The sequence below is a fragment of the Pristiophorus japonicus genome, chromosome 3 (assembly GCF_044704955.1).
Source record: "Pristiophorus japonicus isolate sPriJap1 chromosome 3, sPriJap1.hap1, whole genome shotgun sequence".
Taxonomy (NCBI): Eukaryota; Metazoa; Chordata; class Chondrichthyes; family Pristiophoridae; genus Pristiophorus; species Pristiophorus japonicus.
The window spans coordinates 166,692,499-167,269,214 of record NC_091979.1 but is presented as its reverse complement, the minus strand read 5'-3'; the positions used below and the strand labels follow the sequence as shown (position 1 = coordinate 167,269,214).

At 46.3% G+C, this 576,716-nt stretch overlaps 3 protein-coding genes and 1 long non-coding RNA gene across 4 annotated transcripts in view; 3 read left to right on the top strand and 1 right to left on the bottom strand.

Annotated features, from left to right (window-relative positions):
* The first annotated feature begins 267,111 nt into the window (after window positions 1–267,111).
* On the top strand, window positions 267,112–512,924 carry LOC139260002 (melanophilin-like). The gene is made up of 16 exons (XM_070876047.1): window positions 267,112–267,221; window positions 327,847–328,068; window positions 355,267–355,403; window positions 363,951–364,004; window positions 372,676–372,761; window positions 392,470–392,598; window positions 398,156–398,366; window positions 427,613–427,857; window positions 429,211–429,294; window positions 470,740–470,943; window positions 484,553–484,756; window positions 486,240–486,410; window positions 491,362–491,454; window positions 493,762–493,828; window positions 507,657–507,757; window positions 512,898–512,924. Exons 1-16 carry the CDS (start codon window positions 267,112–267,114, stop codon window positions 512,922–512,924), a joined length of 2,145 nt encoding a protein of 714 aa, XP_070732148.1.
* Window positions 512,925–525,912: 12,988 nt separating this feature from the next.
* prlh (prolactin releasing hormone) lies at window positions 525,913–532,609 on the top strand. The gene is made up of 3 exons (XM_070876049.1): window positions 525,913–526,141; window positions 526,375–526,518; window positions 531,970–532,609. Exons 2-3 carry the CDS (start codon window positions 526,419–526,421, stop codon window positions 532,131–532,133), a joined length of 264 nt encoding a protein of 87 aa, XP_070732150.1. The 5' UTR covers window positions 525,913–526,141; window positions 526,375–526,418; the 3' UTR covers window positions 532,134–532,609.
* LOC139260005 (uncharacterized) lies at window positions 526,309–563,167 on the bottom strand. The gene is made up of 4 exons (XR_011592702.1): window positions 562,687–563,167; window positions 534,626–534,858; window positions 526,707–526,910; window positions 526,309–526,611 (listed from the first exon to the last, which is right to left on the bottom strand). It is a non-coding gene; the product is annotated as an uncharacterized lncRNA (long non-coding RNA).
* Window positions 563,168–575,942: 12,775 nt separating this feature from the next.
* LOC139254652 (calcium-responsive transcription factor-like) overlaps window positions 575,943–576,716 on the top strand; it is a 118,921-nt gene continuing 118,147 nt past the window's right edge. Inside the window, exon 1 of the mRNA XM_070873783.1 lies at window positions 575,943–576,716. This exon is cut by the window's right edge and continues 159 nt beyond it. The gene's annotated coding sequence lies outside the window, so the exon portion shown is untranslated.

The window sequence follows — 576,716 nt, the reverse complement described above, 5'->3', positions numbered from 1 at the left end:
GCACCAAAGTGTAAAATCTAGCCCATGGAATGACGCGAAGTTGCTGTACTTACCTCATAGATACACACTAAATTTGCCACAGAAAGTTAAGGCTTGTTCTTTCCAGTCTAAGTATCCTTTTAACAGCATGGTGAGTCTCAATTACCACCAAACAACCTCTCTTCCACTGAATTAACTTCTACAAGTGTGGAGTCTCATTTCTTCAGTTTTTTATTATTGTTGGAGATTATATAAAGAATCAATGTCTTTTTATTTTTTTATTTCTGGCTCTTTTATCTCTCTCGATATTAATCCAGTCTTTCTTTCTCTCTCTTTATTTCGCTCTCTGTACCTGATTTGACATTGAATTAATTGTCTCTCACAGGAGATCACATGGTTTTGGGTGGGGTGGAGCGTGTACATATTGTGATACACAGGTATCATAATTGTGCGGGCAGGCTCAATGAACTAGTGGGTCTTTACCTGTCCGCCATTGTTTGTATGTTTATAATTACTCCAACTGATACCTATTGGTTCAGACTCTGTGCACCTCATTAACGATTCTCCAATCTGATTGGTTAACAAAAAACTGTTGCTATCCCTGTTCACTCAGGTCCAAAATGCCCTGTAAAGGACGCTGCACTTATTGGATATTAATTGACAGCTGGTACCATTCATTCACCGCACAGAGCAAAATCCAAACCATTAATTTTCAGTATTTTTGGGGCCTTTTTGCACAGCCCAATCGACCCTGCAACGTCTTCCTCACTAACATCTGGGGACTTGTGCCAAAATTGGGAGAGCTATCCCACTGACTAGTCAAGCAACAACCTGACATAGTCATACTCAGAATCATACCTCTCAGTCAATGTCTTAGACGCTGTCATCAGCATCCCTCGGTATGTCCTGTCCCACCGGCAGGACAGACCCAACTGTAGTGGCGGAACAGTGGTATACAGTCAGGAGGGAGTGGCCCTAGGACTCCTCAACATTGACTCCGGACTCCATGAAGTCTCATGGCTTCAGGTTAAGCATGGGCAAGAAAACCTCCTGCTCATTACCACCTAATAGAAACATAGAAAACATAGAAAATAGGTGTAGGAGTAGGCCATTCGACCCTTCGAGCCTGCACTGCCATTCAATGAGTTCATGGCTGAACATGCAACTTCAGTACCCCATTCCTGCTTTCTCGCCATACCCCTTGATCCCCCTAGTAGTAAGGACTACATCTAACTCCTTTTTGAATATATTTAGTGAATTGACCTCAACAACTTTCTGTGGTAGAGAATTCCACAGGTTCACCTCTCTCTGGGTGAAGAAGTTTCTCCTCATCTCGGTTCTAAATGGCTTACCCCTTATCCTTAGACTGTGACCCCTGGTTCTGGACTTCCCCAACATTGGGAACATTCTTCCTGCATCTAACCTGTCTAAACCCGTCAGAATTTTAAACGTTTCTATGAGATCCCCTCTCATTCTTCTGAACTCCAGTGAATGCAAGCCCAGTTGATCCAGTCTTTCTTGACATGTCAGTCCCGCCATCCCGGGAATCAGTCTGGTGAACCTTCGCTGCACTCCCTCAATAGCAAGAATGTCCTTCCTCAAGTTAGGAGACCAAAACTGTACACAATACTCCAGGTGTGGCCTCACCAAGGCCCTGTACAACTGTAGCAACACCTCCCTGCCCCTGTACTCAAATCCCCTCGCTATGAAGGCCAACATGCCATTTGCTTTCTTAACCGCCTGCTGTACCTGCATGCCAACCTTCAATGACTGATGTACCATGACACCCAGGTCTCGTTGCACCTCCCCTTTTCCTAATCTGTCACCATTCAGATAATAGTCTGTCTCTCTGTTTTTACCCCCAAAGTGGATAACCTCACATTTATCCACATTATACTTCATCTGCCATGCTTTTGCCCACTTACCTAACCTATCCAAGTCACTCTTCAGCCTCATAGCATCCTCCTCGCAGCTCACACTGCCACCCAACTTAGTGTCATCCGCAAATTTGGAGATACTACATTTAATCCCCTCGTCCAAATCATTAATGTACAATGTAAACACCTGGGGCCCCAGCACAGAACCTTGCGGTACCCCACTAGTCACTGCCTGCCATTCTGAAAAGTACCCATTTATTTCTACTCTTTGCTTCCTGTCTGACAACCAGTTCTCAATCCACGTCAGCACACTACCCACAATCCCATGTGCTTTTACTTTGCCCTCCTTCAGCTTCTGAATCAGTACTCCTCCATGTTGAACACGACTTGGAAGAAGCACTGAGGATAGCAAGGGCACAGAATGTACTCTGGGTGGGGATACATCAATGTCCATCATCAAGAGTGGATCGGTAGCACCACTACTGACCGAGCTGGCCGAGTCCTGAAGGTCTTAGCTGCCAGACTGGCCTGCAGCAGGTGGTGAGAGCACCAACACAAGGGAAAGACCTACTTAACCTTGTCTCACCAACTTACTTGTCGTAGATGCCTCTGTCCATGACAGCAATGGTAGCAGTGATCAATGCATAGTCATTGTGGAGATGAAGTTCTGTCTTCATGCTGAAGACACCCTCCATCCTGTTGTGTAGCACTACCACTGTGCTAAATGGGAGAGATTCAGCTAGCAGCTCAAAACTGGACATTGATGAGGCGCTGTGGGCCATCAGCAGCAGCAGAATTGTATTCTATCACAATCATGCCATAGCATATCCCTCACTCTACCATTACCGTCAAGCCAGGGGACCAACCTTGGTTCAAGGAATATAGAAGAGCATGTCAGGAGCAGCACCAGGCGTAGCTAAAAATGAGGTACCAACATGGCGAAGCTGCAACACAGGACTACAAGCATGTTAAGCAACAGAGCAGCATGCTATAGACAGAGCTAAGTGATCCCATATCAACGGATCAGAAAAAAGCTCTGCAGTCCGGCCACATCCAGTCGTGAATGGTGGTGGACCATTAAACAACTAACGAGAGGAGGAGGCTCCATGATGGCGGAGCCCAGCACGCAAGTACAAAAGATAAGGCTGAAGCATTTGCAACCATCTTCAGCCAGAAGTGCTGAGTGGATGATCTATCTCAGCCTCCTCCTGAGGTCCCCACCTTCACAGAACCCCATGTTCAGCCAATTTGATTCACTCCATGTGATATCAAGAAGTGGCTGAACGCATTGGATACAGCAAAGGCTATGGGCCCCGACAACAGCCCGGCTATCGTGCTGAAGACTTGTGCACCAGAACTAGCTGTGCCTCTAGCCAAGTTGTTCCTGTGCATCTACAACACTGGCATCTATCCGACAATGTGGAAAACTGCCCAGGTATGTCCTGTCCACAAAAAGCAGGAGAAATCAAATCCAGCTAATTACTGTCCTACCGGCCAATCATCTCAGCCCCAGGACATTGCTGCAGGAGTTCCTCAGGACAGTGTCCAAGGCCCAACCATCTTCAGCTGCTTCATCAATGACCTTCCCTCCATCATAAAGTCAGAAATGGGGACGTTCGCTGATGATTGAACAAAGTTCAGTTCCATTCGCAACTCCTCAGAAAATGAAGCAATCCATGCCCGCATGCAGCAAGACCTGGATGACATTCAGGCCTGGGCTGATAAGTGGCAAGTAACATTTGCACCTCACAAGTGCCAGGCAATGACCATCTCCAACAAGGAGAGTCTAATCACTGCCCCTTGATATTCAGCAGCATTACCATAGCTGAATCCCCCACCATTAACATCCTGAGTGTCACCATTGACCATAAACTTAACTGGACCAGCCACATAAATGCTGTGGCAACAAGAACGGGTCAGAGGCTGGGTATCCTGCAGCGAGTGTCTTAGCTCCTGACTCCCCAAAGCCTTTCCACCCTCTACAAGGCACAAGTCAGAAGTGTAATGGAATACTCTCCACTTACCTGCATGAGTGCAGCTCCAACAATACTCAACAAGCTCGACACCTTCCAGGATAAAGCAGCCCACGTAATTTGCACCCCATCCGCCATCTTCAACATTCACTCCCTCTACCACCAGCGCATCGTGGCTGCAGAGTGTACCATCTAGATGATGCACTGCAGCAACTCGCCAAGGCTTCTCAGCAGCACTTCCCAAACTCACAGCCTCTACCACCTAGAAGGACAAGGGCAGCAGGTGCATAGGAACACCATCACCTGCAAGTTCCCCTCCAAATTACACACCATCCTGACTTGGAAATATATTGCGGTTCCTTCCTCATCGCTGGTTCAAAATCCTGGAACTCCCTCCCTAACAGCACTGTGGGAGTACTTTCAACACACGGATTGCAGCAGATCAAGAAGGCGTCTTACCACCATCTTCTCAAAGGCAATTAGGGACGGGCAATAAATGCTGGCCTTACCTGCGATGCCCACACCCAAAACAATTTTTTTTGAAAGCATTTGGGTATTAAAATGGGTATTTTAAGAACCCCGCTCTATACTCGGAGGATCTAGTCAGATCGAGCACAAGCTCGATATAATTGCTGTGCAGTTTCACATCTGGGTCCTATAGCTGCCATAGGTCCCCAATTCCAAAACCAAGTCAGCATACTGCCTGCTTCAGGTGACTAAAAGCCACCTGATTAATTTTGCATGAGATGCATTTTGGAGGTCAATTGGACATGGGTGATCCCCGATTTTGGACCCATCTTGCCTATTTCCTATTCAAAAAATGGGTGCATCAATGCCCAATTTCTGCACCCCCGCCCCCTCTATCTACTTGAAAATAAGCACAATTTTTTGAATATGTGTTGGCAGCAAGGAACCATTTCTGCCACCATGAATGTTGTAAAATCAGAAGCGCACTGCCCAAGGTTTCCACCCATTGAAATCGATTGATCTTATTTTACTTTTGATATTATTGTTTGATTAATTTAACTAAAGTTGCCCCACAATTCCCCCAATGTGTTTAATTATTTTACTAAATATAAAACAACAAAGGTTCCCATGACATGTTGTAGAATTATTGTGGCATTTTAACTGAACATCAGTTGAAATGCTGCCCGAGCTGATGATGCTTTGTGAGGGGCCTAAGTACTGGGTCAGTCTTCACTCAGCTGACGCACATCATTTCATACGCTATCAATTATGATTCTTCTGGAGATCTTTGTTTTGATTTATTTTAGTATTTTTTTGAGCAAGATTTATTGTTTTGTTTTTGTCATGATGAAGAATAGAACATGTTGGACTTTTTGCACTAAATGTCATTCTGACCTTTGGTGTCAGATAATCTGTGGGATAAATAGAGATTAAATTCCAACAATACACTGAGACTGATCTTCCTCTCCCAGTGGTCAGTGATCATGGTGGGGTCGATGATCAGGCTGGGAGCGTCGGTGATCGTGGTGGGGGTCAGTGATCGCGGTGGGGGTCGATGATCACGGTGGGGGTCGGTGATAGCGGTGGGAGTCAGTGATCACGGTGAGGGTCAGTGATCGCAGTGGAAGGGTCGGTGATTGTGGTGTGGGGTCAGTGATCACTGTGGGAGGGTCGGTGATCGTGGTGGGGGATCGGTGAATGCGGTGGGCGGGTCAGTGATTGTAACGAGATACTCTATAGCGCCCTCTAGCTAGGAGGTATAGGGAGCTATTGAGAGTGAGGGTCTGTGAAGGAATGCCATCTTAAAACTCCACATGGCTGTCTGAGATCTCCCAAATAACTAGAGTTAAGTTGAACTAAGAGTGTTCAAGAGACTATGAAATACCTGGTGTCAGAAGCGGAGACTTCCGATCTTTCGTTGAACGCATCTATGGCCGAAATATTGGAACTATAAGACTTTTTCGAGCCGATCAAAATCGATGTTAAGCAGTGCAGTGCAGAGCATGCTTCCTACACATCGCGCGTGGATCCATGAAGGGTGATAAATAATCATAAGCTTGTAAAATAATCTAGAGGCATTAGTAAAGTACACTTAAAGTGGCATAAGTTGTAGAGCTTTGATTGAAAAAGTATTTCTACAATTACATGGCCACGATATTTTACTATTGTAGGGGGTGGTGTGTGGGGCCAGGTTCACCTCTGACCTTCTGAGCGGTTCGAATCGCTCCCACTCCCTGGGTTCTAGACTTTGGATTTATTTGGGGAATGTGACAAAGTACAAGAGACAACTGGTTTGGTGCAAAGAACTTTGATTTTATTAAGGACAAGAAAACACAATGTCAAACTTGTAATCATTCAAATAAAGAACACTATCTCACACATTCAAAGGGGTTCCAGACAATAACACACCTCCCACCTCCCAATGTCTAACTCTGACTAGGTTAAACTCCAGGACAAACAGAGACTATACTCACAAATCCTTTATTGTCAGTTGGCGGTGGTTCGCGATTTCAGGGTTCTCTGGACTCTGTAGGATCTGCTTACTATACCCCGAATGTTGTAGAGGACTTCTGACTGCGTAGTCTTCAGTTCGGTGGTGTCCACTGATGTGGTAGGGCGCGTATTGGACTTATGGGATGAGTACCCACTTTATTTCGTTAGCAATAGGTTTCAAAAGTCTCTTTAGATAATGCTTCACCTGTTGGTAGTCAGGACTAGATTGTAGAGTGGAAACTTTCGAATCTTCGGTTTCTTCTTTGAGGAGTTTTGTTTCGGAGTTGGTCGATCGCGGTGTTTTCGATGGTACCACATTGGCTGTGGTCGGTTGCTGCCGCGATGGCAAGGTCCGGAGTTACTGGTGATGTTCTTCCTTCTTCTTCGATAGCAGGGCAGTGTGGCCCCGGGAGTGTCGTCGAGGCTGGAGAGGCTTGTTAAAACTGCTGTGGTGGTCTCTCTCCTTTCTCTCTCTGATGCGTTGCATACATTCGTGATTATTTGTTTAATTTTTGGCGGGCTTGGTATCTCTTTGTCATATTTTGGCAGGCCCATTAATGTTAACCTGTCTCGGATGTGTCGATCTTTTGCATTTGTTTGTTGATGGGGAAATTAGGTTTGCTATTTGTAATATCTGTCTAGGCCTGGGTTTTCCATGCGGGCTGGATGTGCCATTGTCATTATGGATATGCGCTGTAATGGGTTTCCTGCTCAAGGTGATGACTGGCTATCTCTGGGTTGATTATTGCTATGGTAATGTCTCCTGGGGAGAAGGGTTTTCAAGTTTACACAATTCCCCAGACAATTTGTTTTAGCTTCAATACCCCAGATAGTTTCAATACTCAAAACTGATTTCTTTTGAAGGATAGTTATCCTTTAGTTTTCAGCCCTTCCCACAATGACCCAATCTGCCTTGTAAAATCCCAAATTCGATTAAAACTCGCAGTTTCTTCCATTTGCACTTCAGGATCTCAAACTTTCTGGTTGATAGTTTCAAATTAAATTTCCTTTCCAATGAGTCCAAACACTGGGGGGGGTTTCCCATGAATTTTGCCATCTTACACTATTAGACTTGTTCTAGTCCTCTGAGTATTTGAATTGTATACATATATGTGACAAACTCCATGAACTAGACTTTCCACTTTGCTGTCTATCGATGTTCCAGCGATATTCAATGTCCCAGCCTTACCAATTGCTGGCTCATTGCCCTTTTTTGGATGGCAATTTTCCACTCGGCGATAGGCCAGCAATGTCAATTAGGCGATGCAAAAGGTCAGCGATGTGACACTTGTCCAAGGAACGGGCAGTGATGTGGAAAGCAAAAGCTTCCCTTGCAACAGGCTTCTGCGCATGCAATTTTTTTTTCGGTTGACAGCATTTTGCGCGTTTGGGGAGGTCAGGGGTCATCCGCACATGCGCTGTAAGGTTGATTGTGGTGGGAGAGAGAGAGAGAGAGAACAAGAAAGCGGAGAAGAGTGCTTGGATTAAGATTACGAGGGGATTAAGAGAGAATTAAGATTAAGAGAGGATTGAGAGAGGATTGAGAGAGGATTAAGAGAGAATTAAGAGAGAATGAAGAGAGGATTCAGAGAGCAAAAGATGATAAAAACATTAGAAAGAGTGTAGTTGAAAACGTGACTTCAACCGATAACAGTGTAAGAGAAATTTGGCATTAGGGGTACCAGTGGGACAAGGGTTAAAGTGCTGGTTCCTGCACCAACCCATAAGGAGGTAAAAGGCCTCTCTTCAGCCTTGCACATTCCAGTACCAAGGCTCCAGAAGTTATTAATTCAATATGTACCAGGACATTAGATAATATTCCGACAGGATACAATGAGAGAACCTAAACAGACATTGATAAGACCTTGCGAAGAGGCACGAGGCAGACTCACAGGCACCAAGGAGAATCAGAAAATTCTAACCTGATGAGGTCACCCCAGTTAAGGTCTAAAAGTTGCCTTGAAATCTCGGTCTGTCAATCCAAAATATTACTAATAAGGTAACCCAATTAGAGATCGAGGGGGGTCGTACCGGGGGGGCGAAGGGGTCTGTGAAATGTATAAATGATGTACAATTTTGCTATTCAGAGAGCATCTCCACTCACAGACGGCTGTGATGAGAGGTGTTCCCGGACGTTTTTAATTAAAGATCGTTATACCTCGCCATCCGTCTCTTTCTGCTAACCGGGAATTGCTACATGGGTTGGGCGAGCATCGACCCTCTATATTAGGGGGCCCGCTTGTGGGAGGAGAAGCCTTCCCATTTTCCCCCTACAACAGTTATCAAATGTCAGCAGCATCATCATCGGATGTGGATGAGGCTCGCAAAAGGGCCAAGCCCTTCTCAGATGAGGCAAACGAGGTCCTCGTTCAGGAGGTGTATGCAAGGTGGGGCGAGTTAACCCAGGATGGCAGTGGGAAACCCCCACCCCGGACATACAGGAAGATATGGGCCGAGATTCGGACGTCGTCTCGGCGGCGTCTAATGAGGCGAGGGGGTCCGACCAATACCGCAAGCGTTGGAACAGCCTGGTCGCATCAGCAAGAGTAAGTACAGATTTTACATTTTGTATATTATTGTATATTATTGTATGGAAATTGTATTAGAGAGAGATATGTTTGTGTCAATCATAACCTCGTGTCCCTGATATGTGTTATGACTGTTAAAATGTCTTTCCATGATAGTACACATACCATACAGCTTGTGCCATGCACTTTGTCAATTTTGCAGAGGAAGATATCGAACAACCGGGCCCAGCAGAGGCGCACCGGAGGGGGCACAGCTGCGTTACAACCACTAAGTGACATTGAGGAGTGTGCTGCGGCTCTGGTGGGGACCCACAGTCGAGCGGCTACCTCCCATGGATCTGCCGAGCCCCCTGATGTGTCACGTGTGTAATGTGTCCAGCAGTGTTAAAGTAATGTAACGTTGTTTCATGAGAATACACGAATATACGGTCCTCTTAATCAATCTCAGACTAATCCTGCCTCCACAACGCTGTGTTACTCAATTCCACATAGATGTACTACCATATGAACTACATTGTTATGTAACATCTCCTGGTCTCATTTATTGTAGTATTGATGCTCCTCTGCAATGTGTACCCCTCTGCTACAATAAACTCAAGAAGCTCAACTGTGTTTTGCAGGGCCCACAACACCCACAGCACAAATGTACAGATCACCAGTGGTTCCGTTACAGGTGGTCTTCACCACGGGTGGGGAGGACGAGGAGGAGAAGGCAGATGCCACAGAGCCTGAGGAGGAAGAGGAGGAGGAGGAAGTGGATTTTGAGGAAGATGCCCCTAGCATCCCTCAGCATGTGGTGGAATCACCCGTGCAACCAGCAGCCATTACATCGGCATCTTCGACAGAAGAAGCAGCGGGACCAAGCGGCATGTAACTGTCGACGCCAAGGTGAGCATTAGTATCCTCGCAGACCCTGCAGAGGTTGTGTCAGCGAGTAGAGCACACACCTACCCTGACCGATCACATGATTGGCTTGGCTCAAATGTGCAAGGAGGCCGTTGCAATAAGTCGCGACCATCTCCAGGCGTTTCTGGAATTCACGGAGACCTTCTCCCGGGTGTCACAACAGACGTTCGAGGAGATGCGTCAGCAGACCATCGCCACCAATGCCTTGCGGCATGCATTGTTGGCGGGACACGGCGCTGCACCTGAACGTGACGTGATGCCGCAGACCGCAAACACCAGCACACAAGCGGGTCAGGAGGAAGCAATTCTTTCTGACTCGGAAGGCGATCCCCATGCTTTGCCTTCCCCTCCTACACCCCCCAGCAGGCGATCGCTCCACCATCTCCCCCACCATGGCAGGAAGTTTTGTCATTGGCAGTTGTATGCCCGCGACATCACGGTGCACCCGGGGACCAAATTGGGCGGGTGGGGCTAGAGTATGGGGAGGGAAACGTGGCCGAAGGTGATGTGTGAATATTGTTTCTAGTTCTCTCTGTTAATGGTTTACTGTTTACTGTTGGGGTGTTGTTTGGGGAGGTTGGGTGGATGGGTGGGTGGGTGGGTTGTTGGGTTGTTTGAGTTGCACCTGTTGCAGTTGAAATTTAAATTTTGTTTGAGTAAAATTTTTTAATTAAATTTTACAATTTACAATTGTTGTGTATTTTCTTATAATAACATGATAACATATTAATGTAAACAATGTAACATATTAATGTAAACAATGGCCGACCAGACTGGGCAATGAGGTAACGTAGCTCAACGCTAACGCAAACGCGACCGTTGCTTTACGATAAACGTAACTGTAACTCTGACTGTCCACAATGAAAGTTCACGCAAAGCGTTCATTTATGAGCTGCACATGCAACACTTTTGCAGCCGCATAATTCCCACGGGGTTTTTCCACTCTTGCGGGTGGGCGTGGGGGCATGGGTTCATCGCCAGGTTTAATGTTCTCCCCAGGGTGCTCATCGGCCTCATCCTGCTCTTCCTCCTCCTCCTTCACCTCCTCCTCCTGCTGCTCTACGTCTTCCGCCTCCCATCCTTCTTGAGGTAGACCGGCAGCCCCACCTTGCAAATGTTGTCCTCTCTTTACAGCCAGGTTATGTAACATGCAACACACCGCAATAAACTCAGTGACCTGGTCAGGATGGTACTGTAGGCTGCCTTCTGAGTGGTCCAGGCATCTGAAGCGCTGCTTTAAGACTCCAATTGGCTTTTCGACAATGTTGCGTGTAGCAATGTGGCTTTCATTGTAACGCTTCTCAGCCTCAGTAACAGGGTTACTCAAGGGGATCATGAGCCAACTGGCAAGGCCATATCCCTTATCCCCCAGCATCCAACCGTGACCTAGTGGCTGATTGGCAAACAGGTCAGAGACAGCACTCTCACGCAGGATGTGTGCATCATGGATGCTGCCTGGAAAATTAACATTAACTGCCATGATAATCTGGTTGTGGTCGACAACGAGCTGCACATTTAGCGAGTGAGATCTCTTTCGGTTGCGAAACACCTCCGCATTCTGTAAAGGTGATTTCAGGGCGAGGTGCATGCAGTCTATTGCTCCCTGCATCTTGGGGAAGTTTGCTATTTTCGAGAACCCCAAAGCCCTCCCTGTCTATGCCTCCCTGTTCATAGGGAAGTTTATAAAATCCATCCTGCGAGCGTAAAGGGCTTAAATCACCTGTCGAATGGTGCAGTGTATGGCGAGCTGAGATGTGGCAGATGTCGCCAGCTGAAGCCTGAAAGGAGTCCGATGCGTAGAATAATAGCGCTGCAGTAACCTTTACTACAATGGGCAGTGCGGTCCTGATGGTGCTGGCAGGCTGCAGGTCCCACTTGATGAGCTGACAAATTTCATCGATTATCTCCTTTCGGAAGCGCAACCTCCAAAGGCACGCGTTAACAGACAAGTTCAGGTACGATTGCCTTTGCTTGTAAGTTCTTCGGCTGTCAGGGTTCCTCATACGTCCATGCATTACTCTGCGACTTCTACGATTGACCCCTTCACTTAACCTGTCACTTAATTCAAGCTCAGATGCCAGCAGTTCTGCACTTACAAGTAATGGCAGCGAAGATGCCGTCCCCATTCTTTCACTGTTTATATAAATGTTTTTACTACTGCTAAACTGACCTTTCTACGAAAATAAATTATAATAAATAATATACGTTTAAATTTGACAGGATATATCTGTCAAATACACTTATAACTCATAAATGATTGGAGCACTCTTATTTTCGCAGCCTCCCTCCTTTTCTCCGATATTCAAAATGGCGTCTGTAGTGCCGAGTTCTGTGAGTAAAGCCCGGGAAAAGCAACTATTTCCCAGCAAGGTTGTCGGCGAGCGATCAGCCTGGCGATGTACCGGCGATGTGCCGAAAGTTAGAATGGGCGAAGTGCTCGGCGATCAGCTCAGCGATCAGCTCGGCAATGTGAGCCGAAAGTCAGGGGAATATTTTTTGGCGATGCTCCAGCCTGAATTTCCACTTTTTTGTCAAAATGGGCGATGAAAGGCCGTTTTGGGCGATATATGGGCGATGTGAAGTAGAAAGCCCAGCCCAAAGTCCTAAATTGTAGCGAGCTAACATGACGACCACGGTGCCAACTCCCGCGCACATTCCTCTCCCACCTCCATTGCAGGTGACGGGTGATTTGAAAGCCAACTGGAAAAAATTCAAACAGCTGTGGGACAGCTTTAAAATTATCACGAATATTGAGGAAAAAACAGATAAGAATTAGGGTTGCAATGTGTTATCACTGCCATTGGCACCGATGCCCTAGATATCCACAATAATCTTCCATACAAATCAGTGGAAGACAAGCAGGAAATTGAGATTATTTTGAAACTCTGGGAAGAGCATTGTAAAGGTAAAACCAATATCATCTATGAATGGTACCAGTTTAACAAATGTGTACAAGGGGACGAGCGGTTTGACAGATATCTCGTGAAAGTGAGAGAGCGAGCATCGTCATGTGATTTCAGCAATTTGAGGGATGATTTCATCAGAGACCGCATAGTCTGCGGAATATCTGATAACACTCTGCGTAAGAGGCTGTTGCAAGAATCAAGCATAACACTCGATAAATGTGTGATGCTCTGTAAAGCTACAGAGGTTACAGTTACACAAATGAAATCCATGAAGCTCACTAAAACAGACTCTGAAGATGTCCAAGCTGTCAGACAGAATCCCCGACCCACAAAGAAAGAATTCACAGACCATGGGCTAGAACCTCCACTTTTGTGCTTATCGCCCCAAAATGGGCATTATTTTTGGCGTGGGCGTTAAAAAAGGGTTTTCAGATCGCCAGCTTCTCGCCGATTCTCAAAACACCTAGCTTACATTTTTTTAAATGGGCATTACCGCGAGCGATATCAAAATGGGCAGTAACGTTGAATTTTCTGACCTTCTGCTGTAAAGTGCAGCCGTCCTTAGCAACAGCATGGCAATGCTCAATTCAGGAGGTCAAGGTCATCATGACATGCGCAGAAGAGGAGTCAGAGATAGAGGAAGCTCAGAAGCACTGAAAGCGTGTGTGGCTGAGGTGTGTGCTTGTTTGGCTGTTGTGGGAGGAACGACGGAGATTCATCAGCAGCAAAAAGCCCACTAAGCACCAAGAACATAGTTGGCACCGAGTTTTTGTCCAACAAATAACATATAACATGGAAGGGATGGTGGAGGCCCTGGAGCTGGTAGCCAGGAACACTGGTGGCAGAGGACTCCCAGTGGTCCCGGAGCACCGCACTGCACCCCAAGGTGATGCACCCACATTGCCAACCACACATGAGAGCCAGCAGCAACATCTTGCTTATGGCTCGAAGCACGCTCCCAGCTTGGGACCATCCTGTCCCATATCTGTCCAAGCAGCGCTTTGCCCGTCATCCACACCCTGCCCCCTCTCCCCGCAATGAAGCATCACCTGAGGACCTCCTCGGCCAGGCGGCTTGGAGTCAGGAGGATAAGGGGAAGCTGTAGAGGTGGGGAGGAGAAGCAGGATTGGGGTGGGGGGGGGCTAAGGATTGGTTTGTACAGAAATATTGATGATTTCAGATTAATGTTGGGTTTAAATGTTTTTTTATTTACAAAACCTTGCAGCACATTGGCTCAGATAGCTGCACCATTACACGCTGGTGATTCCTTAACATCTAAGGGTATAATCACACACAACTTCAATCAACTTAAACTTTAACTGTCACCAAGGTGATGCCCACCATTGATGTACGACCTGCACACCCAACAGTGTGTCAGCCTTGTAAATAACACCAACATTCTTTCAGGCAAAGCGATCATTGATGAGCTCCGGACGTAAGGCTCACGGCAATCATGCAACCATGGACCCTTCCATGCAGTCTACAGGGGGGTGGGGGCATAGCTTCAGGTGATTGTCTGGCCCGATGTCAGCATCTTCCTCCTCGTCCTCCTCTTCCTCTCTCTGGTGAGGTGGACTGTCAGACTCATCAGACAATTCTTGTCCCCTCCTGATAGCCAAGTTGTGTAGCATGGAGCAGACCACCACGAATTGAGCTACCTGCTCAGGGTGTTATTGGAGCTCGCCTCCTGAGTGATCCAGGCATCTGAAGCGCTGCTTCAGCACTCCAATGGTTTTCTCCACGATATTGCGAGTTTCTCTGTGGCACTCATTGTATCGCCTCTCAGCCTTGATGTGGATGTCACACAGGGGGGTCATCAGCCAGGTGGCGAGGCCATATCCTTTGTCCCCAAGCATCCAGCTTTGACCTTGTGGCTCATTGTTAGACAAGTCAGATACGCAGGATGTGCGCATCATGGATGCTGCCCAGAAATTGAGCATTCACTGTCAATATAATTTGCTAGTGGTCGACAACCAGCTGGAGATTCAGGCAAAGGAATCCCTTGCAGTTCCTGAAAGCCTCAGGATCCTGAAAAGGTGCCCGCATCGAGATGTGCGTACAATCTATTGCTCCTTGCACCTTGGGGAAGTTTGCAATTCTGGAGAAACCTGGAACCCTCTCACTCTGTGCCTCCCTGGTCATAGGGAAGCTGATCAAGTCCTTTCTGCATGCGTACAGGGCTTCTGTGATGTGTCTAATGCAGCAATGTGTGGCATGCTGAGGAAGTCCGCAATGTCGCCGGCTGTGGCCTGAAAAGAACCCGAGGCATAGAACGACAGTGCCGCGGTGACTTTGACCTCGACGGACAGTGCAGTACTGATGGTGCTGGCAGGCTGCAGGTCCGCCCTTATCAGCTGGCATACCTCAGTGATAACCTCTTTGTGGAAGCGCAGTCTCCGAAGGCAGGTGGTGTCGGGAAAGTCGAGGTAAGAATGCTTCTCCTTGTACTTGCAGGGGGTGTAACATCTGGTCTTCTCATCAGTCTGTCACTTCGTACATTGGACACATAATGCAGTGCAGCATTCCTTCGGCGATGTCGAGTCTGCTGCATGTATTTGATCACCAAGAGAGGGTGAGAAAGGACAGGCCCCATTGCAGTAGCTCTCTGTTTTCCACTGATTGCACAAAAACAATGAATGTCCCGACGAACACACCTCTTCAATTCCAGTCGGTCACAGTGTGGTCAAGATGTTTTTAGAGATGTTCACATCAACTCCAGCGACCTGCAGAGTACATCCGAACTCTGCCGAGGTTGAAGCACAGCAGCCTTTTAAAGGACGCAACATGCGATCCACAACATGGCGTCCATAACGCTGTGATTCATTCTGGTTCATTCCACTTTTTGTGGCCGTTTTTTTGAGCGAGTGATATTGTGGGTGAAATGTGTGCGAGGTGGTGAAATTGACGATAGGCGATCTCCGTGGCCGCAAGTTTAGATGTTGTGTATCTGTAAAGCATGCACTCCCATGTTCCGCTACCAGGGAGCTCATCCCCTGAAGTTCCAAGGAATCCCAGCATCCCTTGGGAACACTGTATATAAGCGGGCCCATAAGGCCTGTTGCTCACTCTGGAGTGTCTTAATAAAGACTGAGGTCACTGTTACTTTAACCTCCCTGTGTGCAGCCTCATCTGTGTTAGGAACACAATAACTGGCGACAAGAATATGAATCCAACGCAAAGATGCAGCAAACTGTGGGCATTCGGGAGTTCTCAGAGGGTGAGGACTGGGAAGCCTATGTCAAATGGCTAGACCAGTACTTTTTAGCCAACGAGCTGGATGGAGAAGGAAGCGCTGCAAAAAGGAGAGCGGTCCTCCTCACAGTCTGCGGGGCACCACCCTACAGCCTCATGAAGAATCTTCTGGCTCCGGCGAAACCAACAGATAAGTTGTATGAGGAGCTGTGTACATTGGTTCGGGAGCATCTTAACCCGAGGGTGAGCGTGCTGATGGCGAGGTATCGGTTCTACACGTGCCAGCGATCTGAAGGTCAGGAAATGGCGAGCTATGTCGCCGAGCTAAGGCGACTTACAGGACAATGTGAGTTTGATGGCTACCTGGAGCAAATGCTCAGAGACTTTTTTGTACTGGGCATTGGCCACGAGACCATCCTACGAAAACTTTTGACTATAGAGCCACCGACCCTCAGTAAGGCCATTGCGATAGCACAGGCGTTTATGTCCAGAAGTGATAACGCCAAACAAATCTCTCAGCACACAAGTGCGAGCAATGTTCATAAAGTAATTGGAACTGTGTTTGCAAGCCGAAATGTACAGGGCAGAACCCACGAGTCTGCAACTGCCAGCAGGCCTCAGGTGACCCAGATGACTCAGAGTCCCCAACAAAGGATGAATGCAAGGCAATTCACACCTTGTTGGTGTTGTGGAGGCTTTCATTCAGCCTATTCATGCCGCTTCAAAGGCTTTGTTTGCAAGAGCTGTGGAACAATGGGGTACCTCCAATGAGCTTGCAAACGAGCTGCAAGCTCTGCAAAACCTGCTAACTACCACGTGACAGAAGAAGTTCGGTCCATGGTAGATCAAAGCAATTTCGAGCCTCAGAGAGAGGGGGCAGATGCTGAAGTACAAGGGGTGCACACATTTTTGATGAAATGTCCACCTATAATGCTAAAAGTAAAATTGAATGGCTTACCCGTATCCATGGAACTGGACACTGGCGCTAGCCAATCCATCATGAGTAAAAATATGTTTGAGAGACTGTGGTGCAACAAGGCATTCAGACCAGCCCTGAGCCCCATCCACACAAAACTGAGAACATACACCAAAGAGCTTATCAGTGTCCTGGACAGCGCCATGGTCAAGGTCACCTACGAGGGCATGGTGCACGAACTGCCACTCTGGATTGTCCCAGGCGATGGCCCCACACTGCTTGGAAGGAGCTGGCTGGGCAAAATCCGCTGGAACTGGGATGACATCCGAGTGCTATCACATGTCGATGAGGCCTCATGTACCCAGATACTGAACAAATTTCCTTCTCTTTTTGAGCCAGGCATCGGAAACTTTTCCGGGGCGAAGGTGCGGATCCACTTGGTCCCAGAGGCACGACCCATCCACCACAAGGCACGAGCGGTACCTCACATGATGAGGGAGAGAGTGGAAATCGAGCTGGACAGGCTGCAACGCGAGGGCATCATCTCTCCAGTGGAATTCAGCGAGTGGGCCAGCCTGATTGTTCCAGTACTCGAAAGTGATGGCACAGTCAGGATTTACGGCGATTATAAAGTAACTATTAATCGTTTCTCGCTACAGGACCAATACTCGCTACCTAAGGCAGATGATCTATTTGCGACGCTGGCAGGAGACAAGACATTCACTAAGCGTGACCTGACTTTGGCCTACATGACGCAGGAGCTGGAGGAGTCTTCGAAGGGCCTCACCTACATCAACACGCACAAGGGACTGTTCATTTACAACAGATGCCCGTTTGGAATTCGGTCGGCTGCAGCGATCTTCCAGAGAAACATGGAGCACCTAATCAAGTCGGTACCACGCACGATGCTTTTTCAGTACGACAGATTGGTCACAGGTCGGGACACCGTCGAGAACCTACAAAACCTGGAGGAGGTACTCCAGCGACTGGATCGCGTAGGGCTGCGGCTGAAGAGGTCGAAATGCGTCGTCATGGCAACAGAAGTGGAGTTTTTGGGGAGAAAGATCGCGGCGGACGGCATTCGGTCCACACCCACAGACGTCAAGACAGAGGCTATCAGGAACGCGCCCAGGCCACAGAACGTCACGGAGCTGCAGTCATTCCTGGGACTCTTCAACTATTTTGGTAACTTCCTACCGGGGTTAAGCACCCTTTTAGAGCTGCTACATGTGTTATTGCGCATAGGTGAGATTTGGGTATGGGGATAAAAACATTGCTTTTGAGAAAGCCAGAACATTTTATGCTCCAACAAGCTGCATGTATTGTATAACCCGTGTAAAAGACTTGTGCTAGCATGTGACGCGTCGTCGTATGGAGTCGGGTGTGTATCGCAACAAGCTAACATTGCAGGGAAGTTGCAACCTGTCGCCTATTCTACCAGGAGCTTGTCGAAGGACGAGAGGGCCTACAGCATGATTGAGAAAGAGGCATTAGCGTGTGTGTTCGGGGTAAAGAAAATGCATCAATACCTGTTTGGCCTCAAATTTGAGCTGGAAACCGATCACAAGCCCCTCACATCCCTGTTCGCTGAAAACAAGGGGATAAATACTAATGCCTCAGCCCGCATACAAAGGTGGGCACTCGCACTATCAGCATATAACAATACCATCCACCACAGGCCAGGCACCGAGAACTGTGCGGATGCTCTCAGTCGGCTACCATTGCCCACCACGGGGGTGGAAATGGCGCAGCCTGCAAACTTGTTGATCGTGGCGCAGCCCGCAGACTTGTTGATGGTCATAGAAGCGTTTGAAAATGATAAATCACCTGTCACAGCCCGCCAGATTAGGATTTGGACCAGCCAAGATTCTCTGCTGTCCCTAGTAAAAAACTGTGTACTGCATGGGAGCTGGGCCAGCATCCCTGTTGAAATGCAAGAGCCAATCAAGCCGTTTCAGCGGCGAATGGACGATCTGTCCATTCAGGCAGACTGCCTGCTGTGGGGTAACCGCGTAGTGCTACCAAAAAAGGGCAGGGAGACGTTCATCTCGGATCTCCACAGCACACACCCAGGTATAGTAATGATGAAAGTGATAGCCAGATCCCACGTGTGGTGGCCCGGTATCGACTCTGACTTAGAGTCCTGTGTACGGCAATGCAGCGTATGTGCTCAGTTGAGCAACCCGCCCAGAGGCACCACTAAGTTTGTGGTCCTGGCCCTCCAGACCATGGTCGAGGATCCATTTCAACTATGCGGGCCATTTCTCGGTAAAATGTTCCTGGTGGTGGTGGATGCTTTTTCTAAATGGATTGAATGTGAAATAATGTCGGGAAGCACCGCCACCACCATCATTGAAAGCCTGAGGGCCATGTTTGCCACCCACGGCCTGCCTGACATACTAGTCAATGACAACTGGCCATGTTTCACCAGTGCCAAATTTCAAGAATTCATGACCCGCAATGGGATCAAACATGTCACCTCAGCCCCGTTTAAACCAGCCTCTAAGGGGCAGGCAGAGCGGGCAATACAAACCATCATGCAGAGCCTTAAACGAGTCACAGAAGGCTCACTCCAAATATAACATGGAGGGGTGGTGGAGGCCTGGAGCTGGTAACCAGGAACACTGGTGGCAGAGGGCTCCCAGTGGTCCTGACGCGCCACACTGCACCCCAAGGTGCCACACCCCCATTGCCAACCACACGAGAGTAAGGAGCAACATCTTGCTTCTGGCTCGGAGCACTCTCCCACCTCGGGACCATCCTCTCCCGTATACATCTAAGCAGCGGTTCGGCCTTCATCCCCCTCCCCCAATGAAGCATCGCCTGAGGACCTCCTCGGCCAGGCGGCTTGGAGTCAGGAAGGGAAGGGGAAGGGGTAGAGGTGGGGAGGAGAAGCGGGTGGGGGGGTGGGGTGGGAGGGTTGGTTTTTACAGAAATACTGATGATTTCAGACAAATTTAACTGTTTTTTATTTAACAAAACCTTGTTGCGCATTGGCTTAGATAGCTGCACCGTTACACACTGGTGATTCCTTAACCTCAAAGGGTATAATTACATTTAACTTCAATCAACTTAAACTTTAACTGTCACCAAGGTGATGCCCACTATTGATGTATGACCTGCACACCCAGCAGTGTGTCAGCCTTGTAAATAATACCAACATTCTTTCAGGCAAAGCGATCATTGATGAGCTCCTGACGTAAGACTTTTGCAGCTATCATGCCACCACAGGCCCTTTCATGCAGTCTAAAGGCGGGCAGGGGCATGGCTTCAGCATCAGCCTGATTGTATGGCTCAAGGTCAGCGTCCACTTCCTCGTCCTCCTCTTCCTCTCTCTCCTGAGGTGGACCGTCAGTCCCTTCTGATAGCTAACTTGTGCAGCATTGAGCACACCACCACGAATTGAGCTGCCTGCTCAGGGTCGTATTGGACCTCATCTCTTGAGTCGTCAGTGTAAGGGTCGAAAATCCAGTGCTACACTATAAAAAAAAAGAGCACCCGGTAACAAGGAAACAGAGCATGGGATCATCCTCTAATCGAACTTTGGCCAAGGCAAGCCGCAGGAAGAAAGGCAGGCTGGGAAATATGTCTGTGGCCAGACATTATGTGAATTCGGGGGCCACAGGCAGGCTGAAAAACCAGCCAATCCCGGGAAAGTGCATCTTGGGCCGGCCAATCAGTGAATCGAGCCGGCCCAGAAGCAGGGAAATCGTCGACCAATGGGGAATACCTGGCCCAATTTGTAAAGAACAGCTTACCTGGATCTAATCAAGGAGATGGGTCTATTACCAGCCCATTACCCACGTACATAAAGACAATAGGAAAGCCTCACACCTCAGTACATCCCGACCCTGACACAATAGCCAGCCAGATGATTAGACACCGAGGTGCACAAGAAACAGTGCTTTACATTTAACACCTCATCCCCACCTTGACTCAAACAATGAGACATTGATTCAGTTTGGGCGCAAAAGAGGCCAGAACCGAACCAGATATCAAGACAAGAGCAAGAAGGATACATAGGCGGAGAAGGAGACGCACACAAGAAGGACACACACTCGGAAGGGCACACACTCAGACAGAGACACACTCAGACACCTCGAAGGAGGAGAGAGGGACTCAGCCTCGCAGCAGATAAAACCTCCGAGGATGACTGGAGAAGCCCGATTTAAGGTGGGACCCACAATACCTGTCAAAAGGGAAACTGTGAGTATCACCCTGGAGTCTTTTCTCAACTGTCAGCTTAGGCTAGTTAGGTGTAAAGGAGGGGGTGGGTGATCAAGTGGGTGTAAAGAATTTAAACTTGTGTAAAACTTTCGATGTGTCCGTTCCTCCCATAGACCTTTTCTTAGTTCAAGATGGTTCAACAAGCCAGTGCGTCGACCTTGTATTTCACTTGGTCCACACTTTGGGGGTTCGTACCAAATATACATGTGTGTATTAGCCTTTGTGTTGTTTTAGCAATGTAACCTTGTTTAAACGCTCACCTGGGTTTTAATAAAGTAGGACTTACCTGAATTTTCCAGGAACATTTCTTGTCTTTTGCATCTCTGAGTGTTTTATTGTGGGGAGCTCACTATCCACCTAAATTCTGAGGTCAGAACCGGATAGGGGTTCAGGACGCCTCAAAAACGTCAAGGTTGCGATTGGATATAAGCGGCCACAGACATATTGGTGGTATCAAACATATCACTAAGCTGTAATTGGGTATAAGCAGCCTCAGTCATATTGGTGGTATCAAACATATCACTAAGCTGTAATTGGATATAAGCAGCCTCAGTCATATTGGTGGTTTCAAACATATCACTAAGCTGTAATTGGGTATAAGTAGCCTCAGTCATATTGGTGGTATCAAACATATCACTAAGCTGTAATTGGGTATAAGTAGCCTCAGTCATATTGGTGGTATCAAACATATCACTAAGCTGTAATTGGGTATAAGCAGGAAAAAAAAGGTCCACTGGTGATAGCAACTCAAATCACCATAGTCTGAAGGTTGCGCCCGGTCACCAGCAACCGTAGAAGGAAAAACCCCTACATCCAGGCATCTAAAGCGCTGCTTAAGCACTCCAATGGTTTTCTCCACAATATTGCGAGTGGCTCAGTGGCTCTCACTGTATCGCCTCTCGGCTTCGGTGTGGGTGTCACACAGTGGGGTCATCAGCCAGGTGGCGAGGCCATATCCTTTGTCACCAAGCATCCAGCATTGAACTTGTGGCTGATTGTTAAATAAGTCAGATACAGTGCTCTCACGCAAGATGTGAGCATCATGGATGCTGCCTGGAAATTTAGCATTCACTGCCATTATAATTTGCTGGTGATCGACAATGAGTTGGACATTCAGGGAGTGGAATCTCTTGCAGTTCCTGAAAACCCCTGCATGCTGAAAAGGTGCCCGCATCGCAATGTGCGTACAGTCTATTGCTCCCTGCACCTTGGGAAAGTTTGCAATTCTGGAGAATCCTAGAGACCTCTCAGTCTGTGCCTCCCTTGTCATAGGGAAGCTGATCACGTCCCTCCTGCATGCATACAGGGCTTCAGTGACCTGTCTAATGCAGCAATGTGTGGCATGCTGAGACAGACTGCAAATGTCGCCAGCTGAGGCCTGAAAAGAACCCGATGTGTAGTACAACAGTGCCACAGTGACTTTGACCTCGATGGAAAGTGCAGTACTGATGATGCTGGTGCAGATCTCCCCTTATGAACTTAGTGATAACCTCTTTGTGGAAGCGCAGTCTCCGAAGGCAGGTGGTGTCGGGCAAGTCGAGGTAAGATTGCTTCTCCCTGTACTTGCAGTGGGTGTAACGTCTGGTCCTCCTCATCAGTCTGGCACGTCTTACATTGGGCACATAATGCTGTGGAGCGTACCTTCGGCCATCTCGAGTCTACAGCATGTAATTGGTCATCAAGAGAGGGTGAGAAAGGACAGGCCCCATTGCAATAGCTCTCTGTTTTTCACCGATTGGTCACAAAGAATGAATGTCCCGACGAAGACACCTATCAAATTCCAGTCGTTCACAGTATGGTAAAGATGTTTGTACAGATGTTCACATAACCTCCAAAGACCTCCAGAACTCCCCCGAGGTTGAAGCAGAGCAGCCTTTTAAAGGATACGACATGTGATGTAGAACATGGTGTCCATAACGCTGTGATTAGTTCCGGTTAGTTCCACTTTTTCCGGACGGTTTTTTGGGTGAGCGATATTGTTGGCAATAGGTGTGCGAGGTGGTGAAAGTGACGCTGGGCGATCTCATAGCTGTTAGTTTCGGCAAATGTGATCTTTACAACAAAAAAAAGTGGGCAGTCGGTATTATTGAATCCCGGCATTAATTCAGTGTGGAAACTAACACTGGGCGATATTATGGGCGTTGATTTCGTCCATTCTGATGATTCCGCCCAAAAAAAGTGGGTGGGCTGTATTATTTTTTCCTGGCGTTACGCACATGGGGAAACTAACGCTCGGTGATAAGTTTCCGAAAAATGCCCGTCAGTTTCTATTTTGTGGCTTAATGGGCGATATCTGGGCGTTACACATCATTTTCAGCGGTAAAATGAATGTTAAGTGGCCATTAAGCATGCAAAAAAAGTGAAAAATGTAGCCCTATGACACATGCCAGGGACAGTTCACCTTGATCTTAATGAATCAGTGACACCAGCTCTAATGCCACCCAGACGGGTGCCAATAGCGATCAAACAAACGCTAAAAGAGGAACTCGATCATTTGGAAAATCAACAAATCATCATGAAAGTGGTTGAAACGACAGACTGGGTATCCAGTCTAGTGACTGTACAAAAACCAAATGGAAAGATACGAGTATGTATCGACCCTCAACATCTGAACAATGCCCTGAAACGTGGATACTATCCACTTCCTGTGATTGATATCATCTTGCCACAGATGTCAAACGTAAAAGTCTTCACTAAAGCAGACTGCAAGGAGGGTTTCTTGCAATGTGAACTAGACACAGAGTCCTCCTCCCTCACGACCTTCCAGACTCCATGGGGATGATATCGATATAATGGAATGCCATTTGGCATCAGTCCTGCCCTGGAAATCTTCCAGCAGAAGCTAGACCAGAACCTCGAGAGTCTAGATGGAGTCTACAAGATTGCAAATGATATCTTGATCACTGGACGTGGTGAGACACTTAAAGAGGTCAATCACGATCATGACACAAAGTTACACAAATTCAGGCAGAGATGCAGAGCGCAAAACATCAAACTAAACTTCAATAAGTTTGAATACAAGAGTTTTCCAAGTGAAATACATGGGACACATACTGTCTAGTGATGGATTCAAAGCCAACCCAAGCAAAGTGATCGCAATCAACAAAATGCAGAAACCACAGGATGTCGCAGGTGTACAACAATGTGTCAGCATGACAAAGTACCTTGCAAATTCTTGCCAGATCTTGCTAGACTTGAATATAGGGAGTATGATTAAGAAGCTTGTAAATGATACTAAAATCAACTGTGTGGTTGATAATGAAGAAGAAAGCTGCGGACTGCAAGAAGATATCAATCAACTGGTCAGGTGGGCAGAACAGTGGCAAATGGAATTCAATCAAGAGAAGTGTGAGGTAATGCATTTTGGGAGGGCTAACAAGGAAAGGGAATCATCATCATCATCATCATCATCATCATAGGCTGTCCCTCGGAATCGAGGAAGACTTGCTTCCACTCCTGAAGTGAGTTCTTTGGTGGCTGAACAGTCCAATACGAGACCCACAGACTCTATCACAGATGGGACAGACAGTTGTTGAGGGAAGGGGTAGGTGAGACTGGTTTGCTGCACGCTCTTTCTGCTGTCTGCGCTTGATTTCTGCGTACTCTCGGCGACGAGACTCGAGGTGTTCAGCGCCCTCCCGGATGCATTTCCTCCACTTGAGGCAGTCTTGGGCCAGGGACTCCCAGGTGTCAGTGGGGATGTCGCACTTTATCAGGGAGGCTTTGAGGATGTCCTTGTAGCTTTTCCACTGCCCACCTTTGGCTCATTTGCCGTGAAGGAGTTCCGAGTAGAGCACTTGTTTTGGGAGTCTCGTGTCTGGCATGCGGACTATGTGGCCTGCCCAGCGGAACTGATCGAGTGTGGTCAGTGCTTCAATGCTGGGGATGTTAGCCTGAATGAGGACGCTGATGGCGGTGTGTCTGTCCTCCCAGGGGATTTGTAGGATCTTGATGCGACATCGTTGGTGATATTTCTCCAGCAACTTGAGGTGTCTACTGTATATGGTCCATGTCTCTGAGCCATACAGGAGGGCAGGTAAGTATTACTACAGCCCTGTAGACCATGAGCTTGCTGGCAGTTTTGAGGGCCTGGTCTTCAAACACTCTTTTCCTCAGGCGGCCGAAGGCTGCACTGGAGGCGGTGTTGGATCCCGTCGTCGATGTCTGCTCTTGATCATAGGAGGCTCCCAAGATATGGAAAGTGGTCCACAGTGTCCTGGGCTGCACCGTGGATCTTGATGACTTGGGGGCAGTATACATTAAATGGTAGGGCAATTTGAAGTGTAGAGGAACAAAGGGATCTGGGAGTGCATATCCACAGATCCCTGAAAGTAGCAGGACAGGTAGATAAGGTGGTTAAGAAGGCATATGGAATGCTTGCCTTTAGTAGCCAAGGTGTAGAATACAAGAGCAGGGAGGTTATGCTTGAACTGTATAAAACACTGGTGAGGCCACAGCTGGAGTACTGCGGGCAGCTCTGGTCACCGCATTACAAGAGGGACGTGATTGCACTGCAGAGGGTACAGAGGAGATTTCTGAGGATGTTGCCGGGAGTGGAGAATCTAAGCTATGAGGACAGATTAGATAGTCTGGATTTGTTTTCATTGGAACAGAGGAGGCTGAGGGGAGACCTCATTGAGATGTATGAAATTATGAGGGGCCCACATATATTGGATAGAAAGGGCCTATTTCGCTTAGCAGAGGGGCCAACAACCAGGGAACATAAATTTAAAGTAATTAGTAGAAGGTTTAGAGGGGATTTGAGGGGAAATTGCTTCACGCAGAGGGTGGTGGGGGTCTGGAACTCACTGCCCGAAAGGGTGGTAAAGGCAGAAACCCTCACCACATTTAAAAAGTACTTGGATGTGCATCTGAAGTGCTGTTACCTGCAGGGTGACAGACCGAGAGCTGGAAAGTGAGATTTGGCTGGATAGCCTCTTGTTGGCTGGAAAGGACACGATGGTTCGAAATGGCCTCCTTCCGTGCTGTAAACCTCTATGATTCTATGATTCTATGACACCCCTCACCCCGCCGCCATGATCACACACCCCCCACTGCAATCACCGACCCGCCAAAGCTATCACCGTTGCCCCATAGTGAGCACAGACCAGCCAATATGATCATTGCCCCTCCACAGTGATCACCGATCTTCTGACCCCGATCATCGACGCCCCCCCACCGTGATCACTGACCCCACCACCATGATCACCGACGTCTCACCGTGATCATCGACCCCCCCCCCCCCGCGATCACCGACATGCCACCACTATCATGGACCCGCCCTACCGATCACTGAACACCTCACCGGAATCACCAAACCCCCACCCCAATCATCGACCCACCACCATGATCACCGAATCCGCATCACGATCACCGACGACCCATCCCGATCAACCCACTGCGATAATCGACCCCTTACCACGATCACCCACCCTCCACCACGATCAACGACATTAGTTTGGATGATGTGGAATCGATATGGGTAGAGCTGCGGAATACCAAAGGGCAGAAAATGCTAGTGGGAGTTGTGTACAGACCACCAAACAGTAGTAGTAAGGTTGCGGATGGCATCAAACAAGAAATTAGGGATGCATGCAATAAAGGTACAGCAGTTGTCATGGGCGACGTTAATCTATATATAGATTGGGCTACCAAATTGGTAGCAATACGGTGGAGGAGGATTTCCTGGAGTGTATTAGGGGTGGTTTTCTAGACCAATATGTCGAGGAACCAATTAGAGAGCTGGCCATCCTAGACTGGATGTTATGGAATGAGAGAGGATTAATTAGCAATCTTGTTGTGCGAGGCCCCTTGGGGAAGAGTGACCATAATATGGTAGAATTCTTTATTGAGATGGAGAGTGACACAGTTAATTCAGAGACTAGGGTCCTGAACTTAGGGAAAGGTAACTTCGATGGTATGAGACGTGAATTGGCTAGGATAGACTAGCAAATGATACTTAAAGGGTTGACAGTGGTTAGGCAATGGCAGACATTTATAGATCACATGGATGAACTTCAACAATTGTACATCCCTGTCTGGAGTAAAAATAAAATGAGGGACGTGGCTCAACCGTGGCTAACAAGGGAAATTAGCGACAGTGTTAAATCCAAGGAAGAGGCATATAAATTTGCCAGAAAAAGCAGCAAACCTGAGGAATGGGAGAAATTTAGAATTCAGCAGAGGACGACAAAGCGAAAATAAAGTATGAGAGGAAGCTTGCTGGGAATATAAAAACTGACTGCAAAAGCTTCTCGAGATATGTGAAGAGAAAAAGGCTAGTGAAGACAAACGTGGGTTCCTTGCAGTCAGAATCAGGTGAATTTATAATGGGGAACAAAGAAATGGCAGACCAATTGAACAAAGACTTTGGTTCTGTCTTCATGAAGGATGACACAAATAACCTTCTGGAAATACTAGGGATCCAAGGGTCAAGCAAGAAGGAGGAACTGAAGGGAATCCTTATTAGTCAGGAAATTGTGTTAGGGAAATTAAAGGGATTGAAGGCTAATAAATACCCATGGCCTGATAGGGTGAATCCCAGAGTACTTAAGGAAGTGACCCAAGAAATAGTGGATGCATTGGTGATCATTTTCCAACATTCTATTGACTCTGGATCAGTTCCTATGGACTGGAGAGTAGCTAATGTAACACCACTTTTTAAAAAAGGAGGGAGAGAGAAAACAGGGAATTATAGACCGGCTAGCCTGATGTCGGTGGTGGGGAAAATGTTGGAATCAATTCTTAAAGATGAAATAGCAGAACATTTGGAAAGCAGTGACAGGATCGGTCCAAGTCAGCATGGATCTATGAAAGAGAAATCATGCTTGACACATCTTCTAGAATTTTTTGAGGATGTAACTAATAGAGTGGACAAGGAGAACCAGTGGATGTGGTGTATTTGGACTTTCAAAAGGCTTTTGACAAGGTCCCACACAAGAGATTAGTGGTATTGGGGGTAATATACTGACGTGGATAGAGAACTGGTTGGCAGACAGGAAGCAGAGAGTCGGGATAAACGGATCCTTTTCAGAATGGTAGGCAGTGACTAGTGGGGTGTCGCAGGGCTCAGTGCTGGGACCCCAGCTATTTACAATATACATTAATGATTTAGATGAAGGAATTGAATGTAATCTCTCCAAGTTTGCAGATGGCACTAAGTTGGGTGGCAGTGTGAGCTATGGGGAGGATGCTAAGAGGCTGCAGGGTGACTTGGACAGGTTAGGTGAGTGGGCAAATTCATGGCAGATGCAGTATAATGTGGATAAATGTGAGGTTATCCACTTTGGTGGCAAAAACAGGAAGGCAGAATATTATCTGAATGGCGGCAGATTAGGAAAAGGGAAGGTGCAACGAGATGTGGGTGTCATGGTACATCAGTCATTGAAAGTTGCCATACAGGTACAGCAGTCAGTGAAGAAGGTATGTGGCATGTTGGCCTTTATAGATAGAGGATTTGAGTATAGGAGCAGAGAGATCTCACTGCAGTTGTACAAGACCTTGGTGAGGCCACACCTGGAATATTGTGTTCAGTTTTGGTCTCCTAATCTGAGGAAGGACATTCTTGCTATTGAGGGAGTGCAGCGAAGGTTCACCCGACTGATTTCCGGGATGGCAAGACTGACATATGAGGAGAGACTTGGATCGACTGGGCTTTTATTCTCTGGAGTTTAGAAGAATGAGAGGGGATCTCATAGAAATATATAACATTCTGATGGGATTGGACAGGTTAGAGGCGATCAGCAACCCAGCACTGCGATAACCAACTCCACGCCCGTGATCACCAACCCTCTACAACGATCACCCCTGCCCCACCACGATCACCGACCTTCCACGGTGTCACCAAACCACACCGCAATCATCAACCCTCCACCGCGATCATCGTCCCCTCACCGTGATCACCAACCCTTTACCATGATCATCGACCCCCCACTGGGATCACCAGCCCTACACAGCGATCACCGCTCCCATCTACGGCAATCACCGATCTCCCCATCCCTATCACCAACCCCTCAACGTGGTCACCGAACCCCTAAATGTTATCACTGCACCTCCACCACGATCACCGCCCTTCAACTGCGATCACTGACCCCCACCCGATCACCAATCTCCCCACCCCAATTATCGACCCCTCAAGATGTTCACCACCACCACCGCGATCTCCATCCCGCTACAGCGATCATCGACCTCCCACGCACCCCGTTCACACCCCCTTCTCCCCAGCGCAATTTAACTCCGCTCCATCATGATCACTGACCTTCCACGGTATTCACCAACCCCCCCCCACCACGATCACCGGCCCCCACCTCGATCATCGGCCCCCCCACCGCGATCATCGAGACCCCACCACTATTACCGTGCCCTCCCTCCATGATCACCGCTCCTCCAACACGATCACCGACCCCCCACCAGGACTCCACCGCGATCACCGACCCCTCACCATGATCACCAACATCCTACCATGATCCCCGATGCCCCACCGCTATCGCGACCCTGCACCATGATCACCGTTGCTCCACCGCGGTCAGTGAACCCCCACTCCGATCACCCCCCTCCACCCCACCATGATTGCCGAACCTTCACGGTGTCACCAAACCCCACCGCAATCATCAACCCTCCACCGCGATCATCGTCCCCTTACCGTGATCACCGACTCCCCACCATGATCACTGACCTCCCCACTGCAATCATCGATGCCCCACCGGGATCACCGGCCGTACACCGCGATCACTGCCCCCATCTACCATGATCACCGATATCCCCATCCCGATCACCGACCCCCCGACATAGTCACCGACCCCCCCCAAATGAGATCACTCCACCTCCACCATGATCACAGCCGCTCCACCACGATCACTGACCCCCATCTCGATCACCGACCCCCCCACTATGATCACCGACCCACCAGCCCGATCACCGATCTCCCCACCTGATCACCGAACCCCCCCCAATGCGATCATCGCACCTCCACTGCGATCGCCGATCCCCCACCGCGATCACCGATCCCCACCGCGATCACCAGGCCGTGATCCTTAGCAATGGATCCATTACAGACCCAATGAATTTAGAACGATGAGAGGGGATCTCATAGAAACATATAAGATTCTGACGGGACTGGACAGGTTAGATGCGGGAAGAATGTTCCCGATGTTGGGGAAGTCCAGAACCAGGGGACATAGTCTTAGGATAAGCGGTAGGCCATTTAGGACTGAGATGAGGAGAAACATCTTCACTCAGAGAGTTGTTAACCTGCCGCAGAGAGTTGTTGATGCCAGTTCATTGGATATATTCAAAAGGGAGTTAGATATGGCCCTTACGGCTAAAGAGATCAAGGGGTATGGAGTGAAAGCAGAAAAGGGGGACTGAGGGAATGATCAGCTATGATCTTATTGAATGGTGGTGCAGGTTCGAAGGGCCGAATGACCTGCTCCTGCACCTAGTTTCTATGTTTCTATGTAATCCACGTCCGGACCGGGGTCAAACAGGTCTGCGTTATCGCTCCAACCCTCTTCTCAATCTTCCTCACCACCATGCTCCACCTCACAATCAACAAGCTTCCCGCTGGAGTGGAACTAAACTTCAGAACCAGTGGGAAGCTGTTTAACCTACGCCGCCTCCAGGCCGGGTACAAGGTCATCCTAACCTCTGTCGTTGAGCTGCAGTATGCGGACGACGCCTGCGTCTGCACACATTCAGAGGCTGAACTCCAGGATATAGTCAATGTAATCACTGAGGCATATGAAAGCATGGGTCTTACGCTTAACATCCTTAAGACAAAGGTCCTCCACCAGCCTGTCACCGCCGTACAGCACTGCCCTCCAATCATCAAGATTCACGGCGCGGCCCTGGACATATCTCGGGAGGCTCTTATCAACAAAGGCAGACATTGATGCGGAGATTCAGCATTGCCTCCAGTGCACCAGCGCAGCCTTCAGCCATCTGAGGAAAAGAGTGTTTGAAGACCAGGCCTTCAAATTTACCACCAAGCTCATGGTCTACAGGGCTGTAGTAATACCCGCTCTTCTGTATGGATCTGAGGCATGGACGATGTATAGAAGGCACCTCAAGTCGCTGGAGATATATCACCAACGATGTCACCGCAAGATCCTGCAAGTACCCTGGGAGGACAGGCGCACTAACATCAGTGTCCTCGACCAGCCTAACATCCCCAGAATTGAAGCACTGACCACACTCGATCAGCTTCGCTGGGCAGGCCACATAGTGCGCATGGCAGATACGAGACTTATGCTTTATGCGGAGCTCCTTCATAGTAAACAAGCCAAAGGAGGACAGTGAAAACGTTATAAGGACACACTCAAAGCCTCCCTGGTAAAGTGCGACATCACCACTGACACCTGGGAGACCCTGGCCGAAGACCGCCCAAGGTGGAGAAAGTACATCCGGGAGGGCGTTAAGCTCTTTGAGTGTCAATGCAAAGAGCATGAAGAGGCCAGGCGCAGGCAGTGGAAGGAGCGCGCGGCAAACCAGCCCCACCGACCCCTTCCCCCGACGAATGTCTGTCCCACCTGTAACAGGGTTTGTGGCTCTCGTATCGGACTATTCAGTCATCAAAGAACTCACTTTGGGAGTGGAAGCAAGTCATCCTCGATTCCGGGGGACTGCCTATGATGATGAACCGTGATCACCAACCCCCCCATCGCGATCATCGACACACCATGATCACCAATCCCCCACACCACGATCACCATCATCATAGGTAGTCCCTTGAAATCGAGGAAGATTTGCTTCCACTCTAAAAGTGAGTTCTCAGGTGACTGAACAGTACAAAACGGGAATTACAGTCTCTGTCACAGGTGGGACAGAAAGTCGTTGAAGGAAATGGAGGGTGGGGAGTCTGGTTTGCTGCCTGCGCTTGCTTTTTGAATGCTTTCGGCGACGAGACTCGAGGTGCTCAGCACCCTCCCGGATGCTCTTCCTCCACTTAGGGTGGTCTTTGGCCAGGGACTCCCAGGTCACGGTGGGGATGTTGCATTTTATCCTTGAAACATTTTCTCTGCCCACCTGGGGCTCGCTTGTCGTTGGAGGAGCTCCGAGTAGAGCGCTTGCTTTGGGAGTCTTGTGTCGGGCATGCGCACAATGTGGCTCGCCCAACGGAGCTGGTCGAGTGTGGTCAGTGCTTCGATGCTGGGGATGTTGGCCTGATCGAGGACATTAACGTTGGTGCGTCTGTCCTCCCAGGGGATTTGCAGGATCTTGCAGAGACATCGTTGGTGGTATTTCTCCAGCAATTTGGGGTGTCTACAGTATATGGTCCACTTCACTGAGCCATACAGGAGGACAGGTATCACTACAGCCCTGTAGACCATGAACTTAGTGCCAGACTTGAGGGCCTAATCTTCAAACACTCTCTTCCTCAGGCAGCCGAAAGCTGTGCTGGTGCACTGGAGGCAGTGTTGAAACTCGGCGTTGATGTCTGCCCTTGCTGATAATAGGCTCCCGAGGTATGGAAAGTGGTCCATGTTGTCCAGGGCCGTGCCATGGATCTTGATGAGTGCGGACCAGTGCTGTGTGGCGGGGTCAGGTTGGTGGAGGACCTTTGTCTTATGGATGTTTAGTGTAAGGCCCATGTTTTCGTGCGCCTCAGTGAAGATGTTGACTATGACTTGGAGTTCAGTCTCTGAACATGCGCAGACGCAAGCGTCGTCCACGTATGTAGCTCAACGACAGAAGATGGGACGGTCTTGGATCTGGCCTGGAGATGACGAAGGTTGAACAGGTTCCCACTGGTTCTGTAGTTTAGTTCCACTCCAGCAGGGAGCTTGTTAAGTGTGAGGTGGAGCATTGCAGCAAGGAAGATCGAGAAGAGGGTTGGCGTGATGACACAGCCCTGCTTGACCCCGGTCCGGACGTGGATTGGGTCTGTGGTGGTCAGGATCACGGCCTGCATGTTGTCGTTGATCAGGCGGAGGATGGCGACAAACTTTTGGGGGAAGCCGAAATGGAAGAGTATGCTCCATAGTCCCTCGCGGTTAACAGTGTCAAAGGTCTTTGTAAGGCCAAAGAAGGCCATGTACAAGGATTGGTGCTGTTCCCAGCATTTCTCTTGTAGTTGTCACGCCATAAAGATCATGTCCATTGTACCCCATAGTGGACAGAATCGGTACTGTGACACCACAAGGAGCTCCTGAGCCACAGGGAGAAGATGATTGAGGAGGATCCACCATGATCACCAATCCCCCTCATGATCACCGACTTCCCACCACGATTACCGACCTCCCCACCGTGATCATCAACCTCTCACCGGAATCACCTGCCCTAGACCGCGATCACCAGCCTCCTCTAAGGCGATCATCGATCTCCCCATCCCGATCACCAATCCCCCAACGTGGTCACCGACCCCTCAAACGTGATCACTGCACCTCCACCACGATCACTGTCCCCCCCCACCATGATCACCCACCCTCCACCGTGATAACCGCCCCCCACCTCATTCACCACCCCCTCAATCACCAACCTCACACCGCTATCACCATCACCCCAGCATAATCACTGAACCCCACTATGCTCAAAGTCCTTCTATCATGATTATCACCCCCTCACCGTGATCACCAACCCCCACCACGATCACCGACCCCCCACCGTGATCATTGACCTCCCCCATTGCGATCATCGACCCCCCACCGTGGTCACTGACCCCCGCCATGAACAACGCCCCTCCGCCATGATTATCACCCCCTCACCGCGATCACAGACACCTCACCGCGATCACAGACCCCTCACCGCGATCAGCGACTACCCCACGACAATCACCGACCTTCCACCGGGATCATCGAACCTCCACCACAATCACCAACCCCCCCCACTATGATTACCGACCCCCCACCATGATCACCGAGTGCCCAATGCGATCACCGAACCCCCACTGGGATCACCAAACCTACACCGTGATCAGCAGCTCCCTCTACTCCGATCACCAATCTCCCCACCCTGATCCAGAATGCGCTACGTGATCAACGACACTCCCACCATGATCACCGATCTCCTCATCCTGATCACCGAGCTGCCATCACAATAACCTCCCCCCCACCGCTGTCACCGCCCCATTCGACCACCGACCTCCCACCAGTATCACCGTCGCCCCACCGCGATCACCACCCCCTCACTGCGATCACCGACTCCACCCGGGATCACCGATTCCCCCCCGCGATCACTACCTCCCCCCGACAAGATCACTGCACCCCGACCATGGTCACCAACCCTCTATTGCGATCACTGACCCTCCACCACAATCACCGACCCTCCACCGCAATCACCGACCCCACACCGAGATCACGAACCCCCCTACTGCGATCACCGTCCCCTGCACAGCGCTCACTGCCCAACCCCACTCTGATCACCCACACCGCGATCTACCCCCGCCCCACCATGATCACTGACCCTCCACGGTGTTCACCAAACCCCTACCGCAACCCTCACTCCACCACTGCTATCACCATGCCCTCCCTCCGCGATAACAGCTGCTCCACCACGATCACCGCCTCTCCACCCTCCCCCAACACGAACAACCACCCCCCCCATCGCGATCATCGATCCTTCCACCCCAATCACCGACCCCCACCATCAGTCCACTCCAAACACCAACCCCTCATCATGATTACCGACTCCCCACCGCAATCACCTAGCCCTCACCGTGATCACCAGCATCGCACCATGATCCCCGATGCCCCACCGCGATCACCGAACCCCCACCCCATCAGCGCCTCCCGCACAGCGCTCACTGGCCCCCCCATCCCGATCACCCACCCCCCGCCCCACCAACCTGCCATGGTGTCACCTACCCCCCACCTCAATCATCAACCTTCCACCGCGATCACCGAACCCCCACCACTTTCACTGTGCCCTCCCTCCGCGATAACAGATCCTCCACCACGATCACCAACCCACCACCGCAATCACCACCCTTCCACCATGATCACTGCCTCCCCCACCATGAACAACGACCCCCCCACCGTGATTAATGACCCCCCACCGTGATCACCACCTCCACCACTGTGATCACCGCCCTTGCACCGCAATCACCGCCCCTCCATCACGATTACCGCCCGCCCCACCCAAATCACCGAACTCCCACCGAGATCACCGACCCCTCCACTGTTAATTAATAATACCGCCCGCCCACTCTTTTTGTCATAAAGATCAGAATGGGTAAAACTAACGGCCATAATATCGGCGAGAGTTACTTTCGGCCCTCGGTCATATATCGCCGAAAATATCGCCGCCGAAAAAACCGCTGAGAAAAATTTGCTCTCACCTGAACTAAACCCAGCGGAATGGATGCCATGTTGTAAATCGGAGGTTGGTTCATATGAAAGGCGAGCTTCAAGTTCTGGGGAGTTTTGATGTACTGTGCAGTTCTTTTAAGGTGATTTGAACATCTGAACAAATATTTTATCATTCTGTGGACAATTTGAATTTATTTTAGGTGTTTTAGTGGGTAAATTTATTGTTTGTGAACAATAGGTATAATACTGATTGTTATTGTAACATGCTGCAGACTAGAGATGGCAGAATGTATATATAAGAGCATTATGTGCCCAATCAAAGAGCTGGCAGACTGCTGAGGAGGATGAGAATTTACACCCCACGCACTTACAGGGAGATGCTGTCTTATCTGAGACAATGCGCAACAAGGTTATGTGAAATAAAAAACATTTAATGAGAACATTTGTATAAAATCATAACTGTAAAAAACACCTCACCCCACCCCACCCTACAACAAATTGATACATTTTATATCATTCATAAAAGTGTTCACATTTCCAACAAAACTTCATAATCATAGAACATAACTGCAAAAAAACAAAGTACCACCTCCCCGCCTCCCCCAAACCTCCCAACAAAATGGCAATCACATAAAAATACTGTGACCAATACAACTCCTGCACCTCACTTTCCTTTCCAACCCCCACCGACCCCCCGCCCCCACCCCCCCGCTTCTCCTCCCCCACCTCTACCCCTTCCCCTTCCCCTCCTGACTCCAAGCCGCATTGCTGAGGAGCTCCTCAGGTGCTGCTTCATTGGGGGGATGACGGCAGATCCGCTGGTTGGAAAGATATGGGAGAGGACGGTCCCGAGAAGGGAACGTCCTCCAAGCTAGAAGCAAGACCTTCCTCCTGGCTCTCATGTGTCGTTGGCAATGGGGGTGCAGCACCTTGGGTTGCAGTGCCGCGCTCCAGGACCACTGGGAGCCCTCTGCCACCACTGTTACTGGCTAACAGCTCCAGGGCCTCCGCCATCCACAGCACGTTCTCCGTCATGGTGGCAGACATGCTGGCCAGCTGTTGGGATATGCCCCCCATTGTCTGGAGGATCTGCTGACCTATCTCAACACTCCTCCTGGACAAGTGTACCTTGTCCCCGCTCAGATCTGACACTCGTGGAACAGACTTGCTTCGTCGAACCAACCTACGCGTGGTCGACGCCATCCTGGAGACACCTCGGGTGCCCTGCGGCAAGGTGCTTGGGCCCACTACCTCCACGGTGGAGGAGGGCATGGCCGCAGGAGTACTAGATGTAATCGGTGTCGAATGGATTATGGAGCTTGGCGATGCAGGCTCTTCGAAGTCGGCACTGCCATCAGTGGGGAAGACTCTCTGCAGCTCCACGGGCGATAATCGGGGCTCCTCAGCACCAGATGTAGGATCATTCAGAGACTCCGGCCCCGGACCCCCAGCTTCTGGGCTCAGTGGTGTTGCATGGAGCCGCGCTGCTGGCTGAGCTATAAAACATAAATTAGGTTATTAGAGGAGAAGAGGGTGATAGGGTCACAAGGTGATTCCAATGCTACACACAGCATATGTACGACAAAAGCACCACCGCTATCAAAATCATCACAGACATCACATTTCATGACCATCACCAAATTCTGCATTACAATGATTTTCATGAGGCCATCATTATTTAGAGAACACTTTTATCAATCATCTATCATATAATATTGTTCGGATATGAATGAGTGTGGCATCTATTGACTTTACATCACGCAATGGTGTACGCTTTACTCACGTGGCATTACATCAGGTTCTGCTGCTGCTTGCGTGGCCAACTGGGGGTGGCTCCCCCGAGTGCCAGCACCCGCTCCTCGATGTCGGTGAGGTCGATTATGACTGGTGACCCGCCACCCATTCGACGCTACTTGACCCTATTCCTCGAAAGCTGCTTCTGCAAAAGGTAACACCAGCACGACATGGTATGAGATCATTGCGTGAGATCATTGCTAGGTACTGTCACAGAGACTGATGCAACACATAACCGACAGATGTAATCATGATTATTAGGAAAATTATAATTATTTACCTGAAGACGTTCACTGTGAACGCAGGCTTTGTGTAAAACATTCCCAGTAGAAATGCAAGACATCACATCTGATTTTAATCACTCATTACACTTACAATTCAAATTATATAAATATATAAGTACATGTAAATAAATGTCATACCTGTAGCGTATGTAGACACCTTTAGTAATGACTCTGACGGATCCGACAAGTCGTTCCAGCGCTTGCGGCATTGGTTGCCCTCATGCACCTTGTTCGTCGCTGACGAGACCACCTCACCGATCTCGGCCCATATCTTCTGGTAAACCTTTGGGGTGGATTTCCCACGCCCACCCCAGGTCAATTGACCGCAGCATGATTCCACCTCCTGCAGAAGGGAGGCATTTGCCACATTAGAGAATCTCCGAGCTCATTTTCATCCTCCCAATAGTTCCTCTCCCACCTCACTGCCTTCACCAGCATCCTCAGTTTCCACAACCTGCTGTGTCGCCTCCTCCATCCTTTCCATTTTAGCGATATTTTTCCCCCCCAGAATTCCATGCGAAGAATGTTATTTGTGCACTCAATTATTTTTGCTGCTGGTAAATCTCCCTCTTACCTCTGACAACAACCAAACAACCACACAACACACCCACACACGCTTTCAGTTCCTCTCTGCTCCCTCTCTCTCTCCTCTTCGGCGCATGTATTGATGACCCCTGACCTCCTGAAACGTGGGAAACGACCATTGCCATGGCATTGCTATGGACGCTGACATTTTATGGCAGAAGGTCAAAAAATTTAACGCTAACACCCATTTCACAGCGCTCGCAGTAATGCCCATTTTATAAAGTGGAAAGTTGGGGTTTTGAAAATGGACGATAATCCGGCGATCTCAAAACCCATATTAACCGCCAACGCTGGAAATAACGCCCATTTTTGGGCGATCTGCACAAAAGTGGAAAGTCTAGCCCATAATAGTCTTTTATGTCACGGTTCAGTCCTGGCCAGTAAGCTGATTCTCTCTCACGTCGAAGAGTGCTTCGACGCCAGTGTGAGCAGCATGAAGTCGCTGACGAATGTCGGATCGCAGGGGTTTTAGTATGACACAGCGATAGCCTTTGAAGTCTATGGAATCCTGTGTTGTGAGTTCGTCATGAACTTTGAAGTATGCATGTGTTTCAGGCTTGCATTCATGTGTCGTTTCTGGCTATCCCGTTTTGATTTCTTGTATGACCAGTTGTAGTATGGAGTCGTTGCAGTTGCGTGTTAAATACCAGTCAGTGCTTGTTTGGAGAGTGGGAGAAAGTCCACCAAGTAGATACATTCCGCTGCAATTCCTGTCTGTAGTGGGGAAAATACTTGAAGCCATCATTAAGGAAGAAATAGCGGGACATCTAGATAGGAATAGTGCAATCAAGCAGACGCAACATGGATTCATGAAGGGGAAATCATGTTTAACTAATTTACTGGAATTCTTTGAGGATATAACGAGCATGGTGGATAGAGGTGTACCGATGGATATGGTGTATTTAGATTTCCAAAAGGCATTCGATAAGGTTCCACACAAAAGGTTACTGCAGAAGATAAAGTTACGCGGAGTCATAGGAAATGTATTAGCATGGATAGAGAATTGGCTGGCTAACAGAAAGCAGAGAGTCGGGATAAATGGTTCCTTTTCAGGTTGGAAATCGGTGGTTAGTGGTGTGCCACAGGGATCGATGCTGGGACCACAACTGTTTACAATGTACATAGATGACCTGGAAGAGGGGACAGAGTGTAGTGTAATAAAATTTGCAGATGACACAAAGATTAGTGGGAAAGCGGGTTGTGTAGAGGACACAGAGAGGCTACAAGGAGATTTAGATAGGTTAAGCGAATGGGCTAAGGTTTGACAGATGGAATACAATGTCGGAAAATGTAAGGTCATCCACCTTGGAAAAAAAACAGTAAAAGGGAATATTATTTGAATGGGGAGAAATTACAACATGCTGCGGTGCAGAGGGACCTGGGGGTCCTTGTGCATGAATCCCAAAAAGTTAGTTTGCAGGTGCAGCAGGTAATCAGGAAGGCGGATGGAATGTTGGCCTTCATTGCGAGAGGGATGGAGTACAAAAGCAGGGAGGTCCTGCTGCAACTGTACAGGGTATTGGTGAGGCCGCACCTGGAGTACTGCGTGCAGTTTTGGTCACCTTACTTAAGGAAGGATTTACTAGCTTTGGAGGAGGTACAGAGACGATTCACTGGGCTGATTCCGGAGATGAGGGGGTTACCTTGTGATGATAGATTGAGTAGACTGGGTCTTTACTCGTTGGAGTTCAGAAGGATGAGGGGTGATCTTATAGAAACATTTAAAATAATGAAAGGGATAGACAAGATAGAGGCGGAGAGGTTGTTTCCACTGGTCGGGGAGACTAGAACTAGAGGGCACAGCCTCAAAATATGGGGGAGCCAATTTAAAACCGAGTTGAGAAGGAATTTCTTCTCCCAGAGGGTTGTGAATCTGTGGAATTCTCTGCCCAAGGAAACAGTTGAGGCTAGCTCATTGAATGTATTCAAATCACAGATAGATAGATTTTTAACCAATAAGGGAATTAAGGGTTATGAGGAGCGGGCGGGTAAATGAAGCTGAGTCCACGGCCAGATCAGCCATGATCTTGTTGAATGGTGGAGCAGGCTCGAGGGGCTAGATGGCCTACTCCTGTTCCTAATTCTTATGTTCTTATGTTCTTATGTTCTGTCAATGATCTCTCTACATTTTCGAGGGTGTCTGCTCGGTACGTTTCTTTTCCTGGTTGATACTTTATTTCAATGTCATATTGGTTGAGCCGAATGAGCAGACGTTGTAATTGCTTGGGTGCTGCAGATAATGACTTGCGTCGTATAGCAACCAAAGGCTTCTGGTCCGTCCTGTAAGAATTCGGCGAAAACATGCTTTTGGACTTAAGTTCGGGACATTGCTTGGATACATTTTCTGTTACTGCAGAGGAGCAGAACAACATGAAGTGGGATAGGTCCAAACATATGCCACAGGAATAAACATCAGGTGGGCAGGAATCAGGTGGTTGATGGACAGGCCCTTTGTCTTGCAATCAGTGAGAGATCAAGCAAATTGGTCGGTGCTCATGACACAAAGAAAGCTTTTCGATCCAGCCAGATGTGTTAGAGCCTTATCGAGGAAACAGCCAGTAACAAAGGAACAGGCCGAGGCCATTGATTTTGCTCTTTCAGTTGTACTGCCTCAGGCAGAAGGACAGTTGAACTTTTGGCGCGAGAAGAAGCATTTATGCAGGTATAAGAGTGGCAGTTTGCAGCCATCTCTCTCTCTCCCTCTCCCCTCTTCTGCGCCTGCTTGCATAGTTCAACAGACAAGGACTGAGCACTCCGTCTAGGACGGAGAGAAGAAACACCATCTGTGAGCAAAGAGAGCCTCGTTATTTCGACTGGGAAGCTGACCTTGAGACTGGACTTGAATACCACAGATTGGTACAGAACCAGAAGATACGCCTCATCGGGATAAGCAGCGAGTAAGCCAGAGGGGTAATTGGTGAACATTTATCCCAGCACACACATCTTTCTGACTACTGCATAGTGTGAAAGGGTGTTGTGTGTTCCAACCAAGCCTTCGGAGGGTTTTAGCACGGATCGTAAGCGTACGCACAATTCTGTTGGACAGATTGGGTGGCGTACTTTTGAATCTGAGCAGGGCTGTTTTAGACGTGGATACTTTGCGTTAGGGGCCTGTTCAGACGGGCCAGGGTTGTGTGTTGTACTGTGTTTGTATGTTTTACATCACCAGGGTGTGTTTTACTGCGTGCAGGTGTGTGCTTTAACTTGAATAAAAGCATTGTGACAGTTGATACTGAAAGATCTGACTATAACTGTGTATTTCTGTTCACCACTATAATTCCGGTGTCTAGAACTGCTATAAGGGGGGTGATTTGCAACCACCAAGGGCAAAATCACTTACAGAATCTGGTGACCCGTGGCAGGACCCGGTATTTGAGTGCACAGACAGTTATGGATGATCTCAAGGTCAAGAGATCGGCAATGGGGGATAGGATTTCCTCGTATGTATTCAGAACAGTTAATGTAAGACAACAGTGGGTGTTAGACTTGTAGCGGGCTGAAAGTCCTGAGGACAAAGCTGCAGAGTGGATGGGGAGTAAGGAGCACAAAAAGGAAAAAGAAAAGGCCAGTTGGCTCTTGTGTTTGCAGAAGCAAATCCAGCTGCTCGGGGAGCAGATTGGTAAGCTTAAGGCAGAGCTCCAGGTGTCTGAGGAGCAGTCAGCCGAAAGGGCCACAGTGGGGAACAGATTAGTGGATGAGTTACGCGAGGAGAGGCAGGAAAGGTGTACTCAGGAGGAAACCTCCCGTAACACCGGGGAGTACCTGCAATGCCAGGTCAACGAGGCCAAGCTCAACGAGCAGGCTGTACGGGAGGAGAACGCTCGCTTAACGGGTAAAGTTGTTGGGCTGGATGGGCAACTGAGAGATATTGGGCCCAAGTTTCCACAAGAAAAAAAGCGGGCGCCCCTCCGAGCTGGGTGCCCGTTTTTCGCGCCTAAAACGGCGCCTAAAAAATTCCTCGGTATTCTCGACCTACTAACAGGCCCTCTGGCCCTCTGCGCAGTCAGCACGAGCTGTGGGGGGGCGGAGCCAGGTGCCGGCACTGAAAACAGTGCCGGGACCTCTGCACATGCGCGCTACAGTCGGCACGCAAGTGCAGTAGCTCCAGGCGCCGAACTGTGTGGGAGGGGCCCGAAGCACGCAGCCCCTAGCCCTGGCTGAATGGCCTCACTGGGGCTGCGTGAATAAGGCTCCTCCCACGGCCAGCTCCTGCTCACCCACCCCCCCCGACCAGACCCGACATTCGCTCCCCCCCCTCCACCGACCAGACCCGACCCGACACCCGCTCCCCCCCCCGCCCCGACCCGACACCCGACACCTGCTCCCCCCCCCTGCCCCGACCTGACCCGACACCCGCTCCCCACCCCCCCCCCGCCGACCAGACACCCATCCCCCCCCCCCGACCAGACCCGACCCGACACCCGCTCCCCCCCCCCCGCCCCGACCCGACACCCACTCCCCCCCGCCCTGACCCGAGACCCGACACCTGCTCCCCCCCCCTGCCCCGACCCGAGACCCGACACCCGCTGCCCCCCCACCCCCCGACTGACCCGACCCGACCCGCGCTCCCGTTCCCTGATCCGACCCCCACCCCCGCTCTCTCTCTCTCCCCCCCCTGCTCTCTCTCTTCCCCCCCTGCTCTCTCTCTCCCTCCTCTCCCGTTCTCTCTCCCCCCCCGCTCTCTATATCCCCCCCCGCTCTCTCTGCCCCCCCCCACTCTCTCTCCCCCCCCCGCTCTCTCTCTCCCCCCCCCAGCTCTCTCTCTCTCTCCCTCCCTCCCCTCTCTCTCTCTCCCTCCCTCCCCCTCCCTCTCTCTCCCTCCCTCCCCCTCTCTCTCTCTCCCTCCCTCCCTCTCCCTCCCTCCCTCTCCCTCCCTCCCTCTCTCCCCCCCCGCTCTCTCTCTCCCCCCCCAGCTCTCTCTCTCTCTCCCTCCCTCCCCTCTCTCTCTCTCCCTCCCTCCCCCTCCCTCTCTCTCCCTCCCTCCCCCTCTCTCTCTCTCCCTCCCTCCCTCTCCCTCCCTCCCTCTCCCTCCCTCCCTCTCTCCCTCCCCCTCTCTCTCTCTCCCCCTCCCTCTCTCCCTCTCTCCCCCTCCCTCCCTCTCTCCCCTTCCCTACCCTCTCTCCCCTCCCCCTCCTTCCCTCCCTCTCCCTCTCTCTCCCTCCCTCTCCCCCCTCTCCCTCCCTCTCTCCCTCTCTCCCCTTCCCTACCCGCTCTCCCCTCCCCCTCCTTCCCTCCCTCTCCCTCCCTCTCTCCCTCCCTCCCTCCCCCCCTCTCTCTCCCTCCCTCCCCTCTCTCTCTCTCTCCCTCCCTCCCCCCCTCTCTCTCCCTCCCTCCCCCCCTCTCTCTCCCTCCCTCCACCCCCTCTCTCTCCCTCCCTCTCCCCCCTCTCTCCCTCTCTCTCTCTCCCCCTCCCGCTCAGCGGCACAAACGGCTGCAGAATTCTCCCTGGTTGAAGCACTTTCACACAGGTAGGAAGATGGTTTATTTAATCTTTTCTTGGCTTATAAATGTTTATTCAGGTTGGATTTATTTGTATAATATTTGTAGAAGTATAAATAAGGATTTATTGTAGAATTTAATGAGTTCCCTTCCCCCCCCGCCCTCCCCCCCACCTCGTTCTGGACGCCTAATTTGTAACCTGCGCCTGATTTTTTAATGTGTAGAACAGGTTTTTTCAGTTCTACAAAAATCTTCACTGGCTCCATTATACTATAGTTTGGAGTACATTTTCACGCCCCCTTTTGAAGAAAAAATTCTGTTCTAAACTAGAACTGTTCTACCTGACTAGAACTACAGAAAAAAAAATGTGGAGAATTGCGATTTCTAAAATAGTCCGTTCTCCACCAGTTGCTCCTAAAAATCAGGCACGAATCATGTGGAAACTTGGGCCCATTAATACAGCTTACAGGGTAGTGAGCAGCCGGGGGTTTGAGAGTGGGAATCATGGGCCAAGAAAAAATCCAAAGCTTGACTCAAGCTCTATCCAAAGCCAAAGGCATGGTTTGCTTGATGGCCCCGGGGGAAGCTCAGGTGAACTGGGAAGAGGATGGAGAAGGTAGCGAGGATTGGGGGCTGGGAAGGGACGTGCTACCAACGCTTGAAGCACCACAGGGGCTGATGTGGCCCATACGGCAGCAGAAGTTCAGCCCGCCTGTAGTTGGCGCGGGCCAGGGCGCGCTGCAAAGCGATTTTGTGGTTCCATTCACCACCCCACAGCTGCAGAATATGATTTTGGGGGTGCCCAAGTTAAAGAAAGAAGGAGACCCCTCAGTTCGCTTCGTCGAATTGGACCAGGTTGGGGGGGATTAACGAGTGTAGTGAGGCCGAGGCTCACAAACTGTTGCTGTTTTCCCTGGATGGGAAACTGTATCAGGCCTTGTCCGCTGAGACCAAACGGGGACAGGGGACCACGGCCGGCTTAAGGAGGAAATCCTGAGAGCCATGGGTCACACCCAGGATAGTCCGTTCTCTAGGGTAGAGAGGACACTGCAACTGGCAGGGGAAGCACTGCAGACATTCGCGGACAGGCTCTGGCCCATCTACGAAATTGCCACGTGTGGGGTGCTCACCAGAGCACAGTTGCAGGGGGGGGCGAGAAGCCATTGGCTCAGGACCCACGTGGCAATCAGTTTTCCACGAATAAGGGTAAAAGCAGAGACCTGGTTTGACTCCGAGGACCTCACGAATACGGAGGCCGGAGTGCTCCGTCACATGAGCCTGGCCTTTAAAAGCGGCTCAGAGAAGGAGGTCAAACAAGTAAGGGCAAGGTACATGAAATAAAGGCCAGTGAGGCTAGTAAAAAGGAATGGCGTCAGGAAGAGGTTAGCACAGGGAAGGCTAGGACGTATTTCAGGTGTGGGAAGACGGGACACCGAAGGAAAGTCTGCCTGGCCCCGAGGATGGGGCAAGGCAAAGGGGATCCTCCAGTGCTTAAGACAAAACCTGTCGCGGCGAAGGGACCGATCACGGAACAATTTGATGTTCTAGTGGCCGCCCTTAAGAAAGTTTGTGTGCCAGAGCAGGGAAGAGTAGATGCTGCCGTGAGCATAGAAATCCCGACCGCTCCGGTAATCCCACCACTCTGACTAGCGCGCACCCAGCCTGAGTACCTGTGTTCGCTCACGTACGATGAGTGGAGTAGACCATGCGTGAGGATGGGGGTGGAGAAGGTAGAGGGGAAGTACTTGGTGGACACCGGAGCTTCGAGCTCGGTGATCCATGCGAGTAACCCGACCAATTCACCCTGGTCCAGCAAGGTTCCATTCAGTCTCGTGGGGTTCACCGGGAATGAGCAGGCGGGGGCGATGTCCAGTCTGTTAACCATTGATTTAGGATCGCTCCACACCAGGTGGGAATGCATCCTAATAAAATGGGAAGAGCCAGGGTCAGGAGTCCTAGGGGCCGACTTTATGTTAGCCCACAGAGTTATAGTGGATTTGAGGAATCACTGCCTTTGGGGAGCAGTGGGTTCCGATAAGGAGAAAGAAGTTGTAGTGATCCCAAGGAAAGGGGAAGGAAAAGGCAACATGTGTACCATGAAGCCGAAGGGGAGAAGGGGAGTTACGACCTAGAGCAATTGGTCAATACTACCCCGGCCGAGTACCAGGTGTACGTGCGGGACAACCTCGCATCGTTCGCCACACACAAACACGACTGGTAGGGTGACGGGGGTGGAAGTCCGAGTACAGGGGGACCCCATGTCATGGCCACAGAAGTCGCACAGTTTCCCCAGAGAGGCAGAGGCTGACTTGGAGATGGCATTGGGATCCCTGGTAGCACAGCAAGTGTTGAGGCCCATAGCCACACACGTGAACTCGCTACTGTTGTGCCCTTAGATGCTCTAGTAATGACTCCACAAGGCAATGTGTTGTACTTGAACTGTAGTGACCTTTGTCCTTTATTTGTTAACTCCAGAGTGAGGATCACACCTGGTGGCCTGCCTTTTATACTAGGCCAGGCACACCTGTACAGGTAACCTAAAAGTCTCCCATTGCTGTGCCCTCTGGTGGCACACCTTGTGATAGTACCAACAGTAGCCATGCAGGATACATGACATCACTCTCCCCTGAGCCTTTCGTGCAAATCACCTCGACATTGACTGTGCTCTGGGCTTAGCTCTATCTGGGCTCTGTCTGGTTCACCCTTGGCAGGTCGTTTCAACCTCGGGTGAGTGCAGTAGAATGCTGGTGGTTGCTGTTTGTGTGAGTCCCTGACCACTCCATTCTGCCCACCCCCCGCCCCCGGCCCACCACATATAGATTATGCCGGAGGCTCATAGCATTCATATACATTCAAGTTCAGGAAAACAAGTTTGCATTACATTTGTGGCTCCGGTGTGAGACTGGTGAGATGCCTTATCGATGCAGTGACTGGTGTGTGAGGACAATCTAGTTCCAGAGCTGCTGGATTGTGTCCCTGCAGTCTGGTGGTGGCTCAGTGCCCGGTGCTGGCAGTGGGAACCCGGTTGACTCGAGTTGCCTGCTCTTGGGGCTGTTGTCGAGGTCCCTAGCGTCAGGCAGGTTCACAGATGCCTGTGACCTCCCTGTCCTTTCTTTGTGCCCCGGGTCGCTACTGCTCCCTGAGGAGCTGTCGTCAAGCAGTGCACAGGGGACTGCTGACTTGCTGGCCTGGGCGTTGTTTGGTTTGGGATCCTGGCTGGTCCCGGTCCACTTTGGGGGAACTGTGGCAGGTGACCCTTCATTTATGGCTATGGCCTTAGTGGCGATGGGGTCTGGGGACTGCGCCTTAGCACAGTCTGCTCTTTCAGGCTCGTGGCAGTTGGTGCCATCGGGTATCTGAGAGGTGGAGCCGATCAAGGGCATGGTATCGATACCGGTGCCATTGCCCTGCTGAGGTCACTTGCTCTGCAGCTCGTGTGTGTTGGCTGCTTGTGGCCACACTCCATGGTGCATGACTCTGGTCCCCGGGATGCAGGCTACAGCATTGGGTAGCTCGCTGGACCTGTGTGCTCCAAATGGATGTCTGCCCGCTGCATTGGCTGCGTGCAGTTGAAATCCTGTATTGCACAACCTTTCATTACTTATGGTGAACACTCTGTGGGTCCGATCGCGATCGTGCGACTTTTCCTCGCTGGTTGCATGTGCACAATTCAGATCATCAATCACACATTTACATATTCGTGCAACATTTCCTCGCTGATTGCATGTACACAATTCAGATTATCAATTACCCATTTTACATGATCGCGCAACCTTTCCTTGCTCATTGCATGTATACAACTCTGATCATCGCTTACACATTTTGCATGATCAATTACACATTTTGTCTCTGACTTAGTTACTGTTACATTGCTTGAGTGTGTGGGACTGTCCCTTTAATTGTGGTGGGTTGCAGGCCTCCTTTCAGAGAGCCTTGCTTTCTTTACCCCAATCCTCTTCTCCGTTTGGTGCCACGTGTTGCTCCATCAGCGCTGCACCTCGTGGTCTGGGCGTGGCCATCTTTTTCTTCAGCGCCTCACCTCCGTGGTTTGGGCGCCATCTTTCCTCCATCCACGATGTCGACTACAGTGATCCTCTTCTCCCCGGGTTCTGCTCCGAAGCTGGGAAGTCTCTTCTGGATCCGATTTTCTTCCTCCGGGCTTCCTCCTGCCACTGGAGCCTGGAAGGTGCGTTCGGGTCATCTCAGCTGGATCATCTCCGCGCAGTCGTGCTGAGCGGTCTGTGCCTCACATGCTGTGCTGGTCTGCTCTCTGGTGCCGGTTCCACCCTCAAGTGAGGGCTTGCTTTGCCTCTGAGCACAGAGAACGTCGATCGCTGGAGGGGTGAAGTCTTCCCACTTCCACTGGATCTTCTCCATCCACCTTCTGCCGAGCAGCGTTGGTCCAAAGAGGTAACTTGTGAACCGCGCCATCATGGAGTACGTTTACATTTGCGTGACCATTGACTGGGATGATTTCATCAGTGTAGGTGCACAACTTTACCTGAACCGGGACCAATTTGGGTCGTTCAGCTTGATTGTCCAATAGCCTCTCAAAGACTTCTTGATTCATCACTGACTGGCTCACCCCCGTGTCTACTTCCATGAAGACTGGAATGCCATCTATCTCAACTTCCATCTTCAGTGGGAAACACTCGGTAGTGCAGGTAAACATGCTATGTACCTCCCCGTGGAGCTGGGCTGCCTCTCTGCCTATCGATTCACAATCCGCGCTGAATTCCTGGCCATCTGCAGACTCTTCATTGACACAGTGAGTCATATTTCTATTACACATTCGCTGGAGCTAGCCCTTTGTGCTGCAGCCTTTGCATACTTAGAGCTAGACTTTCCACTAGGTGGCTAAGGCCAAAAAAAAATGGGCCTTGTTCCAGCGATGTGGGACGTATCATCCGTGCTGATCGCCGGCACAAGGCCCATTTTATTTTTTTGCGATTTTCCACTTGGCCTTACCCCGGCGATGTCAAATGGGCGACCTGATTTTTCGGCAATCTCACGATCGCCCAAAGAAAACGAAAGTGAATGAAACAAAGCTTCCCTAGCAACGCTATACTGCGCATGTATAGCTTGATTTTTTTTGGTTGATTTTCTTTGCCGTGTTTTGAGAGGTCAGGGGTCATCGCACATGCTCAGAAGCTCTGTGAGGGTCGGGGAGAGAGAGAGAGGAGAAAGGAGAAAAGAGAAAGGAGATAGGAGTTTCTGGATTGTTTGAATTTATCTGATAATATGACACATATTTCGAATTATTTTCGCATTTTAACAAATTTTAAATACTATTAAGTGCAGTGATAACATTACTTAGAATTTAATTTAAAAATTCATCATCAGCATTTTATTCTTTGAAAATGGAGGGATCAATGGAAAGGCGAAGGGCCAAGCCCTTCAGCGAGGAGGCCAATGAGGCCCCCATGAATATAGTCAGCATGAGGTGGGACGATCTGACACGGGGTGGAGATCCCACCTCCACCCCAAGCATATCGGAGGATTTGTGCAGAGATTGCCAACGTGGTCACGTCGGCATCAAATGAAGCGCGGACACCGGACCAGTGCCGCAAAAGATGGAACAGCCTACAGGCAGCTGCCAGAATAAATTGAAATTTATATTTGAAATCATCCATAGAAACATAGAAACATAGAAAATAGCTGCAGGAGTAGGCCATTCGGCCCTTCGAGCCTGCACCGCCATTCAATAAAATCATGGCTGATCATTCCTTCAGTACCCCTTTCCTGCTTACTCTCCATACCCCTTGATCCCTTTAGCCATAAGGGCCATATCTAACTCCCTGTTGAATATATCCAATGAACTGGCATCAACAACTCTCTGGCAGGGAATTCCACAGGTTAACAACTCTCTGAGTGAAGAAGTTTCTCCTCATATCAGTCCTAAATGGCCTACCCCTTATCCTTAGACTGTGACCCCTGGTTCTGGACTTCCCCAACATCGGGAACATTCTTCCTGCCTCTAACCTATTCAGTCCCGTCAGAATTTTATATGTTTCTATGAGATCCCCTCTCATCCTTCTAAACTCCAGCGAATACAGGCCCAGTCGATCCAGTCTCTCTTCATATGTCAGTCCTGCCATCCCGGGAATCAGTCTGGTGAACCTTCGCTGCACTCCCTCAATAGCAGGAACGTCCATCCTCAGATTAGGAGACCAAAACTGTACACAATATTCCAGGTGGGGCCTCACCAAGGTCCTGTACAACTGCAGTAAGACCTCCCTGCTCCTATACTCAAATCCCCTAGCTATGAAGGCCAACAGACCATTTGCCTTCTTAACCTCCTGCTGTGCCTGCATGCCAACTTTCAGTGACTGATGAACCATGGCACCTCGGTCTCATTGCACCTCCAATTTTCCTAATCTGCCGCCATCCAGATAATATTCTGCCTTCGTGTTCTGGCCCCCAAAGTGGATAACCTCACATTTATCCAGATTATACTGCATCTGCCATGCATTTGCCCACTCACCTAACCTGTCCAAGTCACCCTGCAGCCTCTTAGCAGCCTCCTCACAGCTCACACCGCCACCCAGTTTAGTGTCATCCACAAACTTGGAGATATTACACTCAATTCCTTCATGTAAATCGTTAATGTATATTGTAAAGAACTGGGGTCCCAGCACTGAGCCCTGCAGCACCCCACTAGTCACTGCCTGCCATTCTGAAAATGACCCGTTTATCCCGACTCTCTGCTTCCTGTCTGCCTACCAGTTCTCTATCCACGTCAGTACATTACCCCCAATACCATGCGCTTTGATTTTGCACACTAATCTCTTGTGTGGGACCTTGTCAAAAGCCTTTTGAAAGTCCAAATACACTACATCCACTGGTTCTCCCTTGTCCACTCTGCTAGTTACATCCTCAAAAAATTCCAGAAGATTCGTCAAGCATGATTTCCCTTTCATAAATCTATGCTGACTTTGTCCAATCGTGTCACTGCTTTCCAAATGTGCTGCTGTTTCAGCCTTAGTGATTGATTCCAACATTTTCCCCACTACTGATGTCAGGCTAACCGGTCTATAATTACCCGTTTTCTCTCTCCCTCCTTTTTTAAAAAGTGGTGTTACATTAGCTACCCTCCAGTCCATAGCGACTGATCCAGAGTCAATAGACTGTTGGAAAATGATCACCAATGCATCCACTATTTCTAGGGCCACTTCCTTAAGTACTCTGGGATGCAGGCTATCAGGCTCCGGGGCCTTCAATCCCATCAATTTCCCTAACACAATTTCCAGTCTAATAAGGATATCCTACAGTTCCTCCTTCCCGTTAGACCCACTGTCCCCTAGTACAATTGGAAGGTTATTTGTGTCTTCCTTCGTGAAGACAGAACTGAAGTATTTGTTCTATTGGTCTGCCATTTCTTTGTTCCCCATTATAACTTCACCTGAATCTGATTGCAAGGGTCCTACATTTGTCTTCACTAACCTTTTTCTCTTCACGTATTTATCGAAGCTTTTGCAGTCAGTTTTTATGTTCCCTGCAAGCTTCCTCTCGTACTCTATTTTCCCCCTCTTAATTAAACCCTTAGTCTTCCTCTGTTGAATTCTAAATTTCTCCCAGTCCACAGGTTTATTGTTTTTTCTAGCCAAATTATATGCCTCTTCCTTGGCTTTAACACTATCCTTAATTTCCATTGTTAGGCACGGTTGAGCCACCTTCCCCGTTTTATTTTTACTCCAGACAGGGATGTACAATTGCTGAAGTTCACCTATGTGATCTTTAAATGTTTGCCATTGCTTCTCCACTGTCAACCCTTTAAGTATCCTTTGCCAGTCTATTCTAGCCAATTCACGCCTCATACCGTCGAAGTTACCTTTCCTTAAGTTCAGGACCCTAGTTGCCGAATTAACTGTGTCACTCTCCCATCTTAATAAAGAATTCTACCAGGTTATGGTCAGTCTTCCCCAAGGGGCCTCGCACAACAAGATTACTAATTAATCCCTTCTCATTACACATCACCCAGTCTAGGATGGCCAGCCCTCGAGTTGGTTCGTCGACATATTAGTCAAGAAAACCATCCCTAATACACTCCAGGAAATCCTCCTCCACTGCATTGCTACCAGTTTGGTTAGCCCAATCAATATGAAGATTAAAGTCGCCCATGATAACTGCTATACCTTTATTGCACACATCCCTTATTTCTCGTTTGATGCTGTCCCCAACCTCACTACTACTGTTTGGTGATCTGTACACAACTCCCACTAGCGTTTTCTGACCTTTGTAATTCCGCAGCTCCACCCATACCGATTCCACATCATCCAGTCTTATGTCCCTCCTTACCATTGCATTAATTTCCTCTTTAACCAGCAGCACCACCCCGCCTCCTTTTCCTTTCTGTCTACCCTTCCTAAATGCTGAACACCCCTGGATGTTGAGTTCCCAGCCTTGGTCACCCTGGAGCCATGTCTCCGTGATGCCACTTACATCATATCCGTTAACTGCTATCTGCACAGTTAATTCGTCCACCTTATTCCGAATACTCCTCGCATTGAGGCACAGAGCCTTCAGGCTTGTCTTTTTAACACACTTTGCCCCTTTAGAATTTTGCTGTAATGTGGCCCTTTTTTTCTTTTGCCTTGGGTTTCTCTGCCCTCCACTTTTACTATTCTCCTTTCTATCTTTTGCTTCTGACTCCATTTTACTTCCCTCTGTCTCCCTGCATAGGTTCCCATCCCCCTACCATATTAGTTTAACTCCTCCCCAACAGCACTAGCAAATAGCCCCCCTAGGACATTGGTTCCGGTCCTGCCCAGGTGCTGACCGTCCGGTTTGTACTGGTCCCACCTCCCCCAGAATCGGTTCCAATGCCCCAGAATTTGAATCCCTCCCTTCTGCACCTCTGTTCAAGCCACATATTCATCTGAGCTATCCTGCGATTCCTACTCTGACTAGCACGTGGCACTGGTAGCAATCCTGAGATTACTACTTTTGAGGTCCTACTTTTTAATTTAACTCCTAGCTCCCTAAATTCGTCTCGTAGGACCTCATCCCATTTTTTACCTATTTCGTTGGTACCTATATGCACCACGACAACTGGCTGTTAACCCTCCCTTTTCAGGATGTCCTGCACCCACTCTGAGGCATCCTTGACCCTTGCACCAGGGAGGCAACATACCATCCTGGAGTTTTGATTGCAGCCACAGAAACGTCCATCTATTCCCCTTACAATTGAATCCCCTATCACTATCGCTCTCCCACTCTTTTTCCTGCCCTCCTGTGCAACAGAACCAGCCACGGTGCCATGAACTTGGCTGCTGCTGCCCTTCCCTGATGAGTCATCCCCCTCAACAGTACCCAAAGCAGTTTGTCTGTTTTGAAGGGGGTTGACCGCAGGTGTCCCTGCACTACCTTCCTTGCACTGCTCTTCCTGTTGGTCTTCCATTCCCTACCTGGCTGTGTAACCTTTTCCTGCGGTAAGACCAACTCACTAAATGTGTTATTCACATCATTCTCAGCATCGTGGATGCTCCAGAGTGAATCCACCCGCAGCTCCAGTTTCACAATGTGGTCTGTCAGGATCTTCAGGCGGACACACTTCCCGCACACGAAGTCGTCAGGGACACCGGAAGCGTCGCTGACTTCCCACATATTACAGGAGGAGCATAACATGTGTCCGAGCTCTCCTGCCATGACTTAACTCTTAGATTAACTTAATTTGGAAACAACAATGCTGAAGGTTACTTACTGATAAAAGAAAAAAGAAAAGCTACTCACCAATCACCAGCCAACCACTTACCCCCTTGGCTGTGACGTCACCTTTCGATTTCTTTCTACTTCTTTTTGTCTCCCTGCTGCAGCTGCACAAGCTCGCCTCTCGCCGACTCCCGAGCCTCCATGAAGTTGGGCCTTAAGTAGGCCGCCTCGATCTCCCTGCTCCGCCTCTCGCCGACTCCCGAGCCTCCACGAAGTTGGGCCTTAAGTAGGCCGTCTCGATCTCCCTGCTCCGCCTCTCACCGACTCCCGAGCCTCCACGAAGTTGGGCCTTAAGTAGGCCGTCTCGATCTCCCTGCACCGCCTCGCGCCAACATACATTCCATATATATTATTTAATGATGTATGGAAATTGTAACTAGAATCTGCAATGTTATTTTGTAATTTTTAAGCATAACTAAATTATGAATAAATGTATGCACCCCAGTATAAAGTTGAATGTTATAGTATGAAATATTTTATTCCTGTGCAATGTAATGTAAATTTGTAATTGAACATATAAATCTGTCAGTCTTAAATGTTTATTGCCAAATCCATTTTCTTATGCCGTGCAATGTTATCTTATCATTTACAGAAGAAGATATCTATCAACCACCGCGAGCAACGCAGGATGGGCGGGGGCTCTGCCATGCTCTAGTCTTTAAGTGCTTACGAGGAGCTTGCGGTGGCCTTGGTGGGGCCAGAATGCCGTTCGGTCACAACCCGTGGTGTGGCCGAACCCACCCTTGAGTCACATGAGAAATGAGAACTGTGCATTGTGCAATGTGTGAATCAATAGTAAATACTATATATATCTTAGTTACTCATGTAATGTTATGCAATTATAATGTCATTTGATTTCTAATTGAGATGTACTATTGATTTTCGAATGAGGTCATGTTACCTGGTGATCGCTTGTGTATATGGGGTAATGGAAAGCGTCGTAATGTTTTTGAGTTCTTGAAAAATTGAGATGTATTGATTTGAATTGTTAAACGTTGTTTATAAATTTCATTTGTCTTTCAAAGGTCAACAAGTGTCCATGGAGTCCACTGAACCTTCTGGAACTTCGCAGGAGAAAGAGCCAGAGGAAGCGCCACTGCAGACTCCTGCTGCTGTGCATGAACAGGAGGAGGAGGAGGAGGAAGAGGAGATACTTTTTTGGGGTGGGGGGAACAACCTGCAGCCATCTCTTTTGAGATGGAGGAGGCACCGGGACCAAGCGGTGTGCAGGTGGTGACACCAAGGCGCGTGACATTGCACACGCCGACCCCACGGCGGTCCGGTCAGCGTGCTATGCAATCGCCTACAATGGAGGACCAGACGGAGAGCTTACTGTCCCTGTGCAGGGAGACGGTCGCGATCGGTGGCGACCTTATCCAGGGGTTCACGGGTTTCTCATCAAATTGGAGCCAGTTCTCCACATCCTGGAGCGAGTTCTGCTCGCACTTCTCCAGCTGGTCTTCTGAGCTGTCACAGACTGCTCGGGAGATGTTGGAGGCGATCAGGGAGCAGACAACCGCAACAAATGCCCTACGGCGTGCGTTGCTGGCTGGACATGGCGCTGCACCCCAAGGTGTCGTGCCCACTCGCAGCAAGACCCCAAGCACACAAGCGAGTACGGAGGACACAGTTCCTCCTGACACGGAAGTGGAGCCTGAGGCTTCTGCTTCCGCTCCGTCACCTCCACCACGGCAGGAAGTCTTGCCATCACAAACTGCACAACGCGTTCGTGTCGGTCTGTGGAGACCAAAACGGGTGGATGGGGTGCTAACACGGGGTGGGACAGGTTCTGGAGGGAAACGTGGCCGCAGGTAGGGAGGTGGGAGTGTTTTTCAATAGTTCCATAAATGTTATTGTTAATTAAATGTTCACTTGTTATTATTACTTAAATGTTCAATTTCTTCATGTTATAACGTTTTGGGGATTTGACGGAAGGTGGGTTGGTGCGGAGGGTTAGGGTTGGGGTGATGGTGTTGTTCATTAATTAATAAAAAAAATTCTATCTTTGTTAATAAAAAAAAATTATTCAACAACTTTTGTGCCTTCTCTCTTAGTTACATTAGTTTTCAAACGTACAGTTTTTCATGCATATTTGTTTGTTTATTCTGTTATTATACCAGTATTTTTACTTTGCCAGTACTTTAAACTTTACTTAAACTAATTCAGATGATAGGTCAGTGCAGGAAAGACAACAAGGAAACCCCACGCAAATGAAACTTTTGATTAACCCAACTGCAATTGAACATTTGAATATCCACAATTAATAGTTCATGCAAAGCGTTCATTAATGAGCTGCTGACCCAAAAGCTTAGCGGCGGCCGTGTAACTGCCACTGGCTACTGGTCTTCGGGAGAGGTGTGGTGGTACCAGTGCTAGATCGCCATGCTGATTGCGCTCCCCTATGTCCTCGCCCGCGTCCTCTCCCAACTGTTCCTCCTCTTCATCCTCGCCGGCTGCCTCTTCTGTCTCATCTCCTTCTGGAGGTGGACCTGCAGCATGATCTGGCATTATTTGTCCTCTCTTTATAGCTCGGTTATGCAGCATGCAACACACCACAATAAACTCTGCTACCTGATCAGGGTGGTACTGCAGGCTGCCTCCAGAATGATCCAGGCATCTGAAGCGCTGCTTAACACTCCAATTGTCATTTCAACGATGTTGCAAGTCACTATGTGACTTTCATTATACTGTTTCTGTGCTTCAGTGACAGGATTACACAGAGGGGTCATCAGCCAACTGGCAAGGCCATATCCTTTATCCCCCAGCATCCAACCGTGAGATGTGCGCATCATGGATGCTGCCAGGAACTATAGCATTCACTGTTAAAATTGTTTGTTGTAGTCGACAACAAGCTGTACATTTAGTGAGTGGAACCCCTTTCTGTTACGAAACACCTCCGCGTTCTTTAAGGGTGCTTTCAGGGCAATGTGCGTGCAGTCTATTGCTCCCTGCACCTTGGGGAAGTGTGCTATTCTCGAGAAACCCAAAGCCCTCTCGGTCTGTGCCTCCCTGGTCATTGAGAAGTTTATGAAGTCCATCCTGCGAGCATAAAGGGCTTCAGTTACCTGTCGAATGCAGCAGTGTGTAGCGTGCTGAGAGATATGGCAGATGTCGCCAGCTGAAGCCTGAAAAGATTCCGATGCGTAAAAGGCTAGGACAGCAGTAACCTTCACCTCACTGGACAGTGCGGTTCTGATGGTGCTGGAAGGTTGCAGATCACCCTTGACAAGTTGACCTCATCAATGACTTCCTTCTGAAATCGTAGCCTCCTAAGACAAGCATTTTCAGACAAGTTCAGGTATGATTGCTTTTCCAAGTATCTTCATTGGCTATACGGTCGCTCCTCTGTCTTCGTCTCCGTCTACACGTTACTGTGCCACCTCTTCGATTGATCCTTTCAGTAACCAGTGTGTGAGCAGTTGCAATTAAAGGTAGGGAAAGCATAGGCGCTATCACTATCGATAATTACTTTCACTAATTTTAATAATCTCTCTACTCTACACTCTCTAATCACTGTACGCTGCACTCTCTGTACTCTCTACGCTGTATACCAGTCAGTTAGATAGGCCCCAACAATATCAGTAAATAACTTTACGATGTAAAAGCTATTTACAAAATAATTTCAATATATAAAAACTATTTACCAAAAATAACTTGATAATACCCATTTATATATTCCCTGTCCCAATATTCTGAGTACAATTATCTTCAAATTACTTTCTAAATAACTCACAACTAATTTTCCACCCTTCCTCTGAAGTTCAAAATGGCGTCCGTAGTGCCCATTTCCCTCTCTTAGGTCCAGTAAAAGCAACTATTTCTCAGCACTCTTTTGGGCCTTGCATCGGCCCAGCGAAGTGCATGTTGGTGCTGAAACTTGGGATGGGCCTTGTGTGGGCGATCATTTGGGCGATCATCTCGGCGATCAAAGTGGAAACTTAGGCACCTGTTTTTCTGGCGATGTTTTGGGCCTAGTTTCCACTTTTTGCTCAAAATGGGCGATAGAGGTCCATTTTGGGTGATAGATGGGCCATAGATGGGCAATGTGAAGTGGAAAGTCTAGCCCATAGTCGTTAAAGCAGCACTGGTGAGCCCTGTGATTCCCTTCGTAACACCAGCATGGTGCTACTCAATTAGCCCTCTTTGGCGCACTCTGAGTTAAGGGACTCGTGGGCCTGTTCTCTCTTCCCTGAAAGGGTTCGCACTCTACAGTCCAGCCTCTAAACGGCGCCAATCTGTGCACAGTACCTGCCGGGTTTGAGTCCTGAGGGTAAGTCATCCGCCTCGAGTCGCAGGTCAAGGTCATGAATGACTGGCTCACAGAGATGGCCTTCTACAGTGTGACTGTGGTATCCGCCGACAGTAGTTTATGAAGAAGGCCCTTATGGCCGATTCCAATGACAAAAATGTCCTACAGCGCTTTGTTGAGGTGGTTGCCGATCTCGCACAGTGCCGCCAGCCTCCTGAGGTCTGCGGCGTACTTCGCAATTTCCTGGCCTTCGGGCCGTCAGTGGGTATAGAACCGGTGTCTGGCTGTGAGGATGCTCTCCTTGGGCTTGAGTTGCTCATGGATCAGGGTTACGTGCTCATTGTAAGTCACTGACGAGGCCATAGGCGGTGGGCCCACAACTGATTAGCAAGATAGCTCTACGCTTATCAGCCAGTGTGGCCGGGTTGTCTCCTGCCAGGTTGTTTGCTGTGAAGAAATGCTCGAGCCTCTCCACAAAGGTGTCCCAATCATCACCATCAGCGATCTGCTGCAACGTACCAAGGGGAGCCATTTTCGCGTGAAAGTTCATAATCTCGTCGCCAATTGTTGTGTCCTTAGGTGATCTAGTAATGACTCTACGAGGCAATGTGTTGTACTTGAACGGTAGTGACCTTAGTCCTTTATTTGTTAACTCCAGAGTGAGGATCACACTTGGTGGCCTACCTTTTATACTAGGCCAGGCACACCTGTACAGGTAACCTTCAAGTCTCCCACTGCTGTGCCCTCTGGTGGCACACCTTGTGATAGTACCAACAGTTGCCATGTAGGATACATGACAGCCACTTTGGCAAGTTAGGAAACCGGACCAGTCGTGGAGAGCCACCATGGACTATCGGGTGCTCAACAAAATCATCCCAGCCTGCGCGCCCACAGTCGCGGCTGTAGGTGATGTGACAGGGAGTATTCCAGCAACCGCAACCACATTTACGGTGCTGGACATTTCGAACGGGTTTTGGTCAATTCCCCAGAAACGGGAAGACCAGTACAAGTTTGCCTTCAGTTTTAAAGGACAGCAGTACACATGGAAATACCTTCCCCAGGGATTTCATAACAGCCCCTCCATATTCCACCAGTGTATGGCAGACGCCTTAAAGGGATTCAGCAGACCCCAGCAGTCGGTGCAGTATGTGGACATAGAAATATAGAAACATAGAAAATAGGTGCAATAGTAGGCCATTCGGCCCTTCGTGCCTGCACCACCATTCGTGGCTGATCATTCACCTCAGTACCCCTTTCCTGCTTTCTCTCCATGCCCCTTGATCCCTTTAGCCGTAAGGGCCATATCTAACTCCCTCTTCAATATATCCAATGAACAGGCATCAACAACTCTCTGCAGTAGGGAATTCCACAGGTTAACAACTCTCTGAGTAAAGAAGTTGCTCCTCATCTCAGTCCTAAATGGCTTATCCCTTATCCTTAAACTATATCCCCTGGTTCTGGACTTACCCAACATCGGGAATATTCTTCCTGCCTCTAACCTGTCCAGTCCCGTCAGAATTTTATATGTTTCTATGAGATCCCCTCTTATCCTTCTAAACTCCAGTGAATACAGGCCCAGTCGATCCAGTCTCTCCTCATATCTCAGTCCTGCCATCGAGGGAATCAGTCTGGTGAACCTTCGCTGCACTCCCTCAATAGCAGGAACGTCCTTCCTCAGATTAGGAGACCAAAACTGAAAACAATATTCCAGGTGAGATTTCACTAAGGCCCTGTACAACTGCAGTAAGACCTCACTGCTCCTATACTCAAATCCCCTAGCTATGAAGGCCAACATACCATTTGCCTTCTTCACCGCCTGCTGTACATGCATGCCAACTTTCAATGACTGATGTACCATGACACCCAGGTCTCGTTGCACCTCCCCCTTTCCTAATCTGCCGCCATTCAGATAATATTCTGCCTTTGTATTTTTGCCACAAAAGTGGATAACCTCACATTTATCCACATTATACAGCATCTGCCATGCGTTTTCCGATTCACCTAACCTGTCCAAGTCATCCTCAGCCTCTTTGCGTCCTCCTCACAGCTCATACCGCCGCCCAGCTTAGTGTCATTTGCAAACTTGGAGATATTACACTCAATTCCTTCATCTAAATCATGAATGCATATTGTAAATAGCTGGGGTCCCAGCACTGAGCCCTGCAGCACGCCGCTGGTTATTGCCTGCCATTCTGAAAAGGACCCATTTATCCCAACTCTCTACTTCCTGTCTGCCAACCAATTCTCTATCCATGTCAGTACATTACCCCCCAATACAATGTGCTTTAATTTTGGACGTTAATCTCTTGTGTGAGACCCTATCAAAAGCCTTTTGAAAGTCCAAATACACCACATCCACTGATTCTCCCTTGTCCACTCTACTAGTTACATCCTCATAAAATTCCAGAAGATTGTCAAGCATGATTTCTCCTTTATAAATCCATGCCGACTTGGACCAATTCTGTCACTGCTTTCCAAATGCGCTGCTATTTCATCATTAATAATTGATTCCAATATTTTCCCCACTACTGATGTCAGGCTAACCGGTCTATAATTACCCGTTTTCTCTCTTCATCTTTTCTTAAAAAGTGGTGTTACATTAGCTACCCTCCAGTTCATAGGAACTGATCCAGAGTCGATAGACTGTTGGAAAATGATCACCAATGCATCCACTATTTCTAGGGCCACTTCCTTAAGTACTCTGGGATGCAGACTATCAGGCCCCAGGGATTTATCAGCCTTCAATCCCATCAATTTCCCGAACACAATTTCCCGCCTAATAAGGATTTCCTTCAGTTCCTCCTTCTCACTAGACCCTCGGTCCCCTAGTATTTCCGAAAGGTTATTTGCGTCTTCCTTCATGAAGACAGAACCAAAGTATTTGTTCAACTGATCCGCCATTTCTTTGTTCCCCATTATAAATTCACCTGAATCTGACTGCACAGGATCGACGTTTGTCTTCACTAATCTTTTTCTCTTCACATATCTATAGAAGCTTTTGCAGTCAGTTTTTATGTTCCCAACAAGCTTCCTCTCATACTCTATTTTCCCCCTCCTAATTAAATTCTTTGTCCTCCTCTGTTGAATTATAAAATTCTCCCAGTCCTCAGGTTTGCTGCTTTTTCTGGCCAATTCATATGCCTATTCCTGGATTTAACAGTATCCTTAATTTCCCTTGTTAGCCACAGTTGAGCCACCTTCCCCATTTTATTTTTACTCCAGACAGGGATGTACAATTGTTGAAGTTCATCCATGTGATCTTTACATGTTTGCCATTGCCTATCCACCATCAATTCTTTAAGTGTCACTCGCCAGTCTATTCTAGCCAATTCACATCTCATACCATCAAAGTTACCTTTCCTTAAGTTCAGGACCCTCGTTTCCAAATTAACTGTGTCACTCTCCATCTTCATAAAGAAATCTACCATATTATGGTCACTCTTCCCCAAGGGGCCTCGCACAACAAGATTGCTAATTATTACTTTATCATTACACATCACCCAGTCTAGGATGGCCAGCTCTCTAGTTGGTTCCTCAACATATTGGTCTAGAAAACCATCCTAGTTTAAAATGTAGGCCACCAGTTGTGATCCTCACTCTGGAGTTAACAAATAAAGGACTAAGGTCACTACCGTTCAAGTACAACACATTGCCTCGTGGAGTCAATACTAGAGCATCTAAGGACACAATTGGCGATGAGATTATGAACTTTCATGTGAAAATGGCTATCCTTGGGATGTTGCAGCAGTTCACCGATGGTGATAATTGGGACACCTTTGTGAAGAGGCTCGAACATTTCTTCACAGCAAATGACCTGGCAGGAGACGATCCGGCCACAGTGGCTGATAAGCATAGAGCTATCTTGCTAACCAGTTGTGGGCCCACCATCTATGGCCTCGTTAGGGACTTGCTGGCACCAGCGAAGACAACGACCAAGACGTACAAGGAGTTCGTAACCCTGATCCATGAGCAACTCAAGCCCAAGGAGAGCATCCTCACAGCCAGACATGGGTTCTATACCCACCGACGGCCCAAAGGCCAGGAAATCGCGAAATACACCGCAGACCTCAGGAGGCAGGCAGCACCGTGCGAGTTCGGCAACCACCTCAATGAAACGCTGCGGATTTAATTAGGAGGGGGAAAATAGAGTATGAGAGAAAGCTTGCTGGGAACATAAAAACTGACTGCAAAAGATTTTATAGATATGTAAAGAGAAAGAGATTAGTGAAGACCAACGTCGGTCCCTTGCAGTCAGATTCAGGTGAATTTATAATGGGGAACAAAGAAATGGCGGATCAGTTAAACAAATACTTTGGTTCTGTCTTCATGAAGGAAGACACAAATAGCCTTCCGGAAACACTAGGAGACCGAGGGTCTAGTGAGAAGGAGGAACTGAGGGACCTGCCTGAAATCCTTATTAGTCAGGAAATTGATGGGATTGAAGGCCGATAAATCCCTGGGGCCTGATAGTCTGCATTCCAGGGTACTCAAGGAAGTGGCCCTAGAAATAGTGGATGCATTGGTGATCATTTTCCAACAGACTATCGACTCTGGATCAGTTCCTATGGACAGGAGATTGAGAATGTAACACCACTTTTTAAGAAAGGAGGAAGAGAGAAAACGGGTAATTATAGACTGGTTAGCCTGACATCAGTAGTGGGGAAAATGTTGGAATCAATTATTAAAGATGTAATAACAGCGCATTTGGAAAGCAGTGACAGGATCGGTCCAAATCAGCATGGATTTATGAAAGGGAAATCATGCTTGACAAATCTTCTAGAATTTTTTGAGGATGTAATTAGTAGAGTGGACAAGGGAGAAACAGTGGATGTGATGTATTTGGATTTTCAAAAGGCTTTTGACAAAGTCCCATACAAGAGATTAGTGTCCAAAATTAAAGCACATGGTATTGGGGATAATGTACTGACGTGGATAGAGAACTGGTTGGCAGACAGGAAGCAAAGAGTTGGTATAAATGGGTCCTTTTCGAATGGCAGGCAGTAACTAGTGGGGTGCTGCAGGGCTCAGCGATGGGACCCCAGCTATTTACAATATGCATTAATGATTTAGATGAAGGGATTGAGTGTAATATCTCCAAGTTTGCAGATGACACTAAGCTGGGCGGCGGTGTGAGCTGTGAGGAGGATGCCAAGAGGCTGCAGGGTGACTTGGACAGGTTAGGTGAGTGGGCATGGAAGATGCAGTATAATGTGGATAAATGTGAGGTTATCCACTTTGGTGGCAAAAACACGAAGGCAGAATATTATCTGAATGGCGGCAGATTAGGAAATAGGGAGGTGCAACGAGACCTGGGTGTCATGGTACATCGGACATTGAAAGTTGGCATGCAGGTACAGCAGGCAGTAAAGAAGGCAAATGGTTTTCATAGCTAGGGGATTTGAGTATAGGAGCAAGGAGGTCTTACTGCAGTTGTATAGGGCCTTAGTGAGGCCTCACCTGCAATATTGTGTTCAGTTTTGGTCTCCTAATCTGAGGATGGACGTTCTTGCTATTGAGGGAGTGCAGTGAAGGTTCACCAGACTGATTCTCGGGATGGCAGGACTGACATATGAGGAGAGACCGGATCGACTGGGCCTGTATTCACTGGAATTTAGAAGGATGAGAGGGGATCTCATAGAAACATATAAAATTCTGACGGGACTGGACAGGTTAGAGGCAGATAGAATGTTACCGATGTTGTGGAAGTCCAGAACCAGGGGACATAGTCTAAGGATAAGGGATAGGCCATTTAGGACTGAGATGAGGAAAAACTTCTTCACTCAGAGAGTTGTTAACCTGTGGAATTCCTTACCGCAGAGAGTTGTTGATGCCAGTTCATTGGATATATTCAAGAGGGAGTTAGATATGGCCCTTACGGCTAAAGGGATCAAGGGATATGGAGAGAAAGCAGGAAAGGGGTACTGATCAGCCATGATCTTATTGAAAGGTGGTGCAGGCTCAAAGGGCATTATAATCTACTCCTGCACCTATTTTCTATGTTTCTATATTTCTATGTCCACATACTGCACCGACTGCTGGGGTCTGCTGAATCCCTTTAAGGCGCCTGCCATACATTGGATGGAAAATGGAGGGGCTGTGATGAAATCTCGGGGAAGGCATTTCCATGTGTACTGCTGTCCTTTAAAAGTGAAGGCAAACTTGTACTGGTCTTCCCGTTTCTGGGGAATTGACCAAAACCCGTTCGAAATGTCCAGCACCGTAAATGTGGTTGCGGTTGCTGGAATACTCCCTGTCACATCAGCTACAGCCGCGACTGTGGGCGCGCAGGCTGGAATGATTTTGTTGAGCACCCGATAGTCCATGGTGGCTCTCCATGTCTGGTCCAGTTTCCTAACTGGCCAAAGTGGCTGTCATGTATCCTACATAGCTACTGTTGGTACTATCAAAGGGCTCAGCAGTGGGAGACTTGTAGGTTACCTGTACAGGTGTGCCTGGCCTAGTATAAAAGGTAGGCCACCAGGTGTGATCCTCACTCTGGAGTTAACAAATAAAGGACTAAGGTCACTACCATTCAAATACAACACATTGCCTCGTGGAGTCATTACTAGAGCATCTAAGGACACAACAATTGGCGATGAGATTATGAACTTTCACGCGAAAATGGCTACCATTGGTATGTTGGAAAGCGAGATGGACTCAGGGGACTCCTGCACTATCTGCCCAGTCCTCCTCTTTTGTCTGGCGGTCACCCACTCCCTCTCTGCCTGCACACTCTTAAGCTGTAGGATGACCACCTCTAGAAACGTGCTATCCAAGTAGCTCTCAATCTCGCGGATGCACCGCAGTGACTCCAGCTGCCGCTCAAGCTCCAAAACGCGGAGCTCGAGTTGGTGCAACTGGAGGCACCTCCTGCACACATGGTCGTTCCAGCTGCACAAAATGTCCAGGGCTTCCCACATGCCACAGGATGTGCAATCCATGGGTCTGAGCTGCCTTGCCATCCCTCTAGTTAGACTCAGAACTATCAAGCAAAAATAAACTCTAAACCTTAGTAAAACACACCCAACAACTACTCAGCAATCAGCTGATTTAATTAACCTTTATTTAAAGACTAAGTATTAACTTAACAGAAAAAAAAACACTCACCCACTACTCACCAATCAGCTACTTCCCTTGTGCCGACCTCACTTTTAAACTCTGACGTCCCTTTCGATTGTTGACTGTTGAGCCTTGCTTTAAGTGCTTCACCTTGCCTTAGGTCCCACTGCTGCTCCCGACAGTGGGGGCACGGTGATCACAGTAGGTTTTCGGTGATCATGCTGGAAGGGGTTGGTGATCACAGTGGATGGCCGGTGTTCGCGGTAGGGTCTCAATGATCGGTGGGGGGGTGATGATCCCGGTGGGCGGTGATCATGGTGGGGGCTCGGTGATCTCAGGGGGGCTCGGCGAGCGCGGTGGGGGGATGAAGATCACGATGAGGGTTCGGCAATCATGGTGGGGGGTCAGCGATCGCGGTGGGAGGTCGCCGATCATGGCAGGGGGTCGGCGATCATGGTGGGGGTTGGTGATCACAGTGGGGAGTTGCCAATTCCAATGGGGGTTCTGTAATTGCAGTGAGGGTAGGTGATCTTGGTGGAGGCTCGGTTATCATGGTAAGAAGTCGGTGATCACGATGAGGGGTTGATGAACACGGTGGGGGGTTGGTGAACATGGTGGAGGGTCGGTGATCGGGGTGGGGGAGGGTCGATGATCGCAGTGGGGGTTTTGGTGATCACGGTCGGGTTGTCATTGATCGCAGTGGGGGGTAGGGTGGGAAGGTCGGTGATTGTGGTGGAGGGTCGGTAATTGTGGTAGGGGGTTGGTGATCGGGGTTCGGGGTCGGTGATCGGGGTGGAGGGAGGTCGGTGGGAATCTGACAGCAGGGCTTTTACAGGGTTAGCTTGTTGGGCCTGGAGGAAACACTCCTGCTCCTCCTGGCCCACAAGTAATGCTGTCAAAGCATCTCAGTCCTTCTCAACTCCTTTTATCTGCTGGTATTCCCGAACCCTGGAAAATCCGACCGACATGGCTTAATAATAGAAATGGTGATAAAATGGAAGCACTGAGCCAGTTTCAAGTGGATTGGTCACATGTCCCAATGTCCCGCCTCCGTTAAAACTGGAATTGTGCAGGTTCGAGGTGGGTTAGGTTCGAGTTTGAAATTTTTTAACATTTTAATTCGCGCCCGATTTTGGGGGTTAAAAATCCACCCATTGTTTCAATGTTCATTGAATTTTAACACCCATAAGTTAAATACATATTAAAGGGATTGAATGTTTAATCAGTATTAAATATGAATGTTCCAGTTCCACGTTATTCCAAGCAGGCAATGTTTTATGTTCTTTAGCCCAAGATATAGCATTTTAATTTGTCTAACATTTTATTAAGCAGCAGATAAACAAGGCCTGTTAATGGAAATGGAAATCTTTAATATATTGAAAAAAAGCTTCAGCATCTGAAAGTGATAAACTTTTGTTTATTCAAATATCTTAGTGTATGATTCTTTTGAAGCACCCTGCTGTGCAAAATCTTATAAACTGCATATTCCAGATGCTAGAACATTAAGTTTTATGATCTTTTATGCGAAGTTAAACTCTTGACTTGGTTTAATTATCCTTTATTAGTAAATAGCACAGAGAAAAGAGCTTTTTTTTCAACATATCAAGTCTCATCACATGTCTCCTATCTTAATCTCTTCTTTCTCTTTGCCTCAAAACTGTGTAACACCTTGGGCTAGAAATTCCATGTTGAAAAATAGCTCATTTTTTTGGTGCTATTTCCAAGTAATGGCCGATTTTTTATTCCGAGGTAGCGCCAAAAAAATAAGGACAAAGTTTCGCAAAAAAAAAATCATTTCGGTTTCACACTAAAATACCTTTGTTTTTAAGGATGGGGCTAAAAATTTTGCAATAAAAATAACGCCATTCTGCGCATGCGCAAAAAAAAGGAAAACAAATTGCCCCATTTTCGCAAGGCGGGTGTGCCCGTGCATGCACAGTACACTTCCTGGTCTGGATCAGCCATTTTAAAAGACCACTTTAGCTTGAAGGAGATTTCTGTGTACTTCCACACAGGAGCTCAAAAACAAAAAATGGAAGGTGAATTGGAAAGGAAAGGGGCCAGGAAGTTCACCCAAGACGCCAATGATGACCTGGTAATCACTGTCAAAAGTGGATGGTGACAGATTGGCAAGAAGGGTGCTGGTAAACTGAAACCTTCCACAATGGTCCAAACTTAGGGGCATGTTGCAGAGCAGGTTTCAGCAGTGACATCCATCCAGAGGGATGGCAAGCAGAGCTGGAAGAAGTGGCAGGACTTTTGCCAAGTAGTTAAAGTAAGTAATGTTTTTATTTATGCACAACAATTACTTGAATTATAATTGTGATTATCTGTGTACGCCACAACAGCAGAAGACCCCTCCCTTAAAAATTTCTATTACCATCTTTGCAGAAGAAGCTGTCCGACAACCACCGAGAGCGGATGAAAACTGGTGGAGATCTAGCAAGACTGCAGCCACTAGCACCCCTGGAAATGAGGATCGCAGGTATTATTGATACCGCCAGAAAATCGACCACCCATGCAAAAGCTGGGCCCAGGTTATAGAGAGAGGGTAAGTCCTGCAAAATCCACAGTCTGAGTTGGCTCAATGTTAAGTACTGCTACGCTTTGGTTAATGTGATGTACTATCATGCGTCGTGGTCCTTCAAATGAGCCTGTGCTATGTGAGCCTACTCATGTCACCCTGCCCCCTCCCCTGTTGCTAAATATTCGTCTGGTCCGTCATATTTTGCAGATGTTGCACAGACATCCAATAATGAAGCAGATGGCCACCCTGACACAACCAGAATTGGGTGAGCCTGCCGAACTCAGCTATACTGAAGAAGTTATAGAGGCGGTCAATCAGCTCGAGGACCAGAATGAGGAGGAGCATGAAGACAAGGATATTTTTATTTGGGACGGAAGGGGGATGGAGTTGGGGTTGGGAAGGGAGGAAGATTTTGGGGATGACATTGCAATTGGAGGCGGTGCACGACACGCATGTTTCAAGCGCTTTCGGCAGCTCTACGCTCGAAGGGACATTTCATGGTTGTACACCCTCCAAGATCACGGCGGGTCCCAGTGGATTGTAGCACAGCACACCCAGGGCGGCATCAGCAGGCCCGTCTGCACGGGTGAGGAGGAGGAAGAGACCTGAACAGCATTCTCCTGAAATGGAGGCAACACAGGAGGTGTTAGAACTCATGGTAATGAGTGGAGAGAGCATTGAGCTTACCAGATCACTCTTGGAGGCCATGGGTGGGATCAAGGGAGAAACAGGAGCACTGTCTGGAGGAATGGCAGCAAATTCTGCTGACATTCAGAAGGGCATTTCGGAGAGAATAGCAGCAATATCTGCACAGATTAGGGAGGGCATGTCGGAGATAGTTGCTGCAATGCAGAAGCACACCCAGGCTGTCATTGCTCAGCGGCAATTGGCGGCATCATGGTGCCACTCCCACTCCAATCCCCAGACCAACCTCAACACTCAGTGTCAGTGTGCAGGTTGACTACAGGCTGAGGAGTCCCAAGCTGGGCCTTCTGTAGCCACAGGTTTTCAAGGGCTTCCATTGCCGTCTCCTGGGTCTGTCCCCCCCACCATCCCCCCCCCCTCCCCCAACAAGCATGGCATCCTATCCAAGACACTGTCAAAAATCTTGGGCTCACTGGAAATAGGGATAAGGGCAAGATCAAGGGGAAGGGCGAGCGGGGGTGTGACGGTGTTTAAATAAGGCGGGGGATGGGGGAAGAGATGGCTGCAGCTGAAGTTTGTTTGCTGCTGTTGTTGTTGTTTTGCTGTTCTTTTGTTCTTTTATTGTTATTTAAATGATGTTAATTGAAAAGTTTAAAGTTTAATATAAAGAATGTTATTAAAGTTAAGTGCCAAGGGTACAAATATTTAATAAACTGCAAATAATTTTTTCAATAATGTACATTATTTTTTCAATTGAAACAATTATTTACATGATTTGTTCAACTAAACCAAACTTAGGTAGTGTCTCATTTCATTCACAGAATTGGAAATAGTCAACATGGTGGGGATACACAATGATCAAACCGTGCCATTCAGCCTTCATACAAAGCCGTGAAGTATAAGATGCTGACACAAGGCTGCTGCTATGGCGTTACGTGTACGAGGCCCCCTGCCCCGTCGGCCTGCAGGATGCAGTGGCTCCTTGTCCTCCTCCTTACTCTCGTCATAAGCCTCCTCCTCCCACCACCGCCCCCCCGCTGCCCCCCCCCCCACCCCCCGCCCGTCGCCTGAGCTGGTTCCGCAATGTCCTCCAGTGGAAATATCTGTTCCCGCATAATGGCTAAGTTGTGTAGCATGCATCACACCATAGTGAACTCACCGACCTGCTAAGGAGTGTACTGCGGGTAGCCTCCAGAGTGATCCAGGCATTGGAAACGCTGCTTTAGCAGTCCAATTGGCTTCTCCATGATGTCTCGTGTGGCTATATGGCTGTTGCTATAGCGACGCTCGGTTTCTGTCTCAGGGTTCCGGATGTGGTTCATGAGCCAGGTGGCGAGCCTGTAAGCTTTGTCCCCCAGCATCCAGCTCTGCCCTTCTGGCTGCTGCTGAAATATCTGTGACACACTGTTCTCTTGGAGGATCAAAGCATCCTTGATGCTCCCTGCATGTCTAGCATCTACTGCCATGATGTGCCACATATGGTCGCAGACAATCATCATGTTGAGTGAGTGGAATCCACTTGTGTTTAGGTAAAGCTCCTGATCCTCGAAAAGTGCCCGCAGGGCGACGTGTGTAGCTTTAATGGTAGCCTGAACCTTGGGGAAGCCAGCAACTCGAGCAAAGCCTGAAGGTCTCTCTAATTGTGCCTCCCTTGTCATTGGAAGCTTTTAAACTCCATCCTGCGTGCGTAGAGGGCAGCAATCAATTGTCGAATGCAGTTATGAGTAGCGTGTTGCGAAATGCAGCATACGTCTCCAAATAATGGTTGAAATGAGCCGGAGGCATAGAAGGAACTTTCCTTCGATGGGCAGTGAAGTCCTCCCACTTCGAGGCTGTATGTCTGCCCTTTTGAGTTTGCATATTTCTGTGACTACCTCTTTTCTAAAGCCCAGACTCATAGCACACTGTCCCTCATTGAGGTACAGGTATGAGCGCCTCCTCCCCATTCTGCGTGCTCTTAGATGATAAGAGAGGACAGCATAAGCACGTTCCACATATGGCAAAGATAGAATGCCACCCATTCTTTAAATTTCATAAAATGGCCTTAAAATGTCCTGAATAACAATTTATAGACTCACAAGAAGCTCAATTATTAAACACAGCCTTCCCTCCAAAAGCTTTCACTCAGCTCCGTTTTCCAAGATGGCGGCGTTGACGTTTTACACCTTTTAAAAACTTTTCAGAAAACACCCGTTTTAACACCGAACCTGCAAGGGGTGCATCTATACTGAATTTCTTATTTCACGTTGTTCCTGTTCTTTTTATAACAGCCCAGTGTTTTAAAAGAGGAACATTGATGCGTCGAAATTGCAGAGAAATAAGAATAGTTTCCCATAAAATAATGTTATTATTTTTTTCAAAGTGAAAATTAAAACAAAATACGAGGTAATTCTGAGTGATTTGATGCGATTTCGTTTTATCGGGACATAGAAACATAGAAACATAGAAAATAGGTGCAGGAGCAGGCCATTCAGCCCTTCTAGCCTGCACCGCCATTCAATGAGTTCATGGCTGAACATGAAACTTCAGTACCCCATTCCTGCTTTCTCGCCATACCCCTTGATCCCCCGAGTAGTAAGGACTTCATCTAACTCCCTTTTGAATATATTTAGTGAATTGGCCCCAACCACTTTCTGTGGCAGAGAATTCCACAGGTTCACCACTCTCTGGGTGAAGAAGTCTCTCCTCATCTCGGTCCTAAATGGCTTACCCCTTATCCTTAGACTGTGACCCCTGGTTCTGGACTTCCCCAACATTGGGAACATTCTTCCTGCATCTAACCTGTCTAAACCCGTCAGACCACTGTAAAAGAGCCAGTGAGTGCATTTATATTGAAGATAAGCCAAGATAGCACTGTTAGCAGCGGCAGGTCAGAGTGCAAAGGTAAGAGTTTGGTAAGTGAGATAATCCGGGCAAGTGGGAGCGGGAGGTATTGCTTTCTTGTTTTCCCCACCAGTGCTGACTCCCCGACCTGGGAGGAAAAGAAAACAAAGTGTGACGTCACAGCAAGAGGTTCGGGGATGTTGGAGCGGCCTATAAAGGCCAGCTGGTGCAGCTGTAGCAGGGAGAGAAGGCAAAAAAGTACAAAGAAATCGAAAGGTGATGTCAAAGGTAAGTGATTGGCTGGTGATTGGTGAAGAGATTTTTCTTTTTCTTTTCTTTATCAGTAAGTAACCTTTAGCATTATTGTTGCCAAATTAAGTTAATCTAGGGGTTATGTCATGGCAGGAGAGCTCAGATACGTGTTATGCTCCTCCTGTACTATGTGGGAAGTCAGGGACGCTTCCAGTGTCCCTGACGACTACATATGCGGGAAGTGTATCCAGCTGCAGCTCCTGCTAGACCACATTGCGGCACTGGAGCTATGGGTGGAGTCACTCTGGAGCATCCACGATGCTGAGAATGACGTGAATAGCACGTTCAGTGAGTTGGTCTTACCGCAGGCAAAGATTACACAGCCAGATACGGGATGGGTGACCAACAGGAAGAGCAGTGGAAGAAAGGTAGTGCAGGGGTCCCCTGCGGTCATCCCCCTACGAAACAGATACACCGCTTTGGGTAATGTTGAGGAGGATGACTCATCAGGGGAGGGCAGCAGCAGCCAAGTTCATGGCACCGTGGCTGGCTCTGCTGCACAGGAGGGCAAGAAAAAGAGTGGGAGAGCGATAGTGATAGGGGATTCAATTGTAAGGGGAATAGATAGACATTTCTGCGGCCGCAACCGAGACTCCAGGATGGTATGTTGCCTCCCTGGTGCAAGGGTCAAGGATGTCTCGGAGCGGGTGCAGGACATTCTGAAAGGGGAGGGTAAACAGCCAGTTGTCATGGTGCATATAGGTAGCAATGATATAGGTAAAAAACGGGATGAAGTCCTACAAGACGAATTTAGGGAGCTAGGAGCTAAATTAAAAAGTAGGACCTCAAAAGTAGTAATCTCAGGATTGCTACCAGTGCTACATGCTAGTCAGAGTAGGAATCATAGGATAGCTCAGATGAATACATGGCTTGAGGAGTGGTGCAGAAGGGAGGGATTCAAATTCCTGGGACATTGGAACCGTTCTGTGGGAGGTGGGACCAGTACAAACTGGACGGTCTGCACCTGGGCAGCACCGGAACTAATGTCCATGGGGGAGTGTTTGCTAGTGCTGTTGGGGAGGGGTTAAACTAATATGGCAGGGGGATGGGAACCTCTGCAGGGAGACAGAGGGAAGTAGAATGAGGGCAGAAGCAAAAGATAGAAAGAAGAAAAGTAAAAGTGGAGGGCAGAGAAACCCAAGGCAAAAAGCAAAAAGGGCCACATTACAGCAAAATCCTAAATGGGCAAAGTGTGTTAAAAAGACAAGCCTGAAGGCTCTGTGCCTCAATGCGAAGAGTATTCGGAATAAGGTGGACAAATTAACCGCGCAGATAGCAGTTAATGGATATAATGCAATTGGCATCACGGAGACATGACTCCAGGGTGGCCAAGGCTGGGAACTCAACATCCAGGGGTATTCAACACTTAGGAAGGATAGACAGAAAGGAAAAGGGAGTGGGCTGGTTAAAGAGGAAATCAATGCAATAGTAAGGAAGGACATTAGCTTGGATGATGTGGAATTGGTATGGGTGGAGCTACAGAATATCAAAGGGCAAAAAACGCTAGTGGGAGTTGTGTACAGACCATCAAACAGTAGTAATGAGGATGGGGACAGCATCAAACAAGAAATTAGGGATGCGTGCAATAAAGGTACAGCAGTTATCATGGGCAACTTTAATCTACATATTGACTGGGCTAACCAAACTGGTAGCAATGGTGGAGGAGGATTTCCAGGAGTGTATTCGGGATGGTTTTCGAGACCAATATGTTGAGGAACCAACTTGAGGGCTGGCCATCCGAGACTGGATGATGTGTAATGAGAAAGGACTAATTAACAATCTTTTTGTGCGAGGCCCCTTTGGGAAGAGTAACAATAATATGGTAGAATTCTTTATTAAGATGGAGAGTGACACAGTTAATTCAGAGACGAGAGTCCTGAACTTGGGGAAAGGTAACTTCGATGGTAGGAGACGTGACTTGGCTAGAATAGACTGGCGAATGATAATTAAAGGGTTGACATTGGATAGGCAAATGGCAAACATTTAACGATCACATGGATGAACTTCAACAATTGTACATCCCTGTCTGGAGTAAAATTAAAACGGGGAAGGTGGCTCAACCGTGGCTAACAAGGGAAATTAAGGATAGTGTTAAATCCAAGGAAGAGGCATATAAATTGGCCAGAAAAAGCAGCAAACCTGAAGACTGGGAGAATTTTATAATTCAGCAGAGGAGGACAAAGGGTTTAATTAGGAGGGAGAAAATAAAGTATGAGAGGAAACTTGCTGGGAACATAAAAACTGACTGCAAAAGCTTCTATAGATATGTGAAGAGAAAAAAATTAGTGAAAACAAACATAGGCCCCTTGCAGTCAGGTTCAGGTGAATTTATAATGGGGAACAAAGAAATGGCAAACCCGTTAAACAAATACTTTGGTTCTGTTTTCACGAAGGAAGACACAAAAATCCTTCCGGAAATACTAGGGAACTGAGGGTCTAGTGAGAAGGAGGAACTGAAGGATATCCTTATCAAGCAGGAAATTGTGTTAGGGAAATTGATGGGATTGAAAGCCGATAAATCCCCGGGGCCTGATAGTCTGCATCCCAGAGTACTTAAGGAAGTGGCCATAGAAATAGTGGATGTATTGGTGATCATTTTCCAACAGTCTGTCAACTGTAGATCAGTTCCCATGGACTGGAGGGTAGCTAATGTAACACCACTGTTTAAAAAAGGAGGGAGAGAGAAAACAGGTAATTCTAGACTGGTTAGCCTGACATCAGTAGTGGGGAAAATGTTGGAATCAATTATTAAGGATGAAATAGCAGCGCATTTGGAAAACAGTGACAGGATCGGTCCAAGTCAGCATGGATTTATGAAAGGGAAATCATGTTTGATAAATCTTCTGGAATTTTTTGAGGATGTAACTAGTAGAGTGGACAAAGGAGAACCAGTGGATGTGGGGTATTTGGACTTTCAAAAGGCTTTTGACAAGATCCCACACAAGAGATTGGTGTGCAAAATCAAAGTATATGGTATTGGGGGTAATGTACTGACGCGGATAAAGAACTGATTAGCAGACAGGAAGCAGAGTGTAAAGTCCTTACACAATACCACAAATCCACACGAGGCACATTTTATGGACAAGGTCACTCTATGACCTGAACCTTTATTCACAGGACCAAGAAGTGATGACCCTGCGTGGGACCTCCCGTTATATACCTGGGACCAGGTAAGGAGTGTCTCCCACAAGTTCACCCCCTGTGGTCAAGGTGTCCATTTCTTACATATATACAGTGTTGCAGTGTTGTTACATAAAGGTTACATACATGATATCACCTCCCCCTCAACATCTTATTGGGATCATAGGTTAAGTCTCTCGGGTGGTCTACGCTCCCTCGTGGAGCGCCGCAGTTGGGGCTCTGGTTGTTGAGCCTTGGTATGCGTGTCTGTCACCGGTGGTGATTCCGGCCTGTCCGGGCTGACCGCAGGGCCTGTGCATGCTGCTGAATTTTCTTGTTGCTCGTTCACTGGCGGTGGTGTGAATACCATCTCATGATCTTCCTCAGGTTCCTCAGTATCCATGCTGAACCTTTTTTTTACTTGGTCCAGATGCTTGCGGCATATCTGCCCATTGTTATGTCTAACTACTATGACCCTATTCCCCTCTTTGTCTATTACAGTACCCTCAAGCCATTTGGGCCCCAAAGCGTGATTGAGAACAAATACGGGGTCATCAATTTCTATACATTTCCCCCTTGAATTTCGGTCATGGTACTCATTTTGGGACTGGCGCTTGCCCTCAACAATGTCAGACAGGACTGGATGAATGAGGGACAGCCGAGTTTTGAGTGTTCGTTTCATGAGTAGCTCCGCGGGCGGGACCCCCGTGAGCGGGTGTGGTCAGGACCTATAGGCCAGCAGGAGGCGCGATAGGCGGCAGTGAAGGGAGGGTCCTTGAATCCGGAGCATGCCTTGCTTTATGATTTGGACTGCATGTTTCGCCTGGCCGGTTTGAACAGTGCTGTCCTGACATGGTCAATGCCCTTCCCCGACATGAACTCCTGGAATTCGTAGCTTGTGAAACATGGGCCATTGTCGCTAACCAGGATGTCTGGCAAGCCATGGGTCGCAAAGACGGCACGCAGACTCTCCACAGTGGTGGATGTCATGCAAGAATTCAAAATGATGCACTCGATCCATTTCGAGTAAGCATCAACAACAATGAGGAACATTTTTCCCATGAACGGGCCCGTGTAGTCTACGTGAATACGTGACCATGGCTGGTGGGCCAGGACCACGGGTTGAGCGGGGCTTCCCTGGGGGCATTACCTAGCTGGGCACACATTGTGCACCTGCGAACACAGTGTTCCAGGTCTGAATCAATTCCGGGCCACCAAACGTGTGACTGGGCAATGGCCTTCATCAGCACAATGCATGGGTGCTCGCTGTGGAGTTCCCTGATGAATGCTTCCCTGCCCCTCTGGGGCATGAGTACCCGACTGCCCCATAGTAGGCAGTCAGCTTGGATGGAGAGCTCATCCATCCATCTGTGGAACAGTCTGACCTCCTCAGGGCATGCTCCGTGTGCAGGCACCCAGTCCCCAGTCAGGACACATTTCTTAATCAAGGATAGGAGGGGATCTCTGTTGGTCCAGATTTTGATCTGGCGGGCTGTGATGGGGGAGCATGCGTTGTTAAAGGCATCGATAGCCATGACCATCTCAGCGCTTTGCTCCGCTGCCCCCTCGGTGGTGGCCAGTGGAAGCCTGCTGAGCACGTCAGCGCAATTTTCGGTGCCGGGCCATGTGCCGGATGGTGTAGTCATACGCAGCGAACGTGAGAGCCCATCGCTGTATGCGAGCTGACGCATTGGAATTGATGGCCTTGCTGTCTGACAGCAGGGATGTTAACGGCTTGTGGTCCATTTCTAATTCGAACCTCCTGCCAAAAAGGTACTGATGCATCTTTTTCACCCCATAGACACATGCGAGTGCTTCCTTCTCAACCATCCCATATCCCCGTTCCGCTTGAGAGAGCGACCTGGAGGCATAAGCCACAGGTTGTAGTTGGCCCTCAGCGTTACCCTGCTTCAACACGCACCCAACCCCTTAGGACGATGCATCACATGTAAGAACCAATTTCTTACGGGGGTCGTACAGGGTCAACAACTTATTGAACAAAGTAGGCTCCGCGCCCGATTAAAAGCCCGTTCCTGACAGTCCCCCCAAAACTAATCACAGCCCTTACGCAGAAGCACATGTAGCAGCTCCAACAATGTGCTTAAGTTTGGCAGAATGTTCCCGAAATAGTTCAAGAGTCCCAGAAATTAACGCAACTCAGATGTGTTGCAGGGCCTGGGCGCTCGTTGAATCGCCTCCGTTTCTGATTCGGAAGGCAGAATCCCGTCTGCAGCAACCCTCCTGCCCAGAAACTCGACTTCGGGGACCAAAAACACACATTTAGACTTCTTGAGTCGCAGGCCTACCTGGTCCAGTCGGTGTAGCACCTCCTCCAGGTTGTGGAGGTGTTCCTCAGTGTCACGACCCATGATGAGGATATCGTCCTGAAATACGATTGTTCCAGGAATGGATTTGAGCAGGCTTTCCATGTTTCTTTGAAAAATCGTGGTCGCTGATCTCATGCCAAATGGACACCTGTTGTAAACAAACAGTCCCTTGTGCGTGGTGATGGTGGTCAGTCGTTTAGATTCGTCAGCCAGTTCTTGGGTCATTTAGACTGAAGTGAGGTCCAACTTGGTGAACAGCTTGCCACCTGCCTGCGGCAAAAAGGTCCTCCGCTCTTGGGAGCAGGTATTGGTTTTTAGGGACACCCGGTTGATAGTGGCCTTGTAGTCGCCACAGATCCTGACAGAGCCATCCGCTTTTAGGACAGGAATGATGGGGCTTGCCCAGTCGCTGAATTCAACGGGCGAGATGATGCCCTCTCTCAGCAACCGGTCCAACTTGCTCTCAATTTTCTCCCAAATCATATACGGCACAGCTCTGGCTTTGTGGTGCACTGGTCTGGTGTCCGGGATGATGCATATCATTACTTTGGTATCTTTGAACGTCCCGACGCCAGGTTGAAATAGTGACTCAAATTGCTGTAGGACCCGTGAGCTTGAACTTTGCTCCACAGATGACATGGCATGCACATCCCCCCATTTCCAGTTCATCTCAGCTAACTAGCTCCTCCCCAACAGTGTGGGACCATTGCCTGGGACAATCCCGAGCGGCAGCCGGTTCACCGATCCATTGTGTGTGACCGCCAACATTGCACTGCCTAGCACTGGAATGATTTCTTTGGTGTACGTCCGTAATTGCGTCTCAATGCGTTCTAGTTTGGGTCTGCTGGCTTTGAGTGGCCACAGCTTTTCGAATTGTGATTGGCTGGCCCCCGTGTCCAGCTCCATGCAGACAGGGATGCCGTTTAATAGGACTTTCATTATCATAGGTACCGTTTTGGTATATGAGCTGTGAATGTTTGCCACATGAACCCGCTGAACTTCAGCGTCCATTGATTTGCCCCAAGTGTCATCGTGCCTCGCAGACCCCTCATCTGGTTCATCCGCCTCATATATTACCCTGGTTACAGGCTTCCTGCACATTCTGGCTAAATGGCCACTGAGGTTACAATTTCTGCAGACGAACTGTTGAAACCTGCAAGTCCTGGCAGCATGTCTGCCCCCACACCTCCAGCATGAACTGAGATTCCCATTGTTGTGAACAAAAGAGCTGTTACAAGGCATTCCTCGCTGATTGTCCCTTTGACTGCTCTTGAGCACCCTGTTAGTGGATGTCAATGGCCCCAACTGGGGGGACGTAAATGTCCGTTCAGCCTGCCATTGTCTCTGTTGGAGACTTACTCTTGGGTCTATTGCTGCCTGGGGTGTCTCGAACTGCCCTTGCCTGCCTGCGGGGCTCTGTGTCATGTTTATGATATTGACTCCCTGATCCATCGCCACGTTGGAACGTATATTATCTTGGTTTCGCGCGTATATTATCTTGGTTTCCTCCTCTCCCGCCATAAAAGTCTGAGCCATTAACGCTGCCGCTCCAAGGTCAAGTCCTTGGTCTCAATTAGCTTTCTGAAAATCCCAGCATGACCGATGCCCTCAATAAAGAAATCCCTTAGCACGCGTGGGTTCGGATCCCATCCTTGTCACCAATGTAAAGTCCTTACACAACACCATAAATCCACACGAGTCACATTCTATGGACAAGGTCACTTCATGACCTGAACCTTTATTCACAGGACAAAAAAGTGATGAACCTGCGTGGGACCTCCCTTTATATACCTGGGTGACCAGGTGAGGAGTGTCTCCCACAAGTTCACCTCCTGTGGTCAAGGTGTGCATTTCTTACGTATCTATAGTGTTGCAGTGTTGTTACATAAAGGTTACATACATGACACAGAGAGTCGGGATAAACGTGTCCTTTACAGAATGGCAGGCAGTGACTTGTGGAGTCCCGCAGGGCTCAGTGCTGGGACCTCAACTCTTTACCAGATACATTAATGATTTAGATGAAGGAATTGAGTGTAATATCTCCAAGTTTGCAGACAACACTAAGCTGGGTGGCAGTGTGAGCTATGAGGAGGATGCTAAAAGGCTGCAGGGTGACTTGGACAGGTTAGGTGAGTGGGCAAATGCATGGCAGATGCAGTACAATATGGGTAAATATGAGGTTATCCACTTTGGGGACAAAAACACAAAGCAGAATATTATCTGAATAGTGGCAGATTAGGAACGGGGGAGCCACAACGACACCTGGATGTCATGGTTCATCAGTCATTGAAAGTTGGCATGCAGTTACAGCAGGCGGTGAAGAAGGCAAATGGTATGTTGGCCTTCATAGCTAGGGGATTTGAGTACAGGAGCAGGAAGGTCTTACTGCAGTTGTACAGGTCATTTGTGAGGCCTCATCTGGAATATTGTGTTCAGTTTTGGTCTCCTAATCTGAGGAAGGACTTTCTTGCTATTGAGGGAGTGCAGTGAAGGTTCACCAGACTGAGTCCCGGGATGGCGGGACTGACATATGAGGAGAGATTGGATCAGCTGGGCCTTTATACACTGGAGTTTAGAAGGATGAGAGGGGATCTCATAGAAACTTACAAAATTCTGATGGGACTGGGTAAGTTAGATGCGAGAAGAATGTTCCTGATGGGGAAGTCCAAAACCAGGGGTCGCAGTCTAAAGATAAGGGGTAGGCCATTTAGGACTGAAATGAGGAGAAATTTCTTCACTCAGAGAGTTGTTAACCTGTGGAATTCCTTACCGCAGAGAGTTGTTGATGCCAGTTCATTGGATATATTCAACAGGGAGTTAGATATGGCCCTTGCGGCTAAAGGGATCAAGGGGTATGGAGAGAAAGCAGGAAAGGGATACTGAGGGAATGATCAGCCATGATCTTATTAAATGGTGGTGCAGGATCGAAGGGCTGAATGGCCTACTCCTGCACTTATTTTCTATGTTTCTATGTTTCAAGCCAATTCCACCAGGTAAGGCAAGCTTTTTCAAATCGGTATTTAGCACTGTCCTTAAAAATATCCTTATTGGTGAAACTCGCAAAAAATGGTGTTATCGGTGGGTTTGACCCCGAGTGACGTCAGAAAATCTTTACTGGAAAAAAATCTGCTCTTATTATATAAGGATGGCGTTGGACCACTGGTGAAACGAGCAAAATGGCCTTAAATTCATATAGCTCAAAAAAAACTCCAAAAAATGGAGCTAAATCGTGGCGAATTTCGGGCCCCTTATCTCCTTCAGTTTTCCCTTCCTACTAACAAACTGCAGGTTTTTATACTGCTTGCCATCGGTGCTCTCTGTACAAAGAGACAGCGTCATCCCATTACCTCTTGACAGATAGAAGCAGGTGGAGTGAGCACAAGGGTTTGCTCGGATTGGCGTTTTCCCCATGGTGCAGGGTACCAGTGACTGCTGCACATTGCCTTGTGTGCTCCTCATCTGAACTTTGCCATTTTCCTGAACCGAAAGGGATTCCACTCCCTCAATGCGCAGTTGATGTGCGACCACAGGCAGGATGTCATGCAGGTGAATGCCTGTTAGGTTCACTAGATTGATTCCTGGGATGAGAGGGCTGTCCTCTGATGAGAGATTGTGCAGAATGGGCCTATACTCTCTGGAGATAAGAAGAATGAGATGTGATCTCATTAAACATACATTGAAAGGGATTTACAGGATGATACTGAGAGGTTGTTTTCCCTGGCTGGAGGGAACTATTGGGCATAGTCTCAGGATAAGGGGTAGGTTATTTAAGACTGAGATGAGGAGGAATTTCTTCTCTGAGAGGGTTGTGAATCTTTGGAATTCTCTGCCCCAGAGGGCTGTGGATGCTGAGTCGTTGAGCATGTTCAAGGCTGAGATTGAAACATTTTTGGACTCCAGGGGAATCAAGGGATATGGAGATCGGGCAGGAAAGTGGAATTGAGGTCGATGGGGCCCTATGTCCTACTCTTGTTCCTATTTCTTATGTTCTTATGTTGTTATCCTCGCTGTATTTGAAACAGCATGGCAAGTCAAAGGCAGTCTACAGGGCGATAAAGTTTATCCATTCATGACATGGATCATGACTCCGGTCAGAAACCCATGCAGAGGTGTACAGCAGAAAGAAAGAGGGACTTGCATTTATATAGTGCCTTTCTTGACCATTGGATGTCCCAAAGCACTTTGCAGCCAATGAAATATCTTTTTGAAGTGTAGTCACTGTCGCAATGCAGGTACTGCAGCAGCCAATTTGTGCAGAGAGCTCCCACATACAGCAATGTGATAATGACCACAGAATCTGTTTTAGTGATGTTGATTGAGGGATAAATATTGTCCAGGACACTGGGGATAACTCCCCTGCTTCGAAATAGTGCCATGGAATCTTTTATGTCTACCTGAGAGAGCAGACGGGGCCTCAGTTTAACGTCTCATTCCAGCAGGTCTACTAGAGCCATGCTGCCGCGTGGAATATTTTTGATCATACCGTCGGCATCCTCAAGCCAAATTTGCACTGCCTGGACCATTCTGGAGGAGCCCTGGAGTACTCAGCAAAGTAGTTATCAAGATTTGTGGTAGTATGCTGAGGAGCAGGAGCATGAGGGGGAGGAGAAAGGGGAGGGAGAAGTGGAGGAAGAGGAAGGGAGGCTTCAAGGTAGACAGTCCCTTTCTGCTTGGGTTCAACATAATCAGATTATTCATGAGCGATACCAGTAACCTCAACCACAGCTCCCCATCCACCATCAGTCCCATACTCCTTACCTTTCCTTTATCACTGACAATCACATCATCCTCTTTCAGACAACACAAAAATAAAAACCACCAGCAAATGCAAATTCAAATTCAATTTTATAAATTGACTCTTTAAACAATTTTTTTAAATTAAACTAATCACCATTGTGCATTCCCTTAGTTCCTGTCTTCCATGTGCCTTTGCCTTTCCTCGTGCTCCTACTGCAGCATGGGTGGTGAAAGGTTGCTGACCTTCAATTGCGGAGACTGCAGACGATGTTGGAGGACGACCTCGAGCAGCTCTGGGCCTAGATGGCCCAGCTTCAGACTGCACCATCTTGGCCTGGGCTGCAGTAGTCTGGTCTGGCTGGCTGGCTGACAGGCAAAAGCGAGGGCACTGGTGGAGTGGCAGGGATAGGAGAACGAATGTTTCTATGTTTCTATGAATGCTGTCATCCTGCAAGGATACAGCAGGGTTGTACTCCAGGGAGTGTCTGTCACTCTCCTGGGCTGGCGCCTCAGCAACCCTACTGATCTGTTGGAGAGCAGATTGATGGAGTGCTCGGCTGCCATGGAAGCCCATTTGAACAGAGGTATCCGCAGCCATGATGGCAGCAGTCTGAACTTCAATGTAGCACTCAGACATTGGTTAACTGCTGCTTATTTTGCAGTGAATGCTGTGACATTAGCCATCAGATGCTGCATCATGGTGGGTTCCACAGGTGTGCTGATGGAGATGGCCACCTAATCCATGCTGGATTCGAAACTTCTTCACCCAGAGAGTGGTGAACCTGTGGAATTCTCTACCACAGAAAGTAGTTGAGGCCAATTCACTAAATATATTCAAAAGGGAGTTAGATGAAGTCCTTACTACTCGGGGGATCAAGGGTTATGGCGAGAAAGCAGGAAGGGGGTACTGAAGTTTCATGTTCAGCCATGAACTCATTGAATGGCGGTGCAGGCTAGAAGGGCTGAATGGCCTGCTCCTGCGCCTATTTTCTATGTTTCTATGTTTCTATGTTTCTATGGAAAGGATGGGCTCCAAGATCTGCACAGTACTGGACTCCTCCATGCTCCTTGACATTGAGTGCAGGCTTTCTGGCAGCCTTTCCAGTGCACCAATCATTTGGTTATGTACCCATCAAAGTCCTCATCTTAGTCCTCCGCAACAGAACTCGTGTGCGACCTCGCACTCTGGTGAGAAGACATCTGCACTATCCTTTACCCCACCCTGGCTCCTGCGCACTTGGACCCAGTGTCTCACCACGTGCAGATGCCTCCTCTATCCTAGCCTCTAAAATAGGTGCAGTGTCAGACTCTGAGCTGGTGGCTACGAGTGTAAGATGAAATGACAGTGTCACTTCATCTTCACTGTCCTCTTCCTCTTCCTCCTCTGACTAGAAAGATAGCAGAAAAGAAGAAATACGTGCTTACACCATTTGCAGCTTGTGAGACAGAAGAGATTGTTAGCTGAGGAAGAAGTGGGATGGGAGGAGGAGGATTAGGTATGCAGAGACCCTCATCATCGATTCCCTCCAACCATGGCCTCAGCAATGCCCCTTCCCATGATGGCCAGCACTGACTCCTCCAAGGGGGTTAAAACATGCAGGTGTGCTTGTCCTCCTCCAGTACTTTCCTGCTACCTCCAGTTATACGCCACCTTCTCCTGCAAGAAAAAGGGAAGTGTGTCAGTGAGTGTCCTGCAATATGTTGGGTGATGTGCTTGTCATGGTTACATAGCTGTCAGTGTGTGGCAGCTGTGAGTTATGGGTGGGAGGCTTTCCACAGTGCTAATTACGTGACGGTGAGGTAAATCACATGAATTGAAGGATTGAGTACTGACTCACCTTGACAACTCATGTTAGATACTTGAACTTCTTTCTTGGAGCTATACTCCTGGTATTGACCTCCGCCGCTTATTCTTCCCAGTGCCTCCTAAGCATATGTCTGGAAGCCCTCCTACGCCCCCCCACCCCCCCGCCCCCCCACCGCCCACGGATAGAGGATGTTTCTCCTCCTCTCCGTGTCTTGTACCAAGACCTCCAGTGCATTGTCAGAAAACCTTGGTGCTCGCTCTCTCGCATGTTTAGCCATTCCTCAATATATTACAGCACAAATTCAGTTCACAAATGACTCCCACCACTTCTTGCAGCCACAAGGTACCTGCCCTTGACAAGGTGCAAGCTGTCCTTTAAGTAGCGTTAGCCACTCGCAATATCGGGCCTCCTGCTGATGTGAGCAGCCAATGAACAACACGGGTCGCGCTGGCTGCATGCAGCAATCATGTAAAACACCAAGCAGCACTAATTTAACGTGCTGCCTGCAACGCAATGAATGAACATGTGTTAATCACATACAGCAATTCCCACGCCTGTTTTCGGAAATTTACCCCCATGGAATCTTAATTTTGAAGTCTTTACTTCAGTTTTCTAAGATTTATGCTTTGGGTTCAACAGAAGATTTTTTTTTTAAAAGCTCATTGGATGGGGTACTGTTGCTTTGAATAATTATGTTTTGTGTTATTTGTTTAAGTGATGATTTCAAAAATCCTGGGCACAACCGACATTCTTTTCATGTAAAATGTTTAGACTACAGCATTTGAGGACTTGCTGCTGTGGGTCAATGAAAATATCAACAGAATCCTCAAGTAGAACTTAAGATGGCAAACACAGGAAGTTCTGTGGCTTGTGTTTGTAAATGATTAGAAATTGTATCACTAAAGTTGCAAATCTTTCAGTGCTGGATAAAATTTCACACACACTATTTAGACTTGCAGCTGCAAAGGCGATTTTGATCGTAGGCATGTGTTGACCTCATTTCTTTAACCCCAAGATGATAAATTGCTATTTTTTAATCCAGTGCAGCTTAATGGATAAAGCTGGATATGTTTCACTGTGTGGATGATTGCTGTCAAACAAAAGAACTTCACCAGACAGAGGGATAAAGCCGAGAACCAATAAGCTGGCTAGAAACAGGAATGCTCATTTATGGCACACAAAAAACGTTGCCTCTTTGAAAGAAGTATGAAGATCAAATGTGTCCAAAAAGGTTGGTTTGGTGACCCTGAAGCTCGGGTTTTAAAAGTTGAACAGTTTTGAGATTTTTGAAGAGAATGAGTTAAAGTAGGAAGTGATGCATCGAGTCTTAATTTCAACTTGATGTAGATGCAGATACAAGGAAGAGCAGGTCATAGAAGTTATGATGGAGGACATGAGGTTTAAATCATAGAAAATCATAGAATCATAGAAAATTACGACACTGAAGGAGACCATTCAGCCCATCGTGTCCGTGCCTAAGAGTTACCCAGCCTAATCCCACCTTCCAGCACTAGGTCCTTAGCCCTGTAGGTTACGGCTCTGTGGGGAACTCCTTTTCAGATCACCACCACAAGTCTCCAGGGCAAGTTGCCCAATAAGAATAACAAGAAATAGTATGGAATAACAGTGTGAATTCCATCAGCAACAAACCATGGGCTAGATTTTCCATGTTTGTACAGTTCGGCCAAAAATGGGCGTTATTTTCAACGTGGGTGGTAAAAATGGGTATTGAGATCGCCGGATTATTGGCCATTTTCAAAACCCTAACTTTCCCTTTTTGAAAATGGGCGTTACTGCAAGCGATCTGAAATGGGCGTTGGCGTTAAATTTTTTTGACCTGCCGTAAAGTGTCGCCGACCATAGCAACGGCATGGAAACGCTCGTTTCCCGCGTTTCAGAAGGTCAGGGGTCATCATTACATGCGCATAAGAGGAGACAGAGAGAGAGAGGGAGCAGAGGGACTGAACGCATGTGTGGGTGTGATGTGTGCTTCAGGCAGGAGGGAGATTCACCAGCAGCAAAAAGCCTACTAAGCACAAAGAAGGTAGTTGGCACCGAGCTTTTGTGGAAAAAATAATATTTAACATGGAAGGGATGGAGGAGGCGACCCAGCACGCTGTGGAGACTGAGGACGCTGGCGAAAGCAGTGAGCTGGAAGAGAAACAATTGGGAGGATGCAAAACAGCAAGAATGTTCTCGGACGAGGCAAATGCTTCCCTCATGCAGGAGGTCGAGTCACGCTGGAGTCAATTGACCCAGGGAGGGCGTGGGAAGCCCACCCCAAAGGCCTACCAGAGATAGCCGAGGTGGTCTCGTCGGCGACCAACAAGGTGCATGAGGGCAACCAATGCCGCAAGCGATGGAAGACCTTGTCGGATCTGCCAGAGTAAGTATTACATTTATTTACATATATAACTGGAATTGTAAGAGTAATGCGTGATTAAAATCAGATGTGATGTCTTGCACTTATACCGGGAAGGTTGTACTCGAAGCCTGCGGTCACGGTGTACATCTTAAGGTAAAGAATGATAATTATCATGATAATCATGATTACATCTGTCGACTATGTGTTGTATCAGTCTCTGTGACAGTACCTAGCAATGATATCACGCAATGATCTCATGTCATGTCATGCTGTTGTTACCTTTTACAGAAAAAGCTTTCGAGGAAGAGGGCCGAGTAGAGACGAACGGGTAGGGGGCCAGCAGTCATCATCGACCTCACCGACATCGAGGAGTGGGTGCTGGCACTAGTGGAGGCCCACCCCCGGTCGGCCACTCAAGCAGCAGCAGAGCCTGATGTGATGCCACATGAGTAAAGTATACACCATTGCGTGATGTAAAGTCAATAGGTGCCACATTCACTCATATCTGACCAATATTATATGATAGATGAATCATAAAATTCTTCTCGAAATAATGATGTCCTCATGAGAATCATTGCAATGCAGAATTTGGTGATGGTCATGAAATGTGATGTCTGTGATGATCTTGATAGCGGTGGTGCTTTTGTCGTGTATATGCTGTGTGTAGCGCTGGACTCACCTTGTGACCCTTGCACCCCCTTCTCCTCTCATAACCTCATTTATGTTTTGCAGCTTGGCCAGCAGCGCGGGCCCATGCAAGAACATTGAGCCCAGAAGCTGGGGGCGCGGGGACGGACTTGCCGGACTCTCCTCTATCTGGTGCTGAAGAGCCCTGATTCTCACCCGTGCATCTGCTGGGTCCCTTCTCAACGGATGACAATGTCGACTTGGAGGAGACTGCATCCCCAACTTCCATAATCCACTCGACACCGATGACATCTATTGCTCCTGCAGCCATTCCCACCTCCACCTTGGAGGTACTGGGCCCAAGCACCTTGCCGCAGGGCACCCCAGGTATTCCCAGGATAGCGTCGACCACGCGGAGGTTGGTTCGACACAGCAGGTCTGCTCCACGAGCGGCAGATCTGAGCGGGGACATGGTACACTTGTCCAGGAGGAGAGTTGACATAGGTCAGCAGATCCAACAGTCAATGGGGGGCATATCCCTCCAGCTAGCCAGCATGTCCACCGCCATGACAGAGTACGTGCCACGGATGGCGGAGGCCCTGGAGCTGATAGCCAGGAAGACTGATAGCAGAGGCCTCCCAGTGGTCCAGGAGCGTGGCACTGCCCCAAGGTGCAGCAGCCCCATTGCCAAAGACACATGAGAGCCAGGAGGAAGATCTTGCTTCTGGACCGGAGGACGTTCCCACTTCGGGACCGTCCTCTCCCATATTCATCCGAGCAGCGATTCTGCCGTCATCCCCGCCAATGAAGCAGTGCCTGAGGAGCTCCTCGGCCAGGCAGCTTGGAGTCAGGAGGGGAAGGGGAAGGGGTAGAGGTGGGGAGGAGAAGCGGGGGAGGTGGGGGGAAGGAAAGTGAGGTGAATGGTCGCAGGTGTTGTCTTGGTCATATTTTTATGTTGTTGGTGCTATTTTGGTGGGAGGGTCAGGGGACGGGGTGAAGGGGCTACCTTGCTGGTTTGCATTTGTGTTATGTGTTGCTGGAAATTATGACCAATCGAATGATGGAAATGTGATAAATTTGTTGTGGGATGGGGGTGGGGTGGGATGTTTTTTAAAGTTATAATTATAATTTCACACAAATGGTCGGATTAAATGTTTTTTATTTAACATAACTGTTGTGTATCTGTAAAGCATGCACTCCCATGTTCCGCCACCATCCCTTGGGAGCGCTGGATATAAGCCGGCCCCTACTCATGCAAAGGACACTTAAAAACAAACTCTCGCTGGTTCACCCAAAGCTGCATGATCAGGTCGAGAGCAGGCGGCAGCAACAAAATGTAAACGATGGTCGCGCCACTGTGTCACAGGAAATTGATCTGAATGACCCTGTGTATGTGCTAAATTATGGACATGGTCCCAAGTGGATTGTGGGCACGGTGATAGCTAAAGAAGGGAGTAGGGTGTTTGTAGTCAAACTAGACAATGGGCAAATTTGCAGAAAGCACCTGGACCAAACGAGGCTGCGGTTCACAGACTGCCCTGAACAACCCACAGCAGACTCCATCTTTTTCGAACCCACAACACACACCCAAAGGATCAACGACACCACCCCAGACCAGGAAATTGAACCCATCACCCCCAGCAGCCCAGCAAGGCCATGTTCACCCAGCAGCCCTTCAGGGCCAACAACACGCCAGCCCAGCGAGGGCACAGCCAATACACCAGAACAGACATTTGTACTGAGGCGGTCCAGCAGGGAAAGAAAGGCTCCCGACTGCCTCACCTTGTAAATAGTTTTCACTTTGACTTTGGGGAGGAGTGATGTTGTGAATCTGTAAAGCATGCACTCCCATGTTCCGCCACCAGGGAGAGTATCCCCTGTAGTCCCAAGGGATCCCAGCAACCCTTGGGAGCACTGTATATAAGCCGGCCCCTAAGGCCTGTTCCTTACTCTGGAGTGTCTTAATAAAGACTGAGGTCACTGTTACTTTAACCTCCCTGTGTGCAGCCTCATCTGTGTTAGGAGCACAATAACTGGCGACGAGTATACAAAGCCAACGCAAAGATGCAGCAAACTATGGGCATCCTGGAGAAGTTCTCGGAGGGTGAGGACTGGGAAGCCTATGTCGAATGGCTAGACCAGTACTTTATAGCCAATGAGCTGGATGGAGAAGGAAGCGCTGCAAAAAGGAGAGCGGTCCTCCTCATAGTCTGCGGGGCACCGACCTACAGCCTCATGAAGACTCTTCTGGCTCTGGTGAATCCCACAGATAAATCGTATGAGGTGCTATGTACACTGGTTTCGGGAGCATCTTAACCTGAGGGAGAGCGTGCTGATGGCGAGGTATCGGTTCTACACATGCCAGCGATCTGAAGGTCAGGAAGTGGCGAGCTACGTCGCCGAGCTAAGGCAACTTGCAGGACAATGTGAGTTTGATGGCTACCTGGAGCAGATGCACAGACCCTTTTTACACTGGGCATTGGCCACGAGACCATCCTACGAAAACTTTTGACTGTAGAGACAACGACCCTCAGTAAGGCCATTGCGATAACACAGGCGTTTATGTCACCAGTGATAACACCAAACAAATCTCTCAGCACACAAGTGCTAGCAATGTTCATAAATTAACTGGAACTGTGTTTGCGAGCAGAAATGTACAGGGCAGAAACCACGAGTCTGCAACTGCCAGCAGCCTCAGGTGATCCAGGTGACTCAGAGTCCACAACAAAGGATGAATGCAAGGCAATTCACACCTTGTTGGAGTTGTGGAGGCTTCCATCAGCCTATTCATGCTGCTTCAAAGGGTATGTTTGCAAGAGCTGTGGAACAATGGGGCACCTCCAACGAGCTTGCAAACGAGCTGCAAGCTCTGCAAAACCTGCTCACCACCGCGTGACAGAGGAAGATCGGTCCATGGTGGATCAAAGCAATTTCGAGCCTCAGAGAGAGCAGGCAAATGCTGAAGTACACAGGGTGCACACATTTTGAGATGAAATTTCCACCTATAATGCTAAATGTAAAATTGAATGGCTTACCCATAGCCATGGAACTGGACACTGGAGCTAGCCAATCCATCATGAGTAAAAAGATGTTTGAGAGACTGTGGTGCAACAAGGCACTGAGCCCCATCCACACGAAACTGAGAACGTACACCAAACAGCTCATCACTGTCGTGGGCAGTGCCATGGTCAAGGTCACCTACAAGGGCACGGTGCACGAACTGCCACTCTGGATTGTCCCGGGCGATGGCCCCACACTGCTTGGAAGGAGCTGGCTGGGCAAATTCCGCTGGAACTGGGATGACATCCAAGTGCTATCACATATCGATGAGTCCTCATGTATCCAAGTCTTGAACAAATTTCCTTCCCTTTTTGAGCCAGGCATTGGAAACTTTTCTGGGGCGAAGGTGCGGATCCACTTGATTCCAGAGGCACGACCCATTCACCACAAGACCGCGAGCGGTACCTCACATGATGAGGGAGAGAGTGGAAATCGAGCTGAACAGGCTGCAACGCGAGGGTATCATCTCTCCAGTGGAATTCAGCGAGTGGGCCAGCCCGATTGTTCCAGTACTCAAAAGTGATGGCATGGTCAGGATTTGCGGCAATTATAAAGTAACTATTAATTGGTTCTCGCTACAGGACAAATACCTGCTACCTAAGGCTATTTGTGACGCTGGCAGGAGGCAAGACGTTCACCAAGCTCGACCTGACTTCGGCCTACATGACGCAGGAGCTGGAGGAGTCTTCGAAGGGCCTCACCTGCATCAACACACATAAGGGACTGTTCATCTACAACAGATGCCCGTTTGGAATTCGGTCGTCAGCAGCGATCTTCTAGAGAAACATGGAGAGCCTACTCAAGTCGGTACCACGCACGGTGGTTTTTCAGGACAACATATTGGTCACAGGTTGGGACACTGTCGAGCACCTACAAAACCTGGAGGAGGTCCTCCAGCGACTGGATCGCGTAGGGCTGCGGCTGAAGAGGTTGAAATGCATCTTCATGGCATCAGAACTGGAGTTTTTGGGGAGAAAGATCGCGGCGGACAGCATTCGGCCCACAGATGCCAAGACAGAGGCTATCAGGAACGCTGCCAGGCCACAGAACGTCACGGAGCTGCGGTTGTTCCTGGGACTCCTCAACTATTTTGGTAACTTCCTACCGGGGTTAAGCACCGTCTTAGAGCCCCTACATGTGTTATTGCGTAAAGGTGAGAACTGGGTATGGGAAAAAAACCAAGTAATTGCTTTTGAGAAAGCCAGAAACATTTTATGCTCCAACAAGCTGCTTGTATTGTATAACCCGTGTAAAAGACTTGTGCTAGCATGTGATGCGTCGTCGTACGGAGTCAGGTGTGTATTACAACAAGCTAACGTTGCGAGGAAGTTGCAATCTGTCGCCTATGCCTCCAGGAGCTTGTCTAAGGCCGAGAGGGCCTACAGCATGATTGAGAAAGAGGCATTAGCGTGTGTGTTCGGGGTAAAGAAAATGCATCACTACCTGTTTGGCCTCAAATTTGAGCTGGAAACCGATCACAAGCCCCCCACAACTCTGTTCGCTGAAAAAAAGGGGATAAATTCTAATGACTCAGTCCGCATACAAAGGTGGGCACTCACGCAATCAGCGTATAACTATACCATCCACCAGAGGCCAGGCACCGAGAACTGTGCAGATGTTCTCAGTCAGCTACCTTTGCCCACAACGGGGGTGGAAATGGCGCAGCCTGCAGACTTGTTGATGGTCATGGAAGCATTTGAAAATGATAAATCACTTGTCACGGCCCGCCAGATTAGGACTTGGACCAGACAAGATCCTCTGCTGTCCCTCGTAAAAAAACTGTGTACTGCATGGGAGCTGGGCCAGCATCGCCATTGAAATGCAAGAGCTAATCAAGCCGTTCCAGCGGCGAAAGGACGAGCTGTCCATTCAGGCAGACTGCCTGTTGTGGGGTAACCGCGTAGTGCTGCCCAAAAAGGGCAGGGAGACGTTCATCTCGGATCTCCACAGCACACACCCGGGTATAGTAATGATGAAAGTGATAGCCGGATCCCACGTGTGGTGGCCCGGTATCGACTCTGACTTCGTACAGCAATGCCACGTATGTGCTCAGTTGAGCAACGCGCCCAGAGAGGCACCACTAAGTTTGTGGTCCTGGCCCTCCAGACCATGGTCGAGGATCCATGTCGACTATGCGGGCCCGTTTCTCGGTAAAATATTCCTGGTGGTGGTGGATGCTTTTTCAAAATGGATTGAATGTGAAATAATGTCGGGAAGTACCGCCACCGCCACCATTGAAAGCCTGAGGGCCATGTTTGCCACCCAAGGCCTGCCTGACATACTGGTCAGTGACAACGGGCCATATTTCACCAGTGCAGAATTTAAAGAATTCATGACCCGGAATTGGGATCAAACATGTCACCTCGACCCCGTTTAAACCAGCCTCCAATGGGCAGGCAGAACAAGCAGTACAAACAATCAAACAGAGCCTTAAACGAGTCACAGAAGGCTCACTCCAAACCCGCCTGTCCCGAGTACTGCTCAGCTACCGCACGAGACCCCACTCGCTCACAGGGGTGCCCCCGGCTGAGCTACTCATGAATAGCACACTTAAAACCAGACTCTCGCTGGTTCACCCCAAGCACCATGATCAGGTCGAGAGCAGGCGGCAGCAACAAAATGTAAACGATGGTCGCGCCACTGTGTCACGGGAAATTGATCTGAATGACCCTGTGTATGTGCTAAACTTTGGACATGGTCCCAAGTGGATGATCGCGAGCACGGTGATAGCTAAAGAAGGGAGTAGGGTGTTTGTAGTCAAACTAGACAATGGGCAAATTTGCAGAAAACACCTGGACCAAACAAGGCTGCGGTTCACAGACTGCCCTGAACAACCCACAGCAGACACCACCTTTTTCGAACCCACAACACACACCCAAAGGATCAATGACACCACCCCGGACCAGGAAATTGAACCCATCACCACCAGCAGCCCAGCACGGCCAGGTTCACCCAGCAGCCCTTCAGGGCCAACAACACGCCAGACCAGCGAGGGCACAGCCAACATACCAGAACAGACATTTGTACCGAGGCGGTCCACCAGGGAAAGAAAGGCTCCCGACCGCCTCACCTTGTAAATAGTTTTCACTTTGACTTTGGGGTGGAGTGATGTTATGTATCTGTAAAGCATGCACTCCCATGTTCCGCCACCAGGGACAGTATCCCCTGTAGTCCCAAGGGATCCCAGCATCTCTTGGGAGCACTGTATATAAGCCGGCCCCTAAGGCCTGTTCCTTACTCTGGAGTGTCTTAATAAAGACTGAGGTCACTGTCACTTTAACCTCCCTGTGTGCAGCCTCATCTGTGTTAGGAGCACAATAACTGGCGACGAGTATACAAAGCCAATGGAAAGATGCAGCAAACTATGGGCATCCTGGAGAAGTTCTTGGAGGGTGAGCACTGGGAAGCCTATGTCGAATGGCTAGACCAGTACTTTGTAGCCAATGAGCTGGACGGAGAAGGAAGCGCTGCAAAAAGGAAAGCGGTCATCCTCATAGTCTGCGGGGCACCGACCTACAGCCTCATGAAGAATCTTCTGGCTCTGGTGAATCCCACAGATAAATCGTATGAGGTGCTATGTACACTGGTTCAGGAGCAGCTTAACCCGAGGGAGAGCGTGCTGATGGCGAGGTATCGGTTCTACACATGCCAGCGATCTGAAGGTCAGGAAGTGGCGAGCTACGTCGCCGAGTTAAGGCAACCTGCAGGACAATGTGAGTTTGATGGCTACCTGGAGCAGATGCACAGACCCTTTTTACACTGGGCATTGGCCACGAGACCATCCTACGAAAACTTTTGACTGTAGAGACACCGACCCTCAGTAAGGCCATTGCGATAACACAGGCGTTTATGTCACCAGTGATAACACCAAACAAATCTCTCAGCACACAAGTGCTAGCAATGTTCATAAATTAACTGGAACTGTGTTTGCGAGCAGAAATGTACAGGGCAGAAACCACGAGTCTGCAACTGCCAGCAGCCTCAGGTGACCCAGGTGACTCAGAGTCCACAACAAAGGATGAATGCAAGGCAATTCACACCTTGTTGGAGTTGTGGAGGCTTCCATCAGCCTATTCATGCTGCTTCAAAGGGTATGTTTGCAAGAGCTGTGGAACAATGGGGCACCTCCAACGAGCTTGCAAACGAGCTGCAAGCTCTGCAAAACCTGCTCACCACCGCGTGACAGAGGAAGATCGGTCCATGGTGGATCAAAGCAATTTCGAGCCTCAGAGAGAGCATGCAAGTGCTGAAGTACATGGGGTGCACACATTTTAGATGAAATGTCCACCTATAATGCTAAATGTAAAATTGAATGGCTTACCCATAGCCATGGAACTGGACACTGGAGCTAGCCAATCCATCATGAGTAAAAAGATGTTTGAGAGACTGTGGTGCAACAAGGCACTGAGCCCCATCCACACGAAACTGAGAACGTACACCAAAGAGCTCATCACTGTCGTGGGCAGTGCCATGGTCAAGGTCACCTACGAGGGTACGGTGTATGAACTGCCACTCTGGATTGTCCCGGGTGATGGCCCCACACTGCTTGGAAGGAGCTGGCTGGGCAAATTCCGCTGGAACTGGGATGACATCCAAGTGCTATCACATATCGATGAGTCCTCATGTATCCAGGTTCTGAACAAATTTCCTTCCCTTTTTGAGCCAGGCATTGGAAACTTTTCTGGGGCGAAGGTGCGGATCCACTTGATTCCAGAGGCACGACCCATTCACCACAAGACCGCGAGCGGTACCTCACATGATGAGGGAGAGAGTGGAAATCGAGCTGAACAGGCTGCAACGCGAGGGTATCATCTCTCCAGTGGAATTCAGCGAGTGGGCCAGCCCGATTGTTCCAGTACTCAAAAGTGATGGCATGGTCAGGATTTGCGGCAATTATAAAGTAACTATTAATTGGTTCTCACTACAGGACAAATACCTGCTACCTAAGGCTATTTGTGACGCTGGCAGGAGGCAAGACGTTCACCAAGCTCGACCTGACTTCGGCCTACATGACGCAGGAGCTGGAGGAGTCTTCGAAGGGCCTCACCTGCATCAACACACATAAGGGACTGTTCATCTACAACAGATGCCCGTTTGGAATTCGGTCGTCAGCAGCGATCTTCTAGAGAAACATGGAGAGCCTACTCAAGTCGGTACCATGCACGGTGGTTTTTCAGGACAACATATTGGTCACAGGTCGGGACACTGTCGAGCACCTACAAAACCTGGAGGAAGTCCTCCAGCGACTGGATCGCGTAGGGCTGCGGCTGAAGAGGTTGAAATACATCTTCATGGCAACAGAACTGGAGTTTTTGGGGAGAAAGATCGCGGCGGACAGCATTCGGCCCACAGATGCCAAGACAGAGGCTATCAGGAACGCTGCCAGGCCACAGAACGTCACGGAGCTGCGGTTGTTCCTGGGACTCCTCAACTATTTTGGTAACTTCCTACCGGGGTTAAGCACCGTCTTAGAGCCCCTACATGTGTTATTGCGTAAAGGTGAGAACTGGGTATGGGAAAAAAACCAAGTAATTGCTTTTGAGAAAGCCAGAAACATTTTATGCTCCAACAAGCTGCTTGTATTGTATAACCCGTGTAAATGACTTGTGCTAGCATGTGATGCGTCGTCGTACGGAGTCAGGTGTGTATTACAACAAGCTAACGTTGCGAGGAAGTTGCAATCTGTCGCCTATGCCTCCAGGAGCTTGTCTAAGGCCGAGAGGGCCTACAGCATGATTGAGAAAGAGGCATTAGCGTGTGTGTTCGGGGTAAAGAAAATGCATCACTACCTGTTTGGCCTCAAATTTCAGCTGGAAACCGATCACAAGCCCCCCACAACTCTGTTCGCTGAAAACAAGGGGATAAATTCTAATGACTCAGTCCGCATACAAAGGTGGGCACTCACGCAATCAGCGTATAACTATACCATCCACCAGAGGCCAGGCACCGAGAACTGTGCAGATGTTCTCAGTCAGCTACCTTTGCCCACAACAGGGGTGGAAATGGCGCAGCCTGCAGACTTTTTGATGGTCATGGAAGCGTTTGAAAATGATAAATCACCTGTCACGGCCCGCCAGATTAGGACTTGGACCAGACAAGATCCTCTGCTGTCCCTCGTAAAAAAACTGTGTACTGCATGGGAGCTGGGCCAGCATCCCCGTTGAAATGCAAGAGCTAATCAAGCCGTTCCAGCGGCGAAAGGACGAGCTGTCCATTCAGGCAGACTGCCTGTTGTGGGGTAACCGCGTAGTGCTGCCCAAAAAGGGCAGGGAGACGTTCATCTCGGATCTCCACAGCACACACCCGGGTATAGTAATGATGAAAGCGATAGCCAGATCCCACGTGTGGTGGCCCGGTATCGACTCTGACTTAGAACCCTGTGTACAGCAATGCCACGTATGTGCTCAGTTGAGCAACGCGCCCAGAGAGGCACCACTAAGTTTGTGGTCCTGGCCCTCCAGACCATGGTCGAGGATCCATGTCGACTATGCGGGCCCGTTTCTCGGTAAAATATTCCTGGTGGTGGTGGATGCTTTTTCAAAATGGATTGAATGTGAAATAATGTCGGGAAGCACCGCCACCGCCACCATTGAAAGCCTGAGGGCCATGTTTGCCACCCACGGCCTGCCTGACATACTGGTCAGTGACAACGGGCCATATTTCACCAGTGCCGAATTTAAAGAATTCATGACCCGGAATTGGGATCAAACATGTCACTTCGACCCCGTTTAAACCAGCCTCCAATGGGCAGGCAGAGCAAGCAGTACAAACAATCAAACAGAGCCTTAAACGAGTCACAGAAGGCTCACTCCAAACCCGCCTGTCCCGAGTACTGCTTAGCTACCGCACGAGACCCCACTCGCTCATAGGGGTGCCCCCGGCTGAGCTACTCATGAATAGCACACTTAAAACCAGACTCTCGCTGGTTCACCCCAAGCTGCATGATCAGGTCGAGAGCAGGCGGCAGCAACAAAATGTAAACGATGGTCGCGCCACTGTGTCACGGGAAATTGATCTGAATGACCCTGTGTATGTGCTAAACTTTGGACATGGTCCCAAGTGGATGATCGCAAGCACGGTGATAGCTAAAGAAGGGAGTAGGGTGTTTGTAGTCAAACTAGACAATGGGCAAATTTGCAGAAAGCACCTGGACCAAACAAGGCTGCGGTTCACAGACTGCCCTGAACAACCCACAGCAGACACCACCTTTTTCGAACCCACAACACACACCCAAAGGATCAATGACACCACCCCGGACCAGGAAATTGAACCCATCACCACCAGCAGCCCAGCATGGCCAGGTTCACCCAGCAGCCCTTCAGGGCCAACAACACGCCAGACCAGTGAGGGCACAGCCAACACACCAGAACAGACATTTGTACCGAGGCGGTCCACCAGGGAAAGAAAGGCTCCCGACCGCCTCACCTTGTAAATAGTTTTCACTTTGACTTTGGGGTGGAGTGATGTTATGTATCTGCAAAGCATGCACTCCCATGTTCCGCCACCAGGGAGAGTATCCCCTGTAGTCCCAAGGGATTCCAGCATCTCTTGGGAGCACTGTATATAAGCCGGCCCCTAAGGCCTGTTCCTTACTCTGGAGTGTCTTAATAAAGACTGAGGTCACTGTTACTTTAACCTCCCTGTGTGCAGCCTCATCTGTGTTAGGAGCACAATAACTGGCGACGAGTATACAAAGTCAACGCAAAGATGCAGCAAACTATGGGCATCCTGGAGAAGTTCTTGGAGGGTGAGGACTGGGAAGCCTATGTCGAATGGCTAGACCAGTACTTTGTAGCCAATGAGCTGGACGGAGAAGGAAGCGCTGCAAAAAGGAAAGCGGTCATCCTCATAGTCTGCGGGGCACCGACCTACAGCCTCACGAAGAATCTTCTGGCTCTGGTGAAACCCACAGATAAATCGTATGAGGTGCTATGTACACTGGTTCGGGAGCATCTTAACCCGAGGGAGAGCGTGCTGATGGCGAGGTATCGGTTCTACACATGCCAGCGATCTGAAGGTCAGGAAGTGGCGAGCTACGTCGCCGAGCTAAGACAACTTGCAGGACAATGTGAGTTTGATGGCTACCTGGAGCAGATGCTCAGACCCTTTTTACACTGGGCATTGGCCACGAGACCATCCTACGAAAACTTTTGACTGTAGAGACACCGACCCTCAGTAAGGCCATTGCGATAACACAGGCGTTTATGTCACCAGTGATAACACCAAACAAATCTCTCAGCACACAAGTGCTAGCAATGTTCATAAATTAACTGGAACTGTGTTTGCGAGCAGAAATGTACAGGGCAGAAACCACGAGTATGCAACTGCCAGCTGGCCTCAGGTGACCCAGGTGACTCAGAGTCCACAACAAAGGATGAATGCAAGGCAATTCACACCTTGTTGGAGTTGTGGAGGCTTCCATCAGTCTATTCATGCTGCTTCAAAGGGTATGTTTGCAAGAGCTGTGGAACAATGGGGCACCTCCAACGAGCTTGCAAACGAGCTGCAAGCTCTGCAAAACCTGCTCACCACCGCGTGACAGAGGAAGATCGGTCCATGGTGGATCAAAGCAATTTCGAGCCTCAGAGAGAGCAGGCAAATGCTGAAGTACACGGGGTGCACACATTTGAGATGAAATGTCCACCTATAATGCTAAATGTAAAATTGAATGGCTTACCCATAGCCATGGAACTGGACACTGGAGCTAGCCAATCCATCATGAGTAAAAAGATGTTTGAGAGACTGTGGTGCAACAAGGCACTGAGTCCCATCCACACGAAACTGAGAACGTACACCAAAGAGCTCATCACTGTCGTGGGCAGCCATGGTCAAGGTCACCTACGAGGGCACGGTGCACGAACTGCCACTCTGGATTGTCCCGGGCGATGGCCCCACACTGCTTGGAAGGAGCTGGTGGGCAAATTCCGCTGGAACTGGGATGACATCCAAGTGCTATCACATATCGATGAGTCCTCATGTATCCAGGTTCTGAACAAATTTCCTCCCCTTTTTGAGCCAGGCATTGGAAACTTTTCTGGGGCGAAGGTGCGGATCCACTTGATTCCAGAGGCATGACCCATTCACCACAAGACCGCGAGCGGTACCTCACATGATGAGGGAGAGAGTGGAAATCGAGCTGAACAGGCTGCAACGCGAGGGTATCATCTCTCTAGTGGAATTCAGCGAGTGGGCCAGCCCGATTGTTCCAGTACTCAAAAGTGATGGCATGGTCAGGATTTGCGGCAATTATAAAGTAACTATTAATCGGTTCTCGCTACAGGACAAATACCTGCTACCTAAGGCTATTTGTGACGCTGGCAGGAGGCAAGACGTTCACCAAGCTCGACCTGACTTCGGCCTACATGACGCAGGAGCTGGAGGAGTCTTCGAAGGGCCTCACCTGCATCAACACACATAAGGGACTGTTCATCTACAACAGATGCCCGTTTGGAATTCGGTCGTCAGCAGCGATCTTCTAGAGAAACATGGAGAGCCTACTCAAGTCGGTACCACGCACGGTGGTTTTTCAGGACAACATATTGGTCACAGGTCGGGACACTGTCGAGCACCTACAAAACCTGGAGGAAGTCCTCCAGCGACTGGATCGCGTAGGGCTGCGGCTGAAGAGGTTGAAATGCATCTTCATGGCAACAGAACTGGAGTTTTTGGGGAGAAAGATCGCGGCGGACAGCATTCGGCCCACAGCTGCCAAGACAGAGGCTATCAGGAACGCGCCCAGGCCACAGAACGTCACGGAGCTGCGGTTGTTCCTGGAACTCCTCAACTATTTTGGTTACTTCCTACCGGGGTTAAGCACCGTCTTAGAGCCCCTACCTGTGTTATTGCGTAAAGGTGAGAACTGGGTATGGGAAAAAAACCAAGTAATTGCTTTTGAGAAAGCCAGAAACATTTTATGCTCCAACAAGCTGCTTGTATTGTATAACCCGTGTAAATGACTTGTGCTAGCATGTGATGCGTCGTCGTACGGAGTCAGGTGTGTATTACAACAAGCTAACGTTGCGGGGAAGTTGCAATCTGTCGCCTATGCCTCCAGGAGCTTGTCTAAGGCCGAGAGGGCCTACAGCATGATTGAGAAAGAGGCATTAGCGTGTGTGTTCGGGGTAAAGAAAATGCATCAATATCTGTTTGGCCTCAAATTTGAGCTGGAAACCGATCACAAGCCCCCCACAACTCTGTTCGCTGAAAACAAGGGGATAAATTCTAATGACTCAGCCCGCATACAAAGGTGGGCACTCACGCAATCAGCGTATAACTATACCATCCACCAGAGGCCAGGCACCGAGAACTGTGCAGATGTTCTCAGTCAGCTACCTTTGCCCACAACGGGGGTGGAAATGGCGCAGCCTGCAGACTTGTTGTTGGTCATGGAAGCGTTTGAAAATGATAAATCACCTGTCACGGCCCGCCAGATTAGGACTTGGACCAGACAAGATCCTCTGCTGTCCCTCGTAAAAAAAACTGTGTACTGCATGAGAGCTGGGCCAGCATCCCCGTTGAAATGCAAGAGCTAATCAAGCCGTTCCAGCGGCGAAAGGACGAGCTGTCCATTCAGGCAGACTGCCTGTTGTGGGGTAACCGCGTAGTGCTGCCCAAAAAGGGCAGGGAGACGTTCATCTCGGATCTCCACAGCACACACCCGGGTATAGTAATGATGAAAGCGATAGCCGGATCCCACGAGTGGTGGCCCGGTATCGACTCTGACTTAGAACCCTGTGTACAGCAATGCCAAATATGTACTCAGTTGAGCAATGCGCCCAGAGAGGCACCACTAAGTTTGTGGTCCTGGCCCTCCAGACCATGGTCGAGGATCCATGTCGACTATGCGGGCCCGTTTCTCGGTAAAATATTCCTGGTGGTGGTGGATGCTTTTTCAAAATGGATTGAATGTGAAATAATGTCGGGAAGCACCGCCACCGCCACCATTGAAAGCCTGAGGGCCATGTTTGCCACCCACGGCCTGCCTGACATACTGGTCAGTGACAACGGGCCATATTTCACCAGTGCCGAATTTAAAGAATTCATGACCCGGAATTGGGATCAAACATGTCACCTCGACCCCGTTTAAACCAGCCTCCAATGGGCAGGCAGAGCAGGCAGTACAAACAATCAAATAGAGCCTTAAACGAGTCACAGAAGGCTCACTCCAAACCCGCCTGTCCCGAGTACTGCTCAGCTACCACACGAGACCCCACTCGCTCACAGGGGTGCCCCCGGCTGAGCTACTCATGAATAGCACACTTAAAACCAGACTCTCGCTGGTTCACCCCAAGCTGCATGATCAGGTCGAGAGCAGGCGGCAGCAACAAAATGTAAACGATGGTCGCGCCACTGTGTCACGGGAAATTGATCTGAATGACCCTGTGTATGTGCTAAACTTTGGACATGGTCCCAAGTGGATGATCGCAAGCACGGTGATAGCTAAAGAAGGGAGTAGAGTGTTTGTAGTCAAACTAGACAATGGGCAAATTTGCAGAAAGCACCTGGACCAAACAAGGCTGCGGTTCACAGACTGCCCTGAACAACCCACAGCAGACACCACCTTTTTCGAACCCACAACACACACCCAAAGGATCAATGACACCACCCCGGACCAGGAAATTGAACCCATCACCACCAGCAGCCCAGCACGGCCAGGTTCACCCAGCAGCCCTTCAGGGCCAACAACACGCCAGACCAGCGAGGGCACAGCCAACACACCAGAACAGACATTTGTACCGAGGCGGTCCACCAGGGAAAGAAAGGCTCCCGACTGCCTCACCTTGTAAATAGTTTTCACTTTGACTTTGGGGTGGAGTGATGTTATGTATCTGTAAAGCATGCACTCCCATGTTCCGCCACCAGGGACAGTATCCCCTGTAGTCCCAAGGGATCCCAGCATCTCTTGGGAGCACTGTATATAAGCCGGCCCCTAAGGCCTGTTCCTTACTCTGGAGTGTCTTAATAAAGACTGAGGTCACTGTTACTTTAACCTCCCTGTGTGCAGCCTCATCTGTGTTCGGAACACAATAACAACCTTGTCGCGCATTGTCTCAGATAGCTGCACCGTTACACACTGGTGATTCTTTAACATGAAGGGGTATACTTACACTTAACGTGAATCAACTTACTCTTTAACTGTCACCAAGGTATGACCTGCACACCCAGCAGTCTTGCAGCTTTGTAAATAACGACAACGTTCTTTCAACCAAAGCGCTCATTTATGAGCTGTTGACGTAAGAATCCGGCAGCTATGTAGCCACCAATGGGCCTTTCCTGCGGTCTAGAGGGGGCGGAGGCATGGTTTCAGCATCAGCCTAATTGTCTGGCCTGAGCTCAGCGTCCAACTCCTCATCCTCCTCTTCCTCTCTCTCCTGAGGTGGACCGTCAGACCCTTCTGGCAATTCTTGTCCCCTCCTGATAGCCAGGTTGTGCAGCATGGAGCACACCACGAATTGAGCTCCCTGCTCAGGGTGGTATTGGAGCTCTCCTGCTGAGTGGTCCAGGCATCTAAAGCGCTGCTTAAGCACTCCAATGGTTTTCTCAACGATATTGCGAGTGGCTCTGTCGGTCTCGTTGTATCACTTCTCTGCTTCGGTGTGGGTGTCACGCGGAGGGGGTCATCAGCCAGGTGGCGAGGCCATATCCTTTGTCACCAAGCATCCAGCATTGACCTTGTGGCTGACTGGTAAACATGTCAGATACAATGCTCTCATGCAGGATGTGAGCTTCATGGATGCTGCCCGGAAATTTGGCATTCACTGCCATAATAATTTGCTGGTGGTCGACAACGAGTTGCACATTCAGGGAGTGGAATCCCTTGCGGTTCACAAAAAGCTCTGTATCCTGAAAAGGTCCCTGCATCATATTGTACGTACAGTCTATTGCTCCCTGCACGTTGGGGAAGTTAGCAATTCGGTAGAATCCTAAAGCCCTCTAGTCTGAGCTTCCCTGGTCAAGGGAAGCTGATAAAGTGCATCCTGTGTGCATAAAGGGCTTCAGTGACCTGTCAAATGCAGCAATGTGTGGCATGCTGAGATATAGCATAAATGTCGCCAGCTGAGGCCTGAAAGGATCCCGATGCGTAGAACGAAAGTGCCGCGGTGACCTTGACCTCGACGGACAGTGCAGTACTGATGGTGCTGGTAGGCTGCAGATCTCCCCTGATGAGCTGCCATATCTCACTGATAACTTCCTTGTGGAAGCGCAGTCTCCTAAGGCAGGTGTGATCGGACAAGTTGAGGTAAGTGCGGAGGGTGTAAGGTCTGGTCCTCCTCATCAGTCTGGCACGTCTTGAATTGGGCACATAATGCTGTCGAATACATCTTCTGCCATCTCTAGTCTGCAGCTTGTGTGTACTCATCAAGAAAGTCTGCGAAATGACAGGCCCCATTTCAATAACTATCAGTGTTACACCGATTGTTCACAAACAATAAATGTCCCCACTGAGACACCTAAAGTCAATTCCAATCATCCACAGTATAATAAGATGTTTGTTCAGATGTTCACATCATCTTAAATGACCTCCAGAATACATCCAAACTCCCCCAAGGTTGAAGCAGAGCAACCTGTGACTTAGAACATGGCGTCCATACTGCTGTGATTAGTTCAGGTGAGAGCAACTTTTTCACAGCGTTTTTTTCGGCGAGCGATATTGTCGGTGAGATGTGTACGAGGTGCCGAAAGTAACCCTGGGCGATATTATGGGCATTGGTTTCACCCATTCTGAAGTTTCCGCCCCAAAAAAGTGGGCGGGCAGTATTATTTTTTATCAGCGTTATGTACATGCCGAAAGTAACGCTTGCCGATAAGTGACCGAGAAATAGTCGTTAGTTTCCATTTTGTGGCTAAGTGGGCGATATATGGGCGCTATACCTCATTTCAGCGTTAAAATAATGTAGGCGGTATGCATGCAAAAATAATGGAAAATTTAGCCCATAGTTCCTGCAGACAAAAGAAGTTGAATGATCTTGCCAGCCAAGGTAAGAAAACATTCTTTCAATGTATATCCGATAAGAATTACATATACTTCATCCTCACACTGTTTTCAATACTTTTCAATACTTTTCATGAATGCTTCTTAAGTGTACTCAGCACTACCAGCATTCCCCTTGGAGCCTTACTTCACTCGCAACCTTAGATGCTTTTAGTCCAAAGTAGTCGTCTTATCTAATGTAGCTCCATGATTCATGTAGATGGTATCACACCCACTGAGAGATGCATGCTGTCACTATCATCAAGACCATTGGAATCACTCCTTCTATTCTACTTCAAGTAGGAGACAACCAATGACAAAAGCAAAAGAGTATGCACAGGAGCCTTCCAAGCCTTCATACATGACTCCATATGAGAAGGAAGCCTTGTAAATCCTGGCAGAGAGGTTATAGAAGGAGGAAGAGTGGCCAAACACAGGTTCCTACCAACCATTTTCTCCTGCTCATTCACTCACAGGTGACAAACCACACTCAGCAGCACTTTACCATGTCATTCCTATTGGAAGTTTTATGTGAAGGCTATACAATCTCTCCCTCTTTTTCTCTAGGTGTTCCAGCGGAAGCTGAGCTAGGCTCCAGTGATATGGTGTCTGCTCACTCTGTCCCTCATTCACTCTATCTTTCCCAAGAACCAACTTAGATACATCCATCAGGGGCTGAGATAGTGATGTAGAGGGAAGAGCGCTGGGTGAGATTGTTGTGTGTGGAGAAAGAGTCAGACTGAACACTATGAGCTCAAAGTAAAGTGTGAACTTAGTCTTTTATTGCAGGTCTCCAGAGTGCCTCTCCAACCTATGAAGCTTCCTTAAATACCTGTGCTCCCAAGGGATTATGGGATCCCTTGGGACTCCAGGGGATGAGCCCTCTGGTGGCTGTACAGAGTAAATACAAGTATACATATATAACAATAATCCCCCCCCCCCCTCAAAGTCAATAGTGTAACTATTTACAATGTGAGTCGATCTGGGGTCCTTCTTGCCCTGGTTGATTGTCCTGGTGTGAAAGCAGGTGTTGTTGAATCATTTGTTGGGCCCTCGCTGGGCAGTTGTGCAGCTGGCCTTGCTGGGCTTCCTGGTGTGTTGGGCCCTGCTGGGCTGCTGTGGATGATGGGTTCTGCTTCGTGGTCAACCGTGGTGCCGGTTGCCACTGGTGTGTATGTTGGGGGATCAAAAAAGGTAGGGTCCAAGGTGGGTTGCTCAGGATACTCCGTGAATCTGAGTTTTATTTGGTCCAAGTGTTTCTGGTGAATGAGTCCATTTGAAAGTTTGACCCGAAACACCCTGCTCCCCTCTTTGGCCATGACAATGCCGGGAAGCCATGTGGGATCTTGTCCATAATTTAATACAAATACAGGATCATTGATTTCAATCTCCCATGACACATTTGCGCTATCATGGTATGCACTTTGTTGAAGCCGCCTGCTCTCTACCTGTTCATGTAGATCAGGGTGAACTAATGAGAGCGTTGTCTTAAGTGCTCTTTTCATGAGCAGTTCAGCAGGTGGGATCCCAGTGAGTGAGTGGGGTCTCGTGCGGTAGCTAAGCAGGACTTGGGATAGGCGAGTCTGCAGTGAGCCTTCAGTTACCCTCTTCAAGCCTTGCTTGATGGTTTGCACCGCTCTCTCTGGCTGACCATTGGACGCTGGTTTAAACGGGACAGATATGACATGTTTGATCCCGTTACGAGTCATGAATTCTTTGAACTCAGCACTGGTAAAACATGGCCCGTTGTCGCTCACCAGGAAATTGGGTAAGCCGTGTGTGGCAAACATAGCCCGCAGGCTTTCAGTAGTGGCAGCGGACATGCTAGCCGACATTATCTCACATTCAATCCACTTGGAGTACGCATCTACAACCACAAGGAACATTTTACCCAAGAACGGGCCTGCATAATCAACGTGTACCCTAGACCATGGTTTGGAGGGCCAAGACCATAAACTTAGTGGTGCCTCCCTTGGTACATTGCTTAACTGCAAGCATCTGTGAACGCAGGACTCTAAGTCCGCATCGATACCAGACCACCACACATGGGATCTGGCTATCGCTTTCATCATTACGATGCCTGGGTGGGTACTGTGGAGGTCATTGATGAAGGTGTCTTTGCCCTTCTTGGGGACCACTACTTGATTGCCCCACAGAAGGCAGTCTGCCTCTATAGACATTGCATCTTTGCGCCACTGGAACGGCTTTATCTCTTCCTGCATTTCCACTGGGACACTGGACCAGCTCCCGTGAAGCACACAGCTTTTGACCAGAGATAATAAGGGGTCCTGGCTTGTCCGGGTTTTGATCTGCCGGGCAGTGACGGGTGATTGCTCACTCTCAAATGCTTCCATAACCATGGCTAGATCTGCGGGCTGCGCCATTTCCACCCCCGTGGTGGGCAATGGCAGCCTACTGAGAGCATCGTCGCAGTTTTCTGTGCCTGGCCTGTGGCGGATGGCGTAGATGTATGCGGACAACATGGATAAATGCGTTGGTATTTATCCCTTTACTCTCGGAAAATAGGGATATAAGTAGCTTATGGTCAGTTTCCAATTCGAATTTTGGTCCAAACAGCTATTGATGCATTTTCTTTACCCAATAGACACACGCTAACACTTCTTTCTCAATTATGCTGTAGGCTCTCTCAGTCTTAGACAGACTCCTGGATGCATAAGCAACCGGTTGCAGTTTCCCGAAATCATTAGTTTGTTGCAATACACACCCGACGCCATATGATGACACATCACATGCTAGTACCAAACGCTTACATGGATCATACAACACAAGCAATTTGTTTGAGCATAACAATTTTCTCGCTTTTACAAAGGCATTTTCTTGGCTTTTGCCCCAAACCCATTTGTTCCCTTTTCGTAGTAAGACATGCAGTGGTTCTAACAGTGTGCTGAAACCCGGTAAGAAGTGGTGGCTGTACAGCGTAAATACAAGTATACATATATAACAATGATGATGAGATGACGACGAGATGACAATCAGCAGGACCTCTGGGAAACCCGTACTTCTGGGTTTCCCAACCGCTAAACCTCTCCCCCCACCCATCGCACCCTTCCCGCCGCCCTGTTATTATCAGGGCCTATGATTATCAGGGCCTATGTATGGGAAGACATAGACAAGACTTAATGCAGGGGCACATTTCCAAATTAAGCAAAGTCTCTTTTAGCTAACATCAATTTCTGTTCTGCAGCCTTATCAGGCTCCTCCTGCTCCTCTTTCTGGAGTGGTCCTCTTTCTGTTACTAGAAAACTGCCTCCTATGGAGCCTCCATGATGGTGTCTCCTTGCAGGACAAAGTTGTGCAGCATCCAGCACACTACCACAATCTCTTGAAAACTTACTAAGCTGTGTTGCAGGATGCCCTTAGGTCTACTGATGCACCTGAAACACTGCTTCAACATTCCAAAGATGCACTAACAATTACTCAGATAGGTGCATGCATTGCAATATACCTGTGTGCAGCTTCTTTCTTGAACACCACAGAGGTGTCATCAGCCGTGGCTGCAGACAATCGCCTTGATCACCCAGGCATCGACCATCTTAAAACAAAGGCAGTGTTACAGCTACCTGAGAAGCAAGCATTGACTTCAAAAATCCAGTGCTGTGGCTGAAAAAAAGGTGAACAATCAGAGAATGAAATTCTTTTTGATTCAAGTCGGCATTGGCAATGTACAATAGGGCACATAAGGCCACACTGGTGTAATTTATAGTGCCAGGCACCTTCAGAAATCCTACCATTTGGTAAGATTGCAAAGCACTCCCTTGCTGCTAGTGGTTTGCACTGAGAAGATGAAATTGGTTGCTTGAGCAAACAAGGCAAAGGCCACATGCCTTTATACATTTATTAAACTGTGAATTGACTAATATGAGTAGTGTTGCCAATTGCACCTTGGAAGGATCCAAAGGCATAAATTGCACAGGCTGTTATGACCTTCAAAAGCCATTGGCAGCACGTGTCTATGGAAGAGTTTGCTTGCAGGTCACTTTGCAGCATGTGACACAATTAAGTTACAGCCTCCCTTATGAATCTCAGCCTGTGCAAGCACTGTTGTAATTCTGTGAGTCCCAATCTACAGAGGTACCAGCACATGGGTGCAGAGTAGGTCTGGTGCAACCATTGATACTCATTTTATATGGGTGAGTGGATGGCAAAAGGTTAGGCATGTAGGAACATCAGAGAATTACATTAATACTTAAATATTGTGATCAGGATGACATTAAGATATTTGGGCCGCCTGGCAGGAATGGTGTGGACAGGCGGTGAAAGATGACAGGGGAGGTTCGTGCACATTCCCGAAGATTCCTCGCTCACACCAATAATCCTTGCCTGAATTCAGGCATGGGAAGGCCGCCCGTCCCAGAGGAGCAGGGACCTAATTTAAATGGCAAAGTCGTGTCCCGATTATGTCATTGGGACGCACACGCCATTTTCACCTTGGGTCCGCACCCAATAATATACGCTAACCCAACAGAAATGCAGTAGAAAATCCTGTCTGGATTCATACATGAAAAATAGCTACTTAGTCAGAGGCTGGTTAGTGCCCCCTGAAACCATATCCAGCAGGAGAGGAGGGGAGAAAATTGAACAAGTCAATCATATAGCTGAGATTTTAAAAATGTTGATGTCTGAATTATCAGCTGTTTACAAGATAAAATTCTCACTTGTATGCATAAAATAAATGCATGGTGTGTGAGCTGTTTTGCTTAGTGTGTTACCCCTGGGAGGACAGACACACGAACATTAGCGTCCTCGATCAGGCCAGCATCCCCAGCATCGAAGCACTGATCACACTTGATCAGCTCCGCTGGGCAGGCCACATTGTCCGGATGCCAGACACAAGACTCCCAAAGTAAGCGCTCTACTTGGAACTCCTTCACGGCAAACGAGGCAAAGGTGGGCAGAGGAAACATTAGAAGGACACCCTCAAAGCCTCCCGGATAAAGTGGAACATCCCCACTGACACCTGGGAGTCCCTGGCCAAAGACCGCCCTAAGTGGAGGAAGTGCATCCGGGAGGGCGCTGAGTACCTCGAATCTCGTCGCCGAGAGCATGCAGAAATCAAGCGCAGGCAGCGGAACGAGCGTGCGGCAAACCAGTCCCATCCTCCCTTACCCTCAACGACTATCTGTCCCACCTGTGACAGGGACTGTGGCTCTCGTATTGAACTTTTCAGCCACCTAAGGACTCATTTTAAGAGTGGAAGCAAGTCTTCCGCAATTCCGAGGGACTACCTATGATGATGATGACCTGTGTTTATTCTGGTTATTTTGCTAGATAAGAAAAAAGCTGATGAACGGCTTATTTGTCCATCGCATTGAGTTCACACCTATGATTCCCCACAGAGCAAGGCCAAAGTCTGAGAAACCACCTAAGGAAGGTGCTAGGCAAAGCTGCCGCATTTTGCTGCAGGGTGGGAAGAGAAACCAGAAGATAGGTCGATCCTCAAGCATACACTATTGGTTATAGAGCAGCTCTCTTTCTCACTCCCAATTTCCAATTTTATCTTCTGCTTTCCTTGAAAGTGCTGTTTTATTCTGGTGCCAGGTGCTACAGGTGTTGTGTAAGGGTTTACACGTTTCATGATCAGAGCACAGTTAGATGCCACGCACTAAAATGGTTTAAAAGAAAACCTTTGGGAATGTTGGACTGGAAAAAGGGTGTCAGCCCGAGGCAGGTGGTGATTTTAACTGATTAATGCGATTTCTGGGGTCGGGAGCGAGACCCGATTAACATCGAGACAAAGGGCTAGAGTTTCTTCATTTTTTGCATGCTTAATGCCCACTTAACCTCCATTTTACCGCTGAAATGACGTATAACGCCCATATATTGGCCATTTAGCCACAAAATGGAAACTGACGGGCATTTTTCAGAAACTTATCGGCGAGCGTTACTTTCCCCATGTGTGCGTAACGCCGGGAAAAAATAATACCGCCCGCCCACTTTTTTTGGGTGGAATCATCAGAATGGGCGAAATCAACGCCCATAATATCGGCCAGCGTTACTTTCCGCATGGAATTAACGCCGAGATTCAATAATACCGCCCGCCCACTTTTTTTTGTCGTAAGCATCATATTTGCCAAAACTAGCGGCCATGAGATCACCCAGTATAACTTTCACCACCTCGCACACATATCGCCCACAATATCGCTCGCCCAAAAAAACGCACGGAAAAAGTGGAACTAACCAGATCTAATCACATCCTTATGGATGCCATGTTCTACATCACACGTCGCATCCTTTAAAAGGCTGCTGTGCTTCAACCTCAGGGGAGTTCGGAAGTAATCTGGAGGCCGTTGGAGTTGATGTGAACATCTGTACAAACATCTTGACCATACTGTGACCGATTGGAATTTAATAGGTGTCTTCATCGGGACATTCATTGTTTGTGACCAATCGGTGGAAAACTATTGCAATGGGGATTGTCTTTTCTCACCCTCTCTTGATGACCAATTACATGCTGCAGACTCGAGATGGCCGAAGGTACACTCCACAGCATTATGGACCCAATATAAGATGTGCCAGACTGATGAGGAGGACCAGACTTTACACCCCCCATAAGCACAGGGAGAAGCAGTCTTACCTCGACTTGCCCGACACCATCTTCCTTCTGAGACTGCGATTCCACAAAGAGGTTATCACTTAGGTATGCCAACTCATAAGGGGAGATCTGCAGCCTGCCAGAACCATCAGTACTGCACTGTCCATCGAGGTCAAAGTCACCGCGGCACTGTCAAGCTACGCATCAGGTTCTTTTCAGGCCTCAGCTGGCGACATTTGCGGTCTGTCTCAGCATGCCACACCTTGCTGCATTAGACAGGGCACTGAAGCCCTGTACGCACATAGGAAGGACTTGATCAGCTTCCCTATGACCAGGGAGGCACAGACTGAGAGGTCTCTAGGATTCTCCAGAATTGCAAACTTTCCCAAGGTGCAGCGAGCAATAGACTGTATGTACATCGCGATGCGGGCACATTTTCAGGATGCAGAGGTTTTCAGGAACCGTAAGGGAATCGGTTATGTATTTAACCCCTTGTAACCTGTATTACACTACCACCAGAGGGCCCACCTGTCGGAGTCCCAAGGGATCCCAGCATCCCTTGGGAGCACGGTATATAAGCAGGCCACCCACGAGGTACCTGCACTCTGCAGCCTTATTAAAGGAGCTAAGGTTATACTTGTTCATTGTACACAGTACTCAGTTTCATCCTTTATTATGAGCATAGTAATTGGCGACGAGTTAACAAACAACCGCGAGAAAATTCAAAAAACAGTTGGTATCCTGGAGAAGTCCTCAGAAGGGGACAATTGGGAGGCCTTCGTGGAGAGACTCGACCAATACTTTGTGGCCAACGAGTTGGAAGGGGACGAGAACACTACCAAATGAAGGGCGATCCTCCTTACTATCTGTGGCGCAACAACCTATGGCCCCACGAAGAATCTCCTAGCTCCTGCAAAACCAACAGAGAAATCCTATGAAGAATTGTGTACGCTGGTCCGGGAGCACCTAAATCCTAAGGAAAGCGTTTTGATGGTGAGATATCGGTTCTACAAGTGTCAACGTTTGGAGGTCCAGGAAGTGGCGAGCTATGTTGCCGAACTAAGGCGCCTCACAGGACATTATGAGTTTGAGGGATTCCTAGAACAAATGCTTAGAGACTTTTTTGTACTGGGCATTGGCCATGAGACAATCCTTAGCAAACTGTTGACTGTAGAAACTCCAAACCTAAGTAAAGCCATAACATTAGCCCAGGCATTTATGTCCATCAGCGACAACACCAAATAAGAAGTTTCGGCCAGTACTGTGCATAAAGTAACATAGGTTTCGAGCAGGAATATACATGGCAGAACGTACACGCCGGCTGCTGCTGCCCAACCTCAGATGACCCAGAGTCTGTGGATATCTGAACGGAATATATGGAATTAAGGACAGTAAAGTAAACGGGATATATGAAAATGTATAAGCCATGGCAGAATAGCTGGGAGAATGTCAGATTGCAAATAGTGCAACATCAGCATAGCTAACAGTCTGTCTCAAGGTTTCAAGTCACTAATCCTGCCAATGACATCTAATTGTAACATGAAATAAATCTGCAGAATTGCAAGGTCTCAGTTAATAGTCACACCACTAGATTGAAACATTTAGAGGCAATACTTGAGCTTTCAAGAAGAACATCTCATATAAATTGACTAATGAGTGGCTGAGTTAGACTGTCAATCCATTTGTATTTTGTTATCTGATTTCAAAACTGTATAACTGTATAACTGTTAACGCTTTATGATGTAACTTCACCTATCCGTAGGGAGTGTGTACGCTCTATCCAGAGAGTATATCTTCTGTCTGATAGGTCTTACTGGCCGGTAATAAAGACTGCTTTGTTCAAAGCACAAGAGGTATTCGACTCAGTAATTTTACTGAACCAGATTGAGGTAAAAGAATCCAGGAATTTACATTTGGTGTCAGAAGTGGGATCTCAACGGACGACTGCCGAAAACTTGCGAATTAAGAGCCAGACTAGCCTTGGACGAGACGAGGGGAAAGTGGCCACTGGAGTGAGTATGATTTCAATACTGCTCCAGTTTCCCCCGGTTTCAAAAGTCTGAGGAAAGTTTAGCCACTCGCTGGTTCTCAGGTAGTGTCTGAACGAGATCCAGGACAATCTGGTGAATACCTTTCAAACTTAGAATAGGGATAGAGATGGGGAAATTGCGCGATGACGCAAACCAAGCGGCGACTTGGAAAGATAGGTTATAGTTAGAGCTAGATAGGGATAGATGATCAATCATGGATCCAAAAATTAATAGGAAAGAAAAGAGACTCTTGTGAATGTCTGTTTAAATGAGAAATGCTTCTGTGATTTTTACTGTAAAAAAAAGCCGGGGAGTTGTGGTTTGTTTTATCTCAAACAGAATGAAAGTTTGTTTTAACCCTTCGTAGTGTTGTCCTGTATGTGGGAAGTTTAAGAGTGTGAACCTTATCGAATTACGTATATTCGGATGATAAGTTATGGAGCCAGGAAATGCACAAAGGATAGGTTTGTTGAAAAAAAAAATTATATTAAATAACACGACCTTGAGGCTGGAACAATTGAGATAACAAAAAGCAGTCCACAGCCTACGTGCCAGACTTCTCTCTAGTTATACAAAAAAAAGTAACGTACTAAATAGGTGCTAAAAAAAAAAATGTTCTGAGATTTTAAATTATGAAAAAAATTCCACTGCAAAAAAAAAATCACTCCTGTCCAATTGGCAGAAAAACTCCATTAAATTAGGGCTTTCATTGACTGATTGAATTTAAACTGCGCAGTAACACGAAAGGATAGGGAAATTTGGAAACTGAAAGAAATTAATTAAGGCTCATAAGAAATCAAATTTAGAAAATTAGGCTCACAGGGAATAAAATGGGGATTTAAATAGAGGATAGGTGTTCAACTCAGGTACGACGTCGACCTTGTATATCACTTGGCCCGTCTAGGCTCTGATTGAATTTAAAGAAAAACCCCCACAGCAACTCGGAAGGTAGGGCCGACGCGAACGCGCCGCGGCGCAGACGCACAAACAACGCGAGACGCGCAGCGGCGCGAGCGTGCAGCCGAGAGGAGAAGGGCCGAAGCGAACGCGCAGGGAAGCGAACGCGCAGGAAAGCGAACGTGCAGTGACGTAGACGCGCAGTGACGTAAACGCGCAGTGACGCCGACGCGTAGTGACGCAGAGGCGCAGCAACGCGAATCGCGAAAGTCAGTGCTAATGTCAGTAAGTCTTTGTAAGTCTTAAGTGTTTAGAGTTTTAAGTAAAGTTTTAAGTATCCTAAATCGCGCGACGACACAAACCGCGTGGTGACGCGGGTAAGTGTTAGAAGTCTTTGTCTATCTTGTATTGAAATCGCGCGGCGACGCGAACCGCGCGGCGACGCGGGTAAGTGTTAGAAGTCCTTGTTTATCTTTTAAAGTTTTAAGTATCTTAACTTGCGCGGCGACGCGAGCCACGGGTCGACGCGGATTGCGTGGCGACGTGAACTGCGAGGCAACACGGATTGCGCGGCGACGTGAACTGCGGGGCGACATGGGAGTTTTAAGTATCGCGCGGTGACGTGAAACGCGCGGCGACGCGGGTAAGTGTTAGCATTAGTAAAGTTTGTTTATTTGGAGTTGATTAAAAGTCAGTGTTAGTTTCTGTAAAGTCTGTGTCTATTTTTAAGTTTGTTTAAATTGCACGATGATACGAACGTGTAACGACATGGTAATACGAGGGGCAGCGTGAAGATGGGTAATCAGTTAGATAAAACAACGGATGCGGATAGTCCGCTACAAAAGCTATGTGAGGAATTCCCTGAAAGAGCTGAAGACTTTAGAAAATTATCAGGAGCCCCGAACAAATTATTGGGAGATTATCAATGGCCTCTAGGTGGCACTAGAAGCGTAGAGGTAGTAAAAAAAAAGCACAGGGATTGTTAAAAAAAAATTAATTAAAAGATGCATCACTTCTGTCATGTTGGCAAACAAATGCTATTAAATTAGGACTTGCATTGACAGAGGGAACACATGTTAAAACTGTAGACGTCTTTAAAAAAAAAGAATGTGCGCACGAGAAACTTGCTAAGAGATCCTGTGGGACCTCTGAGAAAGGTATTGATCAACTACGAGTTAAAATGGCTGGTATTGTGTTAACCGAGGCTGATGATGAAATTGATGAGTGGCCACTGACTCAGCGCCCAACGGCGCCTCCCGCACCCCCTGGCCTCTTGCTCCAGTCCTCTTCCCAACACCCTCCACCTAACACTCCGGCAAAAAGAGTTAGGAACAACCACATATCACCAAAGCAACAAACCCAAACTGACTCCTCATCCTCTGATAGCGATTCGGATCCCCAGTTTACAAGCAATATAGCCGAAAGGACCAGATCTCACACTCGAAAGGGCAGAACTATATCTCGACATCACAAACAGTCTCGTAAATCTTCTAGTCAATCTACCAGTCCAAGTTTTGAAAAACATAGCAAACACCCCCGCCGATCGAGACGCAGAACTGTCAAGCAGTCAGACAGCTCCGAAACATCCTCCAACCTAGAAATGATTTCCAAGATCCCAAAGTCCCGACACCAATTCCCTGTCAGACCAATGCCAAACCCTGATGCACAACAAGCTGCAGACCACCCCACTATCCGGACAAATGGAAAGGGCAGTTAGATATTATTGGCAGGAAAAGAAAGGGGAGGGGGGAGGTGCGCCCCCAACCCGGGTCAAGACTGAATACGTGACTAGAAAGGAAGAGCCATCTCGGGAGGAAGGATCAATAGAACCGTAGTGTTGCATACAGGATTGGATGGATAAGCAAGGATATGGTTATACTAAACAACCAAACGGCCCGAGCCCTGCTAATAAATCTCCCTATTGTCCCCGGCATGGTATGGGAAGAGGCCGGGACTGGGTAAGAGGAATTGACTGTTTTAATTGTGGGCAGGAAGGACATTGGAATAAAAATTGCCCCTATCGTCAGCATGGAAAAGGAAGAGGAGGAAGAGGAGGGGGGCAAGGGGGGAGAGGAGGATCTTACACTAACTTCTCCCAGAACAACCTCTTTGGTCAATTGTCCCCCAATTGACTACACAGCTTGATTGTGCAGGGATCCTCCCCGGACGACGAACCCATTCTGAATGAGTGGCAACCCTTTTTGATAGATACGGGAGCCTTCATGTCTTCTGTACAATCAAAGCTTAAACTCCCTGCCTCTACTGAAACACAGGAACTTTCAGGATTCCTGGGACAAATCTCGACATTCCCAGTGTCAGAACCGGTTAAAATGGGTTACCAGGAAGAATCGGTGGAACATCAAGTTGTTATCACAACCAATCTGGACTGTAACTTGATGGCTAGAGACCTCCTTTGCAAATTCCAGTTGCATTTGGAGTGTGGAGATGATGGGATTATTGTAAAACAGGAAACCCTTAAGCAGCAATATTATACCACTAGAACCCCTCAGTGGTGGTCTCTGGACCTGCCGCAGGCACCCTATCACGTGACCCTAGCATACGATCCCAGTGGAAAGAATCAGGACCTGCAGAACTTTTATCAGGATCACGAAGGGGAAGTGAAGGGAATTCTATTAAGGGCTAGAGTGACTGGACTGGAAAGAGAGGCAGATTTTGTGGAAGTGGATAAGAATCTGTGGAAACAGCCCCTAACAATGGCACTGTATATTGCTCGTGAAGTATTAGCCCCTCACCATGCTAAAGATTTGGGAGTTATGGTACGCAAGGCCATAGATGAGGCTGACCCTACCTGCCGGGATGTGCAAATCATAAAACATGGCCGAACAGTCCAATTTCATGGGGACCCCGAGAAGGTCTTAACGACTCTACAGCATCATACTGGCTCGGACATACCTGACTATGTGGATCCTCATGTGTGGGCAGAGGACCCCTCCCAAGTGGGTTATACTCCCATTGATCCGATTGAGATCCCAGTGCAGGGCAATGTGGACTGGCCCTCTATCCGACAGAACCCACTGAAATCACAGGCAATCCTTAACTGACCTTTCGGCACTGTACTGCAATTAATCCGGCCTGTATTCTTACTGAGCCAACCCAAGATGAGGAAGAACCCAGTCATGATTGTTTATGTATGTTGACGGAAGTACTTCTATTAATCCAGAAGATACACGAATCTCAGGATACGCCATAGTAAACCAGGAGAATCAGGTCTTGGAATTTGCCGCTTTTGAAATTGCCTGTTCTGCTCAGCAAGCTGAACTGTTCGCCCTCACCCGAGCCTGTATCTTGGCCAAAGATCTCAAAGTCAATATCTGTGCCGACTCTGGGTGTGCCTTTGGGGTGGCCCATGATTTCGGACAATTATGGAAAAATAGGGGATTCCTAACCTCACAGGGGAATGAGATATCTCATAAACAGTTAGTATCTGATTTGTTGCAAGCCCTCATGTTCCCCAAACGCATTGCCATTGTCAAATGTACCGCCCATACTACCGGAAATTCTCTGGTTGATATAGGGAATCGTTGTCCTGACCAAGAGGCCAAACAGGCCTCTCGTGACCAACAGATGGTAGTGCCCAAAATTATGAGTCAGACTAAAAATCCTGCGAAGGATAAGTTAGCCTCGGAAAAACCAATGCCAACCATCCAAGATGTTATAAAAGCACAGGAGGACGCTCCTGAAAAAGATAAACTGTTGTGGAAATATTATGCATGTACTTATGACAATGTTTCTAAACTCTGGACCACTCCCGCGGAACAGACTTGCATGTCTGACAAGTTGGCTCTATGAGTTATTGAATGTATGCATTTTGCTACTCATTGTGGAGCAAGGACCACGAGTGACACACTTTTGGCTACTTGGGGGCACCCTAGACTCCAGGCGCTCACCCAGAACATCAGTAATCGTTGCCTGGTTGGCCAGCAACATAATCCAGGGAAGGGAGTCCCCTGTGATTGGGGTAAAACGCCCCTACCCAAAGGTCCCTTTGAGACATTTCAGTTGGACTACATTGAGTTGCAAAAAGTTCAGTGTTACAAATATGTGTTAGTAATAGTAGATGTGTTTAGCAGATGGATTGAAGCCTACCCTAACCTGGACAATAAGACTCAGACTGTTGTTAAGGTGTTAATGAGGGAAATATGAATGAGATCTCAGCTAGACTGATGACCACCTATGTTCTTTCTCTGACTCAGGCTCTGCGACTAGTTCACAACCAGGTTCAAGATGCTCACCTCGACCTCCCAGTTTTACCTGAATTGTCCCTCGTGGCACCAGGGAAGTATGGATTCGGAAGGGATTAGAGCCACAATGGGAGGGGCCTTTTTAGGTGTCACTCACTACCCCCACTGCAGCCAAGGTTGAGGGGAAAAGTGCCTGGGTTCACCTGCACCACTGCAAGCTCATCACCATTTAAACAAATTTTGCTGGTTAGTCTAATTCCTGTTTCTGTTCCAGATCTCCTCTTCCCCATAGCTGAACAAGGCAGTTGAAGGAGGATCAGTTTGAACTTTTACCCGTAAGACAGCCAAATACACTGACGGAGACCTGAAGAAGGGAAACGGGAAAACAGAACTCTTTTTATCAGCTAAATAATTGGACTATTTATAAGATGAGACTGTGTCTGTATGCCACTGTCTGCATAATAGTGTTGATATGACAGTTTTGGCGCACGGGAAGGAAGACAAAGGCGAGAGCTCCATGTAAACACCTTTTTGTATATGTCTTACGTTTATGCGGAAAAAGGGCACTTCACTAGATGCTGGGTGTGTTCACATATCCCTATACATTCCAAAGGGGGAATTCCTTTGCGCACCGTTCCACTGACCTAACTGAGACTGTTAGATGGATTCAAAGAAACAATATTGGAACAGGTAGCTAACCGCACTGCTGAGGCTCTGGAGGGCATCACAGCTGAAATGGTAGCGATAAGGACCGTAGCATTACAAAACCGAATGGCCCTCGATTACCTGTTAGCTGAGAAAGGGGGAACGTGTGCCCTGATAGGATCTGAATGTTGCACTTACATTCCTGATAGTTCAGAAAACATAACCCACCTTGCCGATCACATAAGGAGGGAGGTGAAGAAGTTATCCACACCAGCAAAAGAACTTAGCAGGTTTGATTGGTTTCTGGGTGGATCTTGGAGATCCTATCTAATACATGGGGCAATTGTTCTCATCGTAATAATTACCTGCTGTTTGATTGTTGGTTGCCTTAACCTCTGCTGTAAAGTAATGATGACAAGGTTAGCAGACCCTCTTGTGGTCAAGGGTTCCCGGGTTATGATCCAACAAACTAGAGAACTACTCAACAATGCAATACTCCTAGAATGATCCTAAATGTTATCATAGAATGATAAAAGGAGGGATGTGGATATCTGAACGGAATATATGGAATTAAGGACAGTAAAGTAAACGGGATATATGAAAATGTATAAGCCATGGCAGAATAGCTGGGAGAATGTCAGATTGCAAATAGTGCAACATCAGCATAGCTAACAGTCTTTCTCAAGGTTTCAAGTCACTAATCCTGCCAATGACATCTAATTGTAACATGAAATAAATCTGCAGAATTGCAAGGTCTCAGTTAATAGTCACACCATTAGATTGAAACATTTAGAGGCAATACTTGAGCTTTCAAGAAGAACATCTCATATAGATTGACTAATGAGTGGCTGAGTTAGACTGTCAATCCATTTGTATTTTGTTATCTGATTTCAAAACTGTATAACTGTTAACGCTTTACGATGTAACTTCACCTATCCGTAGGGAGTGTGTACGCTCTATCCAGAGAGTATATCTTCTGTCTGATAGGTCTTACTGGCCGGTAATAAAGACAGCTTTGTTCAAAGCACAAGAGGTATTCGACTCAGTAATTTTACTGAACCAGATTGAGGTAAAAGAATCCAGGAATTTACAAGTCCACCATCAATCGTTAATGCGAGGCAGTTAACACCTTGTTGGCGTTGTGGAGGTGATCATCGGGCCCATCAATGCTGCTTCAAGCACTATGCGTGCAACGGTTGCAGAACAATGGGACACCTCCAGCGAATGTGCAGGCGAGCTGCAAACCCTGCAAACCAGCACGTTGCAGAGGTGGATCAAGCTGAATTGGAAACTCGTACCGAGGAGGCAGAAGTGTACGGGGTACACACATTCACTACGAAATGTCCACCAATAATGTTGAAAGTTGAACTGAACGGTATTCCAGTATCTATGGAATTGGACATGAGTGCAAGTCAGTTCACAATGAGTAAAAAGGCCTTTGACAGGCTGTGGGGCAAAAAGGCACACAGGCCCAAGCTCAGCCCCATTCACATCAAACTAAGGACTCACACCAAGGAACTAATCCCTGTAATTGGCAGTGCTGAAGTCAAAGTCTCCTATGACGGAGCAGTACACGAAGTCCCGCTGTGGATTGTGTCAGGGGATGGCCCCACGTTGTTTGGCAGAAGCTGGCTGGGAAAAATCTGCTGGAACTGGGACGACATCCGAGCGCTTTCGTCCGTCGACGACGCCTCATGTGCCCAGGTTCTGAGCAAGTTCCCATCGTTGTTCGAGCCAGGTATTGGAAGCTTCTCGGGGGCGAAAGTGCAGATCGATTTGGTTCCCAGTACGCGACCCATCCACCTAAAGGCACGGGCGGTACCATACATGATGTGTGAGAAAGTGGAAATTGAGCTCGACAAGCTGCTGCGAGAAGGCATCATCACGCCGGTGGAATTCAATGAGTGGGCTAGTCCGATTGTCCCGGTACTTAAAGAGGAAGGCACGGTTAGAATTTGTGGGGAATATAAAGTAATGATTAATGTTTTTCGCTACAGGACCAGTACCCACTACCCAAGGCAGACGACCTATTCGCGACCCTGGCTGGAGAGAAGACGTTCACTAAGCTGGACCTGACCTCGGCCTACATGACACAGGAGCTGGAGGAATCTTTGAAAGGCCTCACCTGCATCAACACGCACAAAGGTCTGTTCATCTATAACAGATGCCCGTTCGGGAGTCGGTCGGCCGCAGCAATCTTCCAACGGAACATGGAGAGCCTGCTAAAGTCGGTTTCTCACCCGTGGTTTTCCAGGCGACATACTGGTTACAGGTCGGGACACCATTGAGCACTTGAAGAATCTGGAAGAGGTTCTTAGACAGTTGGATTGTGTGGGGCTCAGGTTGAAACGCTCGAACTGTGTTTTCCTGGCGCAGGAGGTCGCGCTCTTGGGAAGAAGAATCGTGGCAGACGGCATCAGACCCACCGACACCAAGACGGAGGCCATCAAGAATGCGCCAAGACCACAGAACGTGACGGAACTGCGATCGTTCCTGGGACTCCTTAACTATTTCGGTAATTTCCTACCTGGGTTAAGCACCCTGCTAGAACCCCTACATGCGCTACTGCGCAAGGGAGACGACTGGGTATGGGGGAATTCACAAGAGGCTGCCTTTAAGAAAGCCAGAAATCTGTTGTGTTCAAACAAACTGCTTGTCCTGTATAACCCTTGTAAAAGATTAGTGCTAGCTTGCGATGCGTCGTCATATGGGGTCGGGTGTGTGTTACAACAGGTTAATGAATCGGGGATCTTGCAACTGATCGCTTATGCGTCCAGGAGTTTGTCCAAAGGGCCTACAGCTTGATTGAAAAAGAGACTCTGGCGTGCATTTACAGGGTAAAAAAATTGCACCAGTTCTTATTTGGCCTCAAGTTTGAGCTTGAAACTGACCACAAGCCGCTCATATCGCTGTTCTCTGAGAGCAAAGGGATTAACACCAATGCTTCTGCTCGCATCCAAAGATGGACGCTCACGCTGTCAGCATACAACTATGTAATCCGCCACAGACCGGGCACAGCGAACTGCGCAGATGCTCTCAGCCGGCTGCCATTGCCCACCACCGGGGTGGAAAAGGCACAGCCAGCGGACTTGCTCATGGTCATAGAGGCATTCGAGAATGAAAAGTCCCCTGTTACGCCCCGCCAGATCAGGACCTGGACCAGCCAGGATTCTTTACTGTCCTTGGTAAAAAAACTGTGTCCTCCATGGGAGCTGGTCCAGTGTCCCAATGGAGATGCAGGAGGCGATTAAGCCGTTCCAAAGGCGCAAAGACGAAATGTCCCTGCAGGCGGATTGTCTGTTGTGGGGCAATCGTGTGGTCTTGCCCAAGAAAGGCAGAGATATATTCATATGTGAACTGCACAGCACCCACCCAGGCATTGTAATGATGAAAGCCATAGCCAGATCCCATGTGCGGTGACCTGGCATCAACTCAGATTTAGAGTCTTGTGTGCGGCAGTGCAACACTTGCTCTCAGCTGAGCAATGCACCCAGAGAGGCACCGCTAAGTTTGTGGTCGTGGCCCTCCAAACTGTGGTCGAGGATCCACGTGGACTATGTGGGCCCATTTCTAGTAAAAATGTTTTTGGTTGTCGTGGACGCTTATTCAAAATGGATTGAATGTGCAATAATGTCTGTAAGCACGTTCACGGCCACTATTGAAAGCCTACGAGCCATGTTTGCCACGCACGGCTTACCTGATGCCCTCGTCAGCGACAATGGGCCGTGCTTCACCAGTGCTGAATTCAAGGAATTCATGATCCACAATGGGATCAAACACGTTACATCTGCCCTGTTCAAGCCCACATCCAACGACCAGGCAGAATGGGCAGCTCAGACCATCAAGCAAAGCTTGAAATGTGTGTTGGAAGACTCCCTGCAGACCCGGCTGTCCCAAGTGCTGCTCAGCTACCGCACCGGACCCCACTCACTCACTGGGGCTCCCTCAGCCGAGCTGCTCGTGAAAAGGGCAGTAAAAACAAGGCTCTCTCTTGTCCACCCTGATCTCCATGATCACGTGGAGGGCAAGCGACATCAACAAAGTGTGTACCATGACTGCGCAAATTTGTCATGCAATATTGAGATCAATGATCCTGTGTTTGTGCTCAATTATGGACATGGACCCAAATGGCTCACTGGCACTGTCACAGCCAAAGAGGGGAGTCGGATGTTTCAGGTCAAATTGGCAAATGGACAAATGCACAGAAAACATTTGGACCAAATCAAATTGCGGTTCACCAACAACTACGAATAACCCGAAGAAGACACCACCAACTTTGACACTCCAACACACACACAAGTGGCAACTGACATCATGGTTGACCACGATGCCAAACTCACCAACCCCAGCAGCCTGGCAAGGCCGGCTACCCAACAGCCCAGTGAAAAACTAAACAACTCACCCACACCCGCATTTGTACCGAGACAATCGACAAGGGAGCGAAAAGCCCCAGATCATCTCACCTTGTAAATAAGTGTACTGTTGACTTCACAGGGGAGTGATGTTATGTATTTAACCTTGTAACCTGTATTACACTACCACCAGAGGGCCTACCTGTTGGAGTCCTAAGGGATCCCAGCATCCCTTGGGAGCACAGTATATAAGCAGGCACCCATGAGGTACCTGCACTCTGGAGTCTTTTTAAAGAAGCTAAGCTCACACTTGCTCATTGTACACAGTACTCAGTTTCATCCTTTATTATGAGCATAGCAGAATCCACTCCCTGAATGTCCAACTCGTTGTCGACCACTAGCAAATTATAGTGGCAGTGAATGCTAATTTTCCAGGCAGCATCCATGATGCTCACATCCTGCGTGAGAGCACTGTATCTGACTTGTTTAACAATCAGCCACAAGGTCAATGCGTGATGCTTGGTGACAATGCTCGCCACCTGGCTGATGATCCCCCTGCGAGACACCCATACCGAAACCGAGAGGTCTTACAATGAGAACCACAGAGCCACTCGCAATATCATGGAGAAAACCATTGGAGTGCTTAAGCTGTGCTTTAGATGCCTGGACCATTCAGGAGGTGAGCTCCAATACCACCCTGAGCAGGTAGCTCAATTCATGGTGGTGTGCTCCATGCTGCACAACTTGGCTATCAGGAGGGGACAAGAATTGCCTGATGAGTCTGACAGTCCACCTCACTACAGAGAGAACGAGGATGATGAGGAGGTGGACGCTGACATCGACCCAGACAATCAGGCTAACGCTGAAGCCATGTCCCCACCCCCCCTGTAGACCGCATGAAAGGGCCCGTGGTGGCATAATAGCTGCAAAAGCCTTATGTTAGGAGCTCATCCATGAGAGCTTTTCCTAAAAGAACGTGGTGTTATTTACAAGACTGACACACTGCTGGGCGTGCAGGTCATACATCAATGGTGGGCATCACCTTGGTGACAGTTAAAGTTTAAGTTGATTGAAGTTAAGTGTAATTATTCCCTTTGATGTTAAGGAATCACCGGTGTGTAACGGTGCAGCTATCTGAGCCAATGCACAAGGCTTTGTTAAATGGAAAACATTTAAACCGAACATTTGTCTGAAATTATCAGCATTTCTGTAAAAACCAACCCTTCGCCCCCCCCCCCCCCGCCCCACTTCTCCGCCCCACCTCTACCCCTTCCCCTTCCCCTCCTGACTCCAAGCCACCTGGCCGAGGAGCTCCTCAGGCGATGCTTCACTGGTTGGGGGGGGGGGGATGACGGCCGAACCGCTGCTTGGACGGATACCGGAGAGGACATTCCCGAGGTGGGAACGTGCTCCGAGCCAGAAGCAAGATGTTGTTCCTGGCTCTCATGTGTGGTTGGCAATGGGAGTGAGTCACTTTGGGTGCAGTGCCGTGCTCCGGGACCACTGGGAGCCCTCTGCCACCAGTATTCCTGGCTACCAGCTCCAGGGCCTCCATCATCCCTTCCATGTTATATCTTATTTGTTGGACAAAAACTCGTTGCCAACTGTGTTCTTGGTGCTTAGTAGGCTTTTTGCTGATGGTGAATCTCCCTCGTGCCTCCCACAACAGCCAACCAAGCACACACCACAGCCACACACGCCTTCAGTCCCTCTCAGCTCTCTTTCTCTCTGTCTCCTCTTCTGCACATGTCATGATGACCCTTGAATTCCTGAATCGTGGGAATCAAGCATTGCCATGCCATTGCTAAAGACGGCGACAGCGACACTTTACGGCAGAAGGTCAGCGAGATTTAACGCTACCGCCCATTTCATATCGCTCACGGTAATGCCCAATTTCAAAAATGGAGCCGAGGTGCTTTGAGAATGGATGAGAAGCCGACGATCTGAAAACATATTTTTACCGCCCACGCCGGAAATAACATCCATTTTTGGGCGATATGCATAAAAATGTAAAATCTAGCCCAAAGGGTTTTGATACAATCAGGCAGAGAAGCCCGTGGACTAATTGGCCAGAGGGAAAACTCAGTTCCCCATGGAGACTACAAGTCTGCGAAAACCCAAGACCACAAAGGATCCCATGAGATGTGCATTTTTGGATATCGAGGCATAAAAGATAAGGAGTTATCTTTTGCCCTGTAGATTCCATGCACAGATTAGTGGTGAAAGCAACAGATAATGAGATGCGAATTGTGGCTATCCAAACCCATCATTACAGCCATCGAACTCATCCAAACGCATTAACTGGAAGCAACCCAGCATGAGACTTGTATAATCAAATGAATATATATTAAGGAGCTAACAGAATCAAGAAGGCAGGCAAGCAGAGAAGTCACAGAGCTAACAAGAGGAAAGCTCAAAGAGGAGACAGGACCCAACATCTTCCCTAGCTCCACAGGCCTACAGTTGACAGAAGCAGCAACTGACTGGATGGGTGATCAATCTCTAAGAAGTCTTGTTCTGCAATTTTTAGTTGGTTTTTGTGTAATAAACTAACAGTTGGGTTTAAGCCTAAACTTTGCATTATGTGGAGTCCTTCTTACAATTCCCGAGGTCTATAAATCAAAGTAGAGTGGAAAACGAACACCCTACATAAAATGTCGACCACGACAGGACCTCGGAGTTTGGAATAGAATCATGGACACAAATCAAGGGCAAGAAACCCTAGGGAGGCTTGGTTAAGTCTCAGGTCGGCTAAGGTAGTCATAGAAAAGAAGCAATCTCAAGGGCGGCTAGGGCAACCAGAGGAGGAAACAGTCTTGAGTAGGCTGGAGTAATCCCGGGTTGACCAGGTAGCCACAGAGAGAAGCCAGAGTAACAGTAGCAGCAGGTCACTGCGAGGTGCTCTCAGGGAGACCAAGATAGTCAGGAATAATTTCTCAGCCAGAGGCACTGGAAATGGACTCGCCGCAATGAAACAGGGTAGAGCCCGCGGTAAGAGTAGTCATAGGGGGTAGTCTATGGAGGCTAAGGTAGCTGCATATATATGTAACAAACTGGACATTTCGGAGCCATGGGCACGAGAAATGCTACACTCTGGGGATCCGCAGGAAAAAGCGGCAGAGTGGGCAGTTAGTAGTAACCACAAAGGGTCAAAAGAGAAGGTGATTTGGCTCATGTGCCTGCAGAAGCAAACGCAACTGTTAAGAGAAAGGGTAGGACAGCTGGAGGATGAGAGTAAGGAATTAAAAGGTGAGATCAGCAATAAGAATTCCGTAATAGAGCAGTTAACGAAAGATTTGAGTAAAGAAAGGCAAGAGCAAAGTATTAAAGAAGAAATGGCATGTAATCACCTAGAATATTGCAGTATCAGGTGACCAAGTGAAAAAGGCAGTAGCAGGCTCACATTGAGCAGAGTGAAAGGCACATAGAGAGAGCCAAAGAAGCAGAAGAACAGCTAAGAAAGATAAAGATAGCATACCAGGTAGCGCAGAACCAGACTGACAAGAGGGCAGATCACAGACCTTGTAAAGACAAGATCCGCCAGTTAACAGCAGAGTTAGACGGGGCCAAAGGGATGGTTCGTCGTATGACACCGGGGGAAGCTGGGGTAGATTGGGATGAGGAGAGAAAGGGGCCCGATGATGGGACCCAGTATAGTGAGGGTTTGCCGGCTCCTGAAGCACCAGGACCACCGGGACCAATCAATAACTGTGATGAGGACGAATTGGCAGCATTGAGCTGGGATATAGGCCCCATTAACTCCACAGATGGTCCGCTAGATGTTAATAGATGCTGGGCGGATTTTAGGAGGAGTCACCCAGAGTTGGAGGATGTAGACTTTAAGCAAATCCTCCTCAGTAGCTACAACAGCAGTTTACGAAATGTGAAAGTTGCCATTAAGGTGATGCAGAAAAAGGTGAAACAAGAGGGAGCAGAAGAACCCAGTGGAATCCAAAAGGAATTTCAAAGCAATTGTGTTTACTGTTGTAAGACGATTGTTTAAAAGATGGAAAAAGTAGGGAAACATAGAAGCATAGAAAATAGGTGCAGGAGTAGGCCATTCGGCCCTTCGAGCCTGCACCACCATTCAATATCATCATGGCTGATCAAGCAACTTCAGTACACCATTCCTGCTTTCTTTATATACCCCTTGACCCCTTCAGTTATAAGGGCCACATCTAACTCCCTTTTGAATATATCTAATGAACTGGCCTCAACAACTTTCTGTGGTAGAGAATTCCACAGGTTCACCACTCTCTGGGTGAAGAAGTTTCTCCTCATCTCAGTCCTAAATGGCTTACCCCTTATCCTTTACTGTGACCCCTGGTTCTGGACTTCCCCAACATCGGGAACATTCTTCCTGCATCTAACCTGTCCAATCCCATCAGAATTTTATATGTTTCTGTGAGATCCCCTCTCATTCTTCTAAATTCCAATGAATATAAGCCTAGTCGATCCAGTCTTTCTTCATATGTCAGTCCTGTCATCCCGGGAACCAGTCTGGTGAACCTTCACTGCACTCCCTCAGTAGCAAGAATGTCCTTCCTCAGATTAGGAGACCAAAACTGCACAAAACACTCAAGGTGTGGTCTCACCAAGACCCTGTACAACTGCAGTAAGACCTCCCTGCTTCTTTACTCAAATCCCCTCGCATTGAAGGCCAGCATGCCATTTGCTTTCTTTACCGCCTGCTGGACCTGCATGCCTACTTTCAATGACTGATGTACCATGACACCCAGCTCTCGTTGCACCTCCCCTTTTACAAATCTGTCACCATTCAGATAATAATCTGTTCTTGCCACAAAGTGGATAACTTCACACTTATCCACATTATACTGCATCTGCCATGCATTTGCCCATTCACCTAACCTATCCAAGTCCCCCTGCAGCCTCCTAGCATCCTCCTCGCAGCTCGCACTGCCACCCAGCTTAGTGTCATCTGCAAACCTGGAGATATTACATTAAATTCCTTTGTCTAATTCATTAATGTATATTGTAAAGAGCTGGGGTCCCAGCACTGAACCTTGCGGCACCCCACTAGTCACTGCCTGCCATTCTGAAAAGGACCCGTTTATTCCCACTCTTTGCTTCCTGTCTGCCAACCTGTTCTCTATCCATGTCAAAACATTGCCCCCTATATCATGTGCCTTAATTTTACACACTAATCTCCTGTGTGGGACCTCGTCAAAAGTCTTTTGAAAGTCCAAATATACCACATCCACTGGTTCTCCCTTATCCACTCTAGTAGTTACATTCTCAAAAAACTCTCAAATATTTGTCAAGCATGATTTCCCTTCCATAAATCCATGCTGACTTGGAGCGATCCTGTCACTGCTTTCCAAATGCGCTGCTATTACATCTTTAATAATTGATTCCAGCATTTTCCCCACCACCGATGTCAGCCTAACCTGTCTATAATTCCCTGTTTTCTCTCTCCCTCCTTTTTTAAAAAGTAGGGTTACATTAGCTACTCTCCAATCCATAGAAACTGAACCAGAGTCCATGGAATGTTGGAATATGACCACCAATGCATCTACTATTTCTAGGGCCATTTCCTTAAGTACTCTGGAATGCAGACTATCAGGCCCTGGGGATTTATCGGCCTTCAGTCCCTTCAATTTCCCTAACACTATTTCCTGACTAATAAGGATTTCCCTCAGTTCCCCTTTCTCACTCGACCCTCGGTCCCCTAGTATTTTCGGGACGTTATTTGTGTCTTCCTTAGTGAAGGCAGAACCAAAGTATTTGTTCAATTGGTCTGCCTTTTCCTTGTTCTCTATTATGAATTCACCTGATTCTGACTGCAAGGGTCAGAATTAGTCTTCACTAATCTTTTTCTCTTCACATATCTATAGAAGCTTTTGCAGTCAGTTTTTATGTTCCCTGCAAGCTTACTCTCATACTCTATTTCCCCCCTCCTGATTAAACTCTTAGTCCTCCTCTGCTGAATTCTAAATGTCTCCCAGTCCTCAGGTTTGCTACTTTTTCTGGCCAATTTAACACTTTCCCTAATTTCCCTTGTTAGCCACGGTTGAACCAACTTCCCTTTTTTATTCTGACGCCACACAGAGATGTATAATTGTTGTAGTTCATCCATTTGATATTTACATATCTGCCATTGTCTATCCACCGTCAACCCTTTAAGTATCATTCTCCAGTTTATCCTAGCCAATTCTCATCTTATACCGTCGAAGTTTCCTTTCTTTAAGCTCAGGACTCTAGTCTCTGAATTAACTGTGTCACTTTCCACCTTAATGAAGAATTCTATCATATTATGGTCACTCTTCCCCAAGGGGCCACGCATGACCAGATTGCTAATTAATCCTCTCTCGTTACACAAGACCCAGACTAGGATGGCCTGCTCTCCAGTTAGTTCCTCGACATATTGGTCCAGAAAACCATCCCTTATACACTCCAGGAAATCCTCCTCCACAGTATTGCTACCAGTTTGGTTAGCCCAATCAATATGTAGATTAAAGTCACCCATGATAACTGCTGTACCCTTATTGCACGCATCCCTAATTTCCTGTTTGATGCCATCCCCAACCTCCCTACTACTGTTTGGTGGTCCGTACACAACTCCCACTAACGTTTTCTGCCCTTTGGTGTTTCGCAGCTCTACCCATATAAATTCCACATCATCCACGCTAATGTCCTTCCTAACTATTGCGTTAATCTCCTCTTTAACCAGTGTTAGCACAAATGTACCCTTCCAAGAATCACTCGTCACTCAGGGTCGGTCCATACATCAAAGCGGTTTATTACGCCGGTGGGGAGATGAAGCAACTGGTGGGTCCAGGTACCTCTCTCCACCGAACAAAGGATTTAATGGATTTTTATATGTTTTACAACAGTTCACTACAGTTTACTACAGTTACATCAGCCCATTTTGGTCGGACACTATCCAATCATATTGATTATTTAGATTCAATTAGACCAATAGAAGTGGTCTCTAAACATTAGGTGGCTGCGTGATTGCCTCATGTGTTGCTAGGGGATGTGTTGCTAGGAATTACTCATGTATCTTGTGACAGGGTCCAGGCTCCTCTTATCTTACTGTCCTTGGGTGCTGTCTTTGGGTAGCCTCCTTATCTTAGTCCTGTTACAGAGTTGTATTGTCTCAATATGAACCAGAACATTTTGTCTGAGGCCTGGCTGATTAGAGACATCTGCAAAGCTCGCTTGTTAGTCCTGTGTGTGGGAAACAACAGCTATCAGTTTCCAGGAATGTGGTCTCTTTTAGCTAACAGAAATCCCTTGAGGCTTCACGGGCAGCCATTTTTATGCACACATTTAATATTAGAGTTACATGTTTAGTTCTAAACCTTATGCTACAAGTGCTGCTGCCCTAGGGGGAAATCTTTCCGCTATAACTCCCACTAACGTTTTCTGCCCTTTGGTGTTTCGAAGCTCTACCCATATAGATTCGACATCATCCACGCTAATGTCCTTCCTTACTATTGTGTTAATCTCCTCTTTAACCAGTAACACTACCCCACCTCCTTTTCTTTCCTGTCTGTCCTTCTTGAATATTGAATACCCCTGGATGTTCCCAGCCTTGGTTACCTTGGAGCCATGTCTCCGTAATCCCAATTACATCATATCCGTTAACAGCTATCTGTGTAGTCAATTCATCCACCTTATTAGGAATGCTCCTCTCATTGAAACTCAGAGCCTTCAGGCTTGTTTTTTTAACACTCTTTGTTGTTATAGAATTATATGATTCTAAGGTGAACCCAACACTTAAGCTTTTAACTTTTGTGCCGAGAGAAATAAAACATAGAATTTGCTCCTACGGATGTTTGACAAATCATGGAATGTATTCTGTGTAAAAGCCTGTCTGTATAAAAACAAATGGTTTTCTTTAATGTTTCAGAGTGAATGTAAGAGTTTTAAAAAGGGCATGTGGATGTTTTATTTGTCTTAGTGTGCCTGTAGTTTTTTTTTTCAACTGGCACTGGTTAGCTTGAGATTAGTTTGAATTAATTGGGAGTTATTGAGGTTAATTAAAAATAAAAACATTTCTGAGCAATTTCAAGAATGTATGACCAGGGGGAAAAAAGGTAAATGCTATTGGTACGCAACAGATAATGGGATGCGAACTGTGGCCATCCAAACCCATCATTACAGCCATCGAACTCATTCAAATGCATTTACTGGAAGCAGCCTATCATGAGGCTGGTATAACAAAATTAATATATATTAAGGAGCTAACAGAAGCAAGAAGGCAGGCAAGCAGGGAAGGCATGGAGCTAACAAGAGGCAAGCTCGAAGAGTTGCTGGGACCCAATACCTTCCCTAGCTCCATAGGCCTACAGTCGACAGCAGCAGCAACTAGCTGGATGGGTGATTGTATGTCTTTGATCAATCTCTAAGAAGTCTTGTTCTGTAATTTTTAGTTGTTTTTTGTGTAATAAACTAACAGTTGGGTTTAAGCCTAATCTTTGTGTTACGTGTAGTCCTTCCTATAATTCCCAAGGTCTATGAATCAAAGTAGAGTGGAAAATGAACACCCTACATTTGGCATTCCTTTAGTACCATATCGAAGTTGTAATTCTTCAAGACTGATGCCAGATAGTGTATATTGGCAGGCTGTCTGACCTTCGAAACTCCTGTAATCACCTGAGGCTCAGGCACAGTTTCCAATGAAGGTCACTAGTTGGTGATCCGGAGTAGAAACCCTGACTGATACTTTGAGTCCGCTCCAAGTCACGCACCATCCTGATTTGGACATATATTAGCATTCCTTTATTGTCTCTGGGTCAAAAACCTGGAACATCCTACCAACCAGCACCGTGGGAGTGCTATCACCGTACGGACCTATCGCCGTACAGACCTATCACTGTACAGACCTATTAACGTACGGACCTATCACTGTACGGAACTATCACCACGGACCCATCACTGTACAGACCTATCACTGTACGGACCTATCGCCGTACGGACCTATCACTGTATGGACCTATCACCGTACGGACCTATCACTGTACAGACCTATCACCGTACAGACCTAGCACTGTACGGACCTGTCACCGTACGGACCTATCACTGTACGGACCTATCACTGTATGGACCTATTACCGTACGGACCTATCACTGTACGGAACTATTACCGTAGAGACCTATCACTGTACAGACTTATTACCGTACAGACCTATCATCGTATGGACCTATCGCCGTATGGACCTATCGCCGTACGGACCTATCGCTGTAAGGACCTATCACCGTACGGAATTATCACCATACGGACCTGTCACCGTACGGAGCTATCACCATACGGACCTATCACCGTACAGTCCTGTCACAGTACGGATCTATCACTGTACGGACCCCTGTCACGGTATGGACCTATCACCGTACGGAACTATCACCATACGGACCTATCACTATACGGACCTATCACCGTACGGACCTATCACTGTACAGACCTATCACCGTACGGACCTATCGCCGTACGGACCTATCACCGTACGGGCCTATCACTGTACGGAGCTATTACCGTACGGACCTATCACTGTACAGACCTATCACCGTACGGACCTATCACCATACGGACCTATCACCGTACGGACCTAACACTGTACAGACCTATCACCGGACGGACCTATCACCGTATGGACCTATCACCGTAGAGACCTAACACTGTACGGACCTATCACCGTACAGACCTATCACCGTACGGACCTATCACCGTACGGACCTATCACCTTACGGACCTATCACCGTACAGACCTATCACCGTATGAACCTATCACTGTACGGACCTATCACTGTACGGACCTATCACCGTACAGATCTATCACCGTATGGACCTATCACCATACGGACCTATCACCGTACAGACCTATCACTGTACGGACCTATCACCGTACAGACCTATCACCGTACAGACCTATCACTGTACGGACCTATCACTATACAGATCTATCACCGTACAGACCTATCACCGTACGGACCTATCACTATACGGACCTATACCGTACGGACCTATCACTGTACAGACCTATCACCGTACGGACCTATCGCCGTACAGACCTATCACCGTACAGACCTATCACCGTACGGACCTATCACTATACGGATCTATCACCGTACAGACCTATCACCGTACGGACCTATCACTGTACGGACCTATCACCGTAAGGACCTATCACTGTACGGACCTATCACCGTACGGACCTATCGCCGTACGGACCTATCACCGTACGGACCTATCACTGTACGGACCTATTACCGTACGGACCTATCACTGTACAGACCTATCACCGTACGGACCTATCACCATACGGACCTATCACCGTACGGACCTAACACTGTACAGACCTATCACCGGACGGACCTATCACTGTACGGACCTATCACCGTACAGACCTATCACCGTACGGACCTATCACTGTACGGACCTATCACCGTAAGGACCTATCACTGTACGGACCTATTACTGTACGGTCCTATCACCGTAAGGACCTATCACTGTACGGACCTATCACCGTACAGACCTATCACTGTACGGACCTACCACCGTACAGGCCTATCACTGTACGGACCTATCACTGTACGGACTGCAGCAATTCCAGAAAATGGGCCGCAACCACCTTCTCAAGGGCAACTCGGGATAGAAACATAGAAACATAGAAAATAGGTGCAGGAGTAGGCCATTCGGCCCTTCGAGCCTGCACCGCCATTCAATGAGTTCATGGCTGAACATGCAACTTCAGTACCCCATTCCTGCTTTCTCGCCATACCCCTTGATCCCCATAATAGTAAGGACTACATCTAACTCCTTTTTGAATATGATCAATAAATGCCAACCTTGCTAGCAACTTCCACATCCCAAGAATTATTATTTTTTGAACTTACCTCAGTACTGCTCAGCAATTGAACCTGGGACCTTTTGGTCTATTTGATTATTAACACACTAAGCAGTGCAATTATCTCATCAGCTAGCGTGGGAGATAAAGACTGGTATCTTGCACCCTCTGATTATAGGGGCAGGAGGTTGTTTGGGGGAGTGAAATGGTCCTTCAGTTTGTCCCTGCCAGGCTGTGGCTTTAGGTTCCATCCTGCAGCTTATAGTCCTTGCAGCTTGGTTACAGATGGAAACTTTATCGTGGCATCTGAAAAGAAGAATTATCACGTTATATATGAGCCACTGTTACATCTTGCCATTTGCTCCTAGTTACCTGCACCAATCATTAGCTTTAAACCTTATTGCTACACTACCAGATTGAGACCAATGCTGTAACTATTTGTCTTGACTTATCTCTGCTTTCTGTTAGGGGGAATCATTGTTCTTTCCTTTTGCATTATAACTTCTTATGTAATGTTTAAACGCTTGAATAAAAGGTGGTTACAAAAGGATGACTGACTATGAGAGAAATAGGTTAACTCCAGAACATGAGTTCAAATCTAGGGTCAGACATTTGGAATAAAAGATTCCTTCTAGCTGATTTATAACTGTTTATTCCACCATCCAATTAAAAAGTTATAAATCACTATTTATCCAGAAAGAACTAGCAAAATATCTACCATTTCCATTTTACTGCAGTACATTTCTTTAAGCATCTGTTACCAATCATGATTCATGCTCTTAAAAAGAACAGCATTCCACTTATTTTCAACTTTTTGACAGGCCCAAATGCCATCCAGGTTTCAAACACTGATAAATAAGATTAGTAGTGTCAGCTCCTCAGTGGAAAGTCACAATCATGGGTTTAGGATAATAAGATGGATTTAAAAGGAATCTCTTCGAAATATCAATCACGTCTAACGTCAAAATATTCTCTGTAGAATGCATACAATGACATAGGATCGAGCCTGAAAAACAGGAACTGAGTTATGCTAAGAGATAGAATGCTTTATACCCTACTCCTTGGAATTATTGGAAAGGTGGTTGCTCTCTATCCCCCATTCCCAGACACAATGTAAGAAAAAGCTGTTTTCCTCACCTGCCTCCTGATTAAATGCCCTGAAGTCCATAAGATCGTGACTGATCTCACCATCCTCACAATCTCCATGGTAAGTGTGCCCAGCCTGTTGCCAAGTGAATGAGGGCCATCTGCATTTTTCAGGCTTGCCCTGCCCTCTCCACTAGTGGTTTTATGGTCTTCAGGGCTATAGTGATACCCGCCCTCCTATATGGCTTAGAGACATGGACCATATATAGTAGACACCCCAAATTGCTGGAGAAATACCACCAACGATGCCTCCAAAAGATCCTGCAAATCCGCTTGGAGGACAGGCGCATCAACATTAGTGTTCTCGATCAAACCAACATCCCCAGCATCGAAGCACTGACCACACTCGGCCAGTTCTGTTGGGCGGGCCACATTGTCCGCATGCCTGACAGAAGACTCCCAAAGCAAGCACTCTACTCGGAACTCCTACACGGCAAGCAAGCCCCAGATGGACAGAGGAAATGTTTCAAGGACACCCTCAAAGTTTCCTTGATAAAATGCAACATCTCCACCGACACCTGGGAGTCCCTGGCCAAAGACCGCTCAAAGTGGAGGAAGAGTATCCAGGAGGGTGCTGCGCACCTCGAGTCTCGTCGCCAAGAGTATGCAGAAAACAAGCGCAGGCAGCAGAAGGAGCGTGCGGCAAACCAGACTCCCCACCCATCCTTTCCTTCAACAACTGTCTGTCCCACCTGTGACAGAGACTGTAACTTCCATATTGGACTGTTCAGTCACCTGAGAACTCACTCTTTGAGTGGAAGCAAGAGTTCCTCGATTTAGAGGGATTGCCTATGATGATGACAAGTGGTGAGAAGAAGTGTGCTTTACCTGTGAAGCAGACTGGCCTCCTCTACTGTGGACAAACATCTGTGAGACATCAGTCAGTTTAAATCAATATCATGTGGACCTTACTTGAAACTGGAGATATATAAAAATATATTGGCCTCCTTCCTGTGTGCCGACTATGCCCTGCCAGTCACCCTACCATCCCACCCACCATAGATGTACTAAGACATCAAAAGGACTAAAGACTTTCCAACTCCACACAACTCTCCTGAATCCTACTAAAACCTGAACACCATCCTGCTGCTCATTCCAAGTAAATAACGTGCCACGCTTTTGGCTGAAACCACTAGTTAGAAAATTGATATCAATGATGTCCTTGTATAGTGTTACTCAACTGTATAAAACGCTCTGGGAATAATTTTCACTTCATGTCCACTGAAGTCTATGGAAAGGAAAATCGAGCAGGCTGTATGACAATCGACAACCGATTTTAATCCACACTACAAGTGAGGATGATCCCCACTATCTCTAGAGTTTAAGAGGAACAAAAGAGGAGAGTTCAGAGGAGGAAAGACCATAATACCGTTGATGAAATAGAGACAAGGCTGATTGTAATGGAGAAAAAGTTGGAGACTACAGGTGAGAGAAGAATTACTTATGAGATGACAAGCTAGAAGAGGCTCCCCTGATGTACGAGCGATATTCAGGAAGTGGTTGACAAAAAAAAGAAAACCAAGCTTTTTGGCGATTGCTTTAGCAATAGGGGAGATGTAGGAGTTCCAGCTACAGTCAAGTAAGATTGTGAGGCTAAGAATGTGATTAGGTGAAAGACAAAAGGCCCGAACTTGGTCAAACACAAGGCCCGCCCAAGTGCCGCCCAAAGGACCGCCGATGGCCGCCAAGAGACCGGGTGGTATTTTGCCAGGAAGATTCCTCTAAAAGAGGTGGAATACCACCCGGCGGCAAAATAACAGCTTACAGCATCAATCTGTGCGGCAGCAGCTGGGAGCGCTCAATCTCTGCGGCAAATGTGATAGCCGCCCAAGTGCCGCCGAGGATAGAGTCGGGCCCACGGAGGGTGGAAGACCTCAACTTAAAAATCATCCAAAAAAAGGAAAAAAACACCGGAACACCTTCAGGGGAGCCCATACAGGTAAGGCGATGTAAAAAAAAATTGAACGATGTTCACTAACTTTTCTTTGCAGGTCTTCTTACTTACCGTCGGGGTTAGACCTGCCTCCACGCAGCGGTCCTTCCCCCTCCAGGCACTGACTCCCACCCACACCAATCTGGCAGCTCGGCGGGCGGGAGGACAGTTACGCCTCTTGGCTGCCAGCAACCATCAGCCGGCGGTTACCGGCAGTACTCCCCTCTCGCCGGCGGGAGACCAAGTGGAAACTGGCACCAACTGGAGACCAGCGGCAAAACCCGGCAGCAGTCAGCAGCATCTGGCGGCAGTGGGCGGTAAGGCCACCAATTTCGGAGCCCAAGGGTGGGAGGTAAGAGGCAGCAGCAATTAATTGATTAAACTAAGCATCATACTTAGAGATATTAGGATTTATTAAACCCATATTCCAAGTGGGAAGCCAAATCAAAGTGAGCACAGGTCAGAGATAGGAGTACTACACTATGGTACCAATTCTCTAATGCACTCTCTTTGAATATTGTCCTCCACTCGGATTGTGGGCTCATTGAATTTACTCTATTAAGGATTAATATGTAGACTTTACAATGATCGTTATCCCATAGAAATATAGAAACATAGAAAATAGATGCAGGACTAGGCCATTCGGCCCTTCGAACCTGCACCACCATTCAATAAGATCATGGCTGATCATTTACCTCAGTACCCCTTTCCTGCTTTCTCTCCATACCCCTTGATCACTTTAGCCGTAAGGGCCATATCTAGCTCCCTCTTGAATATGTCCAATGAACTGGCATCAACAACTCTCTGCGGTAGAGAATTCCACAGGTTAACAACTCTCTGAGTGAAGATGTTTCTCCTCATCTCAGTCCTTTGTGGCTTACCCCCTTATCCTCAGACTGTGTCCCCTGGTTTTCGACTTCCCCAACATCGGGAACAATCTTTCTGCATCCAACCTGTTCAGTCCGGTCAGAATTTTATATGTTTCTATGAGATCCCCTCACATTCTTCTCAACTCCAGCGAATACAGGCCCAGTCGATCCAGTCTCTCCTCATTGTCAATCCTGCCACCCCAGGAATCAGTCTGGTGAACCTTCGCTGCACTCCCTCTCAATAGCAAGAACGTTCTTCCTCAGATTAGGAGACCAAAACTGAACACAATATTCCAGGTGAGGCCTCACCAAGGGCCTGTACAAATGCAGGAAGACCTCCCTGCTCCTATACTCAAATCCCCTAGCTATGCAGGCCAACATACCATTTGCCTTCTTCACCGCCTGCTGTACCTGCATGCCAACTTTTAAAGACTGATGAACCATGACACCCAGGCCTTGTTGCACCTCCCCTTTTCCTAATCTGCCCACACTCAGAAATATTCTGCCTTCCTGTTTTTGCCACCAAAGTGGATAACCTCACATTTATCCATATTATACTGCCACTGGCATGCATTTGCCCACTCACCTAACCTGTCCAAGTCACCCTGCAGCCTCTTAACGTCCTCCTCACAGCTCACACCGCCACCCAGCTTAGTATCATCTGCAAACTTGGAGATATTACACTCAATTCCTTCATCTAAATCATTGATGTGTATTGTAAATAGCTGGGGTCCCAGCACTGAGCCCTGCGGCACCCCACTAGTCATTGCCTGCCATTCTGAAAAGGACCCGTTTATCCTGACTCTCTGCTTCCTGTCTGCCAACCAGTTCTCAATCCACGTCAGTACATTACCCCCAATACCATGAGCTTTAATTTGCACACCAATCTCTTGTGTGGGACCCTGTCAAAAGCCTTTTGAAAATCCAAATACACCACATCCACTGGTTCCCCCTTGTCCACCCTATTAGTTACACCCTCAAAACATTCTAGAAGGTTTGTCAAGCATGGTTTCCTTTTCATAAATCCATGCTGACTTGGACCGATCCTGTCACTGCTTTCCAAATGCGTTGCTATTTCATCTTTAATAATTGATTCCAACATTTTTCCCACGACTAATGTCAGGCTAATCGGTCGATAATTACCCGTTTTCTCTCTCCCTCCTTTTTTAAAAAGTGGTGTTACATTAGCTACCCTCCAGTCCATAGGAACTGATCCAGAGTCGATAGACTGTTGGAAAATGATCACCAATGCATCCACTATTTCTCGGGCCACTTCCTTAATACTCTGGGATGCAGACTATCAGGCCCTGGGGATTTATCGGCCTTCAATCCCTTCAATTTCCCTAACATAATTTCCCGCCTAATAAGAATTTCCTTCAGTTCCCCCGTCTCACTTGACCCTCGGTCCCCTAGTATTTCCGGAAGGTTATTTGTGTCTTTCTTCATGAAGTCAGAACCAAAGTATTTGTTCAACTGGTCTGCCATTTCTTTGTTCCCCATTATAAATTCACCTGAATCTGACTGTAAGGGACCTACGTTTGTCTTCACTAATCTTTTTCTCTTCACATATCTATAGAAGCTTTTGCAGTCAGTGTTTATGTTCCCAGCAAGCTTCCTCTCATACTCTATTTTCCCCCTCCTAATAAAACCCTTTATCCTCCTCTGCTGAATTCTAAATTTCTCCCAGTCCTCAGGTTTCCTGCTTTTTCTGGCCAATTTATATGCCTCTTCCTTGGATTTAACACTAGCCTTAATTTCCCTTGTTAGCCACGGTTGAGCCACTTTCCCCATTTTATTTTTACTCCAGACAGGGATGTACAATTGTTGAAGTTCATCCATGTGATCTTTAAATGTTTGCCATTGCCTATCCACCGTTAACCCTTTAAGTATCATTTGCCAGTCTATTATACCCAATTTACGTCTCATACCATCGAAGCTATCTTTCCTTAAGTTCAGGACCCTAGTCATCTTAATAAAGAATTCTATCATATCATGGTCACTCTTTCCCAAGGGGCTTCACACAACAAGATTGCTAATTAGCCCTTTCTCATTACACATCACCCAGTCGAGGATGGCCAGCCCTCTAGTTGGTTCCTCGACATATTGGTCTAGAAAACCATCCCTAATACACTCCAGGAAATCCTCCTCCACCGTATTGCTACCAGTTTGGTTAGCCCAATCTATATGTAGATTAAAGTCGCCCATGATAACTGCTGTACCTTTATTGCACGCATTCCTATTTTCTTGTTTGCTGCTGTCCCCAACCTCACTACTACTGTTTGGTGGTCTGTACACAACTCACACTAGCGTTTTCTGCCCTTTGGTATTCCGCAGCTCCACCCATACAGATTCCACATCATCCAAGCTAATGTCCTTCCTTACTATTGCATTAATTTCCTCTTTAACCAGCAACGCTACCCAACCTCCTTTTCCTTTCTGTCTATCCTTCCTAAGTGTTGAATATTGAGTTCCCAGCTTTGATCACCCTGCAGCCATGTCTCCGTGATGCCAATTATATCATATTCGTTAATTGCTGCCTGCGCAGTTAATTTGTCCATAAAGATGAGGTACAGTGTTAAAGATGGTTTTTACATTGATTATATGTATGCAGTTAACCTATGATTAGCAAGGTATAGCTTTAGGAAAATAAATGTACATAACATTTCACATTCCATATTATGTAATAAATTTATATTAATTAATTTATTAATAGTGCACTTTGCATAATTCTTCCAAATAGTTCTTACCAATTGGTAGCTAAGCAATTCTGTATTTTGACAAGCTGTTATATTTTGCATTATTTAATAAGATCCACATGAATTTCTGTCCATTAACAGATTTTGAAGAGGCTATTCTCGAAATTTTTGTCTTCCCAAGTCTTTGAAGGAGCAGCGATTGAAGAAGTGGGAAGCTATCCATCATCATAGGCAGTCCCTCAAAATCGAGGAAGACTTGCTTCCACTCTAAAAGTGAATTCTTAGGTGACTGAACAGTATAACACAGGAATTACAGTCTCTGTCACAGGTGGGACAGACAGTCGTTGAAGGAAAGGGTGGGTGGGGAGTCTGGTTTGCCGCACGTTCCTTCTGCTGCCTGCGCTTGTTTTCTGCATGCTCTCAGCGACGAGACTCGAGGTGCACAGCGCCTTCCCGGATCCTCTTCCTCCACTTAGAGGGGTCTTTGGCTAGGGACTCCCAGATGTCGGTGGGAATGTTGCATTTTATCAAGGAAGCTTTAAGGGTGTCTTTGAAATGTTTCCTCTGCCCACCTGGGGCTCACTTGCCGTGTAGGAGTTCCGAGTAGAGCACTTGCTTTGGGAGTCTTGTGTCAGGCATGTGAACAATGTGGCCCGCCCAACGGAGTTGTTCAAGCGTGGTCAGTGCTTCGATGCTGGGGATGTTGGCCTGAACGAGGACACTAACGTTGATGCGTCTGTCCTCCCAGGGGATTTGCAGGATCGTGCAGAGACAACGTGTGTCCACGTTGTCCAGGTCCGCGCCATGGATCTTGATGATTGTGGGGCAGCGCTGTGTGATGGGGTCAGGTTGGTGCAGGTTTGTTTTATGGATGTTCAGTGTAAGGCCTATGCTTTCGTACGTCTCGGTAAAGATGTTGACTATGACTTGAAGTTCAGCCTCTGAATGTGCACAGACGCAAGCGTCGTCCACATACTGTAGCTCGACGACAGAGGATGGGACGGTCTTGGATCTGGCCTGAAGGCGATGAAGGAAAGCTATCCAGAGGCATACTATTAGCACCATACATTGCCTACAAAACAACAGTGGCGACACTTCAAAACTGTCATTAATTGGTTGTGAATCACTTTAGAACATAAGAACATAAGAAATAGGAGCAGGAGTAGGCCATATGGCCCCTCGAGCCTGCTCCGCCATTCATACGATCATGGCTGATCTGATCACGGACACAGGTCCACTTCCCTGCCCGCTCCCATAACCCCTTATTCCATTATTGGTTAAGAAACTGTCTATCTCTGTCTTAAATTTATTCAATGACCCAGCTTCCACAGCTCTCTGGGGCAGCGAATTCCACAGATTTACAACCCTCTGAGAGAAGGAATTCCTCCTCATCTCAGTTTTAAATGGGCAGCCCCTTATTCTGATTATGCGCCCTAGTTCTAGTCTCCCCTATCAGTGGAAACATCCTCTCTGCATCCACCTTGTCAAGCACCCTCATAATCTTATACGTTTCGATAAGATCACACCTCATTCTTCTGAATTCCAATGAGTAGAGGCCCAACCTACTCAGCCTTTCCTCATAAGTCAACCCCCCCATCCCCGGAATCAACTTAGTGATCCTTCTTTGACCTGCCTCCAATGCAAGTATATCCTTTCGTAAATATGGAAAACAAAACTGCACGCAGTATTCCAAGTGTGGCCTCACCAATACCCTGTATAACTGTAGCAAGACTTCCCTGCTTTTATACTCCATCCCCTTTGCAATAAAGGCCAATATTCCATTGGCCATCCTGATCACTTTCATAGACTATCTTCCCTTTCTTAATCATTTTTTTAGTCGTTCTTTGCTGGCTTTTAAAAGCTTCTCAATCTTCTGTCCTCCTACTAGTTTTGGCCACTTTATATGCCCTTGATTTTAATTGGATAGCATCCTTTATTTCCTTAGTTAACCATAGATCTTTTCTTTCACACCCATTCCTCCTCACTGGAATATATTTTTCTTGAGAGTTGTGAAATATCTCCTTAAATGTATGCCACTGTTCATCAACCGTCCTACACTTTAATCTATTTTCCCAGTCCACTTTGTGCCCTCATACCTTCATAGTCTCCTTTATTTAAGCTTAGTACGCTGGTTAGAGATCCAATTTTCTTACCCTCCATCTGAATTTGAAATTCATCCATGCTGTGATTACTCATTCCAAGGGAATTGTTTATTAGGAGATTGTTTATAAATCCTGTCTCATTACACAGGACCAGATCTGAGATAGCCTGCCCCCTGGTTGGTTTCGTTACTGCTCAAGGAATCCATCCCTTACTCTTCCTCAAGGCTACCCTGACCAATTTGATTTTTCCAATCAATATGGAGGTTAAAATCACCCATGATTATTGCTGTTTCCTTTTTACAAGCCCCCAATATTTCCTGGTTTATACTCTGACCAACAGAGTTGCTACTGTTAGGGGGTCTATAGACTATGCCCACAGTGACTTTTTCCATTTATTATTCCTTATCTCCACCCAAACCATTTCAACATCCTGATCATTTGAGCCAACATCATTTCTCACTATTGCAGTGATTCCATCCTTTATCAATAGAGCTACCCCCACCTCCTTTTCCTTTCTGTCTGTCCTTTCGGATTGTCAAATACCCCAAATATTTAGTTCCCAGTCCTGGTCACCTTGCAACCACGTCTCTGTAATGGCTATCAGATCATACCCATTTGTATCTATTTGTGCCGTCAACTCATCTATTTTGTTATGAATGCTACATGCATTTAGACAAAGAGCCTTTAAATTTGTCTTTTTACCTCTTTTTCCTGCTTGTTTCCTCTCTCCTTCAAACTCACTTTCTTTATTTTTGCTTTCTGATTCCAGCTTTGCAGCATTCTATATAAAATCAAATGCATTCTTTATTCTTCTCACCACCGCCCTGCCCCAACCCACCCCCTCCTTCCAGCATCAAAGCATACCATGGAGCTCAATACCTTCAGTACATCACCGAATAGGTGTGTAATGATTGAAGTCTAATACAGGTTCCTCTTCTATTTCTGCACTGAGCCCTAGGGCATTGCTGTAGGAATGGGGCCAGGAAATGCTTAACACCTCGCAGCATCCAGCATCACCCATCCTACCTGTGTCAGCACTATCTCGGGTGCATCCACTCTCGGGGAATTATAGAGTTACAGGAGGGAGCTGCACAGAGAACAGCTAACCAGGAGCAGATGGTGGTGGCAGAGGAGGAGCAGGAACCAGTTGTGTAGAGGGCCACCTTTTAACCATCCTCAGTTGTTGAACTCTGGGATTCCAACCTCTAACGGCCGCTGTTTAAAAGGAAGATATTTTCTGAATCCAGATTATTGATATAGTGATTGGAGGGCATGCCAACCCATCCAGGGGTTAATTTGGAAACCCACATCTTTACATCAAGGACAGAGTTGCAATCTTGCAGCCTTGCCGGGTCAGCACAAGTCAACTCCAGGGACATCTGTAGCGCAGCCCCCTCAATCATAATCTTAAGGCAAGTTGCAGCATCTCTCATGAATGCTCAGATGGCTGCCCTAGAGTTCATGTGGAATAGGGCACCTCTTTGCTTCAATAGGTTTGAGGATTGGGTAGAGGGATTCATAAGCTAGGGCATCACTGATCTGATTTGGTGCCAGGAGGTTTCTTCAATGGGCATGGTGGGATAGAGCTCAGCAGCATGAGCATTGCTGGAATTGGCATCAATCATGGTGCTGCCTGTCAGGATGACAAAACATCAGGGCTCTCTTGCTTACCTGCTCCAATGACTCCAGAAAGCTACTCAGTAGCTGGGCCATCTCAGGACACAGTTCACAGAGGTCAAGGATCTCAATCCCAAGAGGGTCTCATGGACAGAGAGCAGCTTGCCACCTCATTTATTCTTGCCACTGATAATCATCTACAAAGAGCAACAGGTTTTAGATTTCACAAATCATATATTGGAAGAAGCACTGGAGTGATAAAAGCGAGGTATGCATACACTTTACGTTTACATAAATAAAGTTTGGTTGATCGGAAATTCAACTGTTCTGTTGAAATTTTTCTTGGTTTGGTGAAGATGTGAAAATTGTAGATGCATAGGGTAGACAGAGGACCTAGCTGAAGGTCTTGCCTGTGAGAGCTTGGTGTGTAGCTTCAGCTGCGGACAGAATCTTCCAGAGCTTCCCACTTATCATGTTTATCTTTTTGTTCCAGTTGGTTATCCTCTTGTTCTGGATGTCCACAGTAATGCCTCACTGGATACCAGAGTTAAGCAACAAACTAAAATGACGCTAGAGACTTTGGCCAAGCTCTATTGTAGAATGTCGCCTGATCTGTCAAAGCATCTAAAAATGTTGCTTCAACATCCCTATGGTATGTTCTAAAATTATCTTGTTGATAAACACTTGAGAGACGAGCTTGGAACTGTTGTCTCTGTGCCAGCAATGAGAGGTCACGAGGCAGAGCCACTTACAGATTTATTGGAGGAAGTATCATCATCATCATCATAGGCAGTCCCTTGAAATCGAGGAAGACTTGCTTCCACTCCAAAGGTGAGTTCTCAGATGACTGAACAGTCCAATACTGGAATTACAGTCTTTGTTGCAGGTGGGACAGATAGTTGTTGGAGGAAAGGGAGGGTGGGGAGTCTGGTTTGCCGCATGCTCCTTCTGCTGCCTGCGCTTGGTTTCTGAATGCTCTCGGCAACGAGACTCGAGGTGCTCAGCACCCTCCCAGATGCTCTTCCTCCACTTAGGGCGGTCTTTGGCCAGTAATATCAGAGACAACACACACAATGATGCAGATACTGTAGGAGATTACGCTTGCTGAGCTCAGTAGCAGAATGATCAACCCCAAGCCTGCCTAACTTTGCATTATACTAGCCTCGCTCTTGTCCCTCAGCTAAAAGGCCATTACATCATGCCCGGCATTCCATGAACATTACCCTTGGTTTACACTTACCTACCATTAGCTCATCAATCCACAGATTTGTCATCAGCAGATGAAAGTTATATAGTGAGGCTCGGGACATAACAAAAGGTGTCATATCTCCTTACATATACAGAAAAGGCAAATATATAGTAATTAAACAGATAGTTGTATCTGCCAGAAGCTCAAAACTATACAAAAAAATCAATAAACTATCTTTTATGACCACAGTTGGTACTAGCCTTGCAAGAAGCCTTGGAGATCTGGGCTATTTTGTTCACATTCTACAGATACTGCCTGTTTCCGTACATTTCTGGAGAGTCTATCTTTAATCACAAAATGGAGTACTGAACACAAAATAGATTCTTTAATACAACCTTTCTTGCAAGAGTTCCTAACAATCTTTGCAGCTGCATGGACCTTCTTGTATCTGTGCACAGCATTAAAGAACATAAAAACATAAGAATTAGGAGCAGGAATAAGCCATTCGGCTCCTCAAGCATGCTCCGACATTCAATACGATCATGGCTGATCTTCTACCTCAACTCCAATTTCCTGCACTATCCCCATATCCTTTGATTCCCTTAATATCCAAAAATCTATTGATCTCTGTCTTGAATATACTCAGCGACTGAGTCTCCACAGCCCTCTGAGGTAGAGAATTCCAAAGATTCACCACCCTCTGAGTGAAGAAGTTTCTCCTCATCTCAGTCCTAAATGGCTAACCCCTTATTCTGAGACTATAACCCCTGGTTCTAGACTCCCCATCTACCCTGTCAAGCCCTGTAAGAATTTTGTATGTTTCAATGAGATCATCTCTCATTCTTCGAAACAAGAGAATATAGGCCTAGTCTACTCAATCTCTCCTCATAGGACAATCTGTCCATCCCAAGAATCAGTCTGGTGATACCAACCTGGTATATCCTTCCTTAGGTAAGGAGACCAAAACTGTACACAATACTCCAGGTACAGTCTCACCAGAGCCCTATATAAATGCAATAACATTTCTTTATTCTTACCCTCAAATCCTCTTAATAAAGGCCAACATACCATTGGATGTCTTAATTGCTTGCTGTACCTGCATGTTAACTTTCAGTGATTCGTGTACAAGGGCACACAGGTCCCTCTGAACACCAACATTTCCCAATCTCTCACCATTTAAAAAATACTCTGCTTTTCTATTTTTCCTACCAAAGTTGATAACTTCACATTTCTCCACATTATATTCCATTTGCCATGTTGTTGCCCACTTACTTAGTCTGTCTATATCCCCTTGAAGCCTCTTTGCATCCTCCTCACAACTTACATTCCCACCTAGCTTTGTATCATCAGCAAACTTGGAAATATTACATTTGGTCTCCTCATCCAAATCATTGCTATAGATTGTGAATAACTGGGGCCCAAGCACCGATCTTTGCGGCACCCCACTAGTTACAACCTGCTAACCCGAAAATAACCCGTTTATTCCTACTCCCTTGTTTTCTGTCTGTTAACCAATCCTAAATCCATGCTAGTATATTACCCCCAATCCTATGAGCCCTAACTTTGTTTAATAACCTTTTGTCATACAAATTCTATGAGCCAGGTCTCATGAACTTAGCTATGGTTTTCTAGAAGCTAACCTTGAATTCTTCTTTATGGTCAAATAAAGGATCTGAACTATTGCCTGGCAAGTGTGCATTGGCCCACACAAACCTGTGCTGATGGTCACAAATGAGATGCATTTTTTTGGAGTGGTAGACCTTGCAGTTCTTGAATGTGCAGCTACAATGTTCAGAAGCTAATTTTGGGGAATGTTGCCATTTGCAAAAAATAAATGTAACGCCCTCTCACTATTGTCCATGGGAAAAGTAATGAATTTGCTTTCTCTAGCAAACATGACATCAATGATTTACTTGATACATCTGCACTTTCAAATGAGCTTCAGAGATAAATGTTGAGTTGTGTTGTGGCGACTTTTACAGACACTGGCAGTTCCATCCCTGCAATAGAGTTTGACTGGAGCTCAGGTTCCAGCATGTGATCTAACCCTGTCACAACCTCTATCGTGAATCAGAGGCTATAAAGGTAGAGCTTCTCTGACAAATTCTGGTGAATGTATCTCGGCCTGGATATCTAAGTTTTAGGTGATGGTGAGTGCGAGCTGCATGCCTCACCTCCCTGACATCCTTCCGCCACGACTATTTTTCTTCCCCTATTAAACGTAACATAGAAACATAGAAAATAGGTGCAGGAGTAGGCCAGTCGGCCGGCCCTTCGAGCCTGCACCACCATTCAATAAGATCATGGCTGATCATTCACCTCAGTACCCCTTTACTGCTTTTTCTCCATACCCCTTGATCCCTTTAGCCGTAAGGGCCATATCCAACTCCCTCTTGAATATATCTAACAAATTGGCATCAACAACTCTCTGCGGAAGAGAATTCCACAACTCTCTGAGTGAAGAAGTTTTTCCTCATCTCGGTCCTAAATGGCTTACCTCTTATCCTTAGACTGTGACCCCTGGTTCTGGACTCCCCCAACATCGGGAACATTCTTCCTGCATCTAACCTGTCCAGTCCCGTCAGAATTTTATATGTTTCTATGAGATCCCCTCTCATCCTTCCAAACTCCAGAAAATAAAGGCCCAGTTGATCCAGTCTCTCCTCATATGTCAGTCCTGCCATCCCAGGCATCAGTCTGGTGAACCTTCGCTGTACTCCCTCAATAGCAAGAATGTCCTTCCTCAGATTAGGAGACCAAAACGGCACACAATATTCCAAGTGAGGCCTCACCAAGGGCCTTTACAGCTGCAGCAAGACCTCCCTGCTCCTATACTTAAATCCCCTAGCTATGAAGGCCAACATGCCATTTACCTTCTTCACCGCCTGCTGCACCTGCATGCCAACTTTCAATGACTGATGTACCATGACACCCAGGTCTCGTTGCAGCTCCCCTTTTCCTAATCTGCCACCATTCAGATAATATTCTGCCTTCATGTTTTTGCCACCAAAGTGGATAACCTCACATTGATCCACATTGTACTTCATCTGCCATGCATTTGCCCAGTCACCTAACCTGTCCAAATCACCCTGAAGCCTCTTAGCATGCTCCTCACAGCTCACACCGTCACCCAGCTTAGTGTCATCTGCAAACTTGGAGATATTACTCTCATTTCCTTTAATTAAATAATTGATGTATATTGTAAATAGCTGGGGTCCCATCACTGAGCCCTGCGGTACCCCACTAGTCACTGCCTGCCATTCTGAAAAGGACCCATTTAACCCAACTCTCTGCTTTCTGTCTGCCAACCAGTTCTCTAGCCATGTCAATACACTACCCCCAATACCATGTGCTTTAATTTTGCACACCAACCTCTTGTGCGGGACCTTGTCAAAAGCCTTTTGAAAGTCCAAATACGCCACATCCACTGGTTCTCCCTTGTCCACTCTACTTGTTACATCCTCAAAAAATTTTAGAAAATTTGTCAAGCATGATTTCCCTTTCATAAATCCATGCTGACTTGAACCGATCCTGTCACTGCTTTCCAAATGCGCTGCTATTTCATCTTTAATAATTGATTCCAACATTTTCCCCACTACTGATGTCAGGCTAACTGGTCTATAATTTCCCGTTTTCTCTCTCCCTCCTTTTTTAAAAAGTGGAGTTACTTTGCTACCCTCCAGACCGTAGGAACTGTTCCAGAGTCGATAGACTGTTGGAAAATGATCACCAATGCATCCACTATTTTTAGGGCCACTTCCTTAAGTACTCTGGGATACAGACTATCAGGCCCTGGGGATTTATCGGCCTTCAACACCATCAATTTCCCGAACACAATTTCCTGGCTAATAAGGATTTCCTTCAGTTCCTCCTTCTCGCTAGACCCTCGGTCTCCTAGTATTTCCGGAATGTTATTTGTTCTTAGTGAAGACAGAACCAAAGTATTTGTTCAATTGGTCTGCCATTTCTTTGTTCCCCATTATAAATTCACCTGATTCTGAACACAAGGGACCTACGCTTGTTTTCACTAATCTTTTCCTCTTCGCATAGCTATAGAAGCTTTTGCAGTCAGTTTTTATGTTCCCAGCAAGCTTCCTCTCATACTCTATTTCCCCCCTCCTAATAAAACCCTTTATCCTCCTCTGCTGAATTCTAAATTTCTCCCAGTCCTTGGATTTAACACTTTCCCTAATTTCCCTTGTTAACCACGGTTGAACCACCTTCCCTTTTTTATTCTTACACCACACAGAAATGTACATTTGTTGTAGTTCATCCATGTGATATTTAAATATCTGCCATTGCCTATCCACCGTCAACCCTTTAAGTGTCATTTGCCAGTCTATTCTTGCCAATTCACATCTCATACCATCAAAGTTACCTTTCCTTAACTTCAGGACCCTAGTCTCTGAATTAACTGTATCATTCTCCACCTTAATGAAGAATTCTACCATAGTATGGTCACTCTTCCCCAAGGGGCCTCACACAATAAGATTGCTAATTAGTCCTTTCTCATTACACATCACCCAGTCTAGGATGGCCAGCCCTCTAGTTGGTTCCTCGACATATTGGTCCAGAAAACCTTCCCTAATAGACTCCAGGAAATTCTTCTCCACCGTACTGCTACCAGTTTGGTTAGCCCAATCTATATGTAGATTAAAGTCACCTATGATAACTGCTGTACCTTTATTGCATGCATCCCTAATTTCTTGTTTGATGCTGTCCCCAACCTCACTACTACTGTTTGGTGGTCTGCACACAACTCCCACTAGCGTGTTCTGCCCTTTGGTATTCCGCAGCTCTACCCATACAGATTCCACATCATCCAAGCTAATGTCCTTCCTTACTATTGCATTAATTTCTTCTTTAACCAGCAACGCTACCCCATCTCCTTTTCCTTTCTGTCTTCCTGACTGTAAAGTGATTTCCCATTGAAACACACAAGATGTAAATTTTATTGATACAAAATGAAAATGGCAGTTCCAAAAACCTTGGCATAAACATGGCAGACTCCAAAGCATGAATCCAAATTCAAGTGAACCTCTGCCATGGTAGTACAGTTTGGGGTTTTCCTCAACTCTTTTGTCTTGACTGCAAAAAAGTTGACGTTCATAAGAAACTGAGATGATCTGAAACTTGCTCCTCTGTACATGTTTTGCATGGGTTAATGAGCCAGGATTAGCAAGAAACCTTTAGTCATTATAACTATGTTAACTTTTCCCCCTCCAGATGCTTGTTTCTAAATCTAACCCCATCTTAAGCCATTGTTGCTCAAGTCCACCTGTCTTTGATTTTGAAACTTTGCTTGTGCTCAGCTTTTCCAAAACCTTTCGAATTCCAGCCCTGTTGCTGCAATGTTGGCCTCACATGGGAACTTTGAATTATAGAGTCTGCGATGAGAGCTCATATCATTCATCATCTTGAAACTTCTTGACTACTCCATGATCATCAATATGGTGTTTATCATGACATTTGCAATAGTGATCTTGTTGCCTATGTTTGTCCACTGACGCATATTTTAACATTTGGGTGAATCATCTATCATTGCCTTGGATAGCTCCCAGAATCTTTTGAAATGACCTTTTCCTAAAACTATAAACTTGGTTATATAACTTCTTCTTATTGCTCTTTGCTGTAGTTGTTGGCTCCTACTTCAGTTTCCATTAATTCTGTTGTCTCGCAATGATCTGATCGCCTCTCCCACTTTGTTCCCTGCTCATATCCCTGGCTTCCTGCACTCATCCCTAATCCTCGTGAATTTTTGTGCGCTGACTTCATTTAGATTGCATGAAACTCTGTCCCTTCTCTCTCTCCCAATCACCCACTCATCTCCACCTAAAGCCATTTCCTCTTTTGTACCAAATGCAGCTTTTCCTGTGAGGAATGCACAGACTTCCACTTTGGTAAAAGGCTATCAGAATGCAATACCATGTGCAATATTTAGGTATGCTTTTCCGCTACTCTTTGAATAAGATCTAAATGTGTGATAGGTGGACCTGTCCCATTTCCAGGCTCTTTGACAAAACCTCTTCTCTTTTATTGATATCAGGTCTTGTCTGAACTGTTCCCTTCCAAGCTCCCCAATATCTACTGTCTGTACTGTTCCTCCTGACATCCTTGCCATGTTGAAATGTACCATTATCTCATTGCCACCTTTTCATTTTCCTCGGGACCTCAACAATGGAGCTACTGAGCTGCAGTCTTCCTTTCATCCTACAATCTTCAGCCTGTTAAGAGTGGATGAGTGTGCTACCCACATCCTCTATTCTGATTGTCTCACCTTTTTTCCTTTGCTGTTTTGAACTATGGGCCTTTCTCTTTAGACGTGACTGCTGAATTTAAAAAAAAAATCTTTAGTAGGAAATTCTACCATTGCAAATCCTGTTGGAGTTTTCAACCAGAGAAAAGCATCTTACCTTGCAGCCAAAAATCCGACATAGCAGTCAGGAGCAGACTCTCCCTTCCTCCTTTCTCCTTGTGGTGACTGGCCAACTGTGGACAACTCAAACACCAGGTACCACGTGTATTGTTCAGTGCCATGCCATGGGCTTAATAATCAGACTTGGTGATCTGAGCAAACGTTTGATACTGTGAACGGATATTCCGCTCCCTTTACCCAAGTTAGTAGCACTATTTTATAATGTTGTTCCTGATGAACAGCCTGAATGAGTTGCAGGTTGCAACACGTGAGATTCAAATAGAGCAATGGCAAGGGGGGGGATGAGCAAATCTCCCATGGCAATGCGCATGGTGTTGGGGTAATAGGAAGACTTCTCTTCCTTGAGGCGGTCTACCTGATAAAGGAAGTCGACACCTCACCCTCGCCCTCCGTATAACTACCACGGAATCAAACAAATGAAACCTTCGGTTCAACTGGCTTTATTTTGAGCAAATGCAAGGGAAAGTTCAATCGTGGAACCTTCAAAGTACAAGAGCTTTCAAGTACAATTTATACAGTTTTTGGAGGGGGGCTACCCTCCTACAAAATCATCGATAGGTCTACTGCTATCAGCGAAGTTACATTGATTTGTTGTCTCTTATCAGACTAGCTCTGAGTGGTACATGCAATGTCAATCATGTTGTTCAGTGATGTGATCTTTGCCTTAGTCTCTTCGTAGCTCTGTTCCCAAAATACCAGCTTTCTTATCTCTTCCTCAGAGACTTCTAGCCAAAATATTATGTATTGTAACTGCTGACCTCCACTGTCTTTGTTATGTGTTGCTAAGGTTAAGGATGAATTCACCATCAGGCTTAATTCATTATGTGTGCTTTACCTACATAGGCAATAAATAATCCATACCACAAGGTAGAGAAACTTCACCGACTCCTCAGACCTTCCTAATACTGATAAGCCCTCTTAATCTGTCTGCTCTTTGCCTGCTACAACTCTATACCCATTACAATTCCCCCCAATGGCCCTTGGCCATATGCCCAAGATAGGCCATTTTCCAATTAATTCCTCATGGGTGAGCTTCCAGGTTTGTCCTTTCGCTTGGGTAGTGCTAGTTCCCGAGCTGCAAGACCTACCTGTTGGCTTTCCCATCAAGGTTATACTAAATAAGTCCTTTCTGCCAGACTGTCTAATTTCCCTTTATTCAATGTTTTAACTGTAGTACGGGCTAGGGCCTGCCTCTTACGTTAGTCACACTTTTTACAGGATAATACTAGCAAGATGAGTTCCCTTGCACTACAACCAGTACATTGAGTCCAGCATAGTTCATGTATAAGTCCTTTCTAGCCAACATTTTCTCAGTGTTCGAATTATGCCCTGCCTGGGGTATCCTCTGCTTCTTCTATCTTTCCTCACTTGGGGGTTTTCTCTATTTGTCGAATGGTGTCCAATTCAGTCGAGTTTGTTCCTCATTCAGCTCAAGTATCGGTTTTCCTTGCGGCCCGATGGCCTTCGCATAACCTCCTCAGGTAATGTCCATCATTGTCCCATCGATGATTTTCTCCTTTAGTTCAGGGGTTATAATAAATCCTTTTATATCTGTCTCGTCAAGCGGAGTAAAGCCGAAGTCAGTATCCATAATGGTGCATGAGGTGTTCCTTAGTCTCGTTCTCGAAGTCCTTGATTACTTGCTGATCTCTAGCCTGTGCCTTTTAATCATATAACTGATTACATACAGGGTTCCATCACAAACCTCCGTATCCTGTTTTTATAAGTTCCTACATCCTTGCTTCCTGTAACCAAGACTTCTGGCAGTCTCATTGCCCTTCTAGTCATTAGTTCAAAGGGTGTCAGTCCAGTCGTCCAACTACGGGTTGCCCTGGACTTCATCAGTACTCGGGGTAACATCTCTACCCACCCTTTTCCAGTTTCCTCGATTGCTTTAGCTAGGGCTGCTTTTAAGGTCCTATTCATCTGTTCCACTAATCCGGAGGACTCTGGATGGTATAGGATATGAAACCTTTGCCTAATCCCTAGTAAAGCGCAGGCCTGTTTCATCACCTTCCTTGTGAAGTGGGTACCTTGATCTGAGTCGAGCTACAGTGGTATTCCCCATCAGGGTATTATTTCTTCTGACGAAAGCTTCGATCCACTTCGTAAACTGGTCTACGATAACTAGGCAGTATGTCTTCCCCTTGTTGCTGGGTAGCAGCCCAGTGAAGTCTATCTGCAAGTTTTCCCAGGGTCCTTTCGGCCGGGGTTGATGTCCCATTCTGACCTTTACTTTCCCCCAGGGTTGTATTTTGCACATGTCACGCACCTTCTACAGTGGTTCTCTATATCTCTACCCATTCCCTTCCACCACCAGCATCAGGACATCAAGTAATCATGTTGGTTCTACCTATATGGACATATCCATGGTATAGATTTAGTAGGCTCCCCTGGATGCTTTCCGGAGCCACGCATTCCCATCTTTCCTCCATATCCCGTCGGTCCCTTTTGGGCCCCTCTCTGCTTCCACCCCTCCTTTTCTTGTGGAGTGGCTTCTCCCTGTACCTTAAACATGTTTACTTCCTCAGGCCCAATTGTACATGCTCCAACCTGGGCTTCCCCGGCCAGTGTACCTGTCTTCGCCACCCATTTGGCTGCCTCGTCTGCCCATGCTGTTGATGTTGATCGGTAATTTTTATGTGCGCTTTGACCTTTATTATCGCACACTCTTGGGGTAGGAGGGAGGCTTCCATTAATTTTTTTAACAATTGGCCCTCCTCCTGAGGTCATGTATTCCAGTCTGCTCCAGGCTATCATAAAATCATGTACTACTCCAAAAACATATCTGGATAGATATTTACTCTTTTTCCCTTAGCCAGCCTCACAGCCTCAGTAAAAGCAGCAAACCTGAGGACTGGGAGAAATTTAGAATTTAGCAGAGGAAGACAAAGGGTTTAATTATGAGGGGGGAAATAGAGTATGAGAGGAAGCTTGTCGGGAACATAAAAACTGACTGCAAAAGCTTCTAGATATGTGAAGAGAAAAAGATTAGTGAAGACAAACGTAGGTCCCTTGCAGTCAGATTCAGATGAATTTATAATGGGGGACAAAGAAATGGCAGACCAGTTGAACAAATACTTTGGCTCTGTCTTCACGAAGGAAGACACAAATAACCTTCGGAAGTACTAGGGGACCGAGGGTCTAGTGAGAAGGAGGAACTGAAGGATATCCTTATTAGGCGGGAAATTGTGTTAGGGAAATTGATCGGATTGAAGGCCGATAAATCCCCGGGGCCTGATGGTCTGCATCCCAGAGTACTTAAGGAAGTGGCCTGAGAAATAGTGGATACATTGGTGATCATTTTCCAACAGTCTATCAACTTTGGATCAGTTCCTATGGACTGGAGGGTAGCTAATGTAGCACCACTTTTTTAAAAAGAAGGGAGAGAGAAAACGGGTAATTATAGACCGATTAGCCTGACATCAGTAGTGGGGAAAATGTTGGAATTGATTATTAAAGATGAAATAACAGAGCATTTGGAAAGCAGTGACAGGATCGGTCCAAGTCAACATGGATTTGTGAAAGGGAAATCATGCTTGACAAATCTTCTGGAATTTTTTTCAGGATGTAACTAGTAGAGTGGACAAGGGAGAACCAGTGGATGTGGTGTATTTGGACTTTCAAAAGGCTTTTGACAACGTCCCACGCAAGAGATTGGTGTTCAAAATTAAAGCACATGGTATTGGGGGTAATGTACTGACGTGGATAGAGAACTGGTTGGCAGACAGGAAGCAGAGAGTCGGGATTAACGGGTCCTTTTCAGAATGGCAGGCAGTGACTAGTGGAGTGCCACAGGGCTCAGTGCTGGGACCCCAACTATTTACAATATACATTAATAATTTAGATGAAGGAATTGAATGTAATATCTCCAAGTTTGCAGATGACACTAAGCTGGGTGGTGGTATGAGCTGTGAGGAGGATGCTAAGAGGTTGCAGGGTGACTTGGACAGGTTAGGTGAGTGGGCAAATGCATGCCAGAGGCAGTATAATATGGATTAATGTGAGGTTATCCATTTTGGGGGCAAAAACACGAAGGCAGAATATTATCTGAATGGCAGCAGATTAGGATAAGGGGAGGTGCAACAAGAACTGGATGCCATGGTACATCAGTCATTGAAGGTTGGCATGCAGGTACAGCAGGCGGTGAAGAAGGCAAATGGTATGTTGGCCTTCATAGCTAGGGGTTTTGAGTATAGGAGCAGGGAAGTCTTACTGCAGTTGTACAGGGCTTTGGTGAGGCCTCACCTGGAATATTGTGTTCAGTTTTGGTCTCCTAATCTGAGGAAGGACGTTCTTGCTATTGAGGGAGTGCAGCGAAGGTTCACCAGACTGATTCCCGGGATGGCTGGTCTGACATATGAGGAGAGATTGGATCGACTGGGCCTTTATTCACTGGAGTTTAGAAGGATGAGAGGGGATCTCATAGAAACATATAAAATTCTGACAGGACTGGATAGGTTAGATGCAAGAAGAATGTTTCTGATGTTGGGGAAATCCAGAACAAGGGGACACAGTCTAAGGATAAGGGGTAAGCCATTTAGGACTGAGATGAGGAGAAACCTCTTCACTCAGAGTGTTGTTAACCTGTAGAATTCCCTACCACAGAGAGTTGTTCATTGGATATATTCAAGAGGGAGTTAGATGTCGCCCTTACGGCTAAAGGGATCAAGGGGTATGGGGAGAAAGCAGGAAAGGGGTACTGAGGTGAAAGGTCAGCCATGATCTTATTGAATGGTGGTGCAGGCTCGAATAAATCACCTTTGGCGATGAGATGGGATATTTCGGATGATATAAAGCTGAAATTTTGTTGGTGAAGGATTCAGCCAGCCAACAGAGAGACTTTGGAAGCTTCCCTGTTTTTGAAAATAGCTACAAAATCTGAGGTTAAAAAAAGAGCACACTGTCTGCACTGCAGAGACAAAATGGCAGCATCCATAGCAGTAATTAGATGAATTTTAACATGACCAGGAAAGCTTTAAGGCATATGTGGACTGGCTAGAAATGTATTTCACTGCAAATAATATGATCGAAGTTCCAGAGAATGTTGATCAGAACCGGGTTGTATTGGAATGTAAGAGAGCAATTTTCTTATCTGAAGTGGGTCCGGAATTGTATGAAATGCCGATAAATCTGCTTGGGCCTGATGAACCAAAGGACACAATGATTAAAGAGATTTTAACGAAGCTGGAGCAGCACTACAACCCCAAACTGTTAGAAATTGCTGAAAGCTATCATTTCAGTGTAAGAAATCAAAAGACTGATGAAATTATCAGTGAGTACATTGTAGCATTAAAAAAGCTATCTTTTCACTGTAATTTCAAAAACTTTCAAAACCGAGCATTGCGGGATCATTTTGTTTGTGGGATGAAAAATGATGCAATCAGAAGAAAGTCATTGACGACGGATGACTTGACTTTTGAGATTGCTTGTCAGACAGCGAGGTCGATGGGCATGGCCGACCAATATTCCAGAGAATTTCATAATAATTACAGTCATCAGACAACCGAGGTGAATCGCCTGCAGATTCAAAGTAAACGGCGGTGGGGACCCAAAGTCTCAGAAACTGGAAATTTTAACAGAGCATTGAAGTCGTGCTATCGGTGCCTGGGACAACACATTGCTCAAAGTTGTCCATATATGAAGGCAGAGTGTTTCTTCTGCAGAAAGACTGGACATCTTGCGAAGGCATGCCGACTGAAGGGTAAACCAGTTTTCAAAGCTATAAGTAGAAATCCCCAGAGACTACATAGCATGGAAGAACAACAACAGGACGAGGAGATGTTAGAGTTACATGTTATCAGGAGCACGACATTAACAGACAGCAATTCAAAAAGTATCAAAATCCACATAGAGGTTGCAGGATTCAAGATACCAATGTAATTCGACACGGGTGCATCTGTGAGTATAGTACCGGAGTCGCTAGACCTCGACAAATTGATTTCCCATTGGAGAAATCCAAGATGGAGCTGCGAGGCTACTCGGGAGAGAACATTCCTGTGGTAGGTCATGTCACCGTACTGGGGAAATACAAGGATCAATTTCAGAACTTGCCTCCAACAGTAGTGAAAGGAGACAAGCCTGCCTTACTAGGAAGAAATTGGTTGAGATCACTGAAGCTGGATTGGAATGAGATTTTCCGTGTTGAAATGAGATTTGCATCAACGGATGATGTTATCAAGAGTTATCCTAAGGTGTTCTGTGAAACGGGCAGTCCAATCCAAGGCTTTAAGGCGAGTGTCAGGGTACAGAAGGACGCTTGATCAGTTTACTGCAAGTCACATTCTTATGCACTCAAGGCGAAAGTTGAGCAAGAACTCAAAAGACTAGAGACTGAGAACATTATTTGTAAGATAGATTGATGTAATTGGGCTACACCCATTGTTGTTGTACCTAAGTCCGATGGTAAGGTAAGATTGTGTGGTGATTATAAAGTAACTGTAAACCAGGTTCTAGAGGGTAATGTCCCCAATACATTGCCGAATATAGAAGATTTGTTCACAACACTGACAGGTGGTCAGATCTTCTCAAAACTGGATCTTACGAATGCCTACTTACAGCTTGAGCTAGATGAGGAGTCCAAGTCATGTTTGACTATAAATACTCATCTAGGCCGATATCAATTTAATAGGCTAACGTTTGGAGTCTCTTCCGCCTCTGCCATGTTCCAAGGGTTGATGAGCCAGATTTTGTAAGGTATTGAAGGGGTAGTATGTTATTTGGATGGCATACTAATTTCAGCACCAAATAGGCAAATTCATAATAACGTATTGAATGAAGTCCTCAAACGGCTAGAGAAGCACAGAGTACGAGTGTCTGCTCGTAAGTGTGAGTTATTTCAAAACTCAGTGGAGTACTTAGGGTACAGTGTAGACAAAGATGGTTTACATCCAACCATGGGAAAGCTGGATGCAAAGAGAAATGCACCCACTCCCAGGAATGTCACTGAACTTCGTTCATTGTTGGGTCTTTTGAACTATTATGGGAAGTTCCGACCAAATTTGGCTGCAGTATTACATTCACTGAATGAACTATTGAAAAAACAGGTCCATTTGAAGTGGTCAAAAGAATGCGATACAGCATTCAAGGAGTGTAAAAGCAAATTGGTAGAGAGCACCATGTTAGTTCACTATGATATATCTAAAGAGATTAAGCTAGCATGTGATGCCTCTCCATATGGAGTTGGGGCAGGAATCTCTCATGTATTAAGTAGTGGGGAGGAGAGACCAATTGCTTTTGCTTCACGCACTCTCAGTGCCAGTGAGAGTAATTATGCGCAGATTGAAAGGGAAGCTTTGTCATTAATTTGGGGTCAAGAAGTTCCACAAATACTTGTATGGTCGTAATTTTACCATTGTTACGGACCATAAGCCCCTAACAACAATCCTCTATCCAAAGTCCCCAGTTCCAACATTAGCTGCAGCCCGAATGCAGAGATGGGCTTTAATTTTGTCAGCATATATATATGATATTGAATACAGATGATCAGCTGATCACAGTAATTCTGATGCAATGTCTAGATTGCCTTCCCCATCACAAATTACACCCGATAGAGAAGAAGTGTTTTATTTTTCATATATTGATGAACTGCCAGTCACAGCTGAAGAGATTGGTAGAGCAACCAAACGTGACCCAGTTATGTCAAAGGTGTATGATTATATTGCAAATGGATGGCCAAACCAGGTAACAGACAAAGATATTCATCCATTCTTCATTCGTAGGAATGAATTATCAGTCGATAAAGACTGTATCATGTGGGGTGCAAGAGTGGTTATACCAAATAAATTCAGGTCCAAATTATTAGGAGACCTCCATGACGAGCACCTGGGAATGTGCTTGACCAAGAGTTTTGCACGCAGTTATTTATGGTAGCCAGGTCTTGATATAGATATAGAATACATCATGAGTCAGAGTACGACATGTCAATCGGTAAGCAAGCAACCACCATCTGTACCATTACAACCATGGAAATGGCCTCCCAGGATGTGGCAAAGGCTACATATCAATTTTGCTGAGCTAGAAGGACAACAATTGTTCATTGTGATTGACAACCATTCGAAGTGGGTCGAGGTGTTCCCAATGTGGAAAATAACAACAAGTAAAACATTAGACATTTTGTGAAGTTTATTTTCTTCATTTGGCCTCCCAGAAGAAATTGTTTCGGATAATGGACCACAATTTCGGACAGAAGAATTTGCACAGTTCACGAGCAAAAATGGTGTGAAACATACCAAGGTTCCACCGTACCATCCTGCTTCGGAACAGCAGCAGAACGTACTGTACACATTGTAAAACATGCCCTCATAAAACAAATGTTAGATCCAAATCCAAAGAAACTACATTTGTCATTGGATCACAAATTAGCTAATTTTTTGATTACATATCGTAATACTCCTCACACAACTACTGGTCGAACACCAGCAGCGTTGTTTCTCAAACAACAGCCACGAACCAGATTCTCATTGTTGAAACCAAATTTGCCACAGTCCATGGAAGAGACATAATTAAGACAGAAAGAGAATCATGATAAAGGTAGAGTAAAAGTGAGAAGTGTGAAATTAAACCAGAAGGTGAGAGTGAAGAACCATCACCATAAATGGTTAAAGTGGTTACCAGGAAGAGTGGTGAAGATATGTGGTCCTCGCACATATTTGGTCAAGATGTTTGATAATGGACAGATTAGTTTTGTTCACATTGATCATATTTTAGCTACAGGCATGGAAGGAATTGAAGGTGGGAATGATTCAATTATTTCTGACTCATCAGATAGTTTTGATACACCAGTAGCAAATCCTAAATCTAGTGTACTGGAAACAAATCCAAGAGAAAATCAGAATGTAAGTCTGAGTCTGAGTCAGGAAAACAAAGAGTCTGAAGTTAGAGTGAGTTCAAATGAAAACCAAGGGAATCCCTTGGAAGAAAAAGTTCCTCAGGATCAGCCTCGAATGAGTTTAAATTTGATACCATGTTTGGAAGGTTCTGTTCGAGAGCGAAGGTATCTTCTTTGAAACAGAAAACGTGTTAAGTTAAATTTGTAAATATGGCAAAATAAGTCCATATCCTTTGTTATGTGTAAACATGCAAGTTATGTATGATGTTTGTTATAATAACTTCTTCATTCAGGAGGGAGAAGTGTAATGTCTGTAAGCTTGTAATGTTGTACCTCCACACTGTGGATGTGGACGTATTGTGTTACTGCAACTAAAGGTGAATAAATGAATCAGCTGACCAGAAGCTTCCGGAACTTCTGAGATGCTGTCTGCCATTATAGAAAGCTGTGTGTGCTGTGTCTGTGAATATATCACAACATTGTACTTCTAAATCTGACAGTGTGATCCTACTTTTTTGCCGCCAATGTCGCAACACCTCAAATGAAACCGACAGCACGAAGGGTCAAAGAATGACTGCCAAAATCTGCACAAGCCTGCCTGTTGGGGGATGTTAGTTGTAGCTTCAAAACACCCATCTTCAATGCACCCTTATTTATCTAATCATAGCCAGCGAATCACCTGCACCGGCTTCACTTCCTGCTCCGCATCGTTACCTCTGGTATCCCCCAAGGGTCTATCCTCGGTCCCTCCTATTTCTCATCTACATGTTGTCCCTTGGCGACATCAGCCGAAAGCAGAGCATCAGGTTACACATGTGCGCAAACAACACCCAGCTCTATCTCACCACCACTTCTCTCGATCCCTCCAAAGTCTCGAAATTGTCAGACTGCTTGTCCGACATCCAATTCTGGTGAGCAGAAATTTTCTCCAATTGAATATTGAGAAGACGGAAGCCATTGTTTTCGGTCTCCACCATGAACTCTGTCCTCTAGCCACTGACTGACTCCTTCCCTCTCCCTAACATCTGGCTAAGACTGTTTGCAACCTTGGTGTCATATTTGACCTCGCGATGAGTTTCCAACTACATATCTGCGGCCTATTTCCACCTCCGTAACATCGCCCGCCTCCGCTCTTACCTCAGCTCATCTGCTGCTGAAGCCCTCATCCATGCCTTTGTTACCTCTAGACTTGATTATTCCAATGCATTCCTGGCTGGCCTCCCACATTCTACCCTACGTAAACTTGAGGTCATCCAAAACTCAGCTGCCCGTGTCCTAACTCACACCAAGACCCATTCACCCATCACCCCTGTGCTCGCTGACATACTTTGGCTCCCGGTTAATCAACGCCTCAATTTCAAAATTCTCAATCTTGTTTTCAAATCCCTCCATGGCCCCTCCCCTCCCTATCTCTGTAATCTCCTCCAGCCCCACAACTCCCTGAGATGTCTGCGTCCTCTAATTCTGCCCTCTTGTGCATCCCTGATTATAATCGCTCAACCATTGGTGGCCATGCCTACTGTTACCTAGGCCTTAAGATCTAGAATTTCCTGCCTAAACCTCTCCGCCCCTCTACCTTTCTTTCCTCCTTTAAGACGCTCCTTAAAACCTACCTCTTTGACCTGCCCTAATTTCTTTTTAGGTGGCTCGGTGTCAAATTTGTATCTTATAATACTCCTGCGATCACCTTGGGATGTTTTACTATGTTAAAGACACAATATAAATATAAGTGAGGCAGCACCTGTGGAGAGAAAAACAGAGTTTACGTTTCAGGTCAATGACTCTTCGTCAGAACGGTCTGACAAAGGGTCGTCGACCTGAAATATTAACTCTGTTTTTCTCTCCACAGATGCTGCCTGACCTGCTGAGATTTCCAGCATTTTCTGTTTTTATTTCAGCATCTGCAGTATTTTGCTTTTATATAAATACATGTTGTTGGTGTTGATGTGAAGGATACATTCAAGATGGACTTGTTTGTGCCTAGGGACCACAGAGATGCACTTCACCCTGAGAGGAGGGAGACAATGGACAAATGGAGTTCTCCCACAGTGCACGTTCTTGCTGACTTCAGATCAATATTTTGGCAGTGCCTTATGTTCCCTGCACCAGTCAGGATGACATTTTCCATGAAACAATGGTGCCCATTTAATACTGGAGTCAGGTTGTTCTTGAGGGCACAGATTTCTTTGGGTATTTAGTCAGGACATGCAATGTTAGTTGATTTGAAAAACTGAATTTCACTGGAATCGCTTCAGTTTAGGTAGAACTCAGATTGAAGTACCTAAAACTGCTGTATCATCATTGTCCACTTGAGGGCAGCTGTGAGTATAGCCCATAGCAGCATTGAAGACAAATGAAGTTCAATTAGAAACTTCATTGCACTGAAATTAGCAGTGCAAATCTGAGCAATTATGTAAATATAGTTGAAATAAATACAGATGAGGGAATTCAACTGACACATCTGACTCAACCTAATATAGATACTGATGTACAGAACAAAATGGGGGAATGACAGGCAGTAATTAGAAGTGAAGAAATAGATGTAACAGGGAAAATGGAAACGTGGCTACAGGACAGGATGGGACAGGACAGGATGTTAAATATTGCAGGCTATAATTTATTCAGAGAAGGAAGAAGAGATAGTGGGGTAGTTAATGTTAATCATAAAGAACATAATGGTAGTAGCAAGAAAGGACATAACTAACAGAGAGGAGCAGAATTCAGATGGATTGAGATAAAGGATTTGTCACCTCTGTAGCGTATACTACAGACAAGCAAATTATAGAAAGGAATTGGAGAAATATGTAGGCATATTCACGAAATGGGTAAAAAACACAGAATCATAATCATGGGGATTTCAAGTACCTCCAAAAAAAACTGGCAAGGTGTCTGAGTGAAAGGGCTGAAGTTTTTACAGTATGTGCAAGATTTATTTTTGCCTAATATATGAGAAGATTAACAAGGGAGGAAGACCTAGCAATGGGAAAGGCACCGGAGCAGATAATAGAAGTAAGCGTGGATGAACATCGAGGGAGTAGATCACACAATATAATATGGTTGAAGGTAATAATTGAGAGATATAGATAGTGCAAAGATCAAAGTAATAGATGAGAAAAAAGCAACTGAGGGGATGAAATTGGAGCTCAGGGAGGTAAGCTCTAGAAAAATATTGACTGTCACAAGTAGATCAATAATGGCAATATTTAAAGGAGTGATAACTAGAGTTCAGCAGAAATATATTCCACTAGAAAATAAAAATAAACTAGCCAATAATGAAATGATAATTAGAGGTGAGGATAAAATGGAAACTAAAGAAAATGCATATACAAAGTACATAAACAGTAAATGAGAGCATGACAAAAGGGAATATGCTGAATTTAGGAAAGATTATTAGGAAGGCAAAGAGAAAATTAAAAATTAAAAAATCAAAGACTATAAAAATAAATGTAGTACCTATAAGCGCATAAGTAACAAAAGGAGAATGAAGATAGGGATAGGGCCACTAAGGGATGAGCAAGGTAAACTCACAGGAGATGATACTGAAATGGCAGGGATATTGAATTGATACTTTCAATCAGTTTTCACTGAAGAGGCTAACAAAGAGGAAATGACAAATGTAGAAGAAATCAAAATGGATATTATAACTGTTAAAATGGGAAAAAAGGAGATAATAGCCAATCATAAGAAGGTCAATGTCATGTATGTATGCTTGGGGTTACTAGCCACCAGGTGGCGCCACTGTCAGAGGTCATTGGGCTGTACGCATGTGTGTGCGGCCCAGGTATAAAAGTCAAGCTATCATGTAATGTAATCACTTTGGGCCCTAATAAAGCAGAGCCAGGTTTGTACCTGTGTTAGTTTACAGTATTCAGTCTATTGAGTTATTATATACATAACATTTGGCGACGAAGTAACTTAAGAACATTTGCATGCAAAAATGAGCACAATTGGAACTCTGGAGAGATTCGTGGAGGGAGAGGACTGGGCTGATTTTATAGCTCGCCTGGACCAGTATTTCGTGGCCAACAAAATGGAGGAACCCACTGATGCAGTTAGGCGCAGGGCGGTCTTCCTCACAGTTTGCGGTCCAAAAAGCTATGGACTCAGAAAGAATCTTCTCTCGCCTGCAAGTCCAATGGACAAGGACTATGAGGAATTGTGTGCTCTGGTACGTGACGATCTCAAACCAGAAGAAGGCATCATCATCTCACAATATCGATTCTACAAGCACGTTCGTTCTGAGGGCCAGGATGTGTCGGAATTCGTTGCCGACCTAAGACGTCTAGCTGGAACGTGTAAGTTTGAAAATGCGTTGGGAGACATGCTGCGGGCCTTTTCTGTAATCGGCATCAACCACGAGGTGATCCAGCATAAGCTACTGGCGGTGGAGACGCTGGATTTGAGCAAGGCTATCACGATTGCCCATGTATGCATGACGACGGACAAAAACTTAAAACAGATATCATCAAAAAATCAGAACTCGGCAAGTACTGTAACCAAGATTGTATCGTAGTTTGGCAGAGCTGCATATGGCAGGGCCGACTCGACTGTGTATGTGAAAGCTGTGGCTGCCCAAAGTCCACAAACGGGAATGAATCCGATTTCACCGTGTTGGCGTTGTGGGGGAAATCATCGGCATCATCAGTGTCGGTTTAAACAGTACATTTGTAAAGGCTGTTCGAGACTGGGGCATCTCCAGCGCATGTGTCCGCAGCTGAGCAACTGTGCTGCGACACACCACGTGGAGGATTATGACCAGTATAGCGCAGATCCAGATATGCAATCTGAGTTACCAGAGGTGGAAGTGTATGGACTGTATTCGTTCCTAACAAAGAGCCAACCGATAATGATTAATGTGAAACTTAACGGTGTGACGATACCGAAGGAATTGGACATGTGTGTGAGTGAATCAATAAGGAGCCAAAAGACATTCGACAAGCCATGGGATACTAAGGCTGTGAGCCTAAGCTGAGTCCAATCAATGCCAAGTTGCGTACGTACACTAAAGAACTCATAATGGCGATTGGCAGTGCAGTAGTCAAGGTGTCGTATGATGGTGCAGTTCATGATTTACCATTATGGATTGTTCCAGTCCAACACTGTTCGATGGAATTGACTAGAAAAAATCAAATGGAATTGGAACGATATCAAAGCGTTGTCGTCGGAGGATGATACTCCATGTGCTCAGGTGCTGAGCAAGTTCTCCACACTGTTTGAACCAGGCATCGGCAATTTCACATGAGCCAAGGTGCAGATCCACATGTACTCGGATGCAAGACCCCTTTATCTTAAAGCTCGGGCGGTTCCGTACATGATGAGGGAGAAGGTCAAAATCGAACTGGACTGAAGGGGTCATATCATCGGTCAAATTTAACAAATGGGCCAGCCCCATTGTTCCTGTGTTGAAGAGTGCTGGCACTGTCAGGATTTGTGGAGATTACAAGGTGACGATCAACTGAGTTTTGAAACAGGATTAATACCCGTTACCAAAGGCTGATGACCTGTTTGCAACGCTAGCTGGGGCAAGTCGTTCACTAAACTGGATCTGACATTGGCCTACATGACACAGGAGCTAGTCGAGATGTCGAAGAAACTTACGTGCATCAACACTCATAAAGGACTGTTTATCTACAACAGGTGTCCTTTCGGAATTCGCTCAGCTGCAGCCATATTTCAGAGGAACATGGAGAGTCTACTGAAATCCGTTCCTAGAACCGTCATGTTCCAAGATGATATCCTGATCACAGGTCGTGACACCGCCGAACATCTGAACAACCTGGAAGAGGTTCTACGTCATCTGGACAAAGTGGGACTCAGGCTGAAATGTTTGAAGTGCATCTTCATGGCACCGGAAGTCAAATTCCTGGAGAGGAAAATTGCTGCTGACAGCATCAGGCCTACGGACTTGAAAATCAAGGCCATCAAAAATGCACCCAAGCCTCAGAATGTGACAGAGCTGCATTCATTCCTTGGTCTACTCAACTACTTTGGTAATTTTCTACCTAGATTGAGCACTTCATTAGAGCCACTGCACATGCTGCTAAGAAAAGGCGACAACTGGGTTTGGGGTGCATCTCAAGATAGAGCTTTGAGAAAGCTACTAATCTGCTTTGGTCTAACAAGCTGCTGGTACATTATAATCCGTGTATGCTTCTAGTATTGGCCTGTAATGCTTCGTCATATGGAGTTGATTGCGTGCTCCAACAAGCTAATTAATCGGGTAAATTACAACCTGTTGCATATGCTTCTAAAAGTTTGTCAAAGGCAGAAAGAGCCTACAGCATGCTAGAAAAAGAAGCAGTAGCCTGTGTGTATGGGGTTAAAAAGATGCATCAGTACCTGTTTGGTCTTCGGTTTGAACTGGAAACATATCACAAGCCACTCATTTCATTGTTTGGAAAACAAAGGTATAAATAGCAATGCATCATCCCACATCCAGAGGTGGGCGCTGACATTATCTGCCTATGATTATGTCATTCGCCATAGACCTGGCACCAATAATTGTGCCGATGCACTGAGCCGTCTGCCGCTACCCACACCGGATGTGGAGACGCCACAACCTGCAGACCTACTGCTAGTTATGGATGCTTTTGAAAGTGAAGGAAGCCCTGTCATGGCTCAACAAGTTGAGACCTGGCCAGCCAGCGACCAATAGTATCGGTTGTGAAATGTTGCGTCCTTAGTGGTGATTGGTCTGCCATACCCATGCAAATGGGTGATGAGACCAAACCTTACAACCGTCACAAAGACGAACTATCCATTCAGTCAGATTGTTTACTGTGGGGTAATCGTGTTGTTATGCCTAAGAAAGACAGAGAGAAATTTGTACATGATCTACATAGCACTCATCCTGGTATTGTCATGATGAAAGCCATCGCCAGGTCTCATGTATGGTGGCCTGGAATTGACCCTGATCTGGAATCATGTGTGCATCAGTGCAACACTTGCATGCAGCTTAGTAAAGCACCAGCGGAATCGCCGCTGAGTCTGTGGTCATGGCTATCTAAACAATGGTCCAGGATCCACATCGACTTTGCAGGTCCCTTCCTGGGAAAGATGGTTTTAGTTGTGGTGGATGCATATTCCAAGTGGATAGAGTGTATAATCTTGTCATCCAGTACATCCACAGCTACCATTGAGAGCCTTCATGTCATGTTTGCCATTCATACAAAACATAGAAACATAGAAAATAGGTGCAGGAGTAGGCCATTCGGCCCTTCTAGCCTGCACCGCCATTCAATGAGTTCATGGTCTGTCCGACATCGTTGTAAGTGACAACTGACTTTGCTTCACTAATCTGGCATTTCAAGAGTTCATGAAACTCAATGGTATCAAACATGTGAGGTCAGCACCATTCAAACCCTCATCTAATGTTCAAACCATTAAGCAGAGTATAAAACATGTAACTCAAGGTTCACTGCAGACTCGCTTGTCATGCATATTGCTTAGTTACAGGACAAGACCCCACATGCTTACTGGGGTCCCCCCTGCTGAACTATTGATGAAGAGAGGTCTCAAGACCAAGCTCTCACTTGTCCACTCTGACTTGAATGAACATGTTGAATACAGATGTCAAAGTCAGCAGTGGTATTATGATCGCACTGCTGTGTCACGCGACATTTCTGTTAACGATCCTGTGTATGTACTAAAGTATGGTCAAGGTCCCAAGTGGATCGCCGGTACTGTTATGGCCAAGAAGGGTAACAGAGTGTTTATCGTCAAGCTCAAAATGGGCAAACATGCAGGAAACATGTTGATCAGATAAAACTGCGGCACACGGATGAACCGGAACAGACTGAGGAAGACACAATCAGTGACCAACCAACCTACCCTCAGTCATCAGAGGACTCCGCTGTCATCAATATATCTGGACTTTCAATCCCTGACATGGTCATTGCCACTCCCATCAGATCGGCAACCAGCCCCCAGTTATAACAGACTCAGAACGCTCGCCCAAGGCTGGAGTTGAACTGAGACGATCAACTCGGGAGTGGAAAGCCCCGGACCATCTCAATTTGTAAAAAGACTGTTACTAATATTTTAAAGGGGGCTATTGTCATGTATGTATGCTTGGGATTACAAGCTACCAGGTGGCGCCACTGTCGGAGGTCATTGGGCCGTGCGCACCTGTGTGCGGCCCAGGTATAAAAGGTAAGCCATCATGTAATGTAATCACTTTGGGCCCTAATAAAGCAGAGCCAGGTTTGTACCTGTGTTAGTTTACAGTATTCATTCTGTCGAGTTATTACATACATAACAGTCAAGACCCCAGGTCCAGATGGATACTCAAATAAACTAGAAAGGAGATAACAGAAGTATTAGTATCCAATATTTAAATTTCAATAGAAAAAGGAACAGTGACAGAGGACTGACAAACAGAAAATGTAATTCTGATCCTCAAAAAGGGAGATAGAACACTAACCTAGGGAACTAGAAAAAGATTTGTGAAGACAAACGTAGGTTCCTTGCAGTCGGATTCGGGTCAATTTATAAAGGAGAACAAAGAAATGGCAGACCAATTGAACAAGTACTTCGGTTCTGTCTCCACAAAGGAAGACACAAATAATCTTCCGGATGTACGAGGGGACCGAGGGTCTAGTGAGAAGAAGGAACTGAAGGATATCCTTATTAGGCAGGAAATTGTGTTAGGGAAATTGATGGGATTGAAGGCCGATAAATCCCCAGGGCCTGATAGTCTACATCCCAGAGTACTTAAGGAAGTGGCCCAAGATATAGTGGATGCATTGGTGATAATTTTCCAGCAGTCTATCGACTTTGGATTAGTTCCTATGGACTGGAGGGTAGCTAATGTAACACCACTTTTTAAAAAAGAAGGGAGAGAGAAAAGGGGTAATTATAGACCGGTTAGCCTGACATCAGTAGTGGGGAAAATGTTGGAATCAATCATTAAGGATGAAATAGCAGCGCATTTGGAAAGCAGTGATAGGATTGGTCCAAGTCAGCATGGATTTATGAAAGGGAAGTCATGTTTGACAATTTTTCTTTTTTGAGGAATTTTTTGAGGAAGTAACTAGTAGAGTGGACAAGGGAGAACCAGTGGATGTGGTGTATTTGGACTTTCAAAAGGCTTGTGTATGTATATTTACATTTGTGTGTGTATGTGCGTCTGTACCAAGAGCATAGCCAGCGGGTACACTTGGGCCATGGCTACCCCCAATCCAACACAAGAGATTGGTGTGCAAAATCAAAGCACATGCTATTGGGGGTAATGTACTGACGTGGATCGAGAACTGGTTGGCAGACAGGAAGCAGAGAGTCGGGATAAACGGGCCCTTTTCAGAATGGCAGGCAGTGACTAGTGGAGTGCCGCAGGGCTCAGTGCTGGGACCCCAGCTCTTTACAATATATATTAACGATTTAGATGATGGAATTGAGTGTAATATCTCCAAGTTTGCAGATGACACTAAACTGGGTGGCGGTGTGAACTGTGAGGAGGACGCTAAGAGGCTGCAGGGTGACTTGGACAAGTTAGGCGAGTGGGCAAATACATGGCAGATGCAGTATAATGTGGATAAATGTGAGGTTATCCACTTGGGGGCAAAAACACGAAGGCAGAATATTATCTGAATGGCAGCAGATTAGGAAAAGGGGAGGTGCAACGAGACCTGGGTGTCATGGTTCATCAGTCACTGAAAGTGGGCATGCAGGTACAGCAGGCGGTGAAGAAGGCAAATGGTATGTTGGCCTTCATAGCAAGGGGATTTGAATACATAAGCAGGGAGGGCTTACTGCAGTTGTACAGGGCCTTAGTGAGGCCTCACCTGGAATATTGTGTTCAGTTTTGGTCTCCTAATCTGAGGAAGGACGTTCTTACTATTGAGTGAGTGCAGCGGAGGTTCACCAGACTGATTCCAGGGATGGCTGGACTGTCATATGAGGAGAGACTGGATCAACTGAGCCTGTATTCACTGGAGTTTAGAAGGATGAGAGGGGATCTCAGAGAAACATATAAGATTTTGACGGGACTGGACAGGTTAGATGCGGAAGAATGTTCCCGATGTTGGGGAAGTCCAGAACCAGGGGACATAGTCTTAGGATAAGGGGTAGATCATTTAGGACTGAGATGAGAAAAAACTTCTTCACTCAGAGAGTTGTTAACCTATGGAATTCCCTGCCGCAGAGAGTTGTTGATGCCAGTTCATTGGATATATTCAAGAGGGAGTTAGATATAGCCCGTACGGCTAAGGGGATCAAGGAGTATGGAGAGAAAGCAGGAAAGGGGTACTGAGGGAATCATCAGCCATGATCTTATTGAATGGCGGCGCAGGCTATAAGGGCCGAATGGCCTACTCCTGCACCTATTTTCTATGATTCTATGTTTCTATGTTTCTATCAAGCAGTTAGCTTAATGTCAGTAATAGAAAGATACTGTACGAGATAATTTGCTGAAAGATGAGATAACATAACTGGTGTATGCATGCCTGTTTACTGTGTGATGTCTGTAACATTGTATGCAACATTGAATGTACCCTTGGACTGTACACACCTTACCAGTACACTAGAGGGTGCTGTTGCTGGAGACCCAGGGGTTGCCTGCAAACGGCAGGTAACCCAGTATAAAAAGGAACACACAGCTTGTTGTTGGCTCTCAGGAGCTACTAATAAAAGACTGCAGGTCTGCACAGTTAAAGCACCATACCCTGCCTCGTGGAGTCATTATTAAAGGTGCCTGCATACACTATAATAACATCTAGAGATGAAGAATATAATATTAAAAATTCAGCATGGATTTCTAAAAGGAAGGTCATGTTTAACCAACCTTATTGAATTATTTGAAGAAATAACAGAAAGACTAGATAGGGGTAAAGCAGAGGGTGTGGTATGCATGGACTTTCAGGCGCCTTTTGATAAGGTGCCACATAAGAGACTTATGATAAAGGTCTGGGTGTGTGAAGTCGGGTGCCAGGCAGTAGAATGGGTTGAAAATGGCTTCAAAACAGAAAACAGGATACGAATTAAAGGAAGTTTCTGAGACTGGCAAAAAGTGGGAAGTGGCGTCCCGCAGGGATCAGCGCTCGGACCACTGTTGTTCACCATATATGTAAATGATTAGGGCTCAGGAATTTGAGTTATGATATCTAAATTTGTAGATGATATTAAATTGGGAGTATAACTAATGTGTAAGACTGCACTCAACTATGAAAAAACAAACAGGTTTGTCGAGTGGGCAAATAAATAGCAAATTCAATTCAATATAGCAAAATGTGAGGTGGTTCATTTTGGTAGGAGGCAAAAAGAGGCAATTATTTCTTGGAAGGTAAGAAAATAAATGAGGTAGAGGAGCAAAGAGATCTGGGAATACAGATACATAAATCTATATAAACACAAGTTGATAAGTAACATAACAAGTGCAAACAAAGTGCTGGGGTTCATTTTGGGAGAAATAGAATACAAAAGCAGGGAGATAATGTTAAATTTAAAAACCTTGGTTGGGTCACACTTGGAGTTCTGTGAGCTACTCTGGTCTCCATGCTCCAAAAAAAGATGTTGAAGCACTTGGAGAAGGTACAGAAAGGATTTATAAGGGTGTTACCAGAATTGAGAGGATGCAACTATCAGCAAAGGTTGAGCCGGCTGGGGTTCTTTACTCTGGAAAAGAAAAGACTACGAGGAGACCTGCTGGAGGTCTTTAACATTATGCAGCGATTCAATAGGTTGGACATGGACAAACTGTTTCCACTTGTAGGTGAGCCCAGAACATGGGAGCATAAATATAAGAAAGCCACTAACAGATCAAATAAAGGATTTAGGAGGAATTTCTTCTCAATGGCGAGAATGTGGCACTCACTGCCACATGCAGCGATTGAAACAGATAGCATTTACACTTGTAAAAGGAGGCATGATGCATCCATGATGAAGAAGGGAACAGAGGGATATAGGGGCAGGGTGGGAAGAGGTCATTAGAGTGGGTGGAGGCTTATGTGTAGTGGGACAAATTGAGGTCCTCAAAGTGAGTTGGTTTCAGCGTTGCCCAGTTTGTTGAGTACTGTCCTTCAAGTCAGAAGGTTGTGGGTTTGAGGCCCACACCAGGACAGGGGACCATACTCTAGGCTGACCCCTCAGTGTAGCGCTGAGGGAGTGCTAGATTGTTGAAGTGCATTGATATGGATAAGCTGTTGAAGTATTGGAAGAGGAGCTGAGGAATTTCTTGGGTTGGCCAACATTTATTACTCAACCAGTGCTACAAAAAAGATAGATTTACTGGTCACTTGAGTTTTAAAAGGAAGAATGTTTTGTGATACTGTCATTGCTTTCCATGATACTTGGCTTCTCTTTTCTCCCAATAACTTGTAACAAAAGAATTGAATTCATGTTCCAGCTGAGATCTTTTATATAATTGTGGTAGTTTTTTTTAAACAGCTTGTTTCCAATACCACCCTTCGTAAAAAAGAAAGGCTTGTCTAATATAGACCCTATCACGGCCTCAGGAAGTCCCAAAGCACTTTCAAGCCGATGAAGTACTTTTTGAAGTGCAGTCACTGTTATAATGGAGGAAACGCGGCATCCAAATTGCGCACAGCATGCTCCCACAATCAGCAATGTGATAATGACCAGATAATCTATTTTAGTGATGTTGATTGAGGAATAAATATTGGCCAGGACACTGGCGATAACTCCCTGCTCTTCTTCGAAATAGTGCCATGGGATCTTTTACGTCCACCTGAGAGAGCAGATGGGACCTCGGTTTTATGTCTCATCCAAAAGATGACACCTCTGACAGTGCAGCACTCCCTAAGTACTGCATTGGAGTGTCAGCCTAGATTTTTGTGCTCAAGTCTCTGGAGTGGGACATGAAGAAACAACTAGGAAACAGTATAGAAATAGTGACTGTATGGTTAGTTTTATGAGAGACATTCATGTAGGGAGAATTGTAGTTGAACTTGTAAACCAGGACCATTAGCCCCTTGTTGCTTTGATTGACTTGCTGCAAAATAAGTCCCCAGATTGATACATTTTACCTTGAATGGATTGCAAACAGTAAATAGATGAATAAGCTGCTTCAAAGGCTGAACATGTTTCTGCAGTAAGGATCGACAGACCTGGAAAGTCCTACGTTCCATATGTGAACTGTTTTGAGTCCTAGATAGGCTATAGTTGGGATACAATTGGTCTCAGCATTAGTCAGCTTTCACATTGTTGATGGCCTTTCTACTTACATGAATATTGGGTGAAGGGATTGGGGTCAAATTAAGAAATAAAGAAAGAACTTGCACTGACATAACGCCTTTCATGACCTTGGGCCGTCCCAAAGCACTTTACAGCCAATGAAGTACTTTTGAAGTGTAATCAGTGTTGTAATGTAGGAATTACGGCCTTGTGGTTGGATGAGTTGCCTATCCAATGTGCAGGTTGACCCATGAAGAGTGGTCACGTGGATGGCATGCCGGAGGGAAACTAAAGCCAGTGGAATGCTACCCTTGCAAAGAGTAGATGCTTGGCAAAACTATTTTTGTTAAAGAAAAAGTCGACATAGGAACATTGATTCCACTAATTTACAATGTGTAGATCTCATTCTCCAGACATTTCCATAAACACATAGGAGATGAGAACATCTCCAGTGACTTCCTCCTACACCACTGTCAAGTGAGACAGCAATTTACCCATATTTTGTCCAAAATAATATTCTATACTCACTGCACTTGATGCAGCTATTTCTGCTGGGAAGATCAAACACAGATTAGATAACTACTTTGCCAAACACATCCACTGTGTCTGCAGGTACTACCCTATCTTGCCTCTTCAATTCCCCTATCCCACTCAGACTCTGACCTCAGTTTCTGGCCTTCTACACTGTGCCAGTAAAGCTCAGTATAAAGTCAAGGAATAGCACCGTGCCTTCATTTTGCAGGGGTGTGGTGGGGGGGGGAGTCAGCAGGGGGGGGCGGTGGGGGGGGGGGGGGCCTCGGTGGTGCGAGCATTGCAGTTCTCTGGTTTTAGTTTTTAGACCTACCCTTAACTATAGATTTTGCCTTCAGCAGGAAATACTGATGGGATCGTAGTGCTGGTGTTCATTGCAGGTGGAAGAGATAGGGCTGGTTGGTGGTTGAGAAGGGGCCCCATAGTCAGAACACCATGCTGGGGGGGTCGAAGTAGGGTGGGAGGGATCTGAATGATTTTCTATCAGTCTACTTTTCTCTTCTTTTGGGCTCCTGGGACGTTGAATCCTGCTCCACCTGACCTGTTTTTTGCGTCCTTTTCTATTTGTTTTTCTATTTGCCTCACTACTTACTATGGGCTCAACCTTTCCTGGTCATTTATGCCGTTTTTTTGGCGCGTGCCATTTTTTCCGGCGTATTTATTTTTTCCAAGTTTCCCCCTGCGATCTGTGCCAGCAAAACTGACTCAGTTACGATTTTTCTAGGCCAGTTTTGTTTTACGTCATAGTTCCCTTTTGTCTGCGCCGTTTTTTTCAATTTTTTGCAGTTTGGTCAACATTTTATCCTCCTAGATCGGCGTATCTAGCCACTTACGAAAAACCTTCTGGTGAGTTAAGAAAACCAGCGCACATTCACAAATCGGCACTGAAAGAAGCCATTGTTTTGAAATCAAAGATTTTGGAGGGAGTCAAGAACACTGTCAAAACCAATAATAAAGTTCAACTTTTTTTTAACCTGTCGATGTAGAAGTGTAAATTTGTTGGCTTTCAGAAGTTTTCTCATTTTTTTTTACTCACTCACACGCCACCAACGAACGTCCTGAAGCAGGGCTGGAGGGTCGTAGGTTTGGTCAGCAGAATCGGCCCCGTGCCCAGACACAGGGGCTTGGGGCTCAGCTACAAGACAAACCGTGGGGCGGGGCGGGGAGGAGAGAGAGCGAGCGAGGTGCTAATCGGAAGGCTTCGAGCCCGGGGAGCGAGGTGCCAACTCACTGAAGACTGCAATGAGTGAGGGGGGGTGGTGGGGAGGGAGAGAAAGAAGGGGAGAAGTTACAAGATTCCATTTAGTTAAGGGGGGCAGAGAGGAGAAGTCACAAGACAGCAATTAGTTAAGGGTGGGGATGGGAGGTGTAAAGTCCTGTCCCCTCAGTACAGATTCACACGAGACATGTAGTGAAGTCAAGGTCACTCTGGACCTGCACCTTTATTTCACAGCTCTGGAATGCTGCACTTGCCTGAGACCTGTCCTTATATACCTGTCTCTTGCAAGTGCACCCCTGGTGGTAAGGTATGCTGGTGGTTACAGGTCATATCTTATTACAGTCATGTTAGGATACAGTTAGATATAATAATGTAAGATACATGACAGGGGGAGAGCGAAGTTACAAGACCTTTGGTGTGGTCCATCCATACAGAGCTTGGGGAGAGAGAGAACTGCGAACCTGTCCGGTCTGCCTGCTTTCCTGCCATTTTGAGCTTCTTTCAAAGGTTAAATTTAAGTATTGGGGCAATACTGACAATGCCATACCTTGTGCGAGCCTTCTGCATCATGGTGCTATGTAGGAAACAATTGATTCGACTTCATTGCATCAGGAACATCAGAGCCCGCAGGGTGCTGGGCAGGAAGCCTTACCCAATCGGGTATATCGAGACAGGCATTCGTATCTCCACCTGAGTGATGCAGACTGTGTCAGAAGGCTGCATTTCCGCAAAGAAATTGTAAGTGAGATCTGTGAGTTGGCCAAAGTAGACCTGCAACCTAGAAGTGTCAGGAGGACTGTTTTGTCAGTTGAAGTGAAGGTTACAGCTGCACTTTCATTCTATGCCTCCGGATTGTTTCAAGCTACAACTGGGGATGTGTGCACCATCTCTCAACATGAAACAAATGTCTGCATTCGCCATGTGATGGCTGCATTGTATGCGTGGAGGAATTACTTCATAAAATTCCCAATGACCGCCCAAGCAATCTATGACAGAGCTGTGGACTTCTCCAGGATTACTGGTTTCCCAAAGGTACAGAGCTGCATTGATTGTACCCACATCGCCTTGCAAGCACCTTTGGAGGATTCAGAGATGTACAGGAACAGAAAAGGCTTTCACTCTATGAATGCGCAGCTCATGTTTGACGACATGCATCATATCATGTCAGTCGATGCAAGATACCCTGGGAGCAGCCATGATGCATTCATCCTACGCGATAGTGTTATATCTGCCATGTTTTATCAGCAGCAGCCAGAAGGGCAGAGCTGACTACTGGAAGACAAAGGGTACGGCCTCGCCACCTGGCTCATGATGCCCCTACGTGTAACCCTGATGGAAGCTGACCGGGAATATAACATGTCGCACATTGCGATGCGCAGCATCATAGGGAGGACCATTGTCATATTGAAACAGTGTTTCCGATGCCTGAACCATTCCGCAGGCTACTTGCTGTACTCCCTGGACATTGTCGGTCAGTTCACTGTTGTGTGCTGCATGCTGCACAACTTAGCCATCATGAAGCAACAGCCTCTGATAGTGGAAGACCCACCTGCAGTGAGAGTGGCTGATGATAATGATGTGGAAGATGCAGAGGATAAGTAGGAGGAGGATGACGAGGATGAGGAAGCCATGCAAGTGCCTGAGGCTGGAGCACAACAGCAGAGGAGGGCGGGCCATCATGCCCCTTTAACGATTGCTCGAGCCTTGCACCAGCAGTTTATCCGTGATCGCTTTACTGATGCCTGAGGGCTCAGCGACAACTATTCCACATGGATCATGTTTACTGTTTGGAGCTGTTCCATAATGTCATGTTGTGTTAATGGAACATGATTCAGTTTTAATGTAAAATATATTTGATTCAAAAGTTTACAATGTACTTAACTTAACTTTAATAAAATTATTCTTGTATCAAACTTTACTTTAAGATCACTCTTTAAGATCACTTAAAAACTTTGGGTCAGACTTTCCATAAAGGCCCTCAACGTCCGATTGCCCACTGAGAAGGATTGCTAACGCTCTGCGAAAGAAGCAGGCGAGAATTTCCATTTTGAAGGTAAAAATAAGTAGAACTGATCACCCGACGAGAAATGGGCATTGCACACTCATTCTCGGCGGTTTTCTCGGCAGGTAAGTGCAAAGTTAGCCAAATGGGCAGTTGTTACCAGAATGGACAGTAAGTAGAAAAATTTAGGCTGAGGACTAAAAAAAAAATAAACACATACAAAGCAGTCCCAAGACAGTTTTAACCCTAATTGCCGTGGTAAAATTTTAAAAAAATATTTAAATAACCTTTAACTTACCTTTCTTTGCAGGGTCCCCCCTTACCACCCTGTAAAAGCAACATTTACATTGCGGGTCTCTCGGCGATCTGGATGTCGGTGCTTCAGCCCAAACTTAGGCGCTGGCGGTTGTTCTCGGCGTTGCACATGGCCGGTCTGGTCCTAGCGGGCGACTTCAGATGTGGGCTATAACGTTCAAAAACTTACCTGGAAACTCTTGCCGGGCGAAAAACCAGATGTAACGCTGAGAAAATCGCCGACAATGAAGTCAAAAGTTTGGCCCAATAAGATCAATTATAAACTTGTAAATTTATATAACTTACATAAAACTTTTAATTTCAGAACAGTTACAACAGTAACAATAATAATAATAACAACAACAGCAGCAGCAGCAGCAAAGAAAGGCTGCACCCATCTCTCCTCCCCTTTTTTCTCTCCTCCCCCTTATTCCAGACCGCTCGCTGCGCTTGGTCTTGGACACGCCACTATCCCTGCCCACAGACGGTGGCGCAGTGTTTCTGGGCTTGGTACCAAGCTTATTCGTTCTAACATCTCGGTTACTGCGCACCTCTTGGGGAGGGGCGCGTCAGCATCAGGCGACAAGTTGGGAGGGCCTGGCTTTGGGCTCTTCCGAGACTGGTGTGGGGATTGGAGTTTGAGTGACAGTTGATTCTGTCAATGGACGCGGGGTCTGGGCGTGTTCCTTTATTGCAGCAAACTCCAACATGCCGTCCCTCATGCGCCATGACAGTGCCTCAATGACCTGCAACATTCCTTCTGTCATGTTGAGCAAAACTGTCTGAACTATCTGCAACATTCCCTCCCTCATGGTCAGTGACGTGGTTTGCACTACCTCTGACATTCCCTCCCTCATGGCCACTATTCCCTCACTGATGGTCCAGGATATCATTGCCATTTCTCGTGTCATTGTTGTTACTTCTCCCGACAGTCCTTCTACCTCATCATTCACCCCACTGATGGCGTCCAGGAGTGATCGGGTAAGGTCAATGCTCTGCGCACTTAATTACATCTGAACCACGTCTGTTAGATCCTGCACCTCAGGAGAGCTCTCCTTCCCCTCCTCCCCACGGGTGTGGCTCGCACCCCAACACTGGGACCCACAGCCTGGAACGGTGAGGCACTGGGTGTGCCTCACTGCACCCCACCACTGGGACCCGCAACCTCAGAAAATGTGAAACCATGGAATGTCCCACCAACACTCAAACCACTAGTCACGAAAGGGGTTGTCACCTCCATGAGCGGCACCTCCTCCAATGTCAGTACAACAGTGGGAGCTTCATCCAGCTCCATCCCCTCCCCCTCACCCCCATGGATGGATTGGAAAATGTTCTCCTCTTCAGGCTCGTCCGCGTCTGAATCTTCTTCTGCATCATCAGGGTTGGCCTCAAGTTCTGCAAAATATAACAGAACGGTCAAATTAGCAGCAGAGGAGGGGGAAGAGTGGGTGGCATGAGTAGGCTCACACATCGCAGGCCAGCTAGCAGGCTGATTTGAAGGTCCACAATGAATTTTCAGGATTTACCCTCTCCCTCAAGTGTGGGCCCAGCTTGTGCAATACTGATTGTTTTTTTCCAGGCAAGACCCATCAAAGCAGTGACCCTCTCTTCCAAGGGTGTCAGTGGGTGCAGATTTGCCGTATATCTTCCTGTTCGAGTTCTTTCCCTTTTATTATGTGCCATCTTCCTCTGCAAAGATATGAAAATCTAACTTTTTAAAGATGATGTCTTTCTGCTGGGTGGGACATCCAGATGGTCACATTTACAATTGCAATTGCATTGACTAAATGAAAATATTACTTACACTTGACCAAGGTCCTGCCATTTCCTTTTACACTGGCCTCCAGATGTCGTGGTGGTCACCATTGCACAGTAATCTTCTGCAATTTGGTTCCAGCGTTTCTTCATTTCTTTGGGTGGAACTTTTCTGTGACCTCTGCTGGTGTCCAGCTCCTGCCATCTGGTCTCAATCACTGTAACTAGTGTCTTCACTTCATCCTGTAAGAAATTCTTGGTCCTTGCACCGCGTTGCATCTTGTATTGCTGCAGCTACAATTTTTCCAATGCTCTCACACAGCACTCAGTGTTCTCACACTCTTTAAAAATGACCGATTGCCAAATCCGAGCTGTACTGAGCATGTGCGTCCATTGCAATGACATCAAAAACGTAACTTTTTTTTCGCGTATGCGCAGAAGATGTGGCATCGTTTTTTGGTGCAGGCAGCAGGCTCCACCCCTCGAGACGAATGGTCACGCTGCACTGTGCCAATATACATCGGGAAACTTTTTATCAAATTATTTTTGGCGTATTTGTGGCCTAGAAAATGGGTGTAACTCTGGCAATGTGCCAGAAAATGGGCTTGGGAAAAATTGAGCCCATAATCAGTCTGCAATGATTTTAACTTAATGTTTTATTCTTTCTATTGTCTTGTTCATATACTTCAGATATTTGACCAACTCTTGTTTTCTCTAAAGCACTTCAGATAATTCTAATTCTTCACACCTGTCCTTTTAAATGCAGTTAATCTGTAATTCCTTTCAGTCTTGATTAAGAGTCTACACCTGAAGTTAATTTTTTGTTCTCTCCATAGATGCTACCAAATGACCAATTGTTTTCTATATCTGATGAATATTTGGTCTGTCTTTGCTTCATTGGCCTTATGACAAGAGCTTGAGGTTGTCTTGAGTTAGTCCTTCTGGAGTAAGTCCTCAGTACCACAGAATCATAGAAATTTGCAGCACAGAAGGAGGCCATTCGGTCCATCGTGTCTGTGCCTGCCAAACAGGAGCTATCCAGCCTAATCCCACTTTCCAGTTCTTAGTCAGTAGCCTTGTACGTTACAGCACTTCAAGTGCACATCCAAGTACTTTTTAAATGTGATGAGGGTTTCTAATTATACCATCCTTTCAGGCAGTGAGTTTCAGACACCCACCACCCTCTAGGTGAAAAAAGTTCTCAACTCCCCTCCTACCAATTACATTAAATCTATGGACCCTGGTTATTGACCTCTCTACTAAGGGAAATAGATCCTTCCTATCCACTCTATCTACGCCCATCATAATTTTATACACCTCAATAAAGTCTCCCCTCAGCCTCCTCTGTTCCAAAGAAAACAACCCCAGCATCCAAACTTTCCTCATAGCTAAAATTCTCCAGTCCTGGCAACATCCTCGTAAATCACCTCTGTATCGTATCTAGTGCAATCACATCTTTCCTGTAATGTGGTGACCAGAACTGCATGCAGTACTCTAGCTGTGGCCTAACTCGTGTTTTATACAGTTCAAGCTCTTGTATTCTCTGCCTCGGCTAATAAAGGAAAGTTTCCCGAATGCCTTCTTAACCACCTGGCCTGCTACCTTCAGGGATCTGTGGACATGCACTCCAAGGTACCTCTGTTCCTCTACACTTCTCATAGGTGTCCTACCATTTATTGTGTAATCGCGTGCCTTGTTAACCCGCCCCAAATGCATTACCTCACACTTCTCCATTTGTCATTTTTCTGCCCACCTGACCAGTCCATTCATATCTTCCTGTTGTCTTCAGCTTTCTTACTCATTACCAACCACATTGCAAATTTTTGCACCATCTGCAAATTTCTTAATCATGCCTCATACATAGAAGTCTAAATCATTGATATATCCCACAAAAAGCAAGGGACCGAGTACTGAGCCCTGTGGAACCCCAGTGAAAAAAGCCTTCCAGCCACAAAAGCACCCGTCAAGCATTACCCTTAGCCCTCCCAAAGCACTTTACAGCCAATGAAGTACTTTTGGAGTGTAGTCACTGTGGTTGTGATGGTTGTATTCGTTGGAGGTCAATCATCTCAGCCCCAGTACATCACTGCAGGAGTTCCTCAGGGCAGTGCCCTAAGCCCAATTATCTTCAGATGCTTCATAACTGATCTTCCCTCCATCATAAGGTCAGAAGACAGGCTGTTCTCTTGTGATTTACAGTGTTCAGTGCCTTTTGCAACTCCTCAGATAATGAAACTGTCCATGTCCGCATGCAGCAAGACCTGGACAACATCCAGGCTTGGGCTGGTAAGTGGCAAGGAAATTTGATCCATACAAGTGCCAGGCAATGACTATCTCCAACAAGAGAGAGTCTAACCATCGCCCGTTGATATTTAATGGCATTATCATTGCCAAATCTCCCACCATCAACATCCTGGAGTTTGCCATTGACCAAAAACTTAACTGGACCAGCCACATATTGTGGCTACAAAAGCAGGGCAGAGACTGGGAATTCTCTCCACCATCTACAAGTCACAGGTCAGCAGTGTGATGGAATAATCTCCAGTTGCCTAGACGGACACAACTGCAACAACACTCAAGAAGCTGGTCACCATCCAGGACAAAGCAGCCCGCTTGATCAGCAGCCCATCCACTAAGTTAAACATCCACTCCCTGAACCATCGGCGCACTGTGGCTGCAATTTGTACCATCTACAAGATGCGCTGCCACAACTCGCCAAGGCTTCTTCGACTGCACCTCCCAAACCCGCGATCTCTACCACCTGGAAGGACAAGGGCAGCAGGTGCACAGGAACATGACCACTTTCAGGTTCCTCTCCAAGTTACACACCATCCCAACTTGAACATATATCGCCATTCCTTCATCGTCACTGGGTCAAAATCCTGGAACTCCCTTCCTTAACAAAACTGTGGGAGCATCTTTACCACTGCAGCAGTTCAAGGAGAAGGCTCATCACGACCTTTACAATGGCAACGAGCAATGGTCAATAAATGCTGGCCTTGCTAACAACGGTTATATCCCGAGAATGAATTTTTAACAATGTAAAAGACCCCGTGGCACTATTCAAAGTAGAGCAGGGAAGTTCTCCTGATTTTGTGGGTGCCACACAAACAGTTTTTAATTGTTCATTCACGTCATTGCTGTTAGTGGGACCTTGCTGTGCATAATTTGACTGCCCTCCTTTCCTATATTAAAATAATGACTGTGCTTCAAAAAGTATTTAATTGGCTGTAAAGGGCTTTCGGACGTCATGAGGTCGTGAAATGTGCTGTAGAAATGCAAGGGCTAGGTATTCGGTAGAGCCCCAAAATTAGTACCAGGCGCTAATAGAAACATAGAAAATAGGTGCAGGAGTAGGCCATCCGACCCTTCGAGCCTGCACCACCATTCAATAAGATCATGGCTGATCATTCCCTCAGTACCCCTTTCCTACTTTCTCTCTATACCCCTTGATCCCTTTAGCTGCAAGGGCCATATCTAACTCCCTCTTGAATATATCCAATGAACTGGCATCAACAACTCTCTGCGGCAGGGAATTCCACAGGTTAACAACTCTCTGCGTGGAGAAGTTTCTCCTCATTTCGGTCCTAAATGGCTTACCCCTTATCCTTAGACTGTGACCCCTGGTTCTGGACTTCCCCAACATCGGGAACATTCTTCCTGCATCTAACCTGTCGAGTCCCGTCAGAATCTTGTCAGTTTCTATGAGATCCCCTCTCATCCTTCTAAACTCCAGTGTATAAAGGCTCAGTTGATCCAGTCTCTCCTCATATGTCAGACCAGCCATCCCGGGAATCAATCTAGTAAACCTTCACTGCACTCCCTCAATATCAAGAACGTCCTTCCTCAGATTAGGAGACCAAAACTGAACAAAATATTCCAGGTGAGGCGTCACCAAGGCCCTGTACAACTGCAGTAAGACCTCCCTGCTCCTATACTCAAATCCCCTAGCTATGAAGGCCAACATACCATTTGCCTTCTTCACCGCCTGCTGTACCTGTATGTCAACTTTCAATGACTGATGAACCATGACACCCAGGTCTCATTGCACCTCCCCTTTTCTTAATCTGCCGCCATTCAGATAATATTCTGCCTTCATGTTTTTGCCCCCAAAGTGGATAAGCTCACATTTATCCACATTATACTGCATCTGCCATGCATTTGCCCACTCACCTAACCTGTCCAAGTCACCTTGCAGCCTTTTAGCGTCCTCCTCACAGCTCACACCGCCACCCAGCTTAGTGTTATCTGCAAACTTGGAGATATTATACTCAATTCCTTCATCTAAATCATTAATGTGTATTGTAAAGAGCTGGGGTCCCAGCACCCTGCGGTACTCCACTAGTCACTGCCTGCCATTCTGAAAAGGGCCTGTTTTTCCCGACTCTCTGCTTCCTGTCTGCCAACCAGTTCTCTATCCACGTCAGTACATTACCCCCAATACCATGTGCTTTGATTTTGCACACCAATCTCTTGTGTGGGACCTTGCCAAAAGCCTTTTGAAAGTCCAAATACACCACATCCACTGGTTCTCCCTTGTCCACTCTACTAGTTACATCCTCAAAAAATTCCAGAAGGTTTGTCAAACATGATTTCCCTTTCATAAATCCATGCTGACTTGGACCGATCCTGTCAGTGTTTTCCAAATGAACTGCTATTTCATCTTTAATAATTGATTCCAACATTTTCCAGCATTCTGAAATTCCACTAAATTGGCTGTTCGCGCTCCAGGAAAGAAATGGAGCACTAAATCATGCGCGAATTACCTCAGTAGGGCACGACAGGAGCCCGACCAGCAGAGCGACAATGAATTTCAGGTGCGATGTAATCGGGAATGATCCCTCACACTGGCTCCTTCCAACTCTTAAAGGGGAGGTTTCATCATTGTGCAGATTCTCATTATCAACATTACTGGCTGTAAAGTTGACCTGCAACCAACTGAATCCACTAATCGGCATGGCTGATCCCACTTTTAGGGAGAGAGCACATCGTTTCACCGACCATCCTTTGGAGGCATTGGTCGTGGGAGTGGAGCGAAGTATGACAGTGCTGTTCCCAGCCACTGGAAGGAGGTCCAGGTCTTCAGGGCAAGTGGACGGAAGTCGTCCAGAGCCTGACACAGTGCTGCAAAATTCAACGACCTCACTCAGGTGGTCAGGGTGAGTACATGCTTCAACAGGTCCTACATACCAGCATCTGAACCTCAGTCTATAAACACTGCACAAACTACCACAGCCCCACCACTCACCTACCAAGCATCTCCCACTATTAAAAGTCACATCCACATCTCATGCCTTGCCTACAATTACAGCGATTCATCAATGACACTCACATCTCCCAAACTCATAACTGCACTCTCACACATTCGTTTCTCTTGCAGGCCAAGATGGTCCGCAATAGGTGGGAGCAGCAGAGAACAGGTGGGGGTGATTCGCCGCTCCAACAGCTTTCTGACCTTGAGGAGCGAGTGCTGCGACTTATTCGGCACCAGGTGGTGGGCGCCATGGCCGTCGGCGACGTCGACCCTGTTGGAGGCAACAATGGTAGTTTCATCCCCTCTCCTTCTATCATCCCACTGCCCCCTCACACCACAAGCCTTTCTCAATTTCCAGCTCCTGATATTGTCTGCGTTCCTTGCTCCATTCCTGCCCTCCTGCCCTCACCCTAACACGAGTCTTGTGCCTTTATGCTTTCCGGTAATCAGCAACCAGATGACCAGCCTGTCCCTGAGCCCCCCACTGAGAGTGAGGAAGGAGAAGAGGAGGAGGAACAAAGCACCGCGGCACTGCATCTCTCACCCACAGACCACCTCAGATACTGACACTATGTGATCTTTAGAGGCAGGTTTAGTAGAGGGGTCTGCACTGGGCGATGCACCGGGGACAAGCGGGCTGCAGCAAGGCCAAAGGGAAAGGGTAGCTCGGGAGCCAGCTCACCCGGAAGGCAAGTTTGCGCACGAGTTGTGCTGCACAGGTCTCAGATGAGCACCTTGATAGGGAGACGTTCACAAGAAGGGTGATGGCCATGCACTCGAAGATGATAGGTGCAATGGCAAGAGTGCCTGAGAGCCTCCCCGCACTCGTATGGAGAGTGGAGGAGTCCGCGTCCAACATTGCACAGGGCTCTGCGCACACACCATGGAGCCCATCAGTTCGACTCTGCAGAGGATAGTGGACTCCCAGAGTGACTGTGTGGATCCAGACCTCATGACGCGTGTCATGGGTGATGTGGCAGTTTCCATTGCAGCACAGGCGGAAGTAACGCAATGTCTTAGTGCTATAATGCAGACAATGGTTGGTGGCATTGATTCTCAGACTGCTCTCATGCAATCTTAGCTGGATGCCACGCAAGCTCTGATTGCTGCCATCATTGCTGGCTCCACCACAGGCCATCGGTGATCTCACAGTGTCGCAGTATGCCTCCAATCTGTTGTCATGGATGTATGCTTGGGTTTACTAGCCAAAGATGGCACCACTGCCAGAGGTCATTGGGCTGTGTGCATGTGTGAGCGGCCCAGGTATAAAAGACCAGGCATCTTGTAATATAATCACTTTAGGCCCCAATAAAGTAGAGCCAGGTTTGTACCTGTTCAGAGTTTACAGTTTTCAGTCTATTGAGTTATTGCATACACAACATTTGGCGACGAGGTAAAAGAACCTTCGCATATAAAAATGAGCACAATTGGAATTCTGGAGCGATTCGTAGAGGGAGAAGATTGGGCAGACTTTATAGCCCGCTTGAACTAGTACTGTGTGGCCAACAAAATGGAGACAGAGGCAGACACAGTTCAGTGCCGGGCGGTCTTCCTCATGGACTCATAAAGAATCTCCTCTCGCCCTTAAGGCCAATGGACAAGGACTATGAAACATTGTGTGCTCTGGTATGTGACCATCTCAAACCAAATGATGGCATCATCATCTCAAGATATCAATTCTATACGCACGTTCGTTCTGAGGGCCAGGATGTATCAGAATTTGTTGCCGATCTAAGACGTCTAGCTGGACTGTGTAAGTTCGAAAATGCGTTGGCAGACTTCTTTGTAATCCGCATCAACCACGAGGTGATCCTGCATAAGCTACTGGCAGGGGAGATGCTGGATTTGAGCAAGGCCATCACGATTGCCCAATCATGCATGATGATGGACAAAAGCTTAAAACAGATATCATTGAAAAATCAGAACTCAGCAAGTACTGTAAACGAGATAGTATCATCTTTTGGCAGAGCTGCATCTGGCAGGGCCTAACCGACTGCGTATGTGAAACTTGTGGCTGCTCAAAGTCCGCCAATGGGGATGAATCTGATATCACCGTGTTGGCGTTGTGCGGGAAATCATCGGCATCATCAGTGTCGGTTTAAACAATATATTTGTAAAGGCTGTTCGAGAGTGGGGCATCTCCAGCGCATGTGTCTGCAACTGAGCAAGCGTGTTGCGACACACCGCCAGAAGGATGATGACCAGTCTAGCGGGGATCCGGCTATGCAATCCGAGGAGGAAGTGATTAATGTAAAACTTAATAGTGTGCCGGTATTGATGGAATTGGAAATGGATGCGAATCAATCAATAATGAGCCAGAGGACATTCGACAGGTGGTGGGATACTAAGGCTGTGAGGCCTAAGCTGAGTCCAGTCAATCCCAAGTTGCGTACGTACACTAAAGAACTCATAACAGTGATTGGCATTGAAGTGATCAAGGTGTCGTATAATGGTGCAGTTCACGATTTACCGTTATGGATTGTTCCAGGCAATGGTCCAATGCTGTTCGGCAGGAACTGGTTAGAAAAAATCAAATGGAACTGGAACAAGATCAAAGCATTGTCGGAGGAGGAGTGTACTCCATGTGCTCAAGTGCTGAGCAAGTTCCCCTCGCTGTTTGAACCAGGTATCTGCAATTGCACAGGAGCCAAGGTGCAGATCCATGTGGACTCATATGCATCATAAAGTTCGGGCAGTTCCGTACATGATGAGGGAGAAGGTCGAAATCGAACTGGACAGACTCCAGTGTGAAGGGATCATATCACCAGTCGAATTTAACAAATGGGCCTGCCCTATTGTTCCTGTGTTGAAAAGCGTTGGCACTGTGAGGATTTGTGGAGACTACAAGGTTACGATCAACCGAGTTTTGAAACAGGATCAATACCCATTACCAAAGGCTGATGATCTGTTTGCAACGCTAGCTGGGGGGAAGTCGTTCACGAAACTGGATCTGACGTCGGCCTACATGACACAGGAGCTGGTCGACACGTCGAAGAAACTTACTTGCATCAACACTCATAAAGGACTGTTTATCTACAACAAATGCACTTTTGGAATTTGCTCGGGTGCAGCCATATTTCAGAGGAACATGGAGAGTCTACTGAAGTCTGTCCCCAGGACTGTTGTGTTCCAAAATGACATTCTGGTCACAGGTCCTGACTCCGCCGAATATCTGAACAACCTGGAAGAGGTTCTACATTGTCTGGACAAAGTGGGACTCAGACTGAAAGCTTGAAGTGCATCTTCATGGCACTGGAAGTCAAATTCCTGGGGAGGAAAATTGCTCCTGATGGTATTAGGCCTACAGACTCGAAAACCAAGACCATCAAAAATGCACCCAAGCCTCAGAATGTGACAGAGTTGCGTTCATTCCTTGGTCTACTTTGGTAATTTCTCACCTAGATTGAGCACCTTATTAGAGCCACTGCACATGCTGCTAAGAAAAGGCGACAACTGGGTTTGAGGTGTGTCTCAAGACAGAGCTTTTGAGAAAGCTACTAATCTGCTTTGCTCTAACAAGCTACTGGTACATTATGATCACTGTAAGCATCTAGTATTGGCCTGTGATGTTTCATCATATGGAGTTGGTTGCGTGCTCCAACAAGCTAATGAGTTGGACAAATTACAACCTGCATATGCTTAAAAAACTTGTCAAATGCGGAAAGAGCATACAGCATGGTAGAAAAATAAATACTAGCATCAGTAACTGTTTGGTCTTCGGTTTGAATTGGAAACAGATCACAAGCCACTCATTTCATTGTTTTCGGAAAACAAAAGTATCAATACCAATGCAATGTCCCGCATCCAGAAGTGGGGGCTGACATTATCTGCCTATGATTATGTCATTCCCATAGACCTGGCACTGAGAATTATGCCAATGCATTGAGCCGTCTGCCGTTGCCCACACCAGAGGTGGAAACGCCACAACCGGCAGACTTACTGTTAGTCATGGATGCTTTTGAAAGTGAAGGAACCCCTGTCATGGCTGAACAAGTTAAGACCTGGATCAGCCAGGACCCGGTATTATCGGTTGTGAAACGTTGTATCCTGAGTGGTAATTGGTCTGCCATACCCAAGCAAATGTGTGAGGAGACCAAACCTTACATCCGTCACAAAGACGAACTATCGATTCAATCAGATTGTATACTTGGGGTAATCGTGTTGTTATACCCAAGAAAGACAGAGAGAAATTTGTGCATGATCTCCATAGCACTCATCCTGGTATTGTCATGATGAAAGCCATTGGCAGGTCTCATGTATGGTGGCCTGGAATTGACTCTGATCTGGAATCATGTGTGCATCAGTGCAACACTTGCATGCAGCTTTGTAAAGCACCAGCGGAATCGCAGCTGAGTCTGTGGTCGTGGCCATCTAAACCATGGTCCAGGATCCATATCGACTTTGCAGGTCCCTTCCTGGGAAAGATGTTCTTAGTTGTGGTGGATGCTTATTCCAAGTGGATAGAGTGTATAATCATGTCATCCAACACATCCACAGCTACCATTGAGAGCCTTCGTGTCATGTTTGCCACTCATGGTCTGCCTGACATCGTTGTAAGCGACAACGGACCTTGCTTCACCAGTCTGGAGTTTCAAGAGTTCATGAAACTCAATGGTATCAAACATGTGAGGTCAGCACCATTCAACCCGCATCCAATGGACAAGCAGAGCTTGTGGTCCAAACCATCAAGCAGAGAATGAAACGTGTAACTCAAGGTTCATTGCAAACTCATTTGTCACGCATATTGCTTAGTTACAGGACAAGACCCCATACGCAGTCTCCCCTGCTGACCTATTGATGAAGAGAGGTCTCAAGACTAGGCTCTCTCTTGTCCACTATGAATTGAATAATCGTGTCGAATACAGATGTCAAAGTCAGCAAGGGTATCATGATCGCGCTACTGTGTCATGTGACATTTCTATCAATGATCCTGTGTATGCACTGAATTATGGTCAAAGTCCCAAATGGATCACCGGTACTGTTACAGCCAAGGTGTTTATCATTAAGCTCAAGAATGGGCAAACATGCAGGAAACATGTCAATCAGATAAAGCTGTAGCACACGGATGAACCGGAACAGTCTGAGGAAGACACAATCAGTGACCAACCAACCTACCCTCAGTCCTCAGAGGACTCCGCTGTCATCAATGAATCTGGACTTTCAATCCCTGGCATGGTAATTGCCACTCCCATCAGATCGGCAACCAGCCCCCAGTCATAACAGACTCAGAACTCTCGCCCAAGGCTGGAATTGAACTGAGATGTTCAACTTGGGAGCAGAAAGCCCCAGACCGTCTCAATTTGTAAAAAGACCGTTACTAATATCTTAAAGGGGGATATTGTCATATATGCATGCTTGGGTTTACTAGCCACCAGCTGGCGCCACTCCCTCGGAGGTCATTGGGCTGTGCGCACGTGCGTGCAGCCCAGATATAAAAGGCAAGCCATCTTGTAATGTAATCACTTTGGGCCCTAATAAAGTAGAGCCAGGTTTGTACCTGTTCGGAGTTTATAGTATTCAGTCTATTGAATTATTGCATACACAACAGAGGTGCTGCCTCGGGACAGGCAGTGGGACAATGAAGCAGGAACCTGCTGCCCTCTCTCAGGATGACAGCATTCCTGATCCCATCACTGCCACTTCGCCATTGCACTTGTTGCTGCCTGTCATCCAGCCAACCCACACTGCAACTGCCCATCCTGAGGGGATTCAGTATACAGCCGGGCCTTCCAGGCCCAGAGCTGGTCGAGGGCGTCCTGTAAGGCCATCTGTAGTCTCTGGCACCGACACTCAGCAGCCTTCCATCAGCCCTGCTCTAGCCACAGAAGAGATACTATGTAGAAGCAGTAGATTCGGAAAAGGCAATCTAAAAACAGGAAGTGTTTGCACAAGGGTGATTAGTTAATGTTGTTGTATATATGTGGTTACTGAAGTTGGATAATTTATTAATGCAATGTGGCAGATTTGGTGGTATAATTTCAGTTTTGGGGTTTGATATGGAAGGAGAAATTGAGGGAATAATGGGGACGTGCTGAACAATCGGGAAGTGGCTTCCAATTCATTGGAACCGAAGTCCGATGAGGTGGTCACGGACCGTGCTTCCACAGGGCCAATTGAGTGGCTGCCCCCTCTGTCGCTGCTGTTCATGCTCCTGTTCCTCCTCCTCCTCCTCATTCTCATCCTCAAGCTCATTCTCCTCGTCTCCCTCTTCCTCCTCCTGAGGTGGTGTGGCTATGCCTGCTGGCAATGGCTGCGCCCTCATGATGGACAAGTTGTGCAGCATCCAGCACATGACAACGAAAAAGGACACCCGCTCAGCCGTGCACTGGAGGGCACCTCCCGGAGGTCTAGGCAGTAGAAGCATTGCTTGAGCATTCCGATGGTCCGCACAATGATGTTCCTGGTGGCAGCATGGCTGTCATTATATAAGTGCTGCGCATGAGTGTTCACATTGCGAAGGGCAGTCATGAGCCAGGTGGAGAGCGGATATCCCTTGTCTCCCAGCAGCCAGCCACGAGCTTGATGTGGTAGCTGGAAGAGTGCTGGCACACAGGTCTGGCACAGAATGAAGGCATCTTGGCTGCTGCCAGGATAGCAGGCACACCAAATGCACATTAAGTGAGTGGTAGCTGTTACGTTCAGAATAACTCCCCAAGACTGTATATTGTAAGCTCAAACTGTTGTGATCTTGGTCTCTTTAATGTAACTCCTGAGTGAGGAAGCAGCATGGTAGACTGCCTTTTATACCTGCTTGCCCAGGGTGTGCAGGTGACCCTTGCGTCTCCCATAGGTGCGCCCCCTGGTGGCAAGTCTTACACATTGGTAATGTTTACATACATAACATAATTCCCCCCCAAAGTCTTATTTACAAGTTGAGGCAATCCGGGGCTCTGCGTTCCCAGGTTGATCGCCTGAGTTGAAGTCCTGGCATGGGTGAGTCGGTCAGATCATTGCTGCGGTGTGGCTGGTCTGATCAGACTATCGGACATGGTGGGTTCATCCTTGTGGTTGACCTCGAGGTTGATTGCTGGTTGGGTGTGTGTTGGTGGATCATTGATGGTAATTGTTATGTATGAAGAAAGAGTCTGTGAGCTCAAAGTAAAGTGTGACCTTAGTCTTTTATTGCAGGTCTCCCGAGTGCCTCGCCAACCTGTGAAGCCTCCTTAAGTACCTGGGATCCCCAAGGGATTATGGGATCCCTTGGGACTCCAGGGGATGAGCCCTCTGGTGGCTGTACAGGGTATATACAAGTTTACATATATAACAGTGATGTCCTCTTCAAACTGTTCTTGGTTGTCAGTGAACCGCAGTTTGGTCTGATCCAAGTGCTTTCTGTGCGTTTGTCCATTCAAAAGTTTGACAACAAACACTCTATTCCCCTCCTTGGCTAACAGAGTGCCAGCAATCCATTTGGGATGATTACCATAATTAAGAACAAACACAGAGTCATTAACCTCAATGTCACGAAATACAGCCGCGCGATCGTGGTACACATTATGTCGGTGACGCCGGGTTTCTACATGATCATTGAGATCCGAGTGGACTAAGGAGAGCCTGGTTTTGAGTGCTCTCTTCATTAGCAATTCTGCAGGGGGAACCCCGGTAAGCGAGTGGGGTTGCGTGCGGTAGCTGAGCAGGATTCAAGATAACCAGGTCTGCAGCGAACCGTCCGTCACACGTTTCAAGCTCTGCTTGATGGTTTGGACTGCCCATTCCGCTTGACCATTGGATGTGGGCTTAAACGGCGCAGACCTGACATGCTTGATGCCATTGTGGGTCATGAACTCGTTGAATTCTGAGCAAGTGAAACATGGTCCATTGTCACCAACAAGGACGTCGGGCAAATCATGGGTGGTGAACATGGCCTGGATGCTTTCAATGGTGGCAGTGGACGTACGTAACGACATTATTATATATTCAATCCATTTAGAGTAAGCGTTCACTGCTACTAGGAACATCTTTCCTAGAAAGGGGCCAGCAAAATCTACATGGGCCCTTGACCACGGTTTGGAGGGCCATGACCACAGACTCAGTGGGGCTTCCCTTGGTGCATTGCTCAACTGTGAGCAAGGGTTACATTGGTGTACGCATGACTCCAATTCCGAGTCAATGCCGGGCCACCAAACGTGCGACCTGGCGACATTCTTCATCATGACTATGCCTGGGTGAGTACTGTGAAGGTCGAGTATAAATGTTTCCCTGCCTTTTTTTGGCAAAATTACATGATTCCCCCATAGGAGACAGTCCAAATGGATGGACATTTCATCCTTGCGTCGATGGAACGGCTTAATTTCATCTTGCATTTCCCCGAGAACTGCTGACCAGCTCCCATTAAGGACGCAGCTTTTTACTACTGATAGCACAGGGTCCTGGCTAGTCCAGGTCGTGATCTGGCAAGCCATGACAGGTGACCCCTCGCTATCAAAAGCATCCATTACAAGAAACAAGTCTGCGGGTTGCGCCATTTCCACCCCGGTGGTGGGCAATGGTAGCCAACCGAGGGCATTGGCATGGTTCTCAATGCTTGGTCTGTGGCGGATTACATAGTCATACGCAGATAACATTAGTGCCCATCTTTGGATGCGGGATGAAGCATTGGTGTTAATACCTTTGCTTTCTGAGAACAGCAAAATGAGCGGCTTGTGGTCAGTTTCAAGCTCAAACCGGAGTCCAAAGAAGTATTGGTGCATTTTCTTAACCCCGTATACGCGTGCTATTGCTTCTTTCTCAACCATTCTGTAGGCTCGTTCAGCCTTAGATAAGCTTCTGGACACATATGCAACCGATTGCAGTTTGCCTGACACATTGGCTTGCTGTAACACACAATTGACTCCGTATGAAGATGCATCACAAGCTAGTACTAAATGTGTACACGGGTCATACAATACAAGTAACTTGTTAGAACATAGCAGGTTTCTGGCCTTGTTAAAGGCTGTGTCTTGAGATTTACCCCAAACCCAGTCAACACCCTTGTGAAGCAATAAATGCAAAGGCTCCAGCAAAGTGCTCAACCCCGGTAGAAAGTTACCAAAATAGTTGTGGAGTTCGAGGAACGAACGCAGCTCCATCACATTCTGGGTGCATTCTTGATGGCCTCCGTCTTGGAATCCGTGGGTCTGATGCCATCCGCTACAATATTTCTCCCCAGAAATTCGACCTCTGGTGCCAAGAAAACACACTTGGAGCATTTCAGCCTGAATCCCACTCTGTCCAGTCACTTTAGAACCTCTTCCAGGTTGTGCAAGTGTTCGGTGGTTTTGCGGCCAGTTATCAAGATGTCGTCTTGAAACACCACGGTGCGCGGAACCGATTTCAGCAGACTCTCCATGTTTCTCTGGAAGATGGCCGCAGCCGAGCGAATCCCAAAGGGGCATCTGTGGTATATGAACAGTCCTTTGTGGGTGTTGATGCACGTCAATTTTTCGAAGTTTCAGCCAGCTCCTGTTCATGTAAGCAGAGGTTAGATCCAGCTTGGTGAATGACTTCCCCCCTGCTAGCATTGCGAACAGGTCATCCGCTTTGGGTAGTGGGTACTGGTCCTGTAACGAGACTCGGTTGATCGTTACTTTGTAATCCCCGCAGATTCTGACCAACCCATCGCTTTTCAACACCGGAACAATTGGATTGGCCTACTCGCTGAACTCGCGATATGATCCCCTCTTGTTGAAGTCTGTCCAGCTCGATCTCGACTTTCTCTCGCATCATGTATGGAACCGCTCGGGCCTTGTGATGAACGGATCGTGCATCAGGGACTAGATGGATCTGCACTTTGGCATCTGTGAAGTTGCTAATGCCTGGCTCAAATAACGACGGGAATTTGTTGAGCACTTGGGTGCATGAGGCATCATCCACCGAAGACAATGCTTTGATGTCATCCCAGTTCCATCGGATCTTTGCCAGCCAGCTTCTGCTGAACAGCATTGGGCCATCGCCTGGTACAATCCATAGTGGTAGATCATGCACAGCTCTATCGTACGAATCCTTCACTGCCGTACCGCCAATGACTGGTATGAGCTCTTTGGTGTAAGTGCACAGTTTGGTGTGGATCGGGCTTAGTTTTGGCCTTTGTGCCTTGTTGCCCCATAGTTTCTCAAAAGCCTTCTGGCTCATAATTGACTGACACGCTCCTGTGTCCAATTCTATGGAAACTGGAATGCCGTTTAATTTGACTTTTAACATTATTGCAGGGCTTTTGGTGGTGAAGGTGTGTACCCCATACACTTCCTCTTCAACCTCGGGTTGAGTTGCTTCTCTTACTCATTCAGCGTGGTCCACACCGGATCAGTCATCTTCTGCCGACTCCGCCACATGGTGAGTCGCAGCATGTCTGCACATTCGCTGGAGGTGCCCCATTGTTCCACAGCCCTTGCACACGTAGTGCTTGAATCAACATTGATGGGCTCAATGATTACCCCCGCCGCACCAACATGATGTTAATGGATTTGCAGTCACGCCCCACGGCGGATTCTGAGTCATCCTAGGTCTGGCCTCTGTGGGAGTGTAGGCCCTGCCATGTACAGTTCTGCCTACTGAAGGCGTTATTTTATGCACAGTACTTGCCGGTGAGTTCAGATGCTGCAATGATACCTGTTTAGTGTTGTCGTTCATGGACATAAAGCCTGGGCTATCATGATGGCCTTGCTCAGATCTAGGGATTTGGCAGACAGCAGTTTACGAAGAATGACCTCGTGACCGATTCCAAGCACGAAAAGGTCCCGCAACACTTCCCCCAAAAATCCAGCAAATACGCACGGTCATGCAAGGCGTCTTAGGTTGGCGACATAACTCGCCACGTCCTGGCCCTCGGAGCGATGGTGTGTATAAAAGCGATACCTGGCCATCAAGATGCTCTCCTTCGGCTTGAGGTGTTCCCGAACCAGCATGCACAACTCTTCATATATCTTCTCCGTTGGTTTCATCGACGCTAGCAGATTTTTGATGAGGCCATATATCATGGACCCGCAAACGGTGAGGAGAATTGCCCTGCACTTGACCGCGGTTTCTTCCTGATCCAGCTTGTTGGGCATGAAGTACTGGTCAAGACACTCAACGAAGGCTTCCCAATCATCACCTTCAACAAATCTCTCAAGAATACCAACGGCAGCTATAACCGCGTGAAAGTTCGTGATCTGTTTCTCGTCGCCAATTGTTATGTTCAGAATAACTCTACAAGACTGTATATTGTAAGCTCAAATTGTTGTGATCTTGGTCTTTTTAATATAATTCCAGAGTGAGGAAGCAGCATGGTAGACTGCCTTTTATACCTGCTTGCCCAGGGTGGGCAGGTGATTCTTGGGTCACCCAGAGGTGCGCCCCTAGGTGGCAAGTCTTACACATTGGTAATGTTTACATACATAACAGTAGCCTTTGCAGTTACGGAATACTTCACGATTGTTATGCGGTGCCCGCAAAGCAATGTGGGTGCAGTCAATGGCGCCCTGCACCATGGGGAAGCCCACTATCCTGGCAAATCCACATGCACACTCGTGTTGCTTCTCTCTGGTGATAGGAAAGGAAATGTAGTCTCTTCTCCTTCTTTAGAGAGCATCCGTGACCTCGCGATGCAGAAATGCATCGCAAACTGCGAGATGTTAGAGATGTCTCCTGTTGCAGACTGGAAGGATCCGCTGGCATAGAAATTGAGGGCGATGGTGACCTTGACTGCCACTGAGAAAGCTGTGGTCACCCTGGTCTGAGGCTGGAGGTCTGGTTGCAAGAAGTGGCAGAGCTCTGAGACCACGTCCTTGGTGAAGCGGAGCCTGTTCCTCAGTGAAATTGATGTTGGAGTACAGCTGTGGGAATACCTTGGAAGGATAAGGCCTCCTGTTGAGAGCCCTGTTGGTCCCCCTCCCTCTAGCCACATTTTTCAATCTTTCTCTCTGCCTCCGCTGCCTCCAACGTTGATGCTGGAGGCCGCGGTTCAGTGCCAGTACAGCCCCCATTAACGTATGGAAATGTTGCACTTTTAAATATAATTAAAGACCAATATGTCGAGGAACCAACTAGGGGGGAGGCCATCTTAGACTGGGTGTTGTGTAATGAGAGAGGATTAATTAGCAATCTCATTGTGCGAGGCCCCTTGGGGAAGAGTGACCATAATATGGTGGAATTCTGCATTAGGATGGAGAATGAAACAGTTAATTCAGAGACCATGGTCCAGAACTTAAAGAAGGCTAACTTTGAAGGAATGAGGCGTGAATTGGCTTGGAAGGATTGGCGAATGATACTTAAGGGGTTGACTGTGGATGGGCAATGGCAGACATTTAGAGACCGCATGGATGAACTACAACAATTGTACATTCCTGTCTGGTGTAAAAATAAAAAAGGGAAGATGGCTCAACCGTGGCTATCAAGGGAAATCAGGGATAGCATTAAAGCCAAGGAAGTGGCATACAAATTGGCCAGAAATAGCAGCGAACCCGGGGACTGGGAGAAATTTAGAACTCAGCAGAGGAGGACAAAGGGTTTGATTAGGGCAGGGAAAATGGAGTACGAGAAGAAGCTTGCAGGGAACATTAAGACGGATTGCAAAAGTTTCTATAGATATGTAAAGAGAAAAAGGTTAGTAAAGACAAATGTAGGTCTCCTGCAGTCAGAATCAGGGGAAGTCATAACGGGGAACAAAGAAATGGCGGACCAATTGAACAAGTACTTTGGTTCGGTATTCACTGCGGAGGACACAAACAACCTTCCGGATATAAAAGGGGTCGGAGGGTCTAGTAAGGAGGAGGAACTGAGGGAAATTCTTATTAGTCGGGAAATTGTATTGGGGAAATTGATGGGATTGAAGGCCGATAAATCCCCAGGGCTTGATGGACTGCATCCCAGAGTACTTAAGGAGGTGGCCTTGGAAATAGTGGATGCATTGACAGTCATTTTCCAACATTCCATTGACTCTGGATCAGTTCCTATGGAGTGGAGGGTAGCCAATGTAACCCCACTTTTTAAAAAAGGAGGGAGAGAGAAAACAGGGAATTATAGACCGGTCAGCCTGACATCGGTAGTGGGTAAAATGATGGAATCAGTTATTAAGGATGTCATAGCAGTGCATTTGGAAAGAGGTAATATGATAGGTCCAAGTCAGCATGGATTTGTGAAAGGGAAATCATGCTTGACAAATCTTCTGGAATTTTTTGAGGATGTTTCCAGTAGAGTGGACAAGGGAGAACCAGTTGATGTGGTATATTTGGACTTTCAGAAGGCTTTCGACAAGGTCCCACACAAGAGATTAATGTGCAAAGTTAAAGCACATGGGATTGGGGGTAGTGTGCTGACATGGATTGAGAACTGGTTGTCAGACAGGAAGCAAAGAGTAGGAGTAAATGGGGACTTTTCAGAATGGCAGGCAGTGACTAGTGGGGTACCGCAAGGTTCTGTGCTGGGGCCCCAGCTGTTTACACTGTACATTAATGATTTAGACGAGGGGATTAAATGTAGTATCTCCAAATTTGCGGATGACACTAAGTTGGGTGGCAGTGTGAGCTGCGAGGAGGATGCTATGAAGCTGCAGAGCGACTTGGATAGGTTAGGTGAGTGGGCAAATGCATGGCAGATGAAGTATAATGTGGATAAATGTGAGGTTATCCACTTTGGTGGTAAAAACAGAGAGACAGACTATTATCTGAATGGTGACAGATTAGGAAAGGGGGAGGTGCAAAGAGACCTAGGTGTCATGGTACATCAGTCATTGAAGGTTGGCATGCAGGTACAGCAGGCAGTTAAGAAAGCAAATGGCATGTTGGCCTTCATAGCAAGGGGATTTGAGTACAGGGGCAGGGAGGTGTTGCTACAATTGTACAGGGCCTTGGTGAGGCCACACCTGGAGTAGTGTGTACAGTTTTGGTCTCCTAACCTGAGGAAGGACATTCTTGCTATTGAGGGAGTGCAGCGAAGGTTCACCAGACTGATTCCCAGGATGGCGGGACTGACCTATCAAGAAAGACTGGATCAACTGGGCTTGTATTCACTGGAGTTCAGAAGAATGAGAGGGGACCTCATAGAAACGTTTAAAATTCTGACGGGGTTAGACAGGTTAGATTAAAGAAGAATGTTCCCAATGTTGGGGAAGTCCAGAACCAGGGGACACAGTCTAAGGATAAGGGGGAAGCCATTTAGGACCGAGATGAGGAGGAATTTCTTCACCCAGAGAGTGGTGAACCTGTGGAATTCTCTACCACAGAAAGTTGTTGAGGCCAATTCACTAAATATATTCAAAAAGGAGTTAGATGAAGTCCTTACTACTAGGGGAATCAAGGGGTATGGTGAGAAAGCAGGAATGGGGTACTGAAGTTGCATGTTCAGCTATGAACTCATTGAATGGCGGTGCAGGCTAGAAGGGCCGAATGGCCTACTCCTGCACCTAGTTTCTATGTTTCTATGTTTCTATCTGAATTAAATTGAATAAATTTTCACAGACCGTCGACTCTTGAAAGTGAAAAACGCTGAAGTCGCTCAAAACGGCTGTTTGCCTATGTCAAACTGAAAAGGTAGCATTCTTTGCCGACTACAAATAAATTGCATGTTTATGCCTTTAAATACCACTCCACCAGCGGCCATCCGACTGCAGACCGACAGGGGGCGAGAGGGAATTTCTGATCCGGGGCGATAACAAGGCGCTGCGCGTCGGATGACATCACGATCACCGGGCTGCTAGGGACCGAGGCGGTAAGTCTTAGCACCAGCTCAAAACCAGCAGGGAAGTTCGTGGGCATCATTGAATTTGCCGCGCACGGACGGAAACCCATTTATTGCCCTGGGAGGCGCTAATGGGAGGTGTAAAGGAGGCCAATTTCTCCCCCCAAGTCTTTTCACTTTTAGCTTTTGACTTTTCTTTTGGCACCAGTGAATACCTAAGGTTTGCAACTGAAAATCTTACTTTGAGGATTTGTCCAATGCTAACAACTCTGTGTTGCACTGTTTACTTCATACTCCCAGCTCTGACACACCCGGTGTACATCAAACATCCAGCTCTGAATCAGATAAAATTATTTTGGGAATCAGCTGGCACCACTTTTTCAGGTAGAGCATTCCAAATCCTGACAACTCTCAGTGAAAAAAATTCTCCTCCTCTCCCCTCTAGATCTTTTTCCAATGATTTTGAATCTATGACCTCTAGTTATTGACACACTCGTCAGAGGGAATATTTTTCCCCTATTTAGCAAAGGCCTTTACATATTTCCTGAAGTGTGATGCCCAGAATTGTCCACAATACTCGAGGTGAGGCTGAACCAGTGATTTATAAAGTTATAGCATGCTCCCCTTTGCTTTTTTATTCTATCCCTCTATTTACAAAACCAAGTAGCCCATATGCTTTTTTGACCACCTTATCAACTTGCCCTGCCACCTTTAAAGATTTGTGTATATAGACACCAATGTCTCTCTGCTCACCCACACTTTTCAAAATCGTACCATTTATAGTATGCTGCCTTTTCATATTAATCCTCCCAAAATGCATTACTTCACACTTGTCCACATTAAACTCCATCTGCCATGATTCTGCCAATTTCAACATCCTGTCTATATCATCCTAAAGCTTATAAATATCCTCAAACTTTGCCAAGTTTCAGATAATCGGCAAACTTTATTAATGCTGTTCCCTACACTCAAGTCTAGGTCGTTTATAAAAACTGAAGAGAGTAATGGTCCCAAAACTGAACATTGGGGAACACCACTGCAAACCACCTCCCAGTCTGAAAAACATCCATCCACCACCACCCTTTGCTTCCTGCCATTGAGCCAATTTTGTATCCATACCAGCACTTTCTCCTTAATTCCATAGGCTTCCAACTTCTTATTAAGCCTCCTGTGTGGCACCTTGTCGAATGCCTCCTGAAAGTCCATATGTAAATCTACTGTATTGCCTTGATCAACCTTCTCTGTTACCTCGTCAAAGAATTTAATCAAATTAGTCAGACACGATTTGCCTTCAACAAATCCATGTTGTCTCTCCTTGATTAACCCGAGCCTTTCCAAATGAAAGTTTATTTTCTCCCTGAAAATGGTTTCCAATAACTTTACCACCAACGATGTTAGGCTAACTGGCCTGTAGTTTCCTGGTTTATCCCTCTCCCCTTTCTTGAATAGTGATATAACATTAGCAGCCACTTTGGGGGCAAAAACATGAAGGCAGAATATTATCTGAATTCGGCAGATTAGGAAAAGGAGAGGTGCAACGAGACCTGGGTGTCATGGTACATCAGTCATTGAAAGTTGGCATGCAGGTACAGCAGGCAGATAAGAAGACAAATGGTATGTTGGCCTTCAAAGCTAGGGGTTTTGAGTATAGGAGCAGGGAGGTCTTACTGCAGTTGTACAGGGCCTTGGTGAGGCCTCACCTGGAATATTGTGTTCAGTTTTGGTCTCCTAATCTGAGGAAGTGCGTTCTTGCTATTGAAGGAGTGCAGCGAAGGTTCACCAGACTGATTCCCGGGATGGCTGGTCTGACGTATTAGGAGAGACTGGATCAACTGGGCCTTTATTCACTGGAGTTTAGAAGGATGAGAGGGGATCTCATAGAAACATATAAAATTCTGACGGGACTGGACGGGTTAGATGCAGGAAGAATGTTCCCAATGTTGGGGAAGTCCAGAGCCAGGGGACACAGTCGAAGGATAAGGGGTAAGCCATTTAGGACTGAGATAAAGAGAAACTTCTTCACTCAGAGAGTTGTTAACCTGTGGAATTCCCTACCGCAGAGAGTTGTTGATGCCAGTTCGTTGGATATATTCAAGACGGAGTTAGATGTGGCCCTTATGGCTAAAGGGATCAAGGGGTATGGAGAGAAAACAGGAAAGGGGTACTGAGGTGAAAGATCAGCCATGATCTTATTGAATGGTGGTGCAGGCTCGAAGGGCTGAATGACCTACTCCTGCACCTATTTTCTATGTTTCTATGTCCTTCGACATTACCACTCTATCCAATGAGGATTGAAAGATTGTGACCAATGCCTCTGCTATTTCTACCTTCGCTTCTTTCAGCAACTAAGGATGCACTCCATCTGGACCAGGTGACTTATCAATTTTCAGCTAATCTTTTAGTATATCTTATCTATCAATTATTATCATGTCCATATCTTCACTCTCTTCTTTTAGTATCTTTCACATCATCCGCTTCCTTTGGAAGACAGTTTTTTTTTTCATTCCTGGGATGTAAGCATTGCTGGCAAGGCCAGCATTTATTACTCATCCCTAATTGCCCTTGAGAAGGTGGTGGTGAGCTGCCTTCTTGAACCGCTGCAGTCTGTGTGGTGAAAGTACTCCCACAGTGTTGTTAGGGAGTTCCAGGATTTTGACCCAATGACGATGAAGGAATGGCGATATATTTCCAAGTCAGGATGGTGCGTAATTTGGAGGGGAACTTGCAGGTAATGGTGCTCCCATGCGTCTGCTGCCCTTGTCCTTCTAGGTGGTAGAGGTCGCGGGTTTGGGAAGTGCTGCTGAAGAAGCTTTGACAAGTTGCTGTAGTGCATTTCGTAGATGGCACACACTGCAACCACGGTGCGCCGGTGGTAGAAGGAGTGAATGTTTAAGACGTTGTTGGAGCTGCACTCATCCAGACAAGTGGAGACTATTATGTCACACTCTTGACTTGTGCCTGGTAGATTGTGGAAAGGCTTTTGGGAGTCAGGAGATGAGACACTTGCCGCAGAATATCCACTTATGACCTGATCTTGTAGCCACAGTATTTATGTGGCTGGTCCAGTTAAGTTTGTGGTAAATGGATACCCCCAGGATGTTGATGGTTGGGGATTCGGTGATGTAATCCTGTTGAATGTCACGGGGCGATGGCTAGACAGTCACTTGTGTGGCGTGAATGTTACTTGTCACTTATCAGCCCTAGCCTGAATTTTGTCCAGGTCTTGCTGCATGCAGGCATGACTGCTTCATTATCTGAGGAGTTGCAAATGGAACTGAACACTGTGCAATCATCAGCGAATATCACCACTTCTGACTGTATGATGAAGCACCTGAAGATGGTTGGGTCGAGGACACTGCCCTGCAGCGATGTCCTGGGGCTGAGATGATTGATTTCCAACAACCACAACCATCTCCCTTTGTGCTAGGTATGACTCCAGCCAGTGCAGAATTTTCCACCTGATTCCCATTGACTTCAATTTTACTGGTGCCACACTCGGTCAAATGCTGCCTTGATGTCAAGGGCAGTCACTCTCACCTCACCTCTGGAATTCAGCTCTTTTGTCCATGTTTGGACCAAGGCTGTAATGAGGTCTGGAGCCGAGTCAAACTGTGCATCGGTGAGAAGGTTGTTGGTGAGTAAGTGCCACTTGATAGCACTGTCGACAACACCTTCCATCACTTCACTGATGATTGAGAGTAGACTGATGGGGCAGTAATTGGCTGGAATGGGTTTGTCCTGCTTTTTGTGTATAGGACATATCTGGGCAGTTTTCCACATTGTCAGATAGATGCCAGTGTTGTAGCTGTATTGGAACAACTTGGCTAGAGGCGAGGCTAGTTCTAGAGCACAAGTCTTCAGCACATCAGCGGGGATTTCGTCGGGGCCCCTATCCTTTGCTGTATCCAGTACGCTCAGCTATTTCTTGATATCACATGGAGTGAATTAAATTGGCTGAAGACTGGCTTCTGTGATGGTGAGGACCTCAGACGGAGGCTGATATGGATCATCTACTTAGCATTTCTGGCTGAAGATGGATGCAAACGCTTCAGCCTTGTCTTTTCACTCGCATGCTGGGCTCCGCCATCACTGAGGATGGAGCCTCCTCCTTCCATTAGTTGTTTAATTGCCCATCACCATTCCGTTAGTTCTTTAATTGTCCACTACTGGATGTGGCTGGACTGCAGAGCTTTGATCTGATCCACTGATTGTGCGATCGTTTAGCTCTGTCTATAGCAAGCTGCTTCCGCTGCTTAGCCTGCATATAGTCCTATGTTGCAGCTTCTCCAGGTTGGCATCTCATTTTTAGGTATGCTTGGTACTGCTCCTGGCATGCTCTTCTGTATTCCTCTTTGAAACAGAGATGGTCCCCTGGCTTGATGGTAATGGTAGAGTGAGGGATATGCGAGGCCATGAGGTTACAGATTGTGGTGGAATACAATTCTGCTGCTGCTGATGACCCACAACGCCTCATGATTGCCCAGTTTTGAGCTGCTAGATCTGTTCTGAATTTATCCTATTTAGCACAATGGTAGTGCCATGCAACACGATGGAGGGTGTCCTCAGTGTGAAGATGGAACTTCGTCTCCATAATGACTGCGATGATCACTGCTACCAATGCTGTCATGGACAGATGCATCTGCAACAGGTAGATTGGTGAGGACGAGGTCAAGTATGTTTTTCCCTCACGTTGGTTGCCTCACCACCTGCTGCAGGCCCAGTCTGGCACTTATGTCCTCAGGACTTGGCCACCTTGGTCAGTAGTAGCCACCGAACCACTCTTGGTGATGGACATTGAAGTCACCCACCCAGATGCAAAGTACTCAATTAATATGTCCTTTGCATCGACATGAAGATTTCCCTTTAGGTCCTTAATGGACCCAACTTTTTCCCAGGCAAACTGCTTACACTTTATATTTTTATAAAAAGTTTTAGGATTCAATTTAATGTTGCCTGCTAATCTTTTCTCATAACCTCTCTTTGCCTTCCATATTAACTTTTTCGATTCCCTCCTGTACTTTCCATAAACTTCCTGATTATTAACTAAATCTTGCTCCTGACATTTGTCATAAGATTCCTTCTTCTGTTTTAACTTTTATTTCTTTTGTCATCCAGGATACATTCACTTGGGATGCTCTACCTTTTCCCTTCAAAGGAATATGCCGAGTTTTCACCTGAGCTACCTCTTCCCTGAATGCCCTCCATTGCTCTGTTATTGCTTCACCCTGCACTCACCTTTTCCAATGTACCTGTGCTCGGTCTCTTCTTAAATCACTGAAATTGGCGCTTCCTCAGTTAAGCATTTTTACCTTTGATATTTTCTGGTCTCTTTCCATAATTACTTTAAACTGAATTATGTTGTGGTCACTGTTAGCTAGATGATCTCATACTGTAACACACTCCACTTGTCCTACTTTATTTACCCCAACCAGATCCAACACATTCCAATCTTGTTGGACAGGAAACATATTGATCGAGAAAGTTGTCCTGTGCACATATCAGAAATTTAGCACTATTTTTTTCCCAGTCTATATTAGGGTAATTAAAGTCTCCTTATATAACTACTCTAATTTTGTTACATGCCTTTGAAACTTGCTGACAAATTTGATCATCTATCTCCTTCTCACTATATAAAAAAACACCCAATAATCTAACAGTTCCCCCTTTGTTCCTCAACTCAAGCCAAATAGATTCATGCCTAAAACCATCTGGTACTGTACAGCCTTTCTATTTAGAACTGTAACATCATCCTTAATCAATATGTCATACACCCTCCTCTTTTTCCTTTCCCTATCATTCCTGAATACTTGGTAACCAGGAATATTAAGAACTATTCCTGGCCTTGTTTGAGCCATGTCTCTGTAAATGCAACCACGTCATAATCCCATGTAGCAATTTGTGGCTGCAACTCATCAACCTTATTAGTTACAGTATGGATATTGACGTTCATACAATTTAATACCTCCTTTGTCACTTTTGCTATTTTCCGCAATCTGGTCCCCACAATTTTTAGAGTATTTCTAATTTTATATCTTTCTTTCCTGTGATCTTATTTCTGCCCCTCTCTGCTATTTCCTGGTCCCACTCCCCTTGCCAAATGAGTTTAACCCCCCCCCCCCCCCACAACAGTACTAATTAACCTCTCAGTTACTGATATACCCAGTGTACATGAAACTCCCAGCTCTGACATACCCAGTGTACATCAAACTCCCAGCACTGACATACCCAGTATACATCAAACTCCCAGCTCTGACACACCTATCATCATCATCATAGGCAGTCCCTCAAAATCGAGGAAGACTTGCTTCCATTCCCAAAGTGAGTTCTCAGGTGACTGTACAGTCCAATATGAAAATTACAGCCTCTGTCACAGGTGGGACAGACAGTCATTGAAGGAAAAAGTGGGTGGGGAGTCTGGTTTGCCGTACACTCCTACCGCTGCCTGCGCTTGTTTTCTGCATGCTCTCGGTGACGAGGCTCGAGGTGCTCAGCACTCTTCCGGATTCTCTTCCTCCACTTAGGATGGTCTTTGGCCAGGGATTCCCAGGTGTAGATGGAGATGTTGCACTTTATCAAGGAGGCTTTGAGGGTGTTCTTGAAATGTTTCCTCTGCTCACCTAGGGATCGCTTGCCGTGTAGGAGTTCTGAGTAGAGCGCTTGCTTTGGGAGTCTTGTGTCGGGCATGTGGACAATGTGGTCAGTGCTTCGATATTGGGGATGTTGACCTGATCGGGAACGCTGATGTTGGTGCGTCTATCCTTCCAGGGGATTTGCAGGATCTTGCGGAGACATCGTTGGTGGTATTTCCCCAGCAATTTGAGGTGACTACTGTATATGGTCCATGTCTCTGAGCCATACAGGAGGGTGGGTATCCCTACAGCCCTGTAGACCATAAGCTTGATGCCAGATTTGAGGGCCTGATCTTCGAACACTCTCTTCCTCAGGCAACTGAAGGCTGCGCTGGTGCACCGGAGGCGTCGATGTCTGCCCTTGCTGATAGTAGGCTCCCGAGGTATGGAAAGTGGTCCACGTTGTCCAAGGCCGCGCGTGGATTTTGATAATTAGGGGGGCAGGGGCAGGTTAGTGGAGGACCTTTGTCTTACGGATGTTTAGTGTACATCAAACTCCCAGCTCTGAATTACCCAGTGTACATCAAACTCCCAGCTCTGACACACCCAGTGTACATCAAACTCCCAGCTCTGAATTACCCAGTGTACATTAAACTCCCAGCTCTGACACACCCAGTGTACATCAAACTCCCAGCTCTGACACACCCTGAACAATTGATAAAGTCTTGCACTAATCAGCAGTATCTGTTCATTCTTTCTCTCAGTGTTCACAGACTGTTGCTCCAACATCATGTGGTCAGATGCCCATTTGAGACATTCCGTCAGTTGCATGTGATGATATTTTGAGGGCGAATGTAGATAGGCTGTGACTCCGCGGGGCGAGTAGCTAAAGATCTGCAGTGGGCCGTGACCTGCAGTCGTGCGGTGCGAGGACGCAGAGCTCAAGGAGTGACGCAGGGCTAAGGTTCGTCAGCGATACTGAGACCTCCTGAAATTAAGTACAGTCCATCTCAGTTTAAAATAAGATTCCGACTTTGCACTTAGTTGCATCCTGGTGGCGGCCTGCTATAATATTGGTAAGGTATTTAATTATTAAATAAGAATATGAAATGTTATTATGTGGGTATTGATACAGGATATTATAGTTACTAAAACTTAGTGTTACCAGTGCATGGTATTAAAATTTGACACTGAAATGTACTGTTATAAAAGTGTGGCATCGTTAAAAGTGGAGTATTATTAAAATGTAGATTCATTAAAATATAGTGGTGTTAATGCGTGGTATTAATACAGTGATAATGCATCGTGTTAGAACGAGTGATATTAATCGATAATAACAGAACTGCAAGGCTTTTCTCTTTTTTTTGCATTCTGGTGTCTGATTTTTCGTTCATAATAAACATTGTGGGAATAATTCTGGTTATATGTGTCGCGTGTGGATAAAAATGTTTTAAGTTTTCTTCGACTTGCTGTTTCTGAAAGGACACAGGTACAATCTCACTGGAAACATCAGAATAAATCTTCACAAGTACATTTGGAATGTCTCAAAAAATACTTACTGCAGAGTGTGACAGGAATTCGGTGTAGAGCAAGTTCGGAAGGGGTTAAAAAGTGTTCTTACTCGTCTAAAGAATGCAACAAAAAAAAACGTTTTTTTTAAATGCAAGGATTTTAAAGAGTTTGCAAAGTTATGTTAGGTGTGTTGTTATTGAAGATTTCAAGACCGTTTCAATGGCAACCAAAGGCCTCCAAGCTTTAATTTTAAATTTATCAATTTAGTTTATTTGACGCCAAGTTGAACAGCAGATTAAAATTTTAGAAGAAATTGAGAAGAACTAAATACTTAAAAAAAAATCTTCATTTTCCATTAAAAATAACGGGATATTTCAAGCATGTATTTTTGGGGTAAGATTGAAGGGATATGGTTTTGAGTATTGTTTGTAAGTTCACCAGTAAATTCATATTAAAAAATAAACTTTCTATGTGCACAAAATTCTAATTTGCTTTGAATATTTAGCAGGTAGACATTAAAAAAGCACGAAAAGAAAGGCTTACATTTATACGGCACCTTTCATAACCTCAGGACGTCCTAAAGCACTTTACAGTCAATGAAGTACTTTTGAAGTATAGTCACCATTGTATTGTTGGAAATGTGGCAGAAATCAGAGAGGAAAGTTCAGAAGCATAACCACAAATTAGAGGTGTAGGCGTTAATTTCCGCAGGACCATTCCCGCTTATCCGCCGTAACTTCAGTGCAAGAATGGCGGAAATGCGGGTTTCTGTAGCTCTTCTGTCAAATTTGCCGTAGAAAAGTGGGAGGTCACCCCCTCCCACACAGAAATGTATTCAGTGGACAGCACTTTCGCCTCTGAGTCAGAAGGTTGTGGATTCAAGTCCCACTCCAGAGACTTGAGCATAAAAATCTAGGCTGGCACTTCAGTGCAGTGCCGAGAGAGTGCTGCACTGTCAGAAGTGCTGTCTTTCAGATGAGATGTTAAACCGAGGCCCCATCTGCTCTCTCAAGTGGATGTAAAAGATCCATTAACACTGTTTCGAAGGAGAGCAGGGGAGTTATCCCCGGTGTCCTGGCCAATATTTATCTCTCAATCAACATAACAATAAAACAGATTATGTGGTCATTATCACATTGCTGTTTGTGGGAGCTTGCTTGTGCGCAAATTGGCGACCGCGTTTCCTACATTACAACAGTGACTACACTCCAGAAGGTACTTCATTGGCTGTAAAGCACTTTGAGATGTCTGGTGGTCATGAAAGGTGCTATATAAATGCAAGTCTTTCTTGAGTACTTTGAATCTGGTGCTTTTAGGAAACAAATTTCTAAATATTTATCTTAATTTCTATCGGGGCACTGGAGCTGCAGTTTAATTTGGTGACATCATGGTTCTGATATTTTTATGAGGAAGTGAGTGTTAATATGAGCCTGCAAGCCCAATGCCTCTAAATCACATTGACAATCATCTGACTCCATCATTGTTCTTTGTATCTCAATTGCCAATTGTCAGCATAATTTTGGTACATTGGACAGGAAAACTTAAAGCAACGACAGCGTTTTAGTGTAGAGTAACATCCCAAGACAAGTCGCTGAGGCATAATCATAGAAAAGAGCACTGAGCCAGACGAGATATCAAGAGGGATGCCTGAAAATTTAGTCTGAGAGATGGATTTTAAGGAGGTGTGGAAAGAGGGTAGAGAAGCGTAGGGTTTTAAGGTGAGATTTCCAGACCATGGGGGCTAGGTAGATGAATGCATGGCTGCCAGTGCTGAAAAGAAGGGCAGGTTGCACAAGATGCCAGGGTCAAAGAAATGGACAGATTGGGCAGTGGGGCATGATCGGCAGGAGGGCATGGGCATGCGGAGGTGCGCGGGGTGGGGTTGTAATGCATGAAAAGGCTATTGAGAGAGATAGGGAGGGGTGAAGCTATCAAGGGATATACACGTTATCAGCAAAAAGTCTCAAAACTAAGGTTAACACTAGGCACTCACTTCAGATGTAAGTTAACTTTTTAAAGTAAAAATGTATTTAAAGAAAAAAGGCTTGCATTTCTATAGCGACTTTCATGACCACCGGACGATCCAAAGTGCTTTACAGCCGATGAAGTACTTTTTGAAGTGTAGTCACTGTTGTAATGTGGGAAACACGGCTGCCAGTTTGCACACAGCAAGCTCGCTCAAACAGCAATGTGATAATGACCAGATAATCTGTTTTTAGCAATGTTGATTGAGGGATAAATATTGGCCAGGACATAAGAGCAACATAAAACTATATTTCCAGACGTTAAATATTTATAATTATTAAAGTTAGCAAGACTATCATAGAATCATAGAATCATAGAAGTTTACAGCAGGGAAGGAGGCCATTTCAGCCCATCGTGTCCATGCCAGCCAATAAGAGGCTATCCAGCCTAACCCCACTTTCCAGCTCTAAATCCGTAACACTGCAGGTTACAGCACTTCAGGTGCACATCCAAGTACTTTTTAAATGTGGTCAGGGTTTCTGCCTCTACTACCATTTCAGGCAGTGAGTTCCAGACCCCCATAACCCTCTGCGTGAAGCAATTTCCCCTCAAATCCTCTCTAAACCTTCTACCAATTACTTTAAATTTATGCCCCCTGGTTGTTGACCCCTCTGCTAAGGGAACTAGGCCCTTTATATTCACTTTATCTAGGCCGCTCATAATTTTTTACACTTAAAAGAGGTCTCCCCCTCAGCCTCCTCTGTTCCAATGACTACTGCACTGCCAATCACCGTTATGAGTTCTTTAGTGTACGTACGCAACTTGGCATTGACTGGACTCAGCTTAGGCCTCATAGCCTTAGTATCCCACAGCTTGTCGAATGCCCTCTGGCTCGTTATTGATTGACTCGCACCCGTGTCCAATTCCATTGGTACCGGCACACCGTTAAGTTTCACATTAATCATTATCGGTTGGCTCTTAGTTAGGAACGAATACAGTCAATACACTTCCTCCTCTGGTGTCTCGGATTGCATATCCGGATCTGCACTATATTGGTCATCATCCTCCACGTGATGTGTCACAGCACGCTTGCTCAGTTGTGGACACATGCGCTGGAGATGCTCCACTCTCGAACAGCCTTTACAAATATATTGTTTAAACCGACACTGATGATGCCGAAGATTTCCCGCACAACGCCAACACGGTGATATCAGATTCATTTTCATTGGCGGACTTTGAGCAGCCACAGGTTTCACGTACGCAGTCGGTTAGGCCCTGCCAAATGCAGCTCTGCCAAAAGATGATACTAACTCGTTTACAGTACTTTCCGAGTTCCAATTTTTCGCTGATATCTGCTTTAAGTTTTTGTCCGTCGTCATGCACGCCTGGGTATTCGTGATGGCCTTGCTCAAATCCAGCGTCTCCGCCACCAGTAGCTTATGTGGTTGATGCTGATTACAAAGAAGTCCCGCAGCATGCCTCCCAACGTGTTTTCGAACTTATACGGTCCAGCTAGACATCTTAGGTCGGCAACGAATTCCGACACATCCTGGCCCTCAGAACGAATGTGCTTGTAAAATCGATATTGTGACATGATGATGGCTTCTCCTGGTTTGAGATGGTCATGTACCAGAACACACAGTTCCTCATAGTCCTTGTCTGTTGGACATGAAGGCGAGAGAAGATTCTTTATGAGTCCATAGATTTTCAGACCTCAAACCATGAGGAAGACCGCCCTGCGCCTAACTGCGTCAGTGGGTTCCTCCATTTTGTTGGCCACAAAGTACTGGTCCAGGCGAGCTACAAAATCTTCCCAGTCCTCTCCCTCCACGAATCTCTCCAGAATTCCAATTGTGCTCATTTTTGCATGCAAAGGTTTTTAAGTTACCTCGTCGCCAAATGTTATGTATGTAATAACTTGATAGACTGAATACTGTAAACTAACACAGGTACAAACCTAGCTCTGCTTTATTAGGGCCCAAAGTGATTACATTACATGATGGCTTGCCTTTTGTACCTGGGCCCAACACATGTGCATACAGCCCAATGACTTCTGACAGTGGCGCCACCTGGTGGCTAGTAACCTCAAGCATACGTACACGACACCCCCCCTGCTCTTATATTCGATGCCTCGGCCAATAAAGGCAAGCATTCCATATGCCTTCTTAACCACCTTATCTACCTGGCCTGCTACCTTTAGGGATCTGTAGACATGCACTCTAGGTCCCTTTGTTCCTCTACACGTCTCAATATCCTACTATTAATGTGTAATCCCTTTCCTTGTTAGCCCTCCCCAAATGCATTACCCCACACTTCACTGGATTAAATTCCATTTGCCACTGTTCTGCCCACCTGACCAGTTGATTGACATCTTCCTGCAGTCCGCAGCTTTCTTCTTCATTATCAACTACACAGCCAATTTTAGTATCATCTGCAAACTTCTTAACCAAACCCCCTATATTCAAGTCTATATCATTAATGTATAATCACAAAAAGCAATCATGTTTGTTCGGGTCAGCTTTAGCTCAGTGCTAGCACAGGCATCTAAATCAGAAGGTCATGGGTTCAAGCCCCAATCATAAGAACATAAGAAATAGGAACAGGAGTAGGCCATTCGGCCCCTTGAGCCTGCTCTGCCATTCAATAAGATCATGGCTGATCTGATCATGGACTCAGCTCCACTTCCCCGCCCGCTCCCTTATCGTTTAAGAAACTGTCTATTTCTGTCTTAAATTTATTCAATGTCCCAGTTTCCACAGCTCTCTGAGGCAGCACATTCCACAGATTTACAACCCTCTGGGAGAAGAAATTTCTCCTCATCTCTGTTTTAAATGGGTGGCTCCTTATTCTAAGATCATGTCCTCCAGTTCTCGTCTCCCCCATCAGTGGAAACATCCTCTCTGCTTCCACCTTGTCAAGCCCCCTCATAATTTTATACGTTTCGATAAGATCACCTCTCATTCTTCTGAATTCCAATGAGTAGAGGCCCAACCTACTCAATCTTTCCTCATAAGTCAACCTCCTCATCCCCAGAATCAACCTAGTGAACCTTCTCTGAACTGCCTCTAAAGAAAGTATATCCTTTCGTAAATATGAAAACCAAAACTGCACGCAGTATTCCAGGTGTGGCCTCACCAAAATCTTGTATAGCTGTAGCAAGACTTCCCTGCTTTTATACTCCATCCCCTTTGCAATAAAGGCCAAGATACCATTGGCCTTCCTGATCACTTGCTGTACCTGCATACTATCCTTTTGTGTTTCATGCACAAGTACCCCCAGGTCCCGCTGTACTGCAGCACTTTGCAATCTTTCTCCTTTTAAACAATAACTTGCTCTTTAATTTTTTCTGCCAAAGTGCATGACCTCAACATTATACTCCATCTGCCAAATGTTTGCCCACTCACTTAGCCTGTCTATGTCCTTTTGCAGATTTGTTGTGCCCTCCTCACACATTACTTTTCCTCCCATCTTTGTATCATCAGCAAACTTGGCTACGTTACACTCAGTCCCTTCTTCCAAGTCATTAATATAGATTGTAAATAGTTGGGGTCCCAGCACTGATCCCTGCGGCACCCCACTAGTTATTGGTTGCCAACCAGAGAATGAACCATTTATCCAGAGACTTGATCATATAATCCAAGCTGAACATTCACTATAGTACTGAGGGAAAGTTAAGCTGAAGCCCCATCTGCTCTATTAGGTGAATGTAAAAAATCGCATGGCACTTTCCAAACTAGAGCAGGAGTGTTCTCCCAGTGTCCCAGCCAATATTTATCCCTTTAACCAACATCACTGAACATTATGTGGTAATTTATCCATTGGTGTTTGTGGGGCATTGCAGTGTGCAAATATCTGTGTTTCCTTACATTATAACAGTGACTGCACTTCAAAAGTACTTCATTGGCTGAGAAACACATTGGGACGTTCTGAGGTCATGAAAGGCACAATATAAATGCAAATTCTTTTTTTCTTCATGTTAGGTTTTTGACTGCTAGGCCTCGGAGAGATGTCAGATTAATTATATTAAGATTTCGCTGATATATTAAAGTCAGCTCACCAGGTTAAATCCACAATATGCAAAGCTTTGGGGATGTGGGTTAGATTCAGACGAAACATCTGGAGAGAATGATGTGCCTTGCATGTCACATCAGTTTAAGACAATGGGATGTTAATAAAGAATTCTAGTGACATTCACATGAGCACATTTGTTCATCTTTTGGAGAATTGATAGATTCCTTCCTGCACAACGAAAGAATCACAACACTGCAAGATGTATAGTAAAAGTTAATTTGATTTAATTGAGCGGTGCTAATGGTGAATATGGTTCATGGTTTACAGCTGTGTTTTTCTCTTGTGAACTTCTCCATTATGGTTGTGTGTGTGTTGTAATACCAAGTGCCCTCCAAGTTGGATTAGCATTGGTATGTGGTGCCCAGATAAGTGGTGAGATGCATGGGATACAGAAGGCCTGCTACCTTTGTCTGTAACTAGACCTACAGCAGCTGCTAAGGTTTTTAGAATCCTTCCTTCATAGTTGCAAGTAATCATTTTCCAAGTGAGTTGAAGCTGGTCATGACTCTTGTTGAGAGTATGGATGCAATAGCCTCTGCAGCATTATTGAGATTATTTAGGAGGTATGCTCCTATTATGCTTATGTAACTGAAGTTCCCACTGTTGCCTTATGATCAATGGCAGACTGCAATGCCAACGACTCTGACTCCATGATGTCACTAGTGGGAGCCAACAGTATGTACCTGGGTATAGAATTTCTCCAACCTGGCCAGAACTACCTCTGTCACACAACTCCAGAATATCGTTGCAGTGGCTTAACAGGCGCTACGTGAAATCAAACCAAATGAGATCTGTTCCCTCTGCCTCTATCTTTTATGCACGTGCACAATTTTTGTATGTTATTGTAACATATTCAAACCATAGAATTTCCAGCTGGCATGACACCTAGGAGTTCTGCATTCTCCTTTAATCTCCAGCAAACCTGCACCTTTCAAGGTCTCCCTGCTGAACAGGCATACAATGTTTATCAGGCTTTCATGGTTTATGGTCTGAAGAGTTCACCAACTGTTCCATGTTGCCACCTCTGATGATTTTTGCCTTTGCCTTTTGCAGTTTGCCTTTAAAAATGAGAGCATTGGTGAATGCAATGCTCATTTGGCCGATGACAATTCCTTGTTGACGTACATTCTTTTCCTCCATGGCATATATAATATAATTCGTATAACTTTGTGCTTTTTACTTCTGTAGCTTACTTATAACAGCCTTGCTAACATTTATCTGTATCAGTGCAGCACTTTTGGCATCAGTCACTGTATATTGTATGCAGTACACTGCACATGAAGTGGAGGCTTAATGCATACCTGAGGGAGAAAGGGATAGAGGGATATGGGGACAGGGTGGGAAGAAATAATTAGAGTGGGAGAAAGATCGTATTGAGTATAAACACTGGCATAGATCACTTGAGCCGAATAGCCTGTTCCTGTGATGTAGATTCTCGGTAACCCGATGTCTTTAAAAAAAAAACTGCTACTGCAGCTTTACATGCCTTATTTCTTTGCTCTTTTTTAGGTTCTGCAATTTCTTCCAGATCATCCTGCAGGTTGGTGACATTTTGTGGACTGTTTATGACAAACTATTGTTATATTTTCCTCTAATTTCTTATTTCAGAATGGCCCCCGCTTTGAAAAGCCATTCGCATGTTTCTGCGTTGCAGGGATGGTTAGCTCTTTGCCATTAGCAGTAAATAGAATGGCCTAAGTTTCAAGTATAAAAGATGAATAAAAGGCAAGCATTGTGCCAGCTGCAGCATTGAGCAATGCAGCCGGCACAAAGGGAAATAATTAGATAAAAGTCATTAAATTCAAGATTTTTCTGATATTGGTGTTACGATACCGTGGTTTGAAGCCGCTATGAGGAGCATTTTAATGTGGCATTTCTGACAAAAGAGCAATATTGGTGACATGGTACAGGGATGGGAGAAGAGAACCTGAACAAGAGAGGGAAAACCTGATTTCACAACAGACCCAAAAATGTTAATCTGCGCGGTTATCAGGGTAAATGCACAGCTCAAGGTATCGAACTGTGTTGACTCATGCTTTCGCATAAACGTATCTAATCTATTGTCAAGGAATTTTTTTGTGTACTCCTAAAGGGTGGCTTGTGTTTACTTATTGAATTCCATCTATTTACATCCAATAAATACTTAGCAAACAAAACCTAAACTTATTTTCCGATTACACAGGAAAGTGTCGACATGTAGATAAGGTGAGCCACTCATTTGGAATGTGGAACTGAATCTATGTACCTGAAAAGATTTTGTCTAGTTATTGTTGTAGGCAGCAAGTGTACAATCCAAATGTGAATCATTTCTATCCAAAAGTAATAGTGCCAGCAGGTGAAGTGATTTTGACGCTGTTTGTAAAGTCCTGTCCCTGCAATACAGACTCACACGAGGCACATGCTGAAGTCAAGGTCACTCAGGACCTGCACCTTTATTTCACAGCTCTCGAATGCCACACTTGCCTGAGACCTGCCTTTATATACCTGTGTAGAACAGGTATGCAGTGTCTCCTGCAACTGCATCCCTGGTGGTAAGGTATGCTTGTGGTTACAGGTCATATCTAGTTACAGTCATGTATAGCATGGTAAGATACAGTTATGTATAGTAGTGTGAGATACATGACATCACCCTCCCCCAAGGTCTTATTGTCTTTATAGATTCAGTCTCTCAGGTGGTCTACGCTCTCGCGTGGAGTGTCTTACTTGTGGTTCAGTTGTTTGCCTTGGTGCCTGTTTTACTTTCGGTGTGATTGCTGTTGAGATTGCCCTTTCCTCAGGTTGTTCCCTCTGTCTGTCCACCAGGTGTGGTGTGAGTTCCACATTGTAGTCTGTCTCTGGTTCAGCAGTGTTGTTGGTGAATCTACTTTTTACTTGGTCTACATGTCTCCGGCAGATTTGGCCATTGTCCATCTGTACCACCAGTAGCCTGTTTCCTTCCTTGCCTGTTACTGTCCTTGCAAGCCATTTGGGACCTCTGCCATAGTTTAGCACAAACACTTTGTCCCCTATCTCATTCCACCTCCCCCTTGAATTTCGGTCATGGTACTCAGTTAGCTTCCGGCGCTTTGCCTCAACGATTTCATGCATGTCTGGGAGGATTAACGAGAGCCTTGTCTTTAAGGTCCGTTTCATCAATAGGTGCGCGGGGGAACCCCAGTCAACGAATGCGGACGAGATCTGTATGCCAGCAGCAGTCGTGACAGGCGGCCCTGCAGCGTGGGACCTTGGATTTTAAGCATGCCTTGTTTAATGATTTTCACTGCTCGCTCCACCTGGCCATTGGAGGCCGGCTTGAACTATGCCGTCTTAACGTGATTTATGCCATGGTCAACTATAAAATCGTGGAATTCTGCGCTGGTGAAGCACGGACCATTATCACTGACCAATATGTCAGGAATTCCGTGCATTGCAAACATGGTTCCAAGGCTCTCCACAGTGGTGGAGGTGGTGGTCGAGTTTAAAATGGTGCATTCGATCCACTTTGAAAATGCATCGACGACTACAAGGAACATTTTGCTCATGAATGGGCCCGCATAGTCTACGTGCACCCACGACCACGGTTTGGTGGGCCAGGGCCAGGGCTCAGGGGGGCCTCCCTGGGGGCATTACTGAGTTGGGCACAAATGGTGCACCGTCGGACGAAGAGCTCCAAGTCCGCGTCAATGCCAGGCCACCAGACGTGGGATCTGACTATGGCCTTCATGAGAACGATCCCCGGGTGCTTGCAGTGGAGCTCCCGGACAAACGCCTCTCCACCTCGCAGAGGCATAACTACTCAGCTGCCCCACACCAGGCAGTCTGCCTGCAATGATAGTTCATGCATGTGCCTATGGAAAGGTTTGATCTCCTCAGGGCAGGCATCGCAAGCCTCTGCCCAGTCACCAATTAAGACACATCTTTTGACTAAGGATAACGTAGGGTCGCTGGTCGTCCAGGCTCTGATTTGGCGAGCCGTCATGGGCGAATCTGTGGACTCAAAGGCATTGATTGCCATGACTATCTCACAGTCCTGTTTGTCAGACCCTTCCGTGGTCGCCAGGGGTAGCCTGCTAAGCGCGTCGGCACAGTTGTCTGTGCCTGGTCTGTGCCTTATTGTAAGACGCCAGCATGAGTGCCCACCGTTGAATGCGCGCCGAGGCGTTGGAGTTTATTGCCTTGCTCTTGGATAGCAGGGACATGAGGGGCTTGTGGTCGGTTTCTAATGCGAACTAGGCCCCGAAAAGGTATTGGTGCATCTTTTTGACACTGTACACACACGCAAGCGTCTCCTTCTCCACCATCCCGTACCCGCGCTCCGCCCGCGAAAGTGACCTGGAGGCATAAGCAATGGGTTGTAATTTACCTGCACCATTGACATGCTGTAAAACACACCCGACCCCATATGCTGACGCATCACATGTAAGAACTAGCTTTTTACCTGGATCAGAAAAAGCCAAAACACTGTTGGAACATAGAAGGTTGCGTGCCTTATTGAAGGCGCGTTCCTGGGCGTCCTCCCAAAACCAATCGCATCCCTTTCTGAGTAGCCCCTGGAGAGGCTCCAGCAGCGTGCTCAAGTTCTGCATAAAGTTCCCAAAGTAATTGAGTAGCCCGAGAAAGGCGCGCAGTTCCGAGACATTCCAGGGCCTGGGTGCCAGACGAATTACTTCGGTTTTGGATTCTGTTGGGCGGATTACATCAGCAGCAATCCTTCTGCCCAAAAATTCAACCTAGGCGCGAGAAACAGACACTTGGATTTCTTAACTCTTAGGCCTACCCGCTCCAATCGCTTTAGTACTTCCTCCAAATTGCGGAGATGGGAGTCGGTGTCCCTGCCCGTGATGAGTATGTCTTCTTGAAACACTACCGTCCCCGGGATGGACTTGAGCAGACTCTCCATGTTGCGCTGGAATATAGCAGCTACTGACCTGATGCCGAATGGGCATCGATTGTACATGAAAAGGCCTCGATGTGTATTGATGGTGGTGAGTAGCTTAGACTCTTCGGTCAGTTCTTGCGTCATATATGCAGATGTGAGATCTAGTTTCGAGAAAAGTTTTCCTCCAGCCAATGTGGCAAATATTGGTCCTGTAGGGAGACTCTGTTTATGGAAGATTTGTAATCCCCACAGATTCGTACGGATCCATCAGGCTTCATGACTGAGACGATGGGACTTGCCCAGTCGCTAAATTCCACGAGTGAGATAATGCCTTCCCGCAGAAGCCTGTCCAGTTCATGTTCAATCTTTTCCCTCATCATATAGCGCACAGCTCTATCCTGTGTGATGTAGATTTTAACTCTAGCCCCTTTGAAGGTGCCCACACCTGGCTGAAAGAGATGTTCAAATCGACTTAGAACTGTTGAGCAGGAGGTCCGTTCCTCTGACGACATGGCGTGAACATCATCCCATTTCCAATTTATTTTTGCCAGCCAGCTTCTCCCCAACAGTGCTGGGAGATCTCCGGGGACAATCCACAGGGGAAGTCGGTTCACCGTCCCTTTGTGTGTGACTGAGAGCATGGCGCTGTCAAGGACTGGGATGATTTCTTTGGTATAGGTCCTTAGTTTGGTGTCGACCCTTGTGAGTTTTGGTCTGTTGCTTTTGTGCGGCCACAGCTATTCAAATTGTTGAACGCTCATGAGAGATTGACTCGCTCCCGTATCCAGTTCCATGTTGACAGGTGTCCCGTTGAGTAGGACCCTCATCATTATTGGAGGCGTCTTGTTGTAAGAACAGTGGCCATTGATCGTGTTGACCCGCTGTACCTCGGTATCCTGGGCACTGTCCCCACCATCTTCTAGTCCGCTTTCCGACCCTTCCGATTTGTATACCAGCCGAGCTGCTGTTTTTCTGCACATGCGGGCCAGATGCCCTGTATAGTTGCAGTTTCTGCAAACGGCACGCTGAAATTGACACCCCCTTGATGAGTGCCTTCCCCCACATCTCCAGCACAGACCGCTTCCATTGTTTCCGAAGGATGAGCTGCGTCTGGCTGATCTCTCTTGAGCTTCTCTCAGTTTGTAGTTGAATGCTCGCATTGTGGGTTGATGAGGTGTGAACGGCCGTTCATGTGGCTCTTGATGGCTTCTGGCGCCACTGCCTGCTGTTGAGGGCCTGCTCTCCTGCCTTTGACTGTGTGTGGGGGTAGTGGCTTGTTTCACGCTGTGAACCCCTTGTTCCGATGTTTCGTTAGTTGTCATACCCGCAGTATAGATCAACCTTGTTTCTTCTTCTCCTGCCAAGAATGTCTGTGCGACCAGTGCTGCTGCCTCTAGGGTCAAGTTCTTGGTCTCTATGAGCTTTCGGCATATGCCTGCGTGGCCTATTCCTTCAATAAAAAAGTCTCTCAGTACTTCTCTCCTTAGTTCATCGGAGAACTCACATAAACTAGCCAGCCTCCGAAGTTCCGCCACAAAGTCGGGTATGCTCTGGCCCACACAGCTTCTGTAGTTGTAGAACCTGTGTCTGGCCATGTGTAGGCTGCTCGCTGGCTTCAGGTGGTCTCTTGCCAGTGTGCTCAACTCTTTAAACTACTTGCTTGCTGGTTTCTCGGGTGCCAGCAGGTCCTTCATTAAGGTGTATGTTTTCAAGCCACAACTGGTCAAGAGATGGGCTCTTCTCTTGTCTGCCTTATCGTCGCCCAACCAGTCTTTGGTTACAAAGCTTTGCTGGATCCTTTCTATTAAGTCCTCCCAATTATTTCCAGCATTGTATTTTTCATCTGAGCCGTTGGTCGCCATTCTGTGGATTCTGTGATCCCATAACTCGTCGCCACTGTAAAGTCCTGTCCATGCAATAAAGACTCACATGAGGCATATGCTGAAGTCAAGGTCACTCAGGACCTGCACCTTTATTTCACAGCCCTTGAATGCCACACTTGCCTGAGACCTGCCTTTATATACCTGTGTAGAACAGGTATGCAGTGTCTCCTGCAAGTGCACCCTTGGTGGTAAGGTATGCTTGTGGTTACAGGTCATATCTAGTTAGAGTCATGTATAGCATGGTAAGATACAGTTATGCACAGTAGTGTGAGATACTTGACACTGTTGATGATTGGTTTCTGGCACTAAACTCATGGTTTACAGGGCTGTAGTAATACCCGCCCTCCTGTATGGGTGTGAGGCATGGACGATGTACAGAAGGCACCTCAAGTCGCTGGGGATATATCACCAACGATGTCTCCGCAAGATCCTGCAAATCCCCTGGGAGGACAGGCGCACCAACATCAGTGTCCTCGACCAGGCTAACATCCCCACTATTGAAGCACTGACCACACTTGATCAGCTTCGCTGGGCAGGCCACATAATTTGCATGCCAGATACGAGACTCCCTAAGCAAATGCTTTATGCGGAGCTCCTTCATGGTAAACGAACCAAAGGAGGACAGCGGAAACGTTATAAGGACACCCTCAAAGCTTCCCTGGTAATGTGTGACATCACCACTGACACCTGGGAGACCCTGGCCGCAGACCGCCCAGGGTGGAGAAAGTCCATCCGGGAGGGCATTGAGCTCTTCGAGTCTCGACGCAAGGAACATGAGAGGCCAGGCGCAGGCACCGGAAGGAGTGCGCGGCAAACCAGCCCTACCGACCCCTTCCCTTGACAAATGTCTGTCCCACCTGTAACAGGGTCTGTGGCTCTCATATCGGACTGTTCAGCCATCAAAGAACTCACTTTGAGAGTGGAAGCAAGTCCTCCTCGATTCCGAGGGGCTGCCTATGATGATGATCTGGCAGTGACTGCAAAAGGTACGGAGTAGAAATGTCAAATTACCCTTTTAAGCATTATCCATACATACCAAACTAGCAAATTAGCAAAAGATGACACAGCCCCACAAAGGCTGACATTTCAACACAGCCCTAAATCAGCTCCATCATCTCTGGAATCCCGATTACAAGCCTCCATTATTTCTTGATTTATACTCTGTGCTACAGAATGACTACTGTTTGGGGGCCTGTAGGCCACTCCCACCAGTGACTTCTTTCCCTTATTACATCTTATCTCCACCCAAACTGATTCTACATCTTGATCTTCTGAGCAAATATCATTTCTTATTACTGCACTGATCTCATCCTTTATTAACAGAGCTACCCCACTTTCTTTTCCTTTCTGCTTATCCTTACGAAATGGCAAATACCCCTGAATATTTAGTTCCCAGCCTTGGTCACCTTGCAACCATGTCTCTGAAATGGCAATCCTATTTATTTCTATTTGTGCCGTCAACTCATCTATCTTGTTACGAATGCTTCATACGTTTAGATATAGAGCTTTTAATTTTGTCTTATGTGTATATGCTCTGTCCCTACTTGTCCCACTCTGGTTATCATTACCCAAATCGCTACCCTGCACTTTTGCCTTCTCCTTTCTCTTGGACGTTTTAAATTTCTGCTCATCGGATCCCTCGTGCTTTCCCCCACCCAACTATTTAGTTTAAAGCCCTATCTACAGCCCTAGTTATTCGATTCCCAAGGACACTGTCCCATAAGGGCCTGGAGATGGCCACAGACCTCAAAGCAGAGAGGTTGGCCAGGAAGGAGCTGGCATGAGGAGGAGGGTCAGGTACACTGATCCCCACACCAGATAGTGGCCACTGAGGCAGATGATTGCCAGTAGCAGCCTGCAGAGGCTGAGGAGCATCAAGCGGATGAGGGAGAAGGCAATCAGCCAGCTACCATAGGCAGGGTCCAGCAGAGATTGGGGGAAGAAGGTCCTTCCGTGCAAGGGTGTACCGCCAGCAGTTTTCCTTCATGGAGATCACAGATGAGCAACATCTGCGAAGGCTCCGATTCAGGAAAGACATCCTCAGGGAGCTGTGCACTCTCCTGCGGCCAGATCTGCAGCCTCAGACAAGGCTGAGGACAGCTCTGAGCATTGAAACCAAGGTGACCATTGCACTGAACGTTTATGCAACTGGCTCTTTCCAATCTGCAACTGCAGACATATCTAACATATCTCAGTTCTCCGCCCATCACTCGATCCGTCAAGTCACAGATGCTTTCTACAAGAGAAGATTGAATACATTTCTTTCCCGATGGCCAGGGAGAAGCAGATAGAGGGGCAGACCGGATTTGTGCGGATTGCGGAGTTCCAAAGGGTGCAGGGCGCCATCGACTGCACACATGTCACACTGAGGGCACCACAAACCCATGCTGAGATGTTTGTCAACCAAAAGGGATTCCACTCCCTAGACGTGCATTTGGTGTGCGACCACCAGCGCAAGATCATGGCAGTGGATGCCCGGTATCCAGGCAGCAGCCACGATGCCTTCATCCGGCGCCAGAGCTGTGTGCCCGCCGTGTTCTCTGGCCCAAAACAAGATTGTGGCTGGCTGCTTGGTGACAAGGGATATTCACTGTGCACTTAGCTGCTCACTCCCCATCGCAACTTCAGGACTGCTGCAGAACATGCTTACAACGACTCTCATTCAGCCACCAGGTGCATAATTGAGCACTGTTTCGGGATCCTTAAGCAGAGGTTTTGTTGCCTGGACCACTCTGGTGGAGTGTTGCAGTACTCACCTATTCGTGGTCGTCTACTGCATGCTTCACAAGCTGGTGATCATGAGGGGCCAGCCACTGGAGGTTGATCCAACAGTAGCACCTCAGGTGGAGGTACAGCAGCAGGATGAGGCGACGCAGGAGGAGGAGATGCAGGAGGAGGACCAGGAATAGCATCGCCAGCCACCCAGGAGGCGTCGTCGCCATCCCAACCCTGCAAGGGAAGTGCAGACACGTCTCATCACTGTTTGTTTCTGATAAGTTAATGCCCACATCACCCTTCATCTTTGCTCTTCCATGGCCATCCCAATGAGTCCTTTCATAGATCATTGCCCACCGTCGAATGATACACCTGCCCAGATATAGGAAAACAAAATAAAGATTTTTTGCATAATAAAGTTGCAAAAAACGTACACATAATAATTTCTCACCCTTGTGCAGCTCTTTATAACCCCTCTTACGCAAACCTATCCTGCTACTATGCTGCAGTGTCTCCTCTGTGGCTGCCTCATGGGTCTGGGAAGGCTACAGATGTAGGACACCCTCGACCAGTTCTGGCCCTGGACGGGCCAGCTGTAGAGAGGTCAGCACCCTCCTCAGAGGGTTCAATCGGTCTTAGCTCGGGCGAGTCCATGCTTGGAGGCAATGGCGGAGTGACAGGTCTGGGGTCAGGAATGATGTGATCCTGAGAGAGCACATCATCAGGATCGTGGTCCGAGGAGCCTGGGCAGCACATTACCACCAGCACCAATCGAAGGGAGCTCAGGTCGGTGCTGTGGCGCCACACTGGAAGGTCTCCCGTGGCCCGTGGTGGAGCCAGCCACGAAGGCAACACTGAGGAGACTGCATGAGAGCAGCCACAGTCTCAAAGCCAACAGAGATGATAGCAGTAAGACGCTCTGGTGCCCAGAGTGCATCAGCATTCTGAGCTTCCAGGGCCGCAGCCATCCTCTCTAAAGCGACACTGATACTCTCATTCACTTGTGCCTGTGCTGTAATGGCAGCTGTCACATCAACGAGTCGTGGCATCACAGCTAGATCCTCACGGTCTTTCTGGGAGTTCACCATCACCTGCCTAGCGGGCTGCAGCATGGTGACGGGCATAGGGAACCTCGGGTGCCATCTCTCTGGGGAGCGGGTGCGCATGGGAGTTCTGCTAAAGAGGACTCAGATGAGCCCATCCATCTTGGGCTTATGACAGAAGGGAGGAGGTTATGTATTCCAAGATGTTGGGAGCAGTGGCAAGGGTGCCGGACAGGCTGTCGAAAGTGGTGAGGAGCATGATGGGCTCCATGGTGTACGCAGAGCTGTTGACAATGCGGGAGGCAGATTCCTCCATGCTCCTCACCACTTTCGACAGCCTGTCCGGCACCCTTGCCACTGCCCCCAACATCTTGGAATACATAGCCTCCACCCTTCTTTCATAAGCCCCAAGATGGATGGGCTCATTTGAGTCCTCTTCAGCAGAACTCCCAAGCACACTCGCCTCCCAGAGAGATGGCACCCAAGGTTCCCTCTGCCCGTCACCATGCTGCAGCCCACTAGACCCCGGTGCAACACCCAGTGCAGACCCCTCTGCTATGTCTAATAGATCTGACCGTGTACTCCCAGTATCTGGGCTGGCCCGTGTGCGTGGAAGCAGTGTCCCCCTCTTCCTCTGCCTCATCTGATATGGCGCCAACATATAGAGTGTGCTTCAGGCTCTCATCCACCTCCAGGGTGTCAGGATTGCCATGGCTGTCATTGTCCTCTTGGCAGTCCTCCAGGCCTCGCCTCTCAGACTCATCATCAGCCTCTCCCTGGCCTCGGCTGCCACACCCTCAAGGCTGTCATCTTGGCTTTCCCTCCCCCTCGCACCAGCGCTAGGACCGTCGCCTTGGCTCTCACTCAGCCTCTCATCGACAAGCATAAATGCACGAGGGCTGCCATGAGGGGGAGGTAGAGAATTGACACATGAAGGCTGCAACTTGTACACGTTCAGAAGGAAACGCACAGTAGGCACTGGCGCTTTCAGGGAGAGATAGGATTAAAGGAGGGCCTTCACTTACCCATGCTGCCCACAGCGGGATCAGCAGTACCGGAGGTCACAGGGAAGGCAGCATGTCTGCCAACTTGCGCCTGGACCCTTTCTTTCAAAGGTGTAAGGATCTGAAGCTCAGCCTCCTCACCACCAGTCCTCCTTTGCTCCATGCGGTTGTGCGCAACCTTGGCCTGCAAAACAAAGAATGCTTGCTGAGTAGCAGTGTCATGAGGCATCAGAAATGAGTGCACAAGTGTGTGTCCCTGACATGCAGCTATATCTGTGACATGAAAGGGAGCCTCCATTGTGAGACATATATATACAGGCCTCAACAATGAAATGCTGCTTCAGTAACTACACAGTGAAAGTGGGAAATGAGAGAAGAATGAAGGAGAGGCTCGCAGATGGAAGGTCAGCAGTTGGTGGAAAAGATACTCACTTTCATCAGACGAATGATGTCGTTCATCCTTTTTTGGCATTGGGTGGCGGTCCGGTCATGAATGGAGGTCCCTGACACCTCCACAGCTATCTTTCTCCAGGCATTTGTAAACACATCCTGAGTCGGTCTGCCTGCATCGGGGTACAGGTCTTGCCTCCTTCCCTCCACAGCCTGTATGAGTGTCTCAAGCTCGGCATCTGAGAAACGGGTTGCCCTCCTTGCTACAGGTGCAGCAGCCATGGCCTTCACTGAAAGGCCTTCCCTGCTCAGGGCCTAGCTTCAAACCCTGGCCTTTAAGAAGGCCAGGGACCAACTGGTACATGAGCAGCAAACCACTAGAAGGTGAAATTCCAAAGGCTGTCCACCCACACTGCTGCAAACTGCCGATTCCCGTCAGACAATACTGCTGGCCGTCATTTCTTTTCCAAAATCACTGGATTTCGATCGAATGGCTGCAGCGGTAATGGCAGCCAAAAAGCAATAGGTCTGCCCCGTTTCGGGCAGACCTGAATTTCTACCCCCTTCTCTCTTTCTGCAGAATGTAAGGGCTTTGAGTGAAATGAGCTTGTGACAAACCCAACACAGTTCCTAATGGAGATTAATGCATAGTACCCAAAGTGTGTGTAAACTGACAGAGGCCACTTTTCATATCCTTCACCCCAACCGCCCGACAGAAATGAAACAGTGACTTGATGAAAATGGCAGCGCATCATTTATCAACCCATTCATGTTCTCACCATGGCTGCCACCATTTCCGTTAGGGTCTTTATATAAAGCGGCTCAGTTGCTTACCCACGTGACACACACAGGACACTGATACAATTTTGAGCTACCGATGACTCATTCTCCACCCATCGGTATCAGATGGAGAGTGGCATAAATAGTAGGGCATGAAGTCAAGTATAGAGGACCATTGGACCTTTATGTTGTCCAGGATTATTGCTCAGAAGGACTGAAAGAGGGTGTTGGGGTAAAACGAAGACTTCTCTTTTAAGTGGAATCCCTGATATAAGGAATCGACACCCACCCGTTAATGCGACCACGGAATCACTCAGATGAAACCTTGGTTCAACCGGTTTTTAATCAAGCATGCAAGGGAAGGACCCACAGTTATACAGTTTCCAAGGTGTGTGACGCTCCTGCAAAACCTTCTATGACCACCGGTTGGTTTACAGCTGATTTATGAAGCTATATTGATTCGTTAACCCTTATCAGACTGGCTGCTGAGTGGTTTTGCAACCTCTCCATCTCAGCCTTAGTTGGAATGTGTTGTTCCACAGTCTTAACCTTGCTGTTTCCAGCTTGGTCTGCAGTTTTTAAAGATAAACACACAAGCAAAGCTATTCCCTTTAACCTGATTCCATGCCATTTTCTATCATTCTGTACCAAAGTTTAAGCTTTGCTGCATAGCAAGCTTTGCTGCTTGCCCTTCTTAAAACCCATTGTATACGAGTGTTATAAGCGTGCTTTACAAATATAAGCGAGTTTTACATACAATCTGTCAATTTACGATATATTACAATCCCTACCGTAAGGTAGAGGAACTCCGATTCCTCAGAACCTCCTAATACTGATAAACCCTACAATCTGGACCATGTGTCAGATCAATTCACTACCTTCAGTATCCACTTTAGTGACCATCTATCTGTCTGTCTACTTCCACTTTAGTAACTGTATTTTATCCCCTTACAAGGGGAAAGTCTTGAATGTATGTAGGAATGTTTGTGGCCTTTGGCTCTTCCTCTAAAGTACTTGCTCATCAGAAACAACAACTTGAATTTATATAGCACCTTTAATATAGAAAAACATCCCGAGGTACTTCACACAGGAGTAAGGGAAACAGGGGGCAAGCCAAAGAGGCAGAGATTAGGAGGGATGAACAAAAGCTTGGTCGAAGAGGTGAGTTTCAAGGAAGGTCTTAAAGTTGAGGAGATGGAATTGGAGAGGAGGAGATGTTTAGGGAAGGAATTCCAGACAGTGGGATATTGGGGTGAAGGGAGGATGGGATGCAGAGAAGGCTTTAGTCAGAGGAATGGAGAATCTGGGGTGATTGTAGGGTAATGGTTATGAAGCTAGGGAGGTGCAAGGCCATGAAGTGATTTAAACATGAAGATGAGAATTTTAAATTTTTAGATGTTTGGCGTTCAGGACCCAATGTAGGTCAGTGAGGACAGACGTGACGGGTTAGTGGGAAGTGCCCATCCTTAATTGCTCTGAGAAGGTACTTATTGTGTCTGTAAGCTCTCTAGTAATGACTCCACGAGGTAAGGTATTGCACTTGAACTGTTGTGACCTTTGTCCATTTATTGCAGCTCCTGAATGAGGGTACAGTAAGGTGAGCTCCCTTTTATACCTAGTTACCTGGAGTGTGCAGGTGACCCCTAGGTCTCTACCAGTTGCACCCTCTGGTGGTACAGGCATAGTGTATACAGTGTGAAGATACATTCAGTGGTCTTATGTAACTGTACATTGAGTGTATAGGGTATATACATACACAACATCACTCCCCCCTAAGTCTTGTGCCACTGGCCTTTGCACTGTGTGCGCTGGCCCTCGACTTGAATGCCCAAAGCCCTTGCACATTGTCTGTGCTTGGGAATGGCTTTCTCCCTGTAGACCCCCACGTCCTTATTGCCATGACATTGAGAAATGGTCAGCAGTGGACGGTTGGAGATTGCAGTGGGGGTTGAGTGGGTTCTGGGTGTGATCCATGTGTGCCCATGGCTACATACATCCATTTCCCACCCCAATCATAAAACATGTGTGTGGCTCGACATCTGCATTTGCATACATGTACAGAGAATAAAAAATAGTATTAGTTACATCACTGTTTGGGTTTAGCAGTAGTGGAACAAGTACATATTACAGGTAAGGTACATACATGGTATTACAGTTTTGCCCCTGGGGTGAAGGTGCAGGTGGGTGAGGGCACTAGTTCTAGAGTAACCAGACTGTGTCCAGGTTGTCTGATGGCGGCGCTGCGCCCCCTGCCAGCTGGGTGGGCTCGGATCGCTCCCCTGGCTGAGTCTCAGGGCCTTTGCCGTTGCCTAGTGGTGCGCAGAGCCACAGAATGTGCGGCCTCCCTGTCCTTCTTTGAGGGCTGCAGGGTCTCCCTGCTGCCCTTCAGCGGTAGTGGGAGCCTGGTCATCCCAGGTCCCATCTGGAGGGCTGGAGGGTGCTAGCCTCTTGCTCCCGGTACTGGCCCTGGTGGCCAGAGATAGGGCCGATCTGGGGCAGGATGCCAGTGGTGGTGCCTGTGCCGTCTGCTGATCGCTGGCCCTGCAGTGGGTATGCTCCCTCTATGTGTGGCCACACTCCCTGGGGCATCACATTGGTCCCAAAGGTGCAGGCTACATGATTGGATAACCCACTGGACCTGGGTGCTTCCATAAGAACATAACATAAGAACATAAGAATTAGGAACAGGGGTAGGCCATCTAGCCCCTCGAGCCTGCTCCGCCATTGAACAAGATCATGGCTGATCTGGCCGTGGACTCAGCTCCATTTACCCGCCCGCTCCCCATAACCCTTAACTCCCTTATTGGTTAAAAATCTATCGATCTGTGACTTGAATACATTCAATGAGTTAGCCTCAACTGCTTCCTTGGGCAGAGAATTCCACAGATTCACAACCCTCTGGGAGAAGAAATTCCTTCTCAACTCGGTTTTAAATTGGCTCCCCCGTATTTTGAGGCTGTGCCCCCTAGTTCTAGTCTCCCGACCAGTGGAAACAACCTCTCTGCCTCTACCTTGTCTATCCCTTTCATTATTTTAAATGTTTCTATAAGATCACCCCTCATCCTTCTGAACTCCAACGAGTAAAGACCCAGTCTACTCAATCTATCATCATAAGGTAATCCCCTCATCTCCGGAATAAGCCTAGTGAATCGTCTCTGTACCCCCTCCAAAGCTAGTATATCCTTCCTTAAGTAAGGTGACCAAAACTGCACGCAGTACTCCAGGTGCGGCCTCACCAATACCCTATACAGTTGCAGCAGTACCTCCCTGCTTTTGTACTCCATCCCTTTCGCAATGAAGGCCAACATTCCATTCGCCTTCCTGATTACCTGCTGTACCTGCAAACTAACTTTTTAGGATTCATGCACAAGGACCCCCAGGTCCCTCTGCATCGCAGCATGTTGTAATTTCTCCCCATTCAAATAATATTCCCTTTTACTGTTTTTTTTCCCAAGATGGATGACCTCACACTTTCCGACATTGTATTCCATCTGCCAAACCTTAGCCCATTCGCTTAACCTATCTAAATCTCTTTGCAGCCTCTCTGTATCCTCTACACAACCCACTTTCCCACTAATCTTTGTGTCATCTGCAAATTTTGTTACACTACATTCTGTCCCCTCTTCCAGGTCATCTATGTATATTGTAAACAGTTGTGGTCCCAGCACCGATCCCTGTGGCACACCACTAACCACCGATTTCCAACCCATAAAGGACCCATTTATCCCGACTCTCTGCTTTCTGTTAGCCAGCCAATTCTCTATCCATGCTAATACATTTCCTCTGACTCCGCGTACCTTTATCTTCTGCAGTAACCTTTTGTGTGGCACCTTATCGAATGCCTTTTGGAAATCTAAATACACCACATACATCGGTACACCTCTATCCACCATGCTCGTTATATCCTCAAAGAATTCCAGTAAATTCCAAGGTTGCCTTTGGTTTTGTCGGAGTGCATGTAGAATCCGGCATCACACATTATTCCATCATTTACATTCATGATACATTGGCTCCGATCGCAATCACCTGACTCGACATTGTTAGTTGTCTTTACAAATTTGTCAATTACATCTTTTCCCTGTATACTACCGGCATCGCTGTACAAGGTTACATTTAGATACTTTCATTTGTCAATTACATCTTTTCCATGTATCCTACCGGCATTGCTGTTCATAGGTACATTTAGATACTTGCATTTGTTAATTACATCTTTTACATTAGTATCACCAGCATCGCTGTACAAAGAGTGGAACGGTCCCTTTAATTGTGCTGGGTTGCCGGTCTCCTTTAAGAGGGCCTTGCAATCTTTACCCCAATCTGGTTCGCTGCTCGGCATCACATATTGCTCCCTCAACGCTAGCCCTCGTGGTCTGGACGCGGCCACCTTGATTTCAGGCGTTTCACCTAGTGGTGCGGGCGCCATCTTCTCTCCCTCCACAAGGTAGGCTGTGGTGATCCTTTTCTCCCCAGGTTCCGCAACGGAAGCCGTGAAGTTAACTTCTGCGCTAATCTTCTTCCTTCGGAGTCCTGCCACTGGAGCCCGGAAGGTGAGGTCTGGTCATTTGGGTTGGATCAACTCGCTGTTGGGTTGTGCGGTCTGTGTCGTCGCCGCGCAGTCAAGTTGGACGGTAGGATCTTCGGATGCTGTGATGGATCCAAATTTGGGGCCATATAGAACGTCGATCGCCGGGGCCTGGAGGCTTTCCCAGCTCCAACAGATTTGGATTTGTTTCATCCATCATCTTCCTAGCAGTGTAGGACCATCACCAACAATGATCCACAAAGATAGCTTATGCATCGCGCCGCCATAGGACACCTGGACATTCACGCTGCCAACAACTAGGATGGTGTCGTTTGTGTAAGTGAGCAGCTGCATTTGGATCGGGAGTGCTATGTAATGATGTGTGTATTGCCCCAGTACCTTAAATGTAATGTAAGCACTATGCCACACCACAGAGGGCGCTGTGGTGGGAAACCCTGGTAGTACATGCAACAGGTGCTGTATAAGGCTGACCACCACACCTGAGAGGCACTCTGGAGCTGAACAATAAAGGACGAAGGTCACAGCAGTTAGATTTACACCAGACCGTGTGGAGTCAGTGATTTGTGTGCTACATACACCACATTGGCGACAAGGAAGCGGACGAACTCCACGCAACCATGGCTACTCTGGGCTCGCTAAAGGATTTTACAGTGGGCAATGATTGGGAGGCCTTTACGGAAAGGCTCGAGTACTACTTCACAGCAAACGACCTGACGGAGGACACGAACGCAATGAGAGATAAGCGTAAGGCGATATTGTGGAGATGAGGTTTACTGTCTCGTCAGGGATTTGCTGGTACCTGGGAGCGCCAGGGACAAGTCATACGAGGAGCTGACTGAACTCATTCATGACCAGTTGAAACCGAAGGAGAGCATCCTCACGGCCAGATACAAATTTTACCATCACTGCAGACCCGAGGGCCAGGATATCACCAAATATGCTGCGGACCTCAGGAGACTCGCGGCGCCGTGTGATTTTGGGGCACACCTTGACGAGGCGTTGCGGGACGTTTTCGTTATGGGGATTGGCCACGAGGGCCTCCTTCACAAGCTGCTGGCCACGGAACCCACAGTCACTCTGACAAAGGCCATCACCATCAGCCGGGCATATATGACCTCGACTTGCAGCACCAAGCAAATAATCCACACAGTCTCGAACCCGGCAGGCACTGTCCACAGGATAGCGCCCACCACGGACAAAACTGCAGAACATGGCTCTGCCTGGGGCAGAGAGCACGGACCTCGGGGTCCTGGAACTCAGAGTCCGCTGAGGGGGGCCGATCAAGCAGCACCATGCTGGTGTTGTGGAGGAAGCCATGGGGCTCACCAGTGCAGGTTTGCGGAGTATACGTGCAATACCTGCCACGTTAAAGGCCACCTTCAGCGTATGTGTAAAAGAAATTGGACTCACCATGTAGTTGAGGAGATGGGGGATGATCTATTGTTCAGCGAGGAGCAGGTAGAAGATGATGAGGTGTTGGGACTGTACACGTGTACCAACGATTCGCCCCCAGTGATAAGGGAAGTAAAAATCAACGGAGTCCCTGTGAGTATGGAAGTGGACACGGGCTCGGGTCCATCGTTGATGAGTCGGAGAACTTTTGATAAACTGTGGATTAACCCAGCTGCACGACCCAAGCTGGTCCCGGTCATGGCGAAGCTGCGTACCTACACCAGGGAACTAATACCTGTTCTCGGCAGAGCGGAGGTGCAGGTATCCCATGGGGACGAGACGCAAGCTTTACCTCTCTGGGTCGTTGCAGGCGATGGGCCGACACTCCTCGGCCGGAGTTGGAGGGGGACGGTCTGTGGGAGCTGGGAAGACTTCATCACGCCACAGGTTGCTGCTCCCCGGGGTGCTGCCGTGCCCCGGGTCCCCAGAGAGCAGCGCCGACCGAGCTGGAGCTGCAGCCTCAATCCACCCACAGGCAAGTCCCAGCCCCAGCCCTCACACAGAGATCCTGCAGCCCCAGCCCCCACAAGCAAGCCCCAGCCCCGGACCTCACACAGAGACCCTGCAGCCCCAGCCCCCACAAGCAAGCCCCAGCCCCGGACCTCACACAGAGACCCTGCAGCCCCAGCCCCCACAAGCAAGCCCCAGCCCCGGACCTCACACAGAGACCCTGCAGCCCCAGCCCCCACAAGCAAGCCCCAGCCCCGGACCTCACACAGAGACCCTGCAGCCCCAGCCCCCACAAGCAAGCCCCAGACCCGAACCTCACACACAGATCCCGCAGCCTCAGCCCCCACAGGCAAGCAGCCCTGCACAGAGGGACCTAGTGGGGGGGGCAGTGAGTCGGCGGGGTGCGAGGGATCCAGGATGGCCGGCGGTTCCGAAGAGCCCCACCGAGGAGCTTTAGCGTCGGGCGGCGGCAGCAGCTGGAGGTCGGGGGCTACGGAGGCCGCGGGGGACGCGGCAAGTGCGGCTGCTGGAGAGGCCACGACGGTCGCAGGAGAGGCGGCAAGTCAGGTGGCAGTGGAGGGGAACGGAGGCTGCGACGGCGGAGGGCATCCGGAGCGGCGGAGAAGAAGATGGCGGCGGCATCGTGTCGGAGCAGCAGAGCATCAAAGATGGCGACGCCCAAGGAGAAGCCTCGTGGAATCCTCCTGCATCAAAGAAGGCGCCTTAAAAAGGAAATGCACCCGGGAGTCTTAAAAGGGCCTTACCAAGAGGTGGTCCCCACAAAGGATTTCTGTAAGGCAGAGCGAGTCTAAAATGAGCTATGTTAATGTGAGATAGTGAATTTATAATAAGAATTACTTTTTTAATGCTGAATGGCCACTGTATTTGTGTAAAATAATGGATGAAGTACAATTAATGATAACGGCTAACAAGGAAATCAAGGATCCGTTACCAGTCAATAACTAGTTAATGTACCAGATAATATGTACCATACTAACGCACTGTCTATGCCCACCTGCCTTCCGTTGGACAAGTGTGATGTTATGTAATGATGTGTGTATCGTTGTCCTGCATCCTGGTGGTGGGGGGAAGGTGATGTTATGTAATGATGTGTGTATCGCCCCAGTACCTTAAATGTAATGTAAGCACTATGCCACACCACAGAGGGCGCTGTGGTGGGAAACCCTGGTAGTACCTGCAACAGGTGCTATATAAAGCTGACCACCACACCTGAGAGGCACTCTGGAGCTGAACAATAAAGGACGAAGGTCACAGCAGTTAGATTTACACCAGACCGTGTGGAGTCAGTGATTTGTGTGCTACAAACACCACAGGGAGCATTTTAGGTCGTTCGGCGGGATTGTCCCAGAGTTTCGCGAAGGCCACCTGATTCATCAGCGATTGGCTCGACCCTGTGTCGACCTCCATCGAGACTGGAACACCATTGATTTCGACTTCCATTTTCAACAGAGAACTCTCGGTGGAGCAGGTAAACACTCCGTATACCTCTTCGTGGGGCTGAGCTGCCTCCTGGACTCTCTCTTCATCTTCATCAGTTGCCAAAATCACACGGTGCAGCCAATCGTCTGCAGCATATTTTGCGATTTCTAGGCCTTCAGGTCACCGGTGTGTGTAGAACCGATGTCTGGCTGTGAGGATGCTCTCTTTAGACTTGAGCTGTTCCTGCATCATCGTTACGAGCTCCGCGTACGTTTTGGTTGTAGTCTTCTCTGGGGTTAGCAAGACCCTGACAAGGCTATAAACGGTGGGTCCACAATTGCTGAGCAGGATAGCTCTGCGCTTATCAGCCATCGAGGTCGGTGTGTCTCCTGCCAGGTCGTTTGCAATGAAGTAGTGTTCGAGCCTTTCCACAAAGGCATCTCAATCATCCCCATTAGCGAATTGTTGAAAGTTGCCAAGGTTAGCCATTTTTCGCATGGAAATTCATAATCTCGTCACCAGTTATTGTGTCTGTAAGCCCTCTAATAATGATTCCACGAGGTAAGGTATTGCACTTGAACTGTTGTGACCTTAGTCCATTTATTGCAGCTCCTGAATGAGGGTACAGTAAGGTGAGCTCCCTTTTATACCTGGTTACCTGCAGTGTGCAGGTGACCCCTAGGTCTCTACCAGTTGCACCCTCTGGTGGTACAGGCATTGTGTATACAGTGTGAAGATACATTCAGTGGTCTTATGTAACTGTACATTGAGTGTACAGGGTATATACATACACAACCGTGGGTCTTCTTGAAATGCTGAAGTCTTTGTGATGATACTCCTATGATAGTGTTAAGTTGAGAATTCCGGGATATTGACTCAGCAATAATGAAAGACAGTAACCTGTGTCCAAGTCAGGATGGTGTGTATCTTGATTTTCCATGATTCGACAGCTCTTGTTCTTAGTGGTACAGGTCTCAGGGGATGGAGGTGGTACCAAAGTAACCTTGGTGAATTGTTGCAGTGCATCCTGCAGATTGTACGTTCTTCAATCACAGTGCGCTGGTGAGAGAGAGGGATGGGTATTCAGTATAGTGGCATGGCCACAAGCCAAGAGAACTGCTGGGTGTTGTCAAACTTCCTGAGTGTTAGTGGAGCTGCACCCATCCAGGCAAGTGGTAAGGTGAGCCTTGTAGATGGCAGAGAGGCTTTGAAGGGTTAGGAGATGAGCCGCTTGCCGCAGAGGACCAAACCTCTGCCCTGCTCGTGTAGCACAGTGTTGTGTCCACAGTGTTGAAATACCTGATCCAGTTAAGTTGCTGGTCATTGGTAACCTCCGATATGTTGATGGTGGGAGACTCAACATTGGTGATGCTTGGTAGGTCAAGGGGAGATGGCTGGGTTTTCTGTTTGAAATGGTCATTTGTTGCCTGCCACTTATTAACCCAAGTTGGATGGTACCACAGTTTTAGGCTGGCATGGCTGCTTGATTATCTGAGAAATAAACGAGTCCTTTTCAAAATGGCAGGCAGTGACTAGTGGGGTACCGCAAGGTTCAGTGCTGGGACCCCAGCTATTTACAATATACATTAATGATTTAGACGAAGGAATTGAATGTAATATCTCCAAGTTTTCAGATGACACTAAGCTGGGTGGCAGTGTGAACTGTGAGAAGGATGCTAAGAGGTTGCAGGGTAACTTGGACAGGTTAGGTGAGTGGGCAAATGCAGTATAATGTAGATAAATGTGAGGTTATCCACTTTGGTGGAAAAAACAGGAAGGCGGAATATTATCTGAATGGTGACAGATTAGGAAAAGGGAGGTGCAACGAGACCTGGGTGTCATGGTACATCAGTCATTGAAAGTACAGCAGGCGGTGAAGAAGGCAAATGGCATGTTGGACTTCATAGCGAGAGGATTTGAGTATAGGAGCAGGGAGGTCTTGCTGCAGTTGTACAGGGCCTTAATGAGGCCACACCTTAAATATTGTGTGCAGTTTTGGTCTCCTAAACTGAGGAAGGACATTCTTGCTATTGAGGGAGTGCAGCGAAGGTGCATCAAACTGATTCCCGAGATGGCAGGAATGACATATGAAGAAAGACTGGAACGACTAGTTTTATATTCACTGGAATTTAGAAGAATGAGAGGGGATCACATAGAAACATATAACATTCTGACGGGATTGGACAGGTTAGATGCAGGACGAATGTTCCCGATGTTGGGGAAGTCTAGAACCAGGGGTCACAGTCTAAGCATAAGGGGTAAGCCATTTAGGACCGAGATGAGGAGAAACTTCTTCACTCAGAGAATTGTGAACCTGTGGAATTCTCTACCACAGAAAGTTGTTGAGGCCAGTTCATTAGATATATTCAAAAGAGAATTAGATGTGTTATGGCTAAAAGGATGAAGTGGTATGGAGAGAAAGCAGGAATGGGGTACTGAAGTTGCATGATCAGCCATGATCATATTGATCATGGTGCAGGCTCGAAGGGCTGATTGGCCTACTCCTGCACCTATTTTCTATGTTTCTATGATTACTGTGGAAATCTCAAGGCATCCCACTCTTCACTTTATGACAGAGGGAAGGCCATTGATGTAGCAGCTGAAATGGGTTGGGCCAAAGACACTTGCCTGAGGAACTCCTGTGGCAATGTCCTGGGGCTGTAATGATTGGTCTCTGACAACCACAGCCATCTTCCTTTGTGACTCCAGACACTGCCGGCGTTTCCCTTTGACCTCCACTGATCATAGTTTTGCTAGACTCCTTGATATCGTGCTCAGCCGAGTGTTATCTTGATATGGAGGGCAGCTACTCACCTCTTCTCTAACATTCAGTTGTTGCATCCTTGTCTGGATCAAGGCTGTGACAAGATTTGGAGCTGACTGGATCTGGTGGAGCTGAAACTGAGCATGAGTGACTTGGTGAGTAAGTACCACAGTGGGAAAATGATGACTCACCCTGAGATATTTCACTCCCACTTAATAACTCTGGCAACCACACTTTTTCCTTCGGCCAGATACTTAGATAGGGTTGTTTTTCCATCGGGTTGTTTTTCCATTGCTGCTCCACCCTAGAGGAATTGTGAGTTTGTTGGTCATTACTTATCCTGCCAGTTTTTCCAGCCTCCTGGGATACTCAACCAGATGGCTAGATGTAGCCTTGCACTGTAACTCATGCTTGGAGCAGCTGAAACCAATCCACTGAGAACAGGCGGGTTTGAAGACTGGGATTTGAACAATATCCTTCTGAGTTGAAGTCTAGTGTATCACTGATACTTTAAATAGCTCTTTTTGTCCTATGCAATGAGGGATGTTACTTTTAGGGAAGCAAACAGCAAATGTCAACATCACCAACTCCTATGCAAGAAGAGTGCAACCAGCTACATAGTAAGGGATCCTGAACTCTGCCCCAAATAGTGCCTAGCCCTCGTCTCTAAATAGCACTCCTTACTGTACCAGTGGAGTATTTTTATTTTGCACAATCAGCAATCCTTGTCGCCTCCCTTCATGAGAATGATAAATTAAGGACAGTTTTGTGCTAGGGTCTCACACCCACGAGTAACTGGGTTGAGACTGGCCAAACTCATTTCACTAGAGAAAGGAGACTTTCATCCCATCAACTTAGACCGTTTCAAACCCAAGTCCCAGAAGTGAATGGACTGTGTAGTGACTTACTACATCGTCCAATCCCTCAATTCAAGGAACATTGGGCCCAATTTTGACCATGACTTGCTCCAATTTTTTTGGAATAAGTTGGTTTTTCTGGCGAAAGTTAAAAAACGGCATTTTCCCCAATAAACTTGTTCCTGAGTAACTCAGTTAGGTACGATTTTTTTTAGATTAGTTTTTTTTTCAAAAGGGGGCGTTCCCAACCACTTACGCCAGTTTTAGCCATTTATGCCACTTTGGCCAGCTAAAACTTACTCCAAATTGACTTAGGTCAGCTTATGTGGTCAGCTCTGAAAAACATTGCGGGCAGTTAAGAATTTGGCGCAGGTTAGTACAGACTTACAAAGCACTAACCAAACCACAAAAAGTAATAAGCAATCAATCAATAACAAATAAAAAATAGAAGTCCTACCTTTATGCCAGAAACAAGTTTTTTTTTAATCGAAACTCTCCTCCTCCCGCCCCCCCCCCCCAACCCCCAATCAAACTCTCCTCACGAAACAAAGCACAACCATCAATAAATAAAAAATAAAACTCAAGTCTTACCTTGGCCCGGGAAGTCAGCGGGCCAGGGATAGGAGCTGCGAGCATCGGGTCCTCCTCACAGCCCGCAGGACACGCTGGGAGGGCGAGGACCATGTGCGCAGACTTCACTGCGCATACGCACAGCTGCCGGCAGTGTTTTCTGCACTGGGCTGTTGCTCCACCCACCACTGCACTACGTACACCACACTGGGACACCAGAGAATCGGCAGAGCGGGCAGGATGGGTCTACCTTTTTCAACATCATTTCCAGCACGCAAAGTCACCGCATTTAGGGTAAGTGCTCCGAAAAAAGGAGTTGGGGAAAATTGGGCCCATTGTTTTAATATTTACACCTTATCTGTACCGCGGTTAACTTTGACAGGACTGACCCAGATTCTGCACGGCACAGAACTCTTTTTTCATGTATATTTGAAACACTATCAAGAGTGTTCTTCAACTTTTACAAGGTTTGTTAGTTTTGCACGTAAGTTGTTGAAGTATCACTGTTGCAACACAAACAGCCTTAACACCACTAAAATGAAAATAATCCTTTAACGGCCTTTTCAGTAATGTTGGGCTACAGCAGAGTTACTCATATAGGACAGGGGCTGTTTGCTTATCATTTCCTTTCATCTGTGGCCACTGGCAGAGTTGCTGGATCTTCACTCTTAGCTGGTAGTAAAGAAAGAAAGAACTTGCATTTATATAGCACCTTTCATGATCTCAGGATGTCCCAAAGCGCATTACGAGACAATTAAGTACTTTTGAAGTGTAGTCACTGTTGTAATGTAGGAAACACAGCAGCCAATATGTGCACAGCAAGCTCCCACAAACAGTAATGTGATAATGACCAGGTAATCTGTTATTTTAGAGTTGCTGGTTGAGGGATAAATATTGGCCAGAACACCGTGGATAATTCTTCTGCGAAATAGTGCCATGGATTCTTTTACATCCCACTGAGAGGCACTTGGTTTAATGTTTAATCCAAATGACGGCACCTCTGACAGTGCAGCACTCCCTCAGTACTCTACTGAAGTACCAACGACAACAAAAGCAACAACTTGTATTTATATAGCACCTTTAGTAAAATATCCTAAGGCACCACACAGAAGCCTTATAAAACAAAATTTGCCACCGGGCTCATAAGGAGATATTAGGGCAGATGACCTAAAGCTTGGTCAAAGAGGTAGGTTTTAAGGAGTGTCTTAAAGAATGAAAGAGGGGTAGAAAGGCAGAGAGGTTTAGGGAGGGAATTCCAGAGCTTAGGCCCTTGACAGCTGAAGGCACGACCACCAATGGTGGAGCGATTAAAATCGGGGATGCGTAAGCTGCCAGAATTAGAGGAGCGCAGATATCTCGGAGGGTTGTAACACTGGAGGAGATTATAGAGATAGGGAGGGGTGAGACCATGGAAGGATTTGAAAACAAGGATGAGAATTTTAAAATTGAGGCGTTTAACCGGGAGCCAATGTAGGTTAGCGAGCACAGGGGTGATGGTTGAACGGGACTTGGTGCGAGTTAGGACACAGGCAGCAGAGTTTTTGGATGACCACAAGTTTACAGAGGTTAGAACGTGGGAGGCAGGCCAGGAATGCCTTGGATTGGTCAAGTCTAGAGGTAACAAAGGCTTGGATAAACGTTTCAGCAGCAGATGAGCTGAGGCAAGGGTGATGATCCGCAAGTGCAAATAATCGGTTTTAGTGATGGCGCGGATATGTGATTAGAAGTCATCTTGGGGTCAAACGTGACACCAAGGTTGCAACAGTGTGGTTCAGCCTCAGGCAGTTGCCTGGGAGAGGGATGGAGTCGGTGGCTAGGGAATGGAGTTTCTGGCAGGGAATGCAGGCACTGGCTAGGTTATGTGCTCAAGTCACTGGAGTCAGTCTTGAACCCACAAGTTTCTGACTCAAAGACAAAAGTGTTACCAACTAAGCCAATGGGTTCTGTTGCTGTTCTATTGCTTCATTCTGACCAAAAATGAGCAAAGGAATAATCTTTCCAGATGAAAGTACTTATCCAGAAAAAGATTGTTGTCCATCTGGCTTCAAAAATAAATACCTATCACACCCTCTCAGATATCTATCCAATTGTCCCTTTAGTTTCTCCATATTTTGTCTTCATTGCCTTTCTGGTCAGACTAATCTTAAGAAAATTACATACTATAATACTAAGATCTTTGCCTTTTTTAGTTCAATACCCGATAGGGTGTGAGTATAATTGGTGTTGCTCTACATATATACAACCATGTTTATCTAAATTAAATACAATGTTTTAAGTGTGGGCCTATTCCCCCATCTTATCAAGATCTGCTGGCAGTAGTTTATTCTTGTTCGCGGTACGAACACTTGTACAAATCTTCATATCATCCACAAACTTGTAGACCATTCCCCCAACACCGACATCCCGGTCATTAATAGAGAACGTAAATAGTAATGGCCCCAACACCAATCCCTGCGGGACACTGCTACTAATGAGTCTCCGAGCAGTTCCATAACCATTAATAACCATTTCCTGCATTCATTTTTTTGCGTCATAGGGTGGGTAACCTGATATATGCGCCATTTTTCCTCATTTATGCAGGTTTAGACAACTTATATTTTTCCTAGGACAGCGTATGTGACCACTCCCAAAAAACCTTCTGGACACTTAAGGAAAACCAGCGCACTTTAAAAAACCGGCGCAGAAAGACGCCATTGTTTTTAGGCGAAGTTTTGGAGGGAGTCAAGAACACATTAAATATGTGTGATGAAGCTTAACTTTTTCAAACTTAAAACGCAGAAAATGGAAGTCTAATGCAATTCTTTAATTTTGGATTTTTTTTCAAAGAACCACGCCACCACCGAACGTCTCCAAACCGGGCTCGAGGGTCGGAGCATCAGCCGGCAGAATCCGTCCCTCGCCCAGACGCAGGGGCTCGGGGCTCGGCTTCAAAAGAAGCCCGGGGGGTTGGAAGACGAACTGAAGGAATGAGAACCCTTACACTGTGCAGCAGCATCAAAAGAATCCCGTGGAGGGGCGGGAAGGGGGGGGTTTGCCGAAACCCTGTGTCCGGGCGAGGGAGCGATTCTGTCAGCCGACCCTCGAGCCCAGTGAGGAGACATTGGGTCAGTGGTGGGGTGGTACTTTGAAAAAAATCTAAAATTAAAGAATTGCATTAGACTTCGTTGTTCCAAATGTTCTCATTTAAATGCCGAGCTTCCCATTCTAAGCAAGCCTATTGCGCATGCGCAGACCTGGGTATGGTCCATATAAGGGTGTCGACCTCGAGGAGAGAGAGAACAAAGAAGCTTGTCCTGCTGTTTTGAGCTTCTTGCAAAAGTACAATTTAATCATGGGGGCAATACTGACAATGCTATACCTCGTGCAAGCCTTCTGCATGATGATGCTGCGGAGGAGACGATTGATTCAACGTCATCGCATGCGGAACCTCAGAGCACGTAGGATGATGGACAGGAGGCCTTACCCATGTCTGGTATATCAAGACAGGCGATCATACCTGCACCTGGGTGATGCAGACTGTGTGAGAAGGCTGCATTTCAGAAAAAAAGTTTTAACCAAGATCTGTGAGTTCGTGAAATTAGACCTGCAACCTAGAAGTGTCAGGAGGACTGCTTTGTCAGTTGAAGTGAAGATTACAGCTGCACTTTCATTCTATGCATCTGGATCATTCCAGGCCACAACTGGGGATGTGTGCACCATTTCTCAACATACAACACATATCTGCAGTCAGCAGGTGACTGCTGCACTATATGCCCAGAGAAATGACTACATAAAGTTCCCCATGACCGCCCAGGCAATGCGTGACAAGGCTGTGGGCTTCTCCAAGATTGCTGGCTTCACAAAGGTACAGGGCTGCATTGATTGTACCCACATCTCCTTGCGAGCACCTTTGGAGGATTCCGAGATGTACAGAAACAGAAAAGGCTTCCACTCTATTAATGTGCAGCTCGTGTGTGACGACATGCATCATATCATGTCAGTTGATGCGAGATACCCTGGGAGCACCCATTATGCATTCATCCTACACGAGAGCGCTATATCTGCCATGTTTCAGCAGCAGCCAGAAGGGCAGAACTGGCTACTGGGAGACAAAAGGTACGGCCTCGCCACCTGGCTCATGATGCCCCTACGCGTAACCCGGACGGAAGTTGACCAGGAATACAACATGTCACACATTGTGACGTGCAGCATCATAGAGAGGACCATTGGCATCTTGAAACAGCGTTTCCGCTTCCTGGACAATTCTGGAGGCTACTTGCAATACTCCTCTGAGATTGTCGGTCGGTTCACTGTTGTGTGCTGCATGCTGCATAACTTAGCCATCATGAGGCAGCAGCAGTTAGTGGTAGAAGATCCACCTGAGGTGAGAGTAGCTGATGATGAGGAGGAAGATGCAGATGATGAGGAGGAGGACCAGGACGAGGAAGCCATGCAACTACATGAACCCGGAACACGACGGTAGAGGAGGGCGGGTCGTCATGCCCCTTTAATGATTGTTCGAGCCTTGTGCCAGCAGCTCATCCGTGAACGCTTTTCTGCCTGAAGGCTCAGTGGCAACTATTCCAAATGGACCAGGTTTATTGTTTGGACCTGCTCCGTAATGTGTTGAGTTAATGGAACAAATAATGGAAATGATTCAGTTATAATTTAAAATATATTTTATTCAAAAGTTTAACAAACATTTGTTTGTACTTAACTTTAATAAAAATATTCTAGTAACAAACTTTAAAGTTTTCAGTTAAGATCACTTAAAAACTTTAAGGTCACTTACAAACTTTGAAACTTGTAAATTTACATAACTTACACAAAAATTTTAATTTGAGAACAGTTATGACAGTAACAACAATAATGTGACGTCTGAAATCTGGAAACCTCAGGACCGAGGCCGATCCAGATTCTGGGTATTTCCAGATTTTGGAACGTCTTTGCCTGGGCCAAGGAAGGTAGGTGGGGGTGGGTGTGGGTGGGGTGGCGTCGGTCGGGCCGCTGGAGCTCTAGGGGTCGGTCGGACCGGGGGTTGGGGGCGGAGGTGGTCAGACTGCCGGAGTTCTGGGGTGCAGCCGGGCCGGGGTGGCGGGGGTGGGTGAGTGGGGGGCGGTGGAGTGGGGTCAATCGGGGGCTGCCGGAGGTCGGGGGGGTAGGTCGGGCCGCTGGAGTTCTGGGGTGTCAGTCGGGCCGAGGTCGGGCGGAGGCGGGGGGAGGTCGGGCGGGGGGAGGTCAGGCCGAGGCGGGGGGAGATTAGGCCAAGGCGGGGGAAGGCCGGGGGAGGTCGGGTGGCCAGAGGTCGGGTCGAGGCCGGGGGAGGTCAGGAGGCCGGAGGTCGGTGGGAGGTAGGGCCGAGGCCGGGGGTGGCTGGGAGCCACAGGTCAGGCCAAGGCAGGCCGAGGCCGGGTGGTCAAAGGTCAGGCTGACACGGGGGAAGGCCGGGCGGCCAGAGGTTGTGGGGAGGTCGGGCCGAGGCCCGGAGTGATCGGGTGGCTGGTAGTTGGGCCATGGCCATGCAAGATCAGGCCGAGGCGGGGGGAGGCCGAGCAGCCAGAGGTCAGGCTGAGGCAGGGGGAGGCCGAGTGGCCAGAGGTCGGGCCGAGGCAAGGGGATGCCGAGCGGCCAGAGGTCGGGCTGAGGCAGGGGCAGGCCGAGTGGCCAGACGTCGGGCCGAGGCTGAGTGAGGTCGGGCGACCAGAGGTTGGGCCGAGGCGGGGTGAGGTCGTGCCGAGGCAGGAGAAGGCCGGGAGGTCAAGGGGAGGTCGGGCTGCCGGAGGTCGGAGGTGAGTCGGGCCGAGGCAGGGGGAGGCCGGGCAGCCAGAGGTCGGGCCGAGATGGGGGGAAGTCAGGTCGAGGCGGTGGAGTCCGGATTGCGGAACATTTTCTGGTTTCCCGATGACCCCGAAACGGATCGGCCCGTTGTCCGGATTCCGGAACATTCTGGATTCTGGAACTCCAGATTTTGGACATCGCACTGTAATAAGAACAACAACAACAGCAGTAAAGAAAGGCTGCACCCATCTCTCCTCCACCTTTTTCTAAGACCGCCCGCTCCACTTGGTCTTGTTGACTCTACCCCTGCCCTGAGGCAGTGGCGCAGCGTTTCTCGGGTTGGTACAAAACGTATTCTTTCGAACATCTCGGGAAATGCACACTTCTTGATGGGGGAGGGGGGGTGCGGGGGCAGGCGGTGATGTGGAAGGCCTGGTTTGGGCCTCTTTAGAGGCTAGTCTGGGGATTCTGTTAATGGGCGCGTGCTCTGGGCATGTTCCCTTATTACAGCAGCTAATTCCGACATTCCCTCCCTCATGTGCCCTGACAGTGTCTCAGCCAACTTCAACATTCCCTCCCTCATGTTCGCTGACAGTGTATCAGCTACCTCTGACAGTCCCTCCCTCATGTTCGCTGACAGTGTATCAGCTACCTCTGACATTTCCTCCCTCATGTTCGCTGACAGTGTATCAGCTACCTCTGACAGTCCCTCCCTCATGTTCGCTGACAGTGTATCGGCTACCTCTGACATTCCTTCATGTTCACCAACAGTGTGTCAACTACCTGCAACATTCCCTCCCTCATATTCCCGGACAGTGTTACCATTTCTCGTGAGAGTGTTGTTACTTCTCCCGACAGTTCCGATATCTTATCACCCACCCTACTGATGGTGTCCAGGAGTGATCGCGTAAGGTCAATGCTCTCTGCACTCATATCATCTGAATCACATCTGTTAGATCCTGCACCTTAGGAGAGCGCGGTCGAGCTCTCTTTCCCCTCCTCACCCTGGGTGTGGCTCACTGCATCCCACTGGAATCCCCAGCCTCGGACTGTGGGAAACTATGGAATGTCCCAACACTCGTACCACTCAGCAAAGGGCCTGGCACCGCAATGTGCGGCACCTGCACCTCCTCCAGAGTGAGTATAACAGTGTGGGCTTCATCCATCACCTCCCCTTCCCCTTCCCCCTCACCCCCATGCTCTTGGTCTGGAAGGTGGGATTGGAAGATGTTCTCCTCTTCAGGCTCGTCTGCGTCTGAATCTTCTTCTGCATTGTCAGGGATGGCCTCAAGTTCTGAAAAATATAACAGAACAGACAAATGGTTAGCAGCAGAGAAGGGTGGCAGGGTGGGTGGTATGAGTAGGCTCACACAGCGCAGGCAGCAGGCTAATTTGAAGAACCGTGATGAATGATAGCACATTGCTTGCATCAACCGAAGCGTAGCTGATGGAGACATCCCCATGAACCGAAGCATGGCTAACCCATGCAGTACTTAACATTTAGCAAATCCAAACTGTGGAATTTGCAAGACTTACCCTCTCCCTCAAGTGAGGGCCCAGCTTGTGCAGTGATGGTTGCTTTTCTCCAGGCAGAGCCCATCAAAGCAGCAACCCTGTCTTCCAAGGGTGTCAGTGGGTGCAGATTTGCCGGGCCTCCTCCTGTTCGAGTTCTCTCTCTTATGTGCCACCTTCCTCTGCAAAGAAAATATAACTTCTTAGAGAGAGTGTCTTTCTGCTGGTCACATTTACAATTGCAATTCCAGTGAATAAATGAAAATATTATATAAGAATATAAGAAATAGGAACAGGAGTAGGCCATATGGCCCCTCGAGCCTGCTCAGCCATTCAGTAACTACTTGACCAAGGTCCTGCCTCTTCTTTTTGCACTGGCCTCCAGACCATGAGGTGGTCGCCATTGCACAGTAATCTTCTGCAAGTTGGTTCCAGCATTTCTTCATTTCTTTTGGTGAAACTTTTATGTGATCTCTGCTGGATATCCAGCTTGTGCCACCTGGCCTCAATTACAGGAACCAGTGCCTTCACTTCATCCTGTAAGAAATTCCTTGAGCCATATTGTATTGCAGCTCCGATTTTTCCAATGAGAATTAAAGTTCTCACACACAGCTGGCTCTTTAAAAATGGCTGAATGCAGACCGAGAGCTGTACTGTGCATGCGTGCCCATAGCAAACGTCCTATTTTTTCTGCACATGCACAGAAGGGGGAGCATCGTTTTCTCGTCGCAGACATTAGGCTGCACCCCCCCTCACCCCCGAAGCTAAAGGACAGGCTGCACCATGCCAGTTTCAAAACTAGAACGGGGAAACTTGCTAGTTATTTTTTTGGAGTAGTCGGGGCCAAAAAATACGGGCGTAACTCTTGCAATACGCCAAAAAACGGCATTGAGGAAAATTGAGCCCTCTATCTTATGGAGTAGCCTTTTGTGAGGTGCCTTATCAAAGGCTTTCTGAAAATCTAAGTAGATAGTGTCTATCAAGTTACCCTCATCCATCAATCTAGTAACTTCTTAAAAAGTCAATCAAATTAGTAAAACACAACTTTCTTTTCCAGAAGCTCCTTGTTTATTGGCATCAGCTCATGGAGATGGGATAAGTTCGATGAATAGTCTCATTCTTGCCATGGTAATTTATTCAAATGGATTTCTTAGAGTTAACATGGGGATAGAATCTTCTTATCAGTGTACAATGGGATTTTATCCCAATTGTCCCCCTATGGTGCAGCACATTTACATAATGCAAGATAGAAACAATTCTCCTTGAGTCATTTGTGAGCATTCCCCGCCCCCCCCCCCCCCCCCAACAAACAAGTTATGGGTATGGCTGGGTGTGGAATGGTTGGGGATTGGTATGGCTGTGTTTGGAATGGCTGGGTATGGAATGGCTGGGTGTGGTATGGCTGGGTGTGGTATGGCTGGGTGTGGAATGGTTGGGTTTGGCATAGCTGGGTGTGGTATGGCTGGGTTTGGTATGGCTGTGTTTGGAATGGCTGGGTATGGAATGGCTGGGTGTGGTATGGCTGAGTGTGGTATGGCTGGGTGTGGAATGGTTGGGTTTGGTATGGCTGGGTGTGGTATGGCTGTGTTTGGAATGGTTGGGTGTGGAATGGTTGGGTTTGGAATGGCTGGGTGTGGTATGGCTGTGTTTGGAATGGCTGGGTGTGGTATGGCTGTGTTTGGAATGGCTGGGTGTGGAATGGTTGGGTTTGGTATGGCTGGGTGTGGTATGGCTGGGTGTGGAATGGTTGGGTTTGGTATGGCTAGGTGTGGAATGGCTGGGTGTGGAATGGCTGGGTTTGGTATGGCTGGGTGTGGTATGGCTGGGTGTGGATTGACTGGGTGTGGAATGGCTGGGTGTGGATTGACTGGATCATGTTGAGAGCTTGATTACCATAAGTAGTATCTCCAGCCATTAACTCTCACTGGCTCCTGTAGTCATGGAACTTGAACTGAACAGTGTATCAAGCTCAGATCCTGACTAAACTGTTTGTGCTTAATGTTTTTTAAACTTTCAATAATTTGTGTCAAATGGATTTAACTGCTCCTTTGTTTCTCTGATGTGGCCATGACAGTTATTTTTGAATAAGAACAAACAGCTAAATTATCCCATTTATCAGTGTATTGAGCAATAGTTTTATACATTTAAAAATTATGATTTGTAATAAATGGCTTTAAAAATTTCAGCTTAAAATGATATGGGAAAGGATTAAAGTAAGTTAGAAAGAACCTACGGCACATTGATAACAAAGAGCTTCTTTAACTCAATTCTGTCACATGCTGGACACATGCCGTTCCTACTTGCTGCATCCTTACTGTGTTAGAATTGTTCAGTAAAATAATACTTGCATTTGTATTATGCCTTTCATGTCAAAATGGCTCAAAATACTTTATAAAATGAATTAAAGTGTAGCAAAACAAGAGGCCATCAATATAAATCGTCACTAAGAAATCAAATAGGGAATTCAGAAGAAACTTCTTTATCTAGAGAGTGGTGAGAATGTGGAACTTGCTAGGCACAGGGAGTGGTTGAGGCGAATATTATCGATGCATTTAAGGGGTGGCTAGATAAGCATATGAGGGAGAAGGGAATAAAGGGTTATGCTGATAGAGTTAGATGAGGAAAGATGGGAGGAGACTTGAGTGGAGCATGGACTGGTTGGGCTGAATGGCTTGTTTCTGTGCTGTATATCCTGTGTAATTATATGATAGTTGCTTAAAACTCATCATACTTTCTCCGACTGAAATACATCCAGGGTCTTAAAACTGTGGAATTTGTTATCTCCCTCAATCTTTACTTCCTCCTAAAAGCTGCATGGATTGGAGTCACCTAAATCCTTCTACTCGATTTCTCTAGACTTCGCTCCTGTTCCTGATGGTGTTTCACAATATGGGCCTTAGGCCTTCATCTTTATTCTCAATTTGTAAAAAAAACACAAAAAAGAATTAAAACAAAAGGTAGATAAAGTACAGGCCTGAAATTGAGGTCCGCCCCAAAAGGGACACACTTAATGACCTTTGAAGTTCGGCCAGAGAGTCCGGCGAAACTCAACAGGGCGGTGTTCCGGGTGGGTGTGGGCTTAATTGGCCTTCGGTTGGGTCGGTCCCCCTGCCCAGTCATCAGTGCGACGCAGAAGTGCCACGTTGCGCTGACACGTCACAACGTCCCTTCCCTTCAGTTAAAGGGGAGGGCCATTGCGAACTCAGCATACTGTTAAGTTAGGTCCACTGGTCCACCAGGGAGGGTTCCGGCCGGGGTCAGCGGCCTGGCACACAACAGGCAGCCCGGCCGAACCCATGGGCTTCATTGGTGGCCCGACCAGGCCATCGGCTGACAAACAAAATAAAATGACGTCCGTGGCAGTGCGCTCTCCCCTTTAAGGGTGGACGCGCCGCTCAGGCACACACAGCATCCCGCAGGGGAAACCTGTCAGTGGCACTGCTCCTGCGGGGCTATTTCCCACGGGGCAATTTCCTGAGCGTGGTGGAAAGGGGATCGCTGCTAGTCGGTGGGGATCCACGTGTGCCCGACGGGGCGGGAGTACGGTCGGAGCAGCAGTGATTACCGCTGGAAAACCCAAGTAGGGCAATTTCAAAAAAGGCCTTTATTCCACACCGACTTGGCGGAGAGTCATTACCGACCCGTGGCTGCCTCTTTGAGGCCGTCACGGCTCTTAAAAAAGGGGCACTTTTGGCCCCAACATCTTATATGTCAGACTATCTTTATTGTATTAAGTGACATTGTACAGTAATAGAAAAATTTTTTTAAAACTTTAAAATGCAGTTAGATGTTTGGGGTTTGGCTCCCATTTTTGGGCTATGGGCCTGAAGAATCCAAGTGATGTAGAAGAAATGGATGAACATTAATGTGTATATATACGCTTGCCGTGCATCATTGATGGGTTATAAGAACTGATTTTGGTTTCTTAGTATATTGGTGAGAGTTTGTGGCTCAGTGAGTAGCACACTCACCTCTGCCTCAGAAAGTTGTGAGTTCAAGTCCCACTCCAGAGACTGAAACACATAAATCTGGGCTGACACTCTTGTGCAGTGCTAAAGGAGTGCTCCACTGTTGGAGGTGCTGTCTTTCAGATGAGATGTTAAATCAAGGCCCATCTGCTCTCTCAAATGGATGTAAAAGATTCCATGGCACTTGTTTCGGATCAATAATAATAGACCCAGGTTCGGGATCTGGATGAATGTTAAGTAAGAGACAAGACAAATGAAGTAAAGAATAAGACACCATTTACTGAGAGAAAAGAAACATTAATAATACAGTTTACAAAGAAACGAGAAGTATGATAAGATGCAACAAAGCTCACGGCCTTCCACCCGTCGGGAACTCCACAAGCGACGGCTGGTCTGGAGCATTGGGGGTCCCGGTACCGCTCGCGAATCACGGACCAAGGCGAAGTTCGAAGAGCTACGGGACAGTGCTGTACTTTTATACTATCAAATAAACATACTATTGAACAAAACATGGGTGCATGTGGCTTATGGCCAACTCCTAATCTGTAAGGCCCCAGGTGCTTGTCCACAAAGCATGAGATCTCGAGCCGTGGACTGTCTCATAACAAGCTGGTGCGCGTCTCAAGGTCGTTTCCCCCTCTCTCTAGCCACGAAGTATGGAGCAGAGACACACTGTGAATGATTAAATATCATCATTAACCTGATGTGATTAACCCTATACAATACAGCACTTGTCATGTATGTACATGCTGTTTGTAGCCACCAGATGGTGTCATTGTTGGAGGCCACAGAGCAACACGCACATGATGCTGCTCTGGTATAAAAGGCCAGCCATTTTGTGAGTCAGACACTTTGGCCGTAATAAAGCAGAGCCAAGGTTGTACCTTGTTCAGTTAAACAGTACTCAGTTTGTACCTTTATTGCATACATAACATTTGGTGACAAGAACACAAGAACCTTTGTCTGCAAAATGAGCACGATTGGATTTTTAGAGCGTTTCGTGGAGGGAGAAGATTGGGCAGAAGTAGCCAACAAAATGAAGGAGGTCGATGATGCAGATCGGCACCAGGCCGTGTTCCTCACTGTGTGCGGTTCAAAGATCTACGGTCTGATAAAGAATCTACTCATGCCTAGTGATCCAACACAGAAAATGTACAAGGAGTTGTGTACATTGGTACGGGAGCACTTCAATCCAGATGACGGCATCATCATCTTGAGATATAGGTCCTATACACACGTTCGATCGGAGGGCCAGAACGCGGCGGAATTCGTTGCCGACCTGAGACGACTAGCGGGACCGTGCAAGTTCGGGACGGGGTTGGTAGACATGCTGCGGGACTTCTTTGTTATCGGTATCAACCACGAGGTGATCCTGCGCAAACTTCTGGTGGTGCAGAAGTTGGATTTAAAAAGGGGCATCCAGATCGCTCAATCATGTATGACAACGGGCAGGAGTTTAAAACAAATATCGGTTAAGAACCGAACCACAGCAAGTACTGTAAATGCGATTGATTCGGCATTCGGCAGGGCCTATCCAGCTGCGTTCGCAAAACCTATAGCTGCCCAAAGTCTGCCAGCGGGAATGTATCCGACTTCTCCGTGTTGGCGTTGTGGGGGAAATCATCTGCACCAGTAGTGCTGATTTAAGCAATATAGTTGCAAAGACTGTCTGGAAGCGGGGCATCCCCGGCACAAGTGTCCACAGATGAGCAAGCGAGCTGCGACACACCATGTGGAGGATAAGAGTCAGACTAGCGCGGAACCGGATATGCAATCCGAGATACCAGAGGAGGAAGTGTATGGACTGTATTCCTTCATAACCAAGAGTAAACCAATTTTGATGTGAAGTTCAACGGGATACCGGTGTTATATATGTGGACTTGTATTTACTCTGTACAGCCAACAGAGGGCTCATTCCCCGGAGTCCCAAGGGATCCCATAATCCATAATTTAAGAAGGCTTCACAGGTTGGAGAGGCACTCTGGAGACCTGCAATAAAAGACGAAGGTCACACTTTACTTCGAGCTCACAGTGTTCAGTCTGACTCTTTCTCCATACACAACAACTGGCGACGAGATACAGATAGCGAACCCAAAAGATGCAGAGAACAGTGGGCATCCTGGAGAAATTTTCGGAGGGAGATGATTGGGAAACTTTTGTGGAGCGACTCGACCAATACTTCGTGGCCAACGAGCTAGATGGGGAAGAGAGCGCTGCCAAACGTAGAGCGATCCTCCTCACCATCTATGGGGCACCCATGGAGAAATCGTATGATGATTTGTGCACACTGGTCCGAGAGCATTTGAACCCAAAGGAAAGCGATCTGATGGCGAGGTACCGGTTCTACACCTACAATAGGTCTGAAGGCCAGGAAGTGGTGAGTTATGTCGCCGAGCTTAGACGCCTTGCAGGACATTGCGAATTTGAAGGACATTTGGAGCACATGCTCAGAGACTTTTTTTGTACTTGGCATTGGCCACGAAACCATACTTCGCAAGCTTTTGACTGTAGAGACCCCAACCTTGAGTAAGGCCATAGCGATAGCCCAGGCATTCATTGCCACCAGTGACAATACTAAGCAAATCTCTCAGCACACAAATGCTGCTACAAGTACTGTGAACAACGTGATGTTGTTTTCGAATCATAACGTACAGGGCAGGTCACACATACCTACAGCTGGATGTCCACAGATGTCTCAGAGTCCACCAGCAAGGCCATTAACACCTTGTTGGCGCTGCGAGGGTGATCATCATTACCATTCATGCCAATTCAAAGGATATGTTTGCAAGGGCTGTGGAACAATGGGGCACCTCCAACGAGTGTGCAGGCGAGCTGCTAAGCCTGTTAAACCTGAAAACCATGACATTGCAGAGGAGGACAGATCCACAGAGGATCACTACGAAACAGAGCCTCAGATAGAGGAGGCAGAGATACATGGGGTGCACACATTCACCACGAATTATCCCCCGATATTGCTGAATGTTGAACTAAATAGACTCCCGGTGTCAATGGATCTGGAACTGGGCGCGAGCCAGTCCATCATGGGCAAAAAGACTTTCGAAAGATTGTGGTGCAACAAGGCCTCAAGACCACTCTTAACTCCAGTTCGCACGAGACTAAGAACTTACACTAAAGAATTGATTCCTATAATCGGCAGTGCTACCATAAAGGTCTCCTACGATGGAGCGGTGCACAAGCTACCATTCTGGTTGGTACCGGGCGATGGTCCCACGCTGCTCGGTAGGAGCTGGCTGGGAAAGATACGCTGGAACTGGGACGACGTCCGAGCGCTATCGCTCGTTGATGACACTTCGTGTGCCTAGGTCTTAAACAAATTTCCTTCGCTGTTCGAACCAGGCATCGGGAAATTCCAAGGAGCAAAAGTACAGATCCACCTAATTGCGACCCATCCATCACAAGGCGAGAGCAGTACTGAACATGATGAGAGAAAGGGTAGAGATCGAGCTAGACCAGCTGCAACGAGAGGGCTTCATTTCACCGATCGAGTTCAGCGAGTGGGCCAGTCCTATTGTCCCAGTCCTCAAGGGCGACGGCACCGTCAGAATCGGTGGCAATTATAAAGTAACTATCAATCATTTCTCCCTGCAGGACCAATACCCACTACCAAAAGCCGACGACCTCTTTGCAACGCTGGCCGGAGGCAAGACGGTCATGAAGCTGGATCTGACTTCAGCTTACATGACGCAGGAACTGGAGGAATCATCGAAGGTCCTCACCTGCATCAACACACACAAAGGTCTTTTTGTTTATACAAGTTGCCCGTTTGGATTCCGATCAGCGGCGGCGATATTCCAGAGAAACATGGAAAGTTTACTGAAGTCGGTCCCGCACACCGTGGTCTTCCAGGACGACATCTAGGTCACAGGTCGGAACACAGTCGAGCACCTGCAGAACCTGGAGGAGGTTCTTAGTCGACTCAACCGTGTGGGGCTCAGGTTAAAACGCTCGAAGTGCATTTTCCTTGCGCCTGAAGTGGAGTTCCTGGGAAGGAGGATTGCGGCGGATGGCATCAGGCCCACCAACACGAAGGTGGGGGCAATCGAGAACACACTGAGACCACAGAACATGATGGAGCTGCGGTGGTTTCTGGGACTCGAACTACTTTGGTAACTTCTTACCGGGTCTCAGCACACTGTTAGAACCACTGCATGTCTTACTACGAAAAGGGAGCGAATGGGTTTGGGGCAAAAGCCAAGAAAATGCCTTTGTAAAAGCGAGAAAATTGTTATGCTCAAACAAATTGCTTGTGTTGTATGATCCATGTAAGCGTTTGGTATTAGCATGTGATACGTCGTCATATGGCGTCGGGTGTGTATTGCAACAAGCTAATGATTTTGGGAAACTGCAACCGGTTGCTTATGCATCCAGGAGTCTGTCTAAGGCCGAGAGAGCCTACAGCATGATTGAAAAAGAAGCGTTAGCGTGTGTCTGTGGGGTAAAGAAAATGCATCAATACCTGTTTGGGCTAAAATTCGAATTGGAAACTGACCATAAGCCACTTATATCCCTGTTTTCCGAGAGTAAAGGGATAAATTCCAATGCCTCGGCCGCATCCAGAGATGGGCGCTCACGTTGTCCACATACAACTACGCCATCCGCCACAGGCCAGGCACAGAAAACTGCGCCGATGCTCTCAGTAGGCTGCCATTGCCCACCATGAGGTTGGAAATGGCGCAGCCCGCAGATCTAGTCACGGTTATGGAAGCATTTGAGAGTGAGCAATCACCTGTCACTGCCCGGCAGATCAAAACCTGGACAAGCCAGGACCCCTTATTATCTCTAGCGTGCTTCACGGGAGCTGGTCCAGTGTCCCAGTGGAAATGCAGGAAGAGATAAAGTCGTTCCAGCGGCGCAAAGTTGAAATGTCTATACAGGCAGACTGCCTTCTGTGGGGCAATCGAGTAGTGGTCCCCAAGAAGGGCAGATACACCTTCATTCATGACCTCCACAGTACCCACCCAGGCATCGTAATGATGAAAGCGATAGCCAGATCCCATGTGTGGTGGCCCGGTATCGATGCGGACTTCGAGTCCTGCGTTCACAGATGTAATATCTGCTCGCAGTTAAACAATGTACCCAGGGAGGCACCACTAAGTTTATGGTCTTGGCCCTCCAAACGGTGGTCTAGGGTACATGTCGACTATGCGGGTAAAATGTTCCTTGTGGTTGTAGACGCGTACTCCAAGTAGATTGAATGTGAGATAATATCAGCTAGCATGTGCGCTGCCACTACTGAAAGCCTGCAGGCCATTAATGACACACATGGCTTACCCGATGTCCTGGTGAGCGATAGCGGGCCATGTTTTACCAGTGCTGAGTTCAAAGAATTCATGACCCGTAACGGGATCAAACATGTCACATCTGCCCCGTTTAAACCAACATCCAATGGTCAGGCAGAGAGAGCAATGCAAACCATCAAGCAAAGCTTGAAGAGGGCAACTGAAGGCTCACCTATCCCGAGTCCTGCTTAGCTACCGCACGAGACCACACTCACTCACTGGGATCCCACCTGCTGAACTGCTCATGAAAAGAGCAATTAAGACAAGGCCCTCGTTAGATCACCCTGATCTACATGAACAAGTAGAGAGCAGGCGACTTCAACAAAGTGCATACCATGATAGCACAAATGTGTCACGCAAGATTGAAGTCAATGATCCTGTATTTGTATTAAATTATGGACAAGGTCCCAAGTAGCTTCCCGGCACTGTCGTGGCCAAAGAGGGGAGCAGGGTGTTTCGGGTCAAACTTTCAAATGGACTCATTCACCGGAAACACTTGGACCAAATCAAACTCAGATTCACGGAACTACCCTGAGCAACCTACCTTGGACCCTACCTTTTTTGATCCTCACACACACACCAGTGGCAACCGACACCACGGTTGACCACGAAGCAGAACCCATCATCCACAGCAGCCCTGCAGAGCCCAACACACCAGGCAGCCCAGCAAGACCAGCTGCACAGCAGCCAAGCGAGGGCCCAATAAATGATCCAACAACACCAGCTTTCACACCGAGACGATCAATCAGGGCAAGAAGGGCCCCAGATCGACTCACATTGTAAATAGTTACACTATTGACTTTGGCGGGGAACGTTGTTACATATGTGGACTTTTATTTACTCTGTGCAGCCACCAGAGGGCTCATTCCCCGGAGTCCCAAGGGATCCCATAATCCCTTGGGAGCCCAGGTATTTAAGAAGGCTTCACAGGTTGGAGAGGCACTCTGGAGACCTGCAATAAAAGACTAAGTTCACACTTTACTTTGAGCTCACAGTGTTCAGGCTGACTTTTTCTCCTTACACAACAGAAACCCTCACCGCATTTAAAAGGTGCTTGGATGTGCATTTAAAGTGCTGTGACCTGCAGGGTTATGGACCTAGAGTTGGTAAATGGAATTAGACTGGATAACCTTTTGTTGGCAGGCGCAGATACAATCCTGAGTACTGCAGGGAATCGAACACGGCCAGGGTGACCTGCTGGACTAGTGTCGATCACCTGGATGGGTCAGAAAGGAATTTTCCCAGATTTTTTCCCCCCCAATTGGCCTGGGTTTTTATCTGGTCTTTGCCTCTCCCAGGTGATCACATGGCTCCGGTTGGGATGGAGTGTAGAATGTTTTGGTGCAAGGGGTGTCGCAATTGTGTGGGGCAGACTAGTTGGGCTGGGTGCTCGTTACCTTTCCACCATTGTTCATTGTTCATAGGTTTATATGTAACCTTCAGGGCTGCTGACCGAGGGCTGTGTGGCTCTTTGTCAGCCGACGCGGACACAATGGGCCAAAATGGTCTCCTTCTGCGCTGTAGACTTCTATGTTTCTATAAAAGTTCACGGGGTTGGCGGTAATAAATTAGCATGGATAGAGGTTTGGCTAACTAACAGAAAACAGAGAGTCGGGATAAATGGGTAATTTCCGGTTGGCAAACAATAACACGTGGGGTGCCGCAGGGATTGGTGCTGGGGCCTCAACTATTTACAATCTATATTAATGACTTGGATGAAGGGACCGAGTGTAATGTAGCCAAGTTTGCTGATGATACAAAGATAGGTGGGAGAGCAACTTGTGAGGAGGACACGAGAAATCTGCAAAGGGATATAGACAGGCTAAGTGAGTGGGCAAAAGTTTTGCAGATGGAATATAATGTGGAAAATGTGAGGTTATCCACTTTGGCAGAAAAAATAGAAAAGCAAATTATAATTTAAATGGAGAAAATTTGCAAAGTGCTGCAGTACAGAGGTCCTTGTGCATGAAATACAAAAAGTCAGTATGCAGGTACAGCAAGTAATCAGGATGACAAATGGAATGTTGGCCTTTATTGTAAGGGGGATAGACTATAAAAGCAGAGAAGTCCTGCTACAACTGTACAGGGTATTGGTGAGGCCACACCTAGAGTACTGCGTACAGTTTTGGTCTCCATATTTAAGGAAGGATATACTTGCATTGGAGGCTATTCAGAGAAGGTTCACTAGGTTGATTCCGGAGATGAGGGGGTTGACTTATGAAGATAGGTTGAGTAGGTTAGGCCTATACTCCTTGAAGTTCAGAAGAATGAGAGGTGATCTCATCGAAACATATAAGACAATGAGGGGACTCGACAAGGTGGATGAAGAGAGGATATTTCCACTCATAAGGGAAACTAAAACTAGGGGACGTAGTCTCAGAACAAGGGGCTGCCCATTTAAAACTGAGATGAGGAGGAATTTCTTCTCTCAGATGGTTGTAAATCTATGGAATTCTCTGCCCCAGAGAGTTGTGGAGGCTGCGTCATTGAATATATTTAAGGCGAAGATAGACAGATTTTTGAGTGATAAGGGAGTAAAGGGTTATGGGGAGCGAGCAGGGAAGTGGAGTTGAGTCCATGATCAGGTCAGCCATGATCTTATCAAATGGCGGAGCAGGCTCGAGGGGCGAAATGGCCTACTCCTGCTCCTATTTCTTATTTCTTATGTATAGGCATTACCACTTCTGGTTGCATAATTCTGGGAGCAGCAAGTTACAGGTACAACTGGCAGATTCCTTTCCCTGAAGGATTTTAATGAACCAGGTGGGTTTTTACGATAACCCGGAAGCGTCCATGGTAATTTTTCCTGGTATCAGCCCACAAAATGACCAGATTTATGGAATTCAATATCAGAACTTGACATAGTGGGATTTGAACTCTCAATCTCAAGGTTGCTGAAACCATTAGATTACTGTACCCTAAGGAAGAGGAAAGGGAGGAATGCACAGCGAAGAATTGGATGACAGGAATGTGTGAGTGGGCGGACTTGGGGGCAGAATCCGAGCAACGCTATTCTCAACATCATTTAGTCAGTGCCAGTGATACTGGTTTAAAACAAAACTACTGCAGCTAAGTTCCAAATAATGGAATACTGCTTTATCATACTCCATATTATAAATCATTTATAAAAGACTTGCATTTCTATCACGCCTTTCACAATCACCGGACGTCTCAAAGCACTTTACAGGCAATGAAGTACTTTCGAAGTATAGTCATTGTTGTAATGTCGGAAACACAGCAGCTAATTTGCACACAGCAAGCCCCCACAAACAACAATATGATAATGACCGGATAATCTGTTTGAGCAAAGTTGATTTAGGGATAATATTGGCAAGGACACCAGGGATAACTTCGTGCAATAAAGGTACAAACTGAGTACTGTTTAACGGAACAAGGTACAATCTTGGCTCTGCTTTATTACGGCCCAAAATGTCTGACTCAAAAATGGCTGGCCTTTTATACCAGAGCAGCTACAAACAGCAAGTACATACATGACAATATCCTCCTCTGAGATCTTATCACAGTCTTTCACAGGTTGAGATGGTCTGGTGCTTTACGCTCCCAGGTTGACCGTCTCAGTTCGATTCCGGCCTTGGGTGAATGTGCAGAGTCTGTTGTGGCAGGTGGCTGGATGGCTGACTTGTTGGGGTTGGCAATGGCCCTGTCAGGAATTGCAAATCCATTTTTATTGAACAAGTCCGTGATGAAAATTCCGGGTTCACTGATGACCCTTTGAGTCCACTGAAGGCTGCTGGTAGGTTGGTTGGTCGTCGACGGTTTCTTCGTCCGACTGCTCTGGCTCGTCTGTGTGCCTCAGCTTTGTCTGATCCATGTGTTTCCTGCATGTTTGCACATTCTTGAGCTTAATAATAAATACTCTGTTGCCCTCCTTGGCCATGACCGTACCAGCGATCCATTTGGGACCCTGACCATAATTCAACACATATACAGGATCATTAACAGAAATCTCGCGTGGCACAGTTGCGTGATCGTGGTGCCCTTGTTGACTCTGTCTTCTGTATCCAACATGATTACTTAAATTCGGGTGTACAAGAGATAACTTGGTCTTAAGACCTCTTTTCATCATGAGTTCAGCAGGCAAGACCCCTGTGAGTGTGTGGGGCCTTGTCCTGTAACTCAGCAGTATGCAAGACAAGCGGGTCTGCAATGAACCTTGGGTTACTCTCCTCATGCTTTGCTTGATTATTTGTACTGCACGTTCTGCTTGCCCATTGGATGCAGGCTTGGACAGTGCTGACCTTACATGTTTTATGCCGTTATGTTTTACAAACTCCTGAAACTCCTGACTGCTGAAGCACAACCCATTGTCGCTCACCACTATGTCAGGCAGACCATGTGTCGCGAACATGACATTGAGATTCTCTATGGTTGCCGTGGACATACTGGATGACAAGATTATGCATTCTATCCACTTCGACTAAGTATCCACTACCATGAAAAACATCTTGCCCAGGAAGGGACCTGCAAAATCTCCATGGACCCTGGACCAAGGTTTGGATGGTCATGACCCCATGACCACAGACTCAGCGGCGATTCCGCTGGTTGCTTTGCTGAGCTGTATGCAGGTGTTGCACTGATGCACCCTTCCAGCTCAGAATCAATTCCTGGTCACCGTACGTAGGACCTGGCGATGGCCTTCATCATCACTATGCCAGGATGTGTGCTGTGTAACTCACGCACAAACTTCTCTCTCCCTTTCTTAGGCATTACAACTCGATTGCCCCACAATATGGAATCTGCTTGAATAGATAGTTCGTCCTTGCGATGAATGTATGGTTTGGCCTCCTCGCACATTTGCTTAGGTATGGCGGACCAATCCTCTTTCAGGATGGAACCCTTTACCACCGATAATATTGGGTCCTGGCTGGTCCAGGTCTTAACTTGTTGAGCCATGACAGGGGTACCTTCACTCTCAAAAGCATCCATGATTAACATTAAATCTGCCGGTTGTGGCGTTTCCACCTCCGGTGTGGGCAACGGCAACCGGCTCAAAGCATCGGCACAATTCTCTGTGCCAGGTCTGTGGCGAATGACATAATCATAGGCAGATAATGTCAGTGCCCACCTTTGGATGCGGGATGAAGCGCTGGTATTGATACATTTGCTCTCAACGAAAACAACGAAATGAGCGCCTTGTGATCAGTCTCTAATTCGAATCTCAGACCGGACAGGTATTGATCCATCTTTTTAACACCTTACACACACGCTAAAGCTTCTTTTTCTGCCATACTGTAGGCTCTTTCTGCTTTAGACAAACTTTTGGATGCATACGCGACAGGTTGAAGTTTCCCCGACTCATTGGCTTGTAACACGCAACCAATTCCATATGATGAATCGTCACAGGCCAAAACTAAACATTTACATGGGTCATTATGTACCTGCAGCTTGTTCGAGCAAAGCAGATTGGTTGCTTTCTCGAAAGTTCTGTCCTGCGCTGCGCCCCACACCCAGTTGTTGCCTTTTCTCAATAGCATGTGCAGTGGTTCAAGTAAGGAAGTTACCAAAGTAGTTGACTAGGCCCAGGAACGAATGCAGCTCCTTGGCGAAGAGTGACCATAAACGAGTCCTTTTCAAAATGGCAGGCTGTGACTAGTGGAGTGCCGCAGGGCTCAGTGCTGGAACCCTAGCTCTTTACAATCTACACTAGTGATTTAGATGAAGGAATTGAGTGTAATATCTCCAAGTTTGCAGATGACACTATACTGGGTGACAGTGTGAGCCGTGAGGAGGACGCTAAGAGGCTGCAGGGTGAATTGGACAGGTTAGGTGAGTGGGCAAATGCATGGCAGATGCAGTATAATGTGGATAAATGTCATGGTTCATCAGTCATTGAAAGTTGGCATGCAGGTACAGCAGGCGGTGAAGAAGGCAAATGGTATGTTGGCCTTCATAGCTAGGGGATTTGAGTATAGGAGCAGGGAGGTCTTACTGCAGTCGTACAGGGCCTTGGTGAGACCTCACCTGGAATATTGTATTCAGTTTTGGTCTCCTAATCTGAGGAAGGACATTCTTGCTATGGAGGGAGTGCAGCGAAGGTTCACCAGCCTGATTCCAGGGATGGCTGGACTGACATATGAGGAAAGACTGGATCAACTGGGCCTTTATACACTGGCGTTTAGAAGGATGAGAGGGGATCTCATAGAAATGTATAAGATTCTGACGGGACTGGACAGGTTAGATGCGGGAAGAATGTTCCCGATGTTAGGAAAGTCCAGAACCAGGGGACACAGTCTTAGGATAAGGGGTAGGCCATTTAGGACTGAGATGAGGAGAAACTTCTTCATTCAGAGAGTTGTTAACCTGTGGAATTCCCTGCCGCAGAGAGTTGTTGATGCCAGTTCATTGGATATATTCAAGAGGGAGTTAGATATGGCCCTTACGGCTAAGGGGATCAAGGGGTATGGAGAGAAAGCACAGAAGGGGTACTGAGGGAATGATCAGCCATGATCTTATTGAATGGTGGTGCAGGCTTGAAGGACCGAATAGCCTACTCCTGCACCTATTTTCTATGTTTCTATGTAACACAATTTCCCGCTAATAAGGATTTCATTCGGTTCCTCCTTCTCACTAGACCCTCGGTCCTCTAGTATTTCCGGAAGCTTATTTGTGTCTTCCTTCGTGAAGACAGAACCAAAGTATTTGTTTAACTGGTCCGCCATTTCTTTGTTCCCCATTATAAATTCACCTGGATCTGACTGCAAGGGACCTATGTTTGTTTTCACAAATCTTTTTCTCTTCACATATCTATAGAAGCTTTTGCAGTCAGTTTTTATGTTCCCAGCAAGCTCCCTCTCATACTCTATTTTCCCCCTCCTAACTAAACCCTTTGTCCTCCTCTGCTGTATTACAAAATGTTCCTAGTCCTCAAGTTTGCTGCTTTTTCTGGCCAATTTATATGCCTCTTGGATTTAACACTATCCTTAATTTCCCTTGTTAGCCACAATTGAGCCACCTTCTCCGTTTTATTTTTACTCCAGACAGGGATGTACAATTGTTGACGTTCATCCATGTGATCTTTAAATGTTTGCCATTGCCTATCACCCGTCAACCCTTTAAGTATCACTCGCCAGTCTATTCTAGCCAATTCACGTCTCATGCCATCGAAGTTACCTTCCCTTAAGTTCAGGACCCGAGGGGCCAAGTTTCGGCCGGAGTTGCTCCTGTTTTTTTGGAGCAACTGGTTTAGAATGGAGTATTTTAGAAATTGCAATTCTCGGCATTTAGTTTGCTCCAGTTCTAGTCAGTTAGAACAGTTTCAGTTTGGAGCAGATTTTTTTTTTCAAAAGGGGGCTTGTCTGGCCTCTTACGCCCATTTTGAAAGTTTAGGCAGTGAAAACATACTCCAAACTAACTTAGAATGGAGTAAGTGTAGATTTTTGTACGCTCAGAAAAACCTTGTCTACACTTAGAAAATCAGGCGTAGGTTACAAATCAGGTGTAGGGAATGGCGGGGGGAGCGGGGGTTTAAAGGGAAGTTTACAAATATTAATCACTTCAGTTTTACAAATAAAGAGCCATCATCAATAATAAATGATAAAAACATCAATAAATCAAACAATAAATCAATCCCAAAAAAATTAATAAAAAATTTTTAAAAATTTAAAAATCAATAAATAAAACATTTTCTACTTACCGACTGCAACACCGGGAGTCCTCCAACAGCGTGCGGGGACGGCTCCCCCCGCCCGCCGCAGTGTGTCTCTGTCAGTGTCTCTATCTCTCTGTATGTCAGTGTCTGTGTTTCTGACAGCGAGGGGAGGGGTGGGGGGGGTGTGGGGGAGGAGTGGGGTAGAGGGAGCGGGGGAAGAAGGAGAGGGGGGGAGGAGAGGGGAGAGAGAGAGAGAAAGAAAGAAGGGAGAAGGAGGCTGTACGGGCCGGGCCCAAGACTTTGGGCTGGATTTACAAGACTTCAGCATCGGATTTACAGGTAGGTGGCGTCGGGTCCAGGGTCCGAGGGGGGTGGTGGTTGGGAGCGCAGGTCGAGGGGGGGGAGTCGCGGAGGTCGGGGGGGATCACGGAGGTCAGGGGGGTCGCGGAGATCGGGTCGCCGGTGGGGGAGTTCGCGGAGGGCGGGTCTCCGGGGCGGTTGGGGGGTGGGGGAGCAGAGGTTGGGTCGCCGGGCCGGGGGGGGGAGCAGAGGTCGGGTTGCCAGGGCAGGGGGGAGCGGAGGTCGGGGGGGAGCGGAGGTCGGGTCGCTGGGGGGAGCGGAGGTCGGGTCGCCGGGGCGGGGGGGAGCGGAGGTCGGGGGCGAGCGGAGGTCGGGTCGCTGGGGGGAGCGGAGGTCGGGTCGCCGGGGTGGGGGGGAGCGGAGGTCGGGGGCTAGCGGAGGTCGGGTCGCTGGGGGGAGCGGAGGTCGAGTCGCTGGGGCGGGGGTGAGCGGAGGTCGGGTCGCTGGGGCGGGGGTGAGCGGAGGTCGGGTCGCCGGGGCGGGGGTGAGCGGAGGTCGGGTCATTGGGCTGGGGGGGGGGCGAGGGTCGGGTCACCGGTGGGGGGGGGGGGAGTGGAGGTTGGGGGGGAGCGGAGGTCGGGTCGCCGGGCGGGGGGAGCGGAGGTCGGGGGGGGAGCGGAGGTCGGGGGGGAGCGGAGGTTGGGTCGCCGGGGCGGGGGTGAGCGGAGGTCGGTTCACCGGGGGTGGCGGGGGGTCTGGAGGTCGGGTCGCCGGGGCGGGGGGGGGGGAGCGGAGGTTGGGTTGCTGGGGCGGGGGGGAGCGGAGGTCGGAGGGGAGCGGAGGTCGGGTCGCCGGGGCAGGGGGAGCGGAAGTTGGGGGGGAGCAGAGGTCGGGTTGCCGGGGCAGGGGGAGCGGAGGTCGGGGGTGAGCGGAGGTCGGGTCGCCGGGGCGGGGGGGGGGGGGGAGCGGAGGTCGGGTCGAGGGGCCGGGGGGGGAGCGGAGGTCGGGTCAGGTCGGGGGAGGTAAGGTCGGGTCCGGTCCGGGGGGGGGGGTCGGGTCCAGGCGGGGGGGGGCGGGGGGGGGAGCAGGAGTCAAGTCGGGTCAGGTTCGGTCGGGAGGAAGAAGAAGCTGGGCGTGGGGGGTGAGCCTTATCCATGCAGCCCCAGTGAGGCCATTCTGCCAGGGCTAGGGGCTGCATGCTTCGGGCCCCTCCCACACAGTTTTGGGCGCCTGGAGCTACTGCACAAGCGCGCCCACTGTTGCGCGCCTGTGCAGAGGTCCTGGCATTGTTTTCAGCGCAGGGACCTAGCTCCGCCCCCCCACAGCTCGTGCTGCGCCGCGCCCAGCTCCAGAGGACCTGCAGGGAACCGGAGAATAAGTGAGTTTTTTTTAGGCGCACTTGGGCCCCAGTCTCTAAATTAACTGTGTTACTCTCCATCTTAATAAAGAATTCTACCATATTATGGTCATTCTTCCCCAAGAGGCCTCGCACAACAAGTTTGTTAATTAGTCCTTTCTCATCACACATCACCCAGTCTAGGGAAGGCCAGCCCTCTAATTGGTTCCTCGACATATTGGTGCAGAAAACCATCCCTAATACACTCTAGGAAATCCTCCTCCACCGCATTGCTACCAGTTTGGTTAGCCCAATAAATATACAGATTAAAGTCGCCCATGATAACTGCTGTACCTTTATTGCACGCATCCCTAATTTCTTGTTTGATGCTGTCTCCAACCTCACTACTACTGTTTGGTGGTCTGTACACAACTCCCACTAACGTTTTCTGCCCTTTGGTATTTCGTAGCTCCACCCATACCAATTCCACATCATCCAAGCTAATGTCCTTCCTTACTGTTGCATTAATTTCCTTTTTAACCAGAAACGCCACCCCACCTCCTTTTCCTTTCTATCTATCCTTCCTAAATGTTGAATACCCCTGGATGTTGAGTTCCCAGCCTTGGTCACCCTGGAGCCATGTCTCCGTGATGCCAATTACTATCATATCCGTTAACTGCTATCTGCGCAATTAATTCGTCCACCTTATTCCGAATACTCCTCGCATTGAGGCACAGAGCCTTCAGGCTTGACTTTTTAACACCCTGTGCCCCTTTAGAATTTTGCTGTAATGTGGCCCTTTTTGCTTTTTGCCTTGGGTTTCTCTACCCTCCACTTTTACTTTTCTTCATTCTCTCTTTTGCTTCTGTCCCCATTCTACTCCCCTCTGTCTCCCTGCATAGGTTCCCGTCCCCCTGCCATATTCGTTTAATCCCTCCCCAACAGCACTAGCAAACACTCCCCCTTGGACATTGGTTCCGATCCTGCCCAGGACGTGGTGGTTTGCCGGTTTAACAGGCTTAGCAGCTCGCCTGTACACTCGTTGGAGGTGTCCCATTGTTCCACTGCCCTTGCAAACGTATCCTTTGAATCGGCATGAATGGAAACGATGATCACCCCCGCAGCGCCAACAAGGTGTTAATGGCCTTGCATTCATCATCCTTGATGGTGGACTCTGAGACATCTGCGGACATGTAGCTGCAGGTATGTGTGACCTGCCCTGTACATTACGATTCGAAAACAACATCACATTGTTCACAGTACTTGTAGCAGCACTTGTGCGCTGAGAGATTTGCTTAGTATTGTCACTGGTGGCAATGAACGCCTGGGTTATCGCTATGGCCTTACTCAAGGTTGAGGTCTCTACAGTCAAAAGCTTGCGAAGTATGGTTTCATGGCCAATGCCAAGTATGAAAAAGTCTCTGAGCATGTGCTCCAAATGTCCTTCAAATTCGCAATGTCCTGCAAGGCGTCTCAGCTCAGCGACAAACCTCGCCACTTCCTAGCCTTCAGACCTTTTGTAGGTGTAGAACCGGTACCTCGCCATCAGATCGCTTTCCTTCGGGTTCAAATGCTCTCGGACCAGTGTGCACAAATCTTCGTACAATTTCTCCGTGGGTTTCGCTGCAGTGAGCAGATTCTTCATGAGGCCATACGTTGGTGCCCCACAGACAGTGAGGAGGATTGCTCTATGTTTGGCAGCGCTCTCGTCCCCATCTAGCTCGTTGGCCACGAAGAATTGGTCGAGTCACTCCACAAAAGTTTCCCAATCATCTCCTTCCGAAAATTTCTCCAGGATGCCCACTGTTCTCTGCATCTTTTGGGTTCACTATCTGTATCTCGTTGCCAGTTGTTGTGTATGGAGAAAGAGTCAGACTGAACACTGCGAGCTCAAAGTAAAGTGTGACCGTAGACTTTTATTGCAGGTCTCCAGAGTGCCTCTCTAATCTGTGAGGCCTTCTTAAATACCTGTGCTCCCAAGGAATTATGGGATTCCTTGGGACTCCGGGGAATGAGCCCTCTGTTGGCTGTACAGAGTAAATACAAGTCCACATATATAACAGTTTCTGCATCCACCACCCTTCCTGGCAGTGAGTTCCAGACCCCCACAACCCTCTGCGTGAAGAAGCCTCCCCTCAAATCCCCTCTGAACCTTCCACCAAAAACCTTAAAACAATGCCCCCTCGTAATTGACCCCTCCACCAAGGGAAATAGGCTCTTGCTATCCACTATATCCAGGGTCCTCAAAATTTTGTACACCTCAATGAGGTCTCCTCTCAACCTCCTCTGTTCCAATGAGAACAAACCCAGCCTATTCAGTCTGCCCTCATAGCTAAGATTTTCTATCCCAGGCAGTATCCTAGTAAATCTCCTCTGCACCCTCTCTAGTGCAATCACATCCTTCCTATAATACGGCAAGCAGAACTGCATGCAGTACTCCAGCTGTAGCTTAACCAGAGTATTATACAATTTAAATATAACTCCCTGCTCTTGTATTCTATGCCTCGGCCAATAAAGGCAAACATTCCGTATGCTTTCTTAACCACCTTATCCACCTGACCTGCTACCTTCAGGGATCTGTGGACAAGCACTCCAAGGTCCCTTTGTTCATCTACACTTTTAAATGGCCTACCGTTTAATGTGTATACCCTTTCCTTATTAGCCCTCCGAAAGTGCATTACCTCACACTTATCTGAATTAAATTCCATTTGCCACTGCTCTGCCCACCTGGACAATAAATTGATATCCTCCTGCAGTCCATGACTTTCCTCTTCATTATCAACCTCACAGCCAATTTTAGTGTCATCTGCAAACTTCTTAATCATACTCCCTATATTCAAATCTAGATCATTGATATCTTGTGCAGTAACCTTTTATGTGGCACTTTATCGAACGCCTTCTGGAAATCTAAATACACCACATCCACTGGCTCCCCCTTGTCCACCTGCTCGTTATATTCTCAAAGAACTCCAGAAAATTTGTCAAACATGATTTCCCTTTCATAAAACCGTACTGACTCTGATTGAATCATAATGTACATTGGAGAATTTGCATTTTTAATGAAAAAAAATTCTTTTGTGCCAAAGATGCTTTTTCAATTGCATTTTATAACACCAAGAGTAAATGAAATAATTTGCACTCAAGTGTAACTTTACCAATCCCACACTCCCAGTCAGGAGCCACACCCCTCGAGGGTTGGCGCATTGGCAGCACTGTGTCACGGCCCTATTTCAACCTACACTCAACCTATAATCCACCACCACCAGTCGGGGAGCATAGAATCGGTGAATTTGTCTTTGAAACTCTTCTCAAATTATTGTTGTTGACTGCAGGGTTCCACAGCGATGACTTGCACTTTACCTTACCATGAGTTTATATTATATTTCTTAATGTCCCATCGGTTTGAAGCAGTGAAATAAATGTTTGAGGTGTATTGGATATATTCAAGAGGGAGTTAGATATGGCCCTTATGGCTAAGGGGATCAAGGGGTATGGAGAGAAAGCAGGAAAGAGGGAATGATCAGCCATGATCTTATTGAATGGTGTTGCAGGCTCGAAGGGCCGAATGGCCTACTCCTGCACCTATTTTCTATGTTTCTATGTTATTTAACTTGTGGCAGTTGTTGTATGATTATAGTGCATTGCTCGCTTAGCAAATTGCACAAGATGACAAGCTGACAGGATCTGGCCCAGCACTGAATACATATCAGGATCAGGAACGTCCTGACCATTCTGAATGTCGTTCTTTGTAGTATATCAATTTATCTATAGTCCCTCAGCAAAAGAAATGCCTCAAACTCTCTAATAACCTACGAGGCTGTTTTTCTAAATGCATGCATCTGATAGGGAGACTTGCCTGCCTGGAGCAACAATCAGAAAATTGTGGGGCGCTCTCCAAAATTCTCCATCTGTTAATTTTAATGATTTCCTGATATATGCTCGCAGCGGGTGAGGGTCTCTGCCAGGAACTGCATTCGTAAAAAGTGGCTTTATGGCATCTGCTCTCTCAAAAAAACATATAGTTGTTATTTAAAATGAATCCTAAAACATTTTAAACTAAAATAAATTCATCTGGATTACTATCTGGTTGGAAGTATAATTTTGCCCTTCGGAAGTTACAGAAGCGAGTTTCAAACATGGTTCTGCTTATCAGGGATATAAACTATTGTAAAACTTAAAGAAGTTGGACTTGCTAACTTTGGAAAGGAGGAGACTTCAGAGTAATTTCAAGTTTTCAGGATTATGAAGAGAGTTGAGAATGCTGATCCAGACAAATCATTAACACTGATGAAGGACTGGAATATCAAGTCACAAGTTTGAAAAATAGGAATTAGGAGTAAGATGGCAACTTCTTCCACCCAAAAGTTAGTAGATTTGTGGAATAAGTCACCGGGGAGGCATTTGAACTGGAGAGACAATTGAATGTATTTTTGGAGAGAGAAAGGGTAGAGGGATATAGTGAGAAGATAAGGTTGATCAATGGAAAGGGGAAAGGCCTGTTGGACTGAATGGTCTTTTCCTGTTCCTAAAAATCATTACCTGTTCTATGATTTTAAAATTTTTTATCCGTATATGTATTGCTGCAATTTATGAAAAGATCTGAAATGTTTGTTTACACAGATTTCTTCAGTTTGTTCACTGGCACTGGCACACTTGTGAGTGTTAAGGTCAAGAGAATACTTAGAATATGGCAAAGAAGCTGGATCTAACAAAACTAACAGAAGACGAGGCCCAACATGTCTTGCAGGTTATTAAACGAGATCTGAATCTGCGTGAGAAAGAAAACGACAGACTTGGGTAAGCACAGCTAAGTAAAATAAAATATAGAAACTGTTTTTTAATGACTACTTTGCATCTGTCTTCACAAAAGAGAGGGACAATGCAGACATTGTAGTTAAGGAGGAGGAATATGAAATATTAGATAAGATAAACATAGTGAGAGAGGAAGTATTAAGGGGTTTAGCATCTTTGAAAGTAGATAAATCACCAAGCCTGGATAAAATGTATCCCAGGCTGTTAAGTGAGGAAAGGGAGGAAACAGTGGAAGCTCTGACCATCATTTTTCAATCCTCTCTAGATACAGGTGTGGTGCCAGAGCACTGGAGGTTTCTTATCGTTGTATGCTTGTTTGAAAAGGGAGAAAGGGATAGACCGAGTAATTACAGGCCAGTCGGCCTAACCTCAGTGGTGGGCAAATTGTTGGAGAAAATTCTGAGGGACAGTATTAATCGTCACTTAGAAAGGCACGAATTAATCAACGACAGTCAGCATGGATTTGTTAAGGGAAGGTCATGGCTGACTAACTTAATTTAATATTTTGAGGAGATAACAAGAAGGTTGATGAGTGTAGAGCATTTGATATAGTCTACATGGATTTTAGCAAGGCTTTTGACAAGGTCCCACATGGCAGGTTGGTCAGAAAGGTAAAAGCCCATGGGATCCAAGGGAAAGTGGCAAGTTGGATCCAAAATTGGCTCAGTGGCAGGAAGCAATGGGTAATGGTCAACGGATGTTTTGTGACTGGAAGGCTCTTTCCAATGGGGTTCCACAAGGCTCAGTACGAGGCCCCTTGCTTTTTGTGGTATATATTAATGATTTAGACTTCAATGTAGGGATGATTACATCACTCAGAGGGTGGTGGGGGTCTGGAACTCACTGCCTGAAAGGGTGGTAGAGGCAGAAACCTTCACCACATTTAAAAAATACTTGGATGTGCACTTAAAGTGCTGTAACCTAAGGGCTATGGACCAAGAACTGGAAAGTAGGATTAGGCTGGATAGCTCTTTGTCAGCCGGCGTGGACACGATGGGCCGAAATGGCCTCCTTCCATGCTATAAATTTCTATGATTCTAATTTCATAACAGTGAAGACACAGGGACAAGATGGAGGAGTCTTTAGAACAGTACATGTTGAGCGGAACAAGAACTGGTTGCAGCATATCAATTTTGAATATTTCTCCAGTGGTGCGCCGGTCTCAACACAACATAGTTGCAAGTTGGCAACAACACTGCTCTGTTCTGCCATTCACAATATCTATAAAATTCACTTCCAGATGCTCAGCTGATCCCAGTGTGCACTTAGTCTAGGTTTAGTTTGTACCTTATTTACATCCTGTGATGCTCACGGTACCCAAAACCCAAAATTTCCGATTCCTGATTGCTCCCCAAAAGCTCCTGACTGAGGACAGAATTAGGCATGGCTCTGGATCTTTTCTTGGTCCAGTAGCCTTCGCATACTTGTTGTTTAGCCTCACACATAAAAAATGGTCACTTAGATGAAGCACTGAAGGGAAATCTTTGGAACAATATCCAACATGAGAAGAAGAGGGAAGGGAATTAGGGGAACAAAATAAATTACAGTTGCTGTATTAGTGCATCTTATTTGGAAAGATTACCTGGAGCTTAGGGCTGATTACTGTAGTACTGTTCTGAAGTAATTTTTCCAGGCCTTTGTAAATATGGACTCCTGCATATTGAAACAGAGATACTAAAAGGAGGCATAACTCAGGTTCTTTGTGTTATACATTTATTGAATTACTCTAAAGGGGCAAAATTGCACTTTTATAAAGTCCCATTAGTACCTCCGGGGAGGGGTGGGAGGGGGGGCTACCGGGGCAAACGAGGTTATCGCCTGGGGGAACGGGTCGATAGAGCTTCCAGGGAAATTGCCCTGGAAGTTTGGGAGTGTGTTGAGTCGCCAGCGGCACACCCCATTATTTGCGCGCCAGGCTGGTGCATGCATGGCAATGACGACATCGCCGTGTGCGCAGACCACTCACCGTCCTGCACTCACTCCTTTGTGCCCTGCGGGGGAAATTGCCTCATGGGCGGCGAGAATGGCGGTGGTCGATGTCACCGCCAGAAGCTGGCGGAGATGGACCGCTGGAGCCCCCCTTAAACTGTGGGCCACCATATTTTTCTGTCGGCCGACTCTTCTGTCCTCGACATCCTGTAACCCGGCACTCCGTTATGGGTGCCAGGCTGTTAGCCCAGTCGACGGCGTCCCTGGTTGCCCAGTGGCAGCCGCCAAGTGGACTGCAGAGCGCGAAGCGGCCCTCCCCTTTAATTGAAGGGGAGGGGTGTTCTGCCGTGTCAGTGCTACACGGAGCACCCGCTTAGCGCTGACGTTACCAGCGGGATGCAGGGCTCTGGAGCACGGTGCTAGACTCAGTGCTGTGCTACTGCCCTGGGAGCGCCTCCAATAGTGCTCCTCCTCTATTGAGGGGCGGAAGGGCCGAATTCCGCATCGGGGGTGAAACTTCCGGGTCAGGCGATAAATGTTCTGGCCCCGGAAGGTTACCACCTCCAAACAGGGTGTGGGACAATTTCATCCCCTAAGTCTCTGAAAGTGGTCAGTAAGAATTGGATAAAGCAACACTTCCTTTATGAAAACATGTGTTGCTGTATTTTTTGGGAAATAGAGAAGAGCCATCTGAGCGTACGCCATCGAAGACACTGTAATTTCAGAGCCCATTATAAATCTGAGACCTAATCAGCTTTGAGTTCCAGATCACTATCCAGTGACCCTTGCTGGAGAGTGGCTGTGCGAAGACAGAATCAGGCTCGGCTATGATACTCTCCTACTCAGATGTCTGCATTAGGAACTAGATTGCGACTACCAAGACTAACTTCACAGAGGACCCTTACAGTCAGTGAAAAAAAAAGACTTGCATTTATATAGCACCTTTCACAACCTCTGGACATCCCAATACGCTTTACAGCCAATAAAGTATTTTTGTAGTGTAGTCACTGTTGTAAGATAGGAAACGCAGGAGCCAATTTGCACACAGCAAACTCCCACAAACAGCAATGTGATAATGATCAGATAATCTGTTTTAATGATGTTGACTGTGGAATAAATATTGGCCAGGACACTGGGGATAATGCCGCTGCTCTTCTTCGAAGAAGTACAATGGGATCTTTTACATCCACCCGAGAGGGCAAACGGGGCCTCGGTTTAACGTCTCAGCCAAACGACAGCATTTCCAACAGTGCAGCACTCCCTCAGTGTCAGCTTAGAATTTTGTGCATGGGATTTAAACCTACACCCTTGCTAACTCAGAGGCAAGAGTGCTACCAACTGAGCCACTGCTGACATCCAAGTGGACAGAAGAGACTTTTATCCTATCAGTCTGAACTGGATTCAAACCTGCATCCTAGAATTTCAATTTTTTAAATTATTTCCTGGTTTTAATTTTTAAATAAAAACTTTTAAGTTCCACAGTAGATTTTGTCTCTGGTCTGTGCAGAGTTAACTAATCTCAGGTAGTGTTAAAGTTGCCTCCAATTGAAGAGAAAATAGCCATGGTTCTTATTCTTGATTGTCATACATTGACCCTTGTTGGAAAAGTGAAAATGTGTGGTTGTCAAGCACTCACTGACAAGGCTCATAAGAGAAGAGTGGCCACTTGAGTGAGGTAATGGAGGGCTTGGGGAACTGAACACCAGCATGAGTCAGGAGAATCTTAAGAGGAAAAGTACAAAATTACCTTTTCGGGTGAGCAAGGCATGTGTAATGGAGGTCTCTGCTCCTCATTGGGGTTTCCTTCATCTCAAGACATGGCTGGACTTGGTAGCTCATCTTACTCAGCACTTGGCATGGTCTGGTGAAAGAAAAGGAATTTATTGAAGCAAAGCAACTGGTAAAATAGCATGACATTTGGATCAGCACTTCCCATAACAGCAGAGCAGGGCTTACTCCAATTACACCAATACATCAACTAAAATCTTATCATTCTATCACATTGGAGGTAAGCATCATTAACAACACATTCTTCCAGTACAGTACAATTACATGTATGAATGGTTATCTGTGGAAAAGGGGGAGAAAGGGAGGGACTAGACTCAGTGAAGGAGAAAGAGCCAAGCGGGTAAAGAAAGTGAATCCACTTGTGTTTAGTTATATTAGTAGCATGTCAGTTAGAAGCCACTGGTGCTACCTTTGCCTTCTCTATTGCAAGGGTGACAAGGGTGAAGCTTCCACACCTTAATGAATATTTAATGACTCTACCAAAGCTCCATAAAGAGCCAAAAGAGTTCAGTTTTGTCTTCGCTCCATGTTGGGGTCTTCATAAGAGCAGAGGGGAGATTGTTGGAGCAGAAATTCTCATCCTGCTTGTGCTGATTAATTATTGTTCAATTCCAAAATACTTCACAAAGTTAACTAAATAAGCCAAGTGTGAACACTAAAAGCACAAACAAACATAAAGATGTACACATGTACACATATATGTGCTTGTTTATACACAAGTGTTTTGTATGTGGGTAAGTTTTTGTGCTCATCAAGAGAAAGGTGTTATCCCAAGGGAATGGAACATTTTTCCCATTTCAGGAACCCAATTGCATCGTCAAACATCTCCAGGTCACCTATAGCAATGTTACATATAGAACAAAACTCCCTTTAAGTTACATCAACGAGGTACTTTAGCCCCAATCTCAAAAGAGCATCTACTATTACATTAGGGTGATATTTCCATCTCCTGCACCAGCCATCCTTTGGCCTCTGATTGAGATTATTCATTATGCTGTGGGCCTGTTTCCACTTAGAATGGAATTGAACCTTCCTTAAAACTCATTTCGCACAGGACTCCTCGTAGTTTAGGCTGAATCTTGTGCTCATGAAAATGGGGAATGAAACACTTTTTCCAGTGACATCATCAACCACTCCCAGGTCAAATATCGAATAATTAGATGCAAAGTAAACCTCCTTCTGCTCTGCCTCAACAGTGTGGTTCAGCCCAATGTCAGAGGACCATCCCCTGTTGCATGATGGAGATATTTTTCTGTTGCCTGTAATAGCCATGCTGTGGCCTTTGAGTAAGAGTGGCAATTTAGTGTCACTTACTGCTGAATTGGGTGACGGTTTTGTGTTCTGGACCCTGATAAGATAATACCGTTGTGACTGGTAAATCCATAAATCACGTGAAGAATATTAGTCAAAGGTTATCCGATGAATCTTGTTACTTCAATTCCTCTTAAGAAAACTGGCTTAGATCATGTCTAAGGCTTGTTACATACCTAAAATTTTGGCCTGCCACTGAATTATATTGCAGAAATTCAGATTATATTAGCAAGTAAGCAAACTACTATCCTGTTACTGTGTTTACAGTACTTATTAGTGAAGGAGTTAACTTTGTCTTGTCACAAGCATCAAAGACAGGGTATAGATGCAGAAATCTCTGAAGTAATGTTACTTTATTCATCATCATCATAGGCAGTCCTTCGAAATCGAGGAAGACTTGCTTCCACTCTTAAAAGTGAGTTCTCAGGTGGCTGTACAGTCCAATGCGGGAATTGCAGTTTCTGTAACAGGTGGGGCAGACAGTGGTTGAAGTAAAGGGTGGGTGGGGAGCCTGGTTTGCCGCATGCTCCTTCCATTGCCTGCGCTTGATTTCTGTATGCTCTCGGCGACGAGACGCGAGGTGCTCAGCGCCCTCCCGGATGCTCTTCCTTCACTTTGGGTGGTCTTGGGCCAGGGACTCCCAGGTGCCAGTGGGAATGTTGCTCTTTACCAAGGAGTCTTTGAGGGTGCCCTTGAAACGTTTCCTCTGCCCACCTGTGGCTCACTTGCCGTGTAGGAGTTCCGAGTAGAGGGCTTGCTTAGGGAGTCTCATGTCGGGCATGCGGACGATGTGGCCCGCCCAACAGAACTGGTCGAGTGTGGTCAGTGCTTCGATGCTGTGGATGTTAGAATATTAACACATTTCTGGTACCACGATTAATACCATCATAAGATTAAACATTAAGGAGCATAGAAAATACTTGTTAGATATAGTTAATTATTAGATATATTCAAAAGGAAGTTATATGTGGCCCTTGTGGCTAAAGGGACCAAGGGGTATGGAGAGAAAGCAGGAATGGGGTACTGAAGTGCATGATCAGCCATGATCATATTGAATGGTGGTGCAGACTCGAAGGGCCGAATGGCCTACTCCTGCACCTATTTTCTATGTTTCTATGTAACACAGTTTAAATCATTACAAGCATAATTTAAATGCATCAAAGCATTACCAGAATTCTCTGCAATTAGAATAGAGTTACACCTGATGTACAAGATTACATAACTCAGCAAGATTATACATTGCATAGCTGACAGATTAGCAACTTTGATCAAAAGTCTATACAAATATGTTTAAACTCTTCAGTGTATAGCTGACTTGCTACCAGCTTTGACAATCTTTGAATTGATACAGCCTCATTTATTCGTGTTGGCTATAGTAGAGAAGGGGTCACTCATGTTCACCATAGGAACACCTGCAAGGTTGATTTCTGTCTGTAGCCATGGTGTTTCTTTCCCTCACCCTATGCCTAGCTTGCTGTTGGACCTAACCTTGCCTTTCTGTGCATGCATGTAACTGTGCAAACTTCTGTCCCTCTGTTCCCAGACACTTAGGGGCCGAAATTGCCCTCCACATGAAACGGGGCACACGTAACCCGTTTCGAGTGTTTACACCGCCGCAGTGGTTGAGGTTGCCTCTTGAGCGAAATTCCGTTCATTTTTTTTAAGGTGGACTGGAAGTCGCTCATAATGGGGGCGGAAGTGGGGAGGTGAGTACACCAGAGGGGCGGAAAAGTTGGGGGCGGGTGTAGTGACTGCCACTGTCAGTCAACAGCGTAGCGCTGATGACGTCATCATGGTGCCACGTCACCACAGCTTTCCCCCCCTTTTTTTTTTTGAAATTCGTAGCCAATCGTTCCAATTCTTTGTCAAATCACAAACGCCAGAGGTCACCTTGCACACGCCAAGGATCACTCTGCACCAATGCTCTTAGCCAAAAGGCCTAGAGCCACTGCACCGTTCCTGGAAGTACTGCAATACCAGGTTCGTGCCATGGAGGTGGATGGGTCAGGTCCCCCACACACCTCCGTGGAGGTGGATGGGTCAAGCCACCCCACCCACCTCCTGTTTCCAAAAAAGCAAGCATATACCTTCCTGATCCAGGGAGAACCACCCGGAGGTCATGGTGGCTACTCCCCTGTCAGGTCAGTTACGCATGATCTTAGCCAAAAGGGAAAAGCCTGCGCGATTTCTAAAGGTCAGTCCACTGGGCCACCAGGGAGGGTTTGGGCCAGGCCAGCATCCTGGCACCCTGTTGGCGGCCCAGCCGAACCTGGGGGCATAATTGTTGAGCCGACATGGCAGTCAGCCGACAAAAAACATGGCGGCAGCGACAGTGCATTCTCCCCTTTAATGGGAGCCGCACCGCCATTGCAGAAGGCCTCAGCCTCACTGCACCGCTGGGAAAAAGCAGATTTTGGCACCACCAGGCGGGAGGAAGATTTTCGAATTTCGATATCGGGGTGGGGAGCATCGGCGGTGCGCACTGTGATATTGCACTTAGCACGGATCGGCAGCATGGAGCGGTAGGAGGGAGCGGGTCACCGCCGGGACACCGCCATGTGGCGCTGCAATCCGATGTTAAGAAGCCTTAAGGAAAGGGACAATTTCGGACCCATAACAATTAAGTACAAATAATGCACTTAAACATTCGCAAGTGAACTTCTCAAACTTTCTAAAGTCCCACACTTAACATTTAGAAGACTTGCTTCATAAGCTAATGTGGACACTTAGATTTATCTCGATCTCTCTTAACTTCTCTTTATTTCTCAAGACCTTCCCTTACAGCTTCTGTAATTTCCTATTTGAGTGTGACAAACCCAATATTTTATACACTTAATTTTACTAAGTAAAGTTCCTTTTCCTGCCTATTTGTTACCTGACTAACCAAGATGATCCATTTGTCACAGACAATGGGCTAGATTTTCGGTTTTCGGCAAAAATGGTAGTTTTACGCCAAAATTACCATTTTCGCTGCACTATCATTTTTAGGCCTAACATTCGGCTTTTACGTCCGTCGGAAAAGTCGGCATTGCACGACGATTTGCGGTGCGCTGCAAGAAGCTTGGGAGAGAGGAAAAAATTTTTTAAAACCCGGCAGTATGTGGTAGCGCCGTTGCAAAGAGATACCCGAGGATCCCGCCAATCGGAGTTTCGCCATGGAGGGTCCAATCGCGACGAAAACCCAGTCACAAACCTGCCGAAAATCCGGCCCATTAACTTTGTTAAGTCACTCATTTTCAACAATTGTTGAAGAATACGCTGACCAGCATCAAATAAGCATTCAAAGTTTTGCTATTTTTCTCTTTGACTTGTTAAAAAAATTTCAAGAGTCCATTAATCTCTCATTTAATACCATAGAAACATGATAGATTTAGTTACAGATAGTCTTCTTCGTAAACAAACAAAAGAGCATCTTTGTCTGGAAATTTTGTTTGGGGTTCTTTGGTTGGAGATTGGCAGAACCCAATGGAGAAACACAGAAGCTGGATAGAAACACAGTAACTGGATATAAGTGTCCGCTTGTGCTGTTTCTGTTGGGTTTTTGCCAAAGTTGTGAAGAGAGACTGAGAGAACCCCATAGAATTTCAGGGTCCCTGTCCCAGTCAGACAATACAGTTTATACACAAAGGTTCCTGGCAATAAATTGGCACCAGCTAATTCTAAAAGTCTTTTTCTCTAAGAATGCTACCTGACTTTCCAGGGGTTCCTGTTTTAACCCTTTGGGTTTGCCCAGAATTCTGCAGTGTAATTTAATACACCATTTTCTAGGCCATTTTTCCTACAGCCAATGCCCAATGTATTGAGATCGCTGGAACTCATTCCATGTAATGCCCTTACAGCCAGAAGACTTTTGTTTGTGCCTGTTTGATTTTGGTACTTGCAGTTATGTGAGTCTGCTTGCTGTGACCAAGTAGTGATTTAACGATCCGGGCAATGTAATGTTTACTAAAACTTTTGTCATGTAGACTGAATGGCCAGGGATCAAACCCACCCACTATGCAAACAAAATCCTTCATTGTATATTTGGAGTAGGTGTGAGTTGTTCTTGTGACTAAAGTATGTCAGAGTATAGTTTTAATGTTCTTATTCCTTTAAATTAAACAAGGTCTTTGGATACTTAACAACCAACAATATACCTGCCAATAAGTTCTCTGATTTCATTTTGGCCGAGCAGAAAATAAAGGTTTTGGGTGAAATTTGAGCTCTTGTTGATTTTTTTTGCCAATTGTTATTGCCGACCCAAAGTCATCATCATCGGCGGTCCCTCGAAACGAGGATGACTTGCTTCCGCGCCAAAAAAAAGGACGAGTTCACAGGTCCGAAGGTCAATGAAGGACCCGAACTACAGCTTGGAGGGTGGAAGATGCCTATGCATGGATTGTTTTAACGTGGGGTGGCTATTGCACTCCAGCCATCACACGGGCTTCACAGAGCTAGGTCTTGGTCCAGTGGCAAGGATTACCCAAGACAACTGGAGACCAGCTCTGCTGCACGGACCTAGTACGCACACGTATCGCAGTGTGGGCTGGTCCGTGCTGCCCCGGGGCCCCTGGCCCGAACTTGCGCCTCCCCTGGGCCCCCATCATATCCATCTACAGTCTCTCGCCGCTCCTGCTGTATCTGCCCACGTTCCAATCACCGACCTGGGTCTTGATGACGTCTCTCTTCACAGCCACCGCTCTCCTGCACCAGCTCGCGCTGTATCTTGAAGTGGCATGCCTCCATACTGCCCATGGCCGCCACTCGCCGCTCCTTTTATGGCCCTGACCTGCCGCTGATGTTCCCTCATAGGTTGGGGCCTCCACGCTACCCATAGTACTTAGGAGGGGGAAGCATTGAACATTTAGACAATCCAGCTAAGCATATCATATCACCTTTCATATCAGCTTGGCTCAGTTGGTACCACTCTTGTTTTTGAGTCCGAAGATATTCGCGGTGAAATTGGTTAGGGATGGGGATGCAGAATTACATTTGCCAACCGTTATACAACATTTCCAATATTCAGTTATATTGAAGTTAATGGAACGGAATATCGGGTGGAGCACAGAACAGGCCATCACTGCAATACCATCTGCTTTGCACCCCGCCTATGTCTAGTTTCATCTCCCACGTGTTCAAACCTCACTCCAGGACTTAAGCACATAATCTAGACTGACACTTCTGCGGGAATGAGACGCTAAAGTGAATGGCGCCATGCTCAAACCCCCTCTGTGGTTTTGCTAGTGCCTGCACCTAACTGCTTCTGAACAGGCTGTAGCCGTGTAAATCTCATGCAAATGAATGCTAAAGTACTTTGCACCCAAATTTCCTCTAATAGCACTGAGTGTAGTTCAGGGGCAAACTGGTCCCAGAAAAACCTGGTGTTACTGGTTCCTGGACTGTTGATTAAGTGAGATCAGTCTTGAAGGACATGCTGGTATTGTCAAGAAAGGCCTTTTGTTTTTGACTTTTTGAATAAAATATAGGGCCCAAGTTTGCCCAAGAGTTGCTCCGTTTTTTTTGGAGCAACTAGATTTTTTTGGAGTATCTTAAAAATCGTAATTCTGCCTATTTAATTTGTTCCAGTGTAAGTGAGTTAGTTAGGTTTTTTTTTTAGTTTCATTTTTTTTCCAAAAGGGGGCGTTACCAGCCACTTAACACGTGTTTTGGCCATTTAAGCAAGTTTAGAAAGCTAAAAGTTACTCCAAACGAACTTCGGCCAGCTTTTGTGGCCACTTGTGGCCGCATCGAAAAACCTTGCGGTGAGCTAAGAAATCAGCGCAGGTAAGTACATTTAAAGCACCAAAAACAAATAAAAAATACGAGGAAGCTGAGAGGACCTGCACCGAGCACCAAGCACTAAAAGCACTAAACAACTAGATTAAAAATGGATTGATAAACTAGCAAATACATTGTAGCAAGTCCTGTAAATAAGAGTTTCAACCAAACGATTTCACAGAATTCCTTTTGAAAGCAGATGTAAATTTGAATGTAAATCAAACAAGAATTTAGGACCACATAATCAATCAATCAATAAATAAATAAACAAATAAAAAATAGAAGTCCTCCCTTCAACAAAGCTTTACTGCAGAAACACATTAGCAGCTAGGTACTGTTGCACAGAGTCTATACCTTCTCCTGCACAGCTGCCGGCCAAATGGATAGTCTGGCTGGAGGGTGGGAGGGACCACCAGCGGCAGGCGACTACAGCCTGGGACCCTTGGGTTTGGTCCCTAGTACTGGGAAGGGAGTGTCAGCACTGGTCTGCGATTAGAAAGGCTGGGGGTATGTCGTTGATTGGGAGACCCGGGAGTGGGGGCTGGCGGGGGGCGGGGGGGCCTGTGAGCGGGCGGGGTGGGGTGGGGGGGGGGTGGCGCAGGGCCTCCACGTCCCTGGCCATGCCGGGTTCTTTGACCGATTTTGGCCTCCGACGCACCTCCCCTGGCTGTTGGGTGGGTAGGCCTGCGGCTCCAGGCCACAGCTGGCGTCCGCTATCGGGAGGGGAGCTGACATCGGGAAGGGTGGGGGGAGGCATGTCCGATCGTGGGTCTGATTATGGGGGTCTGATCACGGGTGGTTTACAGGTAAGCTTGGTGGGCCGGGGGTTGCACTCCTGCTCCTCCTGGCCCACAAGTAGTGCTGGAAAGACACTGTTTCATCCAGCCGATCTCATCTCCCTCCAGCAGCCGGGTTTCCCAGGTCAACGTGTGTGTGGCTGGATAAGGCTGATGAGGGAGCCCATTTGGCCAGGGCTAGGGGCGGCATGCTTTGGGCCCCTCCCACACAGCCTGCAGAGATTGTGGGGGCGAGGAGCTACTGTTTTCACTGCCGGGACATGGCTTCGCCCCCCACTGCTTGTGCTGCGCCATGCCAAGGTGCCAAGGGCCTGCAACGTTCCAGCAGCAGGGAGAATACTGAAGTAAGTTTTAGGCACGGTTTTTCTTCTACAAAGTCGGCGCACCTCCATAAGCAGGAGGGAGGGGGAGGTGGGGGAATACTTGGGCCCATTGTTTTGCAGGTTCTGTACCTGTTGCAGAATTCCCTTAGCATTTTAACCTTAGTGATGGAGGCCATATTCAGTATGTTGTCACTAACCACATCCCCACTCCCGCCCAAGCCCTTTTGTAATGTAACTTATTTTGAGGGAGACAAGGGGAGGCAGCCAAAAGCCCTCTTGCCAGCTGCTGCAGTAATTCTGGGCCTCCCCAATGTGCTTTGACCTAGTTGTTCTCTGATAGAGTCATGTGAATGAAATATATTTGCAACTTTTGGATACATTATTCGAACGAGGGATTCCCAATCCAAGTATAGCATAAGTTAAATGAGCTAGCTTTGTCTACACTGTATTATCAAGCACTCCAAGGCACAACCGATTAGAGCTCACTTTACATTGTCCCATCAAGTACTTCTCAGTTATATATAGCACAAGTTAAGAGTAATGTTACTCCACACTGTTCTATAAAGCACTCCCATGCCTGGCGAGATGCAGAGGCAGGCTTTCTCTGTATTGCCCTGTCAAACATATGAACATATGAAAATAAGAGACAAGAAAAGACCACCTAATCAATTTAGCCTGTCCCATATAGTTGAGATGCCTTATATATCATGATACAGCCACTCTCTGTAGCCACCTGGAGCCATGCAATCTTCTAGGAGAGGCGTAAACCAGTGCAGGAGATCAAATTTACAAGGTATTTACCTCTTGTTTGAGGTGATTCTGCCCCAACCAAACGCAGTTTTCTTGAAGGAATACAGCGAATCAGCGTTCTCCACATAAGCCATCAATGTTCCACAGGTCCACTATTCTCTGGAAAAAGAAGAACTGCCTAACATCATACCTAGTTCTGCCCTTATGTCATTTATAAATGTGATGCAGGTTCTCGCTAACCTATCCTGTTGAAATAATTGGTCCACATAACGAGTCCCTTCATTATTTTAGAAGCGTCGATCAAATCACCCTTGAGTTTAGGCTTCTCTAAAGTATACATACCCCACTTTTTGAGCCAATCTGGGTACTTAAGGTGTTTTAAACTGGGAATCAATCTTGTGGCCATTCTCTGCACTCTTTCCAAAGCCTCAGTTTCAGCTGCCATCTGAGGAGAGCAAAACTGGATGCAGTGTTTTAACCAAGGCAGATTTTAGCTCAGGTAGAATGTTGGTTAGATGCAGAGTGACACTGCTCTAATGTTTTGAAGCTTGGATTCCTGATTCTGATTCAACTTCAGTAATACATAAACCAGAAGTCATTCAAACCTGAAATCCAATTTAACTTGCATTCTCAGATCTATTGTTAACTCCTGTCTTTTTTTGTCTTCATTTTTTAAGCATTAAAATCCAATTTGGACTCGAGCTACAGTTGTCTGACGTCAGCAGGAGCATTTACTGTACTCCTTTTGGAAAGATTTTTGTTCAAATTTCTCCACTTTGGCCCAGCTCATTGGTGCACTGAGATGTCTCAGTGTAGCAGAGTAATATTGATCTTCAGCACTAGTGTAGACACAGAGGGAATTTTACTTATCTTGGCGGGTCCAGGCGGGCGATGTAAATGGCAGGTCCCGATTTCGCTGCTGGCTCCAGCCCGCTCCATGAAATGATTTTTCCCTGATTGGGCTTGTTAAGCCTGCCCAGCGCGTTTCCCGGCAAATTGAAGGAAGTGGATCTGATGACATCATTTGATGACGCGTCATCTGCCGGTTTCCGTAAAGGGACCATGCGTAAATTTATTTTTGACATTTGTGCTGCCAGTGTTCTACAGCATTGAGGTGCTGCAAACACTGACAAGCACTGCACAGAGGTATACAACTGCACCGAGCTCTCCCATGGCTATCTCCATATGGTTATAGAGAGAGTCACAGCATACAGGGAGGTTCTCTTCCCTTCCAATGGGCGGAAGAGACCTCCCCAGGAGACTAACGCAGCCTGGTTGCACTTTGCACAGGAGCACACAAGCAGGGAGACCAGGCTGCAGTGGTGCAAACCTTTCAATGATCTCAGTAAATCACGAAATGTTACTGCTAAACCACACTCAACCTCATCCTGCTGTACCACTCATCACATCCCCATCCCTCTGTCTTTCCTACCCTACTCCTGCACATCCTTACTCACACCAACTTACCTTGCATCTCCACCCATTCCTCTCTATCTACATTATCACTTCCCCATCTCACTAACCACATGTCACACTCACCCTCATCCTAGTCCAATCATACCAACTAACAACACACAAGGGTAGGCATTTGTGTGTTTTAGCCAATGTTTATGTGAAGTTTCTGTTAATGTGTTGTCAAACATTGAAATATTTATTTTCAACACTTTCCATTCTTGGACAGATTTGTGTGCACCTTTGCAAGCGGCTTAGAGAGTTGTAATGAATGCTGAGAAAAACGGTACCCCCTGCAATGCTGATGAGTGTGAAAGGAATGGCTTGAGCATTGTAGGGATGCTTTATGGTGCTGGTGTGGGGTGGTGCTAACCTGGTGCATCATGTGGCAGCCAGGCTGCTGCATCCTCTGTTCTGTGCAGCATCAGGTGATTGCGGAGAAGGTTGGTTTTGTTGGTCCTGCTGGTGCGCTGGTGCTGCTGGTGATGGGGCTGATTGTGGTGGGATTCTGAGGACCAAGGTGAGAGAGTTTCAAAGGCACCGATGCTGCAGGAATAGATGGCAGGTGAAGTAGTGACGACAGAAGTGGCGATCTGTCAATGGTGGAAGAGGTAATGAGGTCAGACTGGATGGAGACTTGTGTAAAGACTTGCAGCATTCTGAATCTGTCGTGGAAATGCAATTTAGAGAAGCTAGTGCCTAAGGGAACATTTCTCAATGAGCTTTGACCTGACATTTGAAGCTGTCAGCTGAAACAATGGCAAGTGACCTTGCACCTCAGCTTCACTGACGAGGTCTAGGCACAGCAGGGCGACCTGTCAAAATCAAAAAGCTGGGAAAAAACTTTGTTAAATGGCTGTAAACAAGCCACTAATGATTTCAATTGCCTCCCCGCCGCTGCGTGTTGAGTCAGCTCAGCGCGCGCAGACCCGACACTTGGGAAAGGCGCGTGGCAGCAGGTTGACAGCGGGGTCCCGACCAGCTATCAAAAAAAACACCCGACCCACCATCGATTGCGCCTGCTAACCCTCCGGAAAATTCTGTTCAGAATTCCTATAAGTGGGGCAATTGGTTGCTTATAATAAAAAATCACACAAGAACAGAGATCTGATTTTCTTCTCCCACCATTCCTCGTATAATGTGCACAGAATTAAAAAGAATATGACACACCGTGCATTAGCAGAACAGCAGAGTGTAATTACTGAACATTACATATTATTGTTCCACAGCTCTCAGATCTTTAATGTTTCCTTCCTTTTCCCTTGTTTTGTTGGACACAGTTCTTAAGAACATAAGAACATAAGAATTAGGAACAGGAGTAGGCCATCTAGCCCCTCGAGCCTGCTCCGCCATTCAATAAGATCATGGCTGATCTGGTCGTGGACTCAGCTCCACTTACCCACCCTCTCCCCGTAACCCTTAATTGCCTTATTGCTTAAAAATCTATCTATCTTTGACTTGAAAACATTCAATGAGCCAGCCTCAACTGCTTCCTTGGGCAGAGAATTCCACAGATTCACAACCCTCTGGGAGAAGAAATTCCTTCTCAACTCGGTTTTAAATTGGCTCCCCTGTATTTTGAGGCTGTGCCCCCTAGTTCTAGTCTCCCCGACCAGTGGAAACAACCTCTCTGCCTCTATCTTGTCTATCCCTTTCATGATTTTAAATGTTTCTATAAGATCACCCCTCATCCTTCTGAGCTCCAAGGAGTAAAGACCCAGTCTACTCAATCTATCATCATAAGGTAACCCCCTCATTTCTCGAATCAGCCGAGTGAATCGTCTCTGTACCCCTTCCAAAGCTAGTATATCCTTCCTTAAATAAGGTGACCAAAACTGCACGCAGTACTCCAGGTGCGGCCTTACCAATACCTTATACAGTTGCAGCAACACCTCCCTGCTTTTGTACTCCATCCCTTTCGCAATGAAGGCCAACATTCCATTTGCCTTCCTGATTACCTGCTGCACCTGCAAACTAACCTTTTGGGATTCATGCACAAGGACCCCCAGGTCCCTCTGCACCACAGCATGTTGTAATTTCTCCCCATTCAAATAATATTCCCTTTTACTGTTTTTTTTCCCAAGGTGGATGACCTCACACTTTCCGACATTGTATTCAATCTGCCAAACCTTAGCCCATTCGCTTAACCTATCCAAATCTCCTTGCAGCCTCTCTGAGTCCTCTACACAACCCGCTTTCCCACTAATCTTAGTGTCATCTGCAAATTTTGTTGCACTACACTCTGTCCCCTCTTCCAGGTCACCTATGTATATTGTAAACAGTTGTGGTCCCAGTACCGATCCCTGTGGCACACCACTAACCACTGATTTCCAACCGGAAAAGGACCCATTTATCCCGACTCTCTGCTTTCTGTTCGCCAGCCAATTCTCTATCCATGCTAATACATTTCCTCTGACTCCGCGTACCTTTATCTTCTGCAGTAACCTTTTGTGTGGCACCTTATCGAATGCCTTTTGGAAATCTAAATACACCACATCCATCGGTACACCTCTATCCACCATGCTCGTTATATCCTCAAAGAATTCCAGTAAGTTAGTTAAACATGATTTCCCTTTCATGAATCCATGCTGCGTCTGCTTGATTACACTATTCCTATCCAGATGTCCCGCTATTTCTTCCTTAATGATAGTTTCAAGCATTTTCCCCACTACAGATGTTAAACTAACCGGCCTATAGTTACCTGCCTTTTGCCTGCCCCCTTTTTTAAACAGAGGCGTTACATTAGCTGCTCTCCAATCCGCTGGTACCTCCCCAGAGTCCAGAGAATTTTGGTAGATTATAACAAATGCATCTGCTATAACTTCCGCCATCTCTTTTAATACCCTGGGATGCATTTCATCAGGACCAGGGGACTTGTCTACCTTCAGTCCCATTAGCCTGTCCAGCACTACCTCCCTAGTGATAGTGATCATCTCAAGGTCCTCCCTTCCCACGTTCCTATGACCAGCAATTTTTGGCATGGTTTTTGTGTCTTCCACTGTGAAGACGGAAGCAAAATAATTGTTTAAGGTCTCAGCCATTTCCACATTTCCCATTATTAAATCCCCCTTTTCATCTTCTAAGGGACCAACATTTACTTTAGTCACTCTTTTCCATTTTATATATCTGTAAAAGCTTTTACTATCTGTTTTTATGTTTTGTGCAAGTTTACCTTCGTAATCTATCTTCCCTTTCTTTATTGCTTTTTTAGTCATTCTTTGCTGTTGCTTAAAATTTTCCCAATCCTCTAGTTTCCCACTAACCTTGGCCACCTTATACGCATTGGTCTTTGATTTGATACTTTCCTTTATTTCCTTGGTTATCCACGGCTGGTTATCTCTTCTCTTGCCGCCCTTTTTCACTGGAATATATTTTTGTTGCGCATTATGAAAGAGCTCCTTAAAAGTCCTCCACTGTTCCTCAATTGTGCCACCGTTTAGTCCTTGTTTCCAGTCTACTTTAGCCAACTCTGCCCTCATCCCACTGTAGTCCCCTTTGTTTAAGCATAGTACGCTCGTTTCTGACACAACTTCCTCATCCTCAATCTGTATTACAAATTCAACCATATTGTGATCACTCATTCCGAGAGGATCTTTTACGAGGAGATCGTTTATTTTTCCTATCTCGTTACACAGGACCAGATCCAAAATGGCTTGCTCCCTTGTAGGCTCTGTTACATACTGTTCTAAGAAACAATCCCGTATGCATGCTATGAATTCCTCCTCCAGGCTACCCCCTGCGATTTGATTTGACCAATCGATATGTAGGTTAAAATCCCCCATAACTACTGCCGTTCCTTTTTCACATGCCTCCATTATTCCCTTGATTATTGCCCGCCCCACCATGAAGTTATTATTTGGGGGCCTATAAACTACGCCCACCAGTGACTTTTTCCCCTTACTATCTCTAATCTCCACCCACAATGATTCAACATTTTGTTCATTGGAGCTAATATCATCCCTCAAAACTGCCCTGATATCATCCTTTATTAACAGAGCTACCCCACCTCCTTTCCCTTCTTGTCTATCTTTCTGAATCGTCAGATACCCCTGTATGTTTAATTCCCAGTCTTGGCCACCTTGCAACCATGTTTCTGTAATGGCCACCAAATCATACCCATTTGTAATGATTTGTGTCGTCAACTCATTTACTTTATTTCTAATGCTGCGTGCATTTAGGTAGAGTGTTTTCATCCTAGTTTTTAAACCATGATTTTTAGTTTTTACCCCTCCTGCAGCCCTTTTATATTCAGTGGCCCTTTTTGTTTCTTGCCTTTGGTTTCTCTGCCCTCCACTTTTACTCATCTCTTTTCTGTCTTTTGTTTTTGTCTCCTTTTTGTTTCCCTCTGTCTCTGACTGCGTATCCATATTTACAGTGGATGTGAGACACTAGTTCAATCAGAAATGTAATGCAACAATTAACATTGGAAGGAAAAAAAACTTGGAAGTTTTCTAAGCAGTCTCCTGCCTTTAATTTTACAGCCAGTCTTTTCTAAGGAATTGATTAGTGGAGGTTGCAATGAACATAGTCACGCACAAATAAAGAGAATGGTTCCAGATAGAATATTAAAAATAAGAAAAAGAGAAACTTGCATTTCTATAACACTTTTCATGACTTCAGGATGCCCTAAAGCACTTTACGCCAATGAAGCACTTTTGAAGTAATGTAGGAAATGCGGCAACCAATTTGCACACAGCAAGCTCCCACAAACAGAAATGCAATAATGACCAGGTAATCTGTTTTAGTGATGTTGATTGAGGGATAAACATTGGCCAGGACACCAGGGATAACTCCGATGCTTTTCTCCGAAATAGTGCCGTGGGATCTTTTACGTCAACCTGAGAGGGCCTCCATTTAACATCTTATCTGAAAGACAGCACCTCTGACAGGGCAGCACTCTCTCAGTATTGCACTGCAGTGTCAGCCTAGATTTTTGTGCTTAAGTCTCTGGAGTGGGGCTTGAAACCACAAACTCTAACTCAAAGGCAAGAGTGCTACCAACTGAGCCATGACTGATATTCATAGTATGTGTTGTATAAAGATTGGTTTAAACCTTCACTCTCACTGTCAGATAGTCCTTCCATTTTTCCTTTCCTCTCCTGAAGTGCAGTTACATGAACACTGGGAGGCAGCTGATACATCGCACCAGTGGCCACTCACTATATATAACCCAAGCCAGTCATGATCAGGTCGCTTGATTATTGGAACCATTATAGCTGACTGAAACTTTTCCTTGCCCAGTATCCACATCCACACATTTTCAACAGCCAACAGCAACCTGAAGCTGCTTTCTTTTCCCTCCAAGTTCGCAGACAGTAAGGTCATAAAATTATAGAATGATACAACAATAACTTGTATTTACATAGCACTGTTAATGTAGTGAAATGCCTCAAGGCGCTTAATAAGAGCGTTATCAGTAAAAGTTTTTGACACCAAGCCACAGAAGGAGATATCAGGACTGATGACAAAAAGCTTGGTCAAAGAGATAGGTTTTAAGGAGCATCTTAAAGGAGGAGAGAGTGGTAGAGAGGCGGCGAGATTTAGGGAGGGAATTCCAGAGCTTAGGGCCCAAGCAGCTGAAAACACAGCAGCCAATGGTAGAGCGATTAAAATCAGGGATGCCCAAGAGGCCAGAATTGGAGGAGTGTAACGATCTCGAAAGCTTGTGGGGCTGGAGGAGGTTACAGAGATAGGTAAGGGCGAGGTCATGGAGGGATTTAAAAGCAAGAATGAGTATTTTAAAATTGAGGTGTTGTTGGACCGGGTCAGTAAGCAGGGGGGTAATGGGTGAACGAGACTTGATGCAAGTTAAGATACAGCTAGCAGACTTTTGGATGAGCACATGTTTATGTAGAGTGGAAAATGGGAGGCCAGCCAGGGAAGCAAAGGAATAGTCAAGCCGAGAGGAAACATGAGGGTTTCAGCAGCAGATGAGCTGAGGCAGGGTCGGAGTCAGGCGATGTTACAGAGGTGGAAGTAGGTGGTCTTCGTGATGGAGCAGATATGTGGTCAGAAATTCATCTCATACAGCACAGAAGGAGGCCATTCGGCCCATCGTCCCTGTGCCGGCTCTTTGGTAGAGCTATCCAATTAATCCCACTCCCTGCTCTTTCCCCATGGCCCAGCCAATTTTTTCCTTTCAACTGTTTAGGTCAAATATATTGGGGCTGAAATTGCTCTGCGCTGGGTTTAGGTCAGTCATTTCGACGAAAGTGATTTTTTTTTGCGCGAGCACGGGAAGTGCAGCACCATCGCGGATTTGGACTCTTTGATGAAAAAAAATGTTGCCTGCAGTAACGGGGCGTTCGTGGGGTGCTCAGCACCGAGCGTCGCGCAGACATGCCACGTCACACTGACGCCTTACAATGTCCCTCCCCTTTTATAGGCGATGACGTCATCGCTGTGCATGCGCCGCCCCAGTGCGCTAATCGCAGTGCGCCGTGCAAACCACTTTTCGCCAGCAGAACCCCGCGGGCATTTCCGCACAGGTCGATGCGCCCGCACGCTAACTCATTAGCGCTCCGTTAGTGCTGGCCAGTAATGCTAAATGGCCCTGCGCAAAGGGGCAATTTTGACCCCATTATCTCCACTAGTACCCAGCTGTGATCAGCTAACTCAGTATCTGCTACAGATGAAGAGGATTTTCCTGATGTGCATGTATCAGTAGCACGCCACATGATACATTAATCCACTCAACCGTTGAGGAGATTTCATTGAGAAATGTCATCAGTTATGTTGACATAAATGTTTTGGATAAGGATAAAAATCTTTAAGCTATATTTAATTTTTTTGCATGCTTGTTTACTTAACAAATACTGTCCTGACAGTAAAAGGAATAAGCAGTTATGCTGCATTAGTCTGTAAGTCGACTGTTCACTGATATGTTTTAACTGATTGTGCATGAATCATTACAGAGGAGCCTTGTATCACAATCATATAATTCATAGCCAGGCACATCAACATTGTTCCACTGATGCCACATTGCAACTGTTTGTTGTTTGTACTGCAGGAGATGGCACATTTCCTACAGTATGGAATTTTGCATCAGCCAATATTTTACTTCCAGGGAAAAAATTTGTAGAGCAGACTGTTCCAGGAACTAAGTCTGCCCAGCAGCTCTATAAAAGGTTTTTCTTGGCGCGTTATGAGAGCAGGTGGCTGAAATTATACCCTTTTTTAAGGCCCATTAGCTAACGGGACAGTAAGGCCTTACTGACAGGGGATACGCGGAGGGTGCAACGGATTTACGCCTCGCCCCGACTTTCGGCAGCACCCGGACATCCCGCCACACATGGCGCTTCGACCCTTTCATCAATGTGTGCCGACCCCATGCCGCCTAGCGGCAACCCCTTTTCCACCTCGTGCGGGAAATTGCCCCGTGGAAGCACGATGACCACCGGTCGGTGCCCCCCCAACAGCCCCATGAGGCGGGAAGCTGCTAGTGGCTGGACAGTGCGGCCACCCTTAAGGGGAGGGCATACCGATTCGGCCGCCATTTTGTTTTAATTGTCGGCCGACTATACAGTCGGCCCAACAATGGCAGCCGCTAGACCGGCCAGGCTACCAACAGGCAGCCCAGCACCCCTTCTTGGGTGACAAGCCGCTGGCCCTGCCGAACCCCTCCCTGGTGGCCCAGTGGGTGCCAAGGAGGCATCACTAGGCCTCGCACCATCCCTCTCCTTTAAGTGAAAGGGAGGGAAGTTGCTACGCATCAGTGCAAAGCGCTGGGAGGCGATGACAAAGTTAAAGTGCCAAATTTTCTGCCTCATGCCTCTGACTCCCGCCTGGCGGTGATAATTCGAATCCGCCCCAGATGGGGCAAAGGACAATTTCCAGCCCCAGTATTCATAATAAGAAAGGATAAATAAATTGCATTTATATAGTGCCTTTCACAAGCTCAGAATGCCCCAACGTGCTTCACAGACAATGCAGTACTATTGAAGTGTAATCACTGTTGTAATGTGATGTTGGTTGAGGAGTAAATACTTCCCAGGACAGTGGGGGAGCTTCCCTGCCCTTCTTCAGATAATGCTATGGGTTGTTTTACACACAACTAAGAGGGCAGATGGAACCCTGATTTAACATCTCATTCGAAAGACAGCACCTCCAACAGTGCAGCAAATTTGCTGGAGTTCTTTGAGGATGTAACGAGCAGAGTAGATAAGGGGGAATCAGTGGATGTGGTGTATTTGGATTTCCAGAAGGCATTCGATAAGGTGCCACATAAGAGGTTACTGCACAAGATAAAAGTTCAAGGGGTTGGGGGTTATATATTAGCATGGATAGAGGATTGGTTAACAAATGGAAAACAGAGAGTTGGGATAAATGGGTCTTTTTCCGGTTGGCAAACAGTGACTAGTGGGGTGCCGCAGGGATCAGTACTGGATACTCAACTATTTACAAACTATATTAATGACTTGGATAAAGGGACCGAGTATAATGTAGCCAAGTTTGCTGATGATACAAAGCTGGGTGGGAAAGCAAATTGTGAGGAGGACACAAAAAATCTACAAAGGAATGTAGACAGGCTAAGTGAGTGGGCAAAAATTTGGCAGATGGAGTATTAAGTGGGAAAATGTGAGGTTATCCACTTTGGCAGAAATAATAGAAAAGCAAATTATAATTTAAATGGAGAAAACTTGCAAAGTGCTGCAGTACAGAGGGACCTGGGTGTCCTTGTGCATGAAACACAAGAAGTTAGTATGCAGATACAACAAGTAATCAGGAAGGCAAATGGAATGTTGGCCTTTATTGCGAGGGCGATAAAGCATAAAAGCAGAGAAGTCCTGCTGCAACTGTTCAGGGTATTGGTGTGGCCACACCTGAAGTACTGCGTACAGTTTTGGTATCCGTATTTAAGAAAGGATATACTTGCATTGGAGGCTGTTCAGAGAAGGTTCACTAGGTTAATTCCGGAGATGAGGTGGTTGACTTATGAAGATAGGTTGAGTAGGTTGGGCCTATACATATTGGAGTTGAGAAGAATGAGAGGTGATCTTATAGAAACATATAAGATAATGAGGGGACTCGACAAGGTGGATGCAGAGAGGATATTTCCACTCATAGGGGAAACTAAAACTAGGAGACATCGGGCTAGATTTTACACTTTTGTGCAGATCGCCCAAAAATGGGCATTATTTCCAGCGTGGGTGGTAAATATGGGTTTTCCAATCACCGGCTTATTGCCCACTTTCAAACCCCCTGGTTTCCATTTTATAAAATGGGCGTTACCGCGAGCGATCTGAAATGGGCGCTAGCGTTAAATCTCTCTGACCTTCTGCTGTAACGTGTCGCCGTCCTCAGCAACGGCATGGCAACGCTCGATTCCCGCAATTCAGGAGGTCAAGGGTCATCATTAAATGCGCATAAGAGGAGACAGAGAGGAGAGGGAGCTGAGAGGGAATGTAGGTGTGTATGGGTGTGACGTGGGTACTTTGGGAGGAAGGAGGGAGAGCTTAGAGCTGTATAGCAAATTGTTGCAAAAAACTTAGCTGTTACCAGTCAGATATTTTCCCAAATTTGGTGCCTCTAATGGAGGGAGTGGAGGAGACGACACAGCACGCTGTGGAGACTGACACTGGTGAGAGCAGTGAGGTGGGAGAGGAGCAAATTGAAGGACGCAAAAGAGCGAGGAAGTTCTCGGACGAGGCTAATGCCTCCCTCATGCAGGAGTTTGAGTCACGCTGGGATGATTTGACACAGAGAGGGCGTGGGAAGCTCACCCCAAAGGCCTACCAGAAGATATGGGCCGAGATAGCAGACGTGGTCTTGTCGGCAACCAACGAGGTGCGTGAGGGCAACCAATGCCGAAAGCGATGGAATGACCTTGTCGGATCCGCCAGAGTAAGTATTACATTTATTTACATGTACTTATGTATTTATATAATTTGATTTGTCAGAGTCATTAGTGACTATCATCAGATGTGAGGTCTTTCACTTTTACCGGGAATGTTTTACTCAAAGCCTGCAGTCATGGTGCACATCTTTAGGTAAAGAATGATAATTATCATAATAATCATAGTTACATCTGTTGGTTATGTGTTGTATCAGTCTCTGTGACAGTACCTAGCAATGATATCACGCAATGATCTCATGCCATGTCGTCCTGTTACCTGTTACAGATGAAGCTATCGAGGAATAGGTCCGAGCAGCGGCGAACAGGTGCGGGGGCTACAAGTCATCAGTGACCTCACTGACATGGAGGAGCGGGTGCTCGCACTCGTGGGGAGGCACCCCCGGATGGCCACGCAGGCAGCTGCAGACCCTGAAGTGATGCCACGTGAGTAAAGTTTTACACCATTGCGTGATGTAAAATCAATTGATGCCACACCCACTCATATCCAAACAATAATATATGATAGATGATTTCTAAAAGTGTCCGATAAATAGTGGTGGCCTCATGAGAATCATTGCAATGCAGAATGTGTGGATGGCCATGAAATGTGATGTCTGTGATGATTTTGATAGCGGTGGTGCTTTTGTCGTGCATATGCTGTGTGTAGCACCTTGTGACCCTAGCAACCCTTTCTCCTCTAATAACCTAATTTGTGTTTTGCAGCTCAGCCAGCAGCGCGGCCCCAGACAAGACCACAGATGCCAGAAGGTGGGGGCGCGGGGCCGGACTCAGCGGACGATCCCACATCTGCTGCTGAGGAGCTCCAATTCTCGCCCGTCAATCAGCTGAGTCCGTTCTCCACGGATGAGAGCGCCGACTTTGAGGAGCCTGCATCGCCAGGCTCCAGAAGGCATTCCACCCCAAGGCCATCTAGTGCTCCCCCGGCCATTCCCACCTCCACTCTGGAGGTACCGGGCCCAAGCACCTTGCCACAGGGCATCCCATTTGTCCCCAGAACGGCGCCGACCCCACGGCGGTTTCGTGGACGTGGCAGGTCTGCTCCATGAGTGCCATATGAGAGCGGAGTGATGGTACAGTTGTATACAAGGACTGTTGATATAGGTGACCAGATCATCGAGGCATTGGGAGAGTATATCCCGACAGCTGGCTAGCATCTCCGGAACCATGACGGAATACGTACCGCGGATGGCGGAGGCCCTGGAGGCGATAGCCAGGAACACTGGTGGCACAGGCCTCCCAATGGTCCAGGAGTGTGGCACTCCACCCCCAGTGCCAACGACAATGAGAGGCAGGAGCAAGATCCCGTTTCTGCATCCAATAATGTTGCCACTTCGGTACCCCCCCGTTCCTGGATCCGTGCGACCACCGGCTCTGCCTTCATCCCCCCCAATGAGGCACCACCTGAGGAGCTCTTCGGCCAGGCAGCATGGAGTGAGGAGGGGAAGGGATAGAGATGGGGAGAAGAAGGGAAGGGGGGAAGGAAAGTGAGGTGCATGTCCGCAGGTGATGGCGCTGTTATATCTCCATCTCGGTGTATGCAATTTGTTGTAAGGTGTGGGGGGAGGGGGCCACCCTGTTGGTTTGCATTTGTCGTAAAAACGCAACTGGTTCACGGATGTCCTTTAGGGAAAGAAATCTGCCGCCCTTACCTTGTTTGGCCTGAATAATGCAGTTAACTGTCCTCTGAAGCAGCTGAGAAAGCCACTCAGTTGTATATTAATAAAAAGCTACTAATGGTTTAAGACGGCCGCCACCACGATCATTTCAGGGCAACTAGGCATGGGCAATAAATGCTGGCCTTGTCAGTGATGCCCATATCTCGAGAACAAATAGAAAAAAATCCCACTTGTGAGTTCCCACTATCCTCTGGTTCCCCATTCTTTCACGCGCCTCCATTTTTTGGGCAGATGAAAGAGAGAGTTCCCAAGTCTGACTTATTAAATTTATAAATAAAATTCCTCCTCAGCATCACTGCACAAGACCTTGGCAAGATGGAAGCCCTTATCTCAAAATCAGGCACAGGACATGAATAATTTTCTATCCAAATGGACCGACACCAGTGGCTGATTTTCAAGGATTCCGACTCGTTCCCCATCCCTTCCCCCACCCGCGCTAAAGAGCAAAATCTACACCAATGTATTTTACCTCATCTTTGAGAGGAATATTGGGATATTAGCATTAGCTAGAGTTTTTTCTTTTATGCACTTGCCAGCTCACAATCTCTTGTCTAGTTGCAAGCACAAAAGCAGAAACCTCAGTCATGAACTTTTAAAACATTAGGGAGCATAAATTGTTAACCAGAACTGAAAGGTTATAATTATCAGGAATGACTGAACAGGCTGGGGTTCATTCCTCTAGAAAAGAGAAGGCTGAGGGGTGACCTTAAAGAGGTCTTTAAAATTATGCAGTGACTACTTGTCCTAACTCCCGACGCATGCGCAAAAGCGAGTTAGGACAAATAGTCTCTCCCCACCCCTCCCAGCGCAATTTACACTAACCCTTTTCTGCATATGCGTCGGAACCGGCCCCGAACACCACGTTGCCTGCTGAACCGCCGGCCGCCGAGCCCCGAGCCCTGAGCCGGGCAGAGAGCCGCGGGCAGAGAGCCAGCGGGCGACCGGGGTGGGGGGAGAGGGCAGGTGGGGGAGAGGGGGAGAGAGAGAGAGAGACTGGTTTCTTAACCAATAAGGGAATAAGGGGTTATGAGGAGCGGGCAGGGAAGTGGACCTGAGTCCATGATTGGATCAGCCATGATCGTATTCAATGGCAGGGCAGGTTCGAGGGGCCATATGGCCTACTCCTGCTCCTATTTCTTATGGTCTTATAACCACTTTGTGGAAGCGCAGTCTCCGAAGGCAGGTATTCTCGGATAAGTCAAGGTAAGACCGCTTCTCCCTGTAAGTGCGGGGGGTGTATGGTCTGGACCTCCTCCTCAGTCTGGCACATATTAGATTGGGCACATAATGCTGTGGATTAGACATTGTGCCATTTGCACTCCGCAGCATCTGCGTTGTAATCGATGCAGGCTGAGAAATGGCTGGCCCCATTCCAATAAAAGTATAATGTCGATTGTTCACAAGCAATAAATTTCCCCACTAAGACAGCTACAGTAAAACCCAATCGCCAAAGTATGAAAAGATGTCTGTTCAGATGGTCACATCACCTGAGAAGAACTCCAGAGTAAATCCAAACTCCCCCGAAGTTGAAGCAGCCTTTTCAATGAAGCGACCTGTGATTTACAAAATGGCATCTACACCACTGTGATTAGGTCAGAACAGTTCAACTTTTTTAGAGCGCTGTTTTCGGCGAGCGGTATTGTGGGCGATATGTGTGCGAGGTGCTGAAAGTGACGCTGGGCGATCTCCTGGGTGTTAGTTTTGGCAAATGTGATCTTTACGATAAAAAAAAGTGGGCAGTCAGTATTATTGAATCTCGGCGTAAATTACGTGCCAAATGTAACGCTGGCCGATATTATGGGCGTTGGGTTCGCCCATTCTGATGATTCCGCCCAAAAAAAAGTGGACTTGTGGTCTTATTTTTTTCTCGGCGTTACATACATGGCAAAAGTAACGCTCGGGTATAAGTGTACGAGAAATGGGCGTCAGTTTCCATTTTGTGGCTAAATGGGCGATATCTGGGCGTTACACCTCATTTCAGCGTTAAAATGGACATTAAGTGGGCGTTATGCATGCCAAACAATGGAAAATCTAGGCCATAGTCTCAGAATAAGGGGCCGCCCACTTAAAACTGAGATGAGGAGAAATTTCTTCTCTCAGAGGGTTGTAAATCTATGGAATTCTCATGCCCCAGAGAGCTGTGGAGGCTGGGTCATTGAATATACTTAAAGGTGGAGATAGACAGATTTTTGAGCAATAAGGGAGTAAAGGGTTATGGGGAGCGGGTCGGGAATGGAGCTGAGTCCATGATCTTATTGAATGGCAGAGCAGGCTCGAGGGGCCAAATGGCCTACTCCTGCTCCTATTTCTTATGTTCTTATGTCTCAGTACTCCACTGAAGTGTAAGCCTCAATGATGTACTTAAGTCTCTGGAGTGGAGCTTGAACCCAAGACCTTTTGACTCAGAGGCGAGAGTTCCACCACTGAACCACAACCATCGCTGAGCTGATGTCATTTGCTGCCGGCTTCCCCTTCTGTAGTCCTGTCCAGAGCTGCTGCACCCTAGGCTCTCATTCATGGATTGCCCCGCCCAGTTGTTGGATGTTGGCAAAGTTGCGGCTTAATGCAGTTCATTCTTCTTCCCTTACTGTTGAACTGAAGAAAGCCTGGGAATGGTATTAAGAGGCAGTGATATTCCAGCATCATAAAGAAAATCGCACTACTAAAATCGAACTGTTTAGAGGAACTGTAAATGAGTAGTATTGGAGAAACCAATTTGTAGCTGCTGTCACTGTGCCAGGAGTTAAGGACCTAAATGCAGAGTCTTGGGGCTCAATTTTCCCCAATGCCGTTTTTTGGCGTGTTGCAAGAGTTCCGCCCTTTTTTTTGGCCCCGACTACTCCAGAAAGAAACTAGCAAGTTTCCCCGTTCTAATTTTTTGAAATTGACGCCACGCAGCCTGTCCTTTAGCTTCGGAGTTTGGAGCCTAATGTCTGCGCCGAAAAAACAATGCCCCCCACTTCTGCGCATGCGCGGAAAAAAAGGTCATTTTTAACGTTTTGCTATGGGCGCGCATGCCCAGTACAGCTCCCGGTCTGCATTCGGCCATTTTTAAAGAGCTAGTTGTGTGTGAGAACTTTAATTCTCATTGGAAAAATCGGAGCTACAAAACAATATGCAAAGTGGCTCAAGGACCAAGAATTTCTTACAGGATGAAGTGGAGCCACTAGTTCTTGTAATTGAGGCCAGATGGCATGAGCTGGACACCAGCAGAGGTCACATAAAAGTATCACCAAAAGAAATGAAGAAACACTGGAATGAACTTGCAGAAGATTACTGTACAATGATGACCACCCCGAGGTCTGGAGGCCAGTGCAAAAAGAAGTGGCAGGACCTTGATCAAGTAGTTAATGTAAGTAATATTTTCATTTATTCATGGAATTGCAATTGTAAATGTGACCATCTGTATATGTCCCACCCAGCAGAAAGACCCTCTCTGAAAAGTTATATTTTCATCTTTGCAGAGGAAGGTGGCACACAACAAAAGGGAAAGAACTCAAACAGGAGGAGGCCCGGCAAATCTGCACCCACTGACACCCTTGGAAGACAGGGTCACTGCTTTGATGGGTCCCGCCTGGAGAAAAGCAACCAACACTGCACAAGCTGGGCCCACACTCAAGGGAGAGGGTAAGTACTCCAAATTCCACAGTCTGGCTTTGCTAAATGTTAAGTACTGAGTGGGCTAGCCATGCTTCAGTTCATGGGGATATCTCCATCAGCTACGCTTCGGTTGATGCGATGTGCTATCATTTATCGTGGTCCTTCAAATGAACCAGATACCTGCGCTGTGTGAACCTACTCATGCCACTCTGCCCCCTCCTTTGCTGCTAACCATTTGTCTGTTCTGTTATATTTTGCAGAACTTGAGGCCCACCCTGACAATGCAGAAGAAGATTCAGACGCAGACGAGCCCGAAGAGGAGAACATCTTCCAATCCCACCTTCCAGACCAAGAGCATGGGGGTGAAGGGGAGGGGGAGGGGGAGGTGATGGATGAAGCACACACTGTTATACTCACTCTGGAGGAGATACAGGTGCCGCCCATTGAAGTGCCAGGCCCTTTCCAGAGTGGTACGAGTGTTGGGACATTCCATGGTTTCTCACAGTCCGAGGCTGGGGATTCTAGTGGGGTGCAGCGAGGCACACCCAAGGCTCCACCGTCCGAGGCTGCAGGTCCCAGTGGGATGCAATGAGGCACACCCAAGGCCCCACCGTCCGAGGCTACGGGTCCCAGTGAGATGCAGCAAGCCACACCCAGGGCCCCACCGTCCGAGGCTACGGCTCCCAGTGAGATGCAGCGAGCCACACCCAGGGTGAGGAGGGGAAGGAGAGATCGACATCGCTCTCCTGAGGTGCAGGATCTAACAGGTGTGGTTCAGATGATGGCAATAAGTGCGGAGAGCATTGACCTTACACAATTACTCCTGGACACTATCAGTGGGGTGGGCGATAAGATATTGGGACTGTCGGGAGAAGTAACAACACTCTCACGAGGAATGGGAACACTGTCTGGGCACATGAGGGAGGGAATGTCGCAGGCAGCTGATACAATGCGACAGCTGCAGGAGACATCGTATCACAGGGTGATTCGCCCTCTGGGTCTTCCATGATTTCCTTACAATAGTCTCGCTGTATCAGCTAGACCGAGGACAATCGTGTGTCTCGTTATCAGCTGGATTCAATCAAATGTTAAGTTTCATGCTTTTGAGGGTGGGACTGCACTTGTCTGGTTCCATTCTTATCTATCTAATCGTAGCCAGAGAATCACCTGCAGTGGCTTCTCTTCCCGCTCCCACATCGTTACTTCTGGTGTCCTCCAAGGAACTATCTTTGGGGATGAAATGCATCCCAGAGTATTAAAAGAGATGGCGGAAGTTATAGCAGATGCATTCGTTATAATCGACCAAAATTCTCTGGACGCTGGGGAGGTACCAACGGATTGGAAAACAGCTAATGTTACGCCTCTGTTTAAAAAAGGGGGCAGACAAAAGGCAGGTAACTATAGGCTGGTTAGTTTAACATCTGTAGTGGGGAAAATGCTTGAAGCTATCATTAAGGAAGAAATAGCGGGACATCTGGATAGGAATAGTGCAATCAAGCAGACGCAACATGGATTCATGAAGGGGAAATCATGTTTAACTAATTTACTGGAATTCTTTGAGGATATAACGAGCATGGTGGATAGAGGTGTACCGATGGATGTGGTGTATTTAGATTTCCAAAAGGCATTCAATAAGGTGCCACACAAAAGGTTACTGCAGAAGATAAAGGTACACGGAGTCAGAGGAAATGTATTAGCATGGATCGAGAATTGGCTGGCTAACAGAAAGCAGAGAGTCGGGATAAATGGGTCCTTTTCAGGGTTGGAAATCGGTGGTTAGTGGTGTGCCACAGGGATGGGACCACAACTGTTTACAATATACGTAGATGACCTGGAAGAGGGGACAGAGTGTAGTGTAACAAAATTTGCAGATGACACAAAGATTAGTGGGAAAGCGAGTTGTGTAGAGGACACAGAGAGGCTGCAAAGAGATTTAGATAGGTTAAGCGAATGGGCTAAGGTTTGGCAGATGGAATACAGGGCCCAAGTTTCCACATGATTTGTGCCTGATTTTTAGGAGCAACTGGTGGAGAACGGACTATCTTAGAAATCGCAATTCTCCACATTTTTTTTTCTGCAGTTCTAGTCAGTTAGAACAGTTTCACTTTGGAACAGAATTTTTTCTTCAAAAGGGGGCGTGTCCGGCCACTGACGCCTGATTTGAAAGTTTCCACAGTGAAAACGTACTCCAAACTAACTTAGAATGGAGCAAGTGAAGATTATTGTCGAACTGAAAAAACCTGTTCGACACATTAAAAAATCAGGCGCAGGTTACAAATTAGGCATCCAGAACGAGGTGGGGGGGGAGGGGAGGGGGGGGGGGAAGGGAAGTCATTAAATTCTATAATAAATCCTTATTTATACTTATACAAATATTATACAAATAAATCTAACCTAAATAAAAATTTATAAGCAAAGAAAAGATTAAATAAACCATCTTCCTACCTGTGTGAAAGTGCTTCAGCCAGGGAAAATGCTGCAGCAAGCCTCACAAGTTGAGGCAGCCGTTTGTTCCCGCGGGGGGGGAGGAGGAAGTCGTTCCCGACGGCAGGCGGGGGGGGGGAGGGAGTGCGGGCCCGACCGACCGAACGCAGCGGGGGGGGGGGGAGGAAGCCATTCCAGACGGCGGGCGGGGAGGGAGGGAGGGAGTGCGGGCCCGACCGACCGAACGCAGCGGGGGGGGGGGGAGGAAGCCATTCCAGACGGCGGGCGGGGAGGGAGGGAGGGAGTGCGGGCCCGACCGACCGAACGCAGCGGGGGGGGGAGGAAGCCGTTCCAGACGGCGGGCGGGGAGGGAGGGAGGGAGTGCGGGCCCGACCGACCGAACGCAGCGGGGGGGGGAGGAAGCCGTTCCAAACGGCGGGCGGGGGGGGAAGGAGGCAGTAAGAAGGCTGTAGGAAGCCTCACAAGTTCAGCAGCCATTCCCCGACGGCAGGGGGGGGGAGGCCGTTGGGAAACGACTGCCTCAACTTTCTGAGGCTTCCTGCAGCCTTCTCACTGCTGCAAGAAGCCTCAGTGCTGATGTGCTGATGGCAATGTGCTTTTATTAAAAAATGTTAAAAAATTATACAGCTACAAAGAACTACAAAAATAGCCAAGTGCCAATGTTTCCTTCACACTGCGCGTGCACGAACGCTCCAACGCACACGCGCAGCGTTGCCGGCAGGAAAAAAATGAATTTAAATGGTACCCGCCCCCTCCCACTTACAAAATCGGCGCGAGTGGTAGGCTCCAGAATCGCGCGTTTTTATTCCGGCGCCGTTTTCAGCGCGAAAAACAGGCGCCCAGCTCGGAGGGGTGCCCATTTTTTATCGTGTGGAAACTTGGGGCCACAATGTTGGAAAATGTGAGGTCATCCACCTTGGAAAAAAAATAGTAAAAGGGAATATTATTTGAATGGGGAGAAATTATAACATGCTGCGGTGCAGAGGGACCTGGGGGTCCTTGTGCATGAATCGCAAAAAGTTAGTTTGCAGGTGCAGCAGGTAATCAGGAAGGCAAATGAAATGTTGGCCTTCATTGCGAGAGGGATGGAGTACAAATGCAGGGAGGTCCTGCTGCAACTGTATAGGGTATTGGTGAGGCCGCACCTGGAGTACTGCGTGCAGTTTTGGTCACCTTACTTAAGGAAGGATATACTGGCTTTGGAGGGGTTACAGAGACGATTCACTAGGCTTATTCCGGAGATGAGAGGGTTACCTTATGATGATAGATTGAGCAGACTGGGTCTTTACTCGTTGGAGTTCAGAAGGATGAGGGGTGATCTTATAGAAACATTTAAAATAATGAAAGGGATAGACAAGATAGAGGCAGAGAGGTTGTTTCCACTGGTCGGGGAGACTAGAACTAGGGGGCACAGCCTCAAAATACGGGGGAGCCAATTTAAAACCGAGTTGAGAAGGAATTTCTTCTCCCAGAGGGTTGTGAATCTGTGGAATTCTCTGCCCAAGGAAGCAGTTGAGGCTAGCTCATTGAATGTATTCAAGTCAAAAATAGATAGATTTTTAACCAATAAGGGAATTAAGGGTTACGGGGAGCGGGCGGGTAAGTGGAGCTGAGTCCACGGCCAGATCAGCCATGATCTTGTTGAATGGCGGAGCAGGCGCGAGGGGCTAGATGGCCTACTCCTGTTCCTAATTCTTATGTTCTTATGCCCCCTCCCCTCCTATTTCTCATCTACATGCTGCCCCTCGGCGACATCATCCGAAAACACATCAGCTTCCACATGTACGCTGATGACACCCAGTTCAAACTCACCACCACCTCTCTCGACCCCTCCACTGTCTCTGAATTGTCAGACTGCTTGTCCAGTATCCAGTACTGGATGAGCAAAAGTTTCTGCCAACTAAATATTGGGAAGACCGAAGCCATTGTCTTCGGTCCCCGCAACAAACTCTGTTCCCTAGCCACTCCATCCCTCTCCCTGGCATCTGTCTGAGGCTGAACCAGACTGTTCACAAACTTTGTGTCATATTTGACCCCGAGATGAGCTTCCGATCATATATTCACGCCGTCACTAAGACTGCTTATTTCCACCACCTTAACATCGCCTGATTCTGCCCCTGCCTCAGCTCATCTGCTGCTGAAACTCTCATCCATGCCTTTGTTATCTCTAGACTTGACTATTCTGACACAGTCCTGGTTGGCCTCCAACGTTGTACTCTCCATAAACTTAAGGTCATTCAAAACTCTGCTGCCCGTGTCCAAAATCATACCAAATCCCATTGACCTACATTGGCTCCCGGTTAAGCAACGCCTCGATTTAAAATTCTCATCCTTGTTTTGAAATCCCTCCATGGCCTCGCCCCTCTCTATCTCTATAATCTCTTCCATCCCTGCAAACCCTGGAAATCTCTGTGCTCCACTAATTCTGGCCTCTTTAATCACTCCACCATTGGCGACCATTCCTTCAGCTGCCCAGGCCCTAAGCTCTGGAATTCCCTCCCTAAACCCCTCCGCCTCTGTACCTCTCTTTCTTCCTTTGCTCATCTGCCCTAATATCTCCTTATGTCACTTGGTGTCACAACTTGTTTGATAATGCTCCTGTGAAGTGTCGTGGGACATTTTACTATGTTAAATGCGTTATATTGTTGTTGTTGATACTCTGTTTCTGAACTAGAAGCCTGAAGCTTGAGTTTGTTTTGCTTCACTGAGCTTAACAGGGAGTGTGAGTAGGCTTTACAATGATGCAGTGTTCATGATACAGACACGGCTGTCAGAAGATATGGATGTCTTGTGTTGTTTGGAATCTGTCTTGATAGGACAGAATGAATGATGCAAAATATGACAGATGCTGGAAATCTGAAATAATAAAAAGAAAAACTGGAAATACTCAGCATGTCAGGCAACATCTGTGGAGAGAGAGAGAGGTTAATGTTTCAGGTTGATGACCTCTGGTCAGATTTCAGAACGGATGCTGTCTGACCTGCTAAGTGTTTCCAACATAAAAGCAAAATACTGCAGATGCTGAAGCATTTTGTTTTTATTTCTGCCTTTTAAAATACCTGGTTGCTCCATCAGAATTGTTTGGAATTTGAATTGTTCCCTCAGTATAACTCAGTGCGATTTTAGTTTAATATCAGGTTGATGTGGTTGTGTTCATAATGTGTGGGTGGTTTTAAATGTCTGTGATGATCGAGCACTTCCTAATGGCAATAAATGAATAATAAATGGGTATTTCAGCAGTCTGCATATTGCATCTCCTGATACTTTGAACTGCAGAAAATGTAATGAAGAGCATTATGTAGGTCCTACTGTAGAGATATGCTGATGAAATAATTAATTCATGATGCATACTATACATGCAGCCTATTTTGAATGTCTTCAACCTTCCTTGCAATGGATTAGGCCATTAACTCCCTCAAGCCGGTTCTGCCATTCAATTAGATCATGGATGACCTGTACCTCAACTCCATTTACTCGCCTTTGCTTTATATTCCTTGATACCACTTAACTAATAAAAATTTATCGATCTCCATTTTGAAAATTTCAATTGACCCAACACCCACATTTCATATGGAAACTATTCTATTAGGCTTGGCACAAGTCTAATTTGCATGTTCCATCAAAGAACAGTCCGTTCATAAAAAATGTATCAGTCATTCATCTAATTGATAGTGGAGATGAGAATTGTATCTCCACAAATTGATTTGTATAATGTTCTGCAGTACTGGCCAATATTTATCCTTCAACCAAGATCATTTAAAGAGATTGGGCCGGATTTTCGCCAGGTTTGCGACCGGGTTTTCGCCGCGATTTGAACCTCCATGGCAAAAACCCGTTCGGCGGGATCCTCGGGTACCTCTTTGCGGCAGCGCTACCACATACTGCCGGGGCGAGGTGCGCTGACATGCAACGATGCAGATTGCGTTTGCATCGTACTTTCGGCACTCTCCCAACCCTTACGCCATGCCCAGAATACTGACAGGTCAAACCTGTCGGTGCAGTCCTGCCAGCAGCGGTAAGTATGAAGACCTGCAAAAAAGGTAAGTTAAAGTTTTTACTTTTTAATTATTGTTCAGCGATTTAGTAGGTAAGGGTTTTGTGAATGTTTTTTGAATGTTTTTTGCAATTTTTTTTGTTTGTTTTTCCCCTCTCCCAAGGCCTCTCTTGCGGCGCTGCCGGCCCCGGATTAAAGTTGCCAAAACTCGCGGTTTGCGCCGCGAATCGTCATGCAATGCTGATTTTACCCCCGGCACAGACGTAAAGGCTGAAAGTTAGGTCTAAAAATGGTGTGGAAGCTGCAGCTATCCTTCTAGGACGCCCTCGACCAGCTTTGGGCCTGGAAGGGCCGGCTGCAGACTGGTCAACACCCTCCAGGGAGGGTTCCCTCTGGCTTGGCTCAGGCAAGGCTTTGTGTGGAGGCACTGGCGGAGTGACAGGTCTGGGGCCAAGAATGCTGCGATCCTGAGTCACTTACTGGGGGCATCACTTTACCACCTCACCAAACGGAGGGAGCTCATGACGGGTCTATGGCACAAGACTGGAAGGTCCCCCGTGACCCGTGGTGGACCCAGCCGCGAAGGCAACACTGACGTGTCAGGTGGCATTGAGCTGAGGCTGCATGGGAGCAGCCAGAGTCACAAAGCCAGCAGATATGGCAGCAGTTTGACGCTCTGTGGCCTGTTGCCCAGAAGGCAGAAGAGCAGAGCTGTCCACAATGCGGGAGGCAGACTCCTTCATGCTCCTCACACTTCCGACAGGCTCTCTGTTACCCTTGCCAGTGCCCCCAACATCTGGGAATGCCTGGCCTCCACCCTTCTCTCATAACCCGCAACATCGATGGGCTCATCTGACTCCTCCTCAGCAGAACTCCGGTGTGGACTCGCCCCCCGGAGAGATGGCACCTGAGGTTGCCTAGCCCCGTCACCATGCTGCAGCCCTCTACGCCCCGGAGCAACTCCCAGTGTAGATCCCTGCATTATCTGAACTAGATCGATCCGCGCACTCAAAGTATCTGAGCTGAAGCGTGTGGGTGGAAGCTGTGACACATTGCTACCAGCAGTGTCCTCCTCTTCCTCATCACTGAAGTCCCCAAAAGATGGAGTGCGCTCCAGGGTGTCAGCAAGGCTGAAGCCCTCAATGCCCTCTATGTTGTCATTAGGCATATCGGAACTGATGTCCTCAAGGGGGTCATCGAGGCCTGGCACTGGGCTGACAGGTGGTCCCTCTCTCTGCCTCGGCTGACACTCGGCCTCTGATCTGCAAGCATCAATAGGAGAAGGGCTGCCGTGAGGGGGAGGTAGGGGGTTGATGCATGGAGGCTGCAACTAGCACACTTTTGGAAGGAAAGGCACAGTAGGCGCTGGCACATTCAGGGAGCGAGATCATTAAAGGAGGGACTTCACTTATCCACTTTCAGGGAGAGATAGCATTAAAGGAGGGCTTCACTTACCCATGCTGCCCACATCAGCATCGCCAGTACAGGGGCACAGGGGCAGTCTCACCTGCAAGCATAAATGGGAGAAGGGCTGCTGTGAGGGGGCATGGAGGCTGCAACAAGCAGACTTTCAGACGGAAAGGCACAGTTGACGCTGGAGCATTCAGGGCGGGATAGCATTAAAGGAGGGCCTTCGCTGACCCACCTCGGCATCGTCAGGACCGGTGGCCACAGGGAAGGCAGCATGTCTGCCAACGAGCGCCTCGACCCTTTCCTCCAAGGGTGTGAGGATTTGGACATTGGGCTCGCCGCCACCAGTCCTCCTTTGCTCCATCCTGTTGTGTGCAAGTTTGGCCTGAAAAACATAGAATGGTTGGTGAGTACAACTGTGATGACGCATCAGAAATGAGTGCACGAGTGTGTCCCTGAAATGCAGCTGTAATTGTGAGATGAGAGAGAACTTCCATCGCGCAAACCCACACACACATATATATATATATATATATATATCGGCCTCAACAGTGAAATGCTGCTTCAGTGACTATACAGTGAAGGTGGGAAATAAGAGAAGGATGAAGGAGAGGCTCGCAGATGGAAGGTCAGCAGTTGGTGGAACAGGTACTCACTTTCATCAGACGGATGATGTTGTTCAGACATTTTCTGCACTGTGTGGCGGTGCGGTTATGAATGGAGGTTCCAGAGACCTCCACAGCAATCTCCCCCTCCAGGCATTTGTAAAATCCTCGCGAGTGGGTCTCCCCACGTCTGGGTAAAGGACTCGCCTCCTTCCCTCCACAGCCTGCATCAGGTTGTGCAACTCGGTGTCCGAAAACTGGCTTGCCCTTCTTGGTCCAGCAGCAACAGCCATCCTTCAACACAACTCCTTCCCTCCTCAGGGCCTCGCTTCAAACCCTGGCCTTTAAGAAGGCATGGAGCAGCTGGCTCGTTAGCTGCACATGGCCAGAAGGGTGAATTTCCCCGTGGTGATCCCGCTTCACTCAACCCACCCACACCGCTGCAAATTTCCGTCAGATACCATTTTTTCAAAAAAATTGACGAAAATGGATCGAGTGGCTGCCGCAAACATAGCGGCGGCAATGGTGCTAAAACAACAGTAGGTGCGCCAGGTTTCTGGCGGGCCTGAATTTTGTCCACTCTATCTCCTGCCACTTAGCCGATTTTGTATCCAGGCTCCCACTATTCCTTTTATTCCATGGGCTTCAATTTTGCTGGCAAGCCTATTACGTGACACTTTGTCGAACGCCTTTTGGAAATCCATGTACACTATGTCAACCACATTACCCTCATCAACCCTCTCTGGTACCTCATTAAAAAACTCAATCAAGTTCGTTAAACACGATTTGCCTTTAACAAATCCGTGCTGGCTTTCCTTAGTTAATCCGCCCGTATCCAAGTGACTGTTAATTTTGTCCCTGATTACTTTTTCTAAAAGCTTCCTCACTACTGAGGTTAAACTGACTGGCCTGTAGTTGCAAGGTTTATCTTTACACCTTTTTTTGAACAATGGTGTAACATTTGCAATTCTCCAGTCCTCTGGCACTACCCTGTATCTATGGAGTATTGGAATATTATGGCTAATATCTGTGCGATTTCTGCCCTCAATTCTCTCAGCATCCTAGGATACATCCCATTCAAACTGGGTGATTTATCTACTTTAAGTACAGCCAGCCTTTCTAATACCTCTTTATCAATTTTTATCCTATCAAGTGTCTCCAGTACCTCATCCTTCACTATGTCTGTGGCAGCATCTTCTTCCTTGGTGAAGACAGATGCAAAGTATTCGTTTAGTACCTCAGCCATACCCTCTGCCTCAATGCATAGGTCTCCTTTTTGGTCCCTAATCGGCACCACCCCTCTTACTACCCTCTTACTATTTATATGCCTATGGAAGACTTTTATCTGCCATTCTATTCTCACACCATCTCTTTGCCCCTCTTATTTTCGTTTTCACTTCTCCTCTGACCTTTCCATATATAGCCTGATTATCAGATGTATTAGCAACCTGACATCTGTTAGGCGCGTTCTTTTTCTACTTCATCATATTCTCTATCTGTTTCATCATCCAGGGAGCTAAGGAGTATATCCTTCCTTCAGTAAGGAAACCAAAACGGTAGACAGTACTCCGGTGTGATCTCACCAAGGCCCTATATAATTGCAGTAGGACGTCTTTATTTACCTGGGATCATCAAATGTTCAGCAATGTTCGCTGGATAGCAGGTATTTACGTGCAGAGTCAATTTGTACAGGGAATGTAAGTTGTGAGGAGGATGCAAAGAGACTTCTTCAAGGGGATAAAGACAGGCTCCCTCTGAACACCAACATTTCTCAATCTCTCACCAGTTAAGAAAATACTCTGCTTTTCTATTTTTCCTACCAAAGTGGATAACTTCACATTTTTCCACATTATATTCCATTCGCCATGTTCTCGCCCACTCACTTAGCCTGTCTATATCCGCATGAAGCCTCTTTGCATCCTTCTCACAACTTACATTCCCTGTACAAATTGATTCTGCACAAAAATACCCGCTATCCAGAAAACATTACTGAATATTTGAAGCCCAGGTTACAATATAGAGACCATGGCCAGAATCTTTCCAGCCCTGTGAGTGTGGGTTTGGAAGCCGGTCCACTCTCAAAATGGCCGTGATTGACAGTGGGTCGGGATCCCGCTCTAAACCTGCCGCTGGCTGAGTTTCTCCTGTCAGATCTGCATTCGGATCACAGACCCAACAGCAAGTAGTGGGACAGGTAATTTACATAATTAAAAGGTATTTAAATGTTAGTTAAGATGGTTAAAAACAGGCAGTTACAATTTTACCAACCTTTTGACAGGTTTGCCATGCATCGCGTTTCGTGCCAGGTTCTCATGACTCTCCATCATTTTGACTAGTTGACAGCTGCAGATGTTCTATAAAAGCTACCATTTCACAGCTGTTCACTTTCCAATGTCAAGCTGAAGCCTTCTGGTTTTAAAAGAGACTTTTGAGCTGTATGCAGTTTGGAAATCTTTGCAGTGAACTCTCCATTCACTGTCATTTCCTTGGAGCAACCTGTCTCACCATTGACAGATCGCTTCTGTCATCTCAACCTCACCTGCCATCTATTCCAGCAGCATTGCTGCCCTTGAAAAAATCTCACCTTGGTCCTTAGAATTCCACCACGATCAGCCCCAACACCAACATCACTAAACACACCGGCATCACCAACAACACCAACCTTCTCCACAATCACCTGATGCTACACAGGCCACAGGGCATCAGCACCCAACCACATTGCTACCGGGAAGCCAGTGATGGCCTCACAATGACCACATTTACTTCACTTCATGTTGTTCAGCCTGAGTGCCTCATGATGCACCAGGTTGACACCACCCAACACCAGCTCCATAAAGCATCCCTGCAATGTCCAACCCATTCCTTTCACACTCATCACCACTTATGTCTCACCATTCGCGACAACTCACTAAACCGCTTCCAAAGGTGCCCACAAATCTGTCCAAGAATGCAAAGTGCTGAAAATAAAGATTTCAATGTTTTACAATACATCAACATTAACTATACATGAACATTGGCTAAAGGACCCAAGTGCCTACCCTTGTGTGTTGTTAGATGGTATGATTGGACAAGGATGAGGGTGAGTTTGAGGGTGGGTCCCTTTGATCCCTTCCCCTGCATTTGTCACCAAGATGCAGAAGAAGCTCGTTGACTTCTTCTGGGACAACAGGAAGCATTGGGTCTCTGCTGCGGTTCTGAGTCTCCTGCTTGGGGAGGGCATCAGGCGCTGGTATGCGTGTGCATCCAGGCTGTGACTTTCCATTTTCAGGCCCTGCATAGATACCTGTATGTCGAGCATCCTCCCAGATGGTGTGCGCTGGCGACGTATTTCCTCCGCCAGCAGTACAGCCTCAATTACATAAGAACATAAAAAATAGGAGCAGGAGTAGGCCATACAACCCCTCGAGCCTGGGGCCATTTAAGACGATCATGGCTGATCCGATCATGGATTCAGGTCCACTTCCCTGCCCGCTCTCCATAACCCCTTAATCCCTTATCGGTTAAGAAGTTCTGTCTTAAATTTATTCAATGTCCCGGCTTCCACAGCTCACTAAGGCAGCGTATTCCACAGATTTACAACCCTCTGAGAGTAGAAATTCCTCTTCATCTCAGTTTTAAATGTGTGGCCCCTTATTCTAAGATTATGCCCCATAGTTCGAGTCTCCCCTATCAATGGAAACATCCTCTCTGCATCCACCTTTTCAAGTCCCCTCATAATCTTATACATTTCGATAAGATCACTTCTCATTCTTCTGAATTCCAATGAGTAGAGGCCCAACCTACTCAACTTTTCCTCATAAGTCAACCCCCTCATCTCCGGAATCAACCTAGTGAACCTTCTCTGAACTGCCTCCAAAGCAAGTATATCCTTTCGTAAATATGGAAACCAAAACTGCACGCAGTATTCCAGGTGCGGCCTCACCAATACCCTGTATAACTGTGGCAAGACTTCCCTGCTTTTATACTCCATCCCCTTTGCAATAAAGGCCAAGATTCCATTGCCTTCCTGATCACTTGCTGTACCTGCATACTAACCTTTTGTGTTTCATGCACAAGTACCCCCAGGTCTCGCTGTATTGCAGCACTTTTCAATTATTTTTCTCTATTTAAATAATAACTTGCTCTTTGATTTTTTTTCTGCCAAAGTGCATAACCTCAACATTATGCTCCATCTGCCAAATGTTTGCTCATTCACTTAGCCTGTCTATGTCCTTTTGCGATTTTTTGTGTCCTCCTCACTTATTGCTTTTCCTCTCATCTTTGTATCATCAGCACGCTTGGCTACGTTACACTCAGTCCCTTCTTCCAAGTCATTAATATAGATTGTAAATAGTTAGGGTCCCAGCACTGATCCCTGCGGCACCCCATTAGTTACTGATTACCAACCCGAGAATGAACCATTTTTCCCGACTCTCTGTTTTCTGTTCATTAGCCAATCCTTTATCCATGCTAATATATAATACCCCCAACCCTGTGAACTTTATTCTTGTGCAATAACCTTTTATGTGGCACCTTGTAAAATGCCTTCTGGAAGTCCAAATATACCACATCCACTGGTTCCCCTTTATCCACCCTGTTCGTTACATCCTCAAAGAATTCCAGCAAATTTGACAAACATGATTTCCCCTTCATAAATCCATGCTGAATCTGCCTGACCGAATTATGCTTTTCCAAATGTCCTGCTACTGCTTCTTTAATAATGGACTCCAACATCTTCCCAACCATAGATGTTGGGCTAACTGGTCTATAGTTTCCTGCTTTTTTCTGCCTCCTGTTTTAACTAGGGGTGTTAGATTTGCAATTTTCCAATCGGCTGGGACCTCCCCAGAATCCAGGGAATTTTGGTAAATTACAACCAATGCATCCACAATCCCTGCCGCTATTTCTCTTAAGACCCTAGGATTCAAGCCATCAGGTCCAGGGGATTTATCCGCCGTTAGTCCCGTTATCTTACTGAGTACCACCTCCTTAGTGATTGTGATTGTGTTAAGTTATTAAGTTCCTCACCCACTATAGCCCATTGACTGGCCACTGTTGGGATATTGTTAGTGTCCTCTACCGTAAAGACTGATACAAAATATTTGTTCAGAGTTTCTGCCATCTCCATGTTCACCATTACTAATTCCCCGGTCTCGTCCTCTAAAGGACTAACATTTACTTTAGCCATTCTTTTCCGTTTTATATACCTATAGAAACTCTTCCTAACTGTTTTTATATTTTTGCTGGTTTACTTTCATAGTCTATCTTTCCTTAATCATTTTTTTAGTCATTCTTTGCTGGCTTTTAAAAGCTTTCCAACACGCAGCTCCTGTTTATAAACCTGGGAAGCGTCCGGGCCTCCTTGCGGAGGCTGCCTGTCTTTTACCAGGAATTCATCAGGGTTTGGAACAAAGTCGCCTGCAAATGTAGTTCTCCCCCGTCTGGAATGGCGGCTATCTTTCGGGAGCCGCTACTCAGGAATCCGTACTTCCACGACCGTGGTTTTAGGCGGCAGGCGGACGAGAGGGCTGTGTTTGGCAAGGTGACTAGGGTTAAGGTCCTACTGGATGACGGAGGAACGGGTTGGCTGCCACAAGAAGAGCTGGCGCAGTGCTTGCCCTGGGCTAACATCCGGCTCGCAGCCAGTGCCATCAAATCACTAAAAATGGCACTAGGCCCTGACTCTACTAGGTGTGTTGAGGAGGCTCAAGCACGTGGGGCGATCACGTCCGAACTGACCCCTGTCTGGTGCCAAGCCCCGATACCTCCCTCGGGAGCCGGCGCTTCACAACTTGAGCCGCCTCCAGGAAATCCCCTCCCTGCCTTTCAGTTCTGTGCGGAGGGGATTCCTGTATAGGCTGCTCTTGCACACCTTCCATTTTGCCATCCTCGTCTGCCGTTTGGACACGCCATGCCACACCATTTTGCCATCCAGAGGAGACGGGGGTCCCCAATGGAGGGCTCTCTACGCGTGAGTCCTCCCTTTATTTATTGGGGACTTGGTCTGCACGCACTTGAGCACAACAATCTAGGCTGCCACTGTCAGAGATGCCATCTTTTAGATGAGACATTAAACCAAGGCCCCGTCTGTCCTCTCAGTTGGACGTAAAAGATCCCGTGGCAATATTTCAAAGAAGAGCAGGGGAGTTATCCCCAGTGCCCTGGCCAATATTTATCCCTCAATCAGCGTAACAAAAACAGATTATCTGGTCAGTATCACATTGGTATAGTTGGGAGCTTGCTTGTGCGCAAATTGGCTTCCCACATTACAACAGTGACTACACTTCAAAAGTACTTCATCAGCTGTAAAATGCTTTGAGACGTCCGGTGGTCATGAAAGGCACTATATAAATGTAAGTCTTTCTTCCTTTATACAGAGATGTGACTTAAAGAAAGATCTTCTGTCATTTGAGTTCAATTCTTTTTCTTGAATTTGTGTCAAAAAATCAGGCAAAGTCAAGAGAAAATAGAGTTTTAAGTCAAAAATAATAGGGAATTGTTTGTCATCAAAAAACATTGGGCTTATTCACCGCAACAATATTGGAAGGGACAAATAAAATAAATTATTTAATTAAATAATAAATGCTTAACCTACCTTCATGAAGCGGAATGCTGAAAGGAGCTGAAATACATAATTAGCTGCATACTCAGCGACTTCTCCCCATGGAACTTTGTTCAGCCTATACATGATGCAGGCAACTGATGCTGTTCCATACATCGACTCTGCCCATCAGTTCAGTGAATTGCAATCTACAGCAAATGTGGAAAGTGGCTGTGTGTGTATCACAAGAAGGTCCAGGGATGGTGTTTCCAAATGTTACTAGGTTTAACCCTAATTTTGAAATTAATCTTTCTGAGGTAATTATCGGGTGTAAAATCCCCAAAATCACAATGCTACTTTTAAGGTCCGATCTTATGAATGAACGCTGCTGGCAGGGAGCCTCGCTCAACACTATATCAGGAAATCTTTACTCAATAAGGAAAAATAAAATAGATGAATAAATTAAGCACTAGAATAACTTATACAGCCAGTCTATGACCTATATGGTCAATATTCTAGGTATTGGTAATTTCCTTGCTGGGCAGCAATTAGATCTTGTCATTTTGTACATTGACTCTCATATTGATTTGAGAAGAACAAATTTTCTGCGTATGTTGAACTGCCAATTTAGCTAGTGATCAGGGCAAATGTCGCATAAACTGTGCACAAGGCTCATTAGGCCCCTGAAAAAAAATTTATTATGGACCTTCCCATAATGCAACTAGAGCGCCTGAGCAGCAATTCTGTTGCCCAGCATTTGTCCTCCTTTCACTGGCTGCTGGAGCTTGAAATGCCAGCCTCCATTTCTGGCACATCAGGTCACTCTGCACAGGTATGCAAAGCATCTGAACTGTGCTGCCACTAGCAGCATTATCAATCCCACAGTATCTCTGTAATTGCAAAATGATCCGGATGACTCTGGAAACTATTGAAAAGGCCACACATCAGGTTGCACTGTAAGATCTGCAACATTTATGTGAAATATGGATTGTTATGACAAGAAAAAAGGCACAGGGTAAAGAAGTGATGGTCACAAGGATTTTTTCCTAAAGAATGTCAAAAACCAATGGCGTGAGTATGAAAAAATTTTATTACAAACTGATTAAAAGTTAAATTAAATTGTGTTTGCTTTTTATCTTAAAACATATTAAAATCAATAATAGTCTTTAGTTCAATAACTTTTTATTGGTGTTGATATATAACACACTACAGGGTACAACATTAAAACCTGTATTTTCAGATTAACTTTACAGAAGTCAAATTTATCGATAGATGTTTTAAATTTCCATGGTGCTTTGAGACAAATCCTCAATTAAGGCACATTGTTGTCACCTCAGACATAAGATGATGCCATAAGATTCCCCTCAGATAGATCTTCAATTGACTCAATAGAGGTCTGAAATGCGACTTCCTGGTATGATACAGAGAAGGCCTGCTGGACTTGTGTGCAGCACAAGAACTGGGGAAATCAACTATAGCAACAGCATTTAGAATCATAGGATCATAGAATGGTTACAGCACAGAAGGTGGCCATTCGGCCCGTCGAGCTTGTGCTGGCTCTCTGCAAGAGCACTTCAGCTACTCCCACTCTCCCACTCTTTCCCCATAGCTCTGCAATTTTTTTTTTCATTCAGGTACTTATCCAATTCCCTTTTGAAAGTCACAATTGAATCTACCTCCATCACCCCATCAGGCAGTATATTCCAGATCCTAACCACTCACTGCGCAAAAAGTTTTTCCTCATGTCGCCTTTGGTTCTTCTGCCAATCACTTTAAATCTGTGTCCTCTGGTTCTCGACCCTTCTGCCAATGGGAACTGTTTCTCTCTATCTAGACCCCTCATGATTTTGAAACTCCTCTCAGCCCTTTCTGCTCTAAGGAGAACAATCCCAACTTCCTCAGTCTATCCATGTAACTGAAGTGCCTCATCCCTGGAACCATTCTTGTAAATCTTTTCTGCACCCTCTCTAAGGCCTTCACATCCTTCCTAAAGTGCGGTGCCCAGAATTGGACACAATACTCCAGTTGAGGCTGAACCAGTGTTTTATAAAGGTTCATCGTAATTCCCTTGCTTTTATACTCTATGGCCCCAAACTAAGTTCCGCCCAAGTGCCGCCCAAAGGACCTCAGAGATCATGACGGTACTTTGGGCAGAAGTTTAATGAAAAAGCCCTGGAAAGACCACCCAGCAGCAAAAAAGCAACTTACACCCTGAATCTGGGCGGCAGCAGGCGGGAGCTCCCAATCTTGGCAGCAAATGCAATCCTCGGCAAAGTACTACCAAGGATTGAGTCGGGCCCAGGGAGGGGGGAACAGGTAAAATTTAAAATGTCCCAAAAGTGTTTTTAAAAACATTGGAACACCTTCAGGGGACCACATCCACCTGAATCGCTGGAAAAAAAATAAAGAAAATAAGTTTACTAACCTTTTTTTGCAGGTCTTCAGACTTACCGTTGAGGTTAGCCCTCCATCCATGTGGCGGTCTTTTCACCTGCTGCAGCGGACTCCTGCCCGGACCAAATTGGCAGCTCGGCAGGTGGGAGGACACTTACGCGCGTTGCCCACCAGCGGACAGCAGCGGGCGCGGTTTCCAACGGTCTTCCCTCCCCGTTGGCGGGAGGCCTCCACCAAACTCGCTCGGAGGGGAGACCGCCCAGAAAACTCGGCTGCAGCGGGCGGTAAAGCCACCAAATTCGGGGCCTATTCCTCTATTTATGAAGCCCAGGATCCTATATGCTTTTCTTAAATCACTTTCTCAATCTGCCTTGCCACCTTCAATGATTTTGTCCACATATACCCCCAGGTATCTCTGTTCATGCACCGACTTTAGAATTATAACCTTTAGTTTAGATTGCTTCTCCTCGTTCTTCCTACCAAAATGTACCATCTCGCACTTTTCTGGGTTAAATTTCATCTGCCATGTGACCACCCATTCCACAAGCCTGTCTATGTCCTCTTGAATCTATCATTAACCTCCTCACTGTTCACTATACTTCCAAGTTTTGTGTCATATTTCCTTGTAATTTTGCAATGAGCCTATATCTCTCGCCATGCAGTTAAATTCATTTTACACATCCACTGAGGTCCAGAGCTAAGCTTTCCCTCCTGCTGCTGAGGAATTAGGGTCTGGAGATGCTGGGAAAGGGAAGTCCAGTTCATGCGAGTCTTTTACATCTGTTGGTCTTGTGGGCGATACCTCCAGATAAAAGATAACTTCCTCCCACCAACTCTACACTCCAGGGTTTGTTACTTAGATGGGCTTTTACTACTGTTCTTGGGTTCTCTGTCAATGGCTGTAATCTTCACCCATGACATTGGAGTGTTATTCTGTTTGTTTAGCCTGCATGTGAAAGAATCATATATGGAGATTTAAGAATAAGAAAAGGTAATTTGGCTCATAAGATCCCTTCCATTAGTCACTGGATTAAGAGGATGTTTCACCTATCTAGTCTATGGGCCCTGAGGCCAATTGTAGAACCTAAGTGCCTTTATTGCAAGCACTGGAGAATCCTCGGCAATGTTCTCTTAACTCAAAATATGCCATAATGTTACTGATAAATTGTCCACATTTGGAATTTATGATCCTGCTGAACCAAGATTGAGCATTCCAAGGTAAAATTTAGTTGGAAAATCATGTATTTAGGATATAGGTCATAAGGACTAGTAAATATCACATGTCAATGACTAGCTGTGGTTTCTTCACTCATGATTGTCCTGCATTACCAGAACACGGATTGCTTTGTTCATTCTGTCGACAAAGCTGCCTGTGTCTATTGATAGTTTATAGAACAAAATGTCGACTTCAGTATTTGTTATGTTACATATAAAGCGAGATATATTTGTATTTTGCCTTTAACGTTTTGGGCCTTTATTCTTTTTAAATGGCTAAGTGTCTCAATGGCACATTATATAAGTTGCAGTCAATGCCGCACAGATTAGGAAGGTCCTAAGTGCAATTGCCAGACTTTGCTTGTCTCAACTAAACTGATAATAGGGGCGCTACAGGTGACCTCTAATGCATCTGGATTAGGGAAGTGAAAAATCGGCCAGGGTTCCTGCCCTGATTATTGTTTAGTGACCTTTGCTGTGAAGCATACATGTGCAAACATCATGTGCAGTCAGGATCAGGAAGGAAATCATTCACAAAGATTTGATTCAACTTTGCAAATGAGTGTGTTAAAAAGAAATAATTTTTGTTATGCAGTAACTGACAACTTACAGAAAGTAAGTCACAAATGTTATGTATGGAGAAAGAGTCAGACTGAACACTGTGAGCTCAAAGTAAAGTGTGACCTTAGTCTTTTATTGCAGGTCTCCAGAGTACCTCTCCAACCTGTGAGGCCTCCTTAAATACCTATGCTCCCAAGGGATTATGGGGACCCTTGGGACTCCAGGGGCTGAGCCCTCTGGTGGCTGTACAGAGTAAATACAAGTTTACATATATAACAACACTCCCCCCAAAGTGTAACTATTTAGAATGTGAGTCGATCTGGGGCCCTTCTTGCCCTGGTTGATCATCTCGGTGTGAAAGCTGGTATTGTTGAATCATGTGTTGGGCCATCGCTGGGCTGCTGTGCAGCTGGTCTTGCTGGGCTGCCTGGTGTGTTGGGCCCTGCTGGGCTGCTGTGGATGATGGGTTCTGCTTTGTGGTCAACTGTGGTGCCGGTTGCCACTGGCGTGTATGTTGGGGGATCAAAAAAAGTGAGGTCCAAGGTGGGTTGCTCAGGATAGTCTGTGAATTTGAGTTTGATTTGGTCCACATGTTTCCGGTGAATGAATCCATTTGAAAGTTTGACCCGAAAGACCCTGCTCCCCTCTTTGGCCACGACAGTGCCGGGAAGCCACTTGGGACCTTGTCCATAATTCAATACAAATACAGGATTATTGATTTCAATATCGCGTGACACATTTGCACTATCATGGTATGCACTTTGTTGAAGCCGTCTGCTCTCTACCTATTCATGTAGATCAAGGTGAATGAACGAGAGCCTTGTCTTAAGTGCTCTTTTCATGAGCAGTTCAGCAGGTGGGATCCCAGTGAACAAGTGGGGTCTCGTGCGGTAGCTAAGCAGGACTCAGGATAGGAGAGTCTCCGGTGAACCTTCAGTTACCCTCTTCAAGCCTTGCTTGATGGTTTGTGTTGTGTAGGCATGCATGTTCACTGTGTGATTTCTGTAACACTGTCATGCAACATTGAATGTATCCTTGTACTGTACACACCTTACCGGTACACTAGAGGGTGCTGTTGCTGGAGACCCAGAGGTTGCCTGCACACGGCAGGTAATCCAGTATAAAAAGGAACACACAGCTTGTTGTCAGCACTCAGGAGCTGCTAATAAAGGACTGCAGATCTGCACAGGCGTTTCTGCGACCGCAACCGAGACTCCAGGATGGTAAGTTGCCTCCCTGGTGCAAGGATCAAGGATGTTTCGGAGCGGGTGCAGGACATTCTGAAAAGGGAGTGTGAACAGCCAGTTGTCATGGTACATATAGGTACCAATAATATAGGTAAAAAATGGGACGAGGTCCTACGAGACGAATTTAGGGAGCTAGGAGTTAAATTAAAAAGTAGGACCTCAAAAGTAGTAATCTCAGGATTGCTACCAGTGCCACGTGCTAGTCAGAGTAGAAATCGCAGGATAGCTCAGATGAATATGTGGCTTGAGCAGTGGTGCAGTAGGGAGGGATTCAAATTCATGGGACATTGGAACCGGTTCTGGGGGAGGTGGGACCAGTACAAACTGGATGGTCTGCACCTGGGCAGGACCGGAATCAATGTCCTATGGGGAGTGTTTGCTAGTACTGTTGGGGAGGGGTTAAACTAATTTGGCAGGAGGATGGGAACCTATGCAGGGAGACAGAGGGAAACAAAATGGAGACAGAAGCAAAAGATAGAAAGGGAAAATAGAGTACGAGAGGAAGCTTGCCGGAAACATAAAAACTGACTGCAAAAGCTTCTATAGATATGTGAAGAGAAAAAGATTAGTGAAGACAAATGTTGGTCCCTTGCAGTCGGATTCGGGTGAATTTATAATGGGGAACAAAGAAATGGCAGACCAATTGAACAAATACTTTGGTTCTGTCTTCACAAAGGAAGACACAAATAACCTTCCCGATGTACTAGGGGTCCGAAGGTCTGGTGAGAAGGAGGAACTGAAGGATATCCTTATTAGGTGGCAAATCGTGTTAGGGAAATTGACAGGATTGAAGACCGATAAATCCCCAAGGCCTGATAGTTAAGGAAGTGGCCCTAGAAATAGTGGATGCATTGGTGATAATTTTCCAACAGTCTATCGACTCTGGATCAGTTCCTATGGACTGGAGGGTTGCTAATGTAACACCACTTTTTAAAAAAGGAGGGAGAGAGAAAACGGGAAATTATAGACTGGTTAGCCTGACAGCAGTAGTGGGGAAAATGTTGGAATCAATCATTAAGGATGAAATAGCAGCACATTTGGAAAGCAGTGATAGGATTGGTCCAAGTCAGCATGGATTTATGAAGGGGAAATCATGTTTGACAAATCTTCTGTAATTTTTTGAGAATGTAACTAGTAGAGTAGACAGGGGAGAACCAGTAGATGTGGTGTATTTGGACTTTCAAAAGGCTTTTGATAAGATCCCACACAAGAGATTGGTGTGCAAAACCAAAGCACATGGTATTGGGGGTAATGTACTGACATGGATAGAGAACTGGTTGGCAGACAGGAAGCAGAGAGTCGGGATTAACGGGTCCTTTTCAGAATGGCAGGCAGTGACTAGTGGAGTGCCGCAGGACTCAGTGCTGGGACCCCAGCTCTTTACAATATATAGTAATGATTTGGATGATGGAATTGAGTGTAATATCTCCAAGTTTGCAGATGACACTCAACTAGGTGGCGGTGTGAGCTGTGAGGAGGACGCTAAAAGGCTGCAGCATGATTTGGACAGGTTAGGCGAGTGGGCAAATACATGGCAGCTGCAGTATAATGTGGATAAATGGGAGGTTATCCATTTTGGGGGCAAAAACACGAAGATAGAATATTATCTGAATGGCGGCAGATTAGGAAAAGGGGAGGTGCAGTGAGACCTGGGTGTCATGATTCATCAGTCATTGAAGGTTGGCTTGCAGGTACATTAGGCGGTGAAGAAGGCAAATGGTATGTTGGCCTTCATAGCAAGGGGATTTGAGTATAGGAGCAGGGAAGTCTTACTGCAGTTTTACAGGGCCTTGGTGAGGCCTCACCTGAAATATTGTGTTCAGTTTTGGTCTCCTAATCTGAGGAAGGACGTTCTTGCTATTGAGTGAGTGCAGCGGAGGTTCACCAGACTGATTCCTGGGAGGGCAGGACTGACATATGAGGAGAGACTGGATCGACTGGGCCTGTATTCACTGGAGTTTAGAAGGATGAGAGGGGATCTCATAGAAACGTATAAAATTCTGACAGGACCGGACAGGTTAGATGCGGGAAGAATGTTCCCGATGTTGGGGAAGTCCAGAACCAGGGGACATAGTCTTAGGATAAGGGGTAAGCCATTTAGGACTGAGATGAGGAGGAACTTCTTCACTAAGAGAGTTGTTAACCTATGGAATTCGGCTAAAGGGATCAAGGGGTATGGAGAGAAAGCAGGAGCGGGGTACTGAAGGAATGATCAGCCATGGTCTTATTGAATGGTGGTGCAGGCTTGAAGGGCCGGATGGCCTACTCCTGCACCTATTTTCTATGTTCTATGTTTCTATGTTTCTAATGACCATACCCTGCCTTGTGGAGTCATTACTAAAGGTGCCTACATACACAACAGTTTGCACTGCTCTCTCTGCCTCACCATTGGACACTGGTTTAAACGGGGCAGATGTGACATGTTTGATCCTGTTACGGGTCATGAATTCTTTGAATTCAGCACTGGTAAAACATGGCCCGTTGTCGCTCACCAGGACATCGGGTAGGCCGTGTGTGGCAAACATGGCCCACAGGCTTTCAGTAGTGGCAGTGGACGTGCTAGCCAACATTATCTCACATTCAATCCACTTGGAATTCGCGTCTACAACCACAAGGAACATTTTACCCAAGAACGGGCCTGCATAATCGACGTGTACCCTAGACCACGGTTTGGAGGGCCAAGACCATAAACTTAGCGGCGCCTCCCTGGGTACATTGCTTAACTGTGAGCATGTATTACATCTGTGAACGCAGGGCTCTAAGTCTGCATTGATACCGGGCCACCACACGTGGGATCTGGTTATCGCTTTCATCATTACGATGCCTGGGTGGGTACTGGGCAGGTCATTGGTGAAGGTATCTCTGCCCTTCTTGGGGACCACTACACGATTGCCCCACAGAAGACACTCTGCCTGTATAGACATTTCATCTTTGCGCCGCTGGTACGGCTTTATCTCTTCCTGCATTTCCACTGGGACACTGGACCAGCTCCCGTGAAGCACACAGCTTTTGACTAGAGATAATAAGGGGTCCTGGCTTGTCCAGGTTTTGATCTGCCAGGCAGTGACGGGTGATTGCTCACTTTCAAATGTTTCCATACCCATGGCTAGATCTGCGGGCTGCGCCATTTCCCCCCCATAGTGGGCAATGGCAGTCTACTGAGAGCATCGGCGCAGTTTTCTGTGCCTGGCCTGTGGTGGATGGCATAGTTGTATGCGGACAACGTGAGTGCCCATCTCTGGATGCGGGCTGATGCATTGTTATTTATCCCTTTACTCTTGGAAAACAGGGATATAAGTGGCTTATGGTCAGCTTCCATTTCGAATTTTAGCCCAAACAGGTATTGATGCATTTTCTTTACCTCATAGACACATGCTAACTCTTCTTTCTCAATCATGCTGTCAGATCTCTTAGCCTTCGACAGACTCCTGGATGCATAAGCAACCGGTTGCAGTTTCCCGAAATCATTAGCTTGTTGCAATACAGACGCGACGCCATATGACGACGCATCACATGCTAGTACCAAACGCTTACATGGATCATACAACACAAGCAATTTGTTTGAGCATAACAATTTTCACGCTTTTACAAGCATTTCAGGCATTTTCTTGGCTTTTGCCCCAAACCCATTCGTCCCCTTTTCATAGTAAGACATGCAGTGGTTCTAACAGTGTGCTGTGACCCGGTAAGAAATTACCAAAGTAGTTCAGGAGACCCAGAAACAACCGCAGCTCTGTCACTTTCTGTGGCCTCGGTGCCTTCTCGATTGCCTCCGTCTTCGCTTTGGTGGGACTGATGCCATCTGCCGCAATCCTCCTTCCTCAGAATTCCACTTCAGGCGCCAGGAAAATGCACTTTGAGCGTTTTAACCTGAGCCCCACGCGGTTGAGTCGACTAAGAACCTCCTCCAGATTCTGCAGATGCTCGGCTGTGTTCCGACCTGTGACCAAAATGTCGTCCTGGAAGACCACAGTGTGCAGGAGCAACTTCAGTAAGCTTTCGATGTTTCTCTGGAATATCGCCGCCACTGATCGAATTCCAAATGGGCATCTGTTATAAATAAAAAGACCTTTGTGCGTGTTGATGCAGGTGAGGCTCTTCGCTGATTCCTCCAGCTCCTGCATCATGTAGGCTGAAGTCAGATCCAGCTTTGTGAACGTCTTTCCTCCCGCCAGCGTTGCAAAAAGGTCGTCAGCCTTTGGTAGTGGGTATTGGTCCTGCAGGAAGAAATGATTGATGGTTCCTTTGTAATCGCCATAGATTCTGACGATGCCGTCTCCCTTGAGGACAGGAACGAACGGACTGGCCCACTCATTGAACTTGGTTGGTGAAATTATGTCCTCTCTTTCCAGCCGGTCTAGCTCGATCTCTACCCTTTCATCATGTATGGTACTGCTCTCGCCTTGTGATGGATGGGTCGCACCCCTGCAGTTAGGTGGATCTGCACTTTTGCTCCTTGGAATTTCGCAATGCCTGGCTCAAACAGCGAAGGAAATTTATTTAAGACCTGGGCACACGAAGTGTCGTCAGCAGGCAATAGCGCTCGGACATCATCCCAGTTCCAGTGTATCTTTCCTAGCCAGCTCCTGCCGAGCAGCATGGGACCATCGGCCGGTACCATCCAGAGTGGTAGCTTGTGCACCGCTCCATCGTAGGAGACCTTTATGGTAGCACTGCCAATTACAGGAATCAGCTCTTTTGTGTAAGTTCTTAGTTTCGTGTGAACTGGAGTTAAGACTGGCCTTGAGGCCTTGTTACACCACAATCTTTCGAAAGTCTTTTTGCCCATGATGGACTGGCTCGCGCCCATGTCCAGCTCCAATGACACTGGGCGTCCATTTAGTTCAACATTCAGCATTATCAGGGGACAATTCGTGGTGAATTTGTGCACCCCATGTACCTCTGCCTCCTAGGTCTGAGACTCTGGTTTGTTGTGATCCTCCGTGGATCTCTCCTCCTCTGCTACATGGTGGTTTGCAGATTCAGCAGGGTTTGCAGCTCACCCCCATTGTTCCACTGCCCTTGCAAACGTACCCTTTGAACGGCATGAATGGAAATGATGATCACCCCCGCAGTGCCCACAAGGTGTTGCTGGCCTTGCATTCATCACCCTTGATGATGGACTCTGAGACATCTGCGGACGTGCAGTTGCAGGCATGTGTGACCTGCCCTGTAAGTTATGATTCGAAATCAACATCACTTTGTTCACAGTACTTGTAGTAGCACTTGTGTGCTGAGAGATTTGCTTTGTATTGTCACTGGTGGCAATGAACGCCTGGACTATCGCTGTGGCCTTACTCAAGGTTGGGGTCTCTACAGTCACATGTTTGCGAAGTATGGTTTCGAGGCCATTGCAAAGTATGAAAAAGTCTCTGAGCATGTGTTCCAAATGTCCTTCAAATTCACAATGTCCTGCAAGGCGTCTTAGCTCGGCGACATAATTCACCAATTCCTGGCCTTCAGACCTTTTGTAGGTGTAGAACCGGTACCTCGCCATCAGAATACTTTCCTTCGGGCTCAAATGCTCTCAGACCAATGTGCACAAATCGTCGTACGATTTCTCTGTGGGTTTCGCTAGAGTGAGCAGATTCTTCATGAGGCCATACGTTGGTGCCCCACAGACGGTGAGGAGGATCGCCCTTCGTTTGGCAGCGTTCTCTTCTCCATCTAGCTCGTTGGCCACAAAGTATTGGTCGAGTCGCTCCACAAAAGTTTCCAAATCATCTCCCTCCGAGAATTTTTCCAGGATGCCCACTGTTCTCTGCATTTTTGGGTTCGCAATCTGTATCTCATCGCCAGTTGTTGTGTATGGAGAAAGAGTCAGACTGAACACTGTAAGCTCAAAGTAAAGTGTGACCGTAGTCTTTTCTTGCAGGTCTCCAGAGTGCCTCTCCAACCTGTGAGGCCTCCTTAAATGCCTGTGCGCCCAAGAGATGGGATCCCTTGGGACTCCAGGGGCTGAGCCCTCTGGTGGCTGTACAGAGTAAATACAAGTTTATATATATAACAACAAACATCAAGGTTAAGGTTGCCCAATTTGTTCTGAAATGGCCACGGATCACATCTGAGAGATGGAGACTGTACAGTTATGACTAATGCTTTGCTGTGCAATTTCCAATACATAAGTGAAAGTCACAGCATGAATATGGAGTATATAGTAGAATGTAAAATCTCCTGTAAATTTATTTTTAGGATTCATGTCATGTAATCATACAACAGATATTAATGCCCTGGAGAGGTTACTCAGTTAAACAATGAAGATGATTCCTGGTATTAGTAATTTAACTGGTGACTCAAGGTCAAGAAAGTCAGGCTTGCTTTCTTTGGGAAAGAGGAGTTTTGAAATGATCTAATTAAGATTTTTAAGGTTATGAAAGGAATTGGAAAAGCAGATCCAAATAAATCCTTCACTATGGTGAAGAGTGCAAAAACAGCGGGCACAAGTCCAAATTAGAAGGTTTATAAGCAGGGAAGTTAGGTGGAATATTTTTCACCCAAAGGATAATGGGCTTGTTAATATGTTACCATGGGAATGTAGTGCAGCAGATAGTATAAATGTGAGCATGAGGCAACTGATGTGTTTCTGCAGAGATGAGGCATTGAGGGAAAGTGGGTAGGTGGTGCTGAGTTCCATCAAAAAAGACTTTTTGGGTCCAATAGTCTTTTCATGTTATTAAAAAGTTGTGTGTTCTTATCGATAATGCTGGTAGTTTCTAGTTATGATCAAATACATTTCCTTACTATTAATAATTTAACCAACAGAATTCTGAATTTTACATTGATCTACATGCTGGTATAGTTGTACATTTTGTTAATGGTATTTACAGGAGTACACACATAGATGTCTGTTAACATAGTTGTCCATATTGATACAGTGTTACAGGCTTTGGGATTAGGATGTTTCATTAGTGTGGGGAGGAGTACATGGGGTATCCTACTTTATGCAAGAGTGTAGTTGGGTTGGGTTGCTCTTTTTGAGGTGTACATTTGACTTATCCATAAGGGTATGCTGTAGTATTTACAGGCAATGGGTATGGGGGAGTTTGATTCTACAGATCTCCAGGAAGGGTATCCAAATTGCTCAGTATTTTTCTAGTTTACAGCAGAGATAAAACAGCACTACTTCCAACTAGCATGTGTCCCACAGCTACTCTACCCACAGTGTGTGGTGGTGGCCAATAGATTTTATCAGAGGAGGATCCACCTTATCTCTGCTAGGAGCTGAAGTTGGAATAGCCTGCACATAATGGGGTGATCTTCAACTAATAGATTAGAAAGTAGATCTGAGAGCTCCACAAGGTTGGTCATGATCTTTCATGCATTCTAGCTGGATTTAGGAGCAGGATTAGAAAATGTAGTAATAAATCACATTAAGTGGATATCTGTAGCAGCGGTCCTCCTGTGGCATTGCTCATGGTCAGTCGGAAGGTGAACTGTTTAATAACAAAAGGAATGGTTTGCCATGTAATACACAAGCTCTTATTATCAGGGTAACCGATGTATGGTGACTAAAGAAGTCAAATTGCATTTTCAGTCGATGATATTTTGTGCTATTACAGTTACAACATCCAGAACCGAGGCCGTTCCGGTTTTTGGGTTTTTTTTGATTTTGGAAAAGAAATCCAACATCCCGAATTCGGAAAACCCTGGGCTGAGTTTTGGGTATTTCCGGATTTCAGAGAAGAAAATACGACGTCCTGAATCAATCAATCTCATGGATGATTTTCAGGTATTTCCAGCAATCCGAAGTCCCGAATCCGGAAACCCTTGGACCAATTTTCTGGTATTTCATGATTTCGGAACAATCTGACATCCCGAATCCAGAAACCCTTGGGCCGAGTTTCGTGTATTTCTGGATTTCGGAGCAGGAAATCCAAAGGCCCGAATCCGGAAACCTCGAGACCAGGCTGAGCTACGCCAGTTTGCGTATTTTTCTGGATTTATGTTTGAAAAGCTATGTAAAGCTTAAAAATCCGGTTTTCGGAAAATATTTCTGAATTCCGGACGACCACTCCTGCAATCTGCACAATATTCGGTTTTCGGACAATTCCGGGTTTTAGAATTCCGGATACGGAACGTTGTACCTGTCCCAGAATTGTAACAGAACTCTTCATTTTTATCCATTTCTTTGTGAAAGCAGCAATTCCATGGCCTTGGTTTATATGTTTCTTTACATATATATTTTCTTACCTTTTTAAAAGCTCAGGATACACAACAAAATGGTAGGCAACACTGTTTTCAAATTCTAAATATCTGTCTATAAAGATTAATTGTTTTTAGCTCTAACTAAATAAATCATGTGTTATTAACTCCACATTCCTCCTTCTCTTGCTGATCAACTGTCTCTGATTTATGCATTCTCTCTGAATTAAAAATTAGGCAGTTATTAATAAATGTGAAGCATTATCCCAAAAATTCATTCTACTTGTTTTCAAATAATTTGAAAAAGTTCAAATGAAGAAATCCTATTGTGTGAGGAAATCTGCCTTTCCACTTGCCGTGAGTGAATGCAGGGCTGTAAATATTGGGCAGAATTACCCTTCAGCTGACAGAGCAATATAGCTCAAGCTTTGGAGAGACGCTGAGGCCTTGAAGCAAAAATATTAACAAGAGTACTTCAAATACAAAAGAAAATCTTATAGTTATGGTTGTTATGCTTTTTTTGTGAAATATTTTAATGAACATGAAAGGAGTATCACCAAAGTCAGAGGAATTCAAAAATATGATTCTGAATTGGGAGCAAATCAAAACTTGGGGTTAGGGGGCGAAGTGGGACACAGAATGTGTAACTTTGTACGTTGTTGTATCATTTGTATAATATTAATAGATCGAGAGGCCGAAATTCAGGTGCACAAGAAAGCTGGCACACCTATGAGTTTTTAGCGGGTACTCCCTGCTGGAACTCTTGGTGCGGTGAGTCGATCCATTTTCAGGACTCAGAATTTTTTTTCAAAGTCCTATAGGAAATGGATCATAATAGGCGCAGGCCGTAAACTCAAAGTCAGGCTGACTGGCTGAAAATGGGTCGGTTGGGCCGTCCGCCGCTGTCAAACAACGTGGTGACATCACAGCGTGCGTGCGTCACCACGCTCTCTCTCCCCTCCATTAAAGGGGAGAGATTCGAGCATTTTTTAACTTTGGCCACTGAGCCACCAGGGAGGGTTTCGGCCGGGCTAGCAACCTGGAACCCAAGAGGGGGTTCCAGGCTGCCCATTGGCAGCCCAGCTGAAACAGGGGGCAGTATTTTGTCGGTAGATCAGCAAGTTGGCCGGCAAAAATGTTTGCATTGCGGCCGCAGCAGTGGGCCCTCCCCTTTAAGGACAGCCATGCTGCCAGACCGCACGCAGTGTGGAGATGGTGCACTGACAGAAAAACCTGCGGGGGGCATCGCGCGGCAGAGGATTGACAGATCGAGCTGAAAATGGCTGGTAAGTATTTTTTATTCATTTATATTGGCGGTGCCACTACTTGGGTGGAATGGGGTCCAGGACAAAAAATCCCCGACCTGAATTTCGGTCGGGTCGGCCTGTTGACCCGCAAGTGGCGGCCATTCGATTTCTAGGAATGGCTGCCACAAATGGGCATTAACGGGTCTCTTTGAGACCCTCTATTTCAGCCCCTGTAATGTATAATGTGCTCACAGAGAGTTAATGAAATCAAGCTTTTAAAACTGAAAGGTGCATCTGACTTCTTGGACTACTGGCTTGGGTGTCTGGTTCTACATATTGTGAAGACTGGTGTATGCACTGCACTTTCATACATAAGGATAGATTTGATCAATCGTCACTGAGCTTTACACACTGGATGCATGCCTCAGGAATTCTGATCGGGAGGTCAGTGAATCACACACGAACAGGAGTACGCCATTTGGCCCCTCGAGCCTGCTCTGCCATTCAATAAGATCATGGCTGATCTGATCTTGGCCTCAATTCCACTTCACCGCCCACTCCCCATAACCCTTGACTCCCTTATTGTTCAAAAATCTGTCTGTCTACACCTTAAATATATTCAATGACCCAGCCTCCACAGCTCTCTGGGATGGGGAATTTCAAAGATTCACGACCCTCTGAGAGAAGAAATTCCTCCACATCTCTGTTTTAAATGGGCGACCCCTTATTCTGAAATTATACCCCCAGTTCTAGATTCCCCCACAAGGTGAAACATCCTCTCTGCGTCTACCCTGTCAAGGCCCCTCAGAATCTTATACGTTTCAATAAGATCACCTCTCATTCTTCTAAACTCCAATGAGTACAAGCCCAACTTACTCAACCTTTGTTCATAAGACAACTCCTTCAACTCAGGAATCGACCTCATGAATCTTCTCTGAACTCCCGCCAATGCAAGTATATTCCTCCTTAAATAAGGAGACCAAAACTATACGCAGTACTTCAAGTATGGTCTCACCAATGCCCTGTACAGTTGTAGCAGGACTTCACTACTTTTATACTCTATCCCCCTTGCAATAAAGGCCAACATTCCATTTGCCTTCCTAATTGCTATACCTGCATGCTAAAGTTTTGTGTTTCATGTACAAGGACCCCCAAATCCCTGTGTACCACAACATTTTGTAATCTCTCCCCATTTAAATAATAATTTGCTTTTTTATTTTTCCTACCAAAGTGGATAACTTCACATTTTCCCACATTATATTACATCTGCCAAATTTTTGCCCACTCACTTAGCCTATCTATATCCCTTGGAATCATTTTCCAAATGAATTGCAGATCAGTCTACCAATGCACAAATTTGTAAATGTTATCCTATTATTTTTATATTCCCCAAATTTAGGGAAACAATTTATACTTAGTTAACCTATAATGTTTTGATTGTTATGGAAACTATAAGAAAAGAACATGAATTGTGCATGGGGGCAACTTATACACCAGATTTTACGATAGGTATACTTTTTTTGCATTCATTCACTCATCTTTTTTCTGATATTTTCCTCCTGTCCCTTCTATCCTGCTTTCTGCCGTCTAGGAAACTAAAGTGTAAGATTGAGGAAGAAGGTGTTAAGAGGAAGTTTCTTACAAAGCAAACCAAGTTTAACGAAGGTCATTGCATTCACTGCCTTGAACCCTTCCAGTTCCTGGTGAATGGCAAACGTCGCTGTCTGGATTGCTCTCTGTACACCTGCAAAAGCTGTAGCAAATTCAACAGAAAGGAGTATGGCTGGGTGTGTAATTCCTGCCGGATTGCCAGGTGAGGCATTGCATGGAACCAATCTCCTTTATGCATGCACATAATGCATTCCCCTTCCCATGGAATCTGTTTCCTTATGCATGCACCTCCCAATTTTCTTCCTCTCCCATGGAATCCCTCTTCCTAATGTACACGCCTTTCATTATTTATTTCACCTGCCATTTTCTCTCCTGAAGGTGCTGACTCATGCTCGAGTATCCACAGCTGCCGGTAGCCCCCCATTACCTTGGCAAAGTGGTTGTTCTTCATTGGTAGGCTCAGACCCTGAGGTAGAGCAATTCAGTGTCAAGCTTGATTCTTACCTCATCCAGCATTATACAAGTACACTTTCCACTATGATCAAGAATGGGATACACAGACTGATTTTCCTTTCGTTAGCTCAGAAGCACTGAGGCCAATTGCAGTGTCCCAGCTGCCAATTAACTCAGCATAGCGTGGGGATTAGAACATAAAGTGCTAAATGTTCGAGTTTTGGGGTTTTTGGGCGAAAACATAAGCGATACATGAAAATGACCATTTTCGCTGCATTACCGATTTTAGGCCAAACTTTCAGCCTTTGGAGTCGCAAAGGGAGGCGTTGCACAATCATTCGCAGCACAAAACGCGATCCTCGCCAACTTTAGTCGGGGGGGGTGGTGGGGAGGGGGAAGAAATTTTTTTTTTAAAAACATTCAAAAAACATTACCAAGACCCTTACCTAATAAAATCGCTATAAAAAATAAAAACTTTAACATACCCTTTTTTCAGGTTTTCTAAATTACCGCTGCTGGCAGGGCGGCACTGACAGGTTTTACCTGTTGCTGTTGTGGGTGCGGCGTACGGGTCGGGTGAGTGCCGAAACTCGGACGGTGACGCAATCCGAGTCGTTACACGTCCGGCGCAGCTCGCCTCGCCGTTACTTCCCACCGCAGCTACAAACAAGCAACTGAGGATCCCAACTGGGCTTAGCGACCGGGTTTTCGCCGTGGAGGGTCAAAATACGGTGAAAACATGGTCGCAAACCCCTCGAAAATCCAGCCCAAGAATTAGGAGCATGAGTAGGCCATTTGGCCCTTCGAGCCTGCTCTGCCATTCAATAAGATCATGGCTGATCTTCTACCTCTACTCCACTTTCTTGCACTATCCCCATATTCCTTGATTCCCTTAATATCCAAAAATCTATCTATCTCTGTCTTGAATATATTCAAAGACTGAAACTCCACAGCCCTCTGGGGTAGAGAATTCCAGAGATTCACCACCCTCTGAGTGAAGAAGTTTCTCCTCATCTCAGTCCTAAATGACCGACCTCTTCTTCTGAGACTGTGATCCCTGGTTCTAGACACCCCCTCCCTCCCCCCACCGCTCGCCCCGGCCAGATAAAACATCCTCCCTTCATCTACCCTGACAAGCCCTGTAAGAATTTTGTATTTTTCAATGATATCACCTCTCATTCTTCTAAACTCTAGAGAATATAGGCCTAGTCTACTCAATCTCTCCTCATAGGACAATCCCCGCATCCCAGGAATCAGTCTGGTGAACCTTCGTTGCACTCTCTCTATGGCAAGTATATCCTTCCTTAGGTAAGGAGACCAAAACTGTACACAATCTCCAGGTGTGATCTCACCAAGGCCCTATATAATTGCAGTAAGATGTCTTTACACTTATACTCAGATCTTCTTGTAATAAAGGCCAACATTCCATTTGCTTTCTTAATTGCTTGCTCTACCTGCATGTTAACTTTCAGTGATTCGTATACACATACACCCAGGTCCCTCTGAACACCAACATTTCCCAATCTCTCAATGTTTAAAAACTTTTCTATTTTCCTACCAAAGTGGATAACTTCACATTTCTCCACATTATATTCTATTACAACAGTGACTACACTCAAAAAGTACTTCAATGGCTGTAAAGCACTTTGAAACATCCAGTGGTTGTGAAAGGCGCTATATAAATCCAAGTTTTTCTTTGCTATGTTCTTGCCCACTCACGTAGCCTGCCTATATCCCCTTGAAGTCTCTTTGCATCCTCCTCACAACTTACATTCCCACCTAGATTTGTATCGTCAGCAAACTTGGATATATTACATTTGGCCCCTAATCCAAATCATTGCTATAGATTGTGAATCATCATCATCATTGCTATGCTCATAATAAAGAATGAAACTGAGTACTGTGTACAATGAGCAAGTGTGACTTTAGCTCCTTTAATAAGACTCCAGAGTGCAGGTACCTCGTGGGTGGCCTGCTTATATACTGTGCTCCCTTCCGATGCTGGGATCCCTTGGGACTCCAACAGGTGGGCCCTCTGGTGGTCGTGTAATACAGGTTACAAGGGGTTAAATACATAACATCACTCACCCGTGAAGACAACAGTACACTTATTTACAAGGTGAGACAATCTGGGACTTTTCGCTCCCTTGTCAATCGTCTCGGTACAAATGCGGGTGTGGGTGAGTTGGTCAGTTCTTCACTGGGCTGTTGGGCAGCCGGCCTTGCCGGGCTGCTGGGGATGGTGAGTTTGGCTTCGTGGTCAACCTTGATGTCAGTTGCCACTTGTGTGTGTGTTTGAGCATCAAAGTTGGTGGTGTCTTCATCGGGTTGTTCGTAGCTGTTGGTGAACTGCAATTTGATTTGGTCCAAATGTTTTCTGTGCATTTGTCCATTGGCCAATTTGACCTGAAACACCCTACTCCCCTCTTTGGCTGTGACTGTGCCAGTGAGCCATTTGGAACCATGTCCATAATTGAGCACAAATACAGGATCATTGATCTCAATATCGCGTGACAAATTTGCGTGGTCATGGTACACACTTTATTGATGCCGCTTGCTCTCCACGTGATCATGGAGATCAGGGTGGACTATAGAGTGCCTTGTTTTTAGCACCCTTTTCATGAGCAGCTTGGCTGGGGGAACCCCGGTGAGTGAGTGGGGTCTGGTGAGGCAGCTGAGCAGCATTCGGGACAGCCGGGTCTGCAGGGAGCCTTCCGACACACGTTTGAAGCTTTGCTTGATGGTCTGAACTGCCCGTTCTGCCTGGCCGTTGGATGTGGGCTTGAATGGGGCAGATGTGACGTGTTTGATTCCATTATGGGTCATGAGTTCCTTGAATTCAGCACTGGTGAAGCACGGCCCATTGTCGCTGACTTGGACATCAGGCAAGTCACGTGTGGCAAACATGGCTTGGAGGCTTTCAATAGTGACAATGGATGTGCTTACAGACATTATCGCACATTCAATCCATTTTGAGTAAGCGTCCATGACAACCAAAAATATTTTGCCTAGAAATGGGCCCGCATAGAAAAAAAATAGGTGCAGGAGCAGTCCATTCGGCACTTCGAGCCTGCACCACCATTCAAGAAGATCATGGCTGATCATTCACCTCAGTACCCCTTTCCTGCTTTCGCTCCATAATCCCTTGATCTTTTTAGCCATACGGGCCATATCTAACTCTCTCTTGAATATATCCAATGAACTGGCATCAACAACTCTCTGCAGTAGAGAATTCCACAGGTTAACAACTCTCTGAGTGAAGAAGTTTCTCTTCATCACAGTCCTAAATGGCTTACCCCTTATCCTTAGACTGTGTCCCCTGATTCTGGACTTCCCCAGCATCGGGAACATTCTTCCTGCATCTAACCTGTCCAGTACCGTCAGAATTTTATATGGTTCAATGAGATCCCCTCTCATCCTTCTAAACTCCAGTGAATACAGGCCCAGTTGATCCAGTCTCTCCTCATATGTCAGTCTTGCCATCCCGGGAATCAGTTTGGTGAACCTTCGCTGCACTCCCTCAACAGCAAGAACATCCTTCCTCAGATTAGGAGACCAAAACTGAACACATAGTCCACGTGGATCCTCGACCACAGTTTGGAGGGCACGACCACATACTTAGCGGTGCCTCTCTGGGTGCATTGCTCAGCTGAGAGCAAGTGTTGCACGGGCACATGTATGACTCTAAATCTGAGTCGATGCCTGGCCACCGCGCATGGATTCTGGCTACGGTTTTCATCATTACAATGCCTGATGGGTGCTGTGCAGTTCACATATGAAAGTATCTCTGCCTTTCTTGGCAAGACCACACAATTTCCCCACAACAGACAGTCCGCCTGTAGGGACATTTCGTCTTTGCGCCTGTTGAATGGCTTAATTGCCTCCTGCATCTCCGCTGGGACACTGGACCAGCTCCCATGGAGGACATAGTTTTTTACCAAGGACAGTAAAGGATCCTGGCTGGTCCCGGTCCTGAACTGGCGGGCCGTAACGGGGGACTTTTCGTTCTCGAATGCCTCCAAGAACATAAGAACATAAGAACATAAGAATTAGGAACAGGAGTAGGCCATCTAGCCCCTCGAGCCTGCTCCGCCATTCAACAAGATCATGGCTGATCTGGCCGTAGACCAGCTCCACTTACCCTCCCGCTCCCCATAATCTTTAATTCCCTTATTGGTTAAAAATCTATCTATCTGTGACTTGAATACATTCAATGAGCTAGCCTAAGCTGCTTCCTTGGGCAGAGAATTCCACAGATTCACAACCCTCTGGGAGAAGAAATTCCTTCTCAACTCGGTTTTAAATTGGCTCCCCTGTATTTTGAGGCTGTGCCCCCTAGTTCTAGTCTCCCTGACCAGTGGAAACAACCTCTCCGCCTCTATCTTGTCTATCCCTTTCATTATTTTAAATGTTTAAAGGATCACCCCTCATCCTTCTGAACTCCAACGAGTAAAGACCCAGTCTGCTCAATCTATCATCATAAGGTAACCCCCTCATCTCCGGAATCAGCCTAGTGAATCGTCTCTGTACCCCCGCCAAGGCTAGTATATCCTTCCTTAAGTAAGGTGACAAAAACTGCATGCAGTACTCCAGGTGCGGCCTCACCAATACCCTGTACAGTTGCAGCAGGACCTCCCTGCTTTTGTACTCCATCCCTCTCGCAATGAAGGCCAACATTCCATTTGCCTTCCTGATTACCTGTTGCACCTGCAAACTAACTTTTTGGGATTCATGCACAAGGACCCCCAGGTCCCTCTGCACCGCAGCATGTTGTAATTTCTCCCCATTCAAATAATATTCCCTTTTACTGTTTTCTTTTCCAAGGTGGATGACCTCACATTTTTCGACATTGTATTCCATCTGCCAAACCTTAGTCCATTCGCTTAACCTATCTAAATCTCTTTGCAGCCTCTCTGTGTCCTCCACACAACCCGCTTTTCCACTAATCTTTGTGTCATCTGAAAATTTTGTTACACTACACTCTGTCCCCTCTTCCAGGTCATCTATGTGTATTGTAAACAGTTGTGGTACCAGCACCGATCCCTGTGGCACACCACTAACCACCGATTTCCAACCCGAAAAGGACCCATTTATCCCGACTCTCTGCTTTCTGTTAGCCAGCCAATTCTCTATCCATGCTAATACATTTCCTCTGACTCCGCGTACCTTTATCTTCTGCAGTAACCTTTTGTGTGGCACCTTATTGAATGCCTTTTAAAAATCTAAATACACCACATCCATCGGTACACCTCTATCCACCATGCTCATTATATCCTCAAAGAATTCCAGTAAATTAGTTAAACATGATGTCCCCTTCATGAATCCATGTTGCGTCTGCTTGATTGCACTGTTCCTATCTCGATGTCCCGCTATTTCTTCCTTAATGATAGCTTCAAGCATTTTCCCCACTACAGATGTTAAACTAACTGGCCTATAGTTACCTGCCTTTTGACTGCCCCCTTTTTTAAACAGAGGCATTACATTAGCTGCTTTCCAATCCGCTGGTACCTCCCCAGAGTCCAGAGAATTTTGGTAGATTATAACGAATGCATCTGCTATAACTTCCGCCATCTCTTTTAATACCCTGGGCTGCATTTCATCAGGACCAGGGGACTTGTCTACCTTGAGTCCCATTAGCCTGTCCAGCACTACCCTCCTAGTGATAGTGATTGTCTCCCCTTCCCACATTCCCATGACCAGCAATTTTTGGCATGGTTTTTGTGCTTTCCACTGTGAAGACCGAAGCAAAATAATTGTTTAAGGTCTCAGCCATTTCCACATTTCCCATTATTAAATACCCCTTCTCATCTTCTAAGGGACCAACAGTTACTTCAGTCACTCTCTTCCGTTTTATGTATCGGTAAAAGCTTTTACTATCTGTTTTTATGATTTGCGCAAGTTTACTTTCGTAATCTATCTTTCCTTTATTGCTTTCTTAGTCATTCTTTGCTGTCGTTTAAAATTTTCCCAATCTTCTAGTTTCCCACTAACCTTGGCCACCTTATACGCATTGGTTTTTAATTTGATACTCTCCTTTATTTCCTTGGTTATCCACGGCTGGTTATCCCTTCTCTTACCTCCCTTCTTTTTCACTGGAATATATTTTTGTTGAGCACTATGAAAGAGCTCCTTAAAAGTCCTCCACTGTTCCTCAATTGTGCCACCGTTTAGTCTGTGTTCCCAGTCTACATTAGCTAACTCTGCCCTCATCCCACTGTAGTCCCCTTTGTTTAAGCATAGTACGCTCGTTTGAGACACTACTTCCTCACCCTCAATCTGTATTACAAATTCAACCACACTGTGATCACTCATTTCGAGTGGATCTTTTACTTGGAGATCGTTTATTATTCCTGACTCATTACACAGGATCAGATCTAAGATAGCTTGCTCCCTTGTAGGTTCTGTAACATACTGTTCTAAGAAACAATCCCGTATGCATTCTATGAATTCCTCCTCCAGGCTACCCCGTGCGATTTGATTTGACCAATCGATATGTAGGTTAAAATCTCCCATGATTACTGCCATTCCTTTTTCACATGCCTCTATTATTCCCTTGATTATTGTCCGCCCCACCGTGAAGTTATTATTTGGGGGCCTATAAACTACGCCCATCAGTGACTTTTTCCCCTTACTATCTCTAATCTCCACCCACAATGATTCAACGTTTTGTTCATTAGAGCCAATATCATCTCTCACAACTGCCCTGATATCATCCTTTATTAACAGAGCTACCCACCTCCTTTCTCTTCTTGTCTATCCTTCCGACTTGTCAGATACCCCTGTATGTTTAATTCCCAGTCTTGGCCACCCTGCAACCACGTTTCTGTAATGGCCACCAAATCATACCCATTTGTAACGATTGGTGCCGTTAGTTCATTTACTTTATTTCGAATGCTGCGTGCGTTTAGGTAAAGTGTTTTAATACTAGTTTTTAAACCAGGACTCTTAGTTTTGACCCCTCCTGCAGCCCCTTTATATTCATACATATTGTCTCTTCCTATCACCTTGTGGTTTACATTTACCCCAGTGCTACTCTGCTCTGTTGCCTCCTGCCTTTTGCATTTTTTCTTGGGGTCCTGTTCATCTGCGCTCTCACCCACTCTAACTGGCTCAGAGCCCTCTCCTGGTTTCCGAATACTCCTCGCATTGAGGCACCGAGCTTTCAGGCTTGCCTTTTTATTACACTTTGACCCTTTAGAATTTTTCTGTACATTGGCCCTTTTTGTTTTTTGCCTTGGGTTTCTCTGCCCTCCACCTTTACTCATCTCCTTTCTGTCTTTCGCTTCTGTCTCCATTTTATTTCCTCTGTCTCCCTGCATTGGTTCCCATCACCCTGCCATATTAGTTTAACTCCTCCCCAACAGCACTAGCAAACACTCCCCCAAGGACGTTGGTTCCGGTCCTGCCCAGGTGCAGACCGTCCGGTTTGTACTGGTCCCACCTCCCCCAGAACCAGTTCCAATGCCCCAGGAATTTGAATCCCTCCCTGCTGCATCACTGCTCAAGCCACGTATTCATCTGCGCTATCCTGCGATTTCTACTCTGACTAACACGTGGCACTGGTAGCAATCCCGAGATTACTACTTTTGAGGTCCTACGTTTTAATTTATCTCCTAGCTCCTTAAATTCGTCTCGTAGGACCTCATCCTTTTTTTTACCTATGTCGTTGGTACCAATGTGCACCACGACAACTGGCTGTTCTCTCTCCCTTTCCAGAATGTCCTGCACCCGCTCCGAGACACCAGGGAGGCAACATACCATCCTGGAGTCTCGGTTGCGGCCGCAGAAACGCCTATCTATTCCTCTTACAATTGAATCACCTATCACTATCGCTCTCCCACTCTTTTTCCTGCCCTCCTGTGCAACAGAGCCAGCCATGACGCCATGAACTTGGCTGCTGCTGCCCTCCCCTGATGCGTCATCCCCCTCAACAGTACTCAAAGCAGTGTATCTGTTTTGCAGGGGGATGACCGCAGGGGACCCCTGCACTACCTTCCTTGCACTGCTCTTCTTGCTGGTCTTCCATTCCCTAGCTGGCTGTGGCCCCTTCACCTGCGGTAAGACCAACTCGCTGCATGTGCTACTCACGTCATTCTCAGCATTGTGGATGCTCCAGAGTGAATCCACCCTCAGCTCCAAATCCGCAACGCGGTCTGTTAGGAGCTGGAGGCAGATACACTTACCGCACACGTAGTCGTCAGGGACACCGGAAGTGTCCCTGAGTTCCCACATGGTACAGGAGGAGCATATCATGTGACTGAGCTCTCCTGCCATGACTTAACCCTTAGATACGCTTAATTTGGCGACAACAATGTTAACAGATTACTTACTGATATAAAAAAGAAAAAGACCACAATGTTAACGGCTTACTTACTGATATAAAAAAGAAAAAGAAAAGCTACTCACCAATCACTAGCCAATCACTTACCCCTTTGGCTGTGATGTCACCTTATGATTCCTTTCTACTTTTTTGATTTTTCTCCCAGCTGGAGCTGTACAAGCTGGGCCTTTATAGGCCTCTCCACGCACCCCGGACTCGCGCTGCTCGAACTGCCGCTCCTCCTCCGACGTTGGGCCTTTGTAGGCCTCTCCACGCACCCCGGACTCACGCTGCTCGAACTGTCGCTCCTGCTCCGATAATGAGCAAGTCCCAGTGGTGGGCAATGGCAGCCGACTGAGAGCATCTGCGCAGTTCTCTGTGCCCGATCTGTGGTGGATTACATAGTTGTATGCCGACAGCGTGAGCGCCCATCTTGGATGCGGGCAGAGGCATTGGTGTTAATCCCTTTGCTCTCAGAGAACAGCGTTATGAGTGGTCAGCTTCAAGCTCAAACTTGAGTCAAATAAGTACTAGTGCATTTTTTTTACCCCGTAAACGCATGCCAGAGCCTCTTTTTCAATCATGCTGTCGGCCCTTTCGGCCTTGGATAAACTCCTGGACGCATAAGTGACCGGTTGCAAGATCCCCGATTCGTTAGTCTGTTGTAACACACACCCGACCTCGTATGACGACGCATCACAAGCTAACACTAATCTTTTACATGGGTTATACATGACAAGCAGTTTGTTTGAACACAATAGTTTTCTGGCTTTCTCAAAGGCAGCCTCTTGTGAATTCCCCCATACCCAGCCATCTCCCTTGCGCAGTAGCACATATAGGGGTTCTAGCAGGGTGCTTAACCCAGGTAGGAAATTACCGAAATAGTTAAGGAGTCCCAGGAACGACCGCAGCTCCGTCACATTGTGTGGTCTCGGCGCGTTCGTGATGGCCTCCGTCTTGGCGTTGGTGGGTCTGATGCCATCTGCCGTGATTCTTCTTCCCAAGAACTCGATCTCCTGCACCAGGAAAATACACTTCGAGCACTTAAGCCCCATGCGAACCAACCAACTATGAACCTCTTCCAGATTCTTCAAATGCTCAATGGTGTCCCGACCTGTAACCAGTATATCGTCCTGGAAAACCATGGTGCGAGGAACCGACTTTAGCAGGCTCTCCATGTTCCATTGGAAAATTGCCGCGGCCAACCGAATCCCGAACAGGGCACCGGTTATAGATGAACAGACCTTTGTATGTGTTGATGCAGGTGAAGCCTTTCGAAGACTCCTCCTGCTCCTGCATCATGTAGGCCAAGATCAGGTCCAGCTTGGTGAACATTTTCCCTCCAGCCAGAGTCGCAAATAGGTCGTCTGCCTTGGCTAGCGGGCACTGGTCCTGCAGCAAAAAACGGATAATCATTACTTCATAGTCCCCACACATTCTAACCGTGCCGTCCTCTTTAAGTACCGGGACAATCGGACTGGCCCACTCATTAAATTCCACCGGCACGATGATGCCTTCTCACTGCAGCCTATCCAGCTCAATTTCCACTTTCTCATGCGTCATATATGGTACCGCCCGTGCCTTGTGTTGGATGGGTCGCGTACCGGGAACCAATTGGATCTGCACTTTCACCCCCAAGAAACTTTCAATGCCTGGCTCGAACAACGATGGGAACTTGCTCAGAACCTGGGCACATGAGGCATCATCGACGGACGAAAGCGCTCGGATGTCATCCCAGTTCCAGAGGATTTTTCCCAGCCAACTTCTGCCAAACAACATGGGGCCATCCCCTGGCACAATCCACAGCGGGAGTTCATGTACTGCTCCGTCATAGGAGACTTTGACTTCTGCACTGCCAATTACAGGGATTAGTTCCTTGGTGTAAGTCCTTAGTTTGGTGTGAATGGGGCTGAGCTTGGGCCTGTGTGTCTTTTTGCCCCACAGCGTGTCGAAGGCCTTTTTACTCATTATGGACTGACTTGCACCCGTGTCCAGTTCCATAGATACTGGAATACCGTTCAGTTCAACTTTCAGCATTATCGGTGGACATTTCGTAGTGAATGTGTGTACCCTGTACACTTCTGCCTCCTCGGTACGAGTCTCCAATTCAGCCTGATCCACAGTGGATCGATCTTCCTCTGCAATGTTCGTTGGAGAGGCGGTGCGGGAGTGCAGGGAAGGCCTATAAAGGCCCAGCGTTGGCAGAACAGCGTCGGGCGTTCATCGGAGAGGCGGTGTAGGAGTCCGGGGGAGGCCTATAAAGGCCCAGCGTCGGCAGAGCAGCGTCGGGAATGCATTGGAGTGGCGGTGCGGGAGTGCAGAGAAGGCCTATGAAGGCCCAGTTTCGGCAGGGCAGCGTGGGAGTTCGTAGGAGCGGCAGTGCGGGAGTACAGGGAAGGCCTATAAAGGCCCTGTGTTGGCAGAGCAGCGCGGGAGTTCGTCGGAGCAGCGGTGTGGGAGTGCAGGAAAGGCCTATAAAGGCCCAGTGTCGGCAAAGCAGCATGGGAGTTCGTAGGAGTGGCCAGCTGGTGCAGCTGCAGCAGGGTGAAAAGGCAAAAAAGTAGAAAGAAAACGAAAGGTGTCATCACAGCCAAGGGGGTAAGTGATTGGCTGGTGATTGGTGAGTAGTTTTTCATTTTCTTTTCTTTATCAGTAAATAACCATTGAGCATTGTTGTTGCCAAATTAAGTTAATCTAAGGGTTAAGTCATGGCAGGAGAGCTCAGACACGTATTATGCTCCTCTGGTGCTATGTGGGAAGTCAGGGGCGCTTTCAGTGTCCCTGATGACTACATTTACGGGAAGTGCATCCGCCTGCAGCCCCTAACAGTCCGCACTGCGACATTGGCGCTGCGGTGGATTTACTCTGGAGCATCCACGATGCTGAGGATGTAGTGAGTTGGTCGCACCACATGTAAAGGGTACTCAGCCAGATAGGGGATGGATGACCAACAGGAAGAGCAGTGGAAGGAAGGTAGTGCAGGGGTCCCCTGCGGTCATCCCCCTGCACAACAGATCCACCACTTTGGGTACTGTTGAGGGAGATGACTCATCAGGGGAGAGCAGCAACAGCCAAGTTCATGGCACCGTGGGTGGTTCTGCTGCACAGGAGGGCAGCAAAAAGAGTGGGAGAGCTATGGTGATAGGGGATTCTATTGTAAGGGGAATAAATAGATGTATCTGCGACCGCAACCGAGACTCCAGGATGGTATGTTACCTCCCTGGTGCAAGGGTCAAGGATATCTCAGAGCGGCTACAGCACATTTTGAAGAGGGAGGGTTAACAGCCAGTTGTCATGGTGCATATAGGTACCAACGATATAGGTAAAAAACGGGATGAGGATCGACAAGATGAATTTAGGGAGCTAGGAGCTAAATTAAAAAGTAGGACCTCAAAAGTAGTAATCTCAGGATTGTCACCAGTGCCACGTGCTAGTCAGAGTAGGAATTGCAGGATAGCTCAGATGAATGGGTGGCTTGAGGAGTGGTGCAGAAGGGAGGGATTCAAATTCCTGGGACATTGGAACCGGTTCTGGGGGAGGTGGGACTAGTACAAACCAGATAGTCTGCACCTGGGCAGGACCGGAACCAATGTCCGAGAGGGAGTGCTTGCTAGTGCTGTCAGGGAGGGGTTAAACTAATATGGCAGGAGGATGGGAACTTATGCAGGGAGACAGAGGGAAGTAGAATGGGGGCAGAAGCAAAAGATAGAAAGAAGAAAAGTAAAAGTGGAAGGCAGAGAAACCCAAGGCAAAAAGCAAAAAGGGCCACATTATAGCAAAATTCTAAAGGGACAAAGTGTGTTAAAAAGACAAGCCTGAAGGCTCTGTGCCTCAATGCGAGAAGTTTTCGGAATAAGGTGGACGAATTAACTGCGCAGATAGCAGTTAACGGATATGATGTAATTGGCATCACGGAGACATGGCTCCAGGGTGACCAAGGCTGGGAACGCAACATCCAGGGGTATTCAACATTTAGCAAGGATAGACAGGAAAAGGAGATGGGGTGGCGTTGCTGGTTAAAGAGGAAATTAATGCAATAGTAAGGAAGGACATTAGCTTGGATGATGCGGAATCTGTATGGGTGGAGCTACAGAATACCAAAGGGCAGAAAACGCTGGTGGGAGTTGTGTACAGACCACCAAACAGTAGTACTGAGGTTAGGGATAGCATCAATAAAGGGATGTGTGCAATAAAGGTACAACAGTTGTCATGGGCAACATTAATCTACATATTGATTGGGCTAACCAAACTGGTGGAGGAAGATTTCCTAGAGTGTATTAGGGACGGTTTGCTAGACCAATATGTTGAGGAACCAACTAGAGGGCTGGCCATCCTAGACTGGGTGATGTGTAATGAGAAAGGACTAATTAACAATCTTGTTGTGCGAAGCCCCTTGGGGAAGAGTGACCATAATATGGTAGAATTCTTTATTAAGATGGAGAGTGACACAGTTAATTCAGAGACTAGGGTCCTGAACTTAAAGAAAGGTAACTTCGATGGTATGAGATGTGAAATTGGCTAGAATAGACTGGCGAGTGATACTTAAAGAGTTGACGGTGGATAGGCAATGGCAAACATTTAAAGATCACATGGATGAACTTCAACAATTGTACATTCCTGTCTGGAGTAAAAATAAAACGGGGAAAGTGGCTCAACCGTGGCTAACAAGGGAAATTAAGGATAGTGTTAAATCCAAGGAAGAAGCATATAAATTTGCCAGAAAAAGCAGCAACCCTGAGGACTGGGAGAATTTTGTAATATAGCAGAAGAGGACAAAGGTTTTAATTAGGAGCGTGGAAATAGAATATAAGAGGAAGCTTGTTGGGAACATAAAAACTGACTGCAAAAGCTTCTATAGATATGTGAAGAAAAAAAGATTAGTGAAAACAAACATAGATCCCTTGCAGTCAGATTCAGGTGAATTTATAATGGGGAACAAAGAATTGCCGGACCAGCTATACAAATACTTTGGTTCTGTCTTTACGAAGGAAGACACAAATAACCTTCCTGAAATACTAGGGGACCGAGGGTCTAGTGAGAAGGAGGAGCTGAAGGAAATCCTTATTAGGCGAGAAATTGTGTTAGGGAAATTGATGGGATTGAAGGCCGATAATCCCCGGGGCCTGACACTCTTCATCCCAAAGTACTTAAGGAAGTGGCCCTAGAAATAGTGGATGCATTGGTGATCATTTTCCAACAGTCTATCGACTCTGGATCAGTTCCTATGGACTGGAGAGTAGCTAATGCAACACCACTTTTTAAGAAAGGAAGGAGAGAGAAAACGGGTAATTATAGATCGGTTAGCCTGACATCAGTAGTGGGAAAAATGTTGGAATCAATTACTAAAGATGAAATAGCAGCACATTTGGAAAGCAGTGACGGGATCGTCCAAGTCAGCATGGATTTATGCTTGACAAATCTTCTGGAATCTTTTGAGGATGTAACTAGTAGAGTGGACAAGGGAGAACCAGTGGATGTGGTGTATTTGGACTTTCAAAAGGCTTTTGACAAGGTCCCACACAAGAGATTAGTGTGCAAAATTAAAGCACATGGTATTGGGGGTAATGTACTGATGTGGATAGAGAATTGGTTAGCAGACAGGAAGCAGAGAGTCCGTATAAACGGGTCCTTTTCAGAATGGCAGGTAGTGACTAATGCAATGCTGCAGGACTCACTCCTGGGACCCCAGCTATTTACAATATACATTAATGATTTAGATGAGGGAATTGAGTGTAATATTTCCAAGTTTGCAGATGACACTAAGCTGGGTGGCGGTGTGAGCTGTGAGGAGGACGCTAAAAGGCTGCAGGGTGACTTGGACAGGTTAGGTGAGTGGGCAAGCATGTGGCAGATGCAATATAATGTGGATAAATGTGAGGTTATCCACTTTGGTGGCAAAAACACAAAGGCAGAATATTGTCTGAATGGTGGCAGATTAGGAAAAGAGGAGGTGCAACGAGACTTGGGTGTCATGGCACATCAGTCATTGAAAGTTGGCATGCAGGTAGAGCAGGCGGTGAAGAAGGCAAATGGTATTTTGGCCTTCCTAGCGAGAGTATTTGAGTATAGGAGCAGGGAGGTCTTACTGCAGTTGTACAGGGCCTTAGTGAGGCCTCACCTGCAATATTGTGTTCAGTTTTGTTCTCCTAATCTGAGGAAGGACGTTCTTGCTATTGAGGCAGTGCAGCGAAGGTTCACCAGACTGATTCCAGGGATGGCAGGACTGACTTACGAGGAGAGATTGGATCGACTGGGCCTGTATTTAACAGAGTTTAGAAGGATGAGAGGGGATCTCATAGAAACATATAAAATTCTGACGGGACTGGACAGATTAGATGTAGAAAGAATGTTCCCAATATTGGGGAAGTCCAGAATCAGGGGACATAGTCTAAGGATAATGGATAAGCCATTTAGGACTGAGATGAGGAGAAACTTCTTCACTCAGAGAGTTGGTTAACCTGTGGAATTCCCTACCGCAGAGAGTTGTTGATGCCTGTTCATTGGATATATTCAAGAGGGAGTTAGATATGGCCCTTACGGCTAAAGGGATCAAGGGGTATGGAGAGAAAGCAGGAAAGGGATACTGAGGTGAATGATTAGCCATAATCGTATTGAATGGTGGTGCAGGCTCAAAGGGCCAAATGGCCTACTCCTGCACCTATTTTCTATGTTTCTATGTTAACGTGGTGGTTTTCAGGGTTTGCAGTTCGCCTGCGCATTCACTGGAGGTGTCCCATTGTTCTGAAACCATTGCACGAATAGTGCTTGAAGCGGCACTGATGTGGCCGATTATCACCTCCACAACTCCAACAAGGTGTTAACTGCCTCGCATTAATGATTGATGGCGGCCTCTGGGTCATCTGAGGTTGGGCAGCAGCAGCCGGCGTGTACATTCTGCCATGTATATTTCTGCTAGAAACCGACGTTACTTTATGCACAGTACTGGCCGATACTTTTTTACTCTGCGAAATCTGTTTGGTGCTGTCGCTGGTGGACATAAATGCCTGGGCTATCGTTATGGGTTTACTTAGGTTTGGAGTTTCTACAGTCAACAGTTTGCTTCATGGCCAATGCCCAGTACAAAAAAGTCTCTAAGCATTTGTTCTCGGAATCCCTCAAACTCACAATGTCCTGCGAGGTGCCTTAGTTCGGAGACATAGCTCGTCACTTCCTGGCCCTCCAATGTTGACACGTGTAGAACCGATTTATCGCCATCAAAACGCTTTCCTTAGGATTTAGGTGCTCCCGGACCAGCGTACACAATTCTTCATAGGATTTCTCTGTTGGTTTTGCCGGAGCCAGGAGGTTCTTCATGAGGCCATAGGTTGTTGCCCCACAGAAAGTTAGGAGGATCGCCCTTCGTTTGGTAGCATTCTCGTCCCCTTCCAGCTCATTGGCCATGAAGTATTGGTCGAGTTACTCCACAAAGGCCTCCTAATTATCCCCTTCTGAGAACTTCTCCAGGACACCAACTGTTCTTTGCATTTTCGCACGGTTGTTCGTTACCTCGTCACCAAGTGCTATGCTCACAATATAGGATGAAACTCAGTACTGTGTACAATGAGCAAGTGTGACCTTAACTCCTTTAATAAGACTCCAGAGTGTAGGTACCTCGTGTGTGGCCTGCTTATATACCGTGCTCCCAAGGGATGCTGGGATCTCTTGGGACTCCAACAGGTAGGCCCTCTGGTGGTAGTGTAATACAGGTTACAAGGGGTTAAATACATAACAATCATCATCATCAACATAGGCAGTCCCTCGAAACGAGAATGACTTGCTTCCACGCCAAAAAAGGATGAGTTCACAGGTGTTTCAATGAAGGAGCTAATACTCCAGGTCCTGAACGACATCCTGAAAGGTGGAAGATGTCTGTGTGTGGATTTTTTTAACGTGTGGTGGCCATTGCACACCAGCCACCACACAGGAGATTGTGAATAGCTGGGGCCCAAGCACTGATCCTTGCGGCACCCCACTAGTTACAGTCTGCCAACCCAAAAATGATGCATTTATTCCTACTCTCTGTTTTCTGTCCATTAACCAATCCTCAATCCATGCTAGTATATTATCCCCAATCCATGAGCCCTAATTTTGTTAAATAACCCCTTGTGTGGCACCTTATCAAATGGCTTCTGAAAATCCTAATACACCACATTCACTGATCTATTAAGCCTTCCTGGATTGTGTTGCTCAGCATCACACCAGATTGTGAATTTATACTTTTTTTTTTAAAGTGTGTCTTAAGAACATTTAGGATTTTATTCCATGGGAATATAGACTGGAATCAAACTGCAGTTTAATTTTATTATTCCAAATTTCATCCTCCACCTTGAAGGTGCGACCCTGAGCTAAGGTACGGCTGCACAGTCAGTAGCAGCCCTATGCTATCTAGCTCAGGTATCTATTGTTCAAATGTAAGCCTAAATAGTGAGGACATCACAACCAAGCTGACCCACTCATCACTCAACATTCATACACCTGAATTTTCCAGCAAGGGTCATTGGGTAGCAATCAAGAGCCAGAACCCGCATATAGCACTTATTGATGTTTGTAGGCTGGATTTTCTGACGAGTTCCAGTCAGTGGTTGGGAAAAACTAGCATTGTGTGTCAGAGCAGCAGGTGCCTCGATCTACCTGCATGGAGCGATGAATGTCCACTTGTGCATCTGTCGATACGAAGCTTGAGCTTCACCTCCCTTTGCTGTCCCAAGTTCACCTGCAGTATGATACATGTGTGCTCAAGTTGCCGCCCAGCCGGTGGAAACCAGTTTGGATGGTAGCTTTTATTCTTTTGACACATCATCCCAAATACATGACTACAGTGCTTCCCAAGGATCAGCAGGAACTTCTCTCAGAACAGCCCCTCTAAAGGTCATTCTTTAGGTCATTGCCCATTGCACAGATAGCCCCAGGATGTTTTGAATGATTATCTGTCATGGGCAAGATTACATCTATCCAGACGTCTGTGGGCTGGATTTTCGGCTTTGATGTTTTTGGGGCGGTAATGGCTGCGGAGCAGTAAAGTTTGCGCCCAGGAATAGTTTGCACCTCAGTAAGTAACATTGGGCAGCTGGGCCCTGAGTCAGGGGGCGCAACGCTGAGGGAGGAGTTATACACTCTTTTGGACGCTAGCAAGGGAAACTCCCGAGCTAAAGAGCTGGGCTGGGAGCGCTCCAAAAGATGCCTGGCGGACGGGGGGTTGCGGGGGCGGGGGAGAGGAACTAAAAAAGAAAGCCACAAAAACATTCCCAAACATTGCTCACGCCACCACAACACAAATCGCAAAAAAATTAAAAGATAAAACAGTCACACTTACCTTCGGAGTCCATTACTTACCTCTCTCACTGTCGTTATCGTTGCACCGTCTGATTTCCTAGGTTGTCACTGCGGGGCGAAAGGGTCGGGCAAGTGTCAAAACTCGCGCTGGTGTGGCAACCAGGTGCATTGCACACCGGCGCAGCTCTTTCGGGCGATGCTGCTCCGTGCCGCCGCAAAACCGGACCCGAGGATCGCTGTAGGGCACTAGAGGCTGACCTCCGGGCCAGAGCACCTCACCGCCGCCATTACCCCCACTCCGGGACGAAAAACAGAGCGGAGAGGAGCCGAAAATCCACTCCTTTAAAATGTCTATATTCAAGGAGGCAGTTTAAGATATTCTTCATTCATAGACCAAATGCCAGTGCAGTGTCTTGATTGTCTTTTTATAGTATTGATAAACCCAGATAAAGTATCACTTCCCATCAGACAGCACACCATCATGATTTAAAAGAGTAGATGAGAAGAAAAGCTCAATCTAAAAGTGATAGTTAAACCACATCGATTATTCTATTGTTGTATTTGTACTCATTCCTTGAAAGCTTCTTCTCGGTCATTTACTCGTTTTCTCGTGTTAAAACTCCTGCCATCTGCCATTGCCTGTGATTTACAATGAATCTGCCCAGTAGTACTTCCTCAGCTAGTAGTGCTTAGTTCCTCTGTACAGTTTATGTGCATGGGATGTTTACCAGTGCTTGTGATGCAGATGTAAATATTAATGGGTGGATTATTGCAATGTGCTGGGTTAATGCTAATGTGATTGTAACACCGGATGGAATTTCTTGTGAATGTAATCAGGAAGTTATGCCCAAAATTACTCCCATTCATGCGCCCGTTTTGCTGATGTCTATTTACACCCAAATTTCCTGCCAATCTCATTAACAAACACTGGAAAATAAAAATGGGCATTAAAAAGTGGTCCCAAGAAAATCACCAAACTCACACTATATATTCCTCCTTCAAGTATGAAAATGAAAGATTCAAGCTATCAAACTGTGTGCTGCCTGCTAATTATAAGTGGTGTGCAGCCCAGCACTAAACGCGCTGCTGAGTGGCTGCACATTCAGCAGAGGACCCAAGTCCATGCAAGGCTAGCACCAATTAAAACTAACCTGCGTTCCTAAAGCCAGCCTGCACATCTTAATGGGGAGGTGCATTCTGGCTACAGCAGGGACTAAAAGTCGTTGTAGAGTGTGTACAGGAAGAGTGAAGATGGCGCAACTTGGCAGAGGGAAGGTTCCCAGAGTTTTGAATGCAGCATTCAAGGTGCTGGTGCAGGAGGTGGACAGTAGGAGAGATGTCCTATATTCGCAGGGGTCAGGAGGTCCTCCAGACAGATGCAGATGAGAGAATGGGAGAGATAACCGTTGCTGTCAATGCAAACAATATAGCCCCACAGTGCAGGAAGAAGTTTAATGATCTCACACGAGTGATCAAGGTCAGTGAATTCGTCTTCAAATGCCATATCCCACAAATTGCACCACTAACCTCACACACTGCTCAATTCACCACAATCCCATTACTCACCTACCAACAATCTCATAACTCACATTCGTGCCACACAAGTGCGAGGAAATGACTATCTCCAACAAGAGAATCTAACCAGCGCCCCATGACATTTAATCGTATTACCATCACTGACTCCCCACCATCAACATCCTGGGGGTCACCATTGACCAGAAATTTAACTGGATCAGCCACATAAATACTGTGGCTAAAAGAGCATGTCAGAGGCTGGATATTTTGCAGCGAGTGTCCAATCTCCTTACTCCCCAAAGCATTTTCACCATCTACAAGGTACAAGTCAGGCGTGCGATGGAATATTCTCCACTTGCCTGGATGAGTGCAGCTCCCACAACACTCAAGAAGCTCGACACCATCAAGAACAAAGCAGCCCACTTGATCGGCATCCCATCCACCACCTTAAACATTCACTCCACCACCAGCGCACCGTGGCTGTCGTGTGTACCATCTACAAGATGCATTGCAGCAAGGTGCCAAGGCTTCTTTGACAGCACCTCCCAAACCTACAACCTCTACCACCTACAAGGAGAAGGGCAGCAGGCACATGGGAGCACCATCAACTCCAAGTTCCCTTCCAGGTCACACACCATCCTGACTTGGAAATATATTGCCCTTCCTTCATCGTCATTGGGTCAAAATTTTGGAATTTCCTCCCTACCAGCACTATGAGAGTAGCTGCAGCGGTTCAAGAAGGCGGCTCACTATCACATTGTTAAGGGCAATTGGTGATGGCCAATAAATGCTGGCCTTGCCAGTGACACCCACATCCCAGGAACGAATAATTTAAAAAAATGCTCCATCTCACCACACTCACCGCAAGCCTCACACCCACATCTCACAGCTTGCACACATTGGCAGCTATTCAATCATGAGAGCCACATCAGCCAATCACAGTGAACCACACTCACTGACACACTTCTTTCTCTCTTGCAGGACAAGGTTGAGGTAAGAGTATTGCTCACTGAAGAACCTGAGTGGATATGGCCTCCTGCTGACAACCCTTCTCCCTCTTCTCCTCCTGCCTCTTCTCACAGCTAGTCCTGCTCTGTGTAGCCTGCTCATTCTCCCTGCCATGCTGCAGACCAAGGGGGATACAAATGACTGCACTCATGTCTGGGTGAAACTGGTCTGTGCAGACCCCTTGCAAGTCAGTACCAAATCCTTGAGCACGTGCCACACCACTCCTTGTAGACTTTAGGCAAATTTAAAGAAGTCCAGAAAGCACCAAACACTTGTACAAACTCAAAACTCAGCAACAGCCAGTAGAAATCAATCAACAACTAACCTGTGAGTAGGTGACGATCCCTTTAAATAGCGCTGGTGCGGGGTCTTTCCTGCTGCTGAATACATGTTCAGCTGTGCGAAGTTAAGGTAGGATGTTAGCTCCAGTGTCGAGGTCGTAAATGGCAGCGCTGGCTTCAAATCCACGTTACAAGCTGATTGGCATCACAATCTGCCCACTCTACATACTTATGGTGCATGTTCCCAGCACTGACACTAATGCCCTCACCAAAACGGTGTCCGGGGTGGCCCATACCAGAAGTGTGCGGGCGCTGCTTGGATGCCATTTTCAAGCACCGAAACAATGGGTGCTACGCAACCAAATATTTAGCCCAGCATGTTTAAAAATATGCAATCTTGGAAGCTTTTACATTTTTTGTGAATTATACTGATGCCATAAACATGAAATACAATGTCGGTCTCAGTGAGGATAAATAAAAATCGCTTAAAAAAAAATCACTATAAAACATCAGAAATATGACTGTTTCCTGCTGCACCTAAACTTAATTTTAATCCCGTTTTGAATCAGTATAATTGCAGGAAATTCCCCTGCGACGGAGTCATTCTAATGAGGCAAGATACATTTGGTGCAGGGATCAATAGATGGGTGTTAAAGAGCAAGGAAATTCAAGCATAGCATAATTACAGAGATAACATACTTGTGCTGAATTTACTCGATTTTTTTATGTTTAGACTTTTGCTTTATGCCCTGAGTACAAGTACCCTTAGTTGCAAATGCACAGAGGATTCCACTCGACAGTGAGTACTTTTCAGTGAGAAACAAAGCGGTAATGTACACTTTGTCAAATTATAGCAATGTACTGTGCAGCACAGCATATCTCGAAGCACATTAGGCAGGGTTTTGTATCAATGGACAGCATTAATAATTTCACCAGTAAAAAGATGTGTGTGTAGAGGTAATTCTGTGCACTGAGCAGGGAGTTGTGCTTGTACGCAGTGAAATTTGAAAAATGGGGCTGCAATGTTGTAACCCTATCTGTGACCGGCACACCCTGTGAGTATGGCCTCCTCATTAGCAGTGCGGGTTCACAAAAATATCTCTGAAGTTTACGTTGTTGACAGCACTGAGCATTCACACTGCTAGATCACCATCTTGTGGTCGGACGGCAGTATTTGGCTGTTTTTGTGTAAATGAAATAACATGCTGACCTTAATTTCTAAATAATTGCAAGTTTTTGCAAAACTTTTATCACTCAGCAATATGTTCATTATTTATTATTTTAATTGTTTGCAAATGCTTTTCTTGTATCCAGTTTAATTACTGACGATGATCTCTGTTCCTCGCTGCTTTCTTTCTTGTACCTCCTGAGCTCCAAATACTGTGTCCTGCATGTTCTTTCTCTTCCTCATTTAGTTCCTGTTGTGTATCTGTAAAGCATGCACTCCCATGTTTCTCTGGAAGATCACTGCAGCCGACCGAATTCCAAACGGGCATCTGTTGTAGATGAACAGCCCCTTGTGCGTATTGATGCAGGTGAAGCCCTTTGAAGACTCCTCCAGCTCCTGCGTCATGTAGGCCGAAGTCAGGTCGAGCTTGGTAAATGTCTTGCCTCCTGCCTGCATCGCAAATAGGTCATCTGCCTTAGGTAGCGGGTATTGGTCCTGTAGCGAGAAACGATTAACAGTTGCTTTATAATCACCACAAATCCTGACCGTGCCATCATTTGTGAGTACTGGAACAATCGGGCTGGCCCACTCGCTGAATTCCACTGGGGAGATGATGTCCTCGCGTTGCAGCCTGTCCAGCTCGATTTCCACTCTCTCCCTCATCATGTGAGGTACCGCTCGCGCCTTGTGGTGGATGGGTTGTGTCTCTGGGACCAAGTGGATCCGCACCTTCGCCCCGGAAAAGTTTCCAATGCCTGGCTCAAAAAAGGAAGGAAATTTGTTCAGAACCTGGGTACATGAGGCCTCATCGACATGTGATAGTGCTCGGATGTCATCCCAGTTGCAGCGGACTTTGCCCAGTCAAAGCACAGACACAGACACATCCCAGGCAGTGCCACAGGCATAATGCCCGTGCTCCTCAAGGTGAGATCTCTGCTCTTTGATTTTAAACAGCTGGGTTTTAATAAGACGGCCAGACAATCTGGCGGGGGGTGGTCCCGCGGCCGTGCCAGCCTCCAGGCCCGACGCTGGCTGGCTTTTCATTGACAAGTGTTTTCTTGCAGGTACAAGGAATAATCCCGATGGAGCACAGCTTCCACATCCTCTTGTATTTCATTATTGTGTCACTGCACGGCCTTACTGAGTGTCGGTGTCTCTACAGTCAAAAGTTTTCGTAGGATGGTCTCGTGGCCAATGCCCAGTACAAAAAAGTCTCTGAGCATTTGCTCCAGGTAGCCATCAAACTCACATTGTCCTGCAAGTCGCCTGAGCTCGGCGACGTAGCTCACCACTTCCTGACCTTCAGATCGCTGATACATGTAGAACCGATACCTCGCCATCACCACACTCTCCCTCGGGTTAAGATGTTCCCGAACCAGTGTACACAGCTCCTCATATGATTTATCGGTGGGTTTCACTGGAGCCAGAAGATTCTTCATGAGGCTGTAGGTCGGTGCCCTGCAGACTGTGAGGAGGACCGCTCTCCTTTTTGCAGCACTTCCTTGTCCGTCCGGCTCGTTGGCTACAAAGTACTGGTCTAGCCGTTCGACATAGGCTTCCCAGTCCTCACCCTCCGAGAACTTCTCCAGGATACCCACAGTTTGCTGCATCTTTGCGTTGGATTCGTATTCTCGTCGCCAGTTATTGTGTTCCTAACACAGATGAGACTGCACACAGGGAGGTTAAAGTAACAGTGACCTCAGTCTTTATTAAGACACTCCAGAGTGAGGAACAGGCCTTAGGGGCTGGCTTATATACAGTGCTCCCAAGAGATGCTGGGATCCCTGGTGGCGGAACATGAGAGTGCATGCTTTACAGATACACAACAGTTCCCACAGTTTCCTGACCCAACTCATTCTTTCCAAGGTGTGAAAAACTGTGAACGTTCTTGTTGTATCCTTACACAGTGCAGCAAATCAACACGAGGCACATACTGGAGACAAGGTCACTCTGTGACCTGTACCTTTATTCACAGGATCAAGAAGTGATGACCCTGCGTGGGACCTCCCTTTATATATCTGGATGACCAGGTGAGGGGTGTCTCCCACAAGTTCACCCCCTGTGGTCAAGGTATGCATTTCTTAGGTGTATGCAGTGTACAGTGTTGTTACATGAAGGTTACAGTTACATGAAGGTTACAAACATGACAGTTCTTGCCTCCCTCAGCCAACCCTACCTCCTACAATCTACTGCTTTCTAAGGCCCAAGCTGGTGGTCACCCAATCACTCTTCTTTGGTTTGCCTTATTTTCTCTCCTATCTTTTTCGACATTGGTGCTGTCCTGTGTGATGGACACGGGAATCTGTGATGTCTTCTTATACTATAAAATTTGAACATTTGCAGAAATTGTCCCAGTTTCCCATTGTACCTGCGGGAAATCAGTGGAACCCCCAGAAATACAATGTAAATGTCTTTAAAAATATATTTACACAGTTTCTCTGATGGTTCTGCTGATCTCTCACCAAAGTTACATGGGGAGATCGGGACACCCTCCGCAGAAGTTCAGGAACTATGAGCCCAAGTTTTCCCAGGAGTTGCTCCTTTTTTTTGGAGCAACTTGATTTTTCTGGACTATCTTTTTAGTTGCAATTCTGGCCATTTTTAATTTGCGCCAGTGTAAGTGAGTTAGTTAGGTTTTTTTTAAGTTCCATTTTTTTTTCAAAAGGGGGCGTTCCCAGCCACTTACACCTGTTTTAAGCGTTTGGCCAGCAAATAGATGCTCCAAACTAACTTAGGCCAGTGTATGTTGCCACTTCTATCCGCACAGAAAAACCTTACCTAGAGTTAAGGAATCGGTGCAAGTAACTAAATTTAAAACACCACCAAGCACCAAACAAAACACAAAAAGTAATAAGCAATTAATTGACAAATAAAATAGAAGGAACCCTGCACCTAAAGCAGTAAGACCAAAGTAATAAGCAATCAATAAATACAAAATAAAAAAATAGAAGGAACCCTGCCCCTAAAGCACCAAAATCAATCAGTAAATAACAAATAAAAAATAGAAGTCGTACCTTAGGGAACGCAGTGGGCCGCCGATGAGGGAAACCATTCGGCCAGGGCTCGGGGCGACACGCTTCGGGCCCCTCCCACACAGCCTGCAGCGTGCGTTTGCAGAAACGGTCTGCCAGGAGCTACTGCACATGCGCGCAGACTCTAGCGCACATGTGCAGAGCGCCGGGACCTGGCTCCGCCCCCAATCCATTGGGCCATGCTGCGCCATCACCGAGGAGAGGCTGGGGAGCAGCCAGAATACGGACGTCTTTTTTCGGCGCGTTGGAGGCGGACAAAAGTAGCGCACCTCGGGTGAGGGCGCCAGAAAAACAGGTTAGGGAAACTCTAGCCCATTATGTCTTTTAATGATATTTTAACTAGGCGGATGCTCTAGGTTCTTTTTTAAATGGACATCAGCCATTGATCCCCAGGGATAAGCTATTGTTTTTGAGCTTAGGATGTGAAGTTGAGTCATCTGGTTTGTAGCCCAGTTGGCAATTGAACAATAATTAAGAAAATTCTAGATCCTTTGTGGAACAATGGATATGTTATACTGTAAAGCATATCAAGTATCAAAAGATTCAACATCCATCCACATGTCAGAAGCCAGCAGTTCACACTCTGCTTGGAAAATATATATAATTGATTTCATGTAAGTATGATCTTATGTAACATGAAACTGCAAAACAAAAATAGTATTATCCAGAGTATTATCTTAATTATATAGCTTATATCTATGGAAGAAGGAGATTTCTTTTTCATCAGGGAATCCAATATACTGCAAAGTTCTACAGACCTGAAGAAGGCACAGATGTTGGATGTTTTTAAAATAGAAGAAGGATGTTGTGTAATAGCCAAGAGGGCACTTTACGAATGAGGAGCAGCCTGCAGGGTGAGATGGTTGAAATAAGCAAGGCTGAATGCCAAATATTTTGTAACTGGTACCCCAAGAAGTTGATGAGTTGGGATAAGATTACCTGGTGGGCTACAGTTGAGATGATCAGAATGTATATGGGAAGCATAACAAAGGAACTGGCAGAAGAGAAAGAAAAGTGCTAGCCATCTGTGGATGACCTGGTTAGTGCTGATAAGGACATTCTACATTATCACCTCTGAGGTACTGTATCATCTTTGCATTATTACCCAAAACCAGCAGAACCACCAAAGATCTAAAAAAGGTCAAAGTATAAAAGGTGGTGGATGACCGGCAATGGTTCAGACATCTAAGAAGCTCTTGAACTTCACACATGCATTTTGATTTACTTCCTTGTGATCCACCTCCACCACTAAGTATCCCCTCTATAGCAGGATTATCGGCCAATAATTTACTGTAGGGTAAAAGAAAGGCCTGTATTTATATAAGAACCTTAACACAGCTCTCTGAAAAATCTCAAAATACTTAACATAGATGAATGACTTTGAAGTGCAGTGAATTATATATGGGCAAACTCAACAGCCATTTTGTGCACAGCAAGATCCCACAACCAGTAGTGAGATACATGAGCAGTTAATCTGTTTTTAAAGATGTTCCGAGAGCAATAGTAGGCAGGACATTGAGAGACCTCACTGCTGCTCATGAAATAGTTCCATGGGATCTTTAATGTCTATCCAAAGCACATAAGCAGGCAGATGAGACTTGGTTTTAAATCTTATCTGAAGGATGGCACTTCCGTTAACGCAGTTCTACACTGGAAGGTAAGCCCACGTTATGTGCTCAATTCCTGGCATGATGCTTAAACCTGCAACCTTCTTATTCAGAATTGACAATGGATAAACAAGCCAAACTGATGCACAATTCCTGTAATCTTGTCCTAATGGTGTCATAAAAATGATATCAAAAAAATAACTCGCCTCAGGATTTGGATGACCGTAAATCTCTGGACCAAATGGATGTTTTATTTAGTGCTCTTTGACCTGAAGTATGTTCGTGTGGGGCAGCCAGTGATAGCATCAGTCAGGTAGTTTTTGATTCACTGGATAGCAATTAGGGACAGGAATTCTGGCTAATCAAATCTACAGTTTCTAATTTTACAGCACTGATGAACACTGAGCATCAAGCTCCAAATTCATTCATTGAGACAAATCAAGAAGTAATGGCGATGTAATTGGATTTTAAAAGCCTGTTGGATTAAGAGCTGAGGAGCTAAATGGTTGTGGCAAGGAAGGGGAGAGTAAAGAGCAAGAGACTGAACTTAATTATGAGACAGAAGGAGTAAATATGACAAAAGAAGGAATTAAAAGAAAAAGATCTGGCACTTACGTCATGTAGGGACTTATCATCAGTGAGAGATGGCAGTGGTAATGCCCAATCTGAGTACCTCCATAGTAAAAGTGGGTTTCTGCCAAAGCGTAGACTCCTGGTTCCAACTCCATGCCTCTTTTTTTCAGGATTGTGAAGACTGGGTCACTGGACTGGTTTTACAACCATGTGAGATCTCGTTTCAAAAACTTTGGAAGTGCAAAGGTGATGCATTCTTTGCACAAAAGACTTCAGTCAGGAGAAAAACACTCCCTACGACATTTAGGTATGCTAATCATTCTAGATGTGATTGTCACTAACTTTTTGTCAACAGTTACACTCCCAATTGCTCGAGAATATGGATCTTATTTTTTATTGAGAGATTTGTGAGGCGACTTTAGAGAGGAAAGGGAAGTTGTAGATGGGGCGGTTGTGTACAAGGACAGAGGGGTCAAAGGATGGTTTATGAAGGAGAGGGGTGATGATAGCAGATTTAAAGTGGCGGGGCACTGAAACTGAAGAGAGAGAACCGTTACCACATCAGCTAACATAAGGGCCAGGAAGGGAAGTTGAGTGGTCAGCAGTTTAGTGGGAATACGATCAAGGGGGCAGGAGATGGTTTTCATGGACAAGGTGAGCTCAGAGAGGGCATAAGGGGAGATAGGAGAGAAACTAGAAAAAGATGTAAATTCAGAGCTAGGGCAGAGAGGAATCTTAGAGGAAATTTAGCCCGGTGGGATGGGGGAAGGGAGGGAAGCGGCAATAGTAGCTGAATGGAAGGTCTCAATCTTAGTGACAATGAAGTTTATGAAGTAGGTAAAGGTGATAAGAGAATGGAGTTCCCACAATGTGTACAGGACTCCTTTCTAACCCAATATGTAAAAGCCCAACAAGGGAGGATTCGCTATTGGATCTAGTAATGGGGAATGAACCAGAGCAGAATAAATATATTGTATCTGTCTTCACGGTAGAAGACACAAAAACCATCGCAATAATAGTAGATAATCAAGGGACAAAAGGGAGGGAGGAACTTAAAACAATCACTATCAGTGGAGAAAAAGTACTGGCCAAACTAATGGGACTAAGGGCTGACAAGACCCCAGGACCGGCTGCCCTGCATCCTTGGGTCTTAAACAAAGTGGCTACAGAGATAGTGGATGCATTGGTTGTTATCTTCCAAAATTCCCTAGATTCTGGAAAGGTCCCAGCGGATTGGAAAACCGCAAATGTAACACCCCTATTTAAGAAAGAAGGGAGACAGATAGCAGGAAACTATCAGCAAGTTAGCCTAACATCTGCCATTGGGAAAAGGCTGGAATCCATTATTAAGGGAGTAGTAGCAGGACATTTAGAAAATAATAATACAATTATAGCAGAGACAACATGATTTTATGAAAGGGAAACATAGAAACATAGAAAATAGGTGCAGGAGTAGGCCATTCGGCCCTTCGAGCCTGCACCACCATTCAATACGATCATGGCTGATCATTCACCTGTACATCTTTCCTGCTTTCTCTCCATACCCCTTGATCCCTTTAGCCGTAAGGGCCATATCTAACTCCCTCTTAAATATATCCAATGAACTGGCATTAACAACTCTCTGCAGTAGGGAATTCCACAGGTTAACAACTCTCTGAGTGAAGAAGTTTCTCCTCATCTCAATCCTAAATGGCTTACCCCTTATCCTTAGACTGTGTCCCCTGGTTCTGGACTTCCCCAACATCGGGAACATTCTTCCTGCATCTAACCTGTCCAGTCCCGTCAGAATTTTATATGTTTCTCTGAGATCCCCTCTCATCCTACTAAACTCCAGTGAATACAGACCCAGTCGATCCAGTCTCTCCTCACATGCCAGTCCTACCATCTCGGGAATCAGTCTGGTGAACCTTCGCTGCACTCCCTCAATAGTAAGAATGTCATTCCTCAGATTAGGAGACCAAAACTGAACGCAATATTCCGGGTGAGGCCTCACCAAGGCCCTGTACAACTGCAGTAAGACCTCCCTGCACCTATACTCAAATCCCCTCGCTATGAAGGCCAACATACCATTTGCCTTCTTCACCGCCTGCTGTACCTACATGCCAACTTTCAATGACTGATGTACCATGACACCCAGGTCTCATTGCACCTCCCCTTTTCCTAATCTGCCGCCATTCAGATAATATTCTGCCTTCGTGTTTTTGCCCCCAAAGTGGATAACCTTATATTTATTCACATTATACTGCATCTACCATGCATTTGCCCACTAACCTAACCTGTTCAAGTTCCCTGCAGCCTCTTAGCGTCCTCCTCACCGCTCACACCGCCACCCAGCTTAGTGTCATCTGCAAACTTGGAGATATTACACTCAATTCCTTCATCTAAATCATTAATGTATATTGTAAATTGCTGGGGTCCCAGCACTGAGTCCTGCGGCACCCCACTAGTCACTGCCTGCCATTCTGAAAAGGACCTGTTTATCCGACTCTCTGCTTCCTGTCTGCCAACCAGTTCTTTATCCACGTCAGTACATTACCCCCAATATCATGTGCTTTAATTGTGTGGGACCTTGTCAAAAGCCTTTTGAAAGTCCAAATACACCACACCCACTAGTTCTCCCTTGTCCACTCTACCAGTTGCCTCCTCAAAAAATTCCAGAAGATTTGCCAAGCATGATTTCCCTTTCATAAATCCACGCTGAAAAATTTATTAGAGTTTTTTGCGGATGTATCAAGCATGGTGGATAAAGGAGAGCCAGTAGATGTAGTGTATTTGGATTTCCAAAAGGCATTCGATAAGGTGCCACCTAAAAGATTACTGCACAAGATAAGAGCTCACGGGGTTGGGGGTAATATATTAGCATGGATAGAGGATTGGCTACCGAACAGAAAACAGAGGCGGGATAAATGGATCATTTTCAGGTTGGCAAACTGTAACTCGTGGGGTACCACAGGGATCAGTGCTGGGGCTTCAAATATCTTTATTAATGACTTGGAAATCGGGACCGAGTGTAATGTAGCCAAATTTGCTGACGATACAAAGATAAGTGGGAAAGCAAGTTGTGAGGAGAACACAATGAGTCTGCAAATGGATATAGATAGGCTAAGTGAGTGGGCAAAAAGTTCGTAGATGGAATATAATGTGGGAAAATGTGAGGTTATCCACTTTGGTAGGAAGAACAGAGAAGCAAAATATTATTTAAATGGAGCAAGATTACAGAATGCTGCGGTACAGAGGGATCTGGGTACATGAAACACAAAAAGTTAGTATGCAGGCACAGCAAGTAATTCAGAAGGCAAATGGAATATTGGCCTTTATTGCAAGAGGGATTGAATATAAAGGTAGGGACATCTTGCTACAACTGTACAGGGCAATGCTGAGACCACACCTAGAGTATTGGGTACAGTTTTGGTCTCCTTATTTAAGGAGGGACATACTTACATTGGAGGCAGTTCAGAGAAGGTTTACAAGGTAGATTCCTGAGATGAAAGGGTTGTCTTATAAGGAAAGGTTGAGCATGTTGGGCCTATATCATTGGAGTTTAGAAGAATGAGAGGTAATCTTATTGAAACATAAGATTCTGAGGGGGCTTGACAGGGTAGATGCTGAGAAGATGTTTCCCCTTGTGGGGACATCTAGAACTATGGGGCATCATTTCAGAATAAGGGGTCACCTATTTAAGACGGAGATGAGGAGGAATTTCTTCTCTCAGAGTCGTAAATTTTTGGAATTTTCCAACCCAGAGAGCTGTGAAGGCTGAGTCATTGAATATAGTCATGGTGGAGATAGATTTTTAAACTCAATGGTTATGGGGAACAGGCAGGAAAGTGGAGTTGAGGCCAGGATCAGATCAGCCATTATGTTATTGAATGGCAGAGCAGGTTTGAGGGGCCGAATGGCCTACTTTTTATGTTCTTATAAGAGAATTAAATGTAGGGGAACATTTGTCATAATACACTTTAAGATAATAATTGAGAATGACATAAGTATGATGACAACCAAGGTAATAGATTGGAGAAAAGCTGATTTTGAGGGGCTGAGAATAGAACTTGGGGAAATAAAATGGGCAACAATATTGGCAAACAATGATGTAGAACAGCAATGGGAAACATTTAAAATGGTGTTCAACAGAGTGCAGGAAAAATATATTCCGTTAAAAGGGAAGAACAAATTAAGCCCGAGTGAGACTCCATGGATGACTAAAGCCATAAGGGAACAATTGAGGATAAGGGAAGAGTCAAACATTAAGTACAGACAGCATGGAAGTGCATGATAAGGGAGAATATGAAGAGATTAGGAGAGAAGTAAAAAAAACAATTATGAAGTCAAAGAGGAATTATGAAATTAAATTATCACGGAACATAAAACAAAATACTAAAATATTTTATAGGGATAAGCAGGATAATACCTGAGGATAATACCAGAGAGCTGGCAGAAATATTAAATCATTATTTTGCTTCAGTATTTACTGATAGATAGAACAGGTGGACATGATATTGGATGATGAGATTAAGAACATAAGAAACAGGAGCAGGAGCAGGCCATACGTCCCCTCGAGCCTGCTCCGCCATTTAATAAGACCATGGCTGATCATCAACCTCAATTCCATTTTCCCACCCAATCTCCATAATCCCTTAATTCCCCATGACTCCAAAAATCTATCTATCTCAGCCTAGAATATATTCAGAGTCTCAGTATCCACAGCCCTCTGGGGCAGAGAATTCCAAAGATTCACAACCCTCTGAGTGAAGAAATTTCTCCTCATCTCTGTCTTAAATGGCCTACCTCTTATCCTGAGACTGTGCCCCCCTAGTTCTAGATACTCCAGCCAGGGGAAACAACTAGTAATGAGATAAGTACATTTAAAATAAAAAGGGGATATATTAAAGAAACTAATCAAACTGAAAGAGGATAAAACCCCTTGTCCGGGTGGATTGCATCCATGTATTTTAAAAGAATCGAAGGAAGGGATCGCAGAAGCATTACTGCACATATTTAATAATTCATTTGAAAAAGGTGTAGTGGCAGAGGATTGATGGATAGCTAATGTAATAGCTATATTTCAGAAGGGGTATAGAACATGTCCAGGGAATTATAGACCAGTCAGCTTAACATCGGCGGTAAGAAAAATAATGGAATATCTACTAAAGGAGAGAATAGAAGAACATCTAGAAATCAAAAATATAGTAATGAATAACAGCATGGATTTCAAAAGGGAAATTCTTGCTTGACCAACCTCCTTGAATTTTTTGAAGAGTTAACAGAGAGAGTAGACCATGGTAATGCAGTAGATGTAATTTATCTAGATTTTCAAAAGGCCTTCGATAAGGTACCTCATAATAGGCTGATGAACAAGGTCAGGGAATGCAGAGTCAGGGACAAGTAGCAGAATGGATAGCTATTTGGCTTCAAGACAGAAAGCAGAGAGTAGGGTTAAAAGGTAGCTATTCACAATGGCAAAAGGTAGGAAATGGTGTTCCACAAGGTTCAGTGCTGGGACCATTGTTGTTCACAATTTATATTAACGATTTAGACTTTGGAATCAAAAACACAATTTCTAAATTTGCGTATGACACCAAAGTGGGGGCAGGGGGGGATAGTCTATACTGAGGAGGAATGCAACAAATTACAGGAGGATATTAATAAACTTGCAGAATAGGTATATAATTGACAAATTAAGTTCAACACAGATAAATGTGAGGTATTACATTCTGGTATCAAGAATAGGGAGGTCACTTATTACTTGGAGGGTGCGAGTCTAGGTGGGGTAGAGGAACAAAGGGATCTCAGAGTACAAATGCACAAATTATTAACAGTTGTGACACAGGTTAGCAAGGTCATAAAAAAGCAAATCAAACACCTGAGTTTATTTCTAGAGGTATAGAATTGAAAAGCAGGGACGTTATGCTAAACCTGTTTCGAACCTTGGTTGAACCATACAGATTACTGTGTACATTTCTGGTCGCCATATTCTAAAAAGGATATAGAGGCACTGGAGATGGTGCAGAAAAGATTTACAAGGATGATACGAGGGTATTTACAAGGGTATACATATAAGGAAAAGATGAACAGGCTGGGACTCTTTTCTCTTGAAAACAGAAGGGTGAAGGGTGACCAAATAGAGGTCTTTAAAATTCTGATAGAGTGGATAGAGAGAGAATGTTCCACTTGTGGGGAAGAGCATAACTAGAGGCCATCAATATATGATAGTCACCAAGAAATCAAATAGGGAATTCAGAAGAAATGTCTTTACCCAAAGAATGTTGAGAATGTAGAATTCGCTAACACAGAGAATGGTTGAAGCGAATAGTATAGATTCATTTAAGGGGAGGCTGGACAAGCATATGAGGGAGAAGGGAATAGAGGGTTATGCTGATAGATTTAGATGAGAAAAGACAGGAGGAGGCTCGAGTGGATTATAAACACCGGCATGGACTGATTGGGCGGACTGACCTGTTTCTGTGCTGTATATATCCTATGTAATCCTTGCACTTGTTGTTAGAGCTGAGGGTGATGGAGGCAGGGAGAGTGTTAAGAAGACATTTTGCAGTAGAGAAACAAAGCCGGAGTTGGGGGTGGGGTAATCTTTGCATTCCAGGATGATGCTGGAAGAGTGGGCAGTTTTGACAGACAAGAACAGTGCTTTATGTGGTCCAGCTAGATCTGGCATTGAATGGCTAAACCACTTGTCTGTCATATACATTCAAGTCTACGTCCCTTGGACTTAATGGAGCAGCCTACTAGGCCCTACTGGGGGAACAACTTGGGTGAGCGAGAGTAATGATTTTAATGGTGACTAGAAGATCAAAGGTTGAGATGAGGATGTGATTGAACAGATCGGTAGCTGCAGAAATGTCATGGTGAATGGAGGGCCAAAGACTGGACAATTGGATTTTGGGAAAGAGTTTTTTCCGGGGGTGACACAGAAGGAAGTAGTGTTGGGAGTATGAAGGGGGATGTGGGTGGAGAATGATACAAGGCAGTGATCAGACATGGCCTTCTCTGTGATTGACACGATGGGAGTCACGAGACCATTTGAGATGGCAAGGTAAATGAGGTGGCCATGAATATGGGTGGCGGAGTTTATATGGAGGGAGAGATTAGGGAGGATAGGAGGGCAGTGAATTCAGAGGAGAAACCTCATGATAAGTTGAGATGGAGGTTGGAATCACGAGGATGAGAAGTCGCTCAGTGCAGAGGCTGAGGGAGGAAAGCAGTGAAGATATCTCGGTGAGAAAATTTGCATAGTTTTTGGGTGGGCAGTAGTGATCGAGCATTTTAAATGAGAGGCAAGAGGGGTGGAACAAGGTGAGATGCTCAAAGGAGGAGAAGGTGCCAGAGGAGAAGGGCAACAGACCAAGGTGTGATTTGGTGATGAGAGCCACACCGCCACCACAGTGATCTGAGCGGGGCAAGTGGTGAAATGTATAGCCAGACGGCGAAGCTTCATTTAAGGGAATGTGTCATCACTCCTCACCCAGGCTTCCATCGAGACCATGATGTTGATGCAATCATCCACATGAGTGGCAAGGGCCTTGTTCATAGTGAATAAACATTTTGGAGGGTGATGAGGAGAGGGGCAGTGATAGCTGATCCAGTGGCAGAGTCCACAGGATCAGCACTGGGAAGAGTGAGTGGGATGGGAAGGAGGTAGAAAAGATTAGCCCCAAGCAAGCGTGCTGAGTGGGATGGTCGGTGAGAGAGTAGGATGGGATATTTGGGCTTGCTGCTCATAAGGAGGTAGCGATGCATGCCGCAGTGGGCCCTTTGGAGGATGCCAAGAGAAGCAGGGAGGGAAGCTGTCGGCTTATCTAAGAGGGAGTCAAGCCTGGGACGGTGGCAGGAGAGTTTGGAAGGTCAAGGAGTGCTCGGGTTAGGGTAGGGATTTGGGAGGGCAGATTACTCGAGAGGGGAGAAATGAAAGGAGGCATGATGACAGGAGAGAGGGATCTAGGAGTGGTAAAGAGAAATGATCAAAAAAGGGGCAGAAAAAAGTGGAACTAGAAGTGATGGGCTCGGGTTCGGAGTGCCAGCTAGAACGCACATGCAAATGGACACAAGGAAAGCTCAAGTTATACAGGCCAGGTTAGGTAGTAAGATTAGGATACATATATCCTGGTAGTAAATGGGGTATAGAGAGGAGACAATCACCACAATACAGGGGTGGACCTCTGACTGTAAACAATGCGAGCTGCATTAACATGCACCATTGGATCTTGAGCAAAATGCCATGGCGCTTGATCTGGGTGATTGAGAGATCGGTCACCGTCTTTGTAGCTTCTCAAATTGCTGTTTCAATTGGATAAATGTCAGGGCACGATGAACATAAAGGAAGGAGTGTGCTGACTTTGTGTTGGCTTCTACATTTTGTAGCATGTGGAATTTGGATTGTTTACTTCTGTACCCCTCCACATTCCTTCTTCGTTATCCAGCGGCCGAGATCTTGTTCTCAGATCTCTTTCAGGCTTTTGATGCTGCCTAGCGCCAGCGTGGTGAGAATGCAGTAAAGGGTAGAGGAGGATCTGTTGAAGCTTCTAAGATTATGGAGGCAGAATTCCAGGGTGGAGTAGTGTCACAGGGTTGTGATGGGAACAGAATAGGTTAGATGATCTAAGGTGGAATTTGTCAGCCAGTTGTTGAAAGGTTATGATGTGTCCCTATTGGAGAAACCTGTCTAATTCCCTTCTTATGATGGATTCTAAAGCCTGTTTATTCTTGCCCATGGTTATCTTCAGTGATTTGCATGCCTTCTTCCAGGCTATCAGGGTTAGTGCTATTATGTGATGCGTTCAAGGCTCTATTATATTGAGGAATAACGTAAATCCAGTTTATACTTTATTATAACCTCTTGTAGATTCACACTATGAACAAGATGAATTTGACAATGCATCAGACAATTACTTATATGGTGAGTAAACAACAGAATACTTTATTTGTTTTCCATTTTACAGTAACTCTATTGACACTACTTTATGGCTCCTGGATTTATTCAGTGATCTCTTTTAGGCAGTCCCTTGGAGTCGAGGGTGACTTGCCCCCACGTTAATATGAGTTCTCAGGTGACCGATGAGTCCAATGTGGGACCTACAGTCTCTGTCACAGGTGGGGCAGACGGTGGTTGAAGGGACGGGTGGGTGGGGTGCTTGTGTTGTCGTGCGCTCCTTCCGCTATTTACACTTGGCTGCGTGTGCTCCCGCCAAAGAGACTCGAGGCGTTCGCCGTCTTCCCGGATGCTTCTCCTCCATTTTGAACGGTTTTGGGCCAGGGATTCCCAGGTGTCAGTGGGGATGTTGCATTTTTTCAAGGAGGCTTTGAGGGTGTCTTTGAAGCGTTTCTTCTGGCCATCTGGGACTCGCTTGCCATGTCGGAACTCCAAGTAGAACACTTGTTTTGGGAGTCTAGTATCAGGCATGTGGACGATGTGGCCCATCCATCGGAGCTGATCGACTGTGGTCAATGCTTCGATGCTGGGGATGTTGGCCGGAGCGAGAACACTGACGTTGGTGTGCCTATCCTGCCAATGGATTGCAGGATCTTGCGGAGACAGTGTTGGTGATACTTCTCCAATGCTTTGAGGTGCCTGCTGTACATAGTCCATGTCTCTGAAGCATCACTACTGCTCTGTAGACCATTAGCTTGGTGCCAGGTTTGAGATCCTGGTCTTCAAACAGCCTCTTCCTCAGGCGACTGAAGGCTGCACCGGCACAGTGAAGGCGGTGTTGTACATCATCATCGACGGCTGCCCTTGTTGACAGTAGGCTCCCAAGTTATGGAAAGTGGGCCATGTTGTCCAAGGCCTCGTCGTGGACCTTGATAATTGGGGAGCAGTACTGTGTAGCGGGGGCAAGTTGGTAGAGAATCTTTGTCTTACAGATGTTTAATGTAAGGCCCATACTCTCATCTACTTCGGTGAAGGTATTGACGATGGTTTGGAGTTTGACCTCCAAAAGTGCGCAAATGCAAGCGTCGTCTGCATACTGTAATTCACTGACAGAGGATGGGATGACCTTGGATCTGGACTGGTGATGGAGGTTGACCACTCCAGTGGGGAGCTTATTGAGGGTGAGATGGAGCATTGCAGCAAGGAAGATCGAAAAGAGCATTGGTGCGATGACACAGCCTTGCCTACCCTGGTCTGTACGTATATTGAGTCTGTGGTGGATCCGTTGGTCAGGATCGCAGCTTGCATGTCATCGTGAAGCAGGCGGAGGATGGTGACAAATTTTTGAGGGCAGCCGAATTTGAGAAGGACACTTCATAATCCCTCACTTTTTTTAAAATCAGTGATATTAATAATACAGCCACTGACTATTTGCCACCTGTGGCCCTCGGCTGACCTGCTGATCCATCTACCAATTGAAATGAAGAGTACACAGTACAGAGTGGGTAATTGCTGGAGTACTCCCACTTGTCACCACTCAACAAAGCAGCGTGTCACCCGACTCCTGAGTGTGGCTCTCGAGCAAGGCACAGATTGGGATTGTGGCCCAGGGAAGAGAGTTAGTGAATAACATTGGGTTAAGTACACATTTGCTGAGAACCTTAAATGTCTGTGGCAGCTAGATACAGTATCACTCTGTGTTGGAGATATATGAGACTTTTCTGAAGTAAAAATGAAGTGAGCTGATATTTTTGTACAAGGTTCCTCCTCATTTCTTGTGTCTACATAATTTGAAGGGGCGTAACCAGCAAACAAATGTGTCAGATCAACCTCTCTGCTTGGAAGGTGGAAGAGCCAATGGGCCATATTCGTTTTCATCAGTGACATCACATGAGACTGATTTATTGGCACATTTGGTAAATAGCCATACAGACCAGGGAAGGTCCAATCCATAGTCCACACTAATTTAGCTGGTCACAAACAGGGTGGCGATAAGGTGCTGCCTGAGTGATTAAAAGAGATTTTTTTTTAAACCCATCAAGCTTCCCATTCCTGATTGGCATGCAGTAATGCTTACTGGAAGATTTGCGTGAGGACAGGATTGGGCGTCAGCAGCAAAGACTCCCACAGTCGAATAGACCATCACCATTCATGGTCAAGCTCACACATTAATGACCATTTGAGTGATGTACCCGGGAGTGACTGGCATCTGTGAAATTATAGTCTGTCATGAGTCAATAACTTCAGGAGAAAATTGGGTGAGACTGCTTTCCCAAAAATGTCTCTACCTTTGAAAGGCATTGACTGATATGGTGTGCTACCACACAGTTATCATTCACAGCTGGATGTTATCTTTGTTGTAAATATTCTAAGTGAAGTAAATTGCTGGCAATCTTGACGTAGTTCTTGTGGATTTGTGACTATGGCAAAAACTGCCCACAGATTGTTATGAAACTGATAATCTCATTCCAACAGGACAAAAGGACGGCTGGTGCGGGAAATTAAAGACTACACTGGTTGAATAAGGAGGGGGCAGGGGCAGAGTGCTCTGTTTTACCACCAAAACTAAAAGAACAGTTACAATTGAGTCATCATCATCGTAGCCAGTACCTCGAAATCGAGGAAGACTTGCTTCCACTCTAAAAGTGAGTTCTCGAGGGACTGAACAGTCCAATGCGGGAATTGCAGTCTCTGTAACAGATGGGGCAGACAGTGGTTGAAGGAAAGGGTGGGTGGGGAGCCTGGTTTGCTGCACACTCCTTCCGCTGTCTGCGCTTGGTTTCTGCATGCTCTCGGCGACGAGACTCGAGATGCTCAGTGCCCTCCCGGATGCTCTTCCTCCACTTTGGGTGGTTTTGGGCCAGGGACTCCCAGGTGTCAGTGGGGATGTTACACTTTATCAAGGAGGCTTTGAGGGTGTCCTTGAAACATTTCCTCTGTCCACCTGGGACTCACTTGCTGTATAGGAGTTCCGAGTAGAGCACTTGCTTAGGGAGTCTCGTGTCAGGCATGCGGACGATGTGGCTTGCCCAATGTAGCTGGTCGAGTGTGGTCAGTGCTTCGATGCTGGGGATGTTGGCCTGAGCGAGAACACTGACGTTGGTGTGTCTATCCTCCCAGTCGATTTGCAAGATTTTGCAGAGGCAGCGCTGGTGGTAATACTCCAGTGTGTTGAAGTGTCTGCAGTATATAGTCCACATCTCTGAGCCATATAGAAGGACAGGATCCACCAGAGACCCAATCCATGTCCGAACCGGGGTCAAACAAGGCTGTGTCATCACACCAACGCTCTTCTCGATCTTCCTTGCTGCAATGCTCCATCTCACTATCAACAAGCTCCCTGCTGGAGTAGAACTAAACAATTCAGTAAAGAGAGATGCACTCTGCAGCTAAACCTAGCAGTACCTGACACCAAAGTATTATGTCTTGAATAAAGAGTCAGACTAGATACTGCAAGCTCAAAGTAAGGTGTGACTGTTGTCCTTTATTACAGATCTCAGAGTGCCTCTCCAGCATGTGAATCCTCTTTATATACAGGTGCTCCCAAGGGATTGTGGGATCCCTTGTGACTCCAGGGGATGAGCCCTCTGGTGGTTAGATATGATATTTACAGGTTTACATACATAAAACACTCCACCGCCCCCCCCCCCCAAGTCAGTAGTGTAAATATTTACAATGTGAGTCGATCTGGGGCCTTCTTTCCCTGGTTGATCATCTCGGTGCAAATGCTGGTTTTGGTGAGTCGTTTGTTGGGCCCTCGCTGGGCTGCTGCGGAGCTGGCCTTGCTGGGCTGCTGGGGGTGGTGAGTCCTGCTGGGCTGCTGCGGATGATGGGTTCTGCTTTGTGGTCAACCGCTAGGTCGATTACCACTTGTGTGTGCGTTGGAGGGTCGAAAAGGTGGAGTCTATTGTGGGTTGTTCTGGATAGTCCGTAAATCTGAGTTTGGTTTGGTCCAAGTGTTTCCTGCAGGTGAGTCCATTTGAGAGTTTGACCACAAACACCCTACTCCCTTCTTTGGCCAAAACAGTGCCAGGAAGCCACTTGGGACCTTGTCCATAGTTCAACACAAATACAGGATCATTTATCTCAATTTCGCGTGACACATTTGCGGGATTATGATATGTATTCTGTTGAAGGCGCCTGCTCTCTACCTGTTCGTGTAGATCAGGGTGTACTAACGAGAGCCTTGTCTTAAGTTTCCTTTTCATGAGCAGTTCAGCGGGAGGGACCCCAGTGAGTGAGTGGGGTCTTGTGCGGTAACTAAGCAGGACTTGGGATAAGCGAGTCTGCAGTGAGCCTTCAGTTACCCTTTTCAAGCTCTGCTTGATTGTTTGAACTGCTCGTTCTGCCTGACCGTTGGACGCTGGTTTAAACGGGGCAGATGTGACATGTTTGATCCCACTGCGGGTCATGAACTCTTTGAACTCGGCACTGGTAAAGCATGGCCCATTGTCACTTACAGGGACATCAGGCAGGCCGTGCATGGCAAACATGGCCCATAGGCTTTCAGTGGTGTCAGTGGACGTGTTTACCGAAATTATCACGCATTCAATCCATTTGGAGTACGCATCTACAACCACTAAGAACATTTTTCCCAAGAATGGGCCTGCATAGTCGACATGGACCCTGGACCACGGTTTGGAGGGCCAGGACCATAAACTTAGTGGTGCCTCCCTGGGTGCATTGCTTAACTGTGAACATGTATTACGTTTGTGCACGCAGGACTCTAAATAAGTCTGTATCGATACCGGGCCACCACACGTGGGATCTAGCTATCGCTTTCATCGTTACGATGCCTGGGTGGGTGCTGTGGAGATCACTAATGAAAGTGTCCCTGCCCTTTTTTGGCACAACTACCCGATTACCCCATAGGAGGCAGTCTGCCTGTATCGACATTTCATCTTTGCGCCGCTGGTACGGCTTTATTTCCTCCTGCATCTCTAACGGGACACTAGACCAACTCCCCTGGAGCACACAGTTTTTTACTAAGGACAGTAATGGGTCCTGGCTGATCCAGGTACTAATCTGTTGGGCGGTAACAGGTGATTGCTCACTCTCGAATGCTTCCATTACCATGACTAAATCTGCGGTCTGTGCCATCTCTACCCTGGTGGTGGGCAATGGTAGCCTACTGAGAGCATCGGCACAGTTTTCTGTGCCTGGCCTGTGGCGGATAGCATAGTTGTATGCGGACAACGTGAGCGCCCATCTCTGGATGCGGGCCGATGCATTCGTATTTATCCCCTTGCTTTCAGAAAAGAGGGATATAAACGGCTTATGGTCGGTTTCCAATTCAAATTTGAGCTCGAACAGATATTGATGCATTTTCTTTACCCCGTAAACACATGCTAACGCTTCTTTTTCAATCATACTGTAGGCCCTCTTGGCCTTAGACAGACTTCTGGATGCATAAGCAACCGGTTGCAATTTCCCAAATTCATTAGCTTGTTGCAATACACACCCGACTCCATACGACGACGCATCACATATTAGCACCAAACATTTACATGGATCATACAACACAAGCAATTTGTTTAAACATAACAGCTTCCTAGCTTTCTCAAAGGCATTTTCTTGGCTTTTACCCCATACCCATTCATCTCCTTTATGCAGTAAAGAGTGCAGTGGTTCTAACAACATGCTAAGACCCGGTAAGAAGTTACCAAAATAGTTCAGGAGTCCTAGAAACGACTGTAGCTCTGTCAGATTCTGTGGTCTTGGTGCGTTCTTGATTGCCTCCGTCTTCGAATCGGTGGGCCTGATGCCGTCTGCAACGATTCTTCTCCCCAGGAAATCCACTTCAGCTGCCAGGAAAACGCACTTCAAGCGTTTTAGCCTGAGCCCCACACGATTAAGCCGACTAAGAACCTCCTCCAGCTTCTGCAGGTGCTCGACGGTGTCCCGACCTGTAACCAAGATGTCGTCCTGGAAGACTATGGTGCACGGGACCGACTTCAGCAAGCTTTCTATGTTCCTCGGGAATATCGCCAAGGCCGATCGAATCCCAAACGGGCATCTGTTGTAAATGAAGAGACCATTGTGCATGTTGATGCAGGTGAGGCCTTTCGATGATTCCTCCAGCTCCTGCATCATGTAGGCCGAGGTCAAGTCCAGCTTCGTGAACATTTTCCCTCTCGCCAGCGTCGCAAATAGGTCGCTTTTGATAGTGGGTATTGATCCTGCAGTGAGAAATGATTGATAGTTACTTTACAATCACCACAGATTCTGATGGTGCCGTCTCCCTTGAGGACTAGAACAATCGGACTGGCCCACTCATTGACTTCGATTGGCGAAATGATGCCTTCTCGTTGCAGCCTGTCCAGCTTGATCTCCACCCTCTCATCATGTATGGTACCGCTCTCACGTTGTGATGGATGGGTCATGCCCCCGGAATCAAATGGATCTGCACTTTTGCTCCTTGGAACTTCCCAATGCCTGGTTTGAACAGCGAGGGGAACTTGTTTAGGACCTGGGCACACGAGGTGTCGTCGACGGACGAAAGCGCTCGGACATCGTCCCAGTCCCAGTATCTTTTCCAGCCAGCTCCTGCCAAACAGCGTGGGGCCATCATCCAGTACCACCCAGCATGGTAACTCTTGCACCGCTCCATCGTAGGAGACCTTTACGGTAGCACTACCGATTATGGGAATCAGTTCCTTTGTGTACGTTCTCAGTTTAGTACGAATGGGAGTCAGGACTGGCCTTGAGGCCTTGCTGCACCACAATTTATTGAAAGTCTTTTTGCTCATTATGGACTGGCTCGTGCCCGTGTCCAGCTCCATGGACACCGGTCGTCCATTTAATTCAATCTTCAGCATTATCGGGGGACACTTTGTGGTAAATGTGTGCACCCCATATACCTCTGCCTCCTCGGTCTGAGGTTCTGGTTCTTCGTGATCCACCGTGGATCTGTCCTCCTCTGCAACATGGTGGTTTTCAGGATTAGCAGGGTTTGCAGCTCGCCTGCACATACGTCGGAGGTATCCCATTGTTCCACAACCCTTGCAATGTATCCTTTGAAGCGGCATGAATGGAAACAATGATCACCCCCGCAGCGCCAACAAGGTGTTAATGGCCATGTATTCACCACCCTTGATGGTGGACTCTGAGTCATCTGCGGACGTGCAGCTGCAGGCGTGTAAGTCCTGTCCTGTACATTTCGATTCGAAAACAACGTTACTTTGTTCACAGTACTTGCAGCAGCACTCGTGTGCTGAGAAATTTGTTTGGTATTGTCACTGGTGGCGATAAATACTTGGGCTATCGCTATGGCTTTACTCAAGGTTGGGGTCTCTACAGTCAAAAGTTTGCAAAGTATTACTTCATGGCCAATGCCAAGTACAAAGAAGTCCCTGAGCATATGCTCCAAGTGTCCTTCAAATTCGCAATGTCCTGCAAGGCGCCTTAGCTCGACGACGTAGCTCACCACTTCCTAGCCTTCAGACCTCTTGTATGTATAGAACCGATACCTCGCCATCAGAATGCATTCCTTTGGGTTTAGATGCTCCCAGACCAGTGTGCATAACTCATCGTACGACTTGTCTGTAGGTTTCGCTGGAGCGAGCAGATTTTTCATGAGGCCAATACATTGATGCCCCGCAAACGGTGAGGAGGATCGCCCCTCGTTTGGCAGCGTTCGCTTCTCCTTCCAGATCGTTGGCCACGAAGTATTGGTCGAGTCACTCCACGAAGGTTTCCCAATCATCTCCCTCTGAAAATTTGTATCTCGTCGCCAGTTGTTATGTCTTGAATAAAGAGTCAGACTAGATACTGCAAATTCAAAGTAAGGTGTGACCATAATCCTTTATTACAGATCTCAGAGTGCCTCTCCAGCCCATGAGACCTCCTTGTATACAGGTGCTCCCAAGGGATTGTGGGATCCCTTGGGACGCCAGGGGATAAGTCCTCTGGTGGTCAGACATGGTATTTACAGGTTTACATACATAACATAAAGTGCTTTATGCTGATGGTGGATGGGAGAAGTGCCGCATTCATCAGCACCAATAACCCTCACCTTCATAAATTCAAAAAGTAAATACTTCCGGCCTTTTCCAAATATTTAATTACCGGAAGGAAATAGTTCAGTGCAAGTATAGTCCGAGCCCATTGCGCGCACAGACTATGTGTTGTATCATGGACTTCCTCTCCCTGCCCTCCCCAACCCCCTACCTACTCCAGCAGGAGAGAAAAAAGTTCATGGCTACTTTTTAATCATCAAGCAAACTGTTTCTCTGAATTAGATAAGATCTGCTGCTGTTGCTCCTGATATCCTGTCAGCTCCCATCGTCTATTATCCAAAAGTGGCTGCTTCATTTGTTTAAGTGGGAGAGACATGATTGACCAAATATCGCCTAAATTAAAAAGGCACCCGGCTGTCAACAACAAGAGCAGAAGTTATTTTAATTCCTCACACTGACTAATTAAGCATGGAGTTGGTCAATACCAGTTTGTGTTGAGCAGTCTCATTTGCTTCCTATTTCTCTGCCCAAGCGTGTACTTTCTGATTTGGTGTGCGTGCCAGGGGGAGGGCAGCCTTGCATTAAACCGTAAGTGGGATTGATATTCAATATCCTTCTCCTGAAGAGGACAACATTACGTGATCCTAGAACACACAGCTTTGTAGGGTGTTCAGATTTCAGTCAGGTACCACTTGCAGCATTAATAATGTGTTTTTCTCTTCTGTTTTTCCTTTCTGTAGGTGAATGCAATCCTCAGATGATTGAAAGGGTCATTAAAGAGGATGAAGATACTTTGGATAACTCAGAGGCTCAGCGCTATCATGTAGTAATGTCCCTTTTCCATGTTTGCTTTTGAAAATGTCATTCATTTGTACAGCTTTTACTTCAAACACCTAACTGTGTTTTCAAAGTACTTCTTTAATCGTGGTGGTAATTTGGTAATTACAATTACTATTTGAGATGAATGCAAACATCCACCAAATATAAATAGATCTATAAATATATGCTGTACTGTTGAACTGGAGATAGAACTTTAATTAAGGCTAAATGTAGATCTCAAAAGACATCTATACAAAAGACAGACTCCGTGGAGGGTTTAGGCAAGAAAATGACACTGGGCAAACTTTGAAAGTTTAATTAGCTTTGGGTTTTAACTAAACACACTGGCAACAAAGTTCAGCACCATAGTGCCCCTTGTTGAGGTACTACAGATACAGATTCGGGTGCAAAATGGTGTCTGCGGTGCGCCGCACTTCTAGTGCAAGTTACGCCAAAAGGCGAACACCAATCCGGGTGCTGGAGCGTGTGCCGGAGGATGCAGAGTAGACAGATCGTAATGTCAATCAATGTGTAACGCTGATTTGACGCCAGCGCTGCTATTTTGGAGCTCTATGCTCCAGCAACGCCCTCCCTGAAACACACACAGCTGAACACACGTTCAGCAGGAGAAAGTACCCCCCACCGGTGCTATTTAACGGGAGCACCACCAACTTGCAGCCTAGTTTCTGATTGATTTCTACTGGCTGTTGCTGAGTTTATAGAACAATTTGCTAGTTTGTATAGTTATTTCAAGTTGCTAAAGTCGACAGGGAGTGTTGTGACAGATGCTGAAGGACTTTGTCCTGACTTCAAGGATTCTGCACAGACCATTTGCTCCAAGACATGGGGGCAGTAGTAGGCATTCCACAAGGTCTACAGCGTGACAGGGAGAATGAGCAGCGGCGATACAGAACAGGACAAGCTGGCAAGAACAACAACTTGTATTTATATAGCGCCTTTAGTAAATCATCCCAAGGCATTGTTATAAGGCAAAAAATGTGACATAAGGGGAAATTAGGGCAGGTAACCAAAAACTTGGTCAAAGAGGTAGGTTTTAAGGAGCGTCTTAAAGGAGGTAGAGAGGCGGAGAGATTTAGGGAGGATATTCAAGAGCTTAGGGCCGAGGCAACAGAAGGCACGGACATCAATGGTTGAACGATTATAATCAGGGATGATCAAGAGGGCAGAATTAGAGGAGCGCAAATAACTCGGGGTGGGGGGGGGGGCGGGAGGGGTTGTGGGGCTGAAGGAGATTACAAAGATAGGGAGGGGCGAGGCCATTGAGGGATTTGAAAACAAGGATGAGAACTTTGAAATCGAGGCGTTGCCTAACCGAGAGTCAATGTAGATCAGCGAGCACAGGGATGATGGGTGAGCGGGACTTGGTACGAGTTAGGACATGGGCAGCCGTGTTTTGGATGACCTCAAGTTTACGTAGGGTAGAATGCAGGAGGCCAGCGAGGAATAGTCAAGTCTAGAGGTAACAAAGGCACGAATGAGGGTTTCAGCAGTGGATGAACTGAGGCAAGGGCGGAGACGGGCAATGTTACAGAGGTGGAAATAGGCGGACGTAGTTATGCCACGGGTATGTGGTTGGAAGCTCATTTCTGGGGTCAAATATGACACAACGGTTGCGAACAGTGTGGTTCAGCCTCAGACAGATGTTAGGGAGAGGGATGAAGTCAGTGGCTAGAGAACGGAGTTTGTGGCGGGGACTGAAAACAATGGTTTCGGTCTTCCCAATATTTAATTGGAGAATATTTCTGCTCATCCAGAACTGGATGTCGGACAAGCAGTCTGGTAATTTAGAGACCATGGAGGGGTCAAGAGAAGTGGTAGTGAGGTAGAGCTGTGTGTCGTCAGCTTACATGTGGAAACTGACGTTGTGTTTTCAGATGATATTGTCAAGGGGCAGCATGTAGATGAGAAATAGGAGGGGGCCAAGGATAGATCCTTGAGGGACACCAGAGGTGACGGGGAGAAGTGCTCTCAGCAAGAGGCCTTATCTGCCCAGGGTGATCAGGGAGCAATTCTCTTAACTGAACCTCAGCGAGGAACAGTATGACGGACCTCTGCGCTTCACCAAGGACATCCCCACTGAAATCTACCACCTGCTGCAGCCACAACTGCAACCTGAGAACAGGGTGAGGACCACTTTTCTAGTGGCTGTGAAGGTCACGGTGGCCATGGACCTTTATGCATCAAGCTCCTTCCATGCTGGAGCTGGAGATATTTGCAACATCTCCCAGTTTGCCATGCACTGTTGCATAAGGTAAGTAATTGAGGCTCTGTTCCAAGAGAGCTGACTACATTTCCTTCTCGCTGGCCCGAGAGCAGCAGGCAGAGCAAGCACACGGCTTCGTGAGAATTGCAGGCTTCCCCATGGTGCAGGGTGCTACTGACTGTCCGCATGTCACTCTAAGATGTACTGCAACTGGTACACTCATAATAAAGGATGAAACTGAGTGCTGTGTACAATGAGCAAGTGTAACCATAGCTCCTTCAATAAGACTCCAGAGTGCAGGTAACTCGTGGGTGGCCTGCTTATATACTATGCTCCCAAGGGATGCTGAGATCCCTTGGGACTCCAACAGGTGGGACCTCTGGTGGTCAGGTGTCATGCAGGTTACACAGGGTTAAATACATTACATCACTCCCCCATGAAGTCAACAGTACACTTATTTACAAGGTGAGACAATCTGGGGCTTTACGCTCCCTTGTCAATCGTCTCGGTACAAATGCAGGTGTGGGTGGGTTGGTCAGTTCTTCACTGGGCTGTTGGGCAGCCGGCCTTGCCGGGCTGCTGGGGATGGTGAGTTCGGCTTCGTGGTCAACCATGATGTCAGTTGCCACTTGTGTGTGTGTGTTGGAGGGTCAAAGTTGGCGGTGTCCTCTTCAGGTTGTTCATAGCTATTGATGAACCGCAATTTGATTTGGTCCAAATGTTTTCTGTGCGTTTGTCCATTGGCCAATTTGACCTGAAACACCCTACTCCCCTCTTTGGCTGTGACCTTGCCAGCGAGCCATTTGGGACCATGTCCATAATTGAACATAAACGCAGGATCATTGATCTCAATATCGTGTGACAAATTTGCGCGGTCATGGTACACACGTTGTTGATGCCGCTTGCCCTCCACGTGATCATGGAGATCAGGGTGGACAAGAGAGAGCCTTTATTTTTAACGCCCTTTTCACGAGCAGCTCAGCTGGGGGAACCCCGGTGAATGAGTGAGGTCTGGTGCGGTAGCTGAGCAGTACTCGGGACAGCCAGGTCTGCAGGGAACCTTCCGACACACATTTGAAGCTTTGCTTGATGGTCGAACTGCCCGTTCTGCCTGGCCACTGGATGCGGGCTTCAATGGAGCAGATGTGATGTGTTTGATCCCGTTGTGGGTCATGAATTCCTTGAATTCAGCACTGGTGAAGCACGGCCCATTGTCGCTGACTAGGACATCAGGCAAACATCGTTCATAGGCTTTCAATAGTGACCATGGACGTGCTTACTGACATTATTGCACATTCAATCCATTTTGAGTAAGCGTCCACGACAACCAAAAACATTTTGCCTAGAAATGGGCCCGCATAGTCCACGTGGATCCTCGACCACGGTTTGGAGGGCCACGACCACAAACTAAGCGGTGCCTCTCTGGGTGCATTGCTCAGCTGAGAGCAAGTGTTGCACTGGCACACGCATGACTCTAAATCTGAGTCGATGCCGGGCCACCACACATGGGATCTGGCTATGGTTTTCATCATTACGATGCCTGGATGGGTGCTGTGCAGTTCACAAATGAATGTATCTCTGCCTTTCTTGGGCAAGACCACGCGATTGCCCCACAATAGACAGTCCGCCTGCAGGGACAACTCGTTTTTGCGTCTGTGGAACGGCTTAATCGCCTCCTGCATCTCCACTGGAACACCGGACCAGCTCCCATGGAGGACACAGTTTTTTACCAAAGACAGTAAAGGATCCTGGCTGGTCCAGTTCCTGATCTGGCAGGCCGTAACGGGGCACTTCTCGTTCTCAAATGCCTCCATGACCATGGGCAAGTACGCTGGCTGTGCCATTTCCACCCTGGTGGTGGGCAATAGCAGCCGACTGAGAGCATCTGCGCAGTTCTCTGTGCCCGGTCTGTGGTGGATTACATAGTTCGATGCCGACAGCGTGAGCGCTCACCTTTGGATGCGGGCAGAGGCATTGGTATTAATCCCTTCGGTCTCAGAGAACAGCGATATGAGTGGCTTGTGGTCAGTTTCAAGCTCAAACTTGAGGCCAAATAAGCACTAGTGCAGTTTTTTCACCCGTAGACGCACGCCAGAGCTGCTTTTTCAATCATGCTGGAGGCCCTTTCGACCTTGGACAAACTCCTGGAAGCATAAGCGACCGGTTGCAAAATCCCCGATTCATTAGCCTGTTGTAACATACAACCGACCCCATATGAAGACGCATCACAAGCTAGAACTAATCGTTTACAAGGGTTGTACAGGACAAGCAGTTTGTTTGAACACAACAGATTTCTGGCTTTCTTAAAGGCAGCCTCTTGTGAATTCCCCCATACCCAGTCGTCTCCCTTGCATAGTAACGCATGTAGGGGTTCAAAGCAGGGTGCTTAACCCGGGTAGGAAATTACTGAAATACTTAAGGAGTCCCAGAAACGACCGCCGTTCTGTCACATTCTGTGGTCATGGTGCGTTCTTGATGGCCTCGGTCTTGGCGTTGGTGGGTCTGATGCCGTCTGCTGCGATTCTTCTTTTCCAAGGACTCAACCTCTGGCGCCAGGAAAACACACTTCGAGCATTTCAACCTGAGTCGCATGCGATCCAACCAACTACGAACCTCTTCCAGATTCTTCAAGTGCTCCATGGTGTCCCGACCTGTAACCAATATTTCATCCTGGAAAACTACTGTGCAAGGAACCGACTTTAGCAGGCTCCCCATGTTCCGCTGGAAGATAGCCGCGGCCGACCGAATCCCGAACTGGCATCGGTTATAGATAAACAGACCTTTGTGCATGTCGATGCAGGTGAGGCCTTTCGATGACTCCTCCAGCTCCTGCATCAAGTAGGCTGAGGTCAGGTCCAGCTTGGTGAACATCTTCCCTCCAGCCAGGATCACAAATAGGTCGTCCGCCTTGGGTAGCAGGTACTGGTTCTGCAGCGAAAAACGGTTAATCATTACTTTTATCGTCCCCACAAATTCTAACCGTGCTATCCTCAAGTACCGGGATAATCGGAATGGCCCAGTTGTTGAATTCCACCGGCGCGATGATACCTTCACGTTGCAGCCTGTCCAGCTCAATTTCCACTTTTTCACGCATCATGTATGGTACCGCCCGTGCCTCGTGGTGGATGGGTCGCATACCGGGAACCAAATGTACCTACACTTTTGCCCCCTGGAAGCTTCCAATGCCTGGCTCGAACAACGATGGGAACTTGTTCAGAACCTCGGTACATGAGGCATCGTCGATGGATTTTTCCCAGCCAGCTTCTGCCAAACAATGTGGGGCCATCCCCTGGCACAATCCACAGCGGGAGTTCGTGTACTGCTCCGTCATAGGAGACTTTGACTTCTGCACTGCCAATTACAGGGATTAGTTCCTTGGTGTAAGTCCTTAGTTCAATGTGAATGGAGCTGAGCTTGGACCTGTGAGCCTTTTTGCCCCACAGCCTGTCGAAGGCCTTTTTACTCATTATGGACTGACTTGCCCCGTGTCCAGTTCTATAGATACTGGAATACCGTTCAGTTCAACTTTCAACATTATTGGTGGATATTTCGTAGTGAATGTGTGTACCCCGTACACTTCTGCCTCCTCGGTACGAGTCTCCAATTCAGCCTGATCCACAGTGGATCAATCTTCCTCTGCAACGTGGTGGTTTGCAGGGTTTGCAGGGTTTGCACAGTTCGCCTGCACATTCGTTGGAGGTGTCCCATTGTTCTGCAACCATTGCATGCATAGTGCTTAAAGCGGCATTGATGGGGCCGATCATCACCTCCGCAGCGCCCCCAAGGTGTTAATTGCCTCGCATTAACGATTGATGGCAGACTCTGGGCCAATTGAGGTCGGGCCACAGCAGCTGGCGTGTACGTTCTGCCCTGTACATTTCTGCTCGAGACCGACATTACTTTGTGCACGGTACTGGCTGAAACTTCTTTACTCTGCGAAATCTGTTTGGTGTTCTCACTGGTGGACATAAATGCCTGGGCTATCGTTATGGCTTTACTTAGATTCTGAATTTCTACAGTCAACAGTTTGCGAAGGATTGTATCATGTCCAATGCCCAGTACAAAAAAGTCTCTGAGCATTTGTTCTAGGAAACCCTCAAACTCACAATGTCCTACGAGGCGCCTTGGTTCGGCAACATAGCTCGCCACTTCCTGGCCCTCCGACCGTTGACACATGTAGAACCGATGCTTCGCCATCAAAACGCTTTCCTTAGGATTTAGGTGCTCTCGGACCAGCGTACACAATTCTTCATAGGATTTCTCTGTCGGTTTTGCCAGGGCCAGGAGATGCTTCATGAGGCCATAGGTTGTTGCCCCACAGACAGTTAGGAGGATCGCCTTTCGTTTGGTAGCGTTCTCGTCCCCTTCCAGCTCGTTGGCCACGAAGTATTGGTCGAGTCTCTCCACGAAGGCCTCCCAATCGTCCCTTTCTGAGAACTTCTCCAGGATACCGACTGTTCTTTGCATTTTCGTGCGGTTGTTCGTTACCTCGTCGCCAATTGGTACACTCATAATAAAGGATGAAACTGAGTACTATGTACCGTGAGCAAGTGTGACCTTAGCTCCTTTAATAAGTGCAGGTACACCACAGTCATCAGTGTGTACGCCCCTACACTCGATGCAACAGATGAGGCTAAAGAGGGTTTTCATTCCAACCTCGAGACATTCTTCTCCCGCGTCCCCACGGACGACAAATTGATCCTCCTGGGTGATTTTAATGCCAGCGTCGGCAAAGACACAGCCCTCTGGGGTGACGTGATTGGCAGAGAGGGGGTAGGGAAAGCCAACTCCAGCGGTACCCTGCTCCTGACAAAATGTCTAGAACATAAACTCCTCTTCACCAACACCCTCTTCTGCCAGAGGGACAAATACAAGGCAACGTGGCAACACCCTCGCTACAAACACTGGCACCTGCTTGACTATCCGAGCCAGGGATTGCAAGGATGTGCGCCTCACCCATGTCATGACAGGAGCTGACAACTGCTGGACGGACCACCGCCTAAACCGATCCATCATCAACATTAATATTGCCCCAAAGCAGAGAGGACAGCAGAAGCAGTGCTGCAAAAAAGTGAATGCAGGGGCACTTAGAGACCCAGCTAAGGGAGCCATATGCAGCAAACCGCTCACAGCCAGTCTGGCGTGCCTTGATGGCCCTGAGATGCTGAATCCCCATAGCGCTTGGTCTGCCCTCCAAGCCGCTATAACCAGTGCCTGTCAAGAGACACTTGGTCACTCAACCAGAAAACATCAGGACTGGTTTGATGAAAATGATCAGGAGATGGAAGAACTAATAGATCGCAAGCGCAAAGCATTTCTGAGCCTCAAGCAACAACCCAACTCGGGAGCTGCAAAACAACATTACAGATGGCTCAAGGCTCAGGTCCAACAAAAAAGCCAGGACCTAAAGATCAGGTGGTAGATGGAGAAAGCACAGGAGATACAACAACTGGCTGACAGCCACGATATGTGAGGATTCTTCGCTGCAGTCAAGGCCACCTACGGTCCAAAAACCCAAGGCCCCACCACATTCCTGGCCAAGAATGGGAAAATACTCATCGAGGTTGTCAGGGCCCGATGGAAGGAGCACTTTGAAGATCTCATCAATCGAGACTCTGCCTTTAACTCAAGTGTTCTCGACTCCATCCCACAGCATGCGACCCGCCACCAACTCAGTGAAACTCCAACGTTGCACGAGATAGGCAAAGCCATAAAACAGCTCAAGAATAACAAGGCTACAGGTGCAGATGGAATCCCTGCTGAGGCGCTAAAGTATGGCAGAGAGGCGCTGTTGGCGTGGATACATGAGCTCATCTCTCTCATCTAGAGGGAGGAGAGCATGCCGAGAGATCTCAGAGATGCAGTGATTGTCACCATTTTTTAAAAAGGGGACAAGTCTGTTGTATATCTGTAAAGCATGCACTCCCATGTTCCGCCACCAGGGAGCTCATCCCCTGAAGTCCCAAGAGATCCCAGCATCCCTTGGGAGCACTGTATATAAGCCGGCCCCTAAGAACTGTTCCTCACTCTGGAGTGTCTTATTAAAGACTGAGGTCACTGTTACTTTAACCTCCCTGTGTGCAGCCTCATCTGTGTTAGGAACACAATAACTGGCGACGAGAATACGACTCCAACGCAAAGATGCAGCAAACTGTGGGCATCCTGGAGAAGTTCTCGGAGGGTGAGGACTGGGAAGTCAAACGGCTAGACCAGTACTTTGTAGCCAATGAGCTGGACGGAGAAGAAAGCGCTGCAGAAAGGAGAGCGGTCCTCCTTACAGTCTGCGGGGCACCGACCTACAGCCTCATGAAGAATCTTCTGGCTCCGGTGAAATCCACAGATAAGTCATATGAGGAGCTGTGTACACTGATTCGGGAGCATCTTAACCCGAGGGAGAGCGTGCTGATGGCGAGGTATCGGTTCTACACGTGCCAGCGATCTGAAGGTCAGGAAGTGGTGAGCTACGTCGCCGAGCTAAGGCGACTTGCAGGACAATGTGAGTTTGATGGCTACCTAGAGAAAATGCTCAGAGATTTTTTTGTACTGGGCATTGGCCACGATACCATCCTACGAAAACTTTTGACTGTAGAGACACCGACCCTCAGTAAGGCCATTGCGATAGCACAGGCGTTTATGTCCACCAGTGATAACACCAAACAAATCTCTCAGCACACAAGTGCTAGCAATGTTCATAAATTAATTGGAACTGTGTTTGCGAGTGGAAATGTACAGGGCAGAACCCACGAGTCTGCAACTGCCAGCAGGCCTCAAGTGACCCAGATGACTCAGAGTCCTCAACAAAGAATGAATGCAAGGCAATTCACACCTTGTTGGCATTGTGGAGGCTTCCATTCAGCCTATTCATGCCACATCAAAGGGTATGTTTGCAAGAGCTGTGGAGCAACGGGGCACCTCCAACGAGCTTGCAAATGAGCTGCAAGCTCTGCAAAACCTGCTAACTACCACGTGACAGAGGAAGATCGGTCCATGGTGGATCAAAGCAATTTCAAGCCTCAGAGAGAGGGGGCAGATGCTGAAGTACACGGGGTGCACACATTTTCGACGAAATATCCACCTATAATGCTAAACGTAAAATTGAATGACTTACCCGTAGCCATGGAACTGGACACTGGCGCTAGCCAATCCATCAGGTAAAAAGATGTTTGAGAGACTGTGGTGCAACAAGGCACTCAGACCAGCCCTGAAACCCATCCATACGAAGCTGAGAATGTACACCAAAGAGCTTATCACTGTCCTAGGCAGCGCCATGGTCAAGGTTACCTACGAGGGCACGGTGCACGAACTGCCACTCTGGATTGTCCCGGGCGATGGCCCCACACGGCTTGGAAGGAGCTGGCTAGGTAAAATCCGCTGGAATTGGGATGACATCCGAGAACTATCACATGTCGATGAGGCCTCATGTCGCCAGGTTCTTAACAAATTTCCTTCCCTTTTTGAGCCAGGCATTGGAAACTTTTCCGGGGCGAAGATGCGGATCCACTTGGTCCCAGAGGCACGACCTATTCATCACAAGGCGCGAGCGGCACCTCACATGATGAGGGAGAGAGTGGAAATCAAGCTGGACAGGCTGCAACGTGAGGGCATCATCTCCCCAGTGGAATTCAACGAGTGGGCCAGCCCGATTGTTCCAGTACTCAAAAGTGATGGCACGGTCAGGATTTGCGGTGATTATAAAGTAACTATTAATCGTTTCTCACGACAGGACCAATACCCGCTACCTAAGGCAGACGACCTATTTGCGACACTGGCAGGAGGCAAGATGTTCACCAAACTCGACCTGACTTCAGCCTACATGAAGCAGGAGCTGGAGGAGTCTTCAAAGGGCCTCACCTGCATCAACACGCATAAGGGACTGTTCATCTACAACAGATGCCGTTTGGAATTCAGTCGGCTGCAGCGATCTTCCAGAGAAACATGGAGAGCCTACTCAAGTCGGTACCACACACAGTGATCTTTCAGGACGAAATATTGGTCACAGGTCGGGACACTGCCGAGCACCTACAAAACCTGGAGGAAGTCCTCCAGCGACTGGATCGCGTAGGGCTGCGGCTGAAGAGGTCGAAATGTGTCTTCATGGCAACAAAAGTGGAGTTTTTGGGGAGAAAGATCGCGGCGGACGGCATTCGGCCCACAGACGCCAAGACAGAGGCTATCAGGAACGCGTCCAGGCCACAGAATGTCACCGAGCTGCGGTCGTTCCAGGGACTCCTCAACTATTTTGGTAACTTCCTACCGGGATTAAGCACCCTTTTAGAGCCCCTACATGTGTTATTGCGCGAAGGTGAGAACTGGGTATGGGGAAAAAAAACAAGTAATTACTTTTGAGAAAGCCAGAAACATTTTATGCTCCAACAAGCTGCTTGTATTGTATAACCCGTGTAAAAGACTTGTGCTAGCATGTGACACATCGTCGTATGGAGTCGGGTGTGTATTACAACAAGTTAACGTTGCGGGGAAGTTGCAACCTGTCGCCTATGCTTCCAGGAGCTTGTCGAAGGACGAGAGGGCCGACAGCATGATTGAGAAAGAGGCATTAGCGTGTGTGTTTGGGGTAAAGAAAATGCATTAGTACCTGTTTGGCCTCAAATTTGAGCTGGAAACCGATCACAAGCCCCTCACATCCCTGTTCGCTGAAAACAAGGGGATAAATACTAATGCCTCAGCCTGCATACAAAGGTGGGCACTCACGCTATCAGCTTATAACTATACCATCCGCCACAGGCCAGGCACAGAGAACTGTGTGAATGCTCTCAGTCGGCTACCATTGCCCACCACGGGGGTGGAAATGGCGCAGCCTGCAAACTTGTTGATGGTGGCGCAGCCCGCAGACTTGTTGATGGTCATGGAAGTGTTTGAAAATGATAAATCACCTGTCATGGCTTGCCAGCTTAGGACTTGGACCATCCAAGATCCTCTGCTGTCCCTAGTAGAAAACTGTGTACTGCATGGGAGCTGGACCAGCATCCCCGTTGAAATGCAAAAACCAATCAAGCCGTTTCAGCGGCGAAAGGACAAGCTGTCCATTCAGGCAGACTGCCTGTTGTGGGGTAATCGCGTACTGCTACCAAAAAAGGGCAGGGAGACGTTCATCTCAGATCTCCACAACACACACCTGGGTATAGTAATGATCAAAGCGATAGCCAGATCCCACGTGTGGTGGCCCGGTATCAACTCTGACTTCGAGTCCTGTGTACGGCAATGCAGCGTATGTGCTCAGTTGAGCAACGCACCCAGAGAGGCACCACTAAGTTTGTGGTCCTGGCCCTCCAGACCATGGTCGAGGATCCATGTCGACTATGTGGGCCCGTTTCTCGGTAAAATGTTCCTGGTGGTGGTGGATGCTTTTTGAAAATGGGTTGAATGTGAAATAATGTCGGGAAGCACCACCACCGCCACCATTGAAAGCCTGAGGGCCATGTTTACCACCCACGGCCTGCCTGACATACTGGTTAGTGACAACGGGCCATGTTTCACCAGTGCCGACTTTAAAGAATTCATGACCCGCAATGGGATCAAACATGTCACCTCGGCCCCATTTAAACCAGCCTCCAATGGGCAGGCAGAGCGGGCAGTACAAAACATCAAACAGAGCCTTAAACGAATCACAGAAGGCTCACTCCAAACTCGCCTGTCCCGAGTACTGCTTAGCTACCGCACGAGACCCCACTCGCTCACAGGGGTGCCCCCGGCTGAGCTACTCATGAAAAGGACACTTAAAACCAGACTCTCGCTGGTTCACCCCAACCTGCATGATCAGGTAGAGAGCAGGCAGCAGCAACAAAATGTAAATGATGGTCACGCCACTGTGTCATGGGAAATTGATCTGAATGACCCTGTGTATGTGCTAAACTATGGACATGGTCCCAAGTGGATCGCGGACACGGTGATAGCTAAAGAAGGGAATAGGGTGCTTGTAGTCAAACTAGACAATGAACAAATTTGCAGAAAGCACCTGGACCAAACTAGGCTGCGGTTCACAGACTGCCCTGAACAACCCACAGCAGACACCACCTTTTTTGAGCCCACAACACACACCCAAAGGATCAACGATACCACCCCGGACCAGGTAATTGAACCCATCATGCCCAACAGCCCAGCAAAGCCAGGCTCACCTAGCAGCCCTACAGGGCCAACAACATGCCAGCCCAGCGAGGGCACAGCCAACACACCAGAACAGACATTTGTACCAAGGCGGTCCACCAGGGAAAGAAAGGTTCCTGACCACCGCACCTTGTAAATAGTTTTCACTTTGACTTTCGGGGGGAGTGATGTTATGTATCTGTAAAGCATGCACTCCCATGTTCCGCCACCAGGGAGAGTATCCCCTGAAGTCCTCAGGGATCCCAGCATCCCTTGGGAGCACTGTATATAAGCCGGCCCCTAAGGCCTGTTCCTCACTCTGGAGTGTCTTATTAAAGATTGAGGTCACTGTTACTTTAACCTCCCTGTGTGCAGCTTCATCTGTGTTAGGAACACAATAAATTCCGACTGGGGCAACTACAGGGGAAGCTCCCTGCTATCAGCCACTAGGAAGGTTGTTGCTAGAGTTCTCCTCAATCGTCTTCTCCCTGTGGCTGAGGAGCTCCTCCCGGAATCACAATGCGGATTTCATCCCCTACGGGGCACATCAGACATCATCTTTGCAGCGCGACAGCTGCAGGAAAAATGCAGGGAGCAGCGCCAGCCCTTATACATGGCATTTTTCGATCTTACAAAGGCCTTTGACACTGTTAAACGTGAGGGTCTATGGAGCGTCCTTCTCCGTTTCGGATGCCCCCAAAAGTTTGTCAACATTCTTCGCCTGCTTCATGATGACATGCAGGCTGTGATCCCTCCCAACGGATCCATTACAGACCCAATCCACATCCGGACCGGGGCCAAACAGGGCTGTGTCATCGCTCCAACCCTCTTCTCAATCTTCCTCACCGCCATGCTCCACCTCACAATCAACAAGCCCCCCGCTGGAGTGGAACTAAACTACAGAATCAGTGGGAAGCTGTTTAGCCTACGCCGCCTCCAGGCCAGATCTAAGATCACCCCAACCTCTGTCGTTGAGCTGCAGTATGCAGACGACGCCTGCGTCTGCGCACATTCAGAGGCTGAACTCCAGGATATAGTCAATGTATTCACTGAGGCATATGAAAGCATGGGCCTTACGCTTAACATCCATAAGACAAAGGTCCTCCACCAGCCTGTCACCATCACTCAGCACTGCTCTCCAATCATCAAGATCCACGGCGCGGCCCTGGACAACGTGGACCATTTCCCATATCTCGGGAGCCTCTTATCAACAAAGGCAGACATTGATGCAGAGATTCAACATCGCCTCCAGTGTGCCAGTACAGCCTTCGGCCGTCTGAGGAGAAGAGTGTTTGAAGACCAGGCCCTGAAATCTACCACCAAGCTCATAGTCTACAGGGCTGTAGTAATTCCCGAAACAAAAAAACCCAAAAAACAATAAAAAAACAACCAAAAAAAATGAAAAAGGGCACTTGTAAACTGTTTGGAGTGCCCCCCCCCCCCTTTAATAAGGGGGCACGTGATTTAATGTTTATTTTTTTTTTGCAACAAAAGAGTTGTGTTAATACCCGCCCTCCTATATGGATCCGAAGCATGGACGATGTATAGAAGGCACCTCAAGTCGCTGGATATATATCACCAACGATGTCTCTGCAAGATCCTGAAAATCCCCTGGGAGGACAGAACAGGTGCACCAACATCAGTGACCTCGACCAGCCTAACATCCCCAGTATTGAAGCACTGACCACACTCGATCTGCTTTGCTGGGCAGGCCACATAGTTTGCATGCCAGATACGAGACTCCCTAAGCAAATGCTTTATGCAGAGCTCCTTCATGGTAAACGAGCCAAAGGAGGACAGTGGAAACGTTATAAGGACACCCTCAAAGCCTCCCTGGTAAAGTGCGACATCACCACTGACACCTGGAAGACCCTGGCCGAAGACCACCCGAGGTGGAAAAAGTACATCCGGGAGGGCGTTGAGCTCTTCGAGTCCCAACGCAAAGAGCGTGAAGAGACCAAGCGCAGGCAGCGGAAGGAGCGCGCGGCAAACTAGCCCCACCGACCCCTTCCCTCGACGAATGTCTGTCCCACCTGTAACAGGTTCTGTGGCTCTCGTATCGGACTGTTCAGCCATCAAAGAACTCACTTTGGGAGTGGAAGCAAGTCTTCCTCAATTCTGGGGGACTGCCTATGATGATGATGATGACCTCGTGGGTGGCCTGCTTAGATACTGTGCTCCCAAGAGATGTTGGGATCCCTTGGGACTCCAATAGGTGGGCCCTCTGGTGGTCAGGTGTCATGCAGGTTACACAGGGTCAAATACATTACAGCAACCAAAAGGGATTTCAATCCCTCAACATCCAACTGATGTGCGACCATACCAAACGAATCATGCAGGTCAATGCCCGGTATCCTGGCAGCAGCAATGATGCTTTCATTCTGCGGCAGTCCACTGTGCCATCTGCCTTTGAGCCTCCACAATAAACCAGAGGGTGGCTACTGGGAGACAAGGGCTGTCCATTAAAACATGGCTCATGACTTCAGTGCGCAGCCCACACACACGTGGACAGCATGCATTCAATGAAAGCCATGCTGCCACACGAAACATCATTGAGCATGCCACTGGCATGCTGAAGCCTCCACTTCCTGGACTGCTCGGAGGAGCCCTGCAGTACTCGGCAGAGCGAGATTCATGGTGGTCTGCTGCATTCTGCACAACCACGCCATCATGAGGGCACAGCCCTTGCCACCGGCCATATGATCAGCTGAGGAGCAGGGTGAGGAAGAGGAGGAGGAGGAGAAATAGGAAGGGAGGAGCTGAGCTGCGCTGTTCCTGACTGACTCATCCGGCTAGATACCAATAAATGCAACCCCAATTCCACATTCACCAACGGTCCCACATCTTAATCTTCCGTCTGTTCCTGACAATCACAGTGTCCATTTGGCTACAATAGAAAAACATAAGCCAACACAAAATAAACATTCCATGCTACATTTTATAAATGAAATCATGCCCTATTGAATACAAACTAAACTAATCACATTTGTACAATCCGTTAGCCCCTATCTTCTGTGTGCCTTTGCCTATCCTAGTGCTACTATGCAGTGGTGGAAGGCTGCTGACTTTTAGTGGAGGAAACTGCAGATGGCCTTGGTGGACAACCTCAAGCAGCTCTGGGTCTAGAAGGCCCCGCTTTGGACTGCACCATCCTGGCATGAGTGGCAGCAGTCTGGGCTGGCTGGCTGGCTGACAGGCAACATCAAGGTCACTGACGGAATGGCAGAGGTGGAGGACAAATGCTTTCATTCTGGAAGAGGACAGCTGGTTCACGCTCCACGGAGCCACTGTCACTCCCCCAGGAAGATGCCTCAGCAATCCAATAATCTGTTGGAGGACAGATTACTGGATTGCTGTGACACCCTGCAAGCCCCTTTGAACACTGGTAAGCGCAACCACAATGCCGGCATTCTGAGCTTGTGTGGCGTTTGCATGACAGAAGTTTGAGTTCCACTGCAGCACCCAGACATTGGGGGACTTTCTACTTTTTCTGCAATGGAAACTGAGACATCGGCCATCAGATAGTGCATCTTGGTTGGGTCCACAAGTGTACTAATGGAGTTGGACATCACATCCATACTGGGAAGGATGTGCTCCAAGTTCTGCTCAAAGGCCTGTGGCAAGTTGGTGCTGTTCTCCTTCATGCTCCTTGACATTGACACAGGCTTTCTGGCAGGTGTACCAATGCGCTTATCCACCAGCCTTCTTCTGTAGCCTGTACCCGTCAAAGTGCTCAACTCTGCAGCTAAACTCGTATGCGACTTCCCCCTCCAAGGAGCTGGCACCTGCGCTACCCTTGTCCCTGCCCTGGCTCCAGACCACTCGTGCCCGGTGCCTCATCATGTGCAGAACCCTCTATCCTCTAAAGTATGCGGAGTGTCAGTATCTGAGCTGTTGGCTGCGAGTGTGAAATCGAGTGACGGCGCTGTGTCTTCAGCATCACTGCCTTCTTCCTCTTCCAGTTCTTGCTTCTCCTCCACTGCCTGGCCAGGTTGGGTATCTGAAAGGAGAAATCCACAAGGGTAGGTAAGGGGACGGGGTGGGTGAAAGCAAGAAGTGCATGCTTACACCATCCAAAGCATGTAAATCAGAAAAGATTGTGGGATGAGGGAGAAGTGGGATGTGAGAAGGAGGATTAGGTATGAAGATACCGTTATCTTTGATTGTTTCAGCCCCACCGCTGGCTACAGACTCAGCGATGGCCGCTCCAATAGTCTTGAGCACTGTCTCTTCCATATGGGTTAGGTCATGCAAGCATGCCTGTGCCCCTGCGGGTAGTTCTTGCTGCCTCCAGTTAGGAGCCACCTTGTCCTGCTGGAGAGTGTGTCGTTGAGTATGGTGCAATGTGTTACGTAATGTGCCTGTCATGGTTGAATAGCTGGCAATGTGTGCAAGCTGTGAAATGTGGGTATGAGGCTTGCAGCAGTGCTAAGTCTGTGAGGGTGAGGTAAAGCTATGAATGTGAGGTATGAGTCCTGATAGATAGAGATTGTTGGTGGGTGAGCAGTGTGTGAGGCTAATGGTATAGTTGGTGTGATATGGCATTTGAAGATGAATTCATTGGTCTTGACCACTCGTGAGGTAATTGAATCTCTTGTGGCATTGCATCCAGATCCTTGGGACTTGGCTTCTGGTATTGACCGCTAGGGCTATCTGCTCCCACTGCCTTCTTCGAGTTTGTCTGGAGGGCCTCCTACCCACCCCTGTAGATGGAGGACATCTTTTCTCCTGCCGACCTCCTCCACCAAGACCTCCAGTGCAGCATCTGAGAACCTTGGAGCACGCTCTCTGCCCTGTAGTGCCATTATTCAATGTTCTTCTTGCTCACACTCTTTTTCCCACCCACATCCAGCACCTGCTCCAGCCAGAATGTACCCTACCTTTTAAGCGTTGCAGGCTGACTTTAATTGGTGCAAGCCTTACACAAACTTGGGCCCCCTAAGGTGCTGAGCAACTGAACAGCGCTTTTAGTGCTTCCTCACTGCTGCAATCATTTTAATTAATAGGCAGCACGAAGTTTGCGTGCTGCCTGCATCGAATTCAACGTTACTGGCGCCCGTTTTCAGGGGCTATCAAATTTAGCCGCCCTGGTGCGTCACTATCATTGAAAGGCAAATTTTCAGTTTTATATCCTACTGGGCTAGAAAATACTTATCACTGTCCCAATCTCGCTGTATCTAGTTTGTATTGCTAGCTTCATTTCTCTAATCTCTGTACCTAGTTTGTATAAATAATTTAATTTTCCCAATGTCTCTATATCTGGTTTGTATTACTAGCTTAATTTTTCGACTATCCATGTTTGGTTTAGGTTACTAACTCCTTTTCCAAATCTCTATATTTAATTTGTATTACCAGCTCCATTTTCCCAATCACTATATCTAGTTTGCGTTGCTCATTCCATATTCCTAATCTCTGTCGGGTTTGCAAAAATAATTCTATTTCCGGATCTCTGTATCAGTTACAAGCTCCATTTTCCTAATCTCTACATGTGTTTTTTATTGCTTGCTCAATTTTCCCAATTTCTATATCTAGTTTGCTTTTCTAACTCCATTTTTCTAATCACTGTCTCTGGCTTATGTGCTAATTGAAAGTTACCATTTCTAATAGCCTAGAAATCCCAGTCGAGGTCTTCCCGTGGGCAAACCGCTGACTTCAGGACAGAAAATGCGCACTTACCTGAAGCTGCTGGGCCCGCTCGAGATCCCAGTCCGGAGGCCTCTCCTGACTGTGCATCGCAGCGCGTGCACGTCGGGACTTGCGCAGGAGTCACATGGGCCTGGACACCCAATCACAGGGAAGTATTTTCTCATTCATAGTAATAGGAGTTTTGTAAATCTGAAGCTCCTATTACTATGAATGAGAAACACCCCAAAACACACAAACACTACATAAAACATTTATAAAAACACTCCACATAAATACACTAATAGAAATTAAAGTTGTTAGAAATATTTTTTAAAGAAAAAAAAATTGGCAATTTTTTAAAAAAGTTTTAATTCTGGTTAAAAATAAATGTAATGTATTGGACAGGGTTTTTAAAAAAATAATAGGTGTTTTTAAATTTTATTTTTTATGTTTTAAGTGTTTTAAAACTCTTGTGCCTGTAAAAGTAGGCTATGCGTCTGCTTTTATCATGCTGGGCAAAATATGCATAAATACTGCAATCTTGCCCATGCAAATGTCCTCGCTCCCGATCTGCAGATGATCTGTGCGCTGAAAAACAGCTTTTCCGATGCCTTCCCGGGTCCGTAGAAACTTCGCACGGGCCCGGGACGTCGGAATTTGTGGGCCAATATCAGGTACCTGATGTGAGATAGCATCAAATGGAGGCTAGATGCCACCCACAGGAAGATAGTAATCCAGCATCATTCTCAGACTTAATTGTAGGACGTGATGAGGAAGTAACTTGCAGAGAAAAAATACCTTTTACCCTCACCAAAATGTATTAAAATGTTTGGGTAGTTTTTCCTAACAGGAGCCTCACCCGACTGGAGTGAATATTGGCAATTCAGGTTGCATCTGATTTTCCAATCATTCATTTAAATAGTCAGAACAATGTGTGCACGTGTATCCGAACTCCAGACATATAGTCCCAGTGGATGAGGCGCCGCACCAGGAGTATAAAATCAGAAACTTGTCTCTTGTATCTCCGACTTGCTCAGTTCCCCCATCAGTGCTCAAATTTTCAGCCACTAGCTCCTGAACTCTGGAATTCTTCCCTGAATCCCTTTGCCTTTCCAGCTCTCTTTCCACTTTTAAAAACCTCCTTGAAACTCCTATCTTCAACAGAGACTTTGTTCACATGATATATGTTCTCTCCCATAATCTGCTTAATTGTGAGTTGTCTGACCAACACAGCAATACTGCAAAATGGCTAAGTTTCAGGAGAAATTCAACCAGGGTTTTGTACTCCTGGTCACTATACAGTAACCTCCTCTGGAAACAACATTCATGTGGCCATTGCCTGTGCCTTTGTTGGTTGATCCTAAACAGAGTGGAGAACCTGTACTTTCCTGCATATCAGCTTACCAATCTTGGCAGACCACACTTCCACTTAGCTTCCTCCCCTTAATCGCCTAATCTTACAGGGGATCGCACTGAAATAGGGACGGCCAATTGCCAATATGAACTTGTTTAGTGTTTAATGCTATATGATCCATCAGAGGATGTAACAACTAGCTTTAAATCATAGAATCAAACAACTGAGAAGGAGGCCATTCGGCTCATCATATCTATGCCAGCTCTTTGAAAGAGCAATGCAATTAGTCCGACTTGCCTACTCTTCCCCCATAGCCCTGCTTAAAAAAAATTTTCTTTTTAAATATAACAAGTATAGAAGTAACTTTGAATTGAAAAGTAATTGACACTTTTACTACCTTGTATTCCTCAGTTACGCAGAAACAAGCGTCTGCTTTCGGTACATCCTTTTGACTTTGATATAGACTCGGAATACTCTGCCCAGTCTCGCCGCCACTCTCTCCAGCTTCCTTCACCACATTGTGATGGGAATGGTTTACAGGTAATGCCCTCAATTCTTCAGCTTAACTGGAGCCTTATTATTTGCCCCATTTTAAGGCTGCCGCAATGGACAAATACACTGTATAGTAGGCTGCTGCTGTGCAGACTAGGGAGTTGCTGGTTTCAGTTCCTGGCTGGTACTGAATTAGCTGATCTCAGGTGGGGATGATAGTAAGGAGCTCTACAATTAGCCTTGGTGTTCCTGGACTAGAATCGCAGAATTTTACAGCAGAGAAGGAGGCCATTCAGCCCATCATGCTTGTGCCGGCTCTTTGAAAGAGCTATCCAATTATTCCCTTTCCCCTGCTCTTTTCAAGTATATTTCCAGTTACCATTTGAAAGTTAATTTTAATCTGCTTCCACAACTCTTTCAGGCAGTGAATTTTAGATTATGACAATTCGCTGCATTAAAAAAATCTCCTCACCTTCCTCTGGTTCTTTTGCCAATTATCCAAAATCTGTATCCTCTGGTTACAATCCGCCTGTTATTGACAAAGGAGAAGAAAATCAGACGGATTCCTGTTTCTGATTTCTTAGCCACTTATTCCTGCTGAAAAATGCCTGTGTTGGATAAGATCATGCATGGCTGTGCTGCCTCCCCACATTCAATCAGCCTCCTGACATCTGGGTTCCAACATGAAGAATGACCCTTTAAGCAAAGTACCAGAGAGTTGCTGCACCTGTGCATCTGATCCCCAGCATAAGTCAGCACCTTCAGAATTTTAAACGTTTCTATGAGGTCCCCTCTCATTCTTCTGAACTCCAGTGAATACAAGCCCAGTTGATCCAGTCTTTCTTGATAGGTCAGTCCCGCCATCCCGGGAATCAGTCTGGTGAACCTTCGCTGCATTCCCTCAATAGCAAGAATGTCCTTCCTCAGGTTAGGAGACCAAAACTGTACACAATACTCCAGGTGTGGCCTCACCAAGGCCCTGTACAACTGTAGCAACACCTCCCTGCCCCTGTACTCAAATCCCCTTGCTATGAAGGCCAACATGCCATTTGCTTTCTTAACCGCCTGCTGTACCTGCATGCCAACCTTCAATGACTGATGTACCATGACACCCAGGTCTCTTTGCACCTCCCCTTTTCCTAATCTGTCACCATTCAGATAATAGTCTGTCTCTCTGTTTTTACCACCAAAGTGGATAACCTCATATTTATCCACATTATACTTCATCTGCCATGCATTTGCCCACTCACCTAACCTATCCAAGTCGCTCTGCAGCCTCATAGCATCCTCCTCGCAGCTCACACTGCCACCCAACTTAGTGTCATCCGCAAATTTGGAGATACTACATTTAATCCCCTCGTCTAAATCATTAATATACAGTGTAAACAGCTGGGGCCCGAGCACAGAACCTTGCGGTACCCCACTAGTCACTGCCTGCCATTCTGAAAAGTCCCCATTTACTCCTACTCTTTGCTTCCTGTCTGACAACCAGTTCTCAATCCATGTCAGCACACTACCCCCAATCCCATGTGCTTTAACTTTGCACATTAATCTCATGTGTGGGACCTTGTCGAAAGCCTTCTGAAAGTCCAAATATACCACATCAACTGGTTCTCCCTTGTCCACTCTACTGGAAACATCCTCAAAAAATTCCAGAAGATTTGTCAAGCATGATTTCCCTTTCACAAATCCATGCTGACTTGGACCTATCATATCACCTCTTTCCAAATGCACTGCTATGACATCCTTAATAATTGATTCCATCATTTTACCCACTACCGATGTCAGGCTGACCGGTCTATAATTCGCTGTTATCTCTCTCCCTCCTTTTTTAAAAAGTGGGGTTACATTGGCTACCCTCCACTCCATAGGAACTGATTCAGAGTCAATGGAATGTTGGAAAATGACTGTCAATGCATCCAATATTTCCAAGGCCACCTCCTTAAGTACTCTGGGATGCAGTCCATCAGGCCCTGGGGATTTATCGGCCTTCAATCCCATCAATTTCCCCAACACAATTTCCCGACTAATAAGGATTTCCCTCAGTTCCTCCTCCTTACTAGACCCTCCGACCCCTTTTATATCCGGAAGGTTGTTTCTGTCCTCCTCAGTGAATACTTGTAAGTACTTGTTCAATTGGTCCGCCATTTCTTTGTTCCCCGTTATGACTTCCCCTGATTCTGACTGCAGGGGACCTACGTTTGTCTTTACTAACCTTTTTCTCTTTACATATCTATAGAAACTTTTGCAATCCGCCTTAATGTTCCCTGCAAGCTTCTTCTCGTACTCCATTTTCCCTTCCCTAATCAAACCCTTTGTCCTCCTCTGCTGAGTTCTAAATTTCTCCCAGTCCCCGGGTTCACTGCTATTTCTGGCCAATTTGTATGCCACTTCCTTGGCTTTAATACTATCCCTGATTTCCCTTGATAGCCACGGTTGAGCCACCTTCCCTTTTTTATTTTTACGCCAGACAGGAATGTACAATTGTTGTAGTTCATCCATGCGGTATCTAAATGTCTGCCATTGCCCATCCACAATCAACCCCTTCAGTATCATTCGCCAATCTATCCTAGCCAATTCACGCCTCATACCTTCAAAGTTACCCTTCTTTAAGTTCTGGACCATGGTCTCTGAATTAACTGTTTCATTCTCCATCCTAATGCAGAATGCCACCATATTATGGTCACTCTTCCCCAAGGGGTCTCGCACAACGAGATTGCTAATTAATCCTCTCTCATTACACAACACCCAGTCTAAGATGGCCTCCCCCCTAGTTGGTTCCTCGACATATTGGTCTAAAAAACCATCCCTTATGCACTCCAGGAAATCCTCCTCCACCGTATTGCTTCCAGTTTGGTTAGCCCAATCTATGTGCATATTAAAGTCACCCATTATAACTGCTGCACCTTTATTGCACGCACCCCTAATTTCATGTTTGATGCCCTCCCCAACATCACTACTACTGTTTGGAGGTCTGTACACAACTCCCACTAACGTTTTTTGCCCTTTGGTATTCTGCAGCTCTACCCATATAGATTCCACATCATCCAAGCTAATGTCCTTCCTAACTATTGCCTTAATTTCCTCCTTAACCAGCAATGCTACCCCACCTCCTTTTCCTTTTATTCTATCCTTCCTGAATGTTGAATACCCCTGGATGTTGAGTTCCCAGCCCTGATCATCCTGGAGCCACGTCTCCGTAATCCCAATCACATCATATTTGTTAACATCTATTTGCACAGTTAATTCATCCCCCTTATTGCGGATACTCCTTGCATTAAGACACAAAGCCTTCAGGCTTGTTTTTTTAACACCCCTTGTCCTTTTAGAATTTTGCTGTACAGTGGCCCTTTTTGTTCTTTGCCTTGGGTTTCTCTGCCCTCCACTTTTACTCATCTCCTTTCTGTCTTTTGCTTTTGCCTCCTTTTTGTTTCCCTCTGTCTCCCTGCATTGGTTCCCATCCCCCTGCCATATTAGTTTAAATCCTCCCCAACAGCACTAGCAAACACTCCCCCTAGGACATTGGTTCCGGTCCTGCCCAGGTGCAGACCATCCGGTTTGTACTGGTCCCACCTCCCCCAGAACCGGTTACAATGCCCCAGGAATTTGAATCCCTCCCTGCTGCACCACTGCTCAAGCCACGTATTCATCTGCACTATCCTGCGATTCCTACTCTGACTATCACGTGGCACTGGTAGCAATCCCGAGATTACTACTTTTGAGGTCCTATTTTTTAATTTAGCTCCTAGCTCCTTAAATTCGTTTCGTAGGACCTCATCCCTTTTTTTACCTATGTCGTTGGTACCAATGTGCACCATGACAACTGGCTGATCTCCCTCCCTTTTTAGAATGTCCTGCACCCGCTCCGAGACATCCTTGACCCTTGCACCAGGGAGGCAACATACCATCCTGGAGTCTCGGTTGCGGCCGCAGAAACGCCTATCTATTCCCTTTACAATTGAATCCCCTATCACTATCGCTCTCCCACTCTTTTTCCTGCCCTCCTGTGCAACAGAGCCAGCCACGGTGCCATGAACTTGGCTGCTGCTGCCCTCCCCTGATGAGTCATCCCCCTCAACAGTACCCAAAGCAGTGTATCTGTTTTGCAGGGGGATGACCACAGGGGACTCCTGCACTACCTTCTTGCACTACTCTTCCTGCTGGTCTTCCATTCCCTAGCTGGCTGTGGACCCTTCTCCTGGTAAGACCAACTCGCTACACGTGATACTCACGTCATTCTCAGCATCGTGGATGCTCCAGAGTGAATCCACCCTCAGCTCCAACTCCGCAACGCAGACCGTCAGGAGCTTGAGGTGGATACACTTCCTGCAGATATAGTCGTCAGGGACACTGGTGTCGTCCCTGAGTTCCCACATGGTACAGGAGGAGCATAACACCCGACCGAGCTCTCCTGCCATGACTTAACCCTTATATATACTTAATTTGGCAACAACAATGTTAAAAGTTACTCACTGTTATAGAAGAGAAAAAGAAAAGAGAAAAAGAGAAAAACTACTCACCAATCACCAGCCAATCACTTACCCTCTTGGCTGTGACGTCACCTTTTGATTTCTTTCTACTTCTTTTTTGCCTTCTCTCCCCGCTGTAGCTGCACAGGTACGCCTCTCACTGCCGCTGAGCCTTTATAGGCCTCACCAACCACGAACTCCCGCCTCTCGGACTGCCGCCGCCTCTCGCTGCCGCTGAGGTGCCGTCTTTCAGATGAGATGTTAAACCGAGGCCCTGTATGCCTTATCAGGTGGACATAAAAGATCTCATGGCACTATTTCAAAGAAGAGCGGGGGAGTTATCCCCAGTGTCCTGGCCAATATTTATCCCTCAATCAATATATCAAAAAACAGATTATCTGGTCATTATCACATTGCTGTTAGTGGGAGCTTGCTGTGCACAAATTGGTTGCCGCGTTTCCTACATTACAACAATGACTACAATTCAAAAGTACTTCATTGGCTGTAAAGCATTTTGAGATGTCTGATGGTCATGAAAGGTGCTATATAAATGCAAATATTTCTATAACCAGTCCCCGAGACCCATCATTCTGACTTTTCAAAAGAAAGTCCTTCCCTTCAATTTGCTCCAGTCCTTCCCTTCTGAAGGTATTTACTCGTGTTCCACATGCACTAACTGTTCCCCAATACCTTTCCCACCTGGCTATTTTCCATCTGGTGGCCTGGACAATGAATGGTGGCTGACTACTTTTTTTCCATGAAGGACAGCACAGCTGAATGTGATCCTTGCCCGGCATTGACACGTACACACTTTCCAGAGGGGATCAGTGGATAGGGATCAATAGCACGGACCATCCTGATTTCCTCCATTCCCCAACTCATTGTTCCTGAGGACCATTACAGCACTCTTACTGCCACCAGAATCTCATGATAGAGAATTCCCTACTCTATATGGCTCAGTTCCACACTGGGTAGTACCCTTGCTAACTGAGATGTCGAGGCAGTTCCTGTGTTTGTCTTTATTGGCAAATTGAAGTCTGTGAAGCCATGTTTGTTGGAGTAACTTATGTGACAGTCCTTGCTTACTATAGTCTGAGAAGAGACCATTATTTTTCTTCATTTCCTTTTTCTAGCAGTCATTTTCAGAGTTTCCTTTCGCTAGCAATGATGCGGCAGAGGAGAGTTCCAGGAGGGGGTCTTTGATTGGAGAAGCAGACCTTGCCTCAGTACTTTGGAGCATCCTGCAGGAGAAAGGACAGAACTTGATGCCAAAGCAAGAGTATAGCACCGAAGTCAAACTGGAAATCAACGCAAGAAGAAAAAGCTTGGAAAAATCTTCCAAAATTGGTATGTTTCTCTTTTCTTCACTTCAGATTATGTTGCATGGTATGCAATGGACTCCATTATACAAAAGGATATGGTATTTTGGGAAACAGTAATGTTTGAATATCAAAAATATTCTGAGGTAAAGCATCATCATGATCATCTTAGGATGTCCCTCGGAATCGAGGAAGACTTGCTTCCACTTTTAACATGAGTTCTTAGGTGGCTGTACAGTCCAATACGAGAACCAGTCTCTGTCACAGGTGGGATAGATAGTTGTTGAGGGAAGGGGTGGGTGGGACTGGTTTGCTGCACGCTCTTGAAGCTGCCTGCGCTTGATTTCTGCATGCTCTCGGCGATGAGACTCGAGGTGCACAGTGTCCTCCCGGATGCACTTCCTCCACTTAGGGGAGTCTTTGGTCAAGAATTCCCAGGTGTCAGTGGGGATGTTGCACTTTATCAAGGAGGCTTTGAGAGTGCCCTTTTAACGTTTCCCCTGCCCACCTTTGGCTCGTTTGCCATGAAGGAGTTTCGAGTGGAGCACTTGCTTTGGGAGTCTGGTGTCTGGCATGCAAACTATGTGGCCTGCCAGCAGAGCTGATCAAGTGTGGTCAGTGCTTCAATGCTGGGGATGTTGGCCTGGTCGAGGATGCTAATGTTGATGCGTCTGTCCTCCCAGGGAATTTGTAGGATCTTGCGGAGACATTGTTGGTGATATTTCTCCAGTGACTTGAGGTGACTATTGTACGTGGTCCATGTTTCTGAGCCATACAGGAGGGCAAGTGTTACTATAGCCCTGTAGATCATGAGCTTGGTGGCAGTTTTGGGGGCCTGGTCTTCAAACACTCTGTTCCTCCGGCAGCCGAAGGCTGCACTGGCGCACTGGAGGCGGTGTTGGATCTCGTCGTCAATGCCTGCTCTTGTTGATAGGAGGCTCCAGAGATAAGGGAAGTGGTCCACATTGTCCAGGGCCGCGCCGTGGATCTTGATGACTGGGGGGCAGTACTGTGCGGCAAGGACAGACTGGTGGAGGACCTTTGTCTTACTGATGTTTAGCATAAGGCCCATGTTTTCGTACGCCTCAGTAAACACGTCGACTATGTCCTGGAGTTCAGCCTCTGTATGTGCACAGACGCAGGCATCATCCGCGTACTGTAGCTCGACGACAGAGATTGGGGTGGTCTTGGACCTGGCCTGGAGACAGCAAAGGTTGAACAGGTTCCCACTGGTGAAGCACTAAGTTAGCAGGTGGTCATTTCACTTTGGGATCCACATCTAACTCCAGCTTGGAATGACAGAATTAGAACATAAGAACATAAGAAATAGGAGCCGGAGTAGGACAGTTAACCCCTCGAGCCTGCTCCACCATTTAATAAGATCATGGCTGATCTGATCATGGATTCAGCTCCACTTTCTTGCCCGCTCCCCATAACCCTTTATTCCCTTATCGCTTAAAAATCTGTCTATCTCCAGGGCATTGGTGAGGCCACACCTGGAGTATTGTGTACAGTTTTGGTCTCCTAACCTGAGGAAGGACATTCTTGCTATTGAGGGAGTGCAGCGAAGGTTCACCAGACTGATTCCCGGGATGGCGGGACTGACCTATCAAGAAAGACTGGATCAACTGGGCTTGTATTCACTGGAGTTCAGAAGAATGAGAGGGGACCTCATAGAAACATATAAAATTCTGACGGGGTTAGACAGGTTAGATGCAGGAAGAATGTTCCCAATGTTGGGGAAGTCCAGAACCAGGGGTCACAGTCTAAGGATAAGGGGTAAGCCATTTAGGACCGAGATGCGGAGGAACTTCTTCACCCAGAGAGTGGTGAACCTGTGGAATTCTCTACCACAGAAAGTTGTTGAGGCCAATTCACTAAATATATTCAAAAAGGAGTTAGATGAGGTCCTTACTGCTAGGGGGATCAAGGGGTATGGCGAGAAAGCAGGAATGGGGTACTGAAGTTGAATGTTCAGCCATGAACTCATTGAATGGCGGTGCAGGCTAGAAGGGCCGAATGGCCTACTCCTGCACCTATTTTCTATGTTTCTATGTTTCTATGTTTCTAAATATATTCAATGACCCAGCCTCAACAGCTCTCTGGGACAGAGAATTCCACAGATTTACCACCCTCTGAGAGCAGAAATTCCTCCTCAACTCAGTTTTACATGGGCAGCCCCTTATTCTGAGACTATGCCCCTAGTTCTAGTTTCCCCTATGAGTGGAAAAATCCTCACTGCATCCACCTTGTCGAATCCACTCATTGGGCTCAATTTTCCCTAGCGATTTGCGCCGTTTGTTTTGGAGTAGGCTGCTTTTTTTGGCATATTGAGTTGCAATGAAAAGAGCTATATTCTTAACTGAGGTCGGGCCTGATTTGTATGAAATGCTGATAAATTTGCTTCAGCCTGACAAGTCAAAGGATACAACGCTGAAACAGATTCTAACTAAGCTAGAACAACATTACAGCCCCGTTCCGTTAGAAATTGCTGAAAGTTATCGTTTCGGAATACGAAATCAGAAGGCCGAAGAAAATATGTGAGAACATTGTAGCATTAAAAAAGCTATCTATTCACTGTAATTTCGGAGATTTTCAGAACCGAGCATTGCGAGACGGCTTTGTTTGTGGGATGGAAAATGATGCAATCAGAAGGAAGCTATTAACAATGCCTGACTTGACTTTTGATTTAGCTTGTCAGACAGCTAAATCAATGAGCATGGCCAACCAATATTCCCAAGAATTTCATACTAATTTCAGTCATCAGACACCCGAGGTGAACCGCCTGCAGAGTCAAAGTAAAAGGCAGTGGGACCCCAAAGTCTCAGAAACTGGAAATGGGAACAGAGCATTGACGTCCTGTTATCGGTGCCTGGGTCAACACAGTGCTCTAGGTTGTCCATATGTGAAGGCAGAGTGTTTCATCTGCAGGAAAATAGGACATCTTGTGAAGGCATGCCGACCGAAGGGTAAACCAGCTTTCAAAGCTATGAGTAGAAATCCCCAGAGACTACATAGCATGGAAGAACAACAAGGACGAGGAAACCTTAGATTTAAACGTCATCAGGAGCACGAGGTTAACGGACGGCGATTCGAAAAATATCATAATCCATATAGATGTTGCAGGATTCAAGATACCCATGGAAATTGACAATGGTGCATCCGTGAGTGTAGTTCCAGAGTCGCTATACCGCGACAAATTGCGTGATTTCCCATTGGAGAAATCCAAGATGGAGCTGCGAGGCTACTCGGGAGAGAACATTCCGGTGATAGGTCGTATCACCTTACTGGGGAAATACAAGGATCAATTTCAGAACTGCCTCTAATAGTGGTGGCAGGAGACAAGCCTGCCTTTCGAGGAAGAAATTGGTTGGGATTACTGAAGCTGGATTGGAGTGAGATTTTTCGTGTCGAAACGAGATTTGCTTCAAAGGATGATGTCACCAAGAATTATCCAAAGGCGTTCTGTGAAACGGGCAATCTGATCCGAGGCTTCAAGGCGAGTGTCAGGGTACAGAAGGACGCTAGATCGGTTTACTACAAGCCACATTCCGTACCATATGTACTCAAGGAGAAAGTTGAGCAAGAACTCAAAAGACTAGAGACTGAGAACATTATTTCTAAGATAGATCGATGTAATTGGGTTACACCCGTTGTTGTTGTACCTAAGTCCGATGGTAAGGTAAGATTGTGTGGTGATTATAAAGTAACCGTAAACCAGGTTCTAGAGGGGAATGTCTCCAATACATTGCCAAATATAGAAGATTTGTTCACAACACTGACAGGGGGTCAGATTTTCTCAAAGTTGGCTCTGATGAATGCCTACTTACAGCTGGAACTAGATGAGGAGTCCAAGTAATGCTTGATTATAAATACTCATCCAGGACTATATCAATTTAATAAGCTACCATTTGGAGTATCTTCTGCCCCTGCCATATTCCAAGGGATAAAGAACCAGATTTTGCAAGGTATTGAAGGGGCAGTATGTTATTTAGATGACATACTAATTTCAGCACCAAATAGGCAAATTCATAATAACATATTGAATGAAGTCCTCAAACAGCTAGAAGCACAGAGTACGAGTGTCTGCTCGTAAGTGTGAGTTGTTTCAAAACTCAGTGGAGTACTTAGGATACAGAGTAGACAAAGATGGTTTACATCCAACCAAGGAAAAACTGGATGTAATCAGAAATGCACCCACTCCCAAGAATGTCACTGAACTTCGATCATTTTTGGGTCTTTTGATCTATTATGGAAAGTTCCTACCAAATTTGGCTACAGTATTACATCCACTGAATGACCTATTGAAAATACAGGTCCATTGGAAGTGGTTAAAAGAATGCAAAGCAGCATTCAAGGAGTGTAAAAGCAACTTGGTAGAGACCACCATGATAGTTCACTATGATGTAGCTCAGGAGATCAAGCTAGCATGTGATGGTTCTCCGTATGGAGTTGGGGCAGTAATCTCTCATGTATTACGTAGTGGGGAGGAGAAACCAATTGCTTTTGCTTCATGCACTCTCAGTGTCAGTGAGTGTAATTATGCGCAATTTGAAAGGGAAGCTTTGGCATTAATTTTTGGGGTCAAGAAGCTCCACAAATACTTGTATGGTCGTAAGTTTACCATCGTTACGGACCATAGCCCCTGACAGCAATCCTCCATCCAAAGTCCCCAGATCCAACATTAGCTGCAGCCCGAATGCAGAGATGGGCTTTGATTTTGTCAGCATATACATATGATATTGAATACAGATGATCAGCTGATCAAAGTAATGTTGATGCTATGTCTAGATTGCCTTCCCCATTTCAAGTTACACCCGATAGGGAACAATTGTTCTATTTTTCATACATTGATGAACTGCCAGTCACTGTTGAAGAGGTTGGGAGGGCAACTAAATATGATGAAGGTGTATGGAAAGCAGTGACAGGATCGGTCCAATACAGCATGGATTTATGAAAGGGAAATCATGCTTGACAAATCTTCTGAAATTTTTTGAGGATGTAACTAGTAGAGTGGACAAGGGAGAACCAGTGGATGTGGTGTATTTGGACTTTCAAAAGGCTTTTGACAAGGTCCCACACAAGAGATTAGTGTGTATAATTAAAGCACATGGTTCGGGAAGCCAGAGAGTTCAGGAGGCTCCGAGAGCGGAACTCCGTGAATTCAGGAGGCCAGGAGTCCGAGGAGCAGGAGGGCCGGAGGTAGGCGAGGAATTCACTTCTGACGAGGATCGGAGAGTCGGAGAAGTGGGCAGTTTAAAAAGAGCGGGAGTCGGAGGAGCGGAGGAGGTCGGGAGCAGCGAGGCCCATAAAAGGGGGCCCAGCAGTCGGAGGTTGTTGCAGGGGCAGAAGGTAAAAAGAAATTGAAGTGTGACGTCATAGCCAAGAGGGTAAGTGATTGGCTGGTGGATTGGTGAGTATTTCATCTTTTTCATTTCTGATCAGTAAGAAACCTTTGGCGTTGTTATCAATTAGGTTAATTTAAGGGTTAATTCATGGCAGGAGAGCCAGACCCATGTCAAACTCCTCCTGTGCTATGTGGTAAATCAGGGACGCTTCCAGTATCCCTGACAACTACATGTGCAGGAAGTGTATCCAGCTGCAGCTCCTGACAGACCGCATTGCGGCACTGGATCTGCACATGGACTCACTCTGGAGCATCCGCAGTGCTGAGGATGTCGTGAATAGCACGTTTAGTGAGTTGGTCACACCGCAGGTAAAGTTTACTCAGGTAGATAGGGAATGGGTGAGCATCAGGCAGAGCAGTGGAAGGAAGGTAGTGCAGGGGTCCTCTGCGGTCATCTCCCTCCAAAACAGATATACCACATTGGGTACTGTTGGGGGAGATGATGCATCAGGGAAAGGCAGCAGCAGCCAAGTCCATGGCACCAGAGGTGGCTCTGCTGCACAGGAGGGCAGGAAAAAGTGTGGGATTCTATTGTAAGGGGAATAGATAGGCATTTCTGCAGCCACAAAGAAGACTCCAGGATGGTATGTTGCCTCCCTGGGGCAAGGGTCAAGGATGTCTCAGAGCAGCTGCAGCGCATGTTGTGGGGGGAGGGTGAACAGCCAGCTGTCGTGGTACATATAGGTACAAACGATATAGGTAAAAAACGGGATGAGGTCCTACAAGCTGAATTTAGGGAGCTAGGAGTTAAATTAAAAAGCAGGATCTCAAAGGTAGTAATCTCAGGATTGTTACCAGTGCCACGTGCTAGTCAGAGTAGGAATTGCAGGATAGCTCAGAAGAATACGTGGCTTGAGAAATGGTGCAAGGGGGAGGGATTCAAATTCCTGGGACATTGGAACCGGTTCTGGGGGAGGTGGGACCAGTACAAACCGGACGGTCTGCACCTGGGCAGAACTGGAACCAATGTCCTAGGGGGAGTGTTTGCTAGTGCTGTTGGGGAGGGTTTAAACTAAAAAGGCAGGGGGATGGGAATCTATGCAGGGAGGCAGAGGGAAGTAAAATGGGGGCAGATGTAAAAGGTAGGAAGGAGAGAAGCAAGAGTGGAGGGCAGAGAAATCAAGGGCAAAAATCAAAAAGAGCCAAATTACAACATAATTCTAAAAGGACAAAGAGTGTTAAAAAAACAAGCCTGAAGGCTCTGAGTCTCAATGCGAGAAACATTCGTAATAAGGTGGATGAATTGACTGCGCAGATAGCTGTTAACAGATATGATGTAATTGGGATTACAGAGACATGGCTCCAAGGTAAACAAGGCTGGGAACTCAACATCCAGGGGTATTCAATATTCAGGAAGGACAGACAGGAAGGAAAAGGAGGTGGGGTAGCGTTACTGGTTAAAGAGGAGATTAACGCAATAGTAAGGAAGGACACTAGCTTGGATGATGTGGAATCTATATGGGTAGAGCTGCGAAACACCAAAGGGCAGAAAACGTTAGTGGGAGTTGTGTACGGACCACCAAACAGTAGTAGGGAGGTTGGGGATGGCATCAAACTGGAAATTAGAGCCGTGTGCAATATGGATACAGCAGTTATCATGGGTGACTTTAATCTGCATATTGATTGGGCTAACCAAACTGGTAGCAATATTGTGGAGGAGGATTTCCTGGAGTGTATAAGTGATGGTTTTCTAGACCAATATTTCGAGGAACCAACTAGAGAGCAGGCCATCCTAGACTGGGTCTTGTGTAACGAGAGAGGATTAATTAGCAATATGATCGTGCGGGGCCCCTTGGGGAAGAGTGACCATAATATGATAGAATTCTTCATTAATATGGAGAGTGACACAGTTAATTCAGAGACTAGGGTCCTGAACTTAAAGAAAAGAAACATCGACGGTATGAGACGTGAGTTGGCTAGGATAGACTGGAGAAAGATACTTAAAGGGTTGACGGTGTATAGGCAATGGCAGACATTTAAATATCACATGGATGAACTACAACAATTGTACATCCCCGTGTGGGGTAAGAATAAAAAAGGGAAGGTGGCTCAACCGTGGCTAACAAGGGAAATTAGGGAAAGTGTTAAATCCAAGGAAGAGGCATATAAATTGTCCAGAAAAAGCAGCAAACCTGAGGACTGGGAGAAATTTAGAATTCAGCACAGGAGAACTAAGGGTTTAATTAGGAGAGGGAAAATAGAGTATGAGAGTAAGCTTGCAGGGAACATAAAAACTGACTGTAAAAGCTTCTATAGATATGTGAAGAGAAAAAGATTAGTGAAGACGAATGTAGGTCCCTTGCAGTCAGAATCAGGGGCATTCATAATGGGGAACAAGGAAATGGCTGACCAATTCAACAAATACTTTAGTTGTGCCTTCACTAAGGAAGACACGAATAACCTCCCGAAAATACTAGCGAACCGAGGGTCTAGCGAGAAGGTGGAACTGAGGGAAATCCTTATTAGTCAGGAAATGGTGTTAGGGAAATTGAAGGGACTGAAGGCTGATAAATCCCCAAGGCCTGATAGTCTGCATTCCAGTGTACTTAAGGAAGTGGCCCTAGAAATAGTAGATGCATTGGTGGTCATTTTCCAACATTCTATTGACTCTGTTTCAGTTCCAATGGATTGGAGGGTAGCTAATGTAACCCCATTTTTTAAAAAGGGAGGGAGAGAAAAAATAGGTAATTATAGACCGGTTAGCCTGACATCGGTCGTGGGGAAAATGCTAGCATCAATCGTTAAAGATATAATAGCAGCGCATTTGGAAAGCAGTGACAGGATTGGTTCGAGTCAGCATGGATTTATATTATGGAAATCATGCTTGACAAATCTTCTAGAGTTTTTTGAGGATGTAACTAGTAGAGTAGATAAGGGAGAACCAGTGGATGTGGTGTATTTGGACTTTCAAAGGCTTTTGACAAGGTCCCACGCAAGAGATTAGTGTGCAAATTTAAGGCACATGCTATTGGGGATAATGTATTGACGTGGATAGAGAACTGTTGGCAGACAGGAAGCAAAAAGTGGGAATAAACGCGTCCTTTTCAGAATAGCAGGCAGTGACTAGTGGGGTGCCGCAGTGTTCAGTGCTGGGACCCCAGCTATTTACAATATACATTAATGATTTAGACGAAGGAATTGAATGTAATATCTCCAGGTTTGCAGATGACACTAAGCTGGGTGGCATTGCAAGCTGCGAGGAGGATGCTAGGAGGCTGCAGGGGGACTTGGACAGGTTAGGTGAATGGGCAAATGCATGGAAGATGCAGTATAATGTGGATAAGTGTGAGGTTATTCACTTTGGTGGCAAAAATAGGAAGGCAGATTATTATCTGAATGGTGACAGATTAGTAAAAGGTGCAACGAGACCTGGGTGTCATGGTACATCAGTCATTGAAGGTAGGCATGCAGGTACAACAGGCAGTAAAGAAAGCAAATGGCATGCTGGCCTTCATAGCGAGGGGATTTGAGTATAGGAGCAGGGAGGTCTTACTGCAGTTGTACAGGGCCTTGGTGTGACCACACCTTGAGTATTGTGTGCAGTTTTGGTCTCCTAATCTGAGGAAGGACATTCTTGCTATTGAGGGAGTGCAGCGAAGGTTCACCAGACTGATTCCCGGGATGGCAGGACTGACATATGAAGAAAGACTGGATCGACTAGGCTTATATTCACTGGAATTTAGAAGGATGAGAGGGGATCTCATAGAAACATATAAAATTCTGATGGGACGGGTCAGGTTAGCTGCAGGAAGAATGTTCCCGATGTTGGAGAAGTCCAGAACCAGGGGACACAGTCTAAGGATAAGGGGTAAGCCATTTAGGACCGAGATGAGGAGAAACTTCTTCACTCAGAGAATTGTGAACCTGTGGAGTTCTCTACCACAGAAAGTTGTTCAGGCCACTTCGTTAGATATATTCAAAAGGGAGTTAGATGTGGCCTTTACGGCTAAAGGGATCAAGGGATATGGAAAGAAAGCAAGAATGGGGTACTGAAGTTGTATGATCAGCCATGATCATATTGAATAGTGGTGCTGGCTCGAAGGGCCATATGGCCTACTCCTGCACCTATTTTCTCTGTTTCTATGATTATATTGCAAACGGATGGCCAAATCAGGTAACAGACAAAGATATTCATCCATCCTTCATTCGTAGGAATGAATTATCAGCCGATAAAGATTGTATCATGTGGCGTGCAAGAGTGGTTATACCAAGTAAATTCAGGTACAAATTATTCGGAGACCTCCATGACCAGCACCTGGAAATTTGCTTGACCAAGAGTTTTGCACGCAGTTACTTGTGGTGGCCAGTTCTTGATAAAGATATAGAGTACATCGTCAGTCAGTGTACGACATGTCAATCAGGAAGAAAGCAACCACTATCAGTACCATTACAGTCATGGAAATGGCCTCCCAGGTTGTGGCAAAGGCTACATATTGATTTTGCTGAGCTAGAAGGACAACAATTGTTCATTGTGATTGATAGCCATTCGAAGTGGGTCGAGGTGTTTCCAATGTGGAAAATAACAAGTAAAACATTTGACATTTTGCGAAGATTATTTTCTTCATTTGGCCTCCCAGAAGAAATTGTTTCAGATAATGGACCACAATTTCGTTCAGAAGAATTTGCACAGTTCACGAGCAAAAATGGTGTGAATCATCCCAAGATTCCCCGTACCACCCTGCTTTGAATGGTGCAGCAGAGCGCACTGTACAAATTATAAAACGTGCTTTCATCAAACAAAGGTTGGATCCAAATCCAAAGAAATGACAGTTGTCATTGGACCACAGAATGGCTAATTTTTTAATAACGTATCGTAATACTCCTCACACAACTACTGGTAGAACACCAGCAGAGTTGTTTCTCAAACGACAGCCACGAACCAGATTCTCGTTGTTAAAACCAAACTTGGTACAGTCTGTAGAAGGGACACAATTAAGACAGAAACAGAATCATGATAGAGGTAGAGTAAAAGAGAGAAATGTGAAATTAAATCAGAAGGTGAGAGTGAAGAACCATCGCCATAAATGGGTAAAGTGGTTACCAGGAAGAGTGGTGAAGATATGTGGTCCTCGCACACATTTGGTCAAGATGTTTGATAATGGACAGGTTAGGTTTGTTCACATTGATCATATTTTACCTATAGACATGGAAGTAGTTGAAGGTGGGAGTGATTCCATTATTTCTGACTCATCAGATAATTTTGATACACCAGTAGCATATCCTACATTCAATGTACTGGAAACAAATCCAAGAGAAAGTCAGAATTTAAGTCTGAGTCTGAGTCAGGAAAACAAACAGTCTGAAGTTAAAGCGAGTTCAAATGGAAATCAAGGGCATCCCTTGGAGGAAAACGTCCCTCAGGATCAGCCTCGAATTAGTTTAAATTCGACACCATGTTTGAAAGGTTCTGTTTGAGAGTGAAGGTATCCTCTTCGAAACAGAAAACAAGTGGTTAAGCTTGATTTGTAAATATGGCAAAATAAGTCCATATCCTTTGTTATGTATAACCATGCAAGTTATGTATGATGATTGTTTGTTATAATAACTCTTCATTAAGGAGGGAGATGTGTAATGTCTGTAGCTCCATACTGTGGACGCCTGTGTTACTGCAGCTAGTGCTGTTAATAAAGAGCAGGTCACCTGACCAGCAGGTCAGAGGTCACAGGAAACTGCAACCATCTATCTTACAGGCTGTGTGATGTGTGTGCTCGCTAAGATATGACACACTATATTAATGTGCAGGTTCTGTGTGGCGACATGCATCGCATCATGTCAATCGATGCAAGATACCCTGGCAGCATCCATGATGCGTTCATCCAACGCGACAGCGTTATATCTGCCATGTTTGAGCAGCAGCCAGAAGGGCAGACCTGGCTACTGGGAGACAAAGGGTATGGCCTCACCACCTGTCTCATGACGCCCCTACGCGTAACCCGGACGGAAGCTGACCGTCAATACAACATGTCGCACATTGCGATGCGCAGCATCATTGAGAGGACCATTGGCATATTGAAACAGCGTTTCCGATGTCTGAACCATTCCGGAGGCTACTTGCTGTACTCCCCTGAGACTGTTGGTCAGTTCACTGTTGTGTGCTGCATGCTGCATAACTTAGCCATCATGAGGCAGCAGCAGCTGGTAGTGGAAGACCCACCTGCGGTGAGAGTGGCTGATGATAATGATATGGAAGATGCAGGTGACGAGCAGGAGGAGGTGGAGGAGGATGATGACGAGGATGAGGAAACCATGCAAGTGCCTGTGGCCGGAGCACAACGGCCGCGGAGGGCGGGACATCATGCTCCTTGCGCTAGCAGCTCATCCGTGAACGCTTTACTGATGCCTGAGGGCTCAACGACAACTATTCCACATGGACATGTTTACTATTGGAGCTGTTCCATAATGTTGTGTTGTGTTACTGGAACATGATTCAGTTTTAATATAAAATATATTTTATTCAAAAGGTTACAATGTACTTAACGTTAATAAAATTATTCTTATATCAAACTTTACTTTAATATCACTCTTTAAGATCATTTAAAAACTTTAAGATTACTTATAAACTTGTAAATTTACATAACTTACAAAAAAATTTTAATTTGAGAACAGTTATAACAGTAACAATAATAACAACCACAACAACAACAGCAGCAGCAAAGAAAGGCTGCACCCATCTCTCGTCCCTCTTAGTCTAACACCGCCCGCTGTGCTCGGTCTTGGACTCTCCACCACCCCTGCCGCAGGCGGTGGCACAGTGTTTTTGGGCTTGGTACCAAGCTTATTCCTTCTAACATCTCGCGTACTGCACACCTCTTGAGGATGGGAGGCATCAGCGTCAGGCCGCAAGTTGGAGGGCCTGGCTTGGGGCTCCCCAGAGGCTGGTGTGGGGATTGCAGTTGATTCAGTCAATGGGCACGGGGTCTGGGCGTGTTCCCATATTGCAGCAGCTAACTAACACATGCCGTCCCTCATGCACTCTGACAGTGTCTCAGCGGACTGCAACAATCCCTCCATAATGGCCAGTACTACCTCTGACATTCCCTCACTTAATGCCAGTGTCGTGGTTTGCACTACTTCTGACATTCCCTCCCTCATGTCCACTATTTCCTCACTGATGGTCCCGGCGAGTGTTGTTACTTCTCCCGCAGTCCCACTATCTCATCACTCACCCCACTGATGGTGTGCAGGAGTGATCGGGTAAGGTCAATGCTCTCCACACTCAATGACATCATCTGAACCACATCTGTTACATCCTGCATCTCAGGAGAGCATGGTCGAGCTCTCCTTCCCCTCCTCACCCTGGGTGTAGCTCGCTGCATCCTACTGGGACACATAGCCTGTGACAGTGGGGCCCTGAGTGTGCCTCGCTGCACCCTACTACTGGGACCCGCAACTTCGGAAGGTGTGAAACCATGGAATGTCTCACCAACACTCAAACCACTAGTCACGGAAGGGGCTGGCACCTCCATGAGCGGCACGTCCTCCATATTCAGTACAACAGTGGAAGCTTCATAAAGCTCTGTCCACTCCCCCTTCCTCCCATGTTCTTGGTCTGGAGGGTTGGATTGTAAGATGTTCTCCTCTTTAGGCTCATCCTCGTCTGAATCTTCTTCTGCATCATCAGAGTTGGCCTCCAGTTCTGCAAAATATAACAGAACAGACAAATGGTTAGCAGCAGAGGAGGGAGCAGGCTGGCTGGCATGAGTCGGCTCACACATTGCAGGCCAGGCAGCGGGTTGATTTGAAGGGCCATGATGAATTTGCAGGACTTACCCTCTCCCTCAAGTGTGGGCCCAGCTTGTGCAGTACTGATTGCCTTTTTCCAGGCAGGACCCATCAAAGCAGCGACTCTCTCTTCCAAGGGTGTCAGTGGGTGCAGATTTGCCGAGCCTCCTCCTGTTCGAGTTCTTTCCCTTTTGTTGTGTGCCACTTTCCTCTGCAAAGATGAAAATGCAACTTTTTAGAGAGGGTGTCTTTCTGCTGGGTGGGACATATACAGCTGGTCACATTTACAATTGCATTGAATAAATTAAAATATTACTTACACTAACTACTTGACCAAGGTCCAGCCATTTTTTACACTGGTTTCCAGGTCTCGTGGTGTTCACCATTGCGCAGTAATCTTCTGCAACTTGGTTCCAGCGTTTCTTCATTTCTTTTGGTGGAACTTTTATGTGACCTCTGCTGGTATCCAGCTCCTGCCATCTGGTCTCAATCACAGTAACTAGTGCCTCCACTTCTACCAGCAGGAAATTCTTGGTCCTTGGTCCGTGTTGCATCTTGTATTGCTCCAGCTGTGATTTTTCCAATGCTCTCACACAGCACTCCTCACACACACACACACACACAACTGACTCTTTAAAAATGGCCGATTGCCAAATCCGAGCTGTACTGAGCATGCGCGTCCATTGGAAAGACGTCAAAAATGTAATTTATTTTTCCGTGCATGCGCAGAAGATGTGGGATTGTTTTTTGGCGCACTCACCAGGTTCCACTCCCTGAGGAGATTGGACACACTGCGCAGCACCAAATTCGAATTATAGCTCAGGGAAACATTGGCAAAATATTTCTGGCGCATTTCTGGCCTCGAAGACCTGGCATAACTCTGGCAATATGCCAGAAAACGGGCTTGGGGAAAATTGAGCCCATTATCTTATATGTTTCGATATGATCATCTCTCATTCTTCTGAACTCCAATGAGTATAGGCCCAACCTACTCAACCTATCTTCATAAGTCAACCCCCTCATCTCTGGAATCAACCTAGTCAACATTCTTTGAGCTGCCTCCAATGCAAGTATATCCTTTCTTAAGTACACAGACCAAAACTGTACACAGTACTCTAGGTGTGTCCTCACCAATACGCTGTACAGTTGTAGCAGGTCTCTTCTGCTTTTATAGTCCATCCCCCTTGCAATAAAGACCAACATTCCATTTACCTTCCTGATTACTTGTTGTGCCTGCATACTAACTTTTTGTGTTTCATGCACAAGGACTCCCAGATCCCTCTGTATTGCAGCACTTTGCAATTTTTCTCCATTTAAAAAATAATTTGCTTTTCTTTTCTGTCTGCCAAAGTGGATAATCTCACATTTTCCCACATTATACTCCATCTGGCAACTTTTTGCCCACTAACTTAGCCTGTCTATATCCCTTTGCAGATTTTTTGTGTCCTTCTCACAATTTGCTTTCCCACCCATCTTTGTATCATCAACAAAATTGGCTACATTACACTTGGTCCCTTCATCCAAGTCATTAATGCAGATTATAAATAGTTGAGGCCCCAGCACCGATCCCTGTGACACCCTACTAGTTACTGTTTGCCACCGGAAATTGAGCCATTTAAACCGACTCTCTGTTTTCTGCTAATTAGCCAATCCTTTATCCATGCTAATATATTACCCACAACCCCGTGAACGTTTATCTTGTGTGTCATGTATCCTACATGGTTACTGCTTGTACTATTACCGGAGGGCACTATAGTGGGAGACTTGTAGGTTACCTGGACAGGTATGCCAGGCCTAATATAAAAGGCAGGCCAACATGTGTGATCCTCACTCTAGAGTTACATTAAATGGACTATGGTCACTACAGTTCAAGCACAAGACATTGTCTCGTGGAGTCATTATTAGAGCATCTGAAGATATAATAATTGATAATGAGATTACGGACCTTCACGCGAAAATGGCTAACCTTGGTACTTTGCAGCAGTTCGCCGATGGTAATGATTGGGAAGCCTTTGTGGAGAGGCTCGACCAGTTCTTCACAGCAAACAACCTGGCAGGCAACAATCCGACCACTCTGGCTGATAAGCACAGAGCTATCCTGCTCACCAGTTGCGGGCCCACCGTCTATGGCCTCGTCAGGGCCTTGCTGGCAACAGCGAAGACAACAACCAAGACGCATGAGGAGCTCCTAACGCTAATCCAAGGACAACTCAAGCCCAAAGAGAGCATCCTCACAGTCAGACACCGGCTTTATACACACCGAAGGCCATGAGATCGTGAAATATGCTGCAGACCTCAGGAGGTTGGCGGCACCGTGTGATTTCAGCAACCACCTCACCGAAGCACTGCGGGATATCTTTGTCATCGGAATCAGCCATGAGGCCTTCTTCATAAGCTTCTATCTGCGGAGACCACAGTTACACTGCAGAAGGCCATCTCCGTGAGCCAAGCATTCATGACCTGGGTGACTCATCCTCAGGACTCAAACCCAGCAAGTACTGATACATCCTTACTACACAGTATAAATGCACACGAGGCCCATGCTTGAGAGAAGGTCAGTCTGTGACCTGTCCTTTATTCCTTAGCACTCAAGTGATGAAGGTGGGTGGATCTTCCCCTTTTATACCTGAAGGTCCAGGTTAGGAGTGTCTCCCACCTAGTGGTCAGTATGCTCACGGTGTACAACTTAGGTCAGTTTATACATGGGTTACAATGCTGGTTGAATACATGACATCACCTCCCCCCCCAAAGTCTTATTAGGATCACAGGTTGAGTCTCTCTGGTGGTTTACGCTCCCTTGTAGAGCGCCTGAGTTGGGGCTCCGGTTGTTGGGCGCTGGCCTGAGTGTCTGCTGTTTGCAGTGCCTCAGGCCTGTCCGGACTGCCCACAGTGACTGGGCTCTCCTCCCTTTGGTTCCGGTGTTCGGTCACCTGTGGTGGAGTGAACTCTATATTGTGTTCTTCCTCTGCTTCTTCTATGGGGTTGCTGAACCTCCTTTTTGTTTGATCCACATGTTTGCGGCAGATTTGTCCATTGGTAAGTTTAACTACCAGAATCCTATTTCCCTCTTTGGCAACCACAGTGCCTGCGAGCCATTTGGGCCCTGCAGCGTAGTTGAGGACAAAAACAGGGTCATTTACATCAATACATCGCGCCCTCGCATTCCTGTCATGGTAGTGATATTGTGACTGGCGCCTGCCCTCGACAATTTCTTTCATGGTGGGGTGTATAAGGGATAATCGGGTTTTGAGCGTCCTTTTCATTAGTAGCTCTGCGGGTGGAACCCCTCTGAGCGTGTGTGGTCGGGATCTATAGGCCAACAGGAGGCGTGATAAGCGGGTTTGTAGGGAACCCCCTTGGAATCTGAGCATCCCCTGTTTGATTATCTGCACTGCTCGTTCTGCCTGGCCATTTGAGGCCGGCTTGAACGGTGCCGTTCTAACATGGTTAATTCCATTGCCTGCCATGAAGTCCTGGAATTCAGTGCTTGTGAAGCACGGGCCATTGTCGCTGACCAAGATGTCCGGTAGACCGTGGGCGGTGAACATTGCCCGTAGACTTTCTACCGTGGCAGAGGATGTGCTTGAATTTAAAATGTCACACTCGATCCATTTGGAGTAGGCGTCTACTACAACCAAAAACATTTTTCCCATGAAAGGACCTGCGTAGTCCACATGGATGCGTGACCAAGGCTTGGCGGGCCATGGCCAGGGGCTAAGGGGGACTTCCCTGGGCGCATGGCCCAGCTGGGTACACGTGTTGCACCTGCGAACACAAAGTTCCAGATCTGCGTCTATCCCTGGCCACCAAACGTGTGACCTGGCAATTGCCTTCATCGTGACAATGCCCGGGTGCCCATTGTGGAGTTCTCTGATGAACACCTCTCTGCCCATCTGGGGCATGACTACGCGGTTTCCCCACAGTAGGCAATCGGCCTAAATCGAGAGTTCATCCTTGCGCCTGTGAAATGGTTTAAATTTCTCAGGGCATGCCCTGTACGTGGCTGCCCAGTCCCCATTCAGGACACATTTCTTGACTAGAGACAATAGCGGGTCTCTATTTGTCCAGACTTTAATCTGACGGGCTGTCACAGGTGAGCCTTCGCTTCCGAAAGCTTCAACAGCCATGACCATCTCAGCACCATGCTCGGTAGCCCCCTCAGTGGTGGCTAGTGGGAGCCTGCTGAGTGCATCGGCACAGTTTTCGGTGCCCGGTCTGTGCCGAATTGTGTAATCATAGGCAGCTAATGTGAGTGCCCACCTCTGTATGCGGGCCGATGCGTTTGCATTTATGGCCTTGTGTCGGCCAAAAGGGACGTTAGGGGTTTGTGATCTGTCTCCAGCTCAAATTTCCAAACAGGTACTGGTGCATTTTCTTTACCGCATATACACATGCGAGCGCCTCCTTTTCTGCCATCGTGTAGCCCCTTTCTGCCTGGGACAGACTCTTGGAGAGGAGAACTCAGCAGAGGAGGACAAAGGGTTTGATTAGGGCAGGGAAAATGGAGTACGAGAAGAAGCTTGCAGGGAACATTAAGACGGATGCAAAAGTTTCTATAGATATGTAAAGAGAAAAAGGTTAGTAAAGACAAACGTTGGTCCCCTGCAGTCAGAATCAGGGGAAGTCATAACGGGGAACAAAGAAATGGCGGGCCAATTGAACAAGTACTTTGGTTCGGTATTCACTGAGGAGGACACAAACAACCTTCCGGATATAAAAGGGGTCGGAGGGTCTAGTAAGGAGGAGGAACTGAGGGAAATCCTTATTAGTCGGGAAATTGTGTTGGGGAAATTGATGGGATTGAAGGCCGATAAATCCCCAGGGCCTGATGGACTGCATCCCAGAGTACTTAAGGAGGTGGCCTTGGAAATAGTGGATGCATTGACAGTCATTTTCCAACATTCCATTGACTCTGGATCAGTTCCTATGGAGTGGAGGGTAGCCAATGTAACCCCACTTTTTAAAAAAGGAGGGAGAGAGAAAACAGGGAATTATAGACCGGTCAGCCTGACATCGGTAGTGGGTAAAATGATGGAATCAATTATTAAGGATGTCATCGCAGTGCATTTGGAAAGAGGTAATATGATCGGTCCAAGTCAGCATGGATTTGTGAAAGGGAAATCATGCTTGACAAATCTTCTGGAATTTTTTGAGGATGTTTCCAGTAGAGTGGACAAGGGAGAACCAGTTGATGTGGTATATTTGGACTTTCAGAAGGCTTTCGACAAGGTCCCACACAAGAGATTAATGTGCAAAGTTAAAGCACATGGGATTGGGGGTAGTGTGCTGACATGGATTGAGAACTGGTTGTCAGACAGGAAGCAAAGAGTAGGAGTAAATGGGGACTTTTCAGAATGGCAGGCAGTGACTAGTGGGGTACCGCAAGGTTCTGTGCTGGGGCCCCAGCTGTTTACACTGTACATTAATGATTTAGACGAGGGGATTAAATGTAGTATCTCCAAATTTGCGGATGACACTAAGTTGGGTGGCAGTGTGAGCTGCAAGGAGGATTCTATGAGGCTGCAGAGCGACTTGGATAGGTTAGGTGAGTGGGCAAATGCATGGCAGATGAAGTATAATGTGGATAAATGTGAGGTTATCCACTTTGGTGGTAAAAACAGAGAGACAGACTATTATCTGAATGGTGACAGATTAGGAAAAGGGCAGGTGCAAAGAGACCTGGGTGTCATGGTACATCAGTCATTGAAGGTTGGCATGCAGGTACAGCAGGCAGTTAAGAAAGCAAATGGCATGTTGGCCTTCATAGCGAGGGGATTTGAGTACAAGGGCAGGGAGGTGTTGCTACAATTGTACAGGGCCTTGGTGAGGCCACACCTGGAGTATTGTGTACAGTTTTGGTCTCCTAACCTGAGGAAGGACATTCTTGCTATTGAGGGAGTGCAGCGAAGGTTCACCAGACTGATTCCCGGGATGGCGGGACTGACCTATCAAGAAAGACTGGATCAACTGGGCTTGTATTCACTGGAGTTCAGAAGAATGAGAGGGGACCTAATAGAAACGTTTAAAATTCTGATGGGTTTAGACAGGTTAGATGCAGGAAGAATGTTCCCAATGTTGGGGAAGTCCAGAACCAGGGGACACATAAGTCTAAGGATAAGGGGGAAGCCATTTAGGACCGAGATGAGGAGTAATTTCTTCACCCAGAGAGTGGTGAACCTGTGGAATTCTCTACCACAGAAAGTTGTTGAGGCCAATTCACTAAATATATTCAAAAAGGAGTTAGATGAAGTCCTTACTACTAGGGGAATCAAGGGGTATGGTGAGAAAGCAGGAATGGGGTACTGAAATTGCATGTTCAGCCATGAACTCATTGAATGGCGGTGCAGGCTAGAAGGGCCGAATGGCCTACTCCTGCACCTATTTTCTATGTTTCTATGTTTCTATAAGCTACCGGCTGTAACTGACCCTTGGCATTGACATGCTGCAACACACACCCGACACCATAGGACGACGCATCGCACGTTAACACAAGTTTCTTACATGGGTCATATAGCGTTAACAGATTGTTAGAACGTAACAAATTGCGTGCTCAATTAAAAGTCCTTTCCTGGCTGTCCCCCCAGACCCATTTGCGACCTTTGCGTAGGAGCATGTGGAACGGCTCTAGCAGCGTGCTCAATTTGGGAAGAAAGTTACCAAAATAGTTCAGGAACCCCAGGAACGAACGCAGCTCCGTCGTGTTACGGGGTCTGGGTGCTCTCTGGATCGCTTCCGTCTTGGATGCAGTAGGGCTGATCCCGTCTGCTGCTACCCTCATCCCCAGGAATTTTACCTCTGGAGCTAGGAAGACGCACTTCGCCTTTTTCAGTCGCAGACCTACCCGGTCCAGTCTGCGTAGCACCTCCTCCAGGTTGTGGAGGTGTTCTTCAGTATCGTAACTCGTAATGAGGATGTCGTCCTGAAAAACCACCGTCCCTGGAATCGACTTGAGGAGGCTTTCGATATTTCGTTGGAAGATTGCGGCGGCCGAGCGAATCCCGAACGGACATCTGTTGTACTCAAACAACCCCTTGTGTGTCGTGATGGTGGTCAGCTTCTTCGACTCACTCGCCAGCTCCTGGGTCATGTAAGCTGAGGTCAGGCCCAATTTTGAAAAAAGTTTGCCACCGGATAGCGTCGCAAAGAGGTCCTCCGCTCTCGGTAGCGGGTACTGGTCTTGGAGTGACACCCGATTGATGGTGGCCTTGTAATCGCCACATATCCTGACCGACCCATCCGCCTTGAGCACCGGCACAATCGGGCTCGCCCAGTCACTGAATTCGGCTGGCGAGATGATGCCTTCCCTCAACAGGCGGTCCAATTCGCCTTCTATCTTTTCCCGCATCACGTACGGCACCACTCTGGCCTTGTGGTGTACTGGTCTGGCGTCCGGGTTTATGTGAATCACTACCTTGGCCCCCATGAAAGTGCCATTGCCGGGTTGAAATAATGAGTCAAATTTGTCCAGGACCTGTGAGCATGATACTCGCTCCACAGAGGAAATTGCATTGACATCGCTCCATTTCCAGTTCATGACAGCAAGCCAACTGCTCCCCAGTAGTGCGGGACCGTCCCCTGGGACAATCCAGAGTGGCAACCTGTTCTCCGAATCCTTGTGGGTCACGACTACCGTGGCGCTGCCTAGCACCGGAATGATCTGCTTTGTGTAAGTCCGTAGCTGTGCGTCAATCGGCGATAATTTTGGCCTCCTAGCCTTGGATGCCCACAACTTTTCGAACTGTTTGATACCCATCAGGGACTGGCTGGCACCCGTGTCTAACTCCATTGATACTGGGATGCCATTGAGGAGCACTTTCATCATTATCGGTGGCGTCCTGGTGTATGAACTGTGTACGTGCTCCACATGAACTCGCTGAACTTCAGCTTCCAGCGATTTCCCCCAGTGTCCATTTCTGCAATTTCTGCAGGTATTTTGCTCATCTCTGCAAACTCCGGCTGAATGTATGCCTCCACGCCTCCAGCATAAGTTGCGGTTTGAAACAAAAGGTCCCTTGCTAGTCGATCGTCCCTGACTGCCCCTGTTATTGTCCTTGAGTGCACCATTAACAGGTGTTGATGGCCCCATTACTGGCCGCATTGTCCCTTGCAATGGCGTGAATTGCTATTCAGCTTGCCATTGTCTCTGTTGAACTCCCCCTCTGGGTTCGACTACATGTTGGGGCATGCCTGACTGCCCTTGTCTGCCTGGAGAACTGTGTGCTGCTTTAACAATGTTGAATCTCTGTCCCAACCATTCCTTAACACAGTACCTCTCGTCTGTTCTGCTAGTGGCCATGCTCGCGTGGTTTAAATCCCAGTTTCTTGTCGCCATTGATACGTCCTTACTACACAGTATAAATGCACACGAGGCCCATGCTTGAAAGAAGGTCAGTCTGTGACCTGTCCTTTATTCCTTAGCACTCAAGTGATGAAGGTGGGTGGAGCTTCCCCTTTTATACCTGAAGGTCCAAGTTAGGAGTGTCTCCCACCTAGTGGTCAGTGTTCTCACGGTGTACAACTTAGGTCAGTTTATACGTGGGTTACAATGCTGGTTGAATACATGACAAGTACTGTGCACAGAGTGGTGCCTTTTATGGCTGGACTGTAGAACTTGAATTTCCTCAGGGGAGAGAGAACAGGCCCCCGAGTCCCTTAACTCAGAGTCCGCCGGGGGGGCAAATCGCGTAGCACCATGCTGGCGTTGCGGAGGGAATCACAGGGCTCACCAGTGCCGCTTTAAAGACTATATATGTCAAGGCTGCAACACAAAGGGCCACCTCCAGTGAATGTGTAAAAGAAATATGACTCACTGTGTTGGTGGAGAGTCTGCAGATGGCCATGAATCCAGCGCGGATTATGAAATGATAGTCAGAGAGGCAGCTCAGCCCCACGATGAGGTATGTTTACCTGCACCACCGAAGGTTCTCCGTTGAGGATGGAAGTCGAGATAAATGGCGTTCCAGTCTTCACGGGGGGCAAGCCAGTGGACACGAGGGCGAGCCAGTCAGTAATGAATCAAGAAGTCTTTGAGAGGTTATGGGACAATCAGGCTGAACGATCCAAGTTGGTCCCGGTTCAGGCAAAGCTGCGCACCTACACAAATGAACTTATCCCAGTCGTTGGTAGTGCAGATGTAAAGGGTAAAGGTACTCCATGATGGCGTGGTGCACAATTTACCCCTGTAGATTGTTGCAGGCGATGGACCAACGTTACTTGGAAGAAGGTGGATGGAGAAGATCCACTGGAGCTGGGAAGATTTCATCCCTCCAGTGATCGACATCCCCCGCGCTCAGAGGCAAAGCAAGCCCCCACCTGAGGTCGGATCTGGCACCAGAGAGCAGACCAGCACAGCACCCGAGGCACAAACCGCTCAGCACGACAGTGTGGAGATGATCCAGCTGAGATGACCCGAATGCACCGTCCAGGCTCCACTGGCAGGACTCCGGAGGAAGAAAATCGGACCCAGAGGCCACTTCCCAGCTTCGGTGGCGGAACCCGGGGAGAAGAGGATCACAGCAGTCAACATTGTGGATGGAAGAAAGATGGCGGCCAAACCACGAGGTGAGACGCTGAAGAAAAAGATGGCGGCGGGCGGACCACGGGGGGCAGTGCCGATGGAGCAACACTTGGCACCAAGCAAAGAAGAGGATTGGGGTAAAGATACCAAGGCTTTCTTAAAGGAGGCCTGCAACTCACCACACTTAAAGGGACAGTTCCACACTCTCAATCAATGTAATAGCAACTGTGAGTTAGATGTAAAATGTGAAATTGATGATCAGAGTTGTGTACATGCAATAAGCAAGGAAAAGTCACACGATTGCAATCGGAGCTATAGGTTATTTACAAAAAGTAATAAAACGTTGTGCGATGTAGGACTTCAACTGCATACAGTCAATGCAGCGGGCAAACACCCATTGGGAGCACACAGGTCCAGCGAGCTATCCAATGCTGTAGCCTGCGTCCGTGGGACCAGAGTGATGCACCACAGAGTCTGGCCACAAGCAGCTAATATATACAAGCTGCAGAGCAAGCGATCTCAGGAGGGCAGCGGCACCAGTATCGATACCCTGCCCCCAATCGGCTCCACCTCTGAGGCACCCGAAGGCACCAACCGCCACGAGCCTGAAAGAGCAAAGTGCGCTAAGGCGCAGCCCCCAGACTCTATCGCCACCAAGGCTACACCCGGGAACGGAGGGTCACCCACAACGATTCTCCCAAATGGGACTGGGACCAGCCAGGATCCCAAACCAAATAACGCCCAGGCAAGCGAGTCAGCAGTTCCTTGTGCACTGCTGGACGACTGCCCCTCAGGGAGCAGCTGCGACCTGGGGCGCAAGGAGAGGATAGGGAGGTCACAGGCATCTGTCAACCTGCCCAACGCTAGAAGCAACGGCAAAAGCCCCGACAGCAGGCAACTTGAGCCAACCGGGTTCCCACTGCCAGCACTGGGCACCGCACCGCCACCAGACTACCTGGACACCATCCAGCAGTTCTGGAACTAGTTTGTCCTCACGCACTGGTGCTGACCCCAGCACTGACTCCAAGTATATTCCAAATATGTACCTCACCATTCAACTTACCTCACCATGGTACCACGAACGCAATACTGTAAATGCAAATTTTTTTTGGGCTTGAATGCATATGAATGTAATGAGCCAACGACACAATCTGTATATGGGGGATGGGGGGGGAGAGAATGGAGTGATCATGGCCGCACAAACAGAAACCACCAGCAACTCTGCTGCCAACGAAACACCAGCTACTCACCCAAGATGGAAATGACCCTCCAAGTGTCAACCAGATTGAGCTAAGCCCAGAGCACAGTCAATGCAAAGGCGATTTACACCAAAGACTTGGGGGAGAGTGATGTCATGTATCCTACATGGTTACTGCTTGTACTATTACAAGATGTGCCACCAGAGGGCACCGCAGTGGGAGACTTGTAGGTTACCCGTACAGGTGTGCCAGGCCTAGTATAAAAGGCAGGCCACCATGTGTGATCCTCACTCTGGAGTTACATTAAATGGACTAAGGTCACTACAGTTCAAGCACAATACATTGTCTCGTGGAGTCATTATTAGAGCATCTGAAGATATAACATTGTGCAGTGACCTTTTATGTGGCGCCTTACCGAATGCCTTCTGGAAATCGAAATACACTACATCCACTGGTTCCCCTTTATCCACCCTGCTCATAACATCCTCAAAGAATTCCAGCAAAAAGGAGGGAGAGAGAAAACGGGTAATTATAGACCGGTTAGCCTGACATCAGTAGTGGGGAAAAAGTTGGAATCAATTATTAAACATGAAATAACAGCCCATTTGGGAAGCAGTGACAGGATCGGTCCAAGTCAGCATGGATTTATGAAAGGGAAATCATGCTTGACAAATCTTCTGGAATTTTTTGAGAATGTAAGCAAAAGAAAAATAGCTGATTTGAAAATTATGCAAAAATTATCCTGAAGTTTTAAAAGCCCCGGCAGAGTTATTGAACAGTCCAGCAGATAACAGTTTCTGGGTCAAAATGCTGGAATTCCTAACCTAATTCCATCATGGGAACACCATCCGCATAAAGATTGCAGTGTTCATATCTGACGTGCAAGTCAGAGTAGGAATGGCAGGATAGCTAAGATGAATACGTGGCTTGAGGAGTGGTGCAGGAGGGAGGGATTCAAATTCCTGGGACATTGGAACCGGTTCTGGGGGAGGTGGGACCAGTACCATCCGGACGGTCTGCATCTGGGCAGGACCGGAACCAATGTCCTCGGGGGAGTGTTTGCTTGTGCTGTAGGGGAGAGGTTAAACTAATATGGCAGGGGGATGGGAATCTATGCAGGGAGACAGAGGGAAGTAAAATGGGGGCAGAAGCAAAAGATAGAAAGAAGAAAAGTAAACTTGGAAGGCAGAGAAACCCAAGGCAATAATCAAAAAGGGCCACATTGCAGCAAAATTCTAAAGGGACAAAGTGTGGTAAAAAGACAAGCCTGAAGGCTCTGTGCCTCAATGCGAGGAGTATTCGTAATAAGATGGACGAATTAACTGCGCAGGCAGCTATTAACGAATATGATATAATTGGGATTACGAAGACATGGCTCCAGGGTGACCAAGACTGGGAACTCAACATCCAGGGGTATTCAACATTCAGGAAGAATAGATAGAAAGAAAAAGGAGGTGGGGTAGCGTTGCTGGTTAAAGAAGAAATTAACGCAATAGTAAGGAAGGACATTAGCTTGGATGATGTGGAATCTGTATGGGTAGAGCTGCGGAATACCAAAGGGCAGAAAATGCTAGTGGGAGTTGTGTACAGACCACCAAACAGTAGTAGTGAGCTTGGGGACAGCATCAAACAAGAAATTAGGGATGCGTGCAATAAAGGTACAGCAGTTATCATGGGCGACTTTAATCTACATATAGATTGGGCTAACCAAACTGGTGGCAATACGGTGGAGGAGGATTTCCTGGAGTGTATTAGGGATGGTTTTCTTGATCAATATGTCGAGGAACCAACTTGAGGACTGGCCATCCTACACTGGATGTTGGGTAATGAGAAAGCACTAATTAGCGAATCTTGTTGTGCGAAGCCCCTTGGGGAAGAGTGACCATAATATGGTTGAATTCTTTATTAAGATGGAGAGTGACACAGTTAATTCAGAGACTAGGGTCCTGAACATAAGGAAAGATAGCTTCGATGGTATGAGACGTGAATTGGCTAGAATAGACTGGCGAGTGATACTTAGAGAGTTGACGGTGGATCACATGGATGAACTTCAACAATTGCACATCCCTGCCTGGAGTAAAAATAAAATGGGGAAGGTGGCTCAACCGTGGCTAACAAGGGAAGTTAAGGATAGTGTTAATTCCAAGGAAGAGGCATATAAATTGGCCAGAAAAAGGAGCAAACCTGAGGACTGGGAGAAATTTAGAATTCACTAGAGGAGGTCAAAGGACTTAATTAGGAGGAGGAAAATAGAGTATCAGAGGAAGCTTGCTGGGAACATAAAAACTAACTGCAAAAGCTTTGATAGATATGTGAAGAGAAAAAGATTAGTGAAGACAAACGTAGGTCCCTTGCAGTCAGAATCAGGTGAATTTATAATGGGGAACAAAGAAATGGCAGACCAATTGAACAAGTACTTTGGTTCTGTCTTCACAAAGGAAGATGCATATAACCTTCCGGAAATACTAGGGGACTGAGGGTCTAGCGAGAAGGAGGAACTGAAGGAAATCCTTATTAGTCAGGAAATTGTGTTAGGGAAATTGATGAGATTGAAGGCTGATAAATCTCCAGGGCTTGATAGTCTGCATCCCAGAGTGCTTAAGGAAGTGGCCCTAGAAATAGTGGATGCATTGGTGATCATTTTCCAACAGTCTATCGACTCCGGATCAGTACCTCTGGACTGGAGGGTAGCTAATGTAACACCACTTTTTTAAAAAGGAGGGAGAGAGAAAATGGGGAATTATAGACCGGTTAGCCTGACATCAGTAGTGGTGAAAATGTTGGAATCAATTATTAAAGATGAAATAGCAGCGCATTTGGAAAGCAGTGACAGGATCAGTCCAAGTCAGTATGGATTTATGAAAGGGAAATCATGCTTGACAAATCTTCTAGAATTTTTTTGAGGATGGAACTAGTAGAGTGGACAAGGGAGAACCAGTGGATGTGTATTTGGACTTTCAAAAGGCTTTTGACAAGGTCCTACACAAGAGATTAGTGTGCAAAATTAAAGCACATGGTATTGGGGCTAATGTATTGACGTGGATAGAGAACTGGTTGGCAGACAGGAAGCAGAGAGTAGGGATAAACGGGTCCTTCTCAGATGACAGGCAGTGACTAGTGGGGTGCCGCAGGGCTCAGTGCTGGGACCCCAGCTATTAACAATATACATCAATGATTTAGATGAAGGAATTGAGTGTAATATTTCCAAGTTTGCAGATAACACTAAGCTGGGTGGCAGTGTGAGCTGTGAGGAGGATGCTAAGAGTCTGCAGGGTGACTTGGACAGGATGGTGAGTGGGCAAATGCATGCCAGATGCAGTATAATGTGGATAAATGTGAGTTTATCCACTTTGATGGAAAAAACATGAAGGCAGAATATTATCTGAATGGCGGCAGATTAGGAAAAGAGGAGGTGTAACGAGACCTGGGTGTCATGGTACATCAGTCATTGAAAGTTGGCATGCAGGTACAGCAGGCGATGAAGAAGGCAAATGGCATGTTGGCCTTCATAGCTACACGATTTGAGTATAGGAGCAGGGAGGTCTTAATGCAGTTGTACAGGGCCTTGAAGAGGCCTCATCTGGAATATTTTGTTCGGATTGGGTCTCCTAATCTGAGGAAGGATATTCTTGCTATTGAGGGAGTGCATCGAAGGTTCACCAGACTGATTCCCGGGATGGCAGGACTGACATATGAGGAGAGACTGGATCGACTGGGCCTGTATTCACTGAAGTTTCGAAGAATGAGAGTGGATCTCATCGAAACATATAAAATTCTGACGGGACTGAACAGGTTAGATGCAGGAAGAATGTTCCCGATGTTGGAGAAGTTCAGAACCAGGGGCCACAGTCTATGGATAAGGGGTAAGCCATTTAGGACCGAGATGAAGAGAAACTTCTTCACTCAGAGAGTTGTTAACCTCTGGAATTCTCTACCTCAGAGAGTTGTTGATGCAAGTTAATTAGATCTATTCAAGAGGGAGTTAGATATGGTCCTAATGGCTAAAGAGATCAAGGAGTATGGAGAGAAAGCAGGAAAGGGGTACTGAGGTGAATGATCAGCCATGATGTTATTGAATGGTGGTGCAGGCTTGAAGGGCCGAATGGCCTACTCCTGCACCTATTTTCTATGTTTCTATGTTATCAGGGCAACTAGAGATGTACAATAAATGCAGCCGAGCCTGTGTAATCTCCATTCTTAGTAGTTAAATTGTGAGCATATTTTTGAAATTAAATGGGAATTGTTACCAGTCCATTAATGCCATTGAACAGGAAAGAAATAAGAATTGAATAAAAACAGAAGCAGAAATAGCTAGTAGGGGGAAAAAATAGCAATCTGTTGAAAATAGCTGAAGTGAGAACGGGGGCGGGGTGGGGTGGAGAATCACTCCTGTCACCTTTATTGAAAATGTTGGTGCGACTGCATAGTGAGTTTTGCTATCATGTACACGCCTCGATTTTTCCACTGAGACTATCAAAAGAGGAATTTCAATACCAGTGTTTTTGACAAGCGGGGAGGAGAAATAGGTGCTGTACATCAACATCTGTTTATAGCCTATTGACTTTCGGAACTTCAGAAACTTACTCATTGAAATGAATATAGAAAGGCAACTTCAAATTCATTCCTACTTCATTGAACTAGAAAAGAAACTAAGTTGGGATTGGTTAAAGTATGAGAGAGTGAATTTCTACCTTGACCTTTAGTTTTCTTCCCTCTTCTGCTGGCAGCACCGACTCATGTTAGGGATGGCAGCTATTTGGTACCTCACCAAAGTGTCCATTGTTCATAGATGAGTATTGGTATTTGTTTGACAATTAACACAACCCTGGGGGAATGCTACTCCCCCATGGCACTGGCTTAGATTAGCTTACTCACCCCAGACCAGGGAATGAACACGGGGCTTTCTTACGCTGTGTGGCTCAGTACCACACCATGTAGTGTATTTGGTCCCCACGGTTGCACCAAGCAAAACTCTTCCTCTTTTTCCTTTGTTATTCTTGTTGTCCAACTATTGGGATTGCAAGGAAATTCCAGGGTTTTATGACAATATTTGGTGAAAAGTTTCTCATCCTGGACCATCAATTACTGGAACTAAATCATACCCTTATAAGAACCCAGTTCGTTGGATATATTCAAAAGGGAGTTAGATGTGACCCTTTTGGCTAAAGGGATCAGGGGGTATGGAGAGAAGGCAGGAGTGGGGTACTGAAGTTGCATGATCAGCCATGATCATATTGAATGGTGGTGCAGACCCGAAAGGCGGAATGGCCTACTCTGCACCTATTTTCTATGTTTCTATGTTTCTAAGATACACTGAACCAATATTGCAGGCACAAGCATGTGTTTTGCAGTAGAAGATGGGTTCTCTAAACTCACGTTAACATCTTTTATTTTTCCTTGCCCCTCACTTTCACATTAAATAACATCAGACGACGTGGTGTATCGTGAACACAGACTTCCCCGCACTCGATCCGTTCCTGGAATGTGGACCTCCACTGGAGAAGCAGAGCTGCACCATTCACTGCCTCATCAGAAGCATGGGACCCAGTACTACGCAGACATGGAGAGCTCTGACAATGACGAGGCTCCTGAGCATCCAGTGTATCCGCGCCACTTTGTACGAAACAGGAATAAGAGTTCCTCACAGGAAAATTCAGGCTCTGGAGGAAGTCAGGTAAATCTTCAAAGAATGCAAGTGATCTGGATTCTACCAATGTACACAATTATGTATCACACACAAATTTACTTCTAATTAATCTGGCATTTATATTATAGTTCTGCCTTTAGAGCTAGTGCTGTAAACAATATAATAAGAGTGCTTCTGTAGCCGGTGGGATTGGCCAGGTGACTGCAACCGTCTTCTCTGGTTCTGTACATTGCTATGTATGAGCCCCAACTCCAAATGTAAAGCATTACCAGAGGAAAACATAGGCCGGTGTCTGTGAAAGCACTGAATGTTGATAGGCATCATTTTTTCTCGCTGTGGACATTCTGAACATTGGGAATATTAGGATCAGGGGTATGCTACTCAGCCTCTCGAGCCTGCTCCACCATTCTATTCGATCATGGGTAAATGACCTACTCCTGCTCCTAATTATTACATTATTATGTTCTTAAGATCTGCACCTCCACTCCATTTAGCCGCCTTTGCTCCATATCCCTTGAAACCCTTATCTAACAAATACCTATCTATTTCAGCCTTAGAAGCTCCAATTGTCCCTGCACTCATAGCCATATAGGACAGTCGGACAGTTTTCTCCCATTGCTGGCCTGTATTAACTTCCCCCAAGGGGAAGGTCTAATGCCAGTAGCTTAAAATCAGATTGTGACCTTGGAATTGTGCATTGTGCTGTTGATACTGGTGCTGGTATTTTGCAATGTAAATGGGGTTAATTCATAGCACCAGCACATTGTGTCCTGAAGTATAAACATGCTATAAGAAAAGCATGGCATTCAACAGGGTGGATGTTGTAGTAAGCTTCAGCCAAGCTCCTATCATCTAATCCCTGAAAAGCCAGTATAAAAGTAAATGCTGCCCTGATTTCAAGGATATAACAATCAAGGTGCAGGCTTACATTTTTTTTAATTGAAGATTTACCAAATAACAACTTTCCCAAAATGGTACAGATATTATCCCATTCTCTTTTTTTCAACTCCCTGCTGCTTGAAATGAATTCTTTCAGTCTAGTTAATTTCTGCAACTCATTTTCACACTTGTCTTACTTTGATCCTGTTCTATATGCATTGTGCTTTGGTAATGGTTCTGAAAGGAGATCTTTAGTGTAAAAGTAAGGGTGAGGTTTAAGTACAAGAAATGGTGCACATTTATCCCAACATCAATCCTTTGGATCGAGGGTAAGCATAATGCATAGTTTACATTTAACTCAACACCAAACCTTTAGATTCAGTATGCACCATTTTATCGGACACTGAAGATATTCTTTAAACTGGTTAAGTCGCATAATCTATTCATCCTGGTGCTGGTGGTGGTGAGCTGGTGATGGTTTGAAACTTTCCTTACCTGCAGATTTCAGACCTGTCCAGACGCATGTCTTCCATTGAGCGAATGCTAAGCAGACTGGAGGAGAAGATGACTCCCAGCACTGCAGAGGTAACCATCTGGGATTGTAAAATTATGCTGATTAATAGTTGCTTTTAAAGGAAAGAGGTTTAAAAAAAAGCTTTGTGTCTTTCCATTAATAATAAATAAAAAGCATATTTTGATGTCACTGAGTGGCTGCAGAACATTCTGAGGGGGGCGGGTGAACATATTGGTCGAGGTCATGGTCCATATTGGTACCAACAACATAGGTAGAAAGAGGGATGAGGTCCTGCATAAAGATTTTAGGGAGCTACAAAGAAAATTAAAAAACAGGACCTCAAAGTTAGTAATCTCTGGATTACTCCCGGTGCCACGTGCTAGTGAGTATAGAAATAGGAGGGTGGAGTAGAATAACGCGTGGCTGGAGAGATGGTGCAGGAGGGAGGGCTTCAGATTCCTGGGGCAATGGGGCTGGTTCTGGAGAAGGTGGGACCTGTACAGGCCGTACGGGATGCACCTTAACAGAGCTGGTACCAGTATCCTTATGGGGAGGTTTGCTAGTGCTGTTGGGGATGGTTTAAACTAAGTTGGCAGGTGGATGGGCACCAGGATGTAGCATGAGAAAGGAGAAACAAAGTGCACCAAGGATTGGGAGAGACGGATAGCACTAAAGCAAGAAATAGTAAGGTATTAGGTGGGGTCAGACTAAGAGAGAACACAGGATGGTCTACAAAATCAAAATACTGCGGATGCTGGAATCTGAAATAAAAACAGAAAATGCTGGAAATCTCAGGTCAAGCAACATTTGTGGAGAGAAATAGAGTTAACGTTTCAGGTCTGTGATCCTTCGTCAGAACTGGAAAAGTTCAAGATGTAACGGATTCTTAAGGAAGTGCAGGGGCAGTGAAATAGGGAGGGGAGGAAAGAACAAAAGGGAAGGTCTGTGATAGGGTGGAAGGCAGAAGAGATTAAGAGACAAAAGGGATAATCGGCAAAAATGAGATGGTAATAATAATATTAATAAATAATAACTTTTATTTATATAGCGCCTTTAACATAGTAAAACGTCCAAAGGCGCTTCACAACAATGTTACAAGACAAAACAGATAAATTTGACACCAAGTCACAAAAATTTAAGGCAGATGACCAAAAGCTTATTTAAAGAGATAGGTTTTAAGGAGCGTCTTAAAGGAGGAAAGAGAGGTAGAGAGGCGGAGAGGTTAAAGCTTAGGGCCTAAACAGCAGAATGTACAGCCACCGATGGTTGAGCAGTTATAACGAGTGATGTTCAATTGCCAGAATTTGAGGAGCGCAGATATCTTGTGGGGTTGTGAGGCTGAAAAATATTACAGAGATAGGGAGGGGCAATGCCATGGAGTGATTTGTCAACAAGGATGAGAATTTTGAAATCAAGTCGGTGTTTAACCGGGAGCTAATGTAGGTCAAAAAGCACAGGGGTGATGGGTGAGCGGGACTTGGTACGAGTTAGGACATGGGCAGCTGAGTTTTGGATGACCTCAAGTTTACATAGTGTAGAATGTGGGAGGCCAGCCAGGGGTGAGTTGAAGTAGTTAAGTCTAGAGGTAACAAAGGCATGAATGAGGATTTCAGCAGCAGAAGAGCTGAGGCAGGGGCGGAGGCGGGCAATGTTACGGAGGTGGAAAAAGGCGATTTTAGTTATGCCGCAGATATGTGGCTGGAAACTCATTCCAGGGTCAAATATGACACCTAGATTGCAAACAGTCTTGTTCCCCCTCAGATTGATGCTAGGGAGAGGGATGGAGTCAGTGGTTAGGGAACCCAGTTTGTGGCGGGGACCAAAGGTAATGGCTTTGGTCTTCCCAATATTTAATTGGAGAAAATTTCGGCTCATCCAGTACTCGATGTCGGACAAGCAATCTGACAATTTAGATACCAAGCAGAGGCCGAGAGAAGTGGTGGAAAGGCAGAGCTGGGTGTCATCAACGTACATGTTGAAACTGACTAAGTGTTTTCGGATGCTATCGCCAAGGGACAGCATATAGATGAGAAATAAGAGGGGGCCAAGGACAGATCCTTCGGGGACACCAGAGATAACGATGCAGGAGTGGGAAGAGAAGCCATTGCAGGAGATTTTCTGGCTACAATTAGATAGATAATGGAACCAGGCGAGTGCAGTCTCACCTAGCTGAATGTTGGTGGAGAGGTGTTGGTGGAGGATGGAGTGGTCAACTGTGTCAAAGGCTGCAGACAGGTCCAGAAGGATGAGGAGGGATAGTTTAACTTTATCACACTCACAAAGGATGTCATTTGTCATTTTGATGAGAGCCGTTCCGTTACTGTGGCAGGGGCGAAAATCAGATTGAAGGGATTCAAACATTGAATTCATGGAAAGATGGTCACGGATTTGGGAGGCGACAACACGTTTAAGTACTTTGGACAGGAAAGGGAGGTTGGAGATGGGGCAACAGCTAGCAAGCAAAGTGGGGTCAAGGGTTGGTTTTTTGAGAGAGGTGATGACAGCAGATTTGAAGGAGAGGGGAACAGTGCCTGACGAGAGAGAACCATTAACAATGTCGGCTAACATGGGAGCCAAAAAAGGACGTTGGGTGGTCAGCAGTTTAGTGGGAATAGGGTCAAGAGAGCAGGAAGTGGGTCACATGGACAAGATGTGTTTGGAGAGATCAAGAGGGGAGATCAAAGAGAAACTAGAGAAAGATGTGAGTTTAGGGCTAGGGCAGGCAGGAAGCCCCAGATGAAGTTTGGCCCTGTGGGCTAGGTGAAGGAATGGAACTCACAGAGTTTAAGACAAAGAAGTCCATGAGCTCCTCACACTTGTTGGAGGTGAGTGTGGTGGAGACAGGAGAGAGGGGTTTAAGGAGACGGTTAGCGTAGAGAATAGTAGCCGGGTGTTATTTTTGCAATCTAGAATGATCCTGGAATAGTGAGAAGTTTTTGTGGACAAGAGTAGGAACCGATAATGTTTTATGAATTCGAGCCAGATCTGGCGGGGAATGGCTAAACCAGTTGTCCGCCACAGCCGTTCAAGTCTGCGCCGTTTTGACTTGAGGGAGCAAAGGTGAGGGCTGTACTGGGGGAATGGCCAGCGTGGGAGAGAGTAATCTTTTTAATAAGGACTAGGGCATCAAAGGTGGTGGTGAGGTTGTGGTTGAGCAGATCGGTGGCTGCAGAAATGTCATTGTTAAAAGAGGGCAAATGGTTGGACAGTTTTGAGTTGATAAATGCAGTTGTAAGAGAGTTTGGAGAGAAATTTTTCCAGAGGCGGATGCAGAAGGAAGGAGTTTTGGATTGGGGAAGGGTGATGTAGGTTGAGAGTGATACAAGAAAATGGTCAGAGATGGCTTTATCTTTAATTGATACAATTGGAATAGCAAGGCCACGAGAGATTGCAAGGTCAAGGAACAAGTTAAGGATGGTCGAGGATAGATTTACAGTGTGTGTATATGTGAACGCATGAAGCATAGTAAACAAGGTTGGTGAGCTGCAGGCGCAAATAGCCACATGGGAACATGATGTGATGGCAATAAAAGAGACCTAGCTCAAAAAAGGGCAGGATTGGGTATTAAATATTCCTGAATATAGGATGTTCAGGAAAGATGGGGAAGGAAAGATGGGAGGTGGTGTAGCAGTATTGGTTAAGGAGAATGTTGCAGTGCTGGACAGAGAGGATGTCCTGGAGGGGTCAAGGACAGAATCTGTTTGGTTAGAGTTAAGAAATAATAGAGGTGCTATTACACTACTAGGTGTATTTTATAGGCCACCAACTAGTGGGAAAATTATGGAGGAGCAAATTTGTAGAGAAATTGCAGAGAGTTACTATAGAGTAGTGATAATAGGAGACTTCAACTATCCTAATATAGATTGGGATAATAAAAGTGTAAAAGGCAGAGATAGGGAAGAATTTCTGAAGGGTGTTCAGGAGAACTTTCTTCATCAGTATGTTTCTGGCCCAACGAGGAAGAAAGCATGGTTCTGGGGAATGAGGTAGGTCAAGTGGAGCAAGTGTCAGTCGGTGAACATTAAGGGAACAGTGATCATAGGGTTTAGATTAGCTATTCAAAAGTACAGGGAGAAATCTAGAGTAAAAATACATAATTGAAGGAAGGCAAATTTCAGTATGGGATGAGAACAGATCTGGCCCAGGTAAATTGGAATCAAAGATTGGCAAGCATAACTGTAGTGGAACAATGGGCTGTCTTTAAAGAGGAAATATTTCAGGTACAGTTGAGATACATTCCCACTAAGGGGAAAGGTAGGACAACTAAAGTCAGAGCTCCCTGGATGATGAAAGAGAGTAAGCTGAAGCAGGAAAAAAGCGCGTATGACAGATGTCAGGTCGAGAATCCATCTGAGAATCAGGCTGCATATAGAAAGTTCAGAGAAGTGAAAAAGAAAATAAGAGGGGCAAAGAGAGGGTATGAGAATAGAATGACAGCCAACATACTAGGCAATCCAAAAGCATTGGAGGTACTGGCCATAGTCTTTCAATCCTCCTTAGAAATGGGGGTGGTGCCAGAAGATTAGAGAATTGCAAATGTTACACCATTGTTCATGTTATGTATGTAAACTTGTACATATCTTGTACAACCACCAGAGGGCTCATCCCCTGATGTCCCAAGGGATCCCACAATCCCTTGGGAGCACAGGTACTTAAGGAGGCCTCACAGGCTGGAGAGGTACTCTGGAGACCTGCAATAAAAGACTAAGGTCACACTTTACTTTGAGCTCACAGTATCCAGTCAGACTCTTTATTCACATATAACAACAGGCGATGAGATATAGATGACAAACGCAACGATGCAGAGAACAGTGGGCATCCTGGAGAAATTCTGAGAGGGAGATGATTGGGAAACCTTAGTGGAGCGACTCGACCAATACTTCGTGGCCAATGAGCTGGAAGGAGAAGCGAACGCTGCCAAACGAAGGGCGACTCTCCTCACCGTCTGTGGGGCACCAACGTATGGCCTCATGAAAAATCTGCATAATTCAGCGAAACCCATAGAGAAATCATAAGATGATTTGTGCACACTGGTCCGACCCGAAGGAAAGCATTCTGATGGCGAGGTACCGGTTCTGCACCTACAAAAGGTCTGAAGGCCAGGAAGTGGCGAGTTATGTCGCTGAGCTAAGACGCCTTGCAGGACATTGCGAAAGGTCATTTGGAGCACATTTCACAAACTTTTGACTGTAGAGAACCCAACCTTGAGTAAGGCCATAGCAATAGCCCAGGCGTTCATTGCCACCAGTGACAATACTAAGCAAATCTCTCAGCACACAAGTGTTGCTACAAGTACTGTGAACAACGTGATGTTGTTTTCAAATCGCAACGTACAGGGCAGGTCCCACTTGCCTGCAACTGCACGTCCGCAGATGTCTCAGAGTCCATCATCAAAGGTGATGAATGCAAGGCCATTAACACCTTGTTGGCGCTGCGGGGGTGATCATTGTTTCCATTCATGCCGCTTCAAAGGTTACGTTTGCAAGGTCTGTGGAACAATGGGACACCTCCAACATATGTGCAGGTGAACTGCAAACCCTGTTACTCCTGCAAACCACCATGTTACAGAGGAGGACAGATCCACGGTGAATCACGGTGAACCAGAACCTCAGGCCGAGGAGGTAGAGGTATATGGGGTGCACACATTTACCACAAAGTGTCCCCCGATAATGCTGAAGGTTGAATTAAATGGACTCCCAGTGTCAGTGGAGCTGGACACGGGCGCGAGCCAGTCCATTATGAGCAAAAAGACTTTCGAAAAATTGTGGTGCAGCAAGGCCTCCAGGCCAGTCTTGACTCCCATTCGCACAAAACTGAGAACTTACACAAAGGAACTGATTCCCGTAATCGGCAGTGCTACTGTAAAGGTCTCCTATGATGGAGCGGTGCACAAGCTACCACTCTGGGTGGTACCGGGCAATGGTCCCACACTGCTCGGCAAGAGCTGTCTGGGAAAGATACGCTGGAACTGGCATGACGTCCGAGCGCTCGACGACACTTCGTGTGCCCAGGTCTTAAACAAATTTCCTTCGCTGTTCGAACCAGGCATCGGGAAGTTCCAAGGAGCCAAAGTGCAGATTCGCCTAATTATGGGGGCGCGACTCATCCATCACAAGGCAAGAGCAGTATCGTACATGATGAGAGAAAGGGTAGAGATAGAGCTGGACCAGCTGCAATGAGAGGGCATCATTTCGCCGTTCGAATTCAACGAGTGGACCAGTCCGATTGTTCCAGTCCTCAAGGGAGACGGCACCGTCAGAATCTGTGGTGATTACAAAGTAACTATCAATCATTTCTCCCTGCAGGATCAATACCCACTACCAAAAGCTGATGACATTTTCGCTACACTGGCGGGAGGAAAGATGTTCACGAAGCTGGACTTCACCTCAGCCTATATGACGCAGGAGCTGGAGGAATCATCGAAGGGCCTCACCTGCATCAACACGCACAAAGGTCTCTTCATTTATAACAGATGCCCATTTGGAATTCGATCAGCCGCGGCAATATTCCAGAGAAACATGGAAAGCTTATTGAAGTCGGTCTCATGCACAGTGGTCTTCCAGGATGACATCTTGGTTATGGGTCGGGACACAGTCGAGCATCTGCAGAACATGGAGGAGGCTCTTAGTTGACTCAACCGCGTGGGGCTCAGGTTGAAATACTCGAAGTTGGGGCTCAGGTTGAAATGCTCGAAGTGCATTTTCCTGGCGCCTGAAGTGGAGTTCCTGGGGAGGAGAATCGCAGCAGATGGCATCAGGCTCACCGATTCGAAGACGGAGGCAATTGAGAATGCACCGAGGCCACAGAACGTGATGGAGCTGCAGTCGTTTCTAGGACTCCTGACCTACTTTGGTAACTTGTTACCAGGTCTCAGCACACTGTTAGAACCACTGCACACCTTACTGCGTAAAGGAGACGAATGGGTACGGGGCAAAAGCAAGAAAATTGTTATGCTCAAAACAAATTGCTTCTGTTGTATGATCCATGTAAACGTTTGGTACTAGCATGCGATGCGTCGTCATACAGTGTCGGGTGTGTATTGCAACAAGCTAATGAATCTGGGAGATTGCAACCGGTTGCTTATGCATCCAGAAATCTGTCTAACGCTGAGAGAGCCTACAGCATGATTGAAAAAGAAGCGTTAGCGTGTGTCTATGGAGTAAAGAAAATGCATCAATATCTGTTTGGACTAAAATTTGAATTGGAAACGGACCATAAGCCACTAATACCCCTGTTTTCCGAGAGTAAGGGGATAAATACGAAGGCATCAGCCCGCATCCAGAGATGGGCGCTCACGTTGTCCACATACAACTACGCCATCCGCCACAGGCCAGGCACAGAAAACTGTGCCGATGTTCTCAGCAGGCTGCCATTGCCCACCACATGGGTGGAAATGGCGCAGCCCGCAGATTTAGTCATGGTTATGGAAGCATTTGGGAGTGAACAATCACCCATCACAGCCCGACAGATTAGAACCTGGACGAGCCAGGACCCCTTACTGTCCGTAGTAAAATATTGTGTGCTTCACGGGAGCTGGTCCAGTGTCCCAGTGGAAATACAGGAAAAGATAAAGCGGCGCAAAGATGAAATGTCTATACAGGCAGACTGCCTTCTGTGGGGCAATCGGGTAGTGGTCCCCAAGAAGGGTAGAGACACTTTCATCAGTGACCTCCATTGTACCCACCCAGGCATCGTAATGATGAAAGCGATAGCCAGATCCCACATGCGGTGGCCCTGTATTGATGCGGACTTAGATTCCTGCATGCACAGATGTAACACATGCTCGCAGTTAAGCAATGCACCCAGGGAGGCGCCACTAAGTTTATGGTCTTGACCCACCAAATCATGGTCCAGGGTCATGTCGACTATGCAGGCCCGTTTTTGGGTAAAATGTTCCTTGTGGCTGTAGATGCGTACTCCAAATGGATTGAATGTGAGATAATGTCGGCAAGCACGTCCGCTGCCAACACTGAAAGCCTGCGGGCCATGTTTGCCACGGCGGACTACCCGATGTCCTTGTGAGCGACAACAGGCCATGTTTTACCAGTGCCGAATTCAAAAAGTTCATGACCCTTAACGTAATCAAACATGTTACATCTGCCCCGTTCAAACCAGCATCCAAGGTCAGCCAGAGAGAGCAGTGCAAACTATCAAGCAGGGCTTGAAGAGGGTAACTGAAGGCTCACTGCAGACTCGCCTATCCCGAGTCCTGCTTAGCTACCGCACGAGACCCCACTTGCTCACTGGGATTCCAGCTGCTGAACTGCTCATGAAAAGGGCACTCAAGACAAGGCTCTCGTAAGTTCACCCTGATCTACATGAACAGGTAGAGAGCAGGTGGCTTCAACAATGTACATATCATGATAGCACTAATGTGTCACGTGAAATTGAAATCAATGATCCTGTATTTGTATTGAATTATGGACAAGGTCCCAAGTGGCTTCCAGGCACTATTGTGGCCAAAAAGGGGAGCAGGGTGTTTCGGGTCAAACTTTCAAATGGACTCATGGATTCAAAACACTTGGACCAAATCAAACTCAGATTCACAGACTATTCTGAGCAACCCACTTTGGACCCTACCTTCTTTGACCCCCCAACATACACATCAGTTGTAACCGACACCACGGTTGGCCACAAAGCAGAACCCATCACCTGCAGCAGCCCAGCAGGACTCACCACACCAGGCAGCCCAGCAAGGCCAGCTGCACAACAGCCCAGCGAGGGCCCAACAAACAATTCACCAAAACCAGCATTTGCACCGAGATGATCAACCAGGGAAAGAAAGGCCTCAGATCGACTCACCTTGTAAATAGTTACACTTTTGACTTTTGGGGGGGTGGGGGGGGAAGTGTTGTTATGTATGTAAACTTGTATATACCTTGTACAGCCACCAGAGGGCTCATCCCCTGGAGTCCCACAATCCCTTGGGAGCACAGGTATTTAAGGAGGCCTCACAGGCTGGAGAGGCACTCTGGAGACCTGCAATAAAATACTAAGGTCACACTTTACTTTAGCTCACAGTATCCAGTCAGATTCTTTATTCACATATAACAGTTCAAAAAAGGGTATACAGATAAATCCAGCAACTATAGGCCGGTCAGTTTAACATCGATAGTGGGGAAGGTTTTAGAAACAGTAATCAGGGACAAAATTAACATTCACTTGAACAAGTGTAGCCCTGACAACCAGTTACCAGAAGGGAAGGTAATCCTACCTGAAGGCACCTAAACCATTGTGAAAGGTGGTGAAATCTGCAACTTGGCTGTTTTTACCTCAAGAATTTGGATCTCCTAAAGCAATCTCGCATTGTTGCTTTTTTCTTAATATCTCTCTTGTGTTACGTTCACGTGGCCAACCAGAGAAAAGAGAGCCTGGAAAGTTCCCCTTCATTGCAAAGCACCTGTGCAATGGAATTATAGGTTGGACTTAATTCACTTTTGCAGCTGTGTATTTTGAAAAGAGTCAATGTTATGAAAATGACGTAGTTTGCATTTCCTTCACATCTGTGCTTTAAGATGGGGAGGAGGGGGCATGTGTAACACTGGGCTGAATGGAAAATGAGGTAGGTGGAGGGACAATGGGGGGAATTTTAATCTCCAACAACAGTGGGTTTGGGTCGGATGGGAAGTAAAAAGGTTTAAAAAATCTCAAACTTGAAAGCAACCCATCTCAAACCCGGCCACTTCCAGATTTAACGGAGGTGGGGGAAGGCAACCAACCCACTCTCAGGAGGCAGGTCGCACATTTAAATATTTTAATGAGGCTGCATGCCTCCGATTTTTTCTCTGTTCCAGCTTTAACGCTGGCCAGCCAAGTTTCCCGGGCCTCAGGAAACCTGGCAGCTAAAAGGAGGTGAGCATTGCTGCATAGAATAGGTAAGTGCTTGTCAAGCAATGCTCGTGGGACAAGAGGAGTAGGAGTGCTTCCCCCCAGTCCATCAAGCAAACCTGTTAATGTCCCCAGCAATCGGACCCTTCACCCGCCACAATCTGATGCCCTCCCGATGTCCTCGAGGGCCCTTCTTCCCCGATCTCTCTGCCCCTCCCCCAGTGATCTTCTCCCCTCCTAACCAGTCTCTCTGAGTCCCCGATCGATGTCCTCACGACCCCCGATCTCTCCATCCCCCCATCCACCAATCTCCGACCCCCAATCTCTTCACCAACCCCTATTGATCTCTCCCTCCCTCCACCCTCTGGCTGCAGCATGGTGCCATATGAAAATCATACTCCGTTTATACAGAAGTATTTTGTTTATTCTCAGGATGTTTACTAATTGGATATATATGTTCATGTTGGCATTCATCTGTGGAATGGATTTCAAATAATGCTGCAATGATACAACATCATGGGCTAGATTTTACACTTTTGTGCAGATCACCCGAAAATGGACGTTATTTCCGGCGTGGGCAGTAAGAATGGGTTTTCAGATCGCCGGCTTGTCGCCCATTCTCAAAGCCCATAGTCTCCATTTTTTAAATTGGGCGTTACCGCGAGTGATATGAAATAGGCGTTAGCATTAAATCTCTCTGACCTTCTGCTGTAAAGTGTCGCCGTCCTTAGCAACGGCATGGCAACGCTCGATTCCCGCGATTCAGGAGGTCAAGGGTCATCATGACATGCGCATAAGAGTAGACAGAGAGAGAGGGAGCTGACAGGGAGTGAAGGCATGTCTGGGTATGATATGGCTGCTTTGGGAAGGAGCATTTAGAGCTTTATAGCAAATTGGGGGAAAAAAATTAGCTGTTACCAGCCAGATATTTGCCCAAATTTGGTGCCTATAATGGAGGGAGAAGAGGAGGTGACACAGCACACTGTGGAGACTGACGCTGGCGAGATCAGTGAGCTGGGAGAGGAGCACATTGGAGGGTGCAAAAGAGTGAGGAGGTTCTCGGACGAGGCAAATGCCTCCCTCCTGCAGGAGGTCGAATTACGCTGGGGTGATTTGACCCAGGAAGGGCGTGGAAAGCCCCAAGATATGGGCCAAGATAGCAGAGGTGGCCTCGTCAGCGACCAACGAGATGCGTGAGGGCAACCAATGCTGAAAGCGATGGAACAACTTTGTTGGACCCGCAAGAGTAAGTATTACATTTATTTCCATGTACTTATATATTTATATAATTTGATTTGTAAGAGTCATGAGTGACTATAATCAGGTGTGTGGTCTTTCACTTTTACCGGGAATGTTGTACTCAAAGCCTGCATTCATGGTGGACATCTTTAGGTAAAGAATGATAATTATCATAATAATCATGGTTACATCTGTCTGTTATGTGTTGTATCAGTCTCTGTGACAGTATCTAGCAATGATATCACGCAATGATCTCATGCCATGTCATCCTGTTACCTTTTACAGAAGAAGCTATCGAGGGAGCCACCAGTCACCAGCGACATCACTGACATGGAGGAGCGGGTGCTCGCACTCGTGGGGAGGCACCCCCGGACAGCCACGCAAGCAGCTGCAGACCCTGAAGTGATGCCACGTGAGTAAAGTATTTACCATTGCGTGATCTAAAGTCAATTGATGCCACACCCACTCATATCCGAACAATAATATATGATAGATGGTTTCTAAAATTGTCCTACAAATAATGCTGGTCTAATGAAAATCATTGCAATGCACAATGTGTTGGTGGTCATGAAATGTGATGTCTGTGATGATTTTGATAGCGGTGGTGCTTTTGTCGTGCATATGCTGTGTGTAGCGCTGGACTCACCTTGTGACCCTAGCTTCCCCTTCTCCTCTAATAACCTCATTTGTGTTTTGCAGCTCAGCCAGCAGCGTGGCCCCAGGCAAGACCACAGGGGCCAGAAGATGGAGGCGCGGGGCCGGACTCGCCAGACGATTCTACATCTGCTGCTGAGGAACTCCGATTCTCGCCCGTCAATCCGCTGGGACTGTTCTCTACAGATGAGAGCGCCAACTTTGAGGAACCTGCATTGCCAGGCTCCAGAAGGCATTCCACCCCAAGGCCATCTAGTGGTCCTCTGGCCATTCCCGCCTCCACTCTGGAAGTATCGGGCCCCAGCAGCTCGTCACAGGGCACCCCATTTGTCCCCAGGACGGCGCTGACCCCGCGGAGGTTTCGTGGATGCGGCAGGTCTGGTCCACGAGCACCAGATGAGAGCGGAGAGATGGTTAAGTTGTCCAGGAGAACTGTAGACTTTGGTGACCAAGTCCTCAATGCATTGGGGGGCATATCCTGACAGCTGGCCACCATCTCCAGCACCATGACTGAGTACGTTCCGCGGATGGCGGAGGCCCTGGTGGCGATAGCCAGGAACACTGCTGGCACTGCCTCCCAATGGTCCCGGAGCGCAGCACTCCATCCCTAGGTTCTGCACCACCAGTGTCAACGACACGTGAGAGGCAGGACCAAGATCATGCTTCTGGATCTGAGAATGTTCCCACCTCGGCACCCCCAGCTCCCGCACCCGTGCACCCACCGCCTCTGCCTTCATCCCTCCCAATGAGACACCGCCTGAGGAGCTCTTCGGCCAGGCGGCATGGAGTGAGGAGGGGAAGGGGTAGAGCTGGGGAGAAGAAGGGGAGGAGGGAAGGAAAGTGAGGTGTATGTCCGCAGGTGATGGCTGTGTTATATCTCCATCTGGGTGTATGCAATTGTTGTAATGTATGGAGGGAGGGGGCCACCCTCCTGCTTTGTCTTTGTGTTCTGTGTTGCTGGACATGTTGGCCATTTGATTGATGGCAATGGTCGAAAATGTGGGGTGGTGGTGGGGTGTTTTTGCCCGTGATACTTATGATTTCACACCGATGGTCATATAAAATGTTTTTTATTCAACATAACCTTGTTGCGCATTGTCTCAGATAGCTGAACCGTTGCACACTGGTGATTCATTAACACGAAAGGGTAAAATTAAACTTAACTTGAATCAACTTAAACTTTAACTGGCACCAAGGTGATGCCCACCATTGATATCTGAGCTGCACACACACAGCAAAGTGTCTGCTTTTTAAATTACAGCAACGTTCTTTCAGGCAAATCGCTCATTTATGAGCTCCTGATGTAAGAGTCTTGCAGCTATGTAGCCACCATGGGCCCTTTCCTGCTGTCTGGAGGGGGACATGGACATGGTTGCATAGTCAGCCTGATTATCTGGCCTGAAGTCAGCATCCAGCCCCTCGACCTCCTCTTCCTCTCTCTCCTAAGATGGACCATCAGTCCCTTCTGATAATTCTTGTCCCCTCCTGATAGCCAGGTTGTGCAGCATGGAGCACACGAACACGAATTGAGCTGCTTGCTCAGGGTTATATTGTAGCTCCCCTACTGAGTGCTCCAGGCATCTAAAGCGCTGCTTAAGCACACCAATGGTTTTCTAGACCACATTGCATGTGTCTCTGTGGCTCTCGTTGTATCGCTTCTCGGCCTTGGTGTGGGTGTCACGCATGGGATCATCAGCCAGGTGGCTAGAGCATATCGGTTGTCACCAAGCATCCAGCATTGTCCTTGTGTCTGACTGTTAAACATATCAGGGACAACGCTGTCATGCAGGATGTGAGTCTCATCGAAGCTGCCCAGACATTTGACATTCACTGCCATTATTATCTGGTTGTGGTCGACAACTAGTTGGACCTTCAGGGAGCGAAAACCTTTTCTGTTGCAAAAAAGTCCTGGGTCTTGACAAGGTGCCCGCATGGCGATGTGCGTACACTGTATTGTTCCCTGCACCTTGGGGAATTTAGCAATGCGGTAGAATGCTCCAGCCCTGTCAGTCTGAGCCTCCATGGTCATGGGAAAGCTGATAAAGTCCATCCCAATCGCGTATAGGGGCTCCATGATCTGTCTAATGCAGCAATGTGTGGCATGGTCAGACAGAAGGGAAATGTCGACCGCGGAGGCCCGAAAGGAACTGGACACGTAGAAAGACAGTGCCGCAGTGACCTTGACCTTGACCGATAGTGATGTCCTGAAGGTGATGGCAGGCTGCAGATCTGCCCTGAGCTGGCATATTTCAGTGATCAACACTTTGTGAAAGCGCAGTCTCTGAAGGCAGGTGTTCTCGGGCACGTCAAGGTAAGACCTCTTCTCCTTGTAAGTGCAGGGTGTGTATGGTCTGGACCGCCTTCTCATTCTGGCACGTCTTAGCTTGGGCACATAATCGTGTGCATTAGACATTGTGGCATTTGCACTATGCAGCATCTGCGTATTAATCGATGCAGGCTGAGAAATGGCTGGCCCCATTCCAATGAAAGTATAATACCGATTGATCAGAGGCAATAATTCCAACACTAAAAGACACCTATAGTAAAACCTAATCGTCCAGAGTCTGAAAAGATGTCTGTTGAGATGGTCACTTCACCTTCAAAGAACTCCAAAGTGACGCTGGGCGATATACTGGGCGTTAGTTTCGGTAAATTTGATCTTTACGATAAAAAAAAGTGGGCGGTCAGTATTATTGAATCTCAGTGTTAATTACGTGCCGAAAGTAATGCTGGGTGATATTATGGGTGTTGGTTTCGCCCATTCTGATGATTCCGCCCAAAAAAAGTGGGCGGGCGGTATTATTTTTGCCCGGCGTTACGTACATGGTGAAAGTAACGCTCGCTGATAAGTGTCTGAAAAATGGGCGTTAATTTTGATTTTGTGGCTAAATGGGCGATATTTGGGCGTTACACCTCATTTCAGCGGTAAAATTGATGTTCAGTGGGCGCTATGCATGCAAAAATAATGGAAAATCTAGCCCCTTGTGTTTTCAATCATATTATTTAGCATGAACACTATTCTATACTAATGCTGTGAGTGGAGACACAGAGTGAAACAAATGTACTTCTTTAATAACTAGCTCATTGTTTGTTAAGATGAGTGATTTTTTTTTTGTAGATTTACAATAAAAGGGAACTAAAGGAAAGAAGAGTAAATGAGAGGCCCAGTTAAAAATTCATGCCTGAGAAATCAGAGCAGTGGGATAAGAACATAAGAACATAACAAATAGGAACATGAGTAGGACATATGGCCTCTCAAGCCTGCTACGCCATCAATAAGATCATGGCTGATCTGATCTTGGACTCAGCTCCACTTCCCTGCCAGCTCCCCATAACCCCTTATCCCCTTATCCCCTTATCGTTTAAGAAACTGTCTATTTCTATCTTAAATTTATTCAATGTCAAACATTTCACAGCTCTCTGAGGCAGCGAATTCCAAAGATTCATGACCCTCTGAGAGAAGAAATTCCTCCTCATTTCTGTCTTAAATGGGCGACCCCTTGTTCTGAAACTATGCTCCCTAGTTCTAGATTCCCCCATGAGGGGAAACATCCTCTCTGCATCTACTCTGTCGAGCCCCCTCAGAATCTTATATGTTTCAATAAGATCACCTCTCATTCTTCTAAACTCCAATGAGTATAGGCCCAACCTACTTAACCTTTCTTCATATGACAACCCCTTCATCTCAGGAATCATCTCGTGAACCTTTCCTGAATTGCCTCCAAAGCAAGTATATCCTTCCTTAAATAAGGAGACCAAAACTGTATGCAGTACTCCAGGTGTGATCTTACCAATACCATATACAGTTGTAGCAGGACTTCTCTGTTTTTATACGCTATCCCCCTTACAATGAAGGCCAACATTCCATTTGCCTTCCTGATTACTTGCTGTACCTGCATGCTAACTTTTTGTGTTTCATGTACAAGAACCCTCAGATCCCTCTGTACTGCAGCATTTTGTAATCTCTCCCCATTTAAATTATAATTTGCTTTTTTATTTTTTCTACCAAAATAGATAACCTCACATTTTCCCGCATTATACTCCATCTGCTAAATTTTTGCCCACTCACTGAGCCTATCTATATACCTTTGTAGATTCTTTGCGTCCTCCTCACAACTTGCTTTCCCACCTATCTTTGGGCAGCAATGATTAAATGACAAAATGGATTATGGTGCAAAGCAAAAGAGGGTAGTGATGGGACAAATAAAGAAACAAAATATGTGTCTAGAAGAGCTGTAAATGGCCACAGCAGAAATATTACCAGCAGCTGCCTTCTGAAAAAATGGGAGCAGTGCTTATAATATTTCTTTTTTCCCCTTGGTTTGTTACCCAGTTCAAATACAGTGCTGGACAAAAACAAGCTGGCAATAGATTATTGATTAGTATAGCTATGCCACAGAACATGCTGGGATGAAACCCAGCAATATCTATGATTAGAGCTGTTTCAGCAGGGGGTCTACATTGCTGCAGCTTGAATCATTTTTTTTCTATTTGATTCACAAAACACAGGCTTTCTATCAAGCTTTCTGCTTGTTACAGAGCTCCACATCACTACACCTGGTGACAATACAAGTACTGTTATTAATGTACCTGATAACAGCTAGATATCTAAAGGGAAGGAGAAAAAATAAGAGCTTGTGTCTGCATACAAGTAATAGAGGGAGAGAGATTTCAAATTCCAGTCAATCATATTGGCCAGGATTTTGTGGTCAGTGGCTAAGTGGCGGCGCTCACCACTGACCTCAAAGAAGCTGCCCACAAACTTACAGAGAGCTCTGCGGGGTCGATTTCACCTTTTCCGACGTTAATTTATTTCTGCTGCCATCCATAGGAGATATCAGGCATCCAGCAATAGCGATATCATCAAGCAGGCTAAACAACCAATCACATTGAAGCATTCTCAGAGACAGCCAACCAGGAAGTAAAAAGCAGATTTTATCATTCACTTATTAAAGCAAAATAAAGATTGGGACATACACATGGGATTAAGGTAGAAGCTGAAATATCATAAACAAACTTTAAAATGTTTTAATTAAATTAAATGTTTTATTATTTTAAAAATCTATGGAATTTTTATCATGGAAAGAAGAAAATGACACTCCACAATATAAAATTAGTTTTTCAGGGCAAGAGAGGTTGTTCAGTAGTAATTATGACTTTGTACACCATTAAAAACTCAGTTACACTTCATTCAACGAGGCGTAATTTTTTAAGGGTTTTTAGAACAAGAATGGAGCATAAAAACTGGAAGTTCACGTCAGTTCATTGATTTTTAATTGATTTCCATCTACAAGGACTTCAACAGCACACCCTGTGGAGAAGCAGGGTATCACTGACAGCAACATCAGAATCTCCACATTTAAATGCACCTACACAGACTCCAGAAATTGCTGTCAATTTTACAGAGTAATGACAGCAAAAGCTAACAGATTCACCAGCATTACAACCGCAAATTCCAAGCCATTATATCAGTCTGAAGTAACCAATTATCTTCTGTTGGGAAGTCCCTGTGAAGATAGTCTCCTTCCCTGTTGGCCCTTCTTCCAACATCACACATTGAGAAATAATGAGGGGGAGTAAGTCAGAAGAAGCCAGTCTTCGGCATAACGAAGGTACTGCATTTCCTCAGTTGTTCAGCCAGACCCCCGCTGACAGGACAGGGCAACACAGGAAAAGGCCAGGACCTGGATTGTAAAGTCCTTACCCTACAGTATGAACCACACGAGGCACATTCTGGGGACAAGGTCACTCTGTGACCTTAACTCTTTATTCACAGGACTGCAAAGACGATGACCCTGCGTGGGACCTCCCTTTTTATATCTGTGTGATCAGGTAAGGAGTGTCTCCCACAAGTTCATCCCTTGTGGTCAAGGTGTGCATCTAGGTTAAGTGTATACAGTAATACAGTGGTGTTACATTGTGGTTACATACATGACATCACCTCCCCCCCCCCCCCCCCGCCCCCCCAAAGTCTTATTGGGATCATAGGTTTAGTCTTTCAGGAGGTCTACGCTCCCTCGTGGAGCGCCGTAGTTGAGGCTCTGATTGTTGGACACTGACGTGAGTGTCTGTCACCTGTGGTGATTCCGGCCTGTCCGGGTTGACCGCAGGGACTGTGCATTCTTCTGATTGCTCTTGTTGCTCGTTCACTGGCGGTGTTGTGAGCTCCATCTCACGGTCTTCTTCAGGTTCCTCCGTGTCAATGCTGAACCTTTTTTTTACTTGGTCCAGATGCTTACGGCATATCTGACCATTGTTGAGTTTTACCACGATGACCCTATTCCCCTCTTTGTCAGTTACAGTGCCTCAAGCCATTTGGGCCCTATGGCGTGATTGAGGTCGAATACAGGATCATTTATTTCTATAGATCTCCCCCTCGAATTACGGTCATGGTACTTGTTTTGTGACTTGCGCTTGCCCTCAACTATGTCGGTCAGGACTGGGTGAATCAGGGACAACCAAGTTTTGAGTGTCGGTTTCATTAGTAACTCTGCGGGCGGGACCCCCGTGAGCGAGTGCAGTCGGGATCTATAGGCCAGCAGGAGACGCGATAGGCGGCATTGTAGGGAGGGTCCTTGAATCCTGAGCATACCTTGCTTAATGATTTGGACCGCATGTTCCGTCTGGCCGTTGGAGGCCGACTTGAACGGCGCAGTCCTGATGTGGTTGATGCCATTGTCCGACATAAACTCTCGGAATTCGTAGCTTGTGAAACATGGGCCATTATCACGAACCAGGATGTCGGGCAAGCCATGGATTGCAAAGATCGCACGTAGGCTTTCCACGGTGGTGGATGACGTGCATGAATTCAGAATGATGCACTCGATCCATTTCGAGTACACATCTACCACAATAAGGAACATCTTACCCATGAACGGGCCCATGTAGTCAACATGAATGTGTGACTATGGCCTGGTGGGCCAGGGCCACGGGCTGAGCGAGGCCTCCCTGGGGGCATTACCCAGCTGGGCACACGTCATGCACCTGCGAACACGGTGTTCCAGGTCTGAATCAATTCCAGGCCACCAAACGTGTGACCAGGCAATGGCCTTCATCAGCACAATATCTGGGTGCTCGCTGTGGAGTTCCCTGATGAATTCCTCCCTGCACTTCTGGGGCATAACTACCCTGCTGCCCCATAGTAGGCAGTCGGCTTGAATGAAGAGCTCATCCATCCGTCTGTGGAACGGCCTGACCTCCTCAGGGCATGCTCTGTGTGCGGGCGCCCAATCCCCAGTCAGGACACATTTCTTAATCAGGGATAGGACGTGTCATGTATTTCACCATCTTGCAATGACAATAGTTATGTAACTGTAACTCATGCACACTGTACCTGTACCCTTGAAATACACACTCTGACCACAGGGGGTGAGCTTGCGGGAGACACTTCTCACCTGGGTTTCCAGGTATAAAAGGGGAGGTCCCACCCAGGGTCAGCACTCCTTGGTCCTGGGAATAAAGTGAAGGTCACAGAGTGACAGTGTCTGATATATACATGCCTTGTGTGAGTTTGTAACAAGGTGCAGAGACACTACATTTGGCGACAAGAAACGGGAATCACCGAATCACGAGGATGGCCACCAGTGGCACAGAGGAACGCTACTGTGTGGGTGAGGACTGGGACGACTTTGTGGAAAGACTCCAGCAGAGATTTGTCACAAACAACTGGCTGGAAGAGACAGCGGCTGACAAGCGGAGGGTGCATCTACTGACCTTCTATAGTCCACAGACGTATGCGCTGATGAAAGACGTGCTCGCACCCCAAAAGCCAGCGGACAAGTCCTTCGAAGAGCTCAGCCAGCTGATCAATGAGCATCTCAAGCCAGCAAGTAGTGTACACGTGGCCCGGCATCGGTTCTACTCTCACCGGCGTCGGGAGGGTCAAAACGTCTCGGACTTCGTGGCGGAACTGGGCGTTTGGCCAGTCTCTGTAAGTTCTCCAATGCCTGCAGGGGGGAGATGGTAAGGGACTTTTTCATCGAGGGCATTAATCATGCCGCCATTTTCAGAAAGCTCATAAAGACCAAGGACCTGACTTTAGAAGGGGCGGCGTTGATAGCTCAGACCTTTATGGCAGGGGAAGAGGAGACCAAGCTAATTTATGCACGCAGCCCTGGTTTTAACGTTGCGATGAACCAGGGAGTTAATGTTGTAAAAGTGATACAGAACCCCGCAGGCAGGCAAGGGTAATTTGACACCGCCCAGGCAGCAACAAGCTCCAGGGTGGGCCCGCAACAGGGACAATCGGCAATTCACGTCATCACGAGGAACAATGCATCCCGTGATGGGAACATTAACACCCTTCATCACAGTGCTTAGAAACAGCCAAACAGGCCATCGGAGAGGAATGCTTGGGAATAGTCCTTTTGTTAACAGCAATCTCAGCTCATGCTGGAGGTGTGGGGGTAGACACACTGCCAAAAGCTGCAGGTTCCAGCGTTATACCTGTAGGATTTGTAATGTCAGTGGACACTTGGCCAAGATGTGCAAAAAGGCAGTAGCGAGGCTAGTCTGCAAGACAGAGGAACCAGACGAGGGGTCTGCAATGCAGGATGAGGCCTGGGGAACAACCATGGGTGCTGAAGTTCAGAGAGTTCATGTGGCTGACATCCACAGCTCATACACTAAAACGCCACCCATGATGATGAAAGTCTTACTGAATGGCATCCCGGTGCACATGGAGCTGGACACGGGAGCTAGCCAGTCACTCATGAGCGCCCAACAATTTGAGAGACTATGGCCACACAGAGCTAGCAGGCCCAAACTTGAACGCATTGAGACGTAGCTACGTACATACGCCAAAGAGATCATCCCAGTTGGTGGTAACGCATAATGGATTACAGAACCGGCTGCCACTCTGGATTGTTCCGGGAAATGGCCCCGCGCTTTTGGGGAGGAGTTGGCTAGCTGAGATGAATTGGAAATGGGGGGATGTGCACGCCATTTCATCTGTGGAGCGAAGTTCATGCTCGCAGGTATTGCAAAAATTCGAGTCACTCTTTCAACCCGGTGTCGAAAGGTTCATGGGCACCAAAGTAGTGATATGCATCACTCCGGACGCCAGACCAGTGCACACAAAGCCAGAGCGGTGCCGTACGTGATGTGTGAGAAAATTGAAAGTGAACTGGACAGGCTGCTCAGAGAGTGCATAATTTCGGCCGTGGAATTCAGCGACTGGGCAAGTCCCATCGTTCCCGTCCTCAAAGCAGATGGCTTGGTTAGGATTTGTGGCGACTACAAAGCCACCATCAACCGAGTGTCGCTGCAAGACCAATACCCGGTTCCGAGAGCGGAGGACCTCTTTGCCACGCTGGCAGATGGAAAGCTGTTCACAAAGCTGGACCTCACTTCGGCCTACATGACTCAGGAACTGGTGGAAGGTTCCAAACTTCTGACCACCATCACGAAGCACAAAGGATTATTTGTCTACAACAGGTGCCCGTTTGGCATTCGTTCGTCAGCGGCTATCTTTCAGCGAAACATGGAAAGCTTGCTCAAGTCCATCCCTGGAATGGTCGTATTCCAAGACGACATCCTTATAACGGGTCGAAACACTGAGGAACACCTCCGCAACCTGGAGGAGGTGCTACGCCGATTGGATCGGGTAGGCTTGCGGCTGAAAAAGGCCAAGTGCGTGTTTTTGGCCCCAGAGGTCGAGTTCCTGGGCAGGAGGGTTGCCGCAGACGGGATCCGGCCCACTGAATCAAAAACTGAGGCGATTCGCCGGGCGCCCAGGCCCGGCAACATGTCGGAGTTGCAATCATTCCTAGGACTTTTGAACTATTTTGGGAACTTTCTGCCGAACCTAAGCACATTGTTGGAGCCATTACACATGCTCCTCCGTAAAGGGTGTGAATGGTTTTGGGGGGATTGTCAAGAACGGGCTTTCAATAAGGCGAGGAACCTGCTGTGTTCCAACAAACTGTTGACTTTGTATGACCCCTGTAAAAAACTGGTTTTAACATGCGATGCGTCATCCTATTGGGTTGGGTGTATATTGCAGCAGGGTAACAATGACGGCCGACTCCAACTGGTGGCTTACGCCTCCAGGTCGCTCTCCCAGGCAGCGCGTGGATACGGCATGGTCGAGAAGGAGGCACTCGCGTGTGTGTACGGTGTGAAAAAGATGCACCAGTACCTTTTCGGTAGACAGTTCGAGCTAGAGATGGACCACAAGCTGTTAACATCCTTGTTGTCCGACAGCAAGGCTGTCAACGCTAACGCGTCAGCTCGCATACAGCGATGGGCCCTCATGCTGGCTGCGTATGACTACACCATACGGCACCGGCCAGGCACCGAAAATTGCGCTGACGCACTCAGCAGGCTCCCACTGGCCACCACCGAGGGGGCGTCGGAGCAGAGCGCCGAGATGGTCATGGCCGTTGTGGCTTTTGACACTGCGGGCTCTCCCATCACAGCCCAACAGATCAAACTCTGGACCAACAAGGACCCCCTCCTATCCATGATAAAGAAATGTGTCCTGACTGGGAATTAGACGCCCGCACACAGGGCTTGCCCCGAGGAAGTCAGGCCATTTCAGAGATGGATGGATGAACTCTCCATCCAAGCCGACTGCCTGTTATGGGGCAGCCGGGTAGTCATGCCCCAGAAAGGAAGGGAAGCGTTCATCAGGGAACTCCACAGCGAGCACCCTGGTATCGTGTTAATGAAGGCCATTGCCCGGTCACATGTATGATGGCCGGGAATTGACTCAGACCTGGAACACTGGGTTCGCAGCTGCACGACGTGTGCCCAGCTGGGCAATGCCCCCAGGGAGGCTCCACTCATCCCGTGGCCCTGGTCCACCAGGCCATGATCACGTATTCACATAGACTATGCGGGCCCGATCATGGGGAATATGTTCCTGACCGTTGTCGATGCATACTTGAAGCGGATCGAGTGCATCATATTGAACTCGTGCACGACATCCATCACTGTGGAGAGTCTGCGTATGGTTTTCGCGACCCACGGCTTGCCGGAGATCCTGGTCAGCGACAATGGCCCGTGTTTTACCAGCCATGAATTCCAATAGCCAGGCGGAACGGGCGGTCCAAGTCATAAAGCAGGACATGCTACGCATCCAAGGACCCTCCCTTCAGTACCGCCTATCGCGCCTCCTGCTGGCCTACAGGTCCCGGCTGCACTCGCTCCCGCCAGCGGAACTCCTCATGAAACGCACGCTCAAGACGCGGCTGTCCCTCATTCACCCAGCCCTGGCAGACATTGTTGAGGGCAACCGCCAGTCCCAAACCGAGCTCCATGATCGAGGCTCAAGGTGGAGGTGTATAGAAATAGATGACCCAGTATTTGTTCTTAACCATGCTTTGGGACCCAAATGGCTTGAGGGTACCGTAATTGGCAAAGAAGGAAACAGGGTCATAGTGGTCAGACTAAACAATGGGCAGATATGCCGCAAACACTTGGACCAAGTAAAGACAAGGTTCAGCATAGACATGGAGGAACTGGAAGAAGAGCATGATGAGATAGCACCCACACCACTGCCAGCGTACGAGCACCAAAGACAGCCCTCAGCATGCACAGTCCCTGCGGCCAGCCCGGACAGGCCAGAATCACCTCAAGTGACAGAGACACGTGCTGAGGCTCAGCCACCACAGCCACAACTGCGGCACTCCACGAGAGAGCGTCAAGCACCTGATAGACTTAACCTCTGAAACTAAAAGACTTAAGGGGGGAGGTGATGTCATATATTTCACCATCTTGCAATGGCAATAGTTATGTAACTGTAACTCATGCACACTGTACCAGTACCCCTGAAATGCACACCCTGACTACAGGGGGTGAGCTTGCGGGAGACACTCCTCACCTGGGTTTCCAGGGATAAAAGGGAAGGTCCCACCCAGGGTCAGCACTCCTTGGTCCTGGGAATAGAGTGAAGGTCACAGAGTGACCGTGTCTGATATATACATGCCTTGTGTGAGTTTGTAACAAGGTGCAGAGACACTACAGGAGGGGATCTCTGTTTGTCCAAATTTTGATCTGGCAGGCTGTGATGGGGGAGCCTGCGCTGTCAAAGGCATCGACAGCCATGACCATCTCGACGCTTTGCTCTGCTGCCTCCTCAGTAGTGGCCAGTGGAAGCCTGCTGAGCGCGTCAGTGCAATTTTCAGTGCCGGGCCAGTGCCAGATGGAGTAGTCATAAGCAGCCAACGTGAGAGCCCATCGCTGTATGCGAACTGATGCGTTGGCATTGATAGCCTTGCTGTCTGACAACAGGGATGTTAATGGCTTGTGGTCCGCCTCTAATTCAAAGAGGTACTGATGCATTTTTTTTACACCATAGACACATGCAAGCGCTTCCTTTTCGATCATCCCATATCCCTGTTCTGCTTGAAGGAGCGACCTGGAGGCATAAGCCACAGGTTGTAATTGACCCTCAGCATTGCCCTTCTGCAACATGTACCCAACCCCATAGGACGATGCATCACATGTCAGAACCAATTTTTTACAGGGGTCGTACAGGGACAACAACTTGTTTGAACAAAGTAGGTTTCGCTCCCGATCAAAAGCCCATTCCTGACAGTCCCCCCAAAACCAATCACGACCCTTACGCAGGAACAGGTGTAGCGGCTCCAACAACGTGCTCAAGTTCGGCAGAAAGTTTCCGAAATAGTTCAACAGCCCCAGGAATGAACGCAACTCCGATGTGTTGCAGGGCCTGGGTGCTCGTCGAATCGCCTCTGCTTTGGATTCGGTGGGCCGAATCCCATCTGCAGCAACCCTTCTGCCCAGAAACTCAACCCCAGGAGCTAAGAACACACATTTAGACTTCTTGAGTCGCAGGCCTACCCGATCCAGTCGGTGTAGCACCTCCTCCAGGTTGTGGAGGTGTTCCTCGGTGTCTCGACCCATGATGAGGATGTCGTCCTGAAATACGATCGTTCCAGGAATGGATTTAAGCAGGCTTTCCATGTTTCGTTGAAAAATCGCGGCCGCTAATCGAATGCCAAACGGGCACCTGTTATAAACGAACAGTCCCTTGTGCGTGGTGATGGTGGTCAGTAGTTTAGATTCGTCGGCCAGCTCCTGGGTCATATAGGCTGAAGTGAGGTCCAACTTGGTGAACAGCTTGCCACCTGCCAGCGTGGCGAAGAGGTCCTCCGCTCTCGGGAGCGGGTATTGATCTTGTAGGGACACCCGATTGATGGTGGCCTTGTAGTCCACAGATCCTGACAGAGCCATCCGCTTTTAGGATGGTAACAATGGGGCTCGCCCAGTCGCTGAATTCAACAGGCGAGATGATGCCTTCTCTCAACAGCCGGTCCAATTCGCTCTCGATCTTTTCCCGCATCACATACGGCACCGCTCTGGCTTTGTGGTGCACTGGCTTGGCGTCCGAGGTGATGTGTATCACTACTTTGATGCCTTTGAAAGTCCTGATGCCAGGTTGGAATAGTGACTCGAATTGTTATAGGACTTGTGAGCACGAACTTCGCTCCACAGATGACATTGAACATCCCCCCATTTCCAGTTCATCTCGGCTAACCAGCTCCTCCCCAACAGTGCGGGACCATTGCCCGGGACAATCCAGAGCGGCAGCTGATTCACTAACCCATTGTGTGTGACAGCCAACATTGCACTGCCTAGTGCCGGAATGATTTCTTTAGTGTAAGTCCGTAATTGGGTCTTAATACGTGCTAATTTGGGTCTACTGGCTTTAAGTGCTGAATGCCCATGAGTGACTGGCTGGCCCCAGTGTTCAGCTCCATGCATACTGCGATACTGTTTAATAAAACCCTTATCATCATTGGTGGCATTTTGGTGTATGAACTGTGAATATTTGCAACATGGACCCGCTGAACCTCGCCGTCCATCGATTTGCCCCAAAAGTCATCCTGCCTCAAAGAACCCTCTTCTGGTCCATCCGCCTCATATATTATATATCTGGTTCCAGGCTTCCTACACATTTGAGCTAAGTGGCCACTGAGATTGCAGTTCCTGCAGACAAACTGTTGAAATCTGCAAGATCTAGCTGAGTGTTTTCCCCTACACCTCCAGCATGAGTTAACGTTTCCATTGTTGGGAACAAAGGGACTATGGCCAGGCATTCCGTGCTAACTGTCCCTTTGACTGCTCTTAAGTACCCTATTGGTGGGTGTCAATGGCCCCATCCCGGGCCGCATTGTCCACTGTGATGGCGTGAATGTCCGTTCAGCCTGCCATTGTCTCTGTTGAAGACCTACTCTGGGGTCTATTGCTGCCTGGGGAGTGTCGGACTGCCCCTGCCTGCCTGTGGGGCTCTGAGTCGCATTTATGATGTTGACTCCCTGATCCATTGCCGTGTTAGAGGCAGAATTGCGTGCATATATTATTTTCGTCTCTTCCTCCCCTGCCATGAGAGTTTAAGCTATCAACGCCGCCGCTTCCAAGGTCAAATCCTTGATCTCTATTAATTTGCAGAAAATTCCCGCATGACCGATGCCCTCGATAAAGAAGTCCCTTAGCATCACCTCCTGCAGGCATCTATGAACTTACAGAGACTGGCCCAACGCCGGAGGTCCGCTACGAAGTCCGGTATGCTCTGTCCTTCACGACATCGGTGGGTGCAGAATCTGTGTTGGGCCATATGTATGCTACTCGCCGGTTTGAGGTGCTCCCCGATCAACTTGCTAAGTTCTTCAAAGGTTTTGTCCGCTGGCTTTTCGGGTGCTAGTAAGCCCTTCATGAGCACGTAAGTCTTTGGTCCACAGCTGGTAAAAAGATGAGCCCTTCGCTTGTCGGCTGCTGCATCCCCCAGCCATTCTTTCGTAACGAAGCTTTGCTGATGCCTCTCGACAAATTCGTCCCAGTTGTCCCCAACACAGTACCATTCCTCTGTGCTACCGGTGGCCATTCTCATAGGTCGTGAATTCCTGTTTCTCGTCGCCAATGTAAAGTCCTTACTCCACAGTATGAAACCACACGAGGCACATTCTGGGGACAAGGTCATTCTGTGTCCTTAATTCTTTATTCACACTTCAAAGACGATGACCCTGCATGGGACCTCCCTTTTTATACCTGTGTGATCAGGTAAGGAGTGTCTCCCACAAGTTCACCCCTTGTGGTCACGGTGTGCATCTAGGTTGAGTGTATACAGTAATACAGTGGTGTTACATTGTGGTTACATACATGACACGGATATGTCAGGACCTGACATCATTTGGGAAATCCTGCTCGGCCCCTACAAGACTAACTCTGTCAGAGGAGACTGGGACTCCCCACCCTAGGAATTCACACTTCCCCAGCCCATGAGGATCCTGGTGTAAGACAGGATTCTGGTAAAACAAGTCAGATAAAGTGAACTAGTGTTCAGAAAGGGTACAGATGGCCTGGACCTCCCTGAAGAAAGGCAATTTTTAAAATTATGAGCCTCATTACAAAGTGAACACAGAATGGAGTCTCAATAGCTCGTGGCCACCGAAATCTCAAGCAACATGGGGCTACTGGACACTTAAGATACATCCATAGTCATATAGATGGTCACTGGCCTCATGCAGATGAGAGACCTTCCCATTGGACCCACAAACTCTAGCAGGGTCAACACTGGAGGATACTGGTGAGCGTGATCTCAACATATCTGCTGGGATCGCATCCCGCAGATTTTTGACCCTGATATCACTAACAATGGACCTCTAAATGACTTCCTCGTACATTCACCAGATCACAAAATAATTACATATGAGGAAGACTATGCATCCCATATTTCATTTATCCCTATTTTCTTTAAAGCACCTTCATCACTTTGCCCCGAGGTCCATTCCAAGTATTGATCACGCATTTTATGACGCAGAACTTCCTGATATCGGTCCCAATGTTACACTTTATTAGTTTGAACCTATGTCATCATGTGCTATACGCACAATTTAATTTAAAGTAATAGTCCAGATTTACTGTTTCCATACCATTTACTATCTTATACCTCTAGAAAATCCCTTCTGAGGTGCTTCCTTTCCTGACTGAAAAACCTGAGTCTCTCCAGTCTTTCCTCATATCTTAAAACCCTAACACCAGAGATTAGCCTCTTAGCTCTTCTCTGAATTGCATTATTGGCAAACACAGTAGCCAATTTGCAAACAGCACGGTCCCAGAAACAGCAATTAGATAAATAACCAGCGAATCTGTTTTAATAACATAAAAACAGAAAATGCTGGAAATATTCAGCAGGTCAGACAGCATCTGTGGAGAGAAAAGCAGGGTTAACGTTTCAGGTCAGTGACCTTTCATCAGAACTGGAAAAAGTTAGATATGCAACAGGTTTTAAGCAAGTACAGAGACAGAGAAAGGGGGAGGGGAGGAAAGAACAAAAGGGCAGGTCGTCTGACAATTTTCTTCACCCCTCTCAGTTCATGGGGAAAATGATCTTCAACTAAGAAAAACAAAAATAGAAAGTGCTGGAAATTCACAGTAGATCAGTGAGTATCTGTAAAGACAGGTTAACATTTTGACTGTAAGACCCTTATTAGAGGTCAGGTATCTTGATTTATTTACGTGAAGAAGGAGTCCAGGGCTGGGGAAAATTGTGGGTATTTTCCCTCAATTCCCAGAGAGAAACAGTGATCTATTGGTACTCCCAATTGTTAAATGTGATTGTTGAATTGCTTTAAAGTTAATCCCTCCTCCCTATGCAGTTCCTGTAACCACTCTATCTCTCCTCCCTCCACACACCTCAGATGTATGCCAGTGCTCTTCCATTTCTCTCCTCCTTCTGCTCCTGGATATGGCCCAGAAATTGCGGTTGGAGGCTTCCCCTCCAACCCTGCCTCCGACTACAAAAAAATTACGAAAGTACCTGGTGGTCCCAAAGGAACAAACATTTCCGCTCCAAGGCTTAGATGCACAGCCCAGCGCAGAGGCCCAGGCATCCCAGGAGCATTCGCAGATCCCGGGATCACGTGGGCCTGGACCACCAATCACAATGTAATATTCCCATTGGTAGTAATGGTGAGTCCGTTTGTATGGAGTTCCCATTTCTATGAATGGGAATACCCCCAAAAACACAGAAAACACTACATAAATAAAAAAAATACCTCACTTATTTAAAGTTAATAGAAATTGAATTAAATTTAATTTTTGGAATTTTCTTTTAATGTTTTAATAGTGTTAAAAATAAACTTACCTTAATGGACAGGGTTTTTAATATAAAAATTAGTCATAACATTTATTTTTCCTATTTTTTAAAACTCTTATGGTGCTTTAACCAGGCATAAGAGTTTTAAGAATATTCACTGGGCAGGAGTTGGGCAAATAGATGCGTGCGATCTGTTACTTTTGACAGATCGCAAGTGCTGGGTTTATTCGCATGCGCAGTGCACACTTAAACCCGGAACTTGCGGGGCCTCTTCGGGAACATGCGCACATCGTACACACCCGGAGAGGCCGGAATTTATGGCCCAATGTTTTGTAAGCTCCAGAATTCCCACCTACAATGTGCATTAGCATTGGGTTTCACCCTCACCGACGGGCCCAGAAACATCAAGTAGGAACTGGGAAAAGCAGTGAGGGGTGAATTGGCGAGTGAACAGGGCAAGTTTTGCAGGGTCACACAATTTTTGCAGATTCCTGATTAAAAAGCTTTACCACGAACTGGGTTTGTGGGGAAAGGGTCATTAATTGGAACACCCACTCAATTGAGAGGTAATTGCAATGTATAAATAAAAGGAAATTTAAACTGCAAATGCTGAAAATATACAGCAGGTAAATCAGCATATCTGGAGAGAATCCGATGGGTTAATGTTGCAGTCCTTTTCAGAGCTAAAGACTGAAAGATGAACACTCATTTTAATCAGAAGGGGGGAGAGGAAGGAAACACAAGCAAACTGCAACAGATACTCCAATGAAAAAGGCAGTTAATAGATTAATGGCTTGCAACCTGTTTGAAACAAATGGAGATTGTTTGATGATATAAGGGAACCACTTATTCAGGTGTTAAATAAACAATAGAACTTGGAATCATAGAATGTTATAGCACAGAAGGAGGCCATTCGGCCTATTCAAACAGCTGGGTTCTTACAAACTGTTATCCAATTAGTCCCACTTCCCTGCTCTTTCCCCATAACCTTGCAAAGTTTTCCACGTCAAGTATTTATCCAATTCCCTTCTGAAAGTTATTATTCAATCTGCTTCTACCACCCTTTCAGGCTATGCATTTCAATGCATAATAACTCGCTGCATAAAAAAATATTTCCTCATATCATCTCTGTTTTTTTTGCCAATTACCTTAATTCTGTGTCCTCTGGTTACCGATACTTCTGCCACTGGAAGCAGTTTCTCCCTATTTACTCTTATCAAAATCATTCATGATTTTGAATACCACTATCAGATCTCCCATTAACCTTCCCTGCTCTAAGAAGAACAACCTCAGTTTTTCTTGTCTCTCCATGGAACTGAAGTCTTTCAATACTCTGGTACCATTCTAGCAAATCACCTCTGTACCCTCTCCAAGATCTTGACATCCTTTCTAAAGTAGGATGCCCAGAATTGGACTCATTTCTCCAGCTGGTGCTTAAGCAGTGTTTCATAAAGGTTTAGTACAACTTCCTTGCCTTTGGGGGAATTTTAACCCCCAAAAATGGGTGGGTTTGGGTCGGGTGGGATGTTAAAATGTTAAAAATCTGAAACAGGAACCCAAACCACTTCGCAGAGGGGACAAGGGGTGGCTGTCCAATCTGCACGTGGGAGGCAGATTGATTATTTCAATATTATAATGAGGCTACCTGTCTTCATTTTAGCAGTAATTCTGGAGGAATTTTAGCACACAGAAAAACAGGTGGGTTGGGAGCGGATGGGGTGGGGGGTGCAAATTTCAAAGTTCAGAATCCAGACTCCAGCCTGCCCACTTCTGGGTTTAGCAGAGACGTAACAGGGGGTGTGCAGCCAATCCACTCCCAGAAGGCGGGTTGGCAATTTAAATACATTACTGAGGAAGGCCGCCTAAGATTTAACCAGTTTTGCAGGTTTTCCAGTGGATGGACGGGTTTCCAACAGATTGTGGGGAGATGGAAAAAAACTTCACAGCACATGTGGGCCAGGAGGAGCAGGTGTACTTCCCCCCGGCCCCTCAATCTACCCCCACCATCAGACACCCCCCCCGCCAATTCCCTACGCACCCCTCCACCATGTTTGGACCGCTCCCAGGATTGCACTCCCCCTGGGGTCAAGGATCAGATCTCTCCTGGGATCAGACCCCTGCCCAGTGCTTGTGGGCCAGGAGGAGTTGGAGTGCCCCCTCCCCCAGGATCTGTCTTCTCCCCCACACCACCAACGAAACCCCCACGACCATCTGAGCATCCGACGACCATCTGCTCCCCTCAACCACCATTAGATTCCCCGATCACCATCTGCTTCCCTAACCACCAGTGGACCTCCTCGACCACCACTTGCCCCTTTCAAACACCATTGGACCAGCCCCCACCCCCACCCTCCCGACCACCAGCTGCTCTCCCTAAACCCCATCGGACCCCTCGTCCCTCGTCCACCATTGGATTACCCTCCTCTGCGATCGGACCCGTCCCCATGATCGGAACCCCCACCCTCCCACCCCCATGATCGGATCTTGTGGTCAGAACCACTATCCCACAATCGGACCCTTCTCCCCCCACCCCCCACTCTATGATCAGAACCCCCTGCGATTGGGAACCCCCCTGTCCCCCCCACACCCTCCTCCCAAATATGCCGACCTGATCTCCTCAGCTGTGGCCTTGTGCTGCAAGCTTTCTTACCTGACAGGCCTCTAGCCTATTAATCAAGCTGCCTGTGGGCGGGAAATGACAGAAGAAAATGTAAAGGAACCCTGCAGTTAAAAAAAACACCAGACATTCGGGAAATCAGATCTTCTAGGTTTCCTGACCTCAAAACAGCACCCCTTCCCCCCCACCCAGCTCCGGGCTAAAATATAGGCCTATGCCTCTATTCATAAAGACAAGCATTTCATATGCTTTTTTCATGTCTTTCTCGACTTGTCCAACCACCTTCAAATACTTGTGTACGTACACCTATAGATCGCTCTCTTCCTGTTACCCTTTAAAATTATACCTTTTAGTTTATATTGCTTCTTCTCATTCTTCCTACCAAAATGAATCACTTCACACTTATCTGCGTTAAATTCTATCCGCTATGTGCCTGCTAATTTCATCAGTCTGTCTTATGTCCTCCTAAAGTCTGTTACTCTCCATCTCACTGTGTACTACATTTCCAAGTTTCATGCATGTTATGTATACAATAAAGGTACAAACTGAGTACTGTTTAACTGAACAAGGTACAACCTTGGCTCTGCTTTATTACAGCCCAAAGTGCCTGATTCACAAAATGTCTGGCCTTTTATACCAGAGCAGCACCATGTGCGTGCTGCTCAGTGGCCTCCAACAATAACACCATCTGGTGGCTACAAACAGCAAGCACATACATGACAATACCCTCCTCTGAGATCTTATCACAGTCTTTCACAGGTTGAGACGGTCCAGTGCTTTACGTTCCCGGGTTGACCGTATCAGTTCGATTCCGGCCTTGGGTGAATGTACAGAGATTGTTGTGGCTGGTAGCTGGATGGCTGACTTGTTGGGGGTGGCATTGGCCATGTCAGGAATTGCAAGTCCATTTTTATTCAACAAGTCCGTGATGGAAATTCCGGGTTCACTGATGACCCTTGAGTCCACTGAAGGCTGCTGGTAGGTTGGTTGGTAGTCGACGGTTTCTTCGTCGACTGCTCTGGCTCATCTGTGTGCCTCAGCTTTGTTTGATCCATGTGTTTCCTGCACGTTTACCTATTCTTGAGCTTAATAACAAATACTCTGTTGCCCTCCTTGGCCATAGCCGTACCAGCGATCCATTTGGGACCCTGACCATAATTCAACACATATAAAGGATCATTAACAGAAATCTCGTGTGACACAGTCGCGCGATCGTGGTACCCTTGTTGACTCTATCTTCTGTATTCAACATGATTACTTAAATCCGGGTGCACCAGAGATAGCTTGGTCTTAAGACCTCTTTTTATCATGAGTTCAGCAGGCGAGACCCCTGTGAGTGTGTGGGGTCTTGTCCTGTAACTCAGCAGTATGCAAGCAAGCAGGTCTGCAGTGACTCTTGGGTTACTCTCCTCATGCTTTGCTTGATAATTTGTAATGCACGTTCTGCTTGCCTGTTGGATGCAGGCTTGGACGGTGCTGACCTTACATGTTTTATGCCGTTAAGTTTTACAAACTCCTGAAACTCCTGACTTGTGAAGCACGGCCCATTGTCGCTCACCTCTATGTCAGGCAGACCATGTGTCGCGAACATGACATTGAGATTCTCTATGGTTGCCGTGGACGTACTGGATGACATGATTATCTATTCTATCCACTTCGACTAAACATCCACCACCACTAAAAACATCTTGCCCAGGAAGGGACCTGCAAAATCTACATGGAACCTGGACCAAGGTTTGGATGGCCATGACCACAGACTCAGCGGCGATTCCGCTGGTGCTTTGCTGAGCTGCATGCAGGTGTTGCACTGATGCACGCATGCTTCCAGCTCAGAATTAATTCCTGGCCACAATACGTGGGACCTGCCGATGGGCTTCATCATCACTATACCAGGATGTGTGTTGTGTAACTCATGCACAAACTTCTCTCTCCCTTTCTTAGGCATTACAGCTCGCTTGCCTCACAATATGCAATATGCTTGAATAGACAGTTCGTCCTTGCGACGAATGTACGGTTTGGGCTCCTCGCTCATTTGCTTAGGTATGGCAGACCAATCCCCTTTGAGGATGCAACCCTTTACTACCGATAATATCGGGTCCTGGCTGGTCCAGGTCTTAACTTGTTGAGCCATGACAGGGGTACCTTCACTCTCAAAAGCATCCATGATTAACATTAAATCTGCCGGTTGTGACGTTTCCACCTCCGTGTAGGCAACGGCAACTGGCTCAAAGCATCAGCATAATTCTTTGTGCCAGGTCTGTGGAATCCTTCTAACGCTCACGGGAAGTTGAAATAAAATTTTAGTTTGTGAGGGTTGGCAGTGTTGTGAATGTGTCCTCCTCCATTTTGGCTGCCCCCCAAAAGTTTGTCGCCATCCTCCGCCTGCTCCACGACAACATGCAAGCCGTGATCCTGACCACTGGATCCATTTCAGACCGAATCCAAGTCCGGACTGGGGTCAAGCAGGGTTGCGTTATCGCGCCAACCCTCTTCTCAATCTTCCTCGCTGCAATGCTCCACCTCACACTCAACAAGCTCCCCGCTGGAGTGGAACTAAACTACAGAACCAGTGGGAACCTGTTCAACCTTCGTCGTCTCCAGGCCAGATCCAAGACCGTCCCAACCTCTGTCGTAGAGTTACAGTATACAGACGACACTTGCATCTGTGCACATTCAGAGACTGAACTCCAAGTCATAGTCAACATCTTCACCGAGGCATACAAAAGCATGGGTCTTACACTAAACATCCGTAAGACAATGGTCCTCCACCAACCTGACCCGGCCACACAGCACTGCCCCCCCAGTCATCAAGATCCATGGCATGGCCCTGGACAACGTGGACCACTTTCCATACCTCGGGAGCCTATTATCAGCAAGGGCAGTCAACGACGACGAGGTTCAACACCACCTCCAGTGCACCAGCACAGCCTTCGGTCGCCTGAGGAAAAGAGTGTTTGAAGATCAGGCCCTTAAATCTGGCACCAAGCTCATGGTCGTCAGGGTTGTAGTGATACCCACCCTCCTATATGGTTCAGGGACGTGGACCATATATGGTAGACACCTCAAATTGCTGGAGAAATATCACCAACGATGTCTCCGCAAGATCCTGCAAATCCCCTGGGAGGACAGACGCACCAACATTAGCGTTCTCGATCAGGCCAACATCCCCAGCATAGAAGCACTGACCACATTCGACCAGCTCCGTTGGGCGGGCCACATTGTTCGCATGCCTGACACAAGACTCCCAAAGCAAGGCTCTACTCGGAACTCCTACAAGGTAAGCGCACCCCAGGTGGGCAGAGGAAACGTTACAGGGACACCCTGAAAGCCTCCTTGATAAAGTGCAATAACGCCACCAACGCCTGGGAGTCCCTGGCCAAAGATCACCCTAAGTGGAGGAAGAGCATCCGGAAGGGCACTGAGCACCTCGAGTCTGGTCGCTGAGAGCATGCAGAAAGCAAACGCAGGCAGCGGAAGGAGCGTACGGCAAACCAGTCTCCCCACCAACCCTTTCCTTCAACGACTGTCTGTCCCACCCGTCACCTAAAAACTCACTTTTAGAGTGGAAGCAAGTCTTCCTCGATTTCGAGGGACTGCCTATAATGATGATGATAATGGTTTAGTTTTCAATTGGAGTTATCTCCTGAGACACTTCACGCAATAGTAGGTTACATTTGCTTTCTCCTCAGTGGACCTCATTATCAAGCAGGGATTTTATGTGCGACAAACAGGATGACTCAAAGGTCAAATTGAACGAAGCATCAGGCCCTCATGGACCAGGCAACCATATATATATATATATATATATATGACATCCATCTTGCAGTACTTCTAAATGATATATAAATGTCTTTACTAGAGCATCGTGTGTGTTTTCTTGAGGGGCTGTGCTACGTTGAATATGAAACTGTATACAACCATATCAGACTAATTAGCTGCATCCTCTAAATACACTTCCATAATAAATCTAATGACCGGTCAGGTAAAGGTTGAATCAGTTGTTGCAGATTCCTTTTTTTACTGAGCTGAATCATTTTCTTTTACAACATTTTAATGCTCAGAATCTTGAGAGGCATTAAAATAATTTCATTAGGACATTTGAATAAAGGTGTGTTTAAAAGAAACTGAAGAGTAAATGCATTTGGAAAGCTTTTGTGTAGGTTTATAAGAAAACTACCTCCTTGCTTGGGCTAATGTACACTGTGAGTAGTTAATATGGAGAGTTTGTTGCATTTTTTTTTACTGTGACATTTACTGGTCTGAGCAGTTTTTTCTCTGAAAATGTTCATTAAAATGGTGGGGAGTATGAAGCTATCGAGTGGAGGAGTGGGACTAATTGGATGGCCTCCTTCTGTGCTGTATGATTCTATGGCAACGCTCAGTGGCTAATCAACTTGAAATCCTGTGTTTTCTCTGAGCCTTCCACCACGCTTAGATGACCCTCTGCCTTTAGAGGCAACGTGTAAAGAAGGGAGAGCTAACACCTCCAGAGGCCAGAGAACCACATTTAGAAGATAGTTTTCCAAGTGTCTCTGTAGACTAGGTGACAGTGGGCACAGATATGAGCAGGTGTCATCACCAACACCGGATACCCCTGACCACCACTTTCCTGGCTGGAGATTCTGCGCTCTGAGTCCATTCATAGGCCAACGGTGGGTGTGTTTATTTACATTGCTGACCCCAAACTTCAAGTCACGAACATGATGTTTGAAAAACTGCATGTGTGCAGCTGTTGCTGGAGCTCTGAATCTGCCCTGAGTTCATAACACCAGAAATCACTGAAGGAGGCTCCACAATATGGGCCCAAGTTTTCACACGCGCCTAGAACGGCGCAGTCCCGACCTGGACGCCCGTTTTTCGCGCCACAAAGTGCGGCTAAAAAAATCCTCCGTATTCTCCACCTCCCTGCAGGTCCTCTGGCCCTCAGCACAGCACAGCACAAGCTGTAAGGGGGCGGAGCCAGGTCCCTGCGCTAAAAACAGTGCCGGGACCTCTGCACATGCACGCTACAGTGGGCATGCAAGTGCAGTAGCTCCAGGCGCCGAACTGTGTGGGAGGGGCCTGAAGCACGCAGCCCCTAGCCCTGGCCGAATGGCCTCACTGGGGCTGCGTGAATAAGGCTCCTCCCACGGCCAGCTCCTGCTTCCCACCCCCGACCAGACCCAACACACGCTCCCCCCCCCCCCTGCCTCCGGACCAGACCCGACACCCGCTCCCCCCCCACCTCCAGACCAGACGCGACACCCGCTTCTCCCCCCCCCCCCCCCCCCCGACTGGACCCGACCTGACCCGAGCTCTTGTTCCTGCTCCGCCCCCCCCAACTGGACCCGACCCGACCTGCGCTCCTGTTCCCGCTCCCCCTGCCTCCGGACCAGACCCGACACCCGCTTCTCCCCCCCCCCCGACTGGACCCGACCCAAGCTCCTGTTCCCGCTCCACCCCCCCCCCGGCTGGACCCAACCCGACCTGCGCTCCTGTTCCCGCTCCCCGACTGGACCCGACCCGACCTCCTGTTCCCGCTCCCCGCCCCCCCTGACCCGACCCGACCCGCGCTCCTGTTCCCGCTCCCTGCCCCCCCGACTGGACCCGACCCGACCCGACCCGCGCTCCCGCCCCCTAACCCGACCCGACTCCCGGACTGGATCCGACCTGACCTCCCCCCCTCTCTCCCCCCCTCTCCCTCTCTCTCCCCCCTCCCCCCCCCCGACCCGAACTGAACCTCCCCGACCCGACCCAACCCAACGCCACCTACCTGTAAATCTGGTGCTGGGGACGGGCCCTGCCTTCGGTCCCGAAAGGCCTGACTGAAGCACTTTCACACAGGTAGGAAGATGGTTTATTTAATCTTTTCTTTGCTTATAAATGTTTATTCAAGTTGGATTTATTTGTATAATATTTGTAGAAGTATAAATAAGGATTTATTATAGAATTTAATGACTTCCCTTCTCCCCCCCCCCCCCCCCCCACCTCGTTCTGACTCCTAATTTGTAACCTGCGCCTTTAATGTGTAGAACAGGTTTTTTCAGTTCTACAAAAATCTTCACTTGCTCCATTCTACTTTAGTTTGGAGTACGTTTTCACTGTAGAAACTTTCAAATCAGGCGTCAGTGGCCGGACACGCCCCCTTTTGAAGAAAAAATTCTGTTCCAAAGTAGAACTGTTCTACCTGACTAGAACTACAGAAAAAAAAATGTGGAGTATAGCGATTTCTAAGATAGTCCGTTCTCCACCAGTTGCTCCTAAAAATCAGGCGCAAATCATGTGGAAACTTGGGCCCTATAAGTCTGCTTTTAAAATATAGTCCAAGTAACACTGATTTTATATTGGCTTCATTATAATTGCGTTCTGGGAGACTGGTGTCCCTTGAGCCATTTATGCTGCTAAATCCAGCTGGCATATTTGTAAGCTGAGTTTTGTGTGGATCTACGATTCTGCTGCCAGAATAAAGGAGCCGTAGTTAATAAGTGAAAGCTCATGTTCATCAATCCCTCAGTATCTGAATTTTCTTAAAAGCCAATATAAAAGCAACTAAATAGCCAATGAACTACTGAAATCCAGCAGCCCGTTATGGGTGTCACCAACCCAAAACAATGACTTATAGCAACTCGTGTTGTCGTAGAGATCTCTTGAAGGAATCCATACTGTATGTGGGGTGGAGAGAGGACAATAGCTTCAATGTAAAATACTCCGTGCTCTTCCGTATACCTTATTTTAAAACTAAATCTTTTTCCTACCTTCTGATAGGAGTTACATGTTTTGCCAGTTGACACCAGTCTACTGGACTCAACATGTGGACAAATTAGCTTCATTCTTGAACCTAGATACTCGTCCAATAATTACAAAGTGATGAAAAGAACTGAGTTCTAAATGAGACCAGATTGATGTCACCAAGAGAACCATCTGCTGACAGACACCCTGCAGTATTTCAGCAGACAAGCTCATAAACCCACAAAGAAGCTGCCAGTGAGCAGCTAAAGGCAATTTATTAGACCATTCAGCAGAGAAAATAAGGTACTTTTTTTCAAAAGAAAGCTTTATGGAGGAGCACTACCAATGCCCATAATTCCCTGGGGTGGGGAGGACAAGAATCAACTAGCGTTCCCATTCCAGTGACCACTGTGCCCTGTGGATGTCAGTTGAGGACAGGATCAAACTCAGCTGTGATGTCCCCCACAAACAAATAGTCAGCCAATGTTCAGTGTCAAAGCTGGTTCATTGAAGAATGGGCACTTGAATGAGGTACCAGAGACCTGTTGGCACCTGTGGAACATGGTGCAGGAGAAGAGGAGAAAAATGGGACTCCTCAAACTTAATTCAGTTGGAAACTTTCTCAATTCCAGCATGTAATGGGTTCAAATGACAATGTTCAAATTTTTAAATTGGTGGAAACCTGAGAATGAGTATGACTTTTTATAGCCCAGTGTAAGATATAACAATGGACTGGAAGAAGTAAATTAAGGGAAAGAGTAGAATGGGTTTAAAAGATTAAACTTTGAATAATGAAAGATATGTGTTGGTTTGGGTGGAAAGCAAAGAGAATAAATATAGCACTACTAAATAGTGCTTTAGGAAAAACTAATGATAATTACAGGGAATTTTAGTTTTTCAGTACTGCAGGAAGGGTCTTTCAGAAAGAGGGAATTGAGTTCGTGGAGCTAATGTTCCTTGACACAGATTTCACATCATGGCACAAGTACACAGCTAGATGAAAGAGTTTGTGAGATTGATGGAAAGTTCATTTTTAAAATAGATTGATTGAAATTTTTCCCAACTGTTGCCCATTCCATTCCGTTCCCTTCCAAGGGTTTAGACCAGAAGTCAGGTATACATGATCTGCCTATTGCAACCTTCTGACGGTAAAACTCTGTTATTGCATGGCAGTCAATCCTCATTACCTTAGTTTGTTCCTAACCTTCGTTAGTAAGCAGAGCAGGTCTCCAGTCGTCTTGGTTAACCCTTGCCACTGGACCAAGATCTAGCTCTGTCAAGCCCGTGTGGTGGCTGGTGTGCAACGGCCACCACACGTTAAAAAAATCCACGCACCGGCATCTTCCACCCCTTCAGGATATAGTTCAGGACATGGAATCTTAGGTCCTTCATTGGAACACCTGTGGACTTATCCTTTTTTGGGGTGGAAGCAAGACATCCTTGTTTCGAGGGACTGCCTATAATGATGAGTTTGGGTCACTTTGTCCTTTCTAGATGTTACCCTGAATCCTCTGTACACACCATGGGGGAATTTAACTTAAAAAAAAAACATGTGTGTTGGAGGCATGAGGGTAGTTAAAGTGTTAAAAATCAGAATCCCGACCTGAATCTGCCTCCAACCAGCCCACTTCCCGTTTTAACAGTGGCGGGACAGGGGTCAGCAGCCAACCTGCTGCAAGAAGGCTGGTCGTCTATTTAAATATTATAATGAGGCTGTGAGCCTCTGCTATTACCTCCAGATTTTATTTAACTTTAGCTGGTCGAGTTTTGCACTACTCGTGAATCCCGCCAGCTAAAGTAAGACGAGGACTGTTAGATCCAGTCCTCCTGCTGGATCCAGGAGGTAAGTGCCTTTACACCTGCCTCCTGGAGCCAGGGTCTCTGCCTAATCCACCCCCCATGATTGGAGCACCCCCCAGGAGACCTCCGATCCCCACAACAAGGCCTCCCTGCACAGGCCTCCGATTCCACCCCCCCCCCCCCCCCGGTCTCTGATCCCGACTACCCTGGCCACCAATCCCCCCCCACCCCCAGGCTTCCGATCCCCACCATGAGGCCTTCCCATCCCCCACTCCTACGGTCACTGATCTTTACTCTTTGCTGACACCAGCCCCTATAGATCTCTACAAAGCCCACCACCTTCCTTGCTCCTCCAACCCGCTATCTCTAATACACAGCTCCCCTTCTCCATCCCATGCTCTTCCTAGCCCATGATCTCTACACACCGCACCGCAGCCTCCACTCCTCTGGCTCGCAATCTCTATACTCCCCCCCACCCCCCTGCCCAGCCCCCAATCCTGTTGCAAACAGTCCCCCCACCACCCGAAATACCTAGCAAATTCAATTGGCATCTATATAAAGGAAAGATAGAAATGTTTTGTCAAAACTTGTCCACTCAAAACGTAAAATATTTTTTTTGCTGGTAGCTGCTCCAGACCTGCTGTGTATTGCAGACCTTTTCTGTTTTTATATTAAGATTTACAAGATTTTCTGTTTCCCTCGTCCTTCCAAAGTAGTCCCAGTGAGAGCAATATGTCAGATCACCCCCTTCTCACGATAGTGAGAAAATTTTGAACAAAAATGATTTTTTTTTAAAGGATTAGAGAAGAGAGTCAGTAAGTCTGAACTGGTCTCTTATTCCTCGTCACGTTTCCCTCTCCTTGTTCATACTCTTTACTCACTCTCTTCCCTGTGGATTTTTGTGTCAGTTTTGTGTTTCTTGCCTCATGTCCTTGCAGCTGGTTTTTTTTTGCTGTGCTTTCTTACATGCTCTTGTATGCTCGCTCTTCCTCATTCCTCCAAACAGATGCAACCACAAATAAAGCTGGTGAGGTGCATGTGGCTTCAAACTCCTGCAGTACAAGTTCCATTACTGTCTCAATGTCCATCTTCTACAGCTCGGACCCCACCTCATTTTTGTAGACTTATCCCAACTTATATATATATATATATATATATATAAAAAAGTGTGATTTATAAACCAGATGATACATCTTAGAAATATAGATAACAGAAAAAATACTTGTCATTATAGCATCATGATGTATTCATAGATCAGCTTATTGTGCTGTGTACTAAGGATAAATTCCCTCAATGGCAAGTTGTTCATACCATTGGTAGAGATGCCAAACAAAAGCACATCTCCAGAGGAAAGATAGGAGGAAAAATTGGAGGGCTGTTCTGATGCACTTTCGAGCGTACAGTTGCAGAGCATGAGGGTTGAGGAGTTGGCCCATCACTTGCTCCATCAGAGAATGGTACATGATGTGAAAGAACCTAAAATCAAAAAAGGAGAAGAAATGCATATCCAAATATAGTCTGCACCTCATAAATCAATTAAACAATATCAAAGAACCACTCCAATAAATAGTTTTAATATTTCTTTAATTTTCATTGATTTTGCAGTCTCCAGTTGGCTCTGAGGCTTCGGGTCTTGATTTAACAGACGCAGACCTAGAAGAAGAAAAGCTGAAGAAGAAATTGGGCGAGTTAGCCAGCAATATCAGTGACAAAGGCCCTTCATCTGACGAGGAAGAGGTAAAAAGGATCACTGAAAGACCGCGCGAAATGAGTTCATCCAGTGAAGATCTGCACAGTAAGGCTCTAAAGGTATGATGTGAGCTTTGAGATGAGGCCTGGGTTGTCCTCTTTAAGATGCTAGAATGTTTCAGATTTAGCTCACCTGGTAAATTGTGTTGTCAGAATGGCCACTTAGATAGGGTACCAGAGAACTGCCACTGCCTATTAAACTATACACAGGAAGTCTCCGGCTTCCAACAATAAGGGGAGAAAGTTGGGATGAGGAAGAGAAGGTTTCCATATCAGCAGTGGGGTAGCTGAAATATGTCCTTGAAATCGTGCTTCTTTACCTATTCAATCAAGAAAAAAAATGCCTAGGATTGGCTGATAGTGACCACAGCATCAGCCTGAGAAGCTGTATCATTTTCGCAAGATATGTGCTCCAGAATCAGCAGGAGAGCTGACTGTAGTGTTCATAGTGCGAACATAGAGCTCTTCCATTGCCGAATACATGACCTCCGGAATGTAACTATTGAAAAAAGTTATATGAAACAAGACGTATGCAAAGTGTGAAAAGCAAGATTGGGTGGGACAGTGGGTTAGACTCACCTTGTATCTGTGGGTTAAAATCCAGCCAGATTGATGGGATCAAAGACACTTCTGTTTGGTGTCTTAAATTCTCCACAGAAAATGACTATCCACAATTTATGCAAATTGGCAATCACATTCAGAGACACCATGAGCTCGCTGGTGTGGGAAATGGCAAAATGTCATGCAGCTGCAGTAAGAATTGTTCTTCTCTGGTTTGAGCTGAGAGACATCGAGGTACAGTTTCAGCTTTGCCAATTGCCAATCTGGGTACAATTTGCGCTTGAAATTGCATTAGTTTTCTGAAATGAAGTTATGATTCAAGTTTGCATTCAAACATTATTTGCATAATCACAAACGTAAAATCTTTCCAGCACAATCAAGCAGTGTAATCATCATCATCATAGGCAGTCCCTCAGAATCGAGAAAACTTGCTTCCTCTCTTTGCATGAGTTCTCAGGTGGCTGTACAGTCCAATATGAGAACCACAGTCTCTGTCACAGGTGGGACAGACAATGGCTGAGAGGAAGGGTGGGCGGGGAGCCTGGTTTGCCGCATGCTCCCTGCGCTTGATTTCTGCACGCTCTCGGCAACAATATTCGAGGAGCTCAGCGTTCTCCCCGATGCACTTCCTCCACTTAAGGCGGTCTTTGGCCAGGGACTCCCAGGTGTCAGTGGGGATGTCGCATTTTATCAGGGAGGCTTTGAGGGTGTCCTTGTAAAGTTTCCTCTGCCCACCTTTGGGTCGTTTGCCATGGACGAGTTCCGAGTAGACCGCTTGCTTTGGGAGTCTTGTATCTGGCATGCGAACTATGTGGCCTACCCAGCGGAGCTGATCAAGTGTGATCAGTGCTTCAATGCTGGGGATGTTGGCCTGGACAAGGACGCTAATGTTGGTGCATCTGTCCTCCCAGGGGACAGCAGCGTAATAAAATGTAATGGACTACATATTTTTTCCTTGCATTAAAAATATTCATTGATGTAATGTGGTGCAATTTTATTAATACAATTGAAAGTGGGTTTATCACAAAATATAAGCATTCTAATAATTGTCTAATCCATCATCTGCGAGAAACCTGATCTTAACTCACTGAAAATTACTTTAAAATTACTGAACCATTTACTAGTTTCATTGGTCAGTTTTTTAATAAATTAAATAATTTTAAGTATTTAAAAACTTTTAAAACGTGCTTACTAGTGCCGCTGCAACTAAAAAAAAACAAGCTTAATTTGAAGAGGCTCCTTGAACAATCGCAAATGGGTACAATTATTTCAATCTGTGGGCATGACCAGTTCTGTGGGCGGGGCTGGCTTCCAGCATGATGTTTTTTAAACCAGCATCGAAGATCACAGAAATTCAATTTACATGTTCCCAATGACACACATTTCATTGAATAGGAGGAGAAGGGAGGGCTGGTTTCAGTCCCAAAATGTAAATTAATGGGGCTAAAATTCCGGTCTCGCCGGGTCCGTATGAAGTGTCCACGGACCTGGCGAGGCTACGCAAAAGCTAGTTTTCGTGCCGAAAACCGGCTTTTCCAATTTGTCTTGATTTCTTGACAAATCCTCCGCATCTCCGGGAGAACGACATTCGCGTGGGAGAGATTGGGCTATTTGCCCATCTCTTGCCCAGCGAAACGTCTTCAAAGTTTTACACCTAGTAAAAGCAGGCGCATAGCTTACTTTTACCAGTGTAAGAGTTTTAAAACATATACAAATTAAATTTAAATACAGATTTTTATAGTAAAAACCTTGCCCATTAAGGTAAGTTTCTTTTTAACACTATTAAAACACATTTAAAAAAATTCCATAAAATATTTTTTTTTTAAACATTTAATTTTAATTGATTTTAAATATGCGAGATGTTTTATTTATTTATTTATTTATTATGCTGTGTTTCGGTGCTTTAGGGGATTTTCTCATTAATAGTAATGGAACTCACACAAACGGGGTTCCCATTATTATCAATGAAAATACTGCATCGTGATTGGTTGTCCAGGCCCACGTGACTCCAGCTTGGACTTACATACCTCGAAGACAGGTCCCCATGCGCTGCACAGAGAATCTAGGTCTCCCACCAGGATCTTGCGTTTCTCCAAGACCAACAGGTAAATTCGTAGATTTTTTTTGGGTTGGAGGCGTTCGTACGAAGGAAGCCTCCGACCTCAATTTTAGGCCCGATATCTTCCTCGTACTATACTTGTGCCAGAACTGCTCTGCATTGCTGAAGTCCACGCTCAGAAATATGCTATAGTTACCTTGCTGGAGTAAACCTGAGAGTGAATTAATATCTTACTCAAAACTTACATTCTCCAATTTTAAGACCCTTGAAGAGCTCAAAAAATGAAGAAAAATACTCGAAGACATTTTCTACATGGAAAGTATGGATGTAATAATCAGTTTTTAAATTACATTCTTCTGTGGATTGACCAGTTCTCATCTTCCGATACATACTGCTGAAGTGGTGCATGTTTATGGATGAGACTTTCTGCTTTTTTGTTGTTTTCCCTTGATTTCTTTCACCTTAACCAATATTCTTTCCTCAATGAACACCACCAAAAAACATTATCTGGTCATTCATTCATTTGCTGTGGTGAGACCTTGCTGTGCATAAAGAAGCTGCCACATTTGTCAAAATAACAGTGACTTCACCTTCAAAAGTAATCATCGGCAGTAAAACATTTTTGGACATCCTGAGGACATGATAAGGCACACACCACTGTGGCTAAGACTGGAAGGATGACCTGGGTCATTCTGAACTGACCACCAGAAAATCTGAAAGACCGACTCACTCTTTGCTTGTTTTTCCCCTCTCTATATTGGAAGACGCTACCATTTTGCTTCTTGTGTGTTGTTGTCAACCATAACAATATGGCTGACATCAACAACACACCATCAATAAGTAAGGAGCACCTTTCCTGTGCCAAAGAAGTTAGCTCTATTTATTTGTAAATAGGGAACATTTCTAGTTCTGGAACATGAGGCTATGGCTGTCAACAAGTAAGACGATGGATCTTTTATTGAAAAAGGTAATATTTTTGTGTTCATATGTGATGGGTGCAGTAGTTTGTGTGATCAACATCTTAATGAAAGGAAGCTTTTCAAGTGTTCCATTATCTCATGTATTAAAAGGGAGAAGCAGCTATCCCTCCGTCCCATTAACCTGAACAGCAACTCTGCATAATTTGGTTTCCTAATGGTTCTTTTGTCTCACTTTCTTTTTGCTCTTAAGCACCTGTAGGGAGTAACTGGTTGAGTGTTGGGTGCATACATTTTCTTTTTTTTGTTTTGATATTAAGTAAAATAAATGTGACACACAAACATTTTCAGATCTATTCTGGTATTGATAGCACTAAGAAATATATAACCTCTTAACAGGATCAGAAATGAGCAACATTGACCTTTCCCCTCCCATAGTTCTCATCAATAGCCAAACTTCTTGTTTTGAAAGTGAGGCGAAAATATGGCCTTTTCATCCAGGTATAAACACTAAATGTAACTGAGGGAGGTGGGGGTCAACAATGCAGAAAAATACAAACAGAAAAGGAAACACGACAGGATCCTAATGGTTCTGTCTATTGTGAACCATCAAGTCCAGAAAGAATTCTGTCTTTGCTGTTAGCTAATCTCAGCTGGTGTAGCAGAAGGGACACTATCTTCTCAATCCAGGGTAGGGAGGGGGAAATAATCACAATTTCCACACCCTGAAATCCCAGTTTCTTCTTCCCACGGACGTTCGACTAAAAATAGGAGAAAAGATGTGCACTTACCTTTTGGTGCAACGCTCACCGGAGATCCCGGACTCGAGGCCTCCTCATCTTGCGCAACGGAGCGCGTTCACGTTGGGACGTCCGTAGGAGTCATGTGGGCCTGGACACCCAATCACAATAAAGTATTTTCTCATTCATAGTAATAGGAGTTTCGTAAATGAGAAACACCCCCAAACACCCAAACACTACATAAAAAATTTTTAAAACACCTCACATAAATACATTATAGAAATTAAAGTTGATAGAAATGTTTTTGAAAAAAAAATATTTGCCGATTTTTTAAAAAAGTTTTAATTATGGTTTAAACTAAAATTACCTGAGTGGGCAGAGTTTTTAACATATGTATTTTAAATTTTTATTTTTATATGTTTTTGATATGTTTTAAAACTCCTTCGCTGGTAAAAGTAGGCTATGCGTCTGCTTTTACCAGGCGCAAGAGTTTTAAGGGCATTCGCTGGGCAAGAGATAGGCAAATAGCGTAATCTCTGCCGGGGGACTGTCCTTCTCCCAGAGATGTGTGCAATCTGTCAAGCCAGAAATTTGACAGATCGGAATGCACGCCAAAATCCAGCTTTTGCGATGTCTTCCCAGGTCCGTACACACCTTGTGCAGACCCGGGGAGGCCAGGATTTCAGGGCCAATAGCTTTGGAGGCAGTGCAGCAGATTCCCCTGAATATTATTTAGGCTCCAAGGGTTGGATTACGAGGAGAGATTTTATAAATTAGGCTTGTATTCCCTGAAATATAGGTTAATAGGTGATTTGATTGAGGTTTTTAGGTTTTTGAAAGGAATTGATAGCGTAGAGAGAGAGAAAAATGTTCTGCTGGTGAGGGAGTCTAAAACAAGGGGACATAACCTTAAAATCAGAGCCAGACCATTCAGGAGAGAAAAGTTAGGAAACACTTCTTCACACTAAGGTAGGTACAAGTGTAGAACTCTTCTCCCACAAAAAGTAGTAAATGCTAGCTCAATGAATAATTTTAAATCTGAGATCGAAAGATTTTTGCTAGACAAGGGTATAAAAGGATATGGAGCCAAGGCAGATGGAGTTAAGATACAGAACAGCCATGGTGTCATTGAATGAGGGGCTGAATGGCCTACTCCTGTTCCTATGCCCATCCATCCCCTGAAGACAAATCTTCTGGCCTCAAAAATTAAGGTTAGCCACAAGGTGAGCTTCTGAAGGGATCCTGACAGCAGTAGAAGTGTAACGAGCAATGGCTATGTGCCTGTAGAAGAGAATGGAAGAAAAAAGATTATCTGTACCCTGACTTTGTAAATGTGGACATAATGATTTATAATGAAGAAAGTTGACACAAAAAATACAAAAACATAATAGGAAGTAAGATTTTGTAGACAGGACATGCGCACAGACATAAGTTTTTAATGCTTTGCTAATCACTCTCCTGTGGCATTGAAACAGGGAATGAAGACCAATTGTAGTCTTTAGATGACGCAGGGTTCATGGATGGGGGATAATTGGACTAAGGTGTGCAGCTGTAATTCAGTCTACATTTTTAAGTCAAACATTCTGTCCTTATTTTTATATTTTCATTATAAATTTCCAGGTCCATATTATAATTACAACCCCCTGCCAAGGGTGGCAGTGTAGCACCCCCTCTATATGGAGAGTGCAATTACAGTGTCACAGGTTTACATAGGAAATTACCATTAAAAATGTGAACATAGGAATTTATAATCGAAAAGGTGACAGCAAGTAAGTACAGATATCAGAGGTGGTGGGTTCAAACCCCATTCCAGAGACTCGAGCCTAGTATCTAGACTGCTAATTCAGTTTTGTACTGAAGGAAATGAGATGTTAAGTCAAAGCTCGATCTGTTTTCTCAAAATGATGTAAAGAATCCCATTGGGCTATCTGAGGAAAAGCCGGGGAGATTTCCTGGTGTCCTGCCCAACATTAATCCCTTAACCAACATCACCCAAAACAGATTATCTGATCATTTATCTCACTGTTGTTTGTGGGACCCCGCTGTGCAAAAATTGGCTGCCATGTTTGCCAAGATAACAAGAATTGAAAAACATTTAATTTACTGTGAAGTGCTTTAGGATAGCCTGAGGACATAAAAGGTGCTATGTAAATACAAATTCTTGCATTCTTTCTAGATTGATCGATTATAATATATACATAACCAATGCAGAGAGATCTATAATGTATATTTTATGAATTAAGTTACATTTAATTCAAGACTGACATTTGCTTACCATTTCAATAAGAGCAATGTAAAGAGGTAAATCGATCTCTAAATTACAAGAAAATGTCTTTTAGTAACCTTTTTTTTCAAGCTTAGAGATCATATCACAAGGATCCGATGCAGTCCTGGATGCAATAAAGATTACAGGCCTTTGACTCTCTCTCACTCTGGCTCTGGTTACTAAGCCAGCCTGTGCTAAAAGACAGGGCCTTGTCCTGATCCTAACAATGACCAACTCTGATTACTTTAATTGTAAGATGTTGGAAAATGATCACCAATGCATCCACTATTTCTATGGCTACTTCCTTAAGTACTCTGGGATGCAGACTATCAGGCTCCGGGGATTTATCGACCTTCAATCCCATCAATTTCCCTAACACAATTTCCCGCCTAATAAGGATTTCCTTCTGTTCCTCCTTCTCACTAGACCCTCGGTCCCCTAGTATTTCCGGAAGGTTATTTGTGTCTTCCTTCGTGAAGACAGAACTAAAGTATTTGTTTAACTGGTCCGCCATTTCTTTGTTCCCCATTATAAATTTATCTGAATCTGACTGCAAGGGACCTATGTTTGTTTTCACTAATCTTTTTCTCTTCAAATATCTACAGAAGCTTTTGCAGTCAGTTTTTATGTTCCCAGCAAGTTTCCTCTTATACTCTATTTTCCCCCTCCTAATTAAACCCTTTGTCCTCCTCTGCTGTATTATAAAATTCTCCCAGTCCTCAGGTTTGCTGCCTTTTCTGGCAAATGTATATGCCTCTTACTTGGATTTAACACTATCCTTAATTTCCCTTGTTAGCCACTGTTGAGCCACCTTCCCAGTTTTAATTTTACTCCAGACAGGGATGTACAATTGTTGAAGCTCATCCATGTGATCTTTAAATGTTTGCCATTGCCTCTCCACTGTCAACCCTTTAAGTATCACTCGCCAGTCTATTCTAGCCAATTCACGCCTCATACCATCGAAGTTATCTTTCCTTAAGTTCAGGACCCTAGTCTCTGAATTAACTGCGTCACTCTCCACCTTAATAAAGAATTCTACCATATTATGGTCACTCTTCCCCAAGGGGCCTCGCACAACAAGATTACTAATTAGTCCTTTCTCATTACACATCACCCAGTGGAGGATGGCCAGCCCTCTAGTTGGTTCCTCGACATATTGGTCTAGAGAACCATCCCTAATACACTACAGGACATGCTCCTCCACCGTATCGCTACGAGTTTGGCTATCCCGATCAATATGTAGATTAAAGTCGCCCATGATAACTGCTGTCCCTTTATTGTACACATCCCTAATTTCTTGTTTGATGCTATCCCCAACCTCACTACTACTGTTTGGTGGTCTGTACACAACTCCCACGAGCGTTTTCTGCCCTTTGGTATTCTGTAGCTCCACCCATATCGATTCCACCTCATCCAAGCTAATGTCCTTCCTTACGATTGCATTAATTTCCTCTTTAACCAGCAACGCCACCCCACCTCCTTTTCCTTTCTGCCTATCCTTCCTGAATGTTGAATACCTCTGGATGTTGAGTTCCCAGCCTTGATCACCCTGGATCCATGTCTCCGTGATGCCAATTACATCATATCCGTTAACTGCTATCTGCGCAGTTAATTCATCCACCTTATTATATTGAGGCACAGAGCCTTCAGGCTTGCCTTTTTAAGCACACTTTGCCCCTTTAGAATTTTGCTGTAATGTGGCCCTTTTTGCTTTTTGCCTTGGGTTTCTCTGCCCTCCACTTTTACTTTTCTTCTTTCTATCTTTTGCTTCTGCCCCCATTCTACTTCCCTCTGTCTCCCTGCATAGGTTCCCATCCCCCTGCCATATTAGTTTCACCCCTCCCTAACAGCACTAGCAAACACTCCCCCCTAGGACATTGGTTCCGGTCCTGCCCAGATGCAAACCGTCCAGTTTGTACTGGTCTCACCTCCCCCAGAACCGGTTCCAATGTCCCAGCAATTTGTATCCCTCTTTTCTGCACCACTCCTCAAGCCACATAGTCATCTAAGCTATCCTGCGATTCCTACTCTGACTAGCACGTGGCACTGGTAGCAATTCTGAGATTACTACTTTTGAGGTCCCACTTTTTAATTTAGCTCCTAGGTCCCTAAATTCGTCTTGTAGGATCTCATCCTGTTTTTTACCTATATCGTTGGTACCTATATGCACCACGACAACTGGCTGTTCACCCTCCCCCTTCAAAATGTGCTGCAGCCGCTCCGAGACATCCTTGACCCTTGCACCAGGGAGGCAACTTACCATCCTGGAGTTTCAATTGCGGCCGCAGAAATGTCGATCTGTTCCCCTGAGAATAGAATCCCCTACCACTATAGCTCTCCCAATCTTTTTCCTGCCCTCCTGTGCAGCAGAGCCACCCATGGTGCCATGAACTTGGCTGCTGCTGCTCTCCCTGATGAATCATCCCCCTCAACAGTACCCAAAGCGGTGCATGTGTTTTGCAGGGGGATGACCGCAGGGGACCCCTGCACTACCTTCCTTCCACTGCTCTTCCTGTTGGCCATCCCCTATCTGGCTGTGTACCCTTTACCTGCGGTGTGGCCAACTCACTAAACGTGCTATTCACGACATCCTCAGCATCGCGGATGCTCCAGAGTAAATCCACCCGCAGCTCCAGTGCGGCAATACGGTCTGTCAGGTAGACTAGAGAAGCTGGAGTTGCTCTCCTTAGAGCAGAGAAGACTAAGGGGAGACTTAATGGCCCTGAAATTCTGGTCGGAGGCTTCCCGCGGGCAATTGCCTCCGACCTGAAACATTTCTACAAAAGTACCTGGTGATCTGGGAGGAGCCTACGATTCCGGTGGGAAGGCCTTCTCTTCCCGCCTTGCGAAGCACGCTCCCATCCTCCAGGTTCCCACGCAGAAGGTGCAGTCACGTGCGACTGCTCAGCCAATCAGGTACTGTATTCCACAGCTTTCTCATTAATAGCAATGAGAACTCCGTATCTATGAGTTCTCATTGCTACTAACAAGAAAAAAAAGAAAGACACTAAACACATGTAATAAAAATTAAAAACACACCTCACATAATTAATATTAATTGAAATTAAAGTTAATAAATATCTGAGAGAAATTTTTTTTTCCGAGTTTCTAAAAAGTGTTTTTAATTACGGTTAAAAATAAATGTTAAGTAGCGGGCAGGGTTTTAAAAAATGTGTTTTTACGATTTAATTAAATTATATTTTTGTATGTTTTTAAACTCTTATCCCTGTAAAGGTAGGCTGTGCGCCTGCTTTTATCAGGCGCAAGAATTTTGAGGACATTTACTGGGAAAGATATGGGTAAATACCGCAATCTTGTCCTTGCAAATGTCCTCGCTCCTGATATACGGCTTGACAGATCGGAAAAGCCGGTTTTCAGCGCATGCGCATTGTGTGCTGAAAACCGGCTTTTCCAATGCCTTCCCGGGTCTGTAGAAACTTCGTACGGACTCGGGGAGGCCGGAATTTCAGGGCCAATAGAAATGTTCAAAACCATAAAAGGTTTTGAGAGAGTATACAAGGAGAAACTGTTTCCAATGTCAGGAGGGTCAGCAACCAGAGGACACAGATTTAAGGTAATTGGCAAAAGAACCAGAGGTAAGATGAGGAAAAATTTTATTCAGCAGCAAGTTATTGTGGTCTGGAATGTCGTGCTTGAAAGGGTGATGGAAGCAGATTCAATTATAACTTTCAAAAGAGAATTGGTTAAATACTCGAAGAGGAAAAATTAACAGAATTGACCACAATTAGGTATAAATTGGCAATCTCATTTTGAAAATGCAATAATGGGGCTAGTGCGAGAAGTGAGAAAAATGAGAGAGTGCGGTAGCGAAGAAGTCTTCTAAGGTTGAAATTAAGGCACAATGTTGATTTAGAGTAGAGGGAACTTTATTTTGCATATGGCTTATGCAATACCTGAACTGTGTCCATAACATATCTGACTCATGTATTGGATGCTAACACTGTTGTAAACATTTTCATTCCACATCACATTTACTGGCACACAACTACACTAAAAAAAAAATTATTGCAAAAATAATTAGATTTTAGGCGGTCCTTGGTGATATTGGTCATTATACTATTTTCTGATATATCGTGCCTCTTTGCCCTTGTTAAAGTTATTTTTTTCCCCCCAGAAGAACTTCACTTTGTCTTTCTAAATGCGAGGTCACACAGATGATATATCCTCTCTCAGGTGCAGTACCCAGAACTGTACACGGTACTTCAGATGTGGTCTAATCAGGGATTTGTATAGCTGGAGCAAAACTTACTCCCCTTTGTATTCTAACCCTCAGGTTAGAAATGCAAACAATCAATTTTTGTACCTAGCCACGACATTTTAAATGTGTACATGGACCCCTAAATTGCATAGTTTATCCTGTTCGCACCCAATGTCCAGGTTGTATTATTGGATTAGTAACAAAGAGGTCATGACATCAAATGTTGCCATGGCAAATTGGGAAATTGAATTTAATATATCTGATAACTTGACCATAAAAGCTATTGCGTTGTGGTCACCCTTCCCATATCTGGCCTACATGTGACTCCAGTCCACATTATGCGATTGACTGTTAATGCACACAGGATTACCAGGGATAAATGCAGACTTGCCATAATTACAATAACAAGTTACATTTATATAGCACCTTAAACAAAATGCTGAGGTATAGAGGGATCTGGGGATCCTTGTACATGAAGGTACAGCAAATAATTAGGAAGGCAAATGGAATGTTGGCCTTTTTTGCAAAGGGGGGTGGAGTATAAAAGTAGGGAAATCCTGCTCCAACTATACAGGACGTTGGTGAGACCACACCTGCGTACAGTTTTGGTTTCCTTATTTAAAGAAAGATATACTTGTATTGGAGGCAGTTCAGAGAAGATTCACGGGGTTAATTCCAGAGATGAAGGGGTTATCTTAGGAAGAAAGGTTGAGCAGGTTGGGCCTATACTAATTGGAGTTTAGAAGAATGAGAGGTGATCTTATTGAAATAGATAAGATTCTGAGGGGGCTCGACAGGGTAGATGCAGAGAGGATGTTTTCCTTCGTGGGGGAACCTAGAACTAGGGGGCATAGTTTCAGAATAAGGGATCGCCCATTTAAAATGGAAATGAGGAATTTCTTCTCTCAGAGGGTCATAAATCTTTGGAATTCTCTACCTCAGAGAGCTGTGGAGGCTGGATCATTGAATATGTTTAAGGTGGAGAGAGAGATTTTTGAATGATAAGGGAGTCAATGGTTATGGGGAGCGGGCAGGGAATTGGAGTGGAGGCCAAATCAGATCAGCCATGATCTTAGTGACTGGCGGAGCAGGCTCGAGTGGCTAAATGGTCTACTCCTCCTATTTCTTATGTTATAAAACATCCTAAGGCTCTTCACAGGAGCATTATCAAACAAAGTTTGACACCAAGCCACATGAGATATTAAGATAGGTGGCCAAAAGCTTGGTCATAGAAGTAGGTTTTATAGAGCGTCTTAAAGGAGGAGAGAGAGGTGGAGATATTTAGGAAGGGAATTCCAGAGCTTAGAGCCGAGGCAGCTGAAAGCCTGGTTGCCAATGATGGAGCAATGAAAACCGGGGATGTGCACGATGCCAGAATTGGAGAAGTGCAAAGATCTTGGAGGGTTGTACGGCTTGAAGAAGTTGCAGAGATAGGGAGGGTCGAGGCCATGGAGGGATTTGAAAACAAGGATGAGAATTTTAAAGTTAGGCGTTGCTGTACCAGGAGCCAGTGTAGGTCAGTGAGCACAGTGATGATGGGTGAATGGGACTTGGTGCAAGTTAGGATATGGGCAGCATCATTTTGGACGAGCTCAAATTTATGAAGGGTGCAAGGTGGGAGACGGGCCAGGAAAGCATTAGAATAGTCTAGAGGTAACAAAAGCATGGATTACCCACATTCTGAGCACAAATGTAAAAACTTGCCTTTTCTAGCAGGCATTAGTGGATAGTGATCAGGAGTAGGAACTTGCCCAGGAACATTGAGGCCAATAGTGGAACCCTCAGCATTGCCACAAACGACTGAGGTGAACTAACTCTGTACAGGCTGTGGATGACATATTCATGGGATGCATGACTCAGAACCCCTACATTTATCAAGTGAGAGAAGCCCCGAGATAATATTTTTGATATCATCTCAACATCTCATAGGTTACAACCTTTTGTTCAACGTGCAATACATAGATTACAAAAAGTGCACTAATTGTAGAAAGAGGGGAGATGGTTGTAGAGGGAGGGGTGCCATTTGCAAGTCACAAACATTATATAAAGCATGGTAGCTTATTAAGAATGAAGCGGATGAAAGTGTAAGCATAGTGGACCTAATTAAAGCATGCCAATGTTGAGTCTCACTGACTTCCACCAGATCAATACTAAAAACTCTTAACTAAATAGATGTGCATTACAGAAGCAGCAGCAGCATGTTTACTAATCACAAAGTGTGCTTCGGAAATGCTCCATGCTCTAGCTAATGACTAACGACAAACTTAACCTTTTAAATTTATTTACCTTTCAAAGCATTTTTATATACTCTTGAAGGTGAAGGATCTCAATGCTGGAAAATTGAACATTTTACATTTCAAGCACCCAGTATCAGAAACGAACACGCTAATCATAGTTGTTAGATATAGCACTATTAGATGAAGAGTACTCTGGCTCAACAGTGTTCTCCAGCCCTAATCACAGCACTCCCTACTGTGATAGTGTGAATTGTTCCCATTTTGCACACCAGTGATCCCATGGCCCTTTGCATACTACCTATTTAAGGATAGATATTACTGTTGCTGATGTTATCGTATATTTATTTTAAACGGGTTAATACCTTTATTAAGATAACGGAGAGGGAAGTTTGATACTACCACATTAAATATTCGCACAATAGCATCGGTGATGATCATTTCTACCCTATCGTGCCTACTGAGAAGCAGTTTTGTGCTGTGAGCCAATGTTCACTAAGAACTGAATTGAAACTGGAAACCTTGTTTCACATTGAACCTTCAAAGTCAACAGGCAGAGAAGATCTTCATTCTATCAGTCGGTGTTTAAGACATCTTTACACTCGTATATTTTTTTTAAACTTCTTGTCTATTTTACTAACTATGTTTTCTACTATGTATGTGGCATTCACAGCACTCATCAGCAGTGGCTCTTTGCAACATCACAACAAAAGCTTTAAGGACCATTAACGCAACTGAAAAAGCATTGAATGACTTTGCAGAAGTAGATGTCACAGTTAACGAACCTCTCACAAATCCCAGTTTGCACCTAAAGTCCAGTGAAAAAGACCTCCGAGTGAGCGAGGCTGATGAAGCATACAGAAAGCTTGAGGAAAACGTAAGAGCAATGATCTACCTCATAGAAGAAATATATGTTAATATTAATACATACGAGACATTTTCCCAATACCTCATAGTTCTTTCATATTCAGTAAGTATATAAAAAAGGAAGGTCTGATTGAATTATCCCTTTGTGGATATGTACTGTGCTTAAGATGTTTACCAGGTGACTGCACCTCTTGGCATGGTACTTAATTATGCAGATCAGGAAAAACCTGTGTTTCCCCGCCACCCCCCCGCCACCACCCTCATCTATGCTGAGTACGCTGATCTGACAAGGAAGGAATTGGGGCATTTCCATTGGCCTCAGCACCTCTTGACTATATAGCTCTCCAGTGATTCTCGCTGGAAAGTTAGCATATGCAGACAGTGGATCAGGCTTAACTGAGGTGGCTTCTGTGGTAGAATAACCTGGCAACACATTGGCCCAGAATTTGTGGTGGGTAATGATGGTGAAACTGTCAGTGTTCGCTGTTGTTACCCCTCTGAAACTGACCACAATTTCAGGATTTAGCACACGTGCATCAAAACGCGGAAATCCTGAAGTTGCTGTCAGTCATTCACTGCTCCGACACTTGTTGCGCTGTCATCACCCTACACCCACTCCCTATAGTCGGCAATCAGTGAAATCAGGGTAATTAGTGAAACGGATGAAAACTTGGGCTTTTCTGCAGTAATATCGCTGTTAAATACCCCATTAAAAAATAGGCCTTGTTGGAATACGTGTTACTGGGGTTTTAAGTGTATTGACTGCTAAACAAACGTTATGGCCCTGAAAAACTACATTTTATATTTGTGGAGTGTCAAATTTCTCCATTATGATTAAAACTACTAGATTGTTCATGATATTTCAGGTTCTACCTTATCCCCATGTGAGAGCTCCAATCTTTGTTTCGCTCTCTGTAACATTGTTAAAAAGTCTGGATAAAAGCAGCTTCTCATTTCCTAGTCTCCTATCTGCGAGAATTCTGCAATGGGATTGGCTACTTGTTGACGTCACAGCAGATCGCAATAGGGATTCCCACTACAGAGCTCTGAAATCAATTGAACGTTGAAAAAGGCAAACTTCTCAATCGCGAGATCTCTGTGGGCAGATTTCTTCGGGGACAGTGGCGAGCACCTTTATTTCGCCGCTAACCACAAACTCTAGTCCAATGTCTAGGCTGATGCATGAAGTGGCCACTTAGTCAAGTATCAGAGGGCTACTGGGAATCATACCCCAGGAGGGGAAGAAAATTAGGGATATTTGGGCCTTTTATTTTCTAATTGAAAACCACACTACAGAAGGTTTATCATTTGATGCAAGGTAAACTCGTGCCATGTAGGAAACACAGCAGCAATTAAACGACAGGTTATTTCCTGCTGGCCCAACCGATATCCCTTCCTGACATTTTTCCAGTGCTCTTAACGTGTGCCTCTAGCATATGAGGTGCTGTCATAGACAGAAAGAAGGAGTAATTTGGCACATTGTATTCCTGTAGGTGTATATGACAGCCAGCATAAATTACGGCCTGGAAAGGCAACTGAAGGACCTGGAGGAGCGAGCACGAAGCAGGCAGAGTCACACCAGCACCACAACAGACTCTGAGCTCTCAGAACTGGAGGATAAGGTGGCTTCAGCTGTTGCTAAGGTTCAATACTCTGAAAGCGAGGTACAGTGTATACCCCTACAGATCTGCAAGACACTTTGGCAGCTGCACATTGAACCTGAGGAGGGATGGTGCCCCATCCCTAATGGCTGTCGATAAAAACATTGCTCAGTGCATGTGCAGAGCAGCAAGGTTTGATCTTTGATCTGTCCTGATACAGCTGGTCTTAGCTGGTATGGTAGAAGAGAAACTGTCATTGGCTTCAGTGTCCCCTGGATTAGCAAGGGGCTAAAACAAAAACAGGCTAGGTTCTTCTTCTTGATCGCTATCCAGTGGCTTCTGCTGGAAGTGCACTTTCATAGTCATTGGATGAGAACATTGGATGAGGACAGATCAGGCTTGGCTCTAATGCTCTGCATATTCAAATAGTCTGCTAATTTCACTATCTCGGCAGAGTTTGCTCAGTGTTTTTTGGTTGAGAGACACAATCCTAATCAACGCCTTGCTCAAAAGCAACTCTCGGGTATATTGTACCTCTCACTGATGGGATGAAGCTCAGAGTTTATTTCCACACACAGTAAATTCTGGATTTCAATCATGTCACTGTGGGTAGCTGGCAAGTGAAGGCTGGACACTACCACAGAAAGAGGGGAGAAAACTATGGCCCAGTTTATCATTAGCAATATTAGCTATATTGGGTCCTTTTACTTGCTGCAATGAAGTTGGGTAACTCTACCGTCGTATAGCATTTCCTTGCTTCCTTTGATTGAAGAACAAGAAAATGAAAAGGAACAGCACCGCATCTCAGCTTAGCTGAAATTCCGCAACGGGGCATCAACAACAACAGCTTGATTTTATATAACGCCCTTAACATAGTAATCGTTTAAAGGCATTATCAAGTTCCAAGCATCATAGATACAGTGAAGATGGGCCGCAAATGGTCACCAGGATGTATTATGAGTAGCACTGATCAAGGCTCTTTCATGATGAATGCCATTTCAAAAGTATGTCTCCACTTCTTAACTGACTCCCTCCAAACTGATTTCTGCCCTGTCCAAGCACCAAAACCACACTATTCTAAGTTACAAGTAACATTTTATGTGACTGTAACCTTGGCTTTCTGTCAATTTTCCTCTCCTCATTAGCTACCCCAGCTTTGACACTGTTGGCCATTTCATCCTCCAGCATCTTTTCTCTTCAGTCCACCTCCAAGGCGCTGCTCTCTCTAACTTAATGTCTGAAAAACCAAAGCCATTATTTTCTGATCCTGCTTGCACCCATGCATCTCTGGCGTTGACTCCATCAACCTCCCTTGCGGTCAACGAAGGCTAAGTCAAGAGGTACAGAATCTTGGCGTATTGCTTAACCCCTGAACTCACCTTCCTTCCTTCCTCCCAGGTCTCTGCCAACACCACTGCAAAACCACCAGGGGTTACATGAGAGCAGTCCCGAGTGACTGTCTCTCTCAATTTTTTTCCATCCTTCTCTCAGCTCATAACCACACCCTTTCCACCTCAGCCACATTGCTTCATTTCGCACTTTGCCCCATCTGCTGCTGAAACCAAAGTCCATGGGGTGGAAATGCTGTTTAAGGCTAATTAGGGCGCTAATGGCGACGGGACGGTAAATTTTGCACCAGGAAATGGTTTGCGTCTGCAGCCACAAAATTCAGCAGCTGTGCTCTGAGTTTGGAGCGGAGCACTAAGGGAGGCATTCAACACCTCTCTTAGGGCGCTAGGCCGGCTGAGCAACTGAAAATCCCGAGCTGAAGAGCCGGCCTCCGAGTGCCCCAAGAGAGGCTTCCCTGGAAAAACAAATCACCCAAAAAAATAGAAAAAGCTCTCAACCTTGCTCACCCCACGTAATCATAAATCGCAAAAATAAAAACAATCACACTTACCTGAGTGTGTATTCATTTCTTCCCTCACCGTCGCCGGAACAGCTTGGACCGCCCACTTTTCCAGGCGATCCCATTCAGCGCGCTACAGGGACAGCGCCAAACAAAAGTCGTTGCGCTGTCGAAACCGGCGGTGCTGCACACCAGCTCGACGCTCCTGGGCAGTACTGGTCAGCGCCGCCGGCACCAGCACAATGAACGTGCCGATCAGCGCGAATTCCAGTGCTCGCGGCTCCGACCCCTTCAGCACTCCTGTTCCAACCCTTTCCAGGGGCGCTAAGCGAATGCCTTTCTATCCCTATGTGTTCATAACCTCGAGGCTGGATTTCTCCAGCACTCTCCTAACCAGCCTCCTTTTCATAATTCTTATATGGAGGACAGAATGGCCTGTATTATTGCTTCAGAAGATGTGTGTGCCTGATATACCACACTGGCAGGCAGTGACTAGTGGGATACCACAAGGTTCAGTGCTGGGACCCCAGCTATTTACAATATATATTCATGATTTGGACGAAGGAATTGAATGTAATATCTCCAAGTTTGCAGATGACACTAAGCTGGGTGGCAGTGTGAGCTGTGAGGAGAATGCTAAGAGGCTGTAAGGTGACTTGGACAGTTTAGGTGAGTGGGCAAATGCATGGCAGATGCAGTATAATGTAGATAAATGTGAGTTTATCCACTTTGGTGGCAAAAACATGAAGGCAGAATATTATCTGAATGGCGACAGATTAGTAAAAGGGGAGGTGCAACGAGACCTGGGTATCATGGTACATCAGTCGTTGAAAGTAGGCATGCAGGTACAGCAGGCAGTAAAGAAAGCAAATGGCATGTTGGCCTTCATAGCAAGAGGATTTGAGTATAGGAGCAGGGAGGTCTTGCTGCAGTTGTACAGGGCCCTGGTAAGACCACACCTTGAGTATCATGTGCAGTTTTTGGCTCCTAATCTGAGGAAGAACATTCTTGCTATTGAGGGAGTGAAGCGAAGGTTCACCAGACTGATTCACGGGATGGCAGGACTGACATATGAAGAAAGACTGGATCAACTAGGCTTATATTCACTGGAATTTAGAAGAATGAGAGAGGATCTCAGAGAAGCATCTAAAATTCTGAAGGGATTGGACAGGTTAGATGCAGGAAGAATGTTCCCGATGTTGGGGAGTTCCAGAACCAGGGGTCACAGTTTAAGGAAAAGGGGTAAGCCATCTAGGACCGAGATGAGGAGAAACTTTTTCACCCAGAGAATTGTGAACCTATGGAATTCTCTACCACAGAAAGTTGAGTCCAGTTCGTTGGATATATTCAAAAGGGAGTTAGATGTGGCCCTTACGGCTAAAGGGATCGGGGGTATGGAGAGAAGGCAGGAGTGGGGTACTGAGGTTGCATGATCAGCCATGATCATATTGAATGGTGGTGCAGGCTCGAAGGGCCGAATGGTCTGATCCTACACCTATTTTCTATGTCTATGTTTCTAATACAAGCTTAGCTCTGGCCAAAGACTCTGTCAGCCCAATCATTCCACAGGCCGCCCCATTATGGATTCTATCAATTACCCCCTGAAAAAAGGTTCTGATTTAATCCCCACCAGTGGTAAATCAATCAAAACTACAGTATATTTTTCGAACCTAATTTTCCATACTTGGCTAGCTTACAAAAGCAAAATACAGCAGATACTGGAAATCTGCCATAAAAACAGAAAATGCTGTAAATACTCAGCAGGTCATGCAGCATCTGTGGCGAGAGAAACAGAGTTAACGTTTCAGGTCAATGACCTTTCACCCCAACGATGAACAGCCAGTTCTAATAAAAGGTCCTCGACCTGAAATGTTAACCGTTTCTCTCTCTCTCTGCGGATGCTGCCTGATCTGCTGAGTATTTCCAGCATTTTCTGTTTTGCCTACCTTGCTTGATAATTCCTTTCTTTTTCTCTCCAATTTTTACTGCCAAATTTTCCTCTCCTGCACACAATGATTTCTTGTTGGGGTACAGTTTTACATTAACCAGGTGTCTTCCAGTATCTTGCCCAAGTAGTCATTATTCATGCCTAAGCCTGGACAGTGAATGTGTACAGGCAACTACAGCTGAATCTGCTCATGTCCTCAACTGCATACTTTCATCGAGATCACTGGATAACGAAACAGGAAACCTGTCTAATATTCTCTTCTGAGAATAATTATAGTGCCCCTAACTATAGCACCCCAACTATGACCAGCATAGTCGAAAGATCAAACCTCGGAGACAGGTTGGCACTTTAAATATGATAATGAGGCAGGAAGCCTCGGATTTAAACCTTTGCAAGTTTATCTGTAGCCGGCTGGGGTTCCCAGGCCTCGGGAATCGTGGCAGCTGCAGCGAGGTGAGGACAGCCTCGGGGAGCACTCCTTGTGGGCCTGGAGGAGCAGAAGTGATTCCCCTGGCTTCCCAAGCTCCCCCACTATCAGACCCCAACTCCCTCCAATACAAAGAGCCCTCCAGATCGGTAAGCCCTCCCCCCAACCCAGGGCTGTGGATTAAACCCCCCCTTGGGGTCAAGGATCTGTCCCCCCTGCGATAGACCCCTCTGGGTTTGGGGATCGGAAGTCCCAGTTTGGGGATCGGACCCCCCCGGGTTTAGACCTACCTGGGGTTGTGGCCGCTTCTCCAGCGATCCCCTGGAAGCCATGCTAGGCTGACTTCCGGGCGTGGAATATGTCAGTGATGTCACACGCACGCTGTGGAGTTAAAACAGCGTGCAGCGAGACCCAGCTCTCAGGTGCTACAGGGCCATCCCGCTACCAGCCATTCCAAAAGTTAAAATTCCCCCCTATATTTCATTAACAGACATATATTGATTGGGCTTAGTCTCACATATGATTTTTGTTCTTGTCCTGGCTATTCCCTTAATGGCAATTAAAGCAACCTGCTGAGTTGACTAGTTGGCCGAGGGAGGCTATGAGCATAAGATTGGTTGCAACTTGGCACTCATTTGCCAGCCCATCATATTGGTCAAAGAATGATGCCTGGGAGGGGGGGAGGGGGGAACAGTATTCAAAGAAAAAAGAAAAGGGTGCACAGTATCTTTAAACAAAAAAAAGTCAATGTATCTGCTATTTGAAATGTCAGTGCGGTTTTGTACTGCAGGTTTCTGATATAGAAAACCGGATTGCAGCTCTGAGTGCTGCTGGGATGAATGTTTCAGCTGAGGATAAGCCCAAAAAGAAGCAAGATGGACAGGTGTGTGTGTGTGGGTATCAATGTATTATCATCGTTGATGCTGACTAAATTATCATGGGAAACAAAGGGTCAGACAAAGTCCGTGAACTGGAATTGTCTCTTTATGTACATAAGAAAATGCTGGCCACTGCTTCAGTTGCTGAAGACATTGACGAGAAGATGAGAAGGATGTGAGGATTCAATCCCTGGTCTTTACTAAGTTAGCTGATCTCAACCAGCCTGTATTGGAGCTGTTATAATTGGTTGCACTGTCCATGGGTCAGGGAAAGGGAAAACCAGCCATGGGTTTCCACTTCCTGATCACTGCCCAGTTGCGGATATCAGCTGAGGAAAGGTTGGGGCTCAGTGATATCATCACTGTTAAATAGCTCGCTGACGCTCTCTGCCTTAGCTCAAACTTTAAGCATAGTCACTTGGATGAGATACTCAATGGAAGCCAGTGTCTGGAGCTATTCTTCAGGGAAAAGGGGGGGGGAAAAAAGAGGAACAGTTGATGACAAGCCTACAGAGGTTCGGAGGTAAGTCCCATCCCATCCTTATCACGCTATAGGGTTTAATGGAGGTGGTGGTGGGGGGTGCGGGGGGGGCAGTAGTTAATAAGTTGGAAAGGACTTTTCCCTCGACTGTGGATAGATTGTTGGGAATAGTGATCTTCCTTGGTTCCACTGCTAATGCATTTGTTGAACGTTTCATATTCCTTTGTTTATCTTTTAATATAGTTAAACATTTCTGAGTATCTTGATACATTGTTTTGAAAGGGGATATGACATCTACATGACAAATATTTGCATTCCTTGCCTCAGAATTTGACAGTTAATGTAGTCTCCACCTGCCCGCTAAAGTGCCAAGCTCCGTGTCTGATTTCCACACTATTTTAGATGTACTTTATCCAATTTTACAAACTAGAATTGCTGGAGGAATCTCCACATGTGTCTTTATAGGGGCCAAGGGTGACAGTGCAAACTTACTGTGGAATTTATCCTTCAATCGTACAAACGTAATGCTATTTAGATGGACAACATGGTAGAAAACATTAAGTGGACAATGTCCTTCAAAAGGGTATGAATGTCTTTCACTCCACCACTTAGAAAGTAAAACTTGGGAATTTGGAAAGTTCAGCTGCAGAGAAGAATTAGATAGAGTCCAGTCATTCATTTGGTTTAAAAAGCCTTATGATGCTTGCTCAGTTGGTCAGTAAACTTCCCATTGTGGAACTGAGCCAACAGTCCGGGGATTTTTCAGTTTTGATCTCCAATGTGTACCACATTATCTGATCAATGGTGGTGGATGAAATGCTCAAATTGGCTTGGTGCCTCAGTTCTAAAGGAGGGGGAAAAAAACAGCTGGGGTGTCTGTTCCTGATCACTAGACAGTGACTCTTGCTGGAAAGTGGGCATTTGGTATGGACAGAATTGGGTTCAGCTGTGGTACCGTCCAGAAAAATATCCAGTGGCACTTACTGTTGTGGTTTAAATTGGAAAGAATGGTAGCTTGGGCAAGGTACCAGAGGGTGGCAGATCACCATCTTCAGGAGAAGATAGGAGGGGAGAAAGCTGGAGCCAGTAAACAGAAAAAAATTTGAAGTATAAAGTTACTTTATCTGGTGTAATCTTGTCACTATATCTGTACTCTCAGTGGCCAATAATTCCCCAAATAATTGGGTGCAACTCATATACCCCAGAAAATGCAGATTGTGTGCAAGTGTCATTAAGGCCCCATTCTTATTGAAATGAGGCCTGCTTCCCATAAAGAGACTGGAAAGCCTTAGATGTGCTCTTTGCAAATAAGCGCTGCAAGAAAGAACCACAAGAATTTTTAAATACTTTTCTTTTAACCTGCGTAGTCCTGTTCTTCCAATAGGGGCTACCCAACTTACCTGTGCCAAACTGCTGGTCATAAAGGCCAAATTTGGATAGGCGCCATCCCCTTGTTCACACCAGCACCCCACCCCACCTCACCCCTCCCCCAGGTCCTTTCTTCCTGAGGTGACAGCAGAAATTCCCACTCTGATGAATTTGCTGATCTCCCAGCACATCCTTAGCAACACATTGAGAGCAAAATTTAAATATTACAATGAGCTGATCTTGCATTAAGGGCAGAGATCAGCTCGTTGGTGCACAGAGTGCCTCTGGAGAGCACTGCTCACATTTATCAGTCCCACATTTTCTTAATCCTTGAGAATTATGTTATACATGGAGGCTTTATTTGTGCACAGAAATAATCTATGACCTTTGCATTGTGTGTTATGTATGAATGATAATTTATGTTACTACCGATTTGTTTCACTAATGTACCTATCTTTTACAGGCAATGATGGTGCAGCAGCCTCCTCGTCGGAAAAATTCAAATCCAACTGGAAATAACGAATCAAAAAGTCAGTTCGAAATAGTAGTAATTTTAATTAGAATGTGTGTGCATTTTGAATAGAATATTTGTAATAATTTTGAATGGAATATGGGTTGGTCTTAGATTTTAGTACAATGATACCTCTCATCAATGTCCCACAAAGATGTTGTGAGGTGTTTATAGCCTGTTTCTTAAATTTATTTCCCTTTCCCCCATTCTATTCTCTGTCCTATAATGATGAGCACTCTCTAGTGCTTTATTTAATCTTTCCTCCTCCCTCCCACCCTTTCAGTTCCTGAATGTTACCCAATTTTGTTACCCTTACCCCTTTCATTTCTTATGCTGCTCAACCCTCTAGCACATTCTTCTTCCTTCCCTGCATTCTCACTGTTAAAATTGAGATTCATTGTACTGTTTCCTAATCTAACTCATTTTTCCAGCACCTCAAGACTATGGATCTTCTTATTACATATGAAATAGGAGCAGGAGGAGCCTGCTCCACCACTCGATAAGATCATGGATGATCTTCGACCTCAACGCCACCTTTCTGCCCAATCCCCATATCCCATAATTCTTCCAGAGTCCAAAAATCTATCTGTCTCAGTCTTGAATGTACGCAACGACTCAACATCCACAGCCCTCTGTGGTAGAGAATTCCAAAGATTCACAACCCTCTGAAGAAATTCCTCCTCATCTCAGTCTTAAAAGGCCGGCCCCTTATCCTGAGATTATGCCCCCTAGTTCTAGGCTCTCCAGCCAGTGGAAACAATTTCTCAGCATCTATCCTGCCAATTCCCCTTGGAATCTTTTATGTTTCAATGAGGTTACATCTCATTCTTCTGAACTCCAGAGGATATAGATCCAATCTACTCAATCTCTCCTCATAGGACAATCCTCTCATCATAATGATCAATCTAGTGAACCTTTCTTGCACTGCCTCTAAGGAAAGTATATCCTTCCTTAAATAAGGAGACCAAAACTGTGCACAGTACTGCAAGTGTGCTCTTACCACTGCAAGTGTGCTCTTACCACAGTGCTGTACAATTGTAACAAGACTTCCTTACTCTTGTATTCCAACTCTCTAGCAATAAAGGCCAACATGCCATTTGCCTTCCTAATTGCTTCCTGTACCTACATGCTAACTATCTGTGTTTCATGTACTAGGACACCCAAATCTCTCTGAACACCAACATTTAATAGTTTCTCACTATTTAAAAAATATTCTGTTTTTCCTATTCTTCTTACGAAAGTGAATAACCTTACCTTATTGCCCACTCCCTTAACCTGTCTATATCCCTTTGCAGGCTCTTTGTGTCCTCCTCACATCTAACTGTTCCACCGAGCTTTGTATCGCGAACAAACTTCAATACATTGCACTCGATCCCTTCATCTAATTCATTAATATAGATTGTAAATAGCTGAGGCCCAAGCACTGATCCTTGCGGCACCCAACTAGTTACAGCCTGCCAATCTGAAAATGACCCATTTATCCCTACTCTCTGTTTTCTGTCAGCTAACCAATCCTTTTTCCATGCTAATATATTACCCCAAACCTCATGTGCTCACTTAACATCCTCTTTATGTGGGACCTTATCGAATGCCTTTTAGATATCCAAATATGTTACATCTACTGGTTCCCATTTATCTACCCTGCTAGTTACATCCTCAGAAATCTCTAATAAATTTGTCAAACATGATTTACCTTTCGTAAAACCATGTTGACTCTGCTTAATCATATTATGATTTTCTAAGTACCCTGTTACCATGTCCTTAATAATGGATTCCAGCATTTTCCCAATGTCAGGATAACTGGCCTGTAGTTCCGGATTTTCTCTCTCCCTCCTTTCTTGAACAGCGGGGTCACATTTGCTATCTTCCAATCCGCTGGAGCCTTTCCTGAATCTTATTCCCCAGTCTCACTTTCCTACAATCTACATGTTTGGTATTGAAATGTAAGTGTTTCTAAACAATATTGGAACAGTATCTTGAGTAGTCATGATTGCTACCAGATTGCCTCGCTCCAACCTATATAATCTCAATATTATTTTAACAGTTACATTTAATTTAATTTATGTTGTGTACATGGCTTAAGGGGGAAGGAATATGTAGGAAACAAACATTCCCCAACCGCGCCCCCACTCTCGCCCCCCATAAATGACCTCATGATTAGTCTTGCTGCCTATAATAAAAAATTAGAAGTATTTGCTTTAAAATAAATATTTTTAATATCTATAGCAAGCCCAAGGTACCACTATTTAATTTGGGAAAGTCATGGTGATGGGAAGTGGTTGAGAGGTTTTCCTGCCTAGTGCAGTAAAGTCATGCTGATGATCAGCTATTTAAGCATTAAGAAAATGGTAAAAAGATAAAATTAAAGGTTCTTTATCTGAATGCACGCAGCATTTGTAACAAGATAGATGAGTTGGCGGCACAAATAGAAATAAATGGGTTTGAACTGAAAGCCATTACAGAGATGTGGTTGAAAGGTGACCAAGGTTAGAAACGGAATATTCAGTGTCTTTGACATTTCGGAATGATAGGCAGAAAGGAAAAGGTGGTGGGATAGCTCTGTTAATAAAGGATGAGATCAGTGCAGTAGTGAGAAATGATATTGGCTCAGAAAATCAAGATGTAGAATCAGTTTGGATGGAGATAAGAAATAGTAAGGGAGTGGTGAGAGTGGTCTATATGCCCCTTAACAGTAGCTACACTGTAGGACAGAGTATAAATCAATACATAATTGGGGCTTACAGGAAAGGTACTGCAATAATAATGGGCGATTTTAATCTTCATACAGATTGGACAAATCAAATTGGCAAAGGTAACCTTGAGGGCGAGTTCATAGAGGTGTTTTTGAGATGATTTCTTAGAACAATACATTGTGGAACCATCCAGGGAGCAGACTATTTTAGATCTGGTAATGTGTAATGAGAAAGGATTAATTAATGATCTCATCGTAAAGGGTCCTCTAGGGAATAGTGATCATAGCATGTTAAAATTTCAAATTCAGTTTGAGGCTGAGAAACTTGGGTCTGAAACTAATGTCCTAAATGTAAATAAGGGCAATTACAAAAGTATAAAGACAGAGTTGGCTAAAGTGGACTGGGAAAATAGACTAAAGTGTAAGATGGTGGATAAGCAGTGGCAGACATTTAAGGAGACATTTCATAACTCTCAGCAAAGATATATTCCAGTGAGAAAGACTCTATGAGAAGGATGAACCATCCGTGGCTAACGAAGGAAGTTAAGGATATCAAATTGAAAGAAAAGGCATACAATGTTGTGAAAATTTGTGGTAGACCAGAGGATTGGGAAATTTTTAGAAACCAGCAAAGGATGACTAAAAAAAGAGAGGGGATAGATTATGAGAGTAAACTAGCAAGAAATATAAAGACAGACAATAAGAGCTTCTACCAATATATAAAAAGGAAGAGACTAGCTAAAGTAAACGTTGATCCCTTAGAGGATGAGACTGGGGAATTAATAATGGGAAACAGGGAAATGACAGAGGCTTTGAACAAATATTTTGTATCAGTCTTCACGGTAAAAGTATCCCAATAATAATAGATAATCAAGGGGCAATAGAGAGGGAGGAAGTTAAAACAATCACGATCACGAGAGAAAAAGGCAAACTAATGGGACTAAAGGTGGACAAGTCTGCTGTCTGCTGGACTCAATCTAGGGTCTTAAAAGAAGTGGCTGCAGAGATAGTGGATGCATTGGTTGTAATCTACCAAAATTCCCTGCATTCTGGAGAGGTCCCAGCAGATTGGAAAACCGCAAATGTAACACCTCTATTCAAGAAAGGAGGGAGACAGAAAGCAGGAAACTGTCGACCAGTTAGCCTAGCATCTGTCATTGGGAAAATGCTGGAATCCATTATTGAGGAAGTAGTAGCAGGGCATTTAGAAAATTATAATACAATCAAGCAGAGTCAGCCTGGTTTTATGAAGGGGAAATTGTGTTTGACAAATTTGCTAGAGTTCTTTGAGGATGTAACGAGCAGGGTGGATAAAGGGGAACCAGTAGATGAAGTGTATTTGAATTTCCAGAAGGCATTCGATAAGGTGCCACATAAAAGGTTACTGCAAAAGATAAGAGCCCACGGGGTTGGGGGTAATATATTAGCTTGGATAGAGGATTGGCTAACTTACGGAAAACAGAGAGTCGGGATAAATGGGTCATTTTCAGATTGGCAAACTGTAACCAGCAGGGGGCCACAGAAATCTGTGCTGGAGCCTTAACTATTTGCAATCTATATTAATGACTTGGATGAAGGGAGCAAGTGTACTGTAGTCCAATTTGCTGATCATACAAAGATAGGTGGGAAAGCAAGTTGTGAGGAGGTCACAAAGAAGCTGCAAAGGGATATATAGATAGGTTAAGTTAGTGGGCAAATTATTATTTAAATGGAGAGAGACTACAAAATGCTGAGGTACAGAGGGATCTGGGGGTCCTCATAAGAACATAAGCATTAGGAACAGGAGTAGGCCATCTAGCGCCTCGAGCCTGCTCCGCCATTCAAAAAGATCATGGCTTATCTGGCCGTGGACTCAGCTGCACTTACCCGCCCACTCCCCATAACCCTTAATTCCCTTATTGGTTAAAAATCTATCTATCTGTGATTTGAATACATTCAATGAGCTAACCTCAACTGCTTCCTTGGGCAGAGAATTCCACAGATTCACAACCCTCTGGGAGAAGAAATTCCTTCTCAACTCGGTTTTAAATTGGCTCCCCCATATTTTGAGGCTGTGCACCCTAGTTCTAGTCTCCCCGAGCAGTGGAAACAACCTCTCTGCCTCTATCTTGTCTATCCCTTTCATTATTTTAAATGTTTCTATAAGATCACCCCTCATCCTTCTGAACTCCAACGAGTAAAGACCCAGTCTACTCAATCTATCATCATAAGGTAATCCCCTCATCTCCAGAATTAGCCTAGTGAATCGTCTCTGTACCCCCTCCAAAGCCAGTATATCCTTCCTTAAGTAAGGTGACCAAAACTGCACGCAGTACTCCAGGTGCGGCCTCACCAATACCCTGCACAGTTGCAGCAGGACCTCCCTGCTTTTGTACTCCATCCCTCTCGCAATGAAGGCCAACATTCCATTCGCCTTCCTGATTATCTGCTGCACCTGCAAACTAACTCTTTCGGATTCGTGCACAAGGACCCCCAGGTCCCTCTGCACCGCAGCATGTTGTAATTTCTCCCCATTCAAATAATATTCCCTTTTACTGTTTTTTTTTTCCAAGGTGGATGACCTCACATTTTCCGACATTGTATTCCATCTGCCAAACCTTAGCCCATTCGTTTAACCTATCTAAATCTCTTTGCAGCCTCTCTGTGTCCTCTACACAACCCGCTTTCCCACTAATCTTTGTGTCATCTGCAAATTTTGTTACACTTCACTCTGTCCCCTCTTCCAGGTCATCTATGTATATTGTAAACAGTTGTGGTCCCAGCACCGATCCCTGTGGCACACCACGAACCACTGATTTCCAACCCGAAAAGAATCCATTTATCCCGACTCTCTGCTTTCTGTTCGCCAGCCAATTCTCTATCCATGCTAATACATTTCCTCTGACTCCGCGTACCTTTATCTTCTGCGGTAACCTTTTGTGTGGCACCTTATCGAATGCCTTTTGGAAATCTAAATACACCACATTCATCGGTACACCTCTATCCACCATGCTCGTTATATCCTCAAAGAATTCCAGTAAGTTAGTTAAACATGATTTTCCCTTCATGAATCCATGTTGCGTCTGCTTGATTGCACTGTTCCTATCTAGATGTCCCGCTATTTCGTCCTTAATGATAGCTTCAATCAATTTCCCCACTACAGATGTTAAACTAACCGGCCTATAGTTACCTGCCTTTTGTCTGCCCCCTTTTTTTAAACAGGCATTACATTAGCTGCTTTCCAATCCGCTGGTACCTCCCCAGAGTCCAGAAAATTTTGGTAGATTATAACGAATGCATCTGCTATAACTTCCGCCATCTCTTTTAATACCCTGGGGTGCATTTCATCAGGACCAGGGGACTTGTCTACCTTGAGTCCCATTAGCCTGTCCAGCACTACCTCCCTAGTGATAGTGATTGTCTCAAGGTCCTCCCTTCCCACATTCCCATGACCAGCAATTTTTGGCATGGTTTTTGTGTCTTCCACTGTGATTGTTTAAGGTCTCAGCCATTTCCACATTTCCCATTATTAAATCCCCCTTCTCATCTTCTAAGGGACCAACATTTACTTTAGTCACTCTCTTCCATTTTATATATCAGTAAAAGCTTTTACTATCTGTTTTTATGTTTTGCGCAAGTTTACTTTCATAATCTATCTTTCCTTTCTTTATTGTTTTCTTAGTCATTCTTTGCTGTCGTTTAAAATTTTCCCAATCTTCTAGTTTCCCACTAACCTTGGCCACCTTATACGCATTGGTTTTTAATTTGATACTTTCCTTTATTTCCTTGGTTATCCACAGCTGGTTATCCCTGCTCTTAACACCCTTCTTTTTCACTGGAATGTATTTTTGTTGAGCACTATGAAAGAGCTCCTTAAAAGTCCTCCACTGTTCCTCAATTGTGCCACCGTTTAGTCTGTATTCCCAGTTTACTTTAGCTAACTGTGCCCTCATCCCACTGTAGTCCCCTTTGTTTAAGCATAGTACGCTCGTTTGAGACACTACTTCCTCACCCTCAATCTGTATTACAAATTCAACCATACTGTGATCACTCATTCCGAGAGGATCTTTTACTAGGAGATCGTTTATTATTCCTGTCTCATTACACAGGACCAGATCTAAGATAGCTTGCTCCCTTGTAGGTTCTGTAACATACTGTTCTAAGAAACAATCCCGTATGCATTATATGAATTCCTCCTCCAGGCTACCCCGTGCGATTTGATTTGACCAATCGATATGCAGGTTAAAATCCCCCATGATTACTGCTGTTACTTTTACACATGCCTCTATTATTCCCTTGATTATTGTCCGCCCTACCGTGATGTTATTATTTGGGGACCTATAAACTATGCCCACCAGTGACTTTTCCCCCTTACTATCTCTAATCTCCACCCACAATGATTCAACATTTTGTTCATTAGAGCCAATATCATCTCTCACAACTGCCCTGATATCATCCTTTATTAACAGAGCTACCCCACCTCCTTTCCCTTCTTGTCTATCCTTCCGAATTGTCAGGTACCCCTGTATGTTTAATTCCCAGTCTTGGCCACCCTGCAACCACGTTTCTGTAATGGCCACCAAATCATACCCATTTGTAATGATTTGTGCCGTCAACTCATTTACTTTATTTCGAATGCTGCATGCGTTTAGGTAGAGTGTTTTAGTACTAGTTTTTAAACCATGATTTTTAGTTTTGGCCCCTCCTGCAGTCCCTTTATATTCATACATATTGTCCCTTCCTATCACCTTGTGGTTTACCCTTACCCCAGTGCTACTCTGCTCTGTTGCCTTCTGCCTTTTGCATTCTTTCTTGGGGTCCTGTTCATCTGCGCTCTCACCACTCTAACTAGCTCAGAGCCCTCTCCTGGGTTCCGAATACTCCTCGTATTGAGGCACCGAGCTTTCAGGGTTGCCTTTTTATTACACTTTGACCCTTTAGAATTTTGCTGTACATTGGCCCTTTTTGTTTTTTGCCTTGGGTTTCTGTGCCCTCCACTTTTACTCATCTCCTTTCTGTCTTTTGCTTCTGTCTCCATTTTGTTTCCCTCTGTCTCCCTGCATTGGTTCCCATCCCCCTGCCATATTAGTTTAACTCCTCCCCAACAGTACTAGCAAACACTCCCCCTAAGACATTGGTTCTGGTCCTGCCCAGGTGCAGACCGTCCGGTTTGTACTGGTCCCACCTCCCCCAGAACCGCTTCCAATACTCCAGGAATTTGAATCCCTCCCTGCTGCACCACTGCTCAAGCTACGTATTCATCTGCTCTATCCTGCGATTCCTACTCTGACTAGCACGTGGCACTGGTAGCAATCCCGAGATTACTACTTTTGAGGTCCTACTTTTTAAATTTAGCTCCTAGCTCCTTAAATTCGTCTCAAAGGACGTCATCCCTTTTTTTACCTATGTCGTTGGTACCAATGTGTACCACGACAACTGGCTGTTCTCCCTCCCTTTTTAGAATATCCTGCATCCACTCCGAGACATCCATGACCCTTGCACCAGGGAGGCAACATACCATCCTGGAGTCTCGGTTGCGGCCGCAGAAACGCCTATTTATTCCCCTTACAATTGAATCCCCTATCACTATCGCTCTCCCACTCTTTTTCCTGCCCTCCTGTGCAACAGAGCCAGCCACGGTGCCATGAACTTGGCTGCTGCTGCCCTCCCCTAATGAGTCATCCCCCTCAACAGTACTCAAAGCAGTATACCTGTTTTGCAGGGGGATGACCGCAGGGGACCTTCCTTGCACTGCTCTTCCTGTTGGTCTTCCATTCCCGAGCTGGCTGTGGACCCTTCACCTTGCTACACGTGCTACTCACATCATTTTCAGCATTGTGGATGCTCCAGAGTGAATCCACCCTCAGCTCCAAATCCGCAACGCGGTAAGTCAGGAGCTGGAAGCGGATACACTTCCCGCACACGTAGTCGTCAGGGACACCGGAAGTTTCCCTGAGTTCCCACATGGTACAGGAGGAGCATATCACGTGACCAAGCTCTCCTGCCATGACTTAACCCTTAGATACACTTAATTTGGTGACAACCCTGTTAACAGGTTACTTACTGAAACAAAAAAGAAAAAGAAAAGATACTCACCAATCACCAGCCAATCACTTACCCCTTTGGCTGTGACGTCACCTTTTGATTTCTTTCTACTTCTTTTTTGCTTTTTCTCCCGGTTGGAGCTGCACAAGCACGCCTTTTGTAGGCCTCACCACGCACCTCGAGCTCCTGCCTCCGATCTGCCGCCGCCTCTCGCAACCGCTGGGTCTTTTGTAGGCCTCACCACGCACCTCGAGCTCCCGCCTCCGATCTTCCGCTGCCTCTCGCAGCTGCTGGGCCTCACACATGAAACACAAAAAGTTAGCATACAGGTACAGCATGTAATTAGGAAGGCTAATGGAATGTTGGCCTTTATTGCAAGGGGGGTGGAGTATAAAAGTAGGGAAATCTTGCTACATCTTGCTACAGGGCTTTGGTTAGACCAGACCTGGACTACTGCGTACAGTTTTGGTCTCCTTATTTAAGGAGGGATATACTTGCATCGGAGGCAATTCAGAGCTCGATTGCTGAGATGAAGGAGTTGTTTTATGAAGAAAGGTTGAGCAGGTTGGGACTATACACATTGGAGTTTAGAAAAATAAGAGGGAATCTTATTGAAACATAAAGATTCTGAGGGGGCTTGACAGGGTAGATGCAGAGAGGATGGTTCTCTCATGGGGGAATCTAGAACTAGGGGGCATAGTTTCAGAATAAGGGGTCCCCCATTTAAAACGAGGAGGAATTTCTTCTTTCAGAGGGTCATGAATCTTTGGAATTCTCTATCCCAGAGAGCTGTGGAGGCTTAGTCATTGAATATATTTAAGGTGGAGATAAATTGATGTTTGAACTACAGTGGAGTCCAGGGTTATGCAGAGCGGGCAAGAAAATGGAGTTGAGGCCGAGATCAGATCAGCCACGATCTATTGATTGGCGGAGTAGCCTTGAGAGGCCAAATGGCCTACTCCTGCTCCTATTTTTTAATGTTCTTATAAAATTAGCAGAGACACTTCATTGTTAGTGTTATTATAGCACATTGCAAGAAAACTTCACACTTGCATCTTTGAACTAGATATTATCACCACGACGCTAACTAGTTAAATTATGACACATAAGAACATAAGAATTAGGAACAGGAGTAGGCCATCTAGCCCCTCGAGCCTGCTCCACCATTCAACAAGATCATGGCTGATCTTACAAGACACAAGAGACTTGTTCCTGACCAAGGTGTTGTACGGTCTTTATAATTAATTAATTAAAGACACCAAGACTAATCGGAAAGGAACATTTATGTTGGAAAGTGATTGTTTCATATACTTCTCTTTTCCTTTCATGTCAAGGGTTTATGAATGGTTTTGTCCAACCCCCTTCTTAAGCATTCAGCATGAGTATCCAGGGAGTGGCAGCATGTTGTTTGAAAGAAATCATCGATATATAATGTTAAAATAAATTGTTTCAGCCATATGCAAGATGGACAATCTTTTTGGAAGAAAAAGTACACACGATCGAAGGCAATTAGTGTGGAATGTAATTCACCTTTAGGTTTCCCTATAGACAAAATACAATCGTGCTTTTAAATGAACCTGGAGAAGAATTGTCTATCAGACCAGCAGTGGTTTATTTGTCATTTTGATCAATTTTCCCTTGATGTTTGTGGATGTCAGTGGCCAATATGCTGGTGAACACACTTTCCTATTGCCTGATACTGTTAAAAAAACAATTGTTTTGTCTACGAGCATTGTAGAATTTCCTTAAGCACATATTCTGTTCCAGGTTAACCAGCGATCTCTGGTGTCCACAGCCTGTAACTGTAGCTTCACTGACCTGTATAGAACTGAGTCTGACATGGATAAATGTGTGGCAAAAACATGAAGGCAGAATATTATCAGAATGGTGGCAGATTAGGAAACGGGGAGGTGCAACGAGACCTGGGTGTCATGGTACATTAGTCATTGAAAGTGGGCATGCAGGTACAGCAGGCGGTAAAGGCGACAAATGGCATGTTGGCCTTCATAGCTAGGGGATTGGAGTATAGGAGCAGGGAGGTCTTACTGCAGTTGTACAGGGCCTTGGTGAGGCCTCACCTGGAATATTGTGCTCAGTTTTGGTCTCATAATCTGAGGAAGGACATTCTTGCTATTGAAGGAGTGCAGCGAAGGTTCACCAGACTGATTCCCGGGATGGCAGGACTGACATATGAGGAGAGACTGGATCGACTGGGCCTGTATTCACTGGAGTTTAGAAGAATGAGAAGCGATCTCATAGAAATATATAACATTCTGACGGGACTGGACAGGTTAGATGCAGGAAGAATGTTTCCAATGTTGGGGAAGTCCAGAACCAGGGGGTCACAGTCTAAGGATAAGGGGCAAGCCATTTAGGACCGAGATGAGGAGAAACTTCTTCACTCAGAGTTGTTAACCTGTGGAATTCCCTACCACAGAGAGTTGTTGATGCCAGTTCGTTAGATATATTGAAGAGGGAGTTAGATATGGCCCTTAGAGCTAAGGGGATCAAGGGGTATGGAGAGAAAGCAGGAAAGGGGTACTGAGGGAATGATCAGCCATGATCTTATTGAATGGTGGTGCAGGCTCAAAAGGCCAAATGGCCTACACCTGCACCTATTTTCTATGTTTCTATGCACAGAAGGTCCCATGGTCAATCCTAAGTCTGTGCTGAGTTAGCTGGTCTCAGCCGAAGCAGTAGTGAGTGTACTGTAATTGGGTCTCTGGTTTTTTTTAAATATTCATTAGTGGGGTAGATGGGCATTGCACGCAAGACCACCATTTATTGCCCATCTCTAGTTGCTCTCGAGAAAATGCCTTTTTGAACTACAGCAGTCTGTGTGGTACTCCCATAGTGCTGTTAGGTAGGGAGTTCCAGAACTTCAACTCAGTAGCAATGAAGGAACAGTGATATATGCCCAAGTCAGGATAATGTGTGACTTGAAGGGGAACTTGGAGGTCCCCTGCTGCCCTTGTCCTTCTAGGTGGTAGAGTTCATGGGTTTGGGAGGTCCTGGCGAAGAAGGCTTGGCGAGTTGCTGCAGTGCATCTTGTAGATGGAATGCACTGCAGGGGAGGGTGAAAATCTGCTGGGGTTCCTGTTCCTAATCACTGTTCAGTAGACATGCTGCAAATTGCATATATGGATATCAGAACTGGATGGGATCATTTGTGATGCCACCTATGGTTGAATGGTCAGCTAACACTCTCAATCTATGTTTGGGACTGGGGGACTGCTAACATTTTTATAGAACCGTGATCTCCACATGGTAGTTTCTTTGGGAGAAGAGGTGAGAAAATTGGGACAAAGGTGGCACAGCTCTACAGGACAGTTTGGCTGCAACTCAGTGTTACACCCAAAGTGACCTCGGGCTCTGGCTCAATGATAAAGCAAAACACCAGATCTGATGGAAGTTGTATTTTCTATATCAAAAGGCCCTGAAGAAGGTGTTAGGCTCCTCTGGGCTTCTCACAATCTCACTCCTCTGGTTCAAATCATCAGACCTCAATACTTAATTTGCGAAACTTCCCAGTGGTTTAGTGGGTAAATGCAACACTTAGGGGCTAATTTTCCACATTGCCGATTTTTGTCGCAGTTATAGAGGTACATCCAATTTCTTCGCGGCCGGCTACACCAAAAAAAAGTTGCAAGTTTCGCTGGCATAAACTTTCATTTTGGAGCGGCGCACATAGGCCTTAAGCTCTGTGGGTGGAGCATAAGTTCTGCAGCGAAAAACAGGTTGCCAGGGTAACGAGGGACACACTGAAGAGCTGAGGCTGCAAAGTGAAACATACAAGATGTAAGCAAGACATAAGCAATTGTAGAGCCCCGGTGCCGCTCTATCCCGGGCCGAAAGGCCCCCCCCGGTGCCGGTGCCTATCCAGGGCCAAATGCCTCCCTCCCACCCCGCAGTTGCTATCCCGGGCTGAGGAACTCTATCTTCTGCGCCAATTTTCTTAAGTTCACGTAAGATTTTTCAGAATGGTGCATTGCGCCGTTTTTGAAAAAATCCTAGATGGTCAAACTCGCTTAAATGGCCAGAAATAGCGCTGACGACAGCCATTCAGGATTCAAAGGCCCTCGATGGGTTTCAGCACAAGATAAAAATCAAGTGGTAGCACATACTTGGTGACGTTAAAAAAAAAATTGGGAACTAAAAAAAAAAATCAGCTGTATGTAGTTTATGATGGCACAGAAACTTTGGCAAAACTTGCAGATTTTAGTTTGCTCCAAAAAAACAGCGGGCGCCAAATAAAGGTCGCAGAATGGTGGCGAAAATTGAGCCCTTACTGTGGTTCTGAATCACTCAGACTAGAAAGTTCCAGGTTCAGTTTATGTGCAGTGTGTTTTCTTTTTAAATGCATTAATTGTAAAAGAATCTTTTACTTCCTGGTTTACAGTTATTAAAATTAGCATGGGAAGACAATACATTAAAAACCAGACAATTGGTCATCTGAGGGAAATTGAATAAATGCGGAGGGAGAAAATAAGCTGAAAAATAGCGAGGTCCACACCCCTACTTTCCTTTAAAAAAAAGTCAACATCAAGATTGCCATACTTTCACAGTCAGCAATGTGATTTAAATTCTTTTTAAAGGCCATGGGAAAAGGATATTGAAGCTACAATAAAGATGTCCGGTATATGGAAGATTTGACCTACTATTACGTAATTTAAAGCACAGAAACAGGCCATTTGACCCAATTCAAATAACCATCCTCCATCCCTACTTCATCTCACCCTATCAGCATATCCTTGTATTCCTATCTCACTCATGTATTTATCTAGCTGCCCCTTAAATGCATCTATGCTATTCGCCTCAACTATTCCTTGTGGTAGCAAGGTCCACATTCTCACCACTCTCCTGGTAAAGAAGATTCTCCTGAATGACTGTGGATTTATTAGTAACTATCGTATATTGATGACCCCTAGTTTTGGACTCCTCCACAAGTGGAAACATATTCTCCACATATGTCCTCTCAAACCGCTTCATAATTTTAAAGACTTCTATTCGATCACCCCTCAGCTTTTTATAGAGAAAAGAGTCCCAGCAGGCTCAGTCTTAATATTTATAACTATATAACATATATATAAATACATATTGCCTTTTAGTAATTAATATTCCTTTTCCACAGCTGTCAAGAGTGATGCATTTGATCGAAATTCACAGTACAGAGGATCGCTCACCCAACGGAATCCAAATAACAAGAGCAGAAGATTGGATCGTGTTTATGGGGTACGCTGAGGCTCCATCTATTGTCAGGGTTCTGCAGCAAAGAAGTACAGTACTGCTCATAACATAGCATGGAGCCTTTTGTGGCTTGCTTCCCCTTCACCTGTAGCCCTCAGCAGAGTGTTGTGCTGTGTGATTCCAGGTCTCTCTCCATGGCCTGCTCAGCTCCCAGATGTTGCCATAGCTGGAATTCAGCTCCCTTAACAACTGCCTTTGGCAGGAAAGGGTTGTCTAGGTTGCCTCTTCCCTTCCTCTTCCTCATCCTCATCTTCCTCCTCCTCATGCTCCTCAGCTGCTCGTCACATAGCTGGTGTGAAGGGCTGTGCCCTCATGATGGCGAGGTTGTTGATGCGAGTATGCAGCAGACCACCACAAATCTTAACACACACTCTGCTGAGTACTGCAGGGCTCCTCCAGAGTGGTTCAGGCAGCAGAAGCGTTGTTTCAGCATGCCAATTGTTATGTATGTAAACGTGTAATTACCATGTCTAACGACCAGAGGGCTTATCCCCTGGAGTCCCAAGGGATCCCACAATCCCTTGGGAGCACCTGTTTATAAGGAAGCCTCACAGGCTGGAGAGGCACTCAGATCTGTAATAAAGGACTACGGTCACACTTACTTGCTTGCTGGTGCTGTTGGGGAGGGGTTAATCTAATATGGCAGGGGTATGGGAACCTATGCAGGGAGACAGAGGAAAGTAGAATGGGGGCAGAAGCAAAAGATAGAAAGAAGAAAAGTAAAAGTGGAGGGCAGAGAAACCCAGGGCAAAAGGAAAAAGGGCAACATTACAGCAAAATCCTAAAGGGGCAAAGGGTGTTAAAAAGACAAGCCTGAAGGCTCTGTGCCTCAGTGCGAGGAGTATTCAGAATAAGGTAGACGAATTAACTGCAGAGATAGCAGTAAAAGGATATGATGTAATTGGCATCACGGAGACATGGCTCCAGGGTGATCAAGGCTGGGAACTCAACATCCGGGGGTATTCAACATTTAGGAAGGATAGACAGAAAGGAAAAAGGAGGTGGGGTGGCGTTGCTGGTTAAAGAGGAAATTAATGCAATAGTAAGGAAGGACATTAGCTTGGATGATGTGGAATCTGGGTGGAGCTATGGAATACCAAAGGACAGGAAACGCAAGTGGGAGTTGTGTACAGACCACCAAACAGTAGTAATGAGGATGGGGACAGCATCAAACAAGAAATTAGCGATGCGTGCAATAAATGTACAGCAGTCATCATGGGCGACTTCAATCTACATATTGACTGGGCTAACCAAACTGGTAGCAATATGGTGGAGGAGGATTTCCTGGAGTGTATTAGGGATGGTTTTCTAGATCAATATGTCGAGGAACCAACTAGAGGGCTGGCCATCCTAGACTGGATGATGTGTAATGAGAAAGGACTAATTAACAATCTTGTTGTGCGAGGCCCCTTGGAGAAGAGTGACCATAATATGGTAGAATTCTTTATTACGATAGAGAGTGACACAGTTAATTCAGAGATGAGGGTCCTGAACTTGGGGAAAGGTAACTTCGATGGTATGGGACGTGAATTGGCTAGAATAGATTGGCGAGTGATACTTAAAGGGTTGACGGGGGATAGGCAATGGCAAACATTTAAAGATCACATGGATGAACTTCAACAATTGTACATCCCTGTCTGGAGTATGAATAAAGCGGGGAAGGTGGCTCAACTGTGGCTAACAAGGGAAATTAAGGATAGTGTTAAATCCAAGGAAGAGGCATATAAATTGGCCTGAAAAAGCAGCAAACCTGAGGACTGGGAGAATTTTGTAATACAGCAGAGGAAGACATAGGGTTTAATTAGGAGGGGGGAAATAGAGTATGAGAGGAAGCTTGCTGGGAACATAAAAACTGACTGCAAAAGCATCTATATATATATGTGAACAGAAAAAAATTAGTGAAAACAAACGTAGGCCGCTTTGGACTTTCAAAAGGCTTTTGACAAGGTCCCACACAAGAGATTGGTGTGCAAAATCAAAGCACATGGTATTGGGGGTAATGTACTGACGTGGATAGAGAACTGGTTGGCAGACAGGAAGCAGAGAGTCGGGATAAACGGGTCCTTTTCAGAATGGCAGGCAGTGACTAGTGGGGTGTCACAGGGCTCAGTGCTGGGACCCCAGCTCTTTACAATATACATTAATGATATAGATGAAGGAATTGAGTATAATATCTCCAAGTTTGCAGATGACACTAAGCTGGGTGGTGGTGTGAGCTGTGAAGAGTACGCTAAAAGGCTGCAGGGTGACTTGAACAGGTTAGCTGAGTGGGCAAATGCATGGCAGATGCAGTATAATGTGGATAAATGTGAGGATATCCACTTTTGGGGCAAAAACACGAAGGCAGATTATCTGAATGGCGGCAGATTAGGAAAAGGGGAGGTGCAACGAGACCTGGGTGTCAAGGTTCATCAGTCATTGAAAGTTGGCATGCAGGTACAGCAGGCGGTGAAGAAGGCAAATGGTATGTTGGCCTTCATAGCTCGGGGATTTGAGTAGAGGAGCAGGGAGATCTTACTGCAGTTGTACAGGGCCTTGGTGAGGCCTCACCTGGAATATTGTGTTCAGTTTTGGTCTCCTAATCTGAGGAAGGACGTTCTTGCTATTGAGGGAGTGCAGCGAAGGTTCACCAGACTGATTCCCGGGATGGAGGGACTGACATATGAGGAGAGACTGGATCGACTGGGCCTGTATTCACTGGAGTTTAGAAGGATGAGAGTGGATCTCATAGAACCTTACAAGATTCTGACGGGACTGGACAGGTTAGATGTGGGAAGAATGTTCCCGATGATGGGGAAGTCCAGAACCAGGGGACATAGTCTTAGGATAAGGGGTAAGCCATTTAGGACTGAGATGAGGAGAAACTTCTTCACTCAGAGAGTTGTTAACCTGTGGAATTCCCTACCGCAGAGAGTTGTTGATGCCAGTTCATTGGATATATTGAAGAGGGAGTTAGATATGGCCCTTACGGCTAAAGCGATCAAGGGGTATGGAGAGAAAGCAGGAAAGGGGTACTGAGGGAATGTTCAGCCATGATATTGAATGGTGGTGCAGGCTCGAGGGGCTGAATGGCCTACTCCTGCACCTATTTTCTATGTTTCTACTTTGAGCTTGTAGTATCTAGACTGACTCCATATCCAAGACATATCAACAATGGTCTGCTCTATTATATTGGGTGTGACAGCATGACTTTCATTGAATGCATGTGCGCATGTGTGCGTGGGTTGTGCATGGGAATCATCAGCCATGTCATCAGCAGATAGCCCTCGTCGACCCTTTGGTTTACCATGGTGGCTCAAATGCAGTTGGCACAATGGACTGCCCCAGAATGAAGGCATCATAACTGCTGCCAAGATATCGGCATTGACCTGCGTGGTGCTCTGCCTATGGTCACACACCAGCTAGACGTTGAGGAAGTGGAATCCCTTTTGTGTCTGGTATAGGGCAGAGTTGACATGTGATGTGTGTGTAATCAATAGCAACCTGCACTATGGGAAATTGTAGCAAAGCTGTGCACTCGCTCCACCTTCTTGTCTCTGACACGGGAGAATTAAAATGTAGTTAGCTCTCTTTGAATAGAGCGCCTTAGTGACCTCCCTTACACAACAGTGGACGGCAAATTGCAATATCTCCAGCACCAGCTTGGAAGGAGCCCGACGCATAAAAGTTAACCACCACAGTCACCTTCACAGCCACTGGAAATGCGGTCCTCGCCCTACTCGGAGGTTACAGTTGTGGCTGCAGCAGGTGGCAAATTTCAGTGAGGACATCCTTACTGAAACGTAGATTTCTGGCACATTGTTGAGCTTTAGGTAGGAGAACACCCTGGGTGGATATGGCCTCCTGTTGAGAGCCATTATTCCCCCTCCTTTTCCTCCCTCTTCCAGCAGCTTGTCCTGCTCTGTGTAGTCTCTGTTCATTCTCCCAGTCATGCTGTATACCAAGGGGAATGCCTACTAGTGCTCCCATGTCTGGGAGCAACTGGTTTGTGCAGAAGCTTTGAAGTCAGCAAAAAGTCCTTCAGCACCTACCTGACCACTCCCAGTAGACTTTTGCAACTTGAAACAATTATGGAAAGCATCAACTACTTATAGAATTGTAGCAACAGCCAGAAGAAATCAACTAACCTGTAAGTAGTTGATGATCCCTTTAGATAGCATTGGTGGGGGGGGCCTTCACGTTGCGGATCACGTGTTCAGCTGTGTGAGGTTAAGAGTGGGTGCTGGCTGATGCATTGAGCTCTAAAATGGCACCGCTGGCGTCAAATCAATGTTGCACACTGATTGACGTCATGATCTGCCTGCTCTGCATACTTCCGGCGGATGTTCACTGCGCGCACTCTAATGCCTGCACCAATGGCGTCCAGTGTGATTCACCCCACCCATGGTTTGCGGCGACGCGGACACCATTTTGGAGCTGTAAGGGCACTCGTAGCACCCACAAAACGGGCACCAACTAACCCAATTTCTCACCGAGAGAGTATGGCTTCTTAAGCTTTTCAAACTGAAAAACATAAAACCTTGTAACTTTTTTTTTTAAAAAGTAACTTAAAAATAAAGCAGTGTTTGAGTAAGTATAGAGTGCAGACAGCTATAAAAAAATGTTCTGAGGGCAGGTTTTTTGGTAAAAACTTACCTATTAGCAGATTTGATATTTGATAAACAACGAATCTTTTAAAAAGCTGCTTTTAAAAAGCCTTTTCATTTTTTAAAGCAGTGCATAGAGTTTTTCTACATAGGCTGTTTGGTATAATAGCTAAAGGAAGCATTAACAGGTGTCAGGGTCAGACCCGCACCTTTTTCACATTGATAATATTTTACATCTCTGTTCTACACTCTGGAAAAAAAAAGTATCAAAGTCTTTTTTTTAATTATGCATATCCATTACTGTTATTTCATCACTGAGATCAGGCACACAGTTTCTGCTGATCTATTTGAAGATTATGGGAAGGTAACTCATTGCTCCTTAAAACTCCTTAAAGCGTAGACTTGAGAATTGGGATTGCAAAAGGATAGAGAATTACCTCATCGAGAACCAGGGGAAAAGAATAACAGCTGTCCTGTTATTTTAACTCATTGCTGTTCTCCCTAAATGTTCACACTTTATTTGTTTGTTTGCTAAACAGAAACCAGTCATGTCTATGCGACCTTAAAGAGAAAAGCCATCAATGTGACCTGCAGCTGCAGCTTTTGAAATACGTGTTTTCCAGAATCGGAACAAGAATCTACATTTCAAAGAGCAATCAGCTTGTTAAATGATACATAGTACAAGACAGCTTGTGTGCTAAAATGTTTATTTTATGCAGAGTTACGCACAATTGATCCTTTGAGTAATGGATATATCCTTTGCATTGAAATGTATGCATGTGCATTCTACCATGTTGTGTCAACTCTAATGCTCTTTGCAATTCTGATGTTTTGATACAGCGATGCTTTGCATATTACGGATTTTTAACACTTCTTTTGTGACAATTTTATATATCAAGTGCAGAACCCTCAGTATCTCAGTTGCTAAATTTACTGCCCACTGAATATCTGTGCCGTAAGGAAGATCCCAGGTTAAATTCCTGGTCTACATGAGGTAAATGATCTTAACTGGGAGGGTGGTTAGGATACAATGATACAGTTGCCATCATTGTCGTGGCCATTGCAGAGAAAAATCAGCCACGATTTTCAATCAATCAGTATCCAGTGATCTGTGCTAGGAAGTGCATGTGGGGATATCAGGCAAGTACAAGATCAAGCTTAACTTGTCAACACTTACTATTAGGTTCACACATGAGGAGTGATCGCTTAGATGAGATACAAGAGGATAGTTGGTGCTTGAGGAACCATACCGCATGCATACGGAATACTTGTATTCTATGCTTCGGCTAATAAAGGCAAGAGCAGGTGGTTATGCTGGAACTGTATAAAACACTAGTTCAGCCACAGCTAGGGTACTGCATGCAGTTCTGGTCACCACATTACAGGAAAGATGTGATTGCACTGGAGAGGGTACTATAGAAAATGGATCAACTCACCGGAACAAGATTTCCAGCAGTAAGCTGGCACAGCTGAATTTCTGCCCCCTGTTCTCTAAGGAAATTGTTAGGTTCCTTTTCAAGGGTCTGTAATGGCTCCATACTCAACACATCTCGGCAGTTAATTCCACAGGATGATAACACTGTAAAAATAAATAATTCCTGGCATCTAACCTAAATCTGCACCTCTAGATTTTATAGTCACGATGTTTAGTCCTACCATTACCATCAATTTCAAATATCCGATCTAACTGACCACATAAAAACGGGTCTTCATTATGGAAACAACACAGAGCATGATCAGCTGGATATAGAAGCAGGGAAGCGAGGAAAAGAAGATCTAACCGGATTGTGTCCAATTCCTTTATCATTTTAAAACTTCAGTCATGTCCTGTTTAAATGTGTGTTTCTCCTAAGTAAGTAAGCAAGCCTAATTCTTCCAGCCCATCCTTATAACTCAAAAGCCTTAAAAATTGGCATCATTCTGGTCTGCATTCTCTGCAAAGTCCCAATACCTTTCATCAGCAAGCAAATCTGAACAATACTACAAGTGTGGACATACCAGAACCCTATATAGACTAAATATATTTAATTTTGTACTTGATGGTCCAAACAATACAACCTCATATCCTATTTGCTTTCCTTACACCTATTTGATATTGCTTGTGCACCTTTAATAAGTGATCAACTACTATCGCAGGATTCTTTCTTGATCTGTTACCTTTAATGGTTACAACTACATGATATAAGCCTGCCTGGAATTTCCTAATTGCATTACAACTGCCACACACTGGCCCATTCACCCAATTTATCTAAATCAGCCTGCAACCTATTGACTTGGTGTGAATTACTAAGCCCTGTGCTTATTGTGACATCCTTGAATTTAACAATGGTTCCTCTAAATCATAAGTGAAAATGATGAGCAACAGTTATCCCAGTACTGAACCCTGCGGAATCCATCCATAACTAGAACCCTTACTCTGCTCCATCAAGTGCTCCCAGATCGGATATAATAAGAGATGCAGAGTAAAGTTTCCCCTGCTTTGCTCTAATAGTGTGCTTTAACTTCAAATTAAGAAATCTATTACCTACTGTGATACTTCAAACATCCTTGTAACCTGTCTGAGGGAAGTTGTCAATTGTTGTTGAATTAATACCATTAATAAAACAGTCAAATAAATATGCATGGATGATTTCATATTTTGTTCAGATGCAATTATATGCAATGGAATGACTACCAGCATTTTGAAGACAGTTAATTAACATTAATTATATTGATTAAATCCCACTCACATTGTTGCTGAAGCAAATCTATGACAACCTTTATGTGCATCCAACGTCATCTGAGATGATTCACCTTAGAAAGAAATCTCCACCTGAAAACAGTAGCGGTTTATTGTCATGGTAGAGTGCATGCTCTCACTTTCACTCTCATTCAGTCTCTCACTTGCTCACTGTTGTCACTCACTGTCACTGACATGCTTTTACATGCTGAGTCGCTCACTCAATTCATTAACATTTACTTCCTGTTCCTTTCATTTACATGGTCGCTCAGTAACACCCTGTCTCTCATTATAGTGAAAACATATAAGGACAGGAGTAGGCAATTTAGCCGCTTGAGCCTATTCCACCATTCAATGAGATCATGGCTGATCTGTGTCCCATAGGGCCCAAATTTCCCCATGAGTTGCATCGTTTTTTTTGGTGTAACTTGATTTTTCTGGTGTATCTTTTAAGTTGCAAATATGGCCATTTAATTTGCGCCAGTGTAAGTGAGTTAGTTAGGTTTTTTGTTAGGTCTGTTTTTTTTCCAAAAGGGGGCGTTCCCAGCCACTTACACCATTTATGTCAATTTGCCAGAAAAAAGTTGTACTAAACTAACTTAGGGCAGCGTACGTGTCCACTTTTGTCCCCATAGAAAGACCTTACTCACAGTTAAAGAATCGGTGCAAGTAACTACATTTAAAGTACCAAACAAAGCACAAAAAGTAATAAGCAATTAATTAATAAAATAGAAGCAACCCTGCACCTAAAGCACCAAGACTAAAGTAATAAGCAATCAATAAATAAAAAATTAAAAAATAGAAGGAACTCTGCACCTAAACAACATTTCAAGCACCAAGCACCAAACAAAGCACAAGCAGTAATAACCATTCAATAAAAACTAAAGAACTGAAGTAAATAATTAAATTAATAACATTAATAAAGAGCTGAAGTAAATCCTACCTTCAGTCTGGGATAGGGGAGAGAGAACGCGGCTGTCGCCTCACCAATTTTCAACCCTTTTTGGGCGGGAATTTTTTCCCTTTTTGCCCATTTTCCCTTTTTGCCCACTGACATCTTCAAAGAGCTTCACACATAAATTATTTGTAAAACAACCTAACTGCATGTTGCTGGTTATTTATTGATACACAGGATGGGATGTAGGTTAAGCACATGGCTGTCACTGTATATGTGCTTCTTTAACATGACAAGACCACCACCCAACCAAACGAACACAAAACCAGCCCAGCATGGCAAGCGACGTCGTTACACGACAAGCTATCCTCGGTCCAAACCACTAGACTGCAGCCAAAGGCGACTAACCTCTTCCCCCCCCCCCCCTCTCTCGCCCCGATTAAAACTCAGTTGCACCAACCTGTTTCTTGCAGCCCTCAGCAGCCAGCCTGTGCGGCATCATCACAATCATGGGACGGAGCTACTGTGCATGCGCGACCACTCTACTGCACAAGCTTGCACTGTTGCTGGCACTGTTTTCGGCACAGGGCTGTAGCTCCACCTCCCACTCCACGAGGAGTGCCGCGCCAGGACCCAGGACACACAGCAGAGCGGCCAAAATCGTGAGTAAGTTTTTCAGCGCCGTTTCCAGCGCACAAAGTCGGCGCATCTCGGGAGAGTGTGCCGAAAAAAGGGGTTGGGGAAATTTGGGCCCTATATATCCGCCTTTACCCCATATCCCGTAATACTTTGGTTAACAAAAATCTATCAAGCTCAGATTTAAAATTAACAATTAACCTAGCATCAACTATCATTTGCAGAAGAGGGTTCCTGAAAGGCCTTGCTCTAATTTTTAGGCTATGTTTCCTAGTGCTAGACTCCCCAACCAGCAGAAATATTTTCTCTCTATCTACCCTATCAACCCTATCAGTTCCCCTTAATATCTTGAAAACTTCAATCAAATCACTCCTTAACCATCTAATGTCCAGGGAATACAACCCTAGTTTATTTGATCTCTCCTTGTAATTTAATCCAGGTATCATTCCAGTAAATCTACGTTGCACTCCCTCCAAGCCCAATATATCCTTCTTAAGGTGTGCTGCCCAGAACTGAATACAGTACTCTAGGTGTGGTCTAACCAGGGCTTGTTCAACAGACAAGAACAGAGTTACAGTACCTTGAAGATCCTGACATAACCACACTCAGTGAAGCAACTGACCCAAACTACAGATGTATAACTCCCACCAAGTATTTCATTCCAGTCATTGACCTCTGCAAGCTCAAACTGGTCAAGGATTTTTGATTTCAGAGCTCTGTAATACTGCTGTATGTATAGCACAGGGCTGGCCTTTCCTTGTGGATTCTATGATATTTTCTCTTTCCCACTACAGTAAAATGATTGATTGAAGTATAGAAATAGTTATTCAATTAGGGTTGGCACCCATTGTGAAATCCAAAACAGGATGGATTGAGTAGTTTTGGGGGAGAGACAATTGAAATCATGGTTTCAAATTCTAAACATTTTCCTTTGATAATGAAAATCCAACAAAAGCCTTAATAATTAATGCCTCCACATTATGTATAAATGACAAAAATGAAAGTTAACTTCATAAATTGGACTCTGAGCTTCTAGTTTACATTTTAGAAATTTCCAGACTACATATTCAAAAAGTGAGCTATCTGGTCTAATAGCTGAGAGGGGCAACACTGTATCAAATACACATGGCCTTCAATTGGCCAAAGCAATTGGGCCTATGTCATTACAACTTATTAATGGTAATGCCTGGCATATTCTAGAGAAAGTTGGGTCAACTTCTGTTTCTTCGTAGAGTTTTAAGAAACATCAATCCCTCCTTGATGTGGAGAGCACAGAACATTGCCCTGAGGAGATAAATGCCTTAATCCTAATGATACTCATTTTAATCACCCAATAACGATGTATTTTGTTTTATTCTTCAATGAAATGGACAAAAAAAAAATCAATCCTCAATTTTCAGCTATCCTGTTATTTCTTATATTAAAGACATGCACGAGTAATGGAGATGGTTGATGAGGGTAGTGCAGTTGATGTTGTGCATATGGACTTTCAAAAGGCTTTTGATTAAGTACCATAAAAGACTTTAGAAAAATTTAAGCCCATGAGATTAAAGGGGCAGTGGCTACGTGGATAAGAAATTGGCTAAGGGACAGAAAGCAAAGAGTGAATGGTTATTTTTCAGACTGGAGGGAAGTGTGCAGTGCTGTCTCTCAGGGGTCCACTGCTCCTTTTGATATAAATTACATGGACTTGAGTATGCAGGGCATAATTTCAAAGTTTTCAGATGAAACAAAACTCAGAAATGCAATAAGCAGGGAGAAGGATTGTAACAGACTTCAGGAGAACACTGGTGAATGGGCGGACACAGCACAAAAGGAGGCCATTTGGCCCATCATCCCTGTGCCAGCTCTTTGGTCAAGCTATCCAATTAGTCCCACTTCCCTGCTCTTTCCCCATAGACATGTTTTTTTTTCCTTTCAAGTATGTATCCAATTCTCTTTTGAATGTTAGTATTGAATCTGCTTCCACCACCCTTTCAGGCAGCGCATTCCAGATCACAACAATTCGCTAAGTAAAAAAAATATTTCCTCATGATGCTTCTGGTTCTTTTGCCAATCACCTAAATCTGTGTCCTCTGGTTACCAACCCTTCTGCCACTGGAAACAGTTTCTCCTTATTTACTCTATCAAAACCATTCATGATATTGAACACCTCTATCAAATCTCTTCGTAACCTTCTCTACTCTAAGGAGAAAAACCCCAGCTTTCCTAGTTGCTCCGCATAACTGAAGTCCTTCAACCCTGGTACCATACCAATAATAGAGTGACTGCTCCCAACGAACCGGAAGCTGCTGCCAATGAAACGTTCTGCGCAGAAATCTGTGGTGGTTTAATTATTAATGTACAATAATATCGCATATATCTGTGGATCACTGGGTTGGTTTAATAATAATGTATAATAATATTGCGGGGAGAGTGTTGCGGAGATTTATTTGTTTAGAGCACAAGCTCTGTGTGAAGGGAAAGGAGAAGAAAATTAATAAAAATGGACCTGTGCTGAGTTTTGCTGGCATAGATTTTCTTTTCCTGAAACGGCTCTGTTCAACAGAATTGTATTAAGTTCATCATTAATCTTCACACATCATTAATCACCAAACATTCACTGTTCACTTCGCACTTGGGATCCTTTAATATTTTTTCTAACCGAGCCTCCAAACTTTCTCCAGACGACGTTATTTTATAAAGTTTCATCCCAATTAAAAAGTAAACAAAACACATACAAAATAAGCACTTCCGATATGACTGTGACAGCCTCCTCACGGAGCAGCGAACAGATGTATTTAACAGTCACTGCAAACTTCACAGCATAGTTTCACCAAACAGTTTTTTCTTCCACTCAGTACCATAAGAACTTTCATGGAGCTTCTGCGAATTACTTCTGTATTTTTGTGATGTCGACAATATTTGCTAACAGCGAACCAAAAAAACACAAACTATGCATGCGTAACCAATTCATTGTGTTGGCAGCAGTTGTTTCCTTCTAGTAAATCTCTTCTGCACCCTCAAGGCCGTGACATCCTTCATAAAGTCTGGTTCCCAGAATTGGGCACAAAACTCCAGTTGAGGCCTAACCAGTGTTTTATAAAGGATTAGCATAACTTCCTTGCTTTGTACTCTATTCCTTTATTAATAAAGCAAGGATTCCATCTGCTTTCTTTAACAGCCTTCTCAACGTCCTGCCACCTTCAAAGATTTGTGTTCATATGCCTCCATGTCTCTCTGTTCCTGCACCCTATTTAAAATTGTATCATTTCGTTCATATTGCCTCTCCTCATTCTTCCTACTAAAATACATCACTTCACACTTCTCTGTTAAATTTCACCTGCTATGTGTCTGCCCATTTTCTATGTCCTTTCTATGTCCTCCTGAAGTCTTTTACTATCCTCCTCATTGATTACTACTTTTACGAGTTTCATACCATCTGCAAACTTTGAAACAATGCCCTGTATACCAAAGTCCAGGGCATTAATACATACTAAGCCCTGGGGCACATCTTTGTATACGTACCTCCAGTCTGAAAAACAATCGATCATTACACTGCTTTCTGTCCCTTAACCAATTTTGTATCCATGCTGCCACTGTCCCTTTAATCTAATGGGTTTTAATTTTGCTAACAACTCTATTATGTGGTACATTGTCAAATGCCTCTTGAAAGTTGATATACATAACAACCATACAATCAACAAAGGTGTAATATTTGCACCCTCCAGTCCTCTGGCAACAACCCCTTATCCAAGAAGGATTGGAGGATTGTGGGCAGAACCTCCGCAATTTCCACCCCTCCCTCATTAACTTAGAATGCATTCCATCTGGACTGGGCGACTTTCCTAATCTGAGGACTGCCAACCTTTTACTACATCCTCCTTTATTAATTTTTATCCTCTCCAATATCACTACTACCCCCTTCTTTACTGCTACATTTGCAGCATTCTCTTCTCTAGTGAAGACAGATGCAAAGTGCTCATTTAGTACCACAGTCATGCCCTCTACCTCCACAAGAAGATTTTTTTGGTCCTTAATCAGCCCCACCCTTCCTTTGACCATCCTTTTATTATTTATGTGTTTATAAAGACTTTTGCGCTCCATTTTATGTTAGTTGTTAATCTATTCTCATACTCTCTCTTTGACCTTTGATCCCTTTTTTAGATCTCCTCTGTACTTTATATTTAGCTTGGTTCTCTACTGTAAAATTGTCATAAGCCTGTTTTCTGTCTCATTTTAACCTTTATATATTTAGTCATCTGGGGAGCTCTAGCTTTGGATGCCCTTCCTTTCCCCCTCATAAGAATGTGTCCAGTTGGTGCTCGAAGCATTTCCTCTTTGAAGGCCTTCCATTGTTCAATTACTGTTTTGGCTGACAATTTTTGATTCCAATCCACCTGGGCCCAATCCCTATTCAACTTATTGAAGTTAGCTTTCCTCCACTTAAGTATTTTTACGCTTGATTGTACCTTGTCCTTTTCCATAAATATTCTATCCTCTTTGGCTGGAAACAAACTGATCAAGAAAGTTCTCTTGCATACATTTCAGGAATTTCTCCCCCTTTTTGCCCTTTACACTGTTACTATTCCAGTCGATGTTAGGATAATTGCAGTCCCCCATTAGCCTGTAGCTCTTGCATCTGTTTGTAATTTGCCTGCAAATTTGCTCCTCTATCTCCTTCCCATTATTTGGTGGCCGATAATATACACCCTGTATTATAATTGCTTCATAATTCTAATCAAATAGACTCTGCTTTGACCCCTCAACTACATCATCCCTCTCCAGGGTTATAATAGTTTATTTGATCAATACTACCACCCCTTCCTTTTTTCCTTCTCTATCTTTCCTAAATACCTTGTAGCCAAGAATATTAAGGGCTGGATTATCAACTTTGATTTAGGGTGGTAATGGCGGCGGGGCGGTAAAGTTTGCGCCTGAAAACAGTTTGCGCCTCAGTAAGTAAAATTGGGCAGCTGGGCCCTGAGTATGGGTTGCAGCATTAAGGGAGGCATTGTACACCTCTCTTAGGGCGTTAGGATGGGAAACTCCTGAGCTAAAGAGTCAGGCCTGGAGTGCTCTGAGAGATGCCTGGGGGGGAGGGAAGAGAACTAAGAAAGAACACAAAAACATTCCCAACATATTGCCCACACCACCACAAGACAAATCACAAAAAAAATTAAAAGAAAAAAACAATCACACTTAATTGGAAGTCCATTACGTAACTCTCCGCTGTCGGTATCGTTGGACAGCCTGATTTCCCAGGCGTTCACTGCGGGGCGGCTTCGGGGCGTACAGATCAGGCAAGAGTCAAAACTCACGCCAGTGTCACAACCAGGGGTATTGCTACAGCTTTTCCAGCCGCACCACTAAACCGTACCTGTGGATCGCTGCAGGGCACTGGAGGCTGACCGCCCGGCCAGAACATCTCACCGCCGCCATTGCCACCGCTCCGGAGTGAAAAACGGAGCGGAAAGCAGCCAAAAGTCCACCCCAATGTTCCCAATCCTCACCTTCTTGGACCCAGGTCTCTCTTATTGCCACCATATCAGTTACATGTGGCAACTGGTGCTTGCAGCTCAAAAACCTTATTTACCACACTCTGTGCATTTACACACATGTACTCCAAACCTGTCATAGATTGCTTTGCATTTGCCCTCTGTCTAATCCCTCCTAGTTATAAACTATTCTTTACTCTAATATTTGCCTCTTCCAATCCTCTGTGTAGCTTGTGTCTCCTTTCTAATGTTTTGTCCTGGTGTCCATGCCCCTGCCAAATTAGTTTAAACACTCCCCCACAGTACTAGTTAACCTTCCTGTGAGGACATTGGTCCAGCTCTGTTAAGGTGCAACCTGTCCACCTTGAATAGGTCCCTCCTGCCCCAGAATTGGTCTCAATGCCCCAAGAATCTGAAGCCCTCCCTCCTACACCATTTCTCTAGCCACTCATTAACCTGTTTTATCCTACTATTCCTATACTCACTAGCGTGTGGCATTCGGAGTAATCCAGAGGTTACTACCTTTGAGGTCTTTCATTTTAACTTCCTATCTCCTGAAACTCTGACTACAGGAATGCAATCCTTTTTCTTCCTACGTCATTGATTCCCACATGGACCATGACTTCTGGCTGTTACCCTTCCTCTCTCAAAATATTCTGCACCCTCTCAGTGATGTCCTTTACCCTGACACCAGGGAGGCAACACACCATGTGGGACTCATGTTGGCGGTTGCAGAAACGCATGTCTATCCCCCTATGACCACTGCACTTGTACGCTTTGCTGTGCCCCCTTGTGCAGTCATTTGCTCCACAGTGCCGTCGATGTGCTCTAGACTGCACTCCCCCAAGATGTTGTTACTCTCACTGCTATTCAGCGCTGAAAAACGGTTTGAGAGTGCCACACCCCCTGAGGATTCTGGCACTGCCTGCCTCTTCCTACCCTGCCAGGTGGCCACCCAGTTAGTATTCACCTGAACTCTCTGTAGCTGCACGGTGACCACATCCTGAACATATGATTCAGGAAATTCTCAGCCTCCCATATGCCTTGCAGTGACTCCAGCCACTCTTCAATCTCCTAAACCCTGAGCTTGAGCAACTGGAGGCACTTGCTACACATATGTTTATCCAGGACACATGAAGTGTCCTGGAGTTCCCATAAGGCATAGGAATTGCAGGCAACGGGTCTCAGCTGTCCCATCATTTTGCTCAAAACAATCCCTTTAGATCTCATGAATGACTCTGATTATTCATCTATTTACTGTTGCCACTTGGTTTTAATTATTTAGCACCCCCTTTCCCCTCTGCACCGAATTCCCATTACCACTCTGTTTAGCAAGTCACTCCGTTCAGTAGATTCGCCAAGCTCTATGCACACAGTGCAAGAGATCCAGCTTTGACTCCTGGCCTGCATTGAAGAGAAAAATCAGCCAGGGTTCCTGCTAATGATTGCTACCTAATGACCTCAGGGTGAGGAACGGATTTGGTTTAGCTGCGATGTCTTCCCCTTAGGAACAAACATAGGAACAGCTATTCAGCCCCTCGATCCTGTTCCAACATTCAATTAGATCATGTCTGATCTGTATCTTAACTCCATCTACCCACCTCGACTCCTAGCCTCAACAGCTTTTTGGGGGAAGAGTTCCATATTTCCACAAGCTTTTATGTGAAAAAATGCTTCCTGACATCACCTCTGAACGGCCTAGCTCTAATTTTAAGGTTATATCTCCTTGTTCTGGACTCCCCACCAGAGGAAATAATTATCTCTATCTATCCTATCATCTCTTTTAATAATCTTAAACATCTCAATTATATCACCCACCCAGTCAGCTGTGACTCAGTGGGTAGCACGCTTACCACTGAGTCAGAAGGTTGTGGGTTCAAGTCCAACTCCACAAACCTGAGCATAAAAGTCAAGGCTGACAATCCAGTGCAGTACTGAGGGAGTACTGCACTGTCGGAGGTGCCATCTTTTGGATGAGATGCCAAACCAACACTCCTTCTGCTTTCTCAGGTGGATGTAAAAGATCCCATGGCACTATTTTGAAGAAGAGCAGGGGAGTTATCCCCTGTGTCCTGTCCAATATTTATCCCTCAATCAACATAGCAAAAACAGATTATCTGGCCATTATCACATTGCTGTTTGTGAGAGCTTGCTGTGCACAAATTGGCTGCTGCGTTTCCCACATTACAACAGTGACTACACTCCAAAAGTACTTAATTGGTTGTAAAGCACTTTGAGATGTCCGGTGCCGTGAAAGGCTCTATAAAAATGCAAGTCTTTCTTTTTTTCAAATAGCCTGACAACATTCATTATCTGGGCTCATAAGTGAAGAATGGCTACTTGGGTGAAGTAGCAGTGGCTCGTGTGGAACCACACCATGTGCCAGCCACATTCGATATCTTCGTAAAGGGAAGAAACTAACACACAAAAAAATGATGAGAATCGTTCTTCTGCCATCTGTGGTTAGCATACTCTGAAAATGCTCCACATTTTCCAGATATATTTGTATTGCCAAACTCAGGACAATGAGTAGACTAAAGCCCAGCACATTCATCATCACTCTTACCCCAGGTATGATGGGTCTTTAGCTGTCCATTGTGTTCTGCTCTAGAACAGGTCCTAATCCAAGTCTTATACAATGAGATTCTTGAGCCAGTTACTAGGAAAGAGGAGTTGAGGTGATTTTCGATTGTCTTCCTCGCAGTTTTATATCTTCAGACTATCTTCTCCTAGGTAGGCTGTAACCAAAGCTAAAGAGCCCCACCACCCATTTACAATTGGGAAGGAATACACCTCCAGCCATCGGATTCAAATACCTCTGCTGGGTGTTCCAGCAGTCTGGTCTCTGCTCACTGTGGCTGCCTAAAGTGGGGCTCAAATCCAACCCTTGACTCAGAGGCAGGAACACTACCAATGAGCAATTGGTCACTTCCTCCGGATATGTGCTACAGCAGGTCAACCCAGTATTTGGAGACCATATTCTAGTTTCCATTCACCAGGTCTTTCTGAAGCGGGCTCGAATCCTCCATACTGATTGAGAGGTCAGAATGCTGCCACCAAGCCAACCTTTAGCTATAAGGCATAGGAAAATGATACACTATGGTGCATAGGAAAGGACATACATTGGATGGATATGGTCTCAACACAGGAACCATTAATCTCATTGAGGACGGAACCAACGAAAAAGTATTTTCAATTCCTTTAGTTGGGTTCTGTGTCACAAATTGTTCACAAAAAAGATTGCCTCACATCAATAATTGATCAACATCCCTCACCGGCAAATAACATATATGCAGAACGCAACAGGGAATTTGTATTCCATCTATTATGCAATATTTGCGATTGCTCTTTTATTAACGTTAACTATTGTAAAGGTGTATGATGGAATTGTTCTATGATTAGGTTGCAGTTTGAAAACATTTCAGTTGGTTCTTATGTTTTAACCGCGAGATAATGACAGTGACTGAAGGAGAGAGAGGCAAATTCTGTATAGAGGCTGAGACAAAGAGAGGGTCAGAAAGAGAGAGAGCCAGACCAAGACTTAATGATAGGCAGACACCAAGAGAGACACTAACAAGTAGGCTCGAGGTTATGGGTTGTCCGCATTAGTGGATTAATGCTTTACAAATAGATTAATGGTTCCACTAAAATAGCAGAGGAATATCATACACATGTAGTAAGCGTTTGTTCACCATTATTGCCAACAATGTTTTCTAGGTCACAGACTATGAGACACTGAAGCATACTAGATAAGCGAGGTACAGAAATACAGACCCAGGGAATCGCCCACCCATGAAAGGCGGAAGAAGCTAACGAACAGGGGCAGAGAAATTTAAGAGGGAAGCTGAGAGAGGCACACCCCCTGCAGATAATGCTGCCTCCAGTGTCAGTCAGCGAGCTACCCTTTGAAGGGCATTGAGGAGTGACGCTTGCAAAGTGTAACTGGGCAAAGTGGATTCGGTCAGTCACTGACGTAATCGCGAAATAATGGAATAAAAAGCAGATCACAGTGAGTCGGATCAGCCGCTTCACAAAGCCCCTGTTTGGTAGCGAGCGGTGAGTCGCCCTGGCCAGGAGTCAAAACTCCTGGATAGCTTTATATGCATTAGATATACAATTAATGCAATGTTTTACTTGGGGCACATCTACATTTTAACTTTTCTTTTGCAGTTCAGAACTATTCAAAAGTTCAGAGTTAAAAACATGTTTCCCACACTTGTGCATTTAGTAAAAATCTGTACTTTTATTTGTAATATACACTAACGCACGGCGCTCGTTTATTCCCGCAGCACTTGGCTCCGACGAGAAGAATTTGTCCACACCCTATCGAGGAATGAAGCTGCTGTCGGTTTGCTGTGTCTTTTGCCTGCTGGTGTGCATCGCGTTTCCTGATGCGGATTCCCGGGTCCAAGGATCCTCGGTAGAGATCAGGAGTAAGTGATCGCTTTACGCAGTTGGTGACGGGAGGATTGATTTGTGTGTATTCTAATCATTTCAATCAGGCGATTTCTGCTAGTTTGTCCGAACTAACAAAAGGGAAAGGGACAGATTATGTTTGATTGCAATGGAAAATGTAAAGGCAGGAAAATAAAGTATTGTAATATTGTAATGGTACAAGTACCCTTTTAAGGGTGGCAGGGGCTGGTGCTTGTTAACGTGCATGGAATTATACGGGGTAATTTTGTCCCAAGTTTTGTCCATACTGGAGCTTTACCCATCTTCTGTACATATGAAGATATGGTGGGCGTCCTACCCTCAATCTTCTATGGTAGTGGAGGGGAAAGGGTGCCCGGTATTCCCGCAATGTCTTGATTGTTGCTGCCAACTGAAGAAAATTAGAAGTTTAAACAGCAGGAAATTTCACGCTTCACTTCACTCTGCATTTCTGCTGCAGTTGGTGCGAAGTCGAAGTGATATCAGACTACATTCTCGCGTGTGTGTGTGAATATAAAGCCAAAGCACTTCGCAAAATGTGTAGTATAGCTACCTTGCTTTGGAAACCTTAAAACAATGATTCTTTTGTGTGTTTCAGAAAGGAAAAACTAGTTTCTAAATAAAGGGATCACTTTTCCAAGAGTTCAGAACTTTATTTATTGTCACCTGTAATATTAAAAAGTTTTAAAGTATTTTGGGAGTGATAATGTTTTGCTGTTAGGAAAGAGAGATGGTTGTCCTTTTCATTCTGATGATTTCCCACTGCAATGATAGGATTTATGTCATTAGCTAGTGGGCTTCCAAAAATGGTTAACTAAGCACTTTTTCATTGTATCCGTGTGTGCTGTTGCCATATTGCTACCAGATTACATTAGGAAAATTAAAATGCCAATATAGGGGAAGAGGCTTGCTTAATCGGGGGCTTGCTCAGGGATAGGATGGTGCAGTGTCTTTCTACCTCTGACACTTGGGATATAATCCTACCCAAAATAACTGCCAGTTGCAATAGACCCAAATAAAATTGATTTGTGTGGGCTCCGCTCAGTTAATAGTCTATGTGGACCCACAGTACTACATGTCCCAGAGTTCTGTAGTACTTTTGCTCAATTGTTACACTCACTCATAAATGTCAGTGGTTGGGACAAAGGAATGCACAGGTGCAGAGTATAAGGAACTCAATTGCATTCAACTATGGCGTACCCAACTTGGGAATGTGCGATGGGGCAACATAGAAACATCTGGGCGAACTCTGGACAATGTAGAGAGAATTTAATCCATGCTGTACCTAACCTAGGCATGCTTGAGCAGAATAGAGGCAGTTTAATATTGCATCTCGTCTGTAATGCAAGAACATTTTAAAAACAGGAAGAAATTTAGTATTTTAAATGAAGACTGTTTGCTGCAATTTTTTGCTCTGCACCATGATTAATATGCATCTTGATCAAAATGCTCGATGGGCAACCACAACAGAAGTGAGGAGTGAGATTTTTTTTTTTAAACTATAAATGATGAAAATCTGAAGCCAAACTAGAAAATACACAGCAGGTCAGCCACCATCTGTAAAAAGAAAATGCAAGTTAATGGGGGGAAAAAAACACCTCGAGATGGTACTCCGCTCAGCCTCATTTACATTACAGCACTACTGCCAAGTTTGGCATCAGAAGCAACGCTGCAATATCAACACACCATAAGTTAGTATGTCCGGTTTCTTACACCTGCTGTGCTTTCTTGGGGAGAGGAAGAGCAATGTTTGAGAGATGGCTGTTGGTGTGCAGTGTAAACAACAGATTACTCTCCCAATGTTCTAGTAAATAAAAGTACCATCTAATATCACACAAGGACATGCAGATGACGAGACTCCAGGTTTAATGCCTGGCCTGTGCTCAATTGGCTGATCTTACCCAGGACAAGAGTTAACGTGTTACGATTGGCCTCATCAGCCCGGAGCTGGGAAGGGAAATAATAATTCAGAGTTCCTGCAGCTGATTATTTTTCAATGATCCATGCCAGAAAGTGAACATGGATACAGTCTGAGGGCGAAGACAAAAATTGGGTTCAATTGTGTTCTCCTGCAGTCAACTAGTTTGTCAGTACTTAGTGTGCATGCTTACAGGAACGATGGCCTCTTAGCTGAGGTACCAAAGACACTGTACCTTAGCAAAAGTCAAAGCCTTGAAGAGAAAAGGTGATAAAATTGGCAGTTAAAAAGAGTGAAAAAGATGAAAGGCTAGACTTTGCATTAGTCGCCAGATCAGCTAAAAGTGGGTGGTATTTCCAGCGGTTAGCGATTTATTTTTTAATGATCGCTGAAATATCGCCCATTTTCAAACCCGCTAGTTTCCACTTTATAATTTGGGCGTTAGCTGTAGCAATGTGAAATGGGCGTTAGCGATGTATTCAGTCGTGCAAGGCTGGTTTGCATAGCAATGGTCTTTTCCCATCTTTCAGGTGGTTTGGGGTCATCTGCACATGCGCAGGAGAGAGTGAAAGTGAGAGAGAGAGAAATAATGGAGAAAGCTGGTGAGGGATTCGTTGTGGTGTTTTCGGTGATTGGTGTTACAAATTTTTTCGATTTCTGGATTTAAAAAATTACAATGGATATTAGTGAACTAAGGATGAGCGAGGAGGAGGAAGTGGCTGAAGCAGGATAGATGGGAGGAGGTAGGCGTGCAAAGCACTTTACTGAGGAGGCCAATGCTGCCTTAGTAGCAGAAGTAGAAAATCGGTGGGCACAATTGACCCAGAGTGGTCGTGGGAAACCACACCCCAGGGTATATCAATGGATTTGGACAGAGATTGCCGAAGTGATTTCAGCCAGCACGCACGAAGTCAAAGAGCCCAACCAGTGCCGCAAGTGCTGGAACGATCTGGGCAGTGTCATAATTAAAAAAAAATACGGGCAGGCAGTTTAACTAATTCTCGGCTGAAATTTATGCTGAAATTATTAAGCTGAAATTAACGCTGGCGATAAATGGGCGTTAGTTTCCATTTTTAGGGAAAATAGGCATTAGACTTAATCTCAGCTGTTAAATGGGTAGTAGCGAGTCGAAACCGATGGAAAGTCTAGCCCATATGACCAGACAATACCAAGTCTGAGTTTTAAAAACCTTCTGCCTGTAGAAGTGAATGATTATAATAATGAGGAGGAGGAAATGTAGAGAGAGCCTTACAAAAGCAGGTTTGTCAACCATCCCAGGACAGTCAGACATCCTTGTGAGAATTAGCAGTGTGATTGACAGGAGATTTTTCCCTGCTCCATTGAAGGTGTGGCATTGCTGCTGACAAACTTAAATAGCTAAGAAGGGAGGTTGTTCTTGTTGCATTTTTGTATAATTTATACTGCTTTGTGATGAATGATAATGCATCAATAAACTTAAGAATTCATTTAATCTTAAAGTCTTTTACCAATATGAATAAAAGGAAACATACTAGCTTAAGACCCAAGGTGCTGATAGAACCTGATTTGGATGGCAACTTAAAGCACTGTTTGCAGAGTGCATCTTGAATCCTGAAGATAGAATGAGCTATCAGGCTCTCTAGAACTGGTTGAATTTTCAGCTTGAGGGGGGGGGGGGGGATAGTTTAGTAAATGCAGAACAGCACTATTGGCTTGAGCACCTATTTTTTCAATCAGTGTAAAATTGTCAATAAAATTATTGGAAGAACAGTTTGATAGTCAGTAAGTGTCCAACTAACTGAACACGCATCTCATGATTGTTTTGTGCCTTTGTTTGGGGTATTTCAACTGGATTGTTTGTACATTTCTAGTCACATAATCATCGGAAGGATATTATTGCCCTTGAGCAAAGAGGGTGGGGGTTGGCGAACAATGACAATGATTCTGGATATTAAGAATTTAAACTAACAGGTTAAAGAAGTTGGGCTTATTTTCTTTGGAAATTACATTGGAGTACAAATTGATATGCATTACACCTATTCTTTGAGTATAATATGAACGCAAAGCATACCAATTTAGCAGTGCAGTGTCCTGCTAAACATAGGTACCACTGCTAAATTCATGTGACCTGTATTGTTTTTAAAGATGTTCCAGGCAGATGCCTAAAACAGGGGTTAGGACCTTGAATATGTAAATGAGAGCCTTACACCCGATGACCCGTTTAAGAAATTTGTCTCCGATGAGCGGGGCAGGTATCAGGACCTCTGGCGCTCAGAAATCTTCAATGGCCTCACACTAAGGAATTGGTTGTGAACATTTTTAAAATTTAAATAAAAAGCTTCCTGTGGAGCTGGAGTGCTCCACTAATTCCATGGGAGTCGTGCAGCCCGCTCCTAAGATTTACCAGAGGGCCTCTGCCAGTAAGGCAAGCGGTCCGAAATTGAAGTCTTCGATTGGGCGAGCTGCCTGTAGAAGCGTGATAAGCACGAGACAAGTATGCTGATGAGGCCCGAGGATCAATTACTATCGATTCCTGGGCCTCTTGCTGAAAAATGGACCTAGACTAATTTCTGTCCCTTTGAACTAATTGAAGTTTTCAAAATTACAAAAGGGAATTGGCATGGTCGATCAAAGCAAATCATTCATTGTGTTGAAGATTTTCCAAAACCAAGGAGAATAAATAAAAAGAATTAGGATGGCGGGAGTAATGGAACATCACACAAAGCTTAATCAAGACTGATAGACTGGGGAATAGAGGGGAGTGAGACTGGAGGCCCGGTGAGATATAGAGAGGGGGATAATGGGGGCTCGGAGAATGGAGGCTCGTGAGAGGGGGAGACTGGGGAATGGGGGTTTGAGGAGAGAGGAGACTGGGGAACGTGGTTTTCCACAGAGCAGGAGCAACAGCAGCAAGGTGGTGAGTTCGAGTGGCACTGAGGAGCATCCAATAAAGGGCTGTGAAACTTGAGGACTTCACTGTAGGTAAATAGTGAAAAATTGATTCCACTGGTAGGCAAATGGGGAACTAGGGAACCAAAAATTCTCACTGAAAGAAACAATGGGAAAAGGAGGAAGCTTCTTGAACTGAGGACTATTAGACCATGGGATCCTTCACCACATGTGGCTATTGAGGTAGAGACTAAAACTTCATTTTGATTTGTCTGTCTATGGTAGACTCTTCTCTATACTTGAAAGGGCAGGTGGGTGATCTGCTGCCAGGCCACTCTGTAAACCAGGCACTAGGAGGTGTACACAAGTAGCCAGTTGCTCTGTTTCCCTACCTCACCTTTTCCTCCCCTTAGTGGGGTGATGTCTAGCCTTTGTTTCAGGCACCCAACTGACATTAGTGTTGAGATCAGGAGTTTGCCCTGTAAAGTACTAGCTTTTGATGTCCATTTTAAACCCTCTTCCTCCCCTTCGAATAAACAGTCTGCCAACATTCACAATCTGATTTTAGACTCTAGTGAAGAGTGGAAACTGTGGCAAGGTACAGAAGGACAAGGTATTCAAGGGCTTCCAACACTAATACAAATCGTCATGCTTTGTTTTGCAGATGCTGATATTGATTCCTCTTGGTATAATGGACGTGGAATAAGGCCTGTGGGCCGTTTTGGCAGGAGAGGATTAACCTTGGAAAACATCAGAAAATACAAGTTTGGTACTCGTCATGTCTGCATCCCAATCCAAGAAAGTGAAGACTCCAACCAGGATGAATAAAATAAATTCCTGTCTATAACTCTATACACTTTTTAAATTCTCAACTTACCTTCTGTAATTGTGCAATGAAAACAAATCACAAACTAATGACTAGCAAGCATGAACAGTGTTAAAAAGCCAATGTCTATCTTGTATAGAATGTCAAAACTTTAATGTTGATTATTAGAATCCCAAGTAAAATAGATTTTTGGAGTCTCAACCCAATGTGCATCTACATTACTAACCTGCCATTGTCCTCCTGTATTGTTTGGCAGGACCATAGGAAAGCATTTAGGAAATAGCATCAGGGACTTGTTCTACTCTTCTCTAAACCTGTAGCTCACTTGCATTCCTCACCACATTGAGCTCTTTCCACTCAACTTGTTCTAATTATTCTCCCTGTTCTCTTTGTCTGTGTAATTTCTGATTTCTCTTTAGTAGTTTATTTTTCAATTTTGTTTCATTCTGAAAATGTTCTTTAAATTTAGTTCAGTTATAGTCCCAAAACTTTTTTTTCAGCTGAATTTACTTTATATTTTTTAATTTGTTCTTAACCTTATCGTGACTGTTTTGCATTCTGAGCAAGGCATTCCTATATTGCATAACAACCCATTAAGGACACAGAGTTTCAGGCAAAAGAAATGGTAAGACCATAGCAGTAATTGGCCTTCATGATTCATAAGTCTGCTACTTGGCAGTAAATAGTCATATTCAGTCACAACCGCCACAACATGCCTCTGTGGGAAATAGAAAAACTTAGTGGTGATGCTCGACAGAGATTATGGTTAAGGCACATTATTGGGACTGAGCGGAGAACTTTATTCCATGTTTTGCTTACGTTATACCTTCCTGCAAGTACTTGCTGAAACACGGTGTCAAAAATGGAAAGTATTCCTTTATCAGTGCTGACATCCCTCACCATTATAAACTTAAAATAATTTATCAAACATTTCTTATTGGTCCTTTTTGATGGTGACTTTTCAAGCAGTTTAATGCAAATCAGCAAATTTGAGTCCTGTGGTGGTGCCTGCACCAACCATTAGGGTCATAGGTTCTAAACTAACATTTTAACCTTTCTTTCCTCAAAGACTTTCACCAAGTCTTGACTCGATAGTGCTGTATAGCAGCAGAGCATTGTATCTGACTATTGCACTACCCTAGCCAAAGACAAAATTGTGATGCTGACAGGGAGTAGTTTGTGTTTGTGTGTGTGTGTGTGTGTGTGTGTGTGTGTGTGTGTGGCGGGGGGTTAGTTTGAGCTAAAGTAAAGATTTTAGCATTGGAATAAACTGATCCTAACTTAGAATGAGAGAGGCACAAAATTCAGTCTAACATTTGTCCCCTTTTAGGCAGCCATTGTTCCTTTTACTTGGCTGTTTTCCATTTCAGTTGTTTCATTCGTGTGGAAAGGATTTCCTCATGTCCACCCTTTATTTGTACCAACAACCTAGGATTTAGGATCCATTTTTGCTTCATTATATCATCCTCTTTGCCTTCCTTTCCCTTTGCTTATTAACCTAGTCCAGGAGATATATATAATACTCAGTGGTTACTTGCAGCCCACCTCCCTTCACCTGTGGCCCACATGCTGCTTCATTTGTCTCTGGGCCTCTGTCCATGGGCTGTCTGGCTGTGGGATGTTGACAACTAGGATTCAATGTCATTCCCTTTTCTCTTGCTCCCCCAAGATAGCTTTAATATAACTATTGATCCTATTTCTATGGAGAAGTACCAGACATCCACTCAGCAGCTGCTCATGGTGGAATGATTCATCTGGTCGGAAATCAGGGGAACAGACACAGGAAGAATGCGCCTCTGTTGTACTTTCCATCTAGCAGCATACTGTATAAAGCAGTTCACAATCCTAAGTGATTTGGACACTGTCCTTTTATGTTTAACCTTTTTATATGTATAAAAGGTTATAAATCCTGTGATAAATTGCAACTAACATTTTCTAGCAATTTAAATCTGATTAGATTTTTACATCTTCAAAAGGAAAATACAAAATATTTTGAGTTGGGGTTTTCATTGATGTGATCCAGTGTTTTAGACTGCTAAGTCTGACTGTTTGCTGCTCTATATCTGATCTCTGTAAAAGATTGGAAGTATTTGAGGGTGCATCTTTCAGGTAAACCAACAGAAATGTCTATATCCACTTAGTCATACAACAAAGTTTCGATAACTATACTTTCAGAAAAATATCCAGTTTATATTCCCTTGATGGCTTAGTGGGCCATCCATCAACACTTGGTTCTGAACTATAAACATTAAATAATCCCAAATTTAATCCATAGCCCTTGCTGAATGAGTGGATCTCAGCCAAAGTTGTGCTCAAGCTTCTACAACTAGACTCCAAACCCGCGCGTAAGAAAATCAGCCGGCACTTCTGGTCGCTATCCAGTGACTCCTGTTGAAAAATACAACTGTGTGGATGTCAAGGGAGGACACGTTTTGGGCGTAGGTATAGCAACCTCCAGAAAAATATTTTATTCCCCAGCGCTGACATTCCTCACCTTGATAAGAGCAGAGTGTGAAAAAGTATATTGATTTAACCATTTAACAGATGGCATTCAAATGGAATGTTATCAGCATAGGCTATTTTATCTAAAGATAAATCAGTCTTGGAACTTTTCTCATCTGTACTCTCTGAAGTTCAGCAGTTCCACTACCCTGTTCACAAATGCCCTTTACTAATTTTGCATTTGATGAGGCTGTGGCATGTATGGGCACTCAGATGATCCACCTCCTGCACAGAAAAGATAAACATTTTATTTAGAATGTTAACCAAAAGTTTTATTTAAAAGGAGTTTCAACCATAATTGCCTATTTTAAGTATCAGACTGTAATTAACTTTTTCTGTTTGTTTCCATTCCCCCTTTTTGGCTATCCTGTGCTGGCACCATCGTCAGGGAGCTGGTTTGAAGGAGTTACTGAGCTAACAGTAGAGATAATCAGGTTTGAACATTCACACATAACCAAAGCAGCACCCCAGTTTCTCACTGTATCTTACTTCTCTGCTTTGGAGGTTGGTGACTAGTGCTGCCTACACTGCTGGATTTTATCAGCCCCTGCCCATTCAATAAGGTGCCACAAAATTAGGGCTCATGGGATTGGGATACTAGCATGGATTGAGGATTGGTTAACAGACAGAAAAGAGAGAGTAGGGTCATTTTCGGGTTGGCAGACTATAACTAGTGGGGTACCCCAAGGATCAGTGCTTGGGCCTCAGCTATTCACAATCTATATCAATGATTTGGATAAGGGGCCAAATGTAATATATCCAAGTTTGCTGATGATACAAATCTAGGTGGGAATGTAAGTTGTGAGGAGGATGCAGAGACTTCAAGGGGATATAGACAAGCTAAGTGAGCGGACAAGAACATGGCAAAGAAAGACTTGGATTTATATAGCGCCTTTCATGACCACCAGATGTCTCAAAGCGTTTTACAGCCATTGAAGTACTTTTTGAGTATTGTCACTGTCGCAATAGAATATAATGGAGAGAAATATGAAGTTATCCACTTTGGTAGGAAATATAGAAAAGCAGAGTTTTTTTAAACAGTGAGAGATTGGGAAATGTTGGTGTTCAGAGGGACCTGGGTGTCTCTGTACACGAATCACTGAAAGTTAACATGCACGTATAGCAAGCAATTAAGAAAGCAAATGGTATATTGGCCTTTATTACAAGAGGATTTGATTTTTACAGTAAAGATGTCTTACTGAGGGCCCTGGTGAGATCACACCTGGTGTATTGTGTACAGTTTTGGTTTCCTTACCCAAGGAAGGATATACTTGCCATAGAGAGCGTGCAACGAAGGTTCACCAGACTGATTCCTGGGATGCGGGGATTGCCTTATAAGAGATTGAGTAGACTAGGCCTATATTATCTAGAGTTTAGAAGAATGAGAGGTAATCTCATTGAAACATACAACATTCTTACAGGGCTTGACGGAGGATGTTTCCCCTGGCTGGGAAGTCTAGAACCAGGGGTCACAGTCTCAGAATAAGGGGTCAGCCATTTAGGACTGAGATGAGGAGAAATTTCTTCACTCAGAGGGTTGTGAATCTTTGGAATTCTCTACCCCAGAGGGCTGTGGATACTCAGTCGTTGAGTATCTTCATAGAAACATAGAAACATAGAAAATAGGTGCAGGAGCAGGCCATTCAGCCCTTCTAGCCTGCACCGCCATTCAACGAGTTCATGGCTGAACATGAAACTTCAGTACCCACTTCCTGCTTTCACGCCATACCCTTTGATCCCCCGAGTAGTAAGGACTTCATCTAACTCCCTTTTGAATATATTTAGTGAATTGGCCTCAACTACTTCCTGTGGTAGAGAATTCCACAGGTTCACCACTCTCTGGGTGAAGAAGTTTCTCCTTATCTCGGTCCTAAATGGCTTACCCCTTATCCTTAGACTGTGACCCCTGGTTCTGGACTTCCCCAACATTGGGAACATTCTTCCTGCATCCAACCTGTCCAAACCCGTCAGAATTTTAAACGTTTCTATGAGGTCCCCTCTTACTCTTCTGAACTCCAGTGAATACAAGCCCAGTTGATCCAGTCTTTCTTGATAGGTCAGTCCCACCATCCCGGGAATCAGTCTGGTGAATCTTCGCTGCACTCCCTCAATAGCAAGTATGTCCTTCCTCAAGTTAGGAGACCAAAACTGTACACAATACTCCAGGTGTGGCCTCACCAAGGCCCTGTACAACTGTAGCAACACCTCCCTGCCCCTGTACTCAAATCCCCTCACTATGAAGGCCAACATGCCATTTGCTTTCTTAACCGCCTGCTGTACCTGCATGCCAACCTTCAATGACTGATGTACCATGACACCCAGGTCTCGTTGCACCTTCCCTTTTCCTAATCTGTCACCATTCAGATAATAGTCTGTCTCTCTGTTTTTACCACCAAAGTGGATAACCTCACATTTATCCACATTATACTTCATCTGCCACGCATTTGCCCACTCACCTAACCTATCCAAGTCACTCTGTAGCCTCATAGCATCCTCCTCGCAGCTCACACTGCCACCCAACTTAGTGTCATCCGCAAATTTGGAGATACTACATTTAATCCCCTCGTCTAAATCATTAATGTACAATGTAAACAGCTGGGGCCCCAGCACAGAACCCTGCGGTACCCCACTAGTCACTGCCTGCCATTCCGAAAAGTACCCATTTACTCCTACTCTTTGCTTCCTGTCTGACAACCAGTTCTCAATCCACGTCAGCACACTACCCCCAATCCCATGTGCTTTAACTTTGCACATTAATCTCCTGTGTGGGACCTTGTCGAAAGCCTTCTGAAAGTCCAAATATACCACATCAACTGGTACTCCTTTGTCCACTTTATTGGAAACATCCTCAAAAAATTCCAGAAGATTTGTCAAGCATGATCTCCCTTTCACAAATCCATGCTGACTTGGACCTATCATGTCACCATTTTCCAAATGCGCTGCTATGACATCCTTAATAATTGATTCCATCATTTTACCCACTACTGAGGTCAGGCTGACCGGTCTATAATTCCCTGCTTTCTCTCTCCCTCCTTTTTTAAAAAGTGGGGTTACATTGGCTACCCTCCACTCGATAGGAACTGATCCAGAGTCAATGGAATGTTGGAAAATGACTGTCAATGCATCCGCTATTTCCAAGGCCACCTCCTTAAGTACTCTGGGATGCAGTCCATCAGGCCCTGGGGATTTATCGGCCTTCAATCCCATCAATTTCCCCAACACAATTTCCCGACTAATAAAGATTTCCCTCAGTTCCTCCTCCTTAATAGACCCTCTGACCACTTTTATATCCGGAAGGTTGTTTGTGTCCTCCTTAGTGAATACTGAACCAAAGTACTTGTTCAATTGGTCTGCCATTTCTTTGTTCCCCGTTATGACTTCCCCTGATTCTGACTGCAGGGGACCTACGTTTGTCTTTACTAACCTCTTTCTCTTTACATACCTATAGAAACTTTTGCAATCCGCCTTAATGTTCCCTGCAAGCTTCTTCTCGTACTCCATTTTCCCTACCCTAATCAAACCCTTTGTCCTCCTCTGCTGAGTTCTAAATTTCTCCCAGTCCCCAGGTTCGCTGCTATTTCTGGCCAATTTGTATGCCACTTCCTTGGCTTTAATACTATCCCTGATTTCCCTAGATAGCCACGGTTGAGCCACCTTCCCTTTTTTATTTTTACGCCAGACAGGAATGTACAATTGTTGTAATTCATCCATGCGTTCTCTAAATGTCTGCCATTGCCCATCCACAGTCAACCCCTTAAGTATCATTAGCCAATCTATCTTAGCCAATTCATGCCTCATACCTTCAAAGTTACCCTTCTTTAAGTTCTGGACCATGGTCTCTGAATTAACTGTTTCATTCTCCATCCTAATGCAGAATTCCACCATATTATGGTCACTCTTCCCCAAGGGGCCTCGCACAATGAGATTGCTAATTAATCCTCTCTCATTACACAACACCCAGTCTAAGATGGCCTCCCCCCTAGTTGGTTCCTCGACATATTGGTCTAGAAAACCATCCCTTATGCATTCCAGGAAATCCTCCTCCACCGTATTGCTTCCAGTTTGGCTAGCCCAATCTATGTGCATATTAAAGTCACCCATTATAACTGCTGCACCTTTATTGCATGCACTCCTAATTTCCTGTTTGATGCCCTCCCCAACATCACTACTACTGTTTGGAGGTCTGTACACAACTCCCACTAACGATTTTTGCCCTTTAGTGTTCTGCAGCTCTACCCATATAGATTCCACATCATCCAAGCTAATGTCTTTCCTAACTATTGCATTAATCTCCTCTTTAACCAGCAATGCTACCCCACCTCCTTTTCCTTTTATTCTATCCTTCCTGAATGTTGAATACCCCTGGATGTTGAGTTCCCAGCCCTGATCATCCTGGAGCCACGTCTCCGTAATCCCAATCACATCATATTTGTTAACATCTATTTGCACAATTAATTCATCCACCTTATTGCGGATACTCCTTGCATTAAGACACAAAGCCTTCAGGCTTGCTTTTTTAACACCCTTTGTCCTTTTAGAATTTTGCTGTACAGTGGCCCTTTTTGTTCTTTGCCTTGGGTTTCTCTGCCCTCCACTTTTCCTCATCTCCTTTCTGTCTTTTGCTTTTGCCTCCTTTTTGTCTCCCTCTGTCTCCCTGTATAGGTTCCCATCCCCCTGCAATATTAGTTTAACTCCTCCCCAACAGCACTAGCAAACACTCCCCCTAGGACATTGGTTCCGGACCTGCCCAGGTGCAGACCGTCCGGTTTGTACTGGTCCCACCTCCCCCAGAACCGGTTCCAATGCCCCAAGAATTTGAATCCCTCCCTGCTGCACCACTGCTCAAGCCATGTATTCATCTGCGCTATCCTGCGATTCCTATTCTGACTAGCACGTGGCACTGGTAGCAATCCCGAGATTACTACTTTTGAGGTCCTACTTTTTAATTTAGCTCCTAGCTCCTTAAATTCTTTTCGTAGGACCTCATCCCTTTTTTTACCTATGTCGTTGGTACCAATGTGCACCACGACAACTGGCTGTTCTCCCTCCCATTTCAGAATGTCCTGCACCCGCTCCGAGACATCCTTGACCCTTGCACCAGGGAGCCAACATACCATCCTGGAGTCTCGGTTGCGTCCGCAGAAACGCCTATCTATTCCCCTCACCATCGAATCCCCTATCACTATCGCGCTCCCACTCTTTTTCCTGCCCTCCTTTGCAGCAGAGCCACCTACGGTGCCATGAACTTGGCTGCTGCTGCCCTCCCCTGATGAGTCATCCTCCCCAACAGTACTCAAAGCAGTGTATCTGTTTTGCAGGGGGATGACCACAGGAGACCCCTGCACTATCTTTCTTGCACTGCTCTTCCTGTTGGTCTTCCATTCCCTATCTGGCTGTGGACCCTTCTCCTGCGGTAAGACCAACTCACTACACGTGATACTCACGTCATTCTCAGCATCGTGGATGCTCCAGAGTGAATCCACCCTCAGCTCCAATTCCGCAACGCGGACCGTCAAGAGCTCGAGGCGGATACACTTCCTACACACGTAGCGCCCAGGGACACCGGAAGTGTCCCCGAGTTCCCACATGGTACAGGAGGAGCATATCACATGACCGAGCTCTCCTGCCATGTCTTAACCTTAGATACCCTTAAATTGGTAATAACAATGTTACAGTTCACTTATTGATATAAAATATAAAAAATAAAAGAAAAGCTACTCACCAATCACCAGCCAATCACTTACCCCATTGGCTGTGACGTCACTTTTTGATTACTTTCTACTTCTATTTTGCTTTCTCTCCCGCTGTAGCTGCACCAGTATGCTTTTGACAGGTCGCTCCCCTCTCACCAACTGCCGCTGGCTCTCGATCTCCCGCTGGGCTTTTGACAGGTCGCTCCCCTCTCACCAACTGCCGCTGGCTCTCGATCTCCCGCTGGGCTTTTGACAGGTCGCTCCCCTCTCACCAACTGCCGCTGGCTCTCGATCTCCCGCTGGGCTTTTGACAGGTCGCTCCCCTCTCACCAACTGCCGCTGGCTCTCGATCTCCCGCTGGGCTTTTGACAGGTCGCTCCCCTCTCACCAACTGCCGCTGGCTCTCGATCTCCCGCTGGGCTTTTGACAGGTCGCTCCCCTCTCACCAACTGCCGCTGGCTCTCGATCTCCCGCTGGGCTTTTGACAGGTCGCTCCCCTCTCACCAACTGCCGCTGGCTCTCGATCTCCCGCTGGGCTTTTGACAGGTCGCTCCCCTCTCACCAACTGCCGCTGGCTCTCGATCTCCCGCTGGGCTTTTGACAGGTCGCTCCCCTCTCACCAACTGCCGCTGGCTCTCGATCTCCCGCTGGGCTTTTGACAGGTCGCTCCCCTCTCACCAACTGCCGCTGGCTCTCGATCTCCCGCTGGGCTTTTGACAGGTCGCTCCCCTCTCACCAACTGCCGCTGGCTCTCGATCTCCCGCTGGGCTTTTGACAGGTCGCTCCCCTCTCACCAACTGCCGCTGGCTCTCGATCTCCCGCTGGGCTTTTGACAGGTCGCTCCCCTCTCACCAACTGCCGCTGGCTCACGATCTCCCGCTGGGCTTTTGACAGGTCGCTCCCCTCTCACCAACTGCCGCTGGCTCTCGATCTCCCGCTGGGCTTTTGACAGGTCGCTCCCCTCTCACCAACTGCCGCTGGCTCTCGATCTCCCGCTGGGCTTTTGACAGGTCGCTCCCCTCTCACCAACTGCCGCTGGCTCTCGATCTCCCGCTGGGCTTTTGACAGGTCGCTCCCCTCTCACCAACTGCCGCTGGCTCTCGATCTCCCGCTGGGCTTTTGACAGGTCGCTCCCCTCTCACCAACCTCTATTCAAGACAGAGATTGATAGAGTTTTGAATATTAAAGAGATCAAGGGATATGGGGATAGTGCAAGAAAGTGGTGTTGAGGTAGAAGATCAGCCATGACCATATTAAATGCCAGAACAGGCTCGAGGGCTAGATGGCCTACTCCTGCTCCTAATTCTTATGATCTTATTCCATTACATCATCTAACTGCAATTTTTTTTGCCTTCCACTCAATCTATTACTATCAACTTTTTTCAGTGCCAAGTTAGCCTAACATCTGTGGTTGAGAAAATGTTGGAGTCCATTATTAAAGAAGCAGTAGCAGGACATTTGGAAAAACATAATTTAGTCAGGCAAAGTCAGCATGGATTTATGAAAGGGCAGTTATGTTTGACAAATTTGCTGAAATTCTTTGACGATGTAACGAACAGGATAAAGAGGAACCAGTGGATGTGGTGTATTTGGACTTCCAGAAGGCATTTGACAAGGTGCCTCATAAAAGGTTACTGCACAAGATAAAAGTTCACGGGTTTGGGGGTAATATATTAGCATGGATAGCGGATTGGCTAATTAGCAGAAAATGGAGTCGGGATAAATGGTTCATTCTCTGGTTGGCAATCAGTAACTAGTGGGTGCCGCAGGGATCACTGTTGGGACCCCAACTATTTACAATCTATATTAATGACTTAGATAAAGGGACCGAGTGTAACGTAGCCAAGTTTGCTGACGATACAAATATGGCAGGAAAAGCAATGTGTGAGGAGGACACAAACAATCTGCAAAAGTACAGACAGGCTAAGTGTCCAAAAATTTGGCAGATGGGAGTATAATGTTGGAAAGTGTGAGGTTATGCACTTTGACAGAAAAAAAATAATGGAGAAAAATTGCAAAGTGCTGCAGTACAGCAGGACCTGGGGGTACTTGTGCATGAAACACAAAAGGTTAGTGTGCAGGTACAGCAAGTGATCAGGAAGACCAATGGAATCTTGGCCTTTATTGCAAAGGGGATGGAGTATAAAAGCAGGGAAGTCTTGTTACAGCTGTACAGGGTATTGGTGAGGCTACACATGGAATCCTGCGTACAGTTTTGGTTTCCATATTTAAGAAAGGATATACTTGCTTTGCAGGTAGTTCAGAGAAGGTTCACTAGGTTGATTCCGGAGATGAGGGGGTTGACTTATGAGGAAAGGTTAAGTAGGTTGGGCCTCTACTCATTGGAATTCAGAAGAATGAGAGGTGATCTTATCGAAAGTATGAGATTGAAGGGGCTTGACAAGCTGGATGCAGAGAGGATGCTTCCACTGATAGGGGAGACTAGAACTAGGGGGCATAATCTTAGAAACTGATCTTACCCCATTTAAAACTGAGATGAGGAGGAATTTCTTCTGAGGATTGTAAATCTGTGGAATTCGCTGCCTCAGAACTGTGGAAGCTGAGTCATTGAATAAATTTAAGGCAGAGATGGACAGTTTGTTAACCGATAAGGGAATAAAAGGGTTATGGGGAGCAGGCAGGGAAGTGAGCCTGAGTACATGATCGGATCAGGCTCGAGGGGCCGTATGGCCACTCCTGCTCCTATTTCTTATGTTCTTATTTTACAAATATTACATAATGTGCCCACAATAAGGGTGCTGCCGCCGCCACCATCTCCTTGGATTCTGCCAGCGGGCCAACTATCAATGACCTTCTTCACATTTCATCCCAAATATTCGTTCACTTGTGAACAAGACCTACCTTTGTATCCATGGCCTTATTGTGGATAATTACATTGACATATTGTGGATGATTACATTGACATCAGGGGCTTTGACTGTAACTTTGTACATGGGTGGCGACACCTTGTCCCTTATTAAAGCCTCACCACCTGCCCTGCCCATCGACCATGTTGCAGCCCTTATCACCAAAGTCTCTCTGCCTGGTCCTCTGATACCCATACCTCTTGAGCACCTTACCTTGTTCCACTTCTCTCATTTTTCCTTTTAAATCCTCATTGTTTACCGACTTCCAGCCTTACCCTGAGTTTCTCACCAAGATATCCTCCCCCGCCTTTGCACTGAGCAATTCCTTATCCTTGGTGATTTCAATCTTTATCTTAACTCACCTTGCCCTCTATAATTCCACAGCCCTCCTGTCCTCCCTTAATCTCCCCCTCCATATAAACACTCCTACCCAAATTCATGGTCATCCCTTCATGGGTCCTAGCTATATGCCTGCCTTTTCATGGGATATGTGGACCATTCTTTGTTCCAGTCCTACTCGGGGCCCCCTCCCTCACCTCTTTTTCCGGTACATTGATGACTGTATTGGTGCCGTTTCCTGCTCTCGTCCTGAACTTGAAAATTTCATTCACTTTGCATCCAATTTCCATCCTTCCCTCACCTTCACATGGTCCATCTCCGACTCTTCCCTTTCCTTCCTTGATTTCTCCATCTCCATCTCTATCTCTAAGGATAGGCTTTCGACCAGTATCCACTATAAGCCCACTGACTCCCACAGCTACCTGGACTACACTTTCTCCCACCCCGCATCCTGCAAGGACTCCATTCCATTCGCCCAGTTTCTCCATCGCATCTGCTCAGACGGTACCACCTTTCACACTAGTGTCTGACATGTCTTCCTTTTTCTTCAACAGAGGATTCCCCTTCACTGTGGTGTTCTATTTCCCACACCTCTGCTCTCACCCCTTCCCCTCCCTCTCAGAACCCTGACAGGATTCACCTTGTCCTCACCTTTCACCCCACCAGCCTCCATGTTTAACGGATCAACCTCTGCCATTTCTGCCACCTCCAGTGTGATCCCACCACCAAACACATCTTCACCTCCCCTCCCCTCTCAGCATTCCGAAGGGACCGCTCCCTCTGTGACACCCTGGTCCATTCCGCAGTCACCCCCAAGACCCCCTCCCCTTCCCACGGCAGCTATCCATGCAAGCGCAGGAGATGCAACACCTGCCCTTTTACTTCCTCCCTTCCCACTATCCAGGGCCCCAAATATTCCTTCCATGTAAAACAGCGATTTACTTGTTCTTATTTCAATTTACTATATTGTATTCGCTGCTCACGATGTGGTCTCCTCTACATTGGGGAGACCAAGCGTAGATTGGGTGACCACTTTGCGGAGCACTACTGTTCAGTTCCCAAGTGTGATCCTGAGCTTCCAGTCGCCCATCATTTTTTCTTTACTGCAATCCCACTATGACCTCTCTGTCCTCGGTCTCCTACACTGTTCCAACGAAGCTCAACACAAACTCGAGGAACAGCACCGTATCTTTCGTTTAGGCACTTTACAGCTTCTGGACTCAACATCAAGTTCAAAAATTTCAGAGCGTAACCGCTGCCAATCTTTGGCTCCCTTTCTCTTCCCCCCCACTCGTTTCTTTTTTTCTCCTTGTCTCTAATGGCAGTTGGTCATAATCCCACCATTTACACCCTACCTCAACTCATGTTTTTCTAACTCCTGGCATTAGCATTTGAATTTGGGCCATCATCCCTTTTGACTCTCTAATCTCTTCTGTCTTCCAACCTATCACAGACCTTCCCTTTTGTTCTTTCTACCCCTCCCCCTTTCAGTGCTCGTTAAGAATCTGTTCTTTTTGAACATACTCCAGTTCTGACGAAGGGTCATCGACCCAAAATGTTAACTCTACTTCCTCTCCACAGATGCTACCTGACCCGCTGGAATTTCCAGCATTTTCTGTTTTTATTCCAGTAATTTACAACTATCCTTTGGCTGTCCATTCACCACAATACCTCTACAACCATCAATCTGTTCAACCAGTCCCTCGCCTTCACTTTTGATGCCCTTGTCCCCATGTAAATGGTTTCCCCTCACCATATGTTGCCCACCTCCCTTTCAAAACCTCAGTCAACACCCAGTGTTCAAAAATAAAATACTATGTGTCTGTGACCATGGTGCATGACCCCTTCTCATCCTCGCTGTATCCTTTGATATGACTGACCACGGTCCTGCAACACCTTTCCTCCGTTTTTCAGTCCAGTGGGATTGCTATTGCTTTGTTCTGTTACCTATCGGATTATAGCTAGAGCATCTCCAGTAATGGCTTCTTTTCCCACCCTCACACTGTTACCTCTGGGGTCCACTATGGATCTATTCTTAGCCCCGCCCCTTCCTATTTACATGCTGCCATCTGACAACACCATCCAGACATGGGGTCACTTCCACGCGTACACTGATATCAAGCAGCTCTACCTCCCCACCACTTGCTCAACTGCTCCGCTGCCTCTGATGCAATTTCCTCCAGTTATATATTGGGAAGATTGAAGCCATCGTATTTGGCCCTTGCTACAAACTCTGTCCCCTTGCTAGCGATTCCAGTTTTGAGCACCACACCTAAGAAGGATATATTGGCTTTGGAGGGGGTACAGTGCAGATACAGCAGAATACTAGTGTTTAACGAGTTAAATTATGAGGACTGGTTGCATAAACCTGGCTTGCATTCCCTGGAGTTTAAAGGTTGAGGGGTTATCCAATTGAGATGTTTAAAATGATATAAAGATCGAGAAGCTATTTCCTCTAATGGAGAATTCGGAACAAAGAGACACAATCATAAAATTAGAGCTAGGCCATTCAGGAGTGAAATCAGGGAGCACTTTTTCACACAAAGGAAAGTGGAATTCTGGAACTCAGTCCTCTAAAAGGCTGTGGAAGCAGGGTCAATTGAAAGTTTAAAGACTGAGATTGACAGATGTTTTTATTAGGCAAGGGTATTGAGGGATATGGATCAAAGGTGGGTAAATGGAGTTGAGGTACAGATCAGCCATGATTTAATTGAATGTCAGAACAGGCTCAAGGGTCTGAATGGCCTACTCCTGTTGCCATGTTCATTCCCCTCCCTGGCTGTTGTCTCAGGCTGAACCAGGCTATTTGCAATATTAGCAGCCTATTTGACCCCAAGCTGAGCTTCTGACCTCATATCCTGTGCATCACAAAGACCGCCAACTTTTACCTCCGTAACATTGCACATGTCCAGCTCTACTTCAGTCCATCTGCTGCTGAATCCATGCATTTATCATCTCTAGACTCAACTCTTCCAATGCTCTCCTGGCTGGCCTTCCATTCCCCACCCTCTAAACTATAGCTCATCCAAAATTTTAGTTATTATCTATCCTGCACCAGGTCCCACTCACTTATCACCTGTCTTAGGTGACCTACATTGTCTCCCCGATTTTCAATTTAAAATTCTTAACCCTCATGTTTAAATTCCTTTACGGCTTCACCTCTTCTTACTCTGACCTTTTGTGCTTTCCTTCTCCCCTCACTCCATTAGCAGCCGTGCCGTATGCCGTTGAAGTCCCAAGCTATAGAATTCCCTCTCTACACCCCTCTGCTTTTCCACCTCCATAAAACAAACCTCTTTGACTGAGCTTTTGGTAAGCCCAAAAGCTCTTTCTTTGGCTCAGCGCCCATTTTTATTTGTTTCAACCTCTGAAGCGCCTTGAAAATTTTTTCGACTTCTTAAAAGGCAATACAGGGTATATAAATGTTAGTTGTTGTTGAAGTGTTGTGGTCTTTTGTATCTGCAATTGGTACTGTATGAATGTTCTTTGGATTATCAATTTTCAATTGATCTTGAAACCTATCTTATCCAGACTGTGTCTCAAAATTATTTTAAGTATGTACTGAAATGATTGGCTAACATATTTACTCTTTGATTTTTGTTCATCTAGTTAGTTCATTATCAACTTTACAGCTGTTTGATCCTAGCACATACTATTGACAAAGAATCTGCAAAGGGATATAGACAGATTAAGTGAGTGGCCAGACATTTGGCAGATGGAGTATAATGTGGGAACGTGTGAGGTTGTCCACTTTGGCAGGAAAAATAAAAAATAAAATTACTGAAATGGAGTTTACACAATGCTGCAGTACAGAGGGACTTGGGAGTCCTTGTGCATGAAATACAAATGTTAGTATGCAGGTACAGCAAATAATCAGGAAGGCAAATGGAATGCTGGCCTTTATTGCAAGGGGGATGGAGTATAAAAGCAGGGAAGTCCTACTACAACTGTACAGGGCGTACAGTTTTGGTCTCCTTATTTAAGGAGGGATATACTTGTATCGGAGGCAGTTCAGAGAAGGTTCCTGAGATGAAGGGGTTGTCTTATGAAGAAAGGTTGAGCAGGTTGGGCCTATACTCATTGGAGTTTAGAAGAATGAGAGGTGATCTGATTGAAATGTATAAGATTCTGAGGGGGCTGGATAGGGTAGATGCAGAGAGGCTGCTTCCCCTCGTGGGGGAATCTAGTACTTGGGGGCATAGTTTCAGAATAAGGGATCGCCCATTTAAAACGGAGATGAAGAGGAATTTCTTCCCTCAGTGGGTCGTAAATCTGTGGAATTCGTTGCCCCAGAGAACTGTGGAGGCTGGGTCATTGAATATATTTAAAGGTGGAGATAGACAGATTTTTGAACTATAAGGGAGTAATGGGTTGTGTGGAGTGGGCAGGGAAGTGGAGCAGAGCCCAAGATCAAATATGATCTTATTAAATGTCGGAGCAGGCTCGAAGGGCCAAATGGCCTACTCCTGCTCCCATTTCTAATGTTACTGATTCCAAGTTCCCTTACATGGTTGAGTTTAGTAACTTCTCTCAGCCAGCACCCTATGAATCTTTATTGATATCAATTCAACTCATCATCCTGGAGTTCAGAAATGCTCTCGGCAAGCACCATATTTTAATTGCTTTATATTTATTAAATTATTCAATTTTCTTACATTGTCAAGCGGTCAACATGGTCAGCACTCTCTGTTAATGACTGTATATTTGTCAAATTGGCTCCCTTGCACTGTTGAACTCAGCAATTCTCCCATTGATATCAACTTCAGTTTCAATGATATTCACAAGGAATCAATAAAAATAAACAAGAAATGGGAAAAAATTTTGTTGTAGTTTCGATTTTTTTTTTAAATGGGTCAGTGACTGTTTTGAAAAGAAGAAAGGAGGCAGACAAAAAGCAGGAAACTATAGACTAGTTAGCCTAATATCTGTCGTTGGGGAAATTGCTGGAGTCCATTATTAAGGAAGCAGTAGTGGGATATTTGGAAAAGCATAATTCAAATCAAGCAGAGTCAGCATGGTTTTATGAAAGGGAAATTTGCTGGAGTTCTTTGAAGATGTAAGAAGCAGGGTGGATAAGAGGGAACCAGTGGATGTGCTGTTATAGGGAGCAATAAGGGGCTATGGGGAGGGAGGAACTTAATGCAATCACTATCACTAATGAAGTGGTACTCAGTAAAGTAATAGGACTAAAGGCGGACAAGTCCCCTGGACCTGATGGCTTACATCCTAGGGTCTTAAAAGAAGTAGCTGCAGAGATAGTGATGCATTGGTTGTGATCTACCAAAATTCCCTGGATTCTAGGGCGGTCCCAGCGGATTGGAAAACCGCAAATGTAACGGCCCTATTTAAAAAAGGAAGCAGCTAAATAGCAGGTAACTATAGACCAGTTAGCCGAACATGTCACCGAGTGGCAGCAGAGCATTCTGGGGGGAGAGGGTGAACAGCCAGAGGTCGTGGTCCATATCGGGAACAATGACATAGGCAGAAAGAGGGATGAGGTCCTGCAGGCAGAGTTTAAGGAGCTAGGAAAGAGATTAAAAAGCAGGACCTCAAAAGGTAGTAATCTCCGGATTACTCCCGGTGCCACGAGCTAGTGAGTACAGAAATAGGAGGATAGAGCAGATGAATATGTGGCTGGAGAGATGGTATAGGAGGGAGGTCTTTAGTTTCCTGAGGCATTGGGACCACTTCTGGGGCAGGTGGGACCAGTACAAGCCGGACGGGTTGCACCTCAACAGAGCCGGGACCAATATCCTCACGGGGGTGTTTGCTAGTGCTGTTGGGGAGAGTTTAAACTAGCTTGGCAGGGGGATGGGAACCTGAGAATAGTTTCAGTAGGGAGGGGAGTAAAGCTGGAATTAGAAAGCAAAAATGAAGAAAGTGAGTTTGAAGGGCAGGGGAAACAAGCAGGAAAAAAAAAAGGGTAAAAACACAAATTTAAAAGCTCTTTTCATTCGTAATAAAATAGATGAGTTGACGGCACAAATGGGTATGATCTGATAGCCATTACAGAGACGTGGTTGCAAAGTGACCAGGACTGGGAACTAAATATTTAGGGGTATTTGACAATTCGGAAGGATAGACAGAAAGGAAAAGGTGGTGGGGTAGCTCTGTGGATAAAGGATGGAATCAATGCAATAGTGAGAAACGATATTGGCTCAAATGATCAGGATGTTGAAACAGTTTGGGTGGAGATAAGGAATAATAAGGGGAAAAAGTCACTGGTGAGCGTAGTCTATAGGCCCCCTAACAGTAGCGACTCTGTTGGTTGGAGTATAAACCAGGAAATAGTGGGGGCTTGCAAAAAGGGAACAGCAATAATCGTGCATGATTTTAATCTCCATATTGATTGGACAAATCAAATTGGTCAGGGTAGCCTTGAGGAAGCGTTCATAGGGATGGGTTCCTTGAGCAGTATGTAACATAGAAAATAGGTGCAGGAGTAGACCATTCGGCTCTTCGAGCCTGCACCACTATTCAATATGATCATGGCTGATCATGCAACTTCAGTACCCCATTCCTGCTTTTTCTCCATACCCTTGATCCCTTTACCCCCTTTTAAATACATCTAACAACAAATAAATTTCTCTGAGTAAAGAAGTTCTCCTCATCTTGGTCCTAAATGGCTTACCCCTTATCCTTAAGACTGTGACCCCTGCTTCTGGACTTCCCAAACATCGCGAACATTCTTCCTGCATCTAACCTGTCCAATCCCTTCAGAATTTTATGTTTCTATGAGATCCCCTCTCATTCTTCTAAATTCCAGTGAATATAAGCCTAGTCGATCCAGTCTTTCTTCATATGTCAGTCCTGCCATCCCGGGAATCAGTCTGGTGAACCTTTGCTGCACTCCCTCAATAGCAAGAATGTCCTTCCTCAGATTAGGAGACCAAAACTGTACACAATATTCAAGGTGTGACCTCACCAAGGCCCTGTCCAACTGCAGTAAGACCTCCCTGCTCCTATACTCAATCCTCTTGCTGTGAAGGCTAACATGCCATTTTCCGCCTTCACCGCCTGCTGTACCTGCATGCCAACTTTCAATGACTGATGTACCATGATACCAATCTGTCACCATTCAGATAATATTCCGCCTCCCTGTTTTTGCCACCAAAGTGGATAACCTCACAGTTATCTACATTATACTGCATCTACCATGCATTTGCCCATCCGTCTCCCTGTTTTTGCCACCAAAGTGGATAACCTCACATTTATCTACATTATACTGCATCTACCATGCATTTGCCCATCCGTCTCCCTGTTTTTGCCACCAAAGTGGATAACCTCACATTTATCTACATTATACTGCATCTACCATGCATTTGCCCACTCACCTAACCTGTCCAAGTCACCCTGCAGCCTCTTAGCATCCTCCTCACAGCTCACACTGCCACCCAGTTTAGTGTCATCTGCAAACTTGGAGGTATTACATTCAATTCCTTTGTCTAAATCATTAACGTATATTGTAAAAAGCTGGGAGCCCAGCACTGAACCTTGCGGTACCCCACTAGTCACTGCCTGCCACTCTGAAAAGGACCCGTTTATTCCTACTCTTTGCTTCCTGTCTGCCAACCAGTTCTCTATCCACTTCAATACATTACCCCCAATACCATGTGCTTTAATTTTGCACACTAATCTCTTGTGTGGGACCTTGTCAAAAGTCCAAATACACCAAATCCACTGGTTCTTCCTTGTCCACTCTACTAGTTACATCCTCAAAGAATTCTAGAAGATTTGTCAAGCATGATTTCCCTTTCATAAATCCAGGCTGACTTGGACCGATCCTGTCACTGCTTTCCAAATGCGCTGCTGTTACGCCTTTAATAATTGATTACAACATTTTCCCCACTATCGATGTCAGGCTAACCGGTCTATAATTCCCTGTTTTCGCTCCCTCCTTTTTCAAAAAGTGGGGTTACATTAGCTACCCTCCAGTCCACAGGAACTGATCCAGAGTCAATAGACTGTTGGAAAATGATCACCAATGCATCCACTATTTCTAGGGCCACTCCCTCAAGTACTCTGGGATGCAGACTATCAGGCCCTGGGGATTTATCGGCCTTCAATCCCATCAATTTCCCCAACACAATTTCCCGACTAATAAGGATTTCCTTAAGTTCCTTGTTCTTGCTAGACCCTCTGTCCCCTAGTATTTCCGGAAGGTTATTTGTGTCTTGCTTAGTGAAGACAGAACCAAAGTATTTGTTCCATTGGTCTGCCATTTCTTTGTTCCCCATTATAAATTCACCTGATTCTGACTGCAAGGGACCTACATTTGTCTTCACTAATCTTTTTCTCTTCACATATCTATAGCTTTTGCAGTCAGTTTTTATGTTCTCTGCAAGCTTACTCTGATACTCTATTTATTTTCCCCCTCCTAATTAAACCCTGTGTCCTCCTCTGCTGAATTCTAAATTTCTCCCAGTCTGCAGGTTTGCTGCTTTTTCTGGCCAATTTATATGCCTCTTCCTTGGATTTAACACTATCCCTAATTTCCCTTGTTAGCCTCGGTTGAGCCACCTTCCCTGTTTTATTTTTACACCAATTGTTGAAGTGCATCCATGTGATCTTTAAATGTCTGCCATTGCCTATCCACCGTCAACCCTTTAAGTATCATTTGTCAGTCTATCTTAGCCAATTCACGTCTCATACCATCGAAGTTACCTAACGGAACCAACTAGGGAGCAGGCTATCTTAGATCTGGTCCTGTGTAATGAGACAGGATTTATAAACAATCTCTAGTGAAGGATCCTCTTGGAAAGAGTGATTATAGCATGGTTGAATTTCAAATTCAGATGGATGGCGAGAAAGTTGGATCGCAAACCAGCGTACTAAACTTAAATATAGGAGACTGCAAAAGGTATGAGGGCAGAGTTGGCTAAAGTAGACAGGGAAAATAGATTAAAGTATAGGATAGTTGATGAACAGTGGCGTACAATTAATGAGATATTTCATAACTCTCAAGAAAAATATATTCCAGTGAGGAGGAAAGGGTGTCAAAGAAAAGATAGCCATCCGTGGCTAATTAAAGAAATAAAGGATGGTATCCAATTAAAAACAAGGGCATACAAAGTGGCCAAAACTAGTGGGAGGACAGAAGATTGGGAAGTTTTTAAAAGGCAGCAAAGAATGACTAAAAAAAATGATTAAGGGAAGATAGACTATGAAAATAAACTAGCATGAAATATAAAAAAAGATAGCAAGAGTTTCTACAGGTATATAAAAAGAAAAAGAGTGGCTAAAGTAAATGTTGGTCCCTTAGAGGATGAGACCGGGGAATTAGTAATGGGGAATATGGAGATGGCAGAAACTTTTTTTATCAGTCTTTACTGTAGAGGACATTAAAAATATCTCAACAGTGGATAGTCAAGGGGCTATGTGGGGGGGGGGGAGGGGGAGAGGAACTTACCACAATCACAATGGAGGTGGTACTCAGCAGGATAATGGGACTAAAGGCAGTTAAATCTCCTGTCCCTGATGGCTTGCATCTTAGGGTCTTAAGAGAAGTAGCGGCAGGGATAGTAGATGCATTGGTTATAATTTACCAAAATTCCCTGGATTCTGGGGACGTCCCAGCAGATTGGAAAACTGCAAATGTAACGCCCTATTTAAAAAAGGAGGCAAACAAAAAGCAGGAAACTATAGACCAGTTAGATTAACATCTGTGGTTGGGAAAATGTTGGGAGTCCATTATTTAAGAAGCAGTACCAGGACATTTGGAAGAGCATAATTCAGTCAGGCAGAGTCAGCATGGATTTATGAAGGGGAAGTCATGTTTGACAAATTTGCTGGAATTCTTTGAGGATATAACGAGCAGGGTGATTAAGGGGGAACCAGTGGATATAGTGTATTGGGATTTCCAGAAGCCATTCGATAAGGTGCCACTTAAAAGGTTATTGCACAAGATGAAATTTCACGGGATTGGGGGTAATATATTAGCATGGATCGCGGATTGGCTAACTAACAGAAAACAGAGAGTCGGGATAAATGGTTCATTCTCGGGTTGGCAATCAGTAACTAGTGGGGTGCCACAGGGATCAGTGCTGGGAACCCAACTATTTCCAGTCTATATTAACAACTTGGATGAAAGGACAGAGTGTAACGTAGCCAAGTTTGCTGACAAAACAAAGATGGGAGGAAAAGCAAAGTGTGAGGACACAAAAAACCTGCAAAAGGACATAGACAGGCTAAGTGAGTGGGCAAAAATTTGGCAGATGGAGTATAATGTTGGAAAGTGTGAGGTTATGCACTTTGGCAGAAAAGAAATCGAAGAGCAAGTTATTATTTGAATGGAGAAAAATTGCATAATGCTGCAGTACAGCGGGACCTGATGCATGAAACACAAATAGTTAGTATGCAGGTACAGCAAGTGATCAGAAAGGCCAATGGAATCTTGGCCTTTATTGCAAAGGGGATGGAGTATAAAAGCAGGGAAGTCTTGCCACAATTATACAGGGTCAGAGCAGCGTCGGTGAGGCCTATAAAGGCCCAACGTTGGCGGGAGTCGGCAGTTGGAGCAGCATCGATGAGGCGAGCTTGGGGAGGCCTACAAAGGCCCAATGTCGGTGGGAGGCGGCAGTCGGAGCAGTGTAGATGAGGCGAGCGTGGGGAGGCCTATAAAGGCCCAACGTCAGCGGGAGGCGGCAGTTGGAGCAGCGTCGGTGAGGCCTATAAAGGCCCAACATCGGCGGGAGGCGTTCTGGTGCAGGCTGCAGCAGGGTGAGAAGGCAAAAAAGTAGAAAGAAATTGAAAGGGGACATCACAGCAAAGGGAGTAAGTGATTGGCTGGTGATTGGCGAGTAGTTTTTCTATTTCTTTTCTTTATCAGTAAGTAACCTTTAGCATTGTTGTTGCCAAATTAAGTTTATCTAGGGGTTAAGTCATGGCAAGAGAGCTCGGACATGTGTTATGCTCCTCCTGTACTATGTGGGAAGTCAGGGACGCTTCCGGTGTCCCTGACGATGACGTGTGTGGGAAGTGTATCCGCCTCCAGCTCCTGACGGACCGCATTGCGGCCCTGGAGCTGCGGGTGGATGAACTCTGGAGCATCCACGATGCTGAGAATGATGGTGAATAGCACGTTTAGTGAGTTGGTCTTACCGCAGATAAAGGGTACACAGCCAGATAGTAAATAGATGACCAGCAGGAACAGCAGTGCAAGGAAGGTAGTGCAGGGGTCCCCTGCGGCCACCCCCCTGTAAAACAGATACACCGCTTTGAGTACTGTTGAGGGAGATGACTCATCGGGGGAGAGGGGGGCAGCAGCAGCCAAGTTCATGGCACCGTGGCTGGCTCTGCTGCACAGGAGGGCAGGACTGGGAGAGCGATAGTGATAGGGGATTCAATTGTATGGGGAATAGATAGGTGTTTCTGCGGCCGCAACCGAGACTCCAGGATGGTATGTTGCCTCCCTGGTGCAAGGGTCAAGGATGTCTCGGAGCGGGTGCAGCACATTCTGAAAAGAGAGGGTGAACAGCCAGTTGCCGTGGTGCATATAGGGTACCAACGATATAAGTAAAAAATGGGATGAGTTCCTACGAATTGAATTTAGGGAGCTAGGAGCTAAATTTAAAAAGTAGGACCTCAAAGGTAGTAATCTCAGGATTGCTACCAGTGCCACGTGCTAGTCAGAGTAGGAATCGCAGGATAGCTCAGATGAATACGTGGCTTGAGCAGTGGTGCAGCAGGGAGGGATTCAAATTCCTGGGGCATTGGAACCGGTTCTGGGGGAGTTGGGACCAGTATAAACCGGACGGTCTGCACCTGGGCAGGACCGGAACCAATGTCCTAGGGGGAGTGTTTGCTAGTGCTGTTGGGGAGGAGTCAAACTAACATGTCAGGGGGATGGGAACCTATGCAGGGAGACAGAGGGAAATAAAACGGAAGCAGAAGAAAGGAGAATAGTAAAAGTGGAGGGCAGTGAAACCCAAGGCAAAAAACAAAAAGGGCCACATTACAGAAAAATTCTAAAGGGTCAAAGTGTGTTACAAAGACAAGCCTGAAGGCTCTGTGCCTCAATGCGAGGAGTATTCGGAATAAGGTGGACGAATTAACTGCGCAGATAGCAGTTAACGGATATGATGTAAGTGGCATCACGGAGACATGGCTCCAGGGTGACCAAGGCTGGGAACTCAACATCCAGGGGTATTCAACATTTAGGAAGGATAGGCAGAGAGGAAAAGGAGATGGGGTGGCGTTGCTGGTTAAAGAGGAAATTAATGCAATAGTAAGGAGGGACATTAGCCTGGATGATGTGGAATCGATATGGGTGGAGCTGCGGAATTCCAAAGGCCAGAAAACGTTACTGGGTGTTGTGTACAGACCACCAAACAGTAATAGTAAGGTTGGGGACAGCATCAAACAAGAAATAAGGGATGTGTGCAATAAAGGTACAGCAGTTATCATGGGCGACTTTAATCTACATATTGATTGGGCTAACCAAACTGGTAGCAATGCGGTGGAGGATTTCCCAGATTGTATTAGGGATGGTTTTCTAGACCAATATGTCGAGGAACCAACTAGAGAGCTGCCATCCTAGACTGGATGATGTGTAATGAGAAGGGACTAATTAGCAATCTTGTTGTGCGAGGCCCCTTGGGGAAGAGTGACCATAATATGGTAGAATTCTTTATTAAGATGGAGCGTGACACAGTTAATTCGGAAACTAGGGTCCTGAACTTAAGGAAAGGTAACTTTGACGGTATGAGGCGTCAATTGGCTAGAATAGACTGGCAAAGGATACTTAAAGGGGTTGGCGGTGGATAAGCAATGGCAAACATTTAAAGATCACATGGATGAACTTCAGCAATTCAACATCCCTGTCTGGAGTAAAAATAAAATGGGGAAGGTGGCTCAACCATGGTTAACAAGGGAAATTTAGGATAGTGTTAAAGCCAAGGAAGAGGCATATAAATTGGCTAGAAAAAGCAACAAACCTGAGGACTGGGAGAAATTTAGAATTCAACAGAGGAAGACTAAGGGTTTAATTAAGAGGGGGAAAATAGAGTATGAGAGGAAGCTTGCAGCGAACATAAAAAGTGACTGCAAAAGCTTCTTTAAATATGTGGAGAGAAAAAATTAGTGAAGACAAACGTAGGTCCCTTGCAGTTGGATTCAGGTGAATTTATAATGGGGAACAAAGAAATGGCAGACCAATTGAACAAATACTTCGGTTCTGTCTTCACGAAGGAAGACACAAATAACCTTCCGAATGTACTAGGGGACAGTGGGTCTAGTGAGGAGGAACTGAAGGATATCCTTATTAGGCGGGAAATTGTGTTAGGGAAATTGATGGGATTAAAGGCCGATAAATCCCCGGGGCCTGATAGTCTGCATCCCAGAGTACTTAAGGAAGTGGCCCTAGAAATAGTGGATGCATTGGTGATCATTTTCCAACAGTCTATTGATTCTGGATCAGTTCCTATGGACTGGAGGGTAGCGAATGTAATCCCACTTTTTGAAAAAGGAGGGAGAGAAAATGGGTAATTATTGACCGGTTAGCCCGACATCAATGTTGGAATCAATCATTAAGGATGAAATAGCAACGCATTTGGAAAACAGTGACAGGGTCAGACCAAGTCAGCATGGATTTATGAAAGGGAAATCATGCTCGACGATTCTTCTGGAATTTTTTGAGGATGTAACTAGCAGAGTGGACAAGGGAGAACCAGTGGATGTGGTGTACTTGGACTTTCAAAAGGCTTTTGACAAGGTCACACACAAGAGATTGGTGTGCAAAATCAAAGCGCATGGTATTGGGGGTAATGTACTGACGTGGATAGAGAACTGGTTGGCAGACAGGAAACAGAGAGTCGGGATAAACAGGTCCTTTTCAGAATGGCAGGCAGTGACTAGTGGAGTGCCGCAAGGCTCAATGCTGGGACCCCAGCTCTTTACAATATACATTAACGATTTAGACGAAGGAATTGAGTGTAAAATCTCCAAGTTTGCGGATGACACTAAACTGGGTGGCGGTGTGAGCTGTGAGGAGGATGCTAAGAGGCTGCAGGGTGACTTGGATAGGTTAGGTGAGTGGGCAAATGCATGGCAGAGGCAGTATAATGTGGATAAATGTGAGGTTATCCATTTTGGGGGCAAAACACGAAGGCAGAATATTATCTGAATGGCGGCAGATTAGGAAAAGGGGAGGTGCAACAAGACCTGGGTGTCATGGTTCATCAGTCACTGAAAGTGGGCATGCAGGTACAGCAGCCGGTAAAGAAGGCAAATGGTATGTTGGCCTTCATAGCTAGGGGATTTGAGTATAGGAGCAGGGAGGTCTTACTGCAGTTGTACAGGGCTTTAGTGAGGCCTCACCTGGAATATTGTGTTCAGTTTTGGTCTCCTAATCTGAGGAAGGACGTTCTTGCTATTGAGGGAGTGCAGCGAAGGTTCACCAGACTGATTCCAGGATTGGCTGGACTGTCATATGAGGAGAGACTGGATCAACTGGGCTTTATTCACTGGAGTTTAGAAGGATAAGAGAGGGGATCTCATAGAAACGTATAAGATTCTGACGGGACTGGACAGGTTAGATGCGGGAAGAATGTTCCCGATGTTGGGGAAGTCCAGAACCAGGGAACATAGTCTTAGGATAAGGGGTAGGCCATTTAGGACTGAGATGAGGAGAAACTTCTTCACTCAAGAGAGTTGTTAACCTATGGAATTCCCTGCCGCAGAGACTTGTTGATGCCAGTTCATTGGATATATTCAAGAGGGAGTTAGATATGGTCCTTACGCCTAAGGGGATCAAGAGGTATGGAGAGAAAGCAGGAAAGCGGTACTGAGGGAATGATCAGCCATGATCTCAGTGAATGGCGGTGCAGGCTTGAAGGGCCTACTGCTACACCTATTTTCTATGTTTCTATGTATTGGTGAGGCCACACCTGCAATACTGCGTACAGTTTTGGTTTCCATAATTAAGAAAGGATATACTTGGAGGCAATTCAGAGAAGGTTCACTAGGTTGATTCCGGAGATGAGGGGGTTGACTTGCGGAAAGGTTTAGAAGATTAGGCCTTGACTCATTGGAATTCAGAAGAATGAGAGGTGATCTGATCAAAACGTATACGATTATGAGGGGGCTTGAAGAGGTGTTTCCACTGATAGGGGAGACTAGAACTAGGGGGCATAATCTTAGAATAAGGGGCCGTCCATTTAAAACCGAGGTGAGGAGGAATTTCTTCTCCGAGGGTTGTAAATCTGTGGAATTCGCTGCCTCAAAGAGCTGTGGAAGCTACGTCATTGAATAAATTTAAGACAGAGATAGATAGTTTCTTAACCGATAAGGGAATAAGGAGTTATGGGGCAGGGAAGTGGACCCGAGTCCATGATCAGATCAGCCATGAATGTATTAAAAGGTGGAGCAGGCTCGAGGGGCCGTATGGCCTTACTCCTATTTCTTATGTTCTTATCTGTCGTTGGGACAATGCTGGAGTCCATTTATTAAGGAAGCAGCAGCAAGACATTTGGAAAATCATAATTCAATCAAGCAGAGTCAGCATGGTTTTTTTTAATGAAAGGGAAATCATGTTTGACAAATTTGCTGGAGTTCTTTGAAGATGTCAGAAGCAGAATGGATAAGAGGGAACCAATGGATGTGCTGTTATAGGGAGCTATAAAGGGAGGGAGGAACTTAATACAATCACCATCACTAAAGTAGCAGCATTCGGTAAAATAATGGGACTAAAGGCAGACAAGTTCCCTGCACCTGATGGTTTACATCCTAGGGTCTTAAAAGAAGTGGGTGTGTAGATAGTGGATGCATTGGTTGTGATCTACCAAAATTCCCTGGATTCTGGGGTGGTCCCAGCGGATTGTAAAACTGCAAGTGTAACGCCTCAATTTAAAAAGGAGGCAGTTAAATAGCAGGAAACTATAAACCAGTTAGTCTACGATCTGTCGTTGGGGAAAATGCTGGAGTCCATTATTAAGGAAGCAGTAGCGGGACATTTGGAAAAGCATAATTCAATCAAGCAGAGTCAGCATGCTTTTTTTAATGAAAGGGAAATCATGTTTGACAAATTTGCTTAAGTTCTTTGAGGAAGTAATGAGCAGGGTGGATAAGGGGGAACCAGTGGATGTGGTGTATTTGGATTTCCAGAAGGCATTCGATAAGGTGCCACATAAAAGGTTACTGCACAAGATGAAAGTTCATGGGGCTGGGAGTAAAACATTAGCGTGGATAGAGGATTGGCTAACTAACAGAAAACAGAGTTGGGATAAATGATTCATTCTCGGTAATCAGTAACTAGTGGGGTGCCGCAGGGATCAGTGTTGGGACACCAACTAGTTACAATCTATATTAAATGACTTAGATGAAGGGACAGAGTGTAATGTTGCCAAGTTTGCTGATGATACAAAGATGACAAAACATCTGCAAAGGGAGAAAGACAGGCTAAGTGAGTGGACAAAAATTTGGCAGATGGAGTCTGATATGAGAAAATGAGGTGTTATCTACTTTGCCAGAAAAATAGAAAAACAAATAATTTAAATGGAGAAAAATTGCAAAGTGCTGCAGTAGAGAGACCTGGGGGGCCTGGTGCCTGAAACACAAAAAGTTAGTATGCAGGTACAGCAAGTAATCAGGAAAGCAAATGGAATGTTGGCCTTTATTGCAAGGGGGATAGAGTATAAAAGCAGAGAAGTCCTGCTACAACTGTACAGGGTTGCTGAGGCCACACCTAGAGTACTGCATACAGTTTTGGTCTCCATATTTAAAGGAAGGATATACTTGCATTGGAGGGTGTTCAAAGATGGTTCACTAGGTTGTTTCTGGAGATGAGGGGGTTATAAAGATAGGCTGAGCCTATACTCATTGGAATTCAGAAGAATGAGGTGTGATCTTATCAAAACATACAAGATAATGAAGGGCCTCGACAAGATGGATGCAGAGAGAATATTTCCACTCATAGGGGAAACTAAAAACTAGGGGGTCAGAGTCTCAGAATAAGGGGCCGCCCATTTAAAACTGAGATGAGGAAGAATTTCTTTTGAGGTTTGTAAAGCTATGGAATTCTCTGCCCCAGAGTGCTGTGGAGGCTGGGTCATTGAATATATTTAAGGTGGAGACTGACATTTTTTTTAATAATAAGGGAATAAACAGTTATGGGGAAGGGAAGTGACACTGAGTCCATGATCAGATCAGCCATGATTTTATTAAATGGCGCAGTAGGCGTGAGGGCCCAGGTGCCCTGCTGCTATTTCTTAAGTTGTTATGTTTCTGCAGCAGGGTTGGCAAAACATTACTATTCCCATCATTTGTGCACTTAAGAACCGAAACCTGCTTAGTTCTACTGCATTTGATGTCGTGCCTGTTTTTCCTTGATCACTTAACTTACATCCAGCTTCTGATTGCAGCATTAAAGTTTTGATGAAATTAAAATTCAATTCTGAGTGCATCTTGTATTCCTCGGAGAAGCATGTATGCATTCAGCTCAGGCTGTTAGAAAGGACTACCCTTTCTGGTCTCTTAACTGAAATGGGCGTTCGGTATTTTCAACGCACTTGACTCACCCAAGAACAGAAATCGGCCATTCAAGCTTTGGAGCTTGTTCCGCCCTCCCCAGTGTCAACAGAGAAATAAATGCTCATCCCGGCATTGGAAGTTGGTACGCAGGGCGAACTGACCAGGCGAGTTAGCAGAACCATTTGCTAACCTTCCACGAAAACAGTCAATGCAGTTCTTAGGGCCCAAGTTTCCACACGCGCCTAGAACGGCGCAGTCCTGACCTGGACGCCCGTTTTTCGCGCCACAAAGTGCGCCTAAAAAAATCCTCCGTATTCTCCACCTACCTGCAGGTCCTCTGGCCCTCGGCGCAGCCAGCACGAGCTGTGGGGGGGGCAGAGCCAGGTCCCTGCGCTGAAAACAGTGCCGGGACCTCTGCACATGTGCGCTACAATGGGCACGCAAGTGCAGTAGCTCCAGGCACCCCAAGCACGCAGCCCCTAGCCCTGGCCGAATGGCCTCACTGGGGCTGCGTGAATAAGGCTCCTCCCAAGGCCAGCTCCTGCCGCCCCCCCCCCCCCCCCCCGCGCCGACCGGATCCGACTCCCCCCCCCACCATTACTGGACCCGACCCGACCCCCCCCCCCCCCCCGGCGACTGGACCCGACCCACGCTCCTGCTCCCCCGCCCCCCCGACTGGACTCGACCCAACCCGCGCTCCTGCTCCCGCTCCCCCCCGACTGGACCCGACCCGACCTCCTGGTCCCGCTCCCCCGCCTGGACCCGACCCGCGCTCCTGCTCCCCCGCCTGGACCCGACCCGCGCTCCTGCTCCCCCGACTCGCGCTCCTGCTCCCCCCCGACTGGATCCGACCTGACCTTCCCCCCCCTCCCTCTCTCCGACCCAAACCGACGCCACCTACCTGTAAATCTGGTGCTGGGGCCGGCCCGTTCAGCCTTCGGTCCCGAAAGGCCTGCCTGAAGCACTTTCACACAGGTAGGAAGATGGTTTATTTAATCTTTTCTTTGCTTATAAATGTTTATTCAGGTTGGATTTATTTGTATAAGTATAAATAAGGATTTATTATAGAATTTAATGAGTTCCCTTCCCACCCACCACACCTCGTTCTGGATGCCTAATTTGTAACCTGCGCCTGATTTTTTAATGTGTAGAACAGGTTTTTTCAGTTCTACAAAAATCTTCACTTGCTCCATTCTACTTTAGTTTGGAGTACGTTTTCACTGTGGAAACTTTCAAATCAGGCGTCAGTGGACGGACACGTCCCTTTTTGAAGAAAAAATTCTGTTCCAAAGTAGAACTGTTCTACCTGACTAGAACTGCAGAAAAAAAAGTGGAGAATTGCGATTTCTAAGATAGTCCGTTCTCCACCAGTTGCTCCTAAAATCAGGCGCAAATCATGTGGAAACTTGGGCCCATAGTTCACCATCTTACTTCTCCTTCACTGTTGCTTTGGTTTCCGAGTTAGGTACTGGTGCTATTTACAACTCCTCATGTCTGTAACGCGACTGGAAACGAGCCACTTTAAACTGCTTGTCGCTGCCCCGGGGCCTGTGACGCAGCACGCTGCCCACTTTGACATCACATTAACCGTGCGACGTCGCCATCTTTCTTTTTCCAACCCCACACCCCCACACATTGTGAAAAAAAAGCCCTAAACTGAGCCACCTTTATCCAAAAGCGCTTGTTACCTGCTGATCAGCTGGATAATTAACTGGACGAGCAGCGGAGGGCAGACCGATAGGTTCAGGCCGTATATTAGAGCGCGGGCCCAACTCCAACTCTACCCCTGCCCCGGCTTCACTGTGGCGCTGCGCAGGCGGGCGGCGCATGCGTGTTGCGGGCGGCCCGGCTCTCCATGGCGGATGTGTTGGAGTGAAGACGAGGTTGAGTAGACTCGTTCCGGTGTTTTGCTCGCTGTCTGTCCGGCCCGCGCTCTTGCTGCCTCTCAGTCCCTGGGATCCGCCGCCGCGCCCGGGTGGAGGAAGGGGGAAAATGGGAGAAGCAGAGCAGGCTCGGCCTAACGCGAGCTCTCACAGGCGCTCTCATTTAGTTGAGCTGCGGGGCAACAAAATGGCGAGAATCTGCCACAGGCTGTCAAAAGGGGGGGCCCCACCTGCCCAAGTGAGTGGCAGTGCTAACACTGCTGCAGCGAGGCGTGGATGGGCCTATACCCCACCACAGTGCACAGAATATTACTGCCGCATCTTAAAAAAAACCCGTGACATTTTAACATCTTAATTAGAATAAATTAATATGTATTTAAATCGCAGCGTTCGTGCACAGTGTTGCTCCCTCCCTCTTTCCCTAGCAGACGGTATGAACGTTCATTGTTGAACCAGTGGGTGACGTGTGGTTGGATCTTGGCAAAAGCTTAGGCCACGTTTTTTTCAAAGAAAGTCAATAGTAGGAAGCTGTAGAATAGGGATTTGAAATTATAATTCTATCCTGAAATTTGCAGGATGACTCACTTCAGTTTCTCTCTGTTCCTCATATGCAAAGCCACTAGTTTTCAGAGAAAACTGAACAGAATAGTTAGTGGAATGCAAAAACCCCAAAGCACTGGTAACATTTCTGGAATCTAATTTAATTTTTTATTATTTCCACACTAAACAAGTGACACTGCCTATCCTTGGTCTATTCTCTAAAACCCATTGAAAGCCTCCACCCCACAGAGAGATTGTATTGAAACGCTTGAATTATTATCTTTCCCAAATAATTCAGTTGAATTGCTTTAATGTGATGGGAATAAAAATCCGTACAATATTTTTACTAATATGAGGGAGAAGAGATTCATAAAAATGTACCAAAGTATGTCGCAGTAGTGTTTAGTTTCAACAAATGTTTTATCCACCAGTGGTAGTTGAGTACATCACTTTGTTGAAATAATGTCAGGTGTACTTAATGTGATTATGCAATTTTGCATTTTTCAATTGCATTTGTAAATAAATGTGAAAATGGTTCATACTGTTTTTCTCTGAAGCTAACGCTGCTGGAAGGAAGTGATATCACTTAAGGAACTATGGGGTAGAAATGTTTAGTTTACAGTCATTTGCATTGAAGAATTCATGTTAAGTTTTTGATTTTCTGTTTACACCTCCTGAAAAGGTTTGGGACTTATTTCTGTTAAAGCCACTATATGCAAGTTGTTTTATGTTGACATGGGATCATAGGTAGGCTGTGCACCCAGTTGTAATATGTGAAATTACTATTGTGCATAATCTTTAAATTTTTTTAAATTTTATTTGTTAAAGATGATGCACAAAAATTATCATTCAGGAGCTGGATGAAATTGATATAGGGAGACGCTTGCCCCCCTCCCCCCGGGGCCCTCTGGATTTACCCATTCTGTGGGAAGAAACCTAGTTTCCACTGCCCATAACACCATGGCTGAGATCAGGGACTCCACATGTTGCGAATCCCAGGCACAAATACATGACCTGGCACAAGTATGTGGCTTACCACCATGTGGCACAGTGTAATGAGACTCTGACATACATATGAATATCTAAGTTTCTTGGTGTCGGGTTGGGAGTGCCAATCAGAAATGAGTAAAATGAACCACTTGAGTTCGTAGAATCATAGAATGCCGACAGCACGGAAGAAGGCCATTTGGCCCGTTGAGACCGTGCCGAGTTAAAGATCTGTATTTGCGGTCAATGCCGATGCGATGGCGATCGCCGCTGACAAAGAAAGCCACCCACAGAGATTTTGCGATCTCCGTGGCAAAATCTTTAGGTTTAACATAAGAATGCAAGAAATAGGAGCAGGAGTCGGCCATTTGGCCCCTCGAACCTGCTCTGCCATTCAATAAGATCATGGCTGATGTGATCTTGGTCTCAACTTCACTTTTCCGCCCGCTTCCCATAATCCTTGACTCCCCTATCATTCAAAAATCTGTCCATCTCTACCTTAAATATATTCAGTGATGCAGCCTTAACAGCTCTCTGGGGTAGAGAATTCCAAAGATTAATGATCCTCTGAGAGAAGAAATTGCTCCTAAACTCCGTTTTAAATGTGTGGATCCTTATTCTGAAACTATGCCCCTGAGTTTCTATAGATAGGTGAAGAGAAAAAGATTAGTGAAGACAAACGTAGGCCCCTTGCTGTTGGATTCAGGTGAATTTATAATGGGGAACAAAGAAATGGCAGACCAATTGAACAAATACTTTGGTTCTGTCTTCACGAAGGAAGACACAAATAACCTTCCGGAAGTACTAGGGGACCGAGGGTCGAGTGAGAAGGAGGAACTGAAGGATATCCTTATTAGGCAGGAAATTGATGGGATTGAAGGCCGATAAATCCCCGGGGCCTGATAGTCTGCATCCCTAAAGTACTTGAGGAAGTGCCCTTAGAAATAGTGGATGCATTGGTGATCATTTTCCAACAGTCTATCGACTCTGGATCAATTCCTATGGACTGGAGAGTAGCTAATGTAACACCACTTTTTAAAAAGGGAGGGAGAGAGAAAGCAGGTAATTATAGACTGGCTAGCCTGACATCCGTGGTGGGGAAAATGTTGGAATAAATTATTAAGGATGAAATAGCAGCGCATTTGGAAAGCAGTGACAGGATTGGTCCAAGTCAGCATGGATTTATGAAGGGGAAATCATGTTTGACAAATCTTCTGGAATTTTTTGAGGATGTAACTAGTCGAGTGGATGTGTGTATTTGGACTTTCAAAAGGCTTTTGACAAGGTCCCACACAAGAGATTGGTGTGCAAAATCAAAGCACATGGTATTGGGGGTAATATACTGACGTGGATAGAGAACTGGTTGGCAGACAGGAAGCAGTGAGTTGGGATAAACGGGTCCTTTTCAGAATGGCAGGCAGTGACTAGTGGAGTGCCACAGGCCTCAGTGCAGGGACCTCAGCTATTTACAATATACATCAATGATTTGGATGAAGGAATTGAGTGTAATATCTCCAAGTTTGCAGATGACACTAAACTGGGTGACGGTGTGAGCTGTGAGGGGGACGCTAAGAGGCTGCAGGGTGACTTGGACAGGTTAGGTTAGTGGGCATTCGCATGGCAGATGTAGTATAATGTGGATAAATGTGAGGTTATCCACTTTGGGGGCAAAAACACGAAGCCAGACTATTATCTGAATGGTGGCATATTAGGAAAAGGGGAGGTGCAACGAGACCTGGGTGTCATGGTTTATCAGTCATTGAAAGTTGGCACACAGGTACAGCAGGTGGTAAAGAAGGCAAATGGTATGTTGGCCTTCATAGCTAGGGGATTTGAGTATAGGAGCATGGAGGTCTTACTGCAATTGTACAGGGTCTTGGTGAAGCCTCACCTGGAATATTGTGTTCAGTTTTGGTCTCCTAATCTGAGTAAGGATGTTCTTGCTATTGAGGGAGTGCAGCGAAGGTTCACCAGACTGATTCCTGGGATGGCAGGACTTGCATATGAGGAGAGACTGGATCAACTGGGCCTTTATACATTGGAGTTTAGAAGGATGAGAGGGGATCTCATAGAAACGTATAAGATTCTGATGGGACTGGACAGGTTAGATGCGGGAAGAATGTTCCCGATGTTGGGCAAGTCCAGAACCAGGGGACATAGTCTTAGGATAAGGGGTAGGCCATTTAGGACTGAGATGAGGAGAAACTTCTTCATTCAGAGCGTTGTTAACATGTGGAATTCCCTGCCGCAGAGAGTTGTTGATGCCAGTTCATTGGATATATTGAAGAAGGAGTTAGATATGGCCCTTACGGCCAAGGTGATCGAGGGGTATGGTGAGAAAGCAGGAAAGAGGTACTGAGGGAATGATCAGCCATGATCTTATTGAATGGTGGTGCAGACTCGAAGGGCCGAATGGCCTACTCCTGCACCTATTTTCTATGTTTCTATGAGTTCTAGATTCCCTCACGAGGGGAAACATTCTCTCTGCATATACCCTGTCCAGCCCCCTCAGAATCTTTATATGTTTCAATAAGATCACCTCATTCTTTTAAACTCCAATGATTATAGTCCCAACCTTTATTCATGATCATCCCTTCATCTCAGGAATCAATCTAGTGAACCTTCTCTGAATTGCCTCCAACGCAAGTATATCCCTCCTTAAATAAGGAGACCAAAACTATTCAGTTTTAGCAAGATTTTCCTACTTTTATACTCCATCTCCCTTGCAAAACATTGCAATTGTGTTCCTAATTACTTGCTGTGTTGCATGCTAACTTTTTGTGTTTATCCCCAGATCCCTCTGTACCACATCATTTTGTCGTCTCTCTCGATTTAAGTAAATTGCTTTTTCATTCCTACCAAAGTGGATAACGGCACATTTTCCCACATTATACTCCATCTGCCAAATTTTTGCCCACTCACTTAACCTATCTATATCCATTTGCAGGTTCTTTGTGCCCTCTTCACAACTTGCTTTCCCACCTATTTTTGTATCATCAGCAAATTTGGCAACATTACACTCGGTCCCTTCATCCAAGTCATTAATATAGATTGTAAATAGTTGAGGTCCCAGCACTGATCCCTGTGGCACCCTGCTAGTTACAGTTTGCCAACCTGAAAATGACCCATTTATCTCAACTCTCTGTTTTCTGTTAGCATGGTTAGAGGTTAGGCTAACTAATATATTACCTCCAACCCCGTGAACTCTTGTCTTGTGCAGTAACCTTTTATGTGGCACCTCATCGAATGTCTTCTGGAAATCCAAATACATCACATCCACTGCTTCCCCCTTATCCACGCTGCTTATTACATCCTCAAAGAACTCCAGCGTACTAAGCTTAGATAAAGGAGACTATGAAGGTATGAGGGCAGAGTTGGGTAAAGTGGACTGGGCGAAAATCGATTAAAGTAGAGGACGGTTGATGAACAGTGGTGTACATTTAAGGAGATATTTCACAACTTGAAAAATATATTCCAGTGAGGAGGAAAGGGTGTCAGAGAAAAGATAGCCATCCATGGCTAACTAAAGAAATAAAGGACGGTACCCAATTAAAAACAAGGGCATACAAAGTGGCCAAAACTAGTGGGAGGACAGAAGACTGGGAAGCATTTAAAAGCCAGCAAAGAACGACTAAAAAATGATTAAGGGAAGATAGACTATGAAAGTAAACTAGCATGAAATATAAAAAAAGATAGCAAGAGTTTCTATTGGTATATAAAAAGGAAAAGGATGTCTAAAGTAAATGTTGGTCCCTTTAAAGGATGAGACCGGAGAATTGGTAATGGAGAAGATGGAGATGGCAGAAACTCTGAACAAATATTTTTTTTATCAGTTTTTACGGTAGAGGACACTAACAATATTCCAACAGTGGATAGTCTAGGGGCTATGGGAGTGGGGGGAGGAACTTAACACAATCACTAAGGAGGTGGTATTCAATAAGATAATGGGACTAAAGGCAAATAAATCCCCTGGACCTGATGGTTTGCAACCTAGGGTTTTTAGATAAGTAGCGGCAGGGATTGTGGATGCATTGGTTGTAATTTACCAAAATTCCCTGGATTCTGGGGAGGTCCCAGCAGATTGGAAAACTGCGAATGTAATGCCCCTATTTAAAAAAAAAAAAAGGAGGCAGACAAAAAGCAGGAAACTATAGACCAGTTATCCTAACATCTGTGGTTGGGAAAATGTTGGAGGCCATTATTAAAGAAGCAGTTGCAGGACATTTGGAAAAGCAAAATTCAGTCAGGCAGAGTCAGCATGGATTTATGAAGGGGAAGTCATGTTTGACAAATTTGCTGGAGTTCTTTGAAGATATAACGAACAGGGTGGATAAAGGGGAATCAGTGGATGTGGTGTATTTGGACTTCCAGAAGGCATTTGACAAGGTGCCACATAAAAGGTTACTGCACAAGATAAAAGTTCTCGGAGTTGGGTTAATATATTAGCATGGATAGAGGATTGGCTAACCGAGAACAGAGAGTCGGGATAAATGGTTCATTCTCTGGTTGGCAACCAGTAACTAGTGGGGTGCCACAGGGATCAGTGCTGGGACCCCAACTATTTACAATCTATATAAACGACTTGGAAATGAATGTAACGTAGCCAAGTTTGCTGACGATACAAAGATGGGAGGAAAAGCAATGTGTGAGGACACAAAAAATCTGCAAAAGGACATAGTCAGGCTACGTGAGTGGGCAAAAATTTGGCAGATGTAGTATAATGTTGGAAAGTGTGAGGTCATGCACTGTAGCAGAAAAAAAATCAAAGAGCAAGTTATTATTTAAATGGAGAAAGTATTGCAAAGTGCCGCAGTACAGAGGGACCTGGGGGTACTTGTGCATGAAACACAAAAGGATAGCAAGCAGGTACAGCAAGTGATCAGGAAGGCCAATGGTATCTTAGCCTTTATTGCAAAGAGGATGGAGTATGATAAAAGCAGGGAATTCTTACTACAGCTATATAAGATATTGGTGAGGCCACACTTAGAATACTGCGTGCAGTTTTGCTTTCATATTTACAAAAGGATATACTTGCTTTGGAGGCAGTTCAGAGAAGGTTCACTAGGTTAATTCCAGGGATGAGGGGGTTGACATGAGGAAAGGTTGAGTAGGTTGCGCCTCTAATCATTGGAATTCAGAGGATTGAGAGGTGATCTTATCGAAACGTATATGATTATGAGGGGGCTTGTCAAAGTGGCTGCAGGGAGGATGTTTCTACTGATGGGGGAGACTAGAACTAGAGGGCATGATCTTAGAATAAGGGGCCGCCCATTTAAAACCGATGAGAAATTTCTTCTGAGTATTGTTAATCTGTGGAATTCGCTGCCTCAGAGAGCAGTGGAAGCTGGGATATTGAATAAATTTAAGACAGAAATAGACAGTTTCTTAAACGAAATGGGGATAAGGGGTTATGGGGAGCAGGCGGGGAAGTGGAGCTGAGTCCATAATCAGATCAGCCATGATCTTATTAAATGGCGGAGCAGGCTCAAAGGGCCTTATGGCCTACTCCTGCTCCTATTTCTTATGTTCTTGTGTTCTAAATTTGTCAAACATGATTTCCCTTTCATAAAACCATGCTGACTCTCTGCTTGACTATTATGATTTTCTAAATGTCCTGCTACTACTTCCTTAATAATGGAATCCAGCATTTTCCCAATGATTAACTATTAGGCTAACTGGTCTATAGTTCCCTGCTTTCTGTCTCCTTTCTTGAATAGGGGTGTTGCCTTTGCAGTTTTCCAATCTGCTGGGACCTCTTCAGAATCTAGGGAATTTTGGAAGATTGCAATCAATGCATCCATTATCTCTGCAGCCACTTCTTTTAAGACGCTAGGATTAGTCCCATTAGTTTGCCTAGAACTTTTTCTATAGTGATAATTGTTTTAAGTTCCCCCCTTCCTATAGCCCCTTGATTATCTATTAGTATTGGGTTGCTTTTAATGTCTTCTACCGTGAAGAACGATACAAATTTTTGTTCAAAGTCTCTACCATTTCCCTGTTTCCCATTATTAATTCTCCAGTCTCATCCTCTAAGGGACCAATGTTTACTTTAGCTACTCTCTTCCTTTTTATATACCTGCAGAAGCTCTTGCTGCCTTTTTATATTTCTTGCTAGTTTACTTTCATAATCTATCTTCTCTTTTTTAGTCGTCCTTTGCAGGTTTCTAAAAAATGTCCCTATCTGGCCTACCACTAATCTTTGCAACATTGTATGCATTTGTTTTCAATTTGATACCACCCTTAACTTCCTTAGTTAGCCATGGGTGGTTTATCCTTCGCTTAGTCTTTCTTTCTCACTGGAATATATCTTTGCTGAGAGTTATGAAATATCTCCTTAAATGTCTGCCACTGCTTTTCTGCCGTCTTACCCTTTAATCTATTTTCCCAGTCCACTTTAGCAAACTCTGTCTTCATACCTTTGTAATTACCTTTATTTAAATTCAGGACACTAGTTTGAGACCAAAGTTTCTCACCCTCAAACTGAATTTGAAATTCTAACATGCTAGGATCACTCTACCCTAAAGGATCCTTTATTATAAGATCATTAATTAATCCTATCTTATTACACATTACCAGATCTAAAATAGCCTGCTCCCTGGTTGGTTCCACATGTATTGTTCTAAGAAACCATCCTGTATACTCTATGAACTCGTCCTCAAGGCTACCTTTGCCAATTTGATTTGTCCAATCTGTATGAAGATTAAAATCGCCCATGATTATTGCGTACCTTTCTTACAAGCCAACAGTATTTCTTGATTTATACTCTGTCCTACAGTGCAGCTACTGTTAAGGGGGGGCCTATAGACTACTCCCACCAGTGACTTCTTTCCCTTATTATTTCTTGCCCCCACCCAAACTGATTCTACATCTTGATCTTCTGAGCCAATATCATTTCTCACTACTGCACTGATCTCATCCTTTATTAACATAGCTACCCCAACTCCTTTTCCTTTCTGCCTATCCTTCCGAAATGTCAAATGTCCCTGAATATTAGTTCCCAGCCTTATTCACCTTGCAACCAAGTCTGTAATGGCTATCAAATCATACCCATTTATTTATTTGTGCCATCAACTCATCTAGTTATGAATGCTGCGTGTACTCAGATAAAGAGGTTTTAACTTTTTACCATTTTCCCTACTCTACTTTGTGGTGCACTCTTAAGTTTATATGCTCAGTCGTTTCCTGTCACACTCTGGTTATCATTACCCCTATCACTACCCTGCACTACTACGTTCTCCTTTCTCGTAGACTTTTAAAATTTCTCTCCCCCCACTATTTAGTTTAAAGCCTTATGTATATCTCAACGTGTAATTGATTGTAGTTCTGTCAGTCGGGGATTCCCAGCATACAGCAGCAATGATGTCATCAAGCTGTCTAGCAGGCCAGTCACATTGAAGAATGCTCAAGACAGCAAACCAGGAAATGAAAAGCATTGATTATCTGCAATTTTAAAAAATGTTTCAGAAAACGAAATAAAGATTTGGGACATACACATGGGGTTAAGGTAGAAGCTGAAATATTACGAACAGACTTAAAAAAATATATATATTTTTAAAATCTAGTAATTTTTATCATTCCACAAATATAAAAATGTGTTTTTCAAGGCCTTAATGATTGTTTAGCAGACACTATGCTGTTAAAGCCTCAGTTACATCTATTCCAACAAGGCTTAACATTTAGTGGGGTATATAACAGCGATAGCGTGGAAAATCTCAAGTTTCCAGGGATATCACTGATTGCCGGCATTGGGGTGTTCACAGAGCAGCCTGTGTCAGAGCAGTGAATGACTGACCACAACTTCACGATTTCCACGTTTTAGATGCGTATACACTAAATATTGAAGTTGCAGAGAGGTAATGACGGCGAACACTAACAGTTTGCCATCGTTACCCACCGCAAAATCAGAGCCCTTGTGTCTTTATTCTGGAACTGGCTTTGTAGATCTGAAATTCTAATCTGCTTGAAACGCCAACTCTGGTACAAGGGAAACTTTCTTAATTAAAGGTAAGCTGCAAGAAATCAAGTGCTGCTATATCCAGCTTTTTTTGTAGGCATGACATTCCTACATTTTCTTTACTGTTATTATTCTGACTTGCAGCTGAGAAGCCAGCAGACTGCTTGGAGTTGTGTAACATGGTTTGGCAATAACTTTCACTCTGTTTTTCTCTCCTTCCTCCCTGCTCTCATGGGAGTTACTTTCCCATAAGGATGTGGCTGAGGTTAGGATGTCAGTGAAGTTGTGAATCAAATCTTTAGTGCTCTATTTTTACACCTCTTCTTGGTATTCCAACCAGTGTGATGTCCCACCATCTGGACTGATTTTTATTCCATCAAAGGATATGGAGTTTTCTTTGGAACAGAGGAGGTTGAGGGGAGACCTAATTGAGGTGTATAAAATAATGAGGGGCCGAGAAAGAGTTGATAGGAAGGACCGAATTCTCTTAGCAGAGGGGTCAATAACCAGGGGGCATAGATTTAGAGGGGACTTGAGGAGAAATGTTTTCACTGAGGGTGGTAGGGGCCTGGAACTCACTGTCTGAAAGGGTGTTAGAGGCAGAAACCACATTTTAAAAAGTACTTAGATGTACACTTGAAGTGTCATAACCTGCAAGGCTATGGTCCAAGAGCTGGAAAATGGGATTAGGCTTGATAGCTCTTTGATGGCCAGCCCGGACGCGATGGGCGGAATGGCTTCCTTCTGTGCTGTAAATTTCTATGATTCTGTGATTAAGTTTCATGTGTCAATGTAGTCGACTTCAAGCGCATGCAATTAAAATGTACAACACTTTGATAAAATATGTGCTTGTTCATAAACTGTTGAAAATGTAATAAAAGTTTTTTTTAAATCAAATGATTGCAGTGAGCTATCATGGACATTCCTATTTTTGTTTGTCTTGGTCTTACCTTTTTTTTTTAATATTTTTGTTTTTAAGCAGTGAGTGCTGATGTGTGGGAGAACAGGTTGACTCAAGTTATTTAGCCAGGTCGTATCAGGGAACTGAATTAACATGAGTTGAGATACAGCCACTGGAAGCATTGTGAAGCCAAAAGGAGTGGGAGCTGAAGTAACATTAGGAAGTACCCATTAACCTTGGGCATTCACCTTCAACTGTGTGTGTATTAATTCAGCTCCTTACAACATGGAGCTTTGTAACTGCAAACTAATTACCATGATATCAGTACTCACTGTTTCAACATTTTTTTGGTCATCACCTTGATGATGAGACTCACTCTTGTAGGTTGAAATAATACTTGTGTTTATTTAACACAATTTTAAAACAATACTTTACAAGATTAATTTTTTTCATTCAGGGTATTATTTGTGGGTGTATTTGAAAATACCTTTGTGAATGAGTTGCATTTTTAGAAGTGACCTTGTATTATATTACTACAAATTCTAATCAGACTGAAAAAGTGCCTTTATGGCTGCAAATCTGTGAGTCTGTCAGCTTGCCTTCCTGACCAGAGCGGTTTCGAGTCGCTCCCACTCCCTGGTTCTCGACCTTGGATTTATTAATCAGGATGTGATAAAGTACAGCAGTCAAAGAAAGTTGGGTTTTATTCAAGAAAGCAAGTAACACAAATACACTCCAATAAAACTGTAAAATCTTACAAAAAGGTTCTAAACAATGGGGAATACTTTATTACAGGTAATAAACACAACAGAAATACCTCCCACCTCCTACTTATTCTCTAACTAGGTCAAACTCTAGGGCTCCGGGGATTTATGCTCACCAGATCCTTTGACAGCTAGGGCTGTTTTGCAGTTTCGTGGTTCTTTGGTTATAGCCGTACCCCGGACGTGGTAGAAGACCTCTGCTGCGTATTGAAGCCAGTTGGGGCGAGTCCGCTGATGCGGTTAGACGCGTTTTGGATTTATCTCTGGTAAGTACCCAATTTTCTTTATCAATAGGGTTTTAAGTTCTTTAGGTAATTTTTACCCACTGGATAGTCTAGGCACAAATTGTAGAGTGGAAAACTTGTGTGGACCCCGGTTTTCTTGGTTGATTTTCCCGGTTGGTTGCGGCGGTCCGGTCGATGGCTGTTACCAAGTCAGTTGGTATTGATGTTCCACTGATTGTTTTTTTTGTAGTTCTTTTCTCCGATGTCGCGATGTTTCTTCCGGTGTTTTCTCACCGTGTGCTCTCGATCTTGATCTTGTTGTTACGAAGTGATGATCAGAATAGTTTTCCTGGTACGATAGCCCCTCAGTTATACTCTGAGAGGCTGTTTAATCTTCGTGCCAAATCTAACGTTTCTTTTGTTTAAGTTTTGCTGCCCATTGTTTTTAAGTGGTCTTCTTCAAGTTTTGGCGGGCTAGCTAAATGAAACTTGATTAAATGTTTTAATATGACGTTGATAGACTTTGGGTACTCCTTATTTATGAGCTGATAAGCTCTTGTCCATTGTCGTATCACTGCTTTGGCTTCGGGAAGTCTGGGCTGAGCCAGATATTTCCATGCATGTCGAAAAGGTGTTGGAACATGTATGTTCTAATTGGGTCCTGTGGGTGGGCTGTTTCTTCCGTGGTCGATTGTTTAAATGCTAATGTTTTCTGGGAGCCTGACTATGGTTAAACAGCTCCCCCAGACAAACTGATTAGTTGCAATATCCAAATTCTAAAGGTAAAGGTTGATCCCACCCCTCTGTCTCTGCAGCTTTTCCCCACAGGCCCAAACATGCCTTTTAAAATCCCAAACTTAGTTAAGACTCGTAGACTACTTCCATATGCATTTTAGGATCCCAAACTTTCTGTTTAATAGGCCCAAATCGAATTTCCTTTTCAGTGAGTCCAAACACTAGGGGGTTTCCACGAATTTTGGAATCTTACAAATCTAAAGAAATAATATCTTTACATATTACACTTGGAGCGTATATAATTGTAAAATAATATTTTTGACCCCATCGTTGTCCCTGTTATGTGTTTGCCTGAGAGGTATGGTAGTGAGCCTTATTGTGTCTGTTTTTGTTCCATGTGTTTTCTGGAAGTGAGATCAGAGGCACCATGCTAATAAGAACATAAGAAATAGGAGCAGGATTAGGCCATGGGTTATGCACATGGTTAGTATGGGTAATAAGGTGGTATGATGAGGTTCTCCATGATGTGTTTCCAATGCCACTCTTGCAGCTGAGAGAAATGCTGAGGCCAGTTTCTTGTGGGGTGAGGGAAAATTAGCAGGAAAGTGACTATAGCTGTTCTTGCCCACTTCCCAGTAGCCAGTTTCAGGGCAGTATTAGCAATTATCTAGGATTATGTTGCCCACCATCTCGACCATGATGGGACATCGAGATCAATAAAGCGGAAGGGGAGAAACAAAGACTCACCCTCATCAAATTAAATTACTGGACTTAGTGAGGCTAACATCAAAAATTACTTACTACAAATGTGCTGACATTTGTTTTGTAAGACTTTTGAAAGAAATAATATCCCCTTTTCCATCCACTACTGTTGTTTTGAGTCCTAATCTAGCATTGTCTTCCTGAGTTTGCTTCTGATTGCAAACTAAGCTTGGTCAGAACAGATATCAATTATAGTTCTGCAGAGCACCCACATGGAGGACTTTTGCCTGTGATCAGTAAAAGCTAAAAGTGTACTATACTATACTTCACACATCGTTTTTTAAAGGGGGAAAGATTAAATAGCCTGCACAGCAACCAAACATTAGGGCGGGGGGAGGAAATCAGTTCTTTTTAAGAACATGATTTCCATAAGTAGCTTTAAGGAAAAGTTGACGTTATTTTTTGTTATACTGTTCTTCAGCCAGATGATGGCAATGTTGTACAGGTTGAACCTCCCTTATCTAGAACCATTCCTGGCTACCGGATAGCACATGCGCAGAACTCCGACATAAACAAATTGAAGTCCTTCCTCGCTGCTGACTCTCGCAATTGCTGGTCTGACCCCACGATCCATCGCGCCCCCCCCGCCACACTCCCAGCCCCAAGCCAGCCAGCCCCGATATCCCCTTGCACAGTACTTGTACCATCCAATTTAACGTGACCACCCCTCGTCTGGAAAAATCCCTTATCCAGAACAGGCCAGGTCCCGAGGGTTCTGGATAAGGGAGGTTCAACTTGTACAATGAAAGACAGTGTGGTATTTTAACACTGTATAATGGTAGTAACTCTTTTTGCCACTCCTCTTTAACGCTCCAATTTTCTTCGCTTGGCTTTTGAACATCCTGATTCATGTTAGTGGACACTTCATTAGGAATAAAACAGAGAACACTGGAAAATACTCAGCAGGTCAGGCAGCTTCTGTGAAGAAATAGAGTTAACGTTTCAGGTCGATGACCTTTCATCAGAGG

Bases quoted from the DNA above. Each gene is read 5' to 3' on its own strand.
- LOC139260002 (XM_070876047.1), top strand. From the start codon at position 267,112: ATGGCAAAGAAGCTGGATCTAACAAAACTAACAGAAGACGAGGCCCAA. The intron at 392,599-398,155 runs GTAATGCCCTCA...TTTTTCTAGCAG, and splicing joins GTGATGGGAATGGTTTACAG to TCATTTTCAGAGTTTCCTTT. The intron at 493,829-507,656 runs GTCAGTTCGAAA...CCTTTTCCACAG, and splicing joins TGGAAATAACGAATCAAAAA to CTGTCAAGAGTGATGCATTT.
- prlh (XM_070876049.1), top strand. From the start codon at position 526,419: ATGAAGCTGCTGTCGGTTTGCTGTGTCTTTTGCCTGCTGGTGTGCATC. The intron at 526,519-531,969 runs GTAAGTGATCGC...TTTGTTTTGCAG, and splicing joins ATCCTCGGTAGAGATCAGGA to ATGCTGATATTGATTCCTCT.